We start from the raw sequence: 576716 nt of genomic DNA on the forward strand, positions 1-576716 counted from the left end.
GTTGCACTATTGATAAACCGGTGGCAGAGGTTATACCAGATGGTTTGATAGAACTGGTTGCAGAGGTAATACCAGAGGTTTTGAAGAAAGATCTGATAGGACCTATTGCAGAGGTTAAACAAGAGGGTGACATGAGTTTGCAGAAGGATCTGATAGATGAACTTGATGGATAGATGAAACCAGTCGATAGAGAGCTTATGGTGACAAACTAGATGAAGTCTTATGGTAGACCCAAATCAAAGTTGTAGAAAAAGAGACAATATGCAGATCTTAAGCAAAGAAAGAGAAAAAAGGGAGTCAAAGGTTAGAGAAGCTAGTTGAGGCACCAAAGGAGCTAAAGTAGAGATTGGGAGATAAGGAAGATGTTTGGATCAGAAATGAGCATGAGATCTTGATTCTGAATCCTTTTAGATGTTCATGAGTTGCCTCTCATGGAATATCTTTTTTTATACCTAGGTTGTCTAATGCAGGAGCATCCCTGGTCGATGAGCAATCTTGTATCAACCAAAAATAGTTCCTTTCAGTTTTGTTCTTGTTTAGTTCTTTGTGCAATTTTCTTTGTTCTTACCGGTTGATACTAATAGTTGCTTGTTATTCGTGGTAGATCTTATTTATGGTTTCTAGATGTTTCATGTGCTTAATTCTAGATTTTCAGTTCTTTTCCAGTCAGTTATCGCTTTTGGTTGACTGTTTCGGGGTTCTGGGATAGTTCTTGTGCTTACTGGTTGGTTTTCCTTCATTACCAGCATGATTCTTGGTGTATGGATCTATTTTGGGTCTTGTTCAATGTTCTTTGGTGTGTGGTTGACCTTCTTGCTGAACTACATCACTTGGTTGTTGTTTTTCGAAAAGATTTATTTAAATCTTAGGGCCGACCTAATTACATGTTTCATTTTCCTGCATTGGTGAATGTAATCTTATGAGGTCAACCCAGATGTGTTTCGGTGGGTATAAATATGTTATTATGTATTCATTTATAGGGTCAAAGCAAGTAGAATTAAGAATAAGGATCGAGATTTGCATTTTGTAATCCGGTTGATTCTTATAGTCCTGATTGTATTGTATCTGCCTGATAGCCTACATGTAATCGATTTACTACTGGATTTTCTTTGACGATTAAATGATGATAACCGGATAGTTTCCGAAAGTTCTAAAGAAATAATATGACCTATTTATGTAACCTTGTTATGTTTTCTTGCTTCTTTCATTGTATTTCTTTTGTAGCATAAGTCGGTTGATTCTCTTTGAGGGTTTTACCAGTTATGGCTGCATCAAGTAGTATCAGAGTTGGTTATGGACTAGCTGGTGGAAGAATCATTTGCAAACATTGAGGCATTCCTTGGGGTGGATAGATTACTGATTGGAGGTAGGCTACACGTGTGTTCAATAGATCACCGAGGGGAGGCAATTGAAACTGATAGTCACTTCACTGAGTTGAGGTAGTTCACCAGAGTGGAAGAAGAGATCCCACTGAGGAGGACAAACCCCCAGAGGGTAGAGAAAATGATAGAATAATTCAAGAATGAAGTAAGGAATGAAATCCTAAATGCTTTGACTGGTTTGCAGAGAAACCTTGATTCTAAGGATGAATATGAGGAAACCGTCGAAGAGCTTGAAGAAGCTGAAGGACCGGAAGATGAAAGAGAGGAAAGATTCCTAAGAGCAGTAGTGCAAGCGAGTAATGTTTATAAAGGTGAGGTTTCCAACTTTTCGAGAATGTTGAACCTAGAGGATCTGATCGATTAGATTAGAGAGTTGGAGGAATAATTTGAGTTTGAGGATGTCAAGGACCCGCAGAGAGTCCGGTTGGCATAGATCAAGTTGAAAGGGCATGCTGCCTTGTGGTGGAAATAATTGCATAAAGAGAGAGTAGAGAATGGTGAATTGAAGATCATCCGGTGGAGATAGATAGTTGGAAGATTGAAGGCCAAGTTCATACCAGGAGACTTTGAATTGGAACTGTTCAAGAAGTTGCAGAACCTAAAATAGAGAAACATGACTGTGAAGGAATATATTGAGGAATTCTACAAGGTGGTGATTAGATATGGATATAGAGAGATGGACAAAGTAAAGGTGGTGAGGTACATCAATGGACTTGCTTTTAACATCCAAGATGAGATGAGTATGTTGAAGGTTTCCATGGTTGAAGAAGCTTACCACTATACTTTGAAGGCTGAGGAGAAGGTGAGAAGAAGACAACCAAATATGGGAAAGGAGAAATTCAAGATGAATGATAGTATGAAGAAACTGGTTAAAGAAGAGGATTCAAAACCTAAGTGGAGTAAAGAACCAGAAAAAAAGACACTGAGGAAAGGTAGCAATAGTGTCGATAGAGAATTTCCTAGCAAATGTTTCAAGTGTGGAGAAACCAGACATAGATTCTATGAATGTATGTAAGGAATGACAAGACATTGTGTGGCAAGTGAGGAGCCATAAGGTGATGGTACCAAATCTGACTGTGCACTGGAGCAAGGAGAATCCCTTATGTTCAGAAGGAAGGATATCGAATCTACTCAGAGGAAGAGTCTTTTCTGGACTGTGTGCAAATCAGGTGGTAAGTGTTGCAAGGTTATTATAGATTGTGGAAGTACTGATAATTTAGTAGCTAAGGAGATGGTTGTGAAGCGTGGGTTGAAGAGGCTTAAGCATCCTTGCCTTTATGAGGTAGGCTGGCTACAAGATGATCAGAAGATAGAGATAAATGAGTAGTGTTTGGTGAGTTTCAATATTGGGCCTTTCAGAGATGAAGATTTATGTGATGTTGTGTCTATGAGTGTTTGCCATGTCTTGTTGGGAAAGCCTTGGCAGTATGATAGAGGAGCTATTTATGATTGTAGAGGAAACCTAGTTACTATTGAAAGGGATGGATAGAAGTTCACATTGATTTCTTTGAAGGAGAAAGAGAAGGAGGTGGTGAAGAATCTGAGTCCTGAGAGAAGTTGCACTACTGAGAAATCGGTGGTAGAGTTTATACCAGAAGGTTTGATAGAACTGATTGTAGAGGTCATACCTTAGGTTTTGAAGAAAGATCCGATAGAACCAGTTGTAGAGGTTAAACCAGAGGGTGGCATGAGTTTGCAGAAGGATTTGACAGATGGAACTGGTTGACAGAGTGCTTATGGTGATAAATCGAATGAAGTCTTCTGGTAGAACCAAATCAGAGTTGTAGAAATAGAGACAATGTACATATCTGAAGCAAAGAAAGAGAAACAAAAGGAGTCAAAGGTTAGAGAAGTCAGTTGAGGCACCAGAGGAGCTAAAGTAGAGATTGGCAGATAAGGAAGATGGTTGGATAAAAAATGAGCATGGGATCTTCATTCCGAATCCTTTTAGATGTTTATGAGTTTCCTCTCATGTAATATCTTTTTTTCTACTTGGGTTGTCTAATGTAGGAGCATCCCCGGTCGATGAGACATCTTGCATTAACCAAAAATATTTCCTTTCAGTTTTTTTCTTGTTTAGTTCTTTGTGCAGTTTTCTGTGTTGTTACCAGTTGGTAACAGTAGTTGCTTTTTATTTGTGAAAAATCTTATTTTTGATTTCCAGATGGTTTCATGTGCTTAATTCCAAATTTTCAGTTCATTTGGGTTCTTTTCCAGTCAGTTATCACTTCTCGTTGACTGTTTCAGGGTTCCGGGATAGTTCTTGTGCTTACTAGTTGGTTTTCCTTCATTACCGGCGTGATTCTTAACATATGGATCTATTATGGGTCTTGTCTGATGTTCTTTGGAGTGTGGCCAACCTTCCTGTTGAACTACATCGCTTGGTTGTTATATTCCAGAAATATTTCTTTAAATCTTAGGGCTGACCTAATTACACGTTTCATTTTCTTGCATTGGTGAATGTAATAAAAATAGATGAAACTGGCAATTGAGTAATGGATAAAGATAAGCTTTAATCCTTTGAGAAGACATAAAGTAGAATAGATTGATTTCATGTGTGGTGTTGTGAGCTTGGTTATTTTTAGAGCTCTTGAGTTTTTCTTAAGTTGATAGCCAATTTATTAGCCAATCATGACCATAAGAGCGACCCTTTGTGTTAGTTTGAAAGCAATTTCTGAAATGGAGCAATCGTACACAAAGAAAGACTTTGTGTTTACAAGATGCAAATTCTATGATACTAGGTGGATGATATTTCAATAAACTGCTTTGTAGCAAGAGGGATGTTGAAAATCTAGAAGGTAACTAAAGGAATATTGAAAGGCAATCTCAGTCACAAAAATCCTTTCAATAGTTATTTTTATTCATCCCTTCATCAACAAATCACTAGGAGGAAGAGGGAATGGGAAGGAGAGTAGGGAGGACAAGGCAAATTTGGTGGGTTTTCTTGTTTGATCCCCACATTTTCATTTGAGATCCTCCTTCCACTTGGATAGATTCTTTTCTAGTTCTATGAGTTACTCCTCTAGTTTAGAGGATGCTATCTTTTTGGCATTTTGGAGCTCCTCTTTAGTTTGTTGAGCTCTTCTACTAGCTAGTATTATGCAAATCTTCCACCCTCAAAGTTAGCAACAATGTGAGAGTAGCATGGCTCAAATAAGTTTTTCACATATAGCATGTATTTCATTAATGAACTTGTAACAATAATAAAATCTTCTAGTGATTAAATAAACAATTCTTCTCAAGCGAGTATCCATAGATTGGAGGAATTGAATGCCAGCGTGATATTGATAGTGGCATGACACCCGATTCTAGAGTTGTAGGCATCAAAAGATAATTTTGACTGGCATCATGCTCTTAGGTCCTCGTTTCGAAGCTTATGCCTCAAAAGCCCCAATTTTAGAGTGCCAAAATTGAGGTTTGGAGGCACAACGAGCATTTGGGGTGTGAGTCCCAATTCTGAAGTCGTGGGCGTCAAAACACAATTTTTACTGACATCATTCTCTTAGGACCTCATTTCAGAGCTTACTCCTTGAAATCCCATGTTATTGTGAGGATCTCGTTATTATTGAGAGGGGGGATGAATCAGTAGTAAGGATAAACTGAAACTTTTTCACCAATCTTTAAAATACTTCACAAAATAGTTCATAACCACTACTACCGGTAGCTAATTAAATAATCTCCAAATCAGATTTACCAAAATATTAACGGTAGCAACTCAAGTGTTCATCATTAAGAAAATATAGTAAAGACATCAAATTCATAACTTAACAACCCATCCACAACATGAACACAAAGATTTTTCACATGGAAACCTAAATGGGAAAAACCACTGTGGAAATTGGTACCCACAAAATATGCACTCTTTTGGAATGAGCCCTGTTAGGAGCCTAGCCTAGTGAGGAGCTTTACAACAATGCCCAATTAAGAGCACACCCTGTTAGGAGTCACCCGGTCAAGGGATTTTACAACTTATCTCTATTAGGAGCTTTGCCCTGTTAGGAGCAACCTTATTGGAGGATTTAAACCCAAATTAATGAGCCACCTGGTGAAGGGATTTACAAGATCAGGCCTATTAGGACCTACCTGATTAAGGGATTTTAATGCTGCTGCAATTGTTAGGAAACAACAGATAAATGATCTGGAATCAACACTTCTTGCTATTACAGATCTTTGTCAGCTCCAATCTTCTTCTCTCATGTAGAAATCTCAATCTAGTTTGACACAGACACTTTTCTGAACACTAACACCCTCAGCCTTCTCAAACTTGATCTAAATATACTTTACAATTAGGTTGGTTACAAAACCCTAACCTATAATGAATCTACATCATAGATAATATCATATTGTTATAAATTATTACAAATCATCATACATATCATTACAACAAATTACAAGACAATTACAGTCGTTGAATGATCATAACTCATCACCGCACATCGATTTGATAAGCTGTCAAACCCTTAACACATTCTGCTAAGCACTTCACTGCTCCCCAAAATTTTTTATTCTTGTATGCACCAAAACAACATCTTATCTTTTCACATAGATTGTGACATGTCATCATCAACTTGTGAACAATGAAAAGAATCACCACCAAACCATAAAACATCACTAGTCAAAGATCTTGTTACCGGTTCTCAAACCTTAGCTGATTATACAACAGTCAATTACAAACATGACTTCCAATTCTCCAAACATGATGCGATTCATGTCATAGACTCATTATGATATCATAAGTACACATTCCAAACCACAATACCTGACTCAATACAGATCACTACCACAACCATCTCCTTCTATGTTCCTGCTTACCAGTTCACCCTCACTTGGTAGTTTTGTTTTCCAACTCAATTCAATTCAATCTAGTAGACTTAGATTACATAAAAAGCATACACAAACATGGACAAATATGGTTTGCATCAATGACAACAAAAATAACTGATCATCAAGCATCTTATCATAATTATATCATCACCAAAAACTGCAACACCAAAAGCTCATCATGAAACTTGTTATGTTTGTTGTCCGGTCATCAGTTCTTCTCCATTTCTCTTTATTGCTCATATCCTCTTATCATATTTTTTCTCCCCATTTGACAACAATGCCAAAGGTGCAAAGTCATCTTCTATCATCATCTTTGCTGCTCCCCCTGAGGAGTAGCCCACTTCTCATCAATCCACAGTGAAATATATTCAATGAGTCCACTAAATTGATGCTTCCACATCTTCTTAGTTGACCTTGGGTAGGGGTATAACCCCTAACTTATGTATGAGATATTAAAAGGTAGCCTTAGGAAATGTCTTAGTGAATATATCAGCCAATTTCTCTTTACTTGACACATGCTCCAATATCACTTTTTTCCTGCACTCTTTCTCTCGGAAAGTGATACTTCAACTCAATATGTTTAGTCCTTGCATGTAGTACCAGGTTCTTCGATATGTTTATAGCACTAGTGTTATCACAATGTATGACCACCAATTCTGTCATATCTTGCTTGAATCCTTCCAAGACATGTCTCATCCATATAGCTTGTGTACAATTCATGGATGCAACCACATATTCTGCTTCAGCTATAGATTGAGATATACAAGTTTGTTTCTAACTAGTCCAAGCTACTAGTCTACCACTTAGAAAAATGCTCCACCAGTTGTGCTCTTCTGGTCATCCGTATTCCCTACCCAATCAACATCAGTAAATACCTACAAAGAAAAATTTCCTCTGTATGGATACCACAATCCATAATCAACTATCCCTCTAAGATATCTGAATATCCTCTTCACTACTGTCATATGTGTCTCCTTAGGGCTCTTCTGAAATCTTGCTAATAAACCAACTACTGGGCAATATCCAATCTACTATGAACACCATAATGTAATTTACCAATCATGGACCTATATTCCTTCTCATCCACTGAGGGTGAATCATATTCTTTTGGCAATCTGCAACCAGTAACCATAGGTGTTCCAATCGGTTTATAGTCTTCCATTCCAAATGTCTTTAACACTTCCTTCACATACTTGGACTAACAGATAAAAAATCCACCTTTCAGTTGTTGGACCTGCAACCCAATGAATTTTTTTATCTCACCTATAAGAGACATCTCAAATTATTTCTTCATCTCATTTGTAAAATTCATACTCATATCATCATTTCCACAAAATATAATATCGTCAGCAAATACTTTTGCAATCAACATCTTGTCTCCTTCAATCTTCAAATAAATATTGTTGTCCTCACTAGTTCTATGAAATCCTATCTTTATCAGATGTGCATGAAGTCTTTCAAACCATGTCCTTGGTGCTTGCTTCAATCCATATAATGCCTTATGTAGTTTGCATACCATATCTTTATCTTCTGACAATGCAAACCCATTTGGATGTTCAATATACACCTCTTCTTCAAGAATACCATTAAGAAATACTGACTTTACATCCATTTGATAAACTTTGAAACCTTTAAAGGCTAAAAATGGAAGTAGCATTCTAACTCCTTCAAGCCTAGCAACCGGTACAAAGGTCTCTCCATAATATTCACCTTCTTCTTGTGCATACCCTTTGCATACTAGTCTTGCCTTGTTTCTAATAACTTCTCCATCTTCATTCAGCTTGTTTCTAAATACCCATTTTGTACCAATCACATTTTTCTCATCAGGTTTAGGCAAAAGTGACCAAGTGTTGTTTTTCTCAATCTGATCAAGTTCTTCATTCATTGCATTTAACAACTCATCATCCTTAAGAGCTTTTTTAACTATCTTCGATTCAACTGTAGAAATCAGACAAGAGATTTCTCTAATTTTTCTTCTAGTCTGTACACCAGTATACTTGTCACCTATTATTTGGTCTTCAAAATGATTTAACCTTACATACCTAGGAATTACTTGTTTTAGTGCAACAACCTCTTCTTGTTCTTCATCTTCTTCATCTACCGGTTGATCATCTTCATGTGCATTGTTATGTTCAACATCTTTCTATACATCCAATTCAATAAACACAAGTTTTTGTTCATCATCTGTTCGATCAAATTTGCTAGCATCATCAGTTTTATCTGGAAACTCATCAACTTTTTCATTCACACTCTCCACAAATCTTCTTTGTCCTTTTGTTGTAACACTTGAAAGCTTTACTCTTGGTAGAGTAGCCAAGAAATGTTCCTTCATCACTTTTAGCATCAAATTTACCAGTATAATCATCTTGTTTTATAAAACATCTATTGCCAAAAACTTTGAAGTAACTAACACTAGGAGTTCTACCATACCATAACTCATAAGGTGTCTTGTCATTACCTTTATTCACCAGTACCCGGTTCAATGTGTAAACAACAACATTGACTGCTTCTCTCCAAAACATCTTAGGTACATCTCATTGTATCAACATAGTCCTTGCTACTTCAACAATGGTTTGGTTTCTACTTTCTGTAATTCCATTCTGTTGTGGTGTTCTTGGAGCAGATAATTGCCTCTTTATTCCATTATCATCACAATATCTCACAAACTCATCTGATGTAAACTCTTCACCCTGGTCAGATCTCAGGCACTTAATATTCTTACCAGTTTCCGTTTCTACCAAGGCCTTGAATTCCTTGAACTTGCTGAAAGTAGCTGACTTTTCCTTTAGAAATGTAACCCACATCATTCTAAAAAAGTCATTAGTAAATATCATGAAATACTTGTCACCATAAAAATGTCTAGGCCTCATAGGACCACATAAGTCAGTGTGCACCAAATCTAGAATATGCTCAGAAGAAAAAAAATTACTCTAAAAATAAGATGTAGTCATCTTACCCTACTGACATTCTTTACACAATACATTGTCTGGTTTAACAAGTTGTGGCATACCTCTCACCGCACTAGATTTGCTGATCTTAACCACATTATCAAAGTTCACATAACAAAACCTTACATGCCATAACCAGCTATCTTCAACCTTAGCAACCAAACAAATGTTCACATTAGCATTCAGATGGAATAAGTTACCTTTAGTTTTCTTACCAGTAGAAATCAATTCTCCTTTACATCCTAAGATCCTGTAAACTCCACTCTTAAACTCAAGATGATAACCTTTGTCATTCAATTGACCAACACTCAACAAGTTATGTTTTAAACCTTCAGCCCAAAATACATCATCAAAATTACTTGTACCATTCAAAGAGATAGAACCTTTACCTTTAACCATAAAAGGTGAATTATTTCCAAATCTTACTACACTACCATCAAATTCTTCAAGAGAAATAAACTTGTTCTTATCACTAGTCATGTGGTGTGAGCAACCACTATCAATAATCCATTCATCATTGTTTTCAATGCGAGATACTAAAGCCTTATTATCAGAAAGATCTTCCTTAATAGCAACAAAAACAATCTCCTCATTGTCTTCATCCTCAGATTCCTCATCAGTAGCACTTTCATCAACTACAACATAACACTGTTTTTTTCCTTTTCCCTTATATTTTCTGAACTTTTCATTTCGATCATTATTAGGAAAGTGTACAACAATATGTCCTATATTGTTACAAGAGAAACATTTGAGAGGAAAATTACCTTTGTACTTACTAGTGCCTCTAGGAAGTCTTTTAGCCAATAGAGCTTCAAATTCCATCAGATTACCTTCATCATCCACATCAGCTTTACTATCGCCAAGATGACTTGACCTGCATGTTGGCAATTGACACTCAATTAGTTGGTTTCACTATGTTGTCATTGATGGCAACATGGTATCTTATTTTGGCTTCATGTTTTGGTTCAGTTGTGTACCAGCACCGACACCGACACCGACACCGACATGATAGAAGGATTACTTTGGTTACCGACAATGCAGGCCAACATGGTTTAGAATATGGTTATCGGTATTGGAGGCCGACATCTCTTGGATCTGACATTAGAAATTGGTTTTAATATTTATGCATTTATGTTATCTGGTCGACATGTAATTTGATATTGTATATATCTTTGTAAGATGACATAAGGCATGAAAATTGTATAGGGTATATAGGTCAGTTGGATTAGATCATTTTGTGATATTCATGAAATAGAGGATAATGGATATGCGAATGTAATATGATGTGAAATATATCAGAGAGATTATGTATGTGAGGAAATTCATGTAAGGGTTATTCTAGTAAAGGGTTTAGGGTTTTAGACTGAAACAAACAAAGCTTAAACTGGAACTATATTCAGACATAGAATATGATATCTTAGTAGTTCAACACTTCTCTGGATTGCAGTCTAGATTTTTATATAGTCAGTTAGCTCTTTTTGTGATAGAGCAGTGTTCTCTAGGTTGTAAGCCTTCCTGTAAGTGCTGACCCCTTATATTTTGTAATATCTCTTCATATGGCTAGTGGATTGATATTATGGGTCACAAATCCCATCGCGGTTTTTCCTCTTTGAGGTTTTCCATGTATAATTATGTGTGTTATGATTCCCATTTATGTGATTGGCTTATTGGTTGCTTTACTTATTTTGATTTTGTATGTACCGGTATATCGATTGGTGTATGCATGTTTTAATAAGGCTAAAATTAAGAGTTTTGGTATAACACTAATTCACCCCCCCTCTTAGTGTTATTGGATTCCAACAATTGGTATCAGAGCCTTGTGCCTCGGAGGAAGTTTAATAGCTTGAGGAAGATCCTAAATCCAAAATCCATGGATATGGCTTTGGAGAAGCAACTTGAGATGGCACTTGAAGATTATGATGCTAAAAGGCTAAAGAACTTAATGCTACAAGATAAATTGAATTCTACTAAGGAATTCATTCTTGTCCTACAAGAGAGGCTATCATGTGTTCAAGCTAGGAGGAAGGAACTTTTGCAAAGTCAGGATGATGAAGAGAAATATGTACTTAAGGAACAATGTCAGAAATTGAGTCAGGAGAACATGGTTATGAAAAATGAAATGCAAGTTATAACTATGAGGATGTCTAAGGAGATTGAGGACCGAAAGAAAAAGGAAGAAAATCTTGTTGTATCCTTGAAGAAAAATTTTGAAGAATGTGGTAGGTTGGTTCATGAGAATGATATGTTGAGAACCGATTTAGTACAATCCCAGAGTAATGAACAAGAGCTTGAGAGACAAATGATAATTCTGAGAGAAGATCTAACTACTGCAAGTGAGTATAAAGAAAAATTCAAGATTAGCTCAACACATCTAGATGAGTTATTAAAGAGACAAAGGCAGATTGGAGATTCCAGTGGACTTGGATTTGAGCAAGGATAGAGTTCTGGTACTGCTAATGAAGATCAAAACCACAAGGCACTGGTAAGGCAATTTAATGCCTATAAATTTAATGGTAGATGTTTTGTTTGCAATAGATTTGGTCACATGGCTAGACAATGTAGAAATAGAGAAAATCAGAATGTTGATTCTACTCCAAGTAAATGTTCTAAATGCAATAAGTATGATCATAAAACAAAATATTGCAGGATGAATGTTAAATGCTATGCATGTGGAAAGTTTTGACATATGGCTAATCAGTGTAGGTCAAGCAATTTCACCGCTTTTAGCAAAGCAATTCAAAGGAACAATGTTACATGTTATGCATGTAATAAGGTTGGACATATTTCTAAATTTTGTAGAAGCAGAAATCCACTGCTTGGTAATGGAGGATCAAATGAGAAAGGGAAAGAGAAGGTTAGTGAAATCCAACAAAGACCATACTCAGAGATGGGTTAGGAAGGCTGAAGAACAAACATCAGATGGAAATGCATTGGTTACTTATCCAGTAGAAGAGTTTTCTCCTGCACTAACATGTAGCTCATCTGGTAACTGAGGTAGATGCCTTAGGGGTAGGCAAAATTCATGAAGCTGTTGCATATGCCCTGAGAAGAGGTTCTGGAAGATGTTCCAGATATTGGAAATGATTATCCGGCATGGCTATGTTCTATTTGAGATCCGATATCTTTCACTGGTAGTCATTTATGTCAATGGAATTTTAGGGTTTTTCATGGAGGTTAAAAGGTCGAATTTACCTCATTATTGATCACCTTGCATTCAGAGCGATTTCAAAGAGATTAAGAGTGACTGAGAGTGATCAAAGGCATTACAAAAAAATCAGATTTCTTCTTGAATGATTTCATTGGCGTTTGGAAGAATTTGTTGAAGGTTTTTACCAAGAGCAATCAAAAGGTATTTATCTTTAAAAATGGAAGTGGGATCATCATTTATTCCTTTTTTTTTTGCAAACCCAACTGTAGTAGAGGTCAAGGACTGCCCCAGGACAATTTTCAAGTGGTATCCACATGTGGCTACCTTGGAAAATTTGGTTGGAGCATTTTCCTGTGTTCTAGAGGGAGTTGTCTATGTAGTAGATGTTAGGGCATATATTCACTGTCACATTGAGGACTTTGGAACATCAGAAATTAAGGTAATGTATATGAGCGAGATGATGGGATAATCTAGAAGGATCAAACCGACATACAAACACATTGAAGACTTAGGGTTTACCAGCATTCTGGACATTCTAGAATTCAAAGTTGAGATAATCAGATATGTTTTGAGTAGAGTACATGGGGAATTTATATGTTTAGAAAGACCTTACAAGATCACCAAGGAAGTCATCAAGGTAATCATTGGTTTACCATTGGTTGGGCAACATCCAGATAAGAAGGTTTTGAATGATTTCGTGAACAAGATCACCGAAATGACATATGACAGGAGATCTATGAAAGTGAGCACTATTACCACCACAGACATCAAATTGGGTAGCATGATCATTGGGTATAAGGTAACTCCGTCAAACTGACTGAATTCTGTTTCTAGTTCCTACATTTTAGTTGCATACAAAATGATGAGAGAGGATGTGAAATTGTATCTATGTGGTTGGATGCTAGATGAGTTGTTAATAAACCTATGAAAAATTAAGGGTGAAAATAAGGGAACCTTCCAATATGGCAACTTGATAGTTTGCTTAATGTTATTTTTCATGAATGATACACCTAGTTTTGGTAAAAGGCAATGGGCATTTGACATCCTAGTAGGGAGATAATTGAAATAGTCAATTGATGCTTTAGGAAGTAAAAGAGATGATAAGGTATGGGGATATTTCAAAGAATTTCATAAATCTATGAGGTCTAGGGTAAGGGTGTTAGACACAATGCAACACTAAGAGGGGGGTGAATCAATGGTTCTCAAACTTTTCCCTTTAACTATTCGAGGTTAGCATATCGGTTCTCAGATTCTAACTCAATGCAGAATTACTGGTTAGAGGAGAGACCACCATAAATGAAAACACACACAAAGGGACATCACATAACACTAGTATGTACGAGGAAAACCCAAGATGGGAAAAACCTTAGTGAGCAATACTGCTGGAGTCTACTACTCTAATCCAACCTCACAATGAAATCTATTACAAAGTTTAGGGCACCAACCCAAGGAACTACAACCCCTGACTGATTTATGGTCTACAACCCAAAGGATCTACAACCCCTTCTAGTTTATGGGCACCATTCCAAAGGAGCTACAACCCCTGCACCAAGCTACAACTCAGTGATCACAATGATAGCATAAAATACAAAAGTTGTCATACTGTTACAAGTGAATCTTGTAACCATTTCATATACTTCACTTTGCTATGAGACACCTTCTCTGCTACACTGGCTCACTTCTCTCTACTGCTGCTTTACCAGTATACACTCTATTGGTTACCTTTCTCTACATTTGCTTTTTCAGATCTCTCCTTCACTTCAACACCCTATGTTGTCTTCCTGTCAGTACAAGAGCCTACCAATTATCTTCTCTGATGCAATCTAGCTACTTTACCAGTTGCTCAAACCATACCGGTTAAACCCTCTGTTAAACCTTATCACCGGTTTAACCTTCACTCACTCAGTCATTGTTATCTTCTACTATTTTCACTCTAAATGATCTAACTCTCTGATGTGGAACTCAATCACTTTGCAACAACTATATCCTCTCCCATCCAACAACACTTAACAATATCTTTGGCTTGCATCTTTGTAGCCCAATCTTCCCGCCAAAAGCCATATTCAAACTCGGTGCCTTAGGGTTTTCTCCACTGATCATGAGGCACATTGAATCCAATCAAATCTGATCAGATCATAACTCAGAGATGTTTGCCTGCACATATCCATCATTTTCGTGCCTTCAAAAACATGTTTTCTATGTTTAGCAAACACAGACAGTCGGTCGGCGAGACACAAGGTTAATCACCATAAATCATTTTGTAGATTTCATCACCATCTTTATTTTGCATCTAGACACTTTGCATTGATTGATGCATCTCACTAATCATCTCTGTTTGACCTTCCTCGAGTCGTACACCTCTACAACACATCCAATGATTTACGGGGTCTAGCATTAATATTGACCAACTCTGCAATAGCCTCATTGGTACACACTCCATCTACCACTACATGCATGTCCACCACCTTGACTCCACATGGCACCTTTGTCGACCAACTACCAGCATGGACCTTCATGTCAGTTTAGACAAGATCACCGACCAAACACTCAACTGGTTCTTCTTTTCTGTCGGTTCACTGACCCTATCGATATCTCACACTTCATCAGTTAACATTCATGTCTGCTCTTTGCTGAACTGTTAGTGGAACACCTTAACTGGTCACCAGATATGTTTGTCAATAGCATGCACATTCTCATCAGGTAGAAGCACATTTCTTCGTCTCTTTGCTTCCTTTCTAGTTCTCATGCTTACCGATAGCCATCCTGATGACACCATATCATCAACCTTCATCAGTTTCCATCTAAGGCATCTTCTTGCCAGTTTCATTCTCTATTTTCAGCTGCTCCACTTTGCCTTCTTCATCATCAGACTGAATATCATCTCAACCAGTTTATCAAATTGACAAAATCATCAATTCTTTAATCTTCCTTTTGTGTTCTCATAGTGCACCTTGTTTTTACTTTCTTATTCGGTGTGCATTTCTGATCTCATGCTTTGGAGGCTTTCTCATCTTCCACTTGTTCATCCGGTCTCTGCATTCAATCACCTGCCTATCTCAGGGAATCATTTTTCTAGTACAAGTGTGACTTCATTAAGGGGAGGTTACATCTTCAACTTGACATATGTCCCGGTATCTTTCCATATGTTAGCTTTCTCACAAAAGCATCATACTCTGTCAACCTATCACATAGCCTGTGATAGCTTCTTCATCCGTTGGGAGTTCTACTAGTTAGCATCATACTAGCAATCTAGTAGCCTACACAAATCACCTACAGTGTTGATGTGATTCAAATAACATTCCACCTCTTCATCACAATTAGCCTCCAAGTATGCCTTATCTTTCATGCTGGTTGTATGCATCACTATATCAACAACCTTTTACTCACCGGTTTCTTAACTACACCACTAGCATACCGATACATACCGGTTCATCCTTTTGCATACTGATGTTCACTAATGACAACACATCAACTCTTCTCCTATACCATTTATCTTGTTATACCAGTTGACATCAATGATAGCAGTACCAACAATCTATCATACCAGTTGCATTCTTCTATATTGGTTGACATCAATGACAACATAATGCCAACAAAGGGTACCTAAGCATATTATAGAAAAATATTCAACCAACACATGCTTCATGGTAAATAAGGATGAAACACTTATGGAAGCAGTTAAGCCTCAAAATATTTGGATTGAGGAAATGGGCTATGAGGTGAATGCACAGATTCTTGATGCATATGCAAAAATATTGATTGATGCACCTATTGATGAGGTAGAGAAACCCTGTGGTACTACACAACAGAAAACACATGAGGTTGAAATAGAGTTCAATCAGAAGAAGAGAGAGAAGAAAGAGGGAAAAACAAGCAAATTTTTTGATAAGGTCTCACAGGACATCAAAGCATTAATTGATGTTGTTTCAGAGAAAGGCATGAAGAGGAAGAATCCGGATGTACACATTGAGCCTGTTACTGCAGAGTCAAAATATGAGGATGACACACCATTGGCATTCAAGAGGGTTGTAAGAAAGAAAATATAGGAAACAAAGGTTGAAGATAAAAAGAAATCAGTTAGGAAGGTTACATTCAAAATACCGACACATAAGCAAGCACCAAAGGCAATACCCTCAGCTGCATTCGATACTGCAAAGAGGAAGAAGAAGAATGACACTGATACAACTATTCAATCTGGTAATGTGAATATCTTTCCACCTAAAACTTGTGAAAAATTAGTAGATGAAATAACTAAGGATGACATGTTAAAGAATTACAGTTCTACTATGATCATTTAGAAGAGGATGAACAAAGAGAGGTAGTGGAAGTAGTCTTATTATATTTGGATATTTATAAGAAAGCCTTAATAGAAATTGAAAATCAAATACCGGCTAAGTTGTACAATATGTTAGATGCTAGAAGACTGCCAGCTATGCAAGAATATAAGAATATTAAAATTCAAGAGCTATTATCTATTTTTGTTACTATTGCTCCCGATGAAATGGGAACGACACTTGAGGTGGTAGATAGAAAAGTCTTTAATAACAAACATGGAATAACTAGTTTGATGCTAGGAAGGGTAAATGAAATAATAAAGGAAACTAAAAAAGAATGGGTTAAGTTCTCTGGAGATAATAGAGGATTCTTTACTTCACTGCAATCTAGGACAGACACTATTGACACCGCGGTTGAAGGAAAAGGAAAGGGGATTATGGGTACTTCACCCTCAGTTTTGAAAAACATTAAGATAGTGGATATCAAGCCCCTAGTTGATACAAATGTAGAGACAAATATTGAGATACCAGTTAATACAGAGAGTGAAAAAGTTAATGTTGTACAAGATACTAATATTGAGGATAACAGTCCTCTAGATAAAAATGTATAGGTTGAGGTTACAACTCGTACAAAGGAATCAACAGTTACACAGACTTCACCAAGTGGCGAAGCAACTGATGCAAGTGAGAAGGTTATAAAGGCTGAATCATCAGAGGAGAAGAAAGGGGAAATTGGCAGGGAACCAGTAGTTGGTCCATCATTGTTGTTAATTAACACATCACAGGTTGAAAAGAAAAAATATAATAGAGATGAGTCCTACTTAATTCATGATGATGGCAGCACAAAAACTAATGAAGGAGGGATCTATAGCTAAAGGGATGATTGATCAATCAATCACTATTTTACATAGATTAGTCCCAAAGTGCAAGATTGACAATGAAGCGAGCCCATATAGAAAGCTTAAGATAATTACTAAGAATATTTCAAAGTATTTTCAATCCTTACAATAGATTTCAAACCAGCAAGCATTAGAGAGGTTCACTTAGGCTAAGAGAACTGCATTTGATCAGGTGATTGAATCTGAGAAGAAAAATATTGATGAGAAGCTGAAACTGATAGATAATTATTTGAAACAATGTATAAATATTTATAGGGTATGTTGTAACACTGATATACTTACAACTAATTTAGATAAGAAGATAAAATAACTTTAGGAGAAAATTGCAAATATAGTTAACTCTTTTGACGGACTGACTTCATTGACTACATCCATTGATGGTCAAATTTTGATTTTAGAAAACCAAATTTCTATTCTTGAAAAGGAAAGAGACAAAATTATAAGAAGAGCCAGAAGTCTAAGAGGCTTGGTGATGCAGAGCATCATGAAAAACAAATCACAACTCTAGGATCATGTTGATCCATCCATATTTCATCATTCTTCAATAATCAATCAATCAAGAAAACTTAATCTAGGTCTCAAACTTGCCAACTTGCTGCCCCTTTGGATAGACCTATACATAGAGGTCTATAACTTTTCAACAAGAACCAAATATTTCAATCCCTTCAGTCAAACCCTGAATAATTGTATTATAAACAACATATCCAAAATTCATAAAGATCCAATGGTGCAATAAAACATTATCATCTCTGCACCGAGACCAATTTTGACTGTCATAAATCTGGAAAATGTATGTTTGTTGCCTGCTAGGGCATCATATTTCACAACAAATACTTAACCAAATGAAAACAATACCATACTAAAATGAAATCCCTCTGAGTCTAATTTCATAATATTCAAGTCCTTAATTTTTCCAATGGTGAAATCACAAGATAAGTACAAACCCTTTCCAACAACTCCATTTAAGACAATTTAAAACCAGTTTTCACCAAAATCTTCATAACTTCCACAAATATAAACAAAAATGCCTCAAACCAAAGGGAAAAGAAATATGATTCACATATCTTTCCAATAATTCTATTTAGATGTCTTAATAATATCATATGAGTTCATACCATACGTTGCAATGTGACTGTTCTCAGGAAGTATCAAATCTGCAATTAACAACTTTCACCAAAAGCTCCATATCTTCTTCATTTCTAAACATAATAACTCCAAAATAAAAGAAAAAGAAATTTAATTAACATATATAACCATCCATTATACATATACAAAGGTTTCTAGACCATACATGGTCGTACAAGGCCTGGAACAAACACAAAAACTAGAAAGCCAATCAAAATAATAATAGTAGAATGTACCAAAATGTATCCAAAATGTTCTCCTTTCTTCCCTTTCTCCCAATAATGATTTGGTTCAACCAATACAAAATATTTATAAACTCTTTGATATTTTTAAACCATCCAACTACCTTTATGACCCTTCATCTTCCCTTTTACAACTTTATGTGCAATTTTTGCATTTTTACATTTTTGCAAATGTTGCACTTTTGCAATTTTCTTGCAACTTTGACACTTTTTCCTAATGACTCTCCAAATTGTAAAAACCCCCTAAACATGTCCAAATAATATATTTAATACCTTTTACATACTTGATAGCCTTCTCATGGCCTTTTATACAATTTTGACCATCTTGACCTATAAGGGCCTATATGGACAACTAGGACATAATCAGGACTTGCTTACATTTTTAGGCTTCCAAGCCTTACAAATCATTCCAAATGGATTCAAATACATTATAAATGACCTTGAAATATCAATTATATTTCAAATGATGACTTTGACCATATATTTGCCTTACACCATGGGTGCTCCTACACCACTTGGTGAGTCCCCGGTTGGATTCATTCATTGTACATAAGAAAGAATGCATGGATATGGTGGGAAAGCCCACACCGACAGAGGTAAATGAGAAAGAGTCATTTTCAGATATATTAAGTGGACTTGTATTTAATTCTGGCACTTCAAAATAGGGTGGGATATGTATCTTGAGATATTGGAGAAGGCTTATCTAGAAATTTTGAAATTTATTAAGCTCCGGTAAGATATTTTTGGGATATTCACTGTATAGTTTTCTTTTGGATCTTTAACATTCTTTTTGGAATTTTTGATGGAAATAATGTCAAAGGGGGAGTGGTATAGATGTGAAAAAAATAGAAGGAGTTGTATACATTAGGGGGAGTAATGGAGATATGAGTAATGGAGTTATGGAGTTATAGAGATATGGAGATGTGGAGTATTTTGCATATTTAGCTCAGGAGGAGTAGGCAGGATGAAACCAACAGATGAAACCTTGACCATTTTTCACATGAGTGTTGCCATCAACACCAAAGGGGGAGATTGTTGGAAATTGACACTCAATTTGTTGGTTTCACTTGTTAGGCCCAATATGGAAAGCTAATGTACTGAGAGGGGAGGGGTGATTCAGTACTCCAAAATTTTTCTTCAATAATAACTTTACTATTATGCATAAACCGAATAGTGTAGTAACATAATATAAAGCTAAAACAAATAGATAACAATCATACATGATTCACTCCATAACACATATATTTTGGTTATGCAAAAACTCTTGGTTAGAGAGAAAAATTGCGGTGGGGATGGCACCCACAACTTCACTATTGCAATAATAAAGAGTGCTCAATTAGAGCTACATGTTTAGCTATTTATAATAGCTTACCCTGTTAGGAGTAACAAGATCTATTAGATCTACCTTGCTAAAGGATTTTACAACACTTCATCTAAATGTTGCACCTGGTTAGAGGCTTTACAATTTATAGACTTGATTAGAGTCTTTTACCCTATTAAAGGTTTCTCTTACAACTTCAAAATATTACAATAAAATCATTACAAATATTTGCAACTTTACATCTAGAATGTTATAGTAGATTCTATGTGCTCAGAATAAGTTACCTTTCTTATAGCATACCTCGGTAACCCATATAGTAACTTGGTAAACCCTTCTGTTTACTCTGTTCTTTAACTGTTCTCTGAAAATCTTCTTGGTGACCTCTATGTCTCTATAACAGTCTTCTTACACTCATGCACACACACTCTTTTAATTCTTAACTCATGTTGTATAAATAGATCTCTTATGATGGTGATCCATTCATTTCTTCGATCTTACACATATGATTTATCGAATGAATAACCATGCAAATTATTTCATTGGTTAAATGACCTCAAAATCATACACAATCTTTAAGTACAATTTCCAATGTGATAACGGTTAGATGTGCCTCGATCTTGTAAGACATTTTCATATGCATGTCTAGGTTTAATGAATCTGGTAACATGTTTCACTTGGTGTATATCAACTCGGTGTGTCATCTTTGCTACTCGGTAGACATGAAATGATACTCGATAGACAGCTCGGTGTATACTACATTTTGAGACTTACTTTCTTCTGTAACCGACTAGACTGTTCATACCGACTGAATATCTCGATAGAGATAACCGACTAGAGTATATAGAATAACTTTGACATGAAACTAAGGGCAACTTGATAAGTAGTAACAATCTCCCCTTTTGATATTAGTTGAGATGTTTGACAAAAAACTACTTTCAAAGTTATAACTCAATAATCTATATATTTGCAAAATTTGACTATGCTGACAGTATATACAATAGTCAATAAAATAATATATCCAGATATACTCCCCTTATCGATATACTGTACAAAACTCTGATTTTGCATGCTTGGTGATCTGTTCTGTTTACTGCTTGGTGCACTTCTCTTGGATACTATGTGTGCTCTGCTTGGTATACTTCCCCTGTATACTATACTCTTGTTGTTTGATTTTATACTTTGATGGTTTGAATGCTACACTCCCCCAATACTATATCAAATACTGTATCACTCCCTTAGTACTGTAACATATTACTCCCCCTTTTTGACAAACATCAAAACTTAATTACCATTCAGGGGTAGTAACTGGTCAAAAATGAATTTGTACTTGGTCTGGGCTTCAGTGAGAGTGATAGAGAGGGCCTTCTTTACACTGTCCATTAAAGAATTATGTGCTTGAATATCAGCCAATGATGATATTAAGCCATCTAGAGTGCTTCCCTTTTGTGTAGTAGATAAGGAGGTGGCTCGGTTGATCTGTTCTTGGATGGATGAAAGATGGGGAAGGAATAATGTTTGAAGGGTCATTATGTCCATCCTGATCTTGTGTTCTTCATTTCTTAGGTCCAATTGTTGAGCCATGAGCTGTTATAGCTTTGTATAAAAATTTTGAACTGAATTTGACTCTATGGTCAACTTGCTTGAGAGATCGGTGATCTCTTTCTCAATTGCCTCTGTTTTATTCTTAATGTCTTTAATGAATAGAGAAAATGTGCAGAGTTTCTGAAATAAATAAAGAATGTGCTTGCATTGAGGAGTCAACTCAGCAATAAATTTGACAAGTTTAACTTTGCCAATAGCTATAGCTTTCTGTACCTCTTCTATCATTTTTGCAGTGAGCTCCTTGTCTTTTAACTTGCTCAAATATTCTGATGCATCTACTCCAAATGTCTCTATCTTTGTTAGGAGTTCATCCAGTTGAATGTGGATGGCTACATCTGTTGATACTATAGCTTTAGGTAGCATATCTATTAAGAGTGTTTTCACCTTCTGAAGTACCTTATTTTTCTTTTGAATGGCCATTTGCTTCTCTTGTTCGGCCTTTGCTTTGCATAGTTCACTGAAATCAATGAGTGCTTGCCCCTTTAGTTTTGATATGTCTACATTGGGCAACACTATTGGTTTTGACAAATCAACTTTAAAACTATGTTTTTTCATCTTCTTTTCTTTACCTTTCACCAATGGAACTAAGACAAGGGCTTGTGAGGCTTGATGACCCTCGGTAGGTTGCTCGGTAGAGGCAACACTTTGATTGGTTCCTTTAGCCTCTGTAGAGTCCTTTGGTGTCTCAGTTTCAACATTTGTAGTGCTAGAATGTGCTTTAGATGTCTGTTCTTGAGTAGTACCTTCTCCTATTGTAGACTTGTGACCTTTGATGCCTTGCTCTGTGTCATGAGGGGTTTCAGTTGAGACAGGTTGCTTGACCGGTGGATAAGGTTGAACTTGTTCCAAGACTGATTCACTAGATACAAGTTTTGCATATGCATTGCCTTCTATCATTTCCTGTTCTGGTGCCTCTGTATCCATGACATCTTCATCTATTTCAATGGTGTCAATAGGGTCTCATTCGGTAGCATCAAGACCTTGCTCGGTGACATCAACAATTTCAACTGTATCTTGCTCACCGACATCCTTGACTTTAAAGTTTTCCTGCCACTTTGCTTTTGTCTCATTTTCAAATTCAATATACAGCCCATTCATCAGTTTTAAGGCTCTTTGCTTGACAAGAAACTTTGAATTGTAGGTTGTCAGATGTTCCTTTATTTCAACTACTGACATGTCAGGAAAGAGATGAACCAAACTTCTCTCTCTGATCTGTTTCTCTGAGTCCATTGCATACTTCCACCTATTATCAATATGCAAGTAAAGTTCATTCGAAAGTGACTTAGCTAGTTCCAATGGAGCTAACCGGAATTTTAGAAGTGTGCAGATAACAACTTCCTCAATTTGTCTCTTCTCATCATTATTTCTGGTTTCATACTTGACATATCTAAATGATCCAAATCCTCCATATTCTTTTAGATTAGCACAAAAGTTTTCAACACTATGTATATTTACCTTCTTGCTTTTGACAATCTGGAATTCGCTTGCATCCTCTGATTTGGTATCACTAGACTCTTTTGCCAAAATGAGTCTCCGAGTAGATTTCTTGTATGTCTTTGTTACCTTGGGAATAGTAACACTCTTTGTTTTCTTACTCGATGAGGCTGCAGATGCTCTTGTGTTAGGTCGCTTTACTTGAGGTGGAGTCGATGAGGCCTTTGGTGTGTCTTGTTTCTTTCTCTTCAACACTTTACCCTTAGGCAATTCAGTGCTCAGTGTTATAGCTGCCTCTTGGGCTTCAGATTCCTCTTTGGTAATGGCAATGGTGCCTTTGATAGGTGTTGAGGAAGAGTCTTCTCCAAATTTCTCTGACAATGCCTTTATCATTTTTGTTGCCTTTCTTGTAGCTTTGGGTACTACAATGTTCATCTTTACCTTTTCCTTCATTTCCTCATAGGTTCCATACCTTAGCTTAGTAGCATGTCTTGGCAATGTAATAAATGCATCAATTTGCTATTGTGTGATCTCAAAATCAATTTCGTAACCCATTGGTGACAAAGATTGAGTCCTTAGTTCCACAGCATTCACATAACAGTAATCAGTGTCAACTTCAAAACATATATCATTTTTGTATTTCTCCACTAGCTGGGGTGGAATCCTATATCTATTATGCATTTTCTCTTGAAACTTACTGAAGTAGTCATCCATAATATCATTGAAATTATCACCTAACTTCTTTATGAAGTCATTTATCTGATGGGTGATTGGTCGGTGTAGTTCCCAAACAATTTTACCGACTGATGGAAATAATTTTTTAAAATAGAAAAACATGCATACCAGTAATGATCCAAACTTTAGAGTATTAGCCGAGTTGTTTTTCTTCAGCTTCCTAATGGTGTTTAGATTTTCAAATAGGTTCTTTAGCAACACCTCACATAGATCAATTTTCATTCCCTTTTTCACAATTTTGTAAGCCAGGTCTACTGCTGCACAGGGTACACTATTTTTCCTTGCCGATTGGAAGAAATAGCAGCCTAAAACTCTAATGGCAAATTTTAGTTCTTCATTTGTGACATTGTTTAATTTTAATCCTCTACAATCTGATTACACTCTAGTTAAAGTGATCAATTCCTTCTATGATATCATCTTTTGGGCTTGGGCATGATCATAAATGGGGTAACCGGTAATCAGATGAATGATTTCCTTGGTAATCTTAAATGGTTGCTCTTCTAGCCACATGAAATCATCATGAACTCTGCTTAGAACAAACTTGACCCACTGGAGTTTGAACACACGGGGAAAGGTTAGGGCTTCAGTTAATCCCTTGATCTTGATGTGCTCATACTTGTTGTTCAATTTACCATCAGTGCACAACTCATCATAGGTGTCTTTAATTTCAACATGATCAAGTTCTTCAACATGACATTTGGTGAAGAATCTCACATCCTTGACTAACAACACTCTATCCGGGATGAGTGAAAAGGTGGTTTTGTCATCATGTTCAAATGCAACTTTGGGAGTCAAAGAGTATTTTAGTGAGGGCTTCTCTACATTCTTGATAACTATGGGATCTTGGATCTTGGGTGCCATTGTAGATTTCAGATAAAAGCTAAAAAGGGATCCTTAGGGTTTCAGGATTTTCAAACAACTGACGGTTTATACTTAGCAGATAATGGCAACTAGATAAGATCAGTAAATCAGCTTAACAATGCATTGAGATTGATGTAATACCTTGAATTTGCTTTGTAGGAGGTTTGATCACCTTGGATTCACTTTTCTCTACTCTCTCAAAAACTTGGTAAGTGTAAATGACCGCGAAAATGCTTTTAAGTACACCATATGCCTTATCGGGCTTTATGCAGGTTAGGTCAAAAACATTAAATGCACTTGGTTCCATTTTTTTTTTGCTTTAACCAAGTAACCAAACTTCCTTCATTCACCACCTTGACAGTTTTCCTGTATTCACCGACTTGACAGTTTTCTTGTATAGTGCTTCAAAAGACCTTGATAGAATTTCAAACTTACTAATACATCTTGATTATGTAGATTTGAATTAAGTACATGATAAAATAGGAACTGTTAAGATTTAACCTTGAGAGAATGCAGTCCCTTCATACGTTCACTAATTAATTTGGAATAGGTGCACCTAACTCGGTAGGTAAGGTGCTTTCTTCATTTGACACAATTTCCTTCTTTTTCTAAATCATCTTTAATTCATCTTTTATTTCTTTAGTGTCTTTTCTAGGTTGATCTCTGCAATCTCCAGCTAAGTGTCCAACTTTGTGACAATGAAAACATGCCATACCAGGATTTCTCCATGATCTTTGGTTGTTCATTCCAAACCTTATAAAATAGTTGGCACTTATATGTCCATATCTTCCACAACATTCACACCATATCCTTGTATTGTAATCCCATGGTAGTTCAGAATATTGTTGGTAAGGATCTGTGTGAGTTCGGTAACTTCTAGCATTTGCTCGGTGTGTAGACCACGTATAGTTCTTTTGCTTAAGCCAACACTTCTCGGTACTATGTCCATATCTATTGCAATTTTTACAAAACCCTTTGAATTTTTCCTTCTGATAATTGTTAACAGACTTTGTCCTATATTGATTAGATGTGTGACCATATTTATTGCAATTGTAATAATAACCTTTGGACTTAGTGACATTCGATTGCTTACCTTTTCTGATTTGACACATGTTGGCAGTGTGACCTTGATTTCCACAGTAGTTGCAAATAGGCTTCTTTCTTTTGATGTTATTCTTGTTTCCAGCTTTCTTTGATGATTCTCCTCTCTCGATAGTATGAATTCCCTTCTTGGTAGAGTCTTTTCCTTTGTAAGAGTCCTGCATCTTTGTTGGGTCTTCTTGTATTCAGTTGCTCATCCAACATCTTTGATGCTTCATAACTCTTCTTGAGTCTTTCTTTGGATTTCTTCTCTAATTCAAGTTCATCGGTCAGCCTTGATACTTCAAGTTTCAATGCTTGATTCTCATCGTTTTTCAGAATTGCTTCATGATGTGCATAACCTAGTTGATCTGACAGATTTTGTTGAATTCCAGTCAACCTTGTGATTTCATCATTCTTATCAGATACTAAGACTTCAAGTTGTTTTTTCTCTCTTTCTAGATCTCTTACTTTATGCTCAGTTGTCCTCAATGCATCAAGATTTTCAGTCATCTGTGTGCTGAAATATTCATGTTCTCTTTTCATTGCTTTTAGTTGATCAGCCAATGCTTTGTTCTTTTCTTTCAATAATCCAATCATTTCTTCAGTTTCTTCAGATATACTATTCTCAGATGATGTCTCAATTTGTTCCACTAACTCTTGAGAATCCTGCAAATCATTAGATAATATTCTTCTTACTTTCAGAGATTTTTGCATTTGTCTTTGCATGTCCGCAATCACTTGATTAGCATGATCCAGTTCTTCTTGTAGATATACAATCCTTCAAGATTGTTTATAGCCTTCCATTGATAAGATCTTTCTCTTTAGGTAGTTAAACCCTTTTCCAAGATTCAGGCTCCGATACCAATTGTTAGGCTCAATATGGAAAGCTAATGTACTGAGAGGGGAGGGGTGAATCAGTACTCCAAAACTTTTCTTCAATAATAACTTTACTGTTATGCATAAACCAAATAGTGCAGTAACATAATGTAAAGCTAAAACAAATAGATAACAATCATACATGATTCACTCATATATTTTGGTTATGCAGAAACTCTTGGTTAGAGAGAAAAACTGTGGTGGGGATGGCACCCACAACTTCACTACTGCAATAATAAAGAGTTCTCGGTTAGAGCTACATGTTTAGCTATTTTTGATAGCTTACCCTGTTAGGAGTAACAAGATCTTTTAGATCTACCTTGCTAAAGGATTTTACAAAAATTCATCTAAATGTTGCACCTGGTTAGAGTCTTTACAATTTATAGACTTGATTAGAGTCTTTTACCCTGTTAAAGGTTTCTCTTACAACTTCAAAATATTATAATAAAATCATTACAAATATTTGCAACTTTACATCTAGAATGTTATAGCAGATTCTATGTGCTCAAAATAAGTTACCTTGCTTATAGAATACCTCGGTAACCCATATAGTAACTCGGTAAACCCTTTTGTTTACTCTGTTATTTAACTGTTCTTTGAAAATCTTCTCGGTGACCTCTGTGTCTCTGTAACAGTCTTCTTACACTCAATTACACACACACTTTTAATTCTTAACTCATGCTGTATAAATAGATCTCTTATGATAGTAATCCATTCATTGTTTCGATCTTACACATATGATTTATCGAATGAATAACCATGCAAATTATTTCATTGGTTAAATGACCTCAAAATCATACATAATCTTTAAGTGCAATTTCCAATGTGATAACGGTTAGATGTGCCTCGATCTTGTAAGATGTTTTCATATGCATGTCCAGGTTCAATGAATCTAGTAACACATTTCACTCGGTATATATCAACTTGGTGTGTCATCTTTACTGCTCGGTAGACATGAAATGATACTCGGTAGACAGCTCGGTGTATACTACATTTTGAGACTTACTTTCTTCTGTAACTGACTAGACTATTCATACTGACTGAATATCTCGATAGAGATAACCGACTAGAGTATATAGAATAACTTTGACATGAAACTAATGGCAACTTGATAAGTAGTAACATCACTATGTTGTCATTGATGGAAACATGGTATCTTATTCTGGCTTCATGTTTTGGTTCAGTTGTGTACCGACACCAACTAGACAAAAGGATTACTTTGGTTACCAACAATGTAGGCCGACATGGTTTAGAATATGGTTATCGGTATTGGAGGCCGACATCCCTTGGATCCAACATTGACATTTGGTTTTAATATTTATGCATTTATGTTATTTGGCCGACATGTAATTTGATATTGTATATATCTTTGTAAGCCGACATAAGGCATGAAAATTGTATAGGGTATATAGGTCAGTTGGATTAGATTGTTTTTGTGATATTCATGAAATAGGAGATTATGGATATGCGAATGTAATATGATGCAAAATATATCAGAGAGATTATGTATGTGAGGAAACTCATGTAAGGGTTATTTCGGTAGAGGGTTTAGTGTTTCAGACCAGAACAAGAAGAGCTTAAACCGAGCCTGTAATCTGGCATAGAAGACACTATCTTAGTAGTTCAACACTTCTCCAGATTGCGGTCTAGATTTTTATGTAGTCAGTGAGACTCCTTTTGTGATTGAGCAGTGTGCTCTAGGATGTAAGCCTTCCTGCAAGTGTAGGCCCCTTATATTTTGTAATATCTCTTCATATGGCCAATGGATTGATATTGTGGGTCACAAATCCCACCGTGGTTTTTCCTCTTTGAGGTTTTCCATGTATAATTTTGTGTGTTATGCTTCCCATTTATGTGATTGGCTTATTGGTTGCTTTACTTCTTTCAATTATGTATGTATCAGTATACCGGTTGGTTTATGTATGTTTTAATAAGGCTAAAATTAAGAGTTCTAGTATAATACTGATTCACCCCCCCCTCTCAATATTATTGGATTCCAACACTGCATTCATGACTTTTACAAACATTTTTCCTTTTCTCACTAGTACACTAGATACAGGTGCTTTAAAAGTAGATTTTGTCTTAGGTACGCTGTTATCAAAACTATTTAACTCAAAAGTAGTGAGCTTACCAATCAATGTATCAACAGTAACCTTGTCCTTAGTAACTAGCCTCAACTCTTGAATAGTAGACACTCTGATGGCATAGGAAGGCAATAGAGTTCTAAGCATCTTACTCATAACAATGTCTTCTTCTACAGTACCACCAACACTTTTGATTCTACCGACTTCTTCTTTTATCCTCTTTCCATACTGAGTAATATTTTCACCTTCCATCATTCTCATATCATCAAACTTTCCTCTAAGACTCTCTTCTTTAGCCTTTTGAACATGCTTATCACCACCATAGATTAATTCTAACTTCTCCCAAACTTCAAAAGTAGTCTCTAAACCATGGAAATCAATATATTTAGTATCAGCCAGTGTACTTACTATGGCTTCTAGTGCTTGAATGTTTTCTTTCTGCTCCTTCAATTGATCTATAGTTAGAGGACCAATAGGAGGTACATACTAAGTAGCAACATGCTACTGAGCACCCATACCTTTGATATACATCTCTAAAGTGGAAAATTGGATCCTAGTGACTCCCCACCTAGGAGAGAGAAAGGAAGCCACTAGGATGATTTTCACTTGGGAAGAACTTTACATTCAAAAGAGGGGCTTGAATCTGCTAGATACAAATCTAAGGGGAACAAGGATGTGAATTATGAGTGGATTGCAAGTGGTTGAAGTGTGATTTACCCTCTTTTTTAAATGAGAAAGATGACTTGTTGACTATGTGGAAAAGAGAGAGGAAATGAGTGAAATAAGGTGCTACCAATTCGAGATCATGTTGTAACTTTGAATCTGAGCTAATTAAACTAATGCAGATCTGTCTTGTAAAATTAGAGAAAATTCATCAGGACCATGGTGGGAATGTACATGGTCCACCACAAATTTTGTGAAATGGAAAGGGTTCTTCCATCTCTGCAAATGAAGCCCAAACCTGCAATTACAGCTGTGCACCTGCAACCTACACACAAAAAAGAGAAGAAAGGGGGAGGAATAGAGAGATGGGGGGAATGGGGAAGGAAAGAGAGCTATCTAGAGGGATGGTCGTGGTTTAGAGTGGGGATATTTTTGAGTGGCTCTACATGTAGAGGGGCATGACGAAATGATATGCAACGAGCTGCTTGGAGCTGCACCCTACCCATTTGATTCAAGGTTGTTCTCACCCCCGGCTTGGACCTACAGAGTAAGGCTAATATTCACTCGAGGCCCACCCATAAAATTGGGCAGGGCCCCTCCCCCAAACCCCTACAATTCTATGGGGGTAGGGCGAGCCCCCCATAGAATGTTGTGGATAGGGGTTTGCCTCTGTCAAACCCCAGTTGAGGAATCAACCTAGAAAGAAAGTAATTGCAAATGCTTGAATATAAACAATGGAAATGTATACCTTGGAGATATGCGACTTTTTGATGATGATCACTTTGCTTCTTGAATGTAACCACAAATTTTATATGAAATGGCATGTAACATGACAAAACCCTAACACACACACATGCTTGCAAATAAATGTTGTAATGTTTCTCCCATGGATGAATGAAAAAGACTTGAATGCTTGAATTCTTGATGATGACCTTGAAATCTTGTATCTTCTCCTTATGCCTATTATCTCCTATCATGCATTCATTGGTCCTTCCTTTGTCCATGAATGAGGGTATTGAATTCCCTTTTATACATGCCTCAAGGATTAACTTTCAACCACCGAAGGCCGACAAAGAATAATTGCAAACCCCGAAGACAAATTGTGCATAGGAGATTGGGCATACCAAACATAGGGCCACCCTAAGAGGTGGGGACAAGGGCACCATGCCCCTATCCTAGGGGGATAGGGGTGCCACACCCCTATCCTATCCTATTTTAGGGCTTAGACAAAGTCTAAAGTAGACACAAGACATGAAGGAGAAAGAGTGAAGGGTTGGAAATGCAAAAATAGGTCCCGGTTAGGGAAGAAGATGTCGTTGCCAAGGTGAGGACCCCAAATGTGGTTAAAATTATAGGGGTCACAATTTTATGACTCTACATTTAGCCCCCACTTTAGCCAGAGTATGGCTTATGCCACTACTGCTGATAAAGTAGAAGAAAAGAGAGATGAAGGTGAGAGATGTCTAGCAATACCACAAGGAGTATAAAACACCACTAATATTGAGGAGAAAAAATCCCCCAATCTTAGGGTCTTAACTCATGCCAACATATGCAAGGGAACACAAAACAAAAAGGCACAAGACACACAAAATAAAGACAAAGTGCAAAAAGACACATGACAAGAACAAGACACAAGTCGACAAACTAACTAGCAGAAGAGATATCAAGCTTATATATCTCAACAACTTATTAGGACACAAAGACCAATGCCATCACATAAAAGAGAAAAGATAACATAATACATGAACTATCAATAGTAAAACTTTGAGTTCATGAGTGGAAGAAGAGAGAGAACATGAATACACACCTTGGTGATCCATGAGAAGAAAAATGAAGAAGAAAGAAACCATGGACATCTCGCCCCTAAAAATAGGTGATCCATGGAGAGAAGGACATGGAAAATATCGCCCATAGAGCTTGCCTAGGTGATCCATGTAAAGAGAGAGAGTGAGAACACTATTAGTCCCACTCAACCTCATATGTGTATGTACAAGTGAGGTTCAAAGTACCTCATAGGAGTCTATGCCCGAGTATGCTACAACTTATATAGAATGTATAGTATAAGTGTCAATAAAGGTGTGATATCTCGCTCTAAGAGACCATGCTTTGGTTCTGAGAATAATCACCCTGCATAAGAGAAAAAGTGGTGTCATCTCGGTCTAAGAGATTGTGCTCTAGTTTCGAGAATGACCCATTATACAAGAGAAAAGTGACAACATCTTTCTCTAAGAGGTTTCCCTCTGGTTCCAAGAATGTCTCATTGTACAAGACAAGAAGAAGTGAAGACATCTCGCTCTAAGATATCTTGCTCTGGTTCTGAGAATGACCCACTGTACAAAAAGTGATGATATCTTTCTCTAAGAGGTTTCCCTCTAGTTCCAAGAATGTCCCATTGTTCAATGCATGAGAGAAGTATAGTACAAAGGACCAGTGTGGGTGCCCCCCCCTTAAGATGTCAAGATAGGCTGATGTTGATATCTTAAGGAAAGTAGAACAAGGATACCTACCTTCATCATAAACATATCCACTATGTAAAAATGTCATAAATCCAAGAAAGAGAGGGAGTAATCTTCAAGCAAGGATAATATAGTTGAAAAGAGATATCTTGCTGTAAGTGTAAAGGTGATCCTTGGAGGAGAAGAGATCTTTGTTAAAAAGACATCTACCCCCAAGAGGATTTGTCTTAGACAAATATAACATCTTCTAGAACAAGAAAAGGAAAGAACAAGAAATAAATCCTTCCTCCTATATCTAGGTGAAAAGGGATTCTTGGTGAGGGATGACTCACTTTTAGCCCCTAGGGATGGGTGAATTTATCATAGATGCAAATTACCAAGTGTGAGAGAGGTTGTAATCAAGGATTTACACCTCTTGTATAAGAGAGAATCCTTAAGCCAATAACCAAAAATTCTACACAAGGAATGACATCAAGTAATATAACTCACACCATCCACTTAATAGGGAAAAGTGGATCCCTAGAGAAAGAGAGAGAGAAGGATTATTTCCCCCCAAGCTAAGGGACAATGAGAAGAGCTTACACAATCTACTAGAGAGAGATTAAACATAAGAAAATGTGCAATGCACTTACATGAATGCATGCAAGAAAAGAAATTAGTAAATGTAAAATACATGTCTTAAGAAGTGGTAATCTTCTAAAGGAAGAGAGAAAAAGCATCATATAGTCCTCAAGGGGGATTAGTCATAAAAGCATACCATTGTAAAAAATGATAATCACATATGAACAATGCAACCCCTAAAGTAAATAATGATGCAAGGGAAAGGAGCGAAAATCCTTGCCCCTCAAGTGAGGAGAACAAGGAGAAATATTACACATTTTCTAATGGTGATTAGTTTCAAGAGATATGTTGTCCTAGTGGAACAAATCCTTTCAAGGAAGGGGTAGATATTTCTCAAGAGATCATTCCTTGCTAAGGGGCATATCATACTTGTGAATAATTGAAACCATAGAAGAGGTAAGATTTCCAAGAGAATGAAGGAAAGAGAAGAAGTGTAGTACTCATTAAAGATGCCCCTCTCCAAGAAAAGAGGAAAACCAAAGAACAATTATATGTTCACATAAGAATAACCCTATGCAAGAAAAGAGATCTAATAATGAATAATGCACAAAGATAGAGATAAATGTATATAAATAAGAAGAAAAATGGACTTCATGTTGCTGCCCCAAAGTATTTTAAAGTGAAAGAATACACCACTCATGATAAAGAGATCCCGTTAAATGGGGGGATTATGCCATAGGGTGAAGAGGAACATGAAGGGAAAAGAAGTGCTAAGGCACAATGTTTTTACCAAGAAATACAACTAGATCTTCTATGAGACAAATGTGTGCAAGATCATATTGGAGTTGAAAAAATTTATTAAATGCATAAAATTTTCCAATAGAATGTGAATATAAATCATGAAAAATGCAATATTCAATACCTTTCACTTGCTTAAGATTTTTGTTTTTATTTTGAAGAGGAAAGGAAATGTTCTTGTCATATTTCAACCTCCAATAGATTCTTGCAACTAATCTATCAAGATGGTAAATATAATCTTTCCATGAAGAAAAGGGTTTGTTAGGAGAAGAAGTTTCATGATCCACAATTCTAATTTTGCCACTATCTATGCCATCTTGAATAGATTTTTCAAAATCAGGGCAATCATCAGCATTATGGTCATGGGTTTGATGAAATAAACAAAAAGGATGCTTGGAAGAAGAAGCATTCTTGCGAGCTCTCTTGATTTGTTTTTTTTGAAGGTAATCTTTAAATTTTTGAAGTCTAAGGAATTCATCCATAGAAAGAGGGGTACCACTTCCTAGGCCTCTTGTAGTAGTTTGTGTAGGAGGATTTATAGGGACATGAATTCCATGCTCAAATTTCCTAATTCCTTGTCCTTTAAAACCTTGTTTTGTAATTATATAAAAGCCATGACTATAAGAATGTTGCAATTGACTAGATGGAAGAATATGGTCATGAATTTATTTAAAATCTGATGTGTAAGGAGGTAGAAAAGGATTCATAGATGAAGGAGGAGTATCATGTGGAATGACAATCTTTTTTCCTTTATCAAGATTATCCTTTTCGGAAGATTGGGGAAGAACATATTCATCATCTAAAAGCTCATTTTTAGTGATTTCTATGCAAGGAGAAAGGTCATGAATAAAATGCATGACATCATCCTCCCTACATAGACTTTGATGTTGAAGATAGGTCTTAGGAGAATAAGGAGGATATAAAGATGTAAGAATGTTGATGTTTTGATTTTTCCCCCCTTCTTCAAGGGCATGTGTAGAAAAAGAAGATGGATCCATGTTACTTTCCAATGCTTGCTCCTTTTTAGAGAGATCATTTGTTAAAGCATGAGGTCTCATCTCATTTACACAAGATAACCTAGGAGAGGTACAAAGATTAGGATCTACAAAAGCTTTAAGGTGATTAACATAGGAAATGCATGTTGTTAACATAATCACCATACTACAACATAAATGATACATGAAAGCTTTAAGATCTAATAATTTTAAAATCCTAACACAATATGACCAAGTGCTATGAAGAAAGAGAAGCAATAGGAAATGGAAGAAACTCTTATCAGACATATGATAAATATATGCAAAAATTAACGTAATTACATGTGAAAGAGAAAGTAAATCCAATTTATTAATTGCCGTTAAAAGTCTCTTAAGTGAAATCTGAATTTTTCAGGAAAAGTAGATCTAAAATTAGGACCTTTTTTTGAAAATTAATTTTAAGATGTGAATTTGATGAATTTTGAATTTGTGTTTGACCTTAGAGAGTGTTAAAACTGATAAAGTATGCTGATTTTCTGGATCTGAGCAGAAAAGTACAGTCAATTTTGTCTCCTGAAATTTCAAGAAAAAAATAGAGGAAAATGGCGGGAACGCACACGGTTTGACCAACTTTTTTCAAAATTTTCAGGGATGATAGAGATTACGATTTTAATGTGGAATCCAAAGCTGATTTGTAGATGTCTAGATCAATCAAAATTGTTGTCAAAGGTTGAAAATAAAAAGATCTTAAAAATTAGGGTTTTATGATTTAACCACTGAATTTTCAAAATAAAGCGAGAAATCTAAATTGCAATTTTGAAATAGAAATCAGATCTAAAACAAGTAATTACAATTTTTCACTTAACAAGCTTAATTTGCTTAAAATGAAAAATTAGGGTTTTTATGCAATTAACCTCTAAAATTTGCAAATAGATCAAACTTGAAAATCAAAATTTAAAATGAAAATTGCAATTAATCGGATCTAAGAATGAGAAATCAGGATTAATGTGTAAGACATCGGGTTCACCAAAATGTAAAGCAGAAAATTGGATCCTAGTGACTCCCCACCTAGGAGAGAGAAAGGAAGCCACTAGGATGATTTTCACTTGGGAAGAACTTTACATTCAAAATAGGGGCTTGAATCCACTAGATCCAAATCCGAGGGGAACAAGGATGTGAATTCTGAGTGGATTGCAAGTGGTTGAAGTGTGATTTACCCTCTTTTGTAAACGAGAAAGTTGACTTGTTGACTATGTGGAAAAGAGAGAGGAAATTAGTGAAATGAGGTGCTACCAGTTCAGGATCGTGTTGTAACTCTGGATCTGAGCTAATTAAACTAATGTAGATCTATCCTACAAAATTGGAAAAAATTCGTTCAGACCGTGGCGGGAATGTACATGGTCCACCACAAAATCCACAAAATGAAAAGGGTTCTTCCATCTCTGCAAATGAAGCCCAAACCTGCAATTACAGTTGCACACCTGCAACCTATACACAAAACAAAGAAGAAAGGAGGGGGGTTGTGGATAGGGGTTTGCCTCAGTCAAACCCCAGTTGAGGAATCGACCTAGAAAGAAGGTAATTGCAAATGCTTGAATGTAAACAATGGAAATGTATACCTTGTAGATCTGCAACTTGTTGATGATGAACACTTTGCTTCTTGAGTGTAACCACAAATCTTGTATGAAATGGTATGTAACATGACAAAACCCTAACACACATACATGCTTGCAAACGAATGTTGTAATGTTTCTCCCATGGATGAATGAAGAAGACTTGAATGCTTGATGATGACCTTGAAATATTCTATCTTCTCCTTATGCCTGTTATCTCCTATCATGCATTCATATGTGCTTCCTTCATCCATGAATGAGGGTATTGAATTCCTTTTTATACATGCCTCAAGGATTAAATTTCAACCACCAAAGGCCGACAAAGAGGAATTGCAAACCCTGAAGAGAAATTGTGCATAAGAGCTCAGGAAGACCGAACATAGGGCCACCCTAAGAGGTGGGGACAAGGGTGCCACACCCTTGTCCTAGGGAGATATGGGTTCCATGCCCTTGTCTTGCCCTATTTTGGGGCCCAAACAGGGTCTAAAGTAGGCACAAGACATGACTGAGAAAGAGTGAAGGGTTGGAAATGCACAAATAGGTTCTGGTTAGGGAAGAAGATGTCATCGCCAAGGTGAGGACCCTAAAAGTGGTTAAAATTGCAGAGGTTGCAATTTTATGACACTACAATATCTTCATTCTATCACTCCATATTCATTAGTTGTCCCTAGTGAATTTGGGACCCTCTTTCTTTATCATCTTCCTCAGATATTTTCCTCAAGTGGTTAAGTTTCTGCATAAAGAGGACCTAATACTGTGATACCAATTGTTAATGTGAGGATCTGGTTAGTATTGAGAGGGGGGTGGATCAATAATAAGGATAAACTAAATTTTTTTCACCAATCTGTAAAATACTTCACAAAATAGTTCATAACCAGTACCGGTAGCTGATTAAACAATCTCCAAATTAGATTTACCAAAACATTACTGATAGCAACTCAAGTGTTTATCATTAAGAAAATATTGTAAAGACATCAAATGCATAACTTAACAACCTATCCACAATATGAACACAAAGATTTTTCACATGGAAACCCAAATGGAAAAAACCACGGTGGGAATTGGTACCCACAAAATATGCACTCTTTCAGAATGTGCCTTATTAGGAGCCTAGCCCAGTTAGGAGCTTTACAACAATTCTTGATTAAAAGAAGACCCTATTAGGAGTCACCTAGCCAAGGGATTTTACAACTTAGCTCTATTAGGAGTAATCTCAGTGGAGGATTTAAACCCAAATTAATGAGCCATCCAGTGAAGGGATTTACAAGATCAGGCATGTTAGGACCTACCGGTTAAGGGATTTTAATGTTGGTGCAACTATTAGGAAACAATAGATAAATGATCTTGATTCAACACTTCTTGCTATTAAAGATCCTTGTCAGCTCCAATCTGCTTCTCTCATGCAAACATCTTAATCTAGTTTGGCACACACACTTCTCTGAACACTAACACCCTCATCCTTCTCAAACTCGACCTAAATAGACTTTACAATTAGGTCGGTTACAAAACCCTAACCTACAATGAATCTACATCATAGATCATATCAGACCATTACAAATCACTACAAATCATCATATAGATCATTACAACAAATTAAAAGATAATTACAACCGTTGAATGATCATAACTCATCACCACACATCGATCTAATAAACTCTCAAACCCTTAACACATTCTACTAAGCACTTCCTTGCTTGTATGCACCAAAACAACATCTTATATTTTCACATGGATTTTGACATGTAATCATCAACTTATGAACATGAAAATAATCACCGCAAAACCATAAAACATCATTGGTCAAAGATCTTTTTACCAGTTCTCAAACCCTAGGTGATTATACAATAGTCAATTACAAACATGACTTTTGGTTCTCCAAACATGATGTAGTTTATGTCATAGAATCATTATAATGTCATAAGTACACATTCCAAACTACAACATCTAACTCAACACAGATAACTACCGCAACCATTTCCTTCTTTGTTCTTGCTTATTGGTTCACTATCACTTGGCAGTTTTGCTTTCTAATTCAATTCAATTCAATTAGTAGACTTAGATGACATAACAAGCATAAAAAAATATGAACAAATATGGTTTCCATAAATGACAACATAAATAACTGATCATCAAGCATCATGTCATAATTATATCATCACCAATAGTCCATTAATATATCATCAACAACAGCCCTTCAATATCTCATCACAACCAGTTATGCCAACCACCCAATTTTGGAGCATCAAAATAGGGGTTTGGAGGCAACAAGTGTTTAGGGCATGAGTCCCAATTCCTAATTCGTGGGCTTCAATACACGATTTTGATTGGCATCATGCTCTTTAGAACTTTTTTTGGACTTTGTGCTTCAGAAGCCATGGTTTCAAAGAATCAAAATTGAGGTTTGGAGGCACGACAAGTTTTTGGGGCGCGAGTCTTGATTCTAGAGCCGTGAGAATCAAAAAGCGATTTTGACTGGCATCATGCTCTTAGGACCTCATTTCAGAACTTGTGGCTTGAAAGCCTTGCTTTCAGAGTGTCAAAATTGGTGTTTGCGGGCACAAGGAGTTTTCGGGGCATGATTCCAGATTCTTGAGCTGTGAGTGTCAAATTGGGATATTGACTGGCATCATGCACTTAGGACCTTGTTTCAGCCCTTGTACCTCGAAAGCCCTAGTTTCAGAGTGTCAAAATTAGGGTTTGCAGGCACAATAAGTATTTAGGGAATGAGTCCTGATTCCAAAGCCGTGCGTGTCAAAATGCGATTTTGACTCCATCGTGCTCTTTGTACCTTGTTTCGGAGCTTGTACCTCAAAAACCCCAATTTCTGAGCATCAAAATTAGGGTTTGGAGGCATGATGAGATTTCAAGGGGCGAGTCTTGATTCTAGAGCCGCGACCATCAAAAAATAATTTTGACTAACGTTGTGCTCTTAGGACCTCGTTTTAGAGCTTGTGCCTAGAAAGCACCAGTTTCAGAACATCAAAATTGGGGTTTGTAGGCATAATGATCTTTCAGAGTGTGAGTTCCAACTCCATAGCCATGGGCATCAAAACATGACTTTGACTAGTATCATGCTCTTAGGACCTTGTTTTAGAGATTGTGCCTCGAAAGCCCTAGTTTCGAATCATGAAAATCAGGTTTTGGGGGCACAATGAGCATTCAGGGTGTGAGTCACTATTTAGGAACCATAGGTGTCAAAACATGATTTTGACTGGAATCATGCTCTTAGGACCTCATTTCAGGGCTTGTGGCTTGAGAGTCTTGGTTTCAGAGCGTCAAAATTAGGGTTTAGAGGCACAATGAGCTTTCAGGGTGCGAGTCCCGATTCAGTAGCCATGAGCTTCAAAACACAATTTTAATGACATCATTCTCTTAGGACCTCTTTACGGAGCTTGTGCTTTGAAAGCCCTAGTATCAGAGCATCAAAATTGAGGTTAGGAGGCACAACGAGCTGTTCGGGCCCAAGTCCCGATTCTGGAGCCACGAGCGTCAAAACATGATTTTGACTGGCATCATGCTCTTAGGACTTCATTATGGAGCCTGTGCCTTGAAAGCCTTAGTTTTAGAGCATCAAAATTGGGGTTTGGAGGCACAATGAGATTTCAGGGAACAAGTCTCGATTCCGAAGCCGCAAGCGTCCAAACATAATTTTGACTGGCATTGTGCTCTTAGGACCTCATTTCAGAGCTCATGCCTTAAAAGCCATGGTTTCAGAGCATCAAAATTAGTGTTTGGAGGCACAAAGAGTTTTTAGGGGTTTGAGTCCCAATTCAATAGCCGTGGGCATCAAAACTTAGTTTTGACTACTATCATTCTTTCAGAACCTCATTTCGAAGCTTGTGCCTTGAAAGCCCCAGTTTCAAAGCATCAAAATTGAGGTTTGCTGGCATAATGAGCTTTTAGGAGTGTGAGTGCTGGTTCAATAACCATGGGCATCAAAACTCAATTTTGACTGGCATTATGCTCTTAGACCCTCATTTTAGAGCTTTTGTCTCAAAAACCCCAATTATAGAGTGTCAAAATTGGGGTTTGGAGGCACAACGAGCTTTTAGGAGTTGCGAGTCCCAATTCGACAACCACAGGCATCAAAACTCAATTTTGACTGGCATCATGCTCTTCTGACCTTGTTTTGGAGCTCGTGCCTTGAAAGCCCCAATTTTAGAGTGTCAAAATTAGGGTTTGGATGCACAATATGCTTTCGAGGCACGAGTCCTGATTTCATAATTGCGGGCGTGAAAATGTGATTTTGATTGCCATTGTGCTCTTAAGACCTCATTTCAAAGCTTGTGCCTCAAAAAAACCTAGTTTAGGAGCATTAAAAATTGGGGTTTGGAGGCACAATCAAGTGTTGGGGTGTAAGTCCCAATTGTAGAACCGTCAGTGTCAAAACAAGATTTTGACTGGCATCGCGCTCTTTGGACCTTGTTTCAAAGCTTGTACCTCGAAAGCCCCAGTTACGGAGCATCAAAATCAGGGATTAGAAGAATAACAAGGTGTCGGCGTGTGAGTCTCAATAATGTCAAAACATAACATCAAAACACAATTTTGACTAGCATCATGCTCTTAAGACGTTGTTTCAGACCTTGTGCCTTGAAAGTCCTAATTTCAGAGCGTCAAAATCAAGGTTTGGAGGAGCAATGAGCTTTTGGGGTGCGAGTTTTGATTTTGGATCAGCAGGCATCAAAATGTGATTTGGACTGGAATCATGCTCTTAGGACCTCCTTTCGAATCTTGTGCCTCCAAAGCCTCGGTATCAGAGTGTCAAAATAGGGGCTTGAATGCACAACAAGCTTTCAGGGCATGAGTCCTGATTCTAAAGCCATGGGCATGAAAATGTGGTTTTTACTAGCATCATACTCTTAGGACCTTGTCTCAGACCATGAGCATCAAAACTCTATTTTGACTGGCATCATGCTCTTAGAACATCATTTTGGAGCTTGTGCCTCGAAATCCCTAGTTTTAGAGTGTCAAAATTGGGGTTTGGAGGCACAACGAGCTTTCAAGGGTGTGAGTCCCAATTCGATAGCCACGGGCATCAAAACTTGATTTTTATTGGCATTGGGCTCTTAGAACCTCGTTTTGAATCTTGTGCCTCGAAAACCTCAGTTTTGGAGCATCAAAATTGGGGTTTGGAGACACAACAAGCTTTTGAGGGGTGCAAGTCTCGATTACAGAGCCATAAATGTCAAAATGTGATTTTGACTGGCATCATGCTCTTAGGACCTTGTTTTAGATCTTGTGCCTTGAAAGCCATGGTTTCATAGCATCAAAATTAGGGTTTGGAGGCACAATGACCTTTCAGGAGCGAGTCTCGATTTTGGAGCCGCAAGCATCAAAATGCTATTTTGACTGGTATCATGCTCTTAGGACCTTATTTTGGAGATTGTGCATCAAAAGCACCTGTTTCAGAGCGTCAAAATTGGGGTTTTGAGGCACAACGAGCTTTTAGGGCACGAGTCTTGATTTTGGAGCCACAGGTGTCAAAATGCAATTTTGACTAGTATCATGCTCTTAGGACCTCATTTCGGATCTTGTGCCTTGAAAGCCCATGTTTTAGAGCATTAAACTTGGGGTTTGGATGCACAATGAGCTTTCAGGGTGCAAGTCTAGATTCCATAGCCGAGGGCATCGAAAATTGATTTTGATTGGCATCATACTCTTAGGACCTCATTTCAGAGCTTGCACCACGAAAGCCCCGATTTTAGAGTGTCAAAATCAAGATTTAGCGGCACAACAAGTTGTTAGGGCATGAGTCCTAATTCCAGAGCCATCGGTGTCAAAATGCAATTTTCACTAGCATCATGCTCTTTAGACCTTGTTTCGGAGATTGTTCCTTGAAAGCTCCAATTTCGAAGTGGCAAAAATGGGTTTTGGAAGTCAAATGAGCTTTCAGGGTGTGAGTTTCGATTTAAGAGCCACTAGTATCAAAATCCGATTTTGACTGGCGTCATGCTCTTAGCACCTCATTTCGGAGCTTTTTCCTTGAAAGCCCCGATTTCAGAGTATCAAAATTTGGGTTTGGAGGCACAATAAGCTTTCGGGGCATGAGTCCCAATTACTAAGCCATGGGCATCAAAACATGATTTTGACTGGTATCATGCTCTTAGGACCTCATTTTGGAGCTTGTGCCTCAAAAACACAAGTTTTTGAGAAACAAAATAAGGGTTTAGAGGCACAACGAGCTTTCAGGGCATGAGTCCCAATTCTAGAGCCACGAGCCTTAGAATGCTATTTTGACTGGCATCATTCTCCTAGGATCTTGTTTCTGAGCTTGTGCCTCGAAAGTTCCAATTTGAAAGCATCAAAATTGAGGCTTGGAGGCACAACGAGCTTTTGGGGTGGGAGTCCTGAAATAAGAGACGCAGGCATCAAAAGGTGATTTTGACTAGTATCATGCTCCAAGACCTAGTTTCAGAGCTTGTGCCTCAAAAGCCCTGGTTTCAGAGCATCAAAATCAGGGTTTGAAGGTAGAATGAGCATTCGGGGCTCAAGTCATGGGTCCCGATTCCTAAGAGGTGGGCGTCAAAACACAATTTTAAATAGCATCATGCTTTTTGGACCTTGTTTTGTAGTTTGTGCTTGAAAAGCCCCAGTTTTGGAGAATCAAAATCACGATTTAAAGGGACAATGAGTTTTCAGGGTGCATGTCCTCATTCCAGAGCCATGAGCATCAAAAGGCAATTTTGACTGGCATCGTTCTCTTAGGACCTCATTTCAGAGCTTGTGCATTGAAAGCCTTAGTTTCAAAGCTTCAAAATCTGTCTTTGAAGACACATTGAGGTTACCGGGGATGAGTCCAGATTCTAGAGCTGGGAGCATCAAAATATGATTTTGACTAGCATCATGCTCTTGGGACCTCATTTTGGAGCTTGTGCCTCAAAAACCCTAATTTCAGAGCATCAAAATTTGGGTTTAGGGGCACAACGAGCATTTAGGGCATGACATTTGATTCCAAAACCTCAGGTGTCAAAACATAATTTTGATTGATATAGTACTCTAAGGACCTCATTTCAGAGCCTGTGTCTCAAAAACCCCAGTTTCGGAGTGTCAAAATTAGGGTTTGGTGGCACAACGAGCTTTCAAGGAACAAGTCTCGATTTTAGAGATGCAAGCATCAAAACATGATTTTAACTAGCATCGTGCTCTTAGGACATCATTTTGGAGCTTTTGCCTCGAAAGCGCTGGTTTTAGAACATCAAAATCGGGGTTTGGAGGCACAATGAGCTTTTGGGGGGCGAGTCCCGATTTGAGAGATGCAGGTGTCAAAAAATAATTTTGACTGGTATAGTTCTCTTCAGACCTTGTTTCAGAGCTTGTTCCTTGAAAGCCCCAATTTCAGAGTGTCGAAATCGGGGTTTGGATGCACAATGAGCATTTGGAGTGCGAGTCCCAATTTCGGAGCTGGAAGTGTAAAAACAAAATTTTGACTGGAATCGTGGTCTTAGGACCTCGTTTCAAAGCTTGTGCCTCAAGAGCCCTGACTTTGGAGCATAAAAACTGAGGATTGGAGGCACAACAAGCATTCAGGGAATGAGTCCCAATTCCAAAGCTGTGGGTGTCAAAATGCGATTTTGACTAGCATTGTGCTCTTAGGTCCTCATTTTGGAGCTTGTGCCTCGAAAGTCCTAGTTTCAAAGTGTCAAAATTAGGGTTTGCAGGCATGATGAGCATTCAGGGTGTGAGTCCTGATTTCAGAGTCACGGGTGTCAAAACATGATTTTGATTGGCATTGTGCTCATAGGTCCTCATTCTAGAGCTTGTGCCCCTAAAGCCCTAGTTTTGGAGTGTAAAAATTCAGTTTTGGAGGCACAACAAGCTTTAGGGGCACAAGTCTCATTTCCTAAGCCATGGGCATCAAAATGTGATTTTGATTGGCATCATACTCTTTGTACCTCATTTTGGAGTTTGTGCCTCAAAAGGCCCAGTTTCAAAGCATCAAAATCACAGTTTGGAGGCATAATGAGTTTTCAGGGAGTGAGTCTTGATTCCAAAGCCGTGCGTCAAAAGAATATTTTGAGTGGCATCGTGCTCGTAGGACCTCATTTTGAAGTTTGTGTCTTGAAAGCCTTAGTTTTGGAGCATCAAAATTGGTGTTTGGAGGCACAACAAGCTTTTTGGGCATGATTTTGAGTGACATAGTGCTCTTAGGACCTCATTTCAGAGCTTGTGCCTTGAAAGACCCCATTTTAGAGTGTCAAAATTAGGGTTTCAAGGCACAACATGATTTCGGGGCATGGGTGTCAAAATACAATTTTGAGTGGCATTGTGCTCTTAGGACCTTGTTTCAGAGATTTTGCTTTGAAAGCCCCAATTTTAGAGTGTCAAAATTGAGGTTTGGAGGTACAAAGAGCTTTCGGGGGTGTTGGTGCCCAAAACCAAAGATTGGAAAACTTAAGGGTTTGCCAAATCCTCAACTAATCCAACTAGCCTTGGCCAACGAACAAGGATGGTCGAAGACCAAATCCCTCTACACTTAAGGCTCCACTAAACCTAGGTGGGTATACCTCTCCCTTTCAATTACAAAAGAGTTATTTAAAGTGGATTTAAGCTTTATGGTTAGCAAATGCAAAATTGGCAAATGATTGTTCTACAATTATGCTTTATTATATGCTTTAAGTGAATGCCTTTGAAAAGAAATGAAAATGATTATGATTGTATCTTCAGAATAAGATGCTTTCATGACTTAAAATAAATATGCAAAGATCAGTTCATATAGGGTTTGGGAATAATGTTTCTCTATCAAGGACCTTAAATGCATAACAAACCAGAACCTTAAAAGATAAATAATAGACTAATGCCTCTATCCAGGGATATTTATGATATTTTGTGGACAAGAGATCCTATCAACTCTAGAGACAATATTAATCTTTAGGAAATGATTGCATGCATAAGCTACACTTGAAGATACTCCATTATAGTCAGTTTGCACAAATGATACTTCTTCTTCCTATAGACTTCCCTAATACATATAACTTGCAACCCTTACAAGCAAAAGTGATTGTTATTTTTATAATTCTTCTAAAATCCTAGATCCTAGATTCCTTCTACATACAAAATGACTCACTATAAGTATGTGAATCAATAGGAATAGATGAAAGGACACACCCCTTCATTTTGTTAAACTAAAACTTAACTAAAACCTAACACTTAACTGCTTAACTGCTAAGATAACAATAAGACAATTTTTAAAATATGAGAAATAAAAACTTTAATTCTTTGGATCTAGCCTCTTCCCGCATTTCCTGATGTGCTTAAGGTAGCAGCCTTCATCTCTGTAGGTAACTGCATTAAATATTGTATCCCTGAGCGCCATCTCTATCTTGATTAGGTTCTCTAACTGGTCCACTATCTCATTCATATCCAGGGCATCTGCTTGGGCGACACTACGGGCTGCACTAAGTAAGGCCTTAGACTTTGAGATCCATGCACTTTTGTACTTGATAACCCCTGCATCATCAACCAAACTAGGAATCTCACTCTGCAAAACCTCTTGGAACTTCTAGAACTCTTCTTTCAACTCTTTAGTATACTTTTCATGAATTTCAATTAATTTTGTTATCCTTCTGACAGTCTTTTCTCTCAATGTCTTATCCTATAATAACAGATTGAGTCTATCATAAATCCTTTGGTTAGAGACCCTATTATCCATGTTATTTTGATACAGACCCAAAAATTCATCCAAAAACTTTTCTAAATTTTCATATCTACTTGTCATGAATACACAAGCAACATTCGTCCTAATAGTTTTCATTTGCTTCTTCATCTTATTGTGCTCCAAGGCTAGTTTCTCAAACTTCTTCTTCCATTGGGCGCTAGAGTCAGTGATTTGTGGTACTCGATGTCCTCCTCTCCTTAAAGCTTCTTCATACAATGCTTTGTATTTATGCTTTTCAGCAACTTCCCATTTTAGTTGAGCCTTATTATAATTAGAAATGACAATCCCTATATCCACAGTGACCATAGGATCCACCTCTCTGACTTTCAACTTCATCATATGACCAAAAGCCTTATCTACATCTATTATCTTAGATCTCTTATTAGAAAGGTATAGGGCCCAAAGGCACTTTTCTTCTTCACTTGGATCACACCTTGATCCAAAAAAAATATCATTCACTCCATGGATATCCAACTTCATGTCCCTATTATCTACATGCAACAAAGTATCAAAAACAAATGAGACACTCAAGTCCCATCCTGGAAACAAAATTATACTAGACTCCACTAGTAATTGCCTCCCCTTTTGTGGGGTCATGTTCATAACTTCTGCATTGATGTCTTCCTTCAATCTCCAATTTATTTATGCTTCATTATCAACGGTAATATTTGGCACTGCCTCCCTTAATTTCTTACCCTTGAAGTTATACAAGAATGACTTGAATTCTTTAGATTTTATGAATTGATCATTTGATACAAAAGTGGTGCGCTCAATCATTCTATCATCTGTCTTTGTATTTAGGGTTGTGATTAATTTGTCATATGCATCAGGCTCTTCTTCTCTGTTAGGTACCTGTAATTTTGATACAACTTCATTCTCTCTTGAGTCACTTTCTGCATATTCCTCTTCTTCACCTTGGAGATCCTCCAGCCTTTGTTTTTCTCCCGTAACCTTCTCTTCATATTTTCCATCACATTAGCCAATTCTTCCACTTCCTTATTTTTGCACAAATTTTCCATATCATCAATACAATGGAGATAACCTTTCAGAGCATGCCCTTTTCTGCACATGTGTATATACCCTTCAGGATCATAATTCTTCCTGGGTGTGTGTAACAACAAATTATACTCATCTACTAACTTTCTATCAATGGCTTTATAAGCCCTAGTTGATACAATCCTGAAATCTCCAAACTCCAAAGTCCCTGGCAAAAAGGTCTGCTTATGTGCATCCCCAAAATGACAAGCATTGGAAACACTAAGTTGTCTCACAATTTCGAAAATGCAATATGATTAGGTGCTAGTTTAGGCAATCTATATGGCGATCCCTCAAAACCAAACACTCTAACAAAAGTGAAATTGACATAGGCAAACCAATCACCACAATTATGATTCACTTTTTAATTTTGGTGCTCAAATGGCCAAATAAACTTCTTAATAGTTTTTGAAAAAGACCCTTCAATAGTCTCATTGTACATTCTGAACAAGGGCTTGACAAAAAATTCTTCAAACTTCACATAATGGGAATTTACATACCTAGAATCCCATAAAGAAACCCATAACTATACAGGTTGCTCTTGTCCATCGTTTCCATACTAGTTCACTCTCAAACCCTCTAGCCATAGCCCTCTAAATTGACCATAAAATAATATCATACAAATTAATAGAGAATAATGCTTAAAATACTTATCAGGATTGTTCTTCAGGTTCAAAAATCCCTCATGCAATCTATCTACTAGATATGTAGCAAAATCAAATGTATGGGGCTCATGTCTTTGGACATCGGCTGCGAAAACTAGCGGTCTTATTTTTGCCATGTCTGGAGTCTCGACACCTCCAACCTGTCCACAAGACATGTAGGTATATTGGAAATATTTCTTGAAAATGTTAATATCATAAGGTGGCTCATCCTCCTCCGTCAGCCTTCCCTTTTTGGCCTTATGAAATGCTAAATTCCATCCTTGATATGTGGTGTCCATCCTTTTGTATTCCTCCTACAAATTGTTGAAAGAAAGAGGCAACTCCACCTCGAAATCCAGACCAAATACTTCTTGAATTGTTGCTGCTACAAAATGAATGGAAGCAGTCCCGTCGGGCAACAAGATGCATTTTTTGGCAGCATCATAATTTCTGGCCATGAGCTTGAGCAAGTCTATATTTACAAACACATTTGGGACCGTGATTTTTCCCAAACTAGTGCATCATGGGTTAGATATAGGCATTTGGTCATTTCTCCTTATGTAATGAAACAGGAACAATTCGTGTCCTCTCACTTTGGTCCATACATCACCAATCTCCTTGTACCTATCCTCCAACTAGTCACAAATTATCAAATTGGTTTTTGACCTTCTGGGCTTAGCTCCCGAAGAACTCATCTAGTCAATCATATCTTGATTTAGCTTCCTTTGTTTTGCAGCCTCCCCTACCTTTAATTTTTTTGATGTATCACTAGATATTTCTGTGACCTTCCTTTTTCATTTTGCACTTGAACCCTCCATTTTGCAAATCCCCTGTTCTGCACTCTGCAACTTCAATTATCACTCCAGAGATAACAGATTGCTTATAGACTACTTTGTGAAAAACAATGTGCATGAGACCCCATATATAAGTTCATCTCCATTATAGTTAACATCTGAAAGAAATCATGGTTAGATTTGCTTCGTGCGATTTCAGGTCTATCCGTTGGATGCATTAAATGATGGTTGTCATGTCTGTTTTCACACCAGATTTCTTAATGGCTAATCAGCGTAATTCTGCTCGAAAATTTAATTATTTGGTGCCACCCATAATGTACACTTATTTAATTTCTCTTTTGCCCTTTTGATCAGCATAGGTCACCCTGACATATCAACATTTTGTTTTGGTAACCAATTTTGCCTTTTATTGTATAGGGGTTAGCATCTCCAATAATAGCTTCTTCTATTTGCCCACCTAGCTATCCCATCGGGTATCAGGATAACTCATTTCTATGTTTTCTGATGGTTATAGTCTCCCCGATGGGTCTGTCCTCTCACTCTTTTCATACCCATAATCATGTCTCATCGGTGCATGTTATGCTTATGGATCCGCCTTTCTTTCCTCTGTGGCATCTTGCCCATCAAAAATTTGCACAACTTCAAAAAACACTTATCCTTTAGTAAAAGATACCCCGATGATTCCTTATTTCTTGTCTACAACTCTTTCCTCATCGGGCTACTTTATCAGGTGTCGGAACAACTTGGTTGATGTTATCGGCATAACTCTAACCAATATCATCATCTGCCTAGCTTTCCTCTATTGGGTATCGATGTAGCCATTTTTGTTCCTTTCCGAAGGTTAACATTTTCTCTGATGAACCCATATTACATCTGGTCTGCACCCTATTCTTCTTGGCTCCCCTATCCATCCCATCATACATCGGGATAACCCAATATTCCTATCTCCCGATACTCCTATAATTAAAATATTTAATCCGCACTCTTCCTTATTGGTATAGGTCATACCGATAGCTTCATCGACTATCAGTATAACAACTTTTTCGCACTTCCGATATTGAATTCTTTTGCCGATAGATATACCCTCTTACTTACTCCTCGGTATGAGCTACCCTGATGATAGCGCCTCATTTCTTTTGTGCACCGATTTATTTTCCATTTGAAAAACCTTCTTGGACCGCATTCTAATATATCGGTGGATGTTATGTCGATAGATCTTTCTACTATTTTGGCTATGCAATCCTGTCGGGATAAGTTATGCTGATAGTTCAAACTTTACAAATTTGAAAATTACCATAAATGTCAAGGGCTCCAACTCTTCATAGAGGCTGCATGTAAGCCAAAGGCACTTCTAATTTCATCATACTGACTCCTACTCTAATATCTACTAGAATGCTAATATGATGGACTCTTTATGCAATCTATACTTAGTGATCTTCCTCAATGTGCCCAAGTGACCCCTATCCATTCATGAAATAGTTGATCCTTGAACAACTCAATTTTCTTCAGTGATGCTCCTCCATACAAAAACCAACAGTAAATGCCCTTATGATGAAACTATATGTAAAGGGATCCATTTATAGCACATAAATATTTTGTAAAAATATGTGCTAACAATGGCTCTTTCTGGCTAGGGACATAGCAAGATCTTAGCTATCTCTGGAAAGCAGACCAAGACATGATTTGAAACACATAACAAAAAAAGAAAACTATGCTATTATGATACAAGAAATACTCCCTGCTTGTCAAAAGAAAAAAAGTTTGAGGTATTGAGCATGGACTAGAAATTATGCACCTCATCATTAGTATCTTGCAAGAAATATGAGTTTTATCCTTTCTTCTCAAACATGATATAGGGTCCCAACCATAGCACATCAAATTTTCCATGTTTTCCTTTTTCTTGGTCTTTGGCATTCCATTTAAGTACCCATTCTCCTTCTTCAAATGTTATATCACAAACCCTTTTATCATGTAAAGCCTTAACCATCTGTTGCCTCTGAATGTTTCTTTCTTGAGCCTCTTTTCTACATTCATCCAACTTAGACAACACCATCAACCTATCCCCCATGAAGTTTACTTCTTATGAACACTCTTCTGTAACAAATTTATAAACTAAAAGCAAATTATTCAAGGGTAATATTGCTTCTTTGCCATATACAAGCTCATATGGGGCAAATCCTGTGGACTTCTTGACTGTCACTCTGTCATCCCATACTGCTAAGATCAATTTTGAATCCCAAGCTCTTTTATTATCACCCAACATCCTTTTGACAATCTTCAACAAGTTCTTATTGCTTGATTCTTCTTGTCCATTTCCTTGGGGATGGTAAGGTGATGAATAAGAAAGAGTGATGCCATAATTTTCATAGAAATCAGAGAACTCCTTGGATCTGAAGCACATCCCATTGTCTACCACAATCTTCTAAGGTACTCCAAATCTGGTCATAATGTTTTCCAAGAGAAACTTTGTCACCACTTTGCTTGTAGCCTGTCTTGTGGGAATAACTTCAACCCACTTAGTAAAATAATCAGTAGCCACCAAAATCCATTTATGCCCACCACTAGATTTGTTTTCTATTTCCCCTATGAAGTCAATACCCCACATTTGGACTGGTTCTTTTGTATGCATGGGTTTGAGAGGAACAACTCCATTATAGTTGAGCTTCCCTATAAACTTTTGACAAGCTTCACATTTTTTGATATAAGTATGACAATCCTTGAAAACTTGAGGCCAATAATAACCCATATTAAGAATTTTATGAGTAGTGGCCTCCACATACACCTTCATGTAAGTCTTTTAAAATAGTAGATGCTTGACACTCATCTAGGAACAATAAGAGAATACCATCTCTATTTTTCTAGTATAAATCTCCATTAAGTAATACATACCTAGATGTTTGAAGCTTTAAAGTTCTTTTTTGACTATCATTTAAACTATCACGACACTTCATGTATTTTAAGTAATAAACAATATTTGTATACCAAGGATACCTCGCAATGCTCATTTGTGCATCTCCCAACTCTATTTGATTTATGTGTGCTACTTCAAGATTGGATTCTACCATCAATTTTTCTAAACCCTAACCCCTCACCAACTTTGTGATCTGTATATCAATATTGAATTCTTGAATCTGGTTTATGCATCTACATCTCCTTCTAGTAGTCTCTAATTGTCTAAAGATGTCTTTAACAACAACATTTGGTACATATGCAATAATAGTGGCACCAACTAGGTAAGGTCTAAAATATTTTACTGCTTTCACAAGAGTATAAGCCTATTTTTCATTCAAATCATAGTTCAGCTCAGATGCTTGCAATGTTTTGCTAAAGAATGCCACTGGCTGCTCATGGCCCTCATCATTCTTCTGTAACATGACAACAACAATAGTATGGAATGAAGAAAATGAAAACGCTTGGAAAAGTTTGGAGAAATCAGGGGATTTTAACATAGGGGCTTCCTTGATGGCTCTTTTGATGATTACAAAAGCTTCAAGGGCTTCATTAGTCCACTTTATTTTGGCACCCTTTTTCAGCATTCTAGCAATAGGTTTTACAATTTTAGAGAAGTTTAAAACAAACCTTCTCACAAAGTTAATTTGACCAAAAAAAAGATTGAATTGCCTTAACTGTTTTAGGGATTTGAATCTTATCAATAGCAACAATCCTTTCTAGATCAATTCTCACACCATCCTTTGAGACAATATGACCTAACAATTTCCCTTCAGTAACTCCAAAATGACACTTTTTGGGATTTAAAGATATACCATATTCCAATGCTCTAATAAAGATTTTTTCTAAGTCATTGCAATGGTCTTCTACCTTTTTAGAATAAGCTATCATATCATCCTGGTAAACCACCAAGATATAATCAATTAGCCCCTCAAAACTTACATCCATAGCCCTCTGGAATGTGGCTCCTGCATTTGTCAGTCCAAAGGCATCCTAACATAGACATAGGTACCCCAAGGTGTGGTGAAAGTGGTTTTGAATTTTTCTGCTTCCCTAACTTTGACTTGATTATAATGTGAGAAGCTATCCATCATAGATAATAATTCATTTCCAATGACCTTCTGCAAAAGAGCCTCTATGTTAGGTAAAGAATAATTATCTTTTAAAGATGAAATATTTAAATTCCTAAAGTCCACACACAATCTGATATCACCATTCTTTTTCCTGACTGGACCAAATTGGACGCCCATGTTGAATGTCTTATGGGTTCAATAATACCAGCATTTCTCATTTTCATCAATTCTTCTTTCATTTTGGGAGCCAAAGTAGGATTTATTGGCCTTTTCTTCTATCTGAAAGGCTTTGTATCGGGCTTCAAGGGTATTTCATGATAGAACAAGTCTTCCCTATATGCTTTAAGGTCATCACATGACCAAGCGAAGACATGCTTGTACTTTCTTAGTAGGTTAATCAATACTATTCTGATTTTTGGTGTGAGCCTTTTTCCAATATATACTTCTCTTGGATTGCTTTCACTTCCCAGGTTTATTTTTTCAACATCCTCACATCCTCCTGAATTCAGTCTGAAACTTGCTATATCTTTATCATCAAACATTCTTTCAAGTTGTATCAATCCTTTTGGAATTTTATTTATTTTTAGCTGCAATACCTCTTGCCCCAGTACAATCCCCTTGCCATCAATTTCCTCCATGAGTCCATTCCAATCAATTAGATGGTTCTCATATCGATTCTCACAAAACAAAAACTTCAGCAAATCCCTATCATCATCAAATACTTGCCAACTCTTTATATTATCAGGGACTGATGGCCTGGTCTTGATTTCTACTTGGGTAATATCATCAAAAAGGATATCATTATGTTTGATTGCCAAGTTAGCCATGAAGTCTGCCAAAATGTTATTTGCCCTTTCAATCCAATTTATGGAGAAAGCATCAAAAAGTTCAATGTAATCCCAAACCTCATTCCTATAGCTTCTTAATTTGGTATTTTTTGTAGCAAATTTGCCTCTAACTTGTGAAACAGCTAATTTTGAATGACCATAAACTGTTAGTAACTTAATACCATGTTTATTTCTATTTTAAGTCCTAATAAAAGAGCCTCATATTCAGCAATATTATTAGTACACTCAAAAGAAAACAAGAAAGAGTATTTGAAAGATTTTCCATTAGGTGAGATAAGTACAACTCCCGCTCCATTTCCATCCTTACTACAGCCACCATCAAAATACAATTTCCAGATTAAATTTTGATTTTGTATAACCATTTCTGTAATTTTATCAACTTTTAAAGGTTTAGAAATACTTACTTGAAAGTTGTCCATATCTAAGTGGCAAAAGCAAGTCATTTCATCAGGATCAACCTCTTCTATTAGGTAGGGGATCTTAGTTCTCTATTTATCCTCATCTCTGTCTCTTTTACTGGAATAGTGGCATATGATAAGTCAAGTTGGACATGTCCACCCACCAAATTAGACAATTTCCTGAACAACAACATCCCATAGTTTGCAAGCACTTGTACAACTATGATATTTGTCTTATATGCAGTGTCTGGGTAGGCTGGGAATCTAAACTCAACATTCTTCATAATTCCTACTACAAGAACTGACCTATTGTCCATGGTGTAGCATTTACCATAAGGTGTATCAACATGTATTCCCAATTCCTTCATGATGTCCTTTGGCATGATATTTACTGCTGCTCCTGAATCTATCATGCAATTTCTTAACATTTTTGTGTTTATCAACAATGTTAAATAGAAAGGATCTACCTGAGTGAGATTTTTGGTAATAGACGTGCCAAGATATACCACAAGAGGATCTTTTGATTTAGGATTTTCATTATTGGAATCACCCACATTTGATATGATTTTCAAAGTCTCATTCTTGTAATCTGGAAATTTCATTACTTCTAACAAAAGCATAGATATCTTCACCTGGGATAGCACTTGAGACATGAATGAGTTGCAATTTGAATTGGGCTTACTTACTTGTTTCTTCTCCATAGGCATAATGAGCTTTGGCATTTCCATTTGTTTAGCCTATTCTAGTTCCTTCCATTTCTTGGCACTTATATCCTTGCCCTTGGCTATGTCGTTATTGGTCCCATTTGATTTTGTGACCTTGGCAAAAATACCTGCTAGCTTACCCTGCTCATTGTCGACATTCCTATTTCTCAGATGATAATTAATTTTCACTTGTTCTACAACTGCAATAGTGAAAGCTTTCTTCTCCTCTTCAGTCAAGTTTCTCAAAGAAGGCACTGCTTCCTCTTGAAACATTTTTCTCAAGGCAGGGGTATCTTCATCATCATCAGAAAAGACTTGCTATATACTGTATTGCAAATTATTCCTTCTTTGATTCACATCAAAATATTTCTCCTCCTTAGATGAATACTCATCTCTTCCCCAATATGGATTAGACAAAAGAGCATTCATAGTTGGTTCATAATTCTCATTTTGATCTTCCTCTTCCATCAAGCCCTGGGCAATCATACACTGCTCTACAACATTAGGCAGATTACACACATCACACCATGGATACTCATCTACAAATTTTGTGGCTTTATTTAATGGATCAAGAGTCTCTTTGTTTGTATTAGGCTTTATTGGCTTTCCATCCTTCCAATTTGTGTTATATGGCATGTCATGTAACCTTGGCCTGTTATAATTCATCTACTTATTGTTTTTGTATGGTGGTTTATCATTGGGATTTTGCTTACCCCTTATTTCCTTAAGCATGTCCATGGTCTGAGTAAGATCATCCTTCTTAGGAGCCCTGAAATTGTACAATTTTGGATCATCTCTATGGCCCACCTTCCCAACAACTTTTCTGTTATTCTCAATGGTAACAACTGTCTTGAAAGCTTGTTGTAAAGGATTAGGTCTATGAGATAAAATCTCATAGTGAGTTTTGTTGTCAAAGGCATTCATGTAAAAGTCAATAAAAAAGAATCAACAGGTCTAATATTTCTAGGTATTCTATTCAACAATTTATTAAACCTCTTATTGAATTCAGCATCTGATTCATTTTGATTCTTTTTTATACTTGTTAGCTCATGGGATGCAAATGAAGGATCACTGTGATCTCCAAATTCCTCCAAGAATAGAGTAACAAACTCCTGCCAACTTCCAATACTTGCATCAGGAAGGCTCCTATACCACTCTCCTGCATCTTCTATCAGGGATTGAACAAACAATTTCATGAAGATATCTTCACGAGGAACCTCAAATTCTTCAATAGTATTATTTACATTAAGTACATGTTGTGCTGCAGAATCTGTTCCATTTCCTGAGATTTTGGGAATAGCCAACCTTAAATCATTTGGGATCTGATTTGGATAACCAATAATGTTAGTGAAATCCAGTTGTCTGTATCTTTCAATAATCATAGGTCGTTTGTATCCTTGATTATTATTTTGTGAATTTATATTTCCAACATTATTATTTCTATTCTTTCCATTTCCTTCATGATTATTATTACCACCATTGTTACCACGATTTCCATTGTTACCTCCATTATTATTATTGTTTCCATTATTACTTCCATTATCATTATAATTACTTCTATTTCCACCATTACCAGTCCCATGATTGTCATTATTATTGCCACCATTATATCCACCATTGTTCTCATTATTGTTCCTTTGCCTAGTGCCATCATATTCATTTCTTTCCCTATGATGCATATCTTTTCTCCAACCACCTCTTTCATGTTCATTATGATGTCCTCTATTTCTTTCTCCACTCCCTTGTTTATATAAAGGATTATGAAAGCTTGTGAAGCATCGATCAAGTCCTTTTCTATGTGGGGGGCTATATCTAGGGATTGTAGTTTCATTGGATTCACTTGTTCCATCCTTACTTTCTTTTGAAGTTTCACTACTATTTTCAATAATGTTATCTCTTTTCATATCAATCTTTACTAGGATTTCATCAGGTTGTCTCTTCAAAGCATGAGCCAATCTTGGTCCTTGGGCACTTATATCTGCCATCTCAAGGAAAAAAGTATTCCATTTTGAGTCATCTTCCTCTTGTTGGCTTCTGAGATGCATATAATGCTTCTCCTCAAAACTAACACCTGTAAAAGGGTTATAAAAATCATAATTGTTATCAGTTGTACTATGAATAATTGGAGGTTCCCAATCCTTGACACCTTCCTTTTCTTCTCTTCTAGGGAACTCCTTATGTATTGTAGATTCTAATACTGAGGCCTTCTTCTTACCCTTGTCTAATATCCTCTTTGGGCTCAATTCATAACTATCTTCTGGTCTTTTCAAAGATCTCCTCCCATTCATGATTGAGATCGACAAATGCCTATGATTCTCTTTTAATCTATTGTATAATATAGTGTTTTTCATCAACCTTATAGAGTCGCCACCCCTCCTCAGGGGAAATGAAATCACACTTAATCTAAGTTCCTTCCTTCTAGCAGAGTCTAAAACAATCTACTAGGATGTTCAAAGTCTTATTAGACAAATCTCCAGTAGAGTTGCCAATCTGTTGGTGTCGAAAACCACAGATTGGAAAACTTAAGGGTTTTCCAAATCCTCAACTAATCCAACTAGCCTTGGCCAACGAATAGGGATGGTCAAAGACCAAATCCCTCTGCAATTAAGGCTCCACTAAACCTAGGTGGGTATACCTATCCCTCTCAAGAACAAAAGAGTTATTTAAAGTGGATTTAAGCTTTATGGTTAGCAAATACAAAACTGGCAAATGATTGTTCTACAACTATGCTTTATTATGTGCTTTAAGTGAATGCTTTTGAAAAGAAATGAAAATGATTATGATTGTATCTTGAGAATAAGATGCTTTCAGGACTTAAAAGAAATATGCAAAGATCAATTCATATAGGGTTTGGGAAGAATGTTTCTCTATCAAGGACCTTAAATGCATAACAAACCAGAACCTTAAAAAGATAAATAATAGACTAGTGCCTCTATCCAATGATATTTATGACACTTTGTGCACAAGAGATCCTATAAAATCCAAACACAATATTAATCATCAACTATGAAGGTTTCAGTATGTGTTACTCAAACAATGAAAAACCCAATCTCACATTTAATGTAATAGCATGTGATGGCACATCATAGCAAATCAAATGACAGATTTATCAAGAGGGCAAAGATAACTCATCAACACAAAAGTATGCACAATATTTACAAAAGAACCATCGAACCTTGTATATTAATCTTTAGGAAATGATTGCATACATAAGATGCACTTGAAGACACTCCATTATAGTTTGTTTGCACAAAATATACTTATTCTTCCTATAGATTTCCCTAATACATATAGCTTGCAGCCCTTATAGGCAAAAGTGATTGTTATTTTTGTAATTCTTCTAAAATCCTAGATTCTAGATGCCTTCTACATACAAAATTACTCACTATAAGTATGTGAATCAATAGGAATAGATGAAAGGACACACCCCTTCATTTTGCTAAACTAAAACTTAACTAAAACCTAACACTTAACTGCTTAACTACTAAGATAACAATAAGACAATTATAAAAACATGAGAAATAAAAAATTTAATTCTTTGGATCTAGCCTCTTCCTGTATTTCATGATGTTCTTAAGGTAGCCTTCATCTCTGTAGGTAACTGCATTAAATATTGTTTCCAAGAGTACCATCTCTATCTTGATTAGGTTCTCTAACTAGTCCATTGTTTCATTCATATCCAGGGCATCTGCTTGGGTCACACTGAGGGCTGCACTAAGTAAGGCCTTACACTCTAAGATCCATGCACTTTTGTCCTTGATAACCCCTACATCATCAGCCAAACTGGGAATCTCACTCTACAAAACCTCCAGGCACTCCATGAACTCTTCCTTCAACTCTTTAGTATACTTTTCATGAATTTCAATTAATTATGTTATCCTTCTAATAGTTTTTTCTTTCAATGTCTTATCCTGTAATAATAGATTGAGTCTGTCATAAATCCTTTGGTTAGAGACCATATTATCCATGTTCTTTTGATACACACCCTAGAATTCATCGAAAACCTTTTCTAAATCTTCATATCTCCTTGTCATGAATACATAGGCAACATCTGTCCTGATAGTTTTCATTTGCTTCTTCATCTTATTGTGCTCCAAGCCTAATTTCTCAAACATCTTCTTCCATTGGGCACTACACTCAATGATTTACGGTACTGGATGTCTTCCACTCCTTAAATATTCTTCATACAATGCTTTGTATTTATTCTTTTCAGCAACTTCCCATTTCAATTGAGCCTTATTAAAGTTAGAAATGTCAATCCCTATATCCACAGTGACTAGGATCCACCTCTCCAACTTTCAACTTCATCATATGACCAAAAGCCTTATCTACATCTATTATCTTAGGTCTCTTATTAGGAGGCTATAGGGCCCAAAGAAACCTTTTCTTCTTCATTTTGATGATACCTTTATCCAATAAAAATGTCAATCACTCCTTGGATATCCAACTTCATGTCCCTATTATCTACATGCAGAAAAGTATCAAAAACAAACGAGGCACTCAATTCCCATCCTGGAAACAAAATTATACCAGCCTTCACTAGTAATTGCCTCCCCTTCTGTGGGGTCATGTTCATAACTTCTACATTGATGTCTTCCTTCAATCTCCACTTCATTTCTACTTCATTCTTAGCGGTAATATTTGGCACTGCGTCCCTTAATTTCTTACCCTTGAAATGATACAAGAATGACTTGAATTCATTAGATTTTATGAATTGATCATCTAATACAAAAGTGGTGTGCTCAATCATTCTATCATCTGTCTCTGCATTTAACATTGCGATTAATTTGTCATGTACATCAGGCTCTTCTTCTCTATTAGGTACCTATAATTTTGATACAACTTCATTTTCTCCTGAGTCACTTTTTGCATATTCTTGTTCTTCACCTTGGAGATCCTCTAGCCTTTATTTTCTTCTCTCATAACCTTCTCTCTATATTTTCCATCACATTGGCCAATTCTTCCACTTTTGTATTTCTGCACAAATCTTCCATATCATAAATACAATGGAGATAACCTTTTAGGGCTTGCCCTTTTCTGCACCTGTGTATATACCCTTCAGGATCATAATTCTTCCTAGGTGTGTGTAGCAACAAATTATACTCATCTACTAACTTTCTATCAATGTCTTCATAAGCGCTAGCTGATACAATCCTGAAATCTCCAAACTCCAAAGTCCCTGGTAAAAGGTATTCTTATGTGCATCCCCAAAATGATGAGCATTGGAAATACTAAGCTGCCTCACCATTTCTAAATATGCAATATGATCAGGTGCTGGTTTAGGCAATACATATGGTGATCCCTCAAAACCAAACACTCTAACAAAAGTGAAATTGACACAAGAAAACCAATCACCCCAATTATGATTCACTTTGGTATTCTAGTGCTCAAATGACCAAAGAAACTTCTTAATAGTTTCTGAAAAAGACCCTTTAATAGTCTCATTGTACATTCTAAACAAGGGCTTGACAAAAAATTCTTCAAACTTTAGATAATGGGAATTTACATACCTAGAATCCCATAAAGAAACCCATAACTGTACAGGTTGCTCCTGTCCATCGTTTCCATACTGGTTCACTCTCAAACCCTCTAGCCATAGCCCTCTGAATTAACCATAAAATAATATCATACACATTAATAGACAATAATGCTTAAAATACTTATTAGGATTGTTCTTCAGGTTCAAAAATCCCTCATGCAATCTGTCTGCCAGATATGTAGTGAAATCAAATGTTCGGGGCTCATGTCTCTGGACATTGGCTGCCAAAACTAGTGGTCCTATTTTTGCCACATTTGGAGCCTTGACCTCTCCAACCTATCCACAAGCCATATATTAGAAATCTTTCTTGAAAATGTTAATATCATAAGGCAGCCCATCCTCCTCCACCAGCCTTCCCTTTTCAGCCTTATGAAATGCCAAATTCCATCCTTGATATGTGGTGTCCATCCTTATGTATTCCTCCTCCAAATCATCAAAAGATAGAGGTCTCAAAATCCAAACCAAAGACTTCTTGAATCGTTGCCACTGCGAAATGAATGAAAGCAGTCCCGTTGGGCAACATGATGCATCTTTTGGCAACATCATAATTTCTGGCCATGAGCTTGAGCAAGTCTATATTTACAAACACATTTGGGACCTTGAGTTTGCCTAGACTAGTGCACCATGGGTTAGAAATAGGCATTGGGTCGTTTCTCCTTATGTAATGAAACAAGAACAATTCATGTCCTCTCACTCTAGTCCATACATCACCAATCTCCTTGTACCTATCCTCCAACTGGTCATGAATTGGCAAATTGGTCTTCGACTTTCTGGACTTAGCTCTTAGAGAACTCATCTGGTCGATCATATCTTGATTTAGCTTCCTTTGTTTTGCAGCCTCCTCTGCCTTTAATTTTTTTGATGTATCACTAGATATTTCTGTGACCTTCCTTTTTCCTTTTGCACTTGAACCCTCCATTTTGCAAATCCCCTATTCTACACTCTGCAACTTCAATTATCACTCTAGGGATAACAAATTGCTTACAAACTACTTTCTGAAAAACAATGTGCACAAGACCCCATATATAAGTTCATTTTCATTATAGTGAACATCTGAAAGAATTCCTGGTTAGATTTGCTTCATGCGATTTCAGGTCTATTCGTTGGATGCATTAAATGATGGCTATCATTTCTGTTTTCACACCAGATTTCTTAATGGCTAATCAGTGTAATTCTACCCAAAAATTTATTTATTTGGTGCCACCTGTAATGTACACTTCTTTAATTTCTCTTTTGTCCTTTTGATTGGCGTAGGTCACCCCGACAGATCCACCTTTTGTTTTGGTAACCAATTCTACCTTTTTTTATATAGGGGTAAGTATCTCTGATAAAATCTGCTTCTATTTGCCTACCTAGCTATCCCATTGGGTATCGAGATAACTCATTTCTATGTTTTCTGATGGTTATAGTCTCCCCTATGGTTGTGTCCTCTGACTCTTTTCATACCCATCGTCATGTCTCATCGGTGCATGTTACGCCTATGGATCCTCCTTTCTTTCCTCTATGGCATCCTGTCCATCAGAAATCAACACAACTTCAAAAAATACTCAACCGATAGTAAAAGATAGCCTGATGAGTCCTTCTTTCTAGTCCGCAACTCTTTCCTCATTGGGCTACTTTATCGGGCATCAAAACAACTTGATTGATGTTTTACCAAGGCCCTGATGACACCAACTTCTATTTTGCAAACCCTTCCACTATTTCTCTCTATCGACATAGCATTCCCTAGCGAAGTCTCCTTGTTTGCATTCTAGTTAACTTCTTCATCGAGCATCGTGACAACATATAAACATCTCTCACTGATGGATATAAGTCACCTCAATGAAATACTAAACTCCACGTTCAACACTTCTTTATCGACATAACTCTAACTGATATTGTTGTCCACCTAGCTTTCCTCTATCAGTTATTGGTGTAGCCATTTTGGTTCCTTTCTGAAGGTTAATATTTTCTCTGATGAACCCATCTTACATCTGGTCCGCACCTTTTTCTTCTCGGCTCCCCTATCCATCCTATCGAACATTGGGATAACCCAATATTCCCATCTCCCGATACTTCGATAATTAAAATATTTAATCCTTACTCTTCCTTATTGGTGTAGGTCATACCAATAGCTTCATCGACTATCGGTATAACAACTTCTTCACACTTCCGATATTGAATTCTTTTGCCAATGGATATACCCTCTTACTTACTCCTCAGTATGAGATACCCTGATGATAGCGTCTCATTTCTTTAGTGCACCAATTTATTTGCCATCTGAAAAACCTGCTTGGACCGCATTTTAATAGATCGGCGGATGTTATGCTGATAGATCTCTCTACTATTTTGGCTATGCAATCCTATCAGAATAACTTATGTCGATAGTTCAAATATTACAAATTTGAAAATTACAATAAATGTCAATGGCTCCAACTCTTCATAGAGGCTGTATGTAAGCCAAAGGCACTTCTAATTTCATCATACTGACTCCTCCTTTGATATCTGCCAGAATGCTAATATGATGGACTCTTTATGAAGTCTTTACTTAGTGCTCTCCCTCAATGTGCCCAAGTGACCCCTATCCATTCATGAAACAGTTGATCCCTGGACAACTCCATTTTCTTTAGTGATGCTCTTGCATACAAAAACTAGCAATAAATGTCCTCATGATGAAACTATATGTAAAAGGATCCATATATAGCACATAAATATTCTATAAAAATATGTGCTAACAGGGGTTGTGAGTTTCGATTTGATAGCCACGGGTGTCAAAACTCGATTTTGACTGGCATCGTTCTCTTAGAACCTCATTTCGTAGCTTGTGCCTCGAAAGCCCCAATTTGAGAGCGTCAAAATTGAGGTTTGGAGGCACAATGAGCTTTCGACGGTGCGAGTACAAATTCGACAACCACAGGAATCAAAAATTGATTTTGACTGGCATGATGCTCTTAGAACCTCATTTAAGAGCTTGTGCCTCAAAAATCTTGATTTTGGAGCGTCAAAATCAAGGTTTGGAGGCACAATGAGCTTTTGGGGTTGTGATTCCTAGTTCGATAGCCATAGGCATAAAAAGTTTATTTTGAGAGGCATCATGCTCTTAGGACCTTGTTCTAGAGTTTGTGCCTTGAAAGCCTCAATTTTAGAGCATCAAAATCAGGTTTTGGAGGCACAATGAGCTATCAGGGCACGAGTCCAGATTCTAGAGCCATGGGTGTCAAAATATGATTTTGATTGGCATCATTCTCTTAGGACTTTGTTTCAGAGCTTGTGCCTTGAAAGCCTTGGTTTTAGAGCATCAATATCGGGGTTTGGAGGCACAATGACCTTATGGGGTGTGAGTCTTGATTTCAAAGTCGTAAGCATCAAAATGTTATTTTCACTAACATCATGCTCTTAGGACCTCATTTTGGAGCTTGTGCCTTGAATCCCTAGTTTCAAAGCATGAAAATTAGGGTTTGGAGGCACAACGATCTTTCAGGGCATGAGTCCTGATTCCAAAGCCATGGGTGTGAAAATGCGATTTTGATTGGCATTGTGCTCTTAGGATGTCATTTTAGAGCTTGTACTTGGAAAGCCCCAGTTTCAGAGCATCAAAATTGGGGTTTGTAGGCATAATGACCTTTCAGGGCGTGAGTCCCAATTCCAGAGCCACATGCATCAAAATTCTATTTTGGCTTCCATCCTATTCTTAGGACCTCATTCTGGAGCTTGTGCCTCGAAAGCCCCTATTTTAGAGAGTGAAAATTGGGGTTTGGAGGCATAACGAGTTTTCATGGCCCAAGCCCTGATTTTAGAGCTGTGTGCATCAAAACATGATCTTGACTAGCATCGTGCTCTTAGGACCTTGTTTCAAAGCTTGTGCCTCGAAATCCCTATTTTGGAGCATCAAAATCGAGGTATGGAGGCACAACAGACTTTCGGGGCAAGAGTCTTAATTCCCAAGTTGTGGGCATCAAAACGAGATTTTGACTAGCATCGTGCTCTTAGCACCTCATTTTGGAGCTTGTGCCTCGAAAGCCTTGGTTTTAGAGTGTCAAAATTGGGGTTTGGAGGCACAATGAGCATTTGAGGTGCAAGTCCCAATTTCAGATCCACGGGCATCAAAATGTGATTTCAACTAGCATCTTTCTCTTAGGACCTCATTTTGGATCTTGTGCCTTGAAAGCCTTGGCTTCAAGGTGTCAAAATTGAGGTATGGAGGCACAAGTTTTCAAGGCACGAGTCTCAATTCTTAAGCCATGGGCATCAAAGCATGATTTTGACTGGCATCGTGCTCTTTGGACCTTGTTTTAGAGTTTGTGCCTGAAAATCCCAAGTTTTGAAGCATAAAAATCGGGGTTTGGAGGCACAACAATTTTTGGGGGCACAAGTCCCAATTTCAGGGCCACGGGCATCAAAAGGCAATTTTTACTGGCATCATTCTCTTAGGACCTCATTTTAGAACTTTTGCCTTGAAAACTTCAGTTTCAGAGTGTCAAAATTGGTGTTTGGAGGCACAATGAGTTTTCAGGTTATGAATCTTGATTCCCAATCCATGGGCATCAAAACACAATTTTGATTGGCATCGTGCTATTGGCACCTCATTTTCAAGCTTGTACCTTGAATGCCCTAGTTTCAGAGTGTCAAAATTGGGGTTTGGAGGCACAACAAGCTTTCAAGGAATGAGTCCCGATTCATAAGCTATGGGCGTCAAAACATAATTTTGAAAAGAATCGTGCTCTTTGGACCTTGTTTTGGAGTTTTTGCATTGAAAGCCCTAGTTTCAGAGCGTCAAAATTGGGCTTTGGAGGCACAATGAATGTTCAGGGTGTGAGTCACGATTATAAAACCATGGGCATCAAAACACAATTTTGACTAGCATCATGCTCTTACAATCTCATTTCATGGCTTGTGCCTCCAAAGCCCTAGTTTTGAAGCATCAAAATTAGGGTTTGGAGGCACAATGAGCATTCAGGGTGCAAGTCTCGATTCCAAAGCCACAGGTGTCAAAACATGATTTTGACTTGCATCGTGCTCTTTGGACCTTGTTTTAGAGCTTGTGCCTCGAAAGCCTTGGTTTTAGAGTATCAAAATTGGGGTTGGGAGGAATAACAAGCATTTGAGGCATGAGTCATGATTCTAGAGTCGTGGGTGTCAAAACATGATTTTGACTGGTATCATGGTCTTAGGAACTCATTCTAGAGCTTGTGCCTCAAAAACACTAGTTTCACAGCATCAAAATCAGGGTTTGCAGGCACAATGAGCATTTGGGGCATGAGTCATGATTCTAGAACCATGGTTGTCAAAACATGATTTTGATTGGAATCATTCTCTAAGGACCTCATTTTGGAGCTTGTGCCTCAAAAGCTCCAGTTTCATAGCATCAAAATATGGGTTTGGAGGTACAACAAGCTTACGGGGCATGAAGCTTGATCCCTAAGTTGTGGGCATCAAAACACAATTTTGACTGACATTGTGCTCTTTAGACCTTGTTTCAGGGTTTGTTCCTCGAAAGCCCTAGTTTTGGAGCATCAAAATTGGGGTTTGAAGGCACCACTAGCATTTGGGGCATGAAGTCTGATTCTAGAGACACAGTGTTAAAACATGATTTTGACTGGTATCATGCTCTTAGGACCTCATTTTGGAGCTGGTGCCTCAAAAACCCCAATTTTGGAGTGTCAAAATTGGGGTTTGGAGGCACAACAAGCTTTCACGGTGTGATTCCCGATTCTAGACCTGGGGGCGTCAAAACACAATTTTGACTAGTATCATGCTCTTACGACCTCATTTCGGAGCTTTTCCCTCAAAAGCCACAGTTTTAGAGTGTCAAAATTGGTGTTTGGAGGCACAATGATCATTTAGGGCATGAGTCATTATTCCCTAACCATAGGCATCAAAATGCAATTTTCACTAGCATCGTGCTCTTAGGACCTTATTCTGAAGCTTGTGGCTCAAAAGTCCCAATTTCAAAGCATCAAAATTGGGGTTTGGAGGCACAATGATCTTTCAAGGCACGAGTCTCGATTCCGGAGCCATGGGCATCAAATTGCAATTTTGACTGGCATCGCGATCCTAGGACCTCATTTTTGAGCTTGTGCCTTGAAAGCCTCAGTTTCGGAGTGTCAAAATCTATGTTTCAAGGCAATGAGCTTTCTAGGGATGAATCGAGTTTCTAGAGCCATGAGCATCAAAAGGTCATTTTAACTAGCATCATGCTCTTAGGACCTCATTTCAGAGCTTGTGCCTTGAAAGCCTTGGTTTCAAAGCATCAAAATTGGGGTTTGGAGGCACAACAAGATTTTGGTGCACAAGTCCCAATTCCTAAGCCGTGGGTGTCAAAATGTGATTTTGACTGGCATCATGCTCTTTGGACCCTGTTTTAGAGTTTGTTCCTTGAAAGCCCCAATTTCAGAGCATCAAAATCAAGGTTTGGAGGTAGAACGCATTTTTAGGGCACGAGTCCTAATTTTGGATCCATGGGTGTCAAAAGGAAATTTTGATGGGCAACGTGCTCTTAGGACCTCATTTTCAAGCTTGTGCCTTGAAAGCCTTGGTTTTGAAGGATCAAAATTAGTGTTTGGAGGCACAACAAACTTTTTAGGCATGATTTTGAGTGGCATCATGCTCTTAGAACTTGGTTTTAGAGCTTGTGCCTCGAAAGCCCCAATATAGAAGCGTCAAAATTGGGGTTTGGAGCCACAATGAGATTTTGGGGTGTGGGTCCCAATTCCAGAGCTGTAAAAATAAAAATAAGATTTTGACTAGTATCGTGCTCTTAGGAGCTCGTTTTGGACCTTGTGCCTCAAAAGCCCTGGTCTCAGAGTGTCAAGATTGGGGTTTGGAGGAACAACGAGCTTTTCAGGCATGAGTCTTGATTCCATAGCCACAGGTGTCAAAAGATGATTTTGATTGGCATCATTCTCTTAGGACCTTGTTTAGGAGGTTGTCCCTCGAATGCCTTGGTCTTGGAGCATCAAGATTGCGGTTTTGATGCACAACGAGCTCTCGGGGTGCGAGTCCTGATTCCAAAACCGTGAACATCAAAATACAATTTTGACTAGCGTCATGCTCCTAGGACCATGTTTTGGAGCTTGTGCCTTGAAAGCCCTTATTTCAGAATGTCAAAATTGAGGTTTGGAGGCATAAAGAGATTTCAAGAGTGCAAGTCTCGATTCCAGAGTCATGAGCATCAAAACACATTTTGATTGGTTTTGAATCTTGTGCCTTGAAAGCCCTAATATCGAAGCATCAAAATTGAGGTTTGGAGCCACAACGAGCTTTTGGAGTGTGAGTCTTGATTCCAGAGTTGCAGAAATAAAAACAAGATTTTGACTGGTATCGTTCTCTTAGGAGCTTGTTTCGGATCTTGTGCCTCGAAAGCTAAAGTTTCAGAGTGTCAAAATCGGGGTTTAGAGGCACAACGAGCTTTTCAAGAGTGAGTCTTGATTCCGTAGCTGTGAGCATCAAAACACTATTTTGATTGACATCATGCTCTTAGGACATCATTTGGGAGGTTGTCCCTCAAATGTCTTGGTCTTGGAGCATCAAAATTGAGGTTTCGATGCACAACGATCTCAGGACGCGAGTCCCAATTTTGAAACCATAGATGTCAATGCAATTTTGACTAGCAATATGCTTCTAGGACCTTGTTTTAGAGCTTGTTGTTTGAAAGCCCAGATTTCAGACCGTCAAAATCAGGGTTTGGAGGCACAACCACCTTACGGGGTGTGTGTCTTGATTCCAAAACCACAAGCATCAAAACACTATTTTGAATAGCATTGTGCTCTTAGGACCTTGTTTCTTGTTGTGTGCCTTGAAAGCCCTGATTTTAGAGTATCAAAATCAGGGTTTGGAGGCACAATAAGTTTTTAGGGATGCATGTCTCGATTCTAGAGCCACGGGCATCAAAACACAATTTTCATTGGCATCGTGCACTTAGGACCTCATTTCGAGTCTTGTGCCTCAAAAGCCCTAGTTTTGGAGCGTCAAAATTTGGGTTTGGAGGCACAATGATCTTTTGTGGCACAAGTCTTGATTCCTGAGATGTGGGTGTCAAAATCCCTCGTTCTCTTACAACATCATTTCAGAGCTTGTGCCTTAAAATGGCTAGTTTCAAAGTGTCAAAATCAAGGTTTGGAGGTACAACGAGCATTTGGGGTGCGAGTCACAATTCCAGAGCTGTGGGCATCAAAATAAGATTTTGACTGGCATTATACTTTTAGGACCTCATTTTGGAGCTTGTACCTCAAAAGCTCTAGTTTTAGAGCATCAAAATTGGGGTTTGGAGTCATAGCGAGCAATCAGGGTCTGAGTCCCCATTCTAGAGTCGCAGGAATCAAAATGCAATTTTGACTAGTATCATGCTCTTAGGACCTCCTTTAAGAGATTTTTCATTGAAAGCCCTAGTTTTGGAGAGTCAAAATGGGGGTTTGGAAGCACAATGAGTATTGGGGGTGAAAGTCCCAATTTCGGAGCTGCGAGCGTCAAAATGCGATTTTAACTAGCATCGTGTTCTTAGGAACTCATTTCTAAGATTGTGCCTCAAAAGCCCTGGTTTCAGAGGGTCAAAATCAAGGTTTGGAGGCACAACAATCTTTTGGGACGTGAGTCCCGATTTCAAAGCCATAGGCATCAAAACACGATTTTGACTAGCATCATGCTCTTCGAAGCTTGTGCCTTGAAAGCCCTGATTTGGGAGTGTGAAAACTGGGGTTTGGAGGCACAATGAGCTTTCAGGGGTGCAAGTCTCAATTCTGGAGCCACAGGCATCAAAACATGATATTCACTAGCATTGTTATCTTAAGAGCTCATTTCGAGTCTTGTACCTCAAAAGCCCTAGTTTCAAAGCATCAAAATTGGGGTTTGGAGGTACAATGAGCTATCGTGGGTGCGAGTCCTGATTCCAAAGCCACAGGCATCAAAATGCAATTTTGATAGGCATCATGCTCTTAGGATGTCCTTTTGAGTCTTGTGCCTCAAAAGCCATAGTTTCAAAGCATCAAAATTAGGGTTTGGAGCTATAGAAAAGTTTCAGGGGGGGAGGGCGAATCCTAATTCTAGAGCAATGAGCATCAAAACAACATTTTGACTAGCATCGTGCTCTTAGGACCTCACTGTGAGTCTTGTGCCTCAAAATCCCTAATTTAGGAGCATCAATATCAGGGTTTGGAGGCACAACAAGCTTTTGGGGCGTGAGTCCTGATTCCAGTGTCACGGGTGTTAAAACATGATTTTGATTGGAATCGTTCTCTTAGGACCTTGTTTCTAAGCTCGTGCCTCGAAAGCCCCAGTTTTAGAGTGTCAAATTCAGGGTTTGGAGGCACAATGAGCTTTTGGGGTACGAGTCCTAATTCTGAAGCCACATGCATCAAAATGCAATTTTGACTGGCATCATGCTTTGAGGACCTTGTTTCAGAGCTTGTGCCTTGAAAGTCTTGATTTCAGAGCTCCTCAAATTTAGGGTTTGTAGGAACAATAAGTTTTTGGGAGTGCGAGTCTTGAGTCTAGAGACATGGGCATCAAAATGCAATTTTGACTAGCATCATGCTCTTAGGACCTCATTTTGAGTCTTGTGCCTCAAAAGCCCCAGCTTCAAAGCATCAAAATTGGGGTTTGGAGGCACAATGAGCCTTTGTGACACGTGTCCTGCTTCCTGAGCTGTGGGCATCAAAATGTGATTTTGACTGGCATTGTGGTCTTAGGACCTCATTTCGAAGCTCGTGCCTCAAAATCCCTAGTTTCAGAGCAAAAAATTGAGGTTTGGAGGAAAAATGAGCATTCAAGGTGCAAGTCACTATTCTGGAGCCGTGGGCATCAAAACATGATTTTAATTGGCATCGTGCTCTTAGGACCTCATTTTGAAGTATGTGCCTCAAATGCCTCAATTTCAGAGTGTCAAAATTGAGGTTTTGATTCATAATGATCTTTCGAGGGTCTGAGTCCCAATTCTTAAGCCATGGGCATCAAAACGCAATTTGACTAGCATCATTCTCTTAAGACCTTGTTTCAAGTCTTGTGCCTCAAAAGGCCTAGTTTCAGAGGCACAATGAGCTTTCGGGCATGAGTCTCAATTCTGAAGCCATGGTCATCAAAATGCAATTTTGAGTAGCATCGTGCTCTTAGGACCTCATTTCTATGCTTGTGCCTTGGAAGCCTAGTTTCAGAGTGTTAAAATTGGGGTTTGAAAGCACAACAAGCTTTCATGGCATGAATCTCGATTTCGGAGCCACGGGTGTGAAAATGCAATTTTGACTGGGATCATGCTCTTAGGACCTTATTTGAACCTTGTGCCTTGAAAGCCCCAGCTTCAAAGCATCAAAATCGATGTTTGGAGGCACAATGAGCTTTCGAGGGTATGAGTCCCGATTCTGGAGCCACAAGCATCAAAACATGATTTTCACTAGCAATGTGCTTTAGGAACTCATTTTGAGTCTTGTTCCTCAAAAGACCTAGTTTCAAAGCATCAAAATCAGAGTTTGGAGGCACAATGATCTTTCATGGTATGAGTCCTGATTCCTAACTTGTGGGCATCAAAATGCAATTTTGACTAGCATCATGCTCTTAGAACCTTATTTCAGAGCATGTGCCTCGAAAACCCCGCTTTCAAAGTGTCAAAATTGGGATTTGGAGGCACAATGACTATTCAAGTTGTGAGTCACGATTTTGGAGCCGTAGGTGTCAAAATGAAATTTTGACTAGCATCATTCTCTTTTGACCTCCTTGTGGAGCTTGTGCCTCGAAAGCCTCGATTTTGGAGCGTCAAAATCAGGGTTTGGAGGCACAAAGAGCTTTTGGGGTGCAAGTCCTGATTTCAGAGCCACAGGCATCAAAACATGATTTTGATAGGCATCATTCTCTTAGGAGCTCATTTCAAAGCTTTTACCTTGGAAGCCCTAGTTTCAGAGTGTCAAAATTGGGGTTTGGAGGTACAATGAGCATTCAGCTTGCGAGTCACGATTCCAGAGCCGTAGGCATAAAATAATGATTTTGACCGCCATCGTGCTCTTAGGAGCTCATTTCGGAGCTTGTGCCTCCAAAGACTTGGTTTCAAAGGATCAAAATCAGGGTTAGGAACTACAATGAGCTTTTTTGGGGGGGAGTTTTTGATTTCAGAGCCATGGGCTTGAAATTGCAATTTTGACTAGCATCATGCTCTTAGGATCTCTTTCTGAGTCTTGTTCCTCAAAAGCCCTATTTTTATAGTGTCAAAATTGGGGTTTTGAGGCACAATGAGTTTTCATGGCACAAGTCCTGATTCTTGAGTTGTGGGCATCAAAATGCAATTTTGGCTGGCATTGTGCTCTTAGGACCTCGTTTTGGAGCTTGTGCCTCTAAATCCCTGGTTTCAGAGCATCAAAAGTGGGGTTTGGAGGTACAATGAGAATTTGGGGTGCGAGTCACAATTCCAGAGCTACGGGCATCAAAACAAGATTTTGATTGGCATCATGTTCTTACGACCTATTTTTGGAGCTTGTGCCTCGAAACACCTAGTTTCAAAATGTCAAAATCAGGGTTTGGAGATACAATGAACTTTGGGGGTGCGAGTCCTGATTCTGGAGACATGGGTGTCAATTCATGATTTTGACTGGCATTATGCTCTTAGTACCTCATTCCGTATCTTGTACCTCAAAAGCTCCAGTTTTGAAGCGTCAAAACCAGGGTTTGGAGGCACAACGAGCTTTCTTGGCATGAGTCTCGATTCCTGAGTTGTGGATGTCAAAATGTGATTTTGACTGGATTGTCCTCTTAGGAACTCATTTCGAAGATTGTGCCTGATGGTATGATGAAAGAATAAGTATCTGATAGATTACTAAGAGGGGTGGGGGGTGAATTAGTAAATAGAAAAACTAATACAAATTTTCCCAATCTCAATCTTAATCACACAAAGTAAACTTATCAATCAAATACCACTGTCAAGATGAAAACTCATAAGAAAACCAGTTGACTGTTACAACAACTTAATAGTAAACATCATTAAACTTGTAAATAGCCAAATGCTTTATCATATGTCAACATACTTCATTTCTCAATATTTTTGGTTATCATGCCTTATCAGAAATAGTTAAGGAGTTAATCAAATCAACCATAAGATCATAACCACAAAAACATTCACCATGTGACACAAGTAATTTTGACATGGAAACCCAAATAGGTAAAAACCACGGTGAGATGAGACTCACAAGATAATATCTGAACTCTTTTGAAGTTTTCCCTATTAGGAGCCAAGCCTCTTAAAGATTTACAAAAGTCCTATTAAGAACTGATCCTGTGAGGAATCACCCAGTTAAGGGATTGACTACAAATGCCTTGTTAGAATAAATACCCTATAAGGAGTAACCTCAGTAGAGGAATTGAAAACCCAAGCTAATGGAATACCTTGTTAGAGGAGTTTAATAGCACCAAGCTTGTTAGAGCTTACCCAGTTAGGGGATTTCAATTCTTCTGTAATTGTTTGTGTAGACGCCTAAAAATGGTCAACGCTTGCGGAGTCATACTTTAACATTTACGCATTGCCTTATTTTAGGGTTTTTGCATCACATTAAAATTTCTCCTATGTCACAAACTTGGTTTTTATCATTTGTGAGCATCGAGTCCTTCTTGTGCATTCTTCATTTATCTCACTTTCGAATTTGGTCTTGTCGACAACAATCTTCAGTCATGATTTTGGTCAATCTTACCCTGTCGCATCAATGTGCGTGCTCATTTGTCATATTTTGGACATCATCAATCCTAATAGATGATGGAATTAGGGTTTTGTCCTCTTATCAATCTTATCATCTTGCGATCGATTTGTCATCGATCGTTGTCATTTTCAATCTTGTCATCTTGCGATCGATTTGTCATCGATTGTGGTCATTTTCAATCTTGTCATTTTGCAATCTATTTTGTCATCGATCGTTGTCATTTTTGTCATTTTGTGATCGATTTGACATCGATCGTCATTGTTCCTCATTAATTGGTGCATTTATCAATTCAAAATCATGATCAAATTGAATTGACATTAATTGTCTTTTGTCAAGACCTAATTGTCGTCCTTGCCTTTCTAATTCATCTTCTAGGGTTTTATGATTTATTCATTTAATCTTGTTTGTCATTTTCCCTCTAGGTTAAATAATTTATTTATTTATCCTAAGTCTTCTTGTCACAATTAAATATTTATTTAATTGGCTAATTAATTCCCTCCCTTTGTGTGAATTAATTAATGAATGAAAAATTGTTAATTAATTCACTTAATTCCAAATTTCCTCATTTTCTAATTTTCCTAATTCCTAATTTCCTCATTTTCTAATTTCAATTTCCACCTAATTAATTTCTCTCTAGTTTCTCCCTATTTTTGTGCTTTGGTGGAAGCATGAATTTTTCATGCATCATACTTTTGGCATAGCAAGATGTCATAAGATTCTAGTTCTCTAACCTTTGCATTGGCAATATGTCATAATTCATGACATAGAAGGTGTCATAACCTTCTTCTTTCCACTCAATTGTGCCATTTTTGAAATCAATTGCCTCTAATATCAATTTCACACTAATCTTGTCTTTTCTCTAATTTATCTATAAATTGGATGAATTTCTTCAATCAAAAGGTCAAATCAATCACGCTTCTAGTACCCTTATGTTGTCGTCTTGTCTCGTCAATCTTGCTTTCATATTATACTTATGCACTTATTGGTGAGATCCACAAACAAAGCAATTTGAAGGAGAAAGAAGGACAATGGAGAATTCTGGAGAAGACATTCATGTTTGCAATGGTTTGCATTTGGTTTAAATGTCTTATTTTCAGTATCTCTATTGAGTGTTTTTAGGATTCTTGTCATTGCATTTTAGTTTTTGTGATTGAGCTAGTCCAATTTGTTATTTGCTTTGATGATTCCACATTTCTTATCTACATTAATTGGTGAAATTTATGTGAACTAACCCCCTAATCATGCTTTTGAGTTCTTTTGAGTTGATTTGCAGGTGAAAAACCCAAGAAACAGGGTAATTTAGGGCTTTCTGGGCACTTCTGCGCCCGTGTCACTGCATTCTGCGCCTGTGTCAAGGGATCTGCGCCTGTGGCAAGTATTTCTATGCTTGTTTCAAAGGGATTTGCGCTTGTGTTACTTCATTCTACACTTGTGTTACTGCATTCTGTGCCTGTGTAGGACATTTTGTGCCTGTGTAAGGCCAGAAATAGAGGTAAAAAGCAGTGTTTTTACTTGCAATGTTTTGCATTCTGTTTCTACATTTTGGTTTTTCTTTGGTACTGATTCTTTGTGTAGCACCTTGGCATTACGCATGGCAAAGACAAAAATTTAACTACTAACAAATTTTATGCAAGTTCGCTAGTCAAAGATCAAACAAATTAAACTTCTAACTTGGTGATTTTGTAGGTTGCCTTGTATTTAAACTGAACTTTTGTGTTTGTGATTCATAATTAGGCACCTAGTATGATTGCTAAGTAGGATGGACTGAACGTGTGTTTGCTTTGATTGTCGAGTTTGACATTGGAGTAGGAGAGTATGCTCTCATCCTTCTTAGGGTGATTAGAAATCCAGATCTTCGATACCATTCTCATGGCTCAGATTGGCGACCATTTGCATTCTTTTGCAAGCAAGTGACAATCGTGAGAAGGGAATGACCCAAAGTGAGTATAGCTAGAATACCTTGGCATTCTAACTCACTATAAATAAATACCTGATGGGTGAAATCTTTGAAGGAAGGGTTACGTGGGAATTGTAGTTACTTGGGAAGTGATGACCCTTGGACTCTTTCTCATATCAACATCTAAGTAGGGCCTCAAGGTCTAAATCGTGCTTGCGTGACTACATTTGTTTGGTATCTTGGTGGGCTTAATGTCTCAATCACACTTGCGTGACACCAAGGAGTAACGCTTAATAGAAATCCTTACTAAACACCTTGTATTTAGAGGCCAAAAATCCTTCTAGTTGCTTGAGAAGGATGAGTTTGGATACTTGGAAGAGATCCTAAGTTCGCCATGGGGAGATTTCCATGGGGACTGATGCTTGGCTGCCCTGAGAAGTGAGTGCCATGGAGGGGAGCCCATGGGGTCAAGCATCTATGTATTCTCCTTGAATCTCATAATGAGTCTACCTCTCAAGTACCTACTATCCTTTCCTACCATAAGAAATTTGTGAATGAGCATGATTGTCTTGAGTCTAAGTTGAAATATCTTTTCTTCTTTGTTTGTCAAAAGTTGAGTTGTGTCTCATTTCAAAAACAAGACAAATTGATTCAGAATAAGGTTAAACACAAGAGCATTTCATCCAACAAAGTTCAAAACACCTTCAAACATTGTTGTCAAACATTTTTCAAAATCTTGTCTCAACATTCATGTCACTTAGATTTAGGTCCTCCATTGTCCATACTTAGGGCTTAGAGCATCATTCTTGCATTCCACTTGGTCCATTTCATTTAGGTGTCCATTTGCATGTCCTTATTAGGTTCTCATTTAGGTGTCCCCTTGCATGTCATTATTAGGTCTTCACTTAGGTGTCATATTGCATGTCCAACATTAGGTTCATCCTAGGTTTGCATTTTGCAAGTTCATTGTCAACTACCAAGGTTAGGTTTCACCTAGGTCATACTCCTTTGCATATCAATAAGGGTCATCCATTTGCAAATGTCATTATCATATCATATTAGGGTCATTTGCATAGTAATTGTCCCTTTGCATATAGTGTCAAAACTAGGTTTTGTCATACTTGAGTAATGCAAATCTTTGATAAACCCTAAGTTATTGTGAGGAAGTCTTGACCTTATCAAACTTTTGTCTTTTTGTCATCAATGTCATTTGGTCAAACCTAGCTTAGTATCCAAGCATATAGGTGAGGCATTGTCATTTTGTCCTTTTGTCACTTGGTCCTTCTGTCCTTTGAGGTCTAGACATCATTTCAATTTCCTAAGGGTCTCATTTTTAGAATTGCATTCATGAGTTTGTCAAAATCTTGAAAAACAAAAAAAACATTAAGTTGCATTGTCATCCTTTAGGTTGCATTTGTCAATCCCATTAGTTGCATTGCATAGTGACATGTTTGTTGAAATGAGGTCTCAACCTTCTTACGAAACCATGTCATCACAATTGAGAAATCAATCATGTCAATCCAATCTCTACATGTCTCAAAACTTGGATCAAACTTATCATGATGATGTAAATGTCCAAATACAAAACCTAGAGGAGAAACTAGCTCAAGAAAAGGAGATTTTGGAACAAAGAGTGAAAAACATTGAGAAGAATAGATCACAAATGTCCAAAATGTTTCAAAAATTTCTAGGTCAAAATCCAAAGATTGAGCCAATTGATGTAAGATCTCTTCTTGAACGATCAGACATACCAGCTCTCCTCTCCCAAATAGAGATGATGAAACAATTTCAAGAAAAGAGACAACATCAATTTCAACATTATGTGCCTCCACAACAAGAACAAGAAGGTGTTTACTATCAATCACATTTTCAACCATCACAACCAATGGTTCAACAGGTCCAACATATTCAACCAACACAACCAATGGTCCAATTTCAACAATATGTCCAACCAACTATACAATGTCCACAAATAGTCCAACCAATGGTGGAATATCAATGTCAACAACCACAACCAAACATTCAAAAACAAAGGTTGCAGCACACACCAACCCAAGTTTCAAACATGTCAGAACAATTGAACCAAGTTCAAAATCAAAATATGACATCAGATGAGAACCAACTCCTTGCCAAACAAGTTCAAATTCCAAATACAACTATGTCAAAACCTCGAAAGAAAGGTGGCTTTATTGCAATGATCTTAAGGAAACTACCAAGTGAGTTCTTTGAGGAAGATCAAGATAATGCAATTATGTCTAGCAATGCCTCATCCCCCCACAAACAAATTGACTCTCTAGTGGCATCTATCCCTACACCTTTAGAAGTTTCACAAGAACCTTCTATGTTGTCCTCATCAAACAATGCACCCAGGGATGCAACTATCCAAGGGCTATCCATAATTGATTGCCAAGATAGTCTAATTCATGATGCACATCCTTGTCATGTTTCAGAAATACAAGACCCAATGCCACCATGCACGTTATTGCCATTACCTATTTTAGAGGACCCCATTCGAAGTCCCTCTTCCTCATGTTCAAGCATTGATTCCTTGCCAGAATCCATCACAAATGTTCAAAGTGTATTTCCTTCATGCCAAAACATTAATTCCTTGTCAGAATCCTCCATGCATATCCAAAGTCCAACCCCATGTCAAGAGGATAATTTAGAGTATGAAGAAATGTGTCTTGAAATAGATGAAGATCAAGATCTTGAAACCTTATCATCCCATCCAATTGTTGACCAGAACCCCATGTTCCCAGACACTCACGATGATTCCCCTATTCTTGTCCATCCTATCCAAAGTCCTATTGACACTCCATTCCCTAAGAAAGATCAAGATATCCCAGTCCATTCAATCCCAAATGATCCCATTCCATTCCAAGAACACAATGTCCTTTCAAATCCCATTGACATTCCACTTCCTAAGAAAGATCAAGATATCCCTTCCATCTTTTCTGATGATTCCATTAAAAGTCAAGAGAAAAGCACCTTTCAAGAGGATTCTAATGATCTTCCTCCTTGTCAAGATCAAATTATTCCTTTAAATCCTTCACAAGATCCTTTTGTTCCTCCATCTCCTTGTCTTAATGCTCCATATACACTCCAAGATCGCATTTCTTTTGATGATCCCATTATTTCTCCCATTCCATCTCTTGAAGAGCCTGTCATTGAACCATGTCCACTACACAATCCTAGTCCCCCTCATGATCCTAATCCCCCTCATGATTCTAACATGTCAGTGCAAGATGTTCATGAACCCTCGACATGCATAATGGGTTCTGCCACTTTGGTGCAATCTGATCCACTTCAAGATCTCATTATCTCTCTCATATCATATCCACCTCATAATGGACTCGTGTCTTCTTCCCAAAGAAAAGAGTATCCTACAAGTCAAGATATTCATAAAGGCAAAGGAGTAGACCTTCATGAGAAAGAACCCCTCCATATCAAATAAGATCTTAAGGGTCATGTCTACACAACTCACTCTCAAGATGTTGGTATCCCTCCTTCAAAATCCAAACATACACCTTCCCCATCATACTTTCCATCCATCTTAGGTCCTTATATCCCTTCATCCTCTATGCAAGGTCAGCAAAGGCACACATCCTTGAGTAAATTTCATCAATTCAAAATAACTCCATTTCATTCATATCCATCCATGCATTCCTTTCCCCCTCCAAGCAATTTGGATGCCAAGTATAAAAGTCATAAGTCTAGCAATCCACATGTATTCAAAGATCAACATGTCCAATATAATCAGCATGTCAAAACAAAGAAAAATTTGATCTATAAAGAAAAAGAAATATCCAAAAGGCCACAAAGGCCCACTGAGCAAAATAAAGCAAAGTCAAAATATATATGGGTTCCTAAATCCCTTGTGCAAGCAATGCACTCCAAGGAACCACAAAAGCTTGAAAAATCAAAAACCATGTGGATCCCTAAGTGGCTCCTTGAAGCACAAAAGTCTAAGGAAACATCCAACTTGGCATCCAAAGTTGCTATTCCTCCATCCAACCCTCCCAAGTCTATTCCTCCATCACCTTCTTCGTCTGTTTTGGGCCCTTATGTACCAAAATCTATAGCCTTTCTTTCATCAAAATCTCCATATCCAAAATACATTTTTCCTCCATCAGTCCATCACCCCTCAAGGTGTGTGCTAATGTCAATCTTGCCAACATTTCCATCCTTTGAAGCCCAATTCTTCCAATACCCTATCCATTATCCAATGCATATTTTTCATCCTTCGATCCCTTTGGTCCAATCCTTTGCATAAATCCTTGCCTTAGTTTCATCTCATTTTCCATGTCCTTATCTGACCAACATCTTTGAGCATACTTTTAAAGGTCATGGTCCATTTTTTTCAAGGCTACTATCCAAACAAAAAGACGCTTGAGTCCTTCTTCCATCCCCTATCATGTGTCCATCTTCTATCAAAAAAATCAAAAAGCTCAAAAAAAAAAAAAATACAAAAAAAAGTGAAAAAAGTGCAAAACAAAGAAAAAGAAAAAAAAATGTAACACAAAAAATAATTCATCCATTGGTGAAAACCTGGCAAACAGGCACCTTGGGCAAGTACCGTGATGAAAACCTGGTAAACAGGCGTCATGCGTAATTTATGAACTTCTTGCACACCGCACTTGGGGGAAGGTTTCCTCCTTCATATCCTATTGCCCTTCATTATCCTCTCGAACCCATGTCATACTCCTTTATGTCGTATCATTACCCTTCATATCCTATTGTCCCTCATGTCCAATTTCCCTTTCCACCTTTGATCTTGACAAGGCTGAGGATCATCATGAGCATCATGCATCTTGTTTGCAGCTTTCAGTCTATCATAGCTTTTGGTCATTTATTCATTTGCTTATTATAACCTTTCATCCATATTCCCTGTCTTATTACAACTTTCTGCCACTATCCCTTAGCCTACCCCGACCTTCAGTCCATGTCCCTTATTTATTCTTGGTCTTTCTTATCCTATCCATATCTTATCACTATCCATCACTCCTTATGTCCCTTGATCTTGATCTAACATAAGGACGTGAAATGCAAAACATATTTTTCAAAAACCTCTTGAAATGTCCCTCATGCCATGTCACTGCTTTACATTGTCATATCCAGTTTCTTGTCCCATCACGCAATAGCCCTTGAAAATTGCATCCATATTGTCTCCATAATAAAAGGCCTTTGTCTTCCCTCTATCCACCAACATTTCAGAAAGCCTATTTATTCACCTGTCATATTCCTTGCCTTGCTAGACACTGGGGGCAAAAATCATAAAAATTGAAAAATGTCCTAAAAAAATCCCAAAAAAATCAAATAATGTCCTGAAAAAATCCAAAAAAAATCAAAGAATGTCCTTAAAAAATCCAAAAAAAATCAAATAATGTCCTGAAAAAAATCCAAAAAAATCAAATAATGTCTTTAAAAAATCCAAAAAAAATAAAATCCAAAAACAAGCATTTTGCATTTTGTCAATAAATGATCGCTTTGTGCATAGACAGATCATTGAGCATACATCCAACAACTCTCAATCACAACATCATGCTTTAATGAAATCATGCATACATAGATGAACTTTTTCAATCAAACCAGACATTCAAACTGATTAAAATTGTCATATCAATCAATCAACATCAATATCATTCATCCTTGGCACATTATCATGAGTCTTATACAGGGTGGGGTATACTCGAAACCAAACTGTGTCCTCTCTTAGACGGGGTACCGCATTCCCTAAAACCAGACAGCATGATCATCCTATCAGCACTTTCAACTTTTGACAATGAAGATCAAGATGTTTGTTTGACTTGTTGGAATTAGCGAGTCTTATCATTTACTTATTTCTCTTTGATCATGTTCCTATGTTGCTCGATGATGTCACTGAGTGATTTAGAGTGACCGGGATGGTTCATGGTCCCTTTCTTTTTTGTTGTGATTATTGTTTGTGGAATGTTTGTTACAAACTGGGGCAACTATATCATTGGGTGTCTGTGATAAGTACGTTCTCTTTGTGAACGCCACACATACCTCGACCCTTGATGTATGCACCCTAGGATGCCTCACTCATTCCTTGTGTGTGATGTGTCTATCTTTTGCAAAAAGGGTTGCATTTCAGCTCTGGCCTTCAATGCCATGATGCTACGCATCCATTTTGCTACATTAAATAAAGGTTCTCACCTACAAAGTGCATTAGTGAAAGTAAGTTTTCTTCGTCTCTAACTGTCCTTTGTCTCATTTTTTCTTACTAACATTTCTTCTGTTAGTTCGGGTAGTCAGTTTGGTCTTGTTCTTCGATCTCCACATACATATGTTGCATCCTGCATCCATTTGGTTAGTACATTTGCATTACATCAAGCATCACATCAAGCATTTTATCCATTTCATATTATAAATGCATCAAAAACACATAAAACTGTTTCCATACATGTTCCACAATAAACAGTGCATAAGACATCCATGCATGGAAAATAAACATAAGTCATAACACATTGCATCCCATCATATCATATATCAAAATAATATCGGAGTACAAAATTGGACTATCTATCCTAAGTATGGCCCGCAGGCTGACTATATAATATCACACTACATAATGTCAACTGTCTGTCATAAGGAGCACGTGCCTCTATCACTGGGTGCTCCCTCTGTCCTCCTCATCTCTGCCATGTCTCATGGATGATGTCCCTCCTACCCCTGGTCCTAGATGTGGTGGTCTCATAGGTCCACTCACCCCCATGCTGCTCACTGACCTCCGAGAACGTGCCTTGCTCTCTGTCCTCGATCGTGCCCGATATGACGCTGCTCTCTGCTCTGGTGGAACTGCACTCTCATATAGTGTCCTCCAATGGTGTATCTCCTCTCTGGTCTCTACCAACATCTATGCCATCTCTCGTGCACTGGCATCCCTAATCGACCCAATATACTCGGTGACTCTTTGTTCTTCTCGCTGTGCCTGGGTTATTGCTTTATCTTGAGCCGTTGTAAGTCTAGCTATCTCTGCTCCAAACTGATCCTACTCTATCCTCAAGATAGCATTTTGTCTCTCTAATGTCGCAATATGATCATGCTAACTCGCTATGGTATCCCTACACATCTCCATCTCCTCTATGCTAGCTATCTCCGGTTCTATGGGTATATCCTGCAATGGCTCCTGCTCGGCTGAGTTTGGCTCATAATCTTCATCCTCATCATCTCCATCCTCATCATCCCCCTCATCCTCATCACCGCCCTCCTCCTCCTCATCCTCATCTCTATCCTCATCATCTCCCTCCTCTCCAGCAAGTGGGAAGCCCTCCTGTCTCCTTGGTACTAGAATATCAAGATCTGTCAATGGCACTAGCCGCCATCGTGCAAACCATCTCTCATACTCCTCTGTCATCTCGGTGTCCACCACATCTGATCTCCAATCCCACTGTCTTTGTTGTAGCTATGAGAAGTCAGCATATGCTATGTGTGGCTGAATCATCCTCCCCCATTGACTCATCTCTTTGTGAGATCGGGCAAAGTGTGCAGTCCCTCTTGGTACATCCTGCCTCTCTCCAAACTGTCATCTGACTCTCTCCGGTAGGTACATTTCAATCACTCTCTGGCAATTCACTGGTTGCCCAATTAGGTATCTCTCCTATCTACAATACGATAGCTCATCACTATCATCTGACCATCCAGGGCACTCAAGATATGGCCTCCATGTGAACTCTCTCAATCTGTCTAGCTCATGTCACCAATACAATATGCATCCAAAAGGACCCTATCTCAGTGCTCCCCCATAGCAGTACACATATGGTTAGTGTTGTACTACCTGTCTCTTTGCAATCAGTCGACATATGGCTATGTGCTCAAATGCCCATACCTGTAACAATGTGACTCCACAACTCAATGTCTGCACTCCCTGATATGCTATTTGATGCAACTAAAAATATAGCATAGCCAGTACACATGGTCCCCATGTGTACACCGTACCCTCTATCGCCATCTGCTCTAGCACTCTTCCCCATCTAATAGGGAATCCATGTCCTCATCTGTCTCCTGCTAGTAGGCATGCTATCACCACTGCTATCACCACATACCGCCGATCATACTTTGATGCCATGGTCTCCTAGCCAATCTCTCTCTCTACGATATCCAAATCATCTACATCACACTCAAATAATCTACACAATGCATCTCTCCCTATCACTAGGTCATATTCTATCATCTCCCCATGAATCAAAATGTGGAGGATATGCCATACATCCTCTAGTGTCACAGTCACCTCTCCAGTCGCCAGATGGAATGAGGAAGTCTCCGAATGCCATCGCTCTGCCAATGCAGTAAGTAGTCCTATGTTTGCCCTAATCTCGGCCATGAATGTGATATAGTATATTCCAAGTCCTACTAGTGTATCTCTATCCATGCTCCTGAGTCTATGTCGTAACATGAAGCAGTCAGGTCGGTTCTCTCGCGTGATCAATGGATATTGTCGACTCTGCATCACAATTAGGGCACATTTTGTCAGTTATAGGGTTTGCTCCTACGAGCTGCATTTCCTTGTTTCATGTCCAAATCAAGGTGTTCTTTATCTATTTTGACCTATCCTACTCTTATCCCCCTTTTCGGGATCCTTTGCATGCTGTTTTTGACCAAATTTGAGTTCCTAGTGCACAACTGCGCCTATGTTGTGTCCTACGCTTGTGTTGCATCAACTTGCGCCTGTGTACTTTAGACAAGTGTAGGATACCCTACACAAGTGCAAGATGCGCTCACACAGGTGCAGAAGTCACTTTCTGCATTCTCTATAGGCCCCGCAATGTCCCACAAGCAAGTCAAATTCATAAAATTGACAATATGGGTTTTTGAGATACATACCACTGCTCCTGCATCATCTGGTCATCTGTAGGTGCGTACACATTCTCTAAGGTGATCTGCCATTGGAATGTTCACCATCTCTTTGCAAGTGTCCTTTTCCAGAGCAACAAATTCTCCTCTTTGGCTAGTGAAAATGAGCTCTTTTCACTCTCTTTGTCTCATTTATAGATCTTTGTCAGTACATAGATGGACATGCACTCTTTCCATCTTATGTTGGTCACGGTCTTTTGCGTCTTCCTTTGCTTGTCATTCGTGCATCCGATCTCCGATTTTTAGTCTGTTTGCTCCTATCATTTTCTATCATTCTTATCGATCAATTGGCCTCTTTTCTGGATATTTTCAGCCAATTCCTCGAGGGGGCATGCATATGTCATCATTATTGTCTGGGGCATTTTCATTATTGTTCTTTGAAACAACACTTAAAATCGCATTGTCTCAAAGAGGGGCAAAATGTAGACGCCTAAAAATGGTCAACGCTTGCGGAGTCATACTTTAACATTTGCGCATTGCCTTATTTTAGGGTTTTTGCGTCGCATTAACATTTATCCTATGTCACGAACTTGGTTTTTATCATTTGCGAGCATCGAGTCCTTCTACATTCTTCATTTATCTCACTTTCAAATTTGGTCTTGTCGACAACAATCTTTAGTCATGATTTTGGTCAATCTTATCCTGTCGCATCAATGTGCATGCTCATTTGTCATATTTTGCACATCGTCAATCCTAATCGATGATGGAATTAGGGTTTTGTACTCTTATCAATCTTGTCATCTTGCAATTGATTTTTCATCGGTCGTTGTCATTTTCAATCTTGTCATCTTGCGATCGATTTGTCATCTATCGTGGTCATTTTCAATCTTGTCATTTTGCAATCTATTTTGTCATCAATCGTTGTCGTTTTTGTCATTTTGTGATCGATTTGACATTGATCATCATTGTTCCTCATTAATTGGCACATTTATCAATTAAAAATCATGATCAAATTGAATCGACATTAATTGTCTTTTGTCAAGACCTAATTTTCGTCCTTGCATTTCTAATTCATCTTCTAGGGTTTTATGATTTATTCATTTAATCTTGTTTGTCATTTTCCCTCTAGGTTAAATAATTTATTTATTTATCCTAAGTCTTCTTGTCACAATTAAATATTTATTTAATTGGCTAATTAATTCCCTCTCTTTGTGTGAATTAATTAGTGAATGAAAAATTGTTAATTAATTCGCTTAATTCCAAATTTCCTCATTTTCTAATTTTCCTAATTCCTAATTTCCTCATTTTCTAATCTCCTAATTTCAATTTCCACCTAATTAATTTCTCTCTAGTTTCTCCCTATTTTTGTGCTTCGGTGGAAGCATGAATTTCTCATGCGTCATACTTTTGGCATAGCAAGATGTCATAAGATTCTAGTCCTCTAACCTTTGCATTGGCAATATGTCATAATTCATGACATAGAAGGTGTCATAACCTTCTTCTTTCCACTCAATTGTGCCATTTTTGAAATCAATTGCCTCTAATATCAATTTCATACTAATCTTGTCTTTTCTCTGATTTATCTATAAATTGGATGAATTTCTTCAATCAAAAGGTCGAATCAATCACGCTTCTAGTACCCTTATGTTGTCGTCTCGTCTCATCAATCTTGCTTTCATATTATACTTATGCACTTATTGATGAGATCCACAAACAAAGCAATTGGAAGGAGAAAGAAGGACAATGGAGAATTCTAGAGAAGACATTCATGTTTGCAATGGTTTGCATTTGGTTTAAATGTCTTATTTTCAGTATCTCTATTGAGTGTTTTTAGGATTCTTGTCATTGCATTTTAGTTTTCATGATTGAGCTAGTCCAAGTTGTTATTTTCTTTGATGATTCCACATTTCCTACCTATAGTTTGAAAACAACAGGAGTTTGTTGATCTGTCTGAATAGCACTACACTTGCTTGATCATATCCTTTTAAGCTCCTATCTGCCTTTACTCAAACTGTAGACTCATCATCCAGTTTGGCAACCACACACTCAACCGATCTCTACCAACACCTTCAACTAGACAACTTCATCTACCCTATAAACAAATCAATCAGGTCGGTAACACAACAAAAACCTAATTCTCTCATAGAGATTACAAATAAGTCAGTTTAAGTATGACTATTGGATTACATAGCAATCTCTATACATCAATCAAGAAAACCTCAACCGCTCCTTGACTACCGCTTCATTGAGCTCAGTAACTCATCATGCACTTTGCATGATGCAATACATTTGCCGATTCCCTAGACAAAAACCGTGCGAAAACATTTTGAACTTGTCTTCTTACAATGACCATACATGTCACCAACATTACCGCTCAACATCAGATCATAAACCAACAGAACCAATTTAACAATCTTAATCAGTTAGGGTTTAACAAAAACAACTGCTAGGATTTACCAGTTACAACAATAGATAAGGTTTACAACATTACATTGGTTATTGGTTTTCCTCACAAATTCTTCCTACCGGTTATAGTGACAATATTACAACAGTATCGACAATATCATTTCCGGTTCAATTGACATCAATTACAATATAACATATCATTAATGCAATCTTAATGCAAATGTGAACAATCCACCCCCTTTGCCATTGATGGCAATAAAAATATCAACACCATTGATTGCTGCTATGATTGTGAATAGGAATCATGGTTTACATTACCAAGTATTCACCATGTGCTCCATGTCCAATTGACATCAATGACAACACAACATATCATTAATGCAATCTTCATACAAATGCCAACAATATCCCCTTTGGTATTGATGGCAATACAAATATCAACACCATTGATTGTTGTTGTGATTGTGAATAGGAATCCTGGTTTACATTACCAAGTATTCTTCTCCCCATTTGATAGCAATTCCAAATTGAAAGTAAAACATGTAATGTCAAATTTTCACTGTGCATTAACAACATACTGCAACTTGATGCTCCCCCTATGGAATACATCCACTTCTAAAACAATCCTTGTAAAATTTTGCAAGTGGTTCAGGGACTAATGTAATCAACATCGTGCTCAACTAACCTCATGAAGGGGTACAACCCCTAGTTGACTTCTAAGATACTCAAATGTAGTCTTAGGTAGAGGTTTGGTAAAAATATTTGAAAGCTACTCCTTGGTAGAAACATGCTCTAAGATAACATCTTTTCTCTGCACTTTTTTCCTCAATAAATGATACTTCAATTCAAAGTGCTTGGTTCATGTGTGCAAAACAAGATTCTTGGAAATATTTATTGTACTTATATTGTCACATAAAATCTTTATAGGTTCTGAAATCTTCATCTTAAAACCTTCCAAAATGTGCCTCATCCAAATAGCTTGTGTGCAATTCATATAAGCTGCAACATACTCAACTTCAGTAGTATATTGTGAAGTACAACTCTACTTTTTACTACATGTCACAAGCCTTCCTCTAAGAAAAAATGCTCCACCAGTTGTGCTTTTCTAGTCATCAACATTTCCTACCCAATCTGCATCTGTGTACACCTTCAAGTCAAAGTTTCCTCCATATGGATACCATAATCCATAATCAATAGTACTTTACAGGTATCTTAAAATTCTCTTGGTTACTATCAGATGTGTTTCCTTAGGATTCTTCTGGAATCTAGCAACTATGCCAACTGCATGAGCTATGCTCGATCTGTTGTGAACAATAGTGCAATTTGCCAATCATTGACCTATATTCCTTCTGATCAATAGACTTAGATTCATCTTCCTTAGACAACTTGCAACCTGTAACCATTGGTGTCCCAACTGGTTTATAGTCACTCATGCCAAATGTCTTCAAAACCTCTTTCACATACTTAGACTGTGTAATGAAAATACCATTCTTCATTTGCTATATCTGCAAGCCTATGGAATTTTTTATTTCCCCTAGTAAAAACATCTCAAACTCATTTTTCATTTCATCTGCAAAATTGTTGCTCATGACATCATTACCTCCAAATATGATATCATCAACAAATACTTCACTGACCAATATTTCATCTCCTTCAGACTTGAGATATATGTTACTATCATCACTGGTTCTTAGAAAACCTATCTTCATCAGATGTATATGAAGCCTTTCATACCATGCTCTCGATGCCTGCTTTAATCCATATAAATATTTATGCAATCTGCATACCATGTATTTCTCATTAGTCAAATAACCATCTGGCTGCTCTATGTATACTTCTTCTTCCAATATCCCATTCAAAAATGAAGACTTAACATCCATTCGGTATACCTTGAATTTCTTATGGGCTGCAAATGCAGGTAAAGTTTTGATACCTTCCAGTCTTGCTGCTAGTGCAAAAGTTTCACCATAGTCTTCTCCTTCTTCTTGTGCATAAACCTTGCAAACCAACATTGCCTTGTTGTGAACTATAACACCATCTTCATTCAACTTGTTCCTGTATACCCATTTAGTAGCTATAACATTCTTATTTACTGGCTAGGGTACTAGGGTCCAAGTGTTGTTCTTCTCAATTTGATCCAATTCCTCCTCCATAGATTTAACCCAATGATCATCACCAAATGCCTCCTTAGTAGTTCTTGGTTCAATAGTGGAGATCATGCAAGAATTCTCTCTGATTCTTCTTCTAGTTAGTACTCTAGCATCCTTATCCCCAATAATCTATTCAAGATTGTGATTCAGTCTCACATATCTAGGAATAACATGATTATTATCTTTAGGTTTAGCTTCTTCATTATCATCATCTTCTTATGAATTTATTTGTTTCGGTTGAACAAGTGCATCAGAATTTGCTTTGCCCATTTTAGATTTCATAGTTTCTGGTTCTAAAACAAAAATGCAATGATCTTCATCCCTTTTCTCTGAACTGGTTCCTTCTGATACTTCAATAAATTTATCCACTTGAACATCAACACTCTCAACAATTCTCTATGTCTAGTTGTTAAACACTTGTAGGCCTTACTCTTGGTGGAATAGCCACAAAATATACCTTCATCACTCTTAGCCTCAAATTTCCTAATGTAATCACCTCTCTTAATAAAACACTTTCTTCCAAACATATTAAAATAGATAACATCAAGTGATCTTCCATACCAATATTCATAAGGAGTCTTGTCCTTACCTCTCTTCACCAGAACTCAGTTCATAGTGTAGGTAGTTGTGCTGACAGCTTCTCTCCAAAAGGTTTTCGCTACACCCCCTTATATCAACATTATCCTATCAACTTCAACAACTAATCGGTTGTTCCTCTCTTTGATACCATTCTGTTGTGGTGTCCTTGGTCCAGAAAGCTATCGTTTGATACCATTCTCTTCACAGTACCTAGTGAATTCCTCAGAAGTAAATTTAACACCTTGATCTGTCCTTAGACACTTTATCTTCTTGCCACTCTCTTTCTCAACTAAGGCCCTGAATGCCTTGAACTTACCAAAAGGTTCAGTCTTATCCTTCAAGAATGTGACCCACATCATCCTTGAGCAATCATCAATGAAGATCATAAAATATTTGTCACTTTGAATACTTTTTGTTCTTATTGGTCCACAAAGATCAGTATGAACCAAATCGAACAAATGTTCCACTAAAAAAGATTTTCTCCTGAAATCTAAAGAAGTCATCTTCCCTAATTGATATTCTTCACAAAAAGCGTTAACTGGTTTGTCTAACTGAGGAAAACCTCTCATTGTTTTGGACTTACTCACTTTAATAATGTTATCAAAGTTTATATGATAAAATCTCCTAAGCCAAAGCCAGCTATCATCCATTTTTGTAATTAAATAATTTCTAACTTTAGGATTAAGGTGAAATAGGTTACCTTTAGTTTTCTTCCCTATTGTAATCAATTCACCTTTGTTTTCAAAGATTTTGCACATACCATTTTTAAACTTCAGTGGGTATCCTTTGTCATTGAGTTGTGCCACACTCAAAAGATTGTGCTTTAGACCTTCAACCCAGTAGACATCATCTACACTGCTCTTCCCATTAACAAAAATAACTCCCTTACCTTTAACCATGCAGGGTGAGTCATTGCCAAATCTTACAACACCTCCATAAAATTCCTTCAGAGAAATAAATTTGCTCCGATCGTCGACGATGTGATGTGAACAACCACTATCAATGATTTAGTCATTAGAGTTATCCATCCTAGATACTAATGCCTTCTGGTTAGACATCTCTTTTTTAATAGCTACAAACACAATATCTTCAGTAGCATCACCATCAGATTCTTCATTAGTGATACGACTATCAACATCAATAAGACAATCTCTCTTGCCTTTACCCTTATACTTCTTGACTTTCTCTCGTTTGTGCTCATTGTCACCATTAAGACAATTAGCAGCAATGTGTCCAATCTTGTTGCATGCAAAGCATTTCAAAGGTAATTTACCTCTATATCTACCAGTGCATGTAGGCAACCGCTTTGGCAACAATGCTTCAAGCTCCACTAAACTGTCTTCATCATTAGCTTCTCTGCTGGATTTGGATTCATAACTATGACTAGTATCTCTACTTTTTCTCACTGATGGGTTAGAAACAGAAGCTCTAAATGCAGACTCAGATTTCTGTACACTACCATCATAACCATTTAATTAAAAATTAGTAAGATTGCCAATGATGGAGTCAAGATTTACCTTTGTTTTGTCAATGGACTTCAACTCCTGAATAGCTACAACTCAAATAGCATAGATCAGTAGAAGGGTTCTCAGTACCTTACTAGTCACTATGGCTTCTTCCACTTTCCCTCCTACACTCTTAATTTCACTGACTATCTCTTTTATCCTTTGACCATACTACTGGATGTTCTCACCTTCAGCCATCCTCATGTCATCAAACTTTCCTCTTAGACTCTCCTCTTTAGCAATCTTAAAATGTTCATCACTACTATAAATCTTTTCAAGTTTTTTCCATACCTCATATGCAATTTAAAGACCATGAACATCTACATCTACATATTCAGCATCAGACAAGGAACTAATAATAGCTTCTAATGCTTGATGATTTTCTTATTATTCTTTCTTCTGATCATTAGTAAGAATCCCAGTGGGTGCAATATACTTAGTATCTATATTATCCCAATACTGGCTTCCTAGACTCTTGATGTAAATTTTCATTTTCGCTCCATATCCTATAGTTTTCTCTGTTAAACTTTGGACCTTCCTTCTTCATCATGATCTAGAAGATATTTACCTCAAGTTGTTAGGCTTAGACCTTAGAGGACCTGAGATGCTATGATACCAATCGATGGTATGATGAAATAATAAGTATCTGGTAGATTATCGAGTGGGGGGGGGTGAATCAGTAAATATAAAAACTGATACAAACTCTCCCAATCTCAATCGACACACAAAGTAAACTTATCAATGAAATACCACTGTCAAGAAGAAAACTCATAAGAAAATTGGTTGACTGTTACAACAACTTAACAGTAAACATCATTAAACTTGCAAACATCCAAATGCTTTATCATATGTCAACATACTTCATTTCTCAATGCTTCCGGTTATCATACCTTATCAGAAATAGTTAAGTAGTTAATCAAATCAACCATAAGATCATAACCACAAAAACATTCACCACATGACACAAGTATTTTTGACATGGAAACCCAAATAGGTAAAAACCACAGTAAGATGAGACTCACAAGACAATATCTAAACTCTTCTGAAGTTCGCCCTGTTAGGAGCCAAGCCTGTTAAAGCTTTAAAAAAGTCTTGTTAAGAACTGATCCTATTAGGAATCACCCGGTTAAGGGATTGACTACAAATACCTTGTTATAAGAAATACCCTATAAGGAGTAACCTCAGTAGAGGATTTGAAAATCCAAGATAATGAACTACCCTGTTAGAGGATTTGAATAGCACCAAGCTTGTTAGAGCTTACCCAGTTAGGGGATTTCAATTCTATTGTAATTGTTAGAAAACAACAAGAGTTTGCTGATCTATCCGAATAGCACTACACTTGCTTGATCAGATCCTTTTACGCTCCTATCTGCCTTTACTCAAACTGCAAAATCATCATCCAATTCGGTAACCACACACTCAACTGATCTTTACCAACACCTTCAACTAGACAACTTCATCGACCCTATAAACAAATCAATCTAGTCGGTAACACAACAAAAACCTAATTCTCTCATAGAGATTACAAATAAGTCGATTCAAGTATGACCGTTGGATTACATAGCAATCTGTACACATTAATCAAGAAAACCTCAACGACTCCTTGATTACCACTTCATCGAGCTCAGTATCTAATCACACACTTTGCATTAGATGCAATACATCTGATGATTCCCTAGATAAAAACTATGCCAAAACATTTTGAACTTGTCTTCATACAATGACCATACGTGTCACCATAATTATCGCTCAACATCAAATCATAAACCAACATAACCAGTTCAACGACCTTAATCGGTTAGGGTTTAACAAAAACAACTAGTAGGGTTTACGGATTACAACAATAGATAAGGTTTACACCATTACACCAGTTACCAGTTCTCCTCATAAATTCTTCCTATTGGTTACGATAGCAATATTACAAAAATATCAACAATATCATTACCGGTTCAATTGACATAAATGACAACATAATATATCATTAATGCAATCTTCATGCAAATGCCAATAGTGCCTTGAAAGCCCTAGTTTCAGAGCATCCAAATCAAGGGTGGAGGCACAATGAGCATTCGTGGTGCAAGTCACAATTCTGTAGCCATGGGCGTTAAAACACAATTTTGACTGACATTGTGCTCTTAGGACTCGTTTTGAAGCTTGTGCCTTGAAAGACCTAGTTTTAGAGCATCAAAATTGTGGTTTGGAGGCACAACTAGTTTTGGGGGCATAAGTAACAATTCTAAAGATGCAGGCATCAAAACATGATTCAATAAGGTTGAAAGAGTTTGAGGGGAAGCAACAATGTACAAAAGGAAAGGATTAGTAGGACCAACATGTTGAAGAATAGGGGGATTGGCCAAATAGGTTTTTAGGTCTTGAAATGCTTGACAACAATCGTCATTCAATTGGAAAGTGATATTCTTTTTAAGCAATTATGTGAAGGGAAAGGTACAATCCACAAGTTGAGAGATGAATCTACGAATATCTTGGATCTTTCCTTGCAAACATTTTAGTTGGGAGACATTATTAGGAGGTGGTATGTTAACAATAGCATCTATCTTCTTTGTATGCACCTCAACACCATGATGTCAAACTATGAATCCTAATAGTTTTCCACTATCCACACCAAAAAAACATTTTTGGGGATTCAAACGCATGTTATACTTACAGATTCTCTCAAAGATTTGACAAAGGATCTTAACATGATCTGTACGAGGGACAAATTTGGCTAAGATGTCATCAATGTAATCTTCTAAGGTTTTATGCATATAGTCATGGAAGATGAGAGTCATAGCATGTTGTTAGGTTGCGCCTGCATTTTTCAATCCAAAGGGCATCACAATCCAACAAAACGTACCCCAAGGGGTGGTGAAAGCAATTTTATATTGCTCTTGAGGATTAATGAAGATTTGATTATATCCTGAAAAACCATCCATAAAGGATAATAAAGCATGCCCTACTATCGAATCCACTATTAGACCAATATTCGGGAGAGGAAAGTCATCCTTTAAAGAGGCCTTGTTTAAATCATGAAAATCTGTACACATCCTAATCATATTTTTAGCTTTAGCCACTGCTACAATGTTTTATATCTATGGGTAATAGTCAATTGGACGAATGAATCCAACATCCAATGGTTTTTCAATCTCAGCTTTAACAAGTAATGTCACTTTAGGGTAAATCTTTCAAGTCTTTTGCTTCACAGGTTTAGCATCAGGAATTAGGACAATGTTATGAGTGACAATCTTAGGATCTACGCCAGACATATTAGAATATATCCAAGAAAAGATCTTAGGGAATTTATGTAACAACTTGGCATATTTTTTTTACTCTTCTTCATCAAGATATTTCCCTTTCTTTATGATTTTATCTTCAACACAAGGATCCATCTTGATATCAATGGTGTCATTTTTTAGGAGTTTGCTTTGTTGAGGAGCATCTTTTAACTGAGGAAATTATTTAGCTATATCATCACTATTTCATTCTTTCCCAAAGTAAGCTTCAGCATTTAGACAAGAGGGAAAACTATGGTTATGGTGATAACGAGGAAGGTTGTCATAAGCTCCCGAGAATTCAGCTAAGGAATCATCAGTAGAAAAAACATCCAAAGCAAAGACACAAGAATGGTCACAGTCAATATATTTTGGATATTTTAGTGAGAGAGAAGAAGAAATGGCATTAACACTAATAGATGGTCTCTTAGAGGATTTAGTACGTTTGAAAGGATCATAACCAAGCCCAAATGTCATATCATGAAAGTTGTTTTCCAAGGGAACCTTAATCCCTTATTCTTGAGCATCACATCCATTTCCATTATATCCACACCTAGCTAGGATGTGAAAATTAGGACCATAAAGGTGAGTCATTTCCAAAGAAGGAGGATTTTCAAAAAGTGAAGAATCAAAATCTTCTAGACCAGAAACTAAGGGATATGAAGTCTGAGAAGCCGCCACAAAGTTATTGCTTAATGGCCCAGACAAAGTAGATTTCTTTTTAGTTTCTTCTTCTTCTTTCTTCTTTTCAATCTTAGGTTCTCTTGGGGGAATTTTGTACTCCCTTATGAAAGTAGGATTGAAATCAAGGGATCCCCAATTATCTTCTGCAAAAATCTTTTCAAGAGAGAAAGTGTTCTCAATCGTAGAGTTAGGCTGAAAAAACTCTTCCTCAAGAACCTTAGGTCCACTTGAGGAAGTATTGGAATCGATTCAGATATAGGAGATAGGTTTGATGAAGTGGTCACACTAATTGGAGTAGAATATTTAGAGGAATTATCTAACATAGCTAGGGAAGAATTGGTTGAAGAGGATTAGAACTTGATGTTTGTAAAAAAGCCTGGAATCTTGTGTCACCTAATAGGATATATGTTGTATTGTTGTGAATAAACTTAATTTGCCTATGTAATGTAGAGGGAACAACTTGCATGCTATGAATCCAAGGTATCCCTAGAAACAAGTTGTATGTCAACTCTCCAGACATGAACTGGAGAGGTGTGGGTAAAGTAACAGGACCTACCTTAACAGGCAAGGTAATGATACCTAGTGAAGATTTAGCAACATTATCGAAGCCACAAATGGTGAGAGAATCAAGCTTAATAAGAGATGTATCAACATTGATCCTATGCAACAAGTTAATGCTATAAACATTAAGGCCAAAACCATTGTCCAATAGTGTTCATCTTATTGCACGATCATTTATAATTACCACACTAATTAAGGGATCATACTATTGTTGAATTTTACCAGAGGGTAGTTCATCTTGTGTAAACACAATCTTAGCCTTAGGTGTTGTAATAGAGTTAATCACGAAAGACATATTATTGGATGTCATCACGGATGGGACATTCAATTTTTTCAAGGCATCTTGTAGCATTCCCTGATGAGTCAAGGAAATTTGAATCAAATCCCAAAGGGATATCTTGGCATGAGTAGCTTTAAGTTGTTCAACAAGATTATATTCCTTACCAAGGATTTTTGAAATACAAGGTGCTTGAGGAAGAATGGGTTGAGGATCAAATAGAGGAGTTGGAAAAACTGGAGGAGGATTAGGTTGCATATTGTTTCTTGTGTTATAGGTATGGGAAACTACATTATAACTCTCCTTAGTTAGTTGTCTAGCATAGCTATAAGGACTCTTAGTGGGATTCCTTCCTTGAACTGTTATTGATAGGTTTGTTTGGAGTACTAAAATAATTATGACTATATCCACCTTGAACCATGAAATGAGGTTGATTAGGAAGAGGTGAAGTTGGAGAATATTGGTTAATAGATTTGCCTTTCGTTTAATATTTTTTTAATGATGACGCATGCATACCCTTGATGAAAAATCAAATGAACCAATAGTTGAGGGAACCGAGTTTCGGTTTACCTTTTGCATAAGAGTACAACTCCTTATAAGATATTCAATGAATTTGTATGCAAATAACTCAGAAAAAACACACTTTTTACCAAAAAGCGAGAAAGGCTTTCACATTCATTTGTCAACACAATAAGAATGCTGCAAGATAATCATCCATAAATGTGAAGCTCACAGACTTAAACTTTGAACATTTCAATTCAATGTAAAACTTATTTCACCAAGTATAGTCAATGTAGCATAAATGTTGATCGATACTCACTCATGCCTCATAGGACAAGGGGGATCAGAATCATTTAAATGACAATGTACCACTAATTTTCTTAATCAATGAATTCACAGACTTACAAAGGACTGATAATGAAGTAAAATATTCTGCAGACAAGCATACATCCCAGCAGAGATTTCTCTATCATTCACATGCACAGATTTGAAGACCATACAAAATATATCATTCCATTCATATATCAAATGTCTACACCGAAATTCCAAGAAAATTAAGTCTGCTAATTCAAATCAAAGTTTTTTGGACCATCAATAAAGCTTGCTTAATTACATTTATAGCCTCCAGGCTAATAGTTCTTTTGAGAACAACCCTAAATTCTTAAACTCTACCTTAGAGTTAAAAGAAATTTTTTGCTTCAAACTAGGATAAAACTTAAATGAACAAAGGCCACGAACAAGATGACAACTCATCCATAAACCAATCAAGACTCCAACGTGGTAGAAGAAGCTGCTGATTTATCATGTTTTGTCATGGTACCACGTACATTTCACCACTCCAAATGTGTTGTTGAGAAATTAAGGATAACTTGATAGTGTGGGAGTCCAATGTGCAAAATGTGTTGCTTCCAAACTTCTTTGTCCATGTTTACCTACATAACTTTAATTTTATGCACTTCCAAGTGATTGAAGAAGACTGCTAACATTGATTCTATCCTTGCCACTTTGGAAAAGTCATTTGTAGTTAGAGACTTTCTCTCCTTAACAAGTTGCACCCTTTCTTTAAAGTTTTTGACCATATTTGTAATTGGTTCAATCATCTATTCATCCTCCTTCAAGATCTGTATATCGATGCATTTTAAATCTTTCTGCATCGTATCAATAAGTTCTTTTAATCCTTTTAACAACTTGATAGATTCTTCATGACCCTGTTTAATGATAAAGTTCCTCCAGTCAACATTCTTTCTTGATACATACAGTACATTGTCATCTAGGTTATCCACTAGCTTCTCAGCAAGAAATTTCATGACACCAAATTTATGTACATCATTCATCTATGCTAAGACTTCTACCCATTTATTTCTTTCCTTATCCCATGCAATAGCTTCCAATTCCATCTCTTTACTCATAGTTATAGCATTATCATACACCTTGATTAGGCTTGCAATGTAGTTTGTGCCCTACTGCACTATGGAGTCAAGCCACTCATCAAAAACTTCAGCTATCATGCGGCTTCTCTAGACCCGATCCAATAGCTTTTGATTCACTGGTGATTTAGGGTCAAAGGAAAATGTCATCTATGTGAGGGGTTGAGGACTCGGGTGATGTGTGATATTGATATATTCTGTCATCTGGGTAACAACTTGTTTCAACTCCCATTTTTCTTTCTCATCTTTCCAGGTCCTAGATATCATTCTTTTAATGGAGGATTCTAAATGTTTGGCATTCACAACCCTTGAAGCAACTCCCAAGTCAATTTTCTCAACAATAAAATCATTCTCAGTGGCTTTTTTTGGATCTCTATCTGAGATAGGCTAAGCTACTTCCACTACCCAATGGCCTATTTCATCATCAACTTCCATCATTGCCTATGTTTTAAGCTTCTTAGGTTTGGATATTTTCCCAAGGCACTTACTCACCATATCCTCCATGGGAATTTTAATAGGAACAATACTACATTTATTTCCAATTGAAGTTCCAAGCCATCGAGAAGTACTAGAAGTTTCTTTAGGCGAAGGTGTCTGATCATTAGATGGGTTGACAATAGTCATAGTGCTCATTGGATTTGGATTTTCTTTACGTTCTTTCTCTACATCCACGTCCTACATTGAAGGGTTATTTAACACTTATTGATCCATGATCACCTGAGTTTCTTTGCTCGAATCTAAGTCCACAACAATTTGGTCTGCTACTAGTTCTCTATTTTTCTTTTTGCTCCTTGAACGAGTGATTTGAACTACTGAAGAACTCAATGGGGATCTCTTTGATCTTCTATTTTGAACCTCTCCAATTTTAAGCCTTGTGGCACCTGCAACATCAACAATTTTGTTAGAAGAGGAAGTGGGAATCCATGTTGTAGCATGAAGTGGACCAATTGTTAATTCATTAGGAGTGATAATCGACTCCTTTATAAATTTGCAGTCCCTTAACCACTTCTCCATTCTTCTTATGAAATTGAAGGACTTGGCTTGAATATTTTCTTCTTGTCTCCTATCCCAGTCAATTTCAGGGATAGGTTGCCCTTGAAACCTTTCATTGAATTTAGGATCCAATACATCTTCCCCTTCCTCTTCTTCTATTCCTCACACATTAATGGATAACCTCATTATAACAATCTGCTGCAGAGTGAATCTTGACCACAATCTCCTCCTCACTTCAAATTCATCACAACAATTTTCCCAATAGTCTTCTAATTGAGGTTCATGGAAGAATTGGTCATCAACATTTATATGTTCTACAACAGAGCCCCTACTATCAAACTTACGTCTGGCAATGTAGGGCTACAAATTCATTTTCTTGAACTCTAATTATAGGTTTAAGGCATCAGAAACAAAATTACAACTATAGTATCCAAGTTCAATCAGGAAAGCAACCCTGGATTTATTCTTTGTCCCTAACCTTTTGTCAATGTGGGCTAGTTGTTTGCAAACTTCAATAAGCACATAACTATAAAAGCCATACTTGGGCAATTTGAATGGTTCACCTCCAAAGCCCCCCACTCTAATGTAAGTAAATATAGGAAATTGGATAAAGTAGCTTCCATATATACTGACCATCTCCATGGCCTTGACTAACATTCTTTTATTTATGTCTCCTTGCAGCTCAAAGGCAAGTCTTCTTGCAAAAACATCATTCCATCTTGTGAAATTTTATGCATTTCTCTGTTGTTGCAGGTACAGGTATTAATCATTAACCTTCATGTTGTCCACCCAAGGCTCATTATGCAACCCTTGCCATTCTCTAGTACAAGCCAATATATAAAATAGATATGAGGACATGTAAAAACTGGACATTCCAACAAAGTTACTCAAACCCTCATGGAGCCTTTCAGCAATAACTTGCGCCCAATCAAGATATTTCTTGCCAGCTAATTATACCTGAATCTAAAAGTACATCCAATCTTCCCATTAGAAAGCGTGTGAATTCCCTTTGAGTTTGTTTAATGATATTATAATATCTCGCACCTCCATGATAAAATGCTCTCTTGTAAGAGGTTTGCATAATCGAGACCCCCCTTTTTGAAACTTTAGAAGCCAATTCCTTGAAATGCCACTTTTATATGTGCTTTTCTTCTCAAAGAAAAATGCGTATGAGGTACCAATTGACCAATCTTCATACGACTCTCTATGAGGTATTCCAATTGTAGCCATCACTGTTTCTTTTTTAATTTATACTAATAGTTCATCACTACTGGTCCTAATGCACCTGCTATCAGCATCATATCTGTTCATAGATGCGATCACTGATTCTAGACAAGGAGTGGAAGTTTGGAAAGCAACAGCTTCAATCAAGCCACTTCTAACTATTTTTTCCATCATCGAGTTAGCCCCAGAGTTTCTAGCTCTTTCTAAGAAATCTCCTAAGTCAGCTTTAGCTAAAAAAGTGTCACCTAGTTCTGGAAGTATACTGACTGGGCATGATGTGCGACCAAGTTTTGGAAGAGTCAGACTCATAATGGCTACTTTTATATTCATCAAAGAGTTACTAGAAAGAACATAATTCTATTCCAAAACAAAGATTTTTCTTACACTGAATTTCTGAGCTAGTAACATAGTGGAGGGGAAATTATCAAAACTCACCTGTTACCACCATCAAATTTGTGAAACCCTCAAAAGTATGGAGTTGAAATTACCTTTGGCATCTTTCGCTCCTCCAATAACAACAACTACCACTTTCATAATTTAAGAATTCACATGTTAAGAAGTGGAAAAACTAAGTAATACCTACACATGCCTCATAATAATTCATTCGAATGTGTGAGATAACCAATGATTTGATGGGATCTTGACAAATTTCTTAATTACACATCAACTCCACACAAATGGCTTGAGTCTTCATGATTTATTTCCATAATTAGAATTTTAAAATATAAGATGCCTAGAATATTCCTTTTGCCACACCACCTTTTATGTTATTAATGTCCTCGAGGACAATCTTGGAATGAACTTTTGAACTTTGAACCATCTCACAAGAAATTAAATGGTTCAAGTTCAATCTTGAGAAAAAAAAAACTCTCAACTTGCGGCTCAACACAACACCGGTAACAAGCGAAGACTTTTAACAAACAAAAAGGAAGACTTTGAACCTTGAACCTTGAACTGCTTTAAGAATGGTTCAAAAGTTCAAGTTCAACACTGACTTAACACATTCACACTCACTCGCATAACAACATAACAAAGCCGTGACCCACACAAAGGCATTGGTTGAACTTTGAACCTTGAACCAATACACAAGTTCAACTAACGGGTTCATTGAGGCAGAAAAGGTGAAACATAAAGGAATAAAAGGTGCATGACTAAACACTGATCAAACCGAATGAGGGAAACAAAATTAAATACACATTATTTTGTGCATGAAAAATAATGGGGTAACAGAGAAGGACAAGCACCTTGGACAACAAAAAGTGGCTTGCTATGTCTATTCACATTGATCATATTGATTAACCATTTAGATGCAATATTCTTGTTTAAAAGTTTAGGCAAAGACATAAAGTCATCAGGGGCATCATCCAATAAAGCATGATCATAGTGATTGAAAAGCTTATCTTTGGACTCAAAAGGAGACATAACATCATAGAGGGAATCATGGGAGTCAACCATGTTGCTAGATCTAGTAGAGGAGTGTATAGGAATGTACCCATGAGAGGAATCATTCAACTTATCCTTCTCATCACCACAAAATGGCATAGTAACAAGGTTGATTAATTTTTGGCAAAATGAGGGTTTAGAAGGCGTAGGGTTCAGATACTCATCTAGAGATTCATCTAATTCAGCCTTACTAAACTCATAATCAAAAAAATTACATACATCATCAAAAGCATGGAAATCTTGCGAATAGAAATCTGACATTTTGAATTGAAAATTGCATGAACTTTAAACACACAATGCAAGGAAAATGAAAGAAATCTATCCTTTTTTTATGTCTTGAAAGAAAATGAAATAAACTAGATTTAGATCTAACAATGCAATGCAATGAAAATGAAATTGGGTTCACGTCGAGTTCACCAAAAATGTGTAGGGGAAAAAGTGAGACTAGGTATGGAAACCCTAATCCCACTCTCATACACACTCATGGAATACAAAAGAGTCTAGGGAGGTAACGCACTTTGACTACTTCTTGTGAGAAAGAGAGAGTCATGGATTACCTCTTAGGTTTTCTATTCCTTTGTTGTAAATTAAAGAGAGAAATGATGCAAAAATGCAATCTAACCTAGAATGCAAGTAAGCAAAAAAACCTTAATATGAGAATGGAGATCAAAGAATAACTGATATACAGCTGAAAAGTACAGATCAAAAGGAAAAAATAGAAGTGCACCTGTGTCTAAAATTTAAGCAGAAATGTCTAGGACCAAGGTGCCATGCCATTGTCCTAATTCTGCAATTCTGGAGCTGCAACTAACAAGATGGATTTTGGAGCTTGCAAGACACTGTTCTGCCAAATCTTGCTGATAGAGGGAAGGAGCATGGTGCCACACCACTATCTTGGGTAGGACCAGGATGCCACACCCTTGTCCTTAGGGTTTTTGCTGATATTTGCAACCAAGAACTGTCCCTATGTGCTCTTCCGATCCTGAAACTTCTAGCAACGCTCAGATCCAAAACCTGTACCTGAAGCTAAAAAGTAGGGTTTGGGGTGGCTATATAGGGTTTTTCCTTAGTCAAACCCCTGTGTTGGTGATTTCCACCTCCAAAAATAGCCAATAATGTACTGAAAATGTGTGTGCAAGATCCTAAAATGAAAGCAAATGATCTAGAGCAACCCTAAAGAGTAAACCCTAATTGCTTATAACTGACAAAGTAAATTCTCTAAATCCACAATGAAAAGTGATCTAAAGAATGAATATAAATCAAAATGAAGCTTATGCAAAGATATGAAAACAACATGAAACCATACCCAACCCCAAGGGAGAGGTACAAGCCAATCGTCAGTCGGTGATATCCTATTGTTCTTCTACATATTCAAAAGCCCCCAATTGATACAATGATTCTTGATGAATGTTTGATGGATGAATGTTGAATGTTGTTGAAGACTTTAAAGATCTACTCTTTCGCTGCAAACAAGGTTCTAATGCTCCAAAAACCCGCCCTTAGATTCTTAGAAGCAGACCCCTTCAAATGAAGAAAGAGAGCTCTTAAGTATGAAACCCTGGATCTTAATTTCATATTTAGGCCAACCTAGGATTTGAATTTTATGTTGATCTTTTGGGGTTAAGCATTATTATATCATAGGATTGTGCACCCAAAGTTTTAGGGAAAAAGTCGAGGACCATGTGCATTCCTGTCACGGTCTGACCAACTTTTCACCAAATTTTTTGGGTTGTTAGATATGATGATCTTAGAGTGCATCCCAAAGTTACAACTGATTTCGAGATGTTTTGATATGCTAAATCAGGCATAAATGGTCAAAATAAGACATGAATAGGGTTTATGATTAAATGATTCATTGGAGAAATAAAATAGAAAGGGGCACACTTAGGGTAAAGGGTTGAAATTTATAATACGTAAAGTGATGAAACATGACCTTAGATTTAATTAAATTAATTAATTAAATGCTTAAAGGGGAATTATAAATGCAAGATGCAAGACACACTAAGGCAAGTGCTAACCTAAGTGTGAAATTGTACCACCCTAGCAAGGGTGTACAATTTACGACACTATAGATGCTTGAAAACTTGCATTTAGGAAGCACATGCTTGAAAATGATTATTTGGGATTATGATAAATTTCATAATCACGCTTTCATGTTCCTGGCTTCGGAATCAAAAATTGCATTTTCAACCTTGTTGTGCCTCCAAACACACATTTTGATGCTTCAAAACTTGCGTTTGACAAGGCACAAGCTTGAAAATGATGATTTGGGAGTTCAATAAGTTTCATAATCATGCTTTCATGTTTATGTCTTTGTAATCAAAACTTGCATTTTCAAGATTTTGTTACCTCCAAATACACATTTTGATGCTTCAAAACTTGTGTTTAGGAAGCAGAAGCTTTAAAATGATTATTTGGGAGTAGCATAAGGTTGATAATCATTCTTTCATGTTCATGGCTTTAGAATTAGAATGTTAATGATGACTTGTAAGTATGATAATTTTCATTATGATGCATTCATGTTCATGGCGCTTGTTAGAAGAGTTTAAAATTGGTTTTATTTGTGCCATGTCTATGTGTTGGAGCATAGGGTTTAGGGTTTTTGAAAAGGGTTTTAGGTCCGTCAAGGTTTTCCTCTGTTATCTCGGGCAATGTTATGTTTCAAAATTGACTTATGATCACTAGTGACTTGGTTTTAAGTCATCATCAAAGGGGTCCTTTGTCGTTTGTTGACCGGCCCCCCGCGCTAAGAATCACTACTTGAATTCATCGTTTAAATTTTGCACAATATTCCTAAGTATTGAAAATACCCTCGAATCCTATCTTTTAGTCCCCTAGGGGGGCCCCACACATGATCATGTTACCCTAGATAGGTTTCCATGTGCTAAAATAATCCACTTAAGTGCCTGCTTTAGTATCATAGTGGTGTGGGATAAGTATGCAAAAGCAAACACCAAGATACGTTATCTCACATGCTTTTCAGCGAGAGGTATTGCCCACATGGGATAAGGAACTTTCAAAGATCAAAGAACAAATCTTATCTTGTGATGCATTCAAATCCATGATTGAGCCCCGTGGGATAAGGACAGAGATAAGAAAGGGTGCAGGCTTATCTTGCAATGACCTAGGAACACTGAAAAAGGATCGTGGGATAAGAGATGACTTGAAGTGCAAAGAAAGTGTTATCCCGCAAGATTTCTAGGTCACTAGAGTTGCATCATAGGATAGCGTGGGACAAGTTAACAAAGGAAGGATAAAATTATTTTCTTATCCCGCGGGGATAAGAAAAGGGTTGCGGGATAAGAGAATATCTAAGCAAAAGGAAAAGGGACTTGTCTTGCGGGGAACAACAAAGATCCAAAATGACATTGTATGAGGATGCAAAAGGTGAGAATCATAGGTGCACCGCACAATAAAATATTGAAGGATAATTAAGAAAATCTTATCCCATGAAGGGTTTTGCTTACTCAGTGATGGTCGTGGGATACGGATTAGAAGGCAAGATCAATAGGATCTCTTATCTTGCACATTCTCGCAGGGATAAGAGATGGCTTACAGAATAAAATAAGGTAAGCTCAAGAGGCTTATACCATGTGAATAAAACATACAAGGTGTAATACCCTAAAAATGGTCATCTAAACCATGGGCCCCTAATCTTGACAACATCACCAAGGTCCTAACCAAAGGCAATTAAATCAACCTTGAGCACATTATTAATTTTTTAATTATCAAATATCACATGGCAAATCAATTACTCAATATTAATTAAATATTCATTTAATTAATTGAATCATTTCCAAGAATATCATTTTGATCAATTATCCCATTTTAATTTATTAAATATCCTTGCATATTTAATTAATTAATAAATTTGCCATTTAATCATGCAAAAAGAATTAATTTATTACAAAAGAGGAATTAATTACAAAACAAGAGTTGAATTGAAATTAAACAAAAAGAATTGAATTGAGAGAGAAATCAAACTTGATATATTATTTCTTTTTCTAAATTTAGAACTTGAAATCAGAAAAACAATTTAATTGAATTATTGAATTACTCTCTAAAATTGGAACTCAAAGCTTTTCAGAAAAAGAAGTTCAGTTGCATTGAAAAGACTCTTTTCTTGAATAAATAAAAGAATTATCTACTTTTATCACAAATGCATGGAAATATTTTATTATTATTTCCAATGCAACTTGGACTTCTAATTTGAATGCATTTCAATTAAACTATAATTGGAATCTATCTCAAGGTTAACTTAACCTGATTTCTCAATTATTTTCAATTAATTCTAAATTGAGATTTTCTCTTGGTGATTCTCTATAAATTCAGTCTTCAGCTCTCATTCCAATTTACCCCAGATATTTTTGAGAACACACTTGGAGATTATTATCACGATAATTTTGCTTTGGAGTCATTGAAGATTATTGTGCTTTTTTTAGATTATTTGCATCCATTATTGCTTACATCCATTACTACTTGAATTGATTATTTTGCTTGAATTATTCATCCATCTTGCATCCATGTAGTTAATATCATCTAGATTAAATCCTTCACCTTGGTGTAGTCTAGTCACTGGTATTGCTTAACAATCTGAGAGCAATCTTATACTCACATCTTTTAGAAGGCAATTAGTCGCTTTGTTATCATTTTTTACTTATTGATTATTGATTATTAACCATGCATATAATGACTTAATTGAAGTGTTGTGCTTGTAGCTTACAGACCACTTTTTCACACACACATCTCTAGTGCCCACCGTGGGGCAGAAGACTACATTTTTCGGCCTCCAAGACTAATTGCTTTTTTTTTTGTTATTTTCCAGATTTCAGATTTTTTGATTTTTTTCATCTGTACATCTCATACAACAATTCCCATAGGCTGAAATGACAAACTACAGGTGTCGTACAAACTAGAATCCTATCTTATATGAGCTAGGATCCTATTTTGTATGAGTTTTTATACTGTCGTGCAACTTTGTATTTTCTGGTAAAAAATTTATAAAAAAAAAGAGGGAAATTTTCATGATTTTTTTATTATACTGACGACTGACCTTGACTGTTTATCTGTCTATCTCAAAAATTTTTACAACCTAATCAGTTTTTGTAGAATGCTTGTCGCACAAAGACAATATGACTACTAATTCATTGTCTTTGCAGGTTGCCTAAGGAGAATCGACTAAACATCGTGTAAACTTTAAATTCATTTTTTAGGAGCCTAACTTGCTATCTGGTTAAAGAACAAATCTATCTTTTGTGTTTTTAGAAGATTTTGAGAGGTAAGAGAGTATGCTCTTGTCTTTTTCTAGACAATTAGAAATTCAAACCCTTGAGGATTTTTCTTTGTTTGAGATTTGTACATCTTTAGCAGGCTTGCCCTCTCGAGGGGTTGAAAAACTCTTAAATCCATTACAACCGGTGTGAGGGGAACAACCTAAGTGGGAACGGCTAGATGCCAAGTACTCCAACCCACTATAAAATAAACATGATTTGATGAAAATCAAGTCAACGACAATGCTCGGGAATAGCTCTCCTCCGTACCTTTGGGTATATTAAACCTTGGTTTTCAAGGTTGGGAGACCTCTTAATTGAGTTTATACCTCAACGCGCTAAATGGATCCCTGACTAAATCCAATTCAAAATTAGAATCTACCCGGTTCATCTCCGAAAGGGGGATAATCTTTGTGCAAGAGAGATAGTAACTCTCCCAAGATACTTGTCATTTCGTGCCCCCATTAGCATTTAGAGTCAGATAATACAACGTTGAGAATCCATTGCATGAGACTCAACGGCCATATTCTCATTAGCTATTGGGTGTGTACCTGAGTCTACAAGCAAAGGTTTTCTTTCCTCACCAAATTACTTAGGGTTTGCATGTTGTGATTCGAGTCACTATACATACTACTTGTTTTCTATGTTTTCATTCCTGAAATAAAAACTGAAATACCAAAAATTGGAGAAGACAAGAAACAACTTAGTGATTTGAAACTCTATCCATGTTAGAAACTAGTCCCTCCTAAGTCAAAACTCTATCTGTGTTAGAAACTAGTCCATCCTAAGTCAAAACTTTATCTGTGTCAGAAACAAGTCCATCCTTAGTCGAAACTTTGTCCATGTCAGAAACTAGTCCATCCTAAGTCAAAACTTTGTCCATGTCAGAAACTAGTCCATCCTAAGTCAAAACTTTGTCTGTGTTAGAAACTTGTCCATCTTAAGTCAAAACTCTATTCGTGTCAGAAACTTGTCCATTTGAAGTCAAAATTTTGTATCCTGGTCAAAAATTAGTCCATCTCAGAATTGGTCATACTTAGTTATTATACTCAGCAATCGAAAAAACTTAGAATTTTAAGTCTCTGTCCTATGAACAGTCGTACGAGTCTGATAATTTATCATGCTGCACTTGATCTTGTCTCGTATGAGTCTTCTAATTTGTCACCCTAGACCTGATCTTGTGTTGTACGAGTCATTTTAATCCGTTGTCTGGTTTTGTATCTTGTGTCGTACGTAACATAACTTCTTTGAGTCTTTTGTCATCCTGAACATACCCATCTTTCATATGGTAAGAAACAACAACTTGTACAAAACAGAACTTTTGTCATCCTGTAATTGCTAAATTGTCATCCGGTTCAAAAAATCTAGTCGTACGAGTCTCTAGTTTTGTCAGAATAGAACAGTCAAACTTGCCTAAAAATAGTCTACAGCGAACATAATACTGGTTATCAATTTTCCTGAGCATAAACAGATCAAGATAGTGTACCTCTATCATTTGCGTTGCATGATTTGGTCGATCATCTTTCAGCTAGTTCAATCAACTACCTATCAAATTTTAGTCACTTAGATAATGTCTTATATAGGATAGATCATTCCTGAAACCAGACTGAATCTTACACTATGCTTAGAATCAACTTAGATAAATGTGTTATACAGGATAGATCATTCCTGAAACTAGACTGAATCTTAGTTGTTTCTCCCAAACAATACATTAACCAAACAACTAGCTTTGAAATTGATCTTGACCTCTGCATCACAAACAGCTTTAGGTCACACTAATCCATAAAAATTCTTATACAAACCAAGAGTTCTAGTAAGAAAGAAGCCAAAGGCAAAGGAATACCCTTTTCATACACCGACAATCCATTTTATGAAAAGGATCCACTCAATGACATACCATTGTCATCAGGCAAACCAATTTTTGATGAGCCTAAATCTCCCACTATATATGAGATGGAACATAATGATGGAAACAAGGATGATAATAACATTCTTGAAAATGATAATGATTCCTCATCATCAAGTGAGGCTAACAAAGACACTGAACCTCTAGAAAAAGAAATCCTTGATTGTCAAAAGGACAAAGACTTTAGAAAAATGATGAAAGCTATCATGACTCGAGAGAAGGAAGACTATTTCTTAGAACTAGAAAAACAAGGTGCTAAACTTCCTACTGGATATGATGTTCAGACACTCGTTACTAAAAAGAAAGAATCACCTATACTCATGGTACATTAACAATTACTAGCCTTATGAATGGAGGTCACAAAACTAAAGAATAAGGACAAATCCCCAAAACAATATTCTCTGGAAACAATATGTCCCTTTCCATTTGACAAGAATCTATACATGCCTCTATTTCCCTCACGAGTGGAGATCCCAAAATTTGACAAATATGATGGTACCGCAGATCCTCAAGATCATGTTAGAGAGTTTTGTGCTTCCTGTATGGAGTTCATGCATGATCAAACGTACTGCATGCACCTTTTCTTGAGGAGTTTAGGGGGTCAAGCAATGGAATGGTTCTCAAGTCTACCCCAAGGAATAAAAAAATTTGAAGAACTAATCCAACTATTTTTACAACAGTACTCATACAACATTTGAAATCCTATGACTATGATCGAGCTTTGCAATACTAAACAAAAGATAGGAGAGCCTCTTCTTACTTTCCTCCAACGTTGGAGAAAGATGTTTTCTAGGTATTCTCAACCTATCGCAAACTCTGAGAAAATGGATATATTTTTCAATAACTTGGTCCCCAAGCTGCAATATGGTATACAAATGCAAGTACACCCATCATTTAACAAAATGATAGATAATGCCATTCGAATGGAAGATGTGCTCATAAAGAAGGGGGATATCACGCCTTGGAAAGAAACACAACCAAGATCTAGCTCTAAAGAGAAGAACAAGTATTGGAAGTTTGGCAAAGACAATAACAAGAATGTTGTTAATGATGGAGTAGTAAAAAATGTCAAAGCCAACTCAAAATCCATAATTTTCAAGTTGGATAGTGGTACACAAGCACTTACACCCGCTGAGGCTATAGTAGAAAATCCACCAAAGAAAAAAGGGAATGGTTCAAAGAAAATCCTTGGTTTTCCAAACCTAAGCATGAGTTTACTCCTCTCAAAGAATCATATGAATCTGCTTTCAAAACTCTGTTGGCAAACAACTTGATAACGCTACCAGATAACTCTAGACCATATGATCCAGATGTCAAACCAAGATGGTGGAGAGAAAATGAATACTGTGACTTCCATTGGAATAAAGGTCATAACATAAACAATTGCATGAAGCTGAAACACAAGATTCAAGATCTCATAGATGCTGGTAAAGTTGTTGTTGGTGTAGGATTTTTCCAAGATCAAGGGCACAATGAAAAGCATAAAAAGAGAGACAATAGAATGACAAGAACAAACTATATTCTTATCAATATGCAAATGATCAACTGGATTAACCAATACAATGAATATAGGCCTGCTTATATAGGCAAGGCCATATGGATGTACGAGCACACAATTTATGACATGTGGCTCAATGAGAAACAAGGGTAGGTAAGAAATACTAGGGGTAGGTAGGAGAAATAGTATAATATTCCACAAGAGGTGGATGACCCACTGAATGTGCAGTGTAATAGCAAAATAAGACCACAAAAGGTGGAATTTCTCCTACAAGCTCTATCCCTATGTGCACACTTCCCTAAGTGTCTCAAATCCAAACTAAGAAGAGATGCATTATCCTAAGTTAACTTAAGTAAAGTGTAATAATATCCAAAATGAATATTTATTTACACCAACACGCCCCCTTAAGTGCAACTTAGGGGAATGAAGACTCAAGTCAACAATGCAAGATGGGTCCCGGCTACTAGGCCATGATAGGTACCCATGTACAATATGCAAATGCAAGCAAAACCATGCAATGCAATCTCTCACAAATGGAGAAAAGGAGAAAACCCAATGGGAAAAAACTCCCCCCCCAAAAGAGAGATGAATGTACAAAAGACTCTCAAAGAAGAAGGACAAAACCTCAAAGAGGAAAAAGTCCCCCCCATAAGAGAGGAAGAAGAAGTTAGCTGACCCCCCCTAATGACACATCCCGCACCCCTAAGAGAGCTCGCAACTACTGGAACTTACTCTTGGTGAAAGGTTTGGTGAATATGTCAGCAACCTGCTCCATTGTAGGACAATATTGCAAATCAATGACCTGCTCCTGAATGAGCTCTCGGATATAGTGCATATGAATCTTGATGTGTTTGGTCCGCTGGTGCTGGACTGGGTTCTTTGAGATTGCAATAGCACTCTGATTGTTGCAATGTAGAACTGTCGGTCATGGAGTGGTGAATCCAAACTCTGTGAGAATCTGCTGGAGCCAAATGGTCTCAGTCGTTGCATTAACAACACCTTGATACTCAGCCTCAGTTGAAGAGAGAGCAATAACATGTTGCTTCTTGCTCTGCCAACAAATGGGGCCCGAACCAAGGTGAAAACTATAACCGAAAGTAGACTTACGATCATCAAGATCGCCAGCCCAATCGGAGTCTGTGTAACCAACCAAGCAAAGTCCTATGCCTACTGCATAGTGAATCCCATAGTGATGTGTACCCTGGATGTAATGAAGGATGCATTTGGTGGCTTTCCAATGAAGCTCATGTGGTTCCTGCATGAAGTGGGAAACCATGCCAACTACAAATAAAATATCAGGGCATGTATGGGTCAAGTAGATGAGACTACCCACAAAATGATGATACAAAGTGGCATCAACTGGTGGAGAAGAACACTGAGCCTCAAGCTTGACTCCTGAAAGAGAGGGAGTCGAGGTAGGCTTACAATCAGCCATATGAAAGCATGCAAGTAGATCAAGAGCATACTTGGACTGCGATAGTGTAATCCCAGAAGGTGACTGTGAAATCTCTATCCCGAGAAAGTAGTGCAAAAGACCCAAGTTAGTCATAGAAAATCTATCATGCAAAGCAGATTTGACCTTGCTAATGATGGATGTAGTACTCCCTGTAATGTTCAAGTCATCAACATAGAGCACAAGTATCAAGTGAGAGTCATCCTGTCACAAAATGTAGACATTCGGATTGGAATGACACCTGGTGAACCCTGCGGAGAGAAGAAAGGAATCCATCTTGGCGTACCAAGCCCTGGAGGCCTACTTAAGGCCATAGAGAGATTTCCTTAGTCTGCAAACCAAGGAAGTATCCTGAATGAAACCCTGTGGCTGCTCCATATAAATCTCCTCATCAAGATCACCATGAAGAAAAACACTCTTCACATCCATCTGATGTACAGGCCAACCATGAGCTACAGCAATAGAAAGAGTCAAACAAATGGAGTTCATCTTGGCTATGGGTGCAAAGGTCTCAGTATAGTCAACACCTGCAACCTGAGAGAAACCTTTCGCAACAAGCCAAGCCTTATACTTATCCACACTACCATCCATTGCAAACTTGGTCTAATAGATCCACTTACATCGAACCATCTTTCTCCCCTTAGGGAGATGGACTAAATCCCATGTGTTGTTCCTCATCAAGGAACTATACTCTTCCTCCATAGCTTGGTCCCACTTAGGAACCCCTGATGCTTCCCTAAATGTCTATGGATTGGAAGCGGTAGCAATGAATGCATGTGGTAGATCCTAATGTTGTGATCGAGTTCTCTGGGTATCTAAAGGATCCCCAACAAGAGAACCCACAGACTCAAGTGTCTGTCGAGCCCAATGAGGTCTAGGTGGAGGTGGAAAATGAGGCTCCTCAACCGCAAGTGGGCCCTGTGGAGGTGTAACCCTACGAGTCGGAGTTGTAGGAGTCTCATCATCTGAATCACTAACATCACTATCCACAATGGAGGAAGGTGGAGGAGGTAGAGAGGCTAAGCTAGGAGAGCTTTCCTCAAAGTGAACACTCCTCTCAATGAACACCTCATGTGTCTTAGGATCCATCAATCTATATGCCTTAACACCCTCAGGATATCCAACAAATATGCAAGGCTGACTCTAAGGTTCCAATGCCTTGCGTTTCTGTGGAGGTATGCAAGCCCATGCTGGACACCCAAAGACTCTAAAATGTCTCACAATCGGTTTCCTACCAGCCCAAGCCTCAAAAGGAGTAATACCTTGCAAAGCTTTGTGAGGAACCCGATTCTAGATGTGTGTGGCACAACTGATAGCCTCTGCCCAAAAAGAAGGATCAAGAGAATGTGCATGTATCATGCAGCTAGCCATTTATTTGAGAGTTCTATTCTTGTGTTCTACAACTCCATTTTGCTATGGAGTGTATGCAACAGAATGCTGAAGATCAATTCCCTCAAGTGTACAAAAATCCTCAAGTCTTTTGTTCACATATTCGCTTCCATTATCTGTACGAAGAATCTTGACCACTTTCCCTAATTGCTTCTCCACATGTGTCTTGAAGTCCTGAAATTTGTTAAATACTTCACTCTTATGAATAAGAAAGTAGACCCAAGTGAAGCGGGAGTAGTCATCAATGAAGGTGAGGACATAGCGGGCCTTACTAAATGAAGGTGCTGGAAATGGACCTGCTACATCACTGTGAACAAGTTGAAGAACTTCCAAAGCTCTCCAAGCTTTCCCCTTATCAAACTTCTCCCCGAGATGCTTTCCCATGGAACAACCTGAACATACACCCTCTAAAAAACTGATTTGAGGTAGACCTGTGATCATGTCTTTAGTGCTGAGCTACTGAAGATAGTGGTAGTTGAGGTGACCAAACTGCTCATGCCATAGCTTACTTTCTGAATTTGAATGAGTAAGCAAGGCCCTAGAAGGTGAACTTGGCACAAAGTGGGAGAATGAATAAAGCCTTGAGTTGTCATTGACTTGTCCCATTGCTACCAAGGCATCATCATCAAGTTCCTTTACTACAACTGAATCTGGTGTAAACTCAACCTTTTTCCCATTCCCATAGTGAGTAATTTGGTAGATAGAGAGAAGGTTGGTAGACAAGTTAGGGACATAGAGAACATTTTCAAATGTTCCATCATCCATGTCAACTGAACCTTTCCCTTCAAGCTCTACTTGTGTATCATCACCTATGTAAATGTGAGGTACCTTAGATGGCTCCAATGAAGAAAACTACTCCTTTGTAGAACCCATGTGATATGAGGCACCCTAGTCAAGTATCCATTGCTATGAAGAACCTATTGTAGCCACAAATGCTTGCCCTTTTCCCTTGGAATGTGTGGAAGAGGAAGGAGATGAATCCTTCTTTGTGTAGGTGGATGGCAAGTTGATGTTGTTTTTCTTAAGAAGATTAGTTAACTCATCAACTTGCTTTGCGTGGCAGCGATGCTCATCATGACCATACTTCTTGCAATATGCACAAGTTGGTTTATCCTTCTTAGGTGGTGTCCCCTTCTTGGAAGAGGATGAAAAATTGCCTTGTGATGGAGAGGATGATTATCCTTTTTCCTATTGTGTCTTAGACTTGGATTGCTTCTTCTTCTTGTGGGAATCTTTGCCTTGACTTCCTTGATTCCCTTGATTAGCCACCAAAGCCTTGGACTTTGAAGACTTGAGAAGCCCCATGTTCAACAACTTAGATTGTTCCAATATCAACATTTCTATGAAAGCATCAAATGAAGGCATAACATAGGAACTCCCCATTGTCAAACGATGAGTTTGGAAGCTAGACACAAATGCTGCATATTCTGGTGCAAGCTTGTCCAACAAGTTGAATATCAACTAAGCATCCTTTTTGTCAATTTCACAATCCTTAAGCTTTTCTCTTAGCTCATTTTCTTTGGTGACATAATCTTGGATTGTATCAAAACTTTTGGGATCCAAGTTGGTGAGCTCATTGTCAATTTTATAACCTCTGATTTCATCAATGTGACCATACAATTTCTGAAACATATCCCAAGCATCTTTGATTGTAGTACACTTTTCAATATGAAAGATGAGGTCATCTGATACATACTTGCGCAAAGTTCCAAGAGCCATGCAATTCTTAGTGAGACATTCTAATTGAGCATTAGGATTAGCCTTAGGATCAGGTGGTGCTGCTATTGTTCCATCTATGTAATGCGTGAGACCCTTTTCCATTAATTTACTCCATACTTTAATTTTCCATGATGCATAATTATGTGGAGTTAAAGGTGGAAATTTATGAGGACTCATTTTAACAAAAATGAAAGAGCACAAAGAGAGGCACAATCACACAAGACACCCCCCCAAATTCACTCAATCAAAGAACCCCCGCAAAAGTGATGGTTTGGCACTTTATACTTACTGCGTATACAATGGCCACTTGCAAAAAATGGCAAAGTGGGCTTTTGATTAGAATTTTACAACTGCCTCAATAAGGCCAAAAGAGACTCAAACTAATAATGCAAGAGATCTAAACTAAGATCCAAGCACTTTACAAGTACCTAATAGGCCAAATAAGACCATTATCTAAAAGTACAACTTCCACTCAAAATCACTGAAATCTAATCATAGATTATGAAAGTAGACGAAAAAACATGCACTTTCAAAAAAATGACACCTGAAAGGGAGGTCAATGAGCTCAAACGAGGCCTTTGAAGTTGCAGAATTGAGGATTGGACAGGTACAGCCGAGAGAATCCAAAAATTCTGAAAAACCTATGCACCAAAATTAGAAAATAACCACACCACTGCGTAGATCACAAAATTTTAGCCCATTTCAAAAACAATTGCACCAAAAAAGGAGCAAAAATGAGCAAGATATGGCCTTTCAAAGTTGAACTGCAAAACTGAAAAAGCTCAATGAAGAGGGGGTCATAAAATTTCAAAAGTCTGCTGATGTGGCGCTGATGTCAGCAAATGATGGGCTTAAATTTGACACCCGTCTAGTCATCACAAAAACTTCACCCCCTGTGTGACATCCATACTGTACGGACAGGTTGATGTGGCAGTCTGCGTCAGCTCTGCGTGGTGCATGATGTGGCTTGTCTTATGTGTCCACGGGCCAGTGGCCTCCTGCCATGTGGCGGATGTGGGTCGCCAGTTTAAAAGACTACCGACGGGAGGGAAGCATTACTGGGAGGAGAAGGGTGGCGGGACACTACAGGTCGCCGGAGGGTTGGGCCGGCAGGCATTTTGACTGCATGGCGGGCGGTTTGACTGTGCGGTGGGATACGACACGGTGTAGGACGGCGAGAGCTGCGCCAGGAGGAAGTACGGGCCGGTGGTGGGAGGTATGGCCCTGCAACCTGCAGAGTACTACGGGGTCACGGGGGTGGGGGTCTGCGGACCCCCCAAAAAAAAACTTTTTTTATATTTTTTTTCCCTTTTTTTTTTTATCTCTTTTTTTTTTCCAAAATTTTTCTTTTCTCTTTTTTTTTTTTCGAAAAATAATTTAAAAAAATTTCAAAATCCATACAATAATAGCCAAAATGGGGAAATAAAATTTCTCACCAAAACAGGTCGACTTTATAGTCGAAATTCATGGAAACGACCTCCTAGGTTCAACCGTGATGTCCAAATCGCTGTATGATGCCCCCAAAAAATGAAGATCCCCAAATCCAAAAATTGAAGCCTCCAAAATGTCTCCAAAAAACTAATCAATGAAGCCCTATAAGCTCTGATACCATGTAGGATTTTGCGAAGATCAAGGGCACAATGAAAAGCATAAAAAGAGAGACAATAGAATGACAAGAACAAACTGTATTCTCATCAATATGCAAATGATCAACTGGATTAACCAATACAATGAATATAGGCCTTCTTATATAGGCAAGGCCATATGGATGTACGAGCACACAATTATGACATGTGGCTCAATGAGAAACAAGGGTAGGTAAGAAATACTAGGGGTAGGTAGGAGAAATAATATAATATTCCACAAGAGGTGGATGACCCACCGAATGTGGAGTGTAATAGCAAAATAAGACCACAAAAGGTGGAATTTCTCCTACAAGCTCTATCCCTATGTGCACACTTCCCTAAGTGTCTCAAATCCAAACTACGAAGAGATGCATTATCCTAAGTTAACTTAAGTAAAGTGTAATAATATCCAAAATGAATATTTATTTACACCAACAGTTGGAAATCATCCGACTAATGCAGATCATAAAGCATTTAAAGACCCTTTGCCTATTTACAAACAAGGTGATTCTTCAAAGACCAAAGGAGATGCCAAGGTAAATTATACTTATGTCAGTCAAGACAATGTTATCAACATGATTGAGCCTTCCCACTTGGAATATTGCAACGTGATTATAGTCCAAGATAAACCAAATGAATCATGATATGCAAGAGCTCTGACCCGTTCTCAAAAGAAAGTCACCCTCCAAGGAGCTAGTTCTTCTAATCCAACTCAAGCAACATCAAACCCACAAGCCTTGCCAAACAAATAAAAGGAATCAACCTTGGACAAATTTAAAAGGCTAACTTCATCATCATCTTCTAGATATAGTGTCATTGAACAGTTGAAAAGGAAAAATACTCAAATCTCAATCTTTGAATTGCTAAAACTCTCATCTGCTCATAAAGAAATCCTATACAAAGCATTGCTCACCACCAACGTTCCAAAAGATTTAGACATTGATCGGTTTTAGTCTATGGTGGGTCATCTAACTTCACCTCACTATCTGACCTTCTCTGAAGAAGATGATAACTCACTAAATCATCCACATAACTAGCCATTGCATATTGAAGCCATGATCCACAAACACAGAGTCAAATGTGTTTTGATAGATGGAGGCGCGGGGTTGAATATCTGTACTTACAGTTTGCTTACACAACTAGGATACTCTGAAAATGTCATTGATCCTAGCAAGAAAATAACAATAAAAGCCTATGATGAAGAAGAAAGGACTTCTAAAGGTCTGGTGCCATTACCAATCAGAGTGGGACTGGTAGAGAGAGATGTCCTTTTCCAGGTTCTTGATATTCCATTGTCATATAATATATTACTGGGCAGGTCATGGATTCATGAAATGAAGGTAGTATAATCAACATACCATCAATGCTTAAAGTTTCCTTATGACGGAGCTGAAGTCAGTATTCCTGCTGATACAAATGTCATCTGTAATGCATTGACAAAAGGTGCAGATACTTTTGTGCCTCATAATAGGGCAGCCTTTCAAAATGCAGATCCAGAAGCACTAATGAAAGACTTAGAAAAGAGATTGAAGATTACAAATACCAGCATGGATGGCTACAAGATAGAATCGGTACTTTCATTAGTTTCTCTCCCTCCATTAGAGGCTATGAGAACACAAACTTCAGCTCTGAATACCATATATGATGGTCTCTTTGTATAGTCTTCTACCTCCTTGGCGGATGAAATAGAAGAAGATGCTATTCTTAACTGGCTCTTTAAGGAAGATAGTCAAAATAAGGAGGTATGACATTGTGAGATTTCCTCAAACCAATATGGTCTTGGATACAAAATGATCCAATGTATGGGGTACTCAGGTACTGGTCCTCTGGGCTAACAAAAGGAAGGTATTACTAAACCAATTTAGCTACAAACCAAATCCACAAATGATAAGGCTGGACTGGGTTATGATCCGAAAAAGACATTAGATCAAAAACATGTTTCTAAGTCTAAGTGGTAGAAAAGAATATCACCTTTAACATTATAGGAAGTAGACACTCAACAAACAAAAGCAGAGTGTAGAAACGAGAAAGAGGAATCAACAGTCAAGAAAGAAGAAATAGTCAGTGCTCAAGCTTCGATGGTATCGGCTACAATAATACAAGAAGTTGAGGTCCCTAAGGATATAAGAGATGAAGTAGTAAGAATCAGAGAATTGTTTGCACCACTAAAAGTTCCAATCACATATATTGGCAGGCAGCAAGTAGACGATTCGAAGACTGATTCAAATGAGTATGAATGGGGTCCTGAACACCTCTCAGACACATCCACTACAGAAACTCCAGAAGAGTCTAGTGATGTCATAGATAATACTCAAGAGCTGATGAGCATAAAACTAGAGAAAGAAATACAGGAAATTAAACAAAAGAGACAAGCAAATTATGAACAAGGATTGAAAGAAGGAAGAATACCAGAAAGCTTCTCATCTATGTACCCCTATCCTAAAAAAGAACAAATTAGGTCTAGCACTACACAAGAAGAGTTGGAAGCTATAGAACAAGAACCAGTTATCAGTCTAGAAGAAGCTGAATGGAGTAGACGACAACAAATCACAAAAACATCAAGATCATGTCAACAGGTGTGTCAGATACAAGTGAGAAATGAACCACAACATGAAGGAACTTGCAACATTAAAGATGTTGGTATTGATACCATACATATGCTTACTAAATCACCTGAAGAAGACTCAAAAACTTTATTCAATGACTCTGACGACTCTGATGACAGTCCTATTTAGGATAATATCTACTCAGCCTCAAATTCTAAATTAGCTGATACAAACAATGAAGATCTGTCTACTGATCTTATCATTGTTAAAGCATGATATGAAGTCTAGTCTGGCGTAGTGAATGACGTTACAAGTATGTCTATCAGATTAGATCAATTAAATATTAACGTGAACTTTAATAATCATGATCTGACTCTTCCTGGTCTTGAGACACTTATGCAAGGTATTGTGTGTGTGAAAAAGTGGTCTGTAGCTGTAAGCACAACACTTCAATTAAGTCATTATATGCATGGTTAGTAATCAATAATCAATAAGAAATAAACCATAGCAAAGCGACTAATTGCCTTCTAAAAGATGCAAGTATAAGATTGCTCTTAGATTTTTATAAGCAATACCAGTGACTAGACTACACCAAGATGAAGGATTTAATCTATATGATATTAAGCTATATGGATGCAAGATGGATGAATAATTCAAGCAATAAATCAATTCAAGCAACAATGGATGCAAATAATCTAAAAAGAACAATAATCTTCAATGACTCCAGAGCGAAATTAGTGTGATAATAATCTCCAAGCGTGTTCTCAAACAATCTCTGGGGTGAATTGGAATGAGAGCTGAAGACTGAATTTATAGAGAATTGCAAAAGAAAAAGCTCAATTTAGGATTAATTGAAAATAATTGAGAAATTAGATTGAGTTAACCTTGAGATAGATTCCAATTATAGTTTAATTGAAATGCATTCAAATTAGAAGTTCAAGTTGCATTGGAAAATAATAATAAATTAATTCCATGCATATAGGATAAAAATAGATAATTCCATGCACATATTTTATTTATTCAAGAAAAAGGTCTTTTCAATGCAACTGAACTTCTTTTTCTGAAAAGCTTTGAGTTCCAAATTTAGAGAATAATTCAATAATTTAATTAAATTTTCTTTTCTGATTTCAAGTTCTAAATTTAGAAAAAGAAATAATATCTCAAGTTTGATTTCTCTCTCAATTCAATTCCTTTTTGTTTTATTTTTAATTCAACTCTTTGTAATAAATTAATTCTTCTTTTGTAATAAATTAATCCTTTTTGCATGATTGAATGGCAAATTAATTAATTAATTAAATATGCAACGATATTTAATAAATTAAAATGGGCTAATTGATCAAAATGATATTCTTGGAAATGATTCAATTAATTAAACTAATATTTAATTAATATTGAGTAGTTGATTTGCCATGTGATTTTTGATGATTAAAGAATTAATAATGTGCTCAAGATTGATTTAATTGCCTTTGGTTAGGACCTTGGTGATGTTGTCGAGATTAGGGGCCCATGGTTTAGATGACCAATTTCAGGGTATTACATTTGCCCCTCTTTGAATTAATGTCCAAGCAGTGTGTTGGTTCAAAGAATGTGTAATGTCTAGGAGATTCCAGTTCTGAACTTGATTGATCACGAACTATATGAAAAGCAAGGTGTTTAGCTTGATTCGAAGTGACAAAGCTGAATGAAGTCTGATTAAAGTGATACCGATCCCAAACTTGATTGAACTAAGGAACGATAGAAAACAAAGATACCGAACTTGAACTTGATTGATCAAGAAGTAGATCTTACTGATCTAGAACTTGTTTGATCCTAGATACAGTGAGTGATGATAAAAATCAATCTTGAACTTGATTGATCAAGACACGATGAGTGAAGAATAAACTGTCCAGCTTGATCAAGAAATGAATACTGAACACCTGCTTAGATTGAGTGTGATAAAAGATACTCTTGAATCTTTTGATTGAGTTTAAATGAATAATCAGTTTGATTTGAAGTGATGAAACTGATTAACGTTAAGAGATTAATTCAGATGAAAGACAAATATCAGCTTGATTTGAAGTGATGAAGTTGAGATGTCCCTAGCAATTGATTTGATTCAAATGATCGAGAGATCTCAACTTGATGTGAAGTGATGAAGCTGAGATGCCCCTTAGCAATAAGGATTGATTTTCTTTAATTGAAAAGATTTTGCTCGACTTTTGATGAAGATTTGAAAAAATTTCTCGACTTGTGAGATGTGAAGTCATAAGGTCATTAGTATGCCCCCTTGGGAGCGAAATCGAAAGATAGTGAGGGATTGATTATAGACAATTGTTTGGCAAAAATAAGTTATTTGAGCACAAATTGATTCTGAGGATATTTTTGAAAATTTTGGCGTTGATTGATGATAAATTGAGCACAGAGTTGATTGAAATGTTGATGTGTAGAACGAAATTGAATTAAGATTCAACGTTGAAATTGAGCGCAATTTTGAAGAAAGAATGAGCATTTGATGAAAAAAGTGCCAAGTGGTCAAAATTGTGAAATTGACTAGCAAAATGATCTCGATTTTTGATTTCAATCTCGAAAATGGAATCAGAGCAGGCAAATTAGCTAAGGGTACAATTTTCATAACCATCGGAGCAAGTTGGAAAATTAGGTTTTAGGCTATATATAGGATGAAAGTGTCATTTTCAAATCATTTTAACCCTCCAAGTTTGAAAATTCAAAAAGCCTTCTGCAAGAAAAATGGTGGTCCCTACTCGTCAGCATCGATTTGAGCACTAGAGACGTCACAATCGACCCCAAAACTACGAGCCAACAGTGAGTGATCAATCTTTAGCCTCTTTATGTTTCCAATTTTGAATTTTTTTGTTCATTTTTCACATTTTTCATGGGTTTTGGGTCAGGCATCACATTTTATCGTGTGAGACAGGATCTTGTCTCATACGAGAAATTGGTAAAAAATCTTTTTTCATTTGAGCCTACCAGTTTTGTCTTACGGGGTCCACCCTTGTGTCGTATGGCAGGTCTATTAAAAGACCATTTTGTCATGCTAAGTCTATTAAATTGTCATTTGAGGTTGTTTTCTCATACGAAAGCCATTCCTGACTTGTACGAGATGTTGCTTGACTGTGTTTTGTCATTCGAAAGACAATGATCATTTTTGAAAGTGTAAACATGAAATTTGGATTTGCATTTGACTTATTTGGATTTGCGTGATGTTTAACTTCCCTTGTAGGCTCATTTGGAATGTTTTCTGATGCTTCATTGTTGGATTGTTGTAGGTGTGCTCACCTCCTGTGCACTGTAGATGCGTATATCCTCCCACTATGACTTTAGTTCATGATTTGTCGGAGGTTGAGTAGGCTCATGTCGATATGTGTGGCTTGACTCACCTGATGAGGTTACATGATATCCATGTGAACCACAGGATGCTCACAGCGTTCATAGAGCGGTTTCATTTAGAGCATAATACCTTTCATTTGCCATTTGGGGAGTTGACTATTACTCCTGAGGATGTGTATAGGATCCTTCATATCCCTTTTGTTGGGGATAAGGTGGATTATGATACCGCCTTGTTACCTGGACTACAGGCTCTTAGGAATGTATTCAGGGATCCCGATATCCTAACTCGTTCCATGAGTTGGGATATATTGATGAGCAGGTATAGTGAGGAGTATCCGCTAGCATGTGTCCTAGCAAGTTTCATTGGTTGCTTTTTTATTCCAGACAGAGGGCAATAGGGTTTCCAGAGTGGATGGGGCCGTATGCTAGAGAGGTTGATATAGACGCCTCAGAGACTTGGCTGGGGCTCTTGTTTATTGGCCCACATGTATCAGGAGATGCATGAGATTGTTTACAGAGATGGGTGGAGCATGGCTGCAGGGGTGTACATTTTATAGGTGTGGGCTTGGGAGCACCTTTCCATTTGTCGGCTGATAGTTGATGATAGCAGAGAGCCAAGGCAGCCGATTATTTATAGGTATGTTGGATATATTACGCAGCCCCATCTGGGCAAGACAGATTTTTGGCGACGACAGCTCGATGATCTGATAGCTATCATATGGAGACAGTACAGAGGGTTGGAGTCATGGGATGATTGGCGGGTGGTACACAAAGACCTGTTTGTTACACGCCCACTACTCAGGAGGTCACATACTATTGTGGAGTGATTCATCATTTCACGAGTGATGAGGCAGTACGGCCAGCCTCAGGGGATCTCTCAGGAGTATACAGCATATGCTTGATACACCGATGAGGAGAGATAGGGATAGTCACCAAGGCTATCCTATGCTTTAGCAATGCAGGAAATGATAGGCTTACACCACCTGAGGTGGGATTACCTAGATGATATAGCAGATGCGGGGGTATTGCCCCAGTATAGAGATTATTTTCAGCAGCATCCTTTCCCATGATTTACAGATCTAGGAGAGTAGGCTCCTCATATTGAGGATGTGGAGGATGATGCCCCCACACTGGCATAGGGATAGGGCTAGAGATAGGGCCAGAGGCAGGGCCAGGCATAGAGAGTTGAGACTCCACGATGGGGTAGTGGTGATCTGGGTGCTAGTAGCAGTAGGGTGCCAGCTCAGGGTAGGTAGTAGAGGGGTGAGGTGGAGGAGGAGCGAGTAGCTCCTAGATAGGTGCGACAATGCCGGGATGAGCAGGGTGGAGCCACAGGTGGAGATGGTGGTGGAGATGGTGGCAGAGAGCCTACGAGAGAGCAGGGGCTGACACAGGATGATCAATGAGATCACGTCTTGCAAAGCTGCAGTCATAGTTGACAGTGGCTCAGACTTAGCTGGCAGATCGAGACTAACAGCTAGTCGAGGTTAGGGCTGAGTGGGATTGTTAGATAGTGGCCTTGAGATCAGAGTCGAGAGCAGAGATAGAGTCTCTACGATAGAAGGTGCTTCTGAAGAGTAGTAGGGTAGCATATTATGTGGCGGTATATAGTGTCGCAGTTCTTGTTGCACAATAGGTGCAACCCTATTTGCAGTATATGGCTAGATCAGAGGGAGCACAAGCACCTCAACATGATCTCAAGCATTAGGCTCCTCCTCCTCCACCAGGCGATGAGGGAGAGGTTGCCAGCTAGATGATTCTTTTTGTAGCTGGGATATTTTTTGTAAACACGCCCATTTTTTGTATCCAATACGATTCTTTCTCTGATGGGAGTTTGTATATGTCATTCGACATCATTTTGTACTCTTATAGTTGACATTATATATATATATATATATATATATATATATATATATATATATATATATATATATATATATATATATATATATATATATGAGATCTATTTTGACTTCATTGTACTTGTGTCAATCGACTATGAGATGTTTCTATATGCTTTATTCTATATGTATGCATTTATTTTAGCATGAATGTATGCAATGCAAATGAATATGGATGTCTATGTTTTTATTTCTTTTCCTATGCAAATAAATGAATGAAAATGAGTAATGAGTAATGAGTAATGCAATTTTTTTGTTTTTCTATACAATAAGATCAATGTAAATGAATAATAATGAAATGAATGAATCTATATGAAATGTTATGTATGCAGCTAAACATCTCAAAATAGAAGTACTCGATCAGAGAAATAATGATAAATAGACCACTTAGCGTAAGAAATGATGATGCTTTCAGCTCTCATTTAGAAGATAAAGAGATTATTACCATACCAAAATCACTCTAGATTCACAAAAATGCAGATAGATATGCAAAATGCAACCTAAACCTAGTCACTGGATTTAAAATACTTAAGATTCATCACTAAGCATAACAAACACAATAGGCAGGTTAGAGTTCCTTTCCTTTTCAATGTGCAATTTTAATTATCTTGTCCATAATGACCCTTTTTTCATTCATATCCTTGGACATATTTTGCAGGGACCCGGATTGCATCATAAAGAAATTCCCTCAAAACAAACAAAGAAATTATATGGACCTCCCTGTAGCATACAAATAAGCGGAGTTGAGGTATGTGAGGCGATTTCACCTTAATGTGAAGGCCTTATGACAGACACCTAGCTAATTTATATGTTTCCAGTTCATTGGGATCATTCCTACAAGAAGAAAACAAAGAAAATATTATGCCCCCAATCCTTGCTCCTCTTAGTCACAATAGACTTCCTCAAGTTACTCAGAGGGACAGTAATCGAAAATCAATATAAAAGACAACATACAAAGAAAATTTTCATTCATAGCTCAAACTGTTTAGTGATTGTTTTCCGTTATGCTATTTTGCTTGTGAACTCAGTGATAAACTCTTTGGTAGTTAGGAGACAGGTGACTGACTCGAAGTGGATGACCAGGTTTCACTGACGGAAGAATGACTTGGTTGACACTACTTAGGATATGTAATGTGCTTTGTCGAGTAACCTAAGACTAGAACATTGATCAGTTTCAAGTCATGAGGGTTCTAACGAACCAAGATGTCACAAAAGTGACTGAAAATATGTACAAACAAAAGCAAAAGATGCTTGAAAGTGGGAAATGCCAATGTTGCATTGATAGATGGAGCGCTTGAGTACAAGAGGTGCCCTGTTTTCACCTGCTTGGCAGAGATTCATTTTTTTTTTACCAAGGTGCCTGTTTACCAGGTTTTCACTAGGGCAATTTCTCTTTTTATATATTTTTTTTTCTTTTCTATTTTTTCTTTTTAAATTTTTTTTTTTTTGGACTTTTTCAATTTTTTTGATTTTTTTCAGGACCTTTTCCAACTGTACAAGTTTGCTGGAGCAGAGAGTGCTAAGCAAAGAATTTCTTCAAGTGGATGGTGTTAATCGGTTCACAGAGCTGTTCTCCTTCCAAGTTTGATAGTTGATAGGCATCAGAGCCATATGCTACAGTAACAATGTAGGGAATGGTGCAGGAGTACCCTTCAAAGGGCTCCCACCATTTTCTTTTGATTGTGTTCTTGCTTCTTTATGAAGCCATTGTATATACAATAAGAGCCATGTGTTCATTGGTCCTAGTTAGGGTCCTAGTTGAGGTCCTAGGGTCAAGAGTCAAAAGTTGAGTTTCTTTTGGAAATAGAGGGTATGTGTTCCTTTGAGGTGTTTAGGGGTCCTTCTTATCATGGTGGTGTCCTTAGGTTAGCCCAATATGGGTCTAGGAGTCAAGAAAAGCAACAATGATAAAGCTACTCAAAAGTTGCAAAAGTTGCATGACAACTTTTCAAAGTTGTCAAGCAACTTTTCCACCTAGTGATCAAAATCTTTAGTTTAGCATGGACAACCCTAATGTGGGCACATAGACCAAGGAGAGGGTAGTATAAGTAGTTTCAAACCCTAAGATAATGGGTTGGATGTCAGATGTTGTACGGCCCAAGCAAAGTGACTTGACTATGACTGCAATTGTGTTGCCAGTCGACACAAATGGAGTAAAAGAAGATTGTTAATGGATTGATTTTTGAGAAAAACTATGTGGAGTGTCTTGTATGGTGTATTTAATTTCATTGTGAGCATTTATATTAGGTTTTGTTTTGCAGGTTGTGTGTGTTTGTAAATAGTTTGTAAACTTGCTTCTCACTATCTAGTTTTGGACTGGTTTGTGTCAATGGGCTCATAACTCCATTCCCCATTGTGGAATCACCATGAAACCATGGGAAATGAGAGTACAGACCCTATAATATACTTCAAAGCAATCAAGGCCCTTGAAAATGCAAGGAGGCCATCTAAAGACCCACTCCTAGGCAAGACTGGACAGTGCTCGACTAGGAAGGGTTAAGTTGCAGAGGTCTTGAAGAGCAGGGAAGGTCAGAGGAGGAGACACCCTTTGGAGGAGTTGTAGAGGGGTGAGTGGAGCACCATTGGTGTGAAGGAGGATCTTCCACCAATCTAGAAAAGGTGGTAAGAGCATCAAACCAACAATGTGACCCTGGCAGGCCCAAAAACCCTCTTTAAAACCCTTAAAAAACCTTAAAATCCACCTAGGGTAGTGTACGGACACTTGGAGGCCTAAAACCTAAAACATCCTTGAGTCCTTGCCAAATAAATAGCAAGTATTTTGGGAGGTTTCACAAGCAAATGCATCATTTGCAAGAGGGAGCCCTAAAGGACCGAATAGGAGGCCTAATTGGTCACAATCCTTGTAGCCCTATTTTGTAGAGAAAACACAAAATAGTGAAATTGGTAAGGGATTGAAAGATTGAAACCTCTTGGGGGCACATGAATGGGTAGAAAAATCATGTATTAGACCTGATCTATCCTTTCTAAGACCTAGGAAGGTGTGGAACAAGCCAAACCCTTATTAGCCTAAGTAAGGGTTCCTTGAAACTCATGAGTAGGTGAGACCTTAGGAGTAGTTTTTCAAGTTGTTGGTGGGTGGATTGGGCAAGGTCAGGGGATTCTACAAGTAGAGGAAGTCCTAGAGACCCTAGGGGTGGTTAGAAGACCTATTGATCGAAGGAGAGGATCCAAGAGCATAGACTAGGCTAGTCTATCCCAAACCCCATCCCATCAGATTGGTATCAGAGCAAGTTAAAGATTTGGTGGACCATGTATGTCTCTATACTTTGGTGAATCAGTAGGGGAGAGCACCATGGTCACTAATGTAGAGCTGGCTAGGTAGGTATAAGAGAAGAAGGAGAAGAATAGACTCCTTGAAGAAGCTATGAGTGAGATAAGGGATAAGCTGTAGGAAGTGGTGGATTAGAAGACACAAGGACCTTGGGGTGAAGACACCAAGGATAAAGGCAAGAAAACCATTGACATAGATGACATTATACCTGAAATAGATCCCTTGTTCAATGAAGAACCATTTCTAAAGGCTATTAAGGCCTTGAACACCAAAGATTTTGAAGGATTGCCACATTTCAATGGAAGGATGGACATTGACACTATCATGGAATGGATTGAGGATATGGAGAACCACTTTGAGTGTGAGGGAGTGACAAAGGCTCAAAATGTTAAGGTTTCCAAATCAAGATTAAGGGGAGCAGCTTTGACATGGTGGAAGTACTTGCAAGAAGAGAGAGTTAGCATGGGGAAGCTACCCATTGCCAATTGGAAGGCCATGGTGAGTAAGATCAAGGAGAACTACTTACCAGAGGATTATGAAGTCCAAATTCATAAGAAGAGATATGGATTGAAGCAATAAGATCTTGATGTGACCTCCTACACTGAATAATTTCAAAAACTTTGCCTTAGATCCAAAGTCCAAGAAGATGAATCTATCAAGGTGGCTAGGTATCTAAGCGGCCTAAAGTGGAACATTCAAGAGGAGATAAGCCTATGGAATCCTACCACTATCCAAAAATGTCATCAGCTTGCTGCCAAGGTGGAAGAGAGGAACAAAAGGAAAGAAGACTCTAATAACAGGGGTAGAGGCAGAGGTAGAGAACAAATGAATCACCGAGGTGGTTACCAAATCAAGGCAAATGAGCAAAAGAACCAAGGAGAAGCCAAGTTGACTGAGTATAGCAGTGAAGCCAATCTCAGAAGAGGACATTCTAGAGGAAGAGGGGCAGAAGGGGGTCCAAGTAGGGGTAGAGGTACTAGAAGGGGTAACTCCTACTTTGCAACTATGAAATGTTACAACTGTGGACAATTGGGACACCCAGCCTATACATGCCCTAACAAGCCTACCTCATCAAATAGTGGAAAGAGGGTTTCTTATGGACATGAACACTCTTCAAGCAGCAAGACACCTAAGATGGACCATATTTAATTAGAGATTGGAGAAAATCTAATGTTCAATAGGGTCTTGATAAGACAGCCGGTTAAGAATGAACCTACGCATAGGAGAGCATTGTTTAGGGTGAGATGCAAGATCCTTGGTAAAGTTTGCAAGGTGATAGTTGATTTAGGTTCAACTAATAACATAATATTAGAGGAGGCAACCAAGAAATTGAAACTCACAAGGATACCCCACACTAACCCATATAAGGTGACATGGTTGAATCATGAGCAGAGTGTGCTTGTCAATTAACAGACTTGGGTAGAGTTTTCTATTGGAGGATACAAGGATAAGATCCTTTGTGATGTGTTACCCATGGATGCCTGTCACCTATTGATAGGTAGACCCTGGTAATTTGATAGGAAGGTGATCTATGATGGAGAGGAGAACTCCATTTCCTTCAAGAAGGATAGCAAGACCTTTAAGATTCAGTCTTTGATAGAGAATGAAGAGGGAACTTCAAGAACACCTAGTGTCTTACTGGCTACTAGTAAAGAGTTCTTACACTTGGTACATGAGGAGGAGATAGTGAAGTGCACCATCTTTGTGAAGCCAAAGGAGGAGGAAGACAAGTTACAGGAAGAGGTACCCAAGGAGGTGAAGCAAATGTTGCAAGAGTATAAGGACATAGTGAGTGATGGAGCACCTGCAACACTCCCACCAAGAGGGTCTATAAGCCATCAAATAGACTTTGTTCCTAGTGCATCCCTACCTAACAAAGCTGCATATAAGCTCACACCTAACCAAAACAAGGAGGTAGCAAGGCAAGTGTAAGAGTTATTGGAACAAGGACTGATCAAGAAGAGCATCAGCCCATGTGCAGTCCCGGTAGTGCTAGCATCAAAGAAGGGATGCAAGTGGAGACTTTGCACTGATTCAAGGGCAATCAATAGGATCACCATAAGGTATAGGTTTCCTATTCCTAGAATAGAGGATTTGATGGACTGTTTAGGAGGTGCTATGTATTTTACCAAGTTGGACCTTAAAAGTGGTTATCACCAGATTAGAATCAAGGAGGGTGATGAGTGGAAGACTACTTTCAAGACCACAGAAGGATTGTATGAATGGCTTGTGATGCCATTTGGACTCACCAATGCCCCAAGAACCTTCATGAGGTTGATGAATGAGGTGTTAAAAGACTTCACAAATAGGTTTGTGGTGGTGTACCTAGATGACATTCTCATCTATAGCAGAACCAAAGAGGAGCACCTTGAGCATTTGAGGTTAGTCTTAGAGAGGTTTCATGAGGAGAAGTTATCAATCAACCTAGAGAAGTGTGACTTCTTGAAGCAAGAGCTGGTCTACTTAGGATTTGTGGTGTCTAAGGGAACCTTGAAGATGGATCCAAGCAAAGTGGAGGCAATCTTGAATTGGCCTGCACCTAGAACAAGGACTGAAGTTAGGCATTTCCATGGTTTAGCCCAATTCTACAGGAAGTTTGTGAGGAACTTCAATGGAATATGTGCACTAGTCCTTGACACCATAAAAGAAAGCCTTAAAACTAAGTTCAAATGGACTGAGCAGGCTAATAAAGCATTTCAATTATTAAAGCAAGAAGTGGCCACAAAACCTATCCTTCTCCTACCTACTTTTGACAAGCTATTCACATTGGAGTGTGATGCAAGTGGAATTGCAGTAGGGGGTGTATTGAGTCAAGAGGGAAGACCTGTGACATTTTTCAGTGAGAAGCACAATGAAGCAAAGAAGAAGTACTCAACCTATGACCTAGAGTTGTATGCATTAGTGCAATCTCTAAAAAAATGGAGACATTACCTACTCCCAAAGGAATTTGTGGTGTTCACAGACAACCAGGCTTTGAGTTACATTAACACTCAAGAGAAGCTTAGCAATAGACATTTGAAATGGATGGAATACCTCCAATCCTTCACCTTCACCATCAAGCATAAAAAGGGGCAACTCAACAAGGTGGCATATGCTTTAAGCAGGAAGTTGTTGACAGTTCAAGAGTTACAATTGCAGAGCATAGGAATAGAAGGTTTCAAGGACCTCTATGAAGGAGATGAAGACTTCTCATCAACCTACAAGGTTTGCAAGGAGTTTGAGAACCATTTCCATGGTGAGTATGCAGATTACACTCTCCAAAATGGTCTCTTGTTCAAAGGTAATCAATCGTGTGTGCCAAGAGGGTCCATGAGGGAAAACCTCATCTAAGAGAAACACAATGGTAGTTTAAGTGGACACTTTGGAGTCAACAAAACCTTAGATTTAGTGCAGAGGTACTACTATTGGCCCAAGTTGCCAAGAGATGTGAAGAGGTATGTGGAGCAATGTGGTGTGTGTCAAAGGGCAAAAGGAGGATCAAGTAATGCTGGTCTCTATCAACCATTGCCGGTCCCAAATAGGCCTTGGGAATGTATAAGCATGGACTTTGTAGTAGGACTCCCCAAGACAAAGACAAGTATGGACAACATCTATGTGGTAGTAGATAGATTTTTCAAGATGAGCCATTTCATTCCATGTAAGACTACACATGATGCTAGCTATGTTGCACATCTCTTCTTTAAGGAGACTGTTAGGATTCATGGACTCCCTTTAAGCATTTTTTCAGATAGGGACAACAAGTTCATGGGCCATTTTTGGCAAACTTTATGGAGGAGACTTGGAACTAATCTCTCATTTAGCTCAGCTTACCATCCAAAAACTGATGGTCAAACTGAAGTCATCAATAAGGTGTTAGGCAACTTGTTGAGGTGTTTAACTAAGGAGTATGGGTAGACATGGGACCTAATCATTCCTCAAGTAGAGTATGCATATAATGACAGTGTAAATAGGACCACTAGAAGAAGTCCTTTTGAGGTTGTCTATGATAGACATCCAAGAGGAGTGTGTGAACTCAAGGAACTTGGTTCCATGGAGATGAAGAGTGGCCAAGCAGAGGACTTCACTCAAACCATCAAGGAAGTCCAAGAGAAAGTCAAGAAAGCCATCCTTGAATCCACTCAAAAACTAAAGGCCAAAATGGATGAGAAAAGGAGAGAGGTTCAGTTCAAGGTGGGTGACTTTGTGATGGTCCATTTGAGAAAAGCTAGAATGCAAAGTGGCAAGCCTACTAAATTGTAAATGAAGAGGGTAGGACCTTGTATAATTTTGGCAAAATATGGTGAGAATGCCTATAAGGTTGAACTTCCTTCAGACTTAGCCATTTCACTAGTCTTCAATGTTACTAATATGATCATGTATAAGGGTGAGATAGAAGGGAAGACTGAGAATCAAGCCAAGGTATTGCAAGACTTGGATATGAATTCCTTACCTCAAGTGAAGTAGCCCATGGCAGAGGAGATCTTGGATTCAAGGGTGAAAAAGACTACTAGACACCAAGTCTACATGGAGCACTTGGTAAAGTGGGAAGATCAACCTGTGTCTGAAGCTACTTGGGTTGAAGAAAGCAATTTCAAGAAGCTTGGCATTGATCCGACTCTCCTCACTCCCCTAGTTCCTTAGTTTGTTGCAGAGGGGGACTATGGTGCGGGAGCACCCTTCAAAGGGCTCCCACCATTTGCTTTTGATTGTGTTCTTGCTTCTTTATGAAGCCATTGTATATACAATAAGAGCCATGTGTTTATTGGTCCTAGTTAAGGTCCTAGTTGAGGTCCTAGGGTCATGAGTCAAAAGTTGAGTTTCTTTTGGAAATAGAGGGTATGTGTGCCTTTGAGGTGTTTAGGGGTCCTTCTTAGCATGGTGGTGTCCTTAGGTTAGCCCAATATGGTGTCCTTTGAGCCATTCCTTTGTTTTCTTTTGCGGATTCTTTACTGCAATCTCAGTAGCTTTAAGTGCTTGTGTACCACTAGCCAAGTTGAATATTGTGGATTTTGAGTTGGTTTTGATAGTGTCTACTACTCCATCATTAACAACATTCTTGTTGTTGTCTTTGGCAAATTTCCAATACTTGTTCTTCTCTTTAGAGCTAGATCATGTTTGTGTTTCTTTCCAAGGTGTGATATCCCCCTTCTTTATGAGCACATCTTCCATTCAAATGGCATTATCTACCATTTTGTTAAATGATGGGTGTACTTGCATTTGTACGCTATGTAGACGTCTAAAAATGGTCAACGCTTGCGGAGTCATACTTTAACATTTGCACATTACCTTATTTTAGGGTTTTTACTTCGCATTAACATTTCTCCTATGTTGTGCACTTGGTCTTTATCATTTGCGAGCATCAAGTCCTTCTTCTACATTATTCATTTGTCTCGCTTTCGAATTTGATCTTGTCGATAACAATCTTCAGTCATGATTTTGGTCGATCTTATCCTATCGCATCAATGTGCATACTCATTTGGCATATTTTGACATCGTCAATTTGATTTCATTTTGGACATCGTCAATCCTAATCGATGATGGAATTAGGGTTTTGTCCTCTTATCAATCTTATCATCTTGCAATCGATTTGTCATCGATCGTTGTCATTTTCAATCTTGTCATTTTGGCGATCGATTTGTCATCGATCGTCATCTTTCTCAATCATGTCAATTTGGATCAATTTGTCATTGTTCCTCATAAATTGGTGCATTTATCAATCAAATCATTTATTAGCATTGGTCCTTTGTCAGTCAGAATCATGATCAAATCGAATTAATATCAATTATGTTTTGTTAAGACCTAATTGTCGTCCTTGCATTTTCTAGGGTTTCATGATTTATTCATTTAACCTTGTTTGTCATTTCTCCCTCTAGGTTAAATAGTTTATTTATCCTAAGTCTTCTTGTCACAATTAAATATTTATTTAATTGGCTAACTAATTCCTCTCTCTTTGTGAATTAATTAATGAATGAAAAATTATTAATTAATTTACCTAATTTTCCAATTTACTAATTTCTCCTAATTCCTAATTTTCTAGTTTTCATCAATTTTCTAATTTCCTAATTTCTAATTCATCTAATTTTCTATTTTCTCTAATATATCTCCTAATTTCATGGGACTAACATAGCAAATTTGTCATAATTTGTCATAATTGTCAATCAATCAATTTTGACATAGCAATTTGTCATAATTATCAATCAATCAATTTTGCATAGAAAATGTCAATTTGTCATAATTTGTCACTCTTGATTTGAAATTTCCTTTCAAATCTCTTCATGATAATCTTGTCTTTTCTCCAATTTATCTATAAATTGGATGAATTTCTTCAATCCCGATTAATCACTTTTTCGAATCGATCTCCGAATCAATCACGATTCTAGTATTCTTGCACTACCGTCTTGTCAATCTTGCTTTCACATTATGCTTATGCACTTATAGGTGAGATCCACAAAACAAAGCAATTTGAAGGAGAAAGAAGGACAATGGAGAATTTTGGAGGAGATATTCGCACTTGTGATGGTTTGCATTTGATTTGAATGTCTTATTTTTAGTATCTCTATTGAATGTTTTTAGGATTTCTTATCATTGCAGTCTGTTTTTTGTGATTGAACTAGTTTAATATCTACTTGCTTTGATGATTTCCAAATTCCTATCTACATTAATTGGTGAACCCGATGTGAAACTAACCATTTAACCATGTTTTGAGTGCCTTTTGAGCTGATTTGCAGGTGAAAAACCCAAGAAATAGGGCAATTCAGGGCTTTCTGGGAACTTCCGTGCCTATGTAGGAGGGATTTGTGCCTATGTCAAGGGATCTGCGCCTGTGTCAATGCATTTTGTGCCTATGCCAAAGGGATCTGTGCCTGTGTCAATGCATTCTGCGCCTGTGTCAAGACATTCTGCACCTATGTAAGGCCAGAAACAGAGGTGAAAATCAGTGTTTTTACTTGCAAATTACTTTTGTAGATGTCTAAAATTGGTCAACGCTTGCGGAGTCATATTTTAACATTGGCACATTGCCTTATTTCAGGGTTTTTGCATTGCATTAACATTTCTCCTATGTTACGCACTTGGTCTTTATCATTTGTGAGCATCGAGTCCTTCTTCTGCATTCTTCATTTGTCTCGCTTTCGAATTTGGTCTTGTCAATAACAATATTTGTCATGATTTTGGTCGATCTTATCTTGTCACATCAATGTGCGTGTTCATTTGTCATCATTTTGGACATCGTCAATCCTAATTAGGGTTTTGTCCTCTTATCAATCTTGTCATCTTGTGATCGATTTGTCATTGATTGTTGTCATTTTCAATCTTATCATCATGCGATCGATTTGTCATTGATCGTTGTCATTTTCAATCTTGTCATCTTGCGATTGATTTGTCATCGATTGTGGTCATTTTCAATCTTGTCATTTTGTGATCGATTTGTCATTGATCGTCGTCCTTCTAAATCATGTCAATTTGGATCAATTAGTCATTGTTCCTCGTCAATTGGCACATTTATCAATCAAATTATTTATCAGCATTGGTCTTTTATCAAGTCAGAATCATGATCAAATTGATCCTTCAATCACGACCTAATTGTCATCCTTGCATTTCTAATTCATCTTCTAGGGTTTCATGATTTATTCGTTTAACCTTGTTTGTCATTTCTCCCTCTAGGTTAAATAATTTATTTATTTATCCTAAGTCTTCTTGTCACAATTAAATATTTATTTAATTGGCTAACTAATTCCTCCTCTTTTTGTGAATTAATTAATGAATGAAAAATTATTAATTAATTTACCTAATTTTTCAATTTCTCCTAATTCCTAATTTTCTAATTTTCATCAATTTTCTAATTTTCTAATTTCTAATTCATCTAATTTCTCCTATTTCTCCTATTTTCATGGGAATGACATAGCAAATTTGTCATAATTTTTCATAATTGTCAATCAATCAATTTTGCATAGCAATTTGTCATAATGATCAATCAATCAATCTTGCATAGAAAGTTTCAATTTGTCATAATTTGTCATAATTGTCATTCTTGATTTGAATTTCCATTCGAATCACTTTCATGCTAATCTGATCTTTTCTCCAATTTGTCTATAAATTGGATGAATTTCTTCAATCAAGGTCCCTGGTCGAATCAATCACACTTCTAGTACCCTTATGTTGTCGTCTTGTCTACTTGCTTTCACATCATGCTTATGCACTAGTAGGTGAGATCCACAAACAAAGCTATTTGAAGGAGAAAGAAGGACAATGGAGCCATATGAAGGAGACATCTACATTTGGCTTGCTTAGTTTTCATTTTGAATGTCTTGTTTTCATGTTTTCATTGAATGTAATTAGGATTGGTCATTGCAATTGAGTTTTCGTGATTGAACTAGGCTAATGTTAAGATTGCTTTGATGATTTCCACATTTCCTATCTACAACTTTGTTTTGTATTCTAGTTTTCTTTGGTACTGATTCTCTATGCAGCACCTTGGCATTATGCATGGCAAAGACACAAATGAAACTACTAACAAATCTTATGCAGGTTTGCTAGTCAAAGACCAAACAAATCAAACTTTTCGCTTAGTGATTTTGGAGGTTGCCTTTTTATTCCAACCAAACTTTGTGTTTGTGATTCATAATTAGGCACCTAGTATGTTTGCTAAGTAGGATAGAATGAATATGTGTTTACTTTGTTTGTCGAGTTTGACATTGGAGTAGGAGAGTATGCTCTCATCCTTCTTAGGGTGATCAGAAATCCAGATCTTCGGTACCATTCTCATGTCTTGGATTGTTTGTTACCTTTAGAGGGCCTGCCTTCCCGACCATTTGCTTTCTTTTACAAGAAAGTGACAATTGTGAGAAGGGAATAACCCAAAGTGAGCACAGCTAGAGTACCTTGGCATTCTAACTCACTATAAATAAATACCTGATGGGTGAAAGCTTTGAAGGAAGGGTTATGTGGGAATTGTAGTTACTTGGGAAGTGATGACCCTTGGACTCTTTCTCATATCAGCATCTAAGTAGGGCCTCACGGTCTAAATCGTGCTTGCGCAACTACATTTGTTTGGTATCTTGGTGGGCTTATGTCTCAATCACGCTTGTGTGACACCAATGAGTAATGCTTAACAAAAACCCTTACTAAACACCTTGTATTTAGAGGCCAAAAATCCTTCTAGTTGCTTGAGAAGGAGGAGTTCGGATACTTGGAAGAGATACTAAGTTCACCATGGGGAGATTTCCATGGGGATTGATGCTTGGCTACCCTAAGAAGTGAGTGTCGTGGAGGGGAGCCCGTGGGGTCAAGCATCTATGTATTCTCCTTGAATCTCATAACGAGTCTACCTCTCAAGTACCTACTGTCCTTACCTACCATAAGAAATGTGTGAATGAGCATGATTGTCTTGAGTCTAAGTTAAAATATCTTGTCTTCTTTACTTGTCAAAAGTTGAGTTGTGTCTCATTTCAAAAACAAGACAAATTGATTCAAAAAAAGGCTAAACACAAGAGTATTTCATTCAACAAAGTTCAAAACACCTTCAAACATGGTTGTCAAAGATTTTTTCAAAATCTTGTCTCAACATTCATGTCACTTAGATTTAGGTTCATCCTAGGTTTGCATTTTGCAAATTCATTGCCAACTACCAAGGTTAGGTTTCACCTAGGTCATACTCCTTTGCATATCAATAAGGGCCATCCATTTGCATGTGTCCTCTTGCATTAGAGTAATACCATTTCATAATTCAAGCTTAGGTTTTGTCCTAGGTTGACATTGTCATACATTTGCATTTGCATCCTTGTCCTCATAACATTAGGTCACATTTGCATACCCTAGGTCTCTTCATTAAGCTTAGGTCATTATCATATCATATTAGAGTCATTTGCATAGTAATTGTCCCTTTGCATATAGTGTCAAAACTAGGTTTTGTCATACTTGAGTAATCCAAATCTTTGATAAACCCTAAGTCATTGTTAGGAAGTCTAGACCTTATCAAACTTTTGTCTTTTTGTCATCCATGTCATTTGGTCAAACCTAGCTTAGCATCCAAGCATATAGGGGAGACATTGTCATTTTGTCCTTTTGTCCTTTGAGGTCTAGACATCATTTCAATTTCCTAAGGGTCTCTTTTAGATTTGCATTCCAAAAAAAGTTTGTCAAAATCTTGAAAAACAACCCAAAACATAGGTTGCATTCTTGCCATAGATTGCATTTTCATCTATTTAGTTTGCATTTAGTTGCATATCATATATTATCCTTGAAAAATTCCAAAAATATTGCATTTGCATAGTGACATGCCTGTTGAAACAAGGTCAAAATCTAAGAAGATGGGCGAACCAACGTATCAACCCATTGACAACATATCAAATTCACAGTTTCAAACTAGTCAAATAGTACAAATTGAATCTTCGCCAAACACATCATTACCACCATATGGAATGGTTCAACTTGGACCACCTCCATTGTATGAACTAGTATTTGTACCCATGAAACCGAGACATGGGAGTGTTCCACCAACACCAAGAGGAAATTCACCTTTCGATTGGAATCAACCAAACCTGCAACATGACATTCAAACTCAAACATTATACGAGGAACAAACTCTTTCACAAGGATTTTGGTTCAGATCAAGGCATTCAATAGGAGACAAATCCAAATGTTTTACCAGATTCTTCATCAAATTTTGATGCTTCTGATGATGTTGATATGTTCCTTAAAGATCCTAAGATGACAAAAAAGATGGATAAATTATTGAACAAGGTCTTTAAGATGTTCCCACAAAAATATCTTGACATGATGAGTAATGTGACCTCCTCAAGTGAGCAAATCAATGTGCAAAAATAGTAAGGTGGTGAGTTGTTAAGTTTCTCTCCACATCCAAATGAAGAAGATGTGCAACAAGAAACTCAACATACCTTGATGAGTAAACATGCTTCAAAAGCATTGACAGTGAAAATTCCTCAAAAGTCACCATTTGAAACAATAAATAATCTGTTATTTAATACAAAACTTGTAACACAAGATCAAATGAGAGCCACACAAATATTGACAACTGTCCCTCAACAAGAGGTGGTTCCTCACATGCATAAAATTGGATCAAAATCTGAGATGCAAGAAAGCTTTATGACTGGAATGCTTGATCTCACCAATGTCCAAAACAATTCCACAATGCAACAAAGTTCCTATGTCCCATTAAGTTCAATATATTTGCCAAATACTCAAGTACCTGTTATGCAAACTATTGCGATAGATCCTTCAATAATGGTGACACAAAGAGCTACAGATAGTGGTTTGCACCAATAGAAAATGTTGCAACAATTGAGTAATACACAAAAGGTACAATCGAATGTGCAAACAAACAATGCACAACAACAACAATATCGCATTCGACAACAAGTTGCAGCACCTTCTGTCCCATTACAAGTGAATGCAAACTTGCAACCACCACAATGGATTGGAAAAACAACACAACAAGTCAATGCAAGTGCCATACCCCATCTTAAGGAGAAACAACAAAAACCTCCTAAACAAAGCTTTTTGCAAATGATGGGATTTACACCAAGACAACAACAATTGGCACAAAGTCAGAAAATTCCAATTCATCAGCATCAACAACAACATGTGCCTCAATATGTGCCAAGACAAACAAGCTATCATACTTCATAACCGCAATTGACGCCTGTGCAATATCAACAACACCCTCAATTACAATATCAACCTAGGCTACAAACAATGATTCCACCACAAGAATCATAGCAACAAGGTCAATATCAAGGCATGGAACAACCACAACAACAAGAGGTGTACCAAGAACATTATATGCTAGAGACACTGAAGCCGATAATTTCAGAGCATCAACAACCAATCGGAAACATGATGTATCGACAAAGAGTACCCACGAGGATTAATGATGGACCTCCGAAATCTGACACAATTGCGCAACAACTTGAGAAATTGCAATGATAAGTTGATGCATTGGAAACCAAAGGAACAAAGAAGTTGTACACAGATCAAAATTTATGTCCTAATCCATTTGACAAGAGCTTGTACATGCCTCCCTACCCTAAGTATTTTGAGGCACCTAATTTTGAGAAATATAAAGGGAATGGCAATCCAAAAGATCACATTCGAGCATTTTTCATGGCGTGTACTAAAGTGAGTTATGAGGAAACATATTTAATGCGCTTATTTGCACGAAGTCTCACGGGACAAGCCATGGATTGGTATTCGCATTTGCCAGGGAATATAAAGACTTGGTTGGAATTGGCTCAAAAGTTTATATCTCACTTCACATTCAACATTAATAGTGACATGACCATGTCAGATTTATGCAACACCAAGGAAAAGCAAGGTGAACCATTAGTGACTTTCTTGCAATGATGGTGAAGCTTGTATAGTCGTTCTTCCCTAGATATACTTGAAGAACAACAAGTGAACTTGTTTATCCAAAATTTGGTCCCAGAAATGATGTATGAACTCAAATTGAAAAGTCCCAGTACTATTGAGAAACTCATTAAGAAAGGGATGAACATTGAAACTACTCTTGTAGCTAAGGGAATCATTAAGCTCAACAAAGATAGTGACAACACAAACAATTCAGGGGACAAAAATAGATTTTGGTACAAAAACAAGAATGTCACTAATGATGGAGTTGTTGATGCAAGAGTGGTGAATGAAAATCAACCCCCGTTCACAATAGAGAAACTGAGTGCTCCTAATATGTCAACTATGGAACAAAATCAAACACCAGCAAGCAATGTTACTCAACAATACTCTCAACAATATAATCAACAACAAGGTCAACAACAAAATCAGCAACAAAAACCTTTCCGATCAAGGGATGGACCTCCTCGACAATTTACGCCATTGGGAGAGCCTATTGAGTCAGTAATGAAACAATTAATACAAGCAAAATTTATCAAGTTACCAGATATCAAGGTAGAACCATTGGTAAAGCCGCATTGGTGGAATGATAATGCATATTGTGAATACCATCGGCCAAAAGGACATAAAACTACATCATGTTTTCAATTGCAACATATGATTCAAGACTTGTTAGAGCAAGGAGTAATTGAGGTAGATCCACCCAACGTGACCTCTAACACTGATCATACAATTTTCAAAACTCCTTTGCTTGATCATGACAAGGGTAAAGCATCTTCTTCAAACTCTACCCAAACAACAAATTATGCAAATACTGGTTATAACAATGTCATCAATTATTTTCGAGTGTCAAATGAGTATATGTCCACCCTAAGAATAAAGGGACAAGATCCTTCTTGCGCAGTCACCACTCGTCGATCCAAAATAGTCCTATAAGGAGCTCCTGCAGTTCCTCCCAAATCAACTCCTACAAGTCAATATAATCTCCTAGATCATCTGGGGAAGACACCTACACAAATATCAATCCTTGAGTTGTTGAAAATGTCCCCTATGCATCCCATAGTCCTAGATAAAGATTTAATTGAGTCCACTATCCCGACAGACATTGATGTAGACCAGTTTCAAGCCCAAATAGGACATCTAGCTATTTCCCAACACGTTGCATTTTCTGATAATGATCTTTCACCTGATAAGCTCCCTCATAATGATCCTTTACATCTTGAAGTCTTTGTCCATAATTAAAAAATTCAACGAGTCTTGATAGATGGCAGAGCGGGTCTTAACATCTATACCTTGAGAGTGATCATTGGTCTTGGTTATACAGAAAATGATATTGATTCTTCTAGAAGAATAACAATTAAAGCATATGATGATGCTGAGCGCCAATCTAAAGGGATAATTACATTGCCTATCAGAGTCGGTCCAGTGACAAAAAACACTTTCCTGCAGGTCCTAGACCTCAATCTCCCTTACAATATGATTCTTGGCCATTTGTGGATCCACGCAATGAAAGCAGTTCCATCCACTTATCATCAATGTTTAAAATATCCTTACAATGGAACTGAGATAACAATTCCAGGAGATCCCAATCCATTTCAATTTTGTGCTACTCTAAAGGATTCCCCGCAACAGCAAGTCCCAGTTAATAGAGAGGCCCACTCACATAGTTATGTGGATCCTAATGAATTGTTAGAAGCTATCAAAGGAAAATTGAAGATACAGGACGAAGGATGTAGAGAGTATTCAATGGCTCAAGCATTCCTCATCAGGAATTTACCAATATCTCCAAAATCATATGGAAAACCACATTTGTTGCAAAAGGAACCTAAAATAGTCATTCAATATCAACCCCCACTACATTTACAAGATGGGGTGAACTTGACAAAGAAACTTTGGATGATGATGTCATAGATTGGCTTTATAAGGATCCAACTGAGACCCCACCTGTCAGGTTGCTAGTGGAATGGTATGGCAAAGGATTTACTATGCTACAGAAGAAAGGATATGACGGCTGCAATGGCTTAGGCCCTGACAAGAAAGGAAGGCTAGAACCTATTATACCCAAGATGCAACCTCCAACTTTAGGGTTAGGTTTTGTACCATTGTGAATTGGACCCTCGTCTACCAAAACAACCACATGTAGAAAGGGGCATGATTCTGATGATGAAACAACACCTGAGGATACTTGACTTGAAACTGATTCCAATGAATGGGAGTGGAGTTCTTTTTCTTCTAGCTCCTATGCCCTTGACAATGTTTTCCTTGACCCTGATGATTTGCCCATGGAAGACAAACATGAAATAACTCCCCCTCCCAAAGCATGTCCTAATGCTTGGATAGAGTCATTCTAGGACCCAAGCTCCAAATTAGATACAAGCAGTTCAGATAGTGATACCATGGACGTTTATATCTTTACCATCTCAGCCCTCTCTCTCCTTAAAACTGATGATGACATGCCCCTCATCTATCCCCAGCTTATCCAACATGACCAACAAGAACCACTCACATTGGATTGTTTTCAAAATGACGAAGCAATTGCAAAAATTTTGGGACTACGAGAAGGCATACCACAAGGAGATCATAAGGCAAGATTTGTTATTGATCTGGATTCCATGACATATTTTGGGGATTCAACTCCATCTTCCAGTCATAAAAATGAAAAAAGAAAAGAAAAAGTACAAAATCAAAAAGATAAGTCTTTGAGTGAAAACCGTAAGGCACTCTCTGATCATAAAAAAGTAAAAATAAAAGACGTACCTATGGGTGAAAACCTCTCTGAGGTGCCCAAAGGTGGAAGATTGGACATACCCCTATCAAGTCAGGATAAATCAACATTGCTTGTGGAAATGACCAAAGAGATAAATTTGGGTACACCTAACAACCTTAAGGTCATTCATTTTGCTGCTTCTCTATCAAAACACGAAAAGATAGATTTTGTCAATTTCTTTCTTGAGAATAAGATCAGTTTTGCATGGTCCTATGCAGATATGCCTAGCCTTGATCCAGAATTAGTCCTTCATCACTTGCCATTAAAAGAAGATGCCAAGCCTGTCAAATAGAAACTCAGAAAGATGTATCCCCAGGTGGCTCTCTTGGTCAAGGTAGAACTAAAAAAATTACTAGATGTGGGCTTTATCAGACCCATTGATTATGCAGACTGGATTTCCAATTTGGTACTAGTTAGCAAGGTAACTAGGGGCATCTGAATCTGTATGGATTTTAGGGATCTCAATAAAGCATGCGCTAAAGATGATTTTCCACTACCAAATATAGACATCATAGTTGACATGACTGCTGGATATGAGATGCTCTCATTGATGGATGGTTTCTTCGGCTATAACCAAATTCGCATTGCTCCTGAAGATCAACATAAGACTGCATTCACATGTGCTTGGGGTACCTACTATTGGAATGTGATTCTCTTTGGTCTTAAAAATGCTGGCGCAACATATCAAAGAGCGATGACGACAATTTTCCATGATTTCATGCATACTTTGATGGAGGACTATGTTGATGACTTATTATGCAAATCTGTCACAAGAAATAGTCATCTAGCCATCTTGGGCCCAATCTTTGACCGAATGGAGATCTACAAGCTTAGACTCAATCCAAAGAAGTGTGTCTTTGGTGTCATAGCCAGGAAATTACTAGGGTACATTATTTCTCACCGAGGCATCGAAGTCGACCCTGCCAAGGTTAAAGCAATAATGGATATGCCTCCTCCTTCCAATCTCCGTCAACTAAGAAGTCTGCAAGGAAAGCTACAATCAATCCGCCGGTTTATAGCTCAATTGGCAGACAAATGTCATCCATTCTAGCATTTATTGCATAAAGGAGTCGATTTTAAATAGACTGAGTAATGTCAATCAGCATTTCAAACTCTTAAGGATTATTTGTTGTTGCCACCTATTCTAGTGCCTCCTATAGAAGGGAAGCCATTTATATTGTATATTTCTGCAACTGAAATAGCACTACGAGTTCTCTTGGCCCAACAGGATGAGAATGGCAAAGAGCGAGCTATTTATTATATCAGCCAGACACTAGTGGTCTATGAGCTGAATTATTCAACTATTGAATGGGCATGTTTAGCAGTAGTCTTTGCAACATAGAAGCTTTGACACTATATGTTAAGTCATCAGACATTGTTAGTTGCAAAAATTGATCCCTTGAAATACTTGCTTAGTAGGGTAGCTTTGACAGGTCACCTAGGAAAGTGGGTTATGATCCTCAGTGAGTTTGATATTGAGTACATGGAGCGAAAGGCAATAAAAGGACAAGTCATAGCGGCTCAACTTGCAGAGGCTCCTGTTTATGATGATCATCCCATGTTGACCGATTTTCTAGATGAATTAGTCTTTGCTCTCACATCTTCTAATGAATGGAAGTTATACTTTGATGGATCCCATACCATGTTTGGGTCTAGAGCAGGTATATTGTTTGTCACCCCTCAAGGTGATGCTATTCCCAAATCCTACAGAATAACTTTCCATTGTACCAATAACATTGCAGAGTATGAAGCTCTGGTCACAGGACTCTGAGTAGCGGTCCACTGGAACATCACACATTTACAAGTCTATGGAGATTCTTAGTTAGTCATCCATCAAGTAAATGATGACTACGAAACAAAAGATGAAAAGCTTATTCCCTACAAGCATATGGTAGATTTCTTCAAGACAAAATTCACGGCTATCCAGTTCAGTCAAGTTCCAAGAATTCAAAACAAGTCGGTAGATGCGATGGCTATGATTGCTTCCATGTTAAATATGCCCCACAATATGGGCAAATGTGAATTCTTGGTTGAACAGTTGCTTGTCCCTTCTTTTGAAATTTTGACAGCAGATGTGATGTGTGTTCTTGTTGGTCCTAACTCCCCATGGTACAATGACATCTATGAATATTTGAAATCACAAACCTTACCACTTAATCTTTCTTCTAACCAACACCGAGCCTTCATCTGACAGATAGCCAAATATGTCATCATTACCGACACCCTTTACCATCATTCCTTTGACCATACCCTCCTCAGGTGTTTGGATTCTGACGAAGCACAAACGGCTTTACACGAGGTTCATGATGGTATATGTGGGGGCCATTTCAATGGTCTGAGCTTAGCCAAAAAGTTGATTGGTGCTAGGTATTATTGGCCTACTCTGGAAAAGGATGTTCATGATTTTGTTAAGAAGTGCTACAAATGCCAAATCCATGGAAATTACATTCATGCACCAACCCAAGAGCTTCATTCTATCATATCTCCATGGCACTTTTCTCAATGGGGATTGGATCTTATTGGCAAGATTCACCTGACATTTGCAAATGGGCACAAGTTTATCATTACAACCATAGAGTATTTTACAAAATGGATCGAGGCTATCCCCATGACCTATATCACTGGTGTGCAAATTTCAAAATTCCTATTGAATTATATCATATGCAGATATGGGGTTCCCCTTACCATAGTCACAGATAATGGTTGTCCATTCAAGAATAAAGATGTCAAGGAACTCTGTGAAAAGTTTCACATCCAACACCATTTCTCTAGTCCATAATATCCACAGGGTAATGGTCAAGCCGAAGCATCAAATAAAACCATTATCAAGATCCTAAAAAAGGTTGTCAATGACACTGGTCAAGATTGGCATGTACAGTTGAATCTGGCACTATGGGCTTATTGCACTTCTATCTGCACACCTACTGGAACAGCACCTTATTCCTTGGTGTATGGTGTGGAAGCCATTTTATCCTTGGAAGTGGAGATTCCTTCTTTGCGTGTTTCCTTGCAACATCTGATTGATGATGAGATGCACAGAGTCTCTCGGTTGCATCAGCTTGAGATGTTAGATGAGAAATGTCAAATAGCCCTGACACATTTGCAAGCATATCAAAACTGTCTCTGTTGCTCTTATAATAAGAAGGTCAAAGGGTGACACTTCGAAGTGGGAGATCTGGTTTTAAAGGCAAACCCCAAGAATGCATAATCTACTAACATCATCAAAGGCAAGTTTGAACCTAATTGGGTTGGGCCTTTCATAGTGACTATAGCCTATGGCTCGGGGGCATATTAGCTTGCCACCCTAGAAGGTGAACCTTTGTTTGATCTTGTAAATACCATGCACCTTTGCAAGTACTGGGCATAATTTTCTATCAGCAGTTCTTCAAATATGTTCCTAAAAAAAATACAAAAAAAATAAAAAAGCTAAAAAAAAACAAAAAAAAAAAGTGAAAAAAGAAAAAAAGAAAAAGAACAAAAAGTAAAGAAAAATGATTCGCCCTCTAGTGAAAACCTGGCAAACAGGTGCTTTGGGCAAGTACCATGGTGAAAACCTGGCAAATAGATGCCATGTGTAAAAAGATCATTTATCCATCATCTATCATGACCTCTAGCTATGCTTTGTCTCTGCAGGTTTATCATGCCTATCCTTGTCCTGACTCACTATTCTGTTTCAGGCCTGTGATTGGTCAACATCATTGTCTTGCATACTCTAGTTTCTTGTGCATATGTTTCGGTCCTGGTCTCTATATATGTCTTTCAAAATTTCATTGGGTGTGTGCCCCTTGTCATGATCATTTACTGGAGCTCTCAAAATTGAATAAAGTCCTAAAATAATCCAAAAAAAATCAAATAAAGTCACGAAATAATCCAAAAGAAATCAAATAATGTCCTAAAAAAATCCAAAAAAATCAAATAAAGTCCTGAAATAATCCAAAAGAAATCAAATAATGTCCTGAAAAAATCCAAAAAAATCAAATAATGTCCTGAAAAAAAAAAAAAAATTTGAAAAATGTCCTGAAATAAACCCCTAAAAAGGCAAATAAAGTCCTAAAAAAAAAAAACACAAATATCCCCTCTGTGCATAGACAGATTGCTGAGCATACATCCAATGACACACAATCACACATTGTGCTTTAATGAAATCATGGATTAACAGATGAACTTTTTCAATCAAACCAGACATTCAAACTGATTAAAATTGTCATATCAATCAATCAACATCAATATCATTAATCCTTGGCACATTATCATGGGTCTTATATAGGGTGTGTTATGCTCGAAACCAGATTGTGTCCTATCTTAGATGGGGTACCACATTCCCTAAAACCAGACAGCATGATCGTCCTATCAACACTTTCAACTTTTGACAATGAAGATCAAGATGTTTGTTTGACTTGGTTGAATTTGTGCGTCTTATCTTTTTACTGATTTATCTTTGGCTTCGATCATGTTCCTATGTTGCTCGATGATGTCACTGAGTGATTTAGAGTGACCAGGATGGTTCATGGTCCATTTCTTTGTTGTGTTTGCTATTTGTGGAATGTTTGTCACAAACTGGGGCAACTATATCATTGGGTGTCTGTGATAAGTACGTTCACCTTGTGAACACTGCACATACCTTGACCCTTGATGTATGCACCCTAGGATGCTTCACTCATTCCTTGTGTGCGATGTGTCTATCTTTTGCCAAAAGGGTTGCATTTCAGCTTTGGCCTTCAATGCCATGATGCTCTGCATCCATTTTGCTACATTAAATAAAGGTTCTCACCTACAAAGTGCATTAGTGAAAGCAATCTTTTCTTCGCCTCTAACTATCCTTTGTCTAATTTCTTCTTACTAACATTTCTTCCATTAGTTTGGGCAGTCAGTTCAGTCTAGTGCTCTGATTTCCACAACATATAAGCTGCATCCTGCATTCATTGATTAGTACATTTGCATCATATCAAGCCCATATCAAGCATTTTATCCATTTCATATTATAAATGCATCAAAAACACATAATAATATATTCATACATGTTCCACAATGGTACATAAATAGTGCATAAGCCATCCATACATGGAAAATAACCATAAGACATAACGCTTTGCATCCCATCATATAGCTGCATATCATATCATATATCAAAATAATATCGGAGTACACAATTGGACTGTCTGTCCTAAGTATGGCCCGCAGGCTAACTACAAAATGTCAAACTACATATGTCTCTGTCGTAAAGAGCACGTGCCTCTATCACTGGGTGCTCCCTCTATCCTCCTCATCCCTACCATGTTTCAAGGATGATGTCCCTCCTGCCCCAGGTCCTGGCTGTGGTGGTCTCATAGGTCCACTCACCCCCATGCTGCTCACTGACCTCTGAGAGCATGGCCTGCTCTTTGTCCTCGATCGTGCCCGATATGATGCTGCTCTATGCTCTGGTGGAACTACACTCTCATATAGTGTCCTCCATTGGCATATCTCCTCTCTGGTCTCTACCAACATCTATGCCATCTCACGTGCACTTGCATCCCTAATCGACCCAATATACTCAGTGACTCTCTGCCCTTCTTGCTGTCCCTCGACTATCATGGTATCTCAAGCTACTGTCAATCTGGCTATCTCTGCTCTGAACTGATCATGCTCTATCCTAAAGATAGCATTTTGTCTCTCTAATGTTTCAATGTGATCATGCTGACTCGCTATGGTAGCCCTACACATCTCCATCTCCTCTATCCTAGCAGTCTCTGGCTCTATGGGTATATCCTGCAATGACTCCTGATCGGCTGAATCTGGCTCATAATCTTCATCCTCATCATCTTTGTCATCATCATCCTCTCCATCCTTTTCCTCATCCCTATCCTCGTCATCTCCCTCCTCCTCTCCAGCGAGTGGGAAGTCCTCTTGTCTCCTCGGTACTGGAATATCAGGATCTTTCAATGGCACAAGCCGTCATCATGCAAACCATCGCTCATATTCCTCTGTCATCCTGGTGTCCACCACATCTGATCTCCAATTCCACTGTCTCTGCTATAGCTGTGTGAAGTCAGCATATCTTATGTATGGCTGAATCATCCTCCCCCACTGACTCATCTCTCTATGAGATTGGGCAAAGTGTGCAGTCCCTCTAGGTACATCCTGCCTCTCTCCAAACTGTGGTCTCACTCTCTCTGGCAACTACATCTCAATCACCCTCTGGTGGTTCACTGGTCACCTAATCAAGTACCTCTCCTGTCTGCAATATAGTAGCTCCTCACTATCATCTGACCATCCAGGGCAATCAAGATATCGTCTCCATGTGAACTCTCTCAATCTGTCTAGCTCATGTCGCCAATATAATATGTATCCGAAAGGACCCTGTCTCAGTGCTCTCCCATAGCAGTACACATATGGTTGATGTTGTAATACCTATCTCTCTACAATCAGTTGACATATGGCTATGTGCTCAAATGCCCATACCTGTAACAGTGTGACCCCATAGCTCAAAGTCTGCACCCCCTGATATGCTATCTAATGCAGCTGAAAATATAGCATAGCAAGTACACATGGTCCCCATGCATACATAGTCCCCTCTGTCACCATCCACTCTAGCACTCTTCCCCATCCAATAGAGAATCCATGTCCTCATTTGTCTCTTGCTAATAGGCATGCTATAACCACTGCTATCACCACATATCACCGATCATACTCTGATGCCATGGTCTCCTAGCCAATCTCCCTCTCTACGATATCCAGATCATCTGCATCACACTCAAAAAATCTACACAAAGCATCTCTCCTTGTCACTAGGTCTTACTCTATCATCTCTCCATGAATCAGAATGCGGAGGATATGCCATACATCCTCTAGTGTCACAGTCGCCTCTCCAGTCGCTAGATGGAAAGAGGAAGTCTCTGAATGCCATCGCTCTGCCAATATGGTAAGCAGTCCTGTGTTTGCCCTAATCTCGGGCATGAATGTGATATAGTATAATCCAAGTCCTGCTAATGTATCTCTGTCCGTGCTTTTGAGTCTATGTCGTAACATGAAGTAGTCAGGTCGGTTCTCTCGCGTAATCAGTGGATACTGTCAACTCTGCATCATAATTGGGGCACATTTTTGTCAGTTTTAGGGTTTGCTCCTATGGGTTGCATTTCCTCATTTCATCCACAAATTAGGGTGTTTCTAATCTATTTTGACCTATCCTACCCTTATCCCCCTTTTCAGGATCATTCGCATGCTGTTTTTAGTCAAATTATGGTTCCCAGTGCACAATTGCACCTGCATACCCTGTTTTGTGCCTGTGTAGCCTCAACTTGTGCCTGTGTACCCTACACAAGCGCATGACATCCCACACAAGTGCAGGATGCAGCCACACAGGCGCAGAAGTCACTTTCTTCATTCCCTGTGCGCCCCGCAATGTCCCGCAAGCGAGTAAAATTCATGAAATTGACAATATGGGTTTTTGAGATACATATCGCTGCTCCCACATTGTCCGATCATCTGTAGGTGCATACACATTCCCCGAGGTGATCTGCCATTGGAATGTTCACCATCTCTCTGCAAGTGTCCTTTTCCAGAGCAATAAATCCTCCACTTTGGCTAGTGCAAATGAGCTCTTTTCACTCTCTTTATCTCATTTATAGATCTTTGTCAGTGCATAGATGGACATGCACTCTCTCCATCTTATGTTGGTCACGGTCTTTTGCACCTTCAATTGCTTGTCCTTTGTGTATCCAATCCCCGATTGTCAGTCTATTTGCTCCTATCATTTTCTATCATTCTTATCGATCAATTGGCCTCTTTTCTAGATGTTTCCGGCCAATTCCTCAAGGGGGCATGCATATGTCCTTGTTATTGTCTGGGGCATTTTCATTATTGTTCTTTGAAACAATGCTTAGAATTGCATTGTCTCAAAGAGGGGCAAATGATGACATCTAAAAATGGTCAATGCTTATGGAGTCATACTTTAACATCTACTTACTTTGAATGTCTGCTTTGAATGCGCAAATGTTAAAGTATGACTTCGCAAGCATTGACCATTTTTAGACGTCTACATTTTGCCCCTCTTTGAGACAATGTGATTCTAAGCGTTGTTTCAAAGAACAATAATGAAAATGCCCCAGACAATAACAATGACATATGCATGCCCCCTCGAGGAACTGGCCGGAAACATCTAAAAAAGAGGCCAATTGATTGATAAGAATGATAGAAAATGATAGGAGCAAATAGACTAAAAATCGGGGATCGGATACACAAAGGACAAGCAATTGAAGGTGAAAAAGACCATGACTAGCATAATATGGAGAGAGTGCACATCCATCTATGCACTGACAAAGATCTATAAATGAGAGAAAGAGAGTGAAAAGAGCTCATTTGCACTAGCCAAAGTGGAGGATTTATTGCTCTAGAAAAGGACACTTGCAGAGAGATGGCAAAAATTCCAATGGTAGATAACCTGGGGGAATGTGTACACACCTACAGATGACCAGACGATGCAGGAGCAGCGGTATGTATCTCAAAAACCCATATTGTCAATTTCATGAATTTTACTCACTATCGGGACATTGCGGGGCCCATAGGGAATGAAGAAAGTGACTTCTGCACCTATGTGGGTGCATCCTGCGCTTGTGTGGGATGTCCTACACTTGTGTAAGGTACACAGGTGCAAGTTGAGGCTACACTGGTGCAGAATAGGGTACACAGGCGCAATTGTGCACTGGGAACACTAATTTGACCAAAAACAGCATGTAAATGATCCCAAAAAGGGGGATAAGAGTAGGATAGGTCAAAATAAATAAAGAACACCCTGATTTGTGGATGAAATGAGGAAATGCAACCCATAGGAGCAAACCCTAAAACTAACAAAGTGTGCTCCAATGGTGATGTAGAGTCAACAGTATCCACTGATTACGCGGGAGAACCAACCTGACTGCTTCATGTTATGACATAGACTCAAAAGCATGGACAGAGATACATTAGTAGGACTTGGATTATACTATATCACATTCATGCCCGAGATTAGGGCAAACACAGGACTTCTTACCATATTGGCAGAGCGATGGCATTCAGAGACTTCCTCTTTCAATCTGGCGACTGGAGAGGCGACTGTGACACTAGAGGATGTATGGCATATCCTCCGCATTTCGATTCATGGAGAGATGATAGAGTATGACCTAGTGATAGGGAGAGATGCTTTGTGTAGATTATTTAAGTGTGACACAGATGATCTGGATATCGTAGAGAGGGAGATTGGCTAGGAGACCATGGCATCAGAGTATGATCAGCGATATGTGGTGATAGCAGTGGTTATAGCATGCCTATTAGTAAGAGACAAACGAGGACATGGATTCCCTATTGGATGGGGAAGAGTGATAGAGTGGATGGTGATAGAGGGGACTATGTATGCATGGGGACCATGTGTGCTTGCTATGCTATACTTTTAGCTGCATTAGATAGCATATCAGGGGGTGCAGACTTTGAGCTGTGGGGTCACACTGTTACAGGCATGGGCATTTGAGCACATAGCCATATGTTGATCGATTGCAGAGAGACAGGTATTACCACATCGACCATATGTGTACTACTATGGGGGAGCACTAAGATAGGGTCATTTCAGATACATTTTATATTGGCGACATGAGCTAGACAGATTGAGAGAGTTCACATGGAGGCCATATCTTGATTGCCCTGGATGGTCAGATGATAGTGAGGAGCTACTGTATTGAAGACAGGAGAGGTACCTGATTGGGTGACCAGTGAACCACCAGAGGGTGATTGAGATGTACCTACCAGAGAGAGTGAGATGACAGTTTGGAGAGAGGCAGGATGTACCCAGAGGGACTGCACACTTTGCCCGATCTCACAGAGAGACGAGTCAGTGGGGGGGGATGATTCAGCCACACATAGCATATGCTAACTTCACACAACTACAATAGAGATAGTGGGATTAGAGATCAGATGTGGTGGATGCTGGGATGACAGAGGAATATGAGCGATGGTTTACACGACGACGGCCTATGCCATTGACAGATCTTGATATTCCAATACCAAGGAGATAGGAGGACTTCCCACTCGCTGGAGAGGAGGAGGGAGATGATGAGGATAGGGATGAGGATGAGGATGGAGAGGATGAGGGGGATGACGAGGATGAAGATGATGAGGATGAAGATTATGAGCCAGATTCGGCCGATCAGGAGTCATTGCAGGATATACCCATAGAGCTGGAGACAGCTAGGATAGAGGAGATGGAGATGTGCAGGGCTACCATAGCGAGTCAGCATGATCACATTGCAACATTAGAGAGATAGAATGCTATCTTGAGGATAGTGCATGATCAGTTCAGAGCAGAGATAGCTAGATTGACAGCGGCTCAAGATACCGTGATAGCCCAGACACAACAAGAAGGGCAGAGAGTCACTGAGTATATTGGGTCGATTAGGGATTCCAGTGCATGTGAGATGGCAAAGATGTTGGTAGAGACCAGAGAGGAGATACGCCATTGGAGGACACTATATGAGAGTGCAGTTCCACCAGAGGAGAGAGCAGCATCATATCGGGCACAATCGAGGACAAAGAGCAGGCCACGCTCTCTGAGGTCAATGAGCAGCATGGGGGTTAGTGGACCTATGAGACCACCACAGCTAGGACTAGGGGTAGGAAGGACATCATCCTTGAGACATGGTAGAGATGAGGAGGACCAGGGAGCACCCAGTGATAGAGGCATGTGCTCTTTACGACAGAGACATATGTAGTTTGACATTTTGTACTCAGCTTGCGGGCCATACTTAGGACAGACAGTCCAATTGTGTACTCCGATATTATTTTGATATATGATATGATATGCAGCTATATGATGGGATGCAAAGCGTTATGTCTTATGGTTATTTTCCATGTATGGATGGCTTATGCACTATTTATGTACCATTGTGGAACATGTATGAATATATTATTATGTGTTTTTGATGCATTTATAATATGAAATGGATAAAATGCTTGATATGGGCTTGATATGATGCAAATGTACTAATCAATGAATGCAGGATGCAGCTTATATGTTGTGGAAATCAGAGCACTAGACTGAACTGACTGCCCAAACTGAGGGAAGAAATGTTAGTAAGAAGAAATTAGACAGAGGACAGTTAGAGGCGAAGAAAAGATTGCTTTCACTAATGCACTTTGTAGGTGAGAACCTTTATTTAATGTAGCAAAATGGATGTAGAGCATCATGGCATTAAAGGCCAGAGCTGAAATGCAACCCTTTTGGCAAAAGACAAACACATCACACACAAGGAATGAGTGAAGCATCCTAGGGTGCATACATCAAGGGTTGAGGTATGTGCAACGTTCACAAAGCGAACGCACTTATCACAGACACCCAATGATATAGTTGCCCCAATTTGTGACAAACATTCCACAAACAACAAACACAACAAAGAAATGGACTATGAACCATCCCGGTCACTCTAAATCACTCATAGACATCATCGAGCAACATAGGAACATGATCGAAGCCAAAGTTAAATCAGTAAAAAGATAAGACGCACAAATTCAACCAAGTCAAACAAACATCTTGATCTTCATTGTCAAAAGTTGAAAGTGTTGATAGGACGATCATGCTATCTAGTTTCAGGGAATGCGGTACCCCATCTAAGATAGGACACAGTCTTGTTTCGAGCATACCACACCCTATATAAGACCCATGATAATGTGCCAAGGATGAATGATATTGATGTTGATTGATTGATATGACAATTTTAATCATTTTGAATGTCTGGTGTGATTGAAAAAGTTCATCTATTAATGCGTGATTTCATTAAAGCACAATGTGTGATTGTGTGTCATTGGATGTATGCTCAGCGATCTGTCTATGCACAGAGGGGCTATTTGGGTTTTGTTTTTTTTAGGACTTTATTTGACTTTTTAGGGGTTTATTTTAGGACATTTTTCAATTTTTTTTTCAATTTTTTTTTTCAGGACATTATTTGATTTTTTTGGATTTTTTCAGGACATTATTTGATTTCTTTTGGATTATTTCAGGACTTTATTTGATTTTTTTTGGATTATTTTAGGACTTTATTTGATTTTTTTGGATTATTTCAGGACTTTATTCAATTTTCAAAGCTCCAGTAAATGATCATGCTAAGGGGCACGCACCCAATGAAATTTTGAAAGACATATATAGAGACCAAGACCGAAACATATGCATAAGAAACTGGAGTATGCAAGACAATGATGTTGACCAATCACAGGCCTGGAACATAACAGTGAGTCAGGACAAGGATAGGCGTGATAAACCTGCAGAGAGAAAGCATAGCTAGAGGTCATGATAGATGACAGAGCAATGATCTTTTTACACATGGCGCTTGTTTGCCAGGTTTTCACCATGGTACTTGCCCAAAGCGCCTGTTTGCCAGGTTTTCACTAGAGGGTGAATCATTTTTCTTTACTTTTTGTTCTTTTTCTTTTTCTTTTTTTTCACTTTTTTTTTTTTGTATTTTTTGAGCTTTTTTATTTTTTTTGTATTTTTTTCAGGATCATATTTGAAGAACTACTGATAGAAAATTATGCCCAGTACTTGCGAAGGTGCATGCTATTTATAGGATTGGACAAAGGTTCACCTTCCAGGGTGGCAAGCTGATATGCCCCCAAGCCATAGGCTACAGTCACTATGAAAGGCCCAACCCAATTAGGTTCAAACTTGCCTTTGATGATGTCAATAGATTGTGCATTCTTGGGGTTTGCCTTTAAAACCAGATCTCCCACTTCAAAGTGTCACCCTTTGACCTTCTTATTATAAGAGCGATGAAAATAGTTTTGATATGCTTGCAAATGTGTCAGGTCTATCTGACGTTTCTCATCTAACATCTCAAGCTGATGCAACCAAGAGACTCTGTGCGTCTCATCATCAATCAGATGTTGCAAGGAAACACGCAAAGAAGGAATCTCCACTTCCAAGGGTAAAATGGCTTCCGCACCATACACCAAGGAATAAGGTGTTGTGCCAGTAGGTGTACGGATAGAAGTGTGATAAGCCCATAGTGCTAGATTCAATTGTACATGCCAATCTCGACTAGCATCATTGACAACCTTTTTCAGGATCTTGATAATGGTTTTATTTGATGCTTCGACTTGACCGTTACCCTGTGGATAGTATGGACTAGAGAAACGGTGTTGGATGTGAAACTTTTCATAGAGTTCCTTGACATCTTTATTCTTGAATGGACGGCCATTATCTGTGACTATGGCAAGGGGAACCCCATATCTGCATATGATATAATTCAATAGGAATTTTGAAATTTGCACACCAATGATATAGGTCATGGGGATAGCCTCGATCCATTTTGTAAAATACTTTGTGGTTGTAATGATAAACTTATGTCCATTTGTAGATGTCGAGTGAATCTTTCCAATAAGATCCAATGCCCATTGAGAAAAGGGCCATGGAGATATGATAGAATGAAGCTCTTGGGCTGGTGCATGAATGTAATTTCCATGGATTTGGCATTTGTAGCACTTCTTAACAAAATCATGAACATCCTTTTCCAGAGTAGGCCAATAATACCTAGCACGAATCAACTTTTTGGCTAAGTTCAGACCATTGAAATGGCCCCCACATATACCATCATGAATTATCAATCAATCAATTTCACATAGAAAGTGTCAATTTTTCATAATTTGTCATTCTTGATTTGAAATTTCCTTTCAAATATCTTCATGCTAATCTTGTCTTCTCTCCAATTTATCTATAAATTGGATGAATTTCTTCAATCCCGATTAATCACTTTTTCGAATCAATCCCTAAATCAATCACGCTTCTAGTATTCTTGTGCTACCATCATGTCAATCTTGCTTTCACATTATGCTTATGCACTTATAGGTGAGATCCACAAAACAAAGCAATTTGAAGGAGAAAGAAGGACAATGGAGAATTCAGAGCAAGTAGATATTAAAGTATCACCTAGGTCATACTCCTTTGCATATCAATAAGGGTCATCCATTTGCATGTGTCCTCTTGCATTAGAGTAATACCATTTCATAATTCAACCTTAGGTTTTGTCCTAGGTTGATATTGTCATACATTTGCATTTGCATCCTTGTCCTCATAACATTAGGTCACATTTGCATACCCTAGGTCTCTTCATTAAGCTTAGGTCATTATCATATCATATTAGAGTCATTTGCATAGTAATTGTCCCTTTGCATATAGTGTAAAAACTAGGTTTTGCCATACTTGAGTAATCCAAATCCTTGATAAACCCTAAGTCATTGTTAGGAAGTCTAGACCTTATCAAACTTTTGTCTTTTTGTCATCCATGTCATTTGGTCAAACCTAGCTTAGTATCCAAGCATATAGGGAAGACATTGTCATTTTGTCCTTTTGTCCTTTGAGGTCTAGACATCATTTCAATTTCCTAAGGGTATCTTTTAGATTTGCATTCCAAAAAAAGTTTGTCAAAATCTTGAAAAACAACCAAAAACATAGGTTGCATTCTTGCCATAGATTGCATTTTCATCTATTTAGTTTGCATATCATATATTATCCTTGAAAAATTCCAAAAATATTGCATTTGCATAGTGAAATGCCTGTTGAAACAAGGTCAAAATCTAAGAAGATGGGCGAACCAATGTATCAACCCATTGACAACATATCAAATTCACAGTTTCAAACTAGTCAAATAGTACAAATTGAAGCTTCGTCAAACACATCATCACCATGATATGGCATGGTTCAACTTGGACCACCTCCATTATATGAACTAGTATTTGTACCCATGAAACCGAGACATGGGAGTGTTCCACCAAAACCAAGAGGAAATGCACCTTTCCATTGGAATCAACCAAACCTGCAACATGACATTCAAACTCAAACATTATATGAGGAACAAACTCTTTCACAAGGATTTGTTTCAGATCAAGGCATTCAACAAGAGACAAATCCAAATGTTTTACCAGATTCTTCATCAGATTCTGATGCTTCCGATGATGTTGATATGTTCCTTAAAGATCCTAAGATGACAAAAAAGATGGATAAATTCTTGAACAAGGTCTTTAAGATGTTCCCACAAAAATATCTTGACATGATGAGTAATGTGACCTCCTCAAGTGAGAAAATCAATGTGCAAAAACAACAAGGTGGTGAGTTGTTAAGTTTCTCTCCACATCCAAATGAAGAAGATGTGCAACAAGAAACTCAACATACCTTGATGAGTAAACGTGCTTCAAAAGCATTGACGGTGACTATTCCTCAAAAGTCACCATTTGAAACAATAAATAATCCGTTATTTAATACAACACCTATAACACAAGATCAAATGAGAGCCACACAAATATTGATAGCTATCCCTCAACAAGAGGTGGTTCCTCGCATGCATAAAATTGAATCAAAATCTAAGATGCAAGAAAGCTTTATGACTGGAATGCCTGATCTCACCAATGTCCAAAACAGATCCACAATGCAACAAAGTTCCTATGTCCCATTAAGTTCAATATATTTGCCAAATACTCAAGTACCTGTTATGCAAACTATTGCGACAGATCTTTGATAATGGGGACACAAAGAGCTACAGATAGTGATTTGCACCAATAGCAAATGTTGCAACAATTGAGTAATACACAAAAGGTACAATCGAATGTGCAAACAAACAATGCACAACAACAACAATATTGCATTCGACAACAAGTTGCAGTGCCTTCTGTCCCATTACAAGTTAATGCAAACTTGCAACCACCACAATGGATTGGACAAACAACACAGCAAGTCAATGCAAGTGCCATAACCCATCTTAAGGAGAAACATCAAAAACTTCCTAAACAAAGCTTTTTGCAAATGATGGGATTTACACCAAGACAACAACAATTGGCACAAAGTCAGCAAATTCTGATTCGTCAGCATCAACAACAACATGTGCCTCAATATGTGCCAAGACAAACAAGCTATCATACTTCACAACCGCAATTGACGCCTGTGCAATATCAACAACACCCTCAATTGCAATATCAACCTAGGCTACAAACGATGATTGCACCACAAGAAGCACAGCAACAAGGTCAATATCAAGGCATGGCACAACCACAACAACAAGAGGTGTACCAAGAACATTATATGCCAGAGACACCAAAGACGACAATTTCAGAGCATCAACAAGCAATCGGAAACATGATGTATCAACAAAGAGTACCCACCAGGATTAATGATGGACCTCCAAAATCTGACACAATTACGCAACAACTTGAGAAGTTGCAATGACAAGTCGATGCATTGGAAACCAAAGGAACAAAGAAGTTGTACACAAATCAAGATTTATGTCCTAATCCATTTGACAAGAGCTTGTACATGCCTCCCTTCCCTAAGCATTTTGAGGCACCTAATTTTGAGAAATATAAAGGGAATGGCAATCCAAAAGATCACATTCGAGCATTTTTCGCGGTGTGTACTGAAGTGAGTTATGAGGAAACATATTTAATGTGCTTATTTGCATGAAGTCTCACGGGACAAGCCATGGATTTGTATTCGCATTTGCCAGGGAATATAAAGACATGGTCGGAATTGGCTCAAAAGTTTATATCTCACTTCGCATTCAACATTGATAGTGACGTGACCATGTTAGATTTATGCAACACCAAGCAAAAGCAAGGTGAACCATTAGTGACTTTCTTGCAATGATGGCAAAGCTTGTATAGTCGTTCTTCCCTAGATATACCTGAAGAACAACAAGTGAACTTGTTTATCCAAAATTTGGTCTCAGAAATGATGTATGAACTCAAATTGAAAGGTCCCAGTACTATTGAGAAACTCATTAAGAAAGGGATGAACATTGAAACTGCTCTTATAGCTAAGGGAATCATTAAGCTCAACAAAGATAGTGACAACACAAACAATTCAGGGGACAAAAATAGATTTTGGTACAAAAACAAGAATGTCACTAATGATGGAGTTGTTGACGCAAGAGCGGTGAATGCAAATCAACCCCCGTTCACAATCAAGAAATTGAGTACTCCTAATATGTCAACTATGGAACAAAATCAAACACTAGCAAGCAATGTTACTCAATAATACACTCAACAATACACTCAACAATATAATCAACAACAAGGTCAACAATAAAATCAGCAACGAAAACCTTTCCGATCAAGGGATGGACCTCCTCGACAATTTACGCCATTGGGAGTGCCTATTGAGTCAGTAATGAAACAATTAATACAAGCAAAATTTATCAAGTTACCAGATATCAAGGTAGAACCATTGGTAAAGCCGCATTGGTGGAATGATAATGCATATTGTGAATACCATCGGTCAAAAGGACATAAAACTGCATCATGTTTTCAATTGAAACATATGATTCAAGACTTTTTAGAGCAAGGAGTAATTGAGGTAGATCCGCCCAACGCGACCTCTAACATTGATCATACAATTTTCAAAACTCCTTTGCTTGATCATGACAAGGGTAAAGCATCTTCTTCAAACTCTACCCAAATAGCAAATTATGCAAATACTGGTTATAACAATGTCATCAATTATTTTCGAGCATCAAATGAGTATGTGTCCACCCTAAGAATAAAGGGACAAGATCCTTCTTGCGCAGTCACCACTCGTCGATCCAAAATAGTCCTGAAAGGAGCTCCTGCAGTTCCTCCCAAATCAACTCCTAAAAATGAAATATTGTGGATTTTGAGTTGGTTTTGACAGTGTCTACTACTCCATCATTAACAACATTCTTGTTGTTGTCTTTGGAAAATTTCCAATACTTGTTCTTCTCTTTAGAGCTAGATCATGTTTGTGTTTCTTTCCAAGGTGTGATATCCCCCTTCTTTATGAGCACATCTTCCATTCGAATGGCATTATCTACCATTTTGTTAAATGATGGGTGTACTTGCATTTGTACGCTATATTTCAGTTCAGGGACCAAGTTATTGACAAATATATCCATTTTCTCAGAGTCTGGAATAGGTCATGGGTACCTAGAGAACATCTTTCTCCAGCATTGGAGAAAAGTAAGAAGAGGTTCCCCTATTTTCTGTTGAGTATTACAAAGATTGATCATAGTTTCAGGATGTCGAATGTTGTATGAGTATTGTTATAAAAATAGTTGGATTAGTTCTTCGAATGTTTTTGTTCCTTTGGGTATACTTGAGAACCATTCCATTGCTTGACCCCCTAAACTCCTTGGGAAGAGACGCATGAGGTATGTTTGATCATGCATAAACTCCATACAAGCAACACTAAATTCCCTAACATGATCTTGAGGATTTGAGGTACCGTCATATTTGTCAAATTTTGGGATTTCCACTCGTGAAGGAAATTGAGGCATGTGTAGATTCTTGTCAAATGGAAAGGGACATATTATTTCCAGAGAATATTGTTTTGGGGATTTGTCCTTATTTTTTCAGTTCTGTGACCTCCATCCGCAAAGCTAGTAACTGTTTGTGTACCATAAGTATAGGTGAGTCTTCCTTTTTAGTAACAAGTGTCTAGACATCATATCCAAGAGGAAGTTTGGCACCTTGTTTTGCTAGTTCTAAGAAATAGTCTTCCTTCTCTCGGGTCATGATAGTTTTCATCATTTTTCTAAAGTCTTTGTCTTTCTAACAGTCAAGGATTTCTTTTTCTGGAGGTTCAACATCTTTGCCAATCTCACTTGATGATGAGGAGTCATTGTGATTTTTGGGAATATTACGGTCATTTTTGTTTCCATCATTGTATTCTACCTCATGTATGGTGGGAGATTTAGGTTCATCAAAAATTGGTCCACCTAATGATGATGACATGTCAGTGAGTGGATCCTTCACATAGAATGGATTATCTTGATAGGTGAAGGTTTGTTCTTTGCCTTTGGCTTGTTTCTTACGAGAACTCCTAGTTTGAATAGGCATCTTTATGGATTTGTGTGACCTAGAGTTGTTTGTGATGCAGAGGTCAAGATCAATTTTAGAGCTAGTTTGTTCTATTTAGAGTATTGTTTAGGAGAAACAATTGAGATTTAGTTTGATTTCAGGAATGATCTATCCTATCTAAGATGTTGTATAAGTTGATTGTAAGCATAGTGTAAGATTCAATCTAGTTTTAGGAATGATCTATCATGTATAAGATGTTATCTAAGTGACTAAAATTTGATAGGTAGTTGATTGAACTAGCTGAAAGGTGATCAACCAAATCGTGCAATGCAAATGGCAGAGGTACATTGTCTTGATCTGTTTATGCTCAGGAAAATCATAAGTAGTATTATGTTTGTTGTAAGTTGTTTCTAGGCAAGTTTGACTGTTCTATTCTGACAAAACCAGAGACTCGTATGACAGGATTTTTTGGACCAGACGACAATTTAGCAGCTATAGGATGACAATAGTTCTGATTCATACAAGTTGTTGCCTCGTACCATATGACAAATGGATATGTGTAGGACGACAAAAGACTGAGAGTAGTTCTATTTCATATGACATAGGATACAAGTCTAGGATGACAAACTAGAAGACTCGTACGACATAGGATGTGATATAGGATGATGAATTATCAGACTCGTACGACTGTTCACAGGACAGAGCCTAGAAATTTTGAGTTTTTTCCGATTGCTAAGTATGATAACTAAGTATGACCAATTCTGAGATGGACTGATTTTTGACCAGGATAGACTAGTTTCTGACTTGGACAGATTTCCAACTTAAAATGGACTAGTTTTCGACACGGACAAAGTTTCGACTCAAGATGGACTAGTTTCTGACACGGACAAAGTTTCGACTTAAGATGGACTAGTTTCTGACATAGATAGAGTTTTGATTCACTGAGTTGTTTTTGGTCTTCACTGATTTTTGGTATTTCAGTTTTTGTTTCAGGGATGAAAAAAACAGAGAATAAGTAGTATGTATAGTGACTCCAATCATAGCATGCAAACCCTAAGGAATTTGGTGAGGAAATAAAACCTTTTTTTGTAGACTCAGGTACACACCCAATAGCTAATCAGAATACGGTCGCTGAGTCTCACACAATGGATTCTCAATGTCGTATTATCCGACTCCAAATGCTAATGGGGGCACGAAATGACAAGTATCTTGGGAGAGTTACTATCTCTCTTGCACAAAGATCATCCCCCTTTTGGAGATGAATCGGGTAGCTTCTAATTTTAAATTGGATTTAGTCAGGGATCCATTCAATGCGTTGAGGTATAAACTTAGTTAAGAGGTCTCCCAGCCTTGAAAACCAAGGTTTAATATACCTAAAGGTACGGAGGAGAGCTATTCTTGAGCACTGCCGTTGACTTGATTTTCATCAAATCACATTTATTTTATAGTGGGTTGGAGTACTTGGCATCTAGTCATTCCCACTTAGGTTGTTCCCCTCACACCAGTTGTAATAGCTTTAAGAGTTTTTCAACCCCTTGGGAGGGCAGGCCTACTAAAGATATACAAATCTCAAACAAAGAAAAAGCTTCAAGGGTCTGGATTTCTAATTGTCTAGAAAAAGACAAGAGCATACTCTCCTACCTCTCAGAATCTTCTAAAAGAATGAAAGACAAATTTATTCTTTAACCAGATAGCAAGTTAGGTTCCTAAAAGTGAATTTAAAGAATACACAATGTTTAGTCAATTCTCTTTAGGCAACCTACAAAGACAACGAATCAGTAGTCATATTGTCTTTGTGTGACAAGCATATTCTTTGACAAGCATTCTGCAAAAACTGGTTAGGTTGTGAAAAATTCTGAGATAGACAGGATAAACAGTCAGGGTCAGTCGTCAGAATAATCGATCAAAAAATAATGAAATTTGCCTTTTTTACCAGAAAATACAGAATCGTACAACAGACACTTGACTTGAATGAGACAAGATGCAGTATTGTACGAAAGAATATTGCTAATGATGTCTGCTCGTACGACAAAGGATCTTCTCGTACAATAGGATATTTGCAATTCGTGTGACACTTGTAGTTTGTCATTTCAGCCTGTAAAAATTGTTGTACGAGATGTACGGACAAAAAAAAAACCGAAAAGTTTGAAATCTAGAAAATAACAAAAAAAAAGTGGTCAGTCTTGGAGGCCAAAAAAATGTAGTCTTCGGGCCCCACGGTGGGCACCAAAGATGTGTGTGTGAAAAAGTGATCTGTAGCTGTAAGCACAACACTTCAATTAAGTCATTATATGCATGGTTAGTAATCAATAATCAATAAGAAATAAATCATAGCAAAGCGACTAATTGCCTTCTAAAAGATGTGAGTATAAGATTGCTCTCAGATTTTTATAAGCAATACTAGTGACTAGACTACACCAAGATGAAGGATTTAATCTATATGATATTAAGCTATATAGATTAGCATGATAATAATCTCCAAGCCTGTTCTCAAAAAATCTCTGGGGTGAATTGGAATGAGAGCTAAAGACTAAATTTATAGAGAATTGCAAGAGAAAAAGCTCAATTTAGGATTAATTGAAAATAATTGAGAAATCAGATTGAGTTAACCTTGAGATAGATTCCAATTATAATTTAATTGAAATGCATTCAAATTAGAAGTTCAAGTTGCATTGGAAAATAATAATAAATTAATTCCATGCATATAGGATTAAAATAGATAATTCCATGCACATATTTGATTTATTCAAGAAAAAGGTCTTTTCAATGCAACTAAACTTCTTTTTCTGAAAAGCTTTGAGTTCCAAATTTAGATAATAATTCAATAATTTAATTAAATTTGCTTTTCTAATTTCAAGTTCTAAATTTAGAAAAAGAAATAATATCTCAAGTTTGATTTCTCTCTCAATTCAATTCTTTTTTGTTTTATTTTCAATTCAACTCTTTGTAATAAATTAATTCTTCTTTTGTAATAAATTAATCCTTTTTACATGATTGAATGGCAAATTTATTAATTAATTAAATATGCAAGGATATTTAATAAATTAAAATGGGATAATTGATCAAAATGATATTCTTGGAAATGATTCAATTAATTAAATAAATATTTAATTAATATTGAGTAGTTGATTTGCCATGTGATTTTTGATGATTAAAGAATTAATAATGTGCTCTAGATTGATTTAATTGCCTTTGGTTAGGACCTTGGTGATGTTGTCGAGATTAGGGGCCCATGGTTTAGATGACCAATTTTAGGGTATTATAGGTATCATTCTGGAACTTGACTTTTTGATCCACCGTTGTGATAACAATATCGTGAATGCTCTTGAACCTATCCAAGATTTATCCTTAGTACATCCCAAGTTGATTGACTATACTTTACAAAACCAGCCCATGAGTATACCTACTTTTGCTAATGACTATACGTTAGCCTATTATCTCAATGTAGTCGAACCTATAGACTCTTCCACCAGTGAATAGAGTCAAAATATGACTGAAGCATATATCAATTATCTTAGTCGCAAAAACAAGAAAAATAAAAATAAAAGATCTGACAGCAAAAACCACATTGTGGCGGTGTCAAAATCTAACAAAGAGAAAATAAAGGACGTATCTAAAGGTGAAAACCTCTCTAAGGCACCTGAAGGTGAGATACTTGATATACTGCCAAGTCATTTCCAAAAAGGGTCCTACATATTGATCGAGCCAACTCAGCCAATGAACATTGGGAGTCAAGAGACACCACACATCATTCATGTAGCTCAATCACTACCAGCAGAAGAATTGAAGGAGTTCACTCACCAGTTCTTAGAAAAGAAAATAAACTTTGCATGGGCATACTTTGATATGTCGGGCTTGGATCCCGATCTCATTATGCACCATCTTTCAATTACGCCAGGAGTAAAACCAGTTAAGCAAAAACTCCGTAAGATGCACCCGCATGTAGCACTATTAGTCAATGCTAAACTAGAAAAAATGCTCAAAGATGGATTCATTAGAGCTATAGATTATGCCAAATGGATTTCAAACATAGTACCTATGTCAAAGGCAGACAAGTCTATCAGAGTTTGTACTGACTTTAGAGATCTTAACAAATCATGTCCGAAGGATGACTTTCCATTACCAAATATTGATATGATAGTTGACATGACTGCTGTGTATGAAATGTACTCACTAATGGATGGATTATCTGGATACAATCAAATCAAAATAGCTCTAGGAGATCAAGAAAATACAACTTTCATCTATGCATGGGGTGCCTTTTGCTGGAACGTCATGTCATTTGGGCTAAAGAACGCAGGAGCGACCTATCAAAGAGTAGTTACAACTATTTTTCATGACATGATGCATAAGAATATGGAAGATTATGTTGATGAGACCTTAGTGAAGACCATGAAAAGATCAACGCATATTCAAGAGTTAGGTCCTATACTAGACAAAATGGAAAAGTTCCAACTCTAGTTAAATCCAAAGAAGTGTGCATTTAGAGTGACATCTGGTAAACTACTTGGCTATATCATTTCAAAGAAGGGAATCAAGGTTGATCTTGAGAAGGTCCAAGTTTTAATGGAAATTCCACCTCAGAAGAACATTAGTCAAATGAGAAGTCTATAAGGACATCTCCAATCCATCAGATGATTCATTTCTCAACTAGCAGATAAAGCTCAACCTTTCACAAAGGTATTGAGAAAAGGAATAATATACAACTGGGATCAGTAGTGCAAACAACATCTTTAGCAGATAAAAGAGTACCTGACAAATCCACCGATATTGATACCACTGATTCAGGGTAAACCACTAATCTTATATATATCAGCAACTGATTCATCATTGGGGGAACTTATGACACAACAGGATGACATCAAAAAGGATCGAGCTATTTATTACATCAGTAGGACATTGGTGTCTTATAAAATGAACTACATTATAATAGAAAAAGCATGCTTGGCATTAGTCTATGCATCACAAAAATTGAGGCACTACATGCTAGCACATTCAGTCAAGCTAGTGGCCAAAATTGATCCACTCAAGTATCTTCTCAATAAGGCAACACTTACAGGAAGATTAGTGAAATGGGTCATGATCCTTACAGAGTTTGGCATTGAATATTTGGAACGCAAAGCCATAAAAGGACAAGTAATTGCTGATCAACTTGCTGAAGCTCCGCTTGAGGACACTCAACTGCTACACATAGAGTTTCCAGATGAATCTATAATGCACCTTACTCAACAACCCTGGAAAATGTTCTTTGATGGGTCCTTTACTCAAAATGGTTTAGGTGCTGGCATATTATTCATTAGTCCTCAGAAGTATTCAATCCCAAAGTCTTATAAGATTTTATTCCCTTGCACAAACAACATTGTAGAATATGAAGCTTTGGTGAATGGGATAAAACTAACTATTGAATTGAAGGTTGCAGAATTGTATATCTATGGATATTCTCAGTTGGTGGTTAATCAAATCAATGATACATATTAGACTCAAGATGAGAAACTGATGCCTTACAAGAGAATGGTTGATGATCTTAAGAAGTATTTTGCTTTTGTATCATTCCAACAGATTCCTAGATTTGCGAATAGAGTAGCAGATGCTATGGCTACCTTGGCATCTATACCTGAGCTACAGGAGTCCAATTTTTGCTTTGATTTCCTGGTGGAAGAGTTATATTACCTCGCTTATGATTCTCCCAAGACCCAAATAGTCTGTTCTATTATTGGACATGACTCATCCCGATATAGCCACATCTATTCCTATCTATGTGACCAAATTATCCCTAGAAATATTACCCGAAATGAGAAAAGAAACCTAACTCAAAATGCTTCGCGGTACGTTATCATAGCTAATGATTTATTTAGACAAGGTTTGGATGGTACATTGCTTAGATGTCTAGAAACTGAAGAATCTAAACGTGCATTATCGAAAGTCCATGAAGGTATTTGTGGATCTCATTTGAATGGTCTTACTTTAGCTCAGAAACTACTATGAGCTGGCTACTACTATCCATACATGGAAAAACATGCCATCCAATTTGCTAAGACTTGTGAGAAATGTCAGCTTCATGGAAATCTCATACATGCCTCGGCAAGGGACCTCATACCATTTATTACACATTGGCCTTTTCAGCAATGGGCCTTTGATCTCATTGGTCAGATATATCCTACATCATCCAACGGACATAAATTCATCATAACTGCCACTGAGTATTTCACCAAGTGGGTAGAAGCAATTCCACTCATTAAAGCAACTGGTAAACAAGTCACCTTGTTCATCCTAAATTATATCATCTGCAAGTATGGGATACCTTCGTCCATCATGACTGATAATGGAGGACAATTTAAGAATAAAGATCTAGATGAACTTTGTGAGAAATTCAAAATAAAGCAACATTGGTCATTGGTATATTACCCTCAAGGTAATGGACAAGCTGAGGCATCTAACAAAAACCTACTGACTATCTTACATAGAATAGTGAAAAAGTCTGGGAAGGATTGGTATCTGCAGCTCAATCCTGCACTATGGGCTTATAGAACAAGTATTAGAACACCTATTGGGGCTACACCTTTCTCTTTAGTGTATGGGTCTGAAGCAGTACTACCTATTGAAGTAGAAATACCATCTCTAAGAGTTTCTTTGCAAGGTCTTGTTACTGATGAAGATCATAGAATATCTAGATTTCAAGAACTCGAATTGTTGGATGAGTGTCAACAAGTGCCATTTGATCATCTCAGAGTGTATCAGAAGAGAATGTCCAGAAGATATAACAAGAAAGTTTGACAAAGAGAATTTCAAGTTGGTGACCTAGTTCTGAGAGAAAATCCCAAAAATCAATAGTTTCGCAACAACAAAGGGAAGTTTGAACTCAGTTGGCTAGGTCCCTACATTGTTACTACAGTATTCAGCTTTTGTTCCTATCAACTCTCAAAGTTGGAAGGAGAACAACTCCATGAACCAATTAACACCATCCACTTGAAGAAATTCCTTGCTTATCATTCTCTGTGCCACCAACTTGTATAGCTGGAAAAAGTCCTGAAAAAAATCAAAAAAATGGAAAAATACAAAATTACAAAAAAGTCAGAAAAATCATCAAAAAAAGGAAAAAATATATAAAGAAAGAAAATGCCTTGGTGAAAACCTGTTAAATAGGCAGCTTGGTAAAAAAAAAATGAATCTCTGCCAAGCAGGTGAAAACCTGGCAAACAGGCACCTCTTGTACTCAAGTGCTCCATCTATCAAAGCAACATTGGCATTTCCTTCTTTCATGCATCTTTGCTTTCACTTGTACATATTTTTTTAGTCACTTTTGTGACATCCTAGTTCATTGGAACCCTCATGACTTGAAACTGATCAACGTCCTAGTCTTAGGTTACTTGACAAAGCAATTTACATATCCTAAGAAGTGTCAAACAAGTCATCTTTCCGTCAGTGAATCTTGGTCATCCACTCTGAGTCAGTCACCTGTCTCCTAACTACCAAAGAGTTTTTATCAGTGAGTAAACAAGCAAAACAACATAACGGAAAACAATCACTAAACAATTTGAGCTATGAATGAAAATTTCCTTTGTGTGATATCTTTTATATTGGTTTTCAATTATTATCCTACTCTGAGTAACCCGAGGAAGTCTATTGTGACTAAGAGGAGCAAAGATTGGGGGCATATTATTTTCTTTGTTTTCTGCTTGTAGGAATGATCCCAATGATCTGGAAACATATAAATTAGCTGGGTGTCTATGATAAGAGCCTTCACAATAAGGTGAAATCACCTCACATACCTTGACTCTACTTATTTGTATGCTATAGGGAGGTCCATATCATTTCTTTGTCTGCTTTGAGTGAATTTATTTATGATGCAATTTGGGTCCCTGTGAAATCTGTCCAAGGATATGAACAAAAAAAGGGTCATTGCAGATAAGATAATAAATATTGCACATTGAAAAAGAAAGGAACTCTAACCTACCTGTTGTGTTCATTATGCTTAGTGATGAATTTTAAGTATTTTAAATCCAGTGACTAGGTTTAGGATGCATTTTGCATATCATTTCGCATATCATTCTGCATATCATTTTGCATATCATTTTGCATATCATTCTGCATTTTTGTGAATTTAGAGTGATTTTGGTATGATAATAATCTGTTTATCTTCTGAATGAGAGCTGAAAGCATCATTATTTCTTACGCTAAGTGGTCTATTTATCATCGTTTCTTCGATCGAGTACTTGTGTTTTGAGATATTTAGCTACATACATAATATTTAATATAGCTTCATACATTTCATTATTACTCATTTGCATTCATCTTATTGCATAGAAAAATGAAAACATTACATTACTCATTACTCATTACACATTCATTTATTTGCATATGAAAAGAAACAAAAATAGACATCTATAATCATTTGCATTACATACATTCATATTGAAAAGAAATGCATACATATAGAATAAAGCATATAAAAGACATCTCATAAATGAATCAACACAAGTATGATGAAGTCAAATCGGATCTTGTATATATATCATGTCAAATATAAGAGTACAAAATGATGTCGAATGACATATACAAACTCCCATCAAAGCAAGAATCGTATAGGCTACAAAAAATGGGTGTGTCTACAAAAAATAGCTGAGCTACAAAAAGAAATAATCTAGCTTGCACCCTCTCCCTCATTGCCTGGTGGAGGAGGAGGAGCCTTATGCTTGGGATCCTGACGAGGTGCTCAAGCTCCCTCTGATCATGCCATATACTGTGAGCAGGGTATCACCTGCTACGCAACAAAAACTGTGACACTATATGCTATCGCATAGTAGGTTGCCCTACTACTCTGGAGAAGGACCTCCTATCGTAAAGCCTCTATCTCTGCTCTCGACTCTACCCTCAATGATGCAATCTAGTGATCACGCTCGGCCCTCACCTTGGCAAGCTGTCGGTCTCGCTCCGCTAGCTGAGTCTAAGCCACTATCAACTGTGACTGTAGCTTTGCAAGACGTGCTCTCATCAACCGCCCTTCATTAGTCCCTTGCTCTCTCACAGGCTCCCCACCCCTATCTCCACTTGTAGCTCCACCCTGCTCATCCCACCACTACCAGACCTATCTCAGAGCTATTTGCTCCTCCTCAGTCCCACCCAATCTCACTCTTACATGCCCTAGGGATCCGCCCTCACCCCTCTGCTATCCAACATCAGCTGGCACCCTATTGCTACTAGCACCAGGATCACCACCACTCCATCGTGGAGCCTCATCTCTTTGTGCCTGTCCTTGCCTGTGGCCCTATCCCTATCCCTGTGCCAGTGTGGGGGCATCATCCTCAATATGAGGAGCCTACTTTGCTGGATCTGTGAATCGAGGGAATGAATGTTGTTGAAACCAATCTCTATACTGGGGCAATACCCCTGCATCCACCACATCATCCATATAATCCCACCTTAGGTGATGTAAACCAGTCAGCTCTTGCATCGCCAAAGCATAGGACAACCATGGAGACCATCCTTGTCTCTCCTCATCTATGTAACGTGCATATGCTGTAAACTCTCGCAAGATCCCCTGAGGCCGGTCATACTACCTCATCACCTGTGATACGATGAATCGCTCCACAATAGTTTGTGATCTCCTGATGAGAGGAAGCATGACAAAAAGGTCCTTGCGGACTAGCTGCCAATCATCCCAAGGCTCCAAACCTCTGTACGGTCTCCATACAATGGCTATCAGGTCATCTAGCTGTCGTCTCCAAAAATCTATCTTGCCTAGATGGGGCTGCATAATGTATCTAGCATACCTATATATAATCGACTGCCCGAGCTCTCTACTATAGGCCAACAAATGGGAAGGTGCTCCCAAGCCCACACCTGCAAAATATATACACCAACGGCCATGCTTCACCCATCTCTATACATGAGCTCAGGCATCTCTTGATACATGTGGGCCAATAAACACAAACCCCAGCCAAGTCTTTGAGGGGTCTCTACCAATCTCTCTAGCATCTGACCCCATCCACACTAGAAACCCTGCTCCCCTCTATCTGGCATCAAAAAATAGCCTATGAACCCTGCTAGAACACATGCCAGAGGAAACTCCTCACTGTACCTGCTCATCAATATGTCCCAACTAATGGAATGAGTCAAAATGTCAGGATCACTGAAGACATGCTTCACTGCTTGTAATACTAGAAGGTGCCCTGAATCATAATCCACCTTATCCCTAGCAAAAGGGATATGGAAGATCCTATATACATCCTCAGGACTAATAGTCAACTCCCCAGCAGATGAAATGTGTTATGCTCTGAATGGGAATGCTCAACCAATGTTGTGAGCATTTTGTGGTTCACACAGATATCAGGTAATCTCAATAGATGAGTCAAGCCGCACAAGTCAATATGAGCCTACTCAACCTCAGATAAATGTTGAACTAATGCCATAGTAGGAGGATAAATGCATCTAAAGAGCACAAGAGGTAATCGAACCTGCAAAAAACCAACAACGAAGCATCAGAAAACATTCCAAATGAGCCTACAAGGGAAGTAAAAAATCATTCAAATCCAACTAAGTCAAATGCAAAATCAAAATTTCACGTTTAGACCTTCAGAAATGCTCACTATCTCTCGAATGACAAAATACAAAGAGACAAAATCTCGTACGAGCCAGGAATAGCTCTCGCATGACAAAACAACCCCAAACGACAAACTATTGGGTCTCGCACGACAAAATGGTCTTTTAATAGACCTGTCGTATGATACGAGGGTGCATCCCGAATGACAATTCTAATGACCCTAAATGATAAAACAAATTTTACCAGTTACTCGTATGAAACTGGATCCTATCTCACATGATAAAATGTGAAACCCGACCCCACACATGCAAAAAACTTGAAAACTAAAAAAAAAAATCAAAATTGAAAACATAAAGAGGCTTAAGATCGATCACTTACCACTGGCTCATAGTTTTAGGATCGATTATGACGTCTCTGGTGCTCAAATTTTTGCTAACGAGTAGGGACCACCATTTTCTTCACAAAAGGCTTTTTGAATTTTCAAACTTGGAGGGTTAAAATGATTTAAAAATGACACTTTAGTCCCATATATAATAAAAAACCTAATTTTTCAACTTGCTCCGATGGACATGAAAATTGCACCCTTAGCTAATTTGACCACTCTGGTTCCATTTTCGGGATCGAAATCAAAATTTGAGATCATTTTACTAGTCAATTTCACAATTTTAACCGCTTAGCGCTCTTTTCATCAAATGCTCATTCTTTCTTCCAATTGCGCTCAATTTCAATGTTGAATCTGAATATCAATTTCAATTCTACACATCAACATTACGATCAACTCTGCATTCAATTTCATCAATCAATGTCAATTTTCAAATATTTCTCAGAATCAATTTGTGCTCAAATAACTTATTTTTGCCACAACAATTTCCTATAATCATCAATCCCTCGTTATTTTTCAATTTTGTTCCTGAGGGGGCATACTCATGACCTTATGACCTCACATCTCACAAGTCGAGAAATTTTTCAAATCTTTATCAAATGTTGAGCAAAATCTTCTAAATAGAATCAATCAATTCTTATTGCTAAGGGGCATCTCAGCTTCATCGCTTCACATCAAGTTGAGATCTCTCGATTATCTGAATCAAATCAATCGCTAGGGGCATATTAGTTTCATTGCTTCAAATCAAGCTGATAGTTGTCTTTCATCTGAATCAATCTCTTAATGTTAATTTTTTTCATCGCTTCAAATCAAGATGATTATTTGTTTAAACTTAATCAAAAGTTTAAAGAGTATATTTGATCACACTCAATTTAAGCAGGTGTTCAATATTTGTTTCTTGATCAAGCTGAACAGTGTATCTTCATCGTGTCTTGATCATTCAAGTTCAAGATTGATTTTTATCATCACTCACTACATCTAAGATCAATCAAGTTCTAGATCAGTAAGATCCTCTTCTTGATCATTCAAGTTCAAGTTCGGTATCTTTTGTTTCTATCGTTCCTTAGTTCAATCAAGTTCAGGAACGGTATCTCTTTAATCAGACTTTATTTAGCTTTGTCACTTCGAATCAAGCTAAACACCTTTCTCTTAATCTAGTTCGTGATCATTCAAGTTCAAAACTGGTATCTCCTAGACATCACACATTCTTTGAACCAATGCGCTACTCGCACATTAATTCAAAGAGGGGCAAATGCAATACCCTAAAAATGGTCATCTAAACCATGGGCCCCTAATCTCGACAACATCACCAAGGTCCTAACCAAAGGCAATTAAATCAACCTTGAGCACATTATTAATTCTTTAATTATCAAATATCACATGGCAAATCAATTACTCAATATTAATTAAATATTCATTTAATTAATTGAATCATTTCCAAGAATATCATTTTGATCAATTATTCCATTTTAATTTATTAAATATCCTTACATATTTAATTAATTAATAAATTTGCCATTTAATCATGCAAAAAGAATTCATTTATTACAAAAGAGGAATTAATCACAAAGCAAGAGTTGAATTAAAATTAAACAAAAAGAATTGAATTGAGAGAGAAATCAAACTTGAGATATTATTTCTTTTTCTAAATTTAGAACTTGAAATCAAAAAAGCAATTAAATTGAATTATTGATTATTCTCTAAAATTGGAACTCAAAGCTTTTTAGAAAAAGAAGTTCAGTTGCATTGAAAAGACTCTTTTCTTGAACAAATAAAAGAATTATCTATTTTTATCACAAATTCATGGAATTAATTTATTATTATTTCCAATGCAACTTGGACTTCTAATTTGAATGCATTTCAATTAAACTATAATTGGAATCTATCTCAAGGTTAACTTAACCTGATTTCTCAATAATTTTCAATTAATTCTAAATTGAGCTTTTCTCTTGGTGATTCTCTATAAATTCAGTCTTCAGCTCTCATTCCAATTTACCTCAGATATTTTTGAGAACATGCTTGGAGATTATTATCACGCTAATTTCTCTCTGGAGTCATTGAAGATTATTGTGCTTTTTTTAGATTATTTGCATCCATTATTGCTTGAATTGATTATTTTGCTTGAATTATTCATCCATGCATCCATATAGTTAATATCATATAGATTAAATCCTTCATCTTGGTGTAGTCTAGTCACTGGTATTGCTTATAACAATCTGAGAGCAATCTTATACTCACATCTTTTAGAAGGCAATTGGTCACTTTGTTATGGTTTTTTACTTATTGATTATTGATTATTAACCATGCATATAATGACTTAATTGAAGTGTTGTGCTTGCAGCTTATAGACTACTTTTTCACACACACACAAGGAAAGGCATCTTCAAGCAGAGGACAATAAGGAGTTATGAGCAACACGAGATAAGAGGATGCTTAGAGGACATACAATGGCCTTATCCCACGAGAAGAGACAATTTTGACAAATGTGTTGTCAGATAAGGATAAAGGGGTGTCGATAAAGAAAAGGTCAAAAATCCTTATCCCGCAAGGGTAAGAGGAACACTTCCGAGTGTCACGGGATAAAGGGAATGTTAGCAATTTGGAGGAATTTATTATGTGTTGCATTGATGTTTTGTCATTGATGGCAACACCCACTATTTTGGTTGTTTACTAGTTTCTGGTTGGTTCCAGTAGAGTGGTTGGATTATGATATTGATTCGCTATGCTCCAGTATGCTTTGGTTTGTGGAATTGATTTGGATCTATCATTCATGCTATTCAGATGCATATCACAATTAGTTGGTTTGAGATTTGATGATTCGGATACTATCATTTGTTTTGGTAAGCCTTTTGGTCATCGATAAGGGTTTTACCGGCAGAGCTTTGTTGAAGATCTTTTGATGCACGTGATAAGTGGTGTTAGCACGGTTTATAAATGGATTTTGAGATGCTGCTACTTATCTTGTTTATGTTCTTATTGATTAGTGGTGTTGGATTTAGTTTATGGCAACCTATTTTGGGTCTGGTGCTATCTAGGTTATGGACTAGTTTATGTAGCATGTTGGAGGATGTTTCCGATGTGTTAACGATGGGATTTAATGATTGGCTTACATTGTTTTTGGCATAAGACAACTTGGTTGATCATTGGATTGTAGGTTTATGTTATGAATTTATTGTATTATCTTTTAGGTGGCCAACCTAATTGTTTAGGTCCTGGGTTGGTATAAATATGATGTAAGATCTCTTTGTAGATCATGAGATTATGGTTATGTGATGGTTATGCAATTACCTGTATGAATAATGTTGTATTCATATGCAGGAGTTTTGGTCAATCACAGGTGATCAAATTGGGTTGGTAATAGAGGTTTAAGACCTCCGGTAGTGAGCTTAACCGAAACTATACTCAAGCATAGGAGATGTTATCTTTGCTGTTCATTCTTCTTTCCGGATTGTAGTTTGGATTTATTTTGTAGTCAGCAAGGCTCCTTTTGTGATGAGCAGTGTACTCTAGGATGCTGACCTTCCTACATGTGCAGGCCCCTCATTTTGTAATCACATAATTACTACAGATCAACGGGTGAAATTCAAATTTGGCGCCAATGATTAGCTCTGTCTAACATAGATGAATTAATGGCATCGCCATAAAAGAGAAATTCATCAATTTTATCCCACACCATGCATCCAAAGATGAATTTAGAGCATCCCTAAGCGAGAAGAATAGCGATTTTCAAAAAATCAATGTGCCCTTCGGAAAATTCAGCCCAACAAAGAAGATCAGTAAGTTAATTATTCCACCGTCCTTGTGCATTTGTTAGGTTGTTGTAGTTGTGAATACACAAAGATTTTGTGTGTGCCCTAGAGTCATTAGGGTTTGCATCTATGTTTAATTTTCCAAGATCTCCTTCATTTAAAAAAAAATTAAAATGGCATCCCCATTCAAGGACTCTGCTACTCCCACTGCTAAGAATATCCTTGAGGCTGACACTAGTTCTGCAATGCTAGAGATTACCCATGTCATTCCCCTTTATGTAATTTTGCTTGTGCCAGTAATTGAAAACATTCCTATTGCTGAGCCAAATTCTCAACTTGCCCCACAAATTTTTGAGGAGGCTAAAGAAAGATCCCCTCCCAAGGCAAAGGTTGCAAAGAGAAAGAGAAAGACAGTTTGAAAGATTCTCACTATTATTTCTAACAACGAGTCTTTGGATGAGCTTGTCCCTCCTCCTAAAGCTAGGAAACCAATTCAAAAGAAGAGAAGAAAGTGCCCAAAAGGCCTCTATTGATGCACCTGCCACTAAATTTCCTCTTCCTATTGAAAATGCCCCTACTACTGAAAACCCTCCCACTGAGGAAACCCCACAAACGGAAAACCCTCCCGAGAAGGTCAAGGAAATTGATCCTACAAAAAGGCCAGCTCCCAAAGCTTCCAAGAGGCCTAGAAATCCATCTAAAGGAGAGTCATCAACTTAAGAGAAGCAACTAGAAATAGTACCTTTTACCTCTCTAGCTCTTGAGATGACAATAGAATAATTGCATCATGAAGTTGAAATGAAATTAGAAGTTCCAAAAAGGCCAACTAGACAAACAAGAAGCCTCCATCAGGACCTGTTGGAGTTGTTTGAAGGATCCTCCATGAATGAAAATGTCAGAATTGACTTCAATATCAAAGAGGCAGGATGCAAAGATGCATTCACAAAGGAGAGGGGGTGGGACATATTTTATTCCTTTTATGGAAATTGAGACAAACCTATCCTAGTGTCAAATCCTTGGAAACTAAACTTGGTGAAGATGGTAGTGCCAAATGTTTTTGCAGAGCCAATGCTAACAAGAGAGCTAGTTACTACTTATGATTCCCCAAGCAGGACTGTAAGATTTGCAGATGGCTATGTCCTATTGGACATTTCACATGGGGCCATTGTTGAGTGTTTTGATTTGGATAGATCTGCCCTCAAGGAATTCAATAGAAGTAATCTAGAAAGAAGCTACCAATATAAACAAGGATAGGTATAGTAAGGACTTTGTTCCTCATTTTATGAAGAAACTTTTCAAAAGTTCTGAGAATTATGTCTTACCATCTGAAAAGGAGCCCTTTATATTGGAGTTCTTTGAACCCTATTTTGTTAAGACATACTATGCATCAGGGCAGGTCCTTGGGGTAGATTGTGGGATTACTCAGATGCCCATGGATTTTATGATGATCGTCATCAACATTCAACACCCCACAATAAATGAGCTATATGACTTTGCGGCTATTACTCATGATAAGGTTCATGAGGGGTTAATGGGAGCAAGAAATAAAAAGGAGAAGCTAGAGTTTAGACACAATTCTCTATTGTGTTTTATGATTATTGATCAAAACAGGGCTTATTGGGGCCCATAATTAACAATAAGGACAAATGATCCACACACAGGTATCCCATGGCTAGTGCAGAGATGGAATCGGGTGTGGGACAAGGGATCCAAGTTTGGCAGTTATTCTATTTTGTTTGATCATTTTGTCATGAAGGTATTATCAAGGCTTGGAGTTAAGCTGCCTAGGCTACCTAAGAATATTATTAAAATTCTGATGATAAGGAGTTGTAGGGGTGAAGGAATGGTATATCCAGAGGGGGCCTTCATCCACAATTTTGGAGATTTATTTTTGTATGGTAACTGTAATATCATTAAGGTATAGGGTATGAACAAGCACCCCATATTTTGTTGCTTTTTTTTTCTCCTAGGCTAGCATTCATTGAGTTAATTTGGCAATTATTATGGATGGAGAGGGCACAAATTACAGCAGATAAGCAAGGGAGACTCCTCCCCAGGGTGATCAATTTTGAAGAGTTCACTGTAGGATGTGATACCTTGGAAAAGGTGTAGGACTTATAATTATATAATTACAGGTTGAAGGCTGCCCAAGGTAGGCATTTTGACCTTGAGGGATGTGTAAATGATCTCAGAGTGTACAAGATAAAGGAAAAGGGCTATTTTCATTCATTCAATGAATGAGAGGACTTAATTAGAAATTATCACCCTCCTGAGGCAGATCAACACATGAAGAAATGGGAGCTCTTGAAGAAGATTAAGCGAGAAAGGAAGCAAGAGGATCCCCATTTTGAGGGCTTTTATAGAGAATTTCAAAATGATTTTTCGAAGATGTTTTTCATATTTAGAAAGCCGGATGATATAAGAAAACTGGAAATGGAGAAAAGGGATGCAAGAGATAAAGGGGTTAAAATTGAGACAAGGCCTATTGACCCTATCCCTACAATATACAAGGTGAAAGAGCATATAGTAATAGTTGAAAAAAAATCTCTTAGCACCCCTAGGCAAGCAACTAAACATGTCAGGAGGGTTGAAAAGGGAAAGGCAAAGCTATCTGATTTTGTAGATGTCTAGGAGGATTTTGATACAAATGTACCACCACCTTTTCCCCCTCGGGAAACATTCCATGAAGATGAGGCTACTAAGGTCCTAAATGACTCAGATAAAGCTATTATCCCAAGCTCAATCTCTATTGAAGAGGTGGACAATGAAAGAATTATTTCTTCAAAGAATTTCATTGCAGATGACACTTTTGTGAACTCTCCCAAGTTTAAATATTTTTGGCTTAGGGAAAAGTTGAAAGATCTATATAATGAAGAGATTAGAAATTTTGACAAGAACAATTTTAGATGCACCCTTGAGGAAGGTAGGGAAATGATTAGAAATAGTGGCATGCTTCTAGTTCCTCACTGGGACTTTGAAAAAATCTTTTTGTTAGATCAGATTATGTGGCAAAAGGACCCCAATTTTGCAAAGGAGATTGGTGATCATGGGTCCAAGGTGAGAATAGGCCTAAAGGATTTTTCTCTATGGTCAAGGGCCCCAAATATCCAGAAGCCTATAGTTTTGCAAGGTGGAAAGCAAAGAATAAGGGATGCAGTAGTAAGAACACTTGAAGACACTACTGCATCAGAGGTTGTGGCCATTACTTCACATGCAATCCAGTTTGCTCAGTTAGTAATAGATGATCTCAATCAAAAGCATCTAAGATTGAAATATATCCATGTGTATCTCTCAATTCAAATTACAACAAGTTTTTATTGAAAATTGTGCATTGAAGGAGCAAATAAAGAAGGTAACAACAAATTATTTAGGAGGAATTATGCCAAAGAATTAAAAAAAATGAATAAAGAATTACAGAGAGTTAAGGATGAAGCTTAAAATAATTATTTTGAAATCAGGAAAGATTCAATTTTATGGATTTCAAATAAAATTATTGATAATTTGGATGAAGTTCATACTTCATATTCTTTGATATCTCAGCTCCTAAGTTTTTTTTGAATAAAAGGGGTAAAAAATTTATTGAAAATCAGACACAAAAAAATACAAGGAGGACCAGAGCCCTAAGGCCCCAAAAAAAATCCTCAAGCCCAATCCAAGATCAATCAACATCATAGCTATTCATGTCCTCAGCAAAAATCTTCTGCAAGACCTGACAGTAATCCAAGGAGAGATGCTCACAACCTTCAATTTTCCAATCACTGTTATGTTCTGACGCCCACTTAGCCAAACAATCAGCTACTCTATTCCATTCATGAGGAATGTGGATGAAAGACACCTGCTCCATTAAAGAACTAATTTGAAGAATCTGATGAACAATCTCTGCTAGCTGCCAATGAATCCCACTCACCTTCTGCTCTATCAACAAATTAACAATAATTTGTGAGTCTTATTCATAGATAACCTTCCTTTGACCCAACTCCCAAGCCCGCTCTAGGGCATAGAGAATAGCAAGTCCCTCCATAAAATTATTAGATTGCCTCCCTTTATGCACTGAAAAGAACAAAACCACCTCCCCCATACAATTCCTACCAACACCACCAACCCGTGCAAGGCCTGGGTTGCCCCTGGAGGAGCCATCGATGTTAATCTTGATAAACTCATCCTGAGGGGGTCTACACTTTCCCACCCTTTGGACCTTCTTCATAGCCCGTCTGCCTCTCCTGACACAAGAGGAAGTGGGAAACAACTCCTGCCAGCCAAACCTACTCACACTATCTGCCTCAACTTTATCCAAGGGAAAATTTACCTCACCTTTAGCTTTGACTGTCTCCCAAATCATAACCATGATTCTATTCCACACTTGCTGCAATAACAGTCTGGCCCCATGAAAGATCCTCCTAGTCCTCTCAAGCCAGATCTGCCAAAGTATGAAAATGGGCCCAATATACCAGATAGTCTGAAGGAAGGAGAACAAGATAGGAGGCCTACCCAAACTGCTCCAAAACTCCACCAGAGAATTAGCATGGACACAAGGATGCTTCCACACCCCCCACCAGTAATGCCAAATAAGCATAGAGAAGGGGCATCTGAAGAACAGATGTGAGGAATCTTCCTCCTTGTAACCACAAAAAGCATAAATAGAAGGCCCGAAGAATCCCCACTTGTGAATATTGTCCCAAGTTAGGCATCTATTCAAGGCCAGAGTCCAAGAAAAGTAGTTGCACTTTGGCCAAGAAAGATTATTCCAAACCTATTTCCACCAGTGCACCTCTCTTCCTTCCAATCTATGGTTCAATAGTTCCTAGTATCCACTAGCAACAGTAAAGACACCCTTAGGATTTGGGGCCTAGGAAAGTCCATCCCTACCCTTGAGGGCACTACAGTGTCTACTCACCAGAATTCCATGCAACTTAGCACACTCTTCCTCCATCCCCGCAACCAGCCACTCATTAGGAGCCTTCCACCACTCCAACTCCAACCACCCACACCTATAAGAAACCTTGAAGTCACTCACCCTTGACCAACCTGCCTCCAAAAAACTCTAGCTAAGGTTCCCAAGATTAGGAAACTGATCAAGGATGGGGGGTAACCATCCCAAGAGTCATTCTAGAAAAGGACCTCTTCCCCCCTCCTATAGATCCAAAAGAGACCTTCCTTAATGAGAGAAGCCCCCTTATTGAGAGTATAGAAAAATCATTGAGACTTTTCCCTCAAGAAGATATCTTGGAACCTCCTGCATTGGGATCCTTTGCATATATTTGTAGGCCAAAATCTTAGCCCAGCCTCATTCCTGCTCGACACACCACCTCCAGTACAATTTAGCTGCCAAAGCCTCCCAAAAATAAAATAGCCTACCTTACACCAAGCCCACCCATCTTCTTCGGGCTACACACCAATTCTTAATTGATAAGACTCCATTTGGAAGAGGATAGATTGCCTGTCCATAAGAATTGCCTTACCAAAGAATCCAAACCTCTCAAGAACCACTTAGGAGCCACTTGAAGCATACATCGATAGATCGGAAGAGTCTGAACCACTGACTAAATCAGTTGAACCCTCCAAGCAAATGATAACCATCTGTGAGTCTAGTGATCAACCTTCAAGCAAAATTTATCCAGGATACCCTGCCATGACTCCCGAGGAGGGTTACTAGGAGAAATAGGAATACCCATATAAGTCAATGACAAAGAGCCAACTTGGAATCTCAAGGTAAGGGAAATACTCCTTTGAATAGGTCTAGGAGTGTTGAAGAAAAGGATAAAATATTTATCCTTATTGATCAACTAGCCCGAGGCCGCTAGATAAACATCCAAAACCTTACCCAGATTAGTAGCTTCTCTGATCCGAGCAAGTCCCATTAGGGTTGTGTCATCAACAAACTACAAATGAGAATGTGGTTGCAAGTCATTGCCCCAACTTCAACCCTAAATACTACCCAGACCCACATTATGCTTGATCAACCTCCCCAGACCCTCAACCAAGAGAATGAATAAGTAAGGGGAAAGTGGGTACCCCTGGCGAAGACCCCTAGATGCACCAAACAATTCAGTACGATCACCATTGATTAGCACTGAGAAAGAAGTGGATGTAACACAACTCATAACCCATTGGATCCATTCCTCAGCAAAGCCAAAAGCCCTCATGATCTTCTAAAGGAAGGACCAACGAACTCTATCATAAGACTTAGCCATGTCTAACTTGATAAACATAGCTTTTTATTTGGAGGTTGCCATAGAATGAATGGTCTTTGTAGCAATGACCACACCATCTAGAATTTGGTGCCCTTACACAAACCCACTCTGCTCCTCTGAGATAACATCTCCCAAACACTTCTTCAACCTATCTGCTATTAGCTTAGAGATGATCTTATAAATCACATTGTAGAGAGAGATAGGGCAGAATTGGCCTAACCTGTTGGCCCCATCACACTTGGGGATTAGTGCAATGAAAGTCTCATTCAGAGCCCGAAGCATCTGTTTGTTCCTCTAGGACTCCTGGACTACTTCCAGTAAATCTAGTTTGATGATATCTCAGAACTCTTGAAAGAATTCAACCAAGAACCCATCCGGACTAGGAACTTTTCCTTTCCTCATGTGAAAAACAATCCTCTCGAGTTCTTCCAGCAAAATAGGACCCATAAGCTGCTCATTCATCTCCCTAATAACAAGAGGAGGAATGCGAGTGATAACCTTATTCTCCTCCACCACTTCCCCCTAAGAATCCTCACTGAAGAGGGATTGGAAATACTGTAAGGCCTCCCTAGAGATCTCCTGCAAGGATAATAACGTTTCACCTCTAACATTGACCAGAGTAGGAATGGAATTTCCATGCCTTCTTGCTTTTACAGAGTTGAAAAAGAAAGCAGTGTTCTTATCACTTGCTTGAAGTCAATCAATACAAGCTCTTTGTTTCTAGTATATTTCTTCCCTAAGCTCCCATTCCTCTACAACCTTGACAGCCCTATCCTCCTCCCTAAGAAAGACTTCAGACAAACCATGCTCTTTGATTTCACTGGTGATGTCATTCAACATTGTTTGGGCAGCTTTCTTAGTGTGAAAAATGTTCCCAAAACCTTGTCCATTCCATTGTTTAAGCTGAAACTTAACAAACTATAGCTGCTTGGCAAAAGTGTACATAGTTGTGCCAAAGGTCAGTCTCCCCTTCCTCCACCACTACTCAACAAGAGCCTGCAAAGCAGGATCCTGAAGCCACATAAGTTGGAATTTAAAGGAATGAGATCAAGCAACCCGGGCAGAAGAAGAAACTAGCTCAATAGGCTAGTGATCTGACCCTCTCCAATCAAGAATGTCAGAACTTGTGGACCACCCCCCACCAACCCAAAAACTAGAAACTAGAAATTGATCTAGCCACTTTGTAATCCAATACTCCCCCACTCTCCTATTGTTCCAAGTGAACAAACCATTACCAGGCTTAATGTCAACAAGATGCAGTGAAGATATACTATCTCAAAAAAGGAAAGAAGAAAGTTCCAACCGCATGACACCCCCCTTCTTCTCACTCAACTCAAGGCTAGCATTGAAATCTCCTGCCATAATCCAAGGATGAAAAGGGACCAACCTTCACATACAAGAAATATGAGACCATAAGTTCTGCTTGCCTTAAAAATCAGTTGGGGCATAGATATTAGTAAACAAGATAACATCCCCTGTCTCAAGACTAGAGGCAACCCTAGATAACAAGGATCTGAACCCCAGATAACAAGGATCTGGAAGCCACCCACCAGACAGGGCAAATCCTTACAGGGTTCCAAAGACAGGCCACCCCTCCAGAGGAACCAGCTGCCCCAATACACTAACACTTGCCTCGCCCCCAGAGCTTCAACACCAAACCCATCATACTCTCCACTGAGATTTTAGTTTCTTGCAATAATAGGAAATCAGGTCAATGATTCCTAATCTAATCCGAAACAACTTTTTGTCTAGGGTCGCTATTCAAGCCCCTCACATTCCATGAAAGTACAATCATTTTGGAGGATTGGAAAAGTGAGAATCTAGAGTCTTTACTAACCTTGACTCAACCAAATTATCGCTCATCAATTTGATCTTATCCAAATCCTTCTTTCTGCCAGCCTTTGAGTTCTTCTCCGTAGCACTTTTCTTAATATAATTCTGATGCAGACCCAGGTGAATGGAGGACTTATTACTTTTAGCCCCAACCGGTTCCAATTTCAAAGTTATTGGAGAACCCTCCCTCCCCAACCAAATTCACCTCTAAACCAGGAGTGAGACTCAACTGGACCCCTACTATTTGATCCATCTCCATTTGATGGCTTCTGACAACTTGCAAGGCCTAGGTAAAGTCCTCAATAACCCTTTCCAGACCCCCCTGAAGCATCTTGATCCAAAGGGGTTAACCCTGGATTCACTTCTGGTTGGCTAAGGTCATCCAAGGCCTCAAATATGTTAAAGGTATCCTCCTCCTATCTCTCTTGTAAGGACCACTTTTGTCCTCAATTCTTGTTCCTTGTCTTAATTGAGACAAAACCATCATCACCCACTACCTCGACCGACATAGCCTCTTTTCCTTTATCAATCCTATCTTGGCTTTGGGCTAGCTGTTGAGGTTGGTGCACCACTGATTTATATCTAGGGCACTGACACTATAAATGACCATACTCATGACACAAATGACAATGAAAAGGTAAAGTCTCATAATCTAATTGTTGAACCCATGAGTAAGATCCCACACACATATCTATAGCATCTAGCAGAGGTTTACTAAGATCCCTTTTGACACAAATACATGCAAAGGTCATTACCTTTCTCCCTAGGGTTTTCTTTGAAGATCCCACTGGCCTCGCAAGTAGTGCGGAAAGCATCCATAGCACATCCTCCCAATAGCATTCCATTGGAAAACGTGATAACTGAACCCACACTAGAACCCTATTTGGGAGCTCCTCTGAAGGATTAAACCTCGCATGCAAAGGTTTGATGAACAATCCCACCTGGTTGTAAAAATATGGGCCTCCTTCAAAGACCCTATTGTGATCCTCCATGCAATTGAAAGTAACCATGAAGTAGTTATTTGCCAGCAGCATGATCTCCATTTCCCCTTCTAGTGCCCAAGTCCTTTGCGCCCAGTTTTCCAAAAACTGCAAGGAAACCCTCATTCCCCAAAACTTGCAATATAGAGAGTGTTTTGAAAAATATTCAATGTCTTCAGCTATCATCTCAGGGGGACTAACTGGCTTTGGCCTCTCACTACATCTCTCCAGACAACCTTTAATCTTCATAATGCGAGAGCTACCAGCACTCCCAGACCTCGATTCTGATGAGAAAAGATTATTGTTAAAAGTCTTCATACTCTAAAGTGGGGGTTTTTAACCCATCACAACATAGAAAATCCATGGTGGGAGCAACCTGTGAGGCCTCACCACCAATACTTGACATCTGAGCGCTGAAAAAAAATAAAAAAATAAAACCAAAATGCCAAGGACCCACACCCCAAAGGGCCACTCAAGAAGGCTTGGCACCCAAGGCACCACCCCTCCCAAGCACCACCAAAGGAAGGGGCCAGCTGAATCCCCTTGTCCCATGGGAAAACCCTAGGCCGCAATACACAGGAACCCCACTCCTGCGCAACCTAAACCCCACCCGATGACCATCGTTTCTTCCCCCACACCCACAGCCGATCCCTGCCCAGCACCGTCTGCCACTACTCTCCCCTGACACCCTACACTTCCCTCCCCCACTACACCTACAACACTACCTCCCATGAGCTAGGGCATCGAAACCCTAGCTCGGTCACCCGCGAGCCCCCGCATGCACGATGCCATCCTTCTGCAAGACACATCAACATTGAGTCTCTCAAATAAATTCAAAAATATCTCAGCTCCTAAGTTAGCTGGGTGAAATTATTTGATTCTTTCAACCAATTAGAGTCACTTGGTTACCAAAGGGTCAACATTTGAAGGAGGTCATGCTGGTAGTAAAAAATGTGGCCCAACCACCCCAAATTGTAGGGGTCACTTGGAAAAATTATAATCTATTGACTAAGGAGTTGTCCAACATACAATAATAAAATAAATCATTGTTCAGAATGATCAATTATTTCCAAGGGCTTAAAAAGTGGCACATCCCCACAATTTTGACAGATGATGGACAAATCAAAGGCCTAGAAGAGTGTAGCAAGAGTTTCCAAGATGCAATCAATGCAATTATGACATGTTTGGCTACTGATCCAAACCAAGGGAATACCTTTTTAATATTATTGATAATATTATGGAGGTGGATCAGATGTACCATAGATTTATCTTACAATTGTTCCTACCCACAAAAAAAAAGGAGGCAATGAACAAATCGCAAGGATGGAGGGATTTTTCTTGGCCAACTACTGAAATAGAAGCATTGTATAAAAGGTACTACTCTTTGGAAGAAGAGTAGCCTAAGGAAGAAGACTAGTCATAGTCTTTCTATTTTGTTGATTGTAAATTTTGTGCAAATTTGTCTATTATGGTAGGATTGATGGAAGTACTCAATCACCAGTGATCATTTTCCAAGAGACCTACTACCAAGCACCAAGATGTACTTTAGATCCTAATAGATGCAGGTAGTAGAGTAATAGTTAGAGGCATATTTTGTGGACCTGTAGTCCAAGGCTTCCAGGATGGTGACTTCCCAACCTCTTGCATTTAATAAAACTGTGAAGATTGCATGCATGTTGACAAGGACAAGAATGGGCCTTATGGAGAATTATAAAACATTGTACTTTTTACATGTGTCTTCTTGGCCTGAAGCTTGGTTTTTCTCCCTTGTATTCTAAAATAGAATTCGGGACCAAAAAGAAGGATTCTAAAATTTTGCTTAGTACTAGGATAGCTTTGAAGCAATATTATTATAGTTGGTCTTTTACAAATTTATTGAGCACATCAAGCTATCATGAATGTATCATTTTTATTTTCAAAATCAATAAAGAGGACATTCACTTTTCTTGCTCATATCTTTTGTATGGTGTTGTATGAGTTGTTATGTTAATGACATATTCAAATTGTATTCTCTAATGGAGAATGTGTATGTTTTCATAGGTTTCATTTCAAGTAAATGAATTAAATTTTATCATGAATGGTGCAACATATGTGTGAGAGGTATTGTGATGAAGTTGTGAATACATTTTTAGTCTGAGCATTTTAAGAAAGTCTTGAATGTTTAGTATTCAACTTTAATGATGATACTGTGATATTTTGTCTTTAAACCTATTATTTGACTCTGTATCTCACTTGAATAGGCACTAGTCATACTTTTCTAAGTGTTAGGGTCATTTCAACATTCTTATTTCACCTTTTATATTTCATTTTTTTACACTACTACATTTGGGGCTAATTTTTTATGCTCGATCGTCGGAATTGCGACTACTTTTCGTCGGACTGTCGACAAAAGAAGTCGTCAAAAACTCATCGTCAGACTTTTCGATGATGCCTTTGAACATCGGCATTATGATAACACCATGGGCTCTACTGATGATGGGCATGATCATTCTTTCAGTCAAAAAAGTCATCGGACATACAGCATCCTTGTCTGATGTTTGTTTAGATTGTGTCAGAATTTTGACGGAAGTCTGAAACTTTGCACCAACAAGAATGTTGTTGGTCTGATAGTTTTGTCATTGGTCTAGTAAATGCATCAATGACTGTCCAACAAGGAAGTATTGTTAGACATTTAGCATCCTCGTCAGATGTTTTGTTTAGTTGGGGTCAAAATGTCGACGAAATCCTGAAACTTTTCACCGACAAGAATGTTGTTGGTCTGACAATTCCATCGTCGGTGGAAAGTTTAGTTGTCATCGTAATTTCAACAGACATTTATTTTGATTTTAAAAAAAAATTATTATCTAGATGTAAAGCACACCTCATTGATATGTACAGGGAATGATATTCTATCCCTATCAGCTACCAATAGGGGACATAGGTTTCAAGCTAATATGATTAGGCACACCATGGTTGAGATGGTCCAACTCCTAAGAGGACTATATGAACCACTGAGTACTGGTAAACCTATTAAAAATGGTGCTGATAGGGAATTAGCTAACCCAAATACAAGGCCAATCAGGGAGATGAAATGACTTTATCTACCCTATCTAAGCTAGTTGTTCTTGGGAGCTACCAAAACTTATCTACTATATATATACATGAAATGAATTTATCTACTATATATACACATATTTCTTATAAGTATATCCCAAATTGATAATCTCATATAAAGTGTCATCCTATGTCAATACATGGCATATACCTATTGAATGACATGTATATATCTCATACTAAGTAGTCACTCATTATTATATATTCAAAGATGATAATAATGCATTCCGGACTACATGAATATCCTCTTTAATAAAATAAATCACATGTACAAGGTTATTGGGTTGATCGAGTCCAATAGCAAAGTAAAATAGGTAAAGATAGTACTAAAAATAATGTTACTAGCATCTTAAAAGAAAACAAAAATGCATTATGACCACCCACAAAACACTTGATATAAAATAGTTCCAACCTTACTTTTTTTTAAGTAACTAGGGTATTTGAATTTAAATTTTGGTATAAAAAAATATACTTAAGTGAAGTTAGCATAAACCATATCAATTATGTTCAATTACATCAATCTCCACTTAGAGTGTTTAATATATATATCATCAATGATTACAATGCTTATTTTAATATACATTTGAATTACAGCTTGCAATAATAGATGAAAGAGAAAGAACATGTGTTGAGGGAGGTGGAAGTGCTCTCCGAGGTGATCACAAATTGAGTCCATCAGTCCCCAATGGTGGTTTCCAATTCCACCTGACCACACGGAACCCTTAGGTCCACCCCATCATGCTTGTGGAGATAGTTTGAAATAATCAATCAAAGTATACAAGGGGTATGATAGGCTCACACATGCCATACATGATGCATACATGACACAAGTAATGGAACAATATAGTGCAACATCAATAGAGAAGGATGATACCAAGTCATGAATCCACATAGGGTCACTACTTTAAAAATACACAAGGCATTAGATTCTAGACTGCAATGGAGGAAGTGTCATCATATGTGCTCATGGGGATGCACCATATGGAACCAATCATTCTCTCATATGGATGAGAAGGATGATTGTGCAATCCTTGTGCTACATGAGCAGGTATGTCTCTTCCAAGAAGTCCCAATGTTCCATGTGTGAGCATGCCTTTCATTGTATGTTCTCATAGGGATGCACCATATGGAATGAAGCATTCTCTCAAACAGACGAGAACAATGATCACACAATCCCTATGCTACATGAGTGGGCATGTCTCTTCGCACAAGTCCCAATGCTCCATGTGCAGGATTGCCTTTCATTGTATGTGCTCATGGGGATGCACCATATGGAACCAAGCATTCTCTCATATAGATGAGAATGACAATCACACAATCCCTATGCTACATGAGCGGGTATGTCTCTTTTCACAAGTCCCAACGCTCCATGTGCGGGCATGTCTTTCATCATATGTTCTTTTAGGGATGGACCATATGGAACCATGAATTCTCTCATGTGAATGAGAACAACGATCACATAATCCTTGTGTGAGTGGGCATGCCTCTTCACACAAGTCCCAACACTTCATGTGCAAGCATGCCTTCCCAAAACACCCTTGGTGTTGTGATAGTGCTCAAGGCGTGCTCATGGAACCAATTATCTTGTTATTTGTTTTAACCCAAGTCTATTGTTATGTTATCACTTGATTACCAAACTCCCCTAACATGAATGCCAAGTGTACCACTTTCAAATGAGGGACACGAGTGGGAGCCACTCCCTAGACTCACTCTAGGATTAAGCTCATGCCATATCTAAATGCAAGACATCTCAAATACATAAAATTGTCTCAATTGCAAAATGCCATTTTCATACATAAGCAAGACATACTCAATTGGGCACAACACCAAGAGAACGGATCCCAATTGATCCCTTATCAAAATTCACATATATGTTATCATGATTCCATAATATAATATCATCTCAAAGTCATCAAATACCACTTCTCAATAATTCCCAAGTTTGGACCAAAAACCCATCATGAGGCCACTTACCATTGATGAATGAAATAATGAAGGATTTTAATGACATCCACGAGACTAAATAGTCTATGGGACCAAGACAAACACCCTTAACTGATGGACCTCAAAAACCTTGAAATTTCAAAGTGCATAAAATGAAAAAGCAAGAATAGCCTTTTGATTCTAATCAACTCAACAATACAATACTCCCTCAATTTCTCATTTCAACATCCCAAATAGAATTGAACAACATAACCTCATGTATACTCATAATTTCCAAATTTGGTTCATATAAATCATATAGTCATCCAAATGGAGAGATTTAAATTGGAAGAATACTTTAATTCACTCAAAAAATCATTTGCAACAAACTAAAATCAATTCAATTGAAAAACAAAGGAGGAATTTGAGTTCCTACTTCAAACTTGACCAAATCTTCAAATTGACAATGTAATTGAACATAATTGAGATGAGACATGAGTTTCTTAAGTGAAGTTACCCATAAACTATGTACAATTGTTTGAATTATTTTAGCATAAACCACAATGAATCTACACCTATATTCCAAAGTAATCTAGCGAGGCATGCTATCTAAAATCGAAAATCATGAGTATTGGATCCAAGAGTATAGCACAAAAATTTGGTTATAGCAATCTGTTATACATAATATATCAAAGCAATTTGCAGCCATAGCAATTTGTTATACATAATATATCAAAGCAATTTGAAAAATATGTTTTATGTTTATATGTATTTATTCAAATAACTAATCTTTTGTCATTGAAATATAAGGATATATACCACTTTATTACTATTGAAAATTACTCACTGAGAATTAAAACAAAATAAATCTAGGATATGGAACAAAATTTTCTTAAGGTTTGACAATGGATGTATCCCTCAAATCAATCACAAAATTAACTATATATTTCAATGAAATCACATAGAGAAATCTTATTGATTGATTATGAACATGTTACCTTAGGATGAGCTTAGATGTGAATTTGGAGTTATCAAAGCAATGTTAACAACATGTATCAGACCTCTAGGATTGCAGCATAGAGAAAGTGGAATATAAGATAGGTGAGAGTGAAGTTCCTTTGATGGAATGTTGGAAGAGATGTGTGGGACCCCTACACACCCCATAGAAGCATTTAGAAGCCATAAAAAGTGCCATAGACCAAATATTAATGATTGTCCTAAGGGTACCAATTGTGACAATCACAAGTTTACCAGTGATATTGTCTACTCAAACAAGTTGTGTGTGGAAACCCCACTAGGTGTGTATATGTAATGGTAATGAAATTTCCTAAGAGTGGCCCTTACACCAGTATGCACAAACCTTGGTGTCACAACGGTGTTGGTGTGGCCTTGGGCCAATGGTGGTTGACAATTACAATTAGGACAATGATCTCAAACATAATTTATGATGTTTATAACTCTAATGTCCCAATCTACTTGTATATATTTTCACAAAACAATTAACAACTCAACCATAGATATTAATAAGATTTTCCCATAAAATGCATTCAAAATGTATCATCATTGATAGGATAAATGACTTGCATTTAGTAAGAGACCTCAATGAGTGGAGTTTCATGCTGAAAAGAGTACTTGCAATAAATATATTGAAATCAACAAGACATTATGCATTCAAAAATCCACAAGGAAGATCTAATATTTATGAATGAAATTGCAAATTAATCTAAGTTACATGTTTGATATCTTACTTATATCATGACAACATAAAATGTATATATGCACTCAACATACCTCTTTTCTTGTTTATTTGAGAATGTTGCTAGGAATTAATAAGTGAATGATACATTGATCTACACATGAATCACTTGTACTTTCTCGATACTTTCATCCCTTGGTCAAGGCCGTGTACCCCCTAACACTTGAAGATTGTTTCCACCCTCATGATTACTTGAAGTCCATGCTCAAATCACACTAAATGAAAATAGTTAGTACAAAATAGTGACCATAGCCAAGGAAGCCTAAATTTACTCATACTCAACATAACAAGAAATAACTAAATCATCTGGACCATTATTCATAACATAACCTCTTTTTCACATCATGGAAGGCCAAAATTACAAGGATCATGCTTCTTCGAAGGAGCCATTGTTTGGAGCCATCAAACTATCAACAAGATTAGAAGCTATTAGGCTCATACAATTTTAGGACATATAAGGAGTTGAATCAGAAGCGAGAAAAAAAAATGAAAAATTGTTGAAATATAATCTTCACAATTTTGTCATCACGAGTGCAAACAATCCAGTGAGGAGGACAAAGCTGAATAGTGTGATGAGGATCAAAGCCATCCAATCCAGGAGGCATAATATGAGACTCTTTCTGAACCAATGCTAAGGGCTATTATGATTTGAGGCTTCTCTTAAATCCTCACATTTTGTTGTCACATAATGAGGTAGAAGAGCCAGATTCAAAGTCTTAGAATGAGATTGATATATATATATGTATGGTAATATATGAAACATATATGAAGGCCATGGTAGAGGAGAATAATTACTTCACACCAAGTGAAGTTATGGAGGTAGTTTCCATGGATGTAAAGTGGGGAGTGTAAAGGAGTCTTTGGATTCATGAAGAGCATTAAGGAGAAAAGGTTAGTTATATCAAGGAAAAATAAAGAAAAAGGGAAGTGATAAAGAAGAGAGGAAGGAAATAGGGAAGAAAGTGAAGAAATAAAGAGGGAGATCTAATTTATTTTGGTATGTAGCCTCTACTACTCTTTTTCTTGTTGAATGATTTTGCAATATTTGGAGAAGAATGAAAGGCATGAAGTAATGCTCATAAGGCATGCATGGGCTATGTAAAGCACACACCATACATATGAATACATGCAAGGCATGAATCATACATGTAAACCATGAAGTAATACATTAATACACATAAGGTACAAGCATATATGAGAAAGGTTCTCATGGAGTGGACATACTGAAGACACATCGATCATGAAGCATACAATAGAGACGTATTCATGGAATAGACATCTAAAAACATCTCATTCATGAAGTAACAAAATGCTAAAGAAAATGACAAGTAATAAAAAAACTTACAAGGATGAGGCATATTCATAACTTTTGCAGTCCCACCCTGGATATCAACACTAGAAGCAACTCATACTGTTAGTGTATATAGAAGACAATATGGGAGTTCATTATTTCTAGCAACTTGTGGTGTTGTTGTTCATGTTGGCTCTGTTGGACCCTGCAATTAAGATTCAATATACATTATTCAATAAGATTAACAGTGCAACGTAATGAAATATTGAAAAGTGTGTTATCTTGTTGAGATTCGCTTGGTATTGAGAATAGTTTAATATTCTCTACTTAATAGGGCCAACCACATGAAGGTGGAAGCTCATTTGGCCCCTCCCCCCCCCCCTAACATCACTCTAAATTCCCCGTTAACATCTTATAACATTCATTCATTCATTATTTCTATCATTAATAAAATATAACATTCATTCATTAATATCACATAACGTTCAGTAACACATAACATTGATTAACATTAATTAACATGCAACATTCATCAATATTAATTAATACATATCATTCATAACCATTAATTAGCACATAATTACATTCATTAACACATAAAAATCATTCATTATGAAATAAGGTAGATTACAATCATTTCTTTTTTTGTTTTTTCTTTGAAGCTATGAAAAGACTAAGTGGAACATTGGTTTCTTCATAATTTCCCCCCTCTGTAGTTGTTCCACCCTCTTCTCATGATCTTGATGTATTCCTAGTCCTATACTGAGGAAAAGGACACTGAAGCAAAGGGGGGTCCTCTGCAATAACAAAGAAATGGGTTAAATTCAAAAAAAATAAAATTATTGTTACAAGTATTTCATTAATTTAGAGAACATAACTATTGCACTCTTTACCTGATGGGGCCACATCATTTTGTCTAGCCTCAACCTCAACATGTTGAACACCCTCTATATCATCTAGAGTTAAAATACTAAAGGTTACATTAATGTTGAACACCAATTGCAATTATATTTGTTTAAGGGAATAACAATGGTCCTCTTTACCTGATTAGGGAATATCACATTCTTGATGTTGTGTACCCAGATCATGCTCCACTTGGTCACCACCAACTACAAGCTCTAAAATATTAACAAAAAAGGTTACATTAATTACTACTCTAATTACAAATTAAGATGTTTAATTGTATTAATAATTACATAAATAAATTTTAATAGCAAATGAATACCTCCACTACTAGGATGCACATCTAGACCTTCATGTGCAGGTGGTGTTTCACGATTAGCAGGTTGCATTCCAATGTCATGAACATTGTTATCATTTATTGATTATTTAAAACAAATATAGTCACTTTATGTTGGAACTCAATATCAATTAGATTATTGGTAAAGTATTCAATTTGAAACAATATCCATTTAGCATATTTACCTGTGTGATGGATGCACTCAAATATTGTGTGTGCCCACTCAATTCTCATAGTCGATCAGCCATGGCTATATAGCCTTGTTGGTAGGCAATTCTCTTGTCATCTTCTATGGGTGCTCTATTGAATTTAGAGCCCTGCATTTTTGCTTGGTATTGTGAATTTTGCTTGCATTATTTGATTAAAAAAAATTCGTTTACAATTTATTAATATTTTGATGCAATATTTTATTTACATGAGATAATTACAATTTGTACAGGAAGTTTCATATAACCACTAGAGCCGATTTTGTGTTGTTTGTGCTTTTCTTGTCTTGTCCTAGTTACCTTTGATGTGTCACTCAGTCTATAAAAAGTTTGAAATATGTTAGATTATATAAATATAAAGAGTAATTAATTAGTACATAATTACATTCTTAATAGTATCTTGTACCTTGTTTTGGCGTCTGGTGGTGTATTTCTTTTTTTCCTTTCAATTCTCTCCTTGGCATCCAAAATCAGGTCCTTCCACTCCCTCTCTGGAATCATGGGGGGACACTCGTACTTTATATTCTTCTCTAAATGGGTCTTGTATTGGTCCCTCACATACTTTAGATATGTGCTATCTTTTTCAAGGAGCATGCTACGTGTCACCAACATTGCAGTCGGCAATACAAGTGGGGCTAACCTCTGATGAGGTGGCAACAACATTTGAATAGGAACATTGACAACACCTAAAGAATAATACATTAAATATATCAAACATTAAATATATGAAAATTATAAGAGTTGTAAAAAAGGATGAGCCTTTATTATGAACATTGACAGTATCAAGTATGATGTGTTTTGGGTACTCAAAGTGATAAGCCAAGCAAGTGGCAATCCAAGAAAATCATCATCACCTGAAGTACCTACAACACCCTGATCATGGCCACCACTCTCATGAGGGCGCATAATTTGCTATAAAAACAACATGTACATATTCTAGTTAATGACATGAAAGAGAATAAAATATAAACCATTATTGAACTTTTGTTATAATTAAAGCTTTCATTACTGCTTACTTGCAAGTTTTCTGTTGTCTGAATCAATACTTGCACCCTCTCTCTATCTCATCAGTCATAGGATGCATGAATGCCAAAGCAACAATCGCTTTACTAATTTTTCTAAGAGGCTTTTTTATGAATTCCATAGGGTGTGTGGAATTTTTAGGGTCATCATTGCTTAATCCTGTTGAGTCCACATCCCTAGAGAGGTGCACAGGTACTGTAGCTCCCTTTCCCTTTCCCCTAACATCCGTCTGTGTCAAGAATATCATTAACAATTACAAAATTAGTCTAAATCACTCAAAAAAAGAACATAATAATGTAACAATTTGCTTCTATCTAATTTGTACAATTACAATGAGTTTTACCTGCTCGGTAGAAGTGTCATGACCTACATCCCTATCTGTGCTATGTGATGGATCCATGTCACCCTGTGACAAAGAAAAAATATAAAAAACATTAGTGAAATTAAACCAATTGACTTAGCAAAAAAACTTCATAATAAAATGGTATATTGGATTCATTAATTAGAGGTTGGTTAATTTAAATGGTATATAGTGCATAGCACCCCCATGATATTAACTTTGTTTATATCTATACGATTCAAACTGTAACTGATTAGAAGCTCTTCGCTTGCACTTATTGATTTTATCGCACATACGAATACATGATTTCCCTTGCATGCCTCAAATATGCAATTGGGTTGTTTATTAGTTGACCCAGGTTGCGTACTATTTATAAAACTTGCAATATTCCCTATTGCTTTTGGCCGACCATCAATGTATACAGCCACTCATTTACTTTGATCATTATCTTTCTGTTGTATATAATTTGCTGAAAGTGCATACCTACGCATAATTTTTTTATATCAAACAATCTGCATCCAATTATTGTAATTGTAACAAGGTCCGACAAGCTCCATCAATTCAGCAACTTTGTTGTAACAAACCTTTATATCGTCCATGGAAAATAGGCCAAAACCATGTAATGACGAAGGTGCTATGTGATATATCCTATTGTTAACACAAAAAATGGTGTTTATTGGAGGAAGTTCCTTGGGAACCCATTGTTTCTATAGATGTTTGTACCTGAATGGCACCTCAATGTTACCTTTGGTCTCATCATCATAAGAACATGACCCCCCTTGAGCAAGGAAAAATTTCATGCGTGTATTTAATTTTCTTCTAATATTTTGACCTCTTGTTGATCTCCCTATTGTAGACCTACTACATGTCTCACTTTCATTTTCTATTCCTGTGTTTCCCTGACTCGAGGAAGACACATCTGACAAATACCTATTTGGGGGTACTTGCACTTCATCAAATGAGAGAGTTAATTGGTAATGAGAGAGAAATTTTGCAAATGAGGGTAATGTTGATGAAGAAGTCGACCCTAAAGTTGATTTTGGGATTAAAATTTGAATAAGTCCACTTGGGGCCTCAAGTGTTGATAACTGTATTAGATTTGCTGCTAATGTCAAGGTTTGAAAAACTGAGGAAGTTTGTTTTCTAAGTAATTTTTAAAAAATAAACTGTTTCTATAGGGTGTATTGACTAGTTATACCTGTCCATTCATGAGACTATGCAGGATACTCATCAAAGGGGTTCAGGTTCCTACACATGTAATTCAATTATCTTATGTTAGCTAAAAATTACATAGTACACAACATGAACAACATGAACTTTCTAGACAAAAAAAGTATTAAATAATAAAAAGATGGTGTCATCAAAATCATTGTAAATTTTTTAATTCCTTACCTTTACTTTATGTAGACTATGCAGGATCCTCAACTAAATGGTTGACGATGTCTGTAGTCAATGACCTATTCCCACCAATGGTGACAACATCACACAGGGACTATACATGAAGTCAACACCATAAATTGAACATCATAAGCATTACATTTGTAAGTTGATAAACAATAAATACATACATATCATAAGAATCACATGATGTATCATCATATATGTAATTGAGCATCATAATTAGCATCACATATGTGTCATCATAAACATGTAATCCATCACATATGTATCATAAATCACCATGCATCACATAGGTAATAAACAATCCACATTCTATAAATAAACACATAGTTCAAAAAATGTCACATGTATCATCATAAACATGTAATCCATCACATATGTATTTTAAATCAACATCCATCACATAGCTAATAAACAATCCAAATTCCATAAATAAATGCAAATTTTTAAAAATATCACATAAATAGTCACTCTCCCTATCTCCATCTTCATATTAAAAGGTGCATCATGAATTAATTATGTAATGGCATTAGAATTCAAAACATAATGAATTAATTATGTAAAAAAAATTCTATCAAGAAATCAATATTAAATAGATAATATACTAATCGCATACCTCATGCATTTCATTCATCATCGTCATCATTGTCATCATCATCATCATCATCATCATCATCATCATCATCATCATCATCATCATCATCACCACCATCACCATCACCATCACCATCACCATCACCATCACCATCACCATCACCATCACCATCACCAACACCATCACCATCACCATCACCATCACCATCACCATCACCATCATCATCATCATCATCGAGAAACTGTCGATCATGATCATCATCTACTTCATCTTCTACTTCTTTAGTATCTTCTTCTTCCATCACATTATACTTTATCGACCTTCCTCTTGGATCATGTCTAACAACAAATGACCAACCTAGTCTATCATGTTCAATAACAGTTCTATCAAGATCATTTTTATTCAATCATAGCCTGTACCATTTTACGATGAACAAAACTAATTTGAAGGAATTAAAGTCACACTCAAGTATATCATCCAAAATGCCATAGTATCAATTTTGAGACTGTTGAGGATGTATGTCATTTCTCAATGAAATATTTGTCACCTCAAAGACTGCAGTGATGCCAGAATCACAAGTTTTGTTCGTGTCATCCAACTTTTTTATGCGAAATTTATGACCATTGTAACACATAGCGTTGTGGTGTTTGACCTGCGATATGTCAAACATGTAAAATTTATTGCATTGTGAGTTGATAAACATATGGGTGATTAATAAATTTATATGTACCTTTTTATCTCTTAAACCATATACTAAATCAATTTCCCTTTGCGTAACATTGGATTCTCCATTACAATGAGTTTCTTTAACCAATGAAGCCACACCTTCCCATGTTAATGTATGACTAGAATGTTGACAACATTCAATCCATACCATCATCCAATCAAGATTGTTTGCAATATACAAATGTAGTGCATCCCACTCTTGACCAACTGTACAAAAAATAAATAGACATCTTACAACTGATTTATTTTGAAGATTAAGAATTAATTAACTACAATAATATCTTATAATTACCTCTCACTTTCCTCAATCTACCTTTCCCCATCAAGTACTCCCCTTCAAATTTGTTAATGGGGTGGGATCCCAAATGCGATCCATGTGGATCTTTATTGCAAACTTAGGAAGATATTCGGAAATGTACACCATAGTCTGGTATGCCATATATCCCTCCACCATAGAACCCTCAAGATGTGCTCTTTGTCGAACCAAAGCCTTCAAAAATTTCAAGTGCCTCTCAGCCATCCATATTGACCTAGTGTGTACAGGTCCACACAATTCAATCTCCTCAACTTGGTGTATGAGGTAGTGTTCTTATGCATTGAAAAAAGCTAGAGGTAGACACTTTTGCATTTCACACATTATATGAGGAATTTTTCTCTTCCAATATTTTATATCTTCTTTATGGATTTCTTTACATGACAACCACCTAGAAGATATTCAAGACACCAAAAAATATATTACATAACAAGTAAAACAAATTGCAAATATAATATCTATACAACGAACTGAACAAATATCACTACATACCTCATGTATTTTCCAAGATCATATATGACTTGCTTGACATTATTGTTGAAGTCGTCTGGGAGAGATAGAGGTAGAATGTACTGCAACAATTATAAAATCATCTTTTCATTTTTTTCTAACATAATACAATGAAAAGTACACATGCAGTACTTAAATACATAGTAAAAACACAAGAACATGAATTACCTTAATGAAGGTATGCCAATCATGCACTTTCATCCCTGTCCCAAATTCACTTTTCTTTGATATGAGATTGTTTATGTTTACAGCAAATCCTATGGGAAATCGATTTTTTCATATGACTTATTTTATAGCATTGCTTTGCTAGTCTGTTAATAACCAAGGAAGCTCACTTATATTAATTTGGTCTCCATGGCTATTTGATTGAATGACATTTATCATTGCATGATTGGAATCCTGAATGTCACTACATATTCTGACAATTTTTTCTTTGTCATGCCTTCCATCCAATATTTTCCATAATGTCTCTGTTATATTCTTTCCAATATGCATAGTATGAAACAAATGCACAATTTGTAACTACTCGTAGTAGGGCAACCTACTAAATTGTCAGGGATAACTTTTTAGTCCCTTAGGAAAGTGGTCATTTATGCCTTCATGACCTTCATGATCATCAATCACATCATCAGTAAACAAAATAAAATAGAAAAGATGTTTTATGACATAAACCATTAGATGGAATGACATTACCTTGATGATTAATTCTATTATATTCCAACTTCCACAAGTGAGGTGTCATTTTTCATGGCTTTGATGTATTCTCTTCTTTCCCATTGAAAAGATGTTTTTCAGTATTTCAATACTTATGATTTTTGTGGAGAAAGTGTCTATACTCATCAAACACCTGCTTTCCTAAACTTTTTGAATGACGAGATTTCATCTTTGGACCACAAACTAGACATGCAAATTTTCCCTTTGTTTGAAGACCTACAAGATAATGTATAATTGGATTAAATATGTTAATATTTTGAATTATAATGTTCATGCACAACTTAAACACTATAACATACCACAAAAATGTGTTAGCCCTGGGGCATCGTGTATTGTCCATAGAAGCATCACATGGAATTGAAATTGTCTGTGTCCTATTGGTCTAGAGACGTCATACATAGTGACACCATTCCATAACTCCAGCAACTCGTCGATAAGAGGCTCGATATATACATTCATATCTTTAACTTGGTACTTACCTAATCGAATGAACAAAAACATTACATAATTATTATGACCATTTTACTACAATATTTATAATTAAATGTAGATGACTATATTTAAATGATAAAATACCTGGAGCAATCATTGCCAACATTATGTGCTCCCTCTTTATTGACATCCATGGAGGAATTTTATTGTTGATAACAAAAACAGGCCACACTGAGTAAATAGATCTCATCTCTCCAAATAGATTGACACCATTCGCTGCCAATGAAAGCCTAAGATTACGAGGTTCTTCATTAAAGTGTGGCCACTTTTCCTCTATGTCCATAAATTCTAAACCATCTATAGGCATTTGAATAATATTATCTCAACTTCTATTACGTGCATGGTAATCCATAAATTGTGCCAAGTTAGTGCACTTGAATAATCATTGCATATGTGGAATAAAGGGAATATAGCGAAGAACCTTGCGAGGAACCCTTTTTGTTATTTGATCTGTTTGATATCTATTGATATGACATTCAGTTCAAAATTCATGTTGTTTGTGATATATAATATAATCATTGGGACAAGCATCTATTGCTTGATACTCCATTCCAATATCTTTCATAATGGCAGATAATTCTTGGTATGAGCGAGGTAGAATATTTGATGGTGGTAACAAAAACTCACCTATCAATCTATAGCAAAAAAATATAATTTGTTAATATAAAGAATATTAATGGTACAACATGATTCACCATTTATTATGACATATATGATATACCTTAACATATGTGAGATTGTTATGTTGTATAAACCATTCATAACCTTCAAGTTCACCAACAACAATACAGTGGAGAGAATAGTTGTATGCGAGCCTTCGTAAAGGGCCTCAGATGCCTTCTCAAGTAGAGGGACATCATGAACAACATCAAGGTCATCTTCATCATCATGATCAGTTGCGCGAGTACTAAATGTGTCATGGATCAATGTATTTGTACCATCATCTTCAATTGTTTTTTGTGGCTCATGATCATCATCTTCCATGGGATCATTATCTTCAGCTTTGATATTCACACCTCCATGTTCGTCCACTTCAAAAACCATATTCTCTAGGTTGTGTTGATCCATATCATGTGCTCCGGGGTGCTCAACCTATATAAAATTGATAAACATCAATAAACCATGATCATTATCTCATCATCAAGTGATTTATTATGTATATAAATTGTTAAAACAATATAATAAAAAAAATACCAATGGATGATAATCATGTCCACCTTCAATGTGACCATGCAACCTACAATTTTTCTTAGTTGTTTTGATTAGAAGTCTTCTAGTCTTTAACCCCTTACAAATTTTGTAGGGACAATAACATTTTCCATCACCTTTTCTTTTCAAGTTATATCACAATCTAGAAATTGTCTCCTTATTTTGTTGTTCGCTGATATTGTCTAACATGGTCTTTCTTCATAGGCAAGAAAATCGGGCTATAGAACTAGTTATATAGAAGTTGAAATGTTAGTTATGAAATCATGTTTCAGTATAATATACAAAATTAAATTACCTGAACATAGAAATTATGCAAATTGAACCAAAACCATTTAACTCTTCTTTTTCATCTCAAAACATATCTAATGGCTTTGTGGTATGCAATCTATGTATCATATCTTAAGTTGACTAATGTCTAAGTGGGGTAATCCATGAGTGTCTAATGTGAATTCATTATCAATGTTGTGAAGTCATCGAGAGTATGGTGATAGTCATTCCTTATAGGATCCTCTCAATACTATCCAAATCAGTCTAAAAGGAAAGAAACTATCCATTCCCATGATCATGCATACTTACATGACTAATATTGCCCTAGTGTATCCTAAACATTGGAGAGACCTTATCTGACTTGCCTAATCAATGTGGTTGCTGTCCTAATATGAAATACTAAGTTCAACCCTTGCCTCTGCATCAAACTTCTCACATCATGTTTCTTCAACAAAACACATTAATATGAATTGAGCCAACACCATGAGGATAGGGTCAAGTATCATGGAAACTAATCATAATACGTGAAGATGGGATTCATACATAAGTGTTGGCTCTCAACAATGCCACACTTCCAAAATTGTCAGTCTCAAGACTTCTCCTATTGGGTCAACACTCATTGATGGTCACAAGGCCAAATCAATGTATCTAGGCTTCAAACTCCTTACTCTAGGCTTGGAGGACCCTACACAAGATCTATGAACACTCACTTGGTTTTACAATAGAAAGAGCCTTCCTCTAGAATGTTGTTTGCAACACACACATCATTGGTAATCATTGTTATGATGGATGGTCTATTAGGATGGTAAATAAAATGCTTATTCTTTTTCCACCCTTTGAAACTACAACAAGGTATTTGACTTGGTAGGGTCCCCACACATCACTTCAACAACAAACATTAGGCAATTCAACCTTTCTCCTTCTCAATGTATTTTTTTTTGTCTTTCATTGGTTTTTTGAGTCTGATACATAAGGATATCAGACCTTTCATGGCATCATCACGCGCGCCTTCCAATATGTAGTCCTTTCATATTTTAGGTGCCTACACACTATATTGTTGTTAAGTATTGATGTAGTCTTAAGACATCTCATGACTCCATTACATGTCCACACTTGGGTTTACAAACACAACTTTGTTAAAACAAAAACAATATCACTAGTAAAACTATGACTATGACTATCATACCCTTAGGATAGTCATAGAAATTTCATCTATTTCATTTGGTTTTGATCCACAAACCATTCCAAAGGTTGCATAGGGTCTCCTCATCCCTCTCTCTATCATCAGCCACTTCAAAATACCAATCGCTTGGTCTTCCCACCAAATTCTTCACTCTTACTGCCTTTTATTGTCTAATACATAGAGATATCAGACTATCCTCATGCCCACACATGTACCAAATCTAATTTGGAGCCCTGCACACAACATAATATGATACATAGAATGAACAAAGGTCTTCCCACACATTTGGGTGAATTTATATGCATGGGAGACCAAACTATACATTATTTACTCCTCTCGATAAACACTAGGTAGGGTTTTGACATTTTTTGGAAAAACTATGATATCTTCTTTAAAACACTATGAAATTCAATGCCACAAAAAGACAAAATGAAGTTAACTCTATAAACTACAATCTTGTATTTATTTTTAATCGATGCTTTCCTACATTGTTTGATCTGCCATCTTGTTAGAAATCTCATCTCTATTATGCTTTGATGGATGTTGCATCTTGTTACAAACCTCATATTTTGGTACTGGTAGAAAGGATTTTAGTAAAGGTTGTGGAATATGGATTTTACATCTACCAATTGTCATTCCATCTTGTGCATATGGCTTTTACATTTAGAAGAAATAAATCTGATAAATAAGCCATAGGGTGGATGATAAGTGAAGGCTGTAAGTACTAAAGGTGTGGCACTAGTGGCTTTGGTACATAAAGGTGACTAGAGGTTGTGGAAGGAGAAATGGTGGAAGTTGGATCTATGGTAGAGGTGGAAGTAGATGTTATTTATGCATGAAAATGTTAAGCTAATATTCATAAAATAGCTCGAAATCCAACTTAAGGCATTCTATTTGTTAATAAATTTCTCTACCATTGAGCTACTGCCCCCTTTCTTACCATTCCATTATTGGCTTGAGTGTAGATTATTTTCAACACCCATTATAAGATATATTATAGGTTCTTGGGGCTCCTAACCTAACCTAGCTTTGATAACATTTTGAGCTTCTACTCATGGACTAGTTAGGTTACCAAGATATGACCTTCTATTTGTTATTAGAATGCGATCTATGACTAAGTATTAAAGGATCTTACTAACCTGGGTATCAAGCTTTTATGTGTCTTTGACATGACTCCTAGTAACTATATAAGGATCTTATTAGTCCTAGATCTATGCCTTGTCTTTTTGATATGGTTCTTAGTGAGAATATATGAATCTTACTAGTTGTAAATGTGATAACTTTGTGTTTTGCATTATCCATGTGTGTTACCAATGTTACTCATATTAATCACTTTGTACTTCCCTTTTATCTCAATATTGTATATTGACAATATGATTGATGAATACTAAGAGGGGGGGGTGAATTAGTATACCGAAAATTTGTGAACTCAAACCCTTAAACAATTTAGCAATTAACCGGCACAATAGATTTACTAACAAACCGGTTAAGATAAATGCAAACCAAACAAAAAATTAAGCTTTCACCCCCAAGAGCACAATCACCATAACACAAGAGGTTTTGACGTGGAAACCCAAATGGGAAAAACCACGGTGGGCTGAAACTCACAAGTAACTATCTGCAGAATAGTAACTAGACCGGTTAAGGTCATACAATATTCTTCACCAGAACAAATCCTGTTAGGAATCTAGATCTCTGTTAGGAGATAAGTTCTATTAAAGACTACCTTGTGAGAGGATTTCAGATCCATAGTTGTGAACCACCTTGTTAAAGGATTTACAAAGGCTTTGCCAGGCCTACCCAGTTAAGGGTTTCAGACTTGTCGAAGATGTGAGTAATCAACAAGTGAGTGATCTAGATACTAGCATAGTATGCTTGGTTAGATCCTTGATAGCTCATTATTAATGCACATTTAGCATTACTCCAGACTTCAGTATCTCCACACTCTGTTTCTTCACACAGACCTAATCTTTTCTTCTGTGATCACACATACAAAAACCTCATGCACTTCTAAAACCCTATCAATACCTAAAACCCTAGACATGATATCCTTAAAAAGGAATCTAATTTCATGTCAGTCCAATAGGATTATATTGCAAGTTCCTAGGTTCAATGCATCTAGACATATTTGGTAACACAACACAAAATCACCGCCAAAGTGTTGGTGGATGATAACTCATCACAGAAATACCGGTTGGTAACTCATCACAGAGTAATACCGGTTTATTACTGGTTACTAGTTCACACACTTTACTAATTACCGGTTTGTCAAAATGAAGACTAGGAAAATGTTAACAACCACTTTGTTCCTTCATACTGCTTTGGGATCCTCAAACTGCTTGTGGTATTTATACCGCTTTGTGACCAGTAAACATCTTCTGCAAAGCACTGATAGTCTAAAGACTATAATTCATAATACCGATTGGAACAATTACTGGTTGAGCATAACTCATACATAGGGAAGGGATCATAAAACAATTATGTGTCCATCAATGACAATCACAACATCATCAAAATGCCAACAATCTCTCCCTTTGGCATTGATGGCAACACTTAGGAAAATTTTGACATCTAAGTGTTTTACAACAAAAATATGTCATAATCAAAATTACTCCCCCTAAGCATATACACTATCCCTTTTTGTAGAAAATACAATGTATACTACTCCCTTAAAGAAATAACATGAAAGTATACATAACATTCACCAAAATTTTAGATACTACTCCCCCTTTGCCAACAATGACAAAGTACTGCAAAATAACCCTTGTTTCTCATTATCATTAAAATAAATAAGTGTTTATGACAATAATGAGTGAAACTTATCAAAAACTGATTTAAAATCCTACATAAAAGTCTTCATGGATAATGACCATGACTCTAGTAATGAGGTAGCCACCTCACTTTCCATCTGCATCTATGATACCTGTTATTCCATGGAATCAATTATGCTCATCTCTTGAGTGGTTGTTAATGCTTCCAGATTAAGAAAGCACTTCTGAAGAATTTGTAGTTTAGGTAATAAAACCAGTTGAAGCTCCTACAAATCTCTTGCCCAGTTGCTAATCTCCACTTCTATTTTGGCAGACTGAATCTAATACCAGTGCACAGTTTGCCCATATGTAGTAAAAGAATTGTAGGGCATCTTAAAGGTGCTTATGTATGCCTGCAAATCAGATTACAGTTTATCCTTTTGTGCAAGCACATCATCACAAAATAGATGGGGTTGGCTGATTTTGCTTAACAGTAGCTTGCCCTCATCCATAGCATCTCTTATGTTCTTCTACTATTTCAAAATTTCAAACCGGAGCTCATTCAATTTCTTCACTAAGGCAGTGTTTAGTGCCTTTTGATGCTTCTTTAGTGCATTACATTCAACAACTTCTTCCAGACATTGTACCTAGTCCTCTACAACTTTATAGAGAAGCTTTAGCTGGGCCAGAGAGGAATTGGTATTGGGGAGGTTAGTACCAAGAATCAAACTAGTAAGAGTGTCAACCGTAGTTTGAATAACATCTTGCTCCTTTTTCCTCCTTAATGCTTCCAGTCTCTCTTGTGAAACCTTAATGCTTTCGAGCAGCTCCAATTCATTTGTAGATTGGAGGTCAATAGGACTAGTGATGTTAGCCGGTTTGGCTTGACCACCAGTTGCCTTTGGGATCTCCACTTGTGTGCTCTTTGCTACTTCCTTCTTCTCTTCGGCTCTTTTCTTTTCCTCTTTTTCCTTCTTTTGCTCCTCTTCTTCTTTCTTTTTCTTCTCTTCTTCCTTCTTCCTTTCTTCTTCCTTCTATTTCTCCTTGTTTTGTTTCCTCTTCTCCTATTCTTTCCGCTTCTCCTCTTCTTTCTTTTTCTCTTCTTCTTTCTTTTTCTCTTCCTCTTTCTTCTTTTCCTCTTCCTTCCTTTTCTCTTCTTCTTTCCTTTTCTCTTCCTCTTTCTTCTTCTCCTCTTCTTTCTTCTTTTCTTCTTCTTTCCTCTTTTCCTCTTCTTTTCTCTTCTCTTCTTCCTGTTTCCTCTTCTTCTCTTCCTGTTTCCTCTTATCTTCTTCCTATTTTGCTTGCTCTTTGTCAGCCTTTTCTTTGTCCTATTTCTCCTTGTCTACTTTTTCTTTTTCAACTTCTAAAGTGACATCTTCAACATCTAATGCATCAACATCAATCATGTTTATCTATTTTGTTACTCTTTTTTCCTTTATTATCAAATTCCTCATCCAGTTTTCCAATTTCCGGTTCCTGTTCAGCCTTCTTGTTGGCTTTGGCATGGGAGTGTGTATATTTCACCACTTCAGAGACTTTGCCTTCTAGTAACAAGAGTCTTCTTCTTCTCATGAAGAAGAGGCCTTTGTACTTATCCATGATTTCATAGAGCTTAGAATTTGACACATGAGGAAAATATTGTGCAAAGATTTCCTCTCTTATTTCATGTTCTTTTTCAATGGCAATGCGCCCTTTGTTATCTAAAGAATTTTATAAAGAATCTGGTGTCACTGATCTAATTTCTAATGGCAACCGGTCATTCATACATAGATATTGGATGACTTCCTGTTCAGCTTCCTCTTTTTCATTATTATTAAAATCATCAAAGTGGTCTATTAAATCACTTAGCACTTTTCTCCTAACATTCTTGATAGTCCTTTGACAATGTGTCAAGGGTTTGTAAGAGGAAATGTCTATATTTACCAGTGCTGATGATGTTAGTTCATTTTTGGTTGTCTTTGCCTTCTTCCTTGTTTTCCTAGTCTTCTTAGGCTGCACTTCAGGTTCTGTATCCTCAGAATCTGGTGAGTTTCTCTTAGTCTTCCGCTTTCTTTCAAAAACCTTGGCGGGTGCAACTTCTGATTTCTTCTTGGTAGGTGACCACTTGGTCACTTTAGGACTTGCTAAGGTAACCGGTTCCGATACCAATGACACTGCCTTTCCCTTCTTCACTGAAGGTTCTTCAACTGGTTTTATCCTTTCGAAGTAGGTGTTGGTTTTCTTCTTCTTCCGATCAAGAGGCGAGGCAAGTAGGGTAGGGGCATACCCATCTAGCATCTCATACATCACCTCATATCCCATGGGTTCAACTTTTTCCTTTCTGGGCTCAACCACCTCCATTATGCACTCATCTGCTCTGATGGTAAAGTAGATGTCCTCTTCATACTTCTTAATGATATCTCTAAATATCCTCATCCTTTGGCTCATCTTCCATCTGAATTCATCAAAATATTTATTCAAGACCTTAGGATATCCGGTTCCCTCCACTTGAAGAATTTCCCTGATTTGTTTGGTGACCGGTTGGTCTGCAGACCATTGAATATCACCGACTCTCAAAAAATAGCCTTGAAAGTAGAAAAATAGACCTACCAAAAGTTGTCCAAATTTGAATCTTAGGGCACTGTCCTATTTGATAGACTTCAGGTTTATTAACAATTGCTTCCGCATATAGGTACATAGATCAATTGGTGCATCTTCCATGATCATTCTGTAGGCGGCATTTACCATAGCAGCAGAGACAGAGTTTATTCTGCTAGCATAGAAAGTCTGGTATCTGATCACCATGCAAGCAAGTATACTTGACCAAATCATCCTTGATAGTGTTGACGGTCATTCCCCATTGATAGCTCATAGAACTAGTGAGCTTAGTCATTTCAATCTTGATGACTTTTCTTAGGGTTGGCACATCACCAGTGTTGCAAAAACCAGTGACGGCATGAATGGCTTCAATCGTAATGTCATGTGTCCTTTTGAGATACATCTTGTTGCCATGCACTCTACTCAAGATGATGTGGATGTGAACTTCTATAAATTCTTCAAGAAAGTACACCGCATTGTGAAGTTTCTTCCTCTCCAGGATGTTGTATTCCAGTTTGATCTTCTTGTCATCCCCACAGAATAAACCTATCTAGGAATGAATTGCTAAGGATCCTAGGTCTTCTAGTTTACAGTCAATGTACCTTGAAATATCATCTTCCACTATGACTCCAGCGGGTATCTGAGATAAGGCATTGTATTTCATCTTCCATTGGATAAAATCCACTGAATCGACATGTGTACTAGAACGGGAGTGCAATGCAGAAGCCATGATTAACTGATAAACAAGAATTTCAAGATTTAGGGTTTGCAAATTTAGCTTCTCTTCACACCACTTTGGTTGTTGGATTACTGCTTTGTGTTCTTCACTTGATTGATTGACACTATCTCCTGATTCAGCTACAAAGATTTGAAATCTCTCTAAATCACAAGTCAAATCGCCTTTTGTCACTTTGCTCTTGAAAAATTCTTTTCTCGAAAACTGATAAGTGAAAATGACTTGAAAATCCCTTTTAAATGAATTCTTCACCTACCATAATAAATGCTCCACCACTAGGGCAAAAACCCTAATTTACCTTTTACTGCTTCACAATCTTCTATCGATTGTTAGGTAATGCATACTGGTTAAGGTCTTTTACTGGTGTAAACTGAGGGTTTGAAACATTTCACCGATTTGTTCCCCCTAAGCTTTTCTGAAGCTTAGTTTGTCGGTTCAAAGACTTCCACACTAGGTGTAGAAATCGCTTCATCTTGTGACACTTCTTCAGGTTTCTTTTTCCATGTTTTATTCATTCCTGCTTGAACGGTTTCAACATCAATCTTCCCTTCTGGAGTAACTAGTATGTCATCTGATAGGTTCTTTCTCATTTTGCAGGTTCTAGCAGGGTGTCCCGGTTTGTTGCAGTGATAGCATACCATTCCAGGTGTTCTCCATGGTCCATTATTCATTCTACCATTCTCCCTCCTGCATGTTGTAGCAGTGTGACCGCTACCATGGAAAATCAAATAGGTTGCTCTCCAACCAGTTGCCGCTTGATAGCCACCACCACCTAACTGATGGTCATAGGCATTATACTGGTTTGGATTTTGGTTCATAGAGGATTCAGGAAAAAATCCTTGAGTCCTTTAAGGATATCTCCCGGTGTTGTGCATAACAAACCTGCATTCAAATGCTCTATGCCCAAACTTGTTGCATGCATAATAGTTACCATTGAAACTATTGGATCTAGGCTTATTGTTTAGAAAATAAGGAAAATAATTGTAAGCCTTATTTCTACACACATTAGCAGTATGTCCTTCCTTGAGACAATTAAAGCAAACAGGTTTAAACTTTTGCTTACCTTTATCCTCTGGTTCTGGTTGCTTCTTTGATGCTCCATATTTTGTTCTAGAGGTCTCACCTTCCTCATAACCAGAAAAACCAAGTCCAATGGTATTCTTTACCAGTTTTGTTGATTCAAGATTTTGTTCTAGCTTAACAGTACTCTTAATGAATTTGGCAAGTATTTCCTTTGACTCAATGAGTTCCTTGGAAATAGTAGCATTGGATTCCTTCAAGGTTGCATTCTCAGAAATAGCCATGTTTAGTTCACCTTGCATTTCTTCTTTTTCCACTTTGCTCTCTTGGAGATGAGCGGTAAGGACACTGATTTCTTGCTTTAGCTTGGAGATCTCATGATCTTTGTCTTTTACCAGGTCTTCAGCTTTCCTCCTGTTCTCAAGCTCTGAGCACATTCTGATAGTCAGTCCTTCCAGTTCCCTTCTTAGGTTACCATTAGATTCATTCAGTTTTTCAACTTCTTCAACTAGGGCTTCCATGTCTGCTTCATCAGAGGAACTATTTTCAGTAAGCTCCATTAGTTTCTCAGCATGTTCTCTTCTCTTTGCTAGAGAGGCTTTATATTTGACTTTAAGTTCATCAAAGGCTTTCTTAGTCTGAGTGAGATGATGAGTAAGCTCCCTCACAGTGTATTCCCCCATATCTCCTTCCAAGTGTTTAAACTTATAGAAAGGTTGGCTCTGATACCAATTGATGAATACTAAGAGGAGGGGTGAATTAGTATACCAAAAATTAGTGAACTCAAACCCTTCAAAAATTTAGCAGTTAACTAGTACAATAGATTTACTAACAAACCGGTTAAGATAAATGCAAACCAAACAACAAATAAAGCATTCACCCACAAGAGCACAATCACCATAACACAAGAGGTTTTTACATGGAAACCCAAATAGGAAAAACCACGGTGAGCTGAAACTCACAAGTAACTATCTGCAGAATAGTAACCAGACCATTTAAGGTCAGACCGATTAAGGTCATACAATGTTCTTCACCAGAAGAGATCATGTTAGGAATCTAGATCTCTGTTAGGAGATAAGTCTTGTTAAAGACTACCTTGTGAGAGGATTTCAGATCCATAGTTGTGAAACACCTTGTTAGAGGATTTACAAAGGCTTTGCCAGGCCTACCCGGTTAAGGGTTCAGACTTGTCGAAGATGTGAGTAATCAACAAGTGAGTGATCTAGATACTAGCACAATATTCTTGATTAAATCCTTGATAGCTCATTGCTAATGTACATTTAGCATTAATTCAATCTTCAGTATCTCCACACTCTATTTCTTGACACAGACCTAATCTTTTCTTCTGTGATCGCACATACAAAAACCTCATGCACTTCTAAAACCCTATCAACACCTAAAACCCAAGACATGATGTCCTTATAAAGGAGTCTGATTTCATGTCGGTCCAATAAGATTACATTGCAAGTTCCTAGGTTCAGTGCATCTAGACATATTTGGTAACATGACACAAAATCACCGCTAAAGTGTTGCTGGATGATAACTCATCATAGAGTAATACCGGTTTAGTACTCATTACCAGTTCATACATTTTACTAATTACCAGTTTGTCAAAATGAAGACTGGGAAAATGTTAACAACCAATTTGTTCCTTCATAACACTTTGGGATCCTCGAACCACTTGAGGTCTTCATACCGCTTTGTGACTGGTAAACATCTTCTGTAAAGAACCGATAGTCTAAAGACTATAATTCATAATATCGGTTGGAACAATTAGCGGTTGAGCATAACTCATACATAGGGAAGGGATCATAAAACAAGTGTGTGTCCATCAATGACAATCACAACATCATCAAAATGCCAACAATCATAAGTCTTGGGAGCTACCACCTTTCCAAACTTGTAGTCATCTTGACTCTTCAATATCTTGGTGAAAGAATATTTGGTTTCTCCATATTTTCCCAAGAGTACATGAGCATAATTTCATACTCTTGCTAAGAGGGGGCTAAATATTGCATCATAAGTTGTATCTCTTTATAAATAGACACTAGGTTTGGACTCACTTTAGTGGTTGTGCCTTATTTATGCCTAATTGTAATTAGGTTTTAGAATGTTTCCATAAATTTGGTTGATTCTCTTATTCATGATGTTCCTCATGGCTCAATTTTCTAGGACTAGGGTCTTGGGAAACCTTATTCATGGAAATTGGACCTAAAATTTGAAAGATGAATGTTGGATTCACAAATAGTAGGAATTTCCTCTCCAAATTTGGACTTTTCCAAAAGTTCAATTTGAAAAGGTGCAAGCTGCATATAGATACATGTCTATTTCTCATTTCAAACCCCTATAAACTCCAACCCACATCTACCAATTTTTCAGTCAAGCAGTTCAAATCAATTGAGCATAGATCTATAATCAAGGAACAAGGCATTCAAAGATACAACTTTGTTACATCAATTATGATCAACTAAATTATGTTTTCCCATGATGAAAGCATACACTAACATGTTATAGAAACATTAAAGCATTTCAAAATTGAGGTATATTTGTCAATTTTTTATTTACATATATGTTTGGAACATATTAACACAAATTGTAATGTTATGAAGCTTCCTTTGCTAGATACCTCCCTAGAACTGGTTTAAGATGACTCTCAGGCACATTTGTAAATGTGCAAGGAAACATAGATATGCCTAAGTTTGAGAGCATAGTATAACTACATTATGTAGATGACAATGATAAGCCTTATATATAGGTCTAAGGAAAATAATTGTGAGCAACACATCACTTCGAAGCACACATTAAAAGAAGACATAGAAAGGAATAGCTACACCAACAAAATAGTGAATAAGAAGTAAAAAAAGCCAAGTTTCATTGAAAATATAGTAAAAATATTCTAGGATAGTGTTAAGAGAAGACACAAAGCCTCCTGAAGAAGTCATGAGAAGATGATACACAATAAGAACCAAATACACATGGAAAAGTACAAGTGATAACAGTCCTAGCCAAATTAATAATAGTGAGATCATGGGCAAATATTTGAAATGTAAATCTCAATGACAACCCAACCAAAGAGAAAAAGTTAGGACAAAGCCTATAAAAAATAGATAGCCACAAAATAGTAACAAGTAGTCTATACACAAGTAGTATATACATTGTTTTTTCTATCACTACTGCTATAGTACTCATTGATGTTGATATTGAACCCAAATCACAAGCCTGGGTTGTCCCTTTGCTTCCTCTAGGATTGTGTAGGTCTTCATTATCATTGTGATCTTTGATTGTAAATGAAAATTTTTGTGTTGTAATCCTAAAGACTATTTATACATACAATGAACTTCTTGTATTCCTCTCATGAGGACCTATGTCTTGGCTATTCTATTTAATACTTCATGAATGTGTACTTTGTGATAGTTAAAATAATTGTGACTCCCATCTGAAACTATTTTGAATGTGATCTAGCATGGTGATGATGTTATTGTTTTATTTGAAGTTAATGATGAATGACAATCATTTTCATTGATAAGACTATTGTGATAACATGCACTTCATTTCACTATTAAATCTGACTTAGACTATCGTTTACTCCTTTTAATTCTTATTCATAGGTATATGTCCCTGTGCTTTTGATTGTTGTAACTTATAGCTACTTTTTTTTGTCTTCTAGGCCTAGATACATCTTCATGAAACTAATTCTTTGGAAAGATGCATGTTGTGCTTGATCATGATTGTAATAATCAAGTATCTTTAAATTAGATGCTTTGTAGTATGCTCTCAGACTTAGGCATATCTGCTTCCTCATCTAGATACCTCCCTAGAACTGGTAAGATCATTATTTGCTATGTATACATCCTAGTGCCATGGTAGGGGTAGGGTGGGAGAGAGAGAAAAGAGAAACAAAGGTCGATTTCCCTCTGGGGCATATAGAATTCATGGTGGCAAAAGGGGAAGACTAAACATCAACAACCGAGGCATGGGGGCAACATTAAAAGACTTTCGATGACCTAGGAATGGCAAAGCACGGTTAGTTGTGAAATGCAGTGGATAGCTCAAGAAATGGGTGGGAGAGAAGCAATTCCTCATATATGCAAATCAATGAATGAAGGTGAAGATTCAACTACCTCGAATGGTGAAGATTCTACCCACACAATTTCATAAATTATGCAAATATTATGCAAATCTGAAATTCCTCACGCAAATATTATGCAAATCAGAAGATTCAATGAATGAAGGTGAAGATTTAGAAATTCCTCATATTATGCAAATCTGAAATGAAGGTGAAGACTCTACCTCGAATGGTGAGTGTGTCGTTTGATCTTTCTAGGGGTTGAGCTCAATGCGGAAGCCTACGTGGGATTGAAAATGTCACAAATGACTTGCCCTCTTTTTCTTTTTTTAAAATATAATGCCCATTGTCATCGCAATTTCAATGAACACGGGCACTTTTTTGAAAAAATAAACAAATTTCATTGCTAATGTCTTCTCTGTCGAAACCAAATGTGAAATTACCATCGAAATTTCAATGAATTCGTGCATTTCTTAAAAACAAATCAAATTTGGTCACAATATACCTTCTCCATTGGAATTATAGACCAAATGTATTAGTGTTAGTTCTTTTGTATTAGGAATAGAAATAGATTTGTCATCTTTCAATGTAAGCAATAGTGACAAAACCTAAGGTTCAAGCTAGAATTCGTAGTATATCATAATTTTCCTCAGTATGTTTTTATTGAAAACATCTTCTATACACTACAATGTTTGTCCACATAAAGTTAAAATGTCGTAAAACATTGCAACGGGGGTACCCACCTAGGTTGCAGAGCCTAAAGAGTAGAAAATTGCAGCCTTTGTGCTAAATCTTACTCATTGGCCAAAACCAATCCTAAGTTTGTCTATGAGTTAGTGGTTGTTTCTCTAGGATCTAGGATCTATTGATTATGGAACTAATAGATTGGTGACTCTAATGGGGAAAGAAAAGTCAAGATTCTGTCAAAAGAATATTCTACCCCCAGTAATCCTTGTCCAAAGTCTAGAGTTACTAAAGAAACATATATTCTCATCTTGACTGGTGACTCTAAAAAGAAAGAAGATAGTTCATAGGTTGAAAGGTTTACATGAGCGATAGGAAGGTTACCAATACTACTACAAGAAGGAGTGAGCGCATTGCAAGGTGTAACACATCAAACACTGAGTTTAGCGCAGATAAAGAATCCGGTCAAGGGAGAAGAGAGGGCATCAAGTCTACAACTATCAAAAGATGGACTGTCAAGAACAAAGGTATTCCTCAAACCACTTTTCCCCCAGCATCGGTTAATACTCCTATTGTTAGAATAGAGGAACAAAATCAATTGCATATTGATTTAAGAGGGAAGGGTATTTTAGAGGATTATTATAGTGACACTTATATGTCTACATATGAAGTAGAGAATACAAGTAGTGACAAATCCATGCCAAAATAAATCTTATTATTAGTCACACTTTCCTAAGCATGGATAAATATCCACAAAATCCTTATTGTAGTGATCTTGTTCAAAACCAAGCTGGTTATGATAAAGTTTATGCAGATTTTGAAAGGGTTAGGTTGCAAAGAGAGTTTGAAGCTAGGTATACTAACCAGCTAGCTAATGCACAAGGTAACATTGGTCCAGAGTACACTATGGCCACCCTTATTTCTATGAGTTTTACTAAAACACAAAACCTTTTCCAAACCTAGTTTACTGAATCTAATATTTGTTCTACCTTGTGAAATGCACCTATAGTATCAACAAAAGAGTTGTAGAGATGGTTAGACCAAGTGATAAGTGAAAGAGATATGATGGCACAAGAAATGTTGAATTTGGCCATTCAACAATCTACACAAATACCTTTTCGAGGAATGTCAGGTCAAATACCAAGTATACCTAGTACAACTAGCTATCCTTTAGTCATATCTATACCTCTGTCTTCCACCATAAGTACTACTAGAGTTTCATCCCCTATTGTTACAAGTAATACCATTGAAGCCCCTATTATAAGTGTTGTATCCACATGAGTAGTAGCTACTACCCAAGCTAATACTCGAGAAAGTGTCTCTAGTACTACTTCCACTACTGTACCAATGTCTCACTCATGGACAACTGGAATGCCAATTTTTTCCTTTATTTCTACTAGCACATGTGCTCACCCTATCAATGTCCAAAATAGAATTACTGGTCAAGAAAGTACCATTCATCATCATGGAGCCCAAAATCAGTACAACATGTCGGGAGAAGATTTCGGCCCACCGCCTCCTCAGGTCCCTTTTATCACGCAGTATCCATCTCCGCTAATGTATCAACATGGTAACTCAACTGGAGTAAATAATGCTTATCAGCAATATTTATGATTCTTGCAATTCAACAACAGATGGCAGGGCAATATCGGCAACAGTATCAGATACCATTAAAACAACATCAGCAACAATAAGTGCCAAATCAAGGAAATATGCATCAACAACATATGCATAATCAGTTTTCTATAAGACTCATGCAGCTAGATAGATATAGACAGATTGATTTCATTGAGATTATAGGTTTCCCAAATTGAGTAAGCAATAAGTTAAGGGATGCATTTCTTAAATTCTCAAGAAACAGTGTCATTTCAAGAGAGGATCACCTAAGAACTTGCCAAAATGTAATGGACAATTTTGAGGTGGAAAGCGAAGATGTCTTCATGAAGATGTTCATGCAGTCTTTGACTGATGATGCTAGAAAATGGTATAAAAATTTGTCTGGTCTATCAATTACATTATTTCAAGACTTCAAAACAATGTTCAGAGATCAATATGGTGATCACTTAGACCCTAAGTTTGTCATGCACGAGTTGACAAGTATCAGAAAAAATGAGAATGAAGATGTTGCCTTTTTCAATAACAGATTCATTAAAATTCTGAAAAAAATTCCTCTTAGTCTGAAACCAACTGACAACATGAACTTAGTGTTCTACTTTGATGCTTTTGATCCTAAAATTGGATATGAATTGAGGTCTAATTACCCACCATCTTTACCCACTACATTCAAAATGGTTCAAACCGTTGATAATAACAAGAAAGCCTCTAGAAAAACATCAAGAAGAGATGATGTTAGGATTTTGTTGAATCCAAAATTACATCACAACAAAGTGTCTAAAGAAGAGGATAAGATGGATAAGGTTATGAGTGCCTTAAATGATTTAAGCTTCAAAGTGTCTAGAAATGAGAAAGGCACATCGCATGATAGACCCAAGATGCATGATATGCCTTATAACACAAACTGGGAAGATGGGTGGAATGTAATTGGTAACCAAAGGCCTGCAAACAAATAAACACTTGATCCATTGAAAAGGCCAAGTGCTCATCTTATGGAGGACATCCCATGGTGTATGTGTTAGACAGATCTGATACCGGGAGTAAAATGAGAGGGGGGTGAATCAGTTTACCATTAGAAATCAAAATGCAATGCATATCAAAACCATTAAACTGGAGCACAAAGGAACCAACACAATGAAGAATAGAACATAAAAGAACAATACACACAACACCAATATTTTGACATGGAAAACCTGGTAAAGGGAAAAACCATGGTGGAAAACTCTACCGAGAATCAGATGAATACTCTGCAGTAGTATTGTGAATAATTACAATGGGGTCTACACTGGCAGAAAGTCCAATAGCCTAGAGCACACTGCTCATCACAAAAAGAAGTCTCACTAACTTGCAAAAACATCAAACTACAATCTAGAAATAATGAAGTGTGAAAGTAGCATCTCCTAATGCTTGATATAGTTCTAGTTAAGCACAAATGTCTTCCCTACAATACAAAAACCTTCATCGAATGACATATCACTTATTTGCACATAAACCTTCCTTTGATAATGTAGACATAACCATCCATCCCATCTGATACCGGGAGTAAAATGAGAGGGGGGTGAATCAGTTTACCATTAGAAATCAAAACGCAATGCATATCAAAACCATTAAATTGGAGCACAAAGGAACCAACACAATGAAGAATAGAACATAAAAGAACAATACACACAACACCAATATTTTGACATGGAAAACCCGGTAAAGGGAAAAACCATGGTGGAAAACTCTACCTAGAATTAGATGAATACTCTGCAATAGTATTGTGAATAATTACAATGGGGTCTACACTGGCAGAAAGTGCAATAGCCTAGAGCACACTGCTCATCACAAAAAGAAGTCTCACTAACTTGCAAAAACATCAGACTACAATCTAGAAATAATGAAGTGTGAAAGTAGCATCTCCTAATGCTTGATATAGTTCTAGTTAAGCACAAATGTCTTCCCTACAATACAAAAACCTTCATCGAATGACATATCATTTATTTGCACATAAACCTTCCTTTGATAATGTAGACATAACCATCCATCCCATCGATACCCAAATTACATGAATAAGTCACCTATAAATATAGATCATAAACCTTATTGACAAGGTCAGCTAAACCCTAAACCCATAAACCCATAATAACAAGAATTACATTACATGGTATCACCAGACTAATATTATGATTTACATTACATAGCATGGACCTAAATCAAGTAACTAAACAATTCCATCTACTAGAAATTTTGCTAAGACAAAAATCCAACACGCTTCACCAATAAGTATATACCCTTAGTGAAGTAACATAGAAAGTCTAACCGGATCCAAATAGGACCACCATAATAGTATGTCAGCCAATACAAAGTCACCAAACACTCAGAATATAATCAAGAAGCACATTTAGCATGATAGAAACCAATTCCATAAGCCGAACAAAGATCGTCTGACCAAAACACCAAATATCACTTACCGGTAAACCTAACCGGGAAAGTTAGAAGCTAGGCGGCACCAGTAAATACCAAAAGAGATAAAAAACAAAGAGACAAATCAGGAACCAATAGAATATATCAAGCATATAACCATCTAGAGTAAGGATCCAAAACCAATTCCAGAGAACTGATCATACCGGATCAGAATCATAGCCAAAACCAAGATGATCACCAAGACTAACCAGGATAGGTCTAGTTGGGATAGTCTCCAACTGGGATACAATATTGACATCAATGAAAACAATTAACCAAATCTAACATATTGCCAACAATCTCCCCCTTTTCCATTGATGACAACACTCAATGTGAAAAACATCCAAGTGCCAAGGAATGCCAACAATCTCCCTCAAAGATATGACTGATTTTCACATGAATACCACCTCTCCCCCTTTGACATCAATGACAAAGTATAGATACCAAATCAAAAATACTAAATTAAATAGCTAACTATTTCCCCTGAGTAGCGGCATCATCTCATCAACCCATATCAAAGAAAATATCTTATAAGCTTACCGGATTGATGCATTCCTACATCTCTAAGTTTCTTCTGGAGGGTTGGTAACCCCCAACTGATCTCTGAGATATTCAAAAGTATCTTTAGGCAATGGTTTAGTTAGAATATCAGCAATCTACTCCTTAGTAGGCACATAAACCAATCTGACTTCCTTTACTTCCACCTTTTCCTTCAAGAAATTGTACCTTATAGAAATGTGTTTTGATTTGGAATGAAATACTAGATTCTTCGACATATCAATAGCAGTAGTATTATCATAGTGAATAATAATAGGCTCATCATAACTTACCCTTATATCTTTTAACATTTGTTTCATCCATAAAATATGAGTACAGTTGGTAGCAACAACTACATATTCTACTTTAGGAGTAGATAATGAAGTACATGATTGTTTCTTGCTAAGCCATGAAACTAACTTCTTCCCAAGAAAGAATACATTGTCGGTAGTGCTCTTCCTATCATCCATGTCTCCTGCCCAATCAGAATCTGTATATGCACATAATCTAAAGTCATCATTCTTTGGATACCATAACCCAAGGTCTATTGTACCTACCAAATACCTAAATATCCTATAACAATAATATCATGAGTTTCTCTAGGATCTTACTGAAATCTAGAGGCAATGCAAACAACATTCATAATATTAGGTCTAGTTTGAGTTAAGTACATTAATCCACCAATCATTGATGTGTATTTACTTGGATTCACTTTAGGAGATTCATCATCCTTTGACAATTTACAACCGGTTATCATAGGAGTACCGACATGTTTGGAATTCTCAAGTCCAAATTTGTTAAGTAACTACTTCACATACTTAGTTTGACAAATGAAAATACCTTTACTAGTCTGATTAATCTAGAAACCTAAGAAAAAATTCATCTCACCAATCATAGACATTTCAAATTCATTCTTCATATCATCAGGAAATTTCATGCATAGACTATCTTCTCCTCCAAAAATTATATCATCCACAAAGACTTCAATGATCAGTATGTCATCATGCTCATTTTTTTAATGTAGGTTACTATCATCATTACCTTTTATAAAACCAAGCTTAGAAAGATATTTGTCCAATCTATCATACCATCCCCTAGGGGCTTGTTTTAGTCCATATAAAGCTTTCTTCAATCTACAAACCATGTCCTTGTCTTTTGATAAAGAAAATCCATCAAGTTTCTCAATGTAGACCTCCTCTTCAAGATCTCCATTTAGAAATGCGCATTTGACATCCATCTGATATACCTTGTAGTTCTTGTGTGCATCATAAACAAGAAAAAGTCTTACCACTTCAATTCTTGCAAGTAGGGCATAAGTCTCACCATAGTCAACTCCTTCTTCCTATGAATAACCTTTGCAAACCAATATAGTCTTGTTCCTCATAATTTGACCTTTCTCATTCAATTGATTCTTGTAAACCCATTTAGTTCCAATAATATTCTTGTCTTTAGGTCTAGGAACTAGTTCCCATGTCTTATTCTTTTCAATCTGATCTAATTCTTCTTCCATTGATTTTATCCAGTTTTCATCTTTACTTTCTTCAATAAATTATTCTGGTTCAATTTGAGAAATCAAACATACCTCTTTAGTAGCTATCCTTCTCCTAGTCATCACACCTTTTCTTTTATCTCCAATGATTTGATCTTCAGAATGATTTAGTTTCACATACCTAGGAGTGTTTGAATTTTTTTTATTTACTAACTCTTTCTATTGTTCCTCTATCACAGTTGAGTTTTCTGATGTACCAGAGTGATAGGTTCACTATTCTAAGAAGCTTCATGCATTACCAGTTCAGGTATGATAAATTCATCTTCCATTCCATAGTCATATGATCTAATCTGATTACTGCCATGTTCATCCACCTTGACATTTATGCTCTTTGTTATCCTATTCAATCTTTTTTTATAACATCTATATGATTTTCTCTTGGTAGAATAACCCAAAAATATTCCTTCATCACTTCTAGGATCAAATTTTCCCAATGCATCATCTCTTCTAATGTAACATTTACTTCTAAAATATCTGAAATATGTGACAGTAGGAGTATGACCAAACCATAATTCATAAGGAGTCTTTCTGGCATCACCTTATATGTGTACTTTGTTGAAAGTGTATACAGTTGTATTGACATCTTCCCTCCAATAAATATCAAACAATTTAGCTTATGTCATCATAGTCCTTGCTGCATCCAATATGGTTATGTTCTTTGTTTCCACCAATCCATTCTGTTGTGGAGTCCTAGGTGCAGAAAGTTGCCTTTTGATTCCATTATTCTCACAAAAGTTGTTGAATTCATCGGATGTAAACTCACGGCCTTGATCTAATCTCAAACACTTTATCTTCAGTCCTATCTCAGTCTCAGCCATAGCTTTAAAGATTTTGAATTTCTCAAAAGCTTCAGATTTTTCTTTCAAAAATGCTACCCACATCATTCTAGAATAATCATCAATAAGTAACATAAAGTATCTGTCACCTTGAAAACTTTTAGTCCTTGCCAGTCCACACAGGTGAGTATGAATAAGATCAAGAATTTCATTAGATTTATCATGTATGCTTCTAAAATAAGTTTGGACTTGCTTACCCATTTGACATTCTCTACATATTTGATTATGAGATTTGACAATTTTGGGCAAATCTCTGGTAGCCTGTGTTGAACTGGTCTTCACTATGCAATCAAAATTTACATGACACATCCTCTTATACCATAACTAGCTTTCATCAATCTAAGCAATCAAGCAAGATTTCTCACCGGAGTTCAAATAAAAGATGTTTCCATTGGTTTAAGTTCCAGAAGATATTTCCAATCTAGATCTATTAATGATCTTACATTTTCCATCCTTTAATTGTAAATGAAATCCTTTATTTACCATCTGACCTACACTTAAAAGATTATGTTTTAAGTCTTCAACATAATAAACATTATCAATGCTAGTCTTACCATCCAATGATATTGTTCCCTTGCCTTTGATCCTACATGCCTTGTTGTCTCCAAATATGACTAATATGCCATAAAATTCTTGTAGTGATAGAAATTTTCTCTTGTCACCAGTCATGTGATGTGAGCATCCACTATCTATAACCCATTCATCCTTTTCTTCAATTTTAGCAGTTAAAGCCTTTTCCTCAGTATGAGTTACTTTAATGATAGGTTCTAGAGAATCATCCTTGATAGCAATAAAAACCAAGTCCTTACCAGAGGTAGCTCCATTACCGGTTCCACTCACAAGTTCATCATCATCATCATCAGTAATACCAAAATAATCACAACCAGCATAATAGCATGATTTATCCTTATTCCTTTTGAATCCAGGTTTGTTATGATATTTTAGATTAGGCTTATAGCTCTTCGCAAATCTTTCATGATTCCTAGCAGCTCTTTCAGGGCATCTAGAAGAAAAATGACCAATTTTATTGCATGAAAAACATTTAAAAGGGACTTTTCCTTCATATTTACTTCCAGTTGGTCCTTTAGGAATTCTTCTAGCAATCAAGGCTTCCATCTCTTCAAGTTCTCTTTATTCTCTTTCAATGTCTTCCATATCTATAGTGTGCATCTCTTTCCAATCTATCTTTTTCTTACTAGAGGTAGATGTTTTAAATGCAGTCTCAGTTTTAGTAGCACTCTGATCTCCATGTTCCTCAATCTCAAAAGCAGTCAATTTCCCAAGCAGTGTATCTCTGGTAATAGGGGTACTTGACATTGTCCGGAGTTCATTGATTGCAGTAACCTTCATCTTATAAGCCAGAGGTAGAACTCTCAGAACCTTTGCCACTATCTCATCCTCACTAACCAATCCATCGCAACATTTGATTCCCATAACAATCTCATTTACTCTATCCATGAAAGAACTTATCTTCTCATCTTCTTCCATTTTCAAAGTTTCATATCTTACCCAAAAACCTTCAAGTTTTGCAATTTTCACAGCCTGGTCATCTTTATAAAGAGTTTCAAGCTTTGTCCAAATTAGCTTTGGATTCTCCAACTCTATGATATTCAATAGATTTTCATCAGATATGGTGCTTAACAATGCTTATTTAGGTTTGACATTATTTTCAGCCTTCTTTTGTTCATCAGCAAGTGTCGGTGTTCTAAAATTAGGATCATGAGGTATATACCCTTTCTCCACTATCTCCCAAACTTCATCTCTAAGATATCTGAGATGAATCTTCATTCACTCCTTCCATATTTTTTAATTTGTACCATCAAATCTTGGACTCTCCTTCTAATAGGGATTGAATGTAGAACTAGATGCAGTTGCCATCGGATCTCCTCAAATGGTTAAGCTTCTGTAGAGAGCACCTTTCTCTGATACCAATTGTTAGATAGATCTGATACCAAGAGTAAACTGAGAGGGGGGTGAATCAGTTTACCATCAGAAATCAAAACTTAATGCATATCAAAATCATTAAACTGGAGCACAAAGGAACCAACACAATGAAGAATATAACAAGGAAGCATAGTACACACAACACCAATATTTTGACATGGAAAACTTGGTAAAGGGAAACACCATGGTGGGAAACCCTACCCACAATCAGATGAATACTCTGTAGTAGTATTGAGAACAATTACAATGGAGTATGCACTTGTAGAAAGGACAACAACCTAGAGTGCACTACTCATCACAAAAAGAAGTCTCACTAACTTACAAAAACATCAGACTACAATCCAGAAAGAATAAACTATGAAAGTAGCATCTCCTAATGCTTGATACAGTTCCAACTAAGCACATATGTTTTCCCTATAATAAAAAAACCTTCACGGAATGATATATCAGTTGTTCGCACCTAAACCTTCCTCTGATAATGTGGACATAACCATCCATCCCATTGATATCCAAATTACATAAATAAGTCACCTATAAATACAGATCATCAACCTTATTGACAAGGTCGGCTATACCCTAAACCCATAAACCCATAATAATAAAAATTACAATACATGGTATCACCAGACCAATATAATGATTTACATTACATAGCATGGGCCTAAATTGAGTAACCAAACAATTCCATATGCCAGAAATTCTGCTAAGAACAAAATCCAACATGCTTCACCAATTGGTAGAAACCCTTAGTGAAGTAACATAGAAAGTCTAACTAGATCCAAATAGGACCACCATAAAAGCACACCAGTCAATGTGAAGTCACCAAACACTTAAAATATGATCAAGAAGGACCTTTAGAATGATTAAAACCAATTCCATAAGCCGGACCAAGATCGTCTAACCAAAACACCAAATCTCACTTACCGATAAAGCTAACCAGGAAATCTAGAAGCTAGTTGGTACCGGTAAATACCAAAAGCGATAATAGCCAAAGCACCAAATCATGAACCAATAGAATATAGGAATCATGTAACCATCCAAAGGATCCAAAACTGATTCTAGAGATCTGATCATACTAGATCAGAATCATAGCCAAAACCAAGATGATCACAAAGATTGACCAGGATAGTTTCCAACCAGGATACAGTGTTGAAATCAATGACAACACTTAACCAAATCCAACATATTGGCAACAATATGGCATGTAATCTGCCACATACACAAGCCCAATGCATAGTGACAAAGGCCATGGAAGAAGATGAAGATATTTATGCTAGTTGCAAGGAAGATGGATTCACTGATCACATGGTGAATATGTTTTCTTTTCAAGCTAATAATGAGTCTCAATGCTGATCCTCTGAAGAAAATGAAGTATAAATATATGTAGATATTCAAAGATTGTGGAGTATCAACCATCATCAGGAAGTGTTTTCTAATGAAGAAAACAAGGAAAAACATAGGGTCAATGCTTCTAATGATCAGTCTGAAAACATCAGTCTGAGGAGACCCTGTAAGGAAGAAATCAAAAGAATTATTGTGGCTTCTATCACTCAAATTAAGAGTGGGTACAATTTAAGACCAAGGGGTTCTTTTTCCAACCAAGGAAAACCTAGTGGAATGTTCATACAAGATAAGAAGTCACAATGTTGTACATAATTGTACACAAGGGGAACAATGTTGTTTTAGAAGATGAAACTAATTATACACAAGGGACACTCTAAAATAATGCAAGCTCCTAATGTTTATCTAGAAAATACTATCACTAAAGTCCCTTCACAAGCATATCCCTTTTATATGACTTTGATAGTAAATGGTAGGCATGTAAAAAACTATATGATTGATTCTGGGGCTGCCATTAATATCATGCCTGTGGGGGTCATGAGGAAACTTGAGCTAAACATTGACTCTAACTATGCGAAGTGTTATGCCATGGATAATAGATCCATACCTTTGATAGGCATCCACAAAAATTTAGAAGTGAAGATAGAAAAGTTTCATAAGGCTTCTTACAAGGTAGATATAACAATTGTAGATGTCCCCCCAAATTATGGCATACTTTTGTCAATACAATGGACAACAGTGGTTGGGGGAAATGTTCAATTGGATTTATCCTATGCTACTATCCTAGTTAATGGGAAAGTTGTCAGGTTAGAAATAGAACCTAGGACTGATACTACTATTGAGCAAGCTGACCCAAATAACATGGTGATGTTCTATGACTTTGATATGGGGAATTTCAAAGTTGAACCTATTCAGTCATCCCTAGAGGTTGTAGACCTTGTCATAGTTAAAATTCATAATAGTAAAGAGGATCTATGGCACATGTACTTTGATGGAGCTCACAACAAGGAAGGGTCGGGTGTTGAAGTAACTTTTATTGCACCTAGTGGGAAGACATTTAAGTATTCTTTCCAATTGCTTTTTGAGTGCACCAACAATGTGGCAGAGTATGAAGCATTGTTGCTAGGTTTAAATCTAGCAACTAAGCATGGGATAAAGAAATTGTCAGTATGGGGAAATTTAGAATTGATTGTATCTCAGGTTAGATCAGTTTATTCTTCCAAGAATGATAGATTGAAGCAGTACGGATTAGCTATCTGGGATTCATTGGAATTTTTTTATGCCTTAAATATCAAATGGATAGAAAGATCAAAGAACATTATGGAAGTTTTTTTAGTAAATGTTTCTTTAAAGAGTGATGATATCACCTTGGCTGGAATTTCAAAGGTGGAGGTAAAAACTAGGCCTACTATTCCTAATAATATTTGCAATTGGCAAGTTTTCAATGATGATGACGACTTGTTGAAATTCTTGCATTGCATAGATGAGTATGACAATTAGGAAATAGATTTCAATGCTTTTGTAGAAACTATAGAAGGAAAGGACACTATTTTTGGAAATGAAATAGTGCAACTAAAGACAAATAAGATCCCAAAGGGATTGGTAGCCTTATAAAGAGTGTTTGACAGTCAAGATAGTCAAACAATGAAGCAATCTCCTATACACAAAGAAGACCTTGAAGAGGTTAATTTGGGAACTGATTCCTCTCTTAGAAAAGTCTACATTGGTAAAATAATCAACCCTAATATGAGATCTATGTTGATTGCTTTATTCAGAAATATAAACATGTCTTTTCCTAGTCATATGATGGCCTAAAATCTTATAAGGAATATGTGTTTCAGCACGAGATCCCTTTGGACCGAGCTACTAAACCTTTTAGAAAAAATTAAAGGCCAATCAACCCAGTTCTCAAACCCAAAATGCAAGAAGAAATAATGAAGCTTAGAGATGGTGGTATCATCAAACCCATAAGGCATTCATCATGGATTTCTAATCTTGTTCCTATAAGAAAAAAAAATGGTGACATCAGATTGTGCATGGATTTTAGAAACTTAAATGTGTCATCATTAAACGATAATTATCATTTTCCTAACATGGAGGCATTGCTACAAAAGGTCACAGGTTGTGAGTTGTTATCCATGATGGATAGGTTCTCTGGTTACAACCAAGTGAAGGTCAAAGAATTTGAGCAATACAAGACTATCTTCACTACTCCATAGGGAACTTATGTCTTTGTCATAATGCCTTTTGGACTGACTAATGTTGGAGTGACATTTCAGAGAGCTATGGATGTAGCCTTATCAGATATTATAGACATTATTATGGTTATCTACCAAGATGATTTAACATCATTCTCTAAAAAGGGAGAGGAACATTGTTTGCACTTAGAAAAGGTATTTCTCAAGGTATTAGAGTATGGGATATCTCTTAATCCTAAGAAGTGTCATTTTGTTGTAACTGAGGGTAAACTATTAGGACATATTGTGTTTAAAGATGGGGTAAGGATAGGTCTTGAGAGAGTGGTTGCCATTGATAGAATACATATCCCCAAATGGTAAAAGTCATCCTATCTTTCTTTGGCCAGATATATTTTATTTGTAGGTTTATATCTAACTTTTCTGAGATAGTAAAACATATTTCTAGGATGCTAAAGAAAGGAGCTATAATCAATTGGACAAATAAAGCTTTGGAAGCCTTTGTAGCCATCAAGAGTGCCATCAAGAAGGCTCCTTTTTTAAAGGTACCATATTTTAGCAAACCTTTCCAGGTTTTTTCCTTTGCTTTATTCCGCATTGTAACCTTTGTTATGTTAAAAAAGAACAATGAGGGATATGAACAACCCATCCCTTTCTAAAACAAATCCCTTCAAGCAACATAACTCAAATATGACATTGTGAAAAAACAAGCATATGCTTTGGTTAAGCATGTAAGAAAATTTAGGCCTTACTTGGTAGGCACCCAAGTCATAGCTTGTGTCTAATGTTGCAGTAATGGACATCTTTGTCTAATCAGAGACAATAGGCAGAAAGTGCAAATGGATCAACAAGATCCAAGAGTTTAATGTTGGCATTCAAATCACTAAGTTGGTCCGAGGAATGGACTTGGCAAAGCTTATGGTCAAAGATAACCTAAACGCTGCCCAGATAAATGTTTTATTTGATTCAAAAGGTATCATTTGTAGCCTGAAAAGAACCCTATGGTATGCTGATATTATCCCTTTTCTTGCAGACTCCATATATCCAGAAGGTTCCACATAAAGGCAAAAAGAACCTTAAAACTGAGTGTTAGATAGTTCAAATAACTGGAAGACAACTGAGAGGGGGGGATGAATCAGTTGTCATAGGTTACCAAAACCATTAGCAATTTAAACTTTAATACCAAAACCCAAAACATTAATACCAGAATACCAATTAAACCAATTAAGCATAAACAATAATCATAGAATAAAAACCATCCAGATGACACCAAGATTTGTACATGGAAAACCTGGTAAAGGTAAAAACCATGATGGGAAGCCTACCCATAGTCAAATAATACTTCTACAGTAAGTATGTGAATTGCAATTGAGGGGCCTACACTTGCAGGAAGATCAACAACCTAGAGCACACTGCTCATCACAAAAGGACCCTCACTAACTACATATAAATCCAAACTACAATGCGAAGAAGTGTTGAACTGAAAAAGATAGCATTTCATATGCCTAAGTATAATTCCGATTAAGCTCAATACCATAGGACTAAATCCTCTTACATAAATCCAATTCAATCTCTAATGATTGACCAACTCCTTTGCCTGAATGATATTACATTCTTCACACATTACATTCCGTGACCATGACCTCTAACGTAACCATGATTATCTACAATGAGATCTTACATCTATATATACAAACCCTTGACCATAAACAATCAGGTCGGCCACCAGATAATAAACCAGTTACATAATTACAAACCATGTCATCCTTAGACCAAACAAATAATATCCAACACATAATACATCCCGTAAATACATCGATAGGTCCAATCCACACGTTACATTAAAGTCGGTCCATAACCTAGATCAACCGGGACCCAATATAGGTCCACATGCTACAACAATGATCTCCATCCACCAAGTCACGAATTCGATCACCAATAGCATCTTGAAACTCCACCAGAAGTTGCACCAACACCACTTATGCAATTCATCAAAGATCTTCATCAAAAGCTCTATCGGTGAAACCCTCATCGGAACCAGAAACCAAGCTTCTAATCAAACAAGATAGCATCTGATCACTAGACCAAAACCAACTAACTAAATATGAGCATGAGTATCATGAACAAACCAATTCCATCACCAAACTATATCGGCACCTACCAAATCATGTCAGATCCAAATCAACCAAAAACCACTCAACCTACCAGGACCAGAAGGGTGTCGGTAAAGCATCCAAACATCTAGTGTTGGCATCAATGACAAAACATCAATGCAACACATAATCAATTCCACCAAATGGCCAACAATTTCCCCCTTTAGCATTGATGGCAACACTAGATGTGAAAAACATCTAAGAACCAGGAAATGCCAAACAAGTCTCCCCCAATAGAAGATAGCCAACAATCTCCCCGCATACAGCTCTCAAATAAAGACCAAACTCCCCCTGTAAATAATATCTCTATAAAGCTTTGAATTTCTCCCTTATCAATATCACTCCCCCTTTCTTTTTCTTTTTCACTTTCTTTTTCATTTTCACAGTAATATTGTTAGGATTAATGATAGTCCCAAAGATACTGAGGAGGGGGGTGAATCAGTATCTAACCGGTTAACAAAATATTTAACCTTATTAAGTGTTTTGCATTCCAAAACGGTGTACCGGTAAACAAGAATTAATGTAGTGAATAGGAATAATAAAGACAAAATAGAAAACATACCATAACACAAGATGTTTAATGAGGAAACCCGGTGTGGGAAAACCTCGGTGAGATTTGTGACCCATAATATTCAGTCACTAGCCAATGAATGGATATTACTTACAATGAGGGGCCTGCACATGCAAGAAGACCAACTACCTAGAGTTCACTACTCAACCTACAAAATGGAATTCTCACTGACTTACAGATGGATTATGAAAATCTAATATAATGTACTACTACAATTCAGCATCTGCTATGCCAGGTTCAGTACCGGTTTAAGCTCAAACTATATATAAAATCTTCCTTAATATTCACTCATCACTTCTACCATATCCATCATATGTCCATCCATACAAAATGATTTACAAGATCTCATATATATATGAGTCTATTACAATATGCCATGTCGTCTTTACAAAAAGATATTTACAATTAAATACAATAAACAAAATTTTATTCTTGACGGCTGGGGTGTCGATATACATTGTTGTCACTATCGGTGAAGTGTCTGTCGGTGTCAGTGCCTACCGGTGGTTTACCAGATGAATTCCATAAGGTTTTCAGTAGGTTTCCATCAATGACAACACCATCATTTCTCACTAGAGTGTAGAATGCCAACAAATATCACTCCCCCTTTGACATCAATGCCAGAAATCTGATAGATATATCAAAGCAAAAACATAAACCACTGAAACACAAAGCTAACTACTCCCCCTAAGTAGTAGCATCCCACATCAGTGTTGGAATGAATAATATCTCTGATAATGCATGTCAGACTGATGCCAAACTACATCAATCAAGTCTCTACTAGAGGGGTAAAAACTCCCAATCTGTCTCTCAGGTACTCAAATGATTCCTTGGGTAAAGGTTTAGTAAAAATTACTGTAATCTACTCTTTAGTGTTTACATAAACTAGTCTAAATTCATTCGCTTCCACCTTTTCCTTCAAAAATTTACACTTGATAGATATGTGCTATGTTTTAGAATGAAATACCAGATTCTTTGATATATCAATAGAAACAAAGTTTTCATAGTGAATAACTACCGGTGCATCACAATCAACCTTTATCCTTCAACATTTTCTTCATCCATAAAACTTGTGTACAGTTAGTAGCAGAAACAACATACTCAGCATCAGTAGTAGATAAAGAAATACATGACTATTTCTTGCCGATCCATGAAACCAACTTCTTTCCAAGAAAAAAATCTCCACCGGAAGTGCTTTTTCTGTCATCAATATCTTCAGCCCAATCAACATCTGTATATGCACATAAAGTGAAGTTATCATCCTTAGGGTACCACAAACCATATTTTGATGTACCTTGCAAGTATTTAAAACTCCTTTTTCACTGCCATCTCATGATTTTCTCTAGGATCACTCTGAAATCTTGAAACAATACAAACAACATTCATAATGTCAGGCCTAGTCTGAGTCAAATAAAGCATACCTCCAATCATAGATTTGTATCTTGTAGGATTTATCTGTGCAGAAACATCTTTTGTTATCAATTCTTGTAACCATAGGATTACTTACTAGTTTAGAATCTCCCATACCAAATTTCTTCAACAATTGCTTAGAATATTTAGTTTGACAGATGAAAATACCTTTGTCAGTTTGAGTAATCTGCAAACCTAAGAAAAATTTCATCTCACTAATCATAGACATCTCAAATTCTTTCTCCATATTCTTAGAAAATTCTATGCATAACTTATCTTCACCTCCAAAAATAATATCATCAACAAATACTTCAATAATCAGTATATCATCATCAATGATTTTATAATATAAATTACTCTCAGCACTACCCTTAGTAAAACCAAGTTTCAAAAGATATTTATCCAACCTTGCATACCAAGCTCTAGGTGCTTGTTTCAATCCATATAAAGCTTTCCTTAACCTACAAACCACATCTGTATCATCTGATAGTGAAAAACTATCAAATTTCTCAATATAAACTTCCTCATCAAGATCCCCATTCAAAAATGGACATTTAACATCCATCTAATAAACCTTGTAGTTTTTATAAGCAGCATCAACAAGAAATAATCTTACAGCTTCAATCCTAGCTACGGGTGCAAAAGTTTCTCCATAATCAATTCCTTCCATCTAAGAATATCCTTTACAAACCAATCTAGCCTTTTTCCTTATAACTTGACCATCCTCATTCAATTTATTCTTAAAAACCGATTTAGTTCCAATAACATTTTTATTTTTAGGTCGGGGAACCAAGGTCCATGTGTTATTTTTCTCAATCTGATCTAATTCTTCATCCATAGCTTTCAACCAATATTCATCTTTACATGCCTCAATTACTGATACCGGTTAAACTTGTGAAATTAAACATACCTCATTAGTTGCCAGTCTTCTTCTTGTCATCACTCCATTGCTCATATCCCCAATGATCTGATCTTCTAAATGATTCATTCTCACATACCTAGGAGTCTTCTAACTTTCTGTTCCTCTTCCCTGTTCTTTAGTTACTATAGAATTCTCTGATATTGGTGGAGTAATTGGTTCAACACTTTTCTCCAGTAAAGGTGCTACCATTTCAGATATAATCATTTCCACTTCCAGTTCCTTCTCATAAACTTTATTTGACTTTTGTTCAACTCATTTACTTTGACACTAGTACTCTCCACAATTCTTTGCAATCTGTTGTTATAACATCTATATGTTTTTCTTTTGTTAGAATAACCAAGAAATATGTCTTCATCACATCTAGGATCAAATTTCCCAATGATATCACCTCTCCTGATATAACATTTACTAACAAAAAATCTGAAATACTTAACTATAGGTGTATTGCCAAACCATAATTCATAAAGTGTCTTACCGATTTCTCCTTTGATATGTAATTTTTTGAATGTATAAACCATTGTGTTCACTGCTTCTCTCTAGTAGATATGAGCTAGACTAGCTTCCATCATCATTATTCTAGCAGCATCCAAGATAGCTCTGCTCTTCCTTTCCAAAACTCCATTTTGTTGAGGTGTCCCCGAAGTAGAAAATTATCTTCTTATACCATGCTTCTCACAAAAGTTATTAAACTCATTGGATTTGAATTCTCCACCATGATCTGACCTTAAACATTTAATCTTGAATCCTATCTCAGTTTCCACTTTAGCCTTAAAGATTTTAAACTTTTCAAATGCTTCAAATTTTTCTTTCAGAAAAGTAACCCACATCATTCTAGAATAATCATCAATGATTAGCATGAAATATCTATCACCTTAAAACCTTTTAACTCTACCAGGGCCACACAAATCAGTATGAATAAAATCAAGAACATCATTTGATTTATCTTGTATACTCCTAGAAGAGCTTCTGACCTGTTTACCATTTGAAATTCCTTACATACCAGATTATAGGGCTTTATAATCTTAGGTATATCCCTAACTGCCTTAGTTGAACTGATCTTCACAATGCAATCAAAATTCACATGACACATCCTTTTATGCCATAACCAACTCTCATCAATCTGTGTAATCAAACATGTCTTCTCACTGGAGTTTAAATGAAATATATTACCTTTTGTCTGTGTACCGGTTGCAATCTCCAAACTAGATCTGTTAATGATTTTTCATTTTCCATCCTTGAACTATCATTGAAATCCCTTATCTACCAGTTGTCCTACACTCAAAATAGTATGCCTCAAACCTTCAACATAATAAACATTGTCAATATTGTTCTTACCATCCAATGGTATAGTTCATTTTCCTTTCATCATACATGCTTTGTCATCTCCAAATCTAACTAGACCACCATCAAATTTTTGCAAAGATAAAAATTTCCATTTATCTCCTGTCATATGATGTGAACAACCACTGTCAATTACCCATTCATCCTTGTCTTAAATTTTAGCAGGAAGTGCCTTCTCTTCAGGTACATTCTCTTCTAGTGTCGGAACATCTTCCTTGATAGCTAGAAACACCCATTCCTTCTCATTGTCGGATCCATTAGTAGAATCTTCTACCAGTTCATCATCAGAATCAGTAATGCCTTCCTCATCCACTATGTAGCATGATTTGTCTCTATTTTTCTTGTACTTATACTTGTTCTGATATCCAAGGTTAGTCTTAAAATATCTTCTAAGGCTTTCTTCAAATCTTGAATTCCTTTCAGGACATCTAGATGCAAAATGACCAATATTATTACATGCAAAACATTTAAAAGGTGCTTTTCTTTCATACTTACTTCCTACTAGTCCTTTGGGTACTCTTCTAGAAAATAGTGCTTCAAGTTGCTCAAACTCATCATCTTCTCTCTTCATATCTTCTAATTCCTTTGCATACAAATCTTTCTAGTCTTTCTTACCGGTTGTTGATGTAGATGCATGAAAAGCAGGTTCAGTCTTCATAGCTCCAGAAGGTCCAAATTCCTCAAGATCAAAAGTAGATAGTTTCCCAACCAAAATATCTTTGTTGACAGATGTATTAGCCATTGTTATGAATTCATTAATATCTGAAGCCTTCATTTTGTAAGTTAGTGGTAGGGCTCTCAAAACTTTATAAATAATTTCATCTTTGCTTAGAGTTCCACCACAACATTGAATTCCCATAACAATCTCTTTTACCCTTTCCATGAATGCAATAATCCTTTCATCTTCTTCCATCTTTAGGTTTTCATATATCACCCAGTAACCATCAATTTTAGCAATCTTCACTATAGGGTCACCTTCATTAAGAGTCTCCAACTTATCACATATAGCCTTTCCAGATGATTTTTCGGTTAGTTTCAATGCACAGAAGAGGGATTCTCTTGCTCTACAATCATTCTCAAGCTCCTTGTCTAGGTTTTCCGGAGGAGGATTGTGAGATCTTGGATTATAAGGTGTGACACCATTCTGTGTGATCTCCCAAATCTCCTTGCCAAGACATCTTAGATGAGTCTCCATATGAATCTTCCATACTGTGTAATTTGTTCCATCAAGCCTCAGAATATCCCTTCGAAAGATAGCTCTAGAAGAACTGGATGAACTTGAACTGTTAGTCTCCATAGGATCTTCCTCAAGCGGTTAAGCTTTCTGCAGAGAGGACCAAAGCTCCGATACCAATTGTTAGATAGTTCAAATAACTTGAAGACAACTAAGAGGGGGGGCTGAATCAGTTGTCACAGATTACCGGAACCATTAGCAATTTAAACTTTAATACCGGAACACAAAACATTAATATCGGAATAGCAATTAAACCAATTAAGCATAAACAATAATCATGGAATAAATACCATCCACATGACACCAAGATTTGCATGTGGAAAACCTGGTAAAAGGAAAAACCATGGTGGGAAGCCTACCCACAATCAGATAATACTTCTGCAGTAAGTATGTGAATTACAATTGAGGAGCCTACACTTACAGGAAGGCAAATATCCTAGAGTGCACTACTCATCACAAAAGGATCCTCACTGACTACATATAAATCGAGACTACAATCCGAAGAAGTGTTGAACTACAAAATATAGCATCTCCTATGCCTGAGTATAGTTCCAGTTAAGTTCAATACTAGAGTACTAAATCCTCTTACATAAACAAAATTTGATCTCCAATGATCGACCAACTCCTCTACCTGAATGATATTACATTATTTTCACATTACATTTTATGACCATGACCTCTAACATAACCATGATGATCTACAATGAGATCTTACATCTATATATACAAACCCTCGACCATAAACAATCAGGTTGGCCACCAAATAATAAACCAATTACATAATTACAAACCATGTCGGCCTTAGACCAAAAAATAATATCCAACACATAAGACATCTCAAAAATACATCAATAGGTCCAATCCACACATTACATTAAAGTCAATCTATAACCTATATCAATCGGGACCCAATATAGGTCAACACGCTACAGGAGTGATCTCCATCTGCCAAGTCATGAACATGATCACCAACAACATCCTGAAACTCCACCAGAAGTTGCATCAACACCACATGAAATTCATCAAAGATCTTCATCAAAAGCTTGTTCGGTGAAACCCTCATCGAAACCAGAAACCAAGCTTCTAAGCAAACAGGATAGCATCCGATCACCATACCAAAACCAACTGACCAAATATGAGCATGAGTATCGTTAACAAGCCAATTCCATGACCAAACTATATCGGAGCCTACTAGATCATGCCAGATCCAATTCAAATAGCTAGTGTTGGCATCAATGACAAAACATCAATGCAACACATAATTAATTCCACCAAATGGCCAACACTGAGGATCACAGAGGTATGTGTTTACTAGTGGAGATCTATATTATAGAGACAAAGATGGTTTTCTACTATTTTGTCTAGATGAACAATAGGTTCAACTTGTGTTAAGGGAAATGCACAATGGAGTATGTGGAGGGCATTTCACAGCAAACACAACTCACAAGGTATTAAGGGTAGACTATTTTTGGCTATTTTTATTCAAAGTTTCACACACCTTTATAAGAAAGTGTGAGCCTTGCTAGAGGTTCTCAGGTAAACTAAAATATGCTAGAGCACTACCTCTCAGGCCTATGCAAGTGGAAGCCCCTTTTCATCAATGGGGTATTGATTTTATTGGGGAGATCACTGAGAGGTCCAGTGGTGGGCATAAATGGATATTAGTTGCTACAAACTATTTCACTAAGTGGGTGGAAGCTATCCCCACAAGAAAAGCAACAAATAAAGTGGTTATTGACTTCCTGCTAGACAATGTTGTGACCAGATTTGGAGTACCAATGAGACTCATCAAGGATAATGCCATGTGCTTCAGATATGAGGAATTCATAGATTTTTGTAAATAATATGGATTAAGCATCTCATATGCATCTCCATATCACCCACAAGAAAATGGGCAATTTGAGTCTAGCAACAAGAGTATCATGAAAATGATCAAGAGAACACTTGGGAAAAACAAGAGAGCTTAGGATTCTAAATTAAAATTGGCACTATGGGAAGATGGGATCACTATTAAGAAGGCCATAGGAACATCTCCATTTTATCTAGTGTATGGATCTAAAGCAAGGATGCCAATAAATAATCTGATGCCCATACACAAGTTCATCCATGAAAATGACCTACAAATGTTAGACCCACTGGAGGAAAGGATGGAGATGCTTGCAGAATTGGATGAAAGCAGAGAAGATGCTCACAAGAAGAATCTTAAGATAAAACAAAAGAGTAAGTACTTGTTTGATAAGAAAACATCAGAAAGAAAATTTGAAGTCAATAACCTGGCGCTACTTTGGAATACAAGAGTCCAAGATAAAGGCAAGCATGGCAAATTTGAAGCCTTATAGTTGGGGCCATTTGTTGTTGCAGACAAGAATGGTGAGGATTCATATTTCCTCACAAATATGAATGGTGAGATGTAGGAGCTACCAGTGCATGGGCAGTTCCTTAAGCATTTCTTTGTTGGATGATTTCCATGCAACAGGTTTTAGGATTTGTGTATAGGTTAGATTAGGGTTTTGTAAATATTCCTACATTTTTTGGTTGGTCTGTTGTCCCAAAGATCTGGATTTTCACTTTGACCTGGGTGGTCAAACCTCCCCTAGCTAGAGAAACTATTGGAAGAGTTTAAAATTGGTTTTATTTGTGTCCTGCCTATGCATTGGAGTGTAGGTTTTAGGGTTTTTGAAAAGGGTTTTAGGTCTATCAAGGTTTTCCTCTATTCTCTCAGGATGTTATGTTTCACAATTTACTTGTGATTACTGGTGACCTAGTTTTAAGTCGTCATCAAAGGGGTCCTTTGTCGTTCGTTCACTAGCCTCACACGATAGGATTCACCCCTTGAAGTCATTGTTTTAATTTTGCACAATATTCCTAATTATTGCAAATACCCTTGGATCCTAAGTATTTTATTCCCCTAGGGGGCCCCGCACATGATCATGTTACCCTTGATAGTTTTCCACGTGCTAAAATAATCCAGTTAAGTGCCCACTTTAGTATTATAGTGGCATGAGGTAAGCATGCCAAAGCAAACACCAAGATATGTTATCCTGCATGCTTTTCAGCGAGAGGTCTCACCCACACAGGATAAGGAACTTGCAAAGCTCAAATAACAAATCTTATCCCGCAATGCATTCGAAGCCATGATTAAGCCTTGTGGGATAAGAAGGATACAAAGATAACAAAGGGCATAGTCTTATACCGCAATGACCTAGGAACACCAAAAAGGATTTCTAGATAAGAGATGACTTAAAGTGCAAAGAAAATGTTATCTTGCAAGGTTTCCAAGTCACCAGAGTTGCATCATAGGATAGCGCGGGACAAGTTAACAAAGGAAGGATAAAAGGTTTTTCTTATCCTATGCATCCCCACGGGGATAAGAAAAAGGTTGCGGGATAAGAGAATATCTAAGCAAAATGATAAGGGACTTGTCTCATGAGGAACACCAAAGATCCAAAATGACGGTGTATGAGGATGCAAAAGGTGAGAATCATAGGTGCACCACAGGATAAAATATTGAAGGATCATTAAGAAAACCTTATCCCACGAAGGGTTCTACTTATGATGGTCATATGATAAGGATTACAAGGCAAGATCGATAAGATCTCTTATCTCACGGATTCCCATGGGGATAAGAGATGGGTTGCAAGATCAGATAAGGTAAGCTCAAGAGGCTTATCCCATGTGAAGCAAACACACACTGAAAGGCACCTTCAAGTGGGTGACAACAGGGAGTTATGAGCAACACAAAATAAAATCATGCTCAGAGGACATACAAAGGACTTATCCCTCGAGAAGAGACAATGTTGACAAATGTGTTGCGGGATAAGGATAAAGGAGTGCCGATAAAGAAAAGGTGGCAAGGCCTTATCCTGTAAGGGTAAGAGGAACACTTCTGGGTGCAATAGGATAAAGGGAAAAGGTAAATACATGGAAACCTTATCCCGCGAGGATTGTCAAGATAGCAAAAGATAGTGAGGGATAAGGAAATAAAGAAAAATCCAAGGAGACCTTATCCCACAGAGAAGGTGAAAGGTGTAAAATGATAAAATAAAATTCAAAGTGTTGGAAACCAATAACATTGAGAGGGGGAGTGAATCAGTGTTATACCGGAATAGTAGATTTTAGCCTTAACAAAACATTCATACACCAATCGGTATACCGGTATAAACAAAATCGAAAGAAGTAAAGCAACCAATAAGCCAAACACATAAATAAGAACCATAACACATAGATTTATGCGTGGAAAACCTCAATGAGGAAAAACCAAGGTGGGATTTATGACCTAAAATATCAATCCACTGGTCATATGAAGAGATATTACAATATATGATGGGCCTGCACTTGCAGGAAGGCTTACAGCCTAGGGCACACTGCTCAATCACAATAGGAGCCTCACTGACTACATAAAATTCTAGACAACAATCTAGAGAAGTGTGAACTACTAAGATAACATCCTTTATGCCAGAATACAGTTTCAGTTTAAGCTCTGTCTATTCTGGTTGAAACCCTAAACCCCTTTACCAGAATAACCCTTACAATAAATTCCTCACATATATAGTCCCTCTGATATATTTCACATTATATTACATTTACATATCCATCACCATGTCTCTATCCTTATTATAAAATGATCTAATCAATCTACCCTATATACCCTATACAAATGTATGCCTTATGTCGACTTACAAAAATATATACAATATCAGATTACATGTCGGCCATATAACATAAGTGAATAAACATTAAAACAAGTTGTTGATGCCGGATACAAGATAAGTCAGCCTCCAATACCGATAACCTTAATTATACCATGTCGGCCTCCATTGTCGGTGACCAAACAAATTTTCTTGACCTACCGGTGTCGGTGTAGAATCTATGAAGTGCCTGTCGATATACCATATGGAGTCGTAACCCAAAAACATGTTGCCATCAATGAAAACATAGTGAAAACCAACCAATAGAGTGTCAATTGCCAACAATATTCCCCTTTGGCATTGATGGTAACACTCATGTGAAAAATGGTCATAGTTTCATCTGTCGGTTTCATCCTGCCCTGCTCCCCCTGAGCTGAATATGCAAAATACTCCATATCTCCAAAAACTCAAAAACTTGGTAACTCCCCTTGTTGGACCCTTAAAATTTTTTAAGGTTCCAGATTTATACTAAGAAGAAAATCTCTCTCTGCAATTGTTGAGATCAAGTATGTATTCCACTCCGAGTTCCTTGCAACCTACTTTGATGCATGAACAAGGTGGTTGATTTCCAAGTATGTATATGGTTGCAAAGGCGAAATCATTCCACGTAAGTCTTTTCGAATCATGATTTCTTTTCACCTAAGCATTATTATGTCAATTGCTTCCATTTTAATTTTCACAAAGATTAGAGGTCATTTGATGTATTAATTTAAAATTTATATTGCCCGCGACTAGCTCTGACAAGCCAGTTTACAAAGCAAGTACCAAAATTTGGCAAGCTAATTGAAATTTGAAATAAAACCCATGTTTTATTTAAATTATCATAACTTTTGGCCAAGTTTCGTGGTAATCGGATGCCTGGTTAGTCAGCAATGAAATTAATCCAAAATAGGCCGTAGGAGAAATTAAATTTTTTATTTTCTTGCATAGTTTGAAGCAGTTTTAAAAGGGAAGATTGAGAGAAACACTAAATTAAAAATAACGCTCTCAGAAGAGAGATAATAAAGCCTCTATACCTAATAAATCAAAGCCAAAGGAGAAGGTAGTGAGGTAATATATTTTTAATTTTTGTTTTGCAAAGGGTAAGTATTTTTATTTTAATATTTTACTTTTGGATATTTTTAAAGGGTAAAATGATTTATACTTCCAAGCAACTATTTTAGCATGAAAAAATGACTAGATTGTTCTTTAGGAAAAATTATTTGTTCATAAGGGATATGTTGTCAATGTTTCTATTTCTAAAAATATGCTTAAAAAGATATAAATTTATTAAGGTATTTGATTTTTCTTTTTAAAGATATAAAGATATAAATTTATTAAGGTATTTGATTGTTCATAAATTTATTAAGGTATTTGATTTTTCTTAGGTTTGCATGTACAGGAAGTATCTTTTTACCTAAGAAATTTAATAGAGTATTTTATTTTCATAATGATTTTTTACCATTCATGTAAATACCATAGAAAAGGAAAATTGTTATTTTAAGAATTATATTTTCCACATTTTATGAACTTTGAATTATTTTATTTTTACTTTTTGAAAGGGAAATATTTGTGTAAAAGGAATAATTATATTTTACATATAAATGTTCTCTAATGCATAATATTTGATTAATAAGTGGATTTTAATGTTATGATCTTTTAAGCTTTCATAAATATTTTTACCTATATTTTTGGGTAAATTTTATTTATGAATAATCAAAGAATGAGTAAATATTATTCTTTATTGTATGAATAATGTATTTCAGGATCAAAGTGTGAATATTATATTTTGTTCAAAGAAGAAAATGTATTTTGAAAAGTTCGTTTTACCCAAGGTAAAATGATGAATAGCATTTATTAAAATGGAATTTGGTGTTTTGAGGCAATCTTTTCATATGCATATTATATTATTTGCCCTAAGTTAATAAATTGAATATGTTCATTAGGGTAAATTATTTTTATCATCTAGTTAATGTTTGATTGCTTTTTGCAAAGTATTTATCCTATATGAAAAAATATTCCCAAGAAAGATGAAGTTGCCCTAAAAAGATGAAAAGGTATTGCAAAGTTGAAATATTTATCCATGGTTATCATTTTCCAAGGGAAGTATTATTATTTAGTATAAAGTATTTTACCTTCTGTTATTATTTGGAAATATATACTAGGGTAAATATTTGGTTTTATTGTACGAATTAATGTTTTTAAAGTCCCAAGTATAAATATCACTTTGCAAAATATCCTCTTGATGATATACTTTGATTAAGGAGGATTAATCTTGCATTAGGGAAAGGGATTATTAATCTTTCATAAGAAAAACCTAATCGAGAGTAATTAGTCATTTAAATCAATGAATTTGATTGGTTTAGTTTGTGTGCAGGATATTTTATCAAAGTTTGGTGACGAGGAATATCAAGGAGGTCAAGAGCGGAAGTGGAATTTTATCAAAGTGAAAGATTAGAAAGAACATTATTAAGCATCATTTAGTATTTTTTAGGGTTTCATTTGTAATTATTGCTTAAACCAAAGGGTGTGTCCTTTGAGAAGCAACTATCTATAACTATCCCTTATGTGTATTAAAGGGAAGTCATCCAGAACAAGGGAAGGACAATCAGGGGGGAAGTCATAAAAACATACTGCTGTAAGCACTGAATGTTATTTTGTATTAGTGAAGTCAAAGGGAAGAAGAAGTATCATTTTGTGCAAGCAATTTGTAATGGAGTATCTGCAAGTGCAACTTATGTATGCAATTATTTCCTGAATATTAATATACCAGGTTCGCTGTTTCTTTTTCCAAATATTGTGTACACTTTTGTGTTGATGATTATCTTTGTCCTCTTGATAAATTTGTTTATAGATTCGCTATGATGTGAATCACATGTCGTTGCATTAAGTAAAATATTGAGTTCTTATTGTTTGTGTAATGCATACTGAACCTTCATAGTTGATGATAAATTGTCTCTTGAGTTGATAAGATATTTTGTCCACAAAGTGTCATATATATTCCTAGATAGAGGCACTAGTTTGTTATTGATATTTTAAGGTTTCAATCTATATGCATTCAAGGTCCTTGATAGAGAAACATTCTTCCCAAATCCTATATGAATTGATCTATACAGATTTAATTTAAGTCCTGAAAGTAATCTCATTTTCAATATACATTTACAATCATTTATTTTCAAAGCATTCAGTTAAAGCACATAATAAATCATAGTTGCAGAACAATAATTTGCTAGTTGTGTAAACTTTATAAAAGGTTTAAATCCACTATAAATAACCTCTTTGTGCTTGATAGGAAGAGGCACACCCACCTAGGTTCAGTGGAGCCTAAAGTGCAGAGGGATCTAGTCCTTGACTGTCCCTGTTTGTTGGCCAAGGCTGATTGAACTACTTGAGGATTTGGCAAGTCTTTTGGTTTTCCAATTTGTGGTTTTGGGAACCAACACCCCCTAATGTATGCAACCCTTTTATCCTTTTTCAAATCTATACTATTCCCCCTTTGACATCAATACCCAAAAAATTGTAAAAATAATGTCAAAGAATAAGTACTGTACACAAAATACCTCCAAAAATGTCTTACTGGAGCTTGACCAATTTTAAGATTTCCGGATAAGATTTCTCCAGTAACTCCACATAAGTGTCCCAATCGGTTTTGAATGTGTCGGAGATAGATACAAGTCCACTCAATAAATATGCAAACTATTCTTTCTCATTAACCTCTGCCAGTGTAGGCTTTCCCAACATATCCATGCATTCCTTCTTATGTACACAGAGTGAATCCAACTTGGACTCACCAAACCTCTCAGACTTTTGGCTCTCCGAATTATTTTATCTCTTTCCTTTTCAAGAGAAGAAATTTGGTTCTCCAAAGTAAAAATTTGTCCATCAATCGATATTGTCAGTGAAATTAGTCCATCAAAAGAGTTAGCAATACTAGAAATTTTCTCTTGTATCTCTTTTATCTTTTTATCTATATTTGTTGTAAGTATCTCATTATTGCAACATACCCTGTATATGTTTGTACATTGTTTCAAATTATTTTCTATCAAAATTAGCTTCTCCTCAATCTTTTTCTTCTCTCGCGTCTCTTTTAGCCTGAGTGAATCTTTCAAGTGCTTGCCTATTAAAGATCTATTGTAAGGATTCAAAGTATTTTGATATGTGCACAATGATTATCTTAAGCTTATCAGAAGGGCTCTCTTCATTTTCAATCTTACATTCCAGGACCAATCTGTGCAAAATAGTTATGGCTTGGTCTATAATCCCCTTGTCTGTGGTTCCCTCCTTCATCAGTTCTGTGGGACTCATCTCTGTGATGGTTTTCTTTTCCACAAGAGAAGTGTCAATTGTCAATAATGATGTTCCAGCAACTGGTTCCCTACCAGATTCCCCTATTTTCTCTGATGATTTATCCTTTATTACCTCCTCACTTGCATCGGTGGCTTTGCCACTTGGTACAGTCTGTGTAACTGTCGATTCCTCTCTAGGAACAATATCCTCAACATGTACATTAGTATTCAAAGGACAATTGTCCTCAATGTTAGTATCTTGTACTATGTTCTCAGTATTAACTGGTGTTTCAGTATTTGTCTATACATTTGTGTTTACCAATGGCTCAATTTCCACTATCTTGATATTTTTCAAAATTGAGGGTGGAGTACCCATGATACCTTTTCCTTTCCCTTCAACTAGTGTATCTATAGTATTTGTCTTTATCTCCAGTGAAGTAAAGAATCTTCCATGTTCTTCCAAAAATTTAATCCAAGATTTATGAGTTTCCTTTATTACTTCATTCATTCTCCCTAGCATTAGGCTAGTTATCATGTGTTTGCTATTGAATACCTTTCTATCTGCAGCCAAAATACATGAACTGGAAACAAAATATAGTTGGTTTGACTGAGTTACCTTGTATCCTATGATCATGCTTCCAAACTTGATGTCAGTGTCAGTGATAGTGCTCTCTTTCATCGATCTCTTGTCAGATGTGGAGTCGGTGATCTACCTCACGAAGTCGTTTGACACTTTCTTATCAAGATGTTTCCCTATCTATGGCAAACTAGTAATTGCTCAAATGGCTTCCTTAGTGATTTTATAAGGTCTGTCCAACCATATGAATTCCCCATGTACTCTGCTTAGTACATATCTAATTATTTTATTCTCAAACTCCAAAATATCTAGAATATCTGTAAACCCTAGATCTTCAATGTGTTGATATGTCAGTTTGATCTTTCCAGCTTCTCCCATTAGTTCATTCATATATATCCCCTTGATCTCTGATGTTCCTAAGTCCTCTATATGATAGTGAATGTATTCCCTAACATCTTCTACATACACCACTCCCTCTGAAACGCGAGAAAACTCTCCAACCGAATATTCCTTGGTAGCCACATGTGGATACCGCTTGAAAATTGGCCTCGAGCAGTCTTTAACCTCCACTATAGTTGGATTTGCAACAAAATAGGAACAAAAGATGGTCTCACTTCCATGTTTCAAGAAAAATACCTTTAGATCTATCTCAGTGAAAACCTTCAACAAATCCTTCCAAATGACAATGTGATAGCTCAAGAAGAAACCCAATTGCCTCTGAATAGCCTCTGATCACACTTAGTCACTATGAATCACTCTGAATGCAGGGTGATTAACATTGAAGTGTATTCAACCTTTTATCCTTCAAAGGAAAAACCCTAATCTTCCATTGACATAAATGACTGCCGGTGAAATATACCAGATCTCGCTTAGAATATATCCATGTCAGATAATCCTTTCCAATATCTATAACATCTTCCAGAACCTCTTCCTGGGGCATATGCATCATCTTCATGAATTTTACCTACCCCTAAGGCATCTGCCTTAGTTACCGGATGAGCCGACTATCAGTGCAGGAACAACCTCTTCTTCTGGATAGGTAACTGGGACATTCCCATCTAATGATTGCTCTTCAGTCTTCCTAACCCATCTTTGAGTATGATCTTAATGGATTTCACTAACCTTATCTTTTCCTTTTTTATTTGATCCTCCATTACTAATCGGTGGATTTATGCTTCTACAAAACTTAGCAATATGTCTAATTTTATTGCATGCATAACATGTAACATTGTTCTTCTGAATTGCTTTGCTAAAATCAGTGAAATTGCTTGACCTGCACTGATTAGCCATATGTCCAAATTTTCCACAAGTATATCATTTTACATTCATTCTGCAATCTTTTGTCTTATGACCAATTTTATTGCATTTAGAACATTTACTAGGAGCAGAATTAGGGTTTTGATTTGCTCTATTTCTACATTTCCTAGCCATGTGACCAAATCTATTGCAAATAAATCATATACCATTTAATTTATAAGCATTGAATTGTCTTACCAGTGCCTTATGGTTTTAATCTTCATTAACAGTATCAGAACTCTATCCTTTCTCAAATCCAAGTCCACTGGAATCTCCAATTTGCCTCTGTCTCTTCAATAGCTCATCAAGTTGTGCTAAGCTGATCTTGAATTTTTATTGGTACTCACTTGCAGTAGTTAAATCATCTCTTAGTATTGTCAATTGTCTCTCAAGATCTTTCTCATTGCTCTAGGATTGTACCAAATCAGTTCTCAACATATCATTTTCATGAACCAACCTACCACATTCTTGAAATTTGTTTTTCAGGGATACATCAAGATTTTCTTCTTTTTTCTTTCTGTCCTCAATCTCCTTAGACTTCCTCATAGTTATAGCTTGCATTTCATTCTTTATAACCATGTTCTCTTAACTCAATTTCTGTCATTATTCCTTAAGTGCTTTTTTCTGTTCATCATCCTAGTTTTGCAAAAGTTCTTTCCTTATAGCTTGAACAAATGATAGCCTCTCTTGTAGGACAAGAATGAATTCCTTAGCAAAATTCAACTCATCTTGTAGCTTTAAGTTCTTCAATATTTCAACATCATAATCTTCAAGTGCCATCTCCGGCTGCTTCTCCAAAGCCATTTTCAATGATTCAAGTTTCAGGATCTTCCTCAAGCTGTTAAACTTCCTCTGAGGTACAAGGCTTTGATACCAATTGTTAGAAACTAATAACACTGAGAGAAGGGGGGGTGAATTAGTGTTGTACCAAAATAATAAATTTTAGCCTTAACAAAACATTCATGCACCAATCGGTATACCGGTATAAACATAATTGAAAGAAGTAAAGAAACCAATAAGCCAAACACATAAATGAGAGCCATAACACACAAATTTATACGTGGAAAACCTCAATGAGGAAAAACCACGATGGGATTTGTGACCCACAATATCAATCTACTCACCATATGAAAAGATATTATGATATATGATGGGCCTGCACTTGTAGGAAAGCTTATAGCCTAGAGCACACTGCTCAATCACAATAGGAGCCTCACTGACTACATAAAATTCTAGAAAATAATCTAGAGAAGTATGAACTGCTAAGATAGCATCTTCTATGCCAGAATATAGTTCTGGTTTAAACTTTGTCTATTCTGGTTCAAACCCTAAACCCCTTTACTGGAATAACCCTTACAATAAATTCCTCACATATATAGTCTCTTTGATATATTTTGCATCATTTTACATTTATATATCCATCACCATGTCTATATCCTTATTAAAAAATGGTCTAATCAATATGCCCTATATACCCTATACAAATTTATGCCTTATGTCAGCTTACAAAGATATATACAATATCAGATTACATGTTGACCATATAATATAAGTGAATAAACATTAAAACAAGTTGTCGATGCCCAATCCAAGATAAGTCAACCTCCAATACTGATAACCTTAATTATACCATGTAGGCCTGCATTTTTGGTGACTAAAGAAATCTTCCTGACCTACCGATGCCAATTTAGAATCTATGAAGTGCCTACCGATATACCATATGAAGCCAGAACCCAAAAACATGTTTCCATCAATGACAACATAGTGAAACCAACCAATAGAGTGTCAATTGCCAACACGAAGGACATAAAATTGAAAAGTCTAAGGTGGCCAGAAGAGTCTAATAAATGTCATGTCATCATTTGAGGGTTGTCAATGAGCATTCCTGACCATCTATTGCCAAATCAATGGGTGAAATTCAAATTTGGCGCCAACGATTAGCTCTGTCCGACACGGATGAATTATTGCATTGTCATAAAAGAGAAATTTACCAATTTTATCCCACACCTTGCATCCAAAGAAGAATTCAGAGCATCTGTGAGTGAGAAAAAGAGTGATTTTCAGTGAATCAACATGCCCTCCAACAAATTCAGCCCAACAAAGAAGATCACTAAGTTAATTATTCCACCATCCTTCTGCATTTGCTAGGTTGTTATAGTTATGAATATGCAGAGCTTTTGTGTGTGCCCTAGAGTCTGTAGGGTTTGCATCTGTGTTTAATTTTCCAAGCTCTCCTTCTTTAAAAAAAAATTAAAATGTCCTCCCCATTCAAGGACTCTACTACTCCCACTGCTAAGAATGTCCCTAAGGATGGCACTAGTTCTGTAATTTAAGAGATTACCCATGTCGTTCCTCTTGATGTAATTCTGCCTGTGCCAGTAATTGAAAACATTCCTGCTACTGAGCCAAACACTCAACCTATCTCACAAATGTCTAAGGAGGTTGAAGCAAGCTCCCCTCCCAAGGAAAAGGTTGTGAAGAGAAAGAGAAAGATAGTTTGAAAGACTATCACTATTGTTTCTAATAGCGAGTGTTCGGATGAGCCTTCCCATCCTCCTAAAGCTAGGAAACCAATTCAAAAGAAGAGAAAAAGTGACCAAAAGGCCTTTGTTGATGCATCTGCTACTAAATATCCTCTTCTTGTAGAAAATGACCCTACTTCTAAAAACCCTCCCACTGAGGAAACCCCACAAAAGGAAAACCCTCTCGAGCAGGTCAAGGAAACTGCTCCTGCAAAAAGGCCAGCTCCCAAAGCTCCCAAGTGGCCTAGAAAGGCATCTAAAGGAGAGTCATTAGCTCAAGAAGAGAAACCAGAAATAGTACATGTTACCCCTTTGGCTCCTAAGATGACAACAAAAGAATTGCAGCATGAAGTTGAAAACAAATTAGAAGAAGCTACGAAGAGGCCAACTAGACAAACAAGAAGCCTCCATCAAGACCTGTTGGAGTTGTTTGAAGGAGACTCCATGAATGATAGCATCATAATTGACTTCAATGACAAAGAGGCAGGATGTAGAGATGCATTCACAAAGGAGAGGGGGTGGGACCTATTTTATTCATTTTATTAAACCTATCCTAGTGTCAAATCCTTGGACACTAAACTTGGGGAAGCTAGTAGTGCCAAATGTTTTTGTAGAACCAATGTTAATAAAAGAGCTAGTCATTGCTTATGATTCCCCAAGAAGGACTATACTATTTGCAGATGGCTATGTCCTATTGGACATTTCACATGGGGCCATTGTTGAGTGTTCTGGTTTGGATAGGTTAGCCCTCAAGGAGTTCAACAAAAGTAATCAAGAAAGAAGCTACCAATACAAAAAGGACAAGTATAGAAAGGACTTTGTTACTCATTTTATTAAGAAACTTTTCAAAAGTTCACAAAATTATTACTTACAATCTGAAAAGGATCCCTTTAGATTGGAGTTCTTTGAACCCTATTTTGTTAAGACTTACTATGCATTAGGGAAGATCCTTGGGGTAGATTGCGAGCTTACTCATATGCCCATATATTTTATGATGATCACCATCAACATTCAACACCCCACAATAAGTGAGTTGTTTGACTTTGCAACTATTATTCATGATAAGCTTCATGAGGGGTTAATGGGAGCAAGAAATAAAAAAGAGAAAATGGAGTTTAGACACTATTCTCTACTATGTCATATGATTCTTTATCAAAATAGGGCTTATTGGGGCCCAAAATTAATAATAAGGACAAATGATCCACACACAGGTCTCCCATGGCCAGTGTAGAGATGGACTAAGGTTTCAGACAAGGGATCTAGGTTTGGTAGTTATTCTATTTTCTTTGATCATTTTGTCATGAATGTATTGTCAAGGCTTGGAGTTAAGTTGCCCAGGCTACCTAAGAATATTATTAAAATTTTGAGGATAAGGAGTTGTAGGGGTGAAGGAATGGTATATCTAGAGGGGCCTTCATCTACAATTTTGGAGATTTATTTTTTGTATGCTAACTGCACTATCATCAGGGTATATGGGTGTGAGCAAGAACCCCATGTTTTGTCATTTTTTGTCTCTCCTAGGCTAGCATTCATTGAGTTAATTTGGCAATTAATGTGGATGGAGAGGGCACAAATTACAACATACAAGAAAGGGAGACTCCTCCCCAGGATGATCAATTTTGAACAGTTCATTGTAGGATGTGATACCTTGGAAAAGGTGTAGGACTTCTTAGTAAAGAATTACAGGTTGAAGGTTGTCCAAGCTAGGAATTTTGACCTTGAGGGATGTGTAAATGATCTCAAAGTGTACAAGCTAAAGAAGAAGGGCTATTTTCATTCATTCGATGAATGAGAGGACTTAATTAGAAATGCTCACCCTCCTGAGGTAGACCAGCAAAGGAAGAAATGGGAACTCATGAAGAAGCTTGAGTGAGAAAGGAAGCAAGAGGATCCCCATTTTGAGGGATTTTACAAAGAATTTCAAAATGTTTTTGCCAGGATGTCTTTCATGATTAGAAAGGAAGATGATATAATAAAAATGGAAATAGAGAGAAGGGATGCAAGGGATAAAGGAGTTAAATTTAAGACAAGGCCTATTGACCCTGCCCCTACAATATACAAGGTGAAGGGCATACAGTAATAGTTGAAAAAACATCTCTTGGCACCTCTAGGAAGGCAACTGAGCAGGTCAGGAGGGTTGAAAAAGGAAAGGCAAAGATGTCTGATTTTGTAGATGTCTAGGAGAATTTTGATACAAATGTACCACCACCTTCTCCCCCTTGAGAAACATTCGATGAAGTTGAGGCTATTGAGGTCCTAAATGACTCAAATAGAGCTATTATCCCGAGCACAATCTCTGTTGAAGAGGCAGATGATGAAAGAACTATTTCTTCAAAGAATTTCATTGTAAATGGCACTTTTGTGAACTCTCCTGAGTTCAAATCTTCTTGTCTTAGGGAAAAGTTGAAAGATCTATCTAATGAAGAGATTAGAAATTTTGACAAGAACAATTTCATATGCACCCTTGAGGAAGGTAGGGAAATGATTAGAAATAGTGGCATGCTTCTAGTTCCCGGCTGGGACTTTGGAAAATTCTTTTTGTTGGATCATATTATGGGGCAGAAAGACCCCAATTTTGCAAAGGACTTTGGTGATCATGGATCCGGGGTGAGCATAGGCCTAAAGGATTCTTCTCTATGGTCAGGGGCCCCAAATGTATAGAAGCCTATATTTTTGTAGGGTGGACAACAAAGAATAGGGGATGTAGTAGTAAGGACACTTGAAGACACTACTGCAATAAAGGTTGCAGCCATTACTTCACATGCAACCCAGTTTGCTCAGTTAGCAGTAGATAATCTTGAGCCAAAACATATAAGATTGAAAGATATGCATGTAGCTCTCAATCCAAATTACAACAAGTTTTTTATTGAAAATTGCACATTGAAGGAGCAAATAAAGAAGGTAACAACAGATTCTTCCTGAGGAATTAGGCCCAAAGAATTAGAAAAAATGAATAAAGAATTACAAAGAGTTAAGGATGAAGCTGAAAATAATTATTTTGAAATTAAGAAAGATTCAATTTTGCGGATTTCAAATAAAATTATTGATAAATTGTATAAAGTTCATACTTCATATTCTTTGACATCTCAGCTCTTAAGTAAGCTGGATACAATTATGTCATTCTTTAAACCAATTAGAGTCACTTGGTTACCAAAGGGTTAATATTTCAAGAAGGTCATGGTGGCAATAAAAAATGTGGCCCAACCACCCCAAACTATAGGGGTCACTTGGAAAAATTATAATCAATTGACTAAGGAGCTATCCAACATAGAATGAGAAAAGAAATCATTGTTGGGAATGAACAATTCTTTCCAGGTGCTTAAAAAGTGGCATGTCCCCACAATTTTGGTAGATGATGGATAGATCAAAGGCCTAGAAGAGTGGAGGCAGGGTTTCCAAGATGCAATCAATGCAGTTCTAACATCTTTGGCTACTGATCCAAACCAAGGGGATACCTTTTTTAATATTATTGATAAGATTATGGAGGTGGATCAGCTATACCATAGATTTACCTTTGGAGTTGCAATTGTACCTGCCCACAAAATAAAGGAGACAATGAATAAATTTCAAGGATTAAGGGATTTTTCTTGGCTGAATGATGAAATAGAAGCATTGCATAAAAGGTAATTCTCTTTGGAAGAAGAGTAGCCCGAGGAAGAAGGCTAGTAATAGTGTTTCTATTTTGTTGATTTTAAATTTTGTGTAGATTTGTCTATTACGGTAGGATTGATGGAAGTACTCAATCACCAATGATCATTTTCCAAGACACCTCCTACCAAGCACCAAGATGTACTTTAGATCTTGATAGATGCAGGCAGTAGAGTACTAGTTAGAGGCAGATCTTATGGACCTGTAGTCCAAGGTTTCCAAGATGATGACTTCCTAGCCACCTGCATTTAATGAAACAAGGAAGATTACACACATGTTGACAAGGACAAAAATGGGCCTTTTGGTGAATTTTAAAACATTGTACTTTTGACATGTGTCTTCTTGGCCTGAAGCTTGTTTTTCCTCCCTTGTATTATAAAAGAGAATTCAAGGTCAAAAAGAAGGATTCTAAAATTTTGCTTAGTATATACTAGGATAGCTTTGAAGCAATATTATGACAGTTAGTCTTTTATATATTTATTGAGCACAACAATCTATTATGAATGTGTCAATTTTATTCTGAAAATCAATAAAGAGGACATTCATTTTTCTTGCTCATATCTTTTGTATGGTGTTGTATGAGTTTTTATGTTAATGACATGTTCAATTTGTCTTCTCTAATGGAGAATGTGTATGTTTTCATAGGTTTCATTTGAAGTAAATGGATTAGATTTTGTCTTGATGGTGCAACATCTGTGCGAGAGGTATCGTGAGGAAGTTGTGAAAACATTCTCAGTCTGAGAATTTTAAGCAAGTCTTGAATGTTTAGTATTGAACTTTAATGATGATACTATGATATTGTTTGTCTTTAAACTTGTTATTTGACTCTGTATCTCACTTGAATAGGCATTGGTCATACTTTTCTAAGTTTTAGGATCATTTCAACATTCTTATTTCACCTTTTATATTTAATTTTTTTAGTTCTTTTGTATTAGGAATAGAAATAGATTCGAGCCATTTTTCAATGCAATAAAGACTGACAAAAGCTAAGGTTCAAGATAGAATTCATAGTATATCATACTTTTCCTTGGTATATTTTTATTGAAAGCAACTTCTATACACTGCAATGTCTATCCACATAAAGTTAAAATATTGTAAAACATTGCAATGGGGGTGCCCACCTAGGTCGTGCAGAGACTGAAGAGTATAAAATTGCATCCTTTGTGCTAAATCTTATTCATTGGCCAAAACCAATCCTAAGAATGTCTATGAGTCAGTGGTTGTTTCTCTATGATGTAGGATTTTGTTGATTCTGGAACAAATAGATTCGTGACTCTACCAAGGAAAGCAAAGTTAAGATTTTGTCAAAAGAATATTCTACCCCCAGTAATCCTTGTCCAAAGTCTATAGTTACTAAAGAAACATATATTCCCATCTTGGGTGATGACTCTAAAAAACAAGAAGCTAGTTCATAGCTTGAAAGGTTCACATGAGCGATAGGAAGGTTACCAATACTACTACAAGAAGGAGTGAGCATATTGCAAGGTGCAATGCATCCAACACTAATTTTAGCTCAGATAAATAAGTTGATCAAGGGAGAAGAGAGGGTATCAAGTCTACAACTAGAAAAAGATGGACTATCAAGAACAAAGGTATTCGTCAAACCACTTTTCCTCAAGCATCGGTTAATGCTCATGTTTTTAGAATAGAGGAATATAATCAATTGCATATTGATTTAAGAGGGAAAGTCATTTCAGAGGATTATCATAGTGAAACTTATAGGTCTTCATACGAAGTAGAGGATACAAGTAGTGACGAATCCTTACTAAAAGAAAATCTTATTATTAGTTACACTTTCCCAAGCATGGATAAAAATCCACAAAATCCTTATTGTAGTGATCCTATTCGAAACCAAGTTGGTTATGATAAAGTTTATGCAGATTTTGAAAGGGTTAGGTTGCAAAGAGAGTTTGAGCCTACATATACTAAACAACTAGCTAATGCACAAGGCAACATTGGTCCATAGTACACTATGGATACCCCTATTTCTATGAGTTTTCCTACAACACAAAACCTCTTCCAGACCCAGTTTACTAAATCCAATATTTATTCTACCTCAGGAAATGCTCCTGCAGTATCACCAGAAGAGTTGCAGAGATGGATAGACCAAATGATAAGTGAAAGAGATATGATGACACAAGAAATGCTGAATTTTTCCATTCAACAATCTACACAAATACCTTTTCGAGGAATGTCAAGTCAAATACCAAGTATACCTAGTACAACTAGTTGTCCTTTAGTCATCTATGCACCTCTGTCTTCCACCATAGGTACTACTAGAGTTTCAGCCCCTGTTGTTACAAGTACTACCACTCAAGCCCCTATTATAAGTGTTGTATCCACACAAGTATCAGTTGCTATGCAAGCTAATACCTGGGCAAGTGTCTCTAGCACTGCTACTAGTACTATACCAATGTCTCACTCATGGACAATTGGAATGCCAAGTTTATCCTCTGTTTCTACTAGCACATGTGCTCACCCTATCAATGTCCAAAATAACATTACTGGTCAAAAAAGTACCATTCATCATCATGTAGCCTAAAATCAGTACAACATGTCAAGATAAGGTTTTGGCCCAATGCCTTCTCAAGTCACTTTTATCTCGCAGTATCCACTTCCACCAATGTATTAACATGGTAACTCAACTAGAGTAAATAATACTTATCATTAATATTTACAGTTCCTGTAATATCAACAACATATGGCATGATAATATCAACAACAATATCAGATACCCTTACAACAACATCAGCAACAACAATTACCAAATCAAGAAAATATGCATCAACAACATATGTATAATTAGTTTGCTAGAAGATCAATGCAACTAGATAGATATAGATAGATTGATTTTACTAGGATTATAGGTTTCCCAAATCTAGTAAGAAATGAGTTAAGGGATGCATTGCCTAAATTCTTAGGAAACAATGCCATTTTAGGAGAGCATCACCTAAGAACTTTCCAAAATGTAATGGACAATTTTAAGGTGGAAAGCGAAGATGTCTTCATGAAGATGTTCATGTAGTCTTTGACTGATGATGCTAGAGATTGGTATAAAATTTTGCCTAATTTGTCAATCAGATCATTCCAAGACTCCAAAAGAATGTTCATAGATCAACACGGTGATCATTCAGACTCTAAGTTTTCCTTGCACGAGTTGACAAGTATAAAAAAAAATCTGAATGAAGATGTTGCCTTTTTCTATAATAAATTCATTAAAATTATGAATAAAATTCCTCTTAGTCTGAAACCAACTGACAACATGAGCTTGGTGTTCTACTTTGGTGCTTTTGATCCTAAAATTGGATATGAATTGAGGTCTAATAACCCACCATCTTTAGCCGTTGCATTCAAAATGGCTCAAACCATTGAGAATAACAGGAAATCCTTAGGAAAAACATCAAGAAGAGATGATGAGCTAGGATTTAGCCAAATCCCAAAGGACATCACAATAAAGTGCCTAAAGAAGAGGATAAGCTGGATAAGGTTATGAGTGGCTTGAAGGATTTAAGCTACAAAGTGGCTAGAAATGAGAAAGGCATATCACATGATACACATAATTTTCAAAGGCATGAGATACCCAAACTGCATGATATGGATTATAACACAAACTAGAAAGATTGACATCCTATAATTGGTAACCAAAGGCCTGTAAACAAAGAAATGCCCGATCCATTGAAAAGGCCAAGTGCTCATCTTGTGGAGGACAACCCATGATATATGGCATGTAATATGCCACATACACAAGCCCAATGTGTAGTGGCAAAGGCCATGTAAGAAGATGAAGATGTTTATGCTAGTTGCAAGGAAGATAGATTCATTGATCACATGGTGAATATGTTTTCTTTTCAAGCTGATAATGAGTCTAAATGCTCAGCCTTTGAAGAAAATGAAGCAAAAATACATGTAGATATTCAAAGATTATGGAGTAACAACCATCATCAGAAAGTGTTTTCTGATGTAGAAAATAGGGAAGAACATAGGGTCAATGCTTCTAATGATCAATCTAAAAACATCAGTCTAAGGAGACCTTCTGAGGAAGAAATCAAAATAATTATTGTGGTTGTTGTCACTCAAATTAAGAGTGGGTACAATTTAAAACCAATGGGTGCTTTTCCCAACCAAGGAAAACCCGGTGGAATGTTCATAAAAGATAAGTAGTCAAAACTTAAGCAACAGTCTCCTCAACCATCTACAGAGGAAAAGAACAAGGTGGTAAATACCACCCTTGCCCAGTAGTATGTACCAAAAGGGAGCCCAAAATTTAAGAAAATTGAAAAGGAGTGTTGGTAATTGACATTGAATTGGTTGGTTTCACTATGATGTCATTGATGGCAACATGGTATCTTGTTCTAACTTCATGTTTTGGTTTAGTTGTGTACCGACGGGCACTTCACAGACACAACACCGGCACCGGCACCAGTAGGATAGAAGGATTTCTTTGGTTACCGACAATGCAGGCCGACATGGTTAAGAATAAGGTTATCGGTATTGGAAGCTGACATCTCTTGGATCCGGCATCGGCAATTATTTCTGATATTCAAGTATTTATGTTATCTACCTGACATGTATATTAATATTGTAATTATCTTTGAAAGTCGACATAAGGAATGGTAAATTGTATAGGGTACATAGGTCAGTTGGATTAGATCATTTTGATATAGTAATAGTAATGTTAATGGAGATTTGGATGTGATATGATGCGAAATATATTAGAGATAATGTATGTGAGGATATTTATGTAAGGATTATTCCGGTAAAGGGTTTAGGGTTTCAGACCGGAACAAACAGAGCTTAACTGGAACTGTATTGTGGTATAGAAGATGTTATCTTAGCAGTTCACTCACTTCTCCAGATTATAGTTTGGATTTATATGTATTCAGTGAGGCTCCTTTTGTGATTGAACAGTGTGCTCTAGGCTGTAAGCCTTCCTGTAAGTGCAGGCCCCTATATTTTGTAATATCTCTTCTTATGGCCAGTGGATTGTTAGATAGTTCAGATAACCGAAAGACAACTAAGAGGGGGGGGATGAATCAATTGTCACAGATTACCAGAAGAATTAAAAATTTAAAACTTTAATAATAGAACCCAAAACAATAATACAAGAATAGTAGTTAATCCAATTAAGAATAAACAATAATCATAGAACAAAAGCCATCCACACAACACCAAGATTTGTACATGGAAAACCTGGTAAAGGGAAAAACCATGGTCAGATAATACTTCTATAGTAAGTATGTGAATTACAATGAAGGGGTCTACACTTGTAGGAAGGCTAGCAGCCTAGAGCACACTACTCATCACAAAAAGAGCCTCATTGATGTGAGGCCCTACGCTGAGCTGTCATAGCATTGCAGTTATTTCTCATGTTTTGGACTTATTATTGATACTTTATTTTGATGCATTATGGACATAGATTCTATATTATCCAGTGATTGGATAATATTGATATGGTGTATGCCACTTATCTCTGATTTGCAGTACTTCATTTTTTATGATAGAAATTATGGATGCATGCTTTATAAATGATTAAATTTCATGATGATTATGATGATGCCATTTAGTAGATTATTTTATGTGGATTTTATTGCATAATTGGAAACTTGATTATTATAATTGAAATTGTATGCAAATGTCTAAATTGTATTCTTTTCATATGGTAATATTATATGTGATTATTGGAATTACTAATGTGCAAAGTGAGATGTGCAGGAAAACTGATCCATGTATTTGACAAGCCCTCATTTGGTAGAAATGAAGAGGCTTGAATTTGTATTTTGCCTATTTGTGTAAAGGAAAAAAATGAAGTAACAAATGTATTTATTTTTTACTAGTTCATTCAAGAAATAAAGAGAAAAGAAAGGCATTTGAGTTACTTTTATGTGTTTGTTTATTACTTGAAAAAGATGGAAAGAAATCTGTTTCTATTTTATTAGATAATAAATTGTATGCATGTTGGAAATGGAAAAGAAAAATAGATGAATATTTAAGTTGTTTCATTCTATTATTTTTATCATTTTGCAAAAAAACTAGTGTTAGAAATGCAGTTATAAATAAAAAGGAAAAGTTATTTTTGTCTATAGTTTTAAAAGGAAATGTAGCAAAAATGCTTTTAAGTGTTAGTTTTAAATCTTCTTTTTAACTTTCATCTTGTTGTTTTATTTATCAAAAAGAAATGTGAAAGAAATAGTGCAGTTGTTAAATAATTTATTTTTGTTATTGTCATACATGTTTCTAAGTTAGTGTAATAGAAAATAAAAGTGCAGATTTAGGAATTTAAACACACACACACACACACACACACACACATATATATTTACATGTATGCTAAATAATCTAAATACCTATTATTGTGCATCAATGTAATCTGTTGTTATAAGAAAAATTCAATAGATATTTTAGTGCATCTAAGTAAAAAAAAAATGGATTTCATATACATTAAAATCAGAATTTTACATACATTTAATATTCTGTTAAAAAACATAGATTATTTAAAATTGTACAAATATATATTTGTAACATCTAATATTTTGATTTAAAAGATCAGATTATTTTAAAACTAAAAAATAAATATATTTATGCATGAGAATATATATATATATATATATATATATATATATATATGTATATATGTATATATGTATATATATATATATACATGTATGTATATATGTATATATATATGTATACATATATGTATATATATATATATACATATATACATATATATATATATATATATATATATATATGTATATATATATATATATATTAAAGTTGTTGATTAAAAATATATCTAATATTCCTCCTTTAGTATCTTTGGAAGATAATAAGATGTTGATGTCTCCCTTTCCCTTAGATGTTTTATTGGCTCTCAAGGAAGCTAGGAGAAATAGGTCTATTTTAAAAGAACCTAATACTACAATGATTGCAATTATTCCTAAAAAAGAGGATACTAAGACTTTTGCTGACTTCTGCCCCATTGCTTTATGTAACACTTTGTATAAGATATTTACGAAGGCTATTTCCCTTAGGTTGGCAAAAATTCTACCTAGGATCATTTCATTGGAGCAAGGTGGTTTTTTCCCGAAAGGGAGACAACAGAGGGTGCAATTGTAGCACATGAGGTGCTGCATTCTATTTCCACCCAAAGAACCCCGACCATGATACTTAAACTAGACATGATGAAGGCTTATGATAGAGTAGAGTGGGGGGCTTTATGTGTTGTTCTTGAGAAGTTAGGTTTTTCCAAGGCCTGGGTCAAATGGATTCGTGCATGTATTTCTTCTGCAAGATTCTCAGTTTTAATTAATGGTTCTCCTTGTGGTTTTTTCACTTCCTCTAGGGGTTTGAGATAGGGAGGTCCCCTTTCTCCCTTTTTGTTCATTCTCCTAGTTGAAACCTTTAGTTGGGCTATTAGGGCTGCTAAAGTGGGGGGGCTTTGGAAAGGTATAAGGATTCAAAATATTCCCAAAAGTATTTCTCATTGTCTCTTTGTAGATGATACTCTATTATTTGGACATGCTTCGTTAGTTGAGGCAGAAGTGATTAAAGGAATAATACAAAATTATGCATCATTTTTTGGTCAGAAAGTGAATGGTGATAAATCAAATTTTTTTTCCTCAATACATCACAACTGGTTTAGCATAGGTTGCAATCCTTTTGGGGATTTGAGACTGGAAATCTTCCATGTACTTACCTTGGGATTCATTTCTTTGTTAAACAGGATAAGATTGGTTTTTGGGATAAGATTATTTTGGTCATTTCTAAAAGAATTCTCTAATGGAATCATAGATGGTTAACTTTGGCGAGTAAAATTGTTCTCATCAAGTTTGTTTTGAATGTTGTTCCCATATATCTCATGTCTATTTTGAAGTCTCCAAAAGCAGCTATTGTTAGTTTATAGGATACTCTTAGAGATTTTCTTTGGAACAATAATAAAGATGGCAAGAAGAAACTCCATTTAGTTGCATGGGATAAGGTATGTTTGCCTAAGGAACTTGGGGGAATAGGAATTCAGAGTCTGGAGAATCAGAATTTAGCCTTAGGTGCTAGGTTGGTTTGGAAATTATATGACAAGCCTAGCTCCTTATGGGCACAAATTATGTTTGCCAAATATTTAAATAATGGACCAAGAGAGTACATTTTTAAAGTCTCAAATTTGCCTTCGGGTTCTGCTATTTGGAATTTCCTTTGTAAATGTAGATCAATTATTTTGCCTCATCTCTCATGGATTGTTCATAATGGTAGAAAGGTCAGATATTGGGATGAAGTATGGAATGGACACACGCCTTTGGTGAATATTAGGGATTGGTCTCCTCTGATCACTGTTCTTTCCTCCCTTTGGGGTGTTTTTGTAGCAGATTATTTTGAAATTGTGACTAGTGGACCCCTTAAGCTAGCTAGATGGAAGTCGATTGATTTCTTAGATGTTGATCAAAGGATGAGATTAGATTTTGAGAAGATTTTGGGGGATAGAATTGTATTTCTTTCTGATTCTGAGGATGAACTTATTTGGACAAAGAATATTTTTGGTAAGTACACTATTAAAGATGGTTACAACTCTCTTATGGTTGCTAAAGATTTATCATCTTAGCCTTATAAGTTGTTTTTGCATTTGGCTTGTCTTCCTAAAGCTGGAGCCTTTGCTTGGTTGGCAGTTCAAGATAGAGTCCTTACAGGTATGAGACTAGATAGGCTTGGTATTACTGATGTTTTCCCTTGTGTCCTTTGTAACAAAAATTTGGAATCTTCTTCACACTTGTTCCTACATTGTGATTATGCTTATGAATGTTGGCAGTGGTTGTTTGAGAAGTTAAATATATCCTTTGTTATTGGTAAGGATCTCATTTCCCATTTTAGATCTTGGCCCTTTATGTTTGCCTCATCTTTTTATGCATGCCTTTGGATCATATCTCCATCTATTGTGATTTGGAATGTTTGGCTAGAGAGAAACAAAAGGATATTTAAAAAAACAAGGTCTCCTATGTCTAAGGTTCTATTATAAATTGAGTCTTCAATCTCTGAGGTTGCTTTGTCATTTATTTATAAGAATTTGGAAAATCTTACTTCTTTTTCGCATTGGGATAGTAGAGTTACTAGAGTTTGGAAGATGCTGTCAGTTTTACCTCTCATGGTTCAATTTTAAAAAAGAATGATGCAATAGGTAAGAGATGGTCTGCTAGATGGAAACCTCTTCCACAGGGGCACTTTAAACTGAATTTTGATGGGGCCTCTCATGGTAACCCTAGGCCGGCTAGGGTAGGGATGGTAATTTATGATCACAATGCAAATTTTATTCGAGCTAAGTGTCATGCTATTGGTTTTAAAACTAACAATTATTTGGAATTTCATGCTTTGTCTTTTGGATTGGATATGGCAATTTCTTTGGGAATTAAGGACTTAATAATTGAAGGTGATTCTATGGTGATTATTCAATGTGTTATGAAAAAGAAATCAAATTGTTGGAATTTGTAGTATATACTTGATCCCATTTTACAAAAATTAGAATTATTTGAATCTTTCTTGATATCCCATTGTTATACAGAAGTTAATATGATTGCATATTTTTTGGCAAATTTAGCCATTGATAGCAATGCTAATCAGTGAGAGGTGGGTTTTGAGGAAATTCCTTCTAGGGTATGGGAAGGTTTGTAACAATAGTTATATGATTTTCTTGAGTAATGTTGATGTAAAATTTTATGATGATAATTATTCCCGCTTTCCCCTTTCATTTCAAGTATTCATCTTCATTTTCTGGAGGAGAGTTCGAGCTCATGGTATTTGATACAATAGTGTTTTTCCAAAGGTTTTTTGATACTTTCTTTTTTGGCAGGAAGGTTTTTGGCTCATGGGATTTGGCACAGGTTTTTGGAAAATTTTGTCTTCTTTTATTGATTGCAGATGTGGAGTCTACATTTGAAAATTATCCAATGGGTTTTTTTGGCAAATTGTCATATGGGCTCTATGCAAAACTAATATTATATGTGTTGTGACTGCATTTTGTATGTGGTTTTGGGCGGAGTGTATAAACTGATTTGTTAGATAGTATAGGTTTATTTTATGAGCTGTGACTAGAGGTTTTCTTCCCAGGGTTCTTTCCTCTGGTATGCTCTTTGAATCTTGGGTGAAAAACAAAAAATATTAATAAAAATGTTTAGTGGAATAATCCACTTTTATTGAAATATATATATATATATATATATAATAAAAATTGCTTTTTTCTACAAAAAAAATTGCAAAAAAAAGGGGGGTTTCTAACCATGGCTGGGGGTTCAACCCTTATGGCGAGGCCGCGAGGGCCATGGCCACCCACAGCCGCAGTGCTTCACCTACGACTATGGGAAGGTCATCCCATAGTCATGGGGCTGAGGTCCTATGGCCTATGGGGAAGGCTGCCCATAGCCGCAGGGCTTACCCTGCTATTGTGGGAAGGTCGCCCCACAGTCATGGGGTCGAGGCCCTGTGGCCTATGGGGAGGACATCCCCATAGCCCTAGGGGCAATCCCTATGACTGTGGGTGTGGCCACCACAATGGACCACCCCCCGCAGACCCTGTGTGCCCCTCTCTTCAAACCCGCCGCCTCCTCCGCCAAACCCCTTCGTGATACATCTGCCCTTCCTCCCTACAAAAACACACACACACACACACACTCGGAAAAAAAAAGAATAATGTTAGTGAAAATAAAACCCTAACCCAATTTTGGGTTAGGGTAAATGAATAAAAAAAAGAGATCATGTTAGAAAACATAAAACCCTAACCCTATTTTGGGTTAGGGTAAATAAAAATGAAAAGAGAAAAATATAGAATCGGGAGTGTTAATAGATTTTAAAACAAACCCTAGTTAGGGTTAGAAATAGAGATAATAATAAAAGAGAAAATAAAATAAAAGGGGGGGGGGGGGGAAGAAAGTTCTTTTAAATTTGAAATGGGAATTGGCCCATTTAATTTAAGTTATTATTAAATTTGGCTAGCTAATTAGGGATTTTAGTTGAAATAGGGAATAATTATTTACAGAGTAATATTATTCTCACATTTGGGTAAATTAATGAGAATAATTTACTAATGGGAATTTTAAATAGAATAATGATTATTTGAATGTTATGGAGTAGTTCAATGTCAAATATTAATTATTTAATATTCAATGTTTAAGGGGAAATTATTTCGACATTAATGTGAAGTTATTGTCTAGAAAATTGTTATATTTGATTTAGTCAACTTTAATAGGCAAATTTTAATACAATATTTACTATTGCTAAACTAATTATTTTTGAATACCATGGAATATGTGCTAGAATTATTTTAATTAGTTTCAAAAGCAATTAAATACTATTAGGAATGAATATTATCCCTTGATTAAAAAATTGAAGAATTATTTGGGGGAAATTAGTTAATTAATAAATAAAGTTGTGATGACTCCTTGGGTAAAATTATTTTAATATTAATAATGAAAATGCTATAATTGTTGTGTTAATTAAATTAACTTAGGAACCCAATCTTTTAACGCATGAGTTAACCCTTAGTATAGACTGTAGATAGGAAATCAAAAATCATCAAACCAAATCAATATTAGTAATCTAGCTCAATCACGAAAGCTCAAATGCAATGATCAATCCTAAACACACTCAATAAAGACATGAAAACAAGACATTCAAGATTGAAAACTAAGCAAACCAAATGCAGACTTGAATATCTCCTTCATGTGGCTCCATTGTCCTTCTTTATCCTTCAAATAGCTTTGTTTGTGGATCTCACCTACTAGTGCATAAGCATGATGTGAAAGCAAGTAGACAAGATTGTAGCGCAAGAATACTCGAAGCGTGATTGATTCGACCAGGTAGGGATTCGAAAAAGTGATTAGTTGGGATTGAAGAAATTCATCCAATTTATAGACAAATTGGAGAGATGACAAGATTAGCATGAATTAGATTCAAATGGAAATTGCAAATCAAGAATGTCAATTATGACAAATTATGACAAATTTGCACTTTCTATGCAAGATTGATTGATTGATAATTATGACAAAATTATGACAAATTTCTATGTCAAAATTGATTGATTGTCAATTATGACAAATTATGACAAATTGAAATGTCATTCCCATGAAATTAGGAGGAAAATAGGAGAGAATTGAAAAATAGATGAAATAGAAATTAGGAAATTAGGAATTAGAAATTGATGAAAATTAGGAAATTAGGTGAATTGGAAAATTAGGTAAATTAATTAATAATTTGTCATTTATTAATTAATTCACAAAAAGAGAAATAATTAGTTAGCCAATTAAATAAACATTTAATTGTGACACGAAGACTTAGGATAAATAAATAAATTATTTAACCTAGAGGGGGAAATGACAAACAGGGTTAAATGAATAAAATCATGAAACCCTAAAAGATGAATTAGGAAATGCAAGAATGACAATTAGGTCCTAACAAAAGATAATTGACGTCGATTCGATTTGATCATGATTCTGACTTGATAAATAACCAATGCTGATAAGAGATTTGATTGATAAATGCGCCAATTGACGAGGAACAATGACTAATTGATCCAAATTGACAAAATTGAGAAAGACGATGATCGATGACAAATCGATCACAAAATGACAAAATTGACAAGAAGACAAGGATCAATGACAAAATAGATTGCAAAACGAAAAAATTGAAAATGTCAACGATTGATGACAAATCGATCACAAGACAATAAGATTGATGACAAATTGATCAAAAGACAAGGATCGATGAAAAATCGATCGCAAGATAATAAGATTGAAAATGACAACGATCAATGACAAATCGATCGCATGATGACAAGATTGATAAGAGGACAAAACCCTAATTAGGATTGACGATGTCCAAAATGATGACAAATGAGCACGCACATTGATGCGACAGGATAAGATCGATCAAAATCATGACTGAAGATTGTTGTCGACAAGACCAAATTTGAAAGCGATAAAAATGAGGAATGCAGAAGAAGGACTCAATGCTTGCAAATGATAAAAACCAAGTGCGCGACATAGAAGAAATGTTAATGCGATGCAAAAATACCTAAAATAAGGCAATGCGCCAATGTTAAAGTATGACTCCGCAAGCGTTGACAATTTTTAGATGTCTACATTTTGCCCCTCTTTGAGACAATGCGAGTTTAAGCATTGTTTCAAAGAATGATAATGAAAATGCCCCAGACACTGACAATGACATATGCATGCCCCCTCAAGGAATTGGCCGAAAACATTGAGGAAAGAGGTCAATTGATCAATAAGAATGAGAGAAAATGATAGGATCAAACAGACTGACAATCGGAGACCGGATGCACGAAGGACAAGCAATTGATGGTGCAAAAGACCGTGACCACCATAAAATGGAGAGAGTGCACATCCATCTATGCACTGACAAAGATCTATAAATGAGACAAGGAGAAGGAAAATTACTCATTTGCACTAGCCAAAGAGGAGGGTTTGTTGCTCTGGAAAAGGACACTTGCAGAGAGATGGCAAACATTCCAATGGCAGATCACCTCGAAGAATGTGTACACATGTACAGACGACCAGATGACGTGGGAGCAACGGTATGTATCTCAAAAACCCATATTTTCAATTTTATGAATTTGACTGGCTTGCGGGACATTGTGGGGCCCACAGGGAATACAGAAACTAACTTCTGCACTTGTGTAGGGCAAATTTTGTGCTTGTGTAGGGTCTTCTGCACTTGTGTAGGGGACACAGGCACAGGTTGTGTTACACAGGCATAGGAGTGAGCACACAGGCGCAGTTGTGCATTGGCAACCCTAATTTGGTCAAAATTGGCATGCGAATGATCCCGAAAAGGGGGATAAGAATAGGATAGGTCAAAATAGAGTAAAAACACCCTGATTTGGACATGAAACAAGGAAATGCAGCCCATAGGAGAAAACCCTAAAACTGACAAAATGTGCCCCAATTGTGATGCAGAGTTGACATTATCCATTGATCACGCGGGAGAACCGACCAGACTGCTTCATGTTACGACATAGACTCAGGAGCATGGACAGAGATACATTAGCAGGACTTGGGATATACTATATCACATTCATGCCTGAGATTAGGGCAAACACAGGACTACTTACCGCATTGGCAGAGCGATGGCATTTAGAGACTTCCTCTTTCCATCTGGCGACTAGAGAGGCGACAGTGACACTAGAGGACGTATGGCATATCCTCCACATTCCAATTCATGGAGAGATAATAGAGTATGACCCATTGATAGGGAGAGATGTGTTGTGCAGATTATTTGAGTGTGACGCAGATGATCTAGACATCGTAGAGAGGGAGAATGGCTGGGAGACCATGGCATCAGAGTATGATCGACGATATGTGGTGATAGCATGCCTACTAGTAGGGGACAGATGAGGACATGGATTCCCTATTGGATGGGGAAGAGTGCTAGAGTAGATGGCGATAGAGGGGATGGTGTATGCATGGGGACCATGTGTACTGGCTATGTTGTATTTTCAGTTGCATCAGATAGCATATCAGGGAGTGCAGACTTTGAGCTGTGGAGTCACATTGTTACAGGTATGGGCATTCGAGCACATAGCCATATGTCAATCGATTGCAAAGAGATAGGTAGTACCACATCAACCATATGTGTACTGCTATGGTGGAGCACTGAGATAGGGTCTGTTTGGATACATATTGTATTGGCGACACGAGCTAGATAGACTGAGAGAGTTCATATGGAGGCCATATCGCGATTGCCTTGGATGGTCAGATGATAGTGATGAGCTACCGTATTGTAGATAGGAGAGGTACCTGATTGGGTGACTAGTGAATCACCAGAGAGTGATTGAGATGTACCTACCAGAGAGAGTCAGATGATAGTTTGGAGAGAGACAGGATGTACCTAGGAGGACTGCACACTTTGCTCGATCTCACAGAGAGACGAGTCAGTGGGGGAGTATGATTCAGCCACACATAGCATATGCTGACTTCACACAGCTACAATAGAGATAGTGGGATTGGAGATTAGATGTGGAGGATGCTGGGATGACAGAGGAGTATGAGAGATGGTTTGCACGACAACAGCCGGTGCCATTGACAGATCCTGATATTCCAGTACCGAGGAGATAGGAGGACTTCCCACTCGTAGGAGAGGAGGAGGGAGATGATGAGGACGTGGAGGATGAGGGTGGGGATGAGGATGAGGTGGATGATGAGGATGGAGATGATGAGAGGGATGATGATCATGAGCCAGATTCAGGTGAGCAGGAGTCATTGCAGGATATACCCATAGAGCTAGAGATAGCTAGGATAGAGGAGATGGAGATGTGCAGGGCTACCATAGTGAGTCAGCATGATCACATTGCAACTTTAGAGAGATAGAATGCCATATTAAGGATAGAGTAGGATCAATTCAGAGTGGAGATAGCCAGACTCACAACAGCTTGAGATACAGTAGTAGCTTAGGCACAGCGAGAAGAACAAAGAGTCACTGAGTATATTGGGTCGATTCAGGATGCCAATGCATGTGAGATGGCATAGATGTTGGTAGAGATCAGAGAGGAGATACGCCATTAGAGGATACTATATGAGAGTGCAGTCCCACCAGAGAAGAGAGCAACTTCATATCGAGCATGATCGAGGACAGAGAGCAGGGCACGCTCTCGGAGGTCAGTGAGTAGCATGGGGGTGAGTGGACCTATGAGACCACCACAGCCAAGACCAGGAGGGACATCACCCTTGAGACATGGCAGGGATGAGGAGGATAGAGGGAGAACCTAGTGACAGAGGCACATGCTCCTTATGATGGACAGATGTAGTTTGACATTATGTAGTTAGCCTGCGGGCCATACTTAGGACAGACAGTCCAATTTTTGTACTTCGATATTATTTGGATATATGATATGATATGCATCGATATGATGGGATGCAATGTGTTATGACGTATGTTATTTTCCATGTATGGATGACTTATGCACTGTTGATGTATCATTATGGAACATGTATGGATGCATTTTTTATTTGTTTTTGATGCATTTATAATATGAAATGGATAAAATGCTTGATGTGAGGCTTGATGTAATGCAAATGTACTAACCAAATGGATGCAGGATGCAACATATATGTTTGGGGAAATCAGAGCACTAGACTGAACTGACTATCCGAATGGATGGAAGAAATGTTAGTAAGAAAAAAAATGAGACGGAGGATAGTTAGAGACGAAGAAAAACTTGCTTTCAGTAATGCACTTTGTAGGTGAGAACCTTTATTTTAGTGTAGCAAAATGGATGCGTAGCATCATGGCATTGAAGGCCAGAGCTGAAATGCAACCCTTTTTGCAAAAGACAGACACATCGGACACAAGGAATGAGTGAAGCATCCTAGGGTGCATACATCAAGGGTCGAGGTATGTGTGGCATTCACAAAGCTAACATACTTATCACAAACACCCAATGATATAGTTGCCCCAATTTGTGACAAACATTCCACAAATAGTAATCACAACAAAAAAAGGGACCATGAACCATCCTGGTCACTCTAAATCACTCAGTGACATCATCAAGCAACATAGGAACATGATCAAAGATAAATCAATAAACGATAAGACTCACTAATTCCAACAAGTCGAACAAACATCTTGATCTTCATTGTCAAAAGTTGAAAGTGCTGATAGGACGATCATGCTGTCTAATTTCAGGGAATGTGGTACCTCGTCTAAGATAGGACATAGTCTGGTTTCAAGTATACCACACCCTGTATAAGACCCATGATAGTAGTGACAAGGACATATGATATTGATGTTGATTGATTGATATGACAATTATGATCAGTTTGAATGTCTAGTTTGAGCAAAAAAGTTCATCTGTTAATGCATGATTGCATTAAAGCGCAGCGTTGTGATTAATTGTTGTGGGATGGATGCTCAGTGATCTGTCTATGAGGGGTTATTTATTGCAAAATGCTTTTCAAGTTTTTACAATTTTTTTGTGTTCATTTTTTTTCAAGACTTTATTTGACTTTTTAGGGATTTTTTTAGGACATTATTTGATTTTTTTGGATTATTTCAGGACATTATTTGATTTTTTTGGATTATTTTAGGACATTTTTCAATTTTTTAGAATTATTTCAAGACATTATTTGATTTTTTTGGATTATTTCAAGACATTTTGCAATTTTTTAGAATTATTTCAGGACATTTTTCAAAAAAAAATTTATGATTTTTTCAAGACATTTTTCAATTTTTTATGATTTTGCCCCCAGTGTCTAGCAAGGCAAGGAATATGACAAGTGAATAAATAGGTTTTCTGAAATGATGGTGGATAGAGGGAAGACAAAGGCCTTTTATCATGGAGACAATATAGATGCAATTTTCAAGGGCTATTGCATGATGGGACAAGAGACTGGATATGATAATGTAAAGTAGGAACATGGCATGAGGGACATGTCAAGAGGTTTTTGAAACCATATTTAAATTTTGCATCCTTATGTTAGATCAAGATCAAGGAATGAAAAAGAGTGTATGGATAGTGATAAGATATGGATAGGATAAGCAAGACCAAGAATGGATAAGGGACATGGACTGAAAGTCGAGATTGGCTAAGGGATAGTGGCAGAAAGTTGCAATAAGCTAGGGAATATGGATGAAAGGTTATAATAAGCAAATGGAACAAGACCAAAAGCTATGATAGACTAAAATTTGTAAGTAAGATGCATGATGCTCATGATGATCCTTAGCCTTGTCAAGATCAAAGGTGGAAAGGGAAAATGGACATGAGGGATGATAGGACAATGGAGGGTAATGACATGGTATGATAGGATAATGAAGCAATAAAGGACAAAAGGATATGATAGGATAAAATGTGTCCCCAAGTGTGGTGTGAAAGAAGTTCATAGATTACGCATGATGCCAGTTTGCCAGGTTTTCATCATGGTACTTGCCCAAGGTGCCTGTTTGCCAGGTTTTCACTAATGGACGAATTATTTTTGCTTTACTTTTTTTTTTCTTTTTCTTTTTTTTTTCTTTTTCACTTTTTTTTTTAATATTTTTTTGACTTTTTCAATAGAAGATGGACACATGATAGGGGATGGAAGAAGGACTCAAACATCTTTTTGTTTGGATAGTAGCCTTGAAAAAAATGGATCATGACCTTAAAAGTATGCTCAAAGACGTTGGTAGGATAAGGACATGGAAAAAGAGATGAAACTAAGGCAAGGATTTATGCAAAGGATTGGACCAAAGGGATCGAAGGATGAAAAATATGAATTGGCTAATGGATAGGGTATTGGAAGAATTGTGCTTGAGTGTACGGAAATGTTGGCAAGGTTGACATTGGCACACACCTTGAGGGGTGATGGACTGATGGAGGAAAGATGTATCTCAGATGGTGAGATTTGGATGGAGGAACAGCTTGGGATTTTGGGACATAAGAGCCCAAAATGGATGAAGAAGGTGATGGAGGAATAGATTTGAGAGGTTTGGATGGAGGAATAGCAATTTTAGATGCCAATTTTGATGTTTCTTTAGGCTTTTGTGCTTCAAGGAGCCGCTTAGGGATCCACATGGTTTTTGATTTTTCATGCTTTTGTGGTTCCTTGCAGTGCATTCCTTGCACAAGGGATTTAGGAACCCATATATATTTTGACTTTGCTTTATTTTTCTCAGTGGGCCTTTGTGGCCTTTTGGATATTTCTTTTTCTTTATAGATCATATTGGACATGTTGATTCTTGAATACATGTGGATTGCTAGACTTATGATGTTTATACTTGGCATTCAAATTGCTTGGAGGAGGAAAGGAATGTATGGATGGATATGAATGAAATGGACTTCTTTTGGATTGATGAAATTGACTGAAGGATGTGTGCCTTTGCTGACCTTGCATAAAGAATGAAGGAATATAAGGACCTAAGATGGATGGAAAGTATGATGGGGAAGGTGTATGCTTGGATTTTGAAGGGATGTTGGATTTAGCAGGGGTACCAATGTCTTGAGAGTGAGTTGTGTAGACATGACCCTTAAGATCTTCTTTGATATGGAGAGGTTCTTTCTCATGAAGGTCTACTCCTTTGCCTTTATGAATATCTTGACTTGTAGGATACTCTTTTCTTTGGGAAAAAGACGTGAGTCCATTATGAGGTGGATATGATATGAGAGAAATAATGAGATCTTGAAGTGGATCGGATTGCACCAAAGTGGAAGAACCCATTATGCATGTTGAGGGTTCATGAACATCTTGCACTGACACATTAGAATCATGGGGGGGATTAGGATCATGAGAGGGACTAGGATTTTGTAGTGGACATGGTTCAATGACAGGCTCTTCAAAAGATGGAATGGGAGAAATAATGGGATCATCAAAAGAAATGCAATCTTGGAGTGTATATGGAGGATTAAGACAAGGAGATGGAGGAACAAGAGGATCTTGTCGAGGATTTACAGGAATAATTTGATCTTGACAAGGAGGAAGATCATTGGAATCCTCTTTAAAGGTGCTTTGCTCTTGACTTTTAATGGGATCATCGGAAAGGATGGAAGGGATATTTTGATCTTTCTTAGGAAGTGGAATGTCAATATTAGTAATCTAGCTCAATCATGAAAGCTCAAATGCAATGATCAATCCTAAACACACTCAATAAAGACATGAAAACAAGACATTCAAGATTGAAAACTAAGCAAACCAAATGCAGACTTGAATATCTCCTTCATGTGGCTCCATTGTCCTTCCTTCTCCTTCAAATAGCTTTGTTTGTGGATCTCACCTACTAGTGCATAAGCATGATGTGAAAGCAAGTAGACAAGATTGTAGCGCAAGAATACTCGAAGCGTGATTGATTTGACCAGGTAGGGATTCGAAAAAGTGATTAGTTGGGATTGAAGAAATTCATCCAATTTATAGACAAATTGGAGAGATGACAAGATTAGCATGAATTAGATTCAAATGGAAATTGCAAATCAAGAATGTCAATTATGACAAATTATGACAAATTTGCACTTTCTATGCAAGATTGATTGATTGATAATTATGACAAAATTATGACAAATTTCTATGTCAAAATTGATTGATTGTCAATTATGACAAATTATGACAAATTGAAATGTCATTCCCATGAAATTAGGAGGAAAATAGGAGAGAATTGAAAAATAGATGAAATAGAAATTAGGAAATTAGGAATTAGAAATTAGGAATTAGAAATTGATGAAAATTAGGAAATTAGGTGAATTGGAAAATTAGGTAAATTAATTAATAATTTGTTATTTATTAATTAATTCACAAAAAGAGAAATAATTAGTTAGCCAATTAAATAAACATTTAATTGTGACACGAAGACTTAGGATAAATAAATAAATTATTTAACCTAGAGGGGGAAATGACAAACAAGGTTAAATGAATAAAATCATGAAACCCTAAAAGATGAATTAGAAAATGCAAGAATGACAATTAGGTCCTGACAAAAGACATGAAATTAGGAATTAGAAATGCAGACTTGAATGTCTCCTTCATGTGGGACAAAACCTAAAATAAGGCAATGCGCCAATGTTAAAGTATGACTCCGCAAGCGTTGACCATTTTTAGGCATCTACATAGACAAACTTATTTTATCGCACCTTTTATTAAAGAACATCTAGTATTTTTGTGTTGTTGAAAAAAAATCTGTTGTTGCGTTTTTACCCAAAAGTTTGGGCATGGCAATTGAATACATATAAATCCAAACTATAATCTAGAGAAGTATTGAACTGCAAAAGATAGCATCTCCTATGCCCGAGTACAGTTCCGGTTAAGCTCAATATCAGAGGATTAAATCCTCTTACACAAACCCAATTCAATCTCTAATGATCAACCAACTCCTCTTCCTGGATGATATTACATTATTCATGCATTACATTCCTTTACCATGACCTCTCACAATAACCATGATGATCTACAATAAGATCTTACATATTATTTATACAATCCCTCGACCATAAACAATCAAGTCAGCCACCAGACAATAAACCAATTACACAATTACAAACCATGTCGGTCTTAGACCAAACAAATAATATCCAACACATAAGACATCCCGGAAACACAATAATAGGTCATATCTACATGTTACATTAATGTCAGTCCATAACCTAGATCAACCGAGACCAAGTATAGGTCCACACACTTCAGCAGTGATCTCCAAATGCCAAGCCTTGAACAAGATCACTAATAGCATCTAAAACGCCATCAAAAGCTGCACCAACACCTACTATACAATACATAAAAGATCTCCACCAAAAGCTCTGCCAATGAAACCCTTGCTAGAATCAGAAACCAACCTTCATAGCAAGAAGGATAGCATCCAATCACTAAACCAAAACCAACTGATCAAATATGAGTATGAGTATCATGAATAGGCCAATTCCAGCATTAGATTATACTGAAGTCAATCTGATCATACTAGATCCAAGTTAACCAGAAACCACTCAACCTACCGGGACCAGAAGGGTGCCGATAAAGCATCCAAATAGCTAGTGTTGACATCAACGACAAAACATCAATGAAACACATAATCAATTCCACCAAATGGCCAACAATCTCCCCCTTTGGCATTGATGGCATCACTAGATGTGAAAAACATCTAAGCACCAAGAAATGCCAAACAAGTATCCCCCTGTGGACGACAACCAACAATATCTCGCATATAGCTTGGAATATCAATATATCTCCCTCTTTGAATAATATCTCTATAAAATCTCTATAAACTCTCTGAATTTCTTTTACTTTTTCACATCACTATCCCTCCCCCTTTGACATCAATGCCAGAAATCTGACAGAAAAAATGAAAGCAAAAACATAAGCCTTTGAATCTCAAAGGTGACTACTCCACCTGAGCAGTAACATCCCACATCAATGGTGGAGTAATAGTATCTCTGATAATGCATGTTGGACTGATGCCAAACCACATCAATCAAGTCTCTGCCGGAGGGGCAGAAACCCCCAATCTATCTCTCGGGTACTCAAATGATTCCTTGGATAATGATTTAGTGAAAATATATACAATCCATTCTTTAGTTTTCACATAAACCAATTTAATTTCATTTGCTTCCACCTTCTCCTTCAAAAAGTTATACTTGATATATATGTGCTTTGTCTAAGAGTGAAATACCGGATTTTTGATATATCAATAGTAGCAAAGTTATCACAGTGAATAACTACCAGTGCATCACAATCCACCTTTATATCCTTCAACATTTTCTTCATTAATAAAACTTGTGTACAATTAATAGCAACAACAACATATTTATCTTCACTAGTAGATAAAGAAGTACATGACTGTTTCTTACTGATCCATGAAACCAACTTCTTTCCAAGAAAGAAAGCTCCACTGGAAGTACTTTTCTGGTCATCAACATCTCTAGCCTAGTCAGCATCTGTATATGCACATAAAATAAAGTTATCATCCTTAGGGTAGTGGGTACCACAAGCCATATTCTGATGTACCTTGCAAGTATCTAAAAATAGTTTTCACTGCCATCTCATGATCTTCTCTAGGATCACTCTGAAATCTTGAAACAATACAAACAACATTCATAATGTTAGGCCTAGTCCAAGTCAAATAAAGTAGACCTCCAATCATGAATTTGTATCTTGTAGGATTTATCGGTGCATAAACATCTTTCCTTGTCAATTTCTCACTTGTAACCATAGGTGTACTTACCGATTTAGAATCTCTCATACCAAATTTTTTCAACAATTCCTTAGCATATTTAGTTTGATAGATAAAAATACCTTTGTCAGTCTAAGTAATCTGCAAATCTAAAAAAAAATTCATCTCACTAATCATAGACATCTCAAATTCTTTCTCCATATTTTTAGAAAATTTTATGCATAATTTATCTTCACCTCCAAATATAATATCATCAACAAATACTTCAACAATCAGTATATCATCCTCAGTGATTTTATTATATAAATTAATGTTGGCACTGCCCTTAGTAAAACCAAGCTTCAAAAGATACTTATCCAACCTTGCATACCAAGCTCTAGGTGCTTGTTTTAATCCATATAAAGCTTTCCTTAACCTGCAAACCATTTCAGTATCATCTGATAGTGAAAAACCATTTGGTTGCTCAATATAAACTTCTTTATGAAGATCCCCATTAAAAAATGCACATTTAACATCCATATGATAAACCTTGTATTTTTTATGAGCAACATAGGTAAGAAATAATCTTATAGCTTCAATCTTAGCTACTAGTGCAAATGTTTCTCCATAATCAATTCCTTCCTTCTGAGAATATCCTTTACAAACCAATCTAGACTTATTCCTTATAACTTGACCATCCTTATTCAATTTATTCCTAAAAACCCATTTAGTTCCAATAGCATTTTTATTTTTAGGTCGGGGAACCAAAGTCCATGTGTTATTTTTCTCAATCTGATCTAATTCTTCTTTCATAGCTTTCAACCAAAATTCATCTTTACATGCCTCAATTACTGATATTGGTTCAACTTGTGAAATTAAACATACCTCATTAGTTGCCAGTCTTCTTCTTGTCATCACTCGATTGTTTTTATCCCCAATTATTTGATTTTCAGAATGATTCAATCTCACATACCTAGGAGTTTTCTAAATCTCTATTCCTCTTCCTTGTTCTTCAGTTACTATAGAATTCATTGATGTTGCTGGAATAACTGGTTCAACTCTTTGTTCTGATAAAGGTTCTACCAATTTAGATATAATCATTTCCACTGCTTGTTCCTTCTCATAAACTTTGATTTGACTTTTTCTTAGCTCATCTAATTTAACATCAACACTCTCCACAATTCTCTGCAATCTCTTGTTATAACATCTATATGTTTTGCTTTCATTATAATAACCAAGAAATATGCCTTCATCACATCTAGGATCAAATTTCCCAATAGTATCAACTCTCCTGATATAACATTTACTACCAAAAAATCTAAAATACTTAACTATAGGTGTATTGCCAAACCATAATTCATAAGGTGTCTTACCGGTTTCTCATTTGATATGTACTCTATTGAATGTGTAAACCGCTGTACTAACTACTTCTCTCCAGTAGACATGAGGTAGATTAGCTTCCATCATCATCGTTCTACCAGCATCCAAGATAGGTCTATTTTTCCTTTCCACAACTCCATTCTACTGAGGTGTCCGAGGAGCAGAAAATTGTCTTCTTATACCATGCTTGTCACAAAAGCTATTAAACTCACCGAATGTGAATTCTCCACCATGATATGATCTCAAACATTTAATCTTCAATCCTATCTCAGTTTCCACTTTAGCCTTAAAGATTTTAAACTTTTCAAATGTTTTAGATTTTTCTCTCAAAAAAGTAACCCACATCATTCTAAAATAATCATCAATGATTAGCATGAAATATCTATCACCATGAAAACATTTAACTCTAGCAGGGCCACACAAATCAGTATGAATAAGATCAAGAACATCATTTGATTTTTCTTGTATACTCCTAAAAGAGGTTTCGAGTTGTTTATGCATTTGACATTCTTTACATACCAGATTATAAGGCTTCATAATCTTAGGTATATCTCTAATAGCCTTAGTTGAACTGATCTTCAAAATGCAATCAAAATTCACATGACACACCCTTTTATGCCATAACCATCTCTCATCAATCTATGTAACCAAACATGTCTTCTCACCGGAGTTCAAATGAAATATGTTACCTTTTGTCTGTGTACCAGTTGCAATCTCTAAGCTAGATCTATTAATGATTTTGCATTTTCCATCCTTGAACTGTAATTGAAATCCCTTATCTACCAATTGTCCTAAACTCAAAAGATTATGTTTCAAACCTTCAACATAATAAACATTGTTAGTATTGTTCTTACCATCCAATGATATAGTTTATTTTCCTTTGATCATACATGCCTTGCCATCTCCAAATCTAACTATTCCACCATCAAATTCTTGCAAAGATAGAAACTTCCCTTGATCTCCAGTCATATGATGTGAACAACCACTATCAATTACCCATTCATCCTTGTCCTCAATTTTAGCAGCAAGTGCGTTCTCCTCAAGTACATTCTCTTCCAATGCCGGATCATCTTCCTTGATAGACAAGAATACCCATTCCTTCCCATTACTGGATCCACTAGCAAAGTCTTTTGTCGATTCATCATCTGAATCAGTAATGCCTTCCTCATCCGCTATGTAGCATGATTTGTCTCTATTTTTCTTGAATCTATACTTGTTTAGATATCCAAGGTTAGGCTTAAATTATCTTTTAACTCTTTCTTTAAATCCTGAATTTCTTTCAGGACATCTAGATGCAAAATGATCAATCTTATTACATGCAAAACATTTAAAACGTGCTTTTCCTTCATACTTACTTCCTACCAGTCCTTTCGGTACTCTTCTAGAAAATAGTGCTTCAAGTTTCTCAAACTCATCATCTTCTCTCTTCCTATCTTCTAATTATTTTGCGTATAAAGCTTTCTAGTCTTGCTTACCTGTTGTAGATGTAGATGCATGAAAAGCAGGTTCAGTCTTCACAACTCTAGAAGGTCCAAATTCCTTAAGCTCAGAAGCAAATAGTTTCTCGACCAAAGTATATATGTTGATAGATGTATTAGCCATTGTTCTCAACTCATTAATAGCAGTAGCCTTCATTTTGTAAGTTAGTGGTAGGGCTCTCAGGACTCTAGAAATAATTTCATCTTCACTCAGAGTTCCACTACAACATTGAATTCCCATAACAATCTCATTTACCCTTGCCATGAATGTAGTAATCCATTCATATTGTTCCATCTTCAGGTTTTCATATCTCACTTGGTAACCATCAAGTTTAGCAATCTTCACGATAGGGTCACCTTCATTAAGAGTCTGCAACTTATCCCATATAGCCTTTCCAGATGATTCGTTGACCAAAAAGTGCACACAAGAGGGCTTCTCTTGCTCTATAATCATTCTCAAGCTCCTTGTCTAGGTTAGCTAGAGGAGGATTGCCAGAACCTAGATTATAGGATGTGACACCAATCTGTGTGATCTCTCAAATCTCCTTGCCAAGACATCTCAGATGAGTCTCCATCCAAATCTTCCATACTATATAGTTTGTTCCTTCAAGCCTTGGTATATCCCTTCAAAAGATAGCTCTAGAAGAACTAGATGAACTTGAATTGTTAGTCACCAAAGGATCTTCATCAAGTGGTTAAGCTTTATGTAGAGAGGACCAAAGCTCTGATACCAATTGTTTGATAGTTCAGATAACTAGAAGACAACTGAGAGGGGGGGACTGAATCAGTTGTCACAAATTACCGAAAGCATTAGCAATTTAAAACTTTAATAACATAACCCAAAACAATAATATTGGAATAGCAATTAATCCAATTAAGCATAAACAATAATCACAGAACAAAAGCTATCCACACCACCAAGATTTGTACATGGAAAACCCGGTAAAAGGAAAAACCATGGTGGGAAGCCTACCCACAATCAGATAATACTTCTGCAATAAGTATGTGAATTACGATGAAGGGGCATGCACTTGCAGGAAGGCCAACAACCTAGAGAACACTACTCATCACAAAAAGAGCCTCACTGACTACATATAAATACAAGCTACAATCTGGAGAAGTGTTGAACTGCAAAAGATAACATATCCTATGCCTTAGTATAGTTCTGGTTAAGCTCAATACCAAAGGACTAAATCCTCTTACATAAACCCAATTTGATATCCAATGATCGATCAACTCCTCTGCTTGAATGGTATTATATTATTCGCACATTTCATTCCTTGACCATGACCTCTCAAAATAACCATGATGATCTATAATGAGATCTTACCTCTTAGTTATACAAACCCTCGACCATAAACAATCAAGTTGGCCACTAGAAAATATACCAATTACATAATTACAAGCCATGTTGGCCTTAGACCAAACAAATAATATCCAACATATAAGACATCCTGGAAATACAACAATAGGTCCTATCCACATGTTACATTAATGTCGGTCCATAACCTAGATCAACCGGGACCAAGTATAGGTCCACACGCTTCATCAATGATCTCCAAATGCCAAGTATCAAACAATATCACCAACAACATCCTGAAACTCCATTAGAACCTACACCAACACCAATTATGCAATCCATCAAAGATCTCTACCAAAATCTCTATCGATGAAACCCTTGTCGGAACCAGAAACCAATCTTCATAGCAAGCAGGATAACATCCAATCACTAAACCAAAACCAACTGACCAAATATGAGTATGAGTATCATGAATAGGCCAATTCCATTATCAGATTATACTAGAGTCAACCAGATCATACCAGATCCAAGTTAATCAGAAATCACTCAACCTATCAGGACCAGAAGGGTGTTAGTAAAGCATCCAAACAACTAGTGTTGACATCAATGACTAAATATCAATGGAACACATAATCAATTCCACCAAATGGCCAACATGGATTGATATTGTGGGTCACAAATCCCATTGTGGTTTTTCCTCTTTGAGGTTTCTCATGTATAATTATGTGTGTTATGGTTCTCATTTATGTGATTGGCTTATTGGCTGCTTTACTTATTTCAATTATGTATGTACTGGTATATCGGTTGGTGTATGCATGTTTTAATAAGGTTAAAATTGAACTTTCTGGTATAACACTGATTCACCCCCCCTCTCAGTTTTATTGGATTCCAATAATTGGTATCAAATCCTTGTGCCTCTGAGGAAGTTTAACAGCTTGAGGGAGATCTTGAATCTGGAATCTGTGGACATGGGTTTGGAAAAGCAACTTAAAATGACACTTGAAGATTATGATGCTGAAAGGTTGAAGAACTTAAAGCTATAAGATGAATTGAATTCTGCTAAGGAATACATTCTTGCCCTAGAGGAGAGGCTATCATCTGTTCAAGCTAGGAGGAAGGAACTTTTGCAAAATCAAGATGATGAAGAGAAAGATGCACCTAAGGAACAGTGTCACAAATTGAGTCAGGAGAACATGGTTATGAGAAATGAAATGCAAGCTATAACTATGAGAATGTCTAAAGAGATTGAGGACTGGAAGAAAAAGGAAGAAAATCTTATTGTATCCCTGAAGAACAAATTTGAAGAATGTGGTAGGTTGGTTCATGAGAATGATATGTTGAGAACTAATTTAGTACAATCCCAGAGTAATGAACAAGAGATTGAGAGACAAATAATAAATTTGAGAGAGGATCTAACTACTACAAGTGAGTACAAAGAAAAATTTAAGATTAGTTCAGCATAACTAGATGAGTTATTGAAGAGACAAAGGCAGAATGGAGATTCCAGTGGACTTGGATTTGAGCAAGGCCAGAGTTTCGGTACTGCTAAGGAAGATCAAAACCATAAGGCACTGGTAAGGCAGTTTGATGCTTATAAATTTAATGGTAGATGTTTTTTTGCAATAAATTTGGTCACATGGCTAGGCAATGTAGAAACAGAGCAAATCAGAACCCTGATTATGTTCTCGGTCAATGTTCTAAATGTAATAAGTATGGTCATAAAATAAAGATTGCAGAATGAATGTAAAATGCTATGCATGTGGAAAATTTGGACATATGGCCAATCAGTGCAGGTCAAGCAATTATACCGATTTTAGCAAAGCAATTCAAAGGAACAATGTTACATGTTATGAATGTAATGAGGTTGGACATATTGCTAAGTTTTATAGAAGAAAAAATCCATAGGTTGGTAATGGAGGATCAAATGAGAAAGGGAAAGAAAAGGCACTAATACATTTGGCCTTAAATTTTGATGAAGGTTTCCAATGGACAAGGCATATTGTGATCAAATTTGATTTATTTTTTTTAAAATGCCCGAGTTCATTGGAATTCCAACAGAAAGCATTCGTTGAAATTTTGACGAACTTAGGCACTTTAAAGAAAAAAAACATAACATAGGTTCATTTTAATAAAAAAACAAGCACAAGCTAGGAGAGTCATCTGCCAAAGTTGAAGCTGCTCTTGCCTCCCTCCCCCCCATGGAGCGATCTCTCCATAATGGTTCACTCCTCAGGTAAGGTTTTGTTTGCAATCAAGGGCATTTGATTTGGTTTCATCAATAGTGTTCACAAATAGATTAAAGATAGTAGAATATATATTTTTCCCTAATCTATTAAACCCAAATTTCTAATAGTTCCTACACTCCTTTTGAGTTATACTAGAATTGTCAACAGTAGTGTGTGCTATTGATTGACGGATCCACTTTTGAAAGAAAGTGAGCTCAAGGATTCCCGGAAGGTCTTTTCTAGATACAAATCAAGTAGCAATGACAATACAATATTGCATTGAGTCGGATCATTTGGTGACTCAAGTAGCTCGACTTTTTTCTTCTCTTAAGTGTCAAAGGAAACTTTCATAGGAGTTTAGTGTGTTTTGATAAATGGTGATTATTTGAGTTCCTATGTAAGAATTTTGTAGCATTCGCCATTATGATTTTCTGCTCTTACAAGAAATAAATAGTTATCATCTGTAGACCATAGCCACCAAGGTTTTGAATTTTGAAGGCACAAATGACTTCAAAAAGCTATTACATGGGATCAATCAATTAATCCCCAAATAGAAAACATAACCACCAAAGCACCTTTGACTGATAAACTGGAAAACATAACCACAAAATCTTATGAAAATATTTTGGCTATTTAAAGTTTGGACTTAAATATTTAACCAGAACCTCAAACAATACCTAGGCTATATTAATGTGACACGACAACTCTAAAAATATGCTTTCAACTTCATTATTTAACCCTAAAATAAATAAACCCTAATCTATTTTTCTCAAGTCTCACAAAACTAGAGGTTTCCCATCACATTCATATAAATAATAACATACCCACAAAATTTTGTTCCAGTCTTCCATTTACATGGATAACCCAAATCATGGAGCAAACCCACAATGAAAGATAAACTATTAGTTGTATTTATATTAAACATGTTGAAAATGGTTTATAAAACATTTCTACCACAACAATAATAGACCAAAATACGACAGTTACAATGATAACAACCCATGCATACACAACCGCAACAACAAACTAAGAATATAATACTTCAAAGAATCTAGATCACATGTTATCTATTATATTAAATGGGGCATTACAATATTACAATATTCTACTACAAGTCTACAACAGCTACACCAGACTGAAACATATATGATTACATCCATGACATCTATAAGTGTCATGCACACTCAATATCATCAATTTTAGCCATCATTAAAACTCAAATGTGAGCTCTACATGAGATCACTCCTTCAACCAAAGGGGTTTCATCCTTCATCATAAGATCTACAAGGTTTTTGTCCCTTAACTTTGAAAAAACTATGAGTTTTCATCCTCAGGTCTAGACACTTGAACGAGTGCTCATGACAACTTTTAGTTAGTGTTTGTGTTTATTTGTTTAAAGATGCCCTCCAGATCCCATTTCTATAAACTTAAGGCACCCAAGAAGAGTGTCAACTATCAACTTAAGCCCATGTAACAACTATATTGTAATTATCAATTTTGTATTTTATTTTGTTCAATTTTTACTTTTGGTACAATAAATTTCTCAACTAGTGTATTGTTCCCCAAATTACTAGCCTAATTTAGAAGTGCTATCACAACCTAGTTGCTCTTGCATGTACCATCAAATGCAGTTAGATATTAGATATTTGAATTAAAGACGAGATTCAATGATATTGAAGAACTAGCTACTAACTCCTCGAATTCCTTCAAGTTGTTGATCTAGGTGGCTTGAGGAAAACAAAGATCAAGGATGATGAACCGATTTGTGCTGATGCTCTGAATTAACCAAAATAAGTAGTGGGCCCCATTGGAAAGGTCATTTGGCAATTGGAGTCCCTTTAGAGCCTAGGTATGTTGTGAAATCCCTAAGTTTGATGAGAAAATTGATGTAGATGTTGTTGATGATTATATTTCTAAATTGGAGATGTATTTCTTTGTAATTTCTTAGATTAGAGAGAATTATGTCTGTCCTACTTAAATTAGAATTCCAATTCAACAATGTTGGATTTCTAACTTGCTAGCCAAGGAGGAGTTGAAGGAACTCCACTTGATTTAATGATGGAGCCAAATTTCACTTTGGGTGGTTTCATGGAGGTCATCAAGGAAGCTTTTTCCAAAAGATACAAATGAAGAAAAGTAAATTTTGTCACAACTGTGAGAGAAAATTTGTATTTGACTACATCAATACTTAACACACATTATGTTCAAAACTTGGCATCAAGAACTCTAAGAAGCATTGGTTCTTTACAAATTGTAATGTCTAGCATTTGTCATTAGTACATCTAGATGAAAATGACATCTTTAAACATCAAAATATTGGTTGAAGATAAACTCAACCCCAAAGGTAAGAAACTCTTCCTTCCACTGTTTTTACAGTCTGAGAAACAAATTCAGTCTTCTTTTAAATGTTCACGCATGCAAACTCCATTAAGAATATACAACCTTCCTCATAATGTAAACTTCCAACAAGACAAGTTACATGTTCAAGCAACTTTATGTTAGCCTTAACATTGTGAAAATACCAATTATTTCAACCATCATACCTTAACATATACTTACCCCTATCCTCCAAGAGTGTTCTTTCAATATCCTCATCTCATTAATGTCTGCTCCAACTGCCCAAGTACTCATAATATGCACTTACTCATACAATAAGGAACCCAAATTCCAAAACTACAAAATAAGGAACCCAAACTACCATTCATTGTGACTGTCATGATCAAACAAGTAGATTGAAACTTGCTTGGCTTATCACTTTGAGTACCCAAAACACATCATACTTGATACTATCAATGTTCATAATAAAGGTTCATCCTTGTTTACAATTCTTGCAGTTTTTATATATTTAATGTTATATATTTAACGTATTATTCTTCAGGTGTTGTCAATGTTCCTATACAAATGCCACCTCATCAGAGGTTAGCCCCGCCTATATTGCTGACTACAATGTTGGCAACACACAACATGCAAACATCCTCTACTGCAATCATGTTGGCCCACCCACTGTTGGTAGATCCCTCTTTTTCTCTATCTTTTGTTATGTGTTTATTTTCCTTGAAGCATTCTTTCTTGGGTGCATTTCATAGTGGATTCATTTTTTGCAGCAAGAGATGCACATGAGGATGCGCCAGAGGCAAATACTGCTGATAATATACCATCGTTTCTTGGATCTTCTCGTATTTCTAATACGCAAACATTGCAGGTCACATTGGTGGTGAGCGACGAAGAATTGATTCCCTTAAAGATACAAAAGGTTCCAAGTACTTTAAAATTATTATTATATATAGTCTAATTGTAAGTTACTGATCACTCATTTTGGACTAATGATGCCATGAATTTCTTGCAGAAAATGATATTTTTTATAAAATTCTTAATGGCATTGCATTGCAGATATTTAGGCCCACCATACGTAAAAGGTGGAACATCATATGTGAACTAAAACCTAATCCACTATTTTGATTTCATATCATTGCTAGAATAGTTTTCCTTTAATCCATTTCTTGAACTATAATAAAGGTAGCTTCAGTTCATTTCTGAATATAACAGGTTTGTTTTTTCTTTTAAAGGTGGAATGACCAAGAAAAAAGGTTAAAAGATGAATTGACAAACTGTATGGTTGAGTTGTTTGGAAATGACACATTCGACAAAACCAAGCTCCTTGAAAAAGATGGCACATATCTAAAGTATGTGAGGGACCAATACAGGACACATTTAGAGAAGAATGTAAAGTACGAGTGTCCCCCCATGATTCTAGAGAGGGAGTGGAAGGACCTAATTTTGGATGCCAAGAAGAGAATTGAAAGGAAAAAGGGAAATAAACTAGCAGATGCCAAAAGAAGGTATGGGATACTATTAAGAATGTAATTATGTACTAATTAATTACTCTTTAAATTATATAATCTAACATATTTCAAACTTTTCATAGACTGAGTGACACGTCAAAGGCAACCAAGGCAAGACAAGAAAATTACGGGCAACACAAACCCAGCTCTGGTATTTATATGAAACTTGTCGCACGAATTGTAAGTATCAGTAAATGAAATATCGCATCAAAATATTTATAAATTGCAAACAATTTTTTTTTAATCAAACAATGCAAGCAAAATTCATGACACCAAGCAAAAATGCAAGGCTCTGAATTCAATAAAGCACCCACAAAAGATGACAAGAGGATTGCCTACCAGTAGGGCTATACAGTCGTGGGTGAATGGCTACGAGAATTGAGTGGGAAAACACAAGATTCTAGTGCATCTGCCACACAAGTAAATAAGCTAAATAAAAATTGTTTCAAATTGAATACTTTACCAATAATCTAATTAATGTTGAGTTCCAACATAAAGTAACTATATTTGTTTTAAATAAGCAAGCAATGATAACAATGCACATGGCATTGGAATGCATCCTACCAATCGTGAAACACAACCTGCACATGAAGGTCTGGATGTGCATCCCAGTAGTGGAGGTATTCATTTGCTATTCAAATTTATTTATGTAATATTAATACAATTAAACATCTTAAATTGTAATCTGTGCAATAATTAATATAACCTTTTTTGTTAATATTTTAGAGCATGTAGTCAGTGGTGAACAAGTGGAGCATGATCCGGGTGCACAACATCAGGAACGTGATGTTCCCTAATTAGGTAAAGAGGCCATTGTTATTCCTTTAAAGAAATTTAATTGCAATTGGTGTTCAACATTAATGTAACCTTTAGTATTTCAACTCCAGAGGATCTAGAGGGTGTTCAACATGTTGAGGTTGAGGCTAGACAAAATGATGTGGAAATTAATGAAATACATAACAATAATAAAAAATGTTTTGAATTTAACTCATTTCTTTGTTATTGAAGAGGATTCCCCTTTGCTTTAGTGTCCTCATCCTCAGTTTAGGACTAGGCATACATCAAGATCAGGAGCAGAGGGCAGAACAACTAAAGAGGGGGGAAATGATGAAGAAAACAATGCTCGACTTATTCTTTACATAGCTTCAAAGAAAAAAGAAAAAAAGAAATTATTGTAATCTACCTTATTTGATAATGACTGATTTTTATGTGTTAATGAATGTAATTATGTGCTAATGAATGGTTATGAATGATATGTATTAATTAATACTGACAAATGTTGTGTGTTAATTAATGCTAATCAATGTTATGTGTTAATGACCGTTATGTGATATTAATGAATGAATGTTATATTTTATTAATGGTAGAACGAATGAATGATTGTTAGATGTTAACAAGGAATTTAGAGTGATGTTAGGGAGGGGGGAGGGGCCAAATGAGCTTCCACCTTCACGTGGTTGGCCCTATTAAGTAGAGAATATTAAAATATTCTTGAAACCAATTGAAGCTCAATAAGATAACACACATTTCAATATTTCATTATGTTGCACAGTTAATCTTATTGAATACTGTATATTGAATCTTAATTGCAGGGTCCAACAGAGCCAACACGAACAACAACACCATAAGTTGCTGGGTATAATGAACTCTCATATTGTCTTGTATGTACACTAACACTATGAGTTGCTTCTAGTGTTGATATCCATGGGGGGACTGCAAAAGTTATGAATATGCCTCATCCTTGTTAGTTTTTTATTAGTTGACATTTTCTTTAGCATTTTTAAATTTTCCTTGTCATTTTAAGTCTAACCACTTTTATATGGAATTTATTGTTCTAGTTTTTTACTATATGTAGACACATAAAAATTTCCATTAATTTATCCTCATTTAATTTCAAATTTCTCCGAACATCGAGTGAATTCTTATTATTACACTATTATTTCTCCATAATTCATTATTCATAATTTCCATCTTTCATTATATTATTATTAATATATCATCATTTATGTATTAAATTTATTAAATAAAACATTATATCATATTCATTTATATGCCTTCATGCATTCACCTTATATGCATTTCTCTATTTATTTAATAAAGCCCTTTGATATCCCCTCCTACCACTTACCATTTCCCATTTACCACTCATCTTGCATTATCCCATATTCACCCCACAACATGAACTCGCCTAGAGAAAATCTATTTAAACAAGGCCCCCTCTCTTATTTGGGAATCTCATCTTTATGTGTCAAACTTATGTCAGTTTGTATTCTTCATCATCTTTGTATTTCATCTTCTTTAGCTTCCTTTGAATTAATCATCTTGAATCTCCAAAAACCATAGCTTCTTGTGTGTTCTTCTGAGAGCAATACCATCTACATAAGATCTTGATTTAAGGAGTGCAATGGAGTAGATCGTGTGACATGCATGTGTGTTGTTACAAATTCAACAAACTATTCCTTCCATTGTTTTTACAATCTGAGACACAAATTCAGTCTTCTTTTAAATATTCACACATACAAACTCCATTAAGAATCTACAACCTTCCTTATAATGTCAACTTCCAACAAGACAAGTTACATGTTCAAGCAACTTCATGCTAGCCTTAACATTTCAAAAATACCAATTATTTCAACCATGATACCTTAACATATACTTACCCCTGTCCTCCAAGAGTATTCTTTCAATGTCCTCATCTCATTAATTTCTGCTCCAACTGCCCAAGTACTCATAATCTGCACTTACTCATACAATAAGGAACCCAAATTCCAAAACTACAAAATAAGGAACCCAAACTACCATTCATTATGACTGTCATGATTGGACAAGTATATTGAAACTTGCTTGGCTTATCACTTTGAGTACCCAAAACACATCATACTTGATACTGTCAATGTTCATAATAAAGGTTCATCCTTGTTTACAATTCTTGCAGTTTTCATATATTTAATGTATTATTCTTCAAGTGTTGTCAATGTTCCTGTGCAAATGCTGCCTCATCAGAGGTTAGCCCCACCTATATTGCCGACTGTAATGTCATCAACATGCAACATGTAGACAAATATTTCATCGAGAAATGACATACATCCTCAAGAGTCTCAAAATCGATACTATGGCATTTTGGATGATATACTTGAGTGTGACTTTAATTCCTTCAAATTACTTTTGTTCGTCATCAAATGGTAAAGGCTACGAGTGAATAAAAATGATCCTGATAGAATTGTTATTGAACATGATAATGGATTTACAATGGTTAATACAAGGTCTTTTGAACCAGTTGGGGATGAGTCCTATGTTCTTCCAAGCCAATGTGAGCAGGTATTTTACTCAAAGGTTCCACATAAACCAAGTTGGTCATTTGTTGTTAGACATGTTCCAAGAGGATGACCGATAAAGTATAATGTGATGGAAGAAGAAGATATCGAAGAAGTAGAAGATGATGTAGATGATGATCATGATCGACAGTTACTCGATGATGATGAAGAAGAAGAAGTTGATGATGATGATGATGATGATGATGATGATGATGGTGATGGTGATGGTGATGGTGATGGTGATGGTGATGGTGACGGTGATGGTGATGGTGACAGTGACGGTGATGGTGATGGTGATGGTGATGGTGATGGTGATGGTGATGATGGTGATTACGATGATGAAGATGATGATGGTGATGATGATGATGATGATAATGGTCATGATGATGTGTTCGATGAAGAAGAAGATCAATGGCATGAATGAAATGTATGAGGTATGCGATTAGTATATTATCTATTTAATATTGATTTCTTGATAGAAATTTATTTGACTTATATGGTTACATAATTAATTCATTATGTTTTAAATTCTAATGTCATTACATAATTAATTCATGATGTACCTTTTAATATTTTTAATTCATGTTCCACCTCTACCAGGTCCTAATAGTATAACTATGCCACCCCGAGGAGATGGAGATAGGCAAAGTGACTATTTATGTGATATTTTTTAAACTTTGTGTTTATTTATGGAATTTGGACTGTTTATTAGCTTTGTGATGGATGTTGGTTTAAAATACATATGTGATGGATTACATGTTTATGATGATACATGTGACATTTTTTGAACTTTGTGTTTATTTATAGAATGTGGATTGTTTATTACCTATGTGATGGATGGTGATTTATGATATATATGTGATGGATTACATATGTGATGCTTATGATGCTTATGATACATATGTATTTATTACTTATCAACTTACAAATTCAATGCTTATGATGCTCAATTGATGGTGTTGATTTTATGTATATATTTTGTGTGATGCTATCACCCTTGGTGGAAACACCTAATTGACTACAAACATCACCAACCCTTTAGTTGAGGATCCTGCATAGTCTACATAAAGTAAAGGCAAGGAATTAAAAAAATTACAATGATTATGATGACAACATTTTTTTTTAATACTCTTCTTGTCTACAAAGTTCATGTTGTTCATGTTGTGTACTATGTAATTATTAGTATATGTATCATGTAATTTTTAGCTAACATAAGATAATTGAATTACATGTGCAAGAACCTGAACCCCTTTGACGAGGATCCTACATAGTTTCATGGATTGACAGGTATAAGTCAATACACCCTATAGAAACAGTTTATTTTTAGAAAATTACTTGGAAAACAAACTTCCTCAGTTTTTCAAACCTCGACATTAGCAGCAAATCTAATATAGTTATCAACACTTGAGGCCCCAGTTGGCCTTATTCAAATTTTAATCTCAACATCAACTTTAGGGCCGACTTATTCATCAACATTACCCTCTTTTGTTAAATATCTCTCTCATTACCAACTAACTCTCTCATTTGATGGAGTGCAGGTACCACCAAATAGATATTTGTCAGATGTGTCTTCCTCGAGTGAGAGAAATGGGGGAATAGAAAATGAAAGTGAGACATGTAGTAGGTCTACAATAGGCAGATCAACTAGAGGTCAAAAGATTAGAATAAAATTCAATAAACGCATGAAATTTTTCCTTGATCAAGGGGGGTCATGTTCTTATGATGATGAGACCAAAAGCAACATTGAGGTGCCCTTGAGGTACAAACATCTACAGAAAAAATGGGTACCCAAGGAACTTCCTCCAATAAACACTAATTTTTGTGTTAATGATAGGATATATCGCATAGCACCATCGTTGTTACATGGTTTGGGACTATTTTACATGGACGACATAAAGGTTTGTTACAACAAAGTTGTTGAATTGATGGAGTTTGTCAGACCTTGTTACAATTACAATAATTGGATGTAGATTGTTCGATATAAAAAAAGTATGCATAGGTATGCGCTATCAGCAAATTATATACAATAGTAAGATAATGATCAAAGTAAATGAGTGGCTATATACATTGATGGAAGGCCAAAAGCAACAGAGAATATTGAAGGTTTTATAAATAGTACGTGACTTGGATCAACTAATAAGCAACCCAATTTCATATTTGAGGTGCGCGAGGGAAATCATGTATTCGTATGTGCGATAAAATCAATAAGTGCAGGGGAAGAGCTGCTAATTGATTACAATTTGAATCATATAGATACAAACAAAGTTACGATAATGGGGGTGGTACGTACTATATACCATTTAAATTAACCAACCTCCAATTAATGACTCCAATATACCATTTTATTATTAAGTTTTTTGGCTAAGTCTAGTGGTTTCATTTCACTAACGTTTTAATATTTTTTCTTTGTCACAAGGTGACATGGATCCATCACATAGAATAGACATAAATGTAGGTCACGACACTTCTACTGAGCAAGTAAACCTCATTGTAATTGTACAAATTAGATAGAAGCAAACTGCTACATTATTATGTTCTTTTCTTGAGTGTTTTGGAGTAATTTTGATAGTGTTAATGATATTCTTGTCACAGACGGATGTTCGGGGAAAGTGAAAGGGAGTTGCACTACCTGAGAACCTCTCAAGGATATGGACTCAATAGGATTAAGTGATGATGACATAACAAATTCTACAAACCCTATAGAATTGATAAAAAAGTCTATTAGAAAAATTAGTAGAGTGATGGTTGCTTTGGCATCCATGGAGCCTCAAACTGATGAGATACAAGAGAGGGTGCAAAAATTGATGTGGATAACAAAAAACTTGCAAGTAGTAATGAAAGCTTTAAGTATAACAAAAGTTCAATAATGGTTTATATTTTATACTCTTTTATGTCATTAACTAAAATATGTACGTGTTGCTTTTACAAAAATTTATGCATCCTCATCAGCCTGGTGGCCATGATCAGGGTATTGCAGGTAGTTTAGGTGATGATCATTTTCTATACATTAAAACTACTCATTCTTTGGACTTGTGAATTTTCTTTTTTAATGCTAGTTTTATTACTCATATATTTATTATGTAGTTGATGCAAAGGGATCTAGTTGTTGCTCTTCATGACTGGTCATTCATACCTTAGGGAAACAAATCCCCTTACACATCCATTCACTTGTTCTCAACAAACCTCCAACACATCCTTTTTCTAGATCCTTCACTCGGATTAACCCCTTAATCATAGGACCTTGACTATTCATCTGACTCAAAGGAAATTGCCACGTTCACTTGCTCTGACATTTGACTCCACTATGTGCCAAGACAAAAGTAACAATGAGATCACTGTTTGCCCCTAATGTAACTATCCTATTGTGATCCTACTAGCATACTCATCTTTCCCAAATCCATCTTGAGGACTTTCACTCTTTGAATCACTCCAAATTCTAATTAGGACCACTAATGGTTAAAAGACGCATCTCCCAATACTCATTTCTCACACACCAAACTAGTGGTTCCCAAGGACACATAAATGGACTTCTTTCCCATGAAAAAAAAACACAATTCTCAACCCTCCCAACCACCCTAAGAAACATATTGACCCTCTATTGTCTTCACACTATTCACAAAGATAAAAAACACCAATGGGATAGTCTTACTTCATTGATCCATTCACTATATTATAACCCTTAAAATGTTCTTGGAAAAGACATAAACTCACAAATTCAACAAACTCTTCCTTCCACTATTTTTACAGTCTAAGATACAAATTCAGTCTTCTTTTAAATGTTCACACATGCAAACTCCATTAAGAATCTACAACCTTCCTCATAATGTCAACTACCAACAAGACAAGTTACATGTTCAAGCAACTTCATGTTAGCCTTAACATTGTGAAAATACCAATTATTTCAACCATCATACCTTAACATATACTTACCCCTGTACTCCAACACTATTCTTTCAATGTCCTCATCTCATTAATGTCTGCTCCAACTGCCCAAGTACTCATAATCTGCACTTACTCATACAATAAGGAACCCAAATTCCAAAATTGCAAAATAAGGAACCCAAACTACCATTCATTGTGACTGTCATGATTGAACAAGTAGATTGAAACTTGCTTGGCTTATCACTTTGAGTACCCAAAACATATCATACTTGATACTATCAATGTTCATAATAAAGGTTCATCCTTGTTTACAATTCTTGTAGTTTTCATATATTTAATGTTATATATTTAATGTATTATTCTTCAGGTGTTGTCAATGTTCCTGTGCAAATGCCGCCTCATCAAAGATTAGGCCCACCTATAATGCCGACTGCAATGTCAGCAACATGCAACATGCAAAAATCCTCTACTGCACATCATGTTGGCCCACCCACTATTGGTAGATCCCTCTTTTTCTCTATCTTCTATTATGTGTTTATTTCCCTTGAATCATTCTTTCTTGGGGGCATTTCAGAGTGGATTCATTTTCTGCAATAGGAGATGCACATGAGGATGCGCTAGAGGTGACTACTATTGATAACATACTATCATTTCTTGGATCTTCTCCTATTTCTAGTATGCAAACATTGCAGGTCACATTGGTGGTGAGCGACGAAGAATTGATTCCCTTAAAGATATAGAAGGTTCTAGGTACTTTAAAATTATTATTATATATAATCTAATTGTAAGTAACTTACTGATCACTCATTTTGGACTAATGATGCCATGAATTTCTTGCAGAAAATGATATTTTTTATAAAAATCTTAATGACATTGCATTGCAGATATTTGGCCCCACCATACGTAAAAGGTGGAACATCATATGTGAACTAAACCTAATCAACTATTTTGATTTCATATCATTGCTAGAATATTTTTCCTTTGATCCATTTCTTGAACTATAATAATGGTAGCTTCAATTCATTTCTGAATCTATTAGGTTTGTTTTTGCTTTTAAAGGTGGAATGACCAAGAAAAAAGGTTAAAAGATGAATTGACAAACCGTATGGTTGAGTTGTTTGGAAATGACACATTCAACAAAACCAAGCTCCTTGAAAAAGCTGGCACATATCTAAAGTATGTGAGGGACCAATACAAGCCACATTTAGAGAAGAATGTAAAGTACAAGCATCCCCCCATGATTCCAGAGAGGGAGTAGAAGGACCTGATTTTGGATGCCAAGGAGAGAATTGAAAGGAAAAAAGGAAATACACTAGTAGACGCCAAAAGAAGTATGGGATACTATTAAGAATGTAATTATGTACTAATTTAATTACTCTTTATATTTATATAATGTAACATATTTCAAACTTTTCATAGACTGAGCGACACGTCAAAGGAAACCAAGGCAAGACAAGAAAATCACGGGCAACACAAACTCGGCTTTGGTAGTTATATGAAACATGTCACACAAATTGTAACTATCAGTAAATGAAATATCACATCAAAATTTTTATAAATTGCAAACAATTTTTTTTTATCAAACAATGCAAGCAAAACTCATGATACCAAGCAAAAATGCAAGGCTCTGAATTCAATAGAGCGCCCAAAGAAGATGACAAGAGAATTGCCTACCAAGAGGGCTATACAGTCATGGGTGTGTGTGTGAAAAAGTGGTCTGTAACTACAAGAACAACACTTCAATTAAGTCATTATATGCATGGTTAGTAATCAATAATCAATAAGTAAAAAACCATAACAAAGTGACTAATTGCCTTCTAAAAGATGTGAGTATAAGATTGCTCTCAGATTTTTATAAGCAATACCAGTGACTAGACTACACCAAGATGAAGGATTTAATCTATATGAGATTTAACTATATGGATGTAAGATGGATGAATAATTCAAGCAAATAATCAATTCAAGCAATAATGGATGTAAAATGGATGCAAATAATCTAAAAAGCACAATAATCTTCAATGACTCTAGAGAGAAATTAGCATGATAATAATCTCCAAGCGTGTTCTCAAAAATCTCTGGGGTAAATTGGAATGAGAGCTGAAGACTGAATTTATAGAGAATCACAAAAGAGAAAAGCTCAATTTAGGATTAATTGAAAATAATTGAGAAATCAGGTTTAGTTAACATTGAGATAGATTCCAATTATAGTTTAATTGAAATGCATTCAAATTAGAAGTTCAAGTTGCATTGGAAATAATAATAAATTAATTCCATGTATTTGTGATAAAAATAGATAATTCTTTTATTTATTCAAGAAAAGAGTCTTTTCAATGCAACTAAACTTCTTTTTCTGAAAAGCTTTGAGTTCCAATTTTAGAGAATAATTCAATAATTCAATTAAATTGCTTTTATGATTTCAAGTTCTAAATTTAGAAAAAGAAATAATATCTCAAGTTTGATTTCTCTTTCAATTCAATCCTTTTATTTTAATTTCAATTCAACTCTTGTTTTGTAATTAATTCATCTTTTGTAATAAATTAATTCCTTTTGCATGATTAAATGACAATTTTATTAATTAATTAAATATGCAAGGATATTTAATAAATTAAAATAGGATAATTGATCAAAATGATATTCTTGGAAATGATTCAATTAATTAAATAAATATTTAATTAATATTCAGTAATTGATTTGCCATGTGATATTTGATGATTAAAAAATTAATAATGTGCTCAAGGTTGATTTAATTGCCTTTGGTTAGGACCTTGGTGATGTTGTCAAGATTAGGGGCCCATGGTTTAGATGACCAATTTTAGGGTATTACATTTGCCCCTCTTTGAATTAATGTGAGAGCAGCGCATTGGTCCAAAGAATGTGTGATGTCTAGGAGATGCCAGTTCTAAACTTGAATGATCATGAACTAGATGAAGAGCAAGGTGTTTAGCTTGATTCGAAGCGACAAAGATGAATGAAGTCTAATTAAAGCGATACCATTCCCGAACTTGATTGAACTGAGGAACGATAGAAAACAAAAGATACCAAACTTAACTTGAACTTGATTGATCAAGAAGCGGATCTTACTGATCTAGAACTTGATTGAACTTAGATGCACTGAGTGATAATAAAAATCGATCTTGAACTTGAATGATCAAGATACAATGAAGATAAACTGTTTATCTTGATCAAGAAATGAATACTGAACACCTGTTTAAATTGAGTGTGATCAAAGAATACTCTTTAAACTTTTGATTAAGTTTAAACGAATAATCAGTTTGATGTGAAGCGATGAAACTGATTAGCGTTAAGAGATTGATTCAGATGAAGGACAAATATTAGTTTGATTTGAAGCGATGAAACTAATATGCCCCTAGCGATTGATTTGATTTAGATAATCGAGAGATCTCAACTTGATGTGAAGCGATGAAGTTGAGATTCCCCTTAGCAATAAGAATTGATTTTCTTTAGTTGAAAATATTTTGCTCGACTTTTGATGAAGATTTGAAAAAAAAGTTCTTGACATTGAAGATGTGAGGTCATAAGGTCACAAGTATGCCCCCTCAGGAATGAAATCGACGATTGTACTTGATAGGCAATTTTTGATGATGATAAGTTATTTGAGCACAAATTGATTCTGAGGAATATTTAAAAAATTTGGTGTTGATTGGTGAAACTGAGTGCAGAGTTGATTGTAAAGTTGATGTGTAGAATTGAAATTGATATTCAACGTTGAAATTGAGCACAATTTGAAGAAAAAATGAGCATTTGATGAAAAGAGCACTAAGCAGTCCAAATTGTGAAATTGACTAGAAAAATGATCTCGAATTTCGATTTCGATCCCGAAAATGGAATAAGAGCAGGCGAATTAGCTAAGGTACAATTTTCATGTCCATCGAAGCAAGTTGAAAAATTAGGTTTTTGGCTATATATGGGACAAAAGTGTCATTTTTAAATCATTTTAACCCTCCAAGTTTGAAAATTCAAAAAACCTTCTGCGAAGAAAATGGTGGTCCCTACTTGTTAGCACCGATTCGAGCACCAGAGAAGACATAATCGACCTTGAAACTATGAGCCAGCGGTAAGTGATCGATCTTAAGCCTCTTTATGTTTTCAATTTTGAATTTTTTTGTTCATTTTTCAAGTTTTTCGCATGTGTGGGGTCAGGTTTCACGTTTTATCATGCGAGACAGGATCCTGTCTTGTATGAGTAACTAGTAAAATTTCTTTTGTCATTTAGGGTCATTAGAATTATCATTTGGAATGCACCCTTGTATCGTATGATAGGTCTGTTAAAAGACCATTTTGTCGTGCGAGAGCCAATAGTTTGTCGTTTGGGGTTGTTTTGTTGCATGGAAGCTATTCCTGACTCGTACGAGATTTTGTCTCTCTGTGTTTTGTCGTTCGGGAGATAGTGAGCATTTTTGAAGGTCTAAAAATGAAATTTTGATTTTGCATTTGACTTAGTTGGATTTGTGTGATGTTTTACTTCTCTTGTAGGCTCATTTGGAATGTTTTTCGATGCTTCGTTGTTAGGTTTTTTGCAGGTTCGATTACCTTCTATGCTATTTAGATGCATTTATCCTCCTACTATGGCATTAGTTCGACATTTATCTAAGGTTGAGCAGGTTCATATTGACTTGTGTGGCTTGACTCATCTATTGAGATTACCTGATATCCATGTGAATCACGGAATGCTCATGACATTGGTAGAATGTTTCTATTCATGGCATAACACATTTCATCTGTCGGTGGAGGAGTTGACTATCACTCCCGAGGATGTATATAGGATCCTTCGTATCCCTTTTGTTGGGGATAAGGTGGATTATGATTCAAGGCACCTTCCAGGATTACAGGCAGTGAGGCACGTCTTCAGTGATCCTAACATTTTGACTCGTTCCATTAGTTGGGACATATTGATGAGCAAGTACAGTGAGGAGTTTCCTCTGCAATGTGTTCTAGCAGGGTTCATAGGCTATTTTTGGATGCTAGATAGAGGGCAGCAGGGTTTCCAATGTGGATGGGGTCGGATGCTAGAGAGATTGATAGAGACCCCTCAGAGACTTGGCTAGGGTTCATGTTTATTGGCCCACATGTATCGAGAGATGCATGAGATCATGTATAGAGATGGGTGGAGCATGGCCACTGGTGTATATATTTTGCAGGTGTGGGATTGGGAGCATCTTCCCATTTGTTGGCCCATAGTAGATGACATTAGAGAGCTCGGGTAGCCAATTATATACAAGTATGTCAGATACATTACGCAGCCCCATCTGGGCAAGACATATTTTTGGAGACAGTAGCTAGATGACCTGATAGTCATTGTATGGAGATTGTACAGAGGTTTGGAGCCTTGGGATGACTAGCGGCTAGTGTGTAGAGACCTTTTTGTCACACGTCCTCTTATTGGGAGATCACAAACCATTGTGGAGCGGTTCGTTGTATCACGAGTGATGAGGCAGTATGGCAAGCCTTAAGGGATCTCGTAGGAGTTTACAGTGTATGCACGTTACGTAGATGAGGAGAGATAGGGATGGTCTCCACGGTTGTCCTATGCTTTGGCGATGTAGGAGCTGACTGGTTTACATCACTTGAGGTGGGATTATATGGATAATGTGGTGGATGTAGGGGTATTGCCCCAGTATAGAGATTGGTTTCAGTAGCATCCATTCCCTTGATTCATAGATACAGCAAAGTAGGTTCCTCATATTGAGGATGTTGAGGATGATGCCTCCACATCGACACAGGGATAGGGACAGGGCCACAGGAAGGGACAGGCACAGAGAGCTGAGGCTCCATGGCAGAGTAGTGGTGATCCTAGTGCTAGCAGTAGCAGGGTGCTAGCTGATGTTGGATAGCAGAGGGGTGAGGGCGGATCCCTAGGGCATGTAGGAGTGAGATTGGGTGGGACTAAGGAGGAGCGAACAACTCTGAGACAAGTCCGGTAGCGGTAGGATGAGCAAGGTGGAGCTATAGGTGAAGATGGGGGTGGGGAGCCTATGAGAGAGTAGGGGACTGACGCAAGGCGGTCAATGAGAGAACGTCTTGCAAAGCTGCAGTCACAATTGACAGTGGCTCAGACTCAGCTGGTGGAGAGAGACCAAAAGCTTGCCGAGGTGAGGGTTGAGCATGATCGCTAGATCACATCATTGAGGACAGAGTCAAGAGTAGAGATAGAGGCTTTACGACAGGAGGTCCTTCTCTAGAATAGTAGGGCAGCCTACTATGTGGTAGCATATAGTGTCGCAGTTCATGTTGCGCAGCAGGTGATACCCTACTCGCAGTATATGGCATGATTAGAGGGAGCTCGGGCACCTCGTCAAGATCCTAGGCATCAAGCTCCTCCTCCTCCACTAGGCGATGAGGGAGAGGGTGCTAGCTATATTATTTCTTTTTGTAGCTTGGATATTTTTTGTAGACACACCCATTTTTTGTAGCCTATACGATTCTTGCTCCAATGGGAGTTTGTATATGTCATTCAACATCATTTTGTACCTTTAGACTTGACATGATATATTTATGAGACCCGATTTGACTTCATCGTACTTGTGTTGATTCATTTATTAGATGTCTTTTATATGCTTTATTCTATAGGTATGCATTTCTTTTCAATATGAATGTATGTAATGCAAATGATTATAGATGTCTATTTTTGTGTCTTTTCATATGCAAATAAATGAATGAGTATGAGTAATGTGAGTAATGCAATGTTTTCATTTTTCTATGCAATAAGATGAATGCAAATGAGTAATAATGAAATGTATGAAGCTATATTAAATGTTATGTATGTAGCTAAACATCTCAAAACACAAGTACTCGATCGAAGAAATGATGATAAATATACTACTTAGCATAAGAAATGATGATGCTTTCAGCTCTCATTTAGAAGATAAAGAGATTATTACCATACCAAAATCACTCTAAACTCACAAAAATGCAGAATGATATGTGAAATGATATGCGAAATGATATAAAAAATGATATGCAAAATGATATGCAAAATGCATCCTAAACCTAGTCACTAGATTTAAAATACTTAAGATTCATCACTGAGCATAACGAACACAATAGGCAGGTTAGAGTTCCTTTCTTTTTCAATGTACAATATTAATTATCTTGTTCGCAATGACCCTTTTTTCATTCATATCCTTGGACAGATTTTGCAAGGACCCGAATTGCATCATAAAGAAATTCCCTCAAAATAGACAAAGAAATGATATGGACCTCCCTGTAGCATACAAATAAGCGGAGTCGAGGTATGTGAGGCGATTTCACCTTGTTGTGAAGGCTCTTATCACAAACACCCAGCTAATTTATATGCTTCCAGATCATTGGGATCATTCCTATAAGAAGAAAAAAAAGAAAATATTATGCCCCCAATCCTTGCTCCTCTTAGTCACAATAGACTTCCTCGAGTTACTGAGAGGGATAATAATCAAAAACCAATATAAAAGGAAGTACACAAAGACAATTTTCACTCATAGCTCAAATTGTTTAGTAATTGTTTTCCGTTATGTTGTTTTGCTTGTTTACTCAGTGATAAAAACTCTTTGGTAGTTAAGAGATAGGTGACTGACTCAGAGTGGACGACCAGGTTTCATTGACGAAAAGATGACTTGTTTGACACTGCTTAGGATATGTAAATTGCTATGTCGAGTAACCTAAGACTAGGACGTGGATCAGTTTCAAGTCATGAGGGTTCTAATGAACCAAGATGTCACAAAAGTGACTGAAAAATATGTACAAGCAAAAACAAAAGATGCATGAAAGTAGGAAATACCAACGTTGCATTGATAGATGGAGTGCTTGAGTACAAGAGGCGCCAGTTTCCTAGGTTTTCACTTGCTTGCCAAAGATTCATTTTTATTTTTTTTACCAAGGTGCCTGTTTACCAGGTTTTCACCAAGGCAATTTCTCTCTTTATATTTTTTTTTTCTTTTTCTCAATTTTTTTTTCTTTTTTTTGATTTTTCCATTTTTTTTTTGTATTTTATGATTTTTATGATTTTTTTAAAGACTTTTTCCAGTTGTACAAGCTAGTGGCATAGAGAATGCTAAGAAAAGAATTTCTTCAAGTGGATGGTGTTAATTGGTTCACGGAGTTGTTCTCCTTTTGAGTTTGAGAGTTGATAGACACCAAAGTCGAATACTGCAGTAACAATGTAGGGACCCAGCCAGTTGGTTTCAAACTTCCCTTTGTTGTCTCGAAACTGTTGATTTTTTGGATTTTCTCTCAGAACTAGGTCACCAACCTGAAATTCTCTTTGTTGAACTTTCTTTTTATATCCTCTGGACATTCTCTTCTGATACACTCTAAGATGATCAAACGCCACTTACCGACGTTCATCCAGCAATTCGAGTTCTTACAATCTAGATATTCTATGATCTTCATCAGTAACAAGACCTTGCAAAGACACTCTTAGAGATGGTATTTATACTTCAATAGGTAATACTACTTCATACCCATACACCAAAGAGAAAGGTGTAGCCCCAGTAGGTGTTCTGATACTTGTTCTATAAGTCCATAATGTAGAATTGAGTTGCAGATGCCAATCCTTCCCGGATTCATTCACTGTTCTATGCAAGATAGTCAATAGGTTTTTGTTAGATGCCTCAGCTTGTCCATTACCTTGAGGGTAGTATACCGATGACCAGTGTTGCTTTATTTTGAATTTCTCACAAAGCTCATCCTAATCTTTATTCTTAAACTGTCCTCCATTATCAGTCACGATAGACGAAGGTATCCCATACCTGCAGATGATATAATTTAGGATGAACAAGGTGACTTGTTTATTGGTTTCTTTGATGAGCGGAACCGCCTATACCCACTTGGTGAAATAATCAGTGGCAGTTATGATGAATTTATGTTTGTTGGATGAAGTAGGATATATCTGACCAATGAGATCAAAGGCCCATTGCTGAAAAGGCCAGTATATTATAAATGGTATGAGGTCCCTTGCTAGGGCATGTATGAGATTTCCATGAAGTTGACATTTCTCACAAGTCTTAGCAAATTGGATGGCATCTTTTTCCATGTCTGGCCAGTAGTAGCCAGCCCGTAGTAGTTTCTGAGCTAAAGTAAGGCCATTCGAATGAGATCAACAAATACCTTCATGGACTTCCGATAATGCACATTTAGATTCTTCAGTTTCTAGACATCTAAGCAATGTACCATCAAAAACTCATCTAAATAAATCGTTATCTATGATAACATACCATGAAGCATTTCAAGTTAGGTTTCTTTTCTCATTTCAGGTAAGATTTTCAAGGATAATTTGGTCTTGTAGATAGGAATAGATGTGGTTGTATCGGGATGAGTCATGTCCAATAATAGAATAGACTATTTGGGTCTTAGGAGAATCATAAGCGGGGTAATATAACTCTTCCACCAGGAAATCAACGCAAAAATTGGACTCTTGTAACTCAGGTATAGATGCCAAGGTATCCATAGCATCTGTTGCTCTATTTCGGGATCTAAGAATCTGTTGGAATGATACAAAAGAAAAATACTTCTTAAGATCATCAACCATTCTCTTGTAAGGCATCAGTTTCTCATATTGAGTCTGATATGTATTGTTGATTTGATTAACCACCAGCTGAGAATCTTCATAGATATACAATTCTACAACCTTCCATTCAATAGCTAGTTCTATTGCATTCACCAAAGCTTCATATTCTACAATATTGTTCATGCAAGGGAATAGAATCTTATAAGACTTTGGGATTGAATACTTCTAAGGAGTAATGAATAAAATGCCAGCACCTAAACCATTTTGAGTAAAGGACCCGTCAAAGAACATTTTCCAAGTTTGTTGAGTAAGGTGCATTATAGATTCATCTAGAAACTCTATGTGTAGCGGTTGAGTATCCTCAAGCGGAGCTTCAACAAGTTGATCAGCAATTACCTGTCCTTTTATGGCTTTGCCTTCCACATATTCAATGTCAAGCTCTGTAAGGATCATGACCCATTTCGCTAATCTTCCTGTAAGTGTTGCTTTATTGAGAAGATATTTGAGTGGATCAATTTTGGTCACTAGCTTGACTAAATGTGCTAGCATGTAGTGTCTCAATTTTTGTGATGCAAAGACTAACGCCAAGCATGCTTTTTATATTATAGTGTAGTTCATTTCATAAGACACCAATGTCCTACTGATTTAATAAATAGCTCATTCCTTTTTGTTGTCATCTTGCTATGCCAAAAGTGGCCCCAGTGATGAATCAGTTGTTGATATATATAAAATTAGTGGTTTACCCTAAATAGGTGGCATCAATATTGGTGGATTAGACAAGTACTCTTTTATCTGCTGAAGATGTTGTTTGCACTGCTGATCCCAGTTGTAAATTACTCCTTTTCTCAATACCTTTGTGAAAGGTTGAGCTTTGTCTGCTAGCTAAGAAATGAATCTTCTAATGGATTGGAGACATCCCTGTAGACTTCTCATTTGACTGATGTTCTTCAGAGGCGACATTTCCATTATAGCTTGAACCTTTTGAGGATCAACCTCAATTCTCTTCTTTGAAATGATGTAGCCAAGTAGTTTACTAGATGTCACTCCGAATGCACACTTCTTTGGATTTAACCAGAGTTTGAACTTTTCCATTATGTCGAGTATAGGACCTAACTCTTGAATATGGATTGATCTTTTCATAGTCTTCACTAAGGTGTCATCAACATAATCTTCCATATTCTTATGCAATATATCATGAAAAATGGTTGTAACTGCTCTTTGATAGGTCACTCTTGCGTTCTTTAGCCCAAATGGCATGATGTTCTAGCAAAAGGTTCCCCATGCACAGGTGAAAGTCATCTTTTCTTGATCTCTAGGAGCTATTTTGATTTGATTGTATCCAAAGAATCCATCCATTAGTGAGTACATTTCATAACCAACAGTCATGTTGACTATCATATCAATATTTGGTAATGGAAAGTTGTCATTCAGACATGCTTTGTTAAGATCTCTGAAGTTAGTGCAAACTCTGATAGACTTGTCTGCCTTTGACACAGGTACTATGTTTGAAATCCATTCGGCATAATCTGTAGCTCTGATGAATCTAGCTTTGAGCAGTTTTTCTAGCTCAGCCTTGACTAATAGTGCTACATGTGGGTGCATCTTACGAAGATTTTGCTTAGCTGGTTTTACTCCTGGTATAATTGAAAGATGGTGCATAATGAGATCAAGATCCAAGCCTAGCATATCAGAGTACGTCCATGCAAAGTTTATTTTCTTTTCTAAGAATAGCTGAGTGAACTCCTTCAATTCTTCTATTGATAGTGATTGAGCTACATGAATGATGTGTGGTGTCTATTGACTCCCAAAGTTCACTGGCTGAGTTGGCTCGATTAATATGGAGGACCTTTCCTAGAAATGACTTGGCAATATTTCAAGTATCTCACCTTTAGGTGCCTCAAAGAGGTTTTCACCTTTAGGTACGTCCTTTATTTTCTCTTTTTTGGATTCTGACACCGCCACAATGTGGTTTTCGCCATCAGATCTTTTATTTTTATTTTTCTTCTTTTTGCAAATAAGATACTTGATATCCGCTTTAGTCATATTTTCACTCTATTCACTGGTGGAAGAGTCTATGGGTTCAACTGCATTGAGATAATAGGCTAACGTATAGTCATTGGCAAAAGTAGGTATACTCATGGGCTGGTTTTGTAAAGTATAGTCAATCAATTCAGGATGTACTAAGGATAAATTTTAGATAGGTTCAAGAGTGTTCGTGGTATTGTTATCACAACTGCCGATCAAAAAGTCAAGTTCCAGAATGATACCTTGCATAAGTGTCTCGAGACCAGGAAGAGTCAGATCATGATTATTAAAGTTCACGTTAATATTTAATCGATCTAATCCGATAGACATACTTGTAACATCATTCACTACGCTAGACTGGATGTCATATCATGGTTTAATAGCAATAAGACCAGTAGACAAATTTTCAATGTTTGTATCAGATGATTCATAATTTGAGGTTGAGTGGATATCATCTTGAATAAGATTGTCATCAGAGTCGTCAAAGCCATCGGATGAAGTTTCTGAGTCTTCTTCATATGATTTAGTAAGCATATGTATGGTATCAACACCAACATCTTTAATACTACAAGTTCCTTCATTTTGTGGTTCATTTGTCACTTGTATCTGACACACCTATTGACATGATCTTGATATTTCTATGATTTGTTGTCATCTACTCCATTCAGCTTCTTCTAGACTGATAACTGGTTCTTTTTCTATAGCTTCCAACTCTTCTTGTGTAGTGCTATACCTGATTTGTTTTGTTTTAGGATAGGGATACATAGATGAGAAGCTTTCTGGTATTCTTCCTTCTTTCAGTCCTTGTTCATAATTTCCTTATCTCTTTTATCTAATTTCCTATATTTCTTTCTCTAGTTTTATGCGCATCAGCTCTTGAGCATCATTTATGACATCGCTAGACTCTTCTAGAGTTTCTATAGTGGATGTGTCTAAGAGGTTGTCAGGACCCAATTCGTACTCATTTGAATCAATCTCTGAATTTTCTACTTGTTGCCTGCCAGTATATGTGACTAGAACTTTTAATGGTGCAAACAATTCTCTGATTCTTACTACTTCATCTCTTATATCCTCAGGGACCTCAACTTCCTATATTATTGTAGTTGATACCATCGAAGCTTGAGCACTAACTATTTCTTCTTTCTTGACTACTAATTCCTCTTTCTCTTTTCTACACTCTACTTTTGTTTGTTGAGTGTCTACTTCCTGTAATGTTAAAGGCGATATTCTTTTCTGCCACTTAGACTTAGAAACATTATTTTGGTCTAATGACTTTTTCGGATTGTATCCCAGTCTAGCCTTATCATTTGTGCATTTGGTTTGTAGCTGAATTGGTTTTGTAATACCTTCCTTTTTTTTGCTCAGAGGACCAGTACCTGAGTACCCCATGCGTTGAATCATTTTGTAGCCAGGACCATATTGGTTTGAGGAAATCTCACAATGTCGTACCTCCTCATTTTGACTATCTTCCTTAAAGAGCCCGTTAAGAACAACATCCTCTTCTATTTCATCCGCCAAGGAGGTAGAAGACTATACACAGAGACCATCATATATGGTATTCAGAGCTGAAGTTTGTGTTCTCATAGCCTTTGATGGCTTGCCCTACTATTTTGGTGATGGAGGGAGAGAAACTAATGAAAGTACCAGTTCTATCTTGTAGCCATCCATGTTGGTATTTGTAATCTTCAATCTCTTTTCTATGTCTTTCATTAGTGCTTCTGGATCTGCATTCGGAGAGGCTGCCCTATTATGAGGCATAAAAGTATCAGCACCTTTTGTCAATGCATTACAAATGACATTCGTATCAGTAGGAATATTGACTTCAGCTCCGTTATAAAGAAACTTTAAGCATTGATGGTATGTTGATGGTACTTCCTTCATTTCATGAATCCACGGCCTACCCAGTAATATATTATATGACAATGGAATATCAAGAACTTGGAAAAGGACATCTCTCTCTACAAGTCCCACTCTGATTGGTAATGACACCAGACCTTTAGAAGTCCTTTCTTCTTCATCATAGGCTTTTATTGTTATTTTCTTGTCGGGATCAATGACATTTTTAGAGAATCCTAGTTGTGTAAGCAGACTGTAAGTACAGATATTCAACCCCGCACCTCCATCTATTAAAAAATGTTTGACTCTATGTTTGTGGATCATGGCTTCAATATGCAATGGTTGGTTATGTGGATGACTTAGTGAGTTTTCATCTTCTTCGGAGAAGGTCAGATAGTGAGGTGAAGTCAGATGACCCACTATAGACTGAAACCAATCAATGTCTAAATCTTTTGGAACGTTGGTGGTTAGCAATGTTTTGTCTAGGATCTCTTTGTGAGCAGATGAGAGTTTTAGCAATTCAAAGATTGAGATTTGAGCATTTGTTCTTTTCAACTATTCAAAGACACTATATCCAGAAGATGATGATGAAGTTAGCCTTTTAAATTTGTCCAAGGTTGATTCTTTTTATTTGTTTGATTGGGCTAGTGAGTTCAATGTTGCTTGAGTTGGATTGGAAGAACTAGCTCCTTGGAGAGTGACTTTCTTCTAAGAATATGTCAAAGCTCTTGCATATCATGACTCATTTGGTTTATCTTGGACTATAATCACATTGCAATATTCTTATTGGGAAGGCTCAATCATGTTAATAACATTGTCCTGACTGGCATAAGTATAATTTACCTTGGTAGCTCCTTTGGTCTTTAAAGAATCACCTTGTTCGTAAACAGGAAAAGGGTCTTTAAATGCTTTATGATCTGCATTAGTTGGATGATTCCCAACAATGAATTTACCAGCATCTATGAGATCTTGAATCTCATGTTTTAGCTTCATGCAATTGTTTATGTTATGACCTTTATTCTGATGGAAGTCACAGTATTCATTTTCTCTCCACCATCTTGGTTTGACATTTAGATCATATGGTCTAGAGTTATCTGGTAGTGTTATCAAGTTGTTTGCCAACATAGTTTTGAAAGAGGATTCATACAATTCTTTGAGAGGAGTAAAATCATGCTTAGATTTGGAAATCCAAGGCTTTTCTTTTAACCATTTCTTTGTTTTCTTTGGCGGATTTTCCACTGCAGCCTCAGTGGCTTTAAGTGCTTGTGTACCACTAGCCAGGTTGAATATTGTGGATTTTGGGCTGGTTTTGACAGTGTCTACTACTCCATCATTAACAACATTATTGTTATCATCTTTTCCAAACTTCCAATACTTGTTCTTCTCTTTAGAGCTAGATCCTAGTTGTGTTTCTTTCCAAGGCATGATATCCCCCTTCTTTATGAGCACATCTTCCATTCGAATGGCATTATCTACCATTTCGTAAAATGGATATCACTTGATGATGATGATATGTCGGTGAATAGATCCTTTTCATAAAATGGATTATCGGTGTATGAAAAGGGTATTCCTTTGCCTTTGGCTTCTTTCTTACGAGAACTCCTAGTTTGTGTAGGCATTTTTATGGATTAGTGTGACCTAAAGTTGTTTGTGATGCAGAGGTCAAGATCAATTTCAGGGCTAGTTGTTTAGTTAATGTATTGTTTGGGAGAAACAACTGAGATTCAGTCTGGTTTCAGGAATGATCTATCCTGTATAAGACATTTATCTAAGTTGATTCTAAGCATAGTGTAAGATTTAGTATGGTTTCAGGAACAATCTATCTTGTATAGGATGTTATCTAAGTGACTAAAATTTGATAGGTAGTTGATTGAACTAGTTGAAAGATGATTGACCAAATAGTGCAATGCAAATGGCAGAGGTACACTGTCTTGATCTGTTTATGCTCAAGAAAATTGATAACCAGTATTATGTTCATTGTAAGCTATTTTTAGGCAAGTTTGACTATTTTATTCTCACAAAACTAGAGACTCGTACGACAGGATTTTTTGAATCGGACAACAATTTAGCAGTTATAGGACGACAAAAGTTTTGTTTCATACGAGTTGTTGTCTCGTACCATACAAAAAATGGGTATGTGCAGGATGACAAAATTGTCAGAGCAGTTCTATTTCATACAACACAGGATACAAAACTAGATGACATATTAAAATGACTTGTACAATACAGGATCAGCTATAGGACAACAAATCATAAGACTCGTACGACACAGGATCAGATATAGCACAATAAATTATCAGACTCGTATGACTATTCACAAGACAGAGCCTAGATATTTTGAGTTTTTTGGATTGCTGAGTATGACCAATTCTGAGATGGATTGATTTTGGACCAGGATACAAAATTTTGACTTAAGATGGACAAGTTTCTGACACAGACAGTGTTTCGACTTAGGATGGACAAGTTTCTAACATGGACAGAGTTTCGACTTAGGATGGACTAGTTTCTGACACGGACAGAGTTTCGACTTAGGATGGATTAGTTTCTAACACAGACAAAGTTTCAACTTAAGACAGACTATTTTCTGACACACACAGAGTTTCAAATCACTGAGTTGTTTCTTGTCTTCTCCAATTTTTGGTATTTCAATTTTTGTTTCAGCGATGAAAACACAGAAAACAAGTAGTATGTATAGTGACTCCAATCACAGCATACAAACCCTAAGGAATTTGGTGAGGAAAGAAAACCTTTGCTTGTAGACTCAGGTACAAACCCAATAGTTAATCAGAATATGGCTACTGAGTCTCATGCAATGTATTCTCAATGTCGTATTATCCGACTCCAAATGCTAATGGGGGCACGGAATGACAAGTATCTTGGGAGAGTTACTATCTCTCTTGCACAAAGATTATCCCCCTTTCGGAGATGAATTGGGTAGCTTCTAATTTTGAATTGGATTTAGTCAGGGATCCGTCCGGTGCATCGAGGTATAAACTCAATTAAGAGGTCTCCCAGCCTTGAAAACCAAGGTTTAATATACTCGAGGTATGGAAGAGAGCTATTCCCGAGCATTGCCATTGACTTGATTTTCATCAAATCACGTTTATTTTATAATGGATTGGAGTACTTGGCATCTAGCCATTCCCACTTAGGTCGTTCCCCTCACACTGGCCGTAACGGCTTTAAGAGTTTTTCAATCCCTCAAGAGGCCAGGCCTACTAAAGATGTACAAATCTCAAACAAAGAAAAAGCCTCAAGGGTCTGGATTTCTGATTGTCTAGAAAAAGACAAGAGCATACTCTCCTACCTCTCAAAATCTTCTAAAAACACAAAAGATAGATTTGTTCTTTAACTAGATAGCAAGTTAGGTTCTTAAAAATGAATTTAAAGAATACATGATGTTTAGTCGATTCTCCTTAGGCAACCTGCAAAGACAATGAATCAGTAGTCATATTGTCTTTGTGTGACAAGCATATTCTTTGACAAGCATTTTGCAAAAACTGATTAGGTTGTGAAAAATTCTGAGATAGATAGATAAATAATCAAGGTCAGTTGTTAGAATAATCAAAAAATAATGAAAATTTGCCTCTTTTTTTTAAATTTTTTTACCAGAAAATACAAAGTCATACGATAGTATGAAAACTCATACGATATAGGATTCCAACTCGTACGAGATAGGATTACAGTTCATATGACACCTGCAGTTTGTTGTTTCAGCTTGTGGGAATTGTCGTACGAGATGTATAGACGAAAAAATCAAAAAAATCCAAAATCTAGAAAATACCAAAAAACAAAAACAATGCAGTCAGTCTTGGAGACTAAAAAATGTAGTCTTTGGCCCCACGGTGGGTGCCAGAGATGTGTGTGTGAAAAAGTGGTCTTTAACTGCAAGCACAACACTTCAATTAAGTCATTATATGCATGGCTAGTAATCAATAATCAATAAGTAAAAAACCATAACAAAGCGACTAATTTCCTTCTAAAAGATGTGAGTATAAGATTGTTCTCAGATTTTTATAAGCAATACGAGTGACTAGACTACACCAAGATGAAGTTTTTAATCTATATGATATTTAACTATATGGATGCAAGATGGATGAATAATTCAAGCAAATAATCAATTCAAGCAATAATGGATGTAAAATGGATGCAAATAATCTAAAAAGCACAATAATCTTCAATGACTCCAGAGCGAAATTAGCGTGATAATAATCTCCAAGCGTGTTCTCAAAAATCTCTGGGGTAAATTGGAATGAGAGCTGAAAACTGAATTTATAGAGAATCACAAAAGAGAAAAGCTCAATTTAGGATTAATTGAAAATAATTGAGAAATCAGGTTTAGTTAACATTGAGATAGATTCCAATTATAGTTTAATTGAAATGCATTCAAATTAGAAGTCCAAGTTGCATTGGAAATAATAATAAATTAATTCCATGCATTTGTGATAAAAATAGATAATTCTTTTATTTATTCAAGAAAAGAGTCTTTTCAATGCAACTAAACTTCTTTTTCTAAAAAGCTTTGAGTTCCAATTTTAGAAAATAATTCAATAATTCAATTAAATTGTTTTTTTGATTTCAAGTTCTAAATTTAGAAAAAGAAATAATATCTCAAGTTTGATTTCTCTTTCAATTCAATTCTTTTATTTTAATTTCAATTCAACTCTTGTTTTGTAATTAATTCCTCTTCTGTAATAAAATAATTCCTTTTGCATGATTAAATGGCAATTTTATTAATTAATTAAATATGCAACGATATTTAATAAATTAAAATAGGATAATTGATCAAAATGATATTATTGGAAATGATTCAATTAATTAAATAAATATTTAATTAATATTGAGTAATTGATTTGCCATGTGATATTTGATGATTAAAGAATTAATAATGTGCTCAAGGTTGATTTAATTGCCTTTGGTTAGGACCTTGGTGATGTTGTCGAGATTAGGGGCCCATGGTTTAGATGACCATGTTTAGGGTATTAGAGTGGGTGAATGGCTACGAGAATTGAGTGGGCAAACACAAGATTCTGGTGCATCCGCCACACAAGTAAATAAGCTAAATGAAAATTGTTTCAAATTAAATACTTTACCAATAATCTAATTGATGTTAAGTTCCAACATAAAGTGACTATATTTATTTTAAATAAGCCAGCAATGATAACAATGCACATGACATTGGAATGCATCCTACTAATCGTGAAACACAACCTGCACATGAAGGTTCGAATCTACATCCTAGTAGTGGAGGTATTCATTTGCTATTCAAATTTATTTATGTAATTATTAATACAAATAAACATCTTAAATTGTCATTAGTGTAGTAATTAATGTAACCTTTTTTGTTAATATTTTAGAGCATGTAGTCGGTGGTGACCAAGTGGAGCATGATCCGGGCACACAACATCAAGAACGTGATGTTCCCCAATCAGGTAAAGAGGACCATTGTTCTGATTAATAAGAAAAATAGGTTTTCAGGACCCAAAACCTTTAACATAGGAGATTAAAAAAGATCATCATAGAGTATCCAGACCATATAAAAATAGCTTACAAAACGACTGGCAATAAAGCCAGTAAATAGAAAGGACAATAAAAGATAGAAACAAAAAAACAACAGAAACCAGGAAAACATGGCATAGTTATAGAGTCTTCAGGAGGTCCTCTGCCTTAATCACCAGCTGGTGGTAGTTGGCCGCAACAAATTTGAGTTCATCCAGGTCCTTATTTAGCTTCTTCTCCTTCTTTTTACCTTTGTTTCTTGTTCTGGGTCCTTGAACATCTCCCGTGCCTTCAATGTCAGGGTCAATTTCCAGGATGTCCTTCTCCTCATCCAATTTGCTAATGAGGGTTTTGGCATTGCCAGCAGAGACCTTCAGAATGTTTAAGCTTTGCTCTATGATACTTTTGAGACATTCCTCAATTTTGCTGACTTTACTGACAGTTTCCGACATTGTTTGATCCATAGCATTAGCATTTGTTTTCCTCTCAATCAAGTCTTTCTCGATTTCCTCAAATCTGGGGTTGAAGGAGTCTCTTATATTTTCAACTTTAGCAACAGTTTTGGTCAAATCCTCCATATAATCTACCATAGTCTTCCCTTCGCCAGTGTTGATAGTTTCCAGAATCTGGATTATGGCTAAGCTTCTTGTTGTCCTCCACATCTTTCTTGTAACTGGTGATAAACCATTCCATGGTGTCCATAAAACCTTTCATACCCTCAGGAGGAGGGTTTGAGGAGGGATCCATCTTACTGGAGTTGTCCTATTCCTTATTTGGGGTGTCACCAACAGTGCCTTTATCTTCAGCCCTATGAACTTCCCTAGTGGTCACTTCCTCCAAGTTCTAGTCAGCTTCCAAAATCTTTTTCTGCTTTTGTTCCTCCAGCTCCTTCACTTTCTCCTCCTTTCTCTTTTGTTTTTTTCTGGTCTGAATATGGACTTTAGTATTCTTTTTCAGAGAACCCTGGGGTTTCTCCTTCTCAAAATCTTCAGTTACCTCCTCCTCCTCCTCCGAGCTAATCTGAAGAATTTTTCCTTCAGATTTCTTACTCTTTGAAGATGAAGGCCTGGTTTTCAAATATTTCCTCTTCTTACCTACTTCAGCTTCTGAGTCATCCATACTCTCCTCAGACTCGCTCGTTGGATCACTATCAGAACCCTCATCCAAAGAAAAAATAGAGTCCGACCCTTCCTCCTTAGACTCAGAAATAGAGGGCTGAGGGTGGGTTATTTGGTTAGCCTTGAGGTGGTCATAAATAAGAACCATTAAGCCTTGATGCATGGCAGTGTCACCTGTAGGGTTCTCTTTATAGGCTTTAATGGTGGCATTCATAGAACATAATAGAAAATATGGAATGTTCACTTTCTCGTCATGCCTAAAATGATTTAGCAAAACAAAATGGTAGCCATACACTTTAGTGAATCTACCATCCGAAGTAATATAGCGTATTATAACAAAAAGGACCTCCCTCCATGGTTTAACAAAAGCCCTAGGGGATAGTAAGTTTTACTTAGCTTCACCAGGTATTTTTTCTCCTTTTTAGTTTTAGGATATCTTTCAATGGCCTCCTTGCTCACTTTTTTGTCTCTGTAGTAGTTTCTTCCTTCCCTTCAGAGACCCATGGCCTGAGCAATGAGGTTTTCATCAATAACGATAGACTAGTCTCCCATCTTCAAAGTGCCCTTTCTCCAGTTTTTACAAAAGAAATTAGTGACTGTGGTGTCTCATCCATGGAGCCTCTCCATAAATTTTGAAAACCCGCTCTTCTACATAATTTTCCAAACTACCTCCTTTTGCTTCCACTCCTTACAACTGCTAGGTTCGTAACGACATCTATTACCTCCTATATTTTTGCTATTCAGAGCTAAATGCCAAAACTTGCAAAAAGATTTAGATAGAGAGTTTCTCAGAGCTACCAAATTTACCCAGAAAGCATGGGAAGTGATTGATTGAGTGTTATAATAAATGGTGCTGACAATATTATAATTTCTCGAGGCACTCCTTTTAATCCATTTCATTATTATTTTGTCCATTTATAATTTTAGGGGTACTATTATCTTGGTCCTTAAAAATGATTGATCTGACATGCTCTAGGAGGCCTTGTTCTCCCTTCCAAGTAATCATTTCATCTTGATTGGCCGCCACATTAGCCGCCCAGTCAATAGAACCATTATCTTCATGGTAGATATGAGATAAGTAACTTTTCTCAAAAGTGTTAATGAGGTCTCTAGCAGCCTTTATAATGTTATTGATAGACCATGAGGGTTTAGAGGTCCCCTTAAGGCATTTGATGATGTTGTTAGAGTCCCCTTCAATCCATATGCAGGGGCACTTCCATCTTTTTGTGAGGAGAATATCTTGGAGTGCTGCCATTGCTTCTATTTGTTTGGCTTCCTATTGGAATAGTAATCATTTCCTTGCATATAACTTTATCATCTCTAAGAATAGCTCCACATCTCGTAGGGCCCGAATTACCTTTTCCAACACCATCAAAATTGACTTTGGACCACCCATGAGGGGGAGTTTGCCATCTTGCTTCTAATCTTTTGTTTTGCTTGGGGTTAGAACTGCCAGCATTCTTCAAACTCCAGGAACTTAAAATGTGAGATTCCAATGGGTTGGTCAAAAGGCAGGGATCCCCAATGATCCCTATGTTCTCCACAATCGCCCATTGTATTTTCTAAAACACAATATCCTAAGTGAGAGAAGTGTCTCTAAAAATATATTTGTTTCTTTCTTTCCATAATCCCCACAGAGATCTCAAAAAAGAGTTAGACCAATGGTAATTCCAGGAGTAGAACAACTCACTGACAGTGTTAGGAAACACTTAATCAATATAAAAACTCTTGAGAAATTTTTCTCAGATTGAAGCAGAATAGGAATAGTGGATGGCCATATAGTCTATTGACTCTTCATCCTTAAGACACAGAGCACATTTATTAGGAAAGCCAAATCCTCTACCCTTGAGGTTATCTAAGGTCAAGATTTTATTTTGAAAAGAGGACCATTGTTATTCCTTTAAGGAAATTTAATTGCAATTGGTGTTCAACATTAATGTAACCTTTAGTATTTCAACTCCAGAGGATCTAGAAGGTGTTCAACATGTTGAGGTTGAGGCTAGACAAAATGATGTGGAAGATGATGTGGCCCCATTAGGTAAAGAGCGCCATGATTATGTTCTTTAAATTAATGAAATACTTGTAACAATAATAAAAAATGTTTTGAATTTAACTCATTTCTTTGTTATTGAAGAGGAACCCCCTTCGCTTCAGTGTCCTCGTTCTGAGTATAGGACTAGGCATACATCAAGATCACAAGCAGAGGGCAGAACAACTAAAGAGTGGGAAAACGATGAAGAAAACAATGATTGACTTATTCTTTACAGAGTTTCAAAGAAAAAACAAAAAAACAAATGATTGTAATCTACCTTATTTGATAATGACTGATTTTTATGTGTTCATGAATGTAATTATGTGCTAATGAATGGTTATGAATGATATGTATTAATTAATACTAATGAATGTTGCATGTTAATTAATGTTAATCAATGTTATGTGTTAATGAACGTTATGTGATATTAATGAATGAATGTTATATTTTATTAATGGTAGAAAGAATGAATGAATGTTAGATGTTAACGGGGAATTTAGAGTGATGTTAGGGAGGGGGGAGGGGCCAAATGAGCTTCCACCTTCATGTGGTTGGCCCTGTTAAGTAGAGAATATTAAAATATTCTTGAAACCAATTGAAGCTCAATAAGATAACACACTTTTCAATATTTCATTATGTTGCATAGTTAATCTTATTGAATAATGTATATTGAATCTTAATTGCAGGGTCCAACAGATCCAACACGAACAACAACACTATAAGTTGCTGGGTATAATGAACTCTCATATTTTCTTGTATGTACACTAACACTATGAGTTACTTCTAGTGTTGATATCCATGGCAAGACTACAAAAGTTATGAATATGCCTCATCCTTGTAAGTTTTTTAATTAGTTGACATTTTCTTTAGCATTTTAAAATTTTCCTTATCATTTTAAGTCTAACCACTTTTATATGAAATTTATTGTTCTAGTTTTTTACTATATGTAGACACATAAAAATTTTCATTAATTTGTCCTCATTTAATTTCAAATTTCTCCGAACATCGGGCGAATCCTTATTATTACACTATTATATCTCCATAATTTATTATTCATAATTTCCATCTTTCATTATATTATTATTAATATATCATCATTTATGTATTGAATTTATTAAATAAAACATTATATCATATTCATTTATACGCCTTCATGCATTCAACTTATATGCATTTCTCTATTTATTTAATAGAGCCCTTTAATATCCTCTCCTACCACTTACCATTTCCCATTTACCACTCATCTTGCATTATCCCATATTCACCATAGCTTCTTTTGTATGCTTCTGAGAGCAATATCATCTACATAAGATCTTGGTTTAAGGAGTGCAATGGAGTAGATTGTGTGACATGCATGTGTGTTTTTGATAGGAAAAACTCCATTGTTGGATGCTCGAAGATTGAATCTTGTATTCAATTTATTTCCTCCATCTACAATTGACACCCCCGTTGGGATGACCTTGTCCCTTCATAGATTTGACTTTCACTTGGTAGAAAGCATTTGGTTTACATTTGAAAGAAATTATCATACCGTTTTACATTGACTCGTATCTTTTGTGTCAGGTCTGATTAAAACGTTGCGAGTTCAATTGATATATTGAAGATTCCTTTACTAGTAACATTTTGCATGCACGTTTTTCAAGCATTAATCAAACAGTTCACATGTTTTGTTTTAGCTTCCATGTTTTGTATTCAGCATAACAATAAATGTCCCTTGGCTTTTTCTCGTACGTTTTGCATCTGAAAAGACCCTTAATGAGCCTGGTTTATACTATTCACATTCAACACTTGTCAAAATAATTAACGGTCCCTATCTATGCTAATCACACTTTTGCATGCATGACTGGAGGATTACAAATCATCTTATATTCTGGTTTTGTGCTTTGTTAATGATAACATACATTTGTTTGTGATTGGCATTTTGTCATGCATTTGTTTGTGCAGCCACAAAATCCCATTCTGAACATATCGTGCAACCCTTGAGCAGCGTATCTTTGTTATCCTTCACAATCTATTTTGTTTATGCTCATGATACCATAGTTATTTGAGGCATCCATCAAACAGTTCAACCTGTCATGTCTATACCTTCTTCTAACATCTTTTCAACAAGATCCATTTTGAGCATACCCTACAAATCATTGCAGACATGTTACCCTGCCATGTAGCTGTTTAAACTCCCACACAGTTTGCAAAGAACAATTCCCATGCCTTTTCTGTGCTTTGCATTCTCCATGAATTTTTTTTGTTGTAAAAATCAAACAAAAAACACCGTTTTTCAATGCATGTATACCAGAGCAGCATGTCTTTAGCCCCCACGTAGATCATTGAGAAACCGTTTTGCATGCAATGTTTGCCACAGAATTTTTCTTTTAAAACAGTCCTCCATGTTTACATAAGACTTGAATTAGTTTTTAGTTTGAAAATGTGAAGCGGGCTCTCTTTCTTTATTTTGCATAAATAGTTAGTTTTGGTTTGTTTTTAGTTTTAATTTTACTTTTGGCTTTTTAAGTTTTAAAATTTGGTTTTTGGTTTTCTATTTGGTTTTGATATATATATATATTTTAATTTGGTTTTTAAATTTAGTTTTTTTTTATTAGGATTTTTAGTTTTAGTTTTTAATTATTTTTTTAAGTTTAGTTTTTTCATTTTTTAGTGTTTTTTAATTGTTAATTAGTTTATATTTTTTATATAGATTTTTAATTGTTAATTAGTTTAGATTTTTATTTATTTTTAATTAGTTTTAGATTTTTAATTTGTTAATTAATTTTAGTTTTTTAATTGTTAATTAGATTAATTTAAATTTAAATTTTTTTATTAGAATAAATTTTTAATTTTTAATTTAGATTAGATTTTGAGTTTAGATTAAAATTAGATTTTCAATTTGTTAGTTAAATTAGATTTTAATTTTGTTAAGTAGATTAAATTTTTTATTTATTAATTAGACTAATGTTTAGTTTGGTCTTAATGTGTTTTGATTTTTTTTTGTGAACTAATCTTTGTGGATTTGTGTGCTTGTGTAGATTCCCTCTTGTGGCATCCAATCTCGTGTGTAGAAGATCATAATTTTGTAACTACTAATATCATTTGATGCAGGACACATGTTGAAGAAATGGTGATGTGAAACAGATTGTCTGATTTTTAGCTTAGATCACATTTCAAATTGGTGCTTTAAAATTAACCAGTGTCTTTTGTGTCTTGAGCAATAGGCTCTTTTTGTTTTACCTTTTAGAGGGACTGCCTCTAGAGAAGCCCTTAAAGCTCGGTGAGAGGGAACGACCCAGGTGGTAATGGGCTAAAGCCAATCTCTTCCGAACCACTATAAATAAATGTGTTTGTGACGAAAGTTGCAAGCAACGAGTGCTAATTAGTTCATACCGACAACATGTCTCCCCATAAACCCTATAGAGAGCAACCTCTATAAGCTAGGAGCCTTCCTTAACACAGCATATGTCACCGCATGTATGGCCACTCGAACGGATGCCCTTACTAGACACCTTTTGTGTTAGAAGCCAAAAACCTTCTAATTGTTGACACAGGAGGTCAGACCTCTGAAGCGGCTCACATTCTTACGATTCTTAGTAGAGATACAAAGTTCACCATAGGGAGTTTTCATGGGGACTGGTGCTTGGCTGCCCCGAAGAAGTGAGTGCCGATGGTGGAGCCAGTGGGGTCAAGCACCTAAGTATCCACTCTGAATTGCATAGCTCAGGGTAACCCCCCAAGTGAGATTCAACAACTATTGTCCTGGCCAGCCTTAGGATTGTGCTTGAATGTGTTTTTATTGCAAAATCAAACAAACATTCTATTTGTCGTGTTTTCTATGTGCGTGCAAAAAAATAAGAAATTTTTATAATCAACACCACACTTGAAATTGAAACACTTTACAAAAACCTTGGTCTAAAATTTCAAGTATCTATCCACATTGTAAAACAAAAATATTGCAAAACAACATTTTCCTTAAAACATTGAACCTGTGTTCTCAAAACAATCATTTCAAATCTCTTGAGATGTCATTTTCAAGTTATAATATTTTAGGTCCTCATGTAGTGACATCATTATAGCTTTCCATACCTTTTAGGTCCTTGCATAGTCTTCACCTAGTAGCACCTTTCATCCTTGAATATCTCTTTTAATTATACCTAGTCCTTTCATACCACCCTTAGATCAAACCTTTGCATACCACCATCAGGTTGTACCCTTGCATAATCCCCTTAGATTATACCCATAATCTTTTCATAGCCTTCTGTTATTCCTTTAGGACATAACCTTAAACCTTGCATAAGTGCCTTAGGTCATTTCATCATTGGTCCTAGCATTTTATTATTATTTGCATATCAAAATCCAAAAAAAATCAAAAATCCAAAAAAAACCCAAAAACATTGTTTGCACTTAGGATTTCTCGTTGTAGGTCTAACATCAAATTTTGATCATCAACCCCCCTTGTCACTTGAGGTGCATCTTTCTTGAGTTAGGTAACCTATCAGTGTCTTTGAGTTGTTATTTCACTTGGAGTTCATCATCTCCTATCATGGCACCCCCTCTCTTTGATCACTTATCCTTATGTCTATCCATCATAGCACGAGTCAAACCTCACATTGCAAATTTTTTCAGACCTAGAGTATCCTTAGTTCTTGCATCAAACATCATTCATCCTCACATCCTATTTAGGGTTTAGTTGCACATCACTTTCCCATCTCAAACATATCACATAGTTTGCACCTTAATCTTTGCATTGATCTTTAGTTGCATCCTAATCTCACTCATATCATATAGATGAGTACATTTTTAGGATTTGCATTCCATCTAGAGTCTCATACATTATCCTAGGTCAAAGATCAGAACTATCATAAATCTCCATGGCTACCTTGGCCCAAGAAATTCAAGATCTCAAGAGAGAAATATATGACATTCAAGTCCAACAAAAAGATTCAATGACCCCTTTTGAGATAAAATTTCACGATATCAAGAACAACAAACTTGAAGAAATGCTAAATCAACTATATAAGGTGGAACAACAAGTGATTGAAAATCAAAAGACAAATCTCGGAAAAGATCCCATGAATTCTTCACCAAGACAACAAGACATTTCTTCAAAATATCCCTCAAATAGACAATTTACACCTTTGGGACAATCTATTGAGTCATCTTTGAAAGAGCTTCTTGAGTACAATCTTATCATATTGCCTAACAAGACCACATGGGGATGTGAATTTTTGAGTAATTATTGTGCATATCATAGACATAACAAACACAAGAATTCAATGTGCATGTAATTAAAACATATAATTCAAGACCTCCTTGATAATGGTGTTATTGAAATTGAAGATCCTAATGATTCACCTAAGGAGAAACTAGATGTCATTACCAAACATGATCAAAATAATACACCTATGTATAGCAAGGCTCCATATGTGGCCTCCATCTCTTCCATGATGCCTTCATCTCCTAAAACTTCTCAACAACAATCAATACCATCTCCTTCAAATAATGAACCTAATGGTGAAACTTCTCATGTTGACCCTCAAGGGCTATCAATAGTACAAATCCAAGATAATCCATTTTTTTATACAAATCCTTTATACGATTTAGATATCTTAGATCCTATGCCATCATGCACTCCAATTACAATCATACCCAGTATAGAAGGCCCCATCCAAAATTCTTCCCCATCATGCAAAAACATGAGCAGCTTCCAAGAATCCCCCATGCATATAAAAAACACTACCCCTTCCTTAGAAGTGGCTCCATGTCAAGAGGATAATTTGAAAAATGAAGAAACAAGTCCTATCATAAATTAAGATCAAGACACCAAAACTCTCCAATCCCATCCAATGGTTGAAAAATATCCCACCTCCTTAGAATCCCATGATGATCCCCTTATACCTTTCCATTTCTTCACAGATGACCCCCTCCCATATCAAGAGAAAAGAATCCTTCCAAATCCCATTGCTAATCCACTTCCTAAGCAAGATCATGGTTCTATTCAAAGTGAAGCTTCAACCACCTTTCCTACTTTATCTAATGGTCCTCTTACATGTCAAGATCAAAGTATCTCTTTATTCCCTTGTCATAATTCTCCATGTTTTCCTCAAGAGTCCATCATGCCCATAAAGTCCTCTCATGATCCTATCATCCCTTGCAAACCACCTCCACCTCAAAATGGACTTGCCTCTAGAATAAAAAGTAATAAGAAACCCTTTCTTAAAAAAATCTTCCAAAGCATGCATTAATGAAGAAAATGGTTAGACATCCATGAATAGGGTATATTAGAACCCCCCTGATATAAAAAAAAATCTTGATTATAATGGCTACATTGCTCACTCTCAAGATATTGGTATCCCTCATAAATCCCATATTTCTCTAGTTAAATTCAAATACACACCTTCCCCTTCACCCCTTCCATCTATTTTAGGTCCCTATATCCCTCCATCCCTTATGTGGGATCAACAAAGGCACACATCTTTGAGCACCTTCCATCCATCCAAAATACCTTCATATCACTCCTATCCATCTACACATTATTTTCCTTCTCCAAGCAATTTGGATGCCAAGTATAAAAGTAATAAGTCAAACTATCCACATGCATTTAAGGATCAACACATCCCATATAATCAACATATAAAAACAAAGAAAAACGTGATCCAAAAAGAAAAGGAGATATACAAAAGGCCACAAAGGCCCATTAAGAAAAATAAAGAAATTTCAAAACCCATATGGGTTCCTAAGGTGCTTGTCAAAGCAATGCATTCCAAGGAACTACAAAATAAAGAAATTTCCAAAAGGCCACAAAGGCCCACAAAAAAAGAAGAAAAGTCAAAATTTGTATGGCTTCCCAAGTCTTACATCGAGGCAATGCGTTCTAAAGTATCACAACAAAATGAAAAATCAAGAACCATGTGGATTCCCAAGTCACTCATATAGGACTTGCACACTAAAGAAAAATCAAAATTGGCATTCAAGTTTGCTACCCCATCTTCTCCCACATCCACTATCCTAAAACCTATTTCACCTCCTTCATCCATTTTGGCTCCTTGTGTCCTAAAATCCACATCAACCTTTCCATCAAAATCACAAACTCCAAAATCCAGTATTCCTCTACCAGACCACCACCCCTCAAGGTGTGTGCCAATGTTGATCTTGCCAGCATTTCCATCCATCCATGCACAATTATTCCAACATCCCATCCATTATCCAACACCTATGTTCTATCCTTCCATCCCTCTTATCCAATCCTTTGCATAAATCCTTATAACCTTTTCATCTTATCATCCATTTCATCTCCCTTTACCATCATCCTATCGACATCTTTGAGCATACTTTCAATAGCCATGGATCATTATAGAACATCTTTCAGGGGTACTATCTAGAGAACAACTTTATTCTTGAGTCATATCTTCTATCATGTATCCATTATCTTTCAAAAGAAAAAAAAAAGTCAAAAAAAAAGAGAAAGAAAAAAAGAAAGAAAAAAAGGAAAGAAAAAAGTGAAAAATTAGAAAAAAAAATGGTAATGAAAAAATAAAATCATCCATTGGTGAAAACCTAGCAAACAGGCACCTTGGGCAAGTGCCATGATGAAAACTTGGCAAACAGGCATCATGTGTAATCCATTATTTTCTTGCACTATTCACTGGGGGCAAGTTCCATCCATGGGCATCCATCTATTATCCTTCATCCTCCATTATCCCTCATTCACTCTATATCCATACATATCCCTTTTCCACCTTTGATCTTGACAAGGTTAAGGACCTTTGCAAGTCTTTTGTGTCCTATCTATTGCACTTGATCCACACCCTTAAGCTCCTATCCATTATTTTGTCCATTTCTTGCTTCCATCCATCATTACCCCCTTTTGATCTTGCTTATCATATCTGCCTCCTATCCAAATCTATCCCTTGATCTTGATCAAAATTAAGGACATAAAATGCAAAAAACTTCTTGACATGTCCATTCCTTTGGATCACATGACATTCATTACACCATAGCTTTGCTTTATATTGCTATATCTAGTCCATGTGCTTGGATTAAACATGTTATCCTATTGTGGTATAGTCCTTGAAAATTAAATAAGCTTCCTCGATCATTCACTTATCCATTTCTATCCCATTTGTTCATTCATCCACTCAAAATCCCTTTTACCTTGCTAGACACTAGGGGCAAACACTAAAAAAATCATAAAAAATTGTAAAATGTCCAAAAAAAATCATAAAAATCGTAAAATGTCCAAAAAAATTCTAAAAATCATAAAAATGTCTTGAAAAAATTAAAAAAATCATAAAATATTCTTAAAAAATCATAAAAATATCCTAGAATTTTTTAAAAATCATAAAAAACATAAAATGTCTTGAAAAAATCTTAAAAATCATAAAATGTCCAAGAAAAATCATAAAAATCATAAAATCTCCTAAAAAAACCCTAAAAATTAAAACATTCATAAAATGCCTAAAAATCATAAACATCCAAAAATATGTAATAAACATTGCGAAGACACAAACATTTAAGACAACCATGCAACTTTGCACTTCAATGAATTCATGACATGACGAGATTATGATTGAGAAAACATAATAACATCTGATCGACTTATTAAAACCAAACACATTAACTAGAAAGGCAATGATAGGGCATGTTCACTTGTTTGTTGCTTGCGGGATGTTCCTTAGGAATATGATGACATGTCCTAGGACATGATCGCTTAAGATCATCGAGGACATATTGGTCTGATACACACTGAGGCATTCCTTTACTGTCTGATATATTTTCTTTCTCACAATTGGTGTGACTGATTCATTTGGGTCTAATTCATATCCAGATGATTTTTTGCCTTTTTCTATAATAAGCTCGATGATGATACAAGCACTTAAAAAGCACAAGAAGTCTCATCGCTTTCATATCCTCTTTCTCATCACTCATTCTTTTTTTCTCATCACTTTTCTCTTCTCATCCTCCTTTTCATCTATCTTTTTCATCATTTCTTTCATCATGTTCTTCATTCTTCTTATTGCAGTGAGATCGATCAAACAGTTTATCCAACCGATGCATGTCTTTGAATCTTTAATATCTTTTTCAACCAACTTGCTTCATGAAATCTCAATGCCCCTGAAGTCAATCAATCAATCAATCATTGGCTCACCTTATCTTGTGCTTGCATCAATCCATATCAACTTAATCAGCTTATCAATGTGGCTATACTGTTCATTTCCATCAATTGTTCAGTTACGCCTCATCAACTGTGCATTTCCATCAAATGTACATCTCAACCTAATCAGTTGTGCAATATCAATCATCCAATCTTCTCTCCCACAATCTATCGAGAGACCAATCTCCATCAATCTGTTCGATCAATCTCTTGAGGGGGCATAACCAATCAACCATCATCATCCTTACCAGGAAACCTCTAGGGCATATATCAGTTGATCATTTTCTTTGAAACAACGCAATAGGCTTCATCGTCTCAAAGAGGGGCAAAATGTAGACACATAAAAATTTCCATTAATTTGTCCTCATTTAATTTCAAATTTCTCCGAACATCGGGTGAATCCTTATTATTACACTATTATTTCTCCATAATTCATTATTCATAATTTCCATCTTTCATTATACTATTATTAATATATCATCATTTATCTATTAAATTTATTAAATAAAACATTATATCATATTCATTTATACGCCTTATGCATTCACCTTATATGCATTTCTCTATTTATTTAATAAAATCCTTTAATATCCCCTCCTACCACTTACCATTTTCCATTTACCATTCATCTTGCATTATCCCACAACATGAACTCACCCAGAGAAAATCTATTTAAACAAGGCCCCCTCTCTTATTTGGGCATCTCATCTTTATGCGTCGAACTTATGTCAGTTTGCATTCTTCATCATCTTTGCATTTCATTTTATTTATCTTCCTTTGCATTAATCATCTTGAATCTCCAAAAACCATAGCTTCTTGTGTGTGCTTCTGAGAGAAATATCATCTACATAAGATCTTGGTTTAAGGAGTGCAATGGAGTAGATTGTGTGACATGCATGTGTGTTTTTGATAGGAAAAACTCTATTGTTGGATGCTGGAAGATTGAATCTTGTATTCAATCCATTTCCTCCTTCTACACTATCTACCAGACATTATTGATACAAAGTACTTGCATTTCATCCATTTTTTCAGTTAGGTATTATAAAGGGTAGGTTGTATTTGTAAATGTCTCTTTGAGTTCATCCAAATTTTATAACTATTACCTCACATCTCATTATTGCTACAACATGGATTATGGCCAACATAGGCTACGATTGCAACCTCTTAGTGACATAGAATCTCTTTGTTCTTTAAATTGTAGCGGACTGTCAAGTACATTACCTCTTTTGCTTTCCAAATTGTAGTGGTCAATGCACATGACCAAACTTCCTTTGACCTCTAGAGCATAGTATTAACTTTTAAGTAATAGGGGGAGGAACCAAGTATTCAAATTGGTACCAAGTGATATAATATTACTACTGCTTCTATCTTTCTTTTTTGCTTCATAGTTTAAACTATTCATTTGTTCTTTTTTGCTTCGTGTTTTGAACTATTCATTCAACAACTTAATGTCTTTTTATTTAGTTCTATATACTTTTTTTATGCATCTTGGATTTGCAAGTGCATCATAACTCACATCCTCTAACAGATTTTGCTACTACTTGCATCCTTGAAAGTGCATGCAACTTTGGAAATGAATCACTATTTTTCTGCCACCAAAATGAATTGCCAAATTGGAGTTATGTGCCTCCAAAAGTAGAAACCATGCCTTGGACACATTCAATTTTGCTCACCTATATAGTACTACTTTCTTGTTATTTGTATTCCCCATAATTTGAGTCTTTCTCATACTATTTTTTATACGCTTTCTCATCGCCTAAACTAATGCATAAAGTTATATCATAAGCTAGATAGTCCCTCATATTGAAAAGAAAACTTTTGAATAGTAGCATACTATTTTACCATCTTATAACAAGATGACTCCCATGACATCCTCAGTAGCATTTGTGTAAGCTTCAATGAGAAACAAAGAATTAGGTAAGGTCAACATTGGAGCATTGTGATGCAGAGCATCCACCAATCTCAATCAATTAGGGAGATCTTTCTCCCAACTCACCTATTCAATAGGGAAAAAACCCCAAGCCCTCACTAGGCTACTAGCCCCTCAAGTTGCTTCAACACCCCAAAGACTCACTCCTACTCCCTAGTCCCATACAACCATTGACATACATCACCTTGCCCAAATCTATCTTGAGGTCTTCCAACCCTTGAATCACACCAAGTCACAAAATCTTACTCCCTCAAGCCCTTCTCCAATTAGGACTCCTAATGGCTTTTGGACACAACTCCTAATGCCAAGTAGGCACACATCAACCTAAGGGTACTAAAATACATATCAATTAATCTCTCTCATAACCAAAACAACATGCTTTACCCTCCCATCCACCCTAAAGACATTAGGTACCCTGCTCTAGTAGCACTATTCACAGTGACAAATAGGTGTCATTAAGGATAGTCAACAAAACCCTGATATTTTGGCTTATTCAAAGGTTTTCAAACCTTTAAACAAATGTGTAGCACCCTCTCACTCCCTTATAAACCCTCAATATCCCTCCAAGACCCTTGATTTACATTCAACCCTTCCAAACCACCTCTTTGCTATCTCATTCTAACTGAGACTCAGAAACAATGATTTCTCCACATCTTTTGCATGTACCTTTCTTGACATGGAGCCCTGTAGAGATTTGGACATGAAGATACATATGTACAAAGGGTTTTCCACCCATTGGAAGAGTTATTCAATGTGAAAACAAGATATAATACATTTTATTCATTCTCGGGTTACCCTAGTAAGAAGTTTTTAATAGATTTTACAAAAATTAAGAGAACTTTATCTGTACTGCATAAAATTGAATGAAACCAAATAGAAACTAAAGAAGATTAACTGTCTAAAAAGGATAATTACAAGGATGTAATGGAAACTAGTTCTCAATCCTTCAATTAGATCTAAAAGGAGATCTATTTTAAAAAAAGAGTATCCTTCAATCATATCTTCATTAAATCCTCATGAAAAACAATATTGCACTCACCTTGATTTGATGAAATCAACCTAAAAAGATAGGGTAAATGATAGCTTGTAGATAAAATCACCTTCCTTGTTGGATGGCTTACAACTCCCTCTTGAATTTGCACCTTGAATGGATCAGGTCTTCTCTTTGAAATAAGATGAATTCACCTTGTCTTACACTGGAAGGACCTGAAATTTGCCTCCTAAATCACAAATTATAGTCGATGCTTTTCAAGTTCATTGTTTGGAGAAGAATAAAGTGTTTTGAGTCATCTATGTGCATGTTAGACAACCTCAATCTATTAGAAGCTTGAATTAACATATAAATAGAAGAGTGCGGATCAAAAAGTTGCTACCTCCTAGAGGTAGGAATAAAATGCATCAAAGTAGCCTTGTAAATTCATTACTTTGTTAATATAATACTTGATCTCTCTAACAAAAACTCATTATGCATAGTGGTTATGATAGCCAATAGTTCTCATTTGATGATCATTGGTGTAGGAGCACCAAGAGAACCAAGTGTACCTCCCAATTCCAATGACCTATATGGGTTCAAATATAAACATTTTGAATTCTAGATGGTTTCTTGTGTCAATAAGTTCTAATGAGACCCATAACATTGTAATAAGGTCATTTGTCCATTCATGTAATGAATTTGTCTAGTTGGTCCTGATCTGGACAATACTATGCAAATGGGTCAAAATGGGTCAAATTGATGTAATAACATAAAAGTTGGTTCCAAAGGTCCTTTCATGTCTATTTGGACCTATTTCAATGTGTTTAAGGTCATGGTTTAACAAAATGTTAAAATTTGTCATTATTGACAAATATTGTCATGAGCAACTTTTCTATGTAAAGGGCAATTTTATGTCTCCAATGATGAAGTGGAGTTTAAAAGGTAGTTATAAGCATTGGGAAGGCTGAGAAACCTTAAAAAAGGTGTATCCTCATTCATTGTAAGGTTGGAATGCCATATACTAAGGAGAAATCAATAAAATCTTAAAAAAAATTGTACTTTTCTTGTGTTACTCCACATGACAGTCACTTCTAGGCCCTGGATCCTTAAATTTTGTTATTCATTTGGATTTATTACCTACTACTTTTTATAAAGAGTATAAATATGTATTTTTTATGGCATACATTGTATATTTAGAGCACATCATCAGTGTAAAGGGAGTGCAAGTAGACTGGGAAAAGATCAAGGTGGTTGTGAGTTGTGGGTTTGCCTCTATCCCTTGGCCTATAGACTTACTACAAAATATTTTATAAAGGTTTATCATAGCTAACCACTCCCTTAACCAACCTAGCAAAGGAAGGAGCCTTTGAGTGGATTAAATTGAAACAATAAAATTTTGACAAGCTAAAGGTGGTAATGAGGTCATGTCCTCTATTAGCTATTGCTAAATTTTTTCTTCTATTTATTTTGGAATTTAATTATTTTGGAGAGGGAATAAAAGTCACACTCATGCAAAAGCACCCCATTGCCTTTCAAATTTATAAATCCTAGTAGGCAAAAAGGACATTCTCAATTTATGATAAAGATATTTTGGCCCTCATGCAAATATTTCTAAGGGTAATCCATTACTTGTTTTTTGTGAGCCACTAGTAGTATTTTAAAACTTATAAGAAAATCAACGATAGGTGCACTTGGAAGGGAATCCAAGGTGACATCATAGGTCAAGGATTTTTTTATTTTCAAATGAAACAAAATAAAGTAGTCATTTCCAATAAGATTTTTTCATACCTTGCCAATTTTTAAGAAAAAATGGTTGAGTGCCTTGAGGAATTCATTGTAGGACTCCTCAAGGTCCAAGTCATAGAGACCAAAAAAAGGAAATTCAAGAGAAAAACCATGACCAAGTACTTGATTAGATGGAATAATATTCTTACTAAGGATGCAACATGGGAAGGCCCACACTTTCTTGAATATCCAAGCTTTGAATTGCTCAAGGGAAAGATAAATTGGTTAGGTTAGACTTGTCATGTCCCCTTTTCATGTAACTCATGTCATGGATTGAAATGCACATTTATTGACTTTGAAACTTTCCTTGATATCACTTTTCATGTAGATCCTTCCCCTTTATCTTCCAAGTGTTGGTCTAAGTCCCCTAAAGGTCAAAGTATGAAAGCATAGTAAATCTCATGAGTTTGTGTAAGAAAATAGAGTGACAAAGTTAACCTTCCCAAAATGACTCCCTTCTCAATTTTACTTCTCTTTATCCCCATCAAGGTATTTAACCTTCCCTTACCACACCTCCCAAACATTACTTTATTTCACTCATCTCTTCATTGGAACTTTAGAGTTGTACATGTCATCATTCCTTTTGCCAACCCCTACCTTCAAACCGCATTACTGTCATTTTTTATTACCCCTCTCCACCTACCACCCTTTGCATTATGAATACCATTAATGGATAAAATATCAATGTGGCTTGTGGGATTCCAAATGGCATTGAAATTCATCCCAATATACTTGAAATTGAACTACTTGGGTCCATATAGTAGGACATTCTAAAAGGGAACCAACAAGCACCATTAATGTAGTAGTTCATTTTCATACTTGGAGAATTGCATATTGCAAAGGACCCTCATCCACACCTTCCTAGACTATTTTGGGTAATAACTCCAATCCTCATCCCAACGACAAATAATTGGCATGCATATTTTTTTTATTTTTTTTAAGTTAAATCATCATTGGAATTATGACATCCTCCTAAATTTGTACTGATGACCAAATCGTCAGACAAACATCATCCTCATCGGTGCATAGTTCCTAGTAGGCACCAAAATTCTGACGCCAATCGACAAAACATTCGACGAGGATGTTGTATGTCCGATGGCACTCTCATATCAGACGCTCATCATAATTCCTTAAATCCTCATCGTAATTTTGACATCCTCCTAAATTTGCACCGACGACCAAACTATTAGACAAACAACATCCTCATCGGTGCATAGTTCTTGGTAGGCATCAAAATTCTGACATCCATTCGACGAGGATTCTCTATGCCTGACGATATTCTCTCGCCAAATGAGTGGTCATGATTGTCATTGGAAGAGTTTAGGGTGTCATTGGAATTTTGATGTTGTTGGGCACTGTCGAAATGTCCGACTACGAGTTTTTGATGACTTCATTTGTCGGCAGTCCAACGAAAAATAGTCAAAATTCTGACGATCGACCATCAAAAATGAGCCCCAAATGTACTATTAAGGTTAGTGAAATTCAGAAAGATCATACTTAGAGATGGGTCAGGAAGACTGAAGAACAATCAATAGATGGGAATGCATGGGTTACTTATTTGACAGAGGAGGTTGCTCCTACATTGGTAGGTAGCTCATCCGGTAGCTAAGGCAGATGCCTTAGGGGTAGGAAAAATTCATGAAGATGTTGCATATGCCCCGGGAAGAGGTTTTGAAATATGTTCCAAACATTGGAGATGCTTATCCGGCATGGATATGTTTTATCAAGATCCGGTATCTTTCATCGGAAGTCATTGATGTCAATGAAAGATTAGGGTTTTTCTTGGAAGATAAAAGGTCGAATTCACATCATTTTTTATCACATTGCATCTAGAGTGATTCTGTGTGATTAAGAGCAATTCAGAGTGATCAAAGGTTATTCAGTGCGATCGGATATCTTCTTGAGCGATTTCACCGGCAACTAGAAGAATTTGTTAAGGGTTTCACCGGAAGCGATTCACATGTATTTTTCTTTAATCATGAAAGTTGGGTCATCATCTATTCCTATCTTTGTTGAAAATCTGACTGTTGTAGAGGACACAGACCATCCCAGGCCAAATTTCAAGCAGTATCCACATTTGGCTACCCTGGAAGATTCAGTTGGAGCATTTTCCCATGTTCCGGAAGGAGTTGTTTATGTCAAAGATGTTAGGGCATACATACACTTTCACATTGAGGATTTGGGGACATCTGATATAAATAGCATGTACATGAGCGAGCTTATGGGAGATTATGGAAAGATCAAACAAGCATACAAACACATTGAAGACTTAGGGTTTATTGACATTCTGGACATTCCAGAATTTGAAGATGAAATCATTAGGTATGTTTTGAGCAGAGTACTTGGAGAGTTTATTTGGTTGGATAGACCTTACAAGATCACCAAGGAAGCCATCAAGGAAATCATTGGTTTACCACAGGTTGGGCAACGTCCAAATAAGAAGGTCTCTAATGATTATGTCAAAAAAATTCACTCATGCAACATGTGGTAGGAGATCTATGAGAATCAACACTATTACCGACACAGACATCAGATTCGGTATTATGATCATCAGTTATAAGGTAACACAATCAAACCAACAGAATTACGTTTCTAGCTCCTGCATTTTCGCATCTTACAAAATGATGAGAGAAAATGAGAAATTGGATCTATGTGATTAGATGTTAGATGAATTATTAATAAACCTAGGAAAGATTAAATGTAAAAAGAAAGGGACTTTCCGGTATGGAAACTTGATTGTCTGCATTATTTATTTTTCATGAATGATACTCCTAGTTTTGGGAAGAGACAATGGGTATTTGATATCCCGGTAGGGAGACAATTGAAACAGTCAATTGCTACATTGGGCAGTCAGAGGGATGACAAAGTATGGGGATATTTTAAGGGATTCCAGAAGTCTATGAAATCTAGAGAAAGGGTTCCTAAGCATATTGTTGATAAATATTCAACTGACATATTCTTCATGGTGAAGAAAGATGAAACACTTATAGAAGTGGTCAAGCCCCAAAAGATATGGATTGAGGAAATGGGCTATGAATTTGATGCACAGATCCTTGAAGCTTATATAAAAATGTTGATTGATGCACCTATTGATGAGGCTGAGAAGCCCTATGGTACTGCAAAACAAAGAACACAAGAGGTTGAAACAGAGTTCAACCGAAAGAAGAGAGAGAATCAGGAAGGAAAGGCAAGTAAGTTTGTTGAGAAGGTTTCTCAGGACATCAAAGCATTAATTGATGTTGTCACGGAGAAAGGTAGGAAGAGGAAAGAACTAGAAGTTTTCATTGAGTCTATCACAATAGAGTCTAAATCTGAGGATGACACACCCTTGGTATTCAAAAGGGTTTTAAGGAAGAAAACATAGGATACAAAGGTAGAGGCTAAAAAGCAACAAGTTAGGAAAGTTACATTCAAGATAATGGCATAGAAGCAAGCACGAAAAGAAACACCTTCAACTCCATCCAGTACTGCAAAAAGGAAGAAGAAGAATGACATTGATATAGCTATTCAATCTAGTAATGTTCCACCAAAAACTTGTGCAAAATTAGTAGATGAAATAACTAAGGATGGCATGTTAAAGAATGTGCCATTTTACTATGATTGTTTAGAGAATGATGAACAAAGAGATGTAGAGGAAGCAATATTGTTATACTTGGATATTTATAAGAAAACCTTGATAGAAATTGAAGATGAAATACTAGCAGAATTATATGATATGTTAGATGCTAGGAGACTATCAGCAATGCAAGAAGACAAACAAATAAAAAATCAAGAGCTATTATCTATTTGTGTTTCTATTACTCCAAAGGAAATGGATAGGACACTTGAGGTGGCAAATATAAAAGTCTTTAACAACAAACATAGAATAACCAATCTGTTGCTAGAAAGGGTAAATGAGATAATAAAGGAGACCCACAAGGCATGGGTTAAGTTATTTGGAGAGAATCGAGGTTTTTTTACTTCACCAAAATCAAAGATAGGCACTTCAGACACCCCAGTTGAAGGAAAAGGAAAGGGTATTATGGGCACTTCACCCTCAATTTTGAAAAACATTAAGATAGTGAAATCAAGCCCCCAGTAGATACAAAGGTACAGACAAATGTTGAGATACTGGCAAATACAGAGAGTGAAAAGGTTGATAATGTACAAGATACTAATGTTGAGGATAATAGTCCTTCGGATATAGATGTACAGGTTAAGGTTACAGTTCCTACAGAGGAACCAAAAGTTACAATGACTACACCAAGTGGCAAAGCCACCGGTGCAAGTGGGGAAGATGTAAAGGATAAATCATCAGAGGAGAAGAAAGAATAATCTGGTAGGGAATCGATATTAGGTCCATCATTGTTGTCAATTGACACCTCATAGGTTGTAAAGAAAAACATAACCGAGATGAGTCCTACTGAAATCATGATGATGGTTACACAAAAATTAATGAAAGAAGGATCTATGAATAAATGGATTATTGATCAGTCTATCATTGTTTTACATAGACTAGTCCTAGAGTGTAAGATTGATAGGGAAGCGAGCCCATCCAACAAGATTAAGACAATTACTGAGCACATTTCAAAGGATTTTCAATCCTTGCATCAAATTTCAAATAGGCAAGCATTGAAGAGGTTCACAAAGGCTAAAAGAGTTGCATTCGATCAGGTGATTGAATCTAAGAAGAAGAAGATTGATGAAAAGTTGAAATTGATAGACAATTCTTTGAAACAGTGTACAAATATATACAGAGTATATTGTAACACGGATGTACTTACAGTCAATGTGGATAAGAAGATAAAACAATTTCAGGAGAAAATTGCAAGTATAGCTAATTCTTTTGATGGATTGACTTCATTGACTACATCCATAGATGGTCAAATTTTGGTTTTGGAAGCCCAAATTTATGTTCTTGAGAAAGAAAAAGACAAAATCATAAGAAGAGCTAGAAGTCTGAGAGGCTCAGTGAGTCCCCGATTGGATTCACTCAGTGTACATAAGGAGTGTATGGATATGGTTGAAATCCCACACCGATAGAGATAAGCGAGAAAGAATCATTTTCTCATATACTAAATGGACTTGTATATATTTCTAACACTTTCAAATTTGGTTGGGATACTTATCTTGAGCTATTGGAGAAGGCATATCTGGAAATTTTCAAATTTGTTAAGCTCCTATAAGATATTTTTGGGATATTCATTGTATAGTTTTTCGATCTTTGACATTCTTTTTAGAATTTTTGATGGCATTAATGTAAAAGGGGGAGTGATATAGATGTGAAAAATAAAAAAGGGAGTTGTATATATTAGGGGGAGATATGGAGATATGGAGTATGGAGTATTTTGCATTGATGGATATTCAACTCAGGGGGAGCAAGCAGGATGAAATCGGTAGATGAAACCATGACCATTTTTTCACATGAGTGTTGCCATCAATGTCAAAGGGGGATATTGTTGGCAATTGACTCTCAATTGTTGGTTTCACTATGTTGTCATTGATAGAAACATGGTATCTTGTTCCGGCTTCATTTTTTGGTTCAGTTGTGTACTGACAAACACTTCACAGACACATCACTGGCACCAGCACTGGCAGGATAGAAGGATTTCTTTGATTATCGGCAATGTAGGCCAACATGGTTAAGAATAAGGTTATCAGTATTGGAGGCCGACATCTCTTGGATCTAGCATCGGCAATTGTTTTTGATATTCAAGTATTTATGTTATCTAGCTGACATGTATATTGATATTGTAATTATCTTTAAAAGCTGACATAAGGCATGATAAGTTGTATAGGGTATATAGGTCAATTGGATTAGATCATTTTAATATACTAATGGTAATGGTAATGGAGATGTGGATGTGATATGATGAAAAATATATTAGAGAGATTATATATGTGAGGATATTTATGTAAGGGTTATTCTGGTAAAGGGTTTAGGGTTTTAGACCGAAATAGACAGAGCGTAACCGAAATTGTATTCTAGCATAGAATATGCTATCTTAGCAATTCACTCACTTCTTCGGATTTTAGTTTGGATTTATATGTAGTCAGTGAGGCTCCTTTTGTGATTGAGCAGTGTGCTCTAGGCTGTAAGCCTTCCTACAAGTGTAGGACCCTATATTTTGTAATATCTCTTCATATGGCCAGTGGATTGATATTGTGGGTCACAAATCCCACCCTGGTTTTTCCTCTTTGAGTTTTTCCATGTATAATTTTGTGTTATGGTTCTCATTTATGTGATTTTCTTATTGGTTGCTTTACTTCTTTCAATTCTATATGTACTAGTTGGTGTATGCATGTTTTAATAAGGTTGAAATTAAAGTTTCTAGTATAACACTTATTCAGCCCCCCTCTCAGTGTTATTGGATTCCAACAAGGGGGTCACAACTAAGGTTCCCCCGAAAACAAAAATAGTTGAGAAGGAGAAGCCACCAAAGACAACCAGTCAAAAGGAGGTTAATCCAAGTACTTTTACAACACCTTTTTTTGATATGATGCAAACATTAGCTCAAATAAAAATTTATGTTCCTTTGTTAGACATGATGAAGGTCCCAGAGCATAGAAATAATGCTTTAGCTTTGATAAATGGATTTCCTAGTATGCCCCAAGATGTTTTCCACAACAATGTTGGTTTAGATGATGAAACTAATTGTACACAAGAGGAACACTCTGAAACAATGAAATCTCCTAAGTTTTATCTAGGAAATTCTATCACAAAATTCCCTTCAGAAGTAGATCCCTTTTATATGACTTTGATAGTAAATGGTAGGCATGTAAAAACTTGTATAATTGATTCTAGGGTTGCCATTAACATCATGCATGTGGGGGTCATGAGAGAAATTGGGCTAAATGTTGATTGTAACTATGGGAAGTGCTATCCCATGGATAATAGATCCATACATGTGATAATAGTCCCTTCACAAGTAGATCCCTTTTATTTTCAATCTTGTGATATCTCCAAACACACATTTTGATGCTTCAAATCTTATGTTTATGAAGCTTAAGATTTAAAATGATTATTTTGCAGTACAATAAGTTTCATCATCAACTTTAATGTACGTCATCTTGGAATCAAAACATGCATTTTGAATTTTGTGTGACCTCCATACACATATTTTGATGCTTCAAAACTTTCATTTAAGAAGCACAAGTTTGAAAATAATGATTTAGGAGTACAATGAGTTTCGTAATTGCACTTTAATGTTCATGGCTTCAAAATAAGAATTTGCATTTTCAAGCTTGTGTTACCTCCAAAAACACATTTTGATGCTTCAAAACATGGATTTAGAAAGGACAAGCTTGAAAATGATTATTTGGGAGTACAATAGCTTTCATAATCACTCTTACATGTTTGTGGCTTCATAATAAGAACTTGCATTTTCAAGCTTGTTGTTCCTCCAAATACACATTTTGAAGCTTTAAAACTTGAGTTTACAAATCACAAGCTTGAAAATGTTGATTTGGGTGTATGTAAGTTTCAAAATCATGTTTTCATGTTCATGGCTTCGAAATCAGAACTTGCATTTTCAGGTTTGTGTTACCTCCAAACATATTTTGATGCTTTAGAACTTGCATTTGGAAGCATAAGCTTGAAAATGATGATTTGGGAGTACGATAAGTTTCATAATCGTGTTTTCATCTTCGTGGCTTTGAAATCAGAACTTGCATTTTCAAACCTGTGCAACCTCAAAACATACATTTTGATGCTTCAAAAGTTGTGTTTATGAAGCACAAGCTTGAAAATGAAGATTTGGGAGTATGATAAGTTTCATAATTGTGGTTTCATGTTCGTGTCTTTAGATTCAAAACTCTCATTTTCACTCTTGTGTTTTCTAAACACACATTTTGATGCTTCAAAACTTGCATTTCGGAAGCATAAACTTGAAAATGATGATTTGAGAGTACGATAACTTCAATAATTGTGCTTTCATGTTTGTGGCTTCAGAATAAGAACTTGCATTTTCAAGCTCGTTGTGCCTCCAAACACATATTTTGATGCTTCAAAACTTGTGTTTAGGAAGCACAAGCTTGAAAATAAGGATTTAAGAGTATGATAAAATTCATAATCGCGCTTTCACGTCCATTGCTTTGGAATCAGAACTTGCATTTTCAAGCTTGTTGTACCTCCAAACACACATTTTGATGCTTCAAAACCTATATTTAGGAAGCATAAACTTGAAAATGATGATTTGCGAGTACAATATGTTTCATAATCATGCTTTCTTGTTTGGGGCTCCAGAATTAGAACTTGCATTTTTAAGTTTGTGTTACCTCCAAACACACATTTTGATGCTACAAAACCTATGTTTAGGAAACACAAGCTTGAAAATGATGATTTTCCAATTTGGTAAGTTTCATAATTTGTGTTACCTCCAAACACACATTCTAATGCTTCAAAACTTGTTGCATTTAGGAAGCACAAGCTTGAAAATTATGATTTCAGAGTATGATAAGTTTCATAATCGCACTTTCTTTTTCATTGCTTCAGAATTAGAATTTGAAAATGATGATTTTTTAGTACGATAAGTTTCATAATTTTCCTTTCATGTTCGTTGCTTCAAAATTAGAATTTGAGTTTTCAAGCTTGTGTTGCCTCCAAACACACATTTAGATGCTTCAATACTTGCATTTCAAAAGCACAAGCTTGAAAATGATGATTTGGGAGTATGATAAGTTTCATAATCACGGTTTCATGTTCATGGCTAGAGAATCAAAACTTTTATTTTCAAGCTTGTGTTACCTCCAAACACAAATTTTGATTCTTCAAAACTTGTGTTTAAGAAGAACAAGCTTGAAAAAGATGATTTGGGAGAACGATAAGTTTCACAATCATACTTTTATCTTAGTGGCTTTCAAATCTGAAGTTGCATTTTCAAACTTATGTTAACTCGAAACACACATTTTGATGCTTCAAAACTTGCATTTAGGAAGAAAAAGCTTAAAATGATGAGTTCAGAGTACGATAAGTTTCATAATTGTTCTTTCATGTTCATGGATTCGGCATCAGAACTTGCATTTTCAAGCTTGTGTTACCTTCAAACACACATTTTGATGCTTCAAAGTTTGTGTGTAGGAAGCAAAAGTTTTAAAATGATAATTTGGGAGTATGGTAAGTTTCATAATTGTGCTTTCATTTACATGGATTTAGAATCAAAGCTTGCATTTCCAAGCTTATGTTACCTCTATACAGACATTTTGATGCTTCAAAACTTGCATTTAGAAAGCACAAGTTTGAAATTGATGATTTGGGAGTACGATAAGTTTCATAATTGCGCTTTCATATTCCTGGCTTCAGAATTAGAACTTGCATTTTCAAACTTGTGTTATCTCCAAACTCATAGTTTGATGCTTCAAAACTTGTTGTTAGGAAGCACAAAATTGAAAATGATGATTTGGGAGTCTAATAAGTTTCATAATTAGTGGCTTCAGAATTAGAACTTGCATTTTCAAGCTTGTTGTGCCTCCAAACACAAATTTTGATGCTTCAAAACTTACGTTTAAGAAGCACAAGCTTGAAAATGATGATTTGGGATTACGGTAAGTTTCATAATTGTGCTTTCATGTTCATGGCTTCAGAATCATAACTTGTATTCTCAAGCTTTATGTGCCTCCAAACACACATTTTGATGCTTCAAAACTTATATTTAGAAAGGATGAGCTTGAAAATGATGATTTGGGAGTACAATAAGTTTCATAATCATGCTTTCATGTTCATGGCTTCAGAATCAAAACTTGAATTTTCAATCTTGTGTTACCTCCAAAAACAAATAGTTTGATGCTTCAAAACTTGTGGTTATGAAGCACAAACTTGAAAATGATGATTTGGGAGTACGGTAAGTTTCATAAATAGTGGCTTTGGAGCTAGAACTTGTATTTTCAATCCTGTTGTACCTCCAAACACACATTTTGATGTTTCAAAACTTGCGTTTAGGAATCAAAAGCTTGAAAATGATGATTTGGGATTATGATAAGCTTCATAATCACGCATTTATGTTCATGGTTTCAGAATTAGAACTTGCATTCTCCAGTTTTTTATGCCTCCAAACACACATTTTGATACTTGAAAACTTATGTTTAGAAAGTACGATCTTGAAAATGATGATTTGCAAGTATGATAAGTTTCATAATTGTGCTTTCATTTTCATGGATTCAGAATCAAAACTTGCATTTTCAAACTTGTGTTACCTCCAAACACAAAGAGTTTGATGATTCAAAACTTGTGGTTAGGAAGCACAAATTTGAAAATGATGATTTGTGAGTGTGATAAGTTTCATAGTTAGTGGATTTCGAACCAAAACTTGCATTTTCAAGCTTGTTGTTCCTTCAAACACACATTTTGATGCTTCAAAACTTGCATTTAGGAAGCACAAGCTTGAAAATGATGATTTGGGAATACGATAAGTTTCATAATTCCGCTTTTATATTTGTGGCTTCAGAATCAGACCCTGCATTTTCAAGATTTTGTTACCTTCAAACACACATTTCGATGCTTCAAAACTTGTGTTTAGGAAGAACAAGCTTGAAAATGATTATTTGGGAATATGACAAGTGTGGCTATGGAATCAAAACTTGAATTTTCATTCTTGTGTTACCTCCAAACTCGTGCTTTCATGGTCGTGGCTTCAGAATCATAACTTGCATTTTCAAGCTTTTGTTACATCCAAACACATATTTTGTTACTTAAAAACTTGCGTTTAGGAAGCCCAAGCTTGAAAATGTTGATTTGGAAGTACCATAAGTTTCAAAATCGCACTTTCATGATCATGGCTTCAATCGCGCTTTCATGATCATGGCTTCAGAATCAAAACTTTCATTTCCAAGTTTGTGTTGCCTACGAACACACATTTTGATGCTTCAAAACTTGCATTTAGGAAGCACAAGCTTGAAAATGATGATTTGGGAGTAAGATAAGTTTCATAATCGCAATTTCATGTTTGTAGCTTTAGAATCAGAACTTGCATTTTCAAGCTTGTGTTACCTCCAAACACACATTTTGATGCTTCAAAAATTGCATTTAGGAAACATAAGCATTAAAATGATGATTTAGGAGTATGATCATTTTTATAATAGTGCATTCACGTTCATGGCTTCGGAATCAAAACTTGCATTTTAAAGATTGTGTTACCTCTAAACACACATTTTGATTCTTCAAAACTTGCATTTAGGAAGAACAAGCTTGAAAATGATGATTTGGGAGTACAATAAGTTTCATAATCACACATTCATCTTCATGACTTCGGAATTAGAACTTGCACTTTCAAGCTTTTTGTCCCTCCAAAAACACATTTTGATGCTTCAAAACTTCGTTTAGGAAGAACGATCTTGAAAATGATGATTTGGGAGTACAATAAGTTTCATAATTTCACTTTTATGTTTGTGGCTTCGGAATTAGAACTTCCATTTTCAATCTTGTGTTAACTCCAAACACACATTTTGATGCTTCAAAAGTTACGTTTAAGAAGCACAAACATGAAAATGATGATTGGGGAGAACGATATGTTTCATAATTGCGCTTTGATGTTAGTGGCTTTAGAATCAAAAGTTACATTTTCAAGCTTGTGTTACCTCCAAACATACATTTTGATGCTTGAAAAGTTGCATTTAGGAAGCACAAGCTTGAAAATGATGATTTGGGAGTACGATAAGTTTCATAATTGTGCTTTCATGTTCATGCAATCAAAATCAAAACTTGCATTTTGAAGCTTGTGTTATTTCCAAACACACATTTTGGTGGTTCAAAACATGTGTTTAGGAAGCTTAAGCTTGAAAATGAAAATTTTAGAGTATGATAAGTTTCATGATAGAGTTTTCATTTTCATGGGTTCGGAATGAGAACTTGCATTTTTAAGCTTGTGTTACCTCAAAACACACATTTTGATGCTTCAAAACTTGCGTTTAAAAATCACAAGCTTGAAAATGATGATTTGGGAGTATGATAAGTTTCATAATCATGCTTTAATGTTCATGGCTTCAAAGTTAGAACGTACATTTTCAAGCTTATGTTAACTCCAAATACACATTTTGATACTTCAAAAATTGCATTTAAGAAGCACACACTTGAAAATGATGAATTTGGAGTATGATCAATTTCATAATCGCACTTTCATGTTCATAGTTTTGGAACCAGAACTTGCATTTTCAAGCTTGTTGTGCCATCAAACACACATTTTGATGCATCAAAACTTGCGTTTAGGAAGCACAAGCTTGAAAATGATGATTTGGGAGTACGATAAGTTTCATAATTGCGGTTTCATATTCTTGGCTTTGGAACGAGAACTTGCATTTTCAAGCTTATGTTACCTCCAAACACATTTTTGATGCTTTAAAACTTGCATTAAGGAAGCACAAGCTTGAAAATGATTATTTGGGAGTACGATAAGTTGCATAATCACACTTTCATGTTTGTGGCTTCAAAATCAAAACTTGCATTTTTCAAGATTGTGTTACCTCCAAACACACATCTTGATGCTTCAAAACTTGTGTTTAGGAAGCATAAGCTCATAAATGATGATTTGGGAGTATGATAAGTATCATAATAGTGCATTCATGTTTGTGGCTTCAGAATTGAAACTTGAATTTTCTAACTTGTTTTGCCTCCAAACACACATTTTGATGCTTCAAAACTTGACTTTAGGTAACATAAGCTTGAAAATGATGATTCGGGAGTAGGATAAGTTTCATAATCATGCTTTCATCTTCTTGGCTTCAGAATCATAACTTGAATTTTCAAGCTTATGTTACCTCCAAACACACATTTTGATGCTTCAAAACTTGTGTTTAGGAAGCACAAGTTTTAAAATGATGATTTGGGAGTACAATAAGTTTTTGAATCATGCTTTAATTTTCGTGGCTTCAAAATCAGAACTCGCATTTCCAAGATTGTGTTACCTTCAAACACACATTTTGATGCTTCAAACTTGCATTTAGGAAGAACAAGATTGAGAATGATGATTTAGGAGTACGATAAGTTTCATGATCACGCTATCATGATTGTGGCTTCAGAATCAGAATTTGCATTTAAAGCTTGTATTACCTTGAAAAACACATTTTGATGCTTCAAAACTTGTGTTTAGGAAGAACAAGCTTGAAAATGATGATTTGGGAGTACGATAAGTTTCATAATCATGCTTTCATGTTTGTGGCTTCTAAATCAGAACTTGCATTTTCAAGCTTGTGTTACCTCCAAACACATATTTTTTATGCTTCAAAAGTTGCGTTTAGGAAGCACAAGCTTGAAAATGATGAGTTGGGAGTATGATAAGTTTCATAATCGCGCTTTCATGTTCATGGCTCCAGAATTGTAACTTGCATTTACTAGTTTGTGTTACCTCCAAGCACACATTTTGATGCTTCAAAACTTGAGTTTAGGAAGCACAAGCTTCAAAATGATGATTTAGGAGAACGATAAGTTTCATAGTCGCAATTTCATCTTCATGGATTCAAAATCAGAACTTGCATTTTCAAGCTTGCTTTACCTCCAAACACACATTTTGACGCTTCATAACTTGCATTTTGGAAGCATGAGCTTGAAAATGATGACTGGGGAGTACAATAAGTTTTGTAATCGCATTTTCATGTTCATGGCTTGGGAACAGAACTTGCATTTTCACTCTTGTGTTACCTCCAAACACATATTTTGATACTTTAAAACTTGCATTTAGGAAGCACACACTTTAAAATGATGATTTGGGAGTATGATAATTTTCATAATCACACTTTGATGTTGGTTTCTTAGAAATCACACTTTCATATTCATGGCTTCGGAATGAGAACTTGCATTTTCAAGTTTTTGTTATCTCCAAACACACATTTCAATGCTTCAAAATTTGCCTTTATGAAGCACAAGTTTTAAACTGATGATTTTGGAGTACGATAATTTTCATAATCCTGCTTTCATGTTCATGGCTTCGAAATGAGAACTTGCATTTTCAAGCTTGTGTTACCTCCAAACACACATTTTTATGCTTCAAAACTTGTGTTTAGGAAGCACAAGCTTGAAAATGATGATTTGGGAGTAGGATAAGTTTAATAATTATTCTTTAATGTTCGTGGCTTCAAAATTAGAACTTGGTTGTGTTACATCCAAACAGACATTTTGATGCTTCAAAACTTTCGTTTAGGAAGCACAAGCTTGAAAATGATGATTTGGGATTATGATAACTTTCGTAATTGCACTTTCATCTTTGTTGCTTTCGAAATAGAACTTGCATTTTGAAGCTTGTGGTACCTCCAAAAACACATTTTGATGCTTCAAAACTTGTGTTTAGGAAGAACAAGCTTGAAAATGATGATTTGGGAGTATGATCAGTTTCATTATCCCGCTTTGATGTTCGTGGCTTCAGAATCAGAACTTGCATTTTCAAGTTTGTGTTACCTCCAAACACACATTTTGACACTTCAAAAGTTACATTTAGGAAGCGCAAGCTTGAAAATGGTGATTTGGGATTACAGTAAGTTTCATAACCGTGCTTTCATGTACGTGACTTCAGAATCAAAACTTGCATTTCAAGCTTCTGTTACCTCCAAACACAAATTTTGATGCTTAAAAAGTTGCATTTAGTAAGCACAACCATAAAAATGATGATTTGGCAATACAATAAGTTTCATAATTGCGCTTTAATGTTCGTGGCTTCGGAATGATAACTTGCATTTTCAAGATTGTGTTACCTCCAAACACATATTTTGATGCTTCAAAGGTTGCGTTTAGGAAGCACAAACTTGAAAATGATGATTTGGGAGTATGATAAGTTTCATAATCATGTTTTCATGTTCATGGCTTCAGAATCAGAAACTTTCAATTTCAAGCTTTTTGTGCCTCCAAAAACAAATTTTGATGCTTCAAAACTTGAGTTTAGGAAGCATAAGCTTGAAAAAGATGATTTGGGAAAACGATAAGTTTCATAATCATGCTTTCATCTTCATGGATTTAGAATCAGAACTTGCTTTTTCAAGCTTTTGTTACCTCCAAACACACATTTTGACGCTTCATAACCTGCATTTAGGAAGCATGAGCTTGAAAATGATGATCGGGGAGTATGATAATTTTCATAATCACATTTTCATGTCTATGGCTTCAGAATCAGAGTTTGAATTTTCACTCTTGTGTTACCTCCAAACACCAATTTTGATGCTTCAAAACTTGCATTTAGGAAGAACAAGCTTTAAAATGATGATTTGGGAGTACGATAACTTTCAATATTGCACTTTCATGTTCGTGGATTTGGAATTAGAAGTTGCATTTTCAAGCTTTTTTTACCTCCAAACACACATTTTGATGCTTCAAAACTTGCATTTCAAAAGAACAAGCTTGAAATGATGATTTGGGAGTATGATAAGTTTCATGAACATGCATTTTCAAGCTTTTTGTACCACCAAACACAGTTTTATGCTTCAACACTTGCATTTAGGAAGCAGGACCTTTAGAATGATGATTTGAGAGTATGATATGTTTCATAATTGTGCTATCATGTTTGTGGTTTCAAAATCAGAACTTGCATTTTCAAGCTTGTGTTACCTCCAAACACACATTTTGATGCTTCAAAACTTGCGTTTAGGAAGCACAAGCTTGAAAAGGATTATTTAGGAGTACGATAAGTTTCATAATTGCACTTTCATCTTCGTGGCTTTAGAATCAAAACTTAAATTTTCAAGCTTGTGTTACCTCCAAACATATATTTTGATGCTTCAAAACTTGCGTTTAAGATGCACAAGCTTGAAAATGATGATTTGGGAGTTCAATAACATTCATAATTGTTCTTTCATGTTTGTGGCTTTGGAATTAGAACTTGCATTTTCAAGCTTGTGTTACCTCCAAATGCACGTTTTGATGCTTCAAAACTTGCATTTAGGAAGCACAAGCTTGAAAATGATGATTTGGGAGTATAATAAGTTTCATAATCGTGCTTTCATATTTATGCATTACAATCCTATTACCTCCAAACACACATTTTGATGCTTCAAAACTTGCATTTAGGAAGCACAAGCCTAAAAATGATGATTTGGGAGTACAATTAGTTTCATAATCATGCTTGCATGTTTTTGCTTCAGAATCAAAACTTGCACTTTCAAGCTTGTGTTACCTCCAAACACACATTATGATGCTTTAAAACTTGCATTTAGGAAGCACAAACTTGAAAATGATAACTTGGTAGTACAGTAAGCTTCATAATCGTGCTTTCATGTGGGTGGCTTAGAATTAGAACTTGCATTTTTGAGCTTGTGTTACCTCCAAACACACATTTTGATGCTTCAAAAGTTGGCTTTAGGAAGCAAAACCTTAAAAATGATGACCCGGGAGTACGATAAGTTTCATAATCGCACTTTCATGTTTGTGGATTCGTAATCAAAACTTTCATTTTCAAGCTTGTATTACGTCCAAACACACATTTTGATGCTTCAAAAGTTGCATTTAGGAAGCACAAGCTTGAAAATGGTGATTTGGGAGTACAATCAGTTTCATAATCGCACTTTCATGTTTGTGGCTTCAGAATCAGAACTTGCATTTTCAAGATTGTGTTACCTCTAAACACACATTTTGGTGCTTGAGAACTTGAGTTTAGGAAGCACAAGCTTGACAATGATGATTTGGGAGTAGGATAAGTATGTCACTCTCATCTTCATGGCTTTGAAATCAAAATTTGCATTTTCAAGCATGTGTTACCTCCAAACACACATTTTGATGCTTCAAAACTTGCGTTTAGGAAGCACAAGCTTGAAAATGATGATTTGGGAGTACGATAAGTTTCATAATCATTCTTTCATGTTTGTGTCTTCAGGATCAGAACTTGAATTTTCAAGACTATGTTACCTCCAAACACACATTTTGACGCTTCAAAACTTGCATTTCAGAAGCACAAGCTTGAATGATGATTTGGGAGTATGGTAAGTTTCATTATCGCACTTTCATGTACGTGGCTTTAGAATCAGAACTTGCATTTTCAATCTTGTGTTGCCTTCAAACACATTTTGATGCTTAAAAAGTTCCGTTTGGAAGCACAAGCTTGAAAATGATGATTTGGGAGTGATGCTCTACAAAAAGGACAATGTTAGTTAGGATAAACACAACACAAGAAACAAAAGAAATCAATTGTTAGATGTTAGTGTTAGAAATCACCAATTAAAAACTATCCTAAGCAAGCATATCAAGAAAGACACTACTAAACAAAAATAAAGCTTAAGGAATGTACAAAAAGTAACTAAACTTCTCCATATGCTCTCTACCATGCTAGTAGTTTCTCCTTCCTTGTTCCTCTCCTCTCCAAGTTCCAAATTAGTGTAGCTCTCAGCAGCTTTTTGCACTATAGATGCTTATGGAAGTTCAAGATTGTGGATGATTACTCTAAATGCTATGCAAGCATGAATAAACTAGAAATGAGATTATTATCTAATCTAGTGTTGATTTTAATCCAAAAGAGTGAATATGAGTAAGATATGCTAAATTCTCTCTAAAATTCTTTATAACTTAGATGCATACAAGTTTTCAGGATCTGCATTATGAAGAAATGGGCTCTATTATAGAAAAAATAGAGCAATGGATGGTTGAGATTGAGTAATCTCAACAAGGGTCAGGATCGAGTGATATTCAATCCATGTGATGACTTTCAACCCAATCCTAGGATAACAAGTGTCAATATGAGATAGGTTGAGAGGAGAGGGAATAAGCATTAAATGCTTGATATGACTTGAGAGTTAACTTGGGAGTTAAGGTCAAGGTTAGGCTGAATGAATAATTTCTTTATTCAAAGAATAAAGCTTTTATCCAATGGATAAACTCTTGTGCAAAGGCAAAAGGGATAACCATGGTCAAAGCAATAAATGCTTGAGGAGACACATGAGTGCAAGTTGAATTAACCATAAATGGTTATGTAAGAGCCCTTAATGGTCATGTAAGAGCCATTATTGGTTTTGGAAGACTTTAGAGGTTAAATTGTTGAACACACAAAGCATTAAATGCTTTTCAAAGACTTTGAAGTCTTTGAGAAGTGACTCCAAGTTGCTTAGGAATGTGACAATAATTAGGGGATGGATTAGGTTAATTAGGAAGGGGTTAGAAGAATCTAGAAGGGGGTTAAGGAATGCAAGTGGATTTGGTGGGTGAGGAAAATAGGATTTTTATTTAAAATAAATTAATTTATTTCAATAAATGTGTGCAAGTTGCATTTGTAGGAAAATGCAAGTGGGGGGGATAAATGATTTAAATAAATGTTTTATTTAATTTATTTAAAAGAGGAAAAGGGGATTAAATGAAATAAATATGATTTATTCATTTAATTGATTGTGAATGTGATTTAATGAATTAATTAAAATAAATTGAATAATTTATTTAATTAATAGAAGAATGTTTGAAGATGAATAAATTAAATATTAATTTAATTAACTGATGGCTTAGTGGATTTTTAATGTCATACCCAAACTTTTGGGCGAGACACAAACAACAAATTTTTTTATTAAAAACACTTAACTTCATGCAACCTTTGCTTAATTAGTTGCGACATCCTAACAAGTTGTTCCAAATGAATTCTTAAACTGATATTAAATACTACATAACTATATACGATAACTCCTATTATCCTACGGAACAAATAATTTTTATAAGGGACATATTAAATTCTCTCAAACGTCCCTATCATTCCAGTTTGCGTCTAATAATATTTAATTAGTTCCATCTCTACCAAATAGTCATTAATAAATTTACTTGGTTCGATATCAATTATTTAATAAATATCAAGTTCCCATCATCCTGATAATACCCTCTTCTTAATAATAAACTTAGATGTGGAATACTAAATGAATTAATTTTATTATCTCATTAAATTGAGTCAATAGATTGATTTTAATCCAAACTTTCTAAAATAATTGACGAAGATATAATTAATCTTCAACAGAAAACCATTAATTGATTTTAGGAACTAATTAAAATAGTCCTAGCACTTAGTTTAGAAATGTCTATATTTTATTTAAACATAATTAAAAGTAGTTTATACTAAATCGGCTAAAGGATCGATTTGATCCATAACGAAATTCATTCTATAAGGTTTAATCTTTAAAACCTATATTTAGTTGGTCTGAGAATGATCCCCTATAGACAATTAACTACCTATAGAATTTAAATTTCCTAAATGATTAACTCCATTAATAATATAACCTGAAATGACATTTTTTTATATTAAAATATACCCATATGTTTATTTTGAAACTTATGAAAAATAAAAACACTTAATAAGATATTTAATCTAACATTATAGACCATTTATATCACTCCTGTTTTAAACTATGTAATTTACAATTACCTTATAGACAATTTTATACATTCATATTTTAATATGTATATTTCCTTTTTATTCAAAACACATATGTATAGAAAAATTACTTAATTTCTAAATTTAAATGTCCCAACTTTCATAAACACTAAATAGAAACTTATATCTAAGTTCTACCTTACCCATTCGTACTCTTAAACTCTATATACAAAAATAAATAAGTTTCCATAATTAAAAATCATCCATGCAAAACCCTAACAGAATATTATATATATCATTTAAATTGTTCTACATTTTTAAAAAATCTCAATCTTCTTTCACTTTACCCTAACCCTACTCGGGGCTAGGGTTTTATTTTTTTATTTTCTTTTTTATTGTATCACGCAGGGAAGGAGGTTATGGTGGCGGGGGTTTTGGGGGAGCGGCGCCGCTCACTATGGGTTACCACAGTGGTGGCGACCACTACGGTTGCCCACAGTGGCGGCCCTCGGGCCGTTCACTATGGACGGCCGCAGTGGCGGCACCCACTATGGTCACCCACAGTGGCAGCCCTTGGGCCATCCACTGTGGATGCCCATAGTGGCGCTAGCCAAGGCTGCCCACTGTGTCGTGCACAGGGTTCAGCCCCCACCTTCACTGTGGACGACTGCAGCGGTGGCGCCCACTATGGTTGCCCACAGTGGCGGCCCTTGGGTTGTCCACTATGGACGCCCACAGTGGTGCTGGCCAAGGCCGCCCAATATGCCATGCACAGGGTTCGGCCCCCGCCATCCACTGTGCATTGCACAGTGGTTCGGCTCGAGCCCAACACCTTTTTTTTTTTTTTTTTTAAATATCTCTTTTTTTTTTTGAAATGCTTTGATTAAAACAATATATATTATATAAATATGTAAATATATATATATATATATATATATATATATATATATATATATATACATATACATATACATATACATATACATATACATATATATATTTATTTATAATTTATTTAAATTTAAATAAAAGAATAAAATTATATATATATATATATATATATATATATTAAGTGCGTAATGGTTTTAGAGCATTCTTAAAAATCTATGTTGTTAATCTGTATAATTGAAAATCATTTTAACAGATAAATCAAAGGCTTCAAATTTTAATTAAATAAATATACATCTTTTAAATATAAATGCCAGGCTTCTATAATTGACAGAAGTATGTAAAATTTAAAACGCTGCTATTTAGATCTAGATATTATTTAATTTCAATAAGTTCGTTTAACTTTAGATTTTATTTTCTTCCTGCAAACAAATGACATAATTTAAATGAACTCTAACAGTAGCTTTATCCAAGTTATTTTAACTTTAGGCTTTATTTTTTGCAATGAAATAAAATCACAGATAAAATAAAATCACAAATTAAATAAGATAACTTTTACATTTCCATGAATTGATCTAAATGCTTTTATTTTCAGCCTCCTGCATGCATGCAAATCTAATTCATTTCTTTTCTATTATTTTGTTTGAAGTGCATAAAAGGAATAAATAACTCACTTTCTTATCAAAATATCCTAAAACACGAGAATGTTTTTTTTCTTCAGAAATTTAGAAAACTAAAAACCAAAGTTACTCCTTTCTTTTCTGCAGTATTGCATAAATAAATATTACATATCTTTAAACATATTCACAGGTCTTTAATGTCACTTTACAACTAGGTCTCTCTTTTCAGATCAGTGAGGACTTTCAAAGAATATTAATTACATTTACAACATTTTTCTGCAACAAATAACTACAACTATATCTACATATCCTATTCCTTTCTTCCAACAACCTGTATTAAATCAAAAGCTATGACCATGGAGTGCTCACCTCCCAGCCTAGGCTAACTGGTAGCCATCCCCGAGCTCAGAGAACCAAGCCCTAGACAGGTAACATACATGCATACACAAAAGACAAGGGAAAAACAATCTCAAACACAATCCCAACCCAGGCTAGACTGCGCCATACGTTGTGATGTCTTTTCAAGGGTGGCAGTGGACCAAGTACCCTGAGGAGACTGCAAGTATGGTAAAACATATATCCAACTCATGACAAACCAAATACATCAAGTATATCAACCCCATATTCCTTATGCCCCCAAGGCATTCATGCCTTATTTCCCTCCTTATGACCCCCAATGCATAAACAAGCCATGCAACAAGGATCACATAAAATCCCTTGTGATCACTCTCATAACAAGAGCCTCTCACTCTAGGGCTGTTACTTCTACCACCCACAAGAACATCCTCTCTCCCAAGAGTAGGAGGTCTTGATTACTCCCAAAACACATAAATTGCAAAATCACAAAACACCAAATAAATTTCCAAGGAATACATGCAAGAAAATTAGTCTTTTACACAAGCATTTCTTTCAAAACAACATGCAATAAGAAAACATTAAAAGAAAGGTAGAACCAACCTTAAACTGCCCAAAGGTATGCTATTTTTGTTGAGGATGAGCAGCCCAATTCCATAAGTCTTTTCTTTCTACACTTAGCCAAATTCTAAATCCCAAATCTATTTTTTCTTTTTTTTTTTCAAAATTCTTTGTCTCCAAAAATGGAGAGTGGGTGATTACCCCCAAAATCTCCCTTTCTTGCTTAAGAAGACACTAGTGTGAGTTCTCTCAAGTTTCTAAAACTAAAAAGGAAAGTAAGGTAAAATGGGAAAGGGAACTCTCATTCAAAAAGAAAGGTTATCAACTTAGTTCAAGCCTTCTAATTTTCATTTTCGCACAACTTAGAAAAGTCACTTTTTAGGGTGTCTAAATGGTTAGATAGGAGTAGAAACATGCCTAAAATTACTCCTAACCCTTAGGTATACCTTATGGGCTTTAGGAAACCCTAATAAACTACCCCTAGGAGTCCATTTAACCCTTTTTAAACCCCTCTGAAGTTTATTTTCGGGTCAAACCTATGTTGACCAACCCAAAGATTCTTTACCCAAGGCATTTATGGAAATCACATTACATTAATTGAAAAATCTATAGTTAAACAATTCCCTCCAAGAGACAAATTTAAAAACTCAAACATAAATCCACACGTGTCAAGTGACACAAAGAAAATACTTTTACAAAATTATACATGAAATCGTGTCTCTTGTTGGATTTAAATAAATCAATTAAACAACATTTAACACACATGCATCATTTACTATTACGAATAAAATACGACACAAACGGGATGTCGTCTCTCCAAATAGACAAACCCTAGTTTTACGAACATACATAGGTCTAGGTTTGGTTCTCCATAATATTTCCATGGTCACATGGATATCTTTTCCTGCACACATTAGTAATTTTGAATAACTTCTTATAATATAAAGCACATGAATAAAAATACACATCAAACACTCTGCATATAATATACACTTACACAAACCAATACATCTTATATCCAAATAAATCCACATAAGCAATTATCACAATTCTCATAATTTTACTCCATACATAAACATGCATTCTATTTCTATCATCATAGTAAAGTCCTGCAATTCCAATAATGACATACACTATCTCAAATTCATCCTATTCTAGAATCATGTAGAGTCCTATATCATAAAGCATATAAATGAAGCATCAATCCTACATCAATGTTATCCAAATCATGGAATCCGATAAGTTCTAAATCCAGATATAGTTGACATACGTCAGATCAAGATTATCCAATCAGTGGATCTTTTAGGCTTTCAATTCATAATACATCATAATATACACCACCAAGTGGAATAACTCTATAACTTGGTTCAATTTCTTTTCTCACAAATCTATTGGTCTAACACAGTCCATTCTATTGTATTGTATAGCATTTATTAATAGGGTCAAACATGGTCAACTAAGTTGATCAAGCTTGGTTTGGGGAAGGCCTTACATCCTCCTCCCCTAGAGTTTGACTTACTCCTGGAAGTCACATGAGTAGAATTACGAAGTGGGGACATAACATTTCCCACACTTTCAAAGAGTTACTCAAAATCTTATCTTGCCTACTAGAAGGTTGAAATACCAAAATCAACTTATTTTTGTAATTAACTTACTATCTGCACTAGGTTAAATTCTTAGTATTCTTATTACATTTCCCTTAAATCTCAGGTAGATGTTTACAAAATTCTGTCTTCCAACAACTTACATTAATGCGTCATCGAAACTATATCAATAACACACATCAACTTCCACAATCAAGGTTACACATATTGAATTTCTAGGAGTCCTACTTTGTTTAGAATTTGTTTAAAAGCATGTTTATCCTACTGTATTCTTGTCCAAGCATGTTACTTAAGAAAAATGACATCACACTTAACCAAAATGACTCTACTTATTCTACATCAAGGCACCTCATTAGGGTGTTAACAAACTATTTGTTAAACTGTCCTAGGTGCATAATTTATTCCAACTTTCTTAGGTAACAAGGCATAATCAAATTTAGGCTCTTCAAATCCGCTCCTATATAGGGTAGTTTTCTACCACTAGGGAATTCAATGTTTATATTTCTAGGCACCAAGTTTTAAGTTTTATAGGGTACATTATTCGCAATTTCCAAACATTAAGGTACATAACAATTCCATTCTAAGGGAGTGATGGGAATTATTAATACTTATTTTAGATATCATCCATGCAATCATCTCCATACACATGCTAAATTTACCAGTTGACAATCATTACTTTCCTAATTCATTAGGTCTAGACCACACTATTGTTATAAATTTTTCTCTTTCAGGTTACTCGCAATTTATTTTATTTAGGAGGATCTTCCTTCCTTTATCTTGATTTGATAAAACATATTCTTTGTCAATTCTTTGTGCCTAATTTCACTCCTTGGGGTATTGTCCCTTGACACACTATCAGTGGTTCCACGAACATGATAGATATTACACAATTCACATCACTAGGGCTAGTTATATCAACCATCAAAATGACCACTTGACACTTTACAAAAATACAAGTTACTTCTGCCAAGTCCAATAAAAAGAAGAAAAATGTCGGCAATTGAAAGATATTAAAACTAGAAATGTGGCAAGTGCCATAGCTCAAATAAAAAGAAACATAAATTTAGTGGTCCTTTCATCATAATAAAAAAATAATAATAAACATAAATTTCTAGCCCCCAGGTCACGAAATGCTATTCAAAGAAAATCAAAAGAAATAATGTTGAATCAAACTCAAAACAAGATGACCATTCTAGCCATGCTATAGGGAGTAACCGCAGCACATCACCCAAGATCACACGTCCTGAGTGTGTTAGGAAGTGATTATTAGACTCTTGAGATTCTTAGATTATCTATATTCCTTTATTATTTATGAGATATCTTATATCCATGAGATGCAATTGCTTACTAGACCATGTTTCATTTTAACCCTCACGTGATTGCTATCGCATGCCACACTTTCTGATATGATTCGTTATCTATTTAGGGTTATTTAACATCCATAATTATATCTAATAGGTGATTGCACTAACTCTAGCATTCTCCGTCCATTCTTCTTGGTCTTCCATTACTTATCCTAATATGCTAAACCTTGGTTCAATGTTACATGGTAACTCAAGCATTACCACTTTCATGTCTTACACACACAATTGATAGTTCGGTACAAAATTGACACTTGTTTACTTAAAACCACTTAGGATCTGTATAATGTAATCATATAATTTTACTAGGGACATAGTTTATTTTCTTAGCACCTTATGCCATGTTGGTAAACGGATTTGTTGCTTTAAGAAACTTTCTTGAAAACTCTGTTTTGCCCTGTAATTAGCAACAAAACGTTCACAACAGTTGAAGAATCACAAAGAAATGGTAATTCTTCTCTGCGTTTGAGAGGGGCAGCTCCCTCGTGTAATGGGGGTATTTGGATTTTTCAAAAATTTAAAGAACAAACAATAAAGAAAGATTGAACGCCATATAAGGTATGAATCTAGATTAAAATAAATTCCATATAATCAAGTTTGAGATACCACAACTTGAAATAAACTTCTTCACATTCAATGTTAAAGGGAAAGCATTAGGTAATCATCAATTAAACATAAGAACATTGATAATAACCCATGAGAATAAGTTTAACACACATCCAAATTGATCTCTATTGCTTAATTGCTTGAATAACACTATCCAAGTCTCTTATACAAAGCTTGTGAAAAAGTGGAATCCCCTACATTGAATAATAATGAGGTATATATAGGTGAAGTGGTAACCACCTAAGGTAACCACCCTAACCACCTTTATAACTACTTTATAACTTCCTCAACTACTTGAAATAACTTCCTCAACTTTGGGAAAAATAACTACTTAGAATAACTACCCAAAATGAGAACTTAGGATAACTACCTCATATGAAAAGAGCCAAGATTATCTTTTATTACAATATAGAAATAGAGATGAGAGAAAGGAAACTCGATCATGAGAGTTATTTACAAAGAAAGACAAAAACATGATGCAAGTAACACAACAAAAATGGAGACTATACAAAATGCAACTCTGCACTTATTCTAAGCTAACTCCTTGCATTGCCGATGAGGCTGTTGCTTCTGTAGGCACATTAGGTTGTCCAGGTCCTTTGTCTCTGAAGATTCTGAAAAGTCGAATGGCCGAAGTGACAGATTTTCCTTTGGGAATTAGGATGTTAGCTATCCTCATTTTCCATGTCTTCAAGTTTCTATGAATGCCACTTAGTTCTGTCACCATGTTGAGTGTCTGAGGCATAGAAGTTCTCAAGGAATAGTAAATATCAATCAACCTTTCGATGGTATTTTAACTGAAATTTGTCCTGTTAAAAAGCTGTTGATCCACCATGTTCTGGAAGCTATTCTGTAACACCTGCAAGTCTTCCATCAATGTCACATTTGGGAGAAGAGCAGTGAATTGTCCTTGGAGTTTGACACACACTTGATCACATGAAAGCATGAGCTTTTCTAACTCTGATGAAACTTGATGTATGATCACTAGTTTCCAGTTAATGCTTTCTATCCATATCTCTGGATAATCTTTTTTCATTACTAGGCAAGATTTTCTCGATTGCAAGGGTGTCCATTCCAATTTCTATCATTTGTTTAAAATCATTCACAATTTCTTTCCAAGCTGCCTCCTCTTTCTTGACATTCTTCAAGTCTTTCTCAATAGTATTTTTCTTTATTAAGGCCTCATCATGGATAGATTTTGCTTGGAATAGGAATTCACATGCGAGAGTTTTGACCTTTTCTACCCAACCTTCAGTTACCTTTCCATAGGCTTGGTACTTTTGAAGATTATCCATAACATTCCTTTCAATTTCTCCTTCTGGTGTGAATATAATTGGCTGACGATCTACACTTAGTGGCATAGTGGAGGTATCAACCACGGATTTCAAGTAAGAAGACAAAGTGTGCACTTGTTGTTTCAATTGATCCTTGGATTGCTTATCCTTTTCACTTCTCTCCACCATTCTGGCTGCCATCACATTAAAGTTCTAAATATCAGACTCATGAGAAGAAGGTCCCATATCAATCTTTGTCACAACAAAGTCCACAGAGGTGGCCTCATTTGTATCCTTCTCGGAGATGGGTTGAGCAATCTCTAAGCACATATTCTTTGAATTTGGATCAGTCTTTATTCTTGAGGATACTTTGAGTTTCTTCGGTTTTTCAACTCTTCCAAAAAGATTAGATATGCTACTAAATTCAAGTACCACTAGCTTTTCTACCTTCCTCTTCTTCAATAGACTTTGTTCTAACCATGGGAAAGAATAATTTTCTGTATACTCTTGGATGATTTCTTGTCTTGCTACCAGTGTTGTTGTCACCTCTCTGATTTCTTCAAATTGATCGCTTGGATTGCTTGGAAATGATGAATCCATGACTAAAGTATTTTGTTGTTCTTCTTGTTGTAGGGATTCAATAGGAACTGAGGGAGATATGGAATGAATTCCATCATCAAATCTTGTGTCATCCAGAACTTCCACTGGAACTTGATCCTTTACTTGACTTGCAATGGAATTTTCTTCTATGTCTTTTGCTCTGGATTTCTTCCTCTTTTGTCGAGGTTCATCACCACATGTGTTCTAAAGATTGTTCCTCCTTGGAGGGTCTTCATCTCCATCACTTCCTTGAGTATTCTAGTAAGAAGGAGTATCCCTAACTGGAGTATGGGAAGAATGCAGTGACGTAGAGCTCTCAAGCTGACTTCCTTTCCTTCTTGGAGTTTCCTTTGTTGGTCTGGTAGTAGTCATTTGAGTAATCTTCTTCTTAATCTAGGCTTCAGAATTCTTGATTACAAAACTTGTTCTTTCTCTGACATCTCTCATTTCTGGATCTGCCCAATTCAAATTGGGAAGTGGCTTGGACTAGACTTGCTCAAAATAGATAGGATCAATCAAATCAGATCCATCATCTTCAATGCCTTGTATGGTCCAATCCATCTTGAAATCATTCATTTGCTTCAAAGTCAACCTTGTCCAATCTCTTTTTCTAACCTCGAACTCATCTTCGCAATCCTCCCAAAAGTCTTCGAGATTAGGAAAATGAAAATAGCCAGGACCTAACTTTAAGCTGTTCTTGACATAATCCTTACTATCAAAAGGAAATTTCATCTGATATGGATACAAGTTGACCTTGGATAAATCTTTTTCCGTCTCATCTACTCTTGAACTTGACTCACATCTATAGTGCTCGAGACAAATGGGAAAGGGTACCCCTTTATTCTTTCTATCTCTACATTTCTTTTGAACTGAAACCAATTGCCGACAAAGCTCAATTAAAATGAGCTTATCATCAACATATCTGGGTAGCTTGTGTGGATAACCTTCAAATCCTCCTACTCGAAGATAGGTAAATCTCAGAAACTGGATGAAGAAACTTCCATATTTCTTTATCAATTTAGCGGCTTCCTTTGATATTCTGGTGGCAATGTCTCCTTGTAATAACCTTACTGCCCACATTGTGAAAGCATCATTCACTCGCCTGAAATACACAAAGCTTTCCTCAAGTTGCAATTGCTTGTAATAATGGTAAACTTGAGTTTCTTGATTCAGGACACCATTAGTACTTAACCCTGGCCATGACCTCAAATTAGCAATAGCATATATCAAGTAAGAGGTCATATGGAAGCGTTGACTTGTTTTGAAGTGCACTAACTGGTCATGTATGCAGTTGCTGATGAAATGGCCCCAGTCAATGAATTGCTTATCGGTAGAGATGACTGTTATGAAGAGATACATCCACATTTCAAACTCAGTGGAGTCAAAACTTCCCATCACTCTATGGAGTAAGATAATCAAGTAACAAATCTCTTTGATGAAAAGAGAATGATGGAGTGTTTTTGGAAGCTGAGACTGTCCTCCTCATGGTGCAACCATCCATTCTTTAGCCAGATTATTGAGGCATTTGCTTCTATTATCGTTGAAGTATTTATAAGCTTTTTGCTTATCGATGTGAGTGAACTTTTCCTTATATGGCAAACGAAGAATAATAGCTATTGAAATTCCGTCTAGTTTGGCCATTAAGGATCCGTCTACAGCTCTTATCTCTCTTGCATCAGGATTATATCTTTTTGAGCATTCTAGCACCAAATCTGTACATTGAATTGAGATGGGAAAACATGCTGCTTCAATCAAGCCACTTCCTGCCACTCTACAAGACAATTTTGATCTGTCACCTTCCATGAAGAACTTTTTGATCTCCTACAAATTTATGTGCCCAATCTTGGTATCATGAACCTCTGGAATCATGGTGGTGATCATCAGGGCATACTCATACTCTTGAGCCTTGTATTTCATGATATCTAACACAACTCCTTCTTCAATCTGTATTTGAAAAGGATACTTATAACATATTTAAAGCTCCTTGAGATAGCTAGCATAGGTTTTGAAGTAAACCGACCCAGTCCTCTTCAATGCATGAATGATATCGATTTGAACTAAAACTCACATAAGTTCCTCTTTATTTACAAGGAAGTCTTTAAAACTCTGTTATAATACATTACTCTGCGAGTGCAGAATGTAATCATGTATACCCATTCTTTACGTTTGGATGTACGTTTACAGACTTGAAAGTTTCTTAAGACTTCTTCAACTAATTCATTCTATGTTGCGACCACATTTGTTTGAGGAAGTGTCTCTGCCTTTGTTACTGATGACTCTACATCAGGATCCACTATTGCCGTACCCTACTTCTATCGAAATCCTCTACCTAAAACACCTTGTCATCTTTTGTATGTATGTCGACCAGAGCATTTGTAACTGTAGACACCTAAGATTGTCATGTCTAATTAAATAAATATTTTATTTATTTAATTATCTAAGCTTAATTCTTCTATTAATTAAATAAATCTTTATTTATTTAATTAATTCATTTATCCTCTTCTAGCCTTATTTCTCATTTAAATAAATACATTTATTTATTTAAATTATCATTTTCCTAAATTAAATAAATATCTTATTTATTTAATTGATCCCACTTCTTCTATTAATTAAATAAATCTTTATTTATTTAATTAATTCATTAACCTTTTCTACCCATGACACATGTCATTCATCTCTTAATTCATACACTACCTACCCCTCTCATTATTTTATTATTTCTTTTACCTACCCTCTAATCATAGCCGACCTCCTTTTACACCTCTCAATCTTATCCCTCCATTTCATATAGTGTCTTCTATATAAGGAGATGCTTCCTTCATTATCAAACCCTAATCAATCATCCTAATCATTCATGCTAATCATCTTTTATGCAATTGACTACATTACGATCCTACTTGCAACCACATTCCGTTCTTTGTTGAGCTCTTGTGCATATAAAATCTGAGAGCAAATATATCAAGCAAGATCAATGGAGATAGGAAGAATGGAGATCAAAACCCTATTGGACATGTGATGGTATAATCTTTGTGATTTCATGTGATTTGCATTGTCTTAGGTAATCTTCATATGTTATGGTGGATCTTTGTTGATTGTTAGGCTAGGGTTTTGTGGTTGAATTCATTTAGCCTTTCAATATTGTTATTATTGCTATCCATTTTCACCATATACAGTAACTGTAAAATTTTATATAATTGGTAGCACTAATACGTATCAACAGAAATAATACTACCAAGAATGGCAAGATATTTCTAACGTTTTGTCATGAAGAAAAGGAAATGACTTAGAAACTAGTCAAATATCATAATTTTTGGATTTTCTTATATTTTTGGAAATCTCTCATAATTATACATAGGATCTATTCTTTGTGAATTTAATTTTGATGCAAACTATTTCCCTAAAAATCGGATCTTTAAAAATTAGGGTTTTTCCTTATTTTGATCAGATCTCACAAACAGCTTTGAATTTTGACATAAAATTTTTTGTGCAATTCAGGAAACGTATCAGATAGATTCAGTAAAAAATTTAGATTTTTTGGATTGATTTTGAATTTTATATGAATTTTTTATGATTTTTCATAAAAAATTAATTTTGAGAGAAAATTAGCAAATTTTTTGAATGTTCTTACATTTTTGGAAATCTCTCAGAATTATACACAGGATCTGTTCTTTGTGATTATAAATTTGATGCAAAATTATTCTTCAAAAATTAGATCCTTGAAAATTAGGGTTTTGCATTATTTTACTCATATCTCACAAACTACTTGGATTTGTTGCAGAAAACTATTTTGTGCAGGTTTGGAAGACCATAATGACTCTCTAGTAAAAATTTCAGATTTTTTGGATCGATTTTGCATTTTATATGAATTTTTTATGATTTTTCATAAAAAATTAATTTTTGGAGCAAATTAGCAAATTTTTTGGATTTTCTTACATTTCTGGAAATCTCTTGAAATTTTACAGGTGGTCTTTTTTTATGATGAATCATATCTTTGAATTGGTCAACAAAACACATTGTTGAAGGCCCCTATTTCACAAAGTCTTTTGGATCTAAAATTTACCTAACTTGTGCTTGCAGGAAGGGGTGATTATTTCAAACAATCCAAACTACTAATAAATCTTTGTTGTAGGTCCTTGGCAAGGGTTTTTGGATTTTTATTGTGTGCCTTGTTTTCATAGACTAGCAAACACTTCAATTGGTGCACTAAAATTGAATCATTGTCTTTTGTGTCTTGAGCAATAGGCTCTTTTTGTTTAATCTTTAGAGGGCCTGTCTTCCCTTGTGGTCATTAGGACTACTAGTGAGAAGAGAATGACCCAAGTGGTAGCAAGGAAAACCCACCTCTTCCGAACCACTATAAAAATATATTCATGGTGAAAACTATGAATAACGTGTGCTAATTAGTTCATACCGACACTATGTCTCCCCATAAACCCGTTTGATCAAATTTATTTGATCAGTTGTAGGGCGTAACCCCTACCGGCTGGGAACCTTCTATATTTACAGAGCTGAAAGTGCCACATGTATGGCCACATAAGCGGATGCCCTTACTAGCACCTTTTTGTTTTAGAAGCCCAAATCCTTCTAGTTGTTGGGGCAGGAGGTCGGACCTCTGGTAGCGGCCCACACACATACTGTTCTTAGTAGAGATACAAAGTTCACCACGGGGAGTTTTCGTGGGGACTGATGCTTGGCTAACCCGAGAAGTGAATGTCGAGGGTGGAGCCAGTGAGGTCAAGCATCTAAGTATCCGCTCTGAATAGCGTAACCTCGGGGGTAAAACCTCATGTGGGATCAACAACTATTGTCTTGGCCAGCCATAAAAATTGTGCTTGACTTATTTTAAACATTCAAAACATTCAAAACCAAACAACAAAACATTGTGTCTTTTGTGTTTTCAAGTGTATGCAAAACATTTTTACATCAAACAACACACTTTTTTTGGAGAGTCTAAACACTTGCAAACATTGAGTCCTCATCAACATTGTGTCCTCTTGTCACGAAAAACAGTGAAACATTCAGATTTGGTCACAACTTCACAAATTGGAAAAATTTTACAGTCCAGCAAACAAGAGCAATCAGTTTCGGAATTCTTGAGCTTCCTAGGTTGTTTCTCCAGGTTTTCATCTAGCATTCAACTTGTCTTTGGGTCTCACAAAATCCATCATTGCTTTACACCTTACATTACATTCACATTTGTCTAAACTTGAGTCAAAAGGTCACTTGCTTGTCCTCATCATACTTTGTCAACACACTACATACAACAACACTTTGCTAAGTGGTCCCTCATCAAGGTTTCTTACCTTTGGGTCTCATTTGGTTTTACTTAGAGTCAAGATCAACTTACCTCATCAAGAGAAACTATCCTCTCTTTGGAAGTCACACCTACTCTACTACATACATACTTGGTCTTACACTTTGGACATTGCAAGTACACTTTAGACTCATTTACATTCCATTCAACTCTTGGTCTTCCATACTCTTTCCATTTTTCATCTAGTCTCTCACATCTTGGTCAATAACTAGTTCATGGTTGAAACCCGTCTTCAAAAATCTAGGAGAGAAACTAAAGAGGCTCAAGAGTCCGCAAACATGAGTTCTTATGAGTATGACAATGATATCTTTTTCAATTCTGATCATACTACATTACCTAACATGGATGTCTATAGAAACATTCCAAATGTTGAGAACATGGACACTATAAACAACAATGCTACACACAATGACAATGTGGACAACTTTTCAGTACATTCAGCAGATGTGGAAGAATCCATTATGAATCCCCATTTCAATCAATTGGTTGAGGAAATAATGAGGAGGGATAGACAATACTTCTTACAAATGATGGCACAAAGTGGAGCCAAGATACCTCATGATTTTGACATGTCTCAAATAATGGAACATAGACCTTTGCAACAACCTCACTCCAATATGGATCAAAGGAGACCTAATAGTGGAGGAAATAGAGGACCACATATGGTACCTAAATCACCATCAGCTTTGCTTCAAAAACTAGAGGTCCCACATACACATGGTCAAGCATATGATACTCACTTTCGTAGACCATTATGGAAGTCTTATGCAAACAGATATGCTCAATCACATACTAATGCTAAGGAACAACCACCAAAACAATTGGATGTTCAAAGGCATGCTCAAAATTTGGACACAAGGAAACCTCATGTCAAATTTGGGGGCAACACAATGGAACATGACATGCCTATAGAATATGGTATACATGCGCAAAATAGATATGGGGTTCCTCAACATGAATCTATACCAAGTGGTCCATATACACAACATCATTACAGACCTCCTCCATATGAACATGTGTATGATCAATATCATCCATATATGCAACATGCTCCTCCTCCAATTGGTGCCTCAAGCATGGGGTATGGTCCAAGAAGTCGATCTCCACCTAAGAGCAATTTGGAGCAACAAATCAGGGACTTACAAAAGAAAATGGAGGACATAAATACACCGAAGCCAACATACACAATGAGAGACATATGTCCTTATCCATTTGATAGGAGCATTCCAATGCCTCCTTTTCCTACACACTTTGTGACGCCTAAATTTGATAAGTATAGAGGAAAAGGGGATCCTAAGGCACACATAAGACAATTTTTCACAGCTTGCATTGAGGTAGTAGCAGAAGAGACATATTTGATGAGATTATTCCCACAAAGCTTAGGTGATCAAGCTATGGAATGGTTCTCCCAACTTCCACCTGGAATTAAGTCATGGGGTGACTTAGCAGAGACATTTATTCAACATTTCTCCTACAACATAGAGACAGACATATCAATCACTCTTTTGTCCAATACTAAGCAAAAAGAGGGAGAATCTTTTGCATCATTTTTACAAAGATGGAGAAATCTAGCCAGCAGATGCTCTTGTGAAATTCCACAAAAACAAATGGTAGAAATGTTCACCCAAAATGTTAACAAAGAGATTGGTTATGACTTAAGGAAAGCTTGTTTTTCCACCTTCAAGGACATCATTGAAAAAGGATTAGCGACAGAAAAGGTCCTAATTGAACAAGAAGTCATTAAAATATTCAAGGAAAACAAAGATGACTTTAAAGGAAAAGAAAAGCCAAGATTTTGGAATAAAAACAAGAACACAGTCAATGATGGTGTTGTTGATGCCAACACAGTGCGACCCAAGTTCATTTTTTCTGGATCAAGTTCTACAAACAATCAAGTGAATACTCAAACAACTTCTAGATCATGAAGGAAGTATACCCCGTTGGGAGAACCACTTGAGTCAGTTTTCAAGAAGTTAGTGGCAAACAAGGTAATCACTATTCCAGGTTTTCCTCCATATGAGCCAAAGGTTAAACCAAATTGGTGGAATGATGATGAGTATTGTGAATTTCATAAGAGCAAGGGTCATAAGATAGGAAATTGTCATCGACTGAAGAACATCATACAAGATCTCATTGATAGAGGTGACATTGAGATTGAGGGACATTCGTCTAATCAAGAACATGAGATGTTTAAGGAACCATTCCCAAAACATGACAAAGGAAAAGCTAAAGCCACAGAGGATCAAACCAACTATACCAGAGCATCCTATAACTATGATTCAACTATGAATCACATATCGATGGACAATTATGTCTCTACTATTATCATCAAGGACAAAGCGTCCGAGAATTCTACTCAGAGACCCAAGATTGTCCTAAAAGGTATTGGATCTTCTTCTGAACCTACCTCTGAATGTCATGTTACAACTCATCGAGGTAAAATCACTTTGCAAGGTGCTCCAACTAAAAACACCATTTCTTAATCAACCAAACCTGAGTATGACCTTGTAGAACAACTAGGGAAGACACCCGCGCTTATCTCAATCCTTGAGCTATTATGCATATCTCTCGCACACAAAGCCATTCTTGACAAAATCTTGAGAGACACTGCTGTTCCTATTGATCTGAACGTGGACCAGTTTCAAGCCATGGTGGGATACCTTTCCATTCCACACTCCCTTACTTTCACAGAAGCCGATGATGCCTTCGTAAGTCAGCCACATAATGCACCATTACACATTGAAGCTTTCATACACAAACATAGAATAAAATGAGTCTTGATAGATGGAGGAGCAGGTCTAAACATTTGTACATTGAGCACTATTAAACAATTGGGATATTTTGATAAACCTGTGAATTCTACAAACAAAATCACCATCAAGGCATATGATGATGAAGAGCGTTCATCCAAGGGCACAGTCATTTTACCTCTCAGAGTTGGGCCAATCATAAAGGATGTGGTTTGTCAAGTCCTTGATTTAGATCTCACATACAACATACTTTTGAGACGTCCATGGATTCATGAGATGAGTGCAGTACCATCAACATATCATCGATGCATCAAATTCCCACACAATGGAGTTGAAGTGACTGTCAAAGCGGATCCAAATCCATTCATATATTGCAACAATCTGCGACCTCGATCAGAAATAACAATACCAGTCAATCGAGAGGCTATTCCATCTTCAGCATATGTGGATCCAGAATCCTTGAAAGCTTCTACATCAAAACAAACAGAGCTCAAAGAAAAATTCAAGGTTAAAGACCTAGGATGTGGTGAGTATATATTTCATGTTGACCAACTCCCACTATCTCCTAAGATAGTCAGTTGACAAGAACAATCTATAAACAATTTACAAGGAATTGGGTGTGAACCACCTAGTGTTGTGGCTACTGAGTCTGAATGCAAATCTCCTCTAGTGGTGCAAGCATCTCTTGATATCAATAGTCCTAAGAGTGGTTCCAGCGAAGAATCTATTGAGCGTATTACCAACCCTCTTGATAACTCACATAGCCTTACCATATCATCCACTCATTCCATTTCCACTCCTCTCCTAGACTTGGATCAACAAGAATCAAAAAAGCCCTTACTCATTGGGGATGAAAAATCAAGCTTTGAAAAGAAAAATTTAAAAGTCAAAAATAAAGAAAAGTGCTTCAGTCCAAATCAAAATCAAAAGCTATTGGACTCTACAAAAATCAAAGTCAAGGATAAAACTCCTATGAAGCAAAAAGAGCAAGAGATGATCTCCCCTAACACCAAAATAACTGGGGGCAAAAGTTCTACAATTTTAAGTCAAAATGCATACTTGTTGATCCTAAGTCTCCATCATGCTATCCTACTTTCACTTCTTTTCACAGTCATAAGCCTTCATAACTCATCCACTTGTTCCACACATCCATTCCCTTCTGGATATACATCATGGACCTTTAATGGAGCTTCCTCAAAGGACTTTGTTATCGGGGATGCCCAAACTTCTTCAGGTGACACGCATATGGGCCTGTGTAGTCCACACACTAGTAATTCTATCTTAGTTCCTTTATCAAGGAAGACAGTCACTCGAGCAACATATCATTCAGTCAAGGAACAATGCAGCTACAATCATAAAGTCAAGCCTCACACATTTGAGGTAGGGGACTTAGTTCTTAGAGAAAATCCCAAAAATCAACAAGACAGAGAGAAGAAGGGCAAGTTTGAACCAAATTGGCTTGGTCCTTACATCATTACAACAACATATGGATCTGGGGCATATCAGCTCTCAACTATAGAAGGTGAACCTTTGGAGGATCCTATCAATAGCATGCACCTTCACAGGTTCTACACATAGCTCTTCAGAGTATCCTAATTCAAAAATACAAAAAAATCAAATAATTCAAAAATACAAAAAAAATTATAAAACAAAAAAATCATTACTTGGTGAAAACCTAGCAAATAGGTGCCTTGTGACACAAAAAAACATTGAAAAATCGAAAAAAGTAAAGAGAAATAATTTTGTCCAATGGTGAAAACCACTTCGGTGGTGCCCTGGGCAAGTACCATGGTGAAAACTGGGTCACCAGCGCCATGCGTAGAGACATTGCTCCTCCCTCCTTTAGGATTCACTTTCATCCTTTCACTTTGCACACACTCACGACCAATTCGTCCATAATAAACTTACCCATTCCCATCATGGCTTGTTATTGATCTCCCTAAGATTGGTTAGCCATTCATAATAAACCTCCCTTTTCATCCCTTTCCATCCATAATAAATCAGATCCTATCTGTGGCTAAGGCAAATCCTACGTCTAGTAATGGGTGTGGAACTGAGAACATCACATGTTTCAAGGAGTACAGTTTCTTCCAACTTTCTTCAGTTTATCCGCGCACAATCCGCAATAAAGCAACATTTGCATCACAGATCCGTAATAAAGTTTCATCTTCTCCGCAATAAAGTATCAGTTTCATGGATTCAGTCAGTTTTAGATGAGACACAGCAGCAACAATGGGCTTCAACAAATCAAATCTTTCAACAGACTCAGACAACATTATGGTTCAGTGCTATCTATCCTTTCTGTGAAAGTAAACATTGTGACCACAATCAAATAAGACTTATACAAGTGACAAGAGACACTAAACTTGAGGACTACAGTGGATGTTGGTGTCGAGTCTTGGTTTTCTTTTGATTTCATCTTTTTTGGTGACATGTCTTTTAGCTTTTCCGGGATGTCTTTGACTAGAGATTCTATCTCCAGGATGTCTTTGACTAGAAAGGCGAGGATGGGGTATCGTCACCTATTTGTATTTGTTGTCTGTGGATTGTCTCTTAGTAAGGCTATGACTTGTCCAAGGATATGAGAACACTGTGAGTCTAGTGTGAACTGGGGCATTCCTTGTTTGTGACTGTCTTATCTCCATGCAAACAGGTACAATGACTTTCTGGGTCGAACATATGCCTCGATTGTCATAACCTACTTGCCATAATAAAGCTCAATGATGATAAGGCACAAGAAGCTCTTTCACTTTCATATCTTCTGTCTTTAATCCCCCCTTTCTTGATTGACTTCCATCATCCTTCTCGAGTCCGTGTAGCTTGCTATCACATGACTGAGTATAATGACACACCAAAAACATTTGCATTTCATGTAGCTGCACCTACATTACCACATATAAGCATTTCATACATACATATAGATATCACAACTGCATCACATCCTGCACACAACACCTGTTAGCACAATTTACATTTGCATTATCATATTCATCTGCATTACTTACATTCACATTTGCATCATGCATAACATATTAAAACATAAACGAACAAAAAAAAATAAATATTGCATTGCATCATATACATATTTGCATCCATATCATAAGCATCACATAAGAACATCTCATCACATAGGTACACATGCATATAGCTGCCGCAAAGATGAATCATCTCATATATATATATATATAAAGTGTCATGATACAATGATGTCAAAATCATATGGCTACAATCACCCGTAGGTGTCTACATCATTATACAAAATGGTACAAAACTGATACAAAGGAACTCACTGATCACTCCTGCCAACACTATTGGTAGTGCTAATCCTATCCACGTCATGGTATCCCATGCCACATGTCCCACCCTCATCTCCAGTCTTGGATCCTAGAACACTCGTCTAAGGGCATCCCTGTCTCCGTCTCGATCGTACGGAATCAGCTCCCCATCGATCGGTATCCGTAGATTCCTATATACATCCTCTAGGGTGACTGTCATCTCACCCATCGGTAGATGAAATGTGCATGTCTCAGAGAGCCATCTCTTAGCCAGTGCAGTCAGCAAACCCATGTTTGCCCGAAACTCAGGCACATACAACACATGTCTCAAACCCATCTCCTCGATGGCAGCTCTGTCCTCGAGCGACAACTCAGGTCGCAACCTCTACGTCGATGGGAATCTCTCCCATGACTCTAGCATCGGCAAATACTCCTGCAGTCAAATAACTCAATCATGTCAGTTATAGTGGCATTCACTATTTATCACAAAATGCTACTCGCTATCTAAATGCATATGGCTATCTACCCTAGTGACACTCACTGTTCATCACAAAGTGTTGCTATTTATCCTAGTGGTACTCACTGTTCATCACAAAGTACTACGTGTATGACACTCCCTATTCATCACAAAGTGTTACTCACATTTGCACTCCTTGTTCATCACAAAGTGCTGCTCATATTTCAGTACTCCCTGTTCATCACAAAGTACTCTATCTTGGTACTCACTGTTCATCACAAAGTGCCTTGATCTATCCTAGTCTTCCTAGAGGACCTGCTTGAGTGTATCCCCTCAGCAGCTTATCCAATCGACAACATATGTTCATCACAAAACTGCCGATTTGACCTAGAAGATGCAAATTCATACTTTTCAAATGCAAACGCGCTTACATGACATAAACACGCTCAAAGACTGCATAGACGCGCCTGAAAAACACAGATGCGCCTTCTTGACATAGACGTGCCTATGTTCTGCATAGACGCGCCTGGGAGACACAGACGTGCCTTCTTGGCACAAACACGCCTGTCCATCACAGACACAGCCGCAATTGATGCAGACGCAGGTCCAGACATAGACGCGCCTGGCACAAACACAGACGCGCCTCACGAACACAGACGCGCCTGGATGTTTTTTGACACTTTTTGGACCCTAGTCTAAGAGCATTTATTACCTTATTCGACATGCATTAATGACAAAATTAAATGCGTCAAAGTACGAGGAGGTTTGGTGGTACTTACCGGCTCTCCTGCCTCTGCTGGCCTCTGAAATCGATGAACGCGGTCAAATCTGTGAGTGAAAGCCATCGCTGCTGACTGCTCCTGCTCTATTTTCGCTCTGCAATATGCTCTTGTGAATGTGTAGATGACAATGAGGATGTATTTTCCCCTGTGGTCTATCTTATAGCCTACCCTAGCCCTCGCCCTCATTTTCTGAATCAGTCTTCATTATCCCGTGACTTTGTCACTTTATCCAGTCAATCCATTCTAGCCTTTCTTTCTTATCGAGAGATTGTCTGCAATCTTTTCAGACATTTTCATCCAATCTCTCGAGGGGGCATATCATTCCCATTCTGGGGCAACTTTGTATTAGTTCATCTTATCTTCTTTGAAACAACGCGACAAGCCGCATTGTCTCAAAGAGGGGCAAAATGTAGACACCTAAGATTGTCATGTCTAATTAAATAAATATTTTATTTATTTAATTATCTAAGCTTAATTCTTCTATTAATTAAATAAATCTTTATTTATTTAATTAATTCATTTATCCTCTTCTAGCCTTATTTCTCATTTAAATAAATACATTTATTTATTTAAATTATCATTTTCCTAAATTAAATAAATATCTTATTTATTTAATTGATCCCACTTCTTCTATTAATTAAATAAATCTTTATTTATTTAATTAATTCATTAACCTTTTCTACCCATGACACATGTCATTCATCTCTTAATTCATACACTACCTACCCCTCTCATTATTTTATTATTTCTTTTAACTACCCTCTAATCATAGCCGACCTCCTTTTACACCTCTCAATCTTATCCCTCCATTTCATATAGTGTCTTCTATATAAGGAGATGCTTCCTTCATTATCAAACCCTAATCAATCATCCTAATCATTCATGCTAATCATCTTTTATGCAATTGACTACATTACGATCCTACTTGCAACCACATTCCGTTCTTTGTTGAGCTCTTGTGCATATAAAATCTGAGAGCAAATATATCAAGCAAGATCAATGGAGATAGGAAGAATGGAGATCAAAACCCTATTGGACATGTGATGGTATAATCTTTGTGATTTCATGTGATTTGCATTGTCTTAGGTAATCTTCATATGTTATGGTGGATCTTTGTTGATTGTTAGGCTAGGGTTTTGTGGTTGAATTCATTTAGCCTTTCAATATTGTTATTATTGCTATCCATTTTCACCATATACAGTAACTGTAAAATTTTATATAATTGGTAGCACTAATACATATCAACAGAAATAATACTACCAAGAATGGCAAGATATTTCTAACGTTTTGTCATGAAGAAAAGGAAATGACTTAGAAACTAGTCAAATATCAACTAGCACCCGCCAGTTGCATCTGCGTGAAAGGAGCCATCTGATACACATACCACGTATCTGCAGAATACAAGGCACTTAAACATTTCATATTCAATACCTACGAGTGGAGTTAAAGAGCATGATAGCATGCATATCTATCGGCATGCAAAGCAAACAGTGGAAGTAGTTATAAAACTGATTTTTCTATCTTTCACAAGCCACGTGGTGTATTCAATCCGCCAGATGGACATTCAAGGGGAAGACGTTGTCTTTGTCGATGAGAATAGAGAGGAATTGAAGTGTATCGACATCTTGTTAAGGTTGGCCAACTCACCGTTGAATGAAACAGTTACATGACTTCAATTTTTTCCACATTGTGCGTAGGAATGGAATGCATCGGTAATTTGATGAATCCCACCAACTCAGTGATAATGAAACAAAACTGTGGCTATAAAGCACAATACAATAATGTCTTTTATGCACCATGTGGGATTCTTGGTCTTCTTTCTTTAAAATTCTCCTTTGCTGATAAGAACAACAACTTAGCATGCATTGGTATCTTGTTAACTTGCCGGTGCATGGAGGCGATTGCTAAGTTATTTACACTTATCATGAGAGGTCAATACAACTTTAAATTTTCCCACGTTATGCGAAGAAACATATTGGTAATTTGATGCTTTCAACTTAGCAATAATCTAGCCATCAACACTTCATTAATGATAATTGGATCTTTATCTATTGGTGGTTTAATCTCCATCCACAAGTTGCCGTGGAATATTGAAATAAAGTGAATTAGTTTGTTCTTTTTTTATATATGGACTCCACCAACTTACAGATGAAGAAGTTGTCAAAACTTTGCGTGAAAACATATCGGTTACTTATGTCATCTACCAACCTGCCGCTAACACTTGGTTAACTGTCGGCTTAAACCGCCGATGGTGTACATTTCCCAAGTGAGTCGCTTCTAGTGTAAGAATCTCAAAACCATTCTTTGAAGTGTCTTACCTCCATGCCGTGAAAACCCGCAATCTATATTTCAAACTCGATTGTATAATATGATTATCACATTACATATCACAAGGACAGATAAGGGTGCATTCGGCAATGAAGTCCACCCGAGTCATTTTACTCTCTTTCAAAGCCAAAAATTAATAGTTAACCACGAAATAGGAAGACCATACCTATCATAGGCAAATTCACTTCTTGTGTCATTGGTACATTTACAAGACATTGTTGATAGTAGGTTGTTTCGTCAAGAGGTTTCTAAATTTCTTGAATGACACGAACATGGCTTTAAATAATAATTTTTTTCTTTTTAAAGAAATTGATCGGTTAGACCTCTTGACTTCATCAAATGAAAAGAAATCACACATATTCATGCTTTGCATATATTCATTTTTCGTTGAATATCGTTATCGACTCAAATTGTTTAACACAAGAATTCCAACAATTTTCACTCCACAAAAAGTAGGGTTAACATGCCAGCTCCTTATATTTTCACCTCTAGCATTCACTTGCCTTCATTAGGTAGGATCTTGTTGCCAAAATTACTAACACTTATGGTTAAGATCCATTTGGGGTGGAATTATTATCAATTAAGGTCGATAATGGTTGACAACACTTTCTACCCCCGTATTTCACGACATAATTCAAACAACTCAAAGAGTGGACTTATTCTCTCCTACTTCAATTATGCAACTTTGAAATCAAGGGGGTGTGCACTCAAAAAGTGGCCTAGACCCATCCTTTTAATTAAAATTTAGTAAAAGGGAAGTTATCTCATTCCATATTACTTATTTATATTTACTTACTAGCCAAATTCTGGCATATCACAACCTTCGATCTCTCCAATCTAAATAAACCATCTTACCATCCCAATATCCAGTTACCCAATTATAGTATAACATAAGGATGTCCAATAATTACCAATGTCTTAAGACTCCCATAAATTCCAAGTTCTCCCTTAGCTAACCACATAATTCGGCTCCTTATCAATGTTCTCATAAAATATTTTATACTGCCAAATACTTCTCATTAAAACTTTGGTATTATATTACTGTTATACTATCTTTCCATAAGCCATTTCCATCCGCATGTTGCTTCATCCATACTCAATTTTTTCGCATACTTTCACACTTGAGTGCCAAAATTTGCAAAGCTTCTTTGATTGTGCCTAGTAGTTAAATTGTGTTACATACTGTCTTGAACCTAGCAACTAACCACAATTGGGTTGCACTTTTCTTCTTAGTTTCTGAACGAAAACTAGTTACACATTTCTAGATTATATGATCCTAATACTTTTAAACTCCTTGCACTTCAGTGGGGATTTTTTTATGATCCCTAAATCAACTCTACTCTCTCTTCCATTATTTACTTTCTTCTAGATTATCTTCCCATAAAGGAACTAGTTGAGGTTTTACTTGCTTGTTTCCCCAATAATATAACCATGGATGAACTTAGGGTTTATTGCAAATACGTGTTTTTCACCCAAGAATTTCATGCCTCTTTTCTCCTTATTTAACTCGCCTATAGTATTACTAGGGTTTTCTGATCAAGGAAATTTCCATTCATCAATTTGAGTTCTTATCTGTAGGGTTATCCAACTCTAGCTCCACCATATTGCTACAAACATTGTCTAACAAATACTCTTAATAAGAAATCTAACATGACCACATTCTTAAGGTACCTAGTCATTAGGATAGGTCAATGCTTCTATTTGAGATTCACAAGAGTTCCCTTTTAACTCTTCTTTATTTATGTCTCCAATGGCGGCCTTGATCTTTTTAACCATCATAATTTCACATAGCTTAAAACTTAACTTGAACTGTCTCAATCTTATTTATCTTGTTTATGGTGCCTTCATCTAAGCTCTAATTATCTTGCTTGATTTGCCATGTCAAGAACATATCTCAATGGATGGCATTCCTTTAGTTACCATCAGAGGTATTTTATTGAAAGATTAACTCCTCATACTTGGTTTGATTAGGGAAATTATTGCGTTTAGGTTCAAATTGAATGGTAACCTCGTAGGTACAAAAGATCTAATTTTCATTATTTAAACACTGAAAAATACTTCGTATACATAATAATTTAAAATTTTGCATCCTTTGGGGTTTTTATTATGCCATAAACCCTATGACTAATAATTTCAAATTTCAAGGTTTTTAGTGACCCTTGGAACCCCTTGAATTGATATATGTTGGTCTATTGATTTACAAGAATTTTCACTTATGTTTCACTTTGTTATTTCACAACTTTTCACCTAGGTGTTATAAGCCATAGTTTATTTTCAACTAAGTTATGAATGTAGCCCATGTTCACCAGTGTATGAACCTAGGGCTCTGATACCAAAATGTCATGCCCAAACTTTTGGGCAAGACACAAACAACAATTTAAAAAAAAAAAAACAATTAACTTCATGCAACCTTTGCTTAATTAGTTGCGACATCCTAACAAGTTGTTCCAAATGAATTCTTAAACTGATATTAAATACTACATAACTATATACGATAACTCCTATTATCCTATGAAACAAATAATTTTTATAAGGGACATATTAAATTCTCTCAAACGTCCCTATCATTCCAGTTTGCGTCTAATAGTATTTAATTAGTTCCATCTCTACCAAATAGTCATTAATAAATTTACTTGGTTCGATATCAATTATTTAATAAATATCAAGTTCCCATCATCCTGATAATACCCCCTTTCTTAATAATAAACTTAGATGTGGAATACTAAATGAATTAATTTTATTATCTCATTAAATTGAGTCAATAGATTGATTTTAATCCAAACTTTCTAAAATAATTGACGAAGATATAATTAATCTTCAACAGAAAACCATTAATTGATTTTAGGAACTAATTAAAATAGTCCTAGAACTTAGTTTAGAAATGTCTATATTTTATTTAAACACAATTAAAAGTAGTTTATACTAAATCAACTAAAGGGTCAATTTGATCCGTAACGAAATTCATTTTATAAGGTTTAATCTTTAAAACCTATATTTAGTTGGTCTGAGAATGATCCCCTATAGACAATTAACTACCTATAGAATTTAAATTTCCTAAATAATTAACTCCATTAATAATATAACTTGAAATGACATTTTTTTTAATTAAAATATACCCATATGTTTATTTTGAAACTTATGAAAAATAAAAACACTTAATAAGATATTTAATCTAACATTATAGACCATTTATATCACTCTTGTTTTAAACAATGTAATTTACAATTACCTTATAGACAATTTTATACATTCATGTTTTAATATGTATATTTCCTTTTTATTCAAAACACATATGTATAGAAACATTACTTAATTTCTAAATTTAAATGTCCCAACTTTCATAAACACTAAATGGAAACTTATATCTAAGTTCTACCTTACCCATTCGTACTCTTAAACTCTATATACAAAAATAAATAAGTTTCAATTTTTAAAAATCATCCATGCAAAACCCTAACAGAATATTATATATATATATCATTTAAATTTTTCTACATTTTAAAAAAATCTCATGCTTCTTTCACTTTACCCTAACCCTACCCGGGGCTAGGGTTTTATTTTTTTATTGTATCACGCAGGGGTAGAGGTTATGGTTGTGGGGGTTTTGGGGGAGCGATGCCACTCACTGTGGGTTACCATAGTGGCGGCGACCACTGCGGTCGTCCACAGTGGCGGCCCTCGGGCCGTTCACTATGGATGGTTGCAATGGCGACACCCATTATGGTCGCCCACAGTGGCGGCCCTTGGGCCATCCACTGTGGATGCCCACAATGGCGTCAGCCAAGGCCGCCCACTGTGTCATGCACAGGGTTCGACCCCCGCCGTCCACTGTGCATTGCACAGTGGTTTGGCCCGAGCCCGACCCCCCCCCCCTTTTTTTTTTAAATATCTTTTTTTTTTTTTAAATGCTTTGATTAAAAAATATATATTATATAAATATGTATATATATATATATGTAAATATATATATATGTAATATACATATACATATATATATATATATGTATATATATATATGTATATATATATATATGTATATGTAAATATATATATATACATATATATATGTAAATATATATATATACATATATATATATGTATATATATATGTATATGTAAATATATATATATATATATATACATATATATATATACATATGTATATATGTATATGTATATTACATATATATGTATATATATATATATGTATATATATATATGTCTGGTATATAAGCATATTTTTAGAAAAGAAGAAAATGAATTTATTTAAATTTAAATAAAAGAATAAAATTTTATATATATATATACATACTTATATTTTAAGTGCGTAATGGCTTTAGAGCATTCTTAAAAATCTATGTTGTTAATTTGTATAATTGAAAATCATTTTAACAGATAAATCAAAGGCTTCAAATTTTAATTAAATGAATATATATCTTTTAAATATAAATGCCAGGCTTCTATAATTGACAGAAGTATGTAAAATTTAAAACGCCGCTATTTAGATCTAGATATTATTTAATTTCAATAAGTCCGTTTAACTTTAGATTTTATTTTCTTCATGCAAACAAATGACAGAATTTAAATGAACTCTAACAGTAGCTTTATCCAAGTTATTTTAACTTTAGGCTATATTTTTTGGGATGAAATAAAATCACAAATAAAATAAAATCACAAAATTAAATAAGATAACTTTTACATTTCCATGAATTGATCTAAATGCTTTTATTTTTAGCCTCCTGCATGCATGCAAATCTAATTCATTTCTTTTCTATTATTTTGTTTTAAGTGCATAAAAGGAATAAATAACTCACTTTCTTATCAAAATATCCTAAAACACGACAATGTTTTTTTTCTTCAGAAATTTAGAAAACTAAAAACCAAAGTTACTCCTTTCTTTTCTGCAATATTGCATAAATAAATATTACATATCTTTAAACATATTCCCAAGTCTTTAATGTCACTTTACAACTAGGTCTCTCTTTTCAGATCAGTGAGGACCTTCAAAGAATATTAATTACATTTACAATATTTTTCTGCAACAAATAACTCCAGCCATATCTACATGTCCTATTCCTTTCTTCCAACAACCTGTATTAAATCAAAAGCTATGACCATGGAGTGCTCACCTCCCAGCCTAGGCTAACTAGTAGCCACCCCCGAGCTCGGAGAACCAAGCCCTAGACAGGTAACACACATGCATACACAGAATACAATGGAAAAACAATCTCAATCACAATCCCAACCCAGGCTACACTACACCACATGTTGTGATGTCTTTTCAAGGGTGGTAGAGGACCAAGTACCCTGAGGAGACTACAAGTATGGTAAAACATATAGCCACGTCATGGAAAACCAAAACATATAGCCACCTCATGGCAAACCAAATACATCACGTATATCAACCCCACATTCCTTATGCCCCCCAAGGCATTCATGCCTTATTTCCCTCCTTATGACCCCCAATGCATAAACAAGTCATGCAACAAGGGTCACATAAAATCCCTTGTGATCACTCTCATAACGAGAGCCTCTCACTCGAGGGCTGTCATTTCTACCACCCAAAAGAACATCCTCTCTCCCAAGAGTAGGAGGTCTTGATTACTCCCAAAACACATAAATTGCAAAATCACAAAACACCAAATAAATTTCCAAGGAATACATGCAAGAAAATTAGTCTTTTACATAAGCATTTCTTTCAAAACAACATGCAATAAGAAAACATTAAAAGAAAGGTAGAACCAACCTTAAACTGCCCAAAGGTATGCTAGTTTTGTTGAGGATGAGCAGCCCAATTCCACAAGTCTTTTCTTTCTACACTTAGCCAAATTCTAAATCTCAAATCTATCTTTTCTTTTTTTTTTCAAAATTCTTTGTCTAAAAAAATGGAGAGTGGGTGATTACCCCCAAAATCTCCCTTTCTTGCTTAAGAAGACACTAGTGTGAGTTCTCTCAAGTTTCTAAAACTAAAAAGGAAAGTAAGGTAAAATGGGAAAGGGAACTCTCATTCAAAAAGGAAGGTTATCAACTTAGTTCAAGCCTTCTAATTTCCATTTTCGCACAACTTAGAAAAGTCACTTTTTAGGGTGTCTAAATGGTCACATAGGAGTAGAAACATGCCTAAAATTACTCCTAACCTTTAGGTATACCTTATGGGTTTTAGGAAACCCTAATAAACTACCCCTAGGAGTCCATTTAACCCTTTTTAAACCCCTCTGAAGTTTATTTTCGGGTCAAACCTATGTTTACCAACCCAAAGATTCTTTACCCAAGACATTTATGGAAATCACATTACATTAATTGAAAAATCTATAGTTAAACAATTCCCTCCAAGAGACAAATTTAAAAACTCAAACATAAATCCACACATGTGTCAAGTGACACAAAGAAAATACTTTTACAAAATTATACATGAAATCGTGTCTCTTGTTGGATTTAAATAAATCAATTAAACAACATTTAACACACATGCATCATTTACTATTACGAATAAAATACGACACAAACAGGGTGTTGTCTCTCCAAATAGACAAACCCTAGTTTTACGAACATACATAGGTCTAGGTTTGGTTCTCGATAATATTTCCATGGTCACATGGATATCTTTTCCTGTGCAACTCAATCACACATTAGTAATTTCGAATAACCTCTTATAATATAAAGAACATGAATAAAAATACACATCAAACACTATGCATACAATATACACTTACACAAACCAATACATCTTATATCCAAATAAATCCACATAAGCAATTATCACAATTCTCATAATTTTACTCCTTACATAAAACATGCATTCTATTTCTATCATCATAGTAAAGTCCTGCAATTCCAATAATGACATACACTATCTCAAATTCATCCTATTCTAGAATCATGTAGAGTCCTATATCATAAAACATATAAATGAAGCATCAATCCTACATCAATGTTATCCAAATCATGGAATCCGATAAGTTCTAAATCTAGATATAGCTAACATACGTCAAATCAAGATTATCCAATTAGTGGATCTTTTAGGTTTTCAATTCATAATACATCAAAATATACACCATCGGGTGGAATAACTCTATAACTTGGTTCAATTTCTTTTCTCACAAATCTATCGGTCTAACACATTTCATTCTATTGTATTATATAGCATTTATTAATAGGGTCAAACATGGTCAACTAAGTTGATCAAGCTTGGTTTGGGGAAGGCCTTACATTTAATCAAATAAATAGCAAATATTCATTTAATTAAAATGGACAAATTTATGTGACTATAGGGAGTATGATAAGTTTCATAATCATTATTTCATGTTCATGGTTTCAAAATCAAAACTTGCATTTTGAAGCTTGTGTTACCTTCAAACACACATTTTGATGCTTCAAAAGCTGCATTTAAGAAGCACAAGTTTGAAAATAATGATTTGGGAGTACGATAAGTTTCATAATCATGCCTTAATGTGTTGGCATTATGGATGATTTGATTATGTGTTGCATTGGTGTTTTGTCATTGATGTCAACACTAGCTGATATGGATGTTTACCGACAGACAAGTTCACAGGGACCACGGCAGTGCGCGGGGGAAAAATTAGGGGTACGGCAAAGGGTTTATATGGGGAGAAAGGGGTGAAAATAGGCTCATTTACATCTACAACCATAGTGAAATTATAGCTCTGATAGTGACTTTCTGGAAGAGCAAAGAGCAGTGAGGATGCTGGTACCAGTAGCAAAGCATTGATTAGAGTGCATCCGTCGATTCCAGCGGTCAGACGACTACGAACCATCAGTATGTAAATTTGAATTTTTAAATTTTCTGCATTTTTGATATGTTTTTAGCTAGGTCCAAGTTGAGTCAAGACAATAGCGCTGAAACTTTTTATTGGCACTTTTGTTAAATGAATTAGCGCTTTTGTGCCGCAATGGCGCTTTTGCATAGTTATTTTAGCACTTCTGTTAATAATGGCGCTATTGTATAGTTGTTTGAGCGCTTTTGCTAGTTTAGTGCTATTGAGTGGTTGATTGAGCGCTTTTGTTGAGATGTAGCGCTATTGTGTAGTTTATATAGTGCTATTATAGTTTGAGCACTTTTGAAGAGTTGATTAAGTGCTTTTGTTAGGGTAATGGCGCTATTGTTAGGAGATAGCACTTTTGTGCAGAAAAATAGATGCCCTAGTGTTTGAACAAATAAATCTTCGGATGCCAATGATAGATGGATGGAGATGTGAAGTGAGAGTTGTTTTGAACCATAGCAGCCCTGATGAGACTTAGGTTATTAGGATAAATGCCTATTGAAGTCTAAGTGTGCCATGATTGCTTACTTGTTGAGACCCAAAAATACTTGATCAAAGTATCTGTTGATAGTCTAGGTTTAAACTTAAGAAAGTTTGAAACAAAACAACTGATGATGATGGTTGATTGTACTTGGGTAGGAGGATCTGTGTGTCTTATAGTTGTGCAAGAGACATCCCGCCACACAGGGGTTGTGTGATGGGCTGACAGAGGCCGAGGTGAATTGCATTACAACGACTAGGTTGTATGATGTGATGCATATGCCCATGATTTAGATGAATCACGGTTTGATGATAGCATTGGTAGAGCGCTGGCATAGTGAGACATGTACGTTTCACTTGGCATAGGGGGAGATGACTGTGACACTAGAGGATGTATGGCGCATCCTGCATATACCTATTTGAGGTGAGCTGGTGACATGCGATAGAGCGTGGGGTACCCTAGCGGTGTAGAGATTCTTTGAGGAGGATGTGTGTATTGATGATGGCTCTATAGCCTGGGAGGATATTGTTCCATTGTATGAGCCATTACCAGTAGTGTTATCAGGGATCATTGGGGGGCTACTATATCTGGATAGGCAATCACATGGTCTTGCAGTGGGTTGGGGGTAGGTGATCGAGCAGATGATGACAAAAGGGACCCGATTTGCCTGGGGACCGTGCTTGTTAGCGCACTTATATCAAGAGCTTCTTGAGGTTGTATATTGAGGGAGGGGCTCTTTGGTAGTGGGAGTTACATTGCTACATATTTAGGCATGGGAGCACCTACCAGTTACCCAACTAGTTAGTCTCAGGTTTCAGGCAGTCGACCAGCCATATATGTATATGTATAGTGGTATGATGAGTCAGCCCCACCTGGGGAAGTTAGAGTGGTGGTGGCGAGCACTGGATGATTTGGATGCAGTGATCTAAAGACCCTATATTGAGTGCAAGCCATGGGAGGATGATGTGGAGGCACTACCATATGTATTTATGACCCGATTCCTCATTGGGAGGACATCCTATCATGTGGAGAGATAGTTGCTAGGCAGAGTTATGAGACAGTTTGGACGGCAGCAGGGATTGCCTAGGGGATTAGGGGAGTATGCCAGGATGGTACGAGAGAGGTATGAATGGGGGCTAGTACTACCCTAGGATCAGGCTTTGGTAGAGTTTCAGATTCTATAGGTGAGGCCATGGGATATACAATCAAGGTTGGTAGATGCAGGGGTGTCGGAGGAGTATACATAGTATATGGCGGCTCATCTGATACTTCGAATATCAGATCCGGCAGAGCCAATTCTCAATTTTGAGGAGGAGAGGAGGTCGAGGACCTATAGTAGATGGATGAGGGAGAGGGGATGGTGGTGATGGAGGAGGAGGAGGGGATGGTGGAGGTGGAGGAGGTGGTTATGGAGGAGGGGATGGTGGTGGTGGTGGATTCAGAGGTGGAGGTGGCAGTGGTGGTCAGGTGCAGCAAAGAGGGAGAGGCGGTTTACCATTGTGGATATCACAGGGACCTCTGATGCAGGGAGGAGTTAGATTGGGTGGGAGAGATATGGGGAAGAGAGAGGTATCGATGGAGAGAGGGGAGGGAGCCACTGGAGAGGGAGCTACAAGTGAGGCACCTATGGATATAGGAGAGGGAGCAACAGGGGGTGGTGATCTTCAAGATCATATGATATTACATTTGCAAACTTGACTTATAGTAGCTGAGACACGGGTGGAGGATCTAGAGGCAGAGGTTGTAGCTAGAGATGTGCAACTATTTGCATGAGAGTCAAAGCTGACTGTAGTGTTGTGGGAGAGGGATGGTGCGGTGGAGAGAGTGACTCAGTTGCAGGAGAGAGTGCGGGCCTTGGAGGGAGTACCAGGATAGGGGTCAGTTGTGGAGGCTTTGGTGAGGGAGGTTTGATGAGCACAGGCTGAGATAGAGTATTGGAGGGGTTTATATGAGTAGGTGGTGCCAGCTAGTCAGCAAGCACTGAGCTATTCACAGATGTAGAATACTAGGTCAAAGTAGTCTTAGAGGATGCAGAGCAATGGGGGTGTGATGGGTCCTCTATGGAGAGATAGGTCAGGTGGCACAGAAGCTAGTGGGGGTTTGATGGGGCTTGCATAGAGAGATAGATCGGATGGTGCAGGGACTAGTGGGGGAGCAGGTGGTGATGGTGGTGCAGCATCTGGTCAGAGTGGTATCTAAGAGAGCATTTTGCATGCATGTATTTATATTGTTATCTTGGACTATGTATTGGATGGCTCTTGGTAGCCGATTTTGTAGATTTCATTATACTCCGATACATGAGATGATATATATGAGGAGATCCCATTGTATGATATGCATGTTGATATGTATGGATTTTATGCAGGATGATGATTTTTATGAGTTTATGCTTAGATGGATATTTATTTTATGCTATATGTATGTGTTTATGAGATGATTCCTATATGCATGTTTTATGATGATTTATTCTTACATGATGTCTATATGTATGTTGTATGATGATTTATTCTTACATGATGTCTATATGCATGTTTTATGATGTTGGATGCTAACATGTGGATGCAGTTTGATATAAGTGTGCTTTTGATGGTTTTTGGGATAGAATGCCTGATGTATGCAATGTCATGATGTTTATGTATGCATAATAAAATGATGATTTATGATGGTATTAGATAGTATTTTGTACTTGATATTTAACATAACGATGATATGCAATGATGTTAATGCAAAGGCTTTGGAATGAATGATTTATTTATGTATATGCATCTAGAGGGTTAAAAATAAATGTAACATGGATAAACAAATGTAAAGTACAAATGTTTAAATGATGATTTCTAAATGAATGCATATGCTATAATGTACGAACCAATGTTTGAGACAAATGGTTTTATGATTCTAAATGCCAAAATATGATGAAGTAAAATGATAATGTGATGATAATGCAACTCATGGTTAAATGAATAATTGCACCTTAATGCAATTAAAAAGGGATAATGAATGCAATCTAATGAATCCTAAGTGAGATAAAATGAGTGTAAGAATATACTAAAAATGGATGAATGAATGCACTTTAACTAATGGATAGATAAATGAATGTATGCAATTATGAAAACCTAAACAAATGTATGATACATAAGTGTGGAAATGATGATAAATGATGATCACTATTGGATGTTTAAAATGAATGTATAGTAATGAGTAATCACGGTAGGAAATGCAAAATAAGGACAATAATTTTTGCAAGTGAATCTAAATGTCATGAGTGTAATAATGAAATGATATAATGATACTAATGCAAGTAAAATGAGAATGAACTATATGTGGTAAGTGCAACTAAATGATAATAAATGCACACTAATGAATGGCTAAAGAGTAATGCAAATGTGACTAAAATGTAATGAAATGATGATGGGATGATGATAGATGAATGCAAGGTTTTTTAAACTTTGCATGATGCACTTGATGATGTATCAGAGTACTCTGTCGCGATTGTATCCAAAAACCAGCTCAATTTTCCCATAACTGCTCATATTTAACTTTGTTCACACTTGCATGCAAAATTATGTAATTAAATGAGTAAATGGATGGACAGTATGCAATGGAATGCAATATAAACAGATAAGATGAAATGATGATCCATAGTGCTTTATTTTTCATCATCGAGCTTTAAAATATTGTAAGAAAATACAAGCAACTTGACATAATGATTCAAGATGACCTGAGTATTCCTTACATGGATTTTGATATAGCAAGTTAATACAAACAACTTGATATAATGGGTCAAGTTGACCTGAGTATTGCTTGCGGAACAGACAAGGATCATCTCCTTTCATGCATGGCTTGGATCGTCCTCCTTGATCTTGGGCTGATCATATCCTGAGACAAGTTCATACCATAATAAGAGACAAAAACCTTTATCCAATTTGGATGAGGTAGGAGGAACCAAAGAAAGAGAATTGTACCCGTAAGTAAACAACATATATAAAGAATAAAGAATAGGGATCCTTGTTAATGGTTCATGCTCATATGGTCGAGGTATACACTGTAGTCAGTAAGCCATAGTGATCTATGACTGTATTTTGCCTATTATCACGTAGCTGAGTGAACTTCCCACGTAGATACCATTAGTACATGCCCTATAACTTCATCAGAATAATGCACCAAAGATACACAAACAATGCTGTAGGAACCTGATATGAATAAATAACCCACAAATCAACTAAGTATTTGATAGCTTAAACAAAATTTTGTTGTCAAAGAAAATGTTATCTTGTCTTTGTCTTGGTAAGGAAGGATGCATCCTTGTTGAAGATAGTTTGAGTTTTAATGTTGATGGTTTGGTTGATTGGAGAAGTGATCATTGTGCAAGTATTTGTGTCAATTCTTGTTTGGTATCTGCATGGATGAGTATGTACAATGTGTTGCCATGTTTTTGGTATTTTTGATGTTTTCCGATGTTTTTGGATTTTGTGATTGTTTTTTAATGTTTTTGGATTTTGTGAGATATTTTTGAATGTTTTTGGTATTTTGTGAGATAGTTTTTTGAATGTTTTTGGATTTTGATGATCGTTTTTGAATGTTTTGGATTTTGTGAGATAGTTTTGAATTTTTTTGGTATTTTGTGAGATAGTTTTGAACAAAGAATCAATGAATCACAAGTAATGCAGAATCCACTTCCATCAAATAGGTTAAGGGTATTGCCCCTAGTTTTAGGCATGACTCTAAAAAAGTGGGATGCAAGACACATGAAGTACTATCCTTAATTGCAGATCAATAACGAGCCATGGTTTGGACAGATGGATGAGTGAATGTAGTGGATGTGATCATAACAAGTTTGAAAGATAATGGAGCCATAGCCTTTATGAGTGGCACCTATTTGCTAGGTTTTTACTATCATACTAACCCAAGGTGCCACCGGAGTGGTTGTTCACCATTTGGATGCATGATTTTTCTTTATTATTTTGATGTTTTTGTATTTTCTTCAGGTCATTTATCTGAATGTTTTTGGTGTTTTTCTGATATGTATGGGATCCTGATGCTTTGTGCAGCTTATGTATAAAACTATTTGAGGTGCATGTTGTTGATCAGATCTGCTAGCAGTTCTCCTTCTGAAGTAGCCAACTGATATGCCCTGGACCCAAATACAGCAGTGACAACATATGGACCCAGCCAATTTGATTCAAATTTTCCTTGATGTTCACAGTTTGGTTTGTTACGAGGATTCTCTCGAAGAACAAGATCACCTAGCTCAAAAGTACGAGGTCTAACTCGATGATTATAGCTTCTACTCATGCGCTGTTGATAGGCTTTGAGGTGATTGTATGTAGCTTGTCATTTCTGATCAAGTATCTCTAAGTCTTGGAGATGGGATAATTTGTATGCTTCATCATCGATGAGATTGTGCAAGGAAATCCATAGTGATGGTATCTTGACCTCAATAGGTAAGATATCTTCTGCACTATAGACTAGTGAGTAGGGAGTTGCTCCTGTAGGGGTTCAAATGCTAGTTCGATATGCCCATAGTGCTGGATTCAATTGAACGTGCCAATCACAACCGAAATCATTGACTATCTTCTTGAGGATTCTTAATATGTTCTTGTTTGATGCTTCAACCTAACCATTGCCTTGTGGGTAATAGGGAGTGGAAAAGTGGTGTTGGATGTGAAATTTCTCACAGAGTTCACGGACATCCTGATTTTTGAAAGGAAGCCCGTTATCTGTGATGATGGACATGGTTACACCATACCGACAAATGATGTAATTAAGGATGAATGAGGAGATCTATTTGTCGGTGACTTGGGTAAGTGGAACAGCTTTGATCCACTTTCTAAAGTATTCGGTGGTGGTAATAATGAATTTGTGGCTGTTGGATGAAGATGGATGAATTTTACCCACAAGGTCAAGAACCCATTGACAAAAAGGCCATGGTGTTGTGATTGGTTGCAATCCTGTGCAGGTGCATGTATCAGGTCTCCATGAACTTTGCATTTCTTGCCCTTTTTGACAAAGTAGTAGGAGTCTTTTTCCATAGATGGCCAATAGTATCTAGTGTGCAGGATCTTCTTGGCTAGTGACGGGCCACTTGCATGAGTTCCACAAATGCCTTCATGTACCTCTTCCAAGGCATTTGTTATCTCATCCTGCTTCAGACATCGAAGGAGAGTACCATCAATACTGCATCGGTATAGGGTTTCAACAATAATGGTATATCGAATGGTTTGGCAAATGAAGGTTTTATGTTGGTTATTTGATTGGTTAGGAGGAAGGGTGTGATCATGGAGGTAGGTGTAGAATTCACTATACCATGGGGATTAAAAACTGATAAGGTGACATATGATCTCGGATTCAGGGATATCATAAGCGGCAATCCAAAACTGTTCTACCAAGAACTCGTAGCATGTTGAATTCTGTGGAAGATCTAGGAGAGATGCAATGGTAGCCATAACGTCAGCAACTCAATTCTGATCTCTTGGTATCTACTCAAAGGTGATATTAGTGAATGACACCTTTAATTTGTCCACCATTTGTTTGTACGGTATGAGTTTGTCATCCTTTGTCTGATATTCATTAGTTGCTTGTCAAATGACCAGTTGGGAGTCGCCATATACTTGTAGTTCTTGTAACTTCCATTGTATGGCTAGCCTGAGTCTTGTGAGTCAAGGCCTCATACTTTGCTATGTTGTTGGTGCATGGAAATGTGAGTCTATAAGATTTCAGGATGCTGTCACCTTGAGGTGTGATAAACAGAATGCCTGCCCCTGAGCCATGCCTAGTGTATGAACCATCAAAGTATAGTTTCCATGGTTGTGCTGCCGTGATCATGAATATCTCTTCATCTAGAAAATTGGAAATGAGGCGATGATCACCTATGAGTGGTGCATTGGCCAACTAATCTGCACTGACTTGTCCTTTGATAGCTTTACGGTCCACATACTCGATGTCAAATTCACTTAGAATCATCACCCATTTGGCCAAGCGGCCTGTCAATGCTGCTTTATTAAGTAAGTATTTGAGTGGATCAATCTTTGCAATGAGTTGTACCTTGTGTGTTAATAGATAGTGCCTCAGTTTAGTGGCTACCAAGATTACTGCTAGGCAAGCTCTCTCAATAGGGGTGTAATTGAGTTCATAGCCAACCAGTGTGCAAGAGATGTAGTAAACAACGTACTCTTTCCCTTCTGCATTGTGTTGTGCCAATAGTACACCCAATGTTGTACTTGTTGCTGATATATAGAGTAACAGAGGTTTGCTCGGATCTGATGGGATCAACAATGGTGTATTCATGAGATAGTCTTTAAGCATTTGGAATGCTTGCTGGCATCTGGCATCCCATTGAAAACGGATGTTCTTATGTAGCAGGTGTGTAAATGGGTGACATTTATCTGCCAGTTGTGCAATGAATCTTCAGATTGATTGAAGCCATCCTTGTAGTGTCCTTAGCTAGCTAATGTTCTTTGGAGGTGGCATGTCCATGATTGCTTTGACTTTTGCTGGATCGACCTCAATACCTTTGCTTGAGATGATGTATCCTAGAAGCTTCCCTGAGGTTACTCCAAAGACACATTTCTTTGGGTTGAGTTGAACATGATATTGTTCCAGTCTGTCATAGATTTTTGCCAATGTGTGTAGATGACCTTCTCTTGTGAGTGATTTTGCCAGTAAGTCATCAACATAATCTTCCATTATAGTATGCATCATGTCATGGAAGATGGTAGTCATTGCTCATTGATAGGTCGCACCTACATTCTTGAGACTAAAAGGCATTACATTCCAACAGTATGTTCCCCATGGACATGTGAAGGTTGTCTTATGTTGATACTCTGGTTCGATCTTTATCTAATTGTACCTTGAAAAAGCCATCCATGAGTGAAAGCATGGCATGTCCTGCTGTTAGGTCTACTATTATGTTGATGTTTGGTAGGGGGAAGTCATCCTTAGGACATGCCTTATTTAGATCTCTGAAGTCAGTACAAATACAAATGCCCCAATTTGGTTTGCCGACATGCACAATATTGGATATCCAATCTGCATAATCAATTGGTCTAATAAAACAAACATCTAGGAGTTTCTTGAGTTCTTCTTTGACTAATACCGCAATCTGAGGATGCATCTTGTGAAGTTTCTGCTTGACAGGTTTGGCTCCTTCTACTATGGTGAGGTGATGCATGACTAAATCAGGATCAAGCCCAGGCATGTCTGCATATGACCATGTGAAGTTGATCTGACACTTTTGGAAGAACTCTACAAACTTAGGCTATTCTTCTAGAGTTAGAAGAGATGCCAGATGTATGTGGTGAGGAGTTTCAGGAGTCCCCACGTTGTATTCTTTTGTTTCCTTGATGAGAATCATTGATCATTCCTGTTGTATACTAGCAGGGAGAATGTCAAACCTTTCATCCTCCGGCACCTCAGAGAGGTTTTCACCGTTGGATATGCTCTTTCTTTTTACTTTTGCTGGATCAAACAGTGTCACGGTGTGGTTTTCACTAGAAGATCCATGTTTTATTGTTATATTTTTGCAGCTGAAAGGTTTGGCATTTGCCACAAAGTACGTTGTGTTATTAAGTTCTATGGCAAATCTAGCTTTGTGATCCCCACTTGGTATGTTATCCCATAGTTCCAAAAAGTCAATGATTGCCTCATCATTTTGGAAATGGTCAAGACATGGGGGAGTAGGACAGTTCCATTCGATGAGTTCAAGATGGATAATGGGCATTACTTCATCGAATAGGTTAAGTTCATTAGATGTGTCAGTGAGGGTTAAGATGTTGTGGGGAAGGTCATTGATGGTACTCTCCCTATGGGATGTAGGGTCTGTAGAAGAAGTTTCCAGCTCAAGAACCCAAGAGGTCTTTATCTGTGCTTCTCCGTAAACAGGGATGTCTTTGTGGGGTGGAGGTAGTGATGTGTCTTCCTCATCTGAAGTATTAAACTAGATGGAATCAAATTCCCATTCATGTGAGTCGGTCTCTGAGTCAGTTTCCAGTATCCAATTACTATACCATACTGGGATATCCTTTGAGTTAAACATTGCAGGTGTGATCAGTTGATGTACCTATGTAGATGAAATAATCGGTGCTGCAGGAAGGATTATGGGGATCAATGAATCCGATATGGAGAGTATCGGTAGTGTTGACTCTGTGGCTTCTGCTAGAACTGTTGGTGTTGTCAATATTGTTGGGAATTCTGATACAGTTGTTGCTACTAATGGTACCATTGATGTTATTGCTGTTGGTGGTGGGATCGCTGGTCTAATTGGTGGGATGATGGGTATTGTAAGTGGTTGTGCTGGGATTTTTAGCCTCACTAGGGGAGTTGCTATGGCATTTGATGCTGCTTTTATAATCAAAGGTGACCTCTTTGTAATAGGCTGATATAGAGGTTTGCTAGGTTTTCCTTTAAATCTTAGCTTAGGAAGGATCTCCTTTTGAAAGCCTAGGCCTGTATTATCCTTGGGCTTTAATTCTAGCTGTAGTGGTTCATGTTGTCCTTGCTTGCAAGGTCCCAAAGCACTCTAGCCATCATAACCCATTCTTTGCATAATGAGAAGGCCTTTGCCATACTGATCTATGGGAAGCTAAGCTTGCAGAATATTAGTGGTGATGGGATCTTTATAGATCCATTCTGCTAAGTCCTCATCTCTCATCTCTTCTTCTTGACTCTTTCCCAGGATGAAAGGCATCAAAGTACATGCTGGCTTGTTCAGTGGTTTTTGAAGTAACTGTTGAGGTTTACCATGTGTTTTAGGAGAAGTGGGCATTTGTCCAACACAAAAGAGTTGACTCAAATTATATTCCCCAGGACCTTCCTCTGCTATTTTCATCTTGAGCTTTTCTTGCTTGGGTATAGTGGTGTTTGAACTGGTAAGAGAGGCTGGACTTATGTATGATGTGGAGGAGATGGCTTCTCTATTGTTAGGAATGGTAATCTCTGGTTGATGACTGATATTATGACAATATGCAAAGGGGTTTGCATCGCCCAGGATTGTAATTTCTATGCCATTATGTGGGAACTTGATACACTGATGGTAGGTGGATGGAACGGCTTGCATGGTGTGTATCCAAGGTCTTCCTAACAATAGATTGTATGGTAGAGGAAGGTCCAAAACTTGACAGATAATGTGTTTCACCATAGGGCCCACTCAGATTGGTAGCACCACAGCTCCTTTGGATGAATGTTCGACATCATCATAGGCTTTGATTGTGATCTTCTTGCGGGGATCCACTGATTCTATTGCATATCCCATAGCTGTGACTAATTGTAGAGTACAGATATTCAAGCCTGCTCCATTGTCTATCAAGACTCGCGTAATCCTATGCTGATCGATAAACCCTTCAATATGGAGTGAGGCATTATGAGGTTGCTGGAAGGAGAAGTTGTCACTTTCCAAGAAAGTGAGACAAGGTGAGGATCTTAGATTTCCAACCATGGCTTGGAATTGATCTGTATTTAGGTTTGTAGGGACTGACACCTCTTGGAGAGCTTGATCCAAGATTGTTTTATGGGATAGAGATAGGCACAATAGCTCTAAGATAGATATCAATGCAGGTGTTTTGTCTAACTGTTCCACAAGGTTATACTGCTTTGGGATAGATGGGGTGCCTTGTGGAGCTGCTTTTATGGTAATCTTTCTATGACATGTAACAACATTGCAAGTGGAACTAGGATTTTTGATGGTTATAGTTGCAATCTGTTCACTGGCATCGTATAGGTGATTCACAGTATAATTATACGCTGCTTGCATATAATTGGTGGTATATGTGTTTCACCTTGAAGTGGAAGGACCCCTTTGATCTTGTGATGGAAGTGGATTTTTAAACATGAGATGATCATTGTTTGTTGTCTTTGGGTCATGTCCTTCAATTTAAATTTCACCTCGGTCAATAAGATCCTGAATAAGATCTTTCAATCTGTGACAATTGCTTGTCTTATGGTCAAGTATTTGACAAATGCGACTGGAGGGTAATTGCTTTCCCCCCACTCGAGGTCCATGACTGCATGGTAGGGTATGACTCGCTATTTATAATTTTTAAGGATGGGACCCACCAATACATTCATAAAGTGCATGAGGATCCCAGTCGGATGGGAGGGGAAGTCCCATTTGAAATGGAAAGGGCGACCGCTGCATGTGGACCGAACATTCCAAGAAATGGTCCTTTCCCTTGATGGAAATCATAGTGTTCAATATCCCTCCACCATGAAGGTTTGACTTGAGGTTTATAATTTGATGTTTTAGGTAAGGTTACCATATTCTGAGAAACCAGTTGTTGTAATAATGTTTCAATGGGTTCCCCTAAGGGAGTGTATGTTTGCTTTGGTTTTTGTTGACGTGGTTTGGGTTCATCTTGAGATGTGATGCAGCCTTGATTTGGAGGAGCAACTGTGTTATTCTGAGGTGGGGGATTCTATCCTACAAATCAAACTATAGGTTGTGCACTTTTGATAGTTCTTGCATCCACAACCCCATCGTTGACGATATTTTTTTTTTTGTTCCAGGAGCTTGGTTTGTCACTATTGAAGCATGAGCTAGGGCCATCTTTTGGCACATTATAGATTTTGATAAGTCCTTTCTTGATGAGAGCTCACTCACATTTTAAGCCTTTGGTGATCATGTCATTGAAAGAGTCTGTGTCTTTTACATCCAGGTGAAATTCCATTTCTTCGTTTAAGTTAAAAATAAATATTTCCACTAGTTCTTGTTCAAGTAACTGAAGAGAACGTCTGCTAGACATTTGATGCCATCATTGCAGAAAGTGAAAAAATAGTTCACCTGGTTTTTATTTAGTGTTACATAGATCAGCCATGGTGATATCACGTTCAATGTTGTGTGAGTAATGTGCCAAGAGTTTCTGGACTAACTCTTCAAATTTCCTAATGCCACCTGGTAATCGGGAAAACCATGATGTGGTTGTTCCTCCCAAGCTTTGGGGAAAAAGTCGCATTAGGTATGTATCCTCGTATGCCACTTCGAGGCAAGCCAAATGGAATTCTTGAACATGATCATGAGGATCTCCTTTTCCTCTATACTTTTCAAACTTGGGTGTTTCAAACCCTCATGGAAAAGGTGGCATATGAAGATTCCTATCAAAAGGATAGGGACAAATGTCATTGAGTGAAAATTGATTGGTTTTTACACCACTATGAAGTTGTTGGGCGAGATTTTCAACTTGTTGCCACAATATGTCTATTTCACTTGGAGGAGGAGGAGGTGGGGGATTACCTTGATGAAAGTTGTATCTAATGTGTTCTCGACCTCTTTCATCCTCATTATGACTTTGGCGTTCTGATGCTTGTCTTAGTTGTGCAAGATCAAAGTTAGAGGGGAGTTTGAATCCTTCTTGAGCAAGTTTTAAAAAGTGAGCATCAACATTACTCTTGAGTATTTCATCAAAAAGCCTATTGAAGAGAGGGTTGTGTTGTGCCCTTTCTATTGTTGCGGGAGTAGGAGTGCCTGGATTGTCATCATTTATGTTTCCTCCAAGGGATTCTTGGAATTCATTCATATTTTCCTCCTCTTCCTCTTCAATTTCTTGTTGTCTAGATCATGACCTGGAATGAGCCATTTTGTTTATAAGTTTTTGTTGAAGTTGGGTGAAAATGATGATGAGTTGTTGATGAAATGAGAGATTTATGGTTGGTGTGGTGTGTTGCATATAGATCTCTATCACTTTAGAGGTAGACGTGACCAAAGTTTTCTTTTTGATTTTCTTGTTGTGTTTGTTTTGACAAAGTTTGATGTGATAAGGTTTAGAGAGATCTAAGATGTGTTACAGACTCAACTACCTAGTAATGAGAGGATGCACTCATAGACTAGTTTTAACCTGCGTAGAAATGCCTCTTAGGATGAGTTTATCCTAGATGTAGAGACACTTTAAAAAGTGATGTACTGTGTTTGATTCAAGCAATATTGAAAATAGAACTTAGGACAAAAGCCTCTTTAATGTTTTGAGAGTTAGAATGGATTTGATGAGATGTGAATGTGATAATGAATGAAATGTTTTAACTTCAATAAAAGCTTTGTGTCACATATGGGACAAATTCTTCTTCTTCTCTTTCAGGAGTTGGTGGTTCTTCCCAAGCTACATTATATGTGATGCAAATGTCTGGAAAGAAGTCAAGATTGATCTTGCCTCCTTTGTTTTTGTGATAACTCAAAGCTCGATATTGTGTAAAAGCTCTATGGTTTAATGACTCTTGATCAAATTCGTTTGATTTCCCTTGAAGATAAAGACGCATGTGACGTAAGAAGGCTCTATGAGAGACAAATATTTGTCTATTTAGATAGAATAATTTCCTCCTTTTGATAAAAGCCTTTGAGCTTAATGGTCTTCTTTTCAAGTTGATGTGTTGATGAAGATTCTTCTTTCCCAAGATTTGAAGAATGGTCATATAGTTTGATACTTTTCTCTTTGTTTTTGATCTATTGTTGGTGTTTGAAATTTTTTATGTTGTATGAACACTTGTTATTTGGAATTTGATTTTTGATTCTTTTTTTGACAAGAAAACAAAGAAAGCACACAAACACAAGAGTGTTGCCTCAAAAGGCACAAATAAGTATGGGTCTAGATCAACCCAATCCTTGGACTTTTTAATGACCCTTTCCTTTAAATGTATTTTAGGTGTTTTCCAAAGCCTAAAGTCAGCTCAATTTTCCCTGGTCTTGACTCAAAATGAAAACACTTCAAACACTCTTTATCCCTAAGGTCAAATGGCCAGTTGCGATAAATTCAGCCCACATCTTGATATTTCTTCGACTTTGGTACTACATACCTTATGAATCCCACCGTGGTAGGTAAGGATGTGATATACTAAGTCTTTCACAAGCAACACAAATAGATGATCCCTATGATGGGGGAGTTACCACTTTCATCAAGCCACAAGTGACTTTTCAAAAAGCTATGTTTCTACTCAAGGAAATATTTATGGTGAGTATCTTGGGAGAAAAACCATCTATGCTCTTGCACTGAATCATATCACAAATATCCTCAATCAATAGAATAGGTGGGCTACTACTTAAAGGTGTTTAGTAATGTTTGATGTTTTTGGACATAAGTTCATTCTCCAGTGACTCACTTAAGAGCCTTGTAACTTGTGGTGGGGCCCATTTGTCCTTTCGGCAAGTTACACTGTAGGAACAGCTATACCCAAGGCTACAACTTTCACTCTCACCTAATTTCTATAGCGGCTCAAAGGATTTACCACGCGAGGTCATTCCCAAGAGTGATGTGTCTTTTGGTAGGCCTCTCTTAAAAAGATAAAACTTGAGTGTTACTAACACTTTTCTCTTGCACCTAGGACCACGAAAGCCAAGGGAGAAGATAGTGTGTGTTAGAAGTAGGACTACTTGACAAACTCTTTTGCACAAGTGTGCTAATCACGAAAAGCACTTGTTCTTTTTAACTGATTTTCATTGCAATGTGATCTAACTATTTGGAGATGTTTCTCCAACAATCATGGTGTTCTTTTTAACTTTCAAAGGCAAAATGTGTTGTAAACTAGGAACTTGAAATCCTGGTCAACTGAATTGAAAAACACATTTTTGCTTGAAGTAAAATCGCTTTGCAAAATAAGACAAATGGATTGTTCCTTTTATTTGCACCAAAATTTGAAGTGTGGGTTGTGAGTTTTACTTAAGTTTGATGCAATAAAATGAAATTTGTTTTGTCTTGTTTTAAGCACCAAAAGGAAAAAAAAGTGTGTATCTTAACTTACAAGAAATGAATTTGTTTGTTTTTGTTCAATTTTAGAGCACCAAAACCAATTTTTTCTAACTTGCAAGAAATGAAATGTTTGTTTTTGTTCAATTTTAGAGCACCAAATGCAAAATTTTTACTTCTTAAACAATAAAAGAAGTTAGTTTAGACCTGCACAAGGAATGAATAGTTAGTAAAATCCAAACATAGCAAGGGCTTACACAAGCCTAAGAAAAATTACTTTTTCGGTTACATGGTCTTTTTTTACAACGTTCTATTACAATAGCACTACTCTATGTGCAAATAGAAGCACTATTTAACACAAACGCACTAAAACGAAGACAAAAGCACTAAAAGAAAAACTTTGACAACAAATACAAAAGCGCCAAAACAAGAACAAATGCGCTATTTAAGCCACGGAAGCGCTAAATAAGGGTCAATAACACCAAATTTGAGACAATAGCACTATTGTAAATACAATAGTACTTAGAATGTAAAATTGCAATAGCACTACAACGCAATCAAAAGTGCTAAAGCACGACCTATGTGTCAAGCTCAACATTCAAACAAGTTAGTTGTGTTAAAAAAAATTGTTTTTGGGTGTTTGGATTCACGTCGGGTTCACCAAATGATGCTTTGCAAAAAGGAAAATGTTAGTTAGAATAAACACAACACAAGAAACAAAAGAAATCAATTGTTAGATGTTAGTTTTAGAAATCACCAATTAAAAACTATCCTAAGCAAGCATATCAAGAAAGATACTACTAAACAAAAAGAAAGCTTAAGGAATCTACAAAAAGTAACTAAACTTCTCCATATGCTCTCTACCATGTTGGTAGCTTCTCCTTCCTTGTTGCTCTCCTCTCCAAGTTCCAAATTAGTGTAGCTCTCAGCAGTTTTTTGCACTATGGATGCTTATGGAGGTTCAAGATTGTGGATGATTACTCTAAATGCTATGCAAGCATGAATAAACTAGAAATGAGATTATTGTCTAATCTAGTGTTGATTTTAATCCAAAAGAGTGAGTATGAGTAAGATATGATAAATTCTCTCTAAAATTCTCTATAACTTAGATGCATACAAGTTTTCAGGATCTAGATTATGAAGAAATGGGCTCTATTTATGGGAAAAATAGAGCAATGGATGGTTGAGATTGAGTAATCTCAACAAGGGTCAGGATCGAGTGATATTCAATCCATGTGATGGCTTTCAACCCAATCATAAGATGACAAGTGTCAATGTGAGATAGGTTGAGAGGAGAGGGAATAAGCATTAAATGCTTGACATGACCTGAGAGTTAACTTGGGAGTTAAGGTAAAGGTTAGGCTGAATGAATAATTTCTTTATTCAAAGAATAAAGCTTTTATCCAATGGATAAACTCTTGTGCAAAGGCAAAAGGGATAACCATGGTCAAAGCAATAAATGCTTGAGGAGACACATGAGTGCAAGTTGAATTAACCATAAATGGTTATGTAAGAGCCATTAATGGTCATGTAAGAGCCATTAGTGGTTTTGGAAGACTTTAGAGGTTAAATTGTTGAACACACAAAGCATTAAATGCTTTTCAAAGACTTTGAAGTCTTTGAGAAGTGACTCCAAGTTTCTTAGGAATGTGACAATAATTAGGGGATGAATTAGGTTAATTAGGAAGGGGTTAGAAGAATCTAGAAGGGGGTTTAGGAATGCAAGTGGATTTGGTGGGTGAGGGAAAATAGGATTTTTATTTAAAATAAATTAATTTATTTCAATAAATGTGTGCAAGTTGCATTTGTAGGAAAATGCAAGTGGGGGGGATAAATGATTTAAATAAATGTTTTATTTAATTTATTTAAAAGAGGAAAAGGGGATTAAATGAAATAAATATGATTTATTCATTTAATTGATTGTGAATTTGATTTAATGAATCAATTAAAATAAATTAAATAATTTATTTAATTAATAGAAGAATGTTTGAAGATGAATTAATTAAATATTAATTTAATTAACTGATGGCTTAGTGGATTTTTAATCAAATAAATAGCAAATGTTCATTTAATTAAAATGGACAGATTTATGTGACTACAGGGAGTACGATAAGTTTCATAATCGTTCTTTCATGTTCGTGGATTCAAAATCAAAACTTGCATTTTGAAGCTTGTGTTACCTTCAAACACACATTTTGATGCTTCAAAAGCTGCATTTAAGAAGCACAAGTTTGAAAATAATGATTTGGTAGTACGATAAGTTTCATAATCGCACCCTAATGTGTTGGCATTATGGATGATTTGATTATGTGTTGCATTGGTATTTTATCATTGATGTCAACACTAGCTAATATGGATGGTTACCGACAGACAAGTTTTGGTTACCGGTAGAAGATCTAGTGTTACTGGTAGAAGAGATTATCTGTTGACACTTCTGACATGTTTGGATCAGTGAAGTATGTTGGAATTCATGAGTTATATGCTCCATGAGCATGTTTTGGTCAGTTGGTATTGGCTTGGTAATTGGATGTTATCATACACTCTGGTAAACCCTTACCAGCACTGGTTTAATGCTTTACCGACAGAGCTTTCATTGAGGAATCATGGCAGGATGCACAATTGGTGTTGTTGTAGATTCTTTGAGGATTTCAAGATGTTGAAGATGTTCTTTGATCGTGCTTCAAATGCTTGAAGACATTGCTTTGGCTTGGTGGACCCAGAATAGGTCTACTATCTATCTAGGTTATGGACCGGTATCATGCTAGCGTGTACTCTACACGTTACCTAGATGATTCAAGATGATTTATGGATTTGTTATTATTGTTTTGGTCTTAAGTCGACATGGCATATCATTGTAAATGGAATTATGTAATGATATTATTGTAATATCTTTAGGTGGCCGACCTACTTGGTTTTGGCCTTAGGGTTTGTATAAATAAGAGATAGAAAATCTTTGTAAAGGATCATGGTTATTGGAAAGGTAATAGCCAAGGAATGTAATGTGTGAATATTGTAATATCATTTAGGCAGAGGAGTTGATTGATCATTGGTGATCGAATTGGATTCAGAAGAGGATTTAGTCCTCCGACATTGAGCTTAACTGGGACTGTAATCAGGCATGGTAGATGTTATTTCATGCAGTTCACTCTATTGGATTGTTGTCCATTTATCTTGAGAAGGTTGTAGCCTCTGTGTATTCAATGAGACTCTTTTGTAATGAGCAGTACGCTTTAGGTAGTGTGCCTTCCTACAAGTGCAAGCCCCTCATTGTAACACATACTTTCTGCAAAAGTATCATCTGACTGTGGGTAGGCTTCCCACTATGGTTTTTCTCTTTTTGGGTTTTCCACACATAAATCATGGTGTTATGTGGTATGGTTGATTTGCATTGATTATCTGGTTAATTGTTAAGTTGTATTGTTTACCGGTATCTGTTCCTATCGGCATCTATTTGTGCTTTACCAGTACTTGATTTGTTTAAGGTTGTATTATGAATTAAAAGTTATAATCTGTTAACAACTGATTCACCCCCCCCCTCTCAGTTGTTCACCGGTTATCCTAGCATAATGTTCGTGGCTTCGGAATCAGAACTTGCATTTCCAAGCTTGTTGTGCCTCCACACACCCATTTTGGTGCTTCAAAACTTGCGTTTAGGAAGAACAAGGTTGAAAATGATGATTTGGGAGTACAATAAGTTTCATAATCACGCCTTAATGTTTGTGGCTTCAAAATTATAACTTCCATTTTCAAGCTTGTTGTTCCTCCAAACACACATTTTGATGCTTCAAAACTTGCATTTAGGAAGCAGAAGGTTGAAAATGATAATTTGGGAGGATGATAAGTTTGATAATTGCGCTTTAATGTTTGTGGTTTCAAAATAAAAACTTGCATTTTCAAGTTTGTGTTGCCTCCAAACACATATTTTGATGCTTGAAAACTTGCATTTAGGAAGCACAAGATTGAAAATGATGATTTGGGAGTATGATAAGTTTCATAATCATGTTTTAATGTTCGTGTCTTTAGAATCAAAACTTACATTTTCAAGTTTGGTGTGCCTCCAAACACACATTTTGATGCTACAAAATTTGCGTTTAGCAAGCAGAATCTTGAAATGATGATTTGTGAGTATGGTAAGTTTCATAATCGTGCTTTCATGTACGTGGCTTCGGAATCAGAACTTGAATTTTGAATCTTGTGTTACCTCCAAACACACATATTGATGCTTCAAAACTTGCATTTAGGTAGCACAAGCTTGAAATTGATGATTTGGGAGTACAATAAGTTTCATAATCGCACTCTTATTTTCATGGCTTCAGAATCAAAACTTGTATTATCAAACTTGTGTTACCTTGAAATGCACATTTTGATGATTTAAAAATTGCATTTAGGAAGCACAAGATTGAAAAGGATGATTTGGGAGTACAATAAGTTTCATAATAGTGCTTTAATGTTCATGGCTTCAGAATCAAAACTTGAATTTTCAAGCCCGTGTTAACTCCAAACACACATTTTGATGCTTCAAAACTTGTATTTAGGAAGCACAAGCTTGAAAATGATTATTTGAGAGTACAATAAGTTTCATAATCATGCTTTCATATTTGTGGCTTTGAAATTAGAACTTGCATTTTGAATCATGTTACCTCCAAACCAACAGATTGATGCTTCAAAACTTGCATTTAGGAAGCACAAGCTTGAAATTAATGATTTGGGAGTATGATAAGTTTCATAATCGCACTTTAAATTTCATGGCTTCAGAATCAAAACTTGCATTTTCAAGCCCGTGTTACCTTCAAACACACATTTTGATGCTTCAAAACTTTTGTTTAGGAAGCATAAGCTTGAATGATGATTTGGGAGTACGATAAGTTTCATAATCACACTTTCATGTTCGTGGCTTCGGAATCAAAACTTGCATTTTCAAGCTTGTGTTACCTTGAAACAGACATTTTGATGTTTCAAAAATTATGTTTAGGAAGCCCATGATTCAAAATGATGATGTGGAAGTACGATAAGTTTCATAATCGTGCTATCATGTTCGTGGCTTCTAAATCAATACTTGCATTTTAAAGATTTTTGTGCCTCCAAACACATATTTTAATGCCTCATAACTTGCATTTATGAAGCACAAGCTTGAAAAAGACAATTTGGGTGTACCATAAGTTTCATAATCGTGTTTTTATGTACGTGGTTTCATAATCATAACTTGTATTTTCAAGCTTTTGTTACCTCCAAACACACATTTTGATGCTTCAAAACTTGTGTTTAGGAAGCATAGGCTTGAAAATAATGATTGGGGAGTACGATAATGGTGCAGGAGGACCTTTTCACTAGTTATTTCATGATTAATTTCATAAGGTTTTGAGTCTATGATTTTCTTTAAGGTCATTTGGATGTAATTCAAGGCATGATGAGTCATTTTGTAAGGCAATGTCACTCATTTGTAACAAGTTGCTCAAGTTGAGTATTTGGGTCCTAATATGGTCAAGGAGGTCAATCTTGTGTAAAAGAGCCATGGAAGGGTAAAGAGGATGTAAAATTTTGTTTTGAGTCCATCTAAATGTATTTGAAGTTTACAAGCAAAGATTAGGGGTCATATTTATCAAAATGTCAAAATTGCACAAATTGCATTATAAATTGTAAACCAAGGATGTAATTGGTCTTGGGCAATTGTATCTTCCATATGGATGTGTGGAGGTTATAAAATCCATCATTTGGTCAATTCCAATGGGTGTGTGTAAAATTGGAGGAAGGAAATGAATAACATTTGAAGTTTTTACACACTCCACATTGTTTTCTGGGTATTGCAGTCTGATCATTCACGTTTTTATTTATGAAAAATCATTTGTCTCCATTGGAAATGTATTGTATATGATAATGAAATGAGTTAAATTTGTTTTTCCTTTGATTTCATTTAATTTCAATCATTTTGAAGCAAGTTATGCAAGATTTGGTCAAAACTGTCAAAAAATCCTCCAAATTGGGGTTTGTGGAGAGTTTCACTAAAATATTTTGATTGCACCATTGAAAATTGTTGTAACTTTGGTTTTTGCTAGAGGGTTGAATTATCTTTCAAATGAATTCAGTTTCAATGTGATTGGTTAAGTATTTTATGATATATTTGATTCTCTAGCAGGCTAAATGTTGAGATTTCTGAGTTGATTATGATAGTAAAAATAGGTCTTAGTACGGGAGGCATAGCTAAACTCCACTGTTGAATTGTTCTAATTTTGTGATATGGTTTTAAAAAACTAGTTTTGTACAACCTCACCGAAGAGATCTTAAAACTAATGTTGGGTTTGAAAGTTATTAATAACAGAGTATGCGTCTATCAAACTGTCATTAACCATCATTAACTGGGACAACATAATGCATTGTTTTGGTCTTGATTAATGTTTAAAGGGTTATAAAATGATATGATGGATTGATATTGGATTGGTTGGTTGATATTAATCTTGTTATATTCCTCAAACATATCAAGGTTTCAGATTGATGATTATTTTGGGTCATTGAGCACCCTAGGATTGGGACTCCATGATTGATTTGGGGTTCTTGGTTGGTTTTTCATGATGCTCTGCATCAGATAAGTATCATAATCATGATTTAATGTTCATTTCTTCAGAAATTGAACTTGCATTTTCAAGCTTGTGTTACCTCCAAACACATATTTTGATGCTTCAAAACTTGCGTTTAGGAACCACAAGTCTGAAAATGATTATTTGGGAGTACGATAAGTTTCATAATTCTTTCATGTTTGTGGATTTGGAATGAGAACTTTCCTTTCAAACTTTTTTTGCTTCTAAACACACATTTTGATGGTTCAAAACTTACATTTAGGAAGCACAAGCTTGAAAATAATGATTGGGAATACAATAATTTTCATAATTCCACTTTCATGTTCGTGGCTTCGGAATGAGAACTTGCATTTTGAATCTTGTGTTACCTCCAAACACACATTTTGATACTTAAAAACTTGTATTTAGGAAGCACAAGCTTGAAAATGATGATTTGGGAGTACGATAAGTTGCATAAGCGCACTTTCATGTTCGTGGCTTCAAAATCAAAACTTGCATTTTTGAAGATTGTGTTACCTCCAAAAACACATCTTGATGCTTCAAAACTTGTGTTTAGGAAGCATAAGATCAGAAATGATGATTTTAGAGTATGATAAGCATCATAAACGTGATTTCATGTTCGTGGCTTCATAATCAAAACTTGAATTTTCTAGCTTGTTGTGCCTCCAAACAGACATTTTGATGCTTCAAAACTTGACTTTAGGTAACACAAGCTTGAAAATGATGATTCAGGAGTACGATAAGTTTCATAATCGTGCTTTCATGTCCATGGCTTTGGAATCAAAACTTGCATTTTTAAACTTTTGTTACATCCGAACACACATTTTGATTCTTCAAAACTTGTGTTTAGGAAGCACAAGCTTGAAAATGATGATTTGGGAGTACAATAAGTTTCATAATAATGATTTTATGTTTGTGGATTCATAATCAAAACTTGCATTACGAAGCACAAGTTTGAAAATGATGATTTGGGAGTATGATATGTTTCATAATCGCGCATTAATGTTCATGAATTTTGAATCAAAACTTGCATTTTCAATCTTGTGTTACCTCCAAACACACATTTTGATGCTTCAAAACTTGTGTTTAGGATGCACAAGCTTCAACAAGATGATTTGTGAGTATGATATGTATCCTAATCGTCGTTTCATGTTCATGGCTTCAGAATGAAAACTTGCATTTTCAAACTTGTTGTGCCTCCAAACACACATTTTGATGCTTCAAAACTTGTGTTTAGGAAGCACAAACTTGAAAATGATGATTTTGGAGTATGAGAAGTTTTATAATCATGCTTTCATGTTCATGGCTTCGGAATCAAAACTTCCATTTTCAAGCTTGTGTTACCTCCAAACACACATTTTGATGCTTGAAAAGTTGCAGTTAGCAAGCACAAGCTTGAAAGTGATGATTTGGGAGAATGATAATTTTCATAATCTTTCTTTAATGTTCATGTCTTCAGAATGAGAACTTGCATTTTCAAGGTTGTGTTACCTCCAAACAGACATTTTGATGCTTCAGAACTTTTGTTTAGGAAGCACAAGCGTGAAAATGATGATTTGGCATTATGATAAGTTTCATAATCATTCTTTCATCTTTGTTGCTTTCGTATCAGAACTTGCATTTTGAAGCTTGTGTTACCTCCAAACAAGCATTTTGATGCTTCAAAACTTGTGTTTAGGAAGCACAAGCTTGATCAGTTTCATAATCACACTTTCATGTTCGTGGCTTCACAATCAGAACTTGCATTTTCAAGTTTGTGTTACCTCCAAACACACATTTTGATGCTTCAAAACTTGTGTTTAGGAAGCGTAAGCTTGAAAATGATGATTTGGGAGTACAGTAAGTTTCATAATCATGCTTTCATGTACGTGGATTCAGAATCAAAACTTGTATTTCAAGCTTGTGTCACCTCCAAACACACATTTTGATGCTTAAAAAGTTGCATTTAGTAGGCACAACCATGAAAATGACGATTTGGCAGTACAATGAGTTTCGTAATTGCGCTTTAATGTCTGTGGCTTAGGAATGAGAACTTGCATTTTCAAGTTTGTGTTACCTCCAAACATATATTTTGATGCTTCAAACATTGTGTATAGGAAGCACAAACTTGAAAATGATGATTTCAGAGTACGATAAGTTTCATAATTGTGCTTTCATGTTTGTGGCTTTGGAATCAGAAATATGCATTTTCAAGCTTGTTGTGCCTCCAAACACAAATTTTGATGCTTCAAAACTTGAGTTTAGGAAGCACAAGCTTGAAAATGATGATTTGGGACAGCAATAAGTTTCACAATCACGCATTCATCTTCGTAGATTTGAAATCAAAACTTGCATTTTCAAGCTTATGTTACCTCCAAACACACATTTTGATGCTTCATAACTTGCATTTAGGAAGCACGAGCTTGAGAATGATGATTGGGGAGTATGATAAGTTTCCTAATCGTATTTTCATGTTTGTGGAATTGGAATCAAAGCTTGCATTTTCACTCTTGTGTTACCTCCAAACACAGATTTTGATGCTTCAAAATTTGCATTTAGGAAGCAATGATGATTTGGGAGTATGATAAGTTTCATAATTGCGTTGTCATGTTCGTGGCTTCAGAATTAGAACTTACATTTTCAAGCTTCAAAACTTGTGTTTCAAAAGAACAAGCTTGAAAATGATGATTTGGCAGTACAATAAGTTTCATGATTGTGCTTTCACTTTTGTGGCTTCAGAATTAAAACTTGCATTTTCAAGCTCGTGTTACCTCCAAACACACATTTTGATTCTTCAAAACTTGCATTTAGGAAGCACAAGTCTGAACATGATTATTTGGGAGTACACTCAGTTTCATAATCATGCTTTCATGTTTGTGGCTTCACAATCAGAACTTGCACTTTCAAGCTTGTGTTACCTCCAAACACACATTGTGATGCTTGAAAAGTTGCCTTTAGGAAGCACAAGCTTGAAAATGATGATCTAGGAGTATGATGAGTTTCATAATCATGCTTTCATGTTTGTGGCTTCATAATTATAACTTGCATTTTCAAGATTGTATTACATCCAAACACACATTTGTATGCTTCAAAAGTTGCATTTAGGAAACACAAGCTTGAAAATGATGATTTAGGAAAATGATCAGTTTCATAATCGCACTTTCATGTTTGTGGCTTCATAATCAGAACTTTCATTTTCCATCTTGTGTTACCTCCAATCACACATTTTTGTGCTTGATAACTTGAGTTTAGGAAGCATAAGCTTGACAATGTATATTTGGGAGTAGGATAAGCTTTATAATCATGCTTTCATGTTCGTGGTTTTGGAACCAAAAACTTCCATTTTCAAGCTTCTTGTGCCTCCAAATACACATTTTGATGCTTCAAAACATGCGTTTAGGAAGAACAATCTTGAAAATGATGATTTTGGAGTGTGATAAGTGTCATAATTGTGCTTTCATGTTTGTGGATTTAGAATCAGAACTTGTAATTATCAAAATTGTGTTACCTCAAAACACATATTTTGATGCTTCAAAACTTGCGTTTAGGAAACACAAGCTTCAAAATGATGATTTGGGAGTATGATAAGTTTCATAATCATGATTTAAGGGGATAGTTGGCATTTGGTTTAGCATATTGATCTCTATATGGCCCAGCTATATAAAGTTGAGGCCTCCCCATAGGTAGCATATCCAAAATCTCTGTAGTGTGGGGTGCCCTCGACCGATAGAGCGACATCGCAGCAAAATTTCTTGTGTTCACTAATACGTTTGGCCTAAAATTCCAATGGAGGTTTTCAATGAAGAAGGTATATTGTGACCAAATATGATTTTTTTTGAAAAAATGCCCGAATTCATCAGAATTTCGATGATAATTTCACATTTGGTTTCGATGGAGGAGGCATTACTAATGAAATTTGATTTTTTTGAAAAAAAGTGCCCGCATTAGTCGAAATTATGATGAACATGGGCATTACTAAAAAAAAACACCATAATTCATTTTAACCCAAAGCAATCCCGTGCAAGCTTGGTATTGACCTCTGGCCCTGATCAACCCAAAGCAACCCTGCATTTGATCTCCTACGTCAAGTTAGGCATTTCACACAAAACAACTAAAAGGTTAGGCTCTACTTCTCAAAAATAATCCTAGTGAGGGAACAATGATTCAGGTGACAAAGGTTGTTTTCCTTTATGCTTAGTTACTCAGGATAGTGTATCTATTATTCTTAACATCTAATGAGATGAAAATATTTAAAATCCTTATTGAGGCTTAGGGTTTGGGGTTGCACATTATCGATTTCATTTTGCATATGAATTTTGGACCTGTCAAGTTTGGAGATTGAACTCTGATTTCTTTTCACTGAGTTGATATAGGTTTCAAGGATTGAGGATCAGAGATACCAATGTTGAATTTCACAAGCTTTTGGTATAATGTAAGTGTTACCCCAATGCCCGATGTCTAATGATAAAGTTGTAATTTTTAAGTATGTTGAGGGTCAAGGATTGAGAATATAGATGTTGAATTTCCAAAAATCATGGTCAAATGTAAAAATCTTGTCTAATGCCTGATATCCAATAAATTTTTTGATTTGAGTCCCTTTGTCAGGGATCTAGGATGGGATACCTCCAAAACCCGAAGTTTGATGAAAATTCTATATGGAACCCTAGTTGAGGATTAGTGGTTAGAGTTTCATTATTCATTTTTCCTAGACTTAATGTTTAAGGATAATGTATACCTTTGATGCCTAATGTTTATAATACTTATCTTTTTGAAAGCTCTCCATTTTTTAATCAAGGATCTGGGGTTGAGCTCCCATGGGTTAATTTCTTGAACAAAACTATAATTTCAAAATCCCAATTTTGATGTTTGACAAAAAAAATGCTTTGGGTCTTTAAACTGTAATGTGATGTTTAAAGGTTTTCTCATTTGGACCATTAAATTTTGATTCAAAATTTAAGGTTCTAAGGCATAAACCTAAAGAGTAAGTTTATTGCTAAATAATAGGGCATGCTTGGAGCTAAGATGAAAATTGTGTGAAGAAAAAAGGTACCCTAATAGCTACCAACTCAATCATGAGAAAGGAAAAGGTCCTAACTAAGGATTAAGAATACCCAAGTGGACAAAACAATAGGGATCAAACTAAAAACCATCAAGCCAAACCCAACACAATTCGCAAGGAAACAAACAAGAATGAAGAAACAAAAGGGGAAAGAAGAAACCAACTAAACTTTAAGTTCTAAAAATAGGTATTCTACAAATCTTCAAATTAATGGACTAAAATCTTAATCCAAATCACTTCTAGGATAAGGATTTTCAAACATTTGGTTGCAAATCTCTCAATAGTCATTGTCACATTTGAAATTTTCTATAGTTATTCTTAAAAGGGTTTTTTATGGGTAGAGGTATAGGTGTTAGCCTACCACCAACCACCATTCATGCAATATACTTAGTTCAAGGATTGCAGTTCATAGGTAGGCAAGACAAAAGACACATCATGGGTCAAGGGTTTTGGTTCCAATGTTCCTATTTTGTAACAAGGACTTGGAATGCTTGACATATAATCCTAAAAGAAAGGACATGAAAGAACAACAAGGATTGTGCATCGGGGATTCCAATCTCAAACTTTGAAATATTAAATTTAAATATCCAATCAACAATAGAAAAGGAGAAAGGAGAAACAAAAAGGGAGATCAGTGATACTTTGTCTAAAAAGGAAATAATAAAATCCCAAGGCCTGAACTCCAAAAATGTAGAAAACACAAAAATAATAAGGGGAAAGAGAAAAAAGAGGCCTAGAGGAAGAGACTTAAAATAAAATAGAGGGGGATCCCCACTTTGCTAAGTGACATTAAAAGAGAATGAGTGTAAGACACAAAATTAACTCCATTCAACTATTCTTTTAATGAGTATACCTACCTATGACAGGGCCCAATTGAGGTAAGATGCCACTAATCTATTCATTTCTTAGCATTTCTATAATTTAATTTGTCAATTAGTTCATATAGTTTCATACTTCATTATTCCTACAACAACTACTTCAATTGCATTACATAAATAGCTCTAGCAACAATTTTTTATTTACTCTTTACTGTCTTTTTTTAAAAAGAATTGTCAATTAAAATTTTTAACATGACTAGTGGAACTGGCACAATGTGCCCTTAGATGCCACGTGAAAAACTTTTAGCCTAGAGCTATGAACCAGTGAAGTCACAAATGTGGGACCTTATCCCTATAATTATGGTGAGGGTCAAACCCATGAGCACATTGGATCAAAAAAGATACTTGAGTCTACAATCACAATGGCCCAGTGTGGGTTTGAACCTCAGTGGTTACAATGATACCACCACAACTTAACCAACACACTATGGGAAAACCCTGACTCTTTACTATCTCTTATAATCATTCTAAGCTATGATTTCTATTCATTATGACTATCAAATTATGTCTAGCAAAATTGTGCCTTGTTTTTAGTAGCTTGTAAATTGTTGTTGCAACTTGTAAATCACTTAACTCTTAGACTATAGTAGAACCTATGAATCTCATAGTTTACACACAATATTGGTTCCATCTCAAGTTTACGATCTTGGTTGATTACCTAATGTACCCCATATTAGTTCATGGTTTCTTATGAAGAGAACATAAATATATTGAGTGTGGGAGGGGAGAAGTGAATCCATATATCAACAAACTTTTACTTTTCAAAACTTGATTAGATACAATAGCAATACTTCAGAAAGCTTAATCAACCACACATGCAAGATCTGGCAAGAAATAACACAAAGGGGCACAATATTTACATGGAAACCCATGCAAGAGAAAACCACAACAAAACATTACTTATATTAATCTTATTAATGCAAACTTTGTAGGCACCAACCTACTAGAGGTACAAACCCTATGATATGAGGCACCGACCTCACCAATATAAAGCAAAATCTTCTCCAATATGAGGCACCAACCTCACCAATATGAAGCATTGACTTCACCAATATGAGGCACCAACCTAACCAATATGAAGCACCAAATTCATCAATATGAGACACCAACCTCACAAATATGAAGCACCAACTTCACCAATATGAGGCACCAACCTCAAAATTCTGCTATAATTCTCTTCTTCAATATGCTATATTATCTTTCACAAATCTACTATAAGTTTTTTTCGTCAAACTACTATAGTTTCCCTTTCAATTCCTTTTGAAGTCTTATCATAAATTTCTCAAAAATGATCTTAATTTCCTCTTCAAAATTTATTAATTATCTTCACATATTCTTCTTATCAAATCTGAGATAACTTTCTTATATAATGCCTTGGTGTATATTTGATATGTATACTTCATACGAAACACACTTTTTACTTTCTTTTCGAGACACACTTTTTACTTTCATTTCCAATCTCTATTTATATATGTCTTCTAAGATATGTTTCTTCCAAAAATTCATGTCTACTCAAATTGGTCACATCTCTTCCATTTCTTAAATTGCACCCTTTGTGCAAACTAAAGCCTTTATTGTTTTCTTTCATAAATCATACCATTTCACTTTGTCTAATCGTTGCTTTTAGTAAACAAGACCATTCAAAACTTTATCATTGCTTTGTCTATTTTCTTCAATGTATGCCCATTTAAAACTAATCATTTTCATATAACAATTTTGACTTAATGAAATTTCTTATGTCATAATTGTTGTGCCTTCTTTAAAGATAATCACACCTCATTATATGGTAATTGTTGTGTTCTTATTAATAAGAACACCACCTTTTCAAATTATAAACACTGCTAAATATTTTGGCTTAGTTAATGATTTCTTTTCAATCGCACCTCTTGACAAATCAATCATACTTTCACTTGCATTATCGCTGCAAATTATTTCTTATGAAGTGTCATCTAAGGGATATTGATCATTGTCACTTTATATCTTTTCAAATTCTTTTCATGTTCATAGTTTATTATCTCTAGTCTCATGGACATTAAAATTATCTTCTTTTTCTATAATCACTATTTTAAACATTATTCTTCATCACTGCTTTATGTTTTCTCTACCAAACATTGTGTATATGCTCCTAAACATAAATTTGGTTGTTCACTTGTTGTTCATTCTATCTTAAATCATTTCCCATAATGATAATAAGCTTCACATCAACTCCTTACTTATAACTCTTTTATATGTGTTCTTCGACATTGCCTGTAACTGTATGATATAATCCTTGTAAGCTATTCTACTATACATTATCAAATTTGTGGGACCTTCTCAGCAATAGTGTTTTTATCTATTGCTTTGTGTTTGCTAAATTAGCCTCATGTAGGCCTAAAACATTCATTTTAAATATTAGCAGTGAAAAAAATGCAATCCTCGGTAGTTTGGTTCTTTGTCTTTCTATGGAGAAGGAAAATTTTAGTGTTTTCTAAGTTTTGAGACCCTCTCTGATCTGAGAGTATATAGCTTTGTTTCCTCCTAATGCTGTCAATTTTGAATTTTATTATTATTTGCAGCCAACTTTCGGTCATTAGACCATACCCTAATTTTAATTTTTTTTAACCATTGTTATTCTTAACTTTCAGTCATTATATATGCAAGATGTGACACTATAGTCACATACAGTCATCTATGACTCAAAACCCTACCAAGTATGATAGAGAAGAAGGCTAAAATGACTAATAAGAGACTAAAAAAGAGATTCAAAGCATGAAATCACTTAGATAGAGGATTCAAGTTTCTTGACAGTCATAGTAAGGTTAGATACAAGGCAAAGATAGTGAACAAACACCTTGTCATTGTTTTAAAAGTTATTGAACAATCCAAAGTATCAGCTCTTCATTTAAGGGCATAACATAGTAAGGTTAGTGCATAGTAGTTTTGATGTTTCCTCTACTTGATACCATCAAGGACAACATTAGAGTGACTAACAATTTCATAAGGAATGACTCATTATGTGACTCAACACAATCCAACATGGTATTTATACACTTGGAGACTTTGTGTACACTCCCATAAGTCCCAATGAATGCTTGGCTCTTGGGTTAATAGCAGTCTAAAGGACAGTATAAGGAAGGTTTTAAACTCTACTCTACAAAGCCAGTGAGACAAAAAAAAAACAAAGATTTCCTTCTACTCCTAGTACCTTTCAAAAGTGTCAAGTGGTTCTATGCTTCAAGGAAAGCCTAACTCTATTTGACCACCATTACCATTCTCCCAAAGTAACACCAAAGGCTAGAGGGAATACTTAATAGGAAACTTGAGCTAGGTTGTCTTTAAACTGTGTATAAGCCTGAGATACCCACCCAGCAAATGGTCTTCATAAATGGTCCAAATGAGAAGTTACTTCAAGTGGTATTGAAGTAGACTTTGACTCTCTCTTCCCATGTAAGGATAACTCAATCCCAAAAGTAGATTACACTTAGCAAGGTGTTTTGGCCAATCAAGAGTAATATGCCTTTTAGACTGTCTTATGACTGCATTAAACATGAAACAATATTTTCCCTCTCTTCTTATCTATGCTAACTATTGAGGAGTGTTTTGTGTTGGTTCTAAACTTCATTTAGACTTTTTATTCCTTCTTAAGACTGCAGACAAGTTGCTAAATTTGTCTTTGAGGTAAAACCTCACCAAAACCAGTAATTCTTAGTCTTAAGCACTGTATTATGTCTATAGTCTGGTTGAACAGTCAAAAAAAGTTTTGTATTCATGTATGGGATGGTATCTAAAGTGGATTGAAGTTGTGATACAACTCCCCCCTTCAACCCTTGCTGCTCAAAATGTTGGCTTGCAACCACACATCGAGTATGAGGGTTTTACATGGGTTTAAATAGTGTAATAAAGACTGTGAACTAAGTCTTGTTCTTCAACAACGTAAAACACTTGTTAGGCATGATAGGCACATATCCATCACATGTTTTAATCATAAAAGAGACTTCCTTTGGAGGAATATCACAAATTTTAGTTGAGTGTTGCTATCAATAACTGAGATTTTGTCAAGAATGGCACGGGTTCACTATGTAAAGAAGTGTAAATAGCCTGAATAACCATGAAATAGAAAGGGGTTTCAATGAGTTGAGTATCAATAGTATCCCATGACACCTCCCAACCATTTAATTCATCCACCATCCTCTCATACAACATGCAATTACAAAATCACTTCATGCACGGATTGATACATGCTGAATCAGTCCTTAATCTGCCCCAAAACCATGTGAAACCTTCTTGCAAGCAGCTACACCTGTGAAGTAATAAAGAAGGAATAGAAACAACACACATATCTAAATCCTATCCCAATCCACCATGGGATTGCTAAGTTTTACATTTTTCTTGCACTTAGTTTACCCTAGGTAGGGCTTTAACTGGTTTTTACAAAAAATGAGATAACTAACACCAATCAGAATGAAAACTTGCAAAAATCAAACCAAAATAAACTAGATTCAATATAAATTCACTCTCAATTATTTTTGAATCATGAGAATGAACAAAATTTGATGCACGACATGTGTTTCAGAATGAAAAGTCAGAGAACCTCTTGTGCATAAGATATTTCATGATAATAAATAAATATCAATGACCTAATAACCTTAAGAGTCTAATAATCACTTCCTAATGCACTCAGGATGTGTGATCTTGGGTGATGTGTCGCGGTTACTCCCTATAGTGTTGCTAAAATGGTCACCTCATTTTGAGTTTTGATTTTGACGGTGTTTCAACTATCTTTTGAATAGTGTATTGTGACCTTGGGGCTAGTACTTTCTTTTATATATTTTATTTATTTATGATGGAAGGACCACTAAATTTCTATTTCTTTTCATTTGAGATATGATGCTTTCCATGTTGCTAATTTTAATATTTTTCGATTGTCGACATTTTTTTTCTTTCTGATTGGACTTGGCAAATTTAACTTTTTACTCCTATATTTTAAGGTGTCAAGTGGTCATTTTGAATGTTTGATTAAACTAGCCCTAGTAATGTGATCAGTGTAATGACTATCATGTTTATTGAACCACTGATAATGTGTCAAGGGAGAATACCACAAGGAGTGAAATTAGGCACAAGGAATAAATAAAAATTATTATATCAATTTAAGATAATTGAAAGAGTATCCTCTATGATGAAATTCTCTTGCGATTAATCTAAGCAAGGAAATTAATAACAAAAAAGTGTGATCTAGACCTTATAAATTGTGAAAGTGTTAATAGGATGGAAACTTGTGTGTTGGCACATGCATGGAGATGATTACACGGATGCTATCTAAATTAAGTGTAATTATTCCCATCACTCCCTTAGAATGGGATTGTTATGTACCTTAATATTTGGGGTTGTGAATAATGTGACCTATGTAACTTAAACCTTTGTGCCTAGATGTCTAAGTGTTGTAAGCCCTAGAGGTAGAAAACTACCCTATTTATGGGAGGATTTGAAGAATTTGAACTTGATTATACCTTGTTGCCTTATGATGTGGGAAGAAATCATGCACATAGGGTGATTTAACAAATATGTAATTAAAACCCTTATGAGGCACCTTGATGTAAAATAAGTAGATTCATTTTGGATAAAGTAAGTTATGATGTCAATTTCTTTAGTAACATACAATGGATGAGAATTGCAGTGGGACAAACATGTTTTGAACAAATCCGTAACAAATTTTAACTCCTAGAAATTGAATAAGTAAGATAATATGTGTAACCTAGGTAATGGAAGGTGAGGTTTTGTTTAGTTAGGATTTGGATGGTGCATTAACTTAAAGTAATTACGAAATGTGTAAAGTAGAACTTGTAAACACCTACTTGAGTTAAAAGAAAAATGTAATAAAAATGCTAGGTAAGAACCTTATGGAGGTAATAACTATTACAATAGTAGGTTGATTTTAGTATTGCATCTTTCTAGTAGGCAAGACAAGTTTTAGAATAATTTAGTGAAATTGAGGGAAATATTATGTCCCTATTTCGTATCCTAGTCATGCGACTTCTAGGAGTAAGTTGAACCCTAGGGGGGAGGATGTAGAGCCCCTCCTCGATCAAGCCTGGGTTAACCTAGTTTGACCATGGTAGACCTTATTAATAGTTTGCATGGACGATTGGTACACTATGTAAAGATGCTTAAATTCAATAGGATGGTCTGTGTTAGATGGATAAATTAATGATAAAAGTAATTGAACCATGTTATGGAATCATTTTACCTTACGGTGCATATTTTGATGCGTTAGGGATTTAGATTCCATATGATCCACTGATTGGATAACCTTGATATGATGTATACCATTTATCTCTGAATTTGCAGTACTTCATTACGATGTTAGAAAACATGGATGCATGCCTTATGAATGATAGAATTTCATGATGATTATGATGATGTCATTAAATAAATTATTTCATGTGGATTTTATGGGATAATTGATAAATTGATTGTTATGATTTTAGGTGTATGCAAAGTGTCTGAATTGTATTATTTTCATATATTAATATTGCATATGATTATTTGAGATTACTAATGTGTGAAATGAGATGTGCATGAAAACTAATCCATGTGACCATGGAAACTATTCGAAAGATCAAGCTAAACCTATGTGCATTTGTGAAGCCAAGGGTTGTCTATTTGGAGAGACAACACCTGATGTGTAATGTGTTTTATTTGTAAATGTGAATGCTTGAATGTGTGTTTAAATTGAATTTGTTAAATTTGTTAATTCCAAAAAGGGACATTGCCATGTGTATTTTTATGGTGTCACTTGACACTTGTGTTGTGAAGTGAGTTGGCAGTGACATGTCCCTTTGAGGGAATTTGTATAACCAATGCATTTTTCAAAATATCTTAGAGTGGTCCCAAGAGAGTCTTGGATAGAGAGCCATTAGAAAGGTCAACTCAAGGTTGACCCGTAGGTAAACTTTACGTGAGTTTCTAGAGGGTCAAACTAACTCCTAAGGTTAGGTTAGAGGTATTTTTAAAGGTCCATATGTTATACCTATGGGTAAAGGTCAATTTTAACCATGTGTCCAATCATATGTGACTCTCAAGTCACCTCAAAATTTGAGTTTTCCAAGATGGCCGAAATTCAACTTTGGAGGATTTCTCCTAGGTTAGACAACCTTCCAATTGAGTGATAGTTGCTCTTCCCCATTTTTTTCTTTTACCTTTTTGTGTTGCATTTTTTAGAGAGCCTGTAAGAGGTTGGGAAGACCAACCTATGAAATCTCACACCCTTTCCAAGAGGTTGGGAAGGTGTGAGAAGAGTCTCCTTAGGGAAGGGATTCAAACTTAGGATTTTGATCACCCACTCTCCATTTTTGGAGACTTAGAATTCTTGTTTGGAAGTTTTGGTTTTTGAGTTGCATTTTCTAAGTTTTTGGGAAGAAAAGAATAGTGGATGGGAAGCTCTCCTTCAACCTTTCCTCATTCCATTTGCAGGATCAAGTTTGGTAGTATTCCTTTCTTGCATATTGCATTTTATTGTCATTGTGAAGGAAAGATTGTATGTGCATTTTCTTGTTGCTATGTAGATTGGGAAGTTTAGTTTCGGAGTTCTTCCTTGTGTTTTGTTTATGTGTTGAGTGGTTTATGTATTTTGCATGTTTCAAGGCCATACTCACCCTTGGGAGGATAGAGTAGCCTTGGGGGGTGAAGGGTTGTTTGGTAGCCTATGAGTGTAGAGACTCTCTTCTTGGAAGAGAGAGATACACAAGGGTTATGGGACCCTTGTTGCATTATTTGTATGCTTATACAAAAGAGGGTCATAAGGGGAGATATGGAATTTTAAGCCATGGGGGACATAAGGTTTGTTTTGGGTCAAATATGTGACTTAAGATGGTTGTATTTTGGTAGCCTTGTGAAGGCATGTGTTAGTTTTCTTGGAGATCTCCTCTAGGTACTTGGTCCACCTTCACCCCACAAAAGAATTAGTCACTTGGTGACTTTGTTTGTCCTTGGGTTGGGAGTTCAAGTGTTTTGAGTTTCTTATTGTTTTGTGGTTAAGATGTTTGTAACCTATTTAGCCTTAGTTCTCCTAGCTCGGGGGTGGCTTCATGTAAGCCTAGGTTGGGAGGTGAGCCTCCATGGTCACAACCTACAAGCTTTAATTGCAAGTTTACTTTGGGAATAAAGAAAGAAGAAAAGTGAAGATCATGTGCATGGTCTTCTATTAGACTTATTTGGAATTTTGAAAATATGTAATGCAACAAGCCCTCATTTTTCTAGAAATGTAAGAGGCTTGAGGATGTGATTTTTGTTATTATTGTATAATGAATTTGAAAAGAAAAGAATGTATCTTTACTCTTGGTTGTATTTTCATTATAAAGAAATCACAGAAGAAATTTAATAGCATTCCTATATTGTTATTTATCATCATGAAATAGAGTAGGAAAAGTAAACTTATTTTCTGTTCTAATGTTTATTGAAAGATATATATATATATATATATATATATATATATATATATATATATATATATATATATATATATATATATATATATATATATATATATATATATATATATATATATATATAAGGGTAGATTAACATTTTAATAAAATGCAGTTTATCTCTTTACTCAGTTTTAATGGTGTAAACAAGTTTAGTATGAGTTATGAATATGTAGTGTTGAGTAAAAAAATATTTGCAAGCATTTATTTATATTCCTTATGTTAAAAGTTGTTAGTAGTAAATCTGCAATAGATCATAAATAATTAGCAGAATGTAAAATCAGCAAGTTAAAGTTTATATTTAAATTTGGTTATTAAGTTCAGTTATTATTCATGAAACTAACTAGTAAAATCCTAAAATCTGAAAATAAAATTACATTGTAACATTCTATTAATCTCTACATTCTAGTAAATCATTTATACATTTGGAAAATACTGTAAATCATTTATTGAGTAGAATAATATTTATAATGATACAATCTGCATGTAAATAAAAAAAAAAGAGAGAGAGAAAAAGAAACATATACTTATATAAAAAAGTGATATACTAATACTGTTATTAAACATCAATCTGAGAAATAAATAATGAAATATGTTTATATATATATATATATATATGATATATATAGAACACTGCTATAGCTATCCTATTTGAGAAATAGATTTTATTTTTTTTGTTGTTCATATTTTATTTTATTTAAAACCGAAAAATATATAAAAAAATATAATATATAAAAAAAGAATTTATAAAGGCTCGGGGATGGGGTAGTTGAGTGATCAACCCCACCCTCCACCGCCACTGTGGGTATCCATAGTGAGCGGTGTTGGTAACCACAGTGCGCGGTGTGGCCGCCACTATGGATTTCCACGATGGGACGGCTAGCCGCCCTTCCTCTCTTGAATCGCCGCTCTCTACTCCCTTCTCCCCGCCCCTCGTTTGGCCCTGCAATCTTCCTTCCAAACCTGCATGCAAGCTTCCATGGAAATATGGAAGCATAAACTTAAAATTCTTGAGTAAAGAAAACCCTAACCCAACTTAGGGTTAGGGTGAGTATAACTAAGTAAAATAAAAGAAGACCCTAACCCAATTTCGGGTTAAGATTATGATATTAGGTAAATAGGGTAAAAGTAATGTTGAATATGATTGAAAAGAGAGAGAAAACCTTAATTAGGGTTATATTTTAAACAAAAAATAAAGAAAAAAACAATATTATATTAAGGGAGATTTTGAAAGCTGAATTAAAGTGAATGGTGAAAGTCCTCATTTTAAATAAAGTAAGATTTTTAATATAGAGGAGTTTGTATTTTATATTATATGTTAATTAATTTTTACAAGAATATAATTGAAGTTTTATTTTCTTATTTAGATAATCGCATATATATGCAGATATATATATATCTATTTATATTTAATTTGTCTTACATTTTTTATTGGGTGTTTCAATTATAATGATTATTTAATCCCCTAAGGGGGTAATTTAATTGGATATGACTAAATTATATTTCTAAAAGGTTGATTTAATTATTAATGCTCATCTAGGGGAAGATTTAACTTCTAGGCAACTTTATTCGATTTAGCTAAATTAATGATGTATGGTACCTTGCTTTTATTTGCTTTTTAACAAGCATTGAAGCAACAATTTGGTATTAAATATTAATTTAATAGATTAGTTAATGTAATGATGTTTTGGAAACTTTGTATTCATTTGCTTATTTAATTAGTTAATTTTAATTCAATTAATTTGTATTAATGTTAATTTAAAGAACTTTGGGGGTTATTTAAAAATGTATGGGATTAATGATAATTCTTAATGTAATTAAAATTGAAGTAATTTAATCGAGCAAATCAATTAACTAAGAAAGTTGCGATGAGTTTATAGGCTTAATGAAGCAATTTAAGTAATGGTGATTATTGAAATTATTATGTAAAATAAAATAAATTTCATTGCTTAGGAGTTTGAGATCAGACCTAAGGCTTCTAGTTAGAGTATATTTTCATCACTCACTTTAGAAACCCATTCTAATGTCAATTAAGATTTCTTTTTGTACAACTTGTTAAGTTGTCACATCTAATTAAACATAGGTCACAAGTAATTAAGTGTTTAAAAAAAAAAATTGTTGTTGTGTTTTTGCCCAAAAGTTTGGGCATGACACTATGACTAAATAAAAATGATCCTGATAGAACTGTTATTGAACATAATAATAGATTTACAATGGTTAATACAAGGTCATTTGAACTAGTTTGAGATGAGCCCTATGTTCTTCGAAGCCAATGTGAGCAAGTATTTTTGTAATGCCCTGCCAGGAAACCCCGAAGGGATTACACCATAACACAAGAATAGAGTGCAAAATTTTTTTTTTTTTTTTAAAGGTTACACCACATTAAGATACAACAAGATATCAAAGATTCAGATTACATAGCGGAAGACATCAACTAACACCTAAAGAGTTTCCCAACGAGATTACTTAAATTTCACAATTCACTTAACTCACACAATTAATCCAATAAGCTGATTATCTTAATAACGAGATAATTCATATTCAGGATAATTTCTTTCAAAAGATGGAAGTGTAAATCACAAGAAATGACACATCCATTAAGATCTATTCATAATCTTCATTCAAGCTTTTCATTTAAAATAACAAGCCATACATCTAATATTCAAAAACACTAGAATTCCATCATAAACATAAGAGATCTATTCAAGCATACTTAATTTTCTAACCACAACGGAATAGATTCCATTACTCTAAGATACATTCATTCATACTCCAACTTATTGCATTTCAAAAGACTACTGCATACTAGCATCTACGCTAAATCTCATCTAAACTACTTATGCATTCGATCAACATGGCATTCAAGAAAGGACTGAATAAAAGCATTCAAAGTTAATTCCATTTTTCCACTTAACCATTCTAACATAAGCTAATCATACATGATAAAGCTGAATAAAGGAAACATAAGAGAATACATCACATAACACCATAATGATCTCGGAGTTCACCCCTAAAGGGCTACATCTCCGGGTCTGCTCAACTGCAAGACCCCTCTGATAATTAATAAAGTCAAGAATACAAGAGGTTACATCATTACAATCCGGCCACCAAGGTGAAATATAAACAATATACAAACGACCGCATCGGTCAATAAATACATGAACGATCCCTAAAAAGAACAGGATCCAGCTGAACATAATCAAAGCTAATACAAAGGTCCAAGAGAGCATCCATAAAACTGAGCCATCACCACCCAAGGTCTAACATGAAACTGATACTCACAAGACCAGAGCCAAAAGGATGACCCACAAAGGTACTCCTAACAGGACAAAATGACAACACACTAGCGAACGCAGGGACAAGTGTCATCACACAACCTGGTATGGATACCATGGCAAGTCTTCATAGGTCCTGGCCCCATACACTGGGTCACCTTGGCAACCTAATCCGAGCTTTCGGCCCATCCAAGCCTCATGTGGACCCACACATCCTCTCGTGAAGACAAGGATGGTGGTTTGCCATTTCAAGCCTTCCCACAACATGTCGAGTCTATGATAGCACTCATCCCATGTGTGAGGCACATTATCTTATTTAGAGATTACATTCTAATCTACTGTTAGGTTATCACTTATTATACTCACTTTCGACGGGTTACCCAGCAGCCACTTTGGGCGCGGCCCCCAATCGAAAGCCACTTTCCCATATGACACTAGACTAAACTCAAACGAACTCAAAAACCAAGGAATAGACATGGTCAGACGAACGGAGTTCAAGAAGGGAGAGACAACCATTAGGTCAAACATGACTCAAGGATGATTACTTACTGACGGTACTCTAACTAGAGACCTGACCAACACTGGTCAACCACAAATCATCATTCGACTCACACAAGAGGATATGATCAACAACGACACTACCACAATACAACAGTCATCTCGAAATCGAGGACTGAATACAGGCACCTCAAATCATTCCATACGACAGGGTCCAACCAAACAAAGCAAAACTTGCCATTTCATAAGCAAAAGCGAATACAGCAATTAAACTCGCATAGGCAAAAATAGGAAAGACAATATTGAACAGATACAATCTTTCCGAACTGATCTAAACATTAAAAGTCGATCAAGTTTTCTACAAGATCTAAATCAGATTACAGTTATCTACCTCATCTAGGGATAAGTTATTCTTGGTTTTCTAACTCTATAAGGTTCAAAGCATCGAACAGACATATAAGCCATAATGAGTCCTTAAACCAATTCATATTAATAAAATTCAGACAACCATTAATCAACTAAAATAAGATATTTAATCTCCAACAAACATCTTTAACATGCTGGTCCAAAACCGACCTCTACAGTTTCGTATTATTTCTCAAGCCCAGATGCATTATACGGATTACGGAAATAAAAATGTAGAAAGAGAATCTAAATGGAGATAATCATTTCCAAAGCATATCGTTTAAATTCAAATACCCAAAGATAAATATTTCACTTACTTCTCAATTACTCAAATGATATGTTCTATGATAATATTTAACATCATCAATTAGTAATTACATCGTATTTCAACGATTTTCCAATAACATATTATTCTCTATTTTGTTTTTAAACAATACTACCTTAATTAGCCAAATGCTCTAATCAGCTAGAAGGTAAGATCTAGATTTATAAATCCAAGATCAATAAGAATATAATCAACAATATTCAATTGCAAAATAACAGTTGTAGAACTTAATTAGGAAGAGAGCATAAGTCATGAAATGAGATTGAATAATTAATTCACCTATAAACTCCATTATAAAATAAATCAATATCTAATTAACATTTATCAAGATTAATGCCACCTTAATCATAATTAAGAAACTAAATAAAACTTAATCATTAAAATAATATTTACTAATATTATATGCATTTTTTATTTTTTTTGAATGATAAAAAAAATACATTAAAAAAAAAACCATTTTATAAACTATGTTTTAAACATAAAAATGCATTTAACAAAAGAGGCGAGGGCGGGCTGTGCCCTAGCCGCAGCGCCGTTCAACACCTCAACTGCAGGGAAGACCCATGCGGGTGGCGCCACTGCGGTGGCCGCACGTCCGCGGCGCCTTGTGGCCACCGCAGTGTGCCGCGGCCAGGGTTTCCAACACCAGCGAGGGGGGGGGAATAGGGGGAACAAGCGGGGGAGAGGGGAGGAGGAGCGGGTGGAGCTCTGCTCCCCGCCCTCCAACCCCAACCAAGGGCTTCGATAAATATTATTTCGCCCGGTTCATTCCATGTAAGAAAAAAAACACGCACAGGCTTGAAATACAACAAAACGCCCACTATGGAATTTGATAATAAATTTTGATTAAAAAAGAACGCACAGTTTGATAACATTTATCCCTTCTTTTTTTTTTTAAAACATACAGTTGATGAAAAAGCGTTAAACACAGCGCTACTTAATTAAAAACACAGTCCGAAACTCCCAAACACAAAAACGCCCAAATGAACTGTGTAAATTTCGGTTGAAAAATAAGTTCGATTTTAAAAAGAACTAGGTTTTGGTATCACGTTTTCTTGATGATTTTCATTCTCTCCAACACAATGGGATTTCAAACCACCCAGCAAGCATTGAGGAATAACAAAACCTCAGATAAATCTCCAGCCAAACTCAAAATGGTCAAACAGGGAACTATTTTTTTTAAAATCAAATGGTTAAACAGATCCTACCTAATCTTGCATTCCTTGCAAGATCTGCCGAAGAGTCCAAATCTCCAGCTCCCAAATCCTTCCTTCTCCATCCAAAACCCCTCGAATTTTTTTTCTCCAAAATATTTTTCCAACCAAAAATTCTCCAAAATGTCTATCCTCCAAATTTTCCCCAAATTTTGGGTTATATGGAAGAGTTGACCAAAATCCATTTTTTGGAATTAAAAATTTTTATTTAAAAAAATAACTCTCCAAATTAATACTTTTCTAGCTATAGCAACACATTAACTTGCTTTTCAATTCCAAATCAATTCTCTCATTTAATCCAATTTAACCTTTCTGATTTAATAATCCAACAGAATGCAATTAAATCTATCGCAATTAAATACAAAACTTTCTTTTCAACAGCATATTCAAAATGCATTTAATATTCAAAATCGGTCATTTAATCGAACTTACTGCCAATTTAAAATAAGCCATCCAATATCAACAAAAGTTGCATAACGAAATCCCGATTAATTTAGCCCATTAAACTCTACTGCACAAATACATATTTAATCAAAATAATTACTACGGACTAATTAATCAATTTAACCATGCACACCAAGCACGCAAACCAAGAAGGTCAACCAAATAGACGACTCGCAAACCCAAACAAAAAGGGATTACCGACGACGACTGGCGATGCTCACTGGAGCACGACTAAGGTCAACTAGGGTCTTACGACCACCTAATCCAACTCTAAGGATTAAAAAGGTACACTCAAACTTGCAATCCAGGTGAAGACGAACCTCGCACTCATACGGCGTTGTACCTGAAATCTCCGGCAACCAAGAGTCATACGTGCATACATATATAAAATTTAATGAAAGCGTTAGCCTGATATTAATACCACAAAATAGGTACACTAAACAACTAGCATATAACTAGTGTGAAAATCACATCCACAGCTATGCGTTAAATCAACATCTGACTATAACATTATATTAAGATACACTAACCAAGATTAAACCAAGATTAGCGATTGATTAGGGTAGGGGTACTACATTCTCCCCCCCTAGGTTCCGACTTACTCCTGGAAGTCGTAAGGCTAGATGGAGAACATGTCGTACGCATCAGCCCTGAAACTCATTCAACAAAGATCAAATTGCACATAGAAATCTTTCCATAAATAAATGAAATATTTATTGCAAAATCCTTTACAAACGCCATTATCCATTGGCAAGATACATCTAAAACCATACATTCCTTAAAATATTCTAGGAATTATCCACAATCATAGCAGAGAAACAAGAATTCTCTTCCTTTCATTACACCAAATTAAAACATTACAAAGAGGTAAACAACAATTACCATAATCATCTACCAAAAATGACAAGAAAACATGCCATCAAGATCAATTTCCTTTACTAATCCATCTTTATCATAAAATTTTACTGAATAGAACTAGCTTCAAATATCAATTTCTACCACCAAATAACTTTCAATAAATAAGAGCAACAAAAATAACTCAATTGATTACACTTGCTAGGCATATAAAAACCTTTCTAAAGACTATGTCCCAAACATAGTGACAAGTTAACACAATTTACTCCATGATACAAATAATAACCATCCACATAACTGGAATGCATAATAGAAAAGGCCACATGTGAGCATGTTTAATGCTCGGTCAAAGATAACATGCACGATCAGCACCTCAATGCCTGATCTCAGAACAACAATATAATCATAAATATATCCAATATCTCACTCAAGGGCTCGATGGTACTAGGCACACCATAGCGGTGCTACCTTCCATACAAGACCTTTGTGAATATCCCTTGTTGAGCAAGGTGGTTAGCCTCCAAGAGATAGTCACCACACATAGGTAGGTAGTGGGTACTAGCTGCGTCACAGCCTTACATACCCCCCATCCTCACGGTTCCCTATATCTACTTCCTCGCACACACTCTACCAATTCCGTAACATACGTCTTTGGAGAGGAATTTCACATCTCGACACAAGACCAGCATCTGAAAACAATAAGGATAAACCAGTTTAGCCACCAAAGTACAGATGAATAAAGATAATAAATCATCAATTCCAACAGTAAGGCAAGAAAATAATCCGGAATTTCAACACCAAATCAAAGTGCAAAAGATCACAAGATCATGGCTAAACCTTCAAAGTCAAAGTAAAATAAGTTGCTGATCTCCAAAGAAATATAAAGAATATCACAACTGCACATAACATCACTGTGTGACTAACATCTAGCCACCAACGAGGAAGGAAGGAACAACTGACTAGCTATTGCAGTAGCTCTTCATGTGGTGCGACATAGTCACACTACCCACATGGCATGGCGGTGTGCACCTCGACATCACCCCGCATCACGTCGTCACGCGGCATGGCAATACCCCAAGTGGAGAACACACACAATGGACGTATCCCGCATGGTAGTGCACCTCGCGGAAAAAGCACGCGCAAGTCACATCCCGCATAGCAACGTATCTAGAAGGATACTCGCCGTAAGTCAAAGGTATACATGACTATGGTCCACCCACATGCCCACCAACACATACTAACTGGCAGCACATGCGAATAAACCTACCTTTCATGAAGACAAGGCAAAGGACCCTCCAAGTTACACCATCACTATCCACAAGAATCACCATCGAAAATGCTCAAATAAAGGAAAGGAATAGGCTGACACATATAAACCTATAAATAGATCCATCAAAAGGGAAAGTATTGAGTACACCTTGATATAGTTTAGTAGTACAACTATATCATTCCTCGAAGTAGAGAAGCTAATGTCGCTTCGCACCGACATTACTCATACGCCAATCCATACTATTCAAGGAATGGTTACTTCGAATACTACCCCTTAACATACTGAGTTACCCACAACCCGAGGTTTGGTACTCAGCAGGGAAACAAATAAGCAACATCACATAGACAGTACGGTTTCCCATACTCATAAACAACATATCCTCCATGGTTGATTACTTCACCAATCCATGGGCACACATAATAAGCACTGGTTTCTTACAATACACACAAATACACCAGTACTGGTTTAGTCACATATACGGGGAGTACTTTTCAGTACGCTAACATCTATACAAGGAAGATTTCAATTATGCTTTCTATATAAATAACTGAATCAAGTTTACTCTAGATTCAAGTACTGAAATTATTAACAATTCACAATTATATAAGGAAATAACATCATTCCTATAGCTTTCTTAAATTTCACTAAGCATCCGAACTCACATTACTAGCTAAGCAAATTCATTTCTAAAGAGGACTTTCATCTTTCATTATGAAGCCAAAATGCAATAGTACAATTTCACATGTTTTATAAACATTCTATTTAAATCAATGCATTCCTTAATACCATTTCTAAAAATCTTATGATTAGGCAAAGAGAAGGGAAAGAGAGTTTGATAATCAAACTGTTTCCTACAAAAAACACAAGATCAAACAAGATCACGCTACATTATACGTTTCAATTACACGGTTTTCATTTCGCTACCATTTAGAAGGATGACAATCAGCCTAACAAAACATTTCCAATAGTTATGGTTGCAACAGGAGGTTCTAGTTTCCAAACAAAACAAAGATCAAGAGAGGCAATCTTTTCGGTAATGCAAGACCTCTTAAGAACACTCACTTAAAATAATACAATATAGACACATGTCATAATTTGCAACCTACTAAAGAAATCACATTACGATCAAAGATAAGCAAAGAGCTATTACCCAAATAAAACATATTAATGCATGCACATCAAACAAGCTTTTCATTCGCACTTTCTAAACACATTAAGGTAATTACATATACCCAAAAGCGAGTTCAATGGAGCATTTGCTAAAATAAATCTTCAATCAAATTGGTTTAATGATACACATAAAACAATCTTTCAGGGGACACATTAATACTCTCTCGAAGCTACAATAACATGCTCTTTTTAACACTTCTACAAACCAAGCAGTTTCACATAATTCAACTATTCACATATCAATGCACCTTACTAAGGTAGAATTTAATCATGCTACTCCTACAACATGCACCTGGAGAATTCTTTAAATGTACACATACAATTTTCTCCCATTCACCCAAAATAAATTTTTAAACCCATAGCCCTTTAATAATCTAAAAACATAAGCGACATAAGGCTCATACAAGGGTTCAAGAAGTCACACCCTTTTTCTCTTGCAACAAGAAACTCAAATCAAAGATAATTACACATATCCTAATCACTTCAATTTCCAGAAAGAGAGAGAGGAATGGTGATAATCATTTAATTTTCTACAAAATAAGCATTCAATAATTGCCATACTAGTCCTTCAAGTGGACAACATTAAGCTAGATCATAATCTTTAAACAAACACAATTCGCACTTTCAGATTCAAGACAAGCACGGACCAACCCAAATGGATTAGTCTAAAGAGTACAACACTCAATAAGGGAAGGTACATACGACTCTCTTTCAGAATAAGAGTAATCGTAGACCAAGACATCAATAAGCACACAATGCACAAATAAACACTCAAATGCCAACATCAAGAAGGCGAAAACAAGGTGTGAACACACACACGTTACACACAAGCTAAGGACTGCTCAATCACTCACATGCAAAAAGGAGGACAAGCATACACATAAGGTCAATACACCTCACACAAATAGAGGGCACACACGACACCAGAGATCCCAATGTTTGCAACATGGGCTCTGATACCAAATGTAATGCCCCGCCAGGAAACCCCAAAGGGATTACGCCATAACACAAGAATAGAGTGCAAAAATTTTTATTTTTTTTTAAAGGTTACACCACATTAAGATACAACAAGATATCAAAGATTCAGATTACATAGCGGAAGACATCAACTAACACCTAAAGAGTTTCCCAACGAAATTACTTAAATTTCACAATTCACTTAACTCACACAATTAATCCAATAAGCTAATTATCTTAATAATGAGATAATTCATATTCAGGATAATTTCTTTCAAAAGATGGAAGTGTAAATCACAAGCAATGACACATCCATTAAGATCTATTCATAATCTTCATTCAAGCTTTTCATTTAAAATAGCAAGCCATACATCTAATATTCAAAAACACTAGAATTCCATCATAAACATAAGAGATCTATTCAAGCATACTTAATTTTCTAACCACAACGGAATAGATTCCATTACTCTAAGATACATTCATTCATACTCCAACTTATTGCATTTCAAAAGACGATTGCATACTAGCATCTATGCTAAATCTCATCTAAACTACTTATGCATTCGATCAACATGGCATTCAAGAAAGGACTGAATAAAAGCATTCAAAGTTAATTCCATTTTTCCACTTAACCATTCTAACATAAGCTAATCATACATGATAAAGCTGAATAAAGGAAACATAAGAGAATACATCACATAACACCATAATGATCTCGGAGTTCACCCCTAAAGGGATACATCTCCGGGTCTGCTCAACTGCAAGACCCCTCTGATAATTAATAAAGTCAAGAATACAAGAGGTTACATCATTACAATCCGGCCATCAAGGTGAAATATAAACAATATACAAACGACCGCATCGGTCAATAAATACATGAACGATCCCTGAAAAGAACAGGATCCAGCTGAACATAATCAAAGCTAATACAAAGGTCCAAGAGAGCATCCATAAAACTAAGCCATCACCACCCAAGGTCTAACATGAAACCGATACTCACAAGACCAGAGCCAAAAGGACGACCAACAAAGGTACTCCTAACAGGACAAAATGACAACACACTAGCGAACGCAGGGACAAGTGTCATCACACAACCTGGTATGGATACCATGGCAAGTCTTCATAGGTCCCGGCCCCATACACTAGGTCACCCTGGCAACCTAATCTGAGCTTCCGGCCCATCCAAGCCTCATGTGGACCCACACATCCTCTCGTGAAGACAAGGATGGTGGTTTGCCATTTCAGGCCTTCCCACAACATGTTGAGTCTATGATAGCACTCATCCCATGTGTGAGGCACATTATCTTATTTAGAGATTACATTCTAATCTACTGTTAGGTTATCACTTATTATACTCACTTTCGACGGGTTACCCAGCAGCCACTTTGGACGCGGCCCCCAATCGAAAGCCACTTTCCCATACGACACTAGACTAAACTCAAACGAACTCAAAAACCAAGGAATAGACATGGTCAGACGAACGGAGTTCAAGAAGGGAGAGACAACCATTAGGTCAAACATGACTCAAGGATGATTACTTACTGACGGTACTCTAACTAGAGACCTGACCAACACTGGTCAACCACAAATCATCATTCGACTCACACAAGAGGATATGATCAACAACGACACTACCACAATACAACAGTCATCTCGGAACCGAGGACTGAATACAGGCACCTCAAATCATTCCATACGACAGGGTCCAACCAAACAAAGCAAAACTTGCCATTTCATAAGCAAAAGCGAATACAGCAATTAAACTCGCATAGGCAAAAACAGGAAAGACAATATTCAACAGATACAATCTTTCTGAACTGATCTAAACATTAAAAGTCGATCAAGTTTTCTACAAGATCTAAATCAGATTACAATTATCTACCTCATCTAGGGATAAGTTATTCTTGGTTTTCTAACTCTATAAGGTTCAAAGCATCGAACAGACATATAAGCCATAATGAGTCCTTAAACCAATTCATATTAATAAAATTCAGACAACCATTAATCAACTAAAATAAGATATTTAATCTCCAACAAACATCTTTAACATGCTGGTCCAAAACCGACCTCTACAGTTTCGTATTATTTCTCAAGCCCAGATGCATTATACGGATTACGGAAATAAAAATGTAGAAAGAGAATCTAAATGGAGATAATCATTTCCAAAGCATATCGTTTAAATTCAAATACCCAACGATAAATATTTCACTTACTTCTCAATTATTCAAATGATATGTTCTACGATAATATTTAACATCATCAATTAGTAATTACATCGTATTTCAACGATTTTCCAATAACATATTATTCTCTATTTTGTTTTTAAACAATACTATCTTAATTAGCCAAATGCTCTAATCAGCTAGAAGGTAAGATCTAGATTTATAAATCCAAGATCAATAAGAATATAATCAACAATATTCAATTGTGAAATAACAGTTGTAGAACTTAATTAGGAAGAGAGCATAAGTCATGAAATGAGAATGAATAATTAATTCACCTATAAACTCCATTATAAAATAAATCAATATCCAATTAACATTTATCAAGATTAATGCCACCTTAATCATAATTAAGAAACTAAATAAAACTTAATCATTAAAATAATATTTACTAATATTATATGCATTTTTTTATTTTTTTTGAATGATAAAAAAAATACATTAAAAAAAAAACCATTTTATAAACTATGTTTTAAACAAAAAAACGCATTTAACAAAAGAGGCGAGGGCGGGCCGTGCCCTAGCCGCAGCGCCGTTCAACACCTCAACCGTAGGGAAGACCCATGCGAGTGGCGCCACTGCGGTGCCCGCAGGTGCAGTGTGCCGCGGCCAGGGTTTCAAACACCAGCGAGGGGGGGGGAATAGGGGGAACAAGCGGGGGAGAGGGGAGGAGGAGCGGGTGGAGCTCCGCTCCCCGCCCTCCAACCCCAACCAAGGGCTTCGATAAATATTATTTCGCCCGGTTCGTTCCATGTAAGAAAAAAAACACGCACAGGCTCGAAACACAACAAAACGCCCACTGCGGAATTTGATAATAAATTTTGTTTAAAAAAGAACGCACAGTTTGATAACATTTATCCCTTTTTTTTTAATTTAAAACATACAGTTGATGAAAAAGCGTTAAACACAGCGCTACTTAATTAAAAACACAGTCCGAAACTCCCAAACACAAAAACGCCCAAATGAACTATGTAAATTTCGGTTGAAAAATAAGTTCAATTTTAAAAAGAACTAGGTTTTGGTATCACGTTTTCTTGATGATTTTCATTCTCTCCAACACAATGGGATTTCAAACCACCCAGCAAGCATTGAGGAATAACAAAACCTCAGATAAATCTCCAGCCAAACTCAAAATGGTCAAACAGGGAACTATTTTTTTTAAAATCAAATGGTTAAACAGATCCTACCTGATCTCGCATTCCTGGCAAGATCTGCCGAAGAGTCCAAATCTCCAGCTCCCAAATCCTTCCTTCTCCATCCAAAACCCCTCGAATTTTTTTTCTCCAAAATATTTTTCCAACCAAAAATTCTCCAAAATGTCTATCCTCCAAATTTTCCCCAAATTTTGGGTTATATGGAAGAGTTGACCAAAATCCATTTTTTGGAATTAAAAATTTTTATTTAAAAAAATAACTCTCCAAATTAATACTTTTCTAGCTATAGCAACACATTAACTTGCTTTTCAATTCCAAATCAATTCTCTCATTTAATCCAATTTAACCTTTCTGATTTAATAATCCAACAGAATGCAATTAAATCTATCGCAATTAAATACAAAACTTTCTTTTCAACAGCATATTCAAAATGCATTTAATATTCAAAATCGGTCATTTAATCGAACTTACTCCCAATTTAAAATAAGCCATCCAATATCAACGAAAGTCGCATAACAAAATCCCGATTAATTTAGCCCATTAAACTATAATGCACAAATACATATTTAATCAAAATAATTACTACGGACTAATTAATCAATTTAACCATGCACACCAAGCACGCAAACCAAGAAGGTCAACCAAACAGATGACTCGCAAACCCAAACAAAAAGGGATTACCGACGACGACTGGCGATGCTCACTGGAGCACGACTAAGGTCAACTAGGGTCTTACGACCACCTAATCCAACTCTAAGGATTAAAAAGGTACACTCAAACCTGCAATCCAGGTGAAGACGAACCTCGCACTCATATGGCGTTGTACCTGAAATCTCCTGCAACCAAGAGTCATACGTGCATACATATATAAAATTTAATGAAAGTGTTAGCCTGATATTAATACCACAAAATAGGTACACTAAACAACTAGCATATAACTAGTGTGAAAATCACATCCACAACTATGCATTAAATCAACATCTGACTATAACATTATATTAAGATACACTAACCAAGATTAAACCAAGATTAGCGATTGATTAAGGTAGGGGTACTACAATTTTACTGAGAGGTTCCACATAAACCGGGTTGGTCATTTGTTGTTAGACATGATCCAAGAGGAAGGCTGATAAAGTATAATGTGATGGAAGAAGAAGATACCGAAGAAGTAGAAGATGATGTAGATGATGATTACGATCAATAGTTACTCGATGATGATGAAGAAGAAGAAGCTGATGATGATGATGATGATGATGATGATGATGATGATGATGATGATGATGATGATGATGATGATGATTGTTGGCTTGATGATGGCAATGATTGTTGGCTTGATGATTTTTGTAATGGATGACTTCATGTGTTGTCATTGATGGAACATGTATACACACACACATGTTCACATTGTCATTGTCATCTTAGTTAAGACAAACTGGTATTACTTCTAAAGTTACTTATATTGCAACTAGTATTGATGTTTAGTTAAAGATGGTTTCAAAGGGTGTCTAACCAGTATATGTAGAAATAGCTTGACACTAACTTGGAGATTCAACAAAAATCATCAAAGAAGCAAATGAAGGAAAATCGGTTTACATGTTGATAGTCGCTAACTCTTAACCAGTATTAGTGTTCCAACCGGTATTCATTGATTGTGTGATGAGTTACTTCTAACTGACAAATTTAGAGACAATTTGTGATGATTTATGTTTGATTGTCCAGATACACTGCACCTAGGAAATTGTGATATGATTTCTAATCTGACATGAAATCTAATGTCTATATAATGAAATTATGATGAACTATTTTTTTGATATGGTATGATGCAAGATAAAAGTTGAAGGCATTGTAGAATATGTTGGTGATGAAATTGGTGATGCAGTTTTGAGCGAGTAGAAGAGGATCTAATCAAGAAAGTTGTGTTACATATAGATCACACCACCTATTGTTTTCTAGTCACTACAATAGTCAAATCCCCTAATAGAGTAAGCTCTAATAAGCTTCATTATACAAATCCTCTAACAAGGTGATCCATTAGTTTGGATTTAGAAATCCTCTACCGAGGTTACTCCTAACAAGGTACTACCTTTAACAGAGTATCTCCTAACAAAGCTTTGGGATCTTTAACAGGATTTGCTCCTAGCAAGGTATTTTTGTAGACCCTAACCGGTCAATTATTTATTACTGCAGAGAGTTATCTTGTGAGTCCCATCTCACTGTGGTTTTTCCCATTTGAGTTTTCCACATATAAACACTTATATTGTGGTGGATGTTTTACTTATTGTGGATGCTTTAATATCATTTTGGATTGCATGCATAGTGTTTAGTAAACTAGTTAAGTATCTGTTACCCCTATACTTTTGCTCATGCCTAAAGCCTAATAATTAGTTAAAAACTAGTTATTGCTAATGTTATAATGTTGAAAGTGTTGGTCACCTTTGTTCAAACTTTCAAGCACCCTCTTGGACATCCCCTACCTACCAGTCACAAAGAAGTCATTGTTTTCCAAATTCTGTGAAAGATGAAATAAAATCCTTTTGCAGAGATAATTTTAACATCCTCTTCTCCAAAATGACAATTTTTTATAATCAAACTCCATGTCGGTTGGGAGATTTTAATTGTTTAATTTTTGGGTTACCCATATGTCCAAACAATTAAATCTTAATTTTTATGTACCATATGCAAAAATTATTTCTGGGTTATGCTCTATGCAGCTTACCTGTTCTATTGTTAAAATTTCATAAGAAACAGAGCTTCCAGTAAAAAGTTATGTAGGTTTTTCTATGGCAGCTAAAGAGAACAATTGTCATTGAACTTGAACCTTTGAACCTTTTCAAAGTTCAAAGTTTGGGTTCAAGTTCAAAGTTCAAAGTTCAGGTTCAAAAAGTTCAAAGTTCAAATTTCAGGCTTTGTAATTTTTGGTCATTGAACTTGAACCATTGAACCTTTTTGGTTTAGGTTCAAGGTTCAACGCACAAGAAAATGGAAAGAAAAAAAATCAATGCATTATGTTGTGGGTACAATTTGTGTTTTTGAACCATTTGCTTGAACCTCACAGGTTCAAGGTTCAAGGTTCAAGGTTCAAAGTTCAAAGTTCACAGGTTTAGAATGTAGATGTTTTTGAAAAAAGATCATCGAGCTGAGAGTAAAAGTGTTTGGATGACTTTTGAGATAGTCACACTAACACATACAAATTCCAACCTTCATTTTACGAAGGAAGATTCAATTTTTTGAAAGATGGATTTAATTATTAATTCATATGTTGATAACAAAGGATAGCAGTTGATAATATTTTCAAAGAATTACTTCAGCAGCTCACGGTATTACAAAAAAAATCTGAAGAGTTACAATCTTCCTCTATTATAAAGAAAGTTTTGTCATAAAATAGAGCTCATTCCTTCAAATGACAACTCAAAATCGTGACCATGTGCAAGTTCTGGCATGTATATTGTTTATAGTTTTCAATGCAACCTGTAACCACGGATTTTTTGAGACAGAAAAATCAGTCTCAGTGCGGGGGATATAACTTTTAATTGAACTCTTGGATCGTGCTGAAATTTTGACAAGTTTTATAAAACCTAGTTTTCTAAATCCTCACTAGAGAGATTGGACAAATATTATCTCTTTTGAAGGTTATTGATCTTTGAGTATGGGTATACACAAATTTTTGAGAAAACTATTATTATGAGAAGCTCACGGTGGAGACTTGACTTTGAAATGGAGATATAAAAGAAACAACCACCTATCAGCACATAATTAGATATGTTTAATTTACATTCTCTTCAAATATTTTTTAGAAAGGAATGGAGGATAAAATATTTGAAGCAAAATTAAAAAGAGTTATCGGAAGAAGATAGAAGATAAAGGAAAAGATTAATTAATAATCTTTTCAAGAATCAGTTATTGATAACTGAAATTCTCAGCTATATATATGTAATGAAAGAAATGAGAAAGGGTTCTTCTTTTCTTTTCTTTCTCTTTCTGCTATTAAAAAAAGGAAGAGGCAGCATTGTTTTCTGGACTGCACAATTTTATTTTTCAGAAAAATTGAGTCCGTGAGCTCACACTTTGGCATTGATGGAATGAAGAAGATTTTGTTGATCTGTGGATTTGTCAATATTTTCTTTTGATTACAATGAACTTTGTTTCTCTTGTGATTACCTTTCATTGCCTTTTATGTTACATTAAACTGTGTATGCATTTAATTCTGAAACTTTGATTTCAGAAATAATTTGTATTTGGAAAGAAATCTATTGTTAACTCTTTGTTTGGGTATTCTGATCCCCCTTGTCCTTTGAGGCATGAGAGAGACTCGATCAACATCCAGAACATTTTGATCTATTGGACAGGGTATTTTCGTGGTTGTGGATAATTAAACTATGTTTTACTTAGCTTCATTCACTACATTATAAATCTGTTATTCGTATCTACTTTCATGGTTATGGGTAGATGTTAGTCTTCCTTTATTGCTTTCTAGTTAAAAGCATATTCAGAAAATATATATTTTATCCAATGAAGGGAGCTGTACCATCATATCAAAATTCAGAGAGCACTTGCACTCACCATTACAAGTGACTCAAGTGTTGGTTCTTATTTTGTCTTTCAATTTGGGCATTTGGGAGTCATTTTTAAAAGGTATTTAAGAAGGACAAATCTATTTACCAACAGATTTTTGGTGACTCTGTTGGGGATTCGAAATCAAAAGATCAGCCATTTTTGTTTTTTCCCCAAGTTTTAAAGGCATCTTTGTGTGAAAGGAGATTGGCGACTCTGTTTATGTCTGGTTGAAGAATTTCAGTTTGAAATTATAGCTTTAGTTGCAGCTCAGCCATGGGGGACTCATTTTGGTCCATTTGTTTTGCCCCAATATTCAGCCCTTCCTAAAGGATCAAGGGAATGCTTTCCAAAGTTTGTTGGAGATAAGAATCAAGATCCTGATGATCACATTAAAGCAGTCATAGTTACCTATGGGATTCTTGGAGTGCAAGAAGAGAATGTCTTTGTGAGACTGTTTGTTGACAGCCTTGTTAGAAATGCCACTGAGTGGTTTCAGAATTTGCAAGATGGATGCATTACTAGCTGAGATGACTTAAAGGTAAAATTCCTTGGAAGATTTCAGCCTGTGGTTGATACTTATAAGTTACTATTGAATTTCTTTCAAATTCAGATGAAAAATGATGAATTTATGAGAGGTTTTATTGATAAATTTAATAGATGTATTGGTAAAATTCCTCAAGCTTGCCAACCAACTGAAAGTAATCAGCTATGTATTTTTATTGTTGCATTGCAAACTGAAATTAAATTTTAGTTGAAGCGTAAGAAAATACAAAATTTGAAAGATGCACAAAAAGAGTCTATTGAGGTAGATGATGATATGTTGTTAAGTGGAATGAAATGCATGGATGAATGTGTTGTGAGGGAGCCACAATCTGAAATTTGTCTTTATAATCAAAAGTTTTATCTGAAGAAAGAGCTTCTAGAAAAGAAACTTGTTATGAAAGCAGTAAAATTAGCACTACCTATCTCTTATTCTCAAAATTTAACAGTCTTTAATGATGGACATTTCCAAGAACCTCCTGTGATTGAAAATAGCTCTCCTAACATTGCAAGGATTTGTCATTTGTATGTTGAAAATGATAATTCATTTAAAGATGAGGGTGATCAAACTGCACAATCAGAAATTTTAATGACTTGCCCAGATGCTTCTTCTATGGAGCAAGGATTTGATGATGAACAATTAGATGGAAGTTTGCTGGAAAATGTCTCTTTTTCAGAATTTGAATATTTTTCATTTGATACTTCTAATGCAATTTCAGCTAATGATTTTGATAAGGGAAGCATAACAGATCAGCATAAACAAGAGACACCTTATGGTGAAAAAGTAGGAGGTATCTCTCATATTGATATGCAGACAAGGTATGAGTCTTTTCAGTTTGATTGCATGCAAGATATTGAGGGATTGTTGCAGCCCAAAACATTGAAGAATTTTAAGAATACTGAAATGCAAACCAAGGGAAACTCATTCACCTCTGTTATGATATCACACAGGCGATCTGAATTAGTAGAGATATTCAAATTTGATTGTGAAGATGAGTTGTTTGATAGTCATCCCATACTGGAATCATTTTGTTTTGAAGCTAATGTGTATAATGAATTCTTAGAAAACAAATGTCTAGAGAGTCAAAATTCAGATTTAGATAGAGACTTTCTCACAGACCATTCTTGCACTTTTGAAGAAGGTTGTCTTATTAAAAGAATGGCTTATTTTTCTAACATTCATATGGAAGACTGTGGTATTTCTAGTATGAATCAGCTCACTCAAGATGGTGTTGACATGTTGCAACCAGAAGTCTATGATGCAGAGTGGCTCTTTGGACCTGATATGTTTTTTAGGAAGTTCTTACAATGGGTTGTTATTGGATCCTTCTTTACAATGGTTGCAGGTTATTTATTGGGAATGATTCTACTTACATATCAATGAATTTTCTGCACCGGAACGTACTTCTCACAACCAGTTGATGGCTTTATATGAACAACTAGTTGCATTGTTACGGGCATGGCTTTTTTGCCCGATCTTTTGTAAATAAATTTTTGGTGTGATTTGGGTGTAGCTTGTCTTAGTTTTCCACCTTGTTTTAGTGTGGGTTTTTGCTTGTTAGTTTTTTTTTGTTGCCTCTTCCCCCTTCTGCAAGAAGATCCATGTACTCTGTTTGTCTTGACTCTGTTACCCAATGGCTAGGCACTATTCTTTTTCTCTCCCAGAGACATTCTGGATTCTCCTAGTCCTTTACAGTCCTGGTCCCCAATCAGAGCCTATGTTACCCCTATATTTTTGCTCGTACCTAAAGCCCCATAATTAGCTAAAAACTAGCTTTTGCTAATGTTTTAATGTTGAAAGTGTTGGTCACCTTTGTTCAAACTTTCAAGCACCCTCTTTGACATCCCCTACCTGTTAGTCACAAAGAAGTCATTGTTTTCCAAATTCTGTAAAAGATGACATAAAATCCTTTTGTAGAGATAATTTTAAAATCCTTTTCTCCAAAAAAACAATTTTTTATAGCCAAACTCCATGTCGGTTGGGAGATTTTAATTGTTTAATTTTTGGGTTACCCATATGTCCAAATAATTAAATCTCAATTTTTGTGTTCCATATGCAAAAATGATTTCTGGGTTATGCTCTACGTAGCTTACCTGTTCTACTATTAAAATTTCATAAGAAACGGATCTCCTAGTAAAACGTTATGCATGTTTTTCTATGACAGCCGAAGAGAACAATTGTCATTGAACTTGAACCTTGAACCTTTTCAAAGTTCAAAGTTCGGGTTCAAGTTCAAAGTTCAAAGTTCAGGTTCAAAAAGTTCAAAGTTCAAATTTCGGGCTTTTTAATTTTTGGTCATTGAACTTGAACCATTGAACCTTTTTGGTTCAGGTTCAAGGTTCAATGTGTAGGAAAATGGAAAGAAAAAAAATCAATGCATTATACTGTGGTGCAGTTTGTGTTTTTGAACCATTTGCTTGAACCCCGCAAGTTCAAGGTTCAAGGTTCAAGGTTCAAGGTTCAAAGTTCAAAGTTCACAGATTCAGAATGTGGATGTTTTTAAAAAATGGTCATCGAGCTGAGAGTAAAAGTGTTTGGATGACTTTTGAGATAGCCACACTAACACATACAAATTCCAACCTTCATGTTACGAAGGAAGATTCAGTTTTTTGAAAGATGGATTTAATTATTAATTCATATGTTGATAACAAAGGATAGTAATTGATAATATTTTCAAAGAATTACTTCAGCAACTCATGAAATTACAAAAAAAATCTGAAGAGTTACAATCTTCCTCTATTATAAAGAGAGTTTTGTCATAAAATAGAGCTTATTCCTTCAAATGACAACTCAAAATCGTGATCCATGTGCAAGTTTTGGCATGTATATTGTTTATAGTTTTCAATGCAACCTGTAACCATGGATTTTCTGAGACAGAAAAATTAGTCTCAGTGCGGGGGGCATAACTTTTAATTGAATCGTTGGATCATGCTAAAATTTTGACAGGTTTTATAAAACCTAGTTTTCTAATTCCTTACTAGAGTGAATGGACAAATATTATTGTTTTCAAAGGTTATTGATCTCTGAGTATGGGTATATACAAATTTTTGAGAAAACTATTATTATGAGAAGCTCGCGGTCGAGACTTGGCTTTGAAATGGAGATATAAAAGAAATGACCACCTATCAGCACATAATTAGATGTGTTTAATTTACATTCTCTTCAAATATTTTTCAGAAAGGAATGGAGGATAAAAGATTTGAAGCAAAATTAAAAAGAGTTATCGGAAGAAGATAGAAGATAAAGGAAAAGATTAATTAATAATCTTTTCAAGAATCAGTTATTGATAACTGAAATTCTCAACTATATATATGTAACGAAAGAAATGAAAAAGGGTTCTTCTTTTCTTTTCTTTCTCTTTCTGTTGTAAAAAAAAGGAAGAGGTAGCATTGTTTTCTTGACTGCATAGTTTTGTTTTTAGAAAAATTGAGTCTGTGAGCTCACATTTTGACATTGATGGAATGAAGAAGATTTTGTTGATCTGTAGATTTGTCAATATTTTTTTTTGATAACAATGAACTTTGTTTCTCTTGTGATTACCTTTCATTGCCTTTTCTGTTACATTAAACTATGTATGCATTTAATTTTGAAACTTTGATTTCAGAAATAATTTGTATTTGGAAAGAAATCTGTTGTTAACTCTTTGTCTGGGTATTCTGATCCCCCTTGTCCTTTGAGGCATGAGAGAGACTTGATCAACATCTAGAATATTTTGATCTATTGGAAAGGGTATTTTCATGGGTGTGAATAATTAAACTATGTTTTACTTACCTTCATTCACTACATTATAAATCTTTTATTCGCATCTACTTTCATGGTTATGGGTAGATGTTAGTCTTCCTTTATTGCTTTCTGGTTAAAAGCATATTCAGAAAATATATATTTTATCCAACGAAGGGAGTTGCACCTTCATATCAAAATTCAGAGAGCACTTGCACTTACCATTGCAAGTGACTCAACTGTTGGTTCTTGTTTTGTCTTTCAATTTGGGCATTTGGGAGTCATTTTTAAAAGGTATTTAAGAAGGACAAATCTGTTTACCAATAGTATCTCAACTGGTTAGTGTTTAAAATGGTATTGTTTTTGTTATCACTGATTCACCCCCCCTCTCAGTACTTTATAAGTCTATCAATTGATATCAGAGCCTAACTTCCTTAAGGCTTAATCGCTTGTAAGGAAACCCTAAAACCACCATGGGGGATATGAGCTACTTTGAGATGGATAGAATGCTTGAAGCTACCAAGGAAGAGATTAAAACCCTAAGGGTCAGACTTAAACATTCATAAGTCAAAAGGAGAGAGCTAACTGAGCAACTATTGGAGATATCTGATAATAGTTCTTCAGATGAAGCTAGCATTGATGTGTTAGCTAAAGAAGTTGAAAAACTGAACGGTGAGAAGCTAAATCTGAGAAGAGAGTTAGAAGCGCTAACTATCTACATGAGTCAAGAGCTGGAAGCTAGGAGGGCAACTAAAGACCTTGTCAAAGAAAGAGATCATGAGATTGCTAAGATCAAACAAGAGAATGCAACTTTGTATGAGCATTGGCATGCAAAAAGAGAAGAAAAAGAGGCTTTGCATATAGATATTGAAATGGCATCATCCGTAAGAGAGACTCTTACAAAACACAATGAAGATCTTACGAGAGAACTCACTGAGGCTAATGGAAAGCTAGAAAAGTTCAATAAGAGTTCTTCTATGCTGGATGAGTAGATCCAATCTCAGAGGATGAAAGGTGATATATCTGGACTAGGATTTAATACATCTGAGAAAGGAGAGTCTTCCGGTACAAAGAGCAACATACACAAAGGTAAAACTGCTCCTAAGGTTAATAAGTCTACCAGTAAGAAAGTTTTTAAACCTATTTGCTTTGTCTATCATAAATTGGACATACTGCAAATGTGTGTATAAATAGACCCAATGAGAATACATGTTACAATACAAATACTAGGTATGTATCTAGGAGATTTGAAGGTCATTGTTTTACATGCAACATGTATGGACATAGATTAGTTGAATGCAGATATGGAGCTAATAATCCAGTACCTCACATGAATCCAAGACCTAATGGTAACAAAAGGAGAATCTATGACAACAGAGGTAACATGAACTGGTAGAAACCGTATGTCAACCAGTTTAGTCCATTTGAAATGGAAAAGGTAACTAATGTCATTTGCACCATTTGTAACAATTATGGTCATGTGGCTATGAACTATAGAAGGAGAACTGGAAGAGGCAATGTAGGACCTTAGAGATCATGTAGAATGACCTGCTATCATTGTCACAAACTGGGACATATGGTGAAGTTTTGTAGAACCAAAAAGAACAAACTGGTTAATCATGTTGTAGACCAGAAAGTTAAGCAAAAGGTAAATGTTGAGGAAACTAGAGAAGAGATGAATTGAATCTAGAAAAAGAAGAGTGATGATATTCCCGTTCAAGAACCCAATCCTTCACCTAGTGTGCAGAATCCTGCAATGGTGAATTAAGCCTTTTAGTAGGGCTAAGGGGAGCATAGCGGTAAATCTATTTTCGAACCCCTTGAAATATGCATGGTAAGAAGATTTGATTTTTTGAGTTATTCTGTGAGAAATATTGATATCTTTGTCTATCGATTTTTTGAAAGATTGTCAATCGGTTTTACACCTATTAATATTGATTGTATCATTAAGCAGTGTATTAGGGTTTGTAACCCTATCGGTCGAGCAATTAATGTAGTAGGTAAAGATGATAAAAGCAAATTTTACTATGTTATTTTACCCTAAATGCATTCAAAAGAGAATTCTTGAGCACTTGTAGAGCAAAAAGTGAATTGCTAGCTGGTTGTGGATGAATTTGAGCTATGAATTGCATGATTGAAGCTGATACAAAGATCATAGAAGGTGGAACTAGTGTTCATTTGTGTAATCAATCAAAAATCGAGGCAACACAGGAGAATCAAGGTATTTCTTTGAAAATCCCTTTCAAATCGAGTTTATCAGAATGGCTTCATCATCTAAGCAAGTAGAGAGACTTATGATTACATCAGAACCTCTGGTGGTTATGAAATCTAAACAAATACTGTCTTACAATGCTTTATATCAAGTTCCTAATGGTGTTATCATAAAAGGTGATTTATCTAGTTATATTGATTGTAAAATCAAAGATTTATAATCATTATTAATATACTCTCAATTGAAATCCCTGTGTGATAAGAGCGGAAAGATCAAACCCAACTATATTAGGGTTTATGAGAAGGGTTTTCACAATGCAACTTATTTTCTTCAGGATTTTGAAGAGGAACATATCAGAATCATTTTTAGTTGAGTTCATGGTAAAAATATGTATCTAGAAAGATCACATACTATCACTAAGGAAGTTATCCATCCTGTGACTGGTTTTTGGCAAATCGGTGAATTTCCCAAGCTGAGGTGAATTTCTAAAGAGACTATAACAACTTTAACTCAGTCTACCTCTGATGGGCATACTTTTTCAGTTAACAACATTAAGGACCCAGTGGTTATATTGGCTACCATGGTTATAAGCTACCTGATATTCTATTCTAGTAGAATGAATAGTGTTCCATCTGTAGCAGTGCATACAACCTATAGAATGATTGCTGAGAATGCAGATTATGACCTATGTGAGGCCATAAGAATTCCATTGATCTTAAATATACAATCAATTAAGAAGGACAATAGTTAGAAGTTCAAATTTGGTCAGTTATTGATTGGTTTATTCTTTTGCTTTCAGAATTTCCTACAGGGAATTAGTGACATTGAATGGTCAAAAGACCTATCGGTAACTCTCCAGATCAAGAACAACATTAAGGTTGTTAAGAACACTTTCTCTACTACAATGAACAACTAATTCAATGAATTTCAAAAGAAAATGAGTATGAGGGTAAGGCTACCTGAAGACATGGTGAAAAATTTTGCTAAGGACATCATTTTCAAAGTCACCACTGATTTTTGTCTCATGGAAGCTATCGAACCCAGAGAGGATGAAATGGAAGACATGAGCTCTGAAGTCAATTATGACTTATTGATTGGTTATGCTAAAAACCTGTTGGTATCTCTAGTGGACAAGAAGAAGAAAAGACTGGGTAATTTTGAGGAAAAAACTGCAGAAGCTGAAACTAGCAGTGCTCAACCCAGTAGTAGAAAAGGAAAGAAGAAGAAGGCTGAGCAAGCACCTTCAGTGTCAACAAGTACAAGAGTGACATGAAGTATCCAAGTTAAAAAGGAACTAACACCTAAGGCATATATAAAGAAGCAGACTGCAATGAAGAAGAGAGGCCGACAACTGATTCTTCAAGCAGAATCTGATGATACCGACATTGAGGAGGAGCCAAAGAAAGTGAAGACAACTGGTAAGAAAGCCAAACCAGTTGAAGACACCTCTCAATAGGGTATTCCCATTAAAGCTTTGTCTTACAAACCTATGTCTAATTTTGAAAGAACGGTAAAAACTTTAGGGAGGAATCAATTTGATAATGTTAAAGAGTGTTTCGATTCATTTGATGAAGATTAGAAGGAACACATTGTTCAATAGGTAATCAACCATTTGTGTCAATATAATCGATTACTGCATGATCTTAAGGATGAAATTTATGTTTCTTTATATTCTATTCTTTTGAATAAGTGGGAAGAGGTTGTGGACAAAGATAGAGAAATTATTGATAATGTATTTATTCAATATTCTCCTGATTTATCTAAAGATGATATAATTGCATTGATTAATAATTACAAAGGGCAATTTACTTTTAAGTCAAGAAGATTAAAGTTAATAAGTGGAAAGGTGCAATCTGCTGAAGTTAAGACTCATCAGATATCAAGGAATATTCAGAGGATGCATAAACAAATAGAGTCTCAATGGACTAATGAACAAGAAAATGTGGAACGCCCGAAGATGGATGAGGAAGAAATAGTGCAAGCTGATATTGTCTGTCCTATCAAGAAAAAGGATGACACTACTTCCCAACTAGTGATCTTTGTTGATGACATACAGGATAATATCGATCTATCTGGGAATATTATTGAACCAAATAAGAAAACGCCGGTTATTACTATTTCACAAGTTAAAGTAGTGGAAATATCGACAACTCAAACAAGTGTGGATATTCCCACCCCACCGATAAAAGATCAACAAATGAAAACACAACTACCACCAGTTTCATAGGCTACTCAGAAGAAACCTGTAGAAAAAGTTGAAGAGAATCTCTCTGAACTAGAAAAGAAACAAGAGCAAGAGAAAACTAAGGAGAAGAAATTTGTTGAACTTGAAAAGGCATTAGTCAAGCAGCAAAATGATGAGGATGATGACTCATTAGGAATCAAAGGGCCTATAGATGTAGAGAATATGAGTGCATCAGAACTTATGGAGATTGTAACTATGATGCAATCCAGGGCTTAGAAGAAGAGACTTAAGGAACAAAGGAAGGAAGTAGAAACTATCCAGACTATTGTGGATATTTTATCCAGTCTTCTACTAGAGACTGCTATAGGGAAGTTGTCAACTCTTATTGGCAAGCTTGGCCAGTTGGTTGCTGATGCCTCTGACCAACTCAAGTCCCTTGAGGAAGCAACTCAACTCAGCCTTTTGCAAAGAAAAATTATAGGAAGAAAAGAGGTGAACATATAATGAAAGATATTGATACATGGAAGATTGTTGTATCCCTGAACATAGATCTTTTGAGAAAAGCTATTGAGATAGGAGGCAAAATTCTAGCCTATACATCTAAAGTTTCATTTTTCTATACTGATTTGATTAAGAAGCAAACTAAGATAGAGCTAGAATTGAAAAAGATATGTAACGCCTACATTCCTTTATAGGATTTAGTCTTAGCTTTTGGCAAATTCGTCGATGATTTGCAAAATATATTAGATATGTATGATTTTGAATAGGCAAAGAGACCCCAATCCCTAAAGGAGTTAAAGAACTTATTGAGACCTAAAGTGGACATCCTGCAACGAGCTTATAAGAATACAGAAGCAGTTTTGGCTACTCCAGAGATGAGTACTATTGATGCAATGAAATAATTTTCTGCATAGGTCATGACCACCATTGAGATCACTAAAACCTTACTGGAAACATGGGAAAATGATTTTTCTCAAATGAAGCTTACTTTCAGTAACATTTTCTTGAGAATTGCAGTGAACACTCCTTAATATGAAGGACAATCGGTTTACATGTTGATAGTGGCTAACTCTTAACTAGTATCAGTGTTCTAACCAGTATTCATTGATTGTGTGATGAGTTATCACCGGTCGTGATGAGTTACCCCTAACTGACAAATTTAGCAACAATTTGTGATGAGTTATGTTTGATTGTCCAGATACACTGCACCTAGGAAATTGTGATATGATTTCTAATCCGACATGAAATCTAATGTCTATATAATGACATTATGATGAACTATTTTTATGATATGGTATGATGCAAGATAAAAGTTGAAGGCATTGTAGAATACGTTGGTCATGAAATTGGTGATGCAGTTTTGAGCGAGTAGAAGAGGATCTAATCAAGCAAGTTGTGCTACTTCTAGATCACACCACCTATTGTTTTCTAGTCACTACAATAGTTAAATCCCCTAACCGGGTAAGCTCTAACAAGCTTCATTGTACAAATCCTCTAACAAGGTGATCCATTAGTTTGGATTTAGAAATCCTCTACCGAGGTTACTCCTAACAGGGTACTACCTTTAACAGGGTATAGCTCCTAACAAATCTTTGGGATCTTTAACAGGATTTGCTCCTAGCAAAACATTTTTGTAGACCCTAACCGGTCAGATATCTATTACTGCATATAATTAACTTGTGAGTCCCATCTCACCGTGGTTTTTCCCATTTGGGTTTTCCACTTATAAACACTTGTGTTATGGTGAATGTTTTACTTATTGTGGATGCTTTAATATCATTTTGGATTGCATGCATAATGTTTAGTAAACTAGTTAAGTATCTCAACTGGTCAATGTTTAAAGTGGTATTTTCTTGCTGTCACTAATTCACCCCCCCTCTCAATGCTTTATAAGTCTATCAATGGTGATGGTGATGGTGATGGTGATGGTGATGGTGATGATGACAAAAATGATGGTGGTGGTGGTGGTGGTGGTGGTGGTGATGATGATGATGATGATGATGATGATGATGATGATGATGATGATGACGCCAACACCAACACCGGTGACGACGACGATGACAACGACGACGACGACGATGATGATGATGATGATGATGATGATGATGATGATGATGATGATGATGATGATGATGATGATGATGATGATGATGATGATGATGATGATGGTCATGATGATGAGTTGGATGAAGGAGAAGATCAATGACATGAATGAAATGTATGAAGTATGCGATTAGTATATTATCTATTTAATATTGATTTATTGATATAAAATTATTTGACTTATATGGTTACATAATTAATTCATTACGTTTTGAATTCTTATACCATTACATAATTAATTCATGATGCACCTTTAATATTTTTAATTCATGTTCCACCTCTAGCAGGTCCTAATAGTAGAACCATGCCACCACGAGGAGATGGAGATAGGGAGAGTGACTATTTATGTGACATTTTTTAAAATTTGTGTTTATTAATGGAATTTGGATTGTTTATTAGCTATGTGATGGATTACATGTTTATGATGATACATTTGACATTTTTTGAACTTTGTGTTTATTTTTAGAATGTGGATTGTTTATTGCCTATGTTATTGATGGTGATTTATGATACATATGTGATGGATTACATGTTTATGATGACACATATGTGATGCTTATGATGCTCAATTACATATATGATGATACATATGTGATGCTTATGATTCTTATGATACATATGTATTTATTGTTTATCAACTTAAAAATGTAATGCTTATGATGCTCAATTGATGGTGATGATTACATGTATGTATTTTGTGTGATGTTGTCACCCTTTGTGGAAACAGGTAATTGACTACAGACATCATCAACCCTTTATTTGAGCATCCTACATAGTCTACATAAAGTAAAGGTAAGGAATTTAAAAATTTACAATGATTATGATGACAACATATATTTTTTTAATACTCTTCTTGTCTACAAAGTTCATGTTGTTCATGTTGTGTACTATGCAATTTTTAGTATGTGTATCATGTAATTCTTAGCTAACATAAGATAATTGAATTACATGTGCAAGAACCTAAACCACTTTGACGAGGATCCTGCACAATCTCATGGATCAACATGTATAAGTCAATACACCCTATAGAAATAGTTTATTTTAAAAAAATTACTTGGAAAACAAACTTCCTCAATTTTTCAAACCTTGACATTAGCAGCAAATCTAATACAGTTATCAACCTTGAGGCCCCAATTGGACTTATTCAAATTTTAATCTCAACATCAACTTTAGGGCCGACTTCTTCATCAACATTACCCATGCACGACATAAAGGTCTATTACAACAAAGTTGCTGAATTGATGGAGTTTGTCAGACCTTGTTACAATTACAAAAATTGGATGCAAATTGTTCGATATAAAAAAGTATGCGTAGGTATGCATTGTCAACAAATTATATACAACAAATTGATAATGATCAAAGTAAATGAGTGGTTGTATACATTTATGGAAGGCCAAAAGCTAGAGGGAATATTGTAGGTTTCATAAATAGTATGCGACCTGGGTCAACTAATAATCAACCCAATTGCATATTTGAGGCAAGCGAGGGAAATTGTGTATTCGTATGTGCGATAAAATCAGTAAGAGCAGGGGAAGAGTTGCTAATCGATTATAATTTGAATCATATAGATACAAACAAAGTTACTATCATGGGGGTGGTACATACTATATACCATTTAAATTAACCAACCTCTAATTAATTACTGCAATATACTATTTTATTATTAAGTTTTTTTGCTAAGTCTATTGGTTCCATTTTGCTAACATTTTTTATTTTTTTCTTTGTCACAGGGCAACATGGATCCCGTTGGTTCCCAAAACCACAGATTCAAAAACTTAAGGATTTTTCATGCCCTTAAGTGATCCAACTAGCCTTGGCCAAGGAACAGGGATGGTCAAAGACCAAATCCCTCTGCACTTTAGGCTCCACTGAACCTAGGTGGGTGTGCCTCTTCCTCTCAAGCACAAAAGAGGTTATTTATAGTGGATTTAAACCTTCTAGCAAGTTTACACAACTGGCAAATTATTATTCTGCAACTATGCTTTATTATGTGCTTTAACTAAATGCTTTGAAAAGAAATGATTGTGAATGTATATTGAAAATGAGATTGCTTCCAGGACTTAAATGAAATCTGCATAGATCAGTTCATATAGGATTTGGGAAGAATGTTTCTCTATCAAGGACCTTGAATGCATACAGATTAAAACCTTAAAAGATAAATGATAGACCAGTTCCTCTATCCAGGAATATATATGACACTTTGTGGACAAAATATCTTATCAACTCAAGAGAAAATTTCTCATTGACTATGAAGGTTCAGTATGCGTTACACAAACAATAAGAACTCAATCTTTCACTTAATTCAACAACATGTGATTCAAAACATAGCAAATCTATAAACAGATTTATCAAGAGGACAAAGATAATAATCAACACAAAAGTGTACACAATATTTGGAAAAAGAAATAGTGAACCCTGTATATTAATCTTCAGGAAATAATTGCATACATAAGCCGCACTTGCAGATACTCCATTACAGATTGCTTGCACAAAATGATACTTCTTCTTCCTATAGACTTCCCTAATACAAAATGACATTTAGTCCTTACAACAGTATGTTATTCTCATGATTCTTCTTCCTTTTACATAAAAAATGACTCCTTATAAGTATGTGAATCCATAGGTACATATGAAAGGACACACCCTTTCATACACAAGAGGGAGTTACAAACAATTGTTTTCCAAAGGACACTGTAATGCCCCACCAGGAACCCTGAAGGAAAACCCACAACAAGGGTGAAACAATTTTTAAAAAAAGTATAAACATAATAAGTGCATAACACACAACATGCACGATAACACAAGCGAAATACTTACACCAGAATTCCTTAAGGGTTACCAATGAAGAATTAACTTCAAAAGATAAATTCCATAATTACCATTAATCCAAATATTCATCATTAACTCAATGATCACAAGAAGCCATAAGCAATAATAGATTACACCATTGAAAGATAGAAAGGGTACATTATAATTCCACTTCAATAAGCATGTACACATATCATAAAGGAAACTGATAAAAACATCCCAACATAGGTTACATTGCTCTTCCAATACATAGCTTCTCAATATACATATAAAGATACAACTTAACCAATTACAAGGTTACAAAAGAGCAATATGACAATGACCACATAGGTCTCCAAAAACAATAATCTCCAAACATGAGATGAAGCATGAGCCATGAACCATAGGAAAACCTGCGAAGCCATTCCTCGCATGAAGGTACAAATCCAAACATTCGATGGCAAGGGGCACTACCACCTGACAATGTAATTCCCAAAATAGAATCACCCCACTGTGCTAGGAGATAGCTGAGGATCCTCAAACAAGCATAAGCCTGACATGGTCAACAAAACAATACGACTCCATGACAACACAATACGACTCCACAAAATCTAGGTGACTCAACATCACAAACACACAAGTGAATCGATATCACAAAACACAAGTAAACCGACATTACACACACACAACTGAACCTAAAGAGAGAGTGTCATCGCATAGCTTGATGGTTACCTTGATAGGCTCTCCTAGGTCCCGGCTCTCTATCCTGGTAACCTCTCCCAAACCTCTGGCTCCAACTAAGTCTCATGCGGACCCTTCCAGCCTTTCGTGAAGACAAGGTGGTCGGTTTTCCATTCCAGGCCTTCTCACAACATTATGTGCCTTAGTACAAGAACTCACCTATGTGTGAGGTACAATTATCTTCATTAATGTTATGAATCTACCCACCTAATCAAATAATTAGATTATCACTTATTATCTGATTTTTGTAGGGGTAACTTGCTCAAAAGCCACTCTCTCAAAGGACACTAAACAAACAAGGTCACTCCCCAAGGACCCTATGGTGAAACAGACAATCATAACACCATTATCAGAAACAAGTGGTCAAACAAGGACATACTGACTCTTGGCTAACCATAAGGCAAAGACACTACATGGTTACAACAACGAAGCCAACATATATCACTTGGTCAAAGGTACCAAATATGCCACCACAGGACGACTAAACTACAGACAAGAATTAACACAGTTGCAAGGACAACTAATTCACTAAGTCCACACTTAGACAATCTTTGAGGAAATCAACATCATAAACACTTGCAACATCATTGATTGAAAATTAAATAAAACACTCTTTTCCAGCAGTCACATCTAATCAATTTCCAAATCAATATTCCATCAGGAATGAAATCCACATTAAATATTCAACCGAATTAAACATGAATTCCAAACAGGCATTTAATCCATTTCCAGAATATATCCAAATTAACCAATTTGAATTCCTAATTTCATGCCTTGATTTTCATAGATAAATTTATTAACCACATAATAAACATCACATGAAAATCACTATTTATTTTTATTCAACACAAAATCCATTCTTAAATATATTTCATTTATTAAAATTTAACATTATAGCATCAACCAGTTTGAATCGGTAAAGGGACATGGTTACGCGGGGGTCAAAACCAACCCGCAACAGTGCCACTACTGGGGGCCGCGGGTACTACCTACCAGTAGTAGTGCTACTGATCAGTAGTAGGCACTACCGACTGGTAGCACTACTGCCAACCGGTGGCATGCACTACCGTCGGGTAGCACTGCTACCAACTGGTAGCACTGACTACCGACCGGTAGTGCAGCTACCGTCAGTAGCAATAGCTATCGACTGGTAGTACTACTACCTGCGGACATTAGAGACTACCAACCCACGTGATGGGACTAGCCTGCCATGGGGTGAGGTAAGGTCAACAAACAAAAACAAACAAAATACATGCCTCCAAGGTATTAAAATCAACACTCAACCCAATCATTTAAACAAGAAAATGATTCATTTCCGGAACATTTTACGGGCACACACATACACAGTGCCAAATCCAATTTTCAAATAGAAATTTACCAAATAAGACAAATGGTGAAATAAAATCCCACGGAAACCCCAAATCTTAGACAACAAATTACTAGAAAGCACACAACAAGCTAAATCTAGTTCATTCTTTCCAAATAGAAGAGGTATAACCAGAAATTGATTTTCAAGAATAAACACACATCAGATAGAGAAATAAACCATTTCTTTCCTAAATGCAACCATATGATATAGATTTCACAAAACCAACAATAATAAACACTCTTTCTTCCATTTCAATCATTCCACAAGCATCTACAGGAAGATTGCATAATTTCCACACATAGGAAGCAAACTAGAAAATTTCAAATAACAAATTTCAAAACAAGAAGAGAACCTCCAACCTTGAAGCAATAGAAAACAAAGAGATGAAGAATTTCCAGTCTTGCAAATCAAATCGAATTTCTAGTTCCTCTAGGAAGTTTTCCAGAATTTCTCTCCAAAAATCCCTCTCTTCCTTCTTCCCATGAATTTTTAGAATAGCATGAAAATCCTCTTTTAACCTAAACTTTCTAGGTTTAAAAGTTTCCCAACTAATCAGATTTACTCTCTTTTTCAAAAATAATTCTTTTCCAACAATTAAAATGAAAAGGTCAAATGGAAAAGTAAAAAGGAAAGATTTTATTAATTTCTATTTCCAAAAATACTTTCTTTCAACATAATCATTTAAAATTTAAATGGCTAGGCAATTATTTATTTCCTTCCAAAATATATCAATGCACCTTACAAAATAAATAAGCCCTTTACCCATTTAATCTAGCAAATCATTAATTTAATTAAATCAATAATCACAAAGCATAATAATCAACTAATTTCGCCGGCATAAGATAACATCATCCATTTAAATTAAATAACCATTTAAATGAATGGGAACACGCAAAACCAAGAATGATCAATGATGACTCTCAATGACCAAACCAAGGCACCATGACTTGCATAATAGCTAGACGAGAAAGACAATCGACTGACAACACTCACACGAGTGTGACTGCGGGTCAAACTAGGGTACAAAAACTATCTCCTCCACTCCCATCAGATATATGAGGCATGCTCAGACTTGTAAAACCATGTGGAGTCAATACCCCGTACCTACCTGGTACTAGTACCCACAATGTCCTGCACCAAACAACCACACGTGCATATAGACCAATATAATATACAAACACAACATGCACATCGATGAAGGAGAATCATGACATTCCCTATCTCACCGGAGTGAGTGAAGGAAAATCATCCCCTCACATCCCAATACACTTGCAAACACGCAACATATAAATAATGCATCACAATGTAAGGTAAAAGTGTCAGTCCATGATAATGATCCATAAAATAACATTAATCATAAGCACTGAGATACTAAATAAAATCACTCACCATAGATCCAGATAAAGCATGAAATAACATCGCATAACATCCAAATCAATATACAAAAATGTTCCACTGAACAGTCACTGAAGTCAATCAAAAACATACAAAAAGAGGTTGATCGAGGAGGGGTACTATAGACACACCCTCTGGTTTACAGATATAATTTAAAAGGAAAACCCTAAAACACCATACTAAATAATGCTTTAATAATATCCTTTATCCTTCGCTTTGATAACATTTCTCGGCAAATATTCATCATCTCCTCAATATCTCCTGCACATAAAACAAACCAATCAAATCCCTTGATTTTAAACATTAACTACATACCTTTGATTAGGTAATAATCCTTCTCCCTTATGTAAAATACTTATTTAGGATAGTTCACGTAAATCAAAGTATTAAACACTTGTAAATATTTATTCATATAAAATAATTTACCCTAATGATAGTTTTTTCATAACCTAAGGTAAAAGATTTTATATGGCAAATAGAAGCATATATTTCCATGTGCAAAAATGATATATGTGGAAAAACTTCTAATACCTCTTCACCTGTTAGGGCACTTGAATTAGGTTGTAAATATTTTATCACATGAACATACCCTTGCAAATACCAATCAAATCATTAAGTACATGATATAAATAATATACCCTAATAAATATATTCAATTTATAAACCTAGGGCAAATAAAATGCATATGGAAGGATCACTTTAATAAATAAATCCTTTTCATCACTTTACTTATGGTAAAAATACATTTTCTCCAAAATAATAATAATCATGCTTTGATCTTTAAAACATTAAAACTATTTACCCTAATGTAAAATGTCCAATTTATTGGATTAGGGCAAATATATACATATGAAAGGAATTCCTTATTGCAATGGCTTTTCAATAAATACTATTTATCTCTTTCATTTGTATAAAAAAAATGCATCTTCCCCTTTTACGAAATATTCTTTATAATATTCATATTTTGATTTTGAAAAATAAATGATATTTACCCTAATATAAAATGATTCAATGAACTTTAAAGGGTAAAAAACATATAATGAAAATATTCTAATGATTTTCAAGATTTAAAATGACAAAGTATATTCTCTTGTATTTATTTAAAGGAAATTAAAAATATAACCAAGGTCTAAGAATACTTCCTCTATCTGCCAGTAGAGTTTATAGTCTTTCGGAAATTTATTTGTAAGACTTGAAAAACATTCTCTTTTTTTTTAGCATCCTATTTCTTCCCTTTATCCATTGGTGAGTCAGTGATCAAGCCAATAGTGTTGGAAAATGCAGAGCTCTGAGCATAGATGAGCATTGGCTTCCTACAAGATATCGATTGTGCACAATTCCACAACCATCAACTAAAACTACAAATGAGTCATATTTGCAAGCCTTTCCATTTCTAGGCATGTCTGAAGATCGCCATGCAGTATTTCCAAAAAAGAAAATTGATCCTCATTTACCATTAGAAGAACAAACAACATCTATTATAGCTTCTGATACATCAATCTTTGTTTCATGGGATGCGGAGTATTATAAACAAACACCCATTCTATTGCCCGTAATTGACTTATAGTATCATTGTCAAATTCATTAATATTATCTCATGAATTCGAGTATTGAAGGATAGAGTTGGATCTCTATTTTTATCGGGTAAAACATGCCTCTTTTAGTCTCCTTGACTGCATTAGAATATGCAAGTCATCACTTGCAAATCTGAGCTTTTAAACAACTCGCTGACACTTTAAAAACAATAAAAATATTATAAAAATGCCCCCAAGGTGAGATATATGACCTGGGCAATCATTTTAAGATTAAAAACATCATTAATCATTCATTTTCAGCTTCAAAAAATGGCCCGAACTGTAAAAACGTGAATTCAATTTTAGCCCCGTGCATTCCAGAATGGATTGGTTAATCACTTGAGTGCTTTGTTATATCTTTATCGGAGATCGGGGAGACTTATTTTTTATTACAACGATCTCCCGATGAGTTTGATCATTTGCCAGCCTGCCATGTATAAAGTGTTTTGAACTTTATAAGTCCCATATAAATATATCTTTTATTCAAATCATTTATTTAAAATGATTTAAACGTATATTCCATAAAAGTATTATTTATCAAATTCAAAATTGAATCTTGATCTCGTATATTTTATTTTTCAAAATGAACTTATATTTTCTCTTGTAAAATAATAATATTTTGGCTGAATAATAACCTGCAAACATCATACTCAATAAACTTTACATTAGCCAAGAAGATATTAAATGAATTCCTTGAAACCTGGGATTTTGCATAGAGCATCCTTGTATCATAAATATTTGAAAGAATAAACTATATTATTATAAGATTAATTCAAGTAGGAAATATTAACATATGAAAATGACTACTGGAATTAATATTACATTTCATATGAGAATTTAAAATAAATTGCAAACAAGGTCGCTTTGGGAAAAATAACAAATCAAATCATGGAGGATTAGAAACTGTCATAATGATACGTTGTGACATGAAGAATTCAAAGGAATATTCAATTCAATATGAAAACTCAATGGGAAAGATTTAATAATACTCAAAGATGACTTACTTTGATAAAAATATATCTCACCACCGAAAAATATAAGAAAATGCAAATGGAGTGGCTTTAGGAAAAATGGCAGACAATATCATAGGAACCTGCAACTTGGTAAGAGGGTTATTTAATATACATAAAATGCAGAAGAACAATTAGATTGGCATAATAATGCTTATATGGAGAGAAATTATGATTTGAAAAGGCATACCTAGAATGATTCCATATTTGCAACTACATACATACCTGAAAATCAACCACTGTGACGTATGCATCGGAATAGGCTTTCAGGAGCTCGAAATGGAAAAGTATACCTGAAAATAGGCATCTCACATGATTTCTCCAGTGAACTCACTATCCTGCATGAGATTTGGAACTCTAAATTTTGAAAAAATTTAAGGTTCCATCAGATCCATCACATAGAACACATAGGGATGTAGGTCAGGACACTTCTACTGAGAAGGTAAACCTCATTGTAATTGTACAAAATAGATAAAAGAAAACTGTTACATTATTATGTTCTTTTTTTGAGTATTTTGGAGTAATTTTGATAGTGTTAATGATATTCTTGTCACAGATGAATGTTCGGGGAAAGGGAAAGGGAGTTGTAGTACCTGAGCACCTCTCTAGGGATGTGGACTCAATAGGATTAAGCGATGATGACATCTCAAATTCCACAAACCCTATAGAATTGATAAAAAAGTCTATTAGAAAAATTAGTAGAGAGATTGTTATTTTGGCATCCATGGAGCCTCAGACTGATGAGATACAAGAGAGGGTGCAAAAATTCATGCGAACAAATTTTTTTTAAGTAAGTAGTAATGAAAGCTTTAATTAAAACAAAAGTTCAATAATGGTTTATATTTTATAATCTTTTATGTCATTAACTAAAATATGTATGTGTTATTTTTACATAAATTTATGCATCCTCATCAACCTGGTGGCCATGATCAAGGTATTGCAGGTAGTTCAGGTGATGACAATTTTCTATACATTAAAACTACTCCTTCTTTGGACTTGTGAACTTTCTTTTTTAATGCTAGTGTTATTGCTCATATATTTATTATGTAGTTGATGCAGAGGGATCTATTTGATGCTCTTCATGACTAATCATTCATACCTCAAGGCAACAAAACACCTTACACATCCATTCACTTGTTCTCAACAAACCTCTAACACATCCTTTTTCTATATCCTTGACTTGGATCAACCCCTTAATCATAGGACCTTCGCTATTTATCTGACTCAAAGGAAATTGCCACTTGCACTTGCTCTGATATTTGACTCCACTATGTACCAAGACAATAGTAACAACGAGATCATTATTTTCCCCTAATGTAACTGTCCTATTGTGATCCTACTGGCATACTCATCTTTCCCAAATCCATCTTGAGGACTTTCACTCTTTGAATCACTCCACCTCTCATAATTTGACTTCGATACGATACTAATTCTAATTAGGACCACTAATAGTTCAAAGATGCATCTCCCAATGCTCATTTATCACACATCAAACTAGTGGTTCCCAAAGAAACATAAATGGACTTCTTCCCCATGAAAAAAAATACAATTCTCAACCCTCTCAACAACCCTAAGAAACATCTTGACCCTCTGTTGTCTTCACATTGTTCACAAAGATTAAAAAACACCAATAGGATAGTCTTACTTCATTGATCCATTCACTATTTTACAACCCTTCAATTGTTATTGTTAAAGACATAAACTCACCCAAACATTTCCCTGACATTCAACTCCAACACCATTCCTAATAATCAGGTTGATCCTACAAAATGAAAAGGTTTCGATTTGTTATCCTTTTTGTGACAGTCACTCACAAATTCAACAAACTCTTCCTTCAACTGTTTTGATAGACTGGGACATAAATTCAGTCTTCTTTTACATGTTCACACATGCAAACTCCATTAAGAATATAAAACCTTCCTCATAATGTCAACTTCCAACAAGACAAGTTACATGTTCAAGCAACTCCATGTTAGCCTTAACATTGTGAAAATACCAATTATTTCAACCATCATACCTTAACATATACTTACCCCTATCCTCCAAGAGTGTTATTTCATTTTCCTCATCTTATTAATGTCTACTCCAACTACCCAAATACTAATAATCTACACTTACTCATATAATAAGGAACCTAAATTTTAAAACTGCAAAATAAGGAACCCAAACTACCATTCATTGTGACTGTCATGATCGAACAAGTAGATTGAAACTTGCTTGGTTTATCACTTTGAGTACCCAAAACACATCATACTTGATACTGTCAATGTTCATAATAAAGGTTCATCCTTATTTAAAATTCTTGCAGTTTTCATATATTTAATGTATTATTCTTCAGCTGTTGTCAAATTTCCTATGCAAATGCTGCCTCATCAGAGGTTAGCCCCACCTATATTACCGACTGTAATGTCAGCAACACCCAACATGCAGACATCCTCTACTACACGTCATGTTGGCCCGCCCACTATTGGTAGATCCCTCTTTGGCACTATCTTCTGTTATGTGTTTATTTTCCTTGAATTGTTCTTTCTTGGGATCATTTCATAGTGGATTCATTTTATGTAGCAAGAGATGCACATGAGGATGTTCTAGAGGTGACTATTGGTGATAACATACAATCATTTCCTGGATCTTCCCGTATTGCTAGTATGGGAATGTTGTAGGTCACATTGGTGGTGAGCGACGAAGAAATTATTCCCTTAAAGATACAGAAGGTTCCAGGTACTTTAAAATTTATTATTATATATATTCTAATTATAATTTACTTACTGATCACTCCTTTTGGACTAATGATCCCATGAATTTTTTGCAAGAAATGATATTTTTTTATAAAAATCTTAATGACATTGCATTGCATATATTTGGGACCACCATATGTAAAAGGTGGAACATCATATGCGAACTAACCCTAATCCACTATTTTAATTTTATATCATTGCTAGAATAGTTTTCCTTTGATCCATTTCTTGAACTATAATAAAGGTAGCTTCAGTTCATTTTTGAATCTAACAGGATTGTTTTTGCTTTAAAAGGTGAAATGACCAAGAAAAAAGGTTAAAAGATGAACTGACAAACCGTATGGTTGAGTTGTTTGGAAATGACACATTTGACAAAACCAAGCTCCTTGAAAAAGCTAGTACATATCTAAAGTATGTGAGGGACCAATACAAGACACATTTAGAGAAGAACGTAAAGTACGAGCATCCCCCCATGATTCCAGAGAGGGAGTGGAAGTACCCGATTTTGGATGCCAAGGAGAAAATTGAAAGGAAAAAAGGAAATACCCCACTAGACACCAGAATAAGGTATGTGATACTACTAATAATGTAATTATGTACTAATTACTCTTTATATTTATATAATCTAACATATTTCAAACTTTTCATAGACCGAGTGACACGTCAAAGGCCAACAAGACAAGACAAGAAAAGAATGGGCAACACAAACTTGACTTTGGTTGTTATATGAAACTTGACGCAAGAATTGTAAGTATTAGTAAATGAAATATCACATCAAAATATTTATAAATTGCAAACAATTTTTATTTATTTATCAAACAATGCAAGCAAAATTCATGATACCAAGCAAAAATGTAGGGCTTTGAATTCAATAGAGTGCCCACAGAAGATGACAAGAGAATTTCCTACCAACAGGGATATACAGTCGTGGCTAAATGGCTATGAGAATTGAGTGGGCAAACACAAGATTCTGGTGCATCCGTCACACAAGTAAATAAGCTAAATGAAAATTGTTTCAAATTGAATACTTTACCAATAATATAATTGATGTTGAGTTCCAACATAAAGTGACTATATTTGTTTTTAATAAGCAAGCAATTATAACAATGCGCATAACATTGGAATGCAGCCCTCTAATCGTGAAACACGACCTCCACATGAAGGTCTGGATGTGCATCCCAGTAGTGAAGGTATTCATTTGATATTCAAATTTATTTATGTAATTATTAATACAATTAAACATCTTAAATTGTAATTATTGTAGTAATTAATGTAACCTTTTTTGTTAATATTTTAGAGCATGTAGTCGATCATGATCAAGTGGAGCATGATAAGTTTATTTCTTGTATATAATAGTGATTCTTGATTTCTACCTATTGAATCTAATGCTTGATGTTGTCCTATATGCTATCAATTATTGCTAGTAAAAGCCACTGACTTGCCTTTGCTTGTACACCAATCACCAAGCTTGGTGTTGTTAAAAGAAACCATACTTCCATAGTAGGAACCACTTTCAAGATTGTTTTACTAGAAAATTCCTTGGTACTAGAGCCACAAAATAGTCTTTTGATGGTCGATCACTAATCTTTTGATGGTCGATCACTAGTCTTTTAATGTTCGATAACAATCTCTTATTTCTTTGATCTTGTCACTATATTTGAAGCCTTGAATATTTGTATTTGATGGTTTCTCTAATACTATTTCATTTTGAGTTGTTTATACCCTTAAATTCTTGTAACCTCTACTCTAATACTAGCAAATAATTTCAAATCTGCCTCTAGTCAAACATGTCTAGACCTAGGACTATGAACCTTTATCTTCCTATGACTTACTATGTTTGATGTTTCTCACTGTGTATATTTGTGTCATTGTACTCAAAATGGAGAATGGATTATGGTATCACTATTTCTATCATCAAGTCTTATCTTTGGGCACTCTTTATGTGAAGCGTTCCTATCAATATTTCCTAATCATGCCTTGTGAAGGGGCTTAGTTTTTGTGTGAAATTGCTCTTCACTGGTGAAAGGCTCATGATTGTCTTACCTCCAAATACAAGCTTTTTTTACCTCCAAATACAAATTTTGATGCTTAAAAAGTTGCATTTAGTAAGCACAACCATAAAAATGATGATTTGGTAGTACAATAAGTTTCATAATTGCACTTTAAGGTTCATGGCTTCAGAATTAGAACTTGCATTTTCAAGATTGTGTTACCTCCAAACACATATTTTGATGCTTCAAAGCTTCTATTTAGGAAGCACAAACTTGAAAATGATGATTTGGGAGTACGATAAGTTTCTTAATCACGTTTTCATGTTCATGGCTTTGGAATCATAAACTTTCATTTTCAAGCTTGTTGTGCCTCCAAACAAAAATTTTGATGCTTCAAAACTTGAGTTTACGAAGCACAAGCTTGAAAAAGATGATTTAGGAAAATGATAAGTTTCATAATCGCACTTTCATCTTCATGGATTCAGAATCAAAACTTGCATTTTCAAGCTTGTGTACTTGCAAACACACATTTTGACGCTTCATAACTTGCATTTAGGAAGCACGAGCTTGAAAATGATGATCAGGGAATACGATAGGTTTCACAATTGCATTTTTATGTTCACGGCTTTGGAATTAGAGTTTGCATTTTCACTCTTGTATTACCTCCAAACACCCATTTTGATTCTTCAAAACTTGCATTTAGGAAGAACAAAGTTGAAAATTATGATTTGGGAGTATGATAAGTTTCATAATCATGCCTTAATGTTTGTGGCTTCGAAATTAGAACTTCCACTTTGAAGCTTGTTGTGCCTCCATACACAGATTTTGATGCTTCAAAACTTGTGTTTAGGAAGCATAAGGTTGAAAATGATAATTTGGCAGGATGATAAGTTTGATAATTGCACTTTAATGTTCATGGCTTCATGATATAAAAACTTGCATTTTCAAATTTGTGTTGCCTCCAAACACATAATTTGATGCTTGTAAACTTGCATTTAGGAAGCACAAGATTGAAAATGATGATTTGGGAGTATGATAAGTTTCATAATCACACTTTAATGTTCATGTCTTCAGAATCAAAACTTGCATTTTCAAGTTTGGTGTGCCTCCAAACACACATTTTGATGCTACAAAATTTGCATTTAGGAGGCAGAATCTTGAAATGATGATTTGCGAGTACGGTAAGTTTCATAATCGTGCTTTTATGTACGTGGCTTCAGAATCGGAACTTGCATTTTCAATCTTGTGTTACCTCCAAATACACATATTGATGCTTCAAAACTTGCATTTAGGTAGCACAAGCTTGAAATTGATGATTTGGGAGTATGATAAGTTTCATAATCACACTCTTATTTTCATGGCTTTAGAATCAGAACTTGTATTATCAAACTTGTGTTACCTTGAAACACACATTTTGATGCTTCAAAACTTGAATTTAGGAAGCACAAGCTTGAAAATGATGATTTGGGAGTACAATAAGTTTCATAATAGTGCTTTAATGTTCATGGCTTCAAAATCAGAACTTGAATTTTTAAGCCTGTGTTAACTCCAAACACACATTTTGATGCTTCAAAACTTGCATTTAGGAAGCACAAGTTTGAAAATAATGATTTGAGAGTATGATAAGTTTCATAATCATGCTTTCATTTTTGTGGCTTCGTAATCAGAACTTGTATTTTCAATCATGTTTCCTCCAAATAGACATATTGATGCTTCAAAAATTGCATTTAGGAAGCACAAGCTTGAAATTGATGATTTGGGAGTACAATAAGTTTCATAATCGCACTTTAATTTTCGTGGCTTCAAAATCAAAAATTGCATTCTCAAGCTTGTGTTACCTCCAAACACACATTTTGATGCTTCAAAACTTGTAGATCAGGAAATTGAAAAGCATCAAAGCAAATAGCACTTAGATATTAGCTAACCACAAAGCCAAATTGCAATGAAATAAATCCTAATTACAATCAATAGAAGAATTGACAACAAGACATTCAAAATACATAAAAATCCATCACCAATGTCTCTTCCAATTGACCTCCATTGTCCTTCTTTCTCCTCCAAATAGTGGATTTGTGTGGATCTCGCCTACAAGTGCAAAAGCATGAAGCAAGATTGATTTTGATAGTGCGAGGATACTAGAAGCATGGTTGATTCTCTGAAAATGTGATTAGATTGATCCTTTGATTGAAGAAACTCATCCAATTTATAGACAAATTGGAGAGATGACAAGATTAGCATGAAGAGATTTGAATGGAAATTCAAATCATGAATAGCAAAATTATGACAAATTATGACAAAATTGACATGCAAGATTGATTGATTGACAAATTATGACAAAATTGACAAGATTGCTATGCAAAATTGATTGATTGACAAATTATGACAAAATTGACAAGATTGCTATGCAAAATTGATTGATTGACAAATTATGACAAAATTGACAAGATTGCTATGCAAAATTGATTGATTGACAAATTATGACAAGATTGAAATGTCATTCCCATGAAATTAGGGGAAATATTAGAAAAATAGAAGAAATAGAAAATTAGGTTTAGAAATGATGAATTGGAAATTAGGAAATTAGAAATTGATGAAAATTAGGTAAATTAATTAATAATTTTTTATTCATTAATTAATTCACAAAAAGAGGGGGAATTAATTAGCCAATTAAATAAATATTTAATTGTGACAAGAAGACTTAGGATAAATAAATAAATTATTTAACCTAGAGGGAAAATGACAAACAAGATCAAATGAATAAATCATAAAACCCTAGAAGATGGATTAGAAATGCAAGGACGACAATTAGGTCTTGACAAAAGATAATTGATGTAGGGTCGATTTGACCATGATTCTGACTGACAAAGGACCAGTGTTGATAAATGATTAAAATTGGTTGACAAAAATCAATGACAAATTGACCAAGATTGACAAGGAGATCAAATTGAAAAGCGCCAATTAACATGATTAAAGAGGACAAGGATCGATGACGAATCGATCACAAAATGACAAAATTGGCAAGGACAAGGATCGATGGTGAATCAATCACAAAATGACAAGATTGACAAGGACAAAGATCGACCAAAATCATGACTGAAGATTGTTATCAACAAGACCTAATTCGAAAGCGATAAAAATGAGGAATGCAGAAGAATGACTCGATGCTTGCAAATGATAAAGACCAAGTGTGCAACATAGAAGAAATGTTAATGCGACACAAGAACCCTAAAATAAGGCAATAAGCAAATGTTAAAGTATGACTCCACAAGCATTGACCATTTTTAGATGTCTACATTTTGCCCCTCTTTGAGACAATGCGATTCTAAGCATTGTTTCAAAGAACAATAATGAAAATGCCCCAGATAATAATGATGACATATGCATGCCCCCTCGAGGAATTGGCCGGAAAAATCCAAAAAAGAGGCCAAGGGATCGATAAGAATGACAAAAGATGATAGATTCAAACGGACTACCAAGACTGACGTAAGAAATGTTAGTGAGAAGAAATTAGACAGAGGACAGTTAGAGATGAAGGAAAACTTGCTTTCACAAATGCACATATGTAGGTGAGAGCCTTTATTTATTGTAGCAAAGCGGATGCAGAGCATCATGGCATTGAAGGCCAGAGCTGGAATGCAACCCCTTTTGCAAAAACAGACACATCGCACACAAGGAATGAGTGAAGCATCCTAGGGTGCATACATCAAGGGTCTAGGTATGTGCGGCGTTCACAAAGCGAACATACTTATCACAGACACCCAATGATATAGTTGCCCCAGTTTGTGACAAACATTCCACAAACAGCAAACACAACAAAAAAGGAAAGGGACCATGAACCATCCTGGTCACTCTAAATCACTCAGTAACATCCTCGAGCATCATAGGAACATGATCAAAGCCAAAGATAAATCAGTAAAAAGATAATACTCACAAATTTGACCAAGTGAAACAAACAATCTGATTGTCATTGTCAAAGGTGGAAAACAAGAACAATCATGTTGTCTGGTTTCAGGGAATGCGGTACCCCGTCTAAGACAAGATAAAATTTGGTTTCGAGTATACCACACCCTGTATAAGACCCATGATAGTAGTGACAAGGACAAATGATATTGATGTTGATTGATTGATATGACAATTTTAATCAGTTTGAATGTCTGGTTTGATTGAAAAGTTCATTTGTTAATGCATGATTTCATTAAAGCGCAGTGTTGTGATTGAGAGTCGTTGGATATATGCTCAGCGATCTGTTTATGCACAAAGGGGATTTTTTTGTTTTGTTTTTTTTGAGTTTTTACAATTTTTTTGTTCGTTTTTCAGGACTTTATTTGACTTTTTAGGGATTTTTTCAGGATATTATTAGATTTTTTAGAGATTTTTTCAAGACATTTTTTTATTTTTAGGGTTTTTTTTCAGGGCATTATATGATTTTTAGGGATTTTTTCAAGACATTATATGATTTTTAGGGATTTTTTCAAGACATTATATGATTTTTAGGGACTTTTTTCAGGACATTATATGATTTTTAGGGGTTTTTTTAGGACATTATATGATTTTTAGGGATTTTTTCAGGACATTATTGATTTTTAGGGATTTTTTCATGACATTTTATGATTTTTAGATTATTTCAAGACATTTTCCAATTTTTATAGGACTTTTTATGATTTTGCCCCCAGTGTCTAGCAAGGCAAGGAATATGACAGGTGAATAGATAGGCTTGCTGAAATGATGGTGGATAGAGGGAAAGAAAAAGGTCTTTTATCATGGAGACAATACAGATGCAATTTTCAAGGGCTATTGCATGATGGGACAAGAGACTGGATATGACAATGTAAAGTAGTGACATGGCATGAGGGACATGTCAAGAGTTTTTTGAAACCATGTTTAAATTTTGCGTCCTTATGTCAGATCAAGATCAAGGAACAAAAAAAAAGAGTGTATGGATAGTGATAAGATATGGATAGGATAAGAAAGACCAAGAATGGATAATGGACATGGATTGAAAGTCAAGGTAGGCTAAGGGATAGTGGCAGAAAGTTGCAATAAGCTAGGGAATATGGATGAAAGGTTGTAATAAGCAAATGGATAAAGACCAAAAGCTATGATGGACTAAAAGCTGCAAACAAGATGCATGATGCTCATGAAGATCCTTAGCCTTGTCAAGATAAAAGGTGGAAAGAGGAAATGGACATGAGGGACAATAGGATATGAAGGGTAATGACAGGGTTTGATAGGATAATGAAGGGCAATAGGATATGAAGGAGGAAACCTGCCCCCAAGTGTGGTGTGCAAGAAGTTCATTGATTATGCATGATGCCTGTTTGCTAGGTTTTCATCACAATACTTGCCCAAGGCGCCTGTTTGCTAGGTTTTCATCACAGTACTTGCCCAAGGCGCCTATTTGCTAGGTTTTCACTAGTGAATGAATTATTTTTGCTTTACTTTTTTTTTTTTTTTTTCACTTTTTGTTTTTTTGTATTTTGACTTTTTCAATAGAAGATGGACACATGATAGGGGATGGAAGAAGGACTCAAGCGTCTTTTTTTTTTTTTTGGATAGTAGCCTTGAAAAAAATGGACCATGACCTTTAAAAGTATGCTCAAAGACATTGGTAGGATAAGGACATGGAAAATAAGATGAAACTAAGGCAAGGATTTATGCAAAGGATTGGATCAAAGGGATTGAAGGATGAAAAATATGCATTGGATAATGAATAGGGTATTGGAATAATTAGGCTTGAGTGGATGGAAATGAAGGCAAGATCAACATTGGAACACACCTTGATGGGTGGTGGATTGATGGAGGAAAAATGGATCTTAGATTGTGAGATTTGGATGGAGGAATAGCTTGGGATTTTGGGACATAAGGGTCCAAAATGGATGAAGAAGGTGATGGAGGAACAAATTTGAGAGGGTTGGATGGAGGAATAGCAACTTTGGATGCCAAGTTGGATGTTTCTTTAGGCTTTTGTGCTTCAAGGAGCTGCTTAGGGATCCACATGGTTTTTGATTTTTCATGCTTTTGTGGTTCCTTGGAGTGCATTGCTTGCACAAGGGATTTAGGAACCCATATATATTTTGACTTTGCTTTATTTTTCTCAGTGGGCCTTTGTGGCCTTTTGGATATTTCTTTTTCTTTATAGATCATATTGTTCTTTGTTTTTACATGTCGATTATATTGGACATGTTGATCTTTGAATACATGTGGATTTTTAGACTTATGACTTTTATGCTTGGCATCCAAATTGCTTGGAGGGGGAAAGGAATGCATGGATGGATATGAATGAAATGGAGTTCTTTTGGATTGATGAAATTTGCTCAATGATGTGTTCCTTTGCTAACCTTGCATAGAGGATGAAGGGATATAAGGATCTAAGATGGATGGAAGGGATAAAGGGGAAGGGATATGTTCGGATTTTGAAGGGATGTTGGATTTAGTAGGGATACCCACATCTTGAGGAATTTCACTGAGGCCATGACCCTTAATATTTTCTTTAACATGAAGGGATTCTTGCTTATAGAGATCTACTCCTTTCCCTTTATGAATATCTTGACTTGTAGGATACTCTTTTCTTTGGGAAGAAGACGTGAGTCCATTATGAGGTGGATATGATATGATAGAAATAATGAGATCTTGAAGTGGATCGGATTGCACCAAAGTGGAAGAACCCATTATGCATGTCGAGGGTTCATGAACATCTTGCACTGACATGTTAGAATCATGAGGGGGATTAGGATCATGAGGGGGACTAGGATCATGAGGGGGACTAGGATTGTGTAGTGGACATGGTTCAATGACAAGCTCTTCAAGAGATGGAATGGGAGAAATAATGGGATCATCAAAAGAAATGAGATCTTGGCATGTATATGGAGCATTAAGACAAGGAGATGGAGGAACAAAAGGATCTTGTGGAGGATTTAAAGGAATAATTTTATCTTGACAAGGAGGAAGATCATTGGAATCCTCTTTAAAGTTGCTTTGCTCTGGACTTTTAATAGGATCATCAGAAAGGATGGAAGGGATATTTGGAATGTCAATGGGATTTGAAAGGATATTGTGTTCTTGGATAGAATTGACAAGAATAAGTGAATCATCGTGAGTGTCTAGGAACATGGGGTCCTGGTCAACAATTGGATGGGATGATAAGGTTTCAGGATCTTGATCTTCATCTATTTCAAGACACGTTTCTTCATGCTCTAAATTATCCTCTTGACATGGGGTTGGACTTTGGATATGCATGGGGGATTCTGACAAGGGATTAATGTTTTGGCATGAAGGAAATGTACTTTGAACATTTGTGATGGATTCTAGCAAGGAATCAATGCTTGAACATGAGGAAGAGGGACTTCGAATGGGGTCCTCTAAAATAGGTAATGGAAATAAAGTGCATGGTGGAATTGGGTCTTGTATTTCTAAAACATGACAAGGATATGCATCATGAATTGGATTATCTTGGCAATCAATTATGGATAGCTCTTGGATAATTTCATCCTTAGGTGTATTGTTTGATGAGGAAAATATAGAAGGTTCTTGTGAAACTTCTAAAGATGTAGGGATAGATGCCACTGGAGAGTCAATTTGTTTGTGGGGGGATGAGGCATTGCTAGACATAAGTGTATTATCTTGATCTTCCTCAAAGAACTCACTTGGTAGGTTCCTTAAGATCCTTGCAATAAGGCCACCTTTCTTTCGAGGTTTTGACATAGTTGTATCTGGAATTTGAACTTGTTTGGAAAGGAGTTGGTTCTGGTTTGATGTCATGTTTTGATTTTGAACTAGATGTTGATCAAATTGGTTTGACATGTTCAAAATTTGGCTTGGTGCATGTTGCAAGTTTTGTTTTTGAGTGTTTGGTTGTGGTTGTTGATATTGATATGTTGATTGAACTTGTTGATATTCCACCATTGGTTGAACTATTTGTTGACATTGTATATTTGGTTGTACATATTGTTGAAATTGGACCATTGGTTGTGTTGGTTGTATATGTTGGACCATTGGTTGTGTCTATTGGAAATGTTGGAGCTGTTGAACAATTGGTTGTGATGGTTGAAAATTTGATTGATAGTAAACACCTTGTTCTTGTTGTGAAGGCACATAATGTTGTTGTCTCTTTTCTTGAAATTGTTTCATCATCTCTATTTGTGAGAGGAGAGCTGGTATGTCTGATCGTTCGATAAGAGATCTTACATCAATTGGCTCAATCTTTGGATTTCGACCTGGAAATTTTTGAAACATTTTGGATGTTTGTGATCTATTCATCTCAATGTTTTTCACTCTTTGTTCCAATATCTCCTTTTCTTGAGCTAGTTTCTCCTCTAGTTTTTGTATTTGGACATTTACATCATCATGATAAGTTTGATCCAAGTTCTGAGACATGTAGAGATTGGATTGACATGATTGATTTCTCAATTGTGATGACATGGCTTCGTAAGAAGGTTGAGACCTCATTTCAACAAACATGTCACTATGCAATGCAACTAATGGGATTGACAAATACAACCTAAAAGGATGACAATGCAACTTAATGTTTTTGTACCTTTTGAATTTTTGGAGACAAACTTTTGAAATGCAAAGCTAAAGACACAAACTTGGGAAATTGAAATGAAGTCAAGACCTTAAAGGAAAAAGGACCAAATGACAATAGGACAAATTGACAATGTCTCACCTATATGCTTGGATACTAAGCTAGGTTTGACAAAAATGATATTAATGAAAGGACAAATTTTAGACAAGGTCAAGACTTCCCAACAACAACTTAGGGTATCATTCAAAGTTTTGATTTTTCAAGTTTGACAAACCAAATTTATGAGACTAAATGCAAGAAGGCAATGATTATGACAATGACTTAGGATATGACATTAAAATGGTCTAAGGATATGATATGACAAGATGAAGCCAAGACAAGATGATAATACAATGATAAGGATATGCAAAGACCAATGACTTGGAATATGCAAAATGCAACCTAGGCAAGACCTAATTTTAGCATGACAAGGATAATGCACGAATGTCACCTAAATGGAAATCTAGCTTGGATATGACAATGAAATGCAAACTTAGGGAAATGATTTTGAACCTAAGTGCAAAATGAGGATGCTTGCAATGAAAAGGGCTAAAATGAAGGGAGGTGAAAATATGCCCTAGGACCTAAGTTGGACTCTGCAAAACCTAGCCTAAAGTGGCATGAATGTTGAGACAAAGTTTTTTATTTCAATGTGTTTGAAAGCCATGTTTTGAACTTTGTTGGATGAATGTTCTCTTTTCAAAACCTTGTTTGGACAATGTTTGGACTTGTTTGACAAATGATGTTTTGTGACAATTGTATAATTCAACTTTTGACAATCACAAAAGACAAGATGTTTGGACTTAGACCCAAGACAATCATGCTCATTCACAACAAATCTTATGGCTAGCAAGGGCAATATCTGTTGAATCTTCTATCTATAAAATACAACACTTAGCCGGATAGCTAGACGCTTGGTAGCACTGGCTCCCCCTTACAGTGCACTCACTTCTCAGGCATACCAAGCTTCGAGTTCAAGGGGCATCACTTCCCAAGAACTTGCTATCTCTAACTAAGGAGTACATGAGAGGTGTCTTCGGCATGCGCGTATCACAATGCCTAAGCCAATAGATAGAAGGATTTTGGCATGTAAACAAGAGATTATAGTAAGGGCATCCGTTCGGGTGGGTATTGATCCGGCGAATAAATCGTCGCAATACCATTCCAGCACTCATTGTCTACAACTTTCATTGCATCCACAGTTATTCAGAGTGGTTTGAAAGAGCTTGGCTTTAGCCCGTCACCACTTTGGGTCGTTCCATCGCACCAATGCCTGTGCAAAGTGCCAGGTGAATCGGGAGGCAGGCCCAACTCTAAGGCTTAAAACACACAATCAAATTGAAAACAAACAAAGCATGCATGGTGTTCATTATCCTTTAAGAAACGAAATGTGCAACTACTTTAAAAATTTGCAAGCAAGATGTTTTAATGTGAGTCTTTGACCGCGTCCTGCATAAGATTCATTAGTAGTTGCATTTTTGTCTTCTTCATACGTAACGCCAAGATGCTGCACAAAGAATTAGTACCAAAGAAAAACCAAAATGTAAAAAAAAAATAGAATGAAAAAAACAAAGTAATTTACAAGTAAAAACTCTTGTTTTACCTCTGTTTCTGGCCTTACACAGGTGCAGGATGTCTTGACATAGGCACAAAACTCTTTGACATAGGCACAAAACCCATCTACATAGGCACAAAACTCTTTGACACAGGCACAAAACCCATCTACATAGGCACAAAACTCTTTGACACAGGCACAAAACTCTTTGACACAAGCACAAAACCCGTCTACATAGGCACAAAACTCTTTGACACAGGCACAAAACTCTTTGACACAGGCACAGAACTCTCTGACACAGGCACAGAAGTGTCCAGAAAGCTCTGAGTTGCCTTGTTTCTTGAGTTTTTCACTTGCAAACAGCTCAAAAAGAATTCAAAACATGGTGAAATGGTTAGTTCACGTCTGGTTCACCAAAAATGTATAATAGGAATTCAAGAAAACATCAAAGCAAATAGATATTAAACTAGCTCAATCACAAAAAGTAGATTGCAATGAAATAAAATCCTATTACAATCAATAGAAGAATTGAAAATAAGACATTCAAAATAAATGAAAAATCATCACCAATGTCTCTTTCAATTGACCTCCATTGTCCTTCTTTCTCCTTCAAATTATCTTGTTTGTGGATCTCACCTACAAGTGCAAGAGCAAAGTATGAAAGCAAGCAAGATGACAAGATGAAAATTGCAGCATAAGGATACTAGAAGCGTGGTTGATTGATTGAAAATGTGATTGATTTCCATTGAAGAAAATCATCCAATTTATAGACAAATTGGAGAGAGGACACGATTAGCATGAAGAGATTTGAAAGGAAATTCAAAACAAGAATAGCAAAATTATGACAAGTGTATGACAAATTGCTATGCAAGGTGTTATGACAAATTATGACAATTTATGACAAATTATGACAAATTGCTATGCAAGATGTTATGACAAAAAATTGAAATAGAAATAGAAATTAGGTTAGAAATGATGAATTGGAAATTAAGAAATTAGAAATTGATGAAATTAGAAAATTAGGTGAATTAATTAATAATTTTTCATTAATTAATTAATTCACAAAAAGAGAGGGAATTAATTAGCCAATTAAATAAATATTTAATTGTGACAAGAAGACTTAGGATAAATAAATAAATTATTTAACCTAGAGGGAAAATGACAAACAAGATCAAATGAATAAATCATAAAACCCTAGAAGATGGATTAGAAATGCAAGGACGACAATTAGGTCTTGACAAAAGATAATTGATGTAGGGTCGATTTGATCATGATTCTAACTGACAAAGGACCAGATTTGATAAATGATTAAAATTGGTTGACTAAAATCAATGACAAATTGACCAAGATTGAAAAGGAGATCAAATTGAAAAGCGCCAATTGACATGATTAAAGAGGACAAGGATCGATGACGAATCGATCGCAAAATGACAAAATTGGCAAGGACAAGGATCGATGACGAATCGATCGCAAAATGACAAGATTGACAAGGACAAAGATCGACCAAAATCATGACTGAAGATTGTTATCAACAAGACCTAATTCGAAAGCGATAAAAATGAGGAATGCAGAAGAAGGACTTGATGCTTGCAAATGATAAAGACCAAGTGCGCAACATAGAAGAAATGTTAATGCAACGCAAGAACCCTAAAATAAGGCAATGCACAAATGTTAAAGTATGACTCCACAAGAATTGACCATTTTTAGATGTCTACACATAATAGTGCTTTAATGTTCATGGCTTCGAAATCAGAACTTGAATTTTTAAGCTTGTGTTAACTCCAAACACACATTTTGATGCTTCAAAACTTGCATTTAGGTCTCACAAGTTTGAAAATGATGATTTGAGAGTATGATAAGTTTCATAATCATGCTTTCATTTTTGTTGCTTCGAAATCAGAACTTGCATTTTCAATCGTGTTTCCTCCAAATACACATATTGATGCTTCAAAACTTGCATTTAGGAAGCACAAGCTTGAAATTGATGATTTGGGAGTACAATAAGTTTCATAATCGTACTTTAATTTTCGTGGCTTCAGAATCAAAAATTGAATTCTCAAGCTTGTGTTACCTCCAAACACACATTTTGATGCTTCAAAACTTGTGTTTAGGAAGTATAAGCTTGAATGATGATTTGGGAGTACGATAAGTTTCATAATCGCACTTTCATGTTCATGGCTTCAGAATCAAAACTTGCATTTTCAAGCTTTTGTTACCTTCAAACAGACATTTTGATGTTTCAAAACTTGTGTTTAGGAAGCCCATGTTTCAAAATGATGATTTGGGAGTACGATAAGTTTCATAATCGCGCTATCATGTTCGTGGCTTCAGAATCAACACTTGCATTTTAAAGATTTTTGTGCCTCCAAACACACATTTTTGTGCCTCCAAACACACATTTTGATGCCTCAAAACTTGCGTTTATGAAGCACAAGCTTGAAAAAGATGATTTGGGATTACCATAAGTTTCATAATCGTGCTTTAATGTTCGTGGATTTTGAATCAAACTTGCATTTTCAAGCTTGTGTTACCTCCAAACACACATTTTGATACTTCAAATCTTGTTTTTAGGAAGCACAAACTTGAAAATGATGATTTGTGAGTACGATAAGTTTCCTAATCATCACTTCATGTTCATGGCTTCAGAATCAAAAATTGCATTTTCAAACTTGTTGTGCCTCCAAACACACATTTTGATGCTTCAAAATTTGTGTTTAGGAAGCACAAGCTTGAAAATGATAATTTTGGAGTACGAGAAGTTGTATAATCACACTTTCATGTTCATGGCTTCGAAATCAAAACTTCCATTTTCAAGCTTGTGTTACCTCCAAACACATATTTTGATGCTTCAAAAGTTGCATTTAGGAAGCACAAGATTGAAAATGATTATTTAGGAGTACGATAAATTTCATAATCTTGCTTTAATGTTCATGGCTTCAGAATGAGAACTTGCATTTTCAAGGTTATGTTACCTCCAAATAGACATTTCAATGCTTCAAAACTTTTGTTTAGGAAGCACAAGCTTGAAAATGATGATTTGGGATTATGATATGTTTCATAATCGTTCTTTCATCTTTGTTGCTTTCGTATCAGAAATTGCATTTCTGAAAGGAAATACAAGAGCAAGGAAAGAAAAATAAAATCCAAGTAAGTTTATTGATGAAGTAAATGTTACCAAGAGAAATGCAGAAACTTTGGAGAAATCACCCAAATGTGAAGAAGGAGGCACAAGAACTTTTGAAAAGGAAAAATCAAAGAAAAACCCCTTGTGATATTATGAATGAGGCAATGCCTAAGAGAGAGAGAGAGAGAGAGAGAGAGAGAGAGAGAGAGAGAGAGAGAGAGAGAGAGAGAGAGAGAGAGAGAGAGAGAGAGAGAGAGAGAAGCTCTTTTACAATAACATCATTAAGAAGAAATGAGAGAGGAGGCATCTCTTAAATAGAGATGAGGAGAGGAGTTACAAAGTAACTCCCAAATCTATGAATGCCAACATTCATAAAATGTGTGTGCCATGTGTCCACATCCTCTTATGGAGGAAATCTAATATTCCTTAATAAAGGAAAATAAAAGAAATGACTTGTCCTCACACATGTACTAGAGGACAAATTACATGTAGGAATTCCAAAGGAATATCCTAAACTAAATAAAAATAAACCTAAGCCAAGTAAAGATTAAATATTCTGACACCCCCCCTTAAGCTTTACTTGGGGAGTTTACATCAAACCCTTCAATGGGTTGCAGTCCAAGATTTTTACAATGAAATCAGAACTTTTATTTACAAAGTGGCTTGGTTAAAATAACGGCAACTTGGTCTTCTCCCTTGCAATAGAGGAGTGAAACTTGTTTGTCTTCAATTTGTTCTCTAATAAAGTGGTTTTGGAGAGAAATGTGTTTTTTCCTTGCATGGAAAACTAGATTTTTAGCCAAGGCAATGGCACTTTGGTTGTCACAATACAATGGAGTTGGTTTGTGTTGAGGTAGACCCAAATCTTCAAGTAGTCTTCTAAGCCATAAGGCTTCTTTGGAAGAATTAGTGCATCCTTTGTACTCAGCTTCAGTACATGTGTTACCTCGAAACAAACATTTTGATGCTTCAAAACTTGTATTTACAAAGCACAAGCTTGATCAGTTTCATAATCGTGCTTTCATGTTCGTGGCTTTACAATTAGAACTCACATTTTCAAGTTCGTGTTACCTCCAATCACACACATTTTGATGCTTCAAAACTTATGTATGGAAGTGCAAGCTTGAAAATGATGATTTGGGAATATGGTAAGTTTCATAATTGTGATTTCATGTATGTGGCTTCGGAATCAAAACTTGTATTTCAAGCTTGTGTTACCTCCAAACACACATTTTGATGCTTAAAAAGTTGCATTTAGTAAGCACAACCATGAAAATGATTATTTGGTAGTACGATAAGTTTCATAATTGTGCTTTAATGTCCATGGCTTGGGAATCAAAACTTGCATTTTCAAGCTTGTGTTACCTCCAAACACATATTTTGATGCTTCGAAGGTTGTGTTTAGGAAGCACAAACTTGAAAATAATGATTTGGGAGTACGATAAGTTTCATAATCATGCTTTCATGTTTGTTTCTTTGGAATCAGAAACATGCATTTTCAAGCTTGTCGTTCTTCCAAACACAAATTTTGATGCTTCAAAACTTGAGTTTAGGAAGCACAAGCTTGAAAATGATGATTTGGGACAACGATAAGTTTCACAATCACGCTTTCATCTTCCTAGATTCAAAATCAAAACTTGCATTTTCAAGCTTGTGTTACCTCCAAACACACATTTTGATGCTTCATAACTTGCATTTAGGAAGCACGAGCTTGAAAATAATTATTGGGGAGTATGATAAGTCTCATAATCGCATTGTCATGTTCATGGCTTCAGAATTAGAACTTACATTTTCAAGCTTGTGTTACCTCCTAACAGATATTTTTATGCTTCAAAATTTGTGTTTCAAGAGAACAAGCTTGAAAATGATGATTTGGGAGTACGATAAGTTTCATGATCATGCTTTCATTTTCATGGCTTTGGAATCAAAACTTGAATTTTCATGCTTGTCTTACCTCCAAACATACATTTTGATGCTTCAAAACTTTTGTTTAGGAAACACAAGCTGTAAAATGATGATTTGGGAGTACGATAACTTACATAATCATGCTTTTATGTTCGTGGCTTCAGAATTAGAACTTGCATTTTCAAGTTTTTTGTACCACCAAACTTGTAGTTTTATGCTTCAAAACTTGTGTTTAGAAAGCACAACTTTGAAAATGATGATTTGAGAGTACGTTAAGTTTCATATTTGCACTCTCATGGTCCTGCCTTCAGAGTCAGAACTTGAATTTTCAAGCTTGTGTTACCTCCAAACACACATTTTGATGCTTCAAAACTTGCGTTTAGGAAGCACAAGCTTGAAAATGATGATATGGGAGTACGATAAGTTTCATAATCATGTTTTGATGTTGGTTTCTTTAGAATAAAATTTTTATTTTGAAGCATGTCTTATCTCCAAACACACATTTTGATGCTTAAAAAGTTGCGTTTAGGAAGCACAAGCTTGAAAATGATGATTTGGGAATACTATAAGTTTCATAATCACACTTTCATGTTCGTGATTTCAGAATCAGAACTTGCATTTTCAAGCTTGTGTTACCTCCTAATGCACATTTTGATGCTTTCAAACTTGCATTTTGCAAGCACAAGCTTGAAAAGGATTATTTGGGAGTACGATAAGTTTCACAATTGCGCTTTCATCTCCATGGCTTTAGAATCAGAACTTGAATTTTCAAGCTTTGTGTTACCTCCAAACATATATTTTGATTCTTCAAAACTTGCATTTAAGAAGTACAAGCTTGAAAATAATTATTTGGGAGTATGATAACATTCATAAAATTGTGCTTTCATGTTCGTGGCTTCAGAATCTGAACATGCATTTTTAAGTTTGTGTTACCTCCAAACACACCTTTTGATGCTTCAAAACTTGCATTTAGGAAGCATAAGTTTGAAAATGATGATTTGGGAGTACTATAAGTTTCATAATTGCACTTTAATGTTTATGGCTTACAATCAAAACTTGCATTTTCAAGCTTGTGTTACCTCCAAACACACATTTTGATGCTTCAAAACTTGCATTTAGGAAGCACAAGCCTGGACATGATGATTTGGGAGTACACTTAGTTCCATAATCATGCTTTCATGTTTGTGGCTTCAAAATCAAAACTTGCACTTTCAAGCTTGTGTTACCTCCAAACACACATTGTGATGCTTGAAAATTTGCCTTTAGGAAGCAGAAGCTTGAAAATGATGATTTGGGAGTACGATAACTTTCATAATCATGCTTTCATGTTTGTGGCTTCATAGTCAAAACTTGCATTTTTAAGCTTGTATATATCCAAACACATATTTGTATGCTTCAAAAGTTGCATTTAGGAAACACAAGCTTGAAAATTATGATTTAGGAAATTGATCGGTTTCATAATCATGCTTTCATGTTTGTGGCTTCAGAATCAAAATTTTCATTTTCAAGCTTGTGTTACCTCCAAACACATATTTTTGTGCTTGATAACTTGAGTTTAGGAAGCATAAGCTTGATAATGAATATTTGGGAGTACATTAAGTTTCATAATGGCACTTTCATCTTCATGGCTTTTAAATTAGAACTTGCATTTTCAGGCATGTGTTACCTCCAAACACACATTTTGATGCTTAAAAACATATGTTTAGGAAGCACAAGCTTGAAAATGATGATTTGGGAGTACAATAAGTTTCATAATCGCACTTTCATGTTCATGTCTTCAGAATTAGACCTTGAATTTTCAAGCTTGTGTTACCTCCAAACACACATTTTGACACTTGAAAACTTGCATTAGGGAAGAACAAGCTTGAAAATGATGATTTGGGAGTATGGTAAGTTTCATTATCACACTTTCATGTACATGGCTTCAGAATCAAAACTTGCATTTTCAAACTTGTGTTTCCTTTAAACACACATTTTGATGCTTAACAAGTTCCATTTAGGAAGCACAATCTTGAAAATGATGATTTGGGAGTACGATAAGTTTCATAATCGGTCTTTAATGTTCGTGGCTTCAAAATCAAAACTTTCATTTTCAATCTTGTATTACCTCCAAACACACATTATGATGCTATAAAAGTTGTGTTTAGGAAGCACAAGTTCGAAAATAATGATTTGGGAGTATGATAAGTTTCATAATCACGCCTTAATGTTTGTGGCTTTAGAATCAAAACTTGCATTTTCAAGCCTTTTGTGCCTCTAAACTCCCATTTTGATGCTTCAAAACTTGCATTTAGGAAACACAAGGTTGAAAATGATGATTTGGGAGTACGATAAGTTTCATAATCACGCCTTAATGTTCGTGGCTTCGAAATCAGAACTTGTATTTTCAAGCTTGTTGTGCCTCGAAACACACATTTTGATGCTTCAAAACTTATGTTTAGGAAGAACAAGGTTGAAAATGATAATTTGGGAGGACAATAAGTTTGATAATTGTGCTTTGATGTTCGTGGCTTCAGAATCAAAACTTGCATTTTCAAGTTTGTGTTGCCTCCAAACACATATTTTGATGCTTGAAAACTTGCATTTAGGAAGCACAAGATTGAAAATGATGATTTGGGAGTATGATAAGTTTCATAATCATGCTTTCATGTTCATGTCTTCGGAATCAAAACTTGCAATTTCAAGTTTAGTGTACCTCCATACACACATTTTGATGATACAAAACTTGCATTTAGGAAGCAGAATCTTGAAAATGATGATTTGGGAGTATGATAAGTTTCATAATTGTGCTTTCATGCACATGGCTTTGGAATCAGAACTCCCATTATCAAGCTTGTGTTACCTCCAAAAACACATTTTGATGCTTCAAAACTTGGGTTTAGGAAGCGCAAGCTTGGAAATGATGATTTGTGAGTATGATAAGTTTCATAATCGTGCTTTAATGTTTGTGGCTTCAAAATCAAAAATTCAATTTTTGAGTTTGTGTTATGTCCAAACACACATTTTGATACTTCAAAACTTGCATTTAGGAAGAACAAGATTGAAAATGATGATTTGGGAGTACGATAAGTTTCATAATCGTGCTTTCATGTTCGTGGCTTCAGAATCAGAACTTGCATTTTCAAGTTTGGTGATCCTCCAAATGCACACTTTGATGCTTCAAACCTTGCGTTGAGGAAGCACAAGCTTGAAAATGATGATTTGGGAGTAGGATAAGCTTTATAATCGTGCTTTCATTTTTCGTGATTTTGGAACCAAAACTTGCATTTTTAAGCTTGTTGTACCTCCAAATTCATATTTTGATGCTTCAAAACATGCGTTTAGGAAGAACAATTTTGAAACTGATGATTTTGGAGTGCGATAAGTTTCATAATCATGCTTTCATGTTTGTGGCTTTAGAATCAGAACCTGTAATCATCAAAATTGTGTTACCTCAAAACACACATTTTGATGCTTCAAAACTTGCATTTAGGAAGCACGAGCTTGAAAATGATGATTTGGGAGTATGATAAGTTTCATAATAGCACTTTAAGGGGAAAGTTGGCACTTGGTTTAGCCTTATTCATCCCTATATGACCCAGCTATAGAAAGTTGAGGCCTCGCCCTAGGCATCCTATCCAAACTCTCTATAGTGTGGGGGGCCCTCGACCGATAGAGTGACATCGCAATGAACAACTTGGGACCATGGATTCAGTATTATCACGATTCACCCTACTATCTTTAAGGTTGAAGACTGCAAATGTGTAGTAGTAGGCACTTATCAGGCCCCTTTTCGGTCAGGCCAGTACTACGGGCCCTCTTCCATCCATTGCAGTAGAGGAGTTCAATGAGCAAGTGTTGTTCGTGGCTTCATAATCAAAACTTGAATTTTCAAGCTTGTGTCAACTCCAAACACACATTTTGATGCTTCAAAACTTGCATTTAGGAAGCACAAGCTTGAAAATGATGTTTTGAGAGTACAATAAGTTTTATAATCACGCTTTCATGTTTGTTTCTTCGGAATCAAAACTTGCATTTTCAATTTAGTGTTACCTCCAAACACACATATTGATGCTTCAAAACATGCATTTAGGTGGCACAAGCTTGAAATTGGTTATTTGGGTGTATGATAAGTTTCATAATCACACTTTCATTTTCATGGCTTCAGAATCATAACTTACATTTTCAAGCTTGTGTTAGCTTCGTAACACACATTTTGATGCTTCAAAACTTGTGTTTAGGAAGCACAAGCTTGCAAATAATTATTTGGGAGTACGATAAGTTTCATAATCATACTTTTGTGGCTTCGGAATCAGAACTTGCATTTTCAAGCTATTGTTACCTTCAAACAGACATTTTGATGCCTCAAAACTTGCATTTATGAAGCACAAGCTTAAAAATGATGATTTGGGAGTATGATAAGTTTCATAATCGCACTTTCATGTTCACGACTTCAGAATCAGATCTTGCATTTTCAATCTTGTGTTACCTTCAAATAGAAATTTTGATGCTTCAAAACTTGTGTTTAGAAAGCCCATTCTTCAAAATGATAATTTGGGAGTATGATAAGTTCCAAAATTGCACTATCGTATTCGTGCCTTCAGAATAAACACTTGCATTTTAAAGATTTTTGTGCCTCCAAACACACATTTTGATGCCTCAAAACTTGCGTTTATGAAGCACAAGCTTCAAAAAGATGATTTGGGAGCACCATAAGTTTCATAATCGTGCTTTTAGGTACGTGGCTTCATAATCAGATTTTGCATTTTCAAGCTTGTGTTACCTCCGAACACACATTTTGATGCTTCAAAACTTGCATTTAGGAAGCACAAGTTTGAAAATAATGATCCAGGAGTACGATAAGTTTCATAATAGTGCTTTCATGTTCATTGCTTTATAATTAGAACTGGCCTTTTCAAACTTGTTTTGCTTCTAGACACACATTTTGATGCTTCAAAACATGCATTTAGGAAGCACAAGATTGAAAATGATGATTGGGAATACGATAATTTTCATAATCCCACTTTCATGTTCATGGCTTTGGAATGAGAACTTGCATTTTCAAGCTTGTGTTACCTCCAAACACACATTTTTATGCTTCAAAACTAGCGTTTAGGAAGCACAAGCTTGAAAATGATGATTTGGGAGTATGATAAGTTGCATAATCATAATTTCATGTTCGTGGCTTGGGAATCAAAACTTGTATTTTCAAGATTGTGTTACCTCCAAACACACATCTTGATGCTTCAAAACTTGTGTTTAGGAAGCACAAGCTTGGAAATGTTAATTTGGGAGTACGATAAGTTTCATAATCGTACTTTCATGTTCATAGCTTCAGACTTAGAACTTGAATTACCTAGCTTGTTGCACCTCCAAACACACATTTTGATGCTTCAAAACTTGCATTTAGGTAGCACAAGCTTGAAATGATGATTTGGGAGTACGATAAGTTTCATATTTGCTCTTTCATGTTCGTGTCTTTGGAATCAGAACTTGCATTTTTTAACTTGTGTTACCTTCAAACATGCATTTTGATGCTTCAAAACTTGCGTTTAGGAAGCACAAGCTTGAAAATGATGATTTGGGAGTACAATAAGTTTCATATTCACTCTTTTATGTTCATGGCTTTAGAATCAAAACTTACATTTTCAAACTTGTGTTACCTCCAAACACACATTTTGATGCTTCAAAACTTGCCTTAGGAAGCACAAGTTTGGAAATGATGATTTGGGAGTATGATAAGTTTCATTATCGTGCTCTAATGTTCATGGCTTCAGAATCAAAACTTGCATTTTCAAGCTTGTGTTACCTCCAAATACACATTTTGATGCTTCAAAACTTGTGTTTCGGAAGCACAAGCTTGAAAATGATGATTTGGGAGTACCATAAGTTTCATAATCATTGTTTCATGTTCATGGCTTCAAAATAAAAACTTGCATTTTCAAACTTCTTGTGCCTCCAAACACACATTTTTATGCTTCAAAATTGTTGTTTAGGAAACACAAGATTGAAAATGGTGATTTTAGAGTACGAGAAGTTTCATAATTGTTCTTTCATGTTCATGGCTTCAGAATCAAAACTTCCATTTTCAAGCTTGTGTTATCTCCAAACACACATTTTGATGCTTCAAAAGTTGCATTTAGTAAGCACAAGCTTGAAGATGATAATGTTGGCCATTTGGTGGAATTGATTATGTGTTGCATTGATGTTTTGTCATTGATGCCAATACTAGCTATTTGGATGCTTTACTGACACCCTTCTGGTTGGTTTGGATCTGGCCTGATCCAGTAGGCTCCAGTATAGTTTGGTTAATAAATTCGCTTATTCATGATACTCATATTCATATTCAATCAGTTGGTTTTGGTCTGTTGATCGGATGCTATCCTATTTGCTTGGAAGCTTGGCTCCTGGTTCCACCGAGTGTTTCATTGGCATAGCTTTTGATGAAAATATTTGATGAATTGCATAAGTGGTGTTGGTGCAGTTTTTGGTGGAGTTTTAGGATGTTGTTGGTGATCATGTTCAAGACTTGGCAGATGGAGATCATTGCTTTAGCGTGGGGACCTATATTGGGTTCCAGTTGATCTAGGTTATGGACTGATTTTAATGTAACGTGTGGATTGGACCTCTCAATGTGTTTCTGGGATGTCTTATGTGTTGGATATTATTTATTTGGTCTAAGGCCGACATGGTTTGTAATTATGGAATTGGTTTATTGTCTAATGGCTGACCTAATTGTTTATGGTTGAGGGTTTGTATATTAGATGTAAGATCTCATTGTAGATCATCATGGTTATGGGAAAGGGATGTAATATGCGAATAATGTAATATCATTCAGGCAAAGGATTCGGTCAATCATTGGAGATGAAATTGGGTTTATGTAAGAGGATTTAGTCCTTCGATATTGACCTTAACCAAAATTGTACTCAGGCATAGGAGATGCTATCTTTTACAGTTCAACACTTCTCCAAATTATAGTCTGGATTTCTATGTAGTCATTGAGACTCCTTTTGTGATGAGCAGTGCGCTATAGGTTGTTGGCCTTCCTGCAAGTGCAATCCCCTCAATTTTAATTCACATACATACGGCAGAAGTATTATCTAACTATGGGTAGTCAACCCACTGTGGTTTTTCCCTTTATCAGGTTTCCAAGTATAAATCTTAGTGTCATGTGGAAGGTATTTCTTCTGTGATTATTGTTTATTCTTAATTGGTTTAACTGCTATTCCAGTATTAATATTGGTGGTTCTGGTATTAAAGTTTTAATTGCTAATGGTTCCGGTAATCTGTGACAATTGATTCACCCCCCCCCCCTTCTCAGTTGTCTTTTGGTTATTTGAACTATCTATCAATTGGTATCTGAGCTTTGGTCCTCTCTATAGAAATATTAACCGCTTGAGGAAGATCCTATGGCGACTAACAATTCAAGTTCATCTAGTTCATCTGGAGCTATCATTCGGATAGATATTCCTAGGCTTGATGGAACAAATTAAACAATATGGAAAATTCGTATGGAGACTCATTTGAGATTTCTTAGCAAGGAGATTTGTGAGATCACAGAGAATGGTGTCACACCTTATAATCCGACATCTAGAAATCCTCCTCTAGCAAACCTGGATAAGGAGCTTGAGAATGATTGTAGAGAAAGAGAAGCCCTCTTGTGTGCACTTTCTCAACAACAAATAATGTGATTAACCGACAAATCATCTGGAAAGGATATATGGGATAAGTTGGAGACTCTTAATGAAGGTGACCCTACAGTGAAGATTACTAAACTAGATGGTTACCGGGTGACATATGAAAATCTGAAGATGGAAGAAGATGAAAGGATTACTTCATTCATTGAGATGGTAAATGAGATTGTTATGGGAATTCAATGTTGTGGTAGAACTCTAAGTGAAGATGAAATTGTATCTACATTCTTCAGAGCCCTACCACAGGCTTACAAAATGAAGGCTACTACTATTAATTAGTTGAGAACAATGGCTAATACATCTATCAATAGAGATACTTTGGCTGGAAAACTATCTGCTTTTGAGCTTGAAGAATTTGGACCTTCTGGAGCTGTGAAGACTAAACCTTCTTTTCATTCATCTACATCTGCAACCGGTAAGAAAGATTAGAAAGCTTTATATGCAAAGGAATTGGAAGATGTGAAGAGAGAATATGACGAGTTTGAGCAACTTGAAGCACTATTTTCTAGAAGAGTACCTAAAGGACCGATAGGAAGTAAGTATGAAGGAAAAGCACCTTTTAAATGTTTTGCATATAATAAGATTGGTCATTTTGCATCTAGATGTCTTGAAAGGAATTCAAGATTTGAAGAAAGATTTAAAAGATCACTTAAGCCTAACCCTAGATATCAGAACAAGTATAAGCACAGGAAAAACAGATACAAATCATGCCACATAGCAGATGAGAAAGGCATTATTGATTCTGATGATGAATCGGTAGAATAATTTTCTAGTGGTTCTGACAATGGGAAGGAATAGGTGTTCCTAGCTATCAAGGAAGATGTTCCAGCACTGGAATAAAATGTACCTAAAGAGAAGGCACTTGCTGCTAAAATTGAAGACAAGGATGAATGGGTAATTGATAGTGGTTGTTCACATCATATGACTGGAGATAAAGGGAAGTTTCTATCTTTGCAAGAATTTGATGTCAGTCTAAATAGATTTGGGGATGACAAAGCATGTATGATCAAAGGAAAATGAACTATATCATTGGATGGTAAGAACAATACTGACAATATTTATTATGTTGAAGATTTAAGGCATAATCTTTTTATTAGAATCAATGACAGTCCCAAAGACACTGAGAGGGGGGAGGGTGAATCAGTGTCTAACTGGTTAACAAAATGTTTATACTTATTAAGAAATTTGCATCCCAAAACAGTGTACTAGTAAATAAGAATTAATGCAGCAAATAAGAATAATATAGACAGCATAGAGAACACACCATAACACAAGATATTTAATGAGGAAATGCAATGTGGGAAAAACCTCAGTGGGATTTGTGACCCACAATATTCACTCACTGGCCAATGAATAAATATTACTTACAATGAGGGGCTTGCACATGCAGGGAGGCCAACAGCCTAGATCTCACTACTCAACTACAAAATAGAAGTCTCACTGACTTACAAAATGGATGATTAAATCCAATACAATGTACTTCTCAAATCAGCATCAACTATGCCAGGTTCAGTACCAGTTTAAGCTCAGCCTATAACCAAAACCTTCACTATCAACTATATCACCTTATACAAAATTTCCTTATACTTATCATCTATCCTCCTTACAAAAATATCTATAAGATCTCATACATATATGAGTCTTCTACAATATGCCATGTCGGCTTTCACAAGAGATAATTACATTATAAAACAATAATCAAAAGTTTATTCCATGTGGGTTTTAGTGCTGGTATGTGTTGTTGCTGTTGCCGGTAAACTGTCTGTCGATGTATGTAGAAGTCTATTACCAGTGCCATTAACTATGGGTTGGTTGCGAGATGATTTCCAGTTGGTTACCATCAATGACAACATCAACTATTCTCATAAGAATGTAGAATGACAACACTTTTGAGTGTAGTACATTTAGTGGATAAGGGATTTCAATTACAGTTTAAGGATGGAAAATACAAAATCATTAACAGATCTGGTTTGGAGATTGCAACCGGTACACAGACAAAAGGTAATATATTTTATTTAAACTCTGGTGAGAAGACATATTTGATTACACAAATTGACGAGAGTTGGCTATGGCATAAAAAGCCATGTCATGTGAATTTTGATTTCATTGTAAAGATCATCTCAACTAAGGTAGTTAGGGATATACCTAAGATTATGAAGTCCTATAATCTGGTATGTAAAGAATGTCAAATGGGTAAATAGGTCAGAACCTCTTTTAGGAGTATACAAGATAAATCTAATGATATTCTTGATCTTATTCATACTAATTTGTGTGGCCCTATTAGAGTTAAAAGTTTTCAAGGTGATAGATATTTCATACTAATCATTGATGATTATTCTAGAATGATGTGGGTTACTTTTCTAGAGGAATCTGAAGCATTTGAAAAGTTTAAAATCTTTAAGGCTAAAGTGAAAACTGAGACAAGATTGAATATTAAATGTTTGAGGTCAGATCATGGTGGAGAATTCACATCCGATGAGTTTAATAAATTTTGTGAGAAGAATGGTATAAGAAGACAATTTTCTTCTCCTCGGACACCTCAGCAAAATGGAGTTGTGCAAAGGAAGAACAAAACTATCTTGGATGCTTCTAGAATAATGATGATGGAAGCTAGTCTACCTCATATCTAGTGGAAAGAAGCAGTGAGCACAATGATTTATACATTCAACAAAGTACATATCAAAGGAGAAACTGGTAAGACACCTTATGAATTATGGTTTGGCAATACACATACAGTTAAGTATTTTAGAATTTTTGGTAGTAAATGTTATATTAGGAGAGATGATATTGTTGGCAATATGACAAAATTTATTATGTGTTGCATTGATGTTTTGTCATTGATGTCAACACTAGTTGTTATGGTTGGTTGCCGATAGACAAGTTTTGGTTACCGGTAGAAGAACTAGTGTTATCGGTAAGGGTTTAAGGATTTACCGGCATAGCTTTTATTGAGAATCTTTGACAAGATGCATAAGTGGTGTTGGTGCAGCTTCTAGATGGAATTCAGGATGCAAAAGGTGATCCTTGATCGTACCTCGACTGATTGGAGACATCGCTTTGGCATGGAGAATATATTTAGGTCCATACCTATCTAGGTTATGGATCAGTATCATGTTAACGTGTTCTCTACACGTTACCTGGATGTTTCATGGATTGGTTAATGTTATTTTGGTCTAAAGCCGACATGACATATCATTGTAATATGGACATATGTAATGGTCTTATTGTAATAACTTTTAGGTGGCTGACCTAATCGGTTTAGGCCTTGGGGTTTGTATAAATTGATGTAAGATATCATTGTAGATCATGGAAATGTTCATGGTCATGGAATGAAATATCATATGTGAAGGAGATTTGGTTGATCATAGGTGGTCGAATTGGGTTTAAGTAAGAGGTCAATGGCCTCTGGTATTGAGCTTAATCAGGACTGTAATCAGGCATGGTAGATTTTATCTCTAGTAGTTCATTCTTCTGGATTGTTGTCCAATTATATTGAGGTAGTTATAACCTCTTTGTAGTCAGTGAGACTCCTTTGTAATGAGCATTATGCTCTAGGTAGTGTGCCTTCCTACATGTGCAGGCCCCTTATTGTATCACATACTTTCTGCAAAAGTATTATCTGATTGTGGGTAGGCTTCCCACCGTGGTTTTTCCCTTTACTGAGTTTTCCACATACAAATCATGGTGTTATGTGGTATGGTTGCATTATGTTAATTATTTGTTTCATTCTAAAGTTTTATTGCTTACTGGTATCTGTTTCTTCTATTCTGGTATTCAATGTTTATATGCTCTAGTTAAAGGTTATAAAGTGGTTTGATTAATATAATCTGTTGACAACTGATTCACCCCCCCCTCTCAGTTGTCCACTGGTTATCCTAATAATTGGTATCAAAGCTTTGGTCCTCTTTTGCAGAAGCTTAACCACTTGAGGTAGATCCTATGGAATCTAATACTTCAAATCCATCAGCAACTATTTTCAGAAGAGAAATCCCTAAGCTTGATGGAACAAATTATGGGATATGGAAAATCAGAATGGAGACTCATCTTAGATGTCTTGGAAAGGATATTTGGGAGATCACTGAGAAAGGATATACACCTTACGATCTGACATCTTGTAATCGTGCTCCTGGAGAATTGGACAAGAATATTGAAAATGATTGCAGAGCTAGAGAAGCCCTCTTGTGTGCACTTAATGATCAACAAATCATGAGATTGACTGATAAATCATCTTCAAAGGCTATGTGGGATAAATTGCAAACTTTGAATGAAGGTGACCCTACTGTCAAAATTGCTAAACTTGATGGTTACTAGGTAAGATATGAGAACTTGAAGATGGAAGATAATGAAAGAATTGCTACCTTTATGGAAAGAGTAAATGAGATTGTCATGGGAATTCAATGTTGTGGAGGATCTCTGAGTGAAGATGAAATAGTTTCTAAAGTCTTGAGAGCCATACCATCAGCTTACAAGATGAAGGCTACTACAATTAATGAATTAAGAATAATGGCAAACACTTTAGTTAATAGAGACATTCTGATTGGGAAATTATCTGCTTTTGAGCTTAAAGAATTTGGACCCTTTGGAGCTACAAAATCTGAACCTACTTTTCATGCATCATCATCTACTAGAAAAAGTTATTGGAAATCCCTATATGAAAAAGAATTGGAAGATATGAAGAAAGAGGATAAATAATTTGAGCAACTTGAAGCCTTTTTTGGTAGAAGAGTACCTAAAGGACCGACAGGAAGTAAGTATGAAGGAAAAGAACCTTTTAAATGTTTTGCATGTAATAAGATTGGTCATTTTGCATCTAGATGTCCTAAAAGGAATGCAAGATTTGAAGAAAGAGATAAGAAATCATTTAAGCCTAATTAGAACAGATATAGATTCAAGAAAAACAAACAATGCTACATAGTGGATGAGGAAGGAGTAAGTGATTGTTCAGAGGATGAACTGGCAATAGACTGTGCTAGTGGATCTAGCAATGGAAAGGAATGGGTGTTCTATGCTTTAAAGGAAGATGAAGCAGAACCGGCTATCAAGAATGAAGAAAAGGCCCTGGCAGCAAAATTTGAAGACAAGGATGAATGGGTAATTGATAGTGGATGCTCACATCATATGACTGGAGATAAAAGAAAAAAATTGTCCCTGCAAGAATACAATGGCGGTCAAGTCATATTTGGGGATGACAAAGCATGTATGATCAAAGGTAGAGGTATTATTTCTCTGGATGGAAAGCATAATACTGATAATGTTTATTATGTAGAAGAATTAAAGCATAATATTTTAAGTGTTGGTGAATTGGTGGACAAGGGATTCCAACTCCAGTTCAAAGATAGAAAATGCAAAATCATTAACAAAACTGGTTTGGAGATTGCAGCCAGTACTTAGACTAGAGGTAATATCTTTCAATTGAACACTAGTAATAAGACATGTTTGATTGGTCATATTGATGAGAGTTGGTTATGGTATAAGAGGTCGTACCATGTTAATTTTGATTGTATTGTTAAGATCAATTCAACAAAGGTAGTTAGAGATATACCTAAGATTATAAAGCCTCATAATTTGGTATGTAAGGAATGTCAATTGGGAAAGCAAGGTAGAACTTATTTTAAGAGAATACATGATAAATCTAATGATGTGCTTGATTTGATTCATATTGATTATTCTAGAATGATGTGGGTGACTTTTCTAATGGAGAAGTCTCAAGCTTTTGAGAAATTCAAGATCTTTAAAGCAAAGGTGGAAACAAAACCTGGATTGACAATCAAATATCTAAGACTAGATCAAGGTGATGAGTTCACTTCTCATGAATTTAACAGCTTTTGTGAGATAAATGGGATTAGGAGATAATTATTTGCACTCCGGACTCCTCAGTAGAATGGAGTAATGGAAAGTAAGAATAGAACCATTTTGGATGTAGCAAGAACCATGATGATGGTAGCCAAATTGCCTCACATCTACTGGAGAGAAGTAGCGAGTACAACAATCTACACATTCAACAGAGTTCATATCAAAGGTGAAACCGGTAAGACTCCTTATGAGTTATGGTTTGGACATACACCTATTGTTAAATATTTCAAAATTTTTGGAAGTAAATGTTATATCAAAAGGGATGATTCAATTGGGAAGTTTTATCCTAGATGTGATGAAGGGATATTTCTTGGATATTCAATTTAGAGTAAAGTATATAGATGTTATAACAAAAGATTGCAGAAAATTGTGGAGAGTGTAAATGTGAAAGTGGATGAGAAATATAAAGATCAATTTATATCATATGATAGGGAACCGGTAGTGGAAATGATCATAATTGAACTAGCAATGCCTCAACCGGTACAATACATTGAGACGGTTACACCAATACAATCAGAAAATTCAACTATGACTAATGATCAGAATAGTGAACCTGAAGTTCAGAAGACACCAAGGTATGTAAGGTTAAATAATTCTAAAGATCAAATCATTGGAGATAGGAACAAGGGATTTATGACAAGAAGAAGACTGGAAAATGAAGAGGTATGTCTTATTTCTCAAATTGAACTAGCATTTGTTATTGAAGCTTGTAAAGATAAACATTGGTTAAAGGCTATGGAAGACGAATTAGATCTGATAGAGAAGAATAACACTTGGACTTTAGTTCCCCAACCTAAAAATAAGAATATTATTGGAACTAAATGGGTTTTTAGAAATAAAAAAAATAAGGATGGTCAAGTTGTAAGAAACAAGGCTAGATTGGTTTGTAAAGGATATTCTCAAATGGAAGGAATTGATTATGGTGAGACATTTGCACCTGTAGCTAGAATTGAATCTGTTAGACTATTTATTGCCTATGCTGCATATAAGAACTGTATACACCTAAAAATGGTCTGAAGATAGTTAATTAAATATGCAATTATTTGATTAATTCCCCTTCCCAATTAATTGAATTCATAAGTAATTTAATTAATTTCTCTATTCATCTACTAGTAAATAAATCTAAATGATTTATTTATATCTAGTTCATCTCACATCCTCCTTTGATTAATTAATTCTCAATTAATTAATGTCTCCCCATACTAATCAATTCTTCTAATCCCTAATTAAGATTAACAAACTCAAGTTTGTTGAGATTAATTACCATTTTTCAATTATTTGAATTTCTAAATTCAAATGAGCACATGGCTCCTAACTTTAACCACCCAACCTAACCATCCCCTAACTTAACCCATTCAATCTAATCTTGGGTCTAACTAAGCCTATCCTATCTTGCACATTCTAACCTCCTTATCCTAACCTCTCATGGTGTGGATATTCTCTCCTTGAGACACATGGCACTTTTGCCACTTGTCTCCTCCCTTGGACACTTGCCCTCTCATGAGCAAGGCTCCTTGACACTTGTCAGCATAGAGATGACAAGTGTCCCTTCCTCCAACCTCTTCTCCAACTTCCTCAATCTTGGCCCTTGATATCTTCAGATCAAGTCTGGACCGTCGATTCCTGCCACCTCAGCTTTGGCCTTGGAATTCCTATAAATACCCCTTATTTTGGAGCAATATGGATCTCATTTCATATCAATTTAGGCATCATTACTATAGGCAATTTGCATTTCGATTATCTTGTAATTAGATTTGGAATTGATCATAGCATGTTAATCTAGTTTCTTACATCATGCATTTCATATCATCTCCATAGTCAATCATGATCAAATAGCTACTCAACTCTTGAGTTGCCACTTTGGAGGTCATTGCTCCGCTGAGAGCCCATCAATCCAACACCTTCAAGGTTCTCAAGAATAGAGGAAAATGGGACATTTCAAGGAAGGCTTATGGTTTGCGTCTTTGATTTAGTTTTTCAATTAAGCTTTTCAATTATGTTTTTATTGTCTCATTATATGTGTATGCCTCTTATACTAAACACATTTTTAGCATCACATTAATTGGCACCCACCATGGGGCCTAGCCCCTTTGATCTTTAACAAGTTTTCTTGTAGGAAATTTCATTGACAGGTTGATTAGCTCTTTCAGAGTGCAGATTAGCTCTCTTGGGCTCCCGAATCACATTTTTGGCATCTTTTGTGGCATTCCGGCACCTCAAATGACATTTATGGGAGATTCCTCAACTCTATTTTTATGTTTTTCTGTACTTTAGCGCTTTCAGTTTGTACTTTAGTGTTTTTGGTCTGTATAGTGGCATTTTTTGCAAATTTGTCAGCATTTTCAGTCTGTTTAACAACATTTCTAGTTTGCAGAATAACATTTCTAGTTTGCAGAATAGAATTTCTGGTGTGCAGGACAACGTTTCTGGTGTGAAGAGCAGCGTTCTTGGCACATATGATGGCGTTCTTGGTTAATTTGATGGCGTTTTTAGTTTTTTATTAATTTTGCAAATATTTTATGTTGCATTCCTCATTTCTGCTTCTGGACTATCATTTTCCTGAACCTAATTTGCAGATTATTGGTTTTGTAGGTACTTATTTTGCTGTGAAAGACCGGAGTTATAAACTATTTCACTGCCAAAGAATACAATATAAACTACTAACTTTGTTTGCAGCCGCGAGATTTTGCACTTATATTTGTTAAATTAGGCACATAGACTAATTACAATGGAAATGAACAAACATGTCTTATGTGTCTTGATGATAGGCGAGTATGCTCTTACCTTTCTTAGGTGATCAGAAAGCTAGACTCATCCTTTGTTTTAAATAGTGCATATCTTTAGTGGGCCTGTCACAGTGGGAAAAAGTAATCACCCTATGAGAACGAGCCAAGTGAGTATAGCTGGACCTAAGCATTCCAACTCACTATAATAAATAGGTCTCTGATGATTAAAGTCTCAGAGGATGGGATTATTTGATTTTTCTCTTTGAGATCTCTCATATCAGGCATTTTGTAGGGCCTCACAGTCTCAATCACGTTTACGTGACTACAACTTGTTTTGGCACCTTGTTGGGCTATAGGCCTCAATCATTCTTGCATGACTTCAAGGGGTAATTTCATACGGAATTCCTGACTAAGAACTATAAAAATAGAAGCTACCCGATTCACTTCCGAAAGGGTGATAATCTTTGTGCAAGAGAGATAGTAACTCTCCCAAGACACTTTTCATATCATGCCCCCATTAACGTTTGGATTCGGATAATACGGAATTGAGAATCCATTTCGTGAGACTCAATGGCCATATTCTGATTAGCTATTGGGTGTGTACCTAAGTCAGCAAGCAAAGGTTTTCATTCTCAGCCAATCTCCTTAGGATAGACTGATTGATGCGTTTTTAATTGTTAAAAACATTTGAAACAAAAATATAATCTGATTTCTGTGTTTGTAAGTCAAGTCAAGATATCATCCATTAAAATACAACAAACATTGAAAACTCAAACTTCAAACTGTCAAATTCACAAGTTTTGCAGTAGATTAGCTCTTTCAATCCAAACAGTTGCATCTATAGTCCAAACAGTCGCACATATAGTCCAAACGGTCTCACATACGGTTCAAACAGATGCATTTACAGTCCAAACATTAGCATTTTCAGTCCAAATAGTTGCTCTTTTAGTCCAAACATTAGCTTTCACAGTTCAAACATTAGCTCTTTCAGTCCAAATGGTCACACCTTCAGTCCAAACAATCGCATCCTCAACCCAAAGGTCAGCTCTCTTGGTGTTGATGTCAAATTTCTCATATTTCAACATTAACTCTCAAAGTTTGAGCTTATTATAGAGTTGGGTCAAAATTGTAATCTCCTAAGTTCAAACACTCAATTTTCTAAACCTACATATCATTATTTGAACTTTAGAGTCACTGTATAGTAGAACAGAGTTCCTAGTTTGTCAGTCAGCATTTCTGGTGTGTATGTCAGCATTTTTGGTCAGTATAGTAGCATTTTTGGTAAGTCTGTCAGAGTTTCTAGTCTAAACAACAATGTTTCTAGTCTAAACTGTAGTGTTTCTGCTCTAAACAGCAGAGTTCCTGGTCTAAACAGAAGCGTTTTTGGTCTAAATAGCAGAGTTCCTGGTCATTTTGTCAGTGTTTCTGGTAAAATACATCAAAATCTAAAAACAAAAAACAACCCATTTCTCAAACAGTCAAACATAGAGAGTAGGTCATCTTGTTGGGTCATTTAATCAGGTTATCTTCTATCAAAAACAAATTCAAGAACAAGACACATAAAAGGTCTCAAGTATTCACCTCAAACAAGTTAAAGATCAAACACCTTAAAGTGCAACAACACATTATCTTTGATAAACTGATCATTCAAACATAGTTTCTCATCAGGATTTATCATCCTTTAATCATGAAAATACAATGCTTGATCAAAATAACCTCGTTCTGTATCATAGGATATATCGTTCCTATTGAACTTGGTCATATCAAAAATCACAAAATTTGCACTCCAAAACTAAGATCGGAAAACTTGTAAACAAGAAAATAATTGAAAAGATCATTTCATGCCTATACATCTACAACTTTCACCTCAACAATTGATCACTTATAATGATACATTTCTCAAGATTTAAACCTCGAAAAACATTCAAAACACGTGTATGCTCATTCTAACTAGGGCTCAGAGACAAAAGATTGCAGAAACAGAAATAGAAATGTTTGAAATAACTAAAGACTATAGAAACATGGAACACGAAGATGAAATACAAGTTGAAGAGGAAATAACAGAACAACATGTCAGAAACATCAAAAAAATCCTCAATTCAAAAAATTTATGTAGAAAATATTAGAGGGAGAAAAAGAAAAATATTTCCTAATGTTAGCCAAATCTAGTGCCACACTCCCCCAAGATTTTGATGTAAAAAAATTGACACAAAAGAAAAGTGATCCTCCTCCTAATAATGAACAATATGAGGACATCTTTGGTCTCAAAATGAATAACACGTCAATTCCTAATAACACCACAACCAATGAAGAGACTTACATCCCCAACAGAGATGAAGTAGAAATTCTAAATAACATTCAATCTAATGAGGATACAAGAAGGACTAGGGATGAACCAAGAAGAGATCGAGATCCTCCTAGAATACAAAATCAGGGTTATGCTAGAACAAATCATGTTGATAATCCTATCATGACTCTCTCACAACAACTACAAACATTGCAAACACAAATCCAAGATATGCAAAGAGGAAATGTTAAATGATACTCGCTTCAAGAAATATGTCCTTATCCGTTTGACAGAAACCTCAACATGATACTTCCTATAGGTTTTGAGACTTGGAGGTATGAAAAATATGTTGGAAGCACTGACCCCCAAGATCACATAAGAGAATTTTGCATAATGAGCATGGAGTTTGCACATGAAGATACATACTTAATGAGACTATTTCCAAAAAGCTTAACCGGATTAGCCATGGAATGGTTCTCCAAACTTCCACCAGGAATCAGATCTTTTTCAAAGTTGGTGGATAAGTTTGTATCCCAATACGGTTATAACATCCAACATGAAATAACCATGCTAGACCTGTGTAACACAAAACAAAAAAGCAGAGAACCCTTCATGACATTCTTACAACGATGGAGGCGGTTAGCTTCGAGATATCCTCATACAGTGCCGGAGTATTAAAAAATGGACATTTTCATAGACAACTTAAACGATCAAATGAGTTATTACTTAAAAATGCAAGGAAATTAAAGTTTTGCAAAAATGATTGATAATGGAATCAGAATGGAAGAAGCCATGATAAACAAAGGTGAGTTGAAAATATTCAAAGAAGGAGTTCACCCTCCTAACAACACTAACAACAATAATCACAATGATAAACCAAAATTTTGGAATAGAAATCATAATGTCATCAATGATGGGATAGTGGATAACAACAATGTAAAACCAAAGCAACCGGTTTTCAACTTATCCAATCACTCAGCAATAGCTCAACAAAACAACAATCACCAAAAAGCAACTATCAAAAATTTCTTTCGAAGACAATTTACAAACATTGGTGAACCCATTGGGTTTACATTAAAAAAACTCATTGCAAACAAATTGATTACGTTACCAGAAGAAAGAAACTTTGAACCCAAGGTAAAACCTGCTTGGTGGAATGACAACCATTACTGTGATTTCCATTGAAACAAAGGACACCAAATAGATGCTTGTCAATGATTAAAACATGTCATCCAAGATTTAATTGATAATGGAATAATAACTATAGATGGACATACAACAAATGAATCTCACACAACTTTCAAAACTCCACTTCCTAATTATGAGAAGGGTGAATCATCAATAGGGAAGAATGGTAAAGGTAAAGCAAAGGTAAACTATGCTCATGCATATGACAATGTGGTAAATGTAATTGTGGTTAAAGAGAAACAACATCAGGAACCCGCTCATGTTATCACATGAAGTAAAGCCAAAGTTTTTTTGCTGGGTCCTACAACAAACAGATCATCCACTACCAAACAATACAATCTAGTGGATCAATTATAGAAAACACCCACACAAATATCCATCTTAGAACTTTTAAAACTGTCACCTGCACATAAAGAGATTCTTGAATGAGCATTAGTATATACCACAATGTCCAAATATCTTGATATTGATCAATTCCAAACCATGGTGGGACACCTCACAACTCCTCAGTGCTTATCATTTACCAAAGAAGATGACATGTCCTTGCAACATCCCCACAACGCTCCTTTGCATATTGAAGTCCTCGTTCACAAAACATGAGTTAAACGTGTTCTAATAGATGATGGAGCTGGCCTAAATATTTTCTCATTGAGTCTTGTTCGTGCCTTAGGATATTCAGAAGATGCAGTTGATCCCCACAAAAAGATCACCATAAAAGCCTATGACGAAGAAGAACGTTCCTCCAAGGGAATTGTGATACTACCCATCAAAGTGGGACCTTTACAGAAAAACATAGCATGCCAAGTTCTAGACTTGGAATTATCATATAATATACTCCAAGGGAGACCATGGATACATGACTTGCAAGTTGTCCCATCAACCTATCATCAGTGTGTCAAATTTCCCTATGATGGACAAGAAATCACAATATCTGCAAATTCAAATCCATTCCAGTATTGTAGCAATCTAAAAATGGCTCAAGAAGTCATTGTTCCTCATAACAAGGAGGCATCATCTTTGAACACACAATCCAAAGAACAATCCTTTGCCTCTATTTTATCAAGTATGGAAAAACAAATGCAATTAAGAGATCAAGGAAATGGAGAATACTCAATATCACAATTACCACTCTCTCCTAAATCCTTTGGAAAACCATCAAACTCTAAACAACAACCAATTGTGAAACATCTTCTGATATTTTATGGAGCATTCATTAGTGTTGGAACCTTGTCAGAGGAGACATAAGACAAAGATGTGCTATAGTGGCTATACAAAGATGAAGAAATTCAACAAAAGTTCAACAATGTCAGAATACCTACAGAAAAATATGGAAAAGGATTCAACATTCTTCAAAAGATGGGATACACTGGAACAGGTCCTATAGGAAAAAGAAAAGAAGGTATCTCAGAACCTATCCAACCTTATAATCAGCAAGATACAGACAAAGCAAGCTTAGGGTATGGACAAGTTACTCTACCAGAAGACACATTTTCTAACCAACAAAAAGAAGAATATGAAAACAGACATGAACAACTTGCAATTGAAAAGGAAGAAGCATCTGCAAAGCAATGAGCACAACCAAACATGAAATGGCAAAAGAAACAATCCTTAAATCAACAAGAGAAACAAAAGAAACACATCAAAAGCTATATGAACAAATTTGTAGATTACAAGTTGCAAGTGAGACAAATTCTGATGAATGGGAATGGGATTCCTATCATTCTGAAGAATCAGCTGAAGAAAATTGCTTTAAAGAAGATGTAGGAGTCGATGTAGTTCACACGTATGTAGGGAAAATGTTAGGAACTAGTTCACTTGAATTAGAATCACATTCGGCTGACTTGGACTTAATCGAGGATGATCAAGAAATTCTTGGGCGAGGTCATTTTGATGAGGGTACCATTCTAGACATTGACATACATATCAAAAACTTTGATAACTCAATCATGACCTTAAATACTCTCGAAACATCTCAACAAGATGATCCTTTACCTCTACTCCACCCTGAACATATTGAATGGGAAAATGAAGGACATACTGCCATTGATACCTTTCCAAATGACTATGCCATATCCATATATCTTAATGCAATTGAACCCGCAACAACTTCCACTAGGAATTTCAGCAACACATCTTCTAGTCAAGTGGGTGACAAATCTCCTAGTCACAAAAATGAAAATAAAGAAAACAATATCAGGTCTAATGTTGAAAACCATTTCTTGGCAACATTAGATTAGGAAAAAGTAAAAAGAAAGGATGCATCTAACGGTGAAAACCTCCTTGAGGCGTCGGAAGATGGGAGATTTGACACTTTACCTGAGTACTATCAAGAAAGGTCATCAATTTTGATCGAACCAATAGAAGCAGTTAATATTGGGACAATAGAACAACCAGAGATCCTACATCCAACAACTTCTCTATTAGAAAAAGAAAGGAAAGAATATATGGAATTCTTTACACGATGGCAAATCAATTTTGCCTAGTCATATGTAGACATGCTAGGATTGGATCCAGAGCTTATTATGCATCACTTGAATGTCAATCCAGGAGCCAAACCAGTCAAACAAAAATTAAGAAAGATGCATCCACATATTGCTCTCTTGGTCAAAGCAAAACTAAAAAAATTACTGGATGTAGGATTCATTAGACCTATAGCATATCCTCAATGGGTATCAAACATTGTTCCTATTTCAAAGCCAGATAAAAGTATTAGAGTATGCACAGACTTCAGAGATCTTAATAATGCATGTCCAAAGGATGACTTTCCTTTGCCTAACATTGACATCATTGTAGGTTTAACAGCTAGACACTCCATGTTTTCTCTAATGGATGGTTTCTCCAGATACAATCAGATTAAAATAGCACCTGAAGATCAAGAAAAGACAGCTTTCACATGTTCGTGGGGTACTTTTTGCTAGAACGTCATGCCTTTCGGATTAAAGAACGCAGGTGCCACATATCAGAGAGCTATGACAATAATATTCCATGACATGATGTATACATTCATAGAAGACTATGTGGATGACATCTTGGCAAAATCATACAACAGAGAAGAACATATCAAAATACTGGAAAAGATTTTTGATTGGTTAGAACAGTACAAGCTACGACTAAATCCTAATAAATGTGCCTTTGGTGTCACTTTAGGAAAGCTATTGGGATACATTGTTTCAGCTAGAGGTATCGAAGTAGATCCAGCTAAGGTCAAAGCAATCATGGAAATGGCATCTCCCAAGAATGTAAGTCAACTCAGATCACTACAAGGAAGATTGCAGTCAATCAAAAGATTTGTGGCTCAATTAGCAGATAAATGTCAACCATTCACCCATCTATTACATAAAAATGTTCATTTCAAATGGGACCATCAATGTGAGGATGCATTCAAAAAAATCAAGGCATATCTCATGCAACCACCCATTCTAATGTCACCAATTCTAGACAAGTCGTTATTGCTCTATGTATCAACCACTGAAGTATCATTAGGAGTTTTGCTTGCACAACAAGATAATGAAGGAAAAGAGCGAGCCATCTACTACATCAGCAAAACACTAGTGGGATATGAGCTCAACTAATCCCCAATAGAAAAAGAATGCTTGGTGGTAATTTTTGCTTCTCAAAAATTAAGACACTATCTACTGTCTCACTCCATCAAGTTGATAGCTAAAATCGATCCATTGAAATATTTGCTCAGCAAGGCAACATTGGCAGGACGACTAGCAAAATGGATCATGAACCTAAGTGAGTTTGATATTGAGTATGTAGATAGAAAAGCTATCAAGGGACAAGTCATCGCAGATCAACTAGCAAAGGCACCACTTCAAGATGATCATCCTCTATAGATTGAGTTTCCTAATGCTAATATCCTAACAGTCACAACAAAAGCATGGCAACTATACTTTGATGGTTCATATACGCAGCACGGATCAAGAGACGAAATTCTATTTATCACACCACAAGGTCATACCATCCTAAAAGCATACAAATTAAGCTTTCCATGCACCAACAACACTGCAAAGTATGAAGCTTTGGTTATAGGTATCAAAATGGCTATAGAATGGAACATTACACAACTTCAGGTCTTTGGAGACCCTCATCTTGTCATCAATCAAATCAATGATGACTATCAAACAAAAGATGACAAACTCATGCCTTACAAAAAGATGGTGGATGACTTCAAGAAATATTTTGTTGAAATCACTTTTGAACAAATTCCAAGAAATGATAACAAAGCAGCAGATGCCATGGCAACACTTGCTTCTCTATTACAAACACAGGAAAATCAAGAGCGTTATGAATTCCTGGTTGAAGAGTTGTTTTACCCTTCTCATAATTGTCCTGATTCCCAAACCATTTGTCAACTTATAGGACACGATTCCTCCCACTATGGCCAAACTTACACATACCTAAAAGATAACATCTTACCTCTTGACTTATCAAAAAATCAAAAGAGAAACTTTATTCGCCAATCCTCCCATTATACTCTTGTCGTAGATACCCTATTTAAACGAGGTCTAGACGGTACTCTTTTAAGATGTCTTGAACAAGAAGAATCTAAGAAAGCCTTAAAGGAAGTCCATAACAACATTTGTGGCACTCATTCAAGTGGTCTTACCCTTTCGAAAAAAATCATACGCTTGGGCTATTATTGGCCGACTATGGAACGAGATTCTTTTCAGATAGCTAGAATGTGCAAACAATGTCAAACCCATGGGAACTTGATCCATGCACCAACACAAGAACTTCATGTTTTGGCAACATCTTGGCCTTTTTGTCAGTAGGGTCTTGATCTAGTAGGAAAGATAAATCCTTCTTCAACTAATGGTCACAAATTCATCCTTGTAGCTATAGAATATTTTACAAAATGGATCGAGGCAGTACCTCTCACAAATATCATAGGAAAACAAATTGCTACATTCATCTTGAATTACATCATCTGTTGCTATGGAATACCAATGACCATTATCACTGATAATGGGCGACCATTCAAGAATCAGGATGTACAAGAGCTATGTGAGAAGTTTAAGATCCAACACAGATTCTCCACAACCTATTATCAACAAGGGAATGGGCAGGCAGAAGCATCTAACAAAACTATTATGAAAATCCTCAAAAAGACAATGAACAATGTTGGGAAAGATTGGCATATTCAACTAAACCCTGCTCTCTAGGCCTATCGCACCAGTATCAGCACACCAACAAGTGCCACACCTTTCTCTCTTGTATACAGATCAGAAGCCATATTGCCTATCGAAGTAGAGATTCCCTCTCTACGTGTATCACTAAAAGGTCTCATCCCAGATGAGGAACAAAGAGTGTCTAGACTACAAGAGTTAGAACTGATCCAGGAATGAAGACAAAATGCATTTGACCATTTAAAGGTATATCAGAAAATAATGTGATAAAGTTATAATCACAAGCTCAAACCATGAATATTTCAAGTTGGAGAACTAGTATTAAAGGAAAATCCATGAAATCAGTCAGATCGAGAAAAGAAGGGAGAATTTGAACCAAACTGGTTAGGTCCATTTGTGGTGACAACAGTATTTGGGTCAAGGGCATATCAGCTATCAACACAAGATGGAGATCAGCTCTAGGAACCCATCAATAGCATACATCTGAAGAAGTTTATGTCTAAAAAATCCAAAAACAGTGAAAAAGCAAAAACAGTTAAAAAAATCAAAAATGGGAAAAAGTGCAATAAAAACAGATGGTGAAAACCTGGCAAATAGGCGCTATCTGTCGGCTAGCTCTGCCATCTATTAGTTCATGCTTCTTTCAGCTTGCATTCATTTCCATCAACACTGTTCATATTCATCATAAAACCTTTTATACATATGCAGGCATCCCAGGTGATTTCTCGTCATGGTTTGGATCATTGACTATATCATAATAAGGCTTGTTTCTAGGCTGGGGGCAAAATCCTAAACCTGGTTGGGGGCAAAAAAGTTTTGATCATTTTGAGCTTAATCAAAGAAGGTAGAACAATAGTTAGACAATGCTTGTCAAATGAGAAACTAAGATACATCCCACATTGAACATAAGATCACATTGTCAACCATTAACTATCACATATCAGTCTAAACATGACAAAACACATATCAATGGATGATATATCTTGACTCATGATTTTAACACTTTGGCAATAATGGTTCAACTATTTTATTTGGATTTTCGCTATCATGATTTCTAAGTAACTACAGGATGTCTTTGACTAGAGAAACAAGGAAGGAACATGATATTTTTCTTGTCTACTATCTGTAAATTAATCATTAATATGTGCAAAGTTGTCTAAGGAAATGATCATCAGAATATCATGGAAGACATTTCGGACTTGCATATAGAAATGGTTAATATTGCCTATTTTACGCAAGCAACACTCTAGTCATCTTGGTTCAATTATACCTCGATGCTTGTGCTAACTTGCAATATCAAAACCTAGAAAAGTAGTGCTCAGGTCATCATGGTTCAATTATACCATTGATGTTTGCACTCGCTTCCCATATTTTAAAGGTTCAATGATGAAACAAAGCAATGACTCCATGACCGGTCCGATCACTGCATTGCATTGCATTTTAAGATAGATTTGCATGGGATCACAATGCTCATCTTTACCAAGGCCAAAGCTAACATGATGTTATCTCTCTTATTACGTGATTGAGTACATTGGACAATAACAAAAATAATCAATTCATTCATCCTGCATGATAAGTTAGTTCATCTTATGTAACCATTGCATACCAAGGTATCATTCATATAAAGCATAAACTCATTCATTCATTTAGTAGGATCATTTCATGGCATTCATCAAAACTCAAATCATATAAAATAACACCATTGCATTGCATTGCATCCATCTTATATTAACATACATGAGAAAATCATAAAAAAATATCATAAACATGGAAAGCATTGCAATTGCACAAACATCACATAGAAATTATAAGCATCACCATACATATTTGCATTTGCATACATCATGTAAATACTGCATCATCAGAATATCATGGAAGACATTTCGGACTTGCATATAGAAATGGTTAATACTGCCTGTTTTACGCAAGCAACACTCTAGTCATCTTGGTTCAATTATACCTCGATGCTTGTGCTAACTTGCAATATCAAAACCCAGAAAAGTAGTGCTCAGGTCATCATGGTTCAATTATACCATTGATGTTTGCACTCACTTCCCATATTTTAAAGGCTCAATGATGAAACAAAGCAATGACTCCATGACCGGTTCGATCACTGCATTGCATTGCATTTTAAGATAGATTTGCATGGGATCACAATGCTCATCTTTTCCAAGGCCAAAGCTAACATGATGTTATCTCTCTTATTACGTGATTGAGTACATTGGACAATAACAAAAATAATCAATTCATTCATCCTGCATGATAAGTTAGTTCATCTTATGTAACTATTGCATACCAAGGTATCATTCATATAAAGCATAAACTTATTCATTCATTTAGTAGGATCATTTCATGTCATTCATCAAATCTCAAATCATATAAAATAACACCATTGCATTGCATTGCATCCATCTTATATTAACATACATGAGAAAATCATAAAAAAATATCATAAACATGGAAAGCATTGTAATCGCACAAACATCACATAGAAATTATAAGCATCACCATACATATTTGCATTTGCATACGTCATGTAAATACTGCATCATCATATATCCATCATCTATAATTCATAAGCATATAGAAATTAAAACATACATCAAGCATACATCATGTAAATATTGCATCATCATATATCCATCATCTATAATTCATAAGCATATAGAAATTAAAACATACATCAAGCATACATCATGAAAGTAACTGCACATCATAATCATATACCAAATAGAATGCATCTATCATCTCATAAATCATGTAGAACGAATAGGATCGACTGCATATCATATCATCAAAACAAGACCAATGTCCAAGGTACAATGATATCACAAATATACATTGCAGGAATCATCAATATCTTATCACAAAAAGGTGTGTACATAAATAGATCAATGTCCCATATCAGTGTGACCACTCGGACATGGAGCAAAACTCTATCCTGATGTGACAGGTAGAGTAGCACCAGCTAACACCCTTGTCCCTAAGTCCCCACCTGGGGGAGCTCTTTGAAGTGGCCCTGTCACTCCTTGACTCTCAGTCTGGCTCTGTCTTGATCTCCTACTCAGCTATGAAAATCCTGGAACCCTCCACTCAGGAGGAACAATAGTAAAGTATAATGTCCTATAATACTCAGCCTCTCAGATCCCCTGGCACATCATCTTCAGGGCACTCTTCCTAGAAGTAGACCCTCTTGACAACTGTACCTATGTCTCAGCCTGCCAACACCTATCCATAGCTACGTCTCTCTCAAATAGGAGAGAAGCCATCTAAGTCTCTAGCTAGGCTATCTGAGAGTCCCTCTCTGCTAGTCAACTCTCTAGCTGTTGAACCTGAGCCTGTAGGTCTGTAATCTGAGCCTGTTGTTGATGCATTGACATCCTAATGAGGATCCATCGAGGTGCCTCTTCCTATGGCTGCTCGGCCCATGATACTATCATAGGTACCTGCTCAACCAAGGGAACTTCTTGCTCTGGAACCTGATGCTCCTGATCCCCTAGACCTGATCTCCTGCATCTGACCACCTAGGCCATCCAATCTATATATACATCCCTAGCAGATCTGGAACTTCTAGCTCCTTGTGTGCTTGTCGTTGCCACTACCACTGCTCGACCATCTCCCTAATCATCATATCCCCCATCCCCCCCATAATCTCCTCCATCATCATCCCCAGCACCCTGGTCTCCTGCATCTCCTCCATATCCATCTCCATCTCTGCTATCATCTCTATCTCTACCATCCCTCTATCATCTAGGAGCTCTGCGTCATGGCCTCTCATCATCCTCATCTAACAATGGCTTTGGCTCATCTGGACATGTCAGCCTCAGAAACCTATGTACAATACAATGCACGGCGTACTCATGTGTCATCCTGCTATCCATCAAACGTGGTAGATAATCCCAATCCATAGGCCCCAATGATCGATACTCTACACATGCATGGTCATATGAAATAGAAGGCCCCCAAGTAACCACATCCAATCTCTGATGAGCATAATGAGTTGTACCCTGTGGTATCCCCTATATCTTGCCATAATGTCTCAACACCCTCATACAAGGAAATTGCTCGATGACGTAAGGTGTTGAGCCAATCAGATATCATGTCATGAATACATATGGCATCTCCACTGCATCCTCGAGCCAAATCTCGCAGTCCTTGTATGGCCTCCATATCACAGTATCTAGGTCATCCAAAGTCCATCTCCAGTACTCTAATTTGCTCAGCTTTTGCTAGACAATGACACCAAGATACCCATTAGCATAAGGTCTACCTACAAGTCTCTCTCTGTTCGCCAATGGTCGTGTGATAGGTAAATGCTCCCAGGCCCATATCTGAATCAAAGTCACCCCTACTGATCCCTGATATACAACTCGGTGCAAGTCATGATACAAGTGCGCTAACATACATGATCCCCATGAAAATTGGGTCCCCTCTGTCACCATCTGCTCAAGCAGATGACCCCATCCAACAGATAATCCCTTTGACCTATGATCAAGACAAAGGAAGCCTCCAATAAATCTAGCAAGCACAGTGGGTAACATGGCATACCCTAGCTCTAACATCTCCTGCCATGCAATATCATACCCGCCGATCTCATCATCCTCAAACACGCGACAAAGTGCCTCTATCCCAGCCCACTCGCTGAGATCATAATATACTAAATCACCCATTACAGGGATCCGCAAAATTCAGTAGACATCCTCAGGTATCACCATCATCTCTCCAGTCGGCAAGTGAAACATGTTATGTTCACTATGCCAGCGCTCTGCTAAAGCTGTCAGTAATCCTCAGTTTATCAGAGGCTGGGGCATGTCAAGAAGGGAAGACAGACCACATCTGCTAATGTGATCTCACTCCTCCTGACTAAGGTGGGCTATCAGCATCCATGTCTTCAGGAAATGCTCCCAAGACTGAAGAATGCTAAAGTGCTCCTGCAATCAAATCACTTCATCATATCAGTTTCTTGATTTATCTATCTATTAAATCAATCTATCTATTGGTCTATTTTTCTCAATTGAGATTTTTATCAAATCTCATTGGACCCCTATCAATGACGTTCATCTATCATGAGGTCATTATCAATCTTATCTCATCTCGCGCATGCATCAAGATAATCAGAGCTAATCAACAAATTTAACAATCAGGAGCGTCTAATTTTATCAATTACATAGCCAATAAAATCTTACCCTATCAAAAATCAAAAAATCAAATCAAACCTTACCCTTTCAAAAATCAAATCCAATTGACAGCAAATTTGAAAAATTGAAAAAAAAAATCAAAATCGAAAAATCGTTAAAAATCGGAAAATCGTCAAAAACCAAAAAAAATGAAAAACCATCAAAAAATTTCCAAAGGTCAAGTCAAAATCATCAAAACCGAAAAAAAAAAAAAAATCGAAAAAACCCAAAAAATAAAAAAAATCAGAAAACTGAAAAAAATCGAAAAAAAAAAAAAAAAAAAGTCCCCCCCCTCGGTTGGCACCCGTGGTGGCGCCTCTCGCAGCACTGACGACACTAGCGATGGCGCCTCCTGCAGCATCGATGACGGTGGTGGTGGTGCCCACAGCGCCTCCCGCAGCACCGGCGGCGCTGGCGCTGGCGTCCGCAGCACCTCACACAGCACTGACGGCCCTCTACCTCTGCCTCCACTGCCCTGCCTTTTTCCTCTCCCGCCCAAATTTTTGAAAATTTTTAAAAATTGAAAAAATTGAAAAATGCATGAATAGTAAATTTTTGAGATGCAAAGTGAAAATTTTGTAAAAAACCAAAAAAACCCATTTCACTTTTCAAAAAACCCATCTCAAAAATGCAATTTTTTCCCAATCCATATGACGAAAATGCTAAAAAAATGATTTTTATGCTAACAGCTAATTTTTTTTAAAAAATCAACAAAGCTGGGTTTTCTCGAAGTATGTATCGATGGACCGTATGTCAGAGGACGCTCATATCGTTAAACTCACTCAAACCTATGCTAGTGATACGAGATCACCATTTCCTTCCTCCAGAGCAATTTTTCTCCAACAACTGCAGTGCACAAATGAGGAGTGGAAAAATGAATTCACCTTTTTAAACTCATAATGGGGCATTTAAGTGGGATTTTTATTCCACTTATTGTTAATCATCTAATCAACTAATCAACCTGGTAGGACAATATTTTTAAATTTCTTATCGGGAAATTAATCGAATCGACTCTAAAAATCAGAAAATCATTAAAATTTACAAATCGCAAAAATTTCAAAAATTTCAAAAAAATAAAAAAATCGCTAAAAATTCAAAATCATTTGAAAATTATCTGATTCATCTCCTGAGGGGGCATCCTCACATCGATATCTATCAATCAACGTCTGGGGCATCATATCGAGATTTATCATCTCCAAAATCGAATCGATATCATATCGAGATTTATCATCTCCGAATCAAATTAGTATCACATCGAAACCAAATCTGCATCCAATCAAGATCGAATCTACATCCTATCGGAATCAATATCAACAACATCATCAATCAATTTTTCTTTGAACCAATGTGTCATCACACATCACTTCAAAGAGGGGCAAAATGTATACACCTAAACATGGTCTGAAGATAGTTAATTAAATACACAGTTATTTGATTTTCCCCTTCTCAATTAATTGAATTCACAAGAAATTTAATTAATTTCTCTATTCATCTACTAGTAAATAAATCTAAATAATTTATTTATATAGTTCATCTCACATCCTCCTTTGATTAATTAATTCTCAATTAATTAATGTCTCCCCATACTAATCAATTCTTCTAATCTCTAATTAAGATTAACAAACTCAAGTATGTTGAGATTAATTACCATTTTTCAATTATTTGAATTTCTAAATTCAAATGAGCACATGGCTTTTAACTTTAACCACCCAACCTAACCATCCCTTAACTTAACCCATTCAATCTAATCTTGGGTCTAACTAAGTCTATCCTATCTTGCACATTCTAACCTCCTTATCCTAACCTCTCATGGTGTGGATATTCTCTCCTTGAGACATGTGGCACTTTTTCCACATGTCTCCTCCCTTGGACACTTGCCCTCTCATGAGCAAGGCTCCTTGACACTTGTCACCACAAAGATGACAAGTGTCCCTTCCTCCAACCTCTTCTCCAACTTCCTCAATCTTGGCCCTTGATATCTTCAGATCAAATCTGGACCATCGATTCCTGCCACCTCAACTTTGGCCTTGGAATTCCTATAAATACCCCTCATTTTGGAGCAATATGGATCTCATCTCATATCAATTTAGGCATCATTACTATAGGCAATTTGCATTTCAATTATCTAGTAATTAGATTTGGAATTGATCATTGCATGTTAATCTAGTTTCTTACATCATGCATTTCATATCATCTCCATTGTCAATCATGATCAAATAGCTACTCAACTCTTGAGTTGCCACTTAGGAGGTCATTGCCCCACTAAGAGCCCATCAATCCAACACCTTCAAGGTCCTCAAGAATAGAGGAAAATGGGACATTTCAAGGAAGGCTTATGGTTTGCGTCTTTGATTTAGTTTTTCAATTAAGCTTTTCAATTATGTTTTTATTGTCTCATTATATGTGTATGCCTCTTATACTAACCACATTTTTAGCATCACAAGAACTATAAGGTCTATCAAATGGATGTTAAATGTGCATTTTGAATGGTGAACTTGAGAAAGAGGTATACATTGAGCAGCCTGATGGATTTTCACTAACAAATGACAAAGATATGGTTTGCAGGTTAAGGATGTTAGGACCTGGAGGCAATTGAGACGGGGGGGTTGAATCAGTTGTCTATTAATTTTAACCCAAATATAACTTAATCAGACTTGATACTTAATACCGTTAAACCAAACAGATTAGTAGTTAATATTAATACCGGTGAAACTCAAAGCATATAACAGAAAGAGAAACAAGGTCCACAACACATAACACAAAGATTTGTACGTGGAAACCCTGTAAGGGGAAAAACCATGGTGGGAAACCTTACCCATAATCAGATGATACTACTACAGATAATATGTGTATACAAATGGGGTCTGCACATGCAAAAAGGCCAACCGTCTAGAGCTCACTGCTCAATCACAAAATACGAGTCACACTGACTACAATTGGATGATTAAATCCAATGATAATGTACTGCTCAAAGTAGCATCTCCAATGCCGAATTCAATATCGGTTAAGCTCTGATGATCACCTTGAAACCTTCCTTGAACCTTATCTAAGGTCTGCTCATATAATCTTCAATATTCGCACATACCATATTTCAATACCACACTTCCTTACTTCATCTCACAAATGAGATCTTACATATATACCAAAACCTAAGACCAAATGTGTAGGTCGGCTAATAAAGAATATTACAATTAAATCAATTAAAAATAAGTCAAGATGCGATGCATCATGTCGGCTCAATACAATTACAACAATATCCAATTGATTAAATCATCTCCATAACGTGTCATCCTGATCTGGAATAGATAATGCATGTCTGTCCATAACCTAGACCAATTTGCCGGTTACAACAAATATGTCAACTCGATTAGATCAATAACCAAAATACCAAAACCAAGTGTCCAAACCATATCTTTAACATAACCAAGTGATCTCCAGATGATAACAAGTCATCCTCAGTACCGATGAACAATATAACCTGCCGGTAAACAATATATCGGTGACTATGCATAAGTCACTGAACTTGTCAATGAATACAACCAAAGATCTCTAGAAGGATAAGTGTTGACATCAATGACAAAAACAATACAACACATCCATAATACCAACAATCTCCCCCTTTGGCATTGATGGCAACACAAGATGGAAAAACATCTAAGTGGCAAAACAAAATGCCAAAAACCAAAAACCAACAATCTCCATAATAGATCAATACCAAAAATCAAAATACAAATGCAGAGAGTATGTATCACTCCCACAATAAGTAATCTCTCCCCAAAGGATAATGTTTGTTTTTCCATAGATATATCTCCCCCTTTGACAACAAATGCCAAAGCAATACAAATACTAGATACAACCAATTTCATAGAACCAATTACAATAACCAATTGTTATATCCAACTACTCCCCCTAAGAAGTGTCTCTCCTCCATCAAAGCCAAAAAAACAAAATTCTGTAAATTTTATCGGTTTGATGCCAATCATCAACTGTCTAAGTCTCTACCCATGAGGGTATAACCCCAAGCTACTCTCTGAGATATTCAAAAGTTTCCTTAGGCAAAGGCAGTAAAGATATCTGCAATTTGCTCTTTAGCATTCACATAAACCAATATCACTTCTTTTGCTTCAACATTCTCTTTCAAAAATTTATATTTGATAGAAACATGTTTAGTTTTAGAGTGAAATACCAGATGCTTAGATATATCAATTACTGATGAATTATCATAGTAAATGATTATAGGCTCTTTGCATTTTACCTTTATGTCCTTCAACATTTTCTTAATCCATAATACCTGAGTACAATTAATTGCTACTACAACATATTTTGATTCTGTTGTTGATAATGATGTACAACTCTGTTTCTTCCTCAACCATGAAATCAATCTGCTACCAAGAAAGAATGCCCCATTGGTGGTGTTGTTTCTTTCATGTACATCTCCTACCCAATTTGCATCAGTGTATGCGCATAAATCAAAATTTTCATCTTTAGGATACCATAAACCAAGATTTGTTGTGCCTTGTAGATACCAGAAAATCCTTTTCACTGCTGATTCATGATTTTCTCTAGGATTACTTTGAAATATTGAAACAATACACACTACATTCATTATATCAGGTCTTGTTTGTGTCAAATATAGTAAACCTCCAATCATAGATTTATATCTTGTCGGATTAACAGGAGCTGAATCATCCTTCAATGTCAATTTATCAGTTGTAGTCATAGGAGTACTTACCGGTTTAGAGTTTTCCATACCAATTTTCTTTAGTAGTTCCTTCAAGTACTTTGTTTGACATATAAATATACCTTTATCAGTCTGTGAAATCTACAATCCTAAAAATAATTTTATCTCCCCAATCATAGACTTTTCAAATTCTTCCTTCATTTTATTAGCAAAGTCTTTACACAATCCATCTTCTCCTCCAAAAATGATGTCATCAACAAAAAATTCAATAACCAAAATGTCTTCATTAGTCACTTTTAAATATAAGTTGTTGTTAGCATTACCTTTAGTGTAACCAAGCTTTACAAGATATTTGTCCAATCTAGCATACCAAGCTCTAGGAGCTTGCTTCAATCCATATAAACCTTTCCTTAATCTGTAAACCATATCTTTATCATTTGTCAATGAAAATCCATCAGGTTGTTCAATGTAAACTTCCTCTTCAAGATCACCATTCAGAAATGCACATTTTACATCCATTTGATATACTTTATAGTTCTTGTGGGCTGCAAATGCAAGAAATAATCTAACTGCCTCAATTCTAGCTACCGGTGCAAAGGTTTCACTATAATCAATTCCCTCTTTCTATGAATATCATTTACACACTAATCTTTCTTTGTTTCTAATTACCTTACCATCTTCATTAAGTTTATTTCTGAATACCCATTTAGTTCCAATTACTTTTTTATCTTTAAGTCGGGGAACCAATGTCCATGTATTGTTCATTTTAATTTGTTCCAATTAATCTTCCATAGCTTTAATCCAATGTTTATCCTCACATGCCTCAATAACAGATGTTGGTTCAATTTGAGAAATTAAACATACCTCTTCATTTTTTAGTCTTCTTCTTGTCATAACTCCTTGATACTTATTCCCAATTATCTGACTTTCAAAGTGATCCAGTCTTACATACTTGGGTGTGTTCACTTGTTGTTGTTCTTCAGTCACTGTAGAATTCTCTGATGATACCGGTGTGACTGGATCCACATTCTATACTAGTGCACTTTGTATAGGTTCATTTATGATCATCTCAACTGTCAGTTCAGAATCCATAGACCTTGAATTTCCTCTAAAGTGTTCATCTATCTTCACATTTGCACTCTCAATGATTTTCTACAATCTTTTATTAAAACATCTATATGTTTTTCTCTTAGATGAATAATAAAGAAATATTCCTTCATCACTTCTAGGATCAAATTTACCAATATACTCATCTCTCCTTATGTAGCATTTACTTCCAAATATTCTGAAGTATTTAAGAGTAGGAGTATTACCAAACCATAATTCATAAGGTTTCTTACCGGTTTCACCTTTGATGTGAACTCTGTTGAAAGTGTAAACTGTTATATTCACTGCTTCTCTCCAATACACATGAGGTAGATTTGCTTCTGATATCATGCTTCTAGCAGCATCCAGAATAGTATGTTCTTCATTTCTACAACTCCATTTTGCTAAGGTGTCCGGGGTAATGATAGTTGTCTTCTAATTCCATTCACTTCACAGAATGTATTGAACTCCTTAGATGTAAATTCACCTCCTTGATCTAATCTTAAATATTTGATTTTCTTATCGGTTTCATTCTCTACCATTGCCTTGAATAATTTGAATTTCCCAAAAGCTTCTGATTTCTCCCTGAGAAAAGTAACCCAACACATTCTATAATAGTCGTTAATGATTAGCATAAAGTATCTATCTCCTTGTAGACTTCTTGTTCTTGCCGGACCACACAAGTCAGTATGAATTAAATCAAGAACATTATTGGATTTCTCATAAATACTCTTAAAAGTTGTTCTAACTTGATTTCCCATTTGACATTCCTTACATACCGTATTATGAGGTTTTACAATCTTAGGTAAATCCCTTACTGCCTTAGATGAACTAATCTTTATAATGTAATCAAAATTCACATGACAGAGTCTTTTATGCTATTTCCAACTTTCATCAATATGTGCAATCAAGCATGTCTTTTCACTATTATTCAAATGAAAGATATTACCTCTAGTCTGATTACCGGTTGCAATCTCGAAACCAATTCTATTCATGATTTTGCATTTACCATTCTTGAATTGTAACCGAAATCCCTTTCCAAGTATTTGACCAACACTCAAAAGATTATGCTTCAAACCTTCAACATAATAAACATTGTCAGTATTGTGCTTACCATCAAAAGATATAGTGTCTTTTCCTCTGATCAAACAAGCTTTGTCATCCTTGAATTTTACTAGACCTCCATTGTATTCCTGAAAAAGATAAGAATTTACTTTTATCACCAGTCATATGATGTGAACATCTGGAATCTATAATCCATCATCATTTTCTTCAATTCTAGTTACCAGGTCCTGCTCTACCAGTAGAATAGTAGGTGTCAGTTGATCTTCTTTTATTGCAACAAAATCCCATCCATTGTCTATCAGTTCTTCATCAAAATCATCAGTAACTCCTTCATCAATATAGTAACATGATTTTTCTCTATTCTTCTTAAATTTGTATCTCTGATATTTAGGGTTAGGCTTATATGTTCTTTTAGCTTCTTCTCTCAATCTTGCATGTCTATCAGGACATCTAGATGCCATATGACCAACTTTATTGTAGTTAAAACATTTAAATAGTGCTTTACCTTAATACTTACTTCCAATAGGACCTTTAGGCATTTTCCTTGCAAATAGTGCTTCAAGTTCTTCCAGTTCTTCATTTTCCTTCCTGATATCTTCAAGTTCTCTTGCATAAAGTGCTTTCCAATCAGATTTATCAGATGATGATGATGATGATGATGATGATGATGATTATGATGCTTTGAAGGCTAAATCTATCTTAATTGTAGCAACATGACGAAGTTCCTCAAGCTCAAATGCTGAAAGTTTTCCAACTAAGGTATCTCTAGATACTGATGTATTAGGGATTGTTCTCAACTCATTAATAGTAGTTACTTTCATTTTGTATGCTGGTGGTAATGCTTTCAAAACTTTAGAAACAATTTCATCTTCACTTAAGGAGCCTCCACAACATTGTATTCCTAAAATAATTTCATTAACCCTTTCCATAAAAGCAAAAATTCTTTCATCTTCTTCCATTTTCAGATTTTCATACCTGACCCACAAGCATTCCAGTTTTACAATTTTGATAGTGGTGTCTCCTTCATTCAATGTCTCCAATTTATCCCAAATAGATTTAGTAGTAGATCGATCTGATAATCCTATGATTTGCTAATCTGACAAGGCGCTCAAGAGTACTTTTCTTGCTTTGCAATCATTCTCTTGATCCTTACCCAATGTTGGTGGATTAGGTTGATTCGGTGTAAGACCAACATAGCCATTTTGTGTAACATCCCATATGTCTTTTCCAATGCAATTTAGATGTGTCTCCATTCTTATATTCCATATACCATAGTTAGTTCCATCAAGTTTTAGACTATCCTTCCTGAAAAAGTTAGTTGCCATAGAATCTCCTCAAGCTGTTAAACTTCTACAAAAAGAGGACTTAGCTCTGATACCAATTGTTAGGACCCAGAGGCAACTTAGAGGGGGGATGAATCAGTTCTCTATTAATTTCAACCCAAATATAAATTAATCAAACTTGATACTTCATATCGGTAAACCAAACAGATTAGCAGTTAATATTAATACTGGTGAAACTCAAAGCATATAATAGAAAGACAAACAACATCCACAATACATAACACATAGATTTGTACGTGGAAACCCTGTAAGGGGAAAAAACCATGGTGGGAAACCTTAACCTCAATCAGATAATAATACTACAGATAGTATGTTTATACAAATGGGGTCTGCACATGCAGAAAGGCCAACCGCCTAGAGCTCCCTACTCAATCACAAAATAGGAGTCACATTGACTACAATTGGATGATTAAATCCAATGATAATGTACTGCTCAAAGTAGCATCTCCAATGATGGATTCAGTACGAGTTAAGCTCTATTAATCACCTTGAAACATTCCTTGAATCATATCTATGGTTGGCTCATATAATCTTCAATATTCACACATACCATGTTTCAATACTACACTTCCTTACTTCATCTCACAAAGGAGATCTTACATATATACCAAAACCTAAGACCAAATGTGTTACAATTAAATCAATTATAGATAAGTCAAGATGCGATGCATCATGTTGGCTCAATACAATTATAACAATGTCCAATTGATTAAATCATCTCCATAATGTGTCGTGTTGATCTGGAATAGATAATGCATGCCGGTCCATAGCCTAGACCAATTTGCCGATAACAACAAATATGTCAACCCGATTAGACCAATAACCAAAATACCAAAACCAAGTATCCAAACCATGTCTTCGACATAACCAATTGATCTCCAGATGATAACAAGTCAGCCTCAGTGCTGGTGAACAATATAACTTGTCAGTGAATAATATACTGGTGACTATGCATAAGTCACTGAACTTGTTGGTGAACATAACCAAAGATATCTAGAAGGATAAGTGTTGATAAGTGTTTACATCAATGAGAAAACCAATGCAAAACATCCATAATACCAACAAAGGAAAGCATTATATGGATTGAAACAAGCTCCTAGAGCTGGTATGCAACGTTGGATAAATATCTTTGGAAGCTTGGTTTTACTAAAGGCAGTGCTGATAGTAATTTATATTACAAGATCACTAATGATGATATTATGATTATTGAAGTATTTGTTGATGATATCATTTTTGGAGGTGAAGATAAATTGTACATGGAATTCTCTAATAATATGAAGAATGAATTTGAAATGTCCATGATTGGTGAGATGATATTTTTCTTAGGTTTGCAGATTACTCAAACTAACAAAGGCATTTTTATCTGTCAAACTAAGTATCTAAAGGAATTGTTGAAGAAGTTTGGTATGGATAATTCCAAACTGGTAAGTACTCCTATGGTGACAAGTGAGAAATTATCTATCAAAGACACATTTGCACCAGTAAATTCGACAAGGTATAAGTCTATGATTGGTGGCCTGTTATATCTAACTAAAACTAGACTAGATATTATGAATGCTGTAAGTATTGTTTCAAGATATCAAAGTAATCCTAAAGAAAATCATAAATGTGCAGTAAACAGGATATTCTGGTATTTGCAAGGAACAATAGAATATGGCTTATGGTATTCTAGAGATGATTACTTCACTTTATGTGCATATACAGATTCAGATTGGGTAGGAGATACTGATGATAGAAAGAGAACTTCTGGTGGAGCTTTCTTTCTTGGAAAGAAATTGGTTTCATGGATCAGCAAAAAATAGTCATGGATTTATTTATCTACTGTAGAAGTTGAATATGTTGTAGCAGCAACTAATTGCACTCAAGTCTTGTGGATGAAAAAAATGTTGAAGGATATCAAGGTAAATTATAGTGAACCTGTAGTTATCTATTGTGATAACTCTACAACTATTGACATGTCTAAGAATCTGGTATTTCACTCTAAGACTAAGCACATATCAATAAAATATAACTCTCTGAAGGACAAGGTGGAAGAAAAGGAAGTCAAATTGGTTCATGTGAACACTAAAGAACAGATTGTCTAAGGAATCCTTTGAGTATTTGAGAGACAGGTTAGGGGTATCTATCCCTCTGGCAAAAACTTAATTGATGGAGCAAACCATTAGTTCGGTATGCATCATTAGCTTTATCCTTTTCTTTGGGTTGATGTAGTGGTGCTACTACTCAGGGGGAGTAGTCAGCTTTGAGATTCACATAATTTTGATATCTATGTCATATCTTTGGCATTTATGTCAAAGGGAGAGAGTTATATGTGAAAAATAATGTTTATGGGATTCATATTGGACTGCACTCCTCACGGGGAGTTGCTGGGATTTTTTAGTTTCTCATTGTTATATCTTCTATGAGAAATTATTGGCACTTAGATGTTTTCTTTTTCAAATCTAGTGTTGCCATCAATGCCAAAGGGGGAGATTGTTGGCAATATGACGGAATTGATAATGTGTTCCATTGGTGTTTTTTCATTGATGTCAACACTAGCTATTATGCTTGGTTATCGACAGATAGGTTTTGGTTACCAGTAGAAGAACTAGTGTTACCGGTAACAGTTTAAGGTTTTACCGATATAGCTTTTACTGAGAATCTTTGATAGGATGCATAAGTGGTGTTGGTGCGGCTTCTAGATGGAATTTAGGATGCAGAAGGTGATCCTTGATCGTGCCTTGACTGATTAGAGACATCGCTTTAGCATGGAGAATCTATTTAGGTTTGGTACCTATCTAGGTTATGGACCAGTATCATGTTAACATGTTCTCTACATGTTACCGAGATGTTTTATGGATTGGTTAATGTTGTTTTGGTCTAAAGCCGACATGGCATATCATTGTAATATGGGTATATGTAATGATCTTATTGTAATATCTTTTAGGTGGCCGACCTAATCAGTTTAGGCCTTAAGGTTTGTATAAATTGATGTAAGATCTTATTATAGATTGTGGCAATGGTCATGGTCATGGAATGAAATATCATATGCAAAGGAGATTTGGTCGATCATAGGTGATTGAATTGGGTTTAAGTAAGAGGTCAAAGGCCTCTGATATTGAGCTTAACTAGGACTATAATCAGGCATGGTAGATTCTATCTCTAGCAGTTCATTCTTCTGGATTATTTTCCAATTATATTGAGGTGGTTATAACCTCTCTGTAGTTAGTGAGACTCCTTTGTAATGAGCAGTATTCTCTAGGCAGTGTACCTTCCTCCATGTGCAGGCCACTTATAGTACCACCTACTTTTTGTAGAAGTATTATCTGACTGTGGGTAGGCTTCCCACTGTCATGGTGCTATGTAGTATGGTTGCATTGTGTTCATTCTTTGTTTCATTCTTAAGTTTTATATGCTCCGATTAAACATTATAGAGTGGTTTGATTATTATAATTTGTTGATAAGTGATTCACCCCCCCCCCCCTCAGTTGTCCATCAATTAACCTAATAGATATCATTGGCAAATTTGATCCTAGATGTGATGATGACATATTTCTTGGTTATTCTAATGAAAGCAAGGCATATATATGTTATAACAAGAGATTGAAAACAATTGTGGAGAGTGCTAATGTCAAAGTAGATGAGATGAAAAAAAGTCAAATCAGAGTTTATGAGAAGGAACCGATGGTGGAAATGATTAAATCTAAATCAGTAGCACTTTTATCGGAAAAGAGTGTTGAACCAGTTACTCTGGTAGTATCAGAAAATTCTACAGTAACTGAAGAACTAAGAAGAGGAGCAGAGACTCAGAGGACTCCTAGGTATATGAGATTGAATCATTCATAAGAATAGATCATTGGGGATAAGAGCAATGGAGTAATGACAAGAAGAAGATTAGAAACTAATGAGTTATGTTTAATTTCACAAGTTGAACCAGTATCAATAATCGAGGCATGTAAACATGAATATTGGTTGAAAGCTATGGAAGAAGAATTAGATCAGATTGAGAAAAATAACACATGGACTTTGGTTCCCTAGCCTAAAAATAACAATGTTATTGGAACTAAATGGGTTTTTAGGAATAAATTGAATGAGGATGGTCAAGTTATAAGGTATAAGGCTAGATTAATTTATAAAGGATATTTTCAGAAGGAAGGAACTAATTATGGAGAGACTTTTGCACCTGTTGCTAGGATTGAAGTTGTAAGACTATTTCTTGCCTATGTTGCCTATAAAAACTACAAGGTTTGTCAGATGGATGTTAAATGTGCATTTTTTAATGGGGATCTTGATGAGGAAGTTTATATTGAGAAACCTAATAGTTTTTCACTATCAGATGATACAAACATGGTTTGCAGGTTAAGGAAAGCTTTATATGGATTGAAACAAGTACCTAGAGCTTGGTATGTAAGGTCGGATAAATATGTTTTGAAGCTTGGTTTTAGTAAGGGTAGTGCTAACAGTAATTTATATTATAAGATCATTGATGATGATATACTAATTATTGAAGTATTTTTTGATGACATTATTTTTGGAGGTGAAGTTAAGTTATGCATAGAATTTTCTAAGAATATGGAAAAAGAGTCTGAGATGTCTATGATTGGAGGTATGAAATTTTTCTTAGGTTTGCAGATTACTCAGATTGACAAAGGTATTTTTATCTGTCAAACCAACTATGCTAAGGAATTGTTGAAGAAATTAGGTATGGGAGATTCCAAACTGGTAAGTACTCTTATGGTTACAAGTGAGAAATTAACATGGAAATATGTTTTTGCACTGGTAAATCCTACAAGATATAAATCTATGATTGGAGGTCTACTTTATTTGACTCAGAATAGTCCTGACATAATGAGTGTTGTTTGTATTGTTTCAAGATTTTAAAGTGATCCTAGAGAGAATCATGAGACTGCGGTGAAAAAGATTTTAAATACTTGCAAGGTACATCAGAATACGGTTTGTGGTACCCTAAGGATGATAACTTTACTTTATGTGCATATACAGATGTTGATTGGGCTGGAGATGTTGATGACTGGAAAAGTACTTTCGATGGAGCTTTCTTTCTTGGAAAGAAGTTGGTTTCATGGATCAGCAAGAAACAATCCTGTACTACTTTATCTACTGATGAAGCTGAGTATGTTGTTGCTGCTACTAACTATACACAAGTTTTATGGATGAAGCAAATGTTGAGGGATATAAAGGTGGATTGAAATGCACCAGTAGTTATTCACTATGATAACTCTATAGCTATTGATATATCAAAGAATCCGGTATTTTATTATAAGATAAAGCACATATCTATCAAGTACAACTTTTTGAAGGAAAAGGTGGAAGCAAATGAAGTTTTACTGGTTTATGTGAACACTAAAGAGCAGATTGCAAATATTCTCACTAAACCTTTGCCAAAGGAATCATTTTAGTACTTGAGAGACAGATTGGGAATTTTTGCCCCTCTGGTAGAGACTTGATTGATGCGGTTTTGCATCAGTCCGGTATGCATTATCAGAGATAATTTTAATTCTAGCACTGATGTGGGGATGCTACTACTCAAGGGGAGTAGTTAGCTTTGATTTTCAGTGGTTCATGTTTTTGCTTTGATATTTATGTCAAATTTCTAGCATTGATGTCAAAGGGGGAGAGATATTGATCTGAAAAAGAAAATTTAAGGAGTTGTATACATCAGGGGGAGAGATATATGCTTTACAGAGATATCACTCACTGCAGGAGTTTGGTCTTTGTTTTAGAATTTCATTGCTATATCTTTCACTAGGAGATTGTTGGTTGTCTTCCATTGGGGGAGACTTGTTTGGCATTTCTTGGTACTTAGATGTTTTTCACATCCAGTGTTGCCATCAATGCCAAAGGGGGAGATTGTTGGCTATTTGGTGGAATTGATTATGTGTTGCATTGATGTTTTGTCATTGATGCCAACACTAGTTGTTTGGATGTTTTACTAGCACCCTTATGGTTGGTTTGGATCCGACATGATACAGTAGGCTCCAGTATAGTTTGTCTATGAAATTGTCTTATCCATGTTACTCATGTTCATATTCAATCAGTTGGTTTTGGTTTAGTGATCAGATGCTATCCTCTTTCCCTAGAAGCTTAGCTTCTGGTTCCGATGAGGGTTTCACCAATAGATCTTTTGATGAAGATCTTTGATGATTTGCATAAGTGGTGTTGGTACAGTTTCTAGTGGAGTTTCAGGATGTTGTTGGTGATCATCTTCGAGACTTGGCGGGTGGAGATCATCTCTTTAGCATGTGGACCTATACTGGGTCTCGGTTGATCTAGGTTATGGATTGACTTTAATGTAACGTATGGATTGGACCTCTCAATGTGTTTCCATGATGTCTTATGTGTTGGATATTATTTGTTTGATCTAAGGCTGACATGGTTTGTAACTATGTAATTGGTTTATTGTCTAGTGGCCAACCTGATTGTTTATGGTTGAGGGTTTGTATATATAGATGTAAGATCTCATTTTAGATTGTCATGGTTATGGGAAAGGGATGTAATGTAATTTGGTTGATCATTGGAGATTGAATTGGGTTTATGTGAGAGGATTTAGTTCTCCATTATTGAGCTTAATCAAAACTGTACTCGGGCATAGGATATAATATCTTTTATAGTTCAACACTTATCTGGATTGTAGTCTTGATTTTTATGTAGTCAGTGAGACTCCTTTTTTGATGAGCAGTGCACTCTAGGATATTGGCATTTTTGCAATTGTAGGCCCTTCAATTGTAATTCACATACATACTGCATAAGTATTATCTGACTGTGGGTAGGCTTCCCACCATGGTTTTCCATTTACCGGGTCTCCACATATAAATCTTGGTGTCATGTGGATGGTATTTATTCTGTGAATATTATTTATGCTTAATTGGTTTAACTGCTATTCTGATATTAATGTTTTTGGTTCCGGTATTAAAATTTTAATTGCTAATGGTTCCGGTAATCTATGACAACTGATTCACCCCCCCCTCTCAATTGTCTTCTAGTTATTTGAACTATCTAACAATTGGTATCAGAGCTTTGGTCCTCTCTCCAGAAAGCTTAACCGCTTGAGGAAGATCCTATGGTGACTAACAATTCAAGTTCATCCAGTTCATATGGAGCTATCTTTCGGAGAGATATTCCTAGGCTTGATGGAACAAATTACACAGTATGGAAGATTCAGATGGAGAGTCATTTGAGATGTCTTGGCATGGAGATTTGGGAGATCACAAAGAATGGTGTCACACCTTATAATCTGATATTTGACAATCCTCCTCTAGCAATCCTAGATAAGGAGCTTGAGAATGATTGTACAACAAGAGAAGCCCTCTTGTGCACACTTTTTGATCAACAAATAATGGGATTAACCAACAAATCATCTAGAAAGACTATATGGGATAAGTTGGAGACTCTTAATGAAGGTGACCCTACAGTGAAGATTGCTAAACTTGATGGTTAGTAGGTGAGCTATGAAAATATGAAGATGGAAGAAGATGAAAGGATTACTACATCCATGGAGAGAGTAAATGAGATTTTTATGGGAATTAAATGTTGTGGTGGAACTTTGAAAGAAGATGAACTTGTTTCTAAAGTCTTGAGAGCCCTACCATCATCTTACAAAATGAAGGCTTCTACTATTAATTAGTTGAGAACAATGGCTAATACATTTGTCAACAAAGATACTTTGGTTGGGAAACTAGCTACTATTGAACTTGAAGAATTTGGACCTTCTTGAGCTGTGAAGACTGAATCTACTTTTCATGCATCTACATCTACAACTGGTAAGCAATATTTGAAAGCTTTATATACAAAGGAATTGGAAGATACAAAGAGAGAAGATGATGAGTTTGAGCAACTTGAAGCACTATTTTCTAGAAGAGTACCTAAAGGACTAGTAAGAAGTAAGTATGGCAGAAAAACAAATTTTAAATGTTTTGCATGTAATAAGATTGGTCATTTTGCATCTAGATGTCCTGAAAGGAATTTAAGATTTGAAGAAAGAGTTAAAAGATCATTTCAAGCTAACCCTAGATATCAGAACAAGTATAAGCACAAGGAAAACACAGACAAATCATGTTACATAGAGGATGAGGGAGACATTACTGATTCTGATGATGAACTGACAGAAGACCTAGTGGTTCTGACAATGGGAAGGAATGGGTGTTCCTGGCTATCAAGGAAGATGTTTCGGTACTGGAAGAGAATGTACCTGAAGAGAAGGCCCTTGTTCCTAAAATTGAAGACAAGGATGAATGGGTAATTGATAGTGGTTGTTCACATCATATGACTGGAGATAAAGGGAAGTTTCTATCTTTGCAAGAATTTGATGGCAATCTAGTTATATTGGGGGATGACAAAGCATGTATGATCAAAGGAAAAGGAACTATATCATTGGATGGTAAGAACAATACTGACAATGTTTATTATGTTTAAGGTTTAAGGCATAATCTTTTGAGTGTAGGACAATTAGTGGATAAGGGATTTCAATTACATTTCAAAGATGGAAAATGCAAAATCATTAAGAGATTTGGTTTGGAGATTGCAACCAGTACACAGACAAAAGGTAATATATTTCATTTGAACTCTGGTGAGAAGACATGTTTGATTGCACAAATTAATGAAAGTTGGCTATGGCATAAAAGGTTGTGTCATGTGAATTTTGATTGCATTGTAAAGATCAACTCAACTAGGGCAGTAAGGGATATACCTAAGATTATGAAGCCCTACAATCTGGTATGTAAAGAATGTCAAATGGGTAAATAGGTCAGAACCTCTTTTAGGAGTATACAAGATAAATCTAATGATGTTCTTAATCTTATTCATACTGATTTGTATGGCCTTGCTAGAGTTAAAAGTTTTCAAGGTGATAAACATTTTATGTTAATCATTGATGATTATTCTAGAATGATGTGGGTTACTTTTCTAAAGGAAAAATCTAAAGCATTTAAAAACTTTAAAATCTTTAAGGCTAAAGTGGAAACTAAGACAGGATTGAAGATTAAATGTTTGAGGTCAGATCATGGTGGAAAATTCACATCCGGTGAGTTTAATAACTTTTGTGGGAAATATGTTATAAGAAGACAATTTTCTGCTCCCCGGACACCTCAGCAGAATGGATTTGTCGAAAGGAAGAACATAACTATCTTGGATGCTGCTAGAACAATGATGATGGAAGCTAGTCTACCTCATATCTAGTGGAGAGAAACAATGATCACAATGGTTTATACATTCAACAGAGTACATATCAAAGGAGAAACTGGTAAGACACCTTATGAATTATGGTTTGGCAATACACCTATAGTTAAGTATTTTAGATTCTTTGGTAGTAAATGTTATATCAAGAGAGATGATATCATTGGAAAATTTGATCCTAGATGTGATGAAGGCATATTTCTTGGTTATTCTAATGAAAGCAAGGCATATAGATGTTATAATAAGAGATTGCAGAGAAATGTTGAGAGTGCTAATTTCAAAGTAGATGAGTTGAAAAAAAGTCAAATCAGAGTTTATAAGAAGGAACCAGTGGTGGAAATGATTATATCTGAACCGGTAGCACCTTTACCAGAATAGATTTTTCAACAATTTTTTTCGACAGTAACAAAAAATTCTACAGTAACTAAAGAACTAGGAAGAGGAAAAGAGAGTTAGAGGACTCCTAGGTATGTGAGATTGAATCATTTAGAAGATCAGATCATTAGGGATAAGAGCAATGGAGTAATAACAAGAAGAAGACTAACAACTAATGAGGTATGTTTAATTTCACAAGTTGAACTGGTGTCAATAATTAAGGCATATAAAGATGAATATTGGTTGAAAGATATGAAAGAAGAATTAGATCAAATTGAAAAAAATAACACATGAACTTTGGTTTGCTGGACTAAAAACAAGAATGTTATTGGAACTAAATGGGTTTTTAGGAATAAATTGAATAAGGATGATCAAGTTATAAGGTATAAGGCTAGATTGGTTTTTAAAGGATATTCTCAGAAGGAAGGAATTGATTATGGAAAGTCTTTTGCACCTGTAGCTAGGATTGAAGCTATAAGTTTATTTCTTTCATATGCTACTTATAAAAACTACAAGGTTTATCAACTGGATGTTAAATGTGCATTTTTAAATGGGGATCTTGATGAGGAAGTTTATATTGAGCAACGTGATGGTTTTCCACTATTAGATGATACAAACATGATTTGCAGGTTAAGGAAAGCTTTATATGGATTGAAACAAGCACCTAGAACTTGGTATGCAAGGTTGGATAAATATCTATTTAAGCTTGGTTTTGCTAAGGGTAGTGTTGACAATAATTTATATTATAAGATCACTGATGATGATAAATCGATTATTGAAGTATATGTTGATGACATTATTTTTGGAGGTGAAGATAAGTTATGCATAGAATTTTCTAAGAATATGGAAAATGAGTTTGAGATATCTATGATTGGAGAGATGAAATTTTTCATAGGTTTGCAGATTACTCAGACTAAAAAGGTATTTTCATCTATCAAACTAAGTATGCTAAGGAATTGTTAAAGAAATTCGGTATGGGAGATTCTAAACTGGTAAGTACTCCTATGGTTACAAGTGAGAAATTGATAAGGAAAGATGTTTCTGCACTGGTAAAACCTACAAGATACAAATCTGTGATTGGAGGTCTGCTTTATTTGACTCAGACTGAAAAGGATTTTTAGATACTTGTAAGGTACATCAGAATATGGTTTGTGGTACCCTAAGGATGATTTATGTGCATATACAGATGTTGATTGGGATGGAGATGTTGATGATCAAAAAAGTACTTCTGGTGGAGCTTTCTTTCTTGGAAAGAAGTTGATTTCATGGATCAGTAAGAAATAGTCATGTACTTATTTATCTACTATTGAAGCTGAGTATGTTGTTGTTGCTACTAACAGTACATAGGTTTTATGGATGAAGCAAATATTGGATGATATAAAGGTGGATTGTAATGCACCAGTAGTTATTGTGATAACTTTGTTGCGATTAATATATCAAAGAATCTTCTATTTCAGTCTAAGACAAAGCACATATCTATCAAGTACAATTTTTTGAAGGAAAAGTTGGAAGCAAATGAAGTTAAACTAGTTTATGTGAATACTAAAGAGCCAATTGCAGATATTTTCACTAAATCTTTGCCCAAGGAATCATTTGAGTACCTGAGAGATAGATTGGGAGTTTTTGCCCCTCTGGTAGAGACTTGATTGATGCATTTTGGCATCAATCCGGTATGCATTATCGGAGATACTTTTCATTCCAATACTGATGTGGGGATGCTACTCCTCTGGGGGAGTAATTAGCTTTGATTTTTAATGGTTTGTGTATTTTCTTTGATATTTATGTCAGATTTATGACATTGATGTCAAAGGGGGAGAGATATATGCTTTACAAAGATATCATTCACAAGGGGTTTGGTCTTTATTTCAGAATTTCATTGCTATATCTTTGAGTGGGAGATTGTTGGTTGTCTTCCATTGGGAGAGACTTGTTTGGCATTTCTTGGTACTTAGATGTTTTTCACATCTAGTTTTTCCATCAATGCCAAAGGGGGAGATTGTTGGCCATTTGGTGGAATTGATTATGTGTTGCATTGATGTTTTGTCATTGATACCAACACTAGCTATTTGGATGCTTTACCGACACCCTTCTGGTTGGTTTAGATTCGGCATGATCCGGTAGGCTCCGGTATAGTTTGGTTATGAAATTGGCTTATTCATGATACTCATGTTCATATTCAATCAGTTGGTTTTGGTCTGGTGATCAGATGCTATCCTATTTGCTTGGAAGCTTGGCTTTTGGTTCCGGTGAGGGTTTCATCGGCAGAGCTTTTGATGAAGAACTTTGATGAATTGCATAAGTTGTGTTGGTGCAATTTCTGGTGGAGATTTAGGATTTTGTTGGTGATCATGTTTGATACTTGGCAGATGGAGATCATTGCTTTAGTGTGTGGTCCTATACTAGGTCTCAGTTGATCTAGGTTATGGACCTGCTTTAATGTAACATAGAGATTGGAACTCTCGATGTGTTTCCAGGATGTCTTATGTGTTGGATATTATTTGTTTGGTCTAAGGCTAACATGGTTTGTAATTATGTAATTGATTTACTATCTCTTGGCCGACCTGATTGTTTATGGTTGAGGGTTTGTATATATAGATGTAAGATCTCATTGTAGATCATCATGGTTATGGGAAAGGGATGTAATGTGCAAATAATGTAATATCATTCAGGCAATGGATTTGGTCGATCATTGTATATCTAATTGGGTTTATGTAAGAGGATCTAGTCCTCTAGTATTGAGATTAACTAGTGATGAATAATGATGAACAACTAATACCCTAACCGGTACTGAGAGGGGGGGTGAATCAGTACACACAAAAACTTGCTTCAATATTTTGACACTCTCTGATCATAGATAACCAATTGTCTATATCACTGTACTTAACCATATCAATACCAGTTAACAGAAATACTTTAGATAGCTAAACCAGTAAAACAAAAGTACTTCAAATAGCATCCAACAATTCTGAAATCTAGATAGCTATTTTACCAGCTCGATCATGCATGAATTGTATTAGTAATATCACAACCATTTAGCACTACATGCATATTTAACTGAACAAAAACTACTCAACCATCACATGAAAAATACACAGCCCATGACACACAGATTTTTCACATGGAAACCCAAATGGGAAAAACCACAGTGGGGATGAATACCCAAAAGCTTATTTTTGAACTCTTTTGAAGTTCGCTCTGTTAGGAGCCTAGTCCGGTTAAAGACTTTACAATAAGGTTTTGTTAGGAACCAATCCTTTTAGGGATCACCCGGTTAAGGGATGGTTATAAACCCTATTAAAGGTTACCTCACTAGAGGAATTAAAGAACTCAATGAGCTTGAGTCACCTGGTTAGAGGAATTGCAACAAGTCTGTTAAAGATACCTGGTCAAGGGATTTTCTTTCTATTGGAATGGTTAGAAGACAACAGATAAAAGTCTGATATGATAACAACACTACTTTGCTAAGGCAGATCCTTTTCAGTTCCTCTCTTCTGCAATCACACTCTACAGACTCCTTACTCTAGTTTGGCAAGTATCAAGTCTCCAACACACAGACATAAACACAACTTTTCCCAACACAAACAATGACAAACATCATCAACCTTATAGACAACAATTAGGTCGGTAGCATAAACCCTAAACCCTAAACATTTAGGTTTATAGTTACAAGTGGTCTGATCCTGACCATTAAAATGCATTGCATAGAATAAAACAATCTGAGAAAGATCTCAAGTTATTCTGCATCGTCCAATCTTCATCGCACCTAGAAATCAGTAACCCATCATGCATTCTTCACACACCGCTAAGAGAAATGCACATTCTCGAGGTAGACATTCAATGCATTCTCTCTTCACATGCACATAGTTAACGTGGCATCTCAATCTCATCCTTATCTCTTAACTAACTTATCATAGAATATCATCGGTTGCACCACACAAGTCAGATCACCAAACCAAAAACCCTTAAGTTGAACTGAGACTACAAACCGGTAGTCAAACTGTGAACCCCGACACCGATTCACTCCATCCTGGTTGACTATAGACGCTTCCAGTCTTCACACTGGTTCATACCAGTTCACCAGCTTGAGCATCATATACCGGTTCACTTATTGACATCAATGACAACATACATTATCACCGCTTTATCATATGCCAAAAATCTCCCCCTTTGGCATTGATGGCAATACTCAGTGAATCATTGCTCAATAAAATATATACACCAATTGACACTATACCTATGCAACTTAAAAGATCACCATCACCTAGACTAAGCAGTGTGTACATTCTCAAAATCTTCTCCCCAAACAATATATCTTCTCCCCCTTTGACAACAATGCCAAAGTGGAGGCATAAGCTTCTAAGCTCCACCATGTTGCTCCCCATGAGGAGTAGCATCCTTCAACACATCAATCTTGTAAGATTGGTCACTATAGTACCTAACTGATGTGGAGCACACATCTTTAATGTATTTCATGAAGGGGCAGAACACCTACTTCACCTCTCAAATAGGTAAATGTAGTCTTTGGTAAGGGCTTAGTGAATATATCTGCTAGCTACTCCTTACTAGAAACATGTCTTAATACCACCTCTTTATTTTGATCCTTCTCTCTCAAGAAATGATACTTGAGCTCAAAATTCTTGGTCCTAGCATGCAATATCGGATGTTTGGAAATATTGATTGCATTATTATTATCACAGAAAATACTCACCAATTTAGATATAGTCACTTTGAAGCCATTCACCACATGCTTCATCCAAATTGTCTGAGTGCAATTTATAAATTCTTCCACATTCTCCACTTTAGTTGTAGACTAGGAGATACAGCTCTTCTTACTCATCCATGAGACTAGTCTTCCACCAAGGAAGGATGCTCCACCGGTTGTGCTCTTTCGGTCATCCACATTACCTGCCCAATCTGCATCGGTAAACACTTTGAGATCAAAGTTGCCATTATATGGATAACACAATCCATAATCAACTATTCCCTTCAGATATCTAAGAATCCTCTTTACTGCTACCAAGTGGGATTCTCTTGGATTCTTCTAAAAATGAGCAACTATGCCTACTACATGAGCAATATCCAGTCTATTGTGCACCACATAATGCAGCTTACTGATCATTGATCGATACTCTTTCTCATTCACCAATGCTGAATCATCCTCCTTAGTTAGTTTGCAGCTATTCACCATCGGTGTTCCAACCGGTTTTCTCTCCTCCATGCCAAAAGTCTTCAATACCTCTTTGATATACTTGGACTGGGTAATGAAGATACCTTCTTTCATCTGTTGAATCTGTAGACCATTGAAGAACTTTATCTCTCCAGTCAGAGACATCTCAAACTCTTTCTTCATTTCATCTACAAATGCATGACTCATTTCATCATCTCCTCTGAAGATTATGTCATCTACAAATACTTCACAAATCAGTATCTGATCACCTTAATATTTTAGGTAGATATTGTTATCCTCACTTGTTCTCTGAAATCCTACTTCACAAGATGAGAGTGTAATCATTCATACCATACCCTTGGTGCTTGTTTCAATCCATATAGGGCCTTGTGTAATCTACACACCATGTCACTATCCTCTGACAAAGCAAACCCACCTGGTTGCTCAATATACACTTCTTCTTCTAGGATTCCATTCAAGAATGTAGACTTCACATCCATCTGGTATACCTTGAATCTCTTGAATGCTACAAATGCAAGTAGCATTCAGAAACCTTCCAATCTAGCCACTGGGGCAAAGGTTTCTCGATAGTTTTCTCCTTCTTCCTGAGCATATCCTTTGCATACAAGTCTTGCCTTGTTTCTTACCACTTTTCCTTCTTCCTTTAGCTTATTCCTGAAGACCCATTTGGTACCTATGACGTTCTTGTATTTCGGTCTGGTTACCACGGACCATGTTGCATTCTTCTCTATCTGGTTCAACTCCTCTTCCATTGCCTTTATCCAATCTTCATCAATAAGTGCCTCTCTAGTGGTCTTAGGCTCAAATTCTGAAATCATGCAAAAGTTTTCTTTCACCTTTCTCCTTGTGAGTATCCCTGCTTCTTTGTCTCTAATGATCTGCTTCATATCATGATGCAGTTTTACATACCTAGGAATAACCCTAGCTGGTTCCACTTGTTTTCGTCTTCTTCTTCCACTTCATCTTCTTCTTCTCCTACTGCAACTTCTACTAGTATAGAAACAATGAGGTCTTTGTAGTGTTTGTCACTTGTTTCTTTCTTAACCAATTCCTAGAAGGCTAAACCCGATTCATCTTCTATTTGATTATCGTCGATTTCCTTAGGCTTCTCAGGGGATTCATCAACCCTGACATTGATACTCTCAACAATTTTCTAAGTCCTATTGTTGTAGCACTTGAGAGCTTTGCTTTTAGTGGAATATCCCAGAAATATTCCTTCATCACACTTAGCATCAAACTTGCTCAGATGCTCACCTCTCCTGATATAGAACTTGCTGCCAAATACTTTGAAATAACTTACATTGGGAGTTCTCCCATTCCAGTACTCATAGGGGGTTTTATCTTTACCTTTCTTGATGAGTAGCCAGTTCATAGTATAGACTGCAGTGCTTACCACTTCTCTCCAAAATGTGTGAGCTACCTTTCCTTGGATCAACATAGTTCTGACCGCTTCCACTACAGTCTTGTTGTTCCTCTCTACTATGACGTTCTATTGTGGTGTCCTTGGGGTAGACAATTGCCTCTTGATGTCTTTCTCTTCACAATACTTGTTGAATTCATCTCCCTGATGAGTTCTAAGGCATTTTATTCTCCTGTCACTCTCCTTCTCAACCAATGCTCTAAAGGCTTTGAACTTTCCAAATGCCTCAGACTTGTCTTTCAAGAATGTGACCCACATCATCCTTGAGCAGTCATCAGTAAGAATCATGAAATATTGATCTCCCTGAATACTTCTTATTTTCATCAGACCACACAAATCGGTGTGCACTAGATCAAGTAAGTTCTCTACTTAAAAAGACTTACCTTCAAATGTTGAGGAAGACATCTTCCCAAGTTGACATTCTCTGCACAAAGCATTCTTCGATTTGTTCATCAAAGGAAACCCTCTTACTGCCTTGGTCTTACTGTAATTTCCTATATTATCAAAGTTTATATGATAGAGTCTCATATGCCATATCCAGTTTTCATCGAACTTTGCCATGAGACACTGACTGATTTGGGCATTCAGCTGAAATAGGTTTCCTTTGGTCTGTTTACCGGTGGCAATAAGTTCACCACTCTTTCTGATTACTTTGCAGACCCCACCTTTGAACTTCAAAATAATTCCTTTGTCGTTCAGCTGAGCAACACTCAAAATGTTGTGCTTAAGGCCTTCCACTCAGTAGACATCATCTGCACTACTCTTTCCATTCAGTGAGATGGATCCTTTTCCTTTTACCATGCAAGGTGCATCATTTCCAAACCAAACAACACCTCCATCATATTCTTCCAGAATCAAAAACTTTCTCTGGTCACCAATCATGTGGTGAGAACACCCGCTATCAATGATCCACTCATTAGAGTTGTCAATGTGAGAGACAAGGGCTTTCTATTCAGACACCTCTTCCTTGATAGCTACAAACATTATGTCCTCACTCTCTTCATCCTCAGATTCTTCATCAGTAATACCTTCATCCACTACAATAAGACAATTTCTCCTACCTCCTCCTTTATACTTTCTAAACCTTTCCAATTTATCCTTATTGTCATTGTCAGGACAGTTAACAGCTATATGTCCTATCTTATTGCAGGAAAAACACTTCAAAGGAAGCTTACCTCTGTATTTTCTGGTACCTTTTGGAAGTCTCTTGGCCAGAAGAGCTTCAAACTCCATCAGAATCTCCTCATCATCCATATCTCTGCTTGGCCTAGATTCATAACTAGTGCTAACCTCTTTTCCTTTCCTGGTAGGTGTGGAGGAAGCAGATGATCTGAAGGCTGGCTCAATCTTCTGAATGCTACCATCATAGCCATTCAATTCATATGTAGTCAATTTAGCAATAATAGAGTCTAAGGATACCTTTGTTTTGTCAATAGACCTTAGCTCTTGGATAGCGGCAACGATGATTGCATAGACCATTAACAATGATCTTAGAACTTTACTGACAATTGTGGCATCATCAATTGTTCTACTAGTTCTCTTGATATCTCCAACCACAGTCTTGATCCTTATGCCATATTGCTAAATGGTCTCACCTTAAACCATCCTCATGTCTTCAAATTTCCTTTGAGGCTTTCTTCCTTAGCCTGCTCGACATGCTCATCACTGCCATAAATGATTTCTAGTGTGTCCCATACATCCTTAGGATTGTCCTTATCTTGTACATCAATGAAATCAATATCGCACAGGCTGCTAATAAGGGTTTCCATGACTTGCCCATTTTCTTGAATCTCTCTTTTCTGATCATCAGTCGGAGTGCCAGAAGGGATTACATAGGCATTCTCAACATAGCTCCAGTGTTGAGCACCCAAACTCTTGATATAAATCTTCATTATGTCCTTCCATATTTTCAAGTTGTCCCTATTAAACTTAGGACCTTCCCTCTTCATCATTAAAGTGGGATCTTTTTCCTCAAGCGGTTAAGCTCATATCACCGAGGACCTGGAGGTGCTTTGATACCAAATGATGAATAACGATGAACAACTAATACCCTAATCGCTACTGTGAGGGGGGGGGGGTGAATCAGTACACACAAAAACTTTCTTCAATATTTTGACACTCTTTGATCATAGATAACCGATTGTCTATACCACTATACTTAACCATATCAATATTGGGTAACAAAAATACTTCAGACAGCTAAACAGGTAAAACAAATGTACTTCAAATAGCATCCAACAATTCTAAATTCTAGATAGCTATTTTACCAGTTTTCTCATGCATGAGCTGCATTAGTAATATCACAACCATTTAGCACTGCATGCATATTCAACTGAACAAAAACTACTCAATCATCACATGAAAAATACACAGCCCATGACACACAATTTTTTCACATGGAAACCCAAATGGGAAAAATCACAGTGGGGATGAATACCCACAAGCTTGTTTTTGAACTCTTTTGAAGTCCTCTCTATTAGGATCCTAGTCCAGTTAAAGACTTTACAATAAGGTTCTATTAGGAACCGATCCTGTTAGGGATCACTCAGTTAAAGGATGGCTATAAACCTTGTTAAAGGTTACCTCGCTAGAAGATTTAAAGAATTCAATGAGCTTGAGTCACCTGGTTAGAGGATTTGCAAAAAACTTGTTAAAGCCACCCGATCAAGGGATTTTCTTTATGTTGAAATGGTTAGAAGACAACAGATAAAACTCTGATCTGATAACAACACTACTTTGCTAAGGCAGATCCTTTTCAGTTCCTCTCTTCTGCAATCACACTTTGCAAACTCCTTACTCTGGTTTTGAAAGTATCAAGTATCCAATACATAGACATAAACACAACTTTTTACAACACAAACAATAACAAATATCATCGACCTTATAGACAACAATTAGGTTCCTAGCATAAACCCTAAACCCTAAACATTTAGGTTTTTAGTTACAAGCGGTTCGATCCTGACCGTTAAAATGCATTGCATAGAATAAAATACTCTGAGAAAGATCTCAAGTTATTCTTGTGAGATTTTGCCAAGATAAAGAGGTAATGGAAAGCACAAATAAGACATAACAAAATAGATGATAGAAATAAACTGTATTCTATCAAGATGAGAAATATGATCAACTAGATCATTAAGCATTACATACAGTGAATATGAGCCTTCTTATATAGGCAAGGCTATATGGATATGTGAGCACACAAACATGACATATGGCTCAATAAGAAACAAGGGTAGGTAGGAAATAGGTGTGGGTGAGTAGGAGAAACATTATAATAGTCCACATGAGGTGGATCACTCACTAAATGTGGAGTGCAACAAGAAGATCAACACCATAAAAGGTGGAAATTCTCCTACACACACTATCCCAATGTGGCACAAACACCCAAGTGTCTCATACCCAGACTACTATGAAATGCATTTCCTAAGTAAACTTAAGTAAGGTGTAATAATATCCATGATGAATAATTATTTACACCAACACCCCCCCGTAAGTGCAACTTAGGGGAATGCACTTAAGTCTACAATGAAACTAAGTAATGCAAGATAGGTCCCGGCTACGAGGCCATGTTAGGTACCCATGTACAAATGCAAATACATGCAAACCAATGTAATGAAATCTGTCACAAATTGGGGAAAGAGAGAAAAACCCAATGGGAAAAAACCCTCCCCCAAAAGAGAGATGAAAACTAGATACAAAGAACTCTCATAGAAGTATGTGAAGGACAAAACCCCATGTGAGGAAAAAGTCCCCCCCCATATGAGAGAAGAAGAGAAGTTAGGAAGCCCCCCCTCAATGTGGAATTTGCACCAATGATAGAAGCTCGATGTATGAAGAAACTACTCCATGAACATCGAACAACATTCCTCCCCTTAGGAAGAAACAAAACCAAAGGTGTATCCATGAAGTCTCCCCAATCATGAAGGGAAGATGTATGAAAAAAACTCATGATGAAAGGAATCTCTGAAAACTGCTCAAGTGTCCCCATGTCGATGCTGAAAGATACCCCCTCCAAACGTGGTAAACTATGCCACACTACTGAAAAAGGCACTCCAAGATCTAGTGGAGATGGATGTAGAACATGTCCCAGACTTACATGTCTCCTCAAAACATAAAGAGACCTCCTCCAACTGTTGTACATAATTATCCACAATCATGTCAACCTCAAAAGAATGATCATGTAGAGAATGAAAAAGAGGGTTAGAGTGTTCCCTCACAACAATCGAAGAAGGATCATCTTCATCAAAGAGAAGATGAATGTCATCAATGATGTCTCCCAAATCTGCAATGTAGGATTCCACAAACAAACCTACAATGTCTATCAAGTAATCATCCCATGAACCTAAAGCTGGAAGACAATGAATATCCTACTGCACTGAATCACGTGAAGGCAAAATTATCACACTATCTGCATCATCAGGTGCAATAGGTGATGTGATATCAATATGAGGAGATGAAATAAAAGGCTCAAGAACAGGGTTACATGTGATAACCCCCATGTTCAAGTGTCCAAAGTTCTCCTCAAAAACTAAACCATCACAAGAAGTGTGATCATCATGTCTAGAATCATCAAATGTGAAATCATCATCATCAACAAAATATGAAAAGGAGTATAACCGAGATGCATGATCAACCGCCCTAGTCACAATGATAGCTCTAGTTTCCAAGTCTCTAATGAAAACTGACAAAGGTGTGAACTCCACAACTCTCTTAGTTGAGCCATGTGTGATTTGATAGATGGAAAGGAGATTTTTTGTCAAGTGGGGTACACACAACACATCATTGAAGGAGTTATCCCCAATGTTAATATATCCTTTCCCAATCACATCCATGTATGTATGATTGCCCATCAAAATCTACAACATTGTGCAAGGCTCAAATGTAGAGAACATAGATTGTGAAGATGCCATATGATGAGAAGCCCCTGAATCTAGAAGCCATCTCTCTGAATCATGACAGATAATAGCACATAGAGCTTTTCCTTTTCTTGTCCCTAAAGAGTGAGTCTTCCCACTTGTAGAAGCCATGAATGCTTGCCCTTTTTGTTTTGAATGTGAGGAAGTGGAAGTTGATGAATCATCCTTCTTGTAGACATTAGGCAAATCAATGTTATGCTTTTTGATGATATGTGTGAGCTCATCAATCTTCTTAAAATGGCAACGATGCTCCTCATGACCAAAATTTTTACAATAGGCACAAGTAGGTCTCTCCCTCTTTGGTGAGTTATCCCTCTTGGAAGAGGATGTATCTCCTTGTTGTGGAGAGGATGATGCTTTGTCCTTAGGCTTTTATTACCATTTCTTCTTGTTTGAGTTGTCCTTTCCTTGATTTCCTTTGTTCCCTTGATTTGCCACTAATGCTTGAGACTTAGAAGCCTTAAGAATGCCCATGCTTATCAACTTAGTTTGTTCCATCATCAACATTTCATTGAAAGCATCAAATGTAGGCATTGTGTAGCTTGAACCCATTGTCATCCTATGGGTTTGGAAGATAGAAAAAAATGTTGCATATTCTTGTCGAAGCTTGCCCATCAAGTTGAAGATCAATTGAGTATCCTTCTTATCAATGCCACAATCTTTGAGTTGTACCCTCAACTCATTTGCCTTAGTGACATAATCTTGTATAGTATCAAAGTTCTTGGGATCTAACATGGTGAGATCACTATCAATTTGATATCCCCTAATCTCATCAACTTGACTATACAAGTCTTGAAACTTTTTCCAAGCATCCTTGATTAGAGTACACTTCTCAATATGAAAAATGAGATCCTTTGACACATACTTTCTTAAGGTACCAATTGCCATGATATTTTTAGTGAGCCAATCCAAGTGACCAACTGGATCAACCTTAGGATCAGCGGGAGCAACAATAGTTCCATCAATGTAATGAGTGAGTCCTTTTTCCATAAGTTTACTCCATGCATCAATTTTCCAATCAGCATAATTATGAGGAGTTAAGAGAGGAAACTTAGAAGAACCCATAACAGTAGAAAAGAAGGAACACAAGAGTACAAAAGCACAAGAGACACCCCCCCAAATTAACTCAATCAAGAAACCCCCCAAAAATGATGATTTTGGCACTTTATATGTAGTGTGTGTACAATAGGCCACTTGCCAAACAAGGCTAAGTGGACTTCTGATTTCAATTTACAACTTCTCAAAATGAGATCTAAGAGACTTCAACAAATACTACTAGTGATCTAAACAAAGATCCAAGTAAAATGCAAGTACCAAATATGCCAAAAATTGCCAAATAATGAAAGTAAAATTTCTACTTAAAATTAATGCAAACAAATGGCAGATTATGAAAGTAGATGAAAAATGCACTTTCAAAAAAACTGGCACCTGAAAAGGAGTCTATATGAGCCCAAATGAAGCCTCCAAAGTTGTAAAAATTGGGATTTCATGATTTCCAAAAAACCTGTATCCAAAAATCAGAAAACTTCTATAGCACTATACAGATCATGAAATTCTACCCCAAAACAAAAAAAATTGCTTGAAACAAGGAGTTCGGATGAGTGAGATATTGCTATTTGAAAATCGCCTGCAAAATTATAATTTCTAAAAAATTTCCGTCGTGGCTTCAAACTTCAAATGCCTCTAGATTTGGCCTTTGAAGTCTGATTTGAATGAAACAAAAGGCAAAACTAACTTTCTTGGACCTCATCAATCCAATGGTAACCTCAGATTTGATCCATCAAGCTTCAATAATAACCTGCAATAGAAAATTCCAAAATGCAAACCCCAAATAAAATCAAATTTCTCTCAATTAGCAAACCAATGACACTCTATTGGCTCTGATACCATGTGATATTTTGCCAAGATCAAGAGGCAATGGAAAGCATAAATAAGAGAGAACAAAATAGATGATAGAAATAAACTATATTCTATCAAGATGAAAAATATGATCAACTAGATCATTAAGCATTACATACAATGAATATGAGCCTTCTTATATAGGCAAGGCTATATGGATATGTGAGCACACAAACATGACATATGGCTCAATAAAAAATAAGGGTAGGTAGGAAATAGGTGTGGGTAGGTAGGAGAAACATTATAATAGTCCACATGAGGTGGATCACAGACTAAATATGGAGTGTAACAACAAGATCAACACCATAAAAGGTGGAAATTCTCCTACACACACTATCCCAATGTGGCACAAACACCCAAGTGTCTCATACCCTGACTACTATGAAATGCATTTCCTAAGTAAACTTAAGTAAGGTGTAATAATATCCATGATGAATAATTATTTACACCAACAATTCTACATCGCCCAATCTTCACCACACCTGGAAATCAGTAACCCATCACTTGTTCTTCACACACCACTAAGAGAAATGCACATTCTCGAGGTAGACATTCAATGCATTTTCTCTTCACTCGCAAGATCCTCAAAGAGATTCTTCACATGCACATAGTTGATGTGGCATCTTGATCTCATCCTTATCTCTTAACTAACTCATCACAAAATGTCATCAGTTGCACCACACAAGTCAGATTGCCAAACCGGAAACCCTCGAGCTGAACTAAGACTATAAACCGCTAGTCAAACTGTGAACCCCGACACCGGTTCACTCCATCTCGGTTGTCTATAGTCACTTCCAATCTTCACACTGGTTCACTTGCTTGAGCATCATATACCAATTCACTTATTGACATCAATGACAACATACATTATCACTACTTCATCATATGGCAACAACTAGAACTGTACTTAGGCATAGGAGATGTTAACTTTTACAGTTCAACACTTCTCCGGATTGTAGTCTGGATTTATATGTAGTCAGTGAGACTCCTTTTATGATGAGAATTACACTCTAGGTTTTTGGCCTTCCTATAAGTGCAGGCCCGTCAGTTGTAATTAACATACATACTGCAGAAGTATTATCTAACTGTGGGTAGGCTTCCCACTGTGGTTTTTCCCTTTACCAGGTTTCCACGTATAAATCTTGGTGTCATGTGGATGGTATTTATTTTGTGATTATTGTTTATGCTTAATTGGTTTAACTTCTATTCTGGTATTAATGTTTTGGGTTCCGATATTAAAGTTTAAATTGCGAATGGTTCTTCTAATCTATGACAATTGATTCACCCCTAACCCTCTCAATTGTTTTTCGGTTATTTGAATTGTCTAACAATTGGTATCAGAGCTTTGGTCCTCTCTGCAAAAAGCTTAACCACTTGAGGAAGATCCTATGGTGACTAATAGTTCAAGTTCATCCAGTTCATCTGGAGCTATCTTTTAGAGAGATATTCCTAGGCTTGATGGAACAAATAACACAGTATGGAAGATTCAGATGGAGACTCATCTAAGATGTCTTGGCAAAGAGATTTGGGAGATCACACAAAATGGTGTCACACCTTATAATCCGGCATCTAGCAATCCTCCTCTGGAAAACCTAGATAAGGAGCTTGAGAATGATTGTAGAGCAAGAGAAGCCCTCTTGTGTGCACTTTCTGATTAGCAAATAATGGGATTAACTAACAAATCATCTAGAAAGTCTATATGAGATACATTGGAGAATCTTAATGAAGGTGACCATACAGTGAAGATTGTTAAACTTGATGGTTACTGGGTGAGATATGAAAATCTAAAGAGGGAAGAAGATCAAAAGATTATTGCATTCATGGAGAGGGTAAATGAGATTGTTATGGGAATTTCATATTGTGGTGGAACTCTAAGTGAAGATGAAATTGTTTCTAAAGTCTTAAGAGCCCTACCACCAGCTTAAAAAATTAAGGCTACTACTATTAATTAGTTGAGAACAATGGCTAATACATCTGTCAACAAAGATACTTTGGTTGGGAAACTATCTGCTTTTGAGCTTGAAGAATTTGGACCTTCTCGAGATGTGAAGACTGAACCTATTTTTCATGCATCTACATCTGTAACCAGTAAGCAAGATTGGAAAGCTTTATATGCAAAGGAATTGGAAGATATGAAGAGATAAGATGGTGAATTTGAGAAACTTGAAGCACTATGTGCTAGAAGAGTACCTAAAGGACCAGGAGGAAGTAAGTATGGAGGAAAAGAACCTTTTAAATGTTTTGCATGTAATAAGATTGGTCATTTTGCATCTAGATGTCTTGAAAGGAATTCAAGGTTTGAAGAAAAATTTAAAAGATCATTTAAGCCTAACCCTAGATATCATCAAAAGTATAAGCACAGGAAAAACAGAGACAAATCATGCTACATAGCGGATGAGGAAGACATTACTGATTCTGATGATGAACTGACAGAAGACTCTGCTAGTGGTTCCAATAATGGGAAAGAATGGGTGTTCCTGGCTATTAAGGAAGATGTTCTGGCACTAGAAGAGAATGTACTTGAAGAGAAGGCACTTGCTGCTAAAATTAAATACAAGGATGAATGGGTAATTGATAGTGGTTATTCACATCATATGACTAGAGATAAAGGGAAGTTTCTATCTTTGCAATAATTTGATGGCAGTCTAGTTAGATTTGTGGATGACAACGCATGCATGATCAAAGGAAAAGGAACTTTATCATTGGATGGTAAGAACAATACTGACAATCTTTATTATGTTGAAGGTTTCAAGCATAATCTTTTGAGTTTAGGACAATTAGTGGATAAGAGATTTCAATTACAGTTCAAGGATGGAAAATGCAAAATCATTAACAAATCTGGTTTGGAGATTGCAATTGGTACATAGACAAAAGGTAATATATTTCATTTGAACTCTGGTGAGAAGACATGTTTGATTACACAAATTGATGAGAGGTGGATATGGCATAAAAGGCTGTGTCATGTGAAATTTGATTGCATTGTAAAGATCAGTTCAACTAAGGCAGTTAGGGATATACCTAAGATTATGAAGCCCTATAATCCGATATGTAAAGAATGTCAAATGGGTAAACATGTCAGAACCTCTTTTAGGAGTATACAAGATAAATCTAATTATGTTCTTGATCTTATTCATACTAATTTATTTGGCCCTACTAGAGTTAAAAATTTTCAAGGTGATAGATATTTCATGCTAATCATTGATGATTATTCTAAAATGATGTGGGTTACTTTTCTAAAGGAAAAATCTGAAGCATTTGAAAAGTTTAAAATCTTTAAGGATAAAGTGGAAACAGAGACAATGTTGAAGATTAAATGTTTGAGGTCAGATCATGGTGGAAAATTCACATCCGGTGAGTTTTATAACTTTTGTGAGAAGCATGCTATAAGAAAACAATTTTTTGCTCCCCGGACACCTCAACAGAATTGAGTTGTGGAAAGGAAGAACAGAACTATCTTGGATGCTACTAAAACAATGATGATGGAAGATAGCCTACCTCATATCTAGTGGAGAGAAGTAGTGAGCACAATGTTTTATACATTCAATAGAGTACCTTTCAAAGGAGAAACAGGTAAGACACCTTATGAATTATGGTTTGGCAATACACCTACAGTTAAGTATTTCAAAATCTTTGGTAGTAAATGTTATATCAAGAGAGATGTTATCATTGGGAAACTTGATCCTAGATGTGATGAAGGCATATTTCTTGGTTATTATAATGAAAGCAAGGCATATAGATGTTATAATAAGAGATTGCAAAGAATTGTGGAGAGTGATAATGTCAAAGTAGATGAGCTGAACAAAAGTCAAATTAGAGTTTATTAGAAGGAATGGGCAGTGGAAATGATTATATCTGAACTGGTAGCACCTTTACTGGAACAGAGTGTTGATCTAGTTACTCCAGCAGTATCAGAAAATTCTATAGTAACTGAAGAACTAAGAAGAGGAACGGAGAGTCAGAGGACTCCTAGGTATGTAAGATTGAATCATTCAGAAGATTAGATCATTTGGGATAAGAGAAATAGAGAAATGACAAGAATAATACTAGCAACTAATGAGGTATGTTTAATTTCACAAGTTGAACCGGTATCAGTAATTGAGGCATGTAAAGATGAATACTGGTTGAAAGTTATGGAAGAAGAATTAGATCAGATTGAGAAAAATAACACATATCTAGTAGTGCACTCTAGGCTATTGGTTGTCCTGCAAGTGCAAGCCCCTCAATTGTAATTCACATAGTTACTGCAAAAGTATTATCTACCTGAGGGTAGGCTTCACACCGTGGTTTTTCATTTTACCAGGTTTCCACGTATAAATATTGGTGCCATGTGGATGGTATTTATTCTATGATTATTATTAATGCTTAATTGGTTTAATTATTATTCCATTATTAATGTTTTGGAATCCAATATTAAAGTTTTAATTGCTAATGGTTTCGGTAATCTGTGACAACTCATTCACCCCCCCTCCCCTCTTAGTTGTCTTTCAGTTATTTGAACTATCTAACAGATAATTTAGGTGTACAATAAGTTTCATAATTGTTCTCTCATGGTTGTTCCTTCAGACTCAAAACTTGAATTTTCAAGCTTGTGTGACCTCAAAACACACATTTTGATGCTTCAAAACTTGCGTTTTGGAATCACAAATTTGAAAATGATGATTTGGGATTATGAGTGTACACACCTAAAAATGGTCAACACTTGCGGAGTCATACTTTAACATTGGCGCATTGCCTTATTTTAGGTTTTTGCGTCGCATTAACATTTCTTCTATGTTGCATACTTGGTCTTTATCATTTGCGAGCATTGAGTCCTTCTTTTGCATTCCTCATTTTTATCGCTTTTGAATTAGGGTTTTGTCCTCTTATCAATCTTGTCATTTTGAGATCGATTTGTCATCGATCCTCGTCCTTGTCAATCTCGTCAATTTTGCGATCGATTTGTCATCGATCCTTGTCCTCTTCAATCATGTCAATTGGTGCATATCAATTTGGTCTCTTTATCAATATTGGTCAATTTGTCAACCAATTTCAATTGTTTATCAATCAAATCATTTATCAAGTCAAAATCATGATTAAATCGAATCTACATCAATTATCTTTTGTCAAGACCTAATCTTCTAAGGTTTTATGATTTATTCATTTAATCTTGTTTGTCATTTTCCCTGTAGGTTAAATAATTTATTTATTTATCCTAAGTATTCTTGTCACAATTAAATATTTATTTAATTGGCTAATTAATTCCCCCTCTTTTTGTGAATTAATTAATGAATGAAAAATTATTAATTAATTCACCTAATTTTCTAATTTCATCAATTTCTAATTTCCTAATTTCCACATCATTTCTAATTTTCTAATTTCCTAATTTTCTAAATTCCCTCTTTGTGAATTAATTAATAAATGAAAAATTGTTAATTAATTCACTTAATTCCTAATTTTCTAATTTTCCTAATTTCTAATTCAATTTCCTCCTATTTTTGTAAATTAATTAATGAATGGGAAATTATTAATTAATTTACCTAATTTTCATCAATTTCCTAATTTCCAAGTCATTATTTCCAACTTAATTTTCTAATTGCTTCTAATGTCTATTTCTATTTCAAAAACTTGTCATAAATTCTTGCATAGCAATTTGTCATAAATTGTCATAAATTGTCATAAATCCTTGCATAGCAATTTGTCATACACATGTCATAATTTTTCTATTCTTGATTTGAATTTCCATTCGAATCATTTTCATGCTAATCTGATCTTTTCTCCAATTTGTCTATAAATTGGATGAATTTCTTCAATCAAGACTAATCACTTTGTCGAATCAATCACACTTCGAGTATTCTTGCGCTACAATCTTGTCTACTTGCTTTCATCTCATGTGTATGCACTTGTAGGTGAGATCCACAAACAAAGCTATTTGAAGAAGAAAGAAGGACAATGGAGCCACATGAAGGAGACATTCAGATCTGCATTTGGTTTGCTTAGTTTTTAATCTTGAATGTTTTGCTTTCATGTCTCTATTGGATGTAATTAGGATTGATCATTGCATTTGAGCTTTTGTGATTGAGCTATGACTAGTATTGATATTTGCTTTGATGATTTCCACATTTCCAAGCTACATTAATTGGTGAACCTGACATGAACATGCTTGGATCTATTTTTTTTTTTTGAATGTTTTGTGAAGTTGCAGATTTTTTTGTGGAGAAATTGCAGATTTTTCTTCTAAAAAAAAAACAGTTATAATCAATTGATCATGTAAAACATTTCGTGTAGAATTAAAATAAATGATTTCTGGGTATATTAGATCACATTTTTACCTTTCCAAATCATCTTATGGTTTGTGATTTGGATAAATATTGAGGAAGTTATGACATTTTTAATTATTCTGCTGTAAATGGTCAAAATTTTCAAAAACAAAATCATGCAACCTTCATCTAGATTAATTTAGCTTGGCAAATTAATCATGCATTCATGCAAATTTTATCTAGATTAATCTAGGGTGGTAAATTTGATAAATTTCACATAGATTAATATAAGAGGACAAAGAATCACAACTTTTATGGATTAATTTTGATGGTGATTCATTTCTCTTGATTCTCTAACATTGTTGGTAGCTTTGCGGTGAAACGCTTGACAAAGAATTATTTCACAAACTACTAATGAATTGTTTGTAGGTTCGCTAGTCAAAGACCAAACAAATCAAACTCCTAACTTAGTGATTTTGCAGGTTGCCTTATATTCCAACCAAACTTTGTGTTTGTGATTTTTAATTAGGCACCTAGTATGTTTGCTAAGTAGGATGGAATGAATATGTGTTCACTTTGCTTGTTGAGTTTGACATTGGAGTAGGAGAGTATGCTCTCATCCTTCTTAGGGTGATCAGAAATCTAGATCTTTGATACCATTCTCATGTTTTGGATTGTTTGTTACCTTTAGAGGGCCTGCCTTCCCAACCATTTGCTTTCTTTTGCAAGCAAGTGACAATCGTGAGAAGGGAACGACCCAAAGTGAGCACAGCTAGAGTACCTTGGCATTCTAACTCACTATAAATAAATACCTAATGGGCGAAAGCTTTGAAGGAAGTGTTACATGGGAATTGCAGTTACTTGGAAAGTGATGACCCTTGGACTCTTTCTCATATCAACATCTAAGTAGGGCCTCAAGGTCTAAATGATGCTTGCATGACTACATTTGTTTGGTATCTTGGTGGGCTTAATGTCTCAATCATGCTTGCGTGACACCAAGGAGTAATGCTTAACAAAAATCCTTATTAAAAACCTTGTATTTAGAGGCCAAAAATCCTTCTAGTTGCTTGAGAAGGACAAGTTCGGATACTTGGAAGAGATACTAAGTTCGCCATGGGGAGATTTCCATGGGGACTAATGCTTCAAAAATGTCCAAAATGTTTCAAAAATTTCCAAGTCGAAATCCAAAGATTGAGCCAATTGATGTAAGATCTCTTCTTGAATGATCAGAAATACCAGCTCTCCTCTCACAAATAGAGATGATGAAAAAATTTCAAGAAAAGAGACAACATCAATTTCAACATTATGTGCCTCCACAACAAGAACAAGAAGGTGTTTACTATCAATCAGATTTTCAACCATCACAACCAATTGTTCAACAGTTCGAACATTTCCAACAGACACAACCAATGGTCCAATTTCAACAATATGTCCAACCTACTATACAATGTCAACAAATAGTTCAACCAATGGTGGAATATCAACAAGTTCAATCAACATATCAATGTCAACAACCACAACCAAACATTCAAAAACAAAGGTTGCAACACACACCAAGCCAAGTTTCAAACATGTTGGAACAATTGAACCAAGTCCAATATCAAAACATGACATCAGACCAGAACCAACTCCTTGCCAAACAAGTTCAAATTCCAGATACAACCATGTCAAAACCTCGAAAGAAAGGTGGCTTTACTGAAATGCTCTTAAGAAAATTACCAAGTGAGTTCTTTCAGGAAGATCAAGATAATAAAATTATGTCTAGCAATGCCTCATCCCCTCGCAAGAAAATTGACTCTCCAGTGGCCTCTATCCCTACACCTTTAGAAGTTTCACAAGAACCTTCCATATTGTCCTCATCAAATAATACACCTAAGGATGAAATTATCCAAGGACTATCCATAATTGATTGCCAAGATAATCAAATTCATGATGCACATCCTTGTAATGTTTCAGAAATACAAGATCCAATGCCACCATGCACTTTATTGCCATTACCTATTTTAGAGGACCCCATTCGAAGTCCCTCTTCCTCATGTTCAAGCATTGATTCCTTGCCAAAATCCATCACAAATGTTCAAAGTGCATTTCCTTCATGCCAAAACATTTATTCCTTGTCAGAATCCTCCATGCATATCCAAAGTCCAACCCCATGTCAAGAGGATAATTTAGAGCATGAAGAAACATGTCTTGAAACAGATCAAGATCAAGATCCTGAAACCTTATCATCCCATCCAATTGTTGACCAAGATCCCATTTCCCCAGACACTCGCAATGATTCACTTATTCCTGTCAATTCTATCCAAGAACACAATGTCCTTTCAAATCCCATTGTCATTCCACTCCCCGAGCAAGATCAAGATATCCCAGTCCATCCAATCCCAAACGATCCCATTCCGTTTCATGAAAAAAATGTCCTTTCAAATCCCATTGACATTCCAGATATCCCTTCCATCCTTTCTGACGATCCCATTAAAAGTCAAGAGCAAAGCACCTTTAAAGAGGATTCCAATGATCTTCCTCCTTGTCAAGATCAAATTATGCCTTTAAATCCTCCACAAGATCCTTTTTTTCCTCCATCTCCTTGTCTTAATGCTCCATATACACTCCAAGATCACATTTCTTTTGATGATCCCATTATTTCTCCCATTCCATCTCTTGAAGAGCTTGTCATTGAACCATGTCTACTACACAATCCTAGTCCCCTTCATAATCCTAATCCCCCTCATGATTCTAACATGTCAGTGCAAGATGTTCATGAACCCTTGACATGCATAATGGGTTCTTCCACTTTGGTGCAATCCGATCCACTTCAAGATCTCATTATTTCTCTCATATCATATCCACCTCATAATGGACTTGCGTCTACTTCCCAAAGAAAAGAGTATCCTACAAATCAAGATATTCATAAAGGCAAAGGAGTAGACCTTCATGAGAAAGAACCCCTTCATGTTAAAGAAAATATTAAGGGTCATGGCCTTAGTGAAATTCCTCAAGACGTGGGTACCCCTACTAAATCCAACATCCCTTCAAAATCCAAACATATCCCTTCCCCATCATACTTTCCATCCATCTTAGGTCCTTATATCCCTTCGTCCTCTATGCAAGGTCAGCAAAGGCACACATCCTTGAGTAAATTTCATCAATCCAAAATAACTCCATTTCATTCATATCCATCCATGCATTCCTTTCCCCCTCCAAGCAATTTGGATGCCAGGTATAAAAGTCATAAGTCTAGCAATCCACATGTATTCAAGGATCAACATGTCCAATATAATCAACATGTCAAAACAAAGAAAAATTTGATCCATGAAGAAACGGAAAAATCCAAAAGGTTACAAAGGCCCAATGCTCAAAAACAAAAGTCAAAATATATATGGGTTCCTAAATCCCTTGTGCAAGCAATGCACTCCAAGGAACCACAAAAGAATGAAAAATAAAAAACCATGTGGATCCCTAAGCGGCTCCTTGAAGCACAAAAGCCTAAAGAAACATCCAACTTGGCATCCAAAGTTGCTATTCCTCCATCCAACCCTCTCAAATTTTTTCCTCCATCACCTTCTTCATCCGTTTTGGGCCCTTATGTCCCAAAATCCATAGCCTTCCCTCCATCAAAATCTCAATATCCAAATCTCACAATCTGAGATCCATTTTTCCTCCATCAATCCATCACCCCTCAAGGTGTGTGCCAACATTGATCTTGCCATCATTTCCATCCACTCAAGCACAATTCTTCCAATACCCTATCCATTATCCAATGCATATTTTTCATCCTTCGATCCCTTTGGTCCAATCCTTTGCATAAATCCTTGCCTTAGTTTCATCTTATTTTCCATGTCCTTATCCTACCAACGTCTTTGAGCGTACTTTTAAAGGTCATGGTCCATTTTTTTCAAGGCTACTATACAAAAAAAAAAAAGAGACTCTTAAGTCCTTCTTCCATCCCCTATCATGTGTCCATCTTCTCTTGAAAAAGTCAAAAAATAAAAAAGTGAAAAAAAAAAAAGACAAGAAAAAGAAAAAAAAAAGTAAAGCAAAAATAATTCGTCCACTGGTGAAAACCTGGCAAATAGGTGCCTTGGGCAAGTACCGTGATGAAAACCTGGCAAATAGGCATCATGCGTAATTTATGAACTTCTTGCATACCGTACTTGGGGACAGGTTTTATCCTATCATATCCTTTTGTCCTTCATTGTTTCATTATCCTATCATACCATGTCATACTCCTCCATTATCTTATTGTCCCTCCTGTCCATTTCCTCTTTCCACCTTTGATCTTGACAAGGCTGAGGATCTTCATGAGCATCATGCATCTTGTTTGCAGCTTTTAGTCCATCATAGCTTTTGGTCTTTATCCATTTGCTTATTATAACCTTTCATCCATATTCCCTAGCTTATTGCAACTTTTTGCCACTATCCCGTATCCTATCCCAACCTTTAGTCCATGTCGCTTATCCATTCTTAGTATTTCTTATCCTATCCATATCTTATCACTATCCATACACTCTTTTTCATTCCTTGATCTTGATCTGTAATAAGGATGTGAAATGCAAAACATATTTTTCAAAAACCTCTTGACATGTCCCTCATGCCATGTCACTGCTTTACATTGTCATATCCAGTCTCTTGTCCCATCACGCAATAGCCCTTGAAAATTGCATCCGTATTGTCTCCATGATAAAAGGCCTTTGTCTTCCCTCTATCCACCATCATTTCAGAAAGCCTATTTATTCACCTATCATATTCCTTGCCTTGCTAGACACTAGGGGCAAAATCAAAAAAATTGAAAAATGTCCTGAAAAAATCATAAAAATTGAAAAATGTCCTGAAATAATCATAAAAAAATTGAAAAATGTCCTGAAAAAATCTCTAAAAATCAAAAAATGTCCTTAAAAAAATCCCTAAAAAATCATATAAAGTCCTGAAAAAAAATGAACACAAAAAAATTGTAAAAACTCGAAAAGCATTTTGCAAAAAATATATCCCTTTTGTGCATAAGACAAATCACTCAGCATCCCTCCAACAACATGCAATCATACACTGTGCTTTAATGAAATCATGCCTTAACAAATGAACTTTTCAATCAAACCAGACATTCAAACTGATCACACTTGTCATATCAATCAATCGCAAATTTATTTGTCCTTGGCACACTATCATGGGTCTTATACAGGGTGTGGTATGCTCAAAACCAGACTGTGTCCTGTCTTAGATGGGGTACCGCATGTCCTGAAACCAGACCGCATGATCGTCCTATCAGCACTTTCAACTTTTGACAATGAAGATCAAGATGTTTGTTTGACTTGTTGGAATTTGTGAGGCTTATCTTTTTACTGATTTATCTTTGGCTTCAATCATGTTCCTATGTTGCTCGATGATGTCACTGAGTGATTTAGAGTGACCGGGATGGTTCATGGTCCCTTTCTTTTTTTGTTGTGATTGTTGTTTGTCTGCAATGTGTCTGTTTCTTGCAAAAAGGGTTGCATTTCAGCTCTGGCCTTCAATGCCATGATGCTACGTATCCATTTTGCTACATTAAAATAAAGGTTCTCACCTACAAAGTGCATTACTGAAAGCAAGTTTTTTCTTCGTCTCTAACTGTCCTCTGTCTCATTTCTTCTTACTAACATTTCTTCCATCAATTCAGATAGTCAGTTCGGTCTAGTGCTCTGATTTCTCTACATACATATGTTGCATCCTGCATCCATTTGGTTAGTACATTTGCATCATATCAAGCGTCAAATCAAGCATTTTATCCATTTCATTTTATAAATGTATCAAAAACACATCAAAATGCATCCATACATGTTCCATAATGGTACATAAACAGTGCATAAGTCATCCATACATGGAAAATAAACATATGTCATAACACATTGCATCCCATCATATCGATGCATATCATATCATATATCCACATCATATCGGAGTACAAAATTGGACTGTCTGTCCTAAGTATGGCCCGCAGGCTAACTACATATTGTCAAACTACATAAAGTCTATTGTCCATCATAAGGAGCACGTGCCTCTATCACTGGGTGCTCCCTCTGTCCTCCTCATCCCTACCATGTCTCATGGATGATGTCCCTCCTAGTCCTGGCTGTGGTGGTCTCATAGGTCCACTCACCCCCATGCTGCTCAATGACCTCTGAGAGCATGCCCTGCTCTCTATCCTCGATCGTGCCCAATATGAAGCTGCTCTCTACTCTAGTGGAACTGCACTCTCATATAGTGTCCTCCAATGGCGTATCTTCTCTCTGATCTCTACCAACATCTATGCCATCTCCCATGCACTGGCATCCTGAATCGACCCAATATACTCAGTGACTCTCTGTTCTTCTTGCTGTGCCTGAGCTATTGCTATATCTCAAGCCACTATAAGTCTGGCTATCTTTGCTCTGAACTAATCCTACTCTATCCTCAATATGGCATTCTGTCTCTCTAAAGTTGCAATGTGATCATGCTGACTCACTATGGTAGCCCTGTACATCTCCATCTCCTCTATCATCGTTGTCTCCGGCTCTATGGGTATATCCTGCAATGACTCCTGATCGACTGGATCTGACTCATCCTCCTCCCCCTCATCATCTCCATCCTCATCATCCCCCTCATCCTCATCCCCGTCCTCATCCTCCTCGTCCTCATCATCTCTCTCCTCCTCTCCTACGAGTGGGAAGTCCTCCTATTTCCTCAGTACTGGAATGTCCGGATCTGTCAATGGCACTGGCTATCATCGTGCGAACCATCTCTCATACTCCTCTGTTATCCCGACGTCCTCCACATCTAATCTCCAATCCCACTATCTTTTTTGTAGCTATGTGAAGTCAGCTTATGCTATATGTGGCTGAATCATACTCCCCCACTGACTCATCTCTCTGTGAGATCGGGAAAAGTGTGCAGTCCTCCTGGGTACATCCTGCCTCTCTCCAAACTATCGTCTAACTCTCTTTGGTAGGTACATCTCAATCACTCTCTAGTGATTCACTGGTCGCCCGATCAAGTACCTCTCCTATCTACAATATGATAGCTCATCACTATCATCTGACCATCCAGGGCAATCACGATATGGCCTCCATGTGAACTCTCTCAGTCTATCTAGCTCATGTCGCCAATACAATATATATCCAAATAGACCCTATCTCAGTGCTCCTCCATAGCAATACACATATGGTCAATGTGGTACTACCTGTGTCTCTGCGATCGGTTGACATATGGCTATGTGCTCAAATGCCCATACCTGTAACAATGTGACCCCATAGCTCAAAGTCTGCACTCCCTGATATGCTATCTGATGCAGCTGAAAATATAGCATAGCCAGTACACATGGTCCCCATGCATACACTGTCCCCTCTATCACCATCCACTCCATCACTCTTCCCCATCCAATCTGGAATCCATGTCCTCGTCTATCCCCTGCTAGTAGGCATGCTATCACTACTGCAATCACCACATATCGTCGTTCATACTCTGATGCCATGGTCTCCTAGCCGATCTCCCTCTCTACGATATCTAGATCATCTACGTCACACTCAAACAATCTGCACAAAGCATCTCTCCCTGTCACTGGGTCATACTCCAGCATCTCTCCATGAATCAGAATGCGGAGGATACACCATACATCCTCTAGTGTCACCGTCGCCTCTCCAGTTGCCAGATGGAAAGAGGAGGTCTCCGAATGCCATCGCTCTACCAATGTGGTAAGCAGTCCTATGTTTGCCCTAATCTCAGGCATGAATGTGATATAGTATATCCCAAGTCCTGCTAATGTATCTTTGTCTGTGCTCCTGAGCCTATGTCATAGCATGAAGCAGTCAGATCGATTCTCCCGCGTGATCAATGGATACTGTCGACTCTGCATCATAATTGGGGCACATTTTGTCAGTTTTAGGGTTTTCTCCTATGGGCTTCATTTCCTTTTTTCATGTCCATATCAGGGTGTTTCCAATCTATTTTGACCTATCTTATTCTTATCCCCCCTTTTCGGATCATTCGCATGCCAATTTTGACCAAACTAGGGTTGCCAATGCACAACTGCGCCTGTGTTCTCACTCCTGTGCCTGTGTAACACAACCTGTGCCTGTGTCCCCCTACACAAGCATAGAAGACTCTACACAAGCACAAGATTTGCCCTACACAAGCGCAAAAGTCACTTTCTGCATTTCCTGTGGGCCCCGCAATGTCCCACAAGTGATCAAAATTCATAAAATTGAAAATATGGGTTTTTGAGATACATACCGCTGCTCCCGCATCATCCGATCGTCTGAATGTGCATACATGTTCTCTGAGGTGATCTGCCATTGGAATGTTTGCCATCTCTCTGCAAGTGTCCTTTTCCAGAGCAACAAATTATCCTCTTTGGCTAGTGCAAATGAGCAATTTTCACTCTCTTTGTCTCATTTATAGATCTTTGTCAGTGCATAGATGGATGTGCACTCTCTCCATCTCATGTTGGTCATGGTCTTTTGCATCTTTAATTGCTTGTCCTTTGTGCATCCGATCTCCGATTGTCAGTCTGTTTGCTCCTATCATGTTCTATCATTATTATCGATCAATTGGCCTCTTTTCTGCATGTTTTCGACCAATTCCTCGAGGGGGCATGCATATGTCATTGTCAGCATTTGGGGCATTTTCATTATTGTTCTTTGAAACAATGCTTAAAATTTCATTGTCTCAAAGAGGGGCAAAATGTAGACACCTAAAAATGGTCAACGCTTGCGGAGTCATACTTTAACATTGGCGCATTGCCTTATTTTAGGTTTTTGCGTCGCATTAACATTTCTTCTATGTTGCGTACTTGGTCTTTATCATTTGCGAGCATCAAGTCCTTCTTCTGCTTTCCCTATTTTTATCGCATTTGAATTAGGGTTTTGTCCTCTTATCAATCTTGTCATTTTGAGATCGATTTGTCATCGATCCTCATCCTTGTCAATCTCATCAATTTTGCGATCGATTTGTCATCGATCCTTATCCTCTTCAATCATGTCAATTGGCGCATATCAATTTGGTCTCTTTATCAATATTGGTCAATTTGTCAACCAATTTCAATTGTTTATCAATCAAATCATTTATCAAGTTAGAAACATGATTAAATCGAATCTACATCAATTATCTTTTGTCAAGACCTAATCTTCTAAGGTTTTATGATTTATTCATTTAATCTTGTTTGTCATTTTCCCTCTAGGTTAAATAATTTATTTATTTATCCTAAGTATTCTTGACACAATTAAATATTTATTTAATTGGCTAATTAATTCCCCCTCTTTTTGTGAATTAATTAATGAATGAAAAATTATTAATTAATTCACCTAATTTTCTAATTTCATCAATTTCTAATTTCCTAATTTCCACATCATTTCTAATTTTCTAATCTCCTAATTTTCTAAATTCCCTCTTTGTGAATTAATTAATAAATGAAAAATTGTTAATTAATTCACTTAATTCCTAATTTTCTAATTTTCCAATTTTCTAATGTTCCTAATTTCTAATTCAATTTCCTCCTATTTTTGTAAATTAATTAATGAATGGGAAATTATTAATTAATTTACCTAATTTTCATCAATTTCCTAATTTCCAAGTCATTATTTCCAACTTAATTTTCTAATTGCTTCTAATGTCTATTTCTATTTCAAAAACTTGTCATAAATTGTCATAAATTGTCATAAATCCTTGCATAGCAATTTGTCATACACATGTCATAATTTTGCAATTCTTGATTTGAATTTACATTCGAATCGTTTTCATGCTAATCTGATCTTTTCTCCAATTTGTCTATAAATTGGATGAATTTCTTCAATCAAGACTAATCACTTTGTCGAATCAATCACACTTCGAGTATTCTTGTGCTACAATCTTGTCTACTTGCTTTCATCTCATGTGTATGCACTTGTAGGTGAGATCCACAAACAAAGCTATTTGAAGAAGAAAGAAGGATAATGGAGCCACATGAAGGAGACATTCAGATCTGGATTTGGTTTTCTTAGTTTTTAATCTTGAATGTTTTGCTTTCATGTCTCTATTGGATGTAATTAGGATTGATCATTGCATTTGAGCTTTTGTGATTGAGCTATGACTAATATTGATATTTGCTTTGATGATTTCCACATTTCCTAGCTACAATGAGATTTTTCATAATCATGCTTCCATGTTTGTGGCTATCAGAACTTGAATTTTTCAACCTTGTGTTACCTCCAAACACACACTTTGATGCTTCAAAACTTGCATTTAGGAAGCACAAGCGTGAAAATAATGATTTGGGAATAAGATAAGTTTCATAATCGCGCTAAAATGTTCATGGATTCATAACTAGAACTTGCATTCTAATGCTTGGTGTCCTTCCAAACACACATTTTGATGCTTCAAAACTTTCGTTCATAAAGAATAAGTTTCAAAATCAAAATTTTGGAGTACGATAAGTTTCATAATTGCGCTTTCATGTTTGTGGCTTCAGAATCAGAACTTGCATTTTCAAGCTTGTGTTACCTCCAAACACACATTTTGATGCTTTAAAACTTGTGTTTATGAAGCACAAGCTTGAAAATGATGATTTGGGAATACGGTAAGTTTCATAATAGTAGTTTCATGTATGTGGCTTTTGAATCAGAACTTGCATTTTCAAAGTTGTGTTACCCCAAAACACACATTTTCATTCTTCTAAACTTGCGTTTAGGAAGCACAAGCTTCAAAACTATGATTTGTGAGCACGGTAAGTTTAATAATTGCACTTTCATGTTCATGGCTTCACAATCACAATTTGCATTTTCAAGCTTATTGTGCCCCCAAACACACATTTTGATGCTTCAAAACTTGCATTTAAAAAGAAAACTCTTGAAAATGATGATTTGTGAGTACGAAAATTTTTGATAATTTTGACAATAGGATCACCTTCATTCAGAGTTTGCAATTTGTCCCATATAACCTTAGCTGATGATTTGTCAGCCAATCCCATAATGTGCTAATCAGTAAGTGCATACAAGAGGGTTTATCTAGCTTTGCAATCATTTTCAATATTCTTATCTAGGTCTACAGAAGTAGGATTATCAGATGTTGGATCATAAGGTGTGTATCCTTTCTTAGTGATCTCCCAAATATCCTTTCCAAGACATCTAAGATGAGTCTCCATTTGAATTTTCCATATCCCATAATTTGTTCCATCAAGCTTAGGGATTTCTCTTTTCTAAAAAATAACTATCGGTGGATTAGTTGTGTTAGTTTCCATAGGATCTACCTCAAGCAGTTAAGCTTCTGCAAAAGAGGACCAAAGCTCTGATACCAATTGTTAGGATAACTGGTGAACAACTAAGAGGAGGGGGTGAATCATTTGTTAACAGATTATAAATTTTAATTCACAATACAACCTTAAACAAATCAAGTATCGGTAAAGCACAGACAGATGCCAGTAGGAATAGATACCGGTAAACAATACAACTTAATAATTAACGAGATAATAAATGCAAAGAAACCATATCACATAACACTATGATTTGTATGTGGAAAACTCAGAAAGGGAAAAACCACAGTGGGAAACCTACCCATAGTCAGATGATACTTCTGCAAAAAGTATGTATTACAAGAGGGGCCTACACTTGCAAGAAGGCACACTTCCTAGAGCATACTTCTCATTGCAAAAGAGTCTCACTGACTACAGAGAGGCTACAACCTTCTCAAGATAAATGGACAAAAATTTAATAGAGTGAACTACTGGAAATAGCATCTACCGTGCCTGATTATGATCCTGATTAAGCTCCATGCCGAAGGACTAAATCCTCTTCTAAATCTAGTTCGATCACCAATGATTGATCAACTCCTGTGTCTAAATGATATTAAAATATTCATACATTACATTCCTTGACCATGACCTTTCCCAATAACCATGATACTTTACAAAGAGTTTCTACCTCTTATTTATACAAACCCTAAGGTCTAAACCAATTAGGTTGGCCACCTAGAGATATTACAATAATATCATTACATAATTCCATTTACAATTTGATATTCCATGTCGGTTTAAGACCAAAACAATCATAAAAAATCCATAAATCATCTCGAATCATCCAGGTAACGTGTAGAGTACACGCTAGCATGATACTGGTCCATAAACTAGATAGGTATCAGACCTATTCTAGGTCCACCATGCCAAAATATTATCTTCAAGTAGTTGTAGCATGATCAAAGAACATCTTCAGCATCTTGAAATCCATGAAGAAGCTGCACCAACACCAATTATGCATGCTATCACAATTCCTCAATGAGAGTTTTGTTTGTAAAGTCTTAAACCTTTTCCGATAAGGGTTTACCAGAGTGTATGATAACATCCAATGACCAAGCCAATACCAACTGACCAAAACATGCTCATGGAGCATATAACACATGAAATCCAATATACTTCACCGATCCAAACATGTCGGAAGTGTCAACAGATAATCTCTTCTATCGGTAACACTAGATCTTCTATAGGTAACCAAAACTTGTCTGTCGGTAACCATCCATATCACCTAGTGTTGACATAAATGCAACACATAATCAATTCATACATAATGCCAACAATCTCCCCCTTTGACATTGATGGCAACACTAGATGTGAAAAAAATCTAAGTAGCAAGAGATGCCAAACAAAACTCCCCCTATGGAAGATAACCAACAATCAATAGCTCTCCCCCTATTAATGATATCTTTGTAAGGTTCAAAATGATTTTTCACATTACTATCACTCCCCCTTTGACATCAATGCCAGAAATATGACAAAAATATTAAAGCAATGATATAAACCTTTGAATCTCAAAGCTGATAGCTCCCCCTAAGTAGTAGCACCACTCATCAGTGCCCGAATGGATAATGTTTCTAATAATACATGTCGGACTGATGACAAACTTCATCAATCAAGTCTCTTTCAGAGGAGCAGAAACCCCTAACATGTCTCTTAAATATTCAAATGTTCCTTAGACAGTGGTTTAGTGAATATGTCTGCAATCTGTTCTTTAGTGTTCACATAAACCAATTTGAATTCCTTTGCTTCTCCCTTGTCCTTCAGAAAGTTATACTTTATTGAAATATGCTTAGTCTTAGAGTGAAATACAGGATTCTTAGACATGTCAATAGCTACAGATTTATCATAGTAGATAACTACCAGTTCACTACAATTTACCCTAATATCCTTCAACATTTGCTTCATCCACAAAATTTGAGTGCAATTAGTTGTTGTTGCAACATACTCAACTTCTGCAATAGATAAAGAAATGCATGACTATTTTTTGCTTATCCATGAAACTAGTTTCTTTCCAAGAAAGAAAGCTCCACCAGAAGTGCTCTTCCTATCATCGGTATCACCTACCCAGTCTGAGTCAAGATATACACATAAAGTGAAATCATCATTTCTAGAATACCATAAACCATATTCCGTTGTTCCTTGCAAATACCAAAATATTCTCTTTACTACACATTCATGATTTTCTTTAGGATTACTTTGATATCTTGAAATAATACTTACTATATTCATAATATCAGGTCTAGTCTGAGTTAGATATAATAGACTACCAAACATAGATTTATACCTTGTCGGATTTACCGGTGTAGAAGTATCCTTGATAGATAATTTCTCACTTGTAGCCATAGGAGTACTTATCGGTTTGGAATTATCCATACCAAACTTTTTCAACAATTCTCTCAAATAATTAGTTTGACAGATAAAGATGCTTTTGTTAGTTTGAGTAATCTGCAAACCTAAGAAAAGAATCATCTCACCAATCATGGACATTTCAAATTCATTCTTCATCTTGTTAGCAAATTCCATGCACAATTTATCTTCTCCTCCAAAAATGATATCATCAAAAAAAACTTCAATAATCAGAATATCATTATCAATGACCTTATAGTATAGATTACTATCAATACTGCCTTTATTAAAACCAAGCCTCAAAAGATATTTATCCAACCTTGCATACCAAGCTCTAGGAGCCTGTTTGAAACCATATAAAGCTTTCTTCAATCTGCAAACCATGTCTTTGTCATCTGTCAATGAAAATCCATTAGGATACTCAATGTAAACTTCTTCCTCAAGCTCACCATTCAAAAATGCACATTTGACATCCATTTGATAAACCTTATAGTTCTTATAAGTTGCATAGGCAAGAAACAGTCTAACAGCTTCAATTCTAGCTACAGGTGCAAATATCTCACCATAACCAATACCTTCCATTTGAGAATATCCTTTACAAACCAATCTAGCCTTTTTCCTTATAACTTGACCATCCTCATTTAGTTTATTTTTAAAAACCCATTTAGTTCCAATAACATTCTTATTTTTAGGCCGAGAAACTAAAGAACAAGTTTCATTCTTCTTTATTTGATCTAATTCATCTTCCATAGCCTTTAACCAATGTTTATCCTTACAATCTTCAATAACAGTTTCCAGTTCAACTTGGGGAATAAGGCATACCTCTTCATTTGCCAGTTTTCTTCTTGTCATAACTCCTTCATTTCTATCTCCAATGATTTGATCTTCAAAATGATTTAATCTTACATACCTTGGTGTCTTTTGAAGTTCAGGTTCACTACTTTGATCATCAGTCACAGTTGAATTTTCTAATTGTGCCGGTGTAACTATCTCAGCTTGCTATACTGGTTGAGGCATTGTCGGTTCAATTATGATCATTTCCACTGTCGGTTCCCTATCATATGATATAGAATGATTTTTGTATTGTTCATCCACTTTCACATTAGCACTTTCCACAATTTTCTATAATCTTTTGTTATAACATCTATATGCTTTGCTCTGAATTGAATAACCAAGAAATATCCCTTCATCACTGATGGACTTGAAAAGCACTGAGAGGGGGGGGGGCTGAATCAATCACTCCAAAATGCATAGTACTTTGAATATTAATCTATAGATGTTCTTAACCAAGCGGTTAAACAAAATACATGCTATCCAAAATGAAATAACAACATCCACAAAAAGTAGAACATCCACCATAACACAAGTGTTTATACGTGGAAAACCCAAATAGGTAAAAACCACGGTGAAACTCACAAGTTAACTATCTGTAGTAATAGAAAACTGACCGGTTAAGGCCTTACAAAGAGATCTGCTAGGAGCGAATCTTGTTAGAGATTCCAAGCTTGATTAGAATATTATAACCTATTAAGAGTACTACCCTGTTAGGAGTAACCTCACTAGAGGATTTGAGAATCCAAACTAATGGATCACCTTGTTAGAGGATTTGTACAATGAAGCTTGTTAGAGCTTACCCGGTTAGGGGATTTGATTTTGTTGTAATGATTAGAAAACAACAAGAATGGTTTGATCTATTCTGAGTAGCACAAAACTTACTTGATCAAATCCTTCTAAGTACAAATAATAGTGCTATGCATCTTAACACATATCATTTCTCAACAAAAGCTTTTTCATAACAACTCTCTATCTTTTTATCATATCATCTTGTTAAATGACTCTCTACGATGTCTTTAAATAGACATACAATCCTTATGTCGGTCATAGGAACACAATTTCCTAGGTGCGGTGAATCAAGACATATAATCATAACTCATCACAAAAATAGATACTGGTTAGAACAATTTTATACCTATTGATAATTAACCGTTGTTATGGAATCTTCACTAGATCTTCTTCTACATATGCATTATGATTCCGATGCTGATCTAGTGGTATCTCAGGTTATCTCATAGGTACATATAGGTTGACACAAAGTACCAATTTAGATATAAACCTTAAACATGTCGTTTAGCAGTGTAAACCAATTGAAGTTACACCAGTAGTCAATGTGATCGTATATGTGTGTGAGAGTGTTTCATCAATGACAATAAGTGATTAATACATTACAATCATCATCAAGCCAACAATCTCCCCCTTTGGCATTGATGGAAACACTTAGAAAATTTTGAGTAATTTACAATACTCCTAAGTGTGCATACACAACATATTTACATATGTATGCTCAATCTCCCTTTTGAATATAACATTAAAGTACTCCCCCTTAATGTCTGCTAAAATATAAAATTTTCAAAGAAAACAAACACACATGCATACATATTATTACTCCCCCTTTGATAGCAATGCCGAAATGATAAAGAAAAATATATATATATATATATATATATATAGAAAGTCTATAAAAAGTTCAGTATATATGACTTTTGAAAACAAAGTCATGCATTAGGAATTCTCATGAAAGTATGGTTGAAATTTTGTTTTATCTGAGATAGAGAATCCTTCCATGATTCCAGTATGTGATTCATATACTCTATTGTAGACAGCAGCTAAGAATAGAATTCCTCCATTAAATCAAGTGAGCACATTTTCGGTGTAGCAAGAATAGCTTCAGCACGATAGTAGGCTCTCTGAAGAATGTCAATCTGTGAGGTGAGCTGATTCTTGAGTTCTCTTAGAGATTGGAATCTCTTAGCTCTCTCATTATCATTCTGGATTAGTTTGTCATGCAGTTCATCTATAGACCAGTTAAAGACATGAATAGAGTCCTGGAGTGAGACATATGCCTTACATAACCTTTCTATTTCCTGCTCAGTTTCAACTTGATTTTTAGAAATATCAGAATAAAAGAAAGTAACATTGGAGGTAGAGGCAAGATACTTTCCTCTAGATTCAATAACTTTCTTCAGCAGACTACCATTATGAGATAAGGCCATTTTGCTATTCTCAATGTTCTTTGCTAGCTTATCTCCATATAATTTCTTATAGCTATTTTCAACAGACATTTGAGCAGCATCTTCAAGTGTTTTGATTTGATCAGATGCCTTTGCAACTAACTGTCTGAGTTTGCTGATAGGAGTGGGTAGATGTTTGACAGAGGTTTTTGGTAGTAACCCAGACAAGATGTTTACAACATTCTAAATTGTCTCTGCCTCAATTCTTTATTATTTCATCCTTTTCTTATGTGCACGATCTTCCATCATACGTGCAAACATCATCATTTTAGAAGCAATCAAGGTATTCATATTAATAGGTCCTGAAATACTTAAAGTGTCTTCATCATCATCATCATCAAGTATTTTTTGCTTTCCCTTTTCAAAGGATATACACTTAATGATGGCTCTTTCTATCTTTGCTTCTGTTGTATCTTCTGCTTTCTGTGTAACAGCTTCCTTAGTGGTCTCCTTTTGAGTGATCTCAATGACCAATGGAGATTGGGGTTTCTCCAGTTGTTCATTTCCCGATTGAGGTTTCTCTTGTTGTTCAGTTGTCAGTTGAGGTTTCTCTTGTTGTTCAGTTGCTGGTATACTAAATTCCTCCGTTTGAGTAGTCGGTTGATCACTTGTTGTATTCTGTACTTTGATGATTGATGGAAGATCCATATCAGGTGCAGTAATTTCTTCAGATAGATCTATTGAATCCTCAATGTTCTCATCAATATGAATAACTGAGTCATTCTTCTTCTCAGTTCAGAAGACTATATCAGTTGGGACAATTTCCTCTATGTCCATTTCTGGTAGAGAAACATCATCTGAAGTCTCATCCTTATTGACAGATTGGATGTTATCTATCCTTTGTTTGATTAGACAGGCTAGTTGATGAGTTTCTATCTTAATAAGTGCTCTTTTTCCATTAAGAAGCTTCAATCTTCTTATTTTAAAATCAAAATATACTTTGTATTCCTCAGTCAAAGTACTAATTCCATCTGATGACAATGTGGGAAAATATTGTACAAATATTTCATCAATAATTTCCTTTTCTAATTAAGTAGCCTTTTCCCATTTTTCTAACAAGGTATTATACAAGGATACTGAAATTTCTTTTTCTAATTCATGCGGATATCTACAGTAATGACTCAACAAGTTTATTACCTGTTGGTGTATTTACTTCTACTCATCTACAATAAAAGAATCATAGTATTCTTTAACATTTTCAAACCTGTTTCTTTCCAATGACTTCATTGTTCTTTCAAATGTTGTTGCAAGTTTGTAGGAGGCAATATCTAGTGGTGTAGTTGCCTCTGGCACTACCTTTGCCTTTTCAGATGTTTTGTCGGTTGCCTTCTCTTTCTTAGGTTCTTCATTAGACTCTGTTCCCTCAGACTCTGGTTAAAAAATTAATTTCCTGTTCCTTCTCTTCTTTGGTACACTCTCCTTTTTCTCAAATATTTTGGGTGCTTGTTCCTTCTTGCTTAGGACACTTTGAGTCACCCTTGTAGTCTTCTTTTCAAGAGATTTTTCTTCACTTTTCTTTTGTTTTCCTTTTGCTTTAGCTATAGATTTAGTACTGGTTTCAGCAGATGCAGCTTGTATTACAAGAATATCCAATTTCGCCTTCTTTTTGTCTACAGGCAATGCTAACAGAGTATTAGCATAGCCAACCAACAAGTCCTCATTGACTTCATAGCTCATTTCTTCCATTTCTTCCTTGCTATGTTCTCTTGCTTGCATTAAGCAAAAATCAGTAGTAACCATGAAGATTATGTCTTTTTCATAATGTCTTACTACATCTTCAGGTAACCTCATTCTCATACTCATTTTCTTTTGAAATTCATTAAAATACCTATTGGTGGCAGTAGAAAATGTTTTCTTTACAGCCTTGATGTTGTTTCTAATATGAGCATTGACCAGTTGTTCTTTGGACCATTCAATGTCACCTATACCAGGTAAGAAATTCTGAAAGTAGAAAAATAACCGAACTAGCAGCTGACCGAATTTGAACTTCTGGGTATTGTCATTTTTGATAGACTTTTAATTTAGGAAAAGATGGACTCTGATAGCTTCATAGATATCATAGTTTTTATCTTTAATAATCATACTATATACTGTATGAATTGTTGCGAACAAAACACTGTTAAGTCTACTGGAGTAAAATACTCTATAGCCTATCACCATTGCTGCGAGTTTCACTACAAGATCTCTGATATTGTTAATAGAGAAAGCATGCCCATCAGAGGTGGAACCAGTTAGCTTGAAGACTGTGTCTTTTGTGATTTTTCTCAACTTAGGAATTTCATCGGTTGAGAAATAACCCATTACAACCCTAATGGCTTCCTTGGTAATTGTGTGAGTCCTTTCCAAATACATATTCTCTCCATGTACTTGACTTAGAATTATTCTTATGTGTTCTTCAAAATCTTCAAGAGGGTAGGTGGTATTATGAAATCCTTTCCCAAAAATCTTAGAATATTCAGCTTCAATCTTTCCTACCTTGTCACAAAGTGATTTCAGCTGAGTAAAGATGTGAAGAGTTCCCATATCTTCAATTTTGTAGTCTATATAGCTGGACAAATCACCTTGGATAACAAATCCACTTGGAACTTACGATAATGCATTATAAGACATAATTTTCTTTGCCTTTACATCTTCTTCATGCTCAGTAGTAATCACCAACCTCCCTGTAGATTTAGAAGTAGATGCCATTCTAGACAAACAAGTTTCAAGGCGGTAAGCAAGGAAATACCTAGAATTTAGCACATCGCTTCGATTCTTGGTTGGATTATTCAAATGCACTCCCGTTCACTTATTTGTAGCTACCAATTCAGCTTGATTTCTCTTAATCATAAAGCAATTTGTTAATTCATACCAAAACTATCTTGCTCTGCTCTGCAATTGCTTCAATTCTTTTTTGAAAGGATTAGGGTAAAAGTGATAAGGTAAAACTAGTTTATATCCTTTTTACCAACCATAATAAATGCTCATACTTTTAGGTTAAAAACCCTAATTTATCCACTTAAGTGACATACTAGATGATTAACACATCAGCACAAAGAAAATCACCAAAATTCAAAAAGATTCTTTCTTACTAATTCTACAAAGGGGTCTGAATTATGTTTTATCGTTACGCTCCCCTTAGCCATTTTAGACAGGCTTAAGTCACCGATGCTGGACTCTCTTCACTAGGTGAAGGAGTGATTTCTTCTGCAAGCACTTCTTCACTCTTCTTTTTCCATGTCTAATTCATGTCTTCTCTTGTTTCCTCAACATCAACTTTTTGCTTGTCTTTCTGATCCTTAGTAGAGTTGACCGGTTTGTTGTTCTTGGCTCTGCAAAACTTTGCCAAGTGTCCCAGTTTGTTGCAATGATAGCAAATCATACCAGATGATCTCCAAGCTCCTGCATTTCCTCTTCTTTTTCTGCAGTTCATAGCCACATGACCACTTTTATTACAAAAGCTACATAGAACATTTGTTTCCTTTTCCATCTTAAATGGACTAAAAGTATCATTGTAGGATCTTTGCCAGTTCCTATTCATCCAGTTGTCATAGTTTCCTATTTGGCCACCATATGATCTAGGATGCATGTGTGGTATAGGATTGTTTGCACCATATCTACACTCAATATGTTTATGCCCATACATTTCACAGGTGTAGCAATGTCCTTCAAACTTTCTAGATACATACCTAGTATTGGTATTATAACTTGCATTTCTCATAGGTTTGTTCCTACAAACATTTGCAGTATGACTAGGCTTATGACAAACAAAACAGACAGATTTGAAAGATTTCTTGTTGGTAGTCTTATTGACTTTAGATGCATTTTTATTCTTTGGATAGTTGCTCTTTGTATCAGAGGATTCACCTTTCTCAATTGTGTGAAAGCCAAGTCCACAGATATCACTCTTCATTCTCTGTGATTGAATTTGTTCTTCCAGAATGGTAGAACTTTTGACAAACTTTTCTAGTTTCTCATTAGCTTCAGCAAGCTTAGTGACAAGATCTTCATTATGCTTAGATAGATTCTCTTTCAGAGATGATGCCAACTCGAGGTCTAATTTTAAGTTCTCCTTTTCTTCTCTTTCGGCTATTAAATCCTCATGCATGGTGTCTCTTTCCCATTTGATTTTTAGGATCTCTTGATCTTTTGCTTTGATAAGATCTTCAACAGCTCTTTTGGATTCCAGCTCCTGACACATGCGAATAGTGAGACCTTCCAGTTCTCTTCTTAGATTCAGTTTCTCACCCTGCAACTTTTCAACCTCTTTTGCTAAGGCATCAATATTATCTTCATCCGAAGAACTATTGTCAGATATTTCTAACAGTATTTCAGATAGCTCTCTCCTTTTGACTTGAGAAGCTTTCAGTTTACCCCTAAGAGTTTCAACTTCATTTCTACTCGCTTCTAGTTCTCTAACCATCTCAAAGTAGCTTATGTCCCCCATGGTGTTTTCAATATTCCCTTCTAAGTGGTTAGGCTTCAAAGAAGTTGGTCTCTGATACCAATTGATGGACTCGAAAAGCACTGAGAGGGGGGGTGAATCAATGACTCCAAAACACACACTACTTTGAATATTAATCTATAGATGTTATAAACCAAGAGGTTAAACAAAATACATGCTATCTAAAATGAAATAACAACATCCACGAAAAGTAGAACATCCACCATAACATAAGTGTTTATACGTGGAAAACCCAAATAGGTAAAAACCACGGTGAGATGGATCTCACAAGTTAACTATCTGCAGTAATAGAAAACTGATCGGTTAAGGCCTTACAAAGAGCTCTGCTAGGAGTGAATCTTGTTAGAGATTCAAAGCTTGATTAGAAGCTTATACCCTATTAAGAGTACTACCTTGATAGGAGTAACCTCACTAGAATATTTGAGAATCCAAACTAATGGATCACCTTGTTAGAGGATTTGTACAATGAAGCTTGTTAGATCTTACCCAGTTAAGGAATTTGATTCTATTGTAATGATTAGAAAACAACAAGAATGGTTTGATCTGTTCTAAGTAGCACAAAACTTGCTTGATCAGATCCTTCTAAGTACAAATAATATTGCTTTGCATCTTAACACGTATCATTTCTCAACAAAATCTTTTTCATAACAACTATCTATCTTTTTATCATATCATCCTGTTAAATGACTCTCTACGATGTCTTTAAATAGACATACAATCCTTATGTCAGCCATAGGAACACAATTTCCTAGGTGCAGTGAATCTAGACATATAATCATAACTCATCACAAAAATAGGTACCGGTTAGAATAGTTTTATACCGGCTGAGAATTAACCGTTGTTATGGAATCTTCACTAGATCTTCTTCTACATCTTCATTTTGATTCTAATGTGGATTTGGTGGTATCTCAGGTTATCTCATAGGTACATACTGGTTGACACAAAGTACCAATTTAGAGATAAACCTTAAACATGTCGTTTAGCAGTGCAAACCAATTGAAGTTACACTGGTAGTCAATGTGATCATATATGTGTGTGAGAGTGTTTCATCAATGATAATAAGTGATGAATACATTACAATCATCATCAAGACAACAAATCACATCTAGGGTCAAAATTTCCAATTGAATCATCTCTTTTGATATATCATTTACTTCCAAAAATTCTAAAATACTTAATAGTAGGTGTATGTCCAAACCATAGTTCATAAGGGGTCTTACCGGTTTCACCTTTGATGTGAACTCTATTGAATGTGTAGACTGTCATACTCAATGCTTCTCTCTAGTAGATATGAGGCAATTTGGCTTCCATCATCATATATCTAGCTACATCAAAAATGGTTATGTTCTTTCTTTCAACTACTCCATTTTTTTGAGGAGTCCTAGGTGCAGATAGTTGTCTCCTGATTCCATTTGTCTCACAATAACTGTTAAATTCATGAGAAGTGAATTCACCTCCATGATGTGATCTTAGACATTTAATTTTCAATCCAATTTCTGTTTGAACCTTCGCTTTAAAGTTCTTGAATTTCTCAAAAGCTTTAGACTTCTCCCTCAGAAAAGTCACCCACATCATTCTAGGATAGTCATCAATAATCAACATGAAATACCTATCACCTTGAAAGCTTCTAGTCCTTGTTGGACCACATAAGTCAGTGTGAACTAAATCAACTACATCATTAGATTTATCATGTATTCTCTCAAAAGAACTTCTAACTTGCTTACCCAATTGACATTCCTTACATATCGGATTATGAGGCTTCATAATCTTAGGTATATCTCTAACTGCCTTAGTTGAACTGATCTTAACAATGCAATCAAAATTACCAAGACACAACCTCTTATGCCATAGCCAACTCTCATCAATATGAGCAATCAAACATGTCTTATTACCAGTGTTCAAGTGAAAAATATTACTTCATGTTTGTATACCGGTTGCAATTTCCAAACCAGTCTTGTTAATGATTTTGCATTTTCTATCTTTAAACTGAAGTTGAAAACCCTTATCAACTAATTGACCAACACTCAAAATATTATGCCTTAAACCTTCTACATAATATACATCATCATTATTATGCTTGTCATACAAATAAATAATACCTCTACCTTTGATCATACATGCCTTGTCATCTCCAAATCTGACTTGACCACCATTGTATTCTTCCAGGGATAGAAATTTCCCTTTATCTCCAGTCATATAATGTGAGCATCCACTATCAATTACCCATTCATCTTTATCTTCAACTTTTATTGCCAGTGCATTCTCTTCATTTTTGATAGCCGGTTCTGGTTCATCTTCCTTCAAAGCATAGAACACCCATTCTTTTCCATTTTCAAATCCACTAGCAGAGTCTTCTGTCTGTTCATCTCCAGAGTCATCAATTACTCCTTCCTCATCTGCTATGTAGCATTGTTTACTTTTCTTGAATCTATATATGTTTGGGTTAGGCTTAAAAGATTTATGACCTCTTTCCTCAAACCTTGCATTCCTTAAAATAACCAATCTTATTACATGAAAAACATTTAAAAAGTGTTTTTCCTTCATACTTACTTCCAGTTGTACCTTTAGGTATTCTTGTAGCAAATAAGGCTTAAAGTTGCTCAAGTTCTTCATCTTCTTTCCTCGTGTCTTCCATTCCTTTTACATTTAGGGCTCTCCAATCATTCTTGCCAGTAGATGTTGATGATGATGCATGAAAAGCAGGTTCAGACTTTACAACTCCAGAAGATCCAAATTCTTCAAGCTTAAATGCAAATAATTTCCCAATCAGAATGTCTCTGTTGACTGAAGTGTTTGCCATTGTTCTTAACTTATTAATAGTAGTTGCCTTCATCTTGTAAGCCGGTGGAAGGGCTATCAAGACTTTGGAAACTATTTCATCTTCACTTAAAAATCCTCCACAACATTGAATTCCCATAACAATCTCATTCTCTTTTCATAAACACAACAATTATTTTATTTTCTTCCATTTTCAAGTTTTCATATCTTACCTGGTAACCATCAAGTTTAGCAATTTTGACAGTAGGGTCACCTTCATTCTAAGTTTGCAATTTGTCCCATATAACCTTAGGTGATGATTTGTTAATCAATCCCATAATATGCTGATCAGTAAGTGCACACAAGAGGGCTTCTCTAGACCTACAATCATTTTCAATATTCTTATCCAGGTCAGCAGAAGCAGGATTGCCAGACGTTGGATCATAAGGGGTGTATCCTTTCTCAGTGATCTCACAAATATCCTTGCGAAGACATCTAAGATAAGTCTGCATTTGAATTTTCCATATCCCATAATTTATTCCATCAAGCTTAGGGATTTCTCCTCTGGAAATAGCTGTCAGTGGATTAGTTGTGTTAGTTGCCATAGGATCTACCTCAAGCCGTTAAGCTTCTGCAAAAGAGGACCAAAGCTCTGATACCAATTGTTAGGATAACCAGTGAACAACTGAGAGGGGGGGCAAGGTGAATCAGTTGTTAATAGATTATAACTTTTAATCCACAATACAACCTTAAACAAATCAAGTACCGGTAAAGCACAGATAGATGCTGGTAGGAATAGATACCGGTAAATAATACAACTTAACAATTAACCAAATAATCAATGCAAAGAAACCATAATACATAACACCATGATCTGTATGTGGAAAACCTAGAAAGGGAAAAACCATAGTGGGAAACCTACCCACAGTCAGATGATACTTCTGTAGAAAGTATGTGTTACAAGAGGGGCCTACACTTGCAAGAAGGCACACTGCCTAGACCATACTGCTCATTACAAAAGAGTCTCATTGACTACAAAGAGGCTACAACCTTCTCAAGATAAATGGACAATAATCAAATAGAGTGAACTGCTAGAAATAGCATCTACCATGCTTGATTACAATCTCAGTTAAGCTCCATGTCGGAGGACTAAATCCTCTTCTGAATCCAATTTGATCACCAATGATCGATCAACTCCTCTATCTGAATGATATTACAATATTTGCACATTACATTCCTTGACCTCATCCTTTCCCAATAGCCATGATACTTTACAAAGAGTTTCTACCTCTTATTTATACAAACCCTAAGGCCTAAACCAATTAGATCGGCCACCTAAAGATATTACAATAATATCATTACATAATTCCATTTATAATGATATGCCATGTCGGCTTAAGACCAAAACAATAATAACAAATCCATAAATCATCTCGAATCATCCAAGTAATGTGTAGATTACATGCTAGCATGATACTGGTCCATAACCTAGATAGGTATCAGACCTATTATGGGTCCACCACACCAAAACAATATCTTCAAACAGTTGTAGCATGATCAAAAAATACCTTTGGCATCCTAAAATCCATGAAGAAACAACACCAACACCAATTATGCATCCTCTCACAATTCCTCAATGAAATTTCCTGCCAGTAAAGCCTTAAACCAGTGTCGGTAAAGGTTTACTAGAGTGTATGATAACATCCAATTACCAAGCCAATACCAACTGACCAAAACATGCCCATGGAGCATATAACACATGAAATCCAATATACTTCATTGATCCAAACATGTCGGAAGTGTCAACAGATAATCTCTTCTACCGGTAACACTAGATCTTCTATCGATAACCAAAACTTGTCTGTCGGTAACCATCCATATCACCTAGTGTTGACATCAATGTCAAAACATCCATGCAACACATAATCAATTCATCCATAATGCCAACAGACAATTTGACCATCGGGTTGCATGTTGGAATGTTCTACAGGTCGCATAACATGCATGTTATGTGCGCTATGATTCCATCTCATGGCCTTAGGCATTGTGGGATAATGAGTTACATAGTTCTCCTTATTTTTACTTATCTCGTGCTGCCCCTAAGACATCACTTTACCCTCGTGAGATAAGCCCTCTGTCATGTTTTTCTTTATTTCCTTATCTCGTGGCCCATGGGAACACACCCATTAGCCTCGCGAGATAAGCCCTTTCTCTATAGCCTTTATGTTTCCTTATCCCGCAGCCCTTGGAAACACTCTTTTTACCTCTGCGAGATAAGCCCTTTGTCTTTTGCCTCTATCATCTTCTTATCTCGCGGCCCTTTCCTTATCCCCACGGGGATGCATGGGATAAGGAAATCCATCTCTTTCCCCTTTACTTTCTTATCCCGTGACCAATTACTTGTGCTTCAAGAATTGCACAGGATAAGCTTTTCCACTTGGTACCTCCTCCTTTATCTTATCCTATGCCGCTTGTGTTTCCTTGCTTGCCTTTGATGTTTGAAGACCATGTGGCATAAGCCCCTTTGTCTTTCTCCTTAATCATTTTCTTATCCTACAGTCATTTCCTTACCCCCACGGGGATGTGCGGGATAAGGAAATCCATCTCTTTCTCATTTACTTTCTTATCCTGCAACCAATCACTTATGCTTCAAGAATCGTGCAGGATAAGATTTTCTACTTGGTACCTCCTCCTTTATCTTATCCTATGCCACCTATGTTTCCTTCCTTGCCTTTGATGTCTGAAGACCACACGGGATAAGCCCCTTTTTCTTCCTCCTTAACCAATTTCTTATCCAACAATCAAATTTTGACATGTGTATCTCACCTGGCTCGTAGCTTGTTTTGCTCCCTTGTGTCTATAAAAGGAAATTCAGGGCTAGTGTGAAGGGGTTGATTTTGAATGTAATTTTTATAATGAAATTTTTAATGTTACTTATAATTTTCTTTCAATTTGCAGTTCTTAATGTTTAAAATAGTTTGTAATCAGACTGCAGGCAGATTTAGAGGTTCTATTTGTAGCTGTCTCTCTAATGTATGCTCTATTTTATGAAATTAAATGATCAAGAGTCTTTTGTTTTGTCCCTACAAGTCAGGTGTATATCTTGTTGTTTTCTTATCTTCAAGGAAGAGATAAATTTTCTTATTCAAGGTATAGAAATATTTGTTGGCCATTTCGAGGAATTGATTATGTGTTGCATTGATGTTTTTTCATTGATGTCAACACTAGTTATTAGGATGCTTAACCGACACCCTTCTAGACCTAGTAGGTTGAGTGGTTTTTGGTTAAATTGGATCTGACATGATCCAGTAGGCTCCAGTATAGTCTATTGATGGAATTGGCTTGTTCATGATACTCATGCTCATATCTAGTCAGTTGATTTTGGTTTGGTGATCGGATGCTATCATGCTTGCTTAGAAGCTTGGTTTCTAGTTCTAGCGAGGGTTTCACCGATAGAGCTTCTGATATAGATCTTAAATGAATTGCATAAGTGGTGTTGGTACAGCTTCTGGTAGAGTTTCAAGATGTTGTTGGTGATCATGTTCGAGGCTTGGCGATTGGAGATCATTCCTGAAGCATGTGGACCTATACTGGGTCCCAGTTGATCTAGGTTACAGACCGAATTTATTGTAACGTGTGGATAGGACCTATTGATGTATTTTTTAGATGTCTTATTTGTTGATATTGTTTGTTTGGTCTAAGGCCGTCATGGTTTGTAATTATGTAATCGGTTTATTATCTAGTGGCCAACCTGATTGTTTATGGTCGAGGGTTTGTATAAATAGATGTAAGATCTCATTGTAGATCATCATGGTTATGGTTAGAGGTCATGGTCAAGGAATGTAATGAGTGAATAATGTAATATCATTCAAGTAGAGGATTTGGTCGATCATTAGAGATCGAATTGGGTTTATGTAAGAGGATTTAGTCCTCTGGTATTGAGCTTAACCGGAATTGTACTCAGACATAGGAGATGCTATCTTTTGTGGTTCAACACTTCTCCGAATTGTAGTCTGGATTTGTATGTAGTCAGTGAGGCTCCTTTTGTGATGAGCAGTGCACTCTAGGCTATTGGCCTTCCTACAAGTACAGGCCCCTTCATTTTAAATTCACATACTTACTATGATTATTGTTTATGCTTAATTGGTTTATCTACTATTCCAGTATTAATGTTTTGGGTTCCGGTATTAAAGTTTAAATTGCTAATGGTTCCTGTAATCTTTGACAACTGATTCACTCCCCTCTTAGTTGTCTTCTATTTATCTGAACTGTCTAACAAAATGTATGTGTATATGTGAAATTATCAAGTATGTCTATTGGTGAAACCAAAAGGGAGAATGTTGGTATAATGCATTAACATTTGAATCCTAAAGGTTGCATGTTACTTTGTTTGGATGTTAAATCTACATATTGTGAAGTTAACTCTGCTACCCATACAAGGCACTAGTCATGGAGCTATTTTCAATTTTTAAAATCACTCCTTAAATCAAAAGCTCTTTAATTTCTTCATTTTATTTCTACATTAGGAGTAGGATTAGTGTAGAACCCCCCTCCTCAATGAAGTGCATAGATGCTCAAAAACTAAGGTTAAAGCCATAAGTAGGAGTTAAACCATCTTTCATAGTACATTTTCATTGGGATGATCTATTGTAAATGTAATGTCCTAAGTATCTTGAAGCTATTAGTTCTTTCGACATTGCGTAGGTTCACCCACCTTGGTCTCGCAAAGCCAGAAGTATAGGAGATCTCAGTCTTCTGACCGAATCTCGTTCATTGGCCAAATCCCTCCATGAGTTTGTCAATGAGTTAGTGGTAATTCCTCTAGGACTCGGGGACTGTTGGTTTGGGAAACAACTAATTCAAAATCAAAATTTGCATTTTCAAGCTTGTGTTACCCGCAAACACACATTTTGATGGTCCAAAACTTGCGTTTAGGAAGCTGAAGCTTCAAAATGATGATTTTGAAGTACGATAAGTTTCATAATTGCACTTTGATGATCATGGGTTTGGAATTAGAACTTGCATTTTTAAACTTGTGTTACCACCAAACACATAGTTTAATGATTCAAACCTTGCTTTTAGAAAGCACGGGCTTGAAAGTGATTATTTGGGAATATGATGTTTCATAATCACACTTTAATATCCATGATTTTGAAATCAGAACTCACATTTTCAACCTTCTGTTACCTCCAACTACACATTTTGATGCTTCAAAACTTGCATTTAGGAAGCACAAGCTTGGAAATGATGATTTAAGAGTACAATGAGTTTTATATTCGCACTTTCATGTTTGTGGCTTTGGAATTAGAACTTGCATTTTTAAGCTTATGTTACCTCCAAACACACATTTTGATGCTTCAAAACTTGCGAAGCACAAACTTGAAAATGATGATTTGGGAGTATGATAAGTTTCATAATCGTGCTTTCATGTTCATGGCTTCAAAAATAAAAATTGTATTTTCAAGCTTGTGTTACCTCCAAACACACATTTTGATACTTCAAAACTTGTCTTTAGGAAGTAGAAGCTTGAAAATGATGATTTGGGAGTACGGTAAGTTTCATAATCATGCTTTCATGTTCATGGATTCAGAATTACAACTTGAATTTTCAAGCTTATGTTACCTCCAAACACATATTTTGAAGCTTTAAAACTTGTGTTTAGGAAGCAGAAACTTGAGAATGATGATTTGGGAGTACAATAAGTTTCATAATCATGTTTTCATGTTTGTGGGTTCAGAATCAAAACTTGCATTTTCAAACACATATTTTGATGCTTCAAAACCTGCATTCAGGAAGCACAAGCTTGAAAATGATGATTTGGGAGTACGATAAGTTTCAAAATCATGCTTTCATGTTCATGACTCCAAAATTAGAATTTGCATTTTCCAGTTTGTGTAACCTCCAAATACACGTTTTGATGCTTAAAAAATTACGTTTAGGAAGAAGAAGCTTGAAAATGATAATTTGGGAGTTCGATAAGTTTAATAATCGCACTCTAATGTTCACGGCCTCAGAATTAGATATTCTATTTTCAACCTTATGTTACCTACAAACACACATTTTGATGCTTGAAAACTTGCATTTAGTAAGTACAAACTTGAAAATGATGATTTGGGATTACTATAAGTTTCAAAATCAGAACTTGAATTTTTAAACTAGTGTTACCTCCAAACACACATTTTGATGCTTCAAAACTTGTGTTCAGGAAGCACAAGCTTGAAAATAATGATTTGGGAGTACAATAAGTTTCATAATCATGGTTTCATTTTTATGGCATCGTAATCAGAACTTGCATTTTCGAGCTTGTGTTACCTCCAAATACACATTTTCATGCCTCAAAACTTGCGTTTAGCAAGCACAATCTTAAAAATAATGATTTGGGAAAATGATAAGTTTCATAATCGCACTTTCATGTTCGTGTCTTTGAAATCAGAACTTGAATTTTCAAGCCTGTGTTAACTCCAAACACACGTTTTGATGCTTCAAAACTTGCATTTGGGAAGCACAAGCTTGAAATTACAATTTTGGAGTATGTAAGTTTCATTATCGCACTTTCATGTACGTGGCTTCAGAATCAAAACTTTTATTTTCAAGCTTGTGTTACCTTCAAACACACATTTTGATGCTTAAAAAGTTCTATTTAGGAAGCACAAGATTGAAAATGATGATTTGGGAGTACAATAAGTTTCATAATCATGCTTTCATGTTCATGGCTTCGAAATCAAAACTTGCATTTTCAAGCTTGCATTACCTCCAAACACACATTTTGCTGCTTCAAAAGTTGCGTTGGGGAAGCACAAGCTTGAAAATGACGATATGGCAGTACGGTAAGTTTCAATATCGCACTTTCATGTACGTGGCTTCGGAATTAGAACTTGCATTTTCAAGCTTGTGTTACCTTCAAACACACATTTTGATGCTTAAAAAGTTTTGTTTAGGAAGTACAAGGTTGAAAATGATGATTTGGGAGTACGATAAGTTTCATAATCATGCCTTAATATCTGTGGCTTCAGAATCAGAACTTGCAATTTCAAGCTTATGTTACCTCAAAACAGACATTTTGATGCTTCAAAACTTGCATTTAGGAAGCACAAGATTGAAAATAATGATTTAGGAGTACGATAAGTTTCATAATCACACTTTCATGTTCGTGTCTTCGAAATCAGAACTTGCATTTTGGAGATAGTGTTACCTCAAAACACACATTTTGCTGCTTCAAAACTTGCATTTAGGAAGCAGAAGCTTGAAAATGATGATTTGGGAGTAAGATAAGTTTTAGAATCACACTTTCATGTTCATGTTTTGGAACCAAAACTTCTATTTTCAACCTTGTTTTACCTCCCAATACACAATTTGATGCTTCAAAATTTGTGTTTAGGAAGCACAAGCTTGAAAATGATGATTTTGGAGTACGATAAGTTTCATAATTGTGCTTTCATGTTTGTGGCTTCACAATCAGAAATTGCATTTTCAAGGTTTGTATTACCTCTGAACACATTTTGATGCTTTAAAACTTGCGTTTAGGAAGCACAAGCTTGAAAATGATGATTTAGGAGTACAATAAGTTTCATAATCGTGCTTTCATGTTTGTGGCTTCAGAATCAAAACTTGTATTTCCAAGCTTGTCTTACCTCCAAATACACATTTTGATGCTTCAAAAACTTGTGTTTTGAAATCACAAGCTTGAAAATGATGAATTGGGAGTATAATAAGTTTCATAATCGGGCTTTCATGTTTGTCGCTTCAGAATTAGTACTAGCATTTTCAAGATTGTTGTGCCTCCAAACACACGTTTTAATGATTCAAAACTTCCTTTTAGCAAGCACAAGGTTGAAAATGATGATTTAGGAGTCAGAAAAAATTCATAACCGCACTTTCATGTTCATGGCTTTGGAAAAAGAACTTGGATTTTTCAAGCTTGTTGTGCCTCCAAACACACATTTTGATTCTTCAAAACTTGCGTTTAGAAAGCACAAGTTCAAAAATTAATATTTTAGAGTACGATAAGTTTCATAATCATGCTTTCATGTGTTGGCATTACACACTCAGATGAGAATGGTTGATGTTTTCATTGATGGCAACCAACTGGTAACAAGGTTCTACAAGATTCTATTGATTATACCAGCAATAGACTTCGCATACCAACACCGGCAGCTACACAAAGTTCATTCACACCGGCATCTAGTTTACACTAGCAATGAATCATACTGGCACTCAGGTTGACATAAGATAAATTTTTGTTTATGTGAATTATATTGTAATGTAATTAATTATTTGTAGCCAACATGATGTATTGTAAAGACTCATATATGTATGAGATCTTATAGGTCATTTTGTAAGTAATCTAGATGGTATGTATTAAGTAATGCAAGAGGATTATGAGAGCAAGTATCTGTATATGCATTTTGATGTAATAATTTGATGAGCGAATAAGAGCAGAGAAGAGTGAAGAAAGGTTTATGGTAGAGGTATTTGATAGAGCTTAAACCGGTACTGAATCAAGCATTGCAGATGCTATTTTGAGTAGTACATTGTCATTGGATTTCATCATCCAATTTTGTAGTTAGTGTGACTCCTTTTTGTGATTGAGCAGTGAGCTCTAGGCTGTTGGCCTTCCTGCATGTGGAGGCCCCTATTGTATCAGTAATTCTTATTCATATTGGCTAGTGAGTAAATATTGTGGGTCACAAATCCCACTAAGGTTTTTCCCCTATTAGGTTTCCTTGCCAAAATATCTTGTGTTATGGTGTGCATTAATGTTGTCTCTCTTATTTCTCTTTATTTCTTTATTGCTTGTTTACCGGTACATTAATTTGGGTTGTAAGGTCGCAAACAAGTTTAAATATTTCATTCACTAGTTAGACATTGATTCACCCCCCCCCTCTCAGTGTCTTTGGGACTGATCAAGTATCTAACATCATGTATGTAGCTTTAGAATCAGAACTTGCACATTCAAGCTTGTGTTACCTCCTAACAAACAATTTGATGCTTCAAAAGTTGTGTTTTGGAAGCACAAGCTTGAAAATGATGATTTGGGAGTATGGTAAGTTTCATAATAGTGCTTTCATTTATGTAGCTTTAGAATCAGAACTTGCATTTTCAAGATTTTGTTACCTCCAAACACACATTTTGATGATTCAAAAGTGTGTTTAAGAAGCACAAGCTTCAAAATGATGAATTGGTAGTATGATAAGTTTCATAATCATGCTTTCAAGTTCATTTCTTTGCAACAAGAACTCGCATTTTCAAGCTTGTTGTGCCTCCAAACACACATTTTAATGATAACTCAATGATAAACGGATAGTACCAAACTAGTATTGAGAGGGGGGTTGAATCAGTACAGACAAAAACACACTCTTAAACCGGTTTGTTAGCACACACTGTGTATTGACAGACAAACAGTAACACCGGTCCTTAAACAGTGTACAACTGGCAAAACCTAGAATAACTGAGACAAGCATAAACCGGTTGACACTTATCTTCTCATACAATCTAACACTTCATTTCCATTTCACCCGTATGCATGAACAGGTAATCTACCATCAAAGATATACATATAAACAACTAGATCAACATGATTCACTGCTTGACAGAAAACAACATAGCATCACATGAAGAAGACATCACACATGACACACATATTTTTCACGTGGAAACCCAACTGGGAAAAACCACGGTGGGGATGAATACCCACAAGCTTGTTTTTGAACTCTTTAGAAGTCCGCTCTATTAGGAGCCTTGTCCGGTTAAAGACTGATACAATAGGTTCTATTAGGAACTGATCCTGTTAGGGATCACCCAGTTAAGGGATGGCTAGAATACCCGGTTAAAGGTTAAACCCGGTTAAAGGTTAAACCCTGTTAAAGGTTACCTTGTTAGAGGATTTCAATAACTCAATGGTTTTGAGTCACCTTGTTAAAGGATTTACAACAAGCCAGTTAAAGCTACCCTGTTAAGGGATTTCTCAACTATTGAAGTGGTTAGAGATCAACAGGTATTACAATGATTTGGTAACAACACTCAATGCCAATGCAGATCCGCTTAAGCTCTTCTTCACCTTCTGTACTTACACTTTGCAGGTATCACTTCTCTCCTTTGGTCTAGCAAGAATCACGTATCTCTTCTCTTGGATACACATACACAACTTTTTCCAACAACCTCAGAAAGAATCACAACATCGACCTTATAGAAAAATAGCTAGGTCGGTAGCATAAACCCTAAACCCTAAACCTATTAGGTTAAGGAATTCAAATGGTTCAATCTTGACCATTGAGCACACTCCATTAAATGCAATAGTCTTTGTAGTTAGGAATCTAGAAATCACCAAAGCAAATAGATATTAAACTAGCCCAATCACGAAAACTCAATTGCAATGACAATAATCCTAAAAACACTCAATAGAGAAATGGAAATAAAACATTCAATTCAAATGCAAACCAACGCAAACGTGAATGTCTCCTCCATGATTCTCCATTGTCCTTCTTTCTCCTTCAAATAGCTTTGTTTTGTGGATCTCACCTTCAAGTGCATAAGCAAGATGAGACGACAGCATAAGGGTACTAGAAGCATGATTGATTCGACCCTTTGATTGAAGAAATTCATCCAATTTATAGACAAATTGGAGAAAAGACAAGATTAGCATGAATTTGATTCGAATGGAAATTTCAAATCAAGAATGACAAATATGACAAATTATGACAAATTGACACTTTCTATGCAAAATTGATTGATTGACAATTATGACAAATTGCTATGTCAAAATTGATTGATTGATAATTATGACAAATTTGCTATGTCATTCCCATGAAACTAGGAGAAATATGAGAAATTAGATGAATTAGAAATTAGAAAATTAGAAAATTAGGAATTAGGAGAAATTAGTAAATTAGAAAATTAGGTAAATTAATTAATAATTTTTCATTCATTAATTAATTCACAAAGAGGGAGGAATTAGTTAGCCAATTAAATAAGCATTTAATTGTGACAAGAAGACTTAGGATAGATAAATCATTTAACCTAGAGGGAGAAATGACAAACAAGGTTAAATGAATAAATCATGAAACCCTAGAAGATGAATTAGAAATGCAAGGACAACAATTAGGTCTTGATGTAGGATCGACTTGATCATGATTTTGACTTGATAAAAGACCAATGCTGATAAGTGATTTGATTGGTAAATGCGCCAATTGATGAGGAACAATGACAAATTGATCCAAATTGACATGATTGAGAATAACAACGATCGATGACAAATTGATCACAAAACGACAAGATTGAAAATGACAACGATCAATGACAAATCGATCGCAAGATGACAAGATTGACAAGAGGACCAAGATCGATGACAAATTAATTCCAAAACTGACGAGATTGAAAAGAGGACAAAACCCTAATTCTATCATCGATTAGGATTGACGATGTCAAAATATGACAAATGAGCACGCACATTGATATGACAGGATAAGATCGACCAAAATCATGACTGAAGATTGTTATCGACAAGACCTAATTTGAAAGCGAGAAGAATGAGGAATGCAGAAGAAAGACTTGATGCTCGCAAATGATAAAGACCAAGTGCGCAACATGGAAGAAGTGTTAATGCGATGCAAAAACCCTAAAATAAGGCAATGCGCAAATGTTAAAGTACGACTCCGCAAGAGTTGACCATTTTTAGACGTCTACATTTTTCCCCTCTTTGAGACAATGCGATTCTAAGTGTTGTTTCAAAGAACAATAATGAAAATGCCCCAGACAATAACAATGACATATGCATGTGCCCTCGAGGAATTGGCCGGAAAAATCCAGAAAAGAGGCCAATTGATTGATAAGAATGACAGAAGACGATAGGTTCGAACGGATCGCCAAGACTGACGGAAGAAATGTTAGTAAGAAGAAATCAGATAGAGGACAGTTAGAGATGAAGGAAAACTTGCTTTCACAAATGCACATAAGTAGGTGAGAACCTTTATTTAATGTAGCAAAGCGGATGCAAAGCATCATGGCATTGAAGGCCAGAGCTGGAACGCAACCCCTTTTGCAAAAGATAGACACATCGCACACAAGGAATGAGTGAAGCATCCTAGGGTGCATACATCAAGGGTCGAGGTATGTGCGGCATTCACAAAGCAAACGTACTTATCACAGACACCCAATGATATAGTTGCCCCAGTTTGTGACAAGCATTCCACAAAAAACAAACACAACAAAAAAGGAAAGGGACCATGAACCATCCCAGTCACTCTAAATCACTCAGTGACATCATCAAGCAACATAGGAACATGATCAAAGCCAAAGATAAATCAGTGAAAAGATAAGACACACAAATTCAACCAAGTCAAACAAACAGTCTGATTGTCATTATCAAAAGTGAAAAACAAGAATGATCATGCTGTCTGGTTTCAAGGAATGTGGTACCCCATCTAAGACAGGACACAGTCTAGTTTCGAGTATACCACACCCTATATAAGACCCATGATAGTGTGCCAAGGATGAATGATATTGATGTTGATTGATTGATATGACAATTTTGATCAGTTTGAATGTCTGGCTTCGTTGAAAAGTTCATCTGTGAATGCGTGATTTCAGTGTTTGATTGATTGTCGTTGGATGTATGCTCAACGATCTGTCTATGCACAAAGGGGATTTTTTTGTTGCTTTGTTTTTCAAGTTTTATAATGTTTTTGTTCATTTTTTCAAGACTTTATTTGATTTTTTTGGATTTTTTTCAGGACATTATTTGATTTTTTTGGATTTTTTTTCAGGACATTTATTTGATTTTTAGGGATTTTTTCAGGACATTTTATGATTTTTTTGGATTTTGACATTTTAGCTTAAAATGAACACATGATTGTTTTGATGTTTTTGAATGTTTTCAGGATCATTTTTTGATTTTTTTGGAGTTTTTTTTTCAGGACTTTATTTGATTTTTTTGGATTTTTTCAGGACATTATTCAATTTTTATGATTTTGTTCAGGACTTTATTTGATTTTTTTTTTGGATTATTTCAGGAATTTATTTGATTTTTTTGTATTTTTTCAGGACATTATTCAATTTTTATGATTTTGTTCAGGACATTTTTCCATTTTTATGATTTTTTCAGGACATTTTTTTTATGTTTTTTTTTTTAATTATTTCAGGACATTTTTTGAATTTTTATGATTTTGCCCCTAGTGTCTAGCAAGGCAAGGAATATGACAAGTGAATAAACAGGCTTGCTGAAATGATGGTGGATAGAGGGAAGACAAAGGCCTTTTATTATGGAGACAATACAGATGCAATTTTCAAAGGCTATTGCATGATGGGACAAGGGACTGGATATGACAACGTAAAGTAGTGACATGGCATGAGGGACATGTCAAGAGGTGTTTGAAACCATGTTTAAAATTTGCGTCCTTATGTCAAATCAAGATCAAGGAATGAAAAAGGGTGTATGGATAGTGATAAGATATGGATAGGATAAGCAAGACCAAGAATGGATAAGGGACATGGACTGAAGGTCAGGATTGGATATGGGATAGTGGCAGAAAGTTGCAATAAGACAGGGGATATGGATGAAAGGTTATAATAAGCTAATGGATAAATGACCAAAAGTTATGATAGACTAAAAGCTGTAAATAAGATGCATGATGCTCATGAAGATCGTCAGCCTTGTCAAGATCAAAGGTGGAAAGGGAAACTAGACATGAGGGACAATAGGATAATGGAGGAGTATGACATGGTATGATAGGATAATGAAGGGCAATAGGATATGAAGGAGTAAACCTGCCCCCAAGTGTGGTGTGCAAGAAGTTCATAGACTACGCATGATGCCTGTTTGCCAGGTTTTCATCACAGTACTTGCCCAAGGCGCCTGTTTGCCAGGTTTTCACTAGTGGATGAATTATTTTTTGCTTTACTTTTTTCTTTCTTTTTCTTTTTTTTTTCACTCTCTTTTTTTTGTATTTTGACTTTTTCAATAGAAGATGGACACATGATAGGGGCTGGAAGAAGGACTCAAGCATCTTTTTTTTTTTGGATAGTAGCCTTGAAAAAAATGGACCATGACCTTTAAAAGTATGCTCAAAGACGTTGGTAGGATAAGGACATGGAAAAAGAGATGAAACTAAGGCAAGGATTTATGAAAAGGATGGGATCAAAGGGATCAAAGGATGGAAAATATGCATTGGATAATGGATAGGGTATTGGAAGAATTGGGCTTCACTAGATGGAAATGAAGGCAAGATCAAAATTGGCACACACCTTGAGGGGTGGTGGATTGATGGAGGAAAAGTGGGTTTTGGATATGGAGATTTTGATGAAGGAATAGCTTGGGATGTTGGGACATAAGGGCCCAAAATGGATGAAGGAGGTGATGGAGGAACAAATTTGAGAGGTTTGGATGGAGGAATAGCAACTTTGGATGCCAAGTTGAATGTTTCTTTAGGCTTTTGTGCTTCAAGGAGCCGCTTAGGGATCCACATGGTTTTTTATTTTTCATGCTTTTGTGGTTCCTTGGAGTGCATTGCTTTCATAAGGGATTTAGGAACCCATATATATATTAAATTTGCTTGATTTTTCTCAGTGGGCCTGTGTGGCCTTTTGGATATTTCTTTTTCTTTATAGATCATATTGTTCTTTGTTTTGACATGTCGATTATATTGGACATGTTGATCCTTGAATACATGTGGATTGCTAGACTTATGAATTTTATACTTGGCATCCAAATTGCTTGGAGGAGGAAAGGAATGCATGGATGAATATGAATGAAATGGAGTTCTTTTGGATGACTGGAAGCTTCTCAAAGATGTGTGCCTTTGCTGACCTTGCATAGAGGATGAAGGGATATAAGGACCTAATATGGATGGAAAGTATGATGGGGAAGGGATATGTTTTGATTTTGATGGAGGGATACCAATGTCTTGAGAGTGAGTTGTGTAGAAATGACCTTTAATATTTTCTTTAACATGAAGGGATTCTTGCTTATGGAGATCTACTCCTTTGCCTTTATGAATATCTTGACTTGTAGGATACTCTTTTCTTTGGGAGGAAGACGCGAGTCCATTATGAGGTGGATATGATATGAGAGAAATAATGAGATCTTGAAGTGCATTGGATTGCACCAAAGTGGAAGAACCCTTTATGAATGTCGAGGGTTCATGAACATCTTACACTGACACGTTCGAATCATGAGGGGGATTAGGATCATGAGGGGGACTAGGATTGTGTAGTGGACATGGTTCAATGACAGGCT

This window comes from Cryptomeria japonica, chromosome 1, assembly GCF_030272615.1.
Source record: "Cryptomeria japonica chromosome 1, Sugi_1.0, whole genome shotgun sequence".
NCBI lineage: Eukaryota > Viridiplantae > Streptophyta > Pinopsida > Cupressales > Cupressaceae > Cryptomeria > Cryptomeria japonica.